Genomic DNA, 576,716 nt, shown 5'->3' on the forward strand with positions numbered 1-576,716 from the left:
TCGGTGAGTTGGATAAATTATTGGCCTAACTCTAACCCCTTCCCAGAACATTGCCAAAACATCCTTTACTTTTTCAGCTTTTACCCAGATGATGACTTATCTGGAAAAAAGATAAGTTGGATAAGTACTGTGGATAAACAAAACTTGCAATTTAGCTGGATAACTGATGAGTTATCCATCAAAACTGCTTTGAACATTACCTTTTGTGTGTTCGCCCATAGAAATAGTTGCTTACCTGTAACATCTGTTCTCCCAGGATGTTCGTCCTCACATATGGGTGACATCATCAGATGGAGCCCTATCATGGAACACTTGTCAAAGTTTCTAGAACTTTGACTGGCACACTGAGCATGCCCAGCCTGCCACTAACCCTGCATCCAGCAGGGGTCCCCCTTCAGTCTCGTTTATGGCAAAAGTACGAGCAAAAACTAAAATAAGAAAACGTAAGCGAACCCAACTCCACAAGGTGGCGGGCGGGTTTTGTGAGGACTAACATTCTGCTGTCCTAGGAGAACACCTGTTACAGGTAAACAACTCTGCTTTCTCCCAGGACAAGCAGGATGGTAGTCCTCACCTATGGGTGAACAGCGAGCTACAGGATACCCGGTAGAGTGAACCAAAAGCATCCAACGATGTGCAACAGGCACAACAGGGGTGGCTTTGGGTATGAGGGCAGCCTGAGTTTCACAGTAGGTCGCAGGAAGGAAGATGGGTTATTAAACTGTAAACAAATTACGTAGGACAGACCGGCCAAAGATGGAATCCTGCCTGCCAGCCTTGTCGAGACAAAAATGAGCTGCAAAATGTGGAGAGGGTTCCATGTGGCAGCTCTACAGATGTCAGCAAGAGGTACAGAACAGAGGTGTGCTACTGACATTGCCATGGCTCTTACAGAAAGAGCTTTCACGCGTCCCTGTAGTGGAAGGCCTGCTTGTTGGTAGCAGAAGGTAATACAGTCCGCCAGCCAGGTGGACAGGTTCTGCAGTGCGGTCTAAATAGAAGGCTAGCGTACGTTTGCAGTCCAAGGAATGCAGTGCCCGCTCACCTGGTTGTGAGTGAGGTTTTGGAAAAAAGGTAGGAAGTATTATGGACTGATTTAAATAGAAATCAGAAACTACCTTTGGCAGAAATTTAGGGTGAGTGCGGAGTACCACACGATCTTGGAGAAATTTTGTATAAGGTGGGTATGTTACCAGCACCTGTAGCTCACCGACTCTGCGAGCTGATGTTAAAGCAACTAGAAAGAACATTTTCCAAGTGAGATGTCTGAGCTCGCAGGAGTGTAGGGGCTCAAATGGAGGTCACATGAGCTGTGCTAGCACAACATTGAGGTCCCATGCCGGAACCGGAAGACGCAGTGGAGGCTTCAGTTGTAGCAAGCCTCTCATAAAGCACCCTACAAGGGGTTGCACAGAGATCGAGGCAACTCCTATACCTTTGTGGTAAGCGGCTATGGCGCTGAAACTCGGATGGAGAATGTTTGTAGGCCAGACTCAGAGGTACCAGAGGTAGTCCAGAAATCTTGTTGTGGGCAGGAAAAAGGAGCTATTTCTTTTGTCGTGCACCATAAGGAGAATCTTTTCCATTTGGAACGATAAGATTTCCTAGAAGGCGGCTTTCGTTAAGCTACGAGGACCTGGGACACATTGTCAGAAAGGTTAAGGGATTGTAGTTTCAACCTTTCAACATCCATACTGTCAGACAGGGAGTGGATGTTCGGATGATGTAACAGCCCGTTGTCCTGCATTATCAGAGTTGGATCTGTGCCCAGGCGAATTGGTTGCTGGACTGACAGGTCATGTAGGATGGGATCCTCATAGCCAGTGAGGGGCTATGAGGATCACTGTGCCCCGGTCTTGTCGCAACTTCATGAGAGTCTTGCTGATGAGTGGAAGTGGAGGGTAGGCATATAGAAGACCAGTTGTCCACAAGTGGGTGAAGGCATCCCTTGGTGGTGTCCTGCAGCTGCGGTGTAGAGAGTAGAAGTTGTCTACTTTGCGGTTCTGAATTGACACAAAGAGGTCTATGTGTGGGCAGCCCCACTGATGGAAAATTTGGTTTGCTACAGAGGGATCTAGGGGATATTTGTGGGGGATGAAAGATCTGGCTGAGATTGTCCAACACATTTGTCCACACCTGCCAGGTAGGTTGCTCTCGGTAGCATGGAATGGGAGAGAGCCCAGGCCCAGATCTGCGCCACCTCCTGGCATAGCAGGTAAGAGCCTGTGCCCCCTTGCTTGTTGAGGTGCCACATCGCTACCTATAATAGGATTATCTTGTTGGGTAGGCAATCCTGAAAAGCAAATAGGGCATACCGTATCGCCCGGAGCTCCAAAAGATTTTCTGTTGCTTCGCTTCCGCTGTTGTCCAGGTTGTTGACATGGGCTCCCCAAGCCAGATTGGAGGAATTTGTGGTTAAAGTAACTTGAGGATATGGGGGTTGAAAGGGAAGTCCTATCTGAAGATTGGACTCCTGTATCCACCATGCTAGTCAAAGTTGGGTGGTGATGTGGACAATGTGGGATAAATTCTCATGTGACTGGGACCACTGGGACTTTAAGGTCCACTGTGTTACTCTCATGGCTAGTTGAGCCATCAGGGTAACGTGAACCATGGATGCCCTGTGACCTAGCAAGGTTAATAGGTGACTAGCTGTGGTAGTTCAGCGAGTCTGTACTGCTTTGGCCAAGGTTTACAATGTGCATGCTCCAGCTTTTAATCTGTTAAAATCTCTTTTGGAGTTAGGTGGCACAAATAATCTGTTCAAATCTTAATATTGGGGCATTAAGACTGTTTTTTAAAACAATTGACCAAAAAGGACAGACAACCTTCCAGAAGTGACCTAATCTAACTGGATTGGGCGTGTCTCAGACCTTGGGGGAGGTAAACTTAGAGCAGGAGAGCCATTGTGGTCCAGTGCACAGGCTGGAGGGATTTCTCTTGGTGGAAGTGAATTTTGCATTGTGAAATCTGCATTGTGGCTAAGTATTTTTGCTTATTACTTTCAAGTTTTGTAGAAAGCTTCTCTGAATAATTCCTGTCTGTGTTTTAATTTTCTTTTAAGTCTGTGTTTCTTTATAGTAAGATATTATTCTAGTAAGTTAATTTGCTGTTTGGTTGCTCTGCTATAAAGCTAAGAAAAAAAAAAACCCCCAAAAAAAGCACTCCAGCTTTTAATCTGTTAAAATCTTTCTCTTTTGGAGTTAGCTGGCACAAATAATCTGTTCAAATCTTAATATTGGGGCATAAAGACTTTTTTAAAACAATTGACCAAAAAGGACAGACAACCTTCCAGAAGTGACCTAATCTAACTGGATTGGGTGTGTCTCAGACCTTGGGGGGAGGTAAACTTAGAGCAGGAGAGCCATTGTGGTCCAGTGCACAGGCTGGAGTATATTATTGGTCTGGTTCTTTGCTAATTCGTTTGCTTTAAGATTCAGTATACCTGCATTTCTCTTATTGTAGAGCTATCTTTATAATCTGTTTAATATTGGCACATAAGTACTGAGAGATCATTTAATAGATAAAGGAATATTAATGTTCCAGGAAGTGCCCTACTTTACCCAGCTTGTCCCAGGTTAAACTGTTGACTCCCTCCCACCCTACCCCTCTACCCACCCACCCCTGGGGCTTGTTTTCTAATAAAGACTGCCTAACTTAACATTAGCAGCGAGATAAATTAGTACATTGGTAACAGTCAAGGAAATACAAATCACAAATTACCAAGATGAGGACTATCCAATGTAACTGCTGTGGAGCCTTTATTCTGAGGGAAAGCATCTGGAAACTTAGAGCTTGCCCAATTTGTGCACAACTCTCTTCCTTGAAAAAGGAGCTGACTGAGGTTAAAGATCAATTAGCTTCAATTACAAGTATTACACCCACATTGCATTACTCACAAAATAATTCCCCAATATCACAGAAAAACCAGGAGTCAAGAAAAGGAGATTCATTAGGCTCAGGTAGGACCCACAGTCACCCATTCTTGACAGATGGGCAGCCAACAGGTATACCCCCCCCCACTCAAACAGGTCATTAAGACATTCTTTAAAATCCAGGAATACAGTGGGCTCTGGTAGAATTAGACCTGTCATGAGGAGACACACAATGTACCAAATGCAAAAAGAACAAAAAGCCTTCTCTATATTAAAAACTGAAGTTCTTGAGAAAAACATTGAAGTGTTACCAAAAAAGAGAAAAAAAACACAATGCATGCAGAATTTCAAGATCCATAACCAAAAGAAAAATCTAATTGAGATGGATAACTCTGTCAACAGTGGCACAACTGCAAAAAGAAAGAGTGAATCTCAACTAAAGTCTCACAAGGAGTCCAGGAAAAGCAATAACCTTAAAGAGAGTACCTGGAAGGCTATGACCACAAATGCTCATAGTTTGGGAAATAAAATCCCAGATCTGCAGGCCCTAATGGCTGAGGCAGAATTGGACATTGTTGCTATCACAGAAACATGGTTCACAGAATCTCATGAATGGGATACAATACCAGGCTATAACTTGTTAAGGAAGGACAGAGAGGATAGAAAAGGGGGAGGTGTGGCTCTTTATGTCAGAAACAACATCCAAGCATCTGAGCTGCAAGGAAGTTGGGGTAAGGAAGAAGCTCTATGGGTCGACCTAAAAAAAGATGACGGAGCGTCCATTTATATTGGAGTGGTTTACAGGCCTCCAAACCAAAAGGAAGAGCTGGACAGAGATCTGGTTGAAGACATCCATAAGATAGGTAAGAAGGGAGAAGTGGTGATCGTTGGTGACTTTAATATGCCAGATGTAGACTGGAAAATCCCATCTGCAGAAACTAAAAATAGTAGAGCGATAGTGGATGCCATGCAAGAATCTCTGTTCAAACAAATGGTGCTGGAACCCACGAGAGAAGGAACTATACTCGACTTAGTGCTCACTAATGCAGATGTCTCTGATGTCCAGGTGGGCGCCCACCTCAGCACCAGTGATCAAACGGTATGGTTTAATATCACTAAAAGAATATGGAAAAGAACCACAAAGACCCAAGTTTTACAGTTCAAAAACACGGACTTTGAGGAAATGGGGAAGTACCTGGAGGAAGAACTAAAAGGATGGGAGAACGAGAGAGATGTGGATCAGCAGTGGACCAATCTAAAAGGAGCAATCACCAAGGCAACTGCTCTATGTTAGAAATGTAAAGAAAAGCAAAAGAAAATTGAAACCTATCTGGTTCTCAAAGGAGGTAGCTGACAAAATTAAAGCTAAAAGAACAGCATTCAAGAAATATAAAAGATCCCAAAGGGAGGAGCACAAAGAAGAATATTTGTTTCAACTGAGAGAGACAAAGAAATTAGTCAAGTTGGCAAAAAAGTCAAGCGGAAGAGAGGAGATAAAAAGTAGGGACAAAACATTTTTCAGATACATCAGCGAAAAGAGAAAGGTCCAAAGTGGTATAGTGAAATTGAAAGGTGGTAATGATCAATGTGTGGAGAGGGACGAAGAAATGGCAGAAATATTAAACGAATACTTCAGCTCTGTGTTCACTAAAGAAGACCCTGGAGAAGGACCATCTCTACACAACAAGAAACTGGAGGGAAGTGAAATAGATGAAAATCCTTTTACAGTAGAAAATGTATGGGAAGAGCTAAAGAATCTGAAAGTGGACAAAGCCATGGGGCCTGATGGGATTCATCCAAGGATATTGAGGGAGCTCAGAGATGTTCTGGCGGGTCCGCTGTGTGACCTGTTCAATAGATCCCTAGAAATGGGAGTGGTACCAAGAGATTGGAGAAGAGCGGTGGTGGTCCCGCTTCACAAGATTGGGAACAGGGAGGAGGCTGGCAACTACAGACCAGTTAGCCTCACTTCGGTGGTGGGAAAAGTAATGGAGTCACTGCTGAAAGAGAGAATAGTGAACTATCTACAGTCCGGAGAATTGATGGACCAGAGGCAACATGGATTCACCAGGGGAAGATCCTGTCAGACAAATCTGATTGACTTTTTTGACTGGGTAACCAAGGAATTGGATCAAGGAAGAGCGCTCGATGTCATATACTTGGATTTCAGCAAAGCTTTTGATACGGTTCTGCACAGGAGACTGGTGAATAAAACGAGAAGCTTAGGAGTGAGTGCCGAGGTGGTGACCTGGATTGCAAATTGGTTGACGGACAGAAGACAATGTGTGATGGTAAATGGAACTTTCTCTGAAGAGAGAGCGGTTTTAAGTGGTGTACCGCAAGGATCGGTGTTGGGACCGGTCCTGTTCAATATATTTGTGAGCGACATTGCGGACGGGATAGAAGGTAAGGTTTGTCTTTTTGCGGATGACACTAAGATCTGCAACAGAGTGGACACGCCGGAAGGAGTGGAGAGAATGAGACGGGATCTAAGGAAACTGGAAGAGTGGTCGAAGATATGGCAGCTGAGATTCAATGCCAAGAAGGGCAAAGTCATGCATATGGGGAGAGTAGATCCGAATGAACTGTATTCGATGGGGGGGGGGAAAGGCTGATGTGCACGGAGCAGGAGAGGGACCTTGGGGTGATAGTGTCTAATGATATGAAGTCTGCGAAACAATGCGACAAGGCGGTAGCAAAAGCCAGAAGAATGCTGGGCTGCATAGAGAGAGGAATATCGAGTAAGAAAATGGAAGTGATTATTCCCTTGTACAGGTCCTTGGTGAGGCCTCACCTGGAGTACTGTGTTCAGTTCTGGAGACCGTATCTACAAAGAGACAAAGACAAGATGTAAGCGGTACAGAGAAGGGCGACCAGGAAGGTGGAGGATCTTCATCGGATGACATACGAGGAGAGATTGAAGAATCTAAATATGTACACCCTGGAGGAAAGGAGGAGCAGGGGTGATATGATTCAGACTTTCAGATACTTAAAAAACTTTAATGATCCAAAGACAACGACAAACCTTTTCAGTCGGAAAAAAATCAGCAGAACCAGAGGTCACGAGCTGAGGCTACAGGGAGGAAGACTAAGAACCAATGTCAGGAAGTATTTCTTCACGGAAAGGGTGGTGGATGCCTGGAATGCCCTTCCGGAGGAAGTGGTGAAGTCTAAAACTGTGAAGGACTTCAAAGGGGTGTGGGATAAACACTGTGGATCCATCAAGTCTAGTGGGCGTAAATAAAGAGGAGGCAGCAAAACACTGCACGGAGCGGCAGTAGCCACAGAGGCATTCACGGAGCGAGATGCCAGTGGCCAGTAGTTGGTGTTCCACCTTCAGGCAGCAAAACACTGCACGGAGCGGCAGTAGCCACAGAGGCATTCACGGAGCGGGATGCCAGTGGCCAGTGGTTGGTGTTCTGCCTTCACGGAGGGCTGCCATCTCCAAAAAAAAAACAAAAAAAAAAAAACAAGAAACAAACAAAGCAGGGGTGGGTAAGAGTATGGGGCAGGGGTGTGGCCTGCTTGTTGCGGCGGTTGCTATCCCTGATTGAGCTGGATGTTCACTGGGATGCGGATACGGCGCTGCTCTCTGCATGGTGGAGGGGTGGAAGGGAGTTGGGGCCGGAGGGTGCTGGAAGCCAATAGTGATGGGTGGGAGGGAGAAAAAGGGTGGGGAAAAAAAAAAAATAAATGGATAAACTGCGTGGCTTGCTGGGCAGACTGGATGGGCCGTTTGGTCTTCTTCTGCCGTCATTTCTATGTTTCTAAGTCCTTTGGGAGGAACACTTTGGCTTGAATGGTGTTTAGATCTGCTCCGATGAACGAGAGGGTGTGTGATGGAGTCAGATGTGACTTGGGATAGTTTATGAGAAACTCCCCAAGGATTGTAGAAGGCTGATGGTAAAATGGAGGGATTGAAGCACTACCTCCTTGGATGGACCTCTGAGTAGTTGATCGTCTAGATATGGATAGACGTGGATATTGCGTTGTCGCAGGAAAGCTGTTACTACTGCCAGGCATTTGATAAATAAATACTCGAGGTGTTGACACCACGCCGCATGACAGCACCCGGTACTGGAAATGTCTTTGACCTACTAGGAATCTGAGATATTTTCGGTGAGGAGAGTATATGGCTATGTAGGCATAAGCCTCCTGAAGATCTAGAGAGCAGAGCCAATCTCCCTTTTGCAGGAGAGGGAGCATGGTGCCCAAGATGACCATCCTAAACGTTTCCTTGCGGAGGTGTTTGTTTAGGGCGCGGAGGTCCAGAATAGGACATATGCCGCCTGACATTTTTGGAATTAGAAAATACTGAGAGTAGAACCCTTTTCCTCGCTGCAGCTGGGGAACTGGTTCCACGGCATTGGACTGGAGGAGGATGGAGAGTTCTGCCTTGAGAAGTGGAGTATGGTCAGTTAGACTCCATGCCGGATGTGGTGGAGAGGCCGGTGGTAGCGTAAGGAAGTTTAGATGGTAACCGTGGGTAACCACAGAAAGGACCCATATGATGGCAAAGTGGCACAGGTGGTCTGTGCCAGGAAATTTTGTTGGAGGTGAGGATAGACTGCTGCGCTCTAGAAGGGAGTCAAAACCCTGAGGCAGGATCAGTCTGAGGAGCTGGTTGGGCTTTTGGAGGCCTGTGCTGGCGAGGCTGACCTCTCTGAGAAGGTCTGGTTGGATGAGCCCAGGATGGAGGAGGGTAATACCTACGGGTTCATGTCTAAACGGCCTTTTGGTAGTGGACGAGAAATCAGAGGGAACAGTAGATAGTTGACGCAGTGTCTCATGATGGTCTTTGAGTTGCACAACTGTTTCTTGAATTTTTTCTCCAAATCGTTCCCTATACATGGAAGGTCTGCCAACCTGTCCTGGACTTCGTGACGTAAGTCTGAAGATTTCAGCCATGCCCAGCATCTGGCACTGATGCCTGCTGCTGACACTCTGGAGGCAGTCTCGAAGATATACATAGGCTGTTCTGACCTCGTGTTTTCCAGCATCAAGGCCTTTCTGGAGGATGGAATTCAATCCCTCTTGAAATTCCTCGGGCAGGGATTCAGAGAAATCCTGAACTTGCATCCAGAGGTTTCTGGAGTATTATGTCATGTATAGCTGGTAGGCTGCTATACGTGTCATCAACATAGAACCCTGAAACATTCTGCGGCCAAAGGCATCCAAGGATTTTTGCTCTTTTTCAGGAGGGGCAGAAGAATGAGGACAGGACCTCTTAGCCTTCTTCTGAGCGGTTTCAACCACTATGGAGTGGTGAGGGAGCTGGCTCTTCTGAAATCCTGGAGCTGATTGTACAAGGTAGGTAGCATTAGTTTTCTTGTTCACCAGTGGAACTGTACCTGGGTGTTCCCAGGTATGGTGTAACAGGTCAAGCAGAACTTTGTGGGCTGGAATTGCCATTACTTCCTTGGGGGCATCCACAAATTGCAGAACTTCCAGCATTCTATGCCTGGCATCTTCTTCAGTTTGCAGCTTAAAAGGGAAGGTCTCAGAGCAGCATCTTTCTTCTGGAGGTGAAGGTTCTGATAGGATATCTTCAGAATCCTGAGAATCAGAGGAATCGTCACCCCCAGCGATCATATAGTTGGACTCAGACCTATCCTGCGGTCCTTCTGATGGAGGCAAAATCCCTAATCCACCCGGATCAGGAAGTGGCACCGATGGAATCGGTGGAGGCGGCACTCAGGCCGGTGGAATCTGTGTTTTCAATGGTCGTCGAGGTGGAAATATACCCGATGGCCCCGGAATCGGGTCCGGCCTCGACTGATTTCGCTCTTCATCGTCCAACGATATAGGAATCGGGGTTAATGCTGGTGGAGGAATCAATCGTCTCGGAGGCATCGCTGGTCCGAAAGGCATGGGCACCGATGGAAGTGTGCCGATAAGGGTATCTAGCCTTTCGAGTAGTGGAGCCAACATCGTAGGCATCGGGTCAGGCCTCGGCATGGGAGTCAGTGCCGGTGGCGATTGAAATCCTCGAAGCGCTTGGAGGACTGCCTCTTGGACCATCCGGTCCAATCCCTCCCAGAAGGCTGGTGTGGTAACACAGCTGCTGGGGTTGGAGGCTCCATGGGCGTTGCCGGAGGGTCCACAGGAATTTGTGGAGTGTCTGCTCCCAGCACTGTTGCAGGTGGGGAACGCCTCTGTGTCCCGGGTCCAGAGGAGACTCCTTTCCCCAGGACTTCTTGGTGGGTGGTTCCAACAATGTTGATGGTTTGTCTGTGCCAGCTCCAGAAGACTACTCTCGTTGGCGATGATGGCGCTTTTCTTGGTGTTTGAACTGGTCCTTCTCTGGCGCCGAGGATGATGTGGAGGCCTTTGAACGGGACGATGCCGGTGACGGCCATTCCCAGGTGTCCCGATGCTGAGATGTCGATGGAGATGGTCTACGATGAAGACTGCTTCCGACTCTGTGCACTCTTGGCTGACAGACGGGGACGAGTGCTTAAATTTGAAAAGGTGTTCCATTTTTTCTAAGTGGGCCCAGTGGCCTTTCAGTGTCATTTGGGCACATCTGGTGCACAGTTGGATGTCGTGGGAAGGCCCCCAAGCATAAGACACAGACGTCATGAAGGTCCGTAATGGACATAGTCCTCTGACACTTTACAGTCACCATTTTTTGAAAAAATAAACGTGGCACGTGGTTAGTGGACACTGGGCACAGATGAGAGCACTGTCGGGAACTGACCACAAAGAATAAGGTAAAAACTTACTGGCGTTAGCGTATGTCAATGGTCGAAGGGGACCCTAGGATGGGGAAAAAGTTTTGAAATTTTTTAAGAAAGTTCTGTGAGGAAAAAAGATGTGAGAAATTCTCACAGAGCTCCTGAGAACCACGAGGCAAATGCTGCGAGGAAAAAAAGACTGAAGGGGGACCCCTGCTGGATGCAGGGTTAGTGGCATGCTGGGCATGCTCAGTGTGCCAAAGTTCTAGAAACTGACAAAAAAAGTGTTTCGTGATAGGGCTCCATCCTGATGTCACCCATATGTGAGGACTACCACATATGTGGGGAGGAGGAATAGCCTAGTGGTTAGAGCAGTGGACTATGAACCAGGAGACCAAGGTTCAAGTCCCACTGTCCCTCCTTGTGACCTTGGGCAAGTCACTTTACCCTACATTGCCTCAGGTAAAAAAAACTTAGATTGTAAGCCCTCTGGGGATAGAGAAATACCTACAGTACCTGAATGTAAACCAGTGTGATGTCTCAATTGAGATGAATGTCGGTATATAAAAAAAAAAAAATAATAATAATAATAATAATACCATCCTGCTTGTCCTGGGAGAAAAACTACTTAAGGTGGAGGTAAAACACAAAGCTCCACAGACTTTAAGGGCTTTAGTCCACATTAGGAAGAAGTGATCTCTTGCTGTCAATTTTGTAGAAAGCATGTCTGACTGGTTAAGGTGGCATTCCAGCACTATCTGCTTTGTAATGGGAAAAAGACCACGCTGTCCTGGTAAAAAGTAGTCTAAGTGCCTGAGTTTGCCTATCACCAAAATACATTCTTCCTCTGCAGGTGCTTGAGTAGTTCAGAAAGGGCTTTCAGCAGCTGGTTGGGAATCACACTTATGCCCCATAACACAGCAGGGTTTCCAAGGTTTGGTTCATACCATGAACATGAATCCTAACAAGTAGAAAGAAATCAGGTAACAGTTTCAATGTAGAAGAGTTCTTCAGCAAAATTTGTGCAGGAGCAAAACAAATTCAGGGAGTTGCCTATTGTAGCACCTTTCCACGTGATACCTTAGGAGTATTTAAGTTGATGCTTCAGGAAGAAAGATCTTGGTTGCAAATTCTGCCTAGTTAAGGCGCTGTCAGAGTAGGTAGAAGAAACTCACTCAGGATATTGGTCAGGAGGTGAAATCCTTCAGAGGCAAAATGGAAGAAAAGACAACTGGTCTCCAAAAGGCTCTAATGTCCCTCAGTCCTGGAGAATCTCTGACCACTTTCTAAAACCATGACTATTAGATATACCTGGTCCTTTGGAGCACAAAAAAAAAAAACACAACAAAAACCTCAACACACACTCCCCTCCTCCCCACCAAAATAAAAAACTTAACTACTCCAAGGTTGGTTATTTAATTGCCCAAATCTATAAATCTTAGAAAGTAAAATTGTATTTTTTTCATCATTTGGAGAACTGAGCCGTGCCTTTACATTTTCAAGAAAAGGGGTGGCTGTATACATTGCACAGATTCAGAACAGCCTTCCTTAATCAGAACTGCACCACTGCTTTGGCTGACAGCAGCTAAGTCATTAAAAGGTCTTACAGAAACAAGAACAACTGCTTCTAGTAGGAATTTATAAAGTTTACACACCGATTTCAACCAGAAATGGCAGTAGATGAAAGCCACAGGCAGAGCTTTCTATGATCACCTTATGTACCTCCATCAGCAGGCAGGCATTGGGAATCCTGGATTTAAAGAAAGATGTCCATTTGTCCCTCAGTGTGATTGCCAGCACTCAAGCTGGACAAGATGACCTGTCTTTGTGCAACCATCTTCCTCTGTGCTTTTTAAAGTCTTTTTGATTTCAGAGAAAGCTTAGCAAAATAGATATTTAATCTTTAGATAAACCTAAAAAGACCCAACCACTTTCTGCATTTCCAAAGTTCCACAACCTTCTATCTCTGTGCACTGCATCCCCAAATTCAGTTAAAATTGAACTTGAAGTGATAGTTTCCAGAGCTGAAGGGGTTAAATTCAAAGGGCCATTGTTGGGAGTGTCCCCCTCCTCCCTGCTGGTTCTCTGGATCCAGGGGGTCCTCACCGGCATCCACTTTCTGCCGCAACTCTGGGGGAAAAAAAAAATACATTAATCAGGGTGTGCAAGGCTGGCCTAGTAAAGGTATGTGCTTGAGCACTTGAGCATACAAGGTGTCTGTATCCCATTAAGGGAATGTGCTTCAGCCTTAGTACCTGGATCTGTGAGCACCTCTTTTGCTGCAGCAATGTCTATAAATTTCTTCTCTGCTTCTTTCTTTTCATCCTCTGACTGGAAGTTATCCGGATGCCACTGCTGTGCCAGCTTCCTGTAAGCCTTAATAATTTCCTGCTTGTTGGCATCTCTGGAAATAAACATCATAAGTGTACAATGCGTCACAAATATCGGAGAGGCAAAAACAATGTTATAAGAACCAAGCCACAATACGATCAAAGCCAAACTTTGTCATTTGGCTCTCTTCAGCAATTAAATGGGGACCTTCAGGGACCCCATCACCAACCACATTGAGGGTAGACCAAAGGTATGCTGCTACCAAAAAAAAGAAACTAAAAAATTGGCTAAATCAACACTAACTCACCAAATCACATAGGAAATTCAAAGAGAAAGTGCGTACAAAAACCTAAATAAATAAACAAATAAATGTTTCCAACAATTTTAATACATATATAAATAAATCTTCATACATTTAACATTTTCCAAAAATGTCAAAATTAAACATTTTACATTAAATAAAGAAATTACAAAAAATACATTGAACATGACAAAATAGTAAACATATGTAAAATATAAACCCACTCCCCACCCAAAAAAAAACAACTTTATACACAAAAAACAAATATATAACAAAAACAATTAAGCTCTGGAATTCATTGCCAGCGGATATGGTTACGAAAGTTAGCGTAACTAGGTTTAAAAAAGGTTTGGATTAGTTCCTGGAGAAGTCCATAAACTGTTATTAATTAATAGGGAATAGGCACTACTATTACTCACATTAGTAGCATGGGATCTATATAATGTTTGGGTACTTGCCAGGTACTTGTATCCTGGATTGGCCACTGTTAGAAACAGGATGCTGGGCTTGATGGAACTCGGTCTGACCCAGTATGGCAATTTCTTATGTTCTTACATTCTGGAGCACTATAAATCATACAAACAAAATAATTTCCTAATTATAACATGGAAAACAGCTCCAACAAATTATACTTGTCCTTCCAATAAAGTTTTTAAAAGTATTGTTGTTACAAACGGAAGGGACTATTCTGGCAAGATCAACAGATCAGGAGCAATGTATCTATCCCAAACAAAACAATCCATAATTCCAGGAAAAGGGACTACTCTAGCAGAGTTTGCACGTCGTTCTACAAACTCTCAAAATTTTCCATGGGAAACATCTCAAAATTTCCCATGGGAAACAGAAATTAAATTTTGAGATAAGCTGTTTTTGGCATTCCTTTTCTAGAATTATAGGAATGTTTTGTTTGGGATAGATACATTGCTTCTGCTGTGATGGTCTTGCCAGAATAGTTTCTTCTGTTTCCAACAGCAATACTTTTAAGGACTTTATTGGAAGGGCAAGTATAATTTGTTTGAGCCATTTTCCTGGTTACACCAGGAAGTTTTTTTGTTTATATGATTTGCAGTGCTCCAGAATACTTTTAAGCTATATGTTTGATGGTTTTTGTGTATAAAAAGTTTTTTTTTTTATTGGGTGGGGAGTGGGTTTATATTATGCATATGTTTACTATTTTGTCATATTCCATGTATTTTTTTTGTAATTTTTATTTAATTTGAAATATATAATATAGAATTTTTAAAAAATTGTTAAATGTATGAAGATTTCTTTTTGTATATGTATTAAAATTATTGGAAACGTATTAACTCTTCTTTTATACCTTTTATTCTCTCTTATTAATGCTGTTTGAAATTTTTACCTTTTTACAATGTAATTCAATGCTATAATTCATAAACCGTTGTGATCTACCTATGGAAATACGGTATATAAAAAGCATACATTAAAAAATATTTGCTTATTTACGTTTTTGTACACCCTTTCCCTTTATGATTTTCCTATGCTACCAATAAAACAGGCTGCTGCCAAGGTCAGCTGGTGTGTGTCAAAGGCAGGTCTAGATACACAGGAGACCTCCCTTTTCAGGCTGCAATTCTTTGTGCTATCTTTAAAGAGACTGGCCTTCTGGTTAGACAGATTCCATACACTCTATAAAGAAGATCTGCTTCTGTTACTATCATCTAATACTACATGTTCTCAGACTGAAATGCATATAGTGCTACATTCTCACAAAGAAAACAGTTATAATGGAAAGCCATTTTCTCCTTAATGGTGGCTGATCCCACCTCCCTACCAGGGGGCATGGTGCTCCCTGACTAATGCCACTTGGGCTTGTGGTACTGCTGGGGGACAGAAATATGCCTGCTGCATTCTCTGTCTTAAATTATGTTTTCTGTTCAAAGGTATATTTAATACTACTTTCAGGGAGTGTTTCAGCTCAGAACTGGCAAATACATGTGATAAGGCAGGGGACACCCCTGCATAGCCTGCCTGCAGATGACCTGTCTGGAGGCTTATGGCTCAGACACTGACCTCTTGACCCCTAGAATCTTGTAGTAATCTCTCTTGTGGGACTGCTTCAGAAGTTTCTGCGCTCTCTCCAGCCCTTCCTTTATCTCCTCATTTTCCCCATCCAGTTCCTTTGCTGCTTGGTAATCTTCCACAGCTGCACGTAACAAGCGAGAACAAGAGTGCCAGTGAAAAGAAAACTGCTTTAAATTTAAGCATGAACTGAATCACATGACTTGGCCAAATATAAAATAAAGTAATGACAGGCTCAATATTCCATTTCCTAACTTTGCAGACATGGCACTGAGATTTGGCATCTGACTGGTTAATCATGTCCCTGGTATCAGCCTGGTGAATATGAAGTAGTAAAATGCATTTTGGAGACCTCTGCTGCAGCTTCCTGCCAACAAGCAGTGCCATCGCCCCTTGATTCTCCATTGCTTCCACCTGCAGTCAGCTCTCTGCACATGACAGGAGTGTAAAGCGACTCATGTTAGCCAGCCACACCATGCTGCTATGCTATAAACATGCAGCCAAGCCCCCTTATACTCACAATGGTTCTCCCTCTCACTTTTCTTTCTTCAGTTCCCAAGTTTTGCTTCTCCTTGTTATATGTAACTTTGCCTCTTATCTTGTTAATTGGTTGTTAAAAAATGTTAACCCTCAGGTTCCATGTAAACCAATTTGATATGACACATGTCATGAAGGTCAGTTTATAAAAGAATTAAATAAATAAATATAAATAAATAAATAAAAAAGTACCACTATTACCCAGAGATTTCCTGAAATGTCAGTATTCAAGACTACCCAGGTCCCTTCTTCAGGTGTGACCCCCCCAATGAGAGAATGGACCTGTGTGACCCTGAAAGCTCATGTACTTTGTTTTCTTTGGATAATTTTTAAATAAAAGTTCACAAACAAAAATATTTCTGTTTTCTCCAAGATTGATATAGCTACTAAAGCTTTGTTCCTTGGAAAGTGAAAGATGTGATACAAAAATTTAAATGAGACATACAGTAAGTTCATGCATAGCTTTGATTGATCTGTTCAGCATAATATAGCTACTAAACACAACTTTGCAATATATCATACAAATGATTGAAAGAAGTTCCTATCCTAGGTAACACTGCTATGCCCAACTGGAAGCCAGGACATCATGTGACCCATGGAGCAATGTGCAGAACTTTTTTCCAGCCTTTCATCTTGGTAGGCTTGTCATCACTGTAAGTCTTAGTGTTTTGTATTTTTGCCTGTTGAGATACCTAATTTTCCCTGCTTAAAGATGAGGCTTAGGTGTGTGGGGTAGAAGCAAGATGGCAGCAGGAACTGGTCATGGTGTGTTCCTGGCTATACCTTGTTCTTTATTTGTAGATTCTGATGTTACGTCTCCTAAAAAGGAAAGTGAAGGTTTGTCTCTTTCCTTCCAAGGTGGCTTAGCCCCCTGGACCAACAATTTCCAGCTTCCTGGCTAAGATTTCTGCTGAGTGAATGGACTCTAATATCCCTGCTGCAGTTCCATGCTAGGAAGCACTGGAGTCGCCTGGGGAAGAGCCTCGAGTCCCCCGGACCTCAGGCTTCTGTGCAATATTTGTGTGACTCAGTTTCATGTCATCATTGGAGCCGACAAGTGGGAGGGGAGCAGAGGAGGAGCTGCTTTCTGAGGAACTCTATTCTTCACCTGTGGCTGTGATTCCTGGAGGGAATCCGCTTTGTGTTGAACATTTTGCTTCTTTCCCTGCTTTAGGAATATCTTAGGCTTCACAGAATACATCTCTGGGTAGTTTTCTACGTCACTAGTGAAGCTGGTGGTAGTAACCCTAGATTCTCTGTAGACCCTGATGGCTGGATTTGGCAGTTCTCTTAAAATGAATAGGCTTACTATGCAAGCTGAGCCTCTGGTTCAGAAGCATGTGGAACTTGTGGAGGAACATATAGATAAAATAAAAACTTTGGAAGCTGAAGTTAAAGAGCTCCAAGCTGTTCAAGCCAATTTAATAGAGGAGCAGTGCTCCCTGTCCAGACATGTGGAATTTTTGAAAAATCATTAGAGGTATTTAAATGTACATCTGCTAAACTTCCCCAAAGTTATTTGAGAACTACCATGTGTGACAAAAAAAAAATAAAAAAAATACAATAAAAACAAATTCCGGGCAGTTTTGGCTATACCATCCGATACTATTCTTTCTTTAAGACAAGTTTATTTTTTCCATCAGCCTCATGTGTAAGGGATCAGCAAAATCAGGTTGCTCAAATTTCTGTGAATATGTTAAATTTGACTTCTTTTCTAGAAAATTCCACCCCTGAGGTTTATGACTTAGAATTGTCCCAGCAATCATGTAAATAAACAAGCGCTAAATCATGTATATAAGTTATCATAAGGACGCTTACAAGTTATCATGAGGATGGCTCCTTGCCTCCCTTATATATTCCCTTGTATATTATACTCTATCTTCGTTCTCCTTCTTATTTCCTACTCCAAGTTAACGCATCCTTGTTATAATGTAACTTTATACTCCTTCAAATTGACTCTTGTTATTGGTTGGTTATAGTTACTGCTTGTTCGATGTAAACAGAGTTGATTTAATTTGTATCAAGAAAGTCGGTATATAAAAGCCTTTAATAAATAAATAAAATGACAGGGCTATTTTGTTGATATTACTTGTTTCAGTTCAGGATTTATGTCCTGTTATGACGTTATATTTAAGAATATGAATACTAGTTTCTTTGGTCACATTGTTAGAATTTATCCTGAAAGAGTTACTCAAGAAAGGAGAAAGGGTTTCCTAATTCTTCATCAAGAAGTTTGCGCTTTAGAAGCCTTATTTTATGATATCCCTGTAAATGCGTAATAAAATATAATGCTGATTGGCATGTCTTTTTTGCACCTGAACAATTTAGGGTTTGTTTTTTTGTTTATATCTTCATCAGTTCCCAGCTAGGGTCTATAGTAATGGCAGGATTCTCATGCTCATAGCAGTTTGTTTTGTTTCTTTTTGCTTCCTTTTAATCTCTCTACCCCTTTCAATGACTGTGGGCTAATGACATGAAGGAAATTTGTATTCTATATGCATTTACTTTGGTCTGTAAATTCTGTTTCTTTTATGGCATTTCTGATGCAGTTATTGCTTTGTAATTTTGATTCAAATTAATATAAAATTTAAAAAGGCAAAGCTTATATCCACAAAATGGCATCAAGATCACATGAAGGATATTTGGACTTGCACTAGTTTGAAGCTAAGCACATGAGTTTTGGTGAATTTGGACTAAAGTCTGGGTAAAATGTTACTTTACAATTTCTTAAAAAGAAAAAAAAATTCTTATTTGAGTCGTTTATAATCAATAACATCTTCCACGTTTGGGCTCTTGTTGGAGGTCTTTTCCTCCATTTTTAATAACACCATGTGATCTCTTGGAGTGCTGTAAAGTACCTTTTTCCAGCTCCTCATTGAGGATGTAGGCCTCAGCTCGATCTCGGAGGATGAATAAATTACTAGGGTCTTGCTGATGAGCCTCTGTGCATGTGGCGATAGCTTCTGGACTTTTTTTACTCTGGAAAGAAAGGAGATCCGTCATACATTGCCAGATGGGAAAGTTGTGCATAAATCGCAGCCACACCGACCCTGGCTAAGCAGAGGTGCAGGTGTGAAAGGTGCATGAAAATCACTGACACTTACCTTGGATAAGCAGTGGCAGATCCTCTCATTGGCTTTGGTGGTGTAGATATGAACACTAGGCTCAGTTTTCATAGCTGCTTTGTATTTCTCTATTGCATCTTCATACCTGTTTCCGAGTTACAACATGTGCATTAGTTTTTAAACTAAATCATAGGGAAAGAAGAATACTGGATATTGGAATAATTGGGAAGTTAGAATATCCCACTAGAATCGTTATGATAGAGGCAGAAATAGCCCAGATGCTTTAAATAAACAGAATTAGAGAGAAATGATTCCAACCACCCATTTCAACTGTTAGGCAGGTTGTGAAAACAATAAAAAACACATTTTGAATTGTCTTTATGTGAATGGCACAAATCTAAAAAAATAAGATTGGAAGGATGGAATGTATGGCACTGAACTAAGATGCAGACATACCATAGATCTCTAAGCCCTGGTAAAAGGATAACCAATGAGACATTGATATCAGGGTACAAATTATATTCCTAGTCAAACTGGTGGATGGGTGGCGCTATGGTTTATATTAAGGATGGCATAGAATTAAATAGGATAAAAGTCCTGAAGGAGAAAAAAATGCAACGTGGAATCTCTTTCCCATCACCCATGATCAGAAATTCCATCTGCATGGCCAGGTTAGAGAGAGACAGATAGTGGCACGATAAGAGAAATTAGAAAACTAACAAATTAGGCAACACAATAACAATGGGAAATTTCAATACCCAGTATTGACTAGGTAAATGTCTTATCTGGACATGACTGGGAGGTGAGGTTTCCAGATACCATAAATGACTGCATCATAGAAGAGCTGGTCCTGAACCGACAAGGGAGTGGGGTGGGGTGTTTCATTTGGTGGCTCGCACTCATGGTTGACGCTGCCAACAGCCGGGCCTCACTCCAGCAGCGGGACACCACCTCCAGCTGATCGTCCCTAGGTGCACGTGTGCCTGATGTTACCTCAATTAATGGGCTCACAGCAGGAAAAGGCCACGGCACCCACTGATGACATCACCAGCCTTTGCCCTATAAAAGGGCTCTCTGGACTTTCCCACCACACCTCAATTGCAGATCTCCTGCATTCTGTGATCAGTGCATGTTTCTTCTTCCTGCATGCCTGGTTCCTGTCTCATCCAGCCTTGCCTCCTCTCTCCAACCCAGCCTTGCCTAAGTTCTCCAGCCTGCCCTGCCTTGTCTAACTCAGCTCCCCGTACTGTGTCAGTGCTCTTCCTTGTTTTCCCTGCAGAATGACTCTTGGATATGACCCTTGCCTGGTCTCTGACTATTCTTGTTTGCCGCCTGTCTTTGACCCCTTGCCTAGTCCTGGACCACCACCTATGCTCTTCTCAGAGAGACTCTCGCCTAAGTCCTGTCAGCCCCTGGAACCCAAGGGCTCAACCTGTGGGGAATGGGGCTGGTACAGGTGAAGCCCTAGACCAGTCTCTTGCCAGCAGACTTCTGCCAGCTTTTGGCGAGGGCCTACAGGGTTTGCCCCATAGGCTGCATCAACCTCACTACAACAAAGGTTCACATCGCTTACAGATTGCTGAGTCATGAACTCAGCGGACCTCACCTTGCTCCAAGTCATTTTGGCCCTGGCCCAACGCATCCAGGAGCATCAGGGGGGTCCTTGATCAAGTCACCAGGCTTTGAGAGACTCACAGCCTGCATGGATGCCCCGATGTCAACACAGGCTCTTCTCCCAGTGGCTCCAACCCCATTGAGGCCTGTTTTTCCTCCCAGGCTGTTTCCTTAGCTTCCACCACCACACTATCATAGGGATCCCAAGGAGTACAGTAGCTTTTAAATTCAATGGGGCATGCATTTTGAACTTCAGTCCGCCTTGTTCCACATCAATCATACCAAGGTGACATACCTCATCGCTGCTGGATGGGCACAGCTCTGGCTTGGAAATCTCCCCTATTGGAAGAAGAAAGTATTCTGCTCCAGAGCCTCTCAGATTTCCTTCACCAGTTCCGGCTTGTTTTTGAGGAACCGGGCCGAAATTCTCAGGGTTCGGCAGGGTTTGTGAACTGTCAGAGTACCCTTGCATCAGAGCTACAATGGGGAGAGGACAAGGCCTTTCTGGTAGAATAAAAGAAACTGGCCAGCCGAGATGTCCCCATAACTTTGGACATCTTAATCTTGCTGGTTAACCGCATTGATCAATGGTTTCAAGAACAGTCTCAGGTGACTAAGGCTATCCAGCACCCTGTCGCATTGCTCCCCACTTCCAACATTCTCTAGTCCCAGTACCTACTTCAGAATCAAGAGTTCTAGAGAGCTTATGCAGCTGGGCTGCCCTAAGCTGCCCCTCAAGGAAAAACTCCGTAAAACAGTGATTTGCAACTCATGTCGCGACATACCAGTATGTCACCAAGCACAGTCAGGTGTGTCACAGCTCCCGGTGTTCCACTGCCCCAGTTGTGATTTCCTATAGTGGTGTACTAAAGGGGTGGGGAGTGGTCTGCCCCTGGTGACAACACAGGGAGGGGTGCCATTGCTGCCAGCAGGAAGGTCCCACAGCAGCACGGAGAAGTGATGTGCTGGCAGGGTTCCAACTCCCCGCCAGAAAAAGCGAGGTCCTGCATAAGAGGCCAGCAGCAGATGAAGGCGAGGCCCTGTGGTGCTGCCAGTGTTTTTCTTGAGCCAGCAGCAGAAAACAAGATCTTGTTGTGCCGCTGGCATTTCCGAGAGCTGGCGGCAGAAGATGAAGCCCTGCTGTGCAGTCGACGTTTTCCAGCGATGGCAGCAGAAGAGGTCCTGCTGTGTAACTAGCAGCCAGCAGCCAAAGAGCTCCAAAATGTACATGACAGAACGAGAGACTGGCCCTGTGAGAGTAAGTGCCTGTGTGAGCGAGTTCCTGTGTGTATGAGCGAGGATGTGTGTGTGTATATGAGAATGGAGTGTGCATGCGCCTGTATATATATAAGAAGGAGTCTGTGGGTGATTATGTGAGAGACAGTGCCTGTGGGTGTGTACGAGAGGGTGCCTGTAGGTATGCAGGGGTGGAAGTGAGAGAGAGGAGGCACGTGTGTGCGTTTGTGAGACAGGAATCATGTACAAGAGATACAGAGGAAGCGTGCGTGTGTGTGGCGCGCGACAGAGGAAATGTATGTGTGTCACACACACAAGCTCTCTCTCTTTTTTACCAAGTGTGTATATGTGTGAGACAGAAACTGGTCAGGGAGGTGACTGGTGTGTATGAGGAAGAGATACTGGTTAGGGAGGTGTGTGAGGAAGAGAGACTGGTTGTGGGGTCTAATATGAGTATGTGTGTGTAACTGGTTGTGGGCTCTAAGGAAGAGGACCGTGAGGACAGAGCTTCAGCAGCCGCTGCTGCTGCTTCTGTTGTGTACTTTTGGCCTGCAAGGGAAAGGAGTAGGAGAGTTGCTGCAGAGGGTAAGTAAAAGTGGCTTTTTAAGTTTATTTTTCTTGATTGACTGCCATTTTAATTATTGGGTATTATGCGATGTCTGCTGTTTTGAAATATTTTATTGGTATTTGGACAATTTTTAAATAATTTTTATGAGGTTTTGTTGGATGATATTCTGTTCATCGGTTGTTTGGTAGCATTTATTAGTATAGCTTTACAATTATTTCTATGTTGGCTTATTCTGTTTTCCTAATAGGAGGTGTATTAGTGTTTAGAGTCTGGTTTAATATTTGTATTATTGCCATTTCAAAAGTTGGTTTGTTATTGAGTGTGTTCAATAATGCAGGTGTAACTTTGTACAGATTAGTTTGTGTGCATTACTGCAGATCCTGGGACTATGTTAGGTGCTATATTTCTCTTTCCATTTCTCCAGTTTTGCACTGCATGCAGCGTGCCTTTTTAGATTTCCATTCTAGTTTGTCTCCATATTTATAATTTGTGGTCTTTCTGTACTTGGTGAAGGTTGGTTCTGTGTGTGACCGAGGTGAGGTATTTTACTAGCATGTAGGCATTTGTATCAGTCTTATTTGTTGTGTTTTCTCAATAGGACATGCATTAGTGGTAAATTACTGTCTTTCCATAAGAAGGGCTATTGCACATGGTAGTAGAGGGAGTTTGTTTTGCTTTTACTGAAATGTCACCAAAACCAGAATATTTTTTTTGTATGGTAAGTTGTACGGTAATGCTCTAGTTCTGCTCTGCACTCATTGTTGGGGGTGCAAGGGAGATGCAGACTTTATGTTTACATTTAGCCCCATGACAGTCACATGTTCAGTGTGTCAGGCATGTAAGAACTATTTGTCAGGTGTGTTCCAGGCAAACAAAGTTTGAGAACCACTGCCGTAGAAGACCACTAGGCTTGTGTCTATACCAGTAATTGAGTAGAATTCCTTGGAAATGGCATACTGAGGTCTCACCTGCTTGACCACCTGTCTCACCGCTGTTCATCCACCACCTATAATTGATGGTAGCTACTACCATGCCAGACCTGCCTCCTCAGAACGCTGCCTACGCCAATAATTTTCTAAACAGGCTGAAATCCTGTCCCTGCATCACCCCTAGGACTGTGCCATAGACCTTCTGCCAAAAACGTTGACCCCGTGGGGTAGGGTCTACATGTTGTCAGTCACAGAGACAGAGGCTATGAGTTAATCTATCAAAGAGAACTCAGAAAGAGGCTTTATGGGGCCCTCTTCTTCTCCAGCTGGAGGCGGCTTCTTCTTCATGGGCAAGATGGATGGTTCTCTCAGGCCCTGTATTGATTACAGGGCCTCAACACCATCATGAAGAACAAATATCCCTTACCTCTCATCTTTAAAGCTTTTCGATTGCCTACAAGGGGGAAAGATTTTCACCGAGTTAGATCTATGTAGCACTTACAATCTTATCTGCACCCACGAAGGAGACAAAGACCGTGTTCAATACCAGAGACAGGCATTACGAATATTTTGTTATGCCATTCAGCCACTGCAACTCCCCTGCAATATTGCAAAATATGAACAAAATATACTGGGATCTCCTATATTTTCACAAAGTGGTATATTTCAACAACATCCTCATCTACTCTCAATCTCCAAGTCAGCACCGGGAACATATCAAACAGGTGCTGCAGAGGTTACAAGACCACCATCGCTACACAAAATCAGAGATACGTCTTTTCGAGCAAAAACAGCTTCCCTTCCTGGGCTATATCATCTACCGAACCACATAGATTCTGCAAAGCTAAAAGCCATCCTAGAATGGCCTCAGCTAATAGACCTTTGGGTGCTACAGTGATTTCTAGGATTGGCTAACTACTATTGCCAGTTCATACCAGGATATTCAACCCTGGCAGCACCACTCACTGCTTTAACCAGGAAGGGAGCAGATACCTGGTATTGGTCCACAGAAGCCATTGATGCCTTCCAGGTTTTCAAGTGAGCTTTCTCCTAAGGACCTTGCTTATGTCACCCAAATCCTAAGTGTCCCTTCGTCCTAGAGGTAGATGCCTCTACCCTTGAGTAAGGGGCTGTCCTCAGTCAACACAGTGAAAAAAGGGACCCTCCTACCATGCTCCTTTTTCTCCAGGAAGTTCTCTTTAACAGATAGGAATTACACAATCAGGGATCGGGAATTCCTTGTGGTAAAATTAGGACTGGAAGAATGGCCCCTTTTAGGAGATGCTGCCAAACACCGGATCACGATCTATACTGACCACAAGAACCCGGATTACCTAAAACAGCTTAATCCTATGCAAGCCCGGTGGTCTCTCTTCGTCAATCGGTTTGACTTTGAGCTCCGCTACCAACCAGCAGCTAAAGAATCAGAGAGCCAATGCTCTCTTATCACTCCTTCCAGTCTCTTGCCAGCAAACCTCTACCAGCTGTTGGGGAGGGCCCTATGGAGTTCGCCCCATAGGCTGCATCAACCTCACCAAAACAACAAGGGTTCACATCATTTACAGGGAGCATCTTCTGTAGATCTAATCCTCACTATTATGCAGGATCTTGTGTAACAGGTAACAATGCCCTTCCTTCCCTCTTTTTTAATGAGTGATCTACATCAAGTCTGGGCTTCCAAAATGAGAAATTACTACTTACCTGATAATTTGCTTTTCCTTAAGGTGAATAGATGGATTCAGGACCAATGGGTTATGCACCTCTACCAGCAGACAGAGATGGAGCAAACTGACATCACAGTATATATAGCCCTGCAGTGACATCAACCTACCAGTATTCTCTACAAAATCAACTGTAGACAGACTAGCAAAAACTTGATTAAAAACAATCATTTCTGTACTCAACCAACAACAAACAATGAACTCAGGCAAGAACTTCTACATACTAGTCCACAGACTGGATAAACACATACCAGTAATCCCTTGGAACACTTAGCCACATAGGAGGACCATCACACAATCATTTGGCAGTCAAGGGCGGGAAGCTGAATCCATCTATCTAACTTAAGGAAAAGGAAATTATCAGGTAAGTTGTATTTTCTCATTTCCTAGCATGTGGATAGATGGATTCAGGATCAATGGGAAGTACCCAAGCTTCTCCCAGATAGGGAGAGAGTCTGCCCGTGGGCCAACCAACACAGCAAATGCAAAGGCTACATATCCTCCTGGGCCTGGCCATCCAGATGATAATACCTGAAAAAGGTGTTTAAGGAGGACCATGTTGCAGCTCAGCAAATGTCAACGAGAGACAACAAACTAACCTCTACCCATGACACTGCCTGAGCCTTAGTGGAATGAGCCCTAATCTGAGTAGGCAATGGCTTTTCAGCATCCACATACACAGCAGTGACCACCTTCTTAATCCAACGAGCTACTGCAGCCCGCGAAGTTGGTACACCCTAGTTTCCTCCATGATGAAGGACAGACTATCTTTCAGAAAGGTTTATAAACCTCCAGATACCTCATAACATGTCTCTTCACATCCAAGGGACTCAACAGGTGATATTCTTCCACATCTCTTTCCTTATCCAAGGAAAGCAGAGTTGCTTACCTGTAACAAGCATTCTCCTAGGACAGCAGGATGTTAGTCTTCACACATGGGTGACATCACTGGATGGAGCCAAGCATGGAACTTTGATCTCAAAGATTCTAGAGCTTTCAGAATGCCCTACTGAGTATGTGCAGCTGAAGTGATTACTCTGCCCCCTAGGCAGAGACCCTCAGTCCATGATATAGCTAATTCATGGAGAAGCCAACTCCCAGAAGAGGTGGGAGGGTTTCATGAGGACTAACATCCTGCTGTCCTAGGAGAAAACCTGTTACAGGTAAGCAACTCTGCTTTCTCCTAGGACAAGTAGGATGGTAGTCCTCACACATGGGTGAATACATAGCTCCAGGCTGTCCGAGCAGGACAAGGCAGTAAACTGCACAGTGCTGAGTACTACTTCCCTCCTTTGCCTGTGAGGCAGCTGACCCACCAGGATGCAAGTTGGAGAAGAGTTGGGTTCTACCAAGGAAGCCAATAAAAAGGCTGAGGCACAAACCTCACACGTAGCAGGGATGCCTAAGGCAGGGGAGTGATGCAAATGCAAGCAGAAGCAACTGTGCATCACAGAAACAGTACAAGCAGAGTTTCTGACAAAAACAGTGGATCTAGATCCTCCTGGATACAGGAAGGACCCAGAGATGTAAATAAGAGAGACTCTAGGATGAAAATCATACAGTTTCCATTGGTATGAAAAAACAACCGAAAAACAGACTGGGGTCCAAGAGCCCTCCAGAAAGAGACTGTCTACAACTGAAAGCCAAAGATCTGGAGAAGTGTGCCCACGTATGGCTGGTAGGCTGAATGTGCAAAACAAGCCCACACCACGCTTGGAAGAACAAGCAGTACCCCATGGCAGGGCCCAGGACAGATACTACATGCCGAAGCATCACACTTAGTTGACCACGCATGACAGTGTCAAGAGTTTCAGGGAATGAGAACAATCCCAGAAACAGACCTGAAGCCCAAAGTTCTTGGAAGGGAGATAAAACAGGCCTGAAGTTCACTCAATACCTGCCAGAATTGATTCAGCTATCCTGTCACAGGATAGCAGGGGAGCAGGCAGCTCCCTTTGGGCAACCCAAAGAATGAGAGAAACTAAGGCAGCAGCTATCCCTGCAGGTATACAGAGAGATATCATATGTGCCTTAGATTCCTCTCCACTCACCCCAAACCAATCGGAAGTCGGGAGGAGCGAAGAACACAAGGAGGCAGACTGGCGAACCACAAGGGCAAGCACAATTCACCCTGTTGGGTATCAACCCCAAGCAAATAACTCACTTCTGAAAACAACAGGGAATATCCCACTGAGACGGAGCCCTCAGTCTTCTTGAAACAGCAGAAACTGCCCCCAGAGAGTAACCCCGAAGGACCCACTAGGAGATGGAAAGCCAGGGAGTCGCATGCACAAACTCCAGCAGAACCTGAGGTTATTACCTGCCTGGAAGTCCAAAGAGCATCAGGGCAGGTCCAGGACGATCTCGGAATAGGATTACCAAGACACCTGGCTGCGGTATCATTACCCTCCCTAAGGGAGCTCATGGCCCAGCATGACCCAGGACTGCTCTGTCGGCAGACAAGGCGATCCTAAAATAAGGGGAAAGAACAGTTTACATACTACTGCTAGCAGAGAGCAATGCCTCTTTCGGGACTGGGCCCTCAATTCCCTCAGACACAGACATGACAAAACGGGAAAGGCACGATCACCTAGCTGATGGCTAAAACACTCCTCACAGAGGAGGATCCCCCAGGCAAGGATGACTGACGATAGCGATCCTTGAGGAAGACTGACACAGAGTCCAGTAAAGACCAAGGTAACTCCCGAACCAGGGGAAACCTGGAGGATCACCGGAGGCAACACTGGAAGGCTCCCTTGAGGATACACCTGCCGCGCCTCAAGCGTACAAGGGAGAGTGCTACGCTAGACTATTCTTGTGCTGGCGCCCATCAGAGTAGTGACATCCTTCGTCTGGGAACAGAAACAAAGGACACTACTCGAAGGGGTGCAAAGTGGGACATCCAGAGGAATCTCCCCTTTCAAGGGGGAGAGAAAAACTGTGCCTCTCGATCCTGACAAACTGAGCAACTCCCCGAAGGAGAGTAGATGCACAATTACATACCGCCGAGGCACTGAAGTGAGCACCACAGGCCACCAGCCTCTGATAAGGGAGGTCGCCACTGCTATCCCCAGAGGGGTCCCAGCTGAAGATGGTCCAATGACTGCCTCAGCTGCTCCCCAGCCCTGGCCTCCAAGGAGACACACCAATGCAGAGGATCAGGGCCCCAGATCAGAGAAAATCTTCTCAGAGACAGAGTGAGACTCTGTTCCACAAGAACATGGTAGAGGGTGAAAGACATAGGCCTCTGCTGAGAATGGCTCGAGCCTCCTCTCCTCTCTCACGATGTCCACTCACCTCAGGATCCGGAGTGCACTACCATTGTGGGACTGGTCTCTTCAGCCGAGGACCCAAGACTGCTGCTGCAAGAATCTACTCACTACTGCCACCTCTGGTGACAACTACAAGCTGTATAATAAAACTTATCTCTGTGTTTGTGCATTCTGAGTCTAGCCTGGTACTGCAGTTCCTCACGGGGCTTCTCCCCGTGGGAGTGGCCATCACTGTAGCACCCAAGAATCCAAACACTGCTAAACCATAACAGTCTATAAACAGAAGGCCCCAGATTGGAATGCCTCAACCAATAATACCTATTATCCTGGATCCAGACTCTCACTGCTGAGAAATCTTGCTTTTACATTGTCTCTTCCTGCAATGTACGATGCCGAAATCATCTTAAGATGCATTTCCGCCCATTCCATAAGATGGTCTATCTCCTGCGATACCTGCTGATTCTTGGTTCCTCCGTGCCGATGGAAGTCAGCCACAGTCATTGCATTGTTTAACATTATTCATATCACTCGCCCCTGAAGTCTGCTGCTGAATTGCAAGCACGCCAGCCAGACCACTCAAGCTTCCAGCCAATTGATGTTCCAGAGAGACTCCTCTGTATTCCAGCACCCTTGTACCATTAGTTCCTGACAGTGAGCTCTCCAACCCTGGAGGCTTGTTTTGTAGTGAGTACTAACCAATCCGGCAATGTCAGGGAAACTCTCTCTCAGATGTTCCACTTGCAGCCACCACTGGAGATGAGAGCAGACTTCCATTGGTAGGTAAAGCTGAATCAAATAGTCCTGAGACTGCGGATTCCAATGAGACAGCGGGGAGCATTGAAGTGGATGCATATGCGCCCTCGGCACCACTTCCAGATTTGCCGCCATCAACCAGAGTACCTGTAGATAGGACTACTCTGTCAGGAGTATAGGGCTCTCCAAGAGACGTATCTGAGCCAATTTTTGAATTCGAGCTTATGGCAGAAAGAAAACGCCTTTGCCCTGCATCGTGTTGAATTGCACACAAAGATACTCCAACAACTGAGCTGGCTGAAGACTGCTCTTGGCTAGGTTCACCACTCAAACAAGCTCCTGTAACAGGGAGATCACCTTGTGGGTCACCAGACTTGGCCTGAATCAGCCAGTTGTCTAAATACGGGTGTACTAGTATGCCATATTCTCTCAGTTCTGCCGCTACCACCACCATAATCTTGGAGAAAGTTCTGGGAGTGGTGGCTAGACCAAAAGGCAGTGCCTGAAACTGATAATCGCACCACAACACTGCAAAATACAGAAAAAGTTGGTGCTCCACTCAGATAGGAATATGGAGGTAAGCTTTGGACAGATCCAAGGAAGTCAGGAATTCCCCTGACTGCACAGCCATTATTACTGTGCGCAATGCGAAAATGAGTCACCCACAAATGATCTTTCATCCTATCCTGGATCTGAAAGGGATGAACCGAGCCCCCCTTCTTTGGTACAATGAAATAAATAGAATACGGACCCATATTTTCTTGAGATGTGGGTACTGGAATCACAGCCCTCAGACTGAGAAGCCTTGACAGTGACTCCACTGCCTGCCTCTTCTGCGAGGAGTGACAGGAAGACACCATGAACACATCCCGAGGAACAATGAGAAATTCCAGCGCATATACTTCTTGTATCACTTCCAAAACCCACTGATCCAATGTGATTTCTACCCATCTCTGATAAACTTATCTCCCGTTCCCGGGGGTAGGTCAGCAAACATTCATTGGGAGGGTCGAGAGGTTGCACTACCCGAGCCCCTGCCCCACCTGGGCTGTCTAGGATGAAAGGACAGACATGCCAAAAAGCCGAGTCCTTTGAAAGGTCATCCCTCTCTAGGTGTGAAAACATTTGGAACCTCTCAGAGGACCTTCATACCAAAGGCGCGCGCTGTAATTGCTTCTTATCCTCTGGCAACCGAGGAACTGAGAAAGCCTGTGAGGGAGTCAGTTGGACCGTTAGGTGATCGAGGGGTTAAAGGGGCACTAGAGAAGATAAGGCCATCGCGGAAAGATTAAATGATTTCTTTGCTTCGGTGTTTACTGAAGAGGATGTTGGGGAGGTACCCGTAATGGAGAAGGTTTTCATGGGTAATGATTCAGATGGACTGAATCAAATCACGGTGAACCTAGAAGATGTGGTAGGCCTGATTGACAAACTGAAGAGTAGTAAATCACCTGGACCAGATGGTATACACCCCAGAGTTCTGAAGGAACTAAAAAATGAAATTTCAGACCTATTAGTAAAAATTTGTAACTTATCATTAAAATCATCCATTGTACCTGAAGACTGGAGGATAGCAAATGTAACCCCAATATTTAAAAAGGGCTCCAGGGGCGATCCGGGAAACTACAGACAGGTTAGCCTGACTTCAGTGCCAGGAAAAATAGTGGAAAGTGTTCTAAACATCAAAATCACAGAGCATATAGAAAGACATTGTTTAATGGAACAAAGTCAGCATGGCTTTACCCAGGGCAAGTCTTGCCTCACAAATCTGCTTCACTTTTTTGAAGGAGTTAATAAACATGTGGATAAAGGTGAACCGGTAGATATAGTATACTTGGATTTTCAGAAGGCGTTTGACAAAGTTCCTCATGAGAGGCTTCTAGGAAAAGTAAAAAGTCATGGGATAGGTGGCGATGTCCTTTCGTGGATTGCAAACTGGCTAAAAGACAGGAAACAGAGTAGGATTGAATGGGCAATTTTCTCAATGGAAGGGAGTGGACAGTGGAGTGCCTCAGGGATCTGTATTGGGACCCTTACTGTTCAATATATTTATAAATGATCTGGAAAGAAATAAGACGAGTGAAATAATCAAATTTGCAGATGACACAAAATTGTTCAGAGTAGTTAAATCACAAGCAGATTGTGATAAATTGCAGGAAGACCTTGTGAGACTGGAAAATTGGGCATCCAAATGGCAGATGAAATTTAATATGGATAAGTGCAAGGTGATGCATATAGGGAAAAATAACCCATGCTATAATTACACAATGTTGGGTTCCACATTAGGTGCTACAACCCAAGAAAGAGATCTAGGTGTCATAGTGGATAACACATTGAAATAGTCGGTTCAGTGTGCTGCGGCAGTCAAAAAAGCAAACAGAATATTGGGAATTATTAGAAAAGGAATGATGAATAAAACGGAAAATGTCATAATGCCTCTGTATCGCTCCATGGTGAGACCGCACCTTGAATACTGTGTACAATTCTGGTCGCCGCATCTCAAAAAAGATATAATTGCGATGGAGAAGGTACAGAGAAGGGCTACCAAAATGATAAGGGGAATGGAACAACTCCCCTATGAGGAAATACTAAAGAGGTTAGGACTTTTCAGCTTGGAGAAGAGACGACTGAGGGGGGATATGATAGAGGTGTTTAAAATCATGAGAGGTCTAGAACAGGTAGATGTGAATCGGTTATTTACTCTTTCGGATAGTAGAAAGACTAGGGGACACTCCATGAAGTTAGCATGGGGCACATTTAAAACTAATCGGAGAAAATTCTTTTTTACTCAACGCACAATTAAACTCTGGAATTTGTTGCCAGAGAATGTGGTTCGTGCAGTTAGTATAGCTGTGTTTAAAAAAGGATTGGATAAGTTCTTGGAGGAGAAGTCCATTACCTGCTATTAAGTTCACTTAGAGAATAGCCACTGCCATTAGCAATGGTTACATGGAATAGACTTAGTTTTTGGGTACTTGCCAAGTTCTTATGACCTGGATTGGCCACTGTTGGAAACAGGATGCTGGGCTTGATGGACCCTTGGTCTGACCCAGTATGGCATTTTCTTATGTTCTTATTCAGCCCACTTACTGGCCAGCTTCTCCAACTTGCTCCCAAACAAGAACAAGCCTTTAAAAGGTAATGTCGTAAGATAAGTTTGGAGGTTGCATCGGCCGACCAATTCCTCAGCCACAACTGGCGTCTGGCTGCTGTTACTGAAGCCACCCCTTTTTGCCTGTGGTGTGGACCAAATCGCAGCCCGCATCTGCCAAAAATTTGGCTGCTGACTCCAAATTCATCAAACTCCTGAGAGAGAAGTAAACAAGAGCAAGCCAGCAGGGAACAACAAGAAGCTATTTGTAAGGTCATCGTCACTGCTTCAAATACTTAAGGATGGCCTCAATTCTCCTATCATGCACATCCATCAAGGCTGCTCCTCCTTCCACAAGGATAGTTGCCATTTACAGATGGCACAGACAAGCGCATCCACTTCTGGAAAATGCAGATGCTCTCTTGTCACTGGATCCAGGGGGTATAGGCCTTCCAAGGTCCAACCCTTCCCCTTAAAATTTGCCTCTGGGGCATCCCATTCAAAATCAATCAGTTCTTGAATGGCCTCTATAAATATATATATATGAAGACAGGCTTCGGAAAGGTCCAGGGAGGTTAGGAACTCTCCCGGTTGTTCTACCCCTATAATGGAGTGCATGCGGAAGTGTGGTACCCTCAGATAACGGTTGACATTCTTGAGGTCCAAGATGGGCCAGAATGATCCTTCCTTCTTGGGGACGATAAAATAGATGGAATAGTGGCCAGTATTTTGTTGGGGCGTGGGCACTGGGATTATTGCCTTCAGACTGAGTAGTCTTGCTAGTGTGGTTTCTACTGCCAGTCTCTTGGAGTGGGAGTGGCAGGGTGATCTCAGACTTATCTGGAGGGATGTTGCGGAATTCCAGAGAGTATCCTTCTTGAATGATGTTTAGGACCAATTTATCCAATGTTATCTCAACCCATCTTTGGTAAAAGAGGGTAAGTTGACCCCCTATATCTTCTGCCTGTGGATGGGTCTTCCTCTTCTCATTGTGGGGTTCGGCTGGAGCCTGCCCCAGACCTGCTCCCCTCTTGGTGTGTCTGTTCCGAAGGGATTGGGGCCCTCCAGAGGAATGAGGTGCTTGCAACTGTGTTCTTGTAGGGTCCAAAGCACTGCGATCCTCTGCCCTTGGTTCTTCTGGGGGTGGAACGCTGAGGTCTTATTACTGTCTTCCGGTAGTTGGGGCACTGGAGATTCGCCCCATTTGTTGGCTAACTTCTCCAATTCGCTTCTGAACACAAGAGATCCTTTAAAGGGCATTCTCATGAGGTTTGCTTTGGATGGCGAGTCCGCAGACCAATTCCATAGCCATAGTTGCTTCTGGCTGCCACTACCGAGACAATGCCCCTGGCTGAGGTGTGCACTAGATCTGAGGTTGCGTCAATGAGGAAAGACGCCACAGGTTCCATCGTTTCTCCGGACGTATTTGTGTCTCTCGAGAGGAGCTAGCAGGAACGTGCAACCGGTGCGCAGCAGGAAGCAATCTGCAGTGTCATTGCTGTTGCGAAGGCCTGCTTAAGAATGGACTCCAATTGTCTGTCCTGCGTGTACTTCAGTGCCGTTCCTCCCTCAACGGGAATTGTTGTTTGCTTTGAGACTGCACGGACCATAGCGTCCACTTTCGGGAAGCATAGGCATTCCTTGGCCGCGGGTTCCAGAGAGTATAGGGCTTCCAAGGCTCACCCCCCTTTGAAGCTGGCTTCCGGGGCATTCCATTCCAGGTCAATCAGTTCCTGGATGGCTTCCATCATAGAAAAGTAGCATGAGGCCTTACAAAGACACCAAGATGGGGTTCCTCTTTGGTTCCGCCATAGGATCAATACCCGGAATACCCATTGTCTTCAGAGTGGGAAACAAGGGCTGGTAATTCGTCCTTGTGGAAGAATCGAAGTATGGTTCAGTATGGTTCCATCCCTAGAGGGATTTCTCCTCCTTCCAGTGAGTCACTCATCATCTAAGGTGTCTGGATCCCTATTAGGGAAGTTCTTGGTTAGGCGCGGCATGTCTCGAGGGGTCCAAGGTGTGCCGGGAGGATCTTGTGCTTCTGGCAGGGGCTGAGCCTGGTGGGCAAAAGGGGCTGGTTGCGCCTGAACGAAGGTTTGCAGTCCTTTAAAAAAATTCCCACCCAGGAGAAGGTCCCTGGGTCCATGTTGATCCCAGGGGGGGGGGGGTGGGGGGTGAGAGTAGAGGCCCCAGAGGTGCCCTCCTGAGGGGGGCTGAGTCGGAGATACATAGGTCCAGGGTACAATTGTCAGGAATTCCGGACCCCTCTCCCAATAGAAGGGGGCCAGGCTTTGGTTTCCCTTGGGCTTCTTCGCACTACTGGCACAGGAAAGAATCCAATTTAGGTTGCGCGGCTCTTATGTGGCAGGCTGTGCAAAGTGAGTATCCCCTTGGCCTTCTTGGGCGGTGGTGCCATTGTTTGTGCACATGGAAGTCCTCAAACATTGATGTGCATGTAGCTATGCGCACAGGTGCACTTAGTTGTGCGCGCCGGGTGCGCTCGGTTGTGCGCGCCGCTGTGAGCACAGCTATGCGAATGGCTACGTTGGATGCACGCAAGTTAGGTGCATTGGCCGCCCGTACTGCCCCGCGCATACCACGGGTCGAGGAGGGAATATGGCGCCGCCTCTTGCAAGATGATGGCGGCGGCGGCGCCCCCCCCCCCCCCGAGGGTCTCCACGTATGTGGACCCTTGCACCGGATTGGGGCCTAGCCCAACCAGGGCTGTTCAACCTGATCAGTGTCCCTTTAAACCTTGCTGGGAGAAACATTTGGTATGGCTATTCGAGCCCTGGAGACCGGAGGCTTAAATTTAAAGGTTTCTACCTTACCTGGTCTTGGCGCTTTCCGGTCGCGTACCCGGCAGTCTCCAGCTGCGGGGGCAGAGGGAATTATCTTCACCACTGTGCTCGATTTTGCACCCGCTGCCTTTCAGCCACCCTGGGGACTAGGTCCACACTAGGAACCGGCTACCGGACCAAGGCTCACCTCTGAGGGATATTGAAAATCACCTCAGGAAATCTCGACTGGGGGAGGGATCCTTAGGTTTCACAGCAGGAGAAGCGGGGCTCGATCGTCTTAAGGTAAATTTTCTCTCTTCTTTGTTCTAATTGTTACACTATTCTAGTATGTGGTCCGCATCTGCTGGGAGACTGAGAAATACTGAAGAGCTAAGCTTCCTGCACAGGTATATGCAGAGTGATGTCAGCTTTGAAATCTGACTCCATCTCCCATCTGCTAGCAGAAGAGCACAATACTCATTGGTCCTGAGTCCATCTGGCTACACGCTAGAAAATATAAGATATAAACTTCACTAAAATGGAGAGATGAACTAAATTATTAAACCTGAACTAATTTAAACACACTGCCAACAGTTCTGCCAGACATTATTTATTTATTGAGTTTTATATACTGTCATTCGGATTCATCATCATAAAGCCATCATAATGGTTTACAAAAATATGAAGGTTACAAGGTTAAGGGGATTAACAGGCTTCAAAAAAAGGTTCAACAGTTATTAAACATAGGGGAATCATATGCTAGTTAGTTACTGTTCTGGTTTACATTTCAATTCTTGGTTATAATCTATAGTTGAGATATGTTCATTTATTCATTTAGTCTTCAGGTTGGAGTGGAGGGTGAAGATGTTGTGTTGTTCATTGGGTGAGCTGGTATGCTTTGTTGAACAACCATGTTTTTAGATTTTTTTGAATGTTTTTAGGTTTTCTTGGGTTCTAAGTTCAGATGGAAGGGAGTTCCACAGTTTTGGGCTACCTAGAGATATTGCTCTCTTTTGGGTTGAGGTGAGTTGATTGGAACGCGTAGGTGGTGTTTTTAGAAGTCCCTTATTTGCTGATCTTAGGTTTCTGTTTGGGGTATGTAGTTTTATAGAGGAGCTTAGCCAATTTTCTTGTTTTTCATATATAATTTTATGAAGGATGGATAGTACTTTGTATTCAATCCTGAATCTTATTGGTAGTTAATGTAGTGAAATAAGTGTTGGAGTGATGTGCTTGTGCTTTTTGGATCCAGTGAGGATTCTTGCAGCTGCGTTCTGTAGGATCTGGAGTGGGCGAATAGTGTTTAGAGGTAAGTTGATAAAGATACAGCAGCTAGAAACATTTATATGAACCCTTTTGAAGTGATTACTGGACTCCTATGCCAACAGACACCCCCCTAGCTCTAAACAAACTCGATTGAACATGACTTGCTTTCAACATACTTAATGATTTTATATTAGAAAGTACTTTTAAACAGATTTGTGCTTTACTGCCAATACCAAATAAAGTATTACTCCGCCTACAGCCTCAAAGGTTGGAGACAAAGCCTGGATCCACGGATCACCTGCTCAAAGTGCACCTCATTGCTAGGCTAAGAATCAGATGACTGCATTGACCCCAGATGTCCAGAATACTGAACTGTTCAAATTGTTCCTGCACTACAACAACCCATGCTCTTTTATTCAGCTTTACAACTACAAGGATTTGACTATTAGATCCACACTAGTAAAAAGACATTTGCTCCAATTATTGCGGTTATAGATGAGGCCTGTGAGTGCACCATTGACTTTTCTTGCTTGCAACCTTGAAACAAACAAACCCGCAATCTTCTTTTTAATCTGCAACAGCGAAAACCGAACACAGATGAGGTAGGCCTGAATCACACTGGACCCCTCAAGGTCCAATGACGGTTAAGCCTTAAAGACTCATCTGCTGAACTCCCCATCAGTTTACCTGAATTCTATTGGAAGAGGGTCCATTGGAGCCCCGCAACAGACAAGTGCTTGCACCCTAATAAACACCGCTTTTCCAGAGTTCCACCCTTCTTCATTCTGATTCACATCATCACAGCAATGCCTGTTCCTGGAAGACATGTCCATCTGATAACTACAAGAGCCTTATGGACTCATCTTCTGATCACAATTACTTCATCTCTTACAGCTAAGGCCTTCCTCGCTGTTTCAGCACTTCTCCAGAATGGACTGACTACTGAACTGTCTTGCATCCTCGACTCTACTGAATGGTATTTGTACAATCCAGGAGAAACATCATGACCTCATAAGTATGACTGCCTGAAATGCCCTCACAATGTTGAAATTCACTTTAGTGAAAGCTCCAACCTTCTTCCTGGCTGAAAGAAATTTCAATCTATGTATCAGGTATCAAGTGCTCCTCTGGCCTACAAGTGGTGCTGTGGGCTGCTTGGACTATATTTCATCCTCCCAGCCATACCATATCTTACAGAAAGATGAAATCATCCCATTTTTCCTCACATGAGCCATGGCATAATACATGGGAGACATAAGGTAATAGGGATTGAGGGGCACCAAACACCATTTGAGTATAATTCATTTTTCATCATTTGAGGCAGCTTCTTGCAGGTCAATAACATCTTCTGCTGTAAGAGAGGTAGTGGCTGCAATCATGAGAAAGGGGTTTGCATCAAGGGCAGCTTGCTTTGCAATGGCATCAGCATAAGCCTTTCCTCTTCACACTGTGTTTTGTGTGTTCATATCAGCAGCACATTTAATAACAGCAACAGAAGCAGGAAGCAAGACAGCATCCAAGAGTGCAGCCATGATGAATAGGGGTACCTGCAGACGTGAGGAATCCACTCTTTCCCCATAAACTCCCAAAGTCGTGGACTACTCCCTAAGCATATGTGGAATCAGTGTAGATATTAACATCCTTACCTTACCAATGTTGGAGTGCTCTGATTAATGCTTGCAATTGTAGAACTTCAGCTATGCTACCAGGAGACAAAGGGGCAGATAATATGTAAAATAACCATAGCATATCCTGCTTATCTGATCCCATTCTTAATAAACACAGAGTCGTTGAGAAATCAAGTTCGTAACCTGGGTGTCATTATGTACACAACATAAGAGGTCTTGAATGAGTAGATGTGACTCGCTTATTTACACTTTCGAAAAATAGAAAGACTAGGGGGCATTCCATGAACATAAGAATATGCCATACTGGGTCAGACCAAGGGTCCATCAAGCCCAGCATCCTGTTTCCAACAGTGGCCAATCCAGGCCATAAGAACCTGGCAAGTACCCAAAAACTAAGTCTAGTCCATGTTATCGTTGCTAATAGCAGTGGTTATTATATAAGTCAACTTAATTAATAGCAGGTAATGGACTTCTCGTCCAAGAACTTATCCAGTCCTTTTTTAAACACAGCTATACTAACTGCACTAACCACATCCTCTGGCAACAAATTCCAGAGTTTAATTGTGCGTTGAGTGAAAAAGAACTTTCTCCGATTAGTTTTAAATGTGCCACATGCTAACTTCATGGAGTGCCCCCTAGTCTATTATCCGAAAGAGTAAAAAACCGATTCACATCTACCCGTTCTAGACCTCTCCAAGCTGAAAAGTCCTAACCTCTTTAGTCTTTCCTCATAGGGGAGCTGTTCCATTCCCTTTATCATTTTGGTAGCCCTTCTCTGTACCTTCTCCATCGCAATTATATCTTTTTTGAGATGCGGAGACCAGAATTGTACACAATATTCAAGGTGCGGTCTCACCATGGAGCGATACAGAGGCATTATGACATTTTCTGTTTTATTCACCATTCCCTTTCTAATAATTCCCAACATTCTGTTTGCTTTTTTGACTGTCGCACACTGAACAGACTATTTCAATGTGTTATCCACTATGACGCCTAGATCTCTTTCTTAGGTAGTAGCACCTAATATGGAACCTAATATTGTGTAACTACAGCATGGGTTATTTTTCCCTATATGCATCACCTTGCACTTGTCCACATTAAGTTTCATCTGCCATTTATATGCCCAATTTTCCAGCCTCACAAGGTCTTCCTGCAATTTATCACAATCTGCTTGTGATTTAACTACTCTGAACAATTTTGTATCATCTGCAAATTTGATTACCTCACTCGTCGTATTTCTTTCCAGATCATTTATAAATATTTTGAAAAGTAAGGGTCCCAGTACAGATCCCTGAGGCACTCCACTGCCCACTCCCTTCCACTGAGAAAATTGTCCATTTAATCCTACTCTGTTTCCTGTCTTTTAGCCAGTTTGTAATCCACGAAAGGACATCGCCACCTATCCCATGACTTTTTACTTTTTCTAGAAGCCTCTCATGAGGAACTTTGTCAAATGCCTTCTGAAAATCCAAGTACACTACATCTACCAGTTCACCTTTATCCACATGTTTATTACCTCCTTCAAAAAAGTGAAGCAGATTTGTGAGGCAAGACTTGCCTTGGGTAAAGTCATGCTGACTTTGTTCCATTAAACCATGTCTTTCTATATGTTCTGTGATTTTGATGTTTAGAATACTTTCCACTATTTTTCCAGGCACTGAAGTCAGGCTAACCGGTCTGTAGTTTCCCGGATCTCCCCTGGAGCCCTTTTTAAATATAGGTTATATTAGCTATCCTCCAGTCTTCAGGTACAATGGATGATTTTAATGATAGGTTACAAATTTTTACTAATAGGTCTGAAATTTCATTTTTAGTTCCTTTAGAACCCTGGGGTGTATACCATCCGGTCCAGGTGATTTACTAATCTTCAGTTTATCATTGAGGCCTAGCACATCTAGGTTCACTGTGATTTGGTTCAGTCCATCTGAATCATTAGCCATGAAAACCTTCTCCGGAACGGGTATCTCCCCAACATACTCTTTAGTAAACACCGAAGCAAAGAAATCATTTCATCATTCCGCGATGGCCTTATCTTCTCTAAGTGCCCCTTTAACCCCTCGATCATCTATCGGTCCAACTGATTCCCTCACAGGATTTCTGCTTCGGATATATTTTTAAAAGTTTTTGTGAGTTTTTGCCTCTACGGCCTCTTAGCCTGTCTTATCAATGTCTTACATTTAATTTGCCAACGCTTATGCATTATCCTATTTTCTTCTGTTGGATCCTTCTTCCAATTTTTGAATGAAGATCTTTTGGCTAAAATAGCTTCTTTCACCTCCCCTTTTAACCATGCTGGTAATCGTTTTGCCTTCTTTCCACCTTTTTTAATGTGTGGAATACATCTGGACTGTTCTAGGATGGTATTTTTTTTTTAACAATGACAACACCTCTTGCACACATTTTACCTTTGTAGCTGCTCCTTTCAGTTTTTTTCTTACAATTTTTCTCATTTTATCAAAATTTCCCTTTTGAAAGTTTAGCATGAGAGCTGTGGATTTGCTTACTGTCCCCCTTCCAGTCATTAATTCAAATTTGATCATATTATGATCACTATTGCCAAGCGACCCCACCACCGTTACCTCTCTCACCAAATCCTATCCTCCACTGAGAATTAGATCTAAAATTGCTCCCTCTGTTGTCGGTTCCTGGACCAATTGCTCCATAAAAATGTAATTTATTCCATCCAGGAACGTTATATCTCTAGCATGTACCGATGATACATTTACCCAGTCAATATTGGGGTAATTGAAGTCTCCCATTACCGCACTACCAATTTGGTTAGCTTCCCTAATTTCTCAGTCTCACACTCTTGACCAGGTGGACGGTAGTATACTCCTATCACTATAGTCTTCCCCAACACACAAGGGATTTCTACCCATAAAGATTTAATTGTGCATTTAGTCTCATGCAGGATGTTTATCCTGTTGGACTCTATGCCATCCCGGACATAAAGCGCCACACCTCCTCCCGGGTGCTCCTCTCTGTCATTGCAATATAATTTGTACCCCGGTTTATAGCGCTGTCCCATTGGTTGTTCTCCTCCACCATGTCTCTGAGATGCCAATTAAGTCTATGTCATCATTCACTGCTATACATTCTAATTCTCCCATTTTACTTCTTAGACTTCTGGCATTAGCATACAAACATTTCAAAGTTTGTTTTTTGTTTGTATTTTCATTCTGCTTTTTAATTGATAGGGTTAAGTAAGAATTTTTTAGCTCAGCTGAGTTTTTAGTTACAGGTACTTGGACTTCTTTTCTTAAACAGCTTCTCACACACGTCATTAGGACTTAATACCAAAACTGAAATAGTGCTGATCACTAGTAAAATTACTGAAAAAATAGAGTCAGACATCTTAGCTTGTGCCCCATTGTAAAACATTAGACAAGAAGCAATAGACTTGGGCCTTGTTCTTGACACAAAGCTAAGTATGAAAGCGTCAATAAAAGCTATCATGAGAGATGGCTTTTATAAATTACAAATTTTTTAAAAAATGACGCCGCTTTTACATGCAAATGATTTTCGGATTGTATTGCAGGCCTTGATTCTACCAAAACTAGACTATTGTAACGCCTTATTACTAGGTGTGCCAATATCAACCATTCGACCTTTGCAGTTATTGCAAAATGCCGCAGCGCGGCTTCTGTCCAATACTAAGAAATTTGATCACGTTTCTCCTGTTTTAATGAATTTGTACTGGTTGCCAGTGCAGTTCCGAATTAAATACAAATGTCTTACTTTAATTCATAAAGCTGTATACGGTAACACTGAATGGTTGAATGCATCACTACGTATTCATGTCCCATCCCGTAATTTGAGATCACTTGGGCAAGCCTTACTGACAATACCATCCCCAAAATTAGCCCATCTTGGTTCAGTGAGGGAAAGATCACCATCCCTGGCTGGGCCTAAGATGTGGAATTCACTCCCTGTCGATATCCGCACAGAGGCAAATATTAATAGCTTTAGGAAACTGATAAAAATCTGGCTATTTGAACAGGCGTTCAACCAAGCTAACTGATATCTTCTTGGATTCCCTGCTTAGACTATGCAATTATCTACTTATTTTAGTATATGAACATTATTTTATCTTTAGGTTGTTTTTAGTTCCTTTATCCTAATTTAGGTTGTTTTAGTTTTTAATAATATTTTGTTATTGTATTATATCAGGATTCACTTAAGTTTAGTTTTATGAATAAGTAACAATTTTAGTATTTTATTTATTTATTTAGCATTTTTATATACCGACATTCTCGATACAAATATCAAATCAGGTCGGTTTCCATAAAACAAACTGTCGCGGTAAGGCGTTACAATAAACGGAGTCTGAACATAAGAATATAAATATTAAATAGACAACAGTGACTCATCAAATAACGTGAATATATATAGTAAATAACTAACATGTAATAAAATAGATAATAGCGTGAATTTATGTAGTAAATAACTAACATGTAATAGAATAAATAATAAAATAGAATAATATATATATAGACAACAGTAACTCGTCAAATTACGTGAATACATGTAGAAAATAACTAAAAATAAATGATGTGCTAAGTTGGGAAATACAGGTTGATACATTTTTTTCTAGAACTATTGGTTAAAGATAGGGTATTGTGTTTTAGTATAATATTGATGTTGATGTATCATTAGGTTTGATTGCATTTCTGTTTTGTTACGCTGAATTTTGTCATTGTAAACAGACATGAAATGAATTTGAATGTCGGTATATAAAACTGACTAAATAAATCATTAGTATCCTTTGAAGATACATCTCTCCGAACCATGCGCTGCTGAGCGACTGTCGGCTTTTCCCCTTTGTTCTAGTTTAAAAGCTCCTCTATCTCCTTTTTAAAAGTTAGTGCCAGCAGTCTGGTTCCACCCTGGTTAATACAAACAGTCCAACTTCAGTTAGTCAGCCAGAGTGACTCACTGCTCTCTTGATTAACAAATGTTGGTACCTAATCAAACCAAATCACACTACCTCAACACTTTTGCAAGATGATAGACTGAACTGAACTTTTCAACCTTTTTACTTAGGTATACACTTCTCCTAGCTTATTTCTAGCTTCTGGCTTTTTTTTTAGAATACAAACACTCTAACTTGTGCTTACTAGCTGCCTTACTGACTATTTAAAAATACAAACAGTCTAACTTCTGTTTATTTGCTGCCTTACTGACTATTAAAAGCACAAACACACAAACACACTAAATAATATTACCAAATAGTTAACTTTGCCCCAATACTTTTAAAAAAGACAATGTCCCAAGCAAAACCTTACTGATTCCTTTCAGCCACCAGCAAGGTGATCCTTTCCTCTCATTGCTCCCACTGGAGCATAAAGAAAGGAATGGTGTAACATTTCTTTATGGGGGTAACCTACATGGAGTGGCAGTTACTACCATAAGGAAACTGCTGGGCAGACTGGATAGATGGACTATCTAGTCTTTATTCTGCCATTATTAGTATGTTACTATGTTAGATATAGCATAATTCACATACAATGTATTGTTTTGTATTCAAGTGGTCAGGTTCTCTCACCTCTGCTCCTTGATGTATTCCTCTGCCGACTCCAGTTGTTTGGAGAGTTTTTTTACTTGCTTATAATGAGAGAAGCAATCCTTATCATCCTGATCCAGCTTCAGGCACTCACGGACCTGACTGAGCACAAAAAAAGTAGAGAGTCAACGGTCATCACACATACGTCTAAGTTACCAATTCCTGGTGTGGCCTGAATGAACACAATTATGACCTCCAACACAAACCTTTGTGCCCAACTAGGCAAAAAAAACCCAACCCAACCCCTATTCCACACTCTGACAATTACTTTCTCTGCATTGAAAGGCCACACAAAATCAAGTAGGGCTGCTCGGGAAGCTTCAGAAACAGATGCTCATCAAGTCTTGGTACCTCCAGAAGAAACATTAGACACAAGCCCCAGAGGACAAGTGGGTAATATGCTAGTGTTAAAAGTACATGAAGACCTGGTCCTGCTCACAACAGTAATGCCAAATCACTTTAGTGTGTCAATAATTTTATTGACTTGGAAAACAAACAAAACAGTAGGCACAGTGATAGCTGGCTCTACAAATACCATGTCAAAATGAAATACTGTTATGCCAAATCACTAGCTTTTAGGATGTCAACCTACAGAGAAATACGGAGGCCTTTTAGTTATGTCAGAAGTGGGGCTCTGGAGCTACAAATATCTCTCGGAATTACTAGTTATGGCATTGAGGGCATACTTTCTAGTTATGCTCTCAGGCCATAGATATTGGCACAACCTATACATGCTATGTGTTCAATTCTGCATTATGGAAACAGTTAAGGCCAGGGTGAACTGTTTTATTCTTTTTATTAGCATTTAAATCACATAAATACATAGAAAAGAAATCACATAATGTGTGACAAAGAAAATAAACTGTCTTTTAATAAAATAGATCAGTGGTCATCTTTCAAATTAATTAACTATTTAATCAGAGCATGAAGCTCTCTGAAACGACCAAAATATGTATACCGCTACAGTGTAAGGCTATTGGCTAAAACAGTCTAGAAAGCTTTGGCAAACAAGCAGTGGGGACTAACACCAAATAGCCCCTCAGTGAAGTCCCCCATCTATATCAAAGCTAAATGGCATGCAGAATAAATATATGATTAACTTCCATCAAATAAATATATGATTAACTTCCATCAAATGCAGCAACACTGAGCATCTTCTATTAAACTGAAACAGACAATACCAACCAATCACTACATGTTTTACCTTCTTGTTAAACTTTTTATCTCTCCTCTAACTCTAATCCCAGTTAGAATAACCCCTGTTTTATTGTAACTTTTTCCTTCTACGCACTTGTTATACTTTTGTAATGTATAACTCTTACGTTTAGCTATGTACGTTATAATGTATTGCTCACCCCTTGTTTTATGTAAACCGACATGATACGAACTGCCGTGAATGCCGGTATAGAAAAACACAAATAAATAAATAAAATAAATAACTTGACAGGGTGGTCAGAGGGAACATATGGGAGTAGTACTGTTAATCTGGCACTCCACAGAGAAAATAAAGTTTAGCTTCCTGTGAAAGAGTTCTCTGTAGACACTAAGATGAATCAGCTGTTGTGTGAACAACATCAACCAACAGTGCAGACATGGACCCAAGCTCTCAGTTAAGACTTTTCTGCACTGCCTCAGCCTCCTTCCAGAGCTTAAGCTCTGGAAGGAGCTTTCTCCGCAGGGTTTAAGCTCTGGAAGGAGCTCTCCCTTTCTCCGCGGCCCCCTCCACCAGTGCTGACCTCCGGACAAACGCCCTTCCCCCGAACACACCCGAGAGTGCACCGCCAACAGAGCCCCCGGCCACGACCCGGCCCAAACATCACCTCAGGACCGGGAATGGAACGGCAACCCTCCGGCCCACACCCGGACCGGTCGCATCGGCCCGACTCTAGACCCACCTCCAAGGTGAGCCTCCTTCAACCGTGGCCCTCTCCCAAACTCCGAATCCAGGCCTTCGCCAGCACTGACGTGACGAGACCCCGCCCATTGACGCTCCCCCAGGCGGCGACGTGGGACCTGATTGGGGCATTTGAAAAAGCTCTAAAGCGCGCCTCCGGCGCATTTAAATCCCCCAAATCGCGCGCTTCTCAGCCCTTTCTCCACGGCCCCCTCCACCGGTGCTGACCTTCGGACAAACGCCCTTCCCCCGAACACACCGGAGAGTGCACCGCCAACAGAGCCCCCGGCCACGACCCGGCCCAAACATCACCTCAGGACCGGGAATGGAACGGCAACCCTCCGGCCCACACCCGGACTGGTCGCATCGGCCCGACTCTAGACCCACCTCCAAGGTGAGCCTCCTTCGACCGCGGCCCATCTCCCAAACTCCAAATCCAGGCCTTCGCCAGCACTGATGCGACGAGACCCCGCCCATCAACGCTCCCCAGGCGGCGACGTGGGACCTGATTGGGGCATTTGAAAAAGCTCTAAAGCGCGCCTCTGGCGTGCGACAAAGGGGCCTGCCCCTTGTCGTGCCCCTTAGCGTGCACCCTACACCTCTTCCTCGAAGACGACCCTGAAAATCTCATTCCCACCACCCTCCAAAAAGCTCCCTTTGTCCATTCTACAAACTCCGCCAACCCCCTCCACCACAGCCTGACCCAGAGATCTACACAACCCGAAAACCAACCCCCCCCCCCCCCCCCCCCCCCCGAGCACTCTGCCGCTCTAACCAACTGATCTAATTCGCGACAATACCAAGAAGTGCAAACCAACCAAACCTCCACCTATCCAGCAGCCCTACTCCAGGCTAAGGACCACCTTCCAACCCCCTCACCTCACCCCTCAGCCACCCCATACCTGATACCCTACCACAACTTCTCTCCCCTCCCATTCGCCCACAGCAGTTCAAGATGTACTTCCCATCATCAAATTCACCAAAACAAAAGCATCATCACCTAATAAACATTCCACTATCAGAAACCTTAAGAAGCTTGCTCTACTTAACATTTCTTCTCATAAACGCACAAGCCCTCAGGAAGAAACTCATACTTATATCAGACATCCTCCACGACCAAAACCCAGACTTCATTGCAGTGACGGAAACATAGTTCAAAACCACTGACCATGTATTACTGAACCAATTAACCAACAATGAATATGACCTATTCTCAGTCCCAAGGAAATCCCGACAAGGAGGACTACTACTAATCATCAAAAAACACTTCAACATGAAACTAATCCCCATCTCCCTCCCCCTTCAATTCGAACTAGCTCTCTTCGACTCTGACAACCTACATATTTGCCTAGTATACTGCCCCCCCAAACTTCTTGACAAAGACATATCATTGAATTCCTCATATCAAAGATCAACAACAAAAAACCTACAATCATCCTAGGAGACTTTAATCTCCACACTGACAACACACCTCCCTCCCAAGCTTGCCAAACCCTGCTCAACGTACTAACCACTCTCCAATTCACTCAACTCGTCAACAACCCAACACACAAAGCTCGACCTGATCTTCACAAGTGACAACTTTTTCTCAAATCCAACCATTTCCTATTCTCAAGTCCCATGGTCAGACCACTTTCTCCTACAGTGCACGACTCACACCAACACAGACAACAAGACTGAAGTCAACAACATTCACTCCTTTAAATACAGACCACTCTTCATTCCAGATCTACTCCAACAAGAACTTGAAAAACAACAATCAAACATTGACCTCTCCAATATAACCAATGCCACACAATCCTGGCACCAAACAACAACTGAAACAGCCAACATCATAAACCCTGAAAGAACCAAACGAATCAATTCACAAAGACAAAACAACCACCCCTGGTTCAACCATCAACTAAAGGAGACTAAATCCACCCTTAGACGAAAATAAAAAGACTGGAGGAAAAACAAATGTCAACTAACACTCGAAAGATATCGAACCTACCTCGCCTACTATAAAAGCCTAATAAACAAAGCAAAAAAGGAATACTACAGCAAAAAAATCCTAAATTCCTCAAATAGCCCAAAATCCCTCAACATTGTAAATAACCTAAATCACAGTGAACAACAATATCAAACTCCCGCAAAAAAACCTAAGCCAAGACCTCGCAAACTTCTTCAAAAACAAAGTCAGCAAATTATCAGAAAAAATAACCAAGACCACAAACACTAACTCAAACCTGAATCGCCCAAATATCACACCCTGGGCTCACTTTGATCCGATAACAACCACTGAAACAGAGAAGCTCATCAAATCATTTAACTCAGCCAGACACGAACTTGACACAATACCAACACACGCACTAAAAGAAATCTCCCACACCATCACGCCAACCATCACTACAATTATAAACAAATCACTGGAAGAAGGAGAGCTCCCAGTCAACCTAAAAATCACCACCATAAAACCCATTTAAAAAAAAAAAAGAACCTTGACCCCTACGACCTAAGCAACTACCGACCTATCTCAAACCTTTCATTCCTCGACAAGCTAACAGAGAAGGCCGCGCTCAAACAACTGAACGATCATCTAGATGCTAACATCTTATACCCAACCCAACACTGCTTCAGAAAAAAATCACAGCACAGAAACTCTTCTCATCAACCTATCAAATACTATTCTAAGAGGGTTTGACCACGAACAACGTTACATCATCATTCTACTCGATCTATCGGCTGCATTCGACACAGTCAAACACATTACCCTAATCTCCAGACTATCTGAAATAGACCTATCAGGAAAAACTCTAAAATGGTTCACATCCTTCCTCCACAATAGATCCTACAAGGTAAACTTAAACAACCACACCTCTGAAGCCATCCCTCTTGAAACCGGAGTACCACAAGGATCCTCTCTATCGGCCATCCTCTTCAACATCTACCTATTACCTCTCTGCCAACTTCTCAAGCCTCTCCATCACCTATTTCCTGTACGCCGACAACATTCAGCTAATCATTCCAGTATCAAACTCCATAGAGAACGCACTAATAACCGCTACCGCTACCACAACCATCAACAAAATCAAACTCCTATTAAACCAACTAAAACTTTGCATCAACACCGACAAAACCGAATGTATGCTGATTGAAAAAAGCAACTCCGGCGATCATCTGAACCACCCCATTGTAATAGACAACAACCCCATCAAACTAAAAGAACACGTCAAAGACCTGGGAATCTGAGTCGACCCCCAACTCAATCTCAAAAAGCACATCACCATGAAAACTAAAGAAGGCTTCCACAAACTATCAATCCTCAAACACCTCAAACCCCTACTAACCCAATTAGACTTCAGAACCATCCTTCAATCATTGATCTTCTCAAGCATCAACTACTGCAACGCCCTCATGATAGGTCTTCCAAAATCAACCCTACACCCTCTACAAATTCTACAGAACGCCACCGCGCGAATTCTCACTGGACTCAAAAGAACAGACCATATCTCACCCGTGCTAAAAGATCTACACTGGCTCCCCATAGAAAAAAGAATCGAATACAAAACTCTATCAATAATACACAACTCAATTCACCACAACAACCACGATTGCCTTAATTCCCTTCTACAAATTCACCACACTCAACGCAACATGAGATCAGCCAATAAAGCACGACTAGAAATCCCACCAGTCACTACAGCCAAATTAACTACCACTGGAAAAAAATCCTTTTCGATAGCTGGTCCTCACCTCTGAAACACTCTTCCTTCCAGTCTCAGACTTCAAAACACCACCAAACTGTTCAAAAAAATGCTCAAAACATGGCTTTTCAAGCAAGCATATAAAGACGGGATAGGCTAAACCAACTAAAATGACAATCCCCTGCATCCCTACTCTTCCACCCGCCCTCCCTACCACAATCCCCCCCCTCTATCCATTAACCCCCATACCCAACCACTTTTTCTTCCCTCTAGAATATCCTCCAACCCAGTACCCCGCCAATCAACACACTACGTGATCATCTTAACATTATCACTTGATAATGTATCAGTAAATTTCTGTTATTATTATTCCCAAGATATTTAGCTAATTCATGTTTATGTAGCTCCCCTGAATCTTCTGTATATATTAGTTATAATTGTAATTCTGTTAAAGTTGTTCCGCTGTATTCAATGTATAGCGTTGTTAAAAATGTAAACCGGAGTGAAGGCCTCCACCAATACTTCGGTATATAAAAGCTTATAAATAAATAAAATAAATAAATAAGCTTTAGAGAAGTAGTTGACTTTCCAGAAGGAGGATGAGTATTAAAAATGTCTAATTCATCTTGCTAAAGAGAACCCTGTTTTCAGGTAAAGCAGAACTGCTTACCTGTTAGAGGTGTTAGAGGACAGCAGGATGTTCGTCCTCTCCCATGGGTGACATCATTGGATGGAGACTGGCATGGAACTTTGATCTCAAAGAATCTATAACTTTCAAATATGCCCTATTGAGCATGTGCAGCTAAAGCCATCACCCTTACCCTCTAGGCAGAGTTCCTCAGTCCATAACATGCTAATACATGGAGAAACCAACTGTCAGGTGAGGCAGGTGGGTTTTGTGAGAACTAACATTTTGCTGTCCTCTGAGAACACCTGGTACAGGTAAGCAACTCTGCTTTCTCAAAAGACAAGCAGGATGGTAGTCTTTACACATGTGCAAATCCCAAGCTATAGGCTGTCCGAGGACAACAAAGTGGGAAACCCCACAGTGCTGAAACCACCACCTCGCTCCCCTTTGCCTGTGAGGTAGCCAAACCAAAAAGGGGTCTAGGTAGGAAGAAAGTTGGGTTCTACAAAAAGAAAACCATAGGAAAGACAGACATAAAACCCCGATGCACAGCAGAGGCTCCTAAGGAAGGGGAGTGATGTGAATGCCAGCAAGAAACATACTTCGCATCACGGAAAAATTACAAGCAAGTTTTCGGATCAGTAAACCCTGACAACAGTAGGTCTGGAACCTCCTGGATACAGGAAAAAGTCTAGCGATATAAACAAGAGGACTCTAACAAAGACCGAACAGTTTTCTTTGGTTACAAAACAAACGAAAAACCAACTGGGGCTCGAGAACTCCACAGAAAGAAACTGCGGTCCACTGACAGCCGAAGGACAGAATGTCTCTGCAGAAGTGTGTCCATGTTTGGCTAATAAGCTTAATGGGCAGAAAACCCAAGCAATGCTTGGAAGAATAATCAGCAACAATGGCAGGTTTGTGAAAGACCCTACATGCCAAAGCAAAAGATATAACTGACCAGCAGAACAACATCAAGAGTTTCAGGGGATGAAAGGCAATCCCTGAATGGGATCGCTAGTCCAAACCCTCGAACAGGGAGTACAATAGGCCTGAAGGTCACCCACACTGCACCCTGTCAAAGGCAGGGCTATCCATCCTGTGTACAGGATAGTTCAGGTGAGCAGGAAGGCACTTTGGGCAACCTAGTGAAGTGAGAAAAGCTAAAGGCCAGAGCTTGGTGAAAATATAGGGAAAAAGTGGTGTATCTTTCCCTGCAAGTACACACTAAGATATACCGCTAATGCCTTAGCTTTTTCTCCCCTTCCCCTGAAATTACAACTGAAAAGTGGAAGGAGCAAAGAACAAAAGAAGGCAGACCGTTGGACTGCTGGGATACGCACAGTCGCTAGGTTGTATAACTCAAGCCCACGCAAATAACTCTCTGCCGATTCCAGTAGGGAGTTACCCACCGAGAGAGAACCCTCAGGCTACTTGGAACAGCTGAAACAGAGCGAATTCCACAGGGAAGAAATCCAGAAACAATTCACTAAGACGGGAAGCCAGGGTGCCGCAAGTGCAAACCCCTGTCAAACAGGATTTTTTCACCAGTCTGGAAACTCTTAAGAGAGTACCAAGGCAGGGAAACGGCAATCTCAAAATAGACTGCCCTGAACCTGGCTTAGATATTAATACCTCAATAATGATAGCATATACTTCCCCTAAGGAAGCACACAGTCCAGTAAATGGAACAATCGTTCAATGAACCAGGACTCTCCTGTGCGCAGACAGGGTTATCTCTAAAATGGGGGAAGTATAACTGCAACCAAAGAGCAGTACCTCTGTTGCAGGGTCCATCATCCCCTAATCCCTCAGCCATGGATATGGCGATAAGTTGAAAGGCATTCTCACCAATGAGATGGATTAGAACCTCCTCACTGAGGTAGGGTCCCCGCAGGAAAGAAAGACTGGCAATAGTGGTCCTTATCAAAAGACGCCGATTGAGCTCAGCAGGCATCAAAGCTGACTCCTGGATGGGAGACACCCCTAATCTTCACCGTGGAACTCTCTGGAAAGGCTCCCCCTCCCCCGTGAAATAGATCTGCTGTGCCTTAGGACGACCTAAGGATAGCACTACCACTCAACCGGCTCGTGGATCCCACAAGAACAGAGAGCGATTGCCAGTCAGAAGCAGTGTTATGCTTTCTCCAGGAAACAGAGAATGAGGGTTACACTTGCGTGGGACAACTAGGCATCTAGATGGGAGCCCTTCGAATCCCCCCTTCCTGAAGGAACAGGAAAGAAACGGGAATCAGGGTCTCATGATCCCAAAAAACCTATCCTCTCTCTAGTTGAGAGTTGAGACACAATCACTGATCCCAGAGGTTTAGAAGTGACCAATCTGCCAGTGGCAACCACTCTCAGATGAGGAAGATCACCACTGTAATCAATGAAGGGGCCCCAGCAAAAATGGTCAGATGACTGCCTCTGCTGTCCCCTGGTTCTGGTCTACAAGGAAATGCACTGATTCAAAGAATCGAGGCTCTGGTTCAGCAATAAACCTGTCAGACAGAACCCCAGAGGCTTCCCCACAAAGGGGATTTGTGACATGGAAGAGGTTGAAAGGCACATTCCTCTTCAGAGGAAGGAGAAGACTCCTGACTCTACCCTCCTGGTGTCTACTCCCCTTAGGATTTGACCAGGAATGGATTCCTAGGTCAGTCCTGTGGCAGCAGCATACAAGCTGTTGTGCTTGCAAAGAGGGAAACACACACATCCATACAGTAGAGGGCAACTGGAGAATAGAGCCCTCAGTTGTAAAAGCACGATGACCGGTACTCATACAGTGACCCCACTTGCCATGCTAATGGATAGAATCATATGGCGCAGCAAGGACCGAGCACCACTTGCTAGAGTTGGTAGCTGCGTGCTGCCAATTAGCAAATTACAGAGTGTATGATGCCTTCCTTGCAGTGCTCCCCAGCACTTTGAGGGGCAGAACTGATGAGGAACTGAGACCTTGACACGATGATGGCAGAACCTTGGCATGGCTGAGAACTGCACAGACAGGGAGAATGCCACCTGCCATAGCCTGAAGTGCTTGGAGTAGATGCTTTGCCATACCCAACCTCGCATGCTGCAGTCCATTATTACAATAACTCCCAGTGCAGTACACAGGAACAGTGTGACGAAAGCTCTGGGTATGGTATGGCGTTCTATGGCATGACCCCTCCAGTTCTTGATAATGCTCCAAGTGGCTGGACACAGCCCTTGAAACTACGTCAGGAATAGCTCACCACTGTTTCTCTCATGGAACGACAACAGTGAAGTCCATGGCAACTAACGGTGCCCATGGTGCTCTGTGGTCATGTCCCGTGGCATCCAACCTCGTTCACTGGTGCCCACAGTGGTGACGGCACCCGTAGGGCCCATAGCTCTTTCACGCTCACCGACTGATAACCTCAAGGGCACCAAATGATGCTGCACCCAGGGTTTAGACGGCACTTGACTGAATCTTGATCAATTTGACGGTATTTAGTACCATCCCCGGTGCCACAAGTACCCGCGGATCTCAACAGCCTGGTGGCACAGATAGATATCCAGTTGCCCGAAGGCGATGGACTGGTGGCACCAAGGATGACAGAGGCTCTGCAGCCCCAACACGCCTCAATGGTGCCCAGAGGAACCAATGACTACCAGCTCCATCGACTGTTCCCCCTTGGCTCACCTATCCATCCGAGGATGTTGCTGCTAGCTCAATGGCATCCCGTGCCAGCAGCTATGGCTGATAATAGCCTCACTAGCACTCATTAACATTGATGGTGTATGAATCCAGGTGATGCCTCCGTTGCCTCCCCAATCCCAGCAGTACAGGGGCCCCAAGATAATCGGCATCCATGGTGCCCAATAGCTGTAGGCCAGTGATGGAACAGCACAATGCTCCACAGTGCCCCATCAGGACACTGCCAAGGAGACTCAAGGGTACCAGACCACTGTGCCTGGATGCCTCGGCGTACCAGGGTGCCTTGAGTAAATGATAACCCCGGTGCTCGATCTGTTCAAGGCCAAAATCCCTGTTGATTGAGTGCTTCAGTGGCACTCGAGGATGACCAGGGTGCTCAATGATGAACTCAGTGCCTCGTTGATGGTGCTCAACATTGTCTAGAGCGGCAAAGAAAAGCATTGGTGGTCACGCACCTCGATGGCATTAAGGGAGTAAATGGTATCTGGGCAACTCTGCACCACGATAGCATCAAGACCACGCACCGACAGCATCGAAGGGGGCCACTCATGCACCTCGATGGGATAGAGGGCATCAATGGCACTGAGGCCTAGATGGCATCAAGAGCATACACAGAGGGTGACTCTGATGGCATTGAGGGGGAACATAGCGCTTGATGGCAGACCTGGTCCCCTACACTAGAGATCAGTGCCACTACTCCGCCACATTGAGGTCCCAGGCGCTCGATGACTCCGGTGCATTATGACTCCACGGCCACAGAAGGACCTTACAACATCGAGGTCGGTCACACCCCCGAATGGCATAGAGGGGATCCCAGCACCTCGACAGCGTCAAGGGTAACCATGACGCTCAATGGCAGTCTTGGTCCCTGACGTGGTCCTGACATCGATGCGTCAGATCAACGGTTCTCTGGTCATAGAAGTTGCGGCAGCAAGCTTCTTGCCCAGGCTCCTGTTCACCCTCTCTCAAAAGACTGTACTACCATCACCAGCAAGCAGGAGGGGAACCTACGACATCCAGGGCTCCTGCCTGTGGAGACTAGTTCCTTTGAATGTGGGAAGGATAAGCACTACCCCCACAGGAACAGTGTGGGCCTTGATCTCTGCACTGTCTGAACCTCCATTGATGCTGATTGATTAGTGAAACGACATAGAACTCCTGCCCGGGTAGTCCCCAGATGAGTCCCCAGGCTCAGTGGCCTACACAGATCACCCATGGATTGCATTCAGACAGTCCTGTCAGCACCTGACAAAGGTACACAAACAGAGCAAGGAGAGGACACATACTAAACTGCTGATGCAGTATTTTTTATTATTTTTTTTAATCAGGGTTAGAAACAGACTCTGCCAGATTGCACAGCAACAAAAGCCCCCATAAGGTAAAAGGAAAAAAAAAAGAACAGCTGCAGCTCTAGAAAAAAATCACTTACAAAAACTGAGAAGAGAGCAAAGCTGAATACCATGAGACACACGAACCTGAGACCACATGGCTCCACCATACTGAGGGTCTCTGCCTAGGGGACAAGGGTGATAACTACAGCTGCACATGCTCAGTAGGGTAAGTTTGAAAGTTCTAGATTCTTTGAGATCAAAGTTCTATGTTGGGCGCCATCCGATGATGTTACCAGTGTGTGATGACTATCATCCTGCTTGTCCTCAGAGAAACAAACTTACTTTTTCCATTAACAAGCAGGCATAAATTAGCCATTATTTATTTATAAAATTTATAAATTACAGATTACAAATAAAACTGAAGTAAGCAGTGTTTATAAAAATATAACAGCATGATATTTAAAATTCAAACACACACAATTTAACAATACATCAGAAGTTATAAACAGACATGCCTCTGCATTTTCTGCACCTAGGTTAAATATTCCCCATAAGCCTCATTCAATAGATATACCTTCAATTGTTTATATCCATGATTGCGTAATCTGTTCCATAATTGTGGTCTAAGCAAGGAGAAAGCCCTTTTTAATGTTTCTATGTAATGAAATTCTAATGTTAATAGAAGTTCCCTGTACATACCCAGATCAGTCCAGACACCTGGGTTCACCTCCCCCTACCAGCAAATGGAGACAGAAAAAAACCTGGCTGACACCGTATCTAAGCAACCATGCCACCTGCAGCTCGTCAGTATTTCTCTGTCTCCAGCAGATGGCAGAGGCTGTTAATCCTGCAGTTGACTAATTTTTTTTCTTTTGAGCCTTCCTCCCGGGGGTTTCTTTTATTTTTTTAAATCCTTAGGGTTTTCCCCTGTCCGGTCGAGGAAGCCGAGCCAGGGTTTGGTACCCTTGTGTGTGCTTGGTCTGAGCGCCCATGAGGTGTAAATCTGGTTGTCCAGATCCCTTCCTTCACGAGGCCGCTGAGGCGGCTGCAGGCTCTTTACAATACTTTTTTACAAGAAATTTTTGGCTATTTTTGTCTATTTTTCAGGGCAGTTTTTTTTTTTTTTAATTAGCTGTAGTTAAAAATGAGCAAACAAAAACAAACTGTTTGCACTGGTGCTCTACAGGCGAGTGACTTCCTCCCCTTAGGTAGCTTTTTGGGGGGGCTCTGGCTGTTTGTTTGGGGGACCTTTTCTGTTGTGGTGAGTACCTACAAAGAAAGGATTTTAATTTTATCTTTACCTTATGACTCGCGGCAGGGCATTCCGTTCATGCGGCTCTGAATCTTCCCGGCTTAATAGGACGGGGTTACGCGCTAACTGTGCCGAAGGTGGGGAGGGTTCTTCTGTGGCTCCTTCTTCCGCTAAACAGTGTCTGGTATCGTTGTCTTTTGGACCTGCTGCAACTTCTTTATTACCTCACCCGGCTGGTGCAGAAACAGCGGCCATTTTGGATTTTGCCGCAGCATCGCCGGGGGGTGGGTGGGGGGGTGTTCTCCATTTCTGTCTCCGTTCTGTGTTGGGGAACAGGCAGGGAGGGCTAGAAGGGGAGGAAAGCTCTGGTTTGCCTATTTTTCAACCACACCATACTGGTTTTGGTGCAAGAAAGCTTTTCTTCCTAGACTTTGTTTTGTTACTTCATGATGCCTATATGGCCAGAAAGTGGCTGGGGGGACTACACAACCAGATTCCACCAGTCCAGCCCACTGAGGGTCCTTTGGGGGGGTCTCAGGAGGTCTCCTATGCCCGGTAATAGGGTTCCCTCAGCACAGGGCTTGATTTTTCGCCCGCAGGGTGATGCAGCTGGGGTAATTGGTCCGAAGGATGCTATCATAACTCCTAGTGGTACTGGTTCGAGATCTGGCCAAGCTCCCCTGGTGGCTCCGGTTATTCCGGCTACCGAGAATGAGGGTCAAGGGGATGACCCGGTCTCTTTTATTCATTAGGCAGAGGATCCTAAGGTGATCCGCCTTTTTAAAAGGGAAGAGCTGGAGTTTTTGCTTCCCTTGGCTTACCAGGTTCTTGGGGTTAAAATGCCTCAGGAGAACCAGGATTTGGACAGCGAGGACCCAGTACTAGGTGCCATCCGAGATCCTCCAACTTCTTTCCCTTACCACAAGTCGGTTAGGAAGTTAGTAGAAGAGGAATGGGGGACTCCTGATTCTTGTTTAAAGGTTGGCAGAGCCATAGGGAAACTTTACCCTCTAAAAGAACAGGATTTAGAATTTTTTTCTCTCCCGAAAGTAGATGTGGCAGTGTTTTCAGTGACTAAGCGCACCACGATTCTGGTTATTGGTATGGCCGCTTTAAAAGACGTACAAGATCGTAAGATGGAGTTACACCTTAAAAGGATTTTTGAGATGGCGTCCCCGGGTTTGCGTGCAGCGCTTTGTTCAAGTTTCTTGCAGTGTGCTTGTCTCCGGTGGGTACAGCAGCTTCAAGGTAATTTGTCTCAATCAGGTGTGGACGCAGATACTGCTGAGCATGTGGAAGCAGCTATGGCTTATGGTGCGAATGCCCTCTATGATTTAGTGTGTACTTCCTCCAGAGTAATGGCATCAGCTATGGCCGCCCGAAGGTTGCTTTGGCTTCGCAATTGGACGGCGGATGTTTCCTCTAAGGCAAACTGGCATCCTTGCCTTTCAAAGGTAAGTTCTTGTTTGGCAAGGATCTACAGCGGCTGATCCAGACTCCTGGAGACAATAAAGTCCTCAGGTTACCCAAGGATAAACCTAAGGGTAAGAGATTTTTTCAATCAAGGTCTCTTTTTCGGCCCGACAGAAGATAAGATCGCAGCCTACCCGTGGTATGCTGGGACCGCAGAGACAATATTTTTTGCGGGGTCAAGCATGGGGACAATCCTTTCATGGAGCCAGAAAGTTCTTTAGGGGATCCTCTGGTGGCTCCTTGGCAGGAGTTAAGTCTATCAATCACACCACAATGTTCCTCAGTAAAATCTTAATGTCATTAATTCAGCTATTTGTGTAGGACTTTCATAGGCACAACTTTTCAAATAACAGCCAAGTTGTCTAACCTTCTGGTCCGCCTTTATTTATTTCGAATTTTTATATACCGACATTCTTGAAAAAATATCAAATCATATCGGGTTTTTAGTGATATTTTTAGTTTTCCTTTTCTTTACACACAGTCCCGTGAAGATCCCTCAATCGGGTCACTGCATCAAACAAATGTTTCCTAAAAACAACAACAAGAGCTAGTTTCACTTATCTTTTAAACCAGAGTCCGCTTTTTCTCACAACCAGAGAAAAAGCGGACTCTGGTTTAAAAGATAAGTGACACTAGCTCTTGTTATTGTTTTTAGGAAACATGTTTGTTTGATACGGTGACCCGATTGAGGGATCTTCACGGGACTGTGTGTAAAGAAAAGGAAAACTAAAAAATCACTAAAAAATTAAATAAAAGCGGACCAGAAGGTTAGACAACTTGGCTGTTATTTGAAAAGTTGTGCCTATGAAGGTCCTACACAAATAGCTGAATTAATGACATTAAGATTTTACAGAGGAACACTGTGGTGTGATTGATTGTTTTGTAACATTACCTCAGATTACTGTGTGGTTGGGGCTGTCTTTGAGTCTTTGATTTTTTGAGGAGTTAAGTCTACCTAATGATGCCAGGATGGTCCACTCCGTCATTCCTATTATAGGAGGTCGCTTACAGCACTTTTACAATGAGTGGGCCAAGATCACTCAGGACCAGTGGGTTCTCAATGTGATGAGAAACTGCTACGTTTTAGAATTTGCTCGTCCCGTATGGGAACTTTTTCTAACTTCCCCATGCAGCTATCCGGTCAAGCGGGCGACGGTACGACTGACTCTAGACCAGTTATGTCGGTTAAGTGCGGCAGTACCAGTTCCCAGAGCGGAGCTCCATCAGGGAAGATACTCCATTTATTTTCTGGTCCCCAAAAAGGAGGGCTCGTTTTGGCAGATACTCGATTTAAAGAAGGTCAATGCAAAACTCAAGGTGCCATGCTTCAGGATGGAAACCCTCAGGTCAGTCGTAGTGGCTGTACGCAAAGGAGAATTCCTGGCTTCCTTGGATCTCATGGAGGCTTTTCTACATATTACCATCCATCAGGAATCTCAGCATTTTCTTCGCTTCATGATTCTGGGTCAATCATTTTCAACATTTTCAGTTTCAGGCTCTTCCGTTTGGTCTCGCACGGCTCCACGGACTTTCACCAAGGTGATGGTGGTGGTGGCAGCTTTCCTTCGAAAGGAGGGTATTCTAATTCACCCATATTTGGACGATTGTTTGATCAGAGCCAAGGCAGAGTCTCTATGCCGCAAGTTGGTTCATCGAGGTCTCGAAGTCCTACAGTCCCCTAGGTTGGGTAGTGAATCACGACAAAAGTCAGCTATCACCAACACAAACTTTGGAGTATTTAGGAGCTTGGTTCAATACACTTATAGGGAGAGACTTTCTCTTTCAAGATCGAATCTTGAAACTTCGGGCCCAGATCCGCCGTTTTTTGCAGTTTCAGGTACCCAAGGTCTGGGACTACTTACAGGTATTCGGCTCAATGACCTCCACCCTGGACTTGGTTCCCTGGGCATTTTCCCATATGAGAACACTACAGATGGCACTGTTGTCCCACTGGAAGCCAGTATTGGAAGAATATCATATCCGCTTACCTCTCGAGGGTTTGCCGAGAGGCAGTCTGTCATGGTGGCTTCAGACTTCCAATCTCAGTCGGGGTGTGGACCTCGAAGTTCCCAAATGGATGATGCTTTCTACCGATGTCAGTCTCTCTGGATGGGCGAGCACTTTGTCAGTCCTATTTGGTTCAGGGATCCTGGTCCACGAGACAAGTCTGCATGGTCTATCAACCATCTAGAGACCGGGGCGGTTCACTTGGCCTTGAAGGAGTTTCTGCAGTTACCTCGAAATCGTCCGGTTCGAATTCTGTTGGACAATGCAACAACAGTAGCATATATAAATCAGCAGGGCGGAACCCTCTCAAGCCGCGACTTGCTGACCCGCACAAATCTTCCATGCCACCGAAGCTCGCCACGAGGTAACCCACCGCGGACCGGCCTCTACGGTAGGTCTTGTTCCCTCAACCCTCCTACCCGGACTGACAACTCTCGCTGGCCTCAGCCAAGACCTACCTCCACGGTAGGCCCCAACCTCAGCCCGGACCCTAGCAGGCCTCAGCCAAGTCTACCCCATGGTAGGCACAACCTCAGCCTCCCGGACCTACCTCCACAGTAGGCCCACCGCGACTTCCACCTCCTGGACAGACGAACAGCGGCCAGGACCAACCAGTCCACCCTAGACTGCATCCGGCTCATCCAGTCCGAGCTATTTCTAAAAAAAAAAAACCCCAACAGCTACCGCACCCCCCCCCCCCAAAGAAATACATACATTTCACCAAGCCTTGCAAGTCTAAGGATATCATCGAATCCCTTCCTGAAGCTCTTTAAAAATGATCGATGCAAATACCGCAGCTAACTCTTGGATCTCAATAACCGCTGAAACAGCAAAGAGCATATGCCCTACCGTAACTAAAGAAACCAAAACCCCATTGTACACGCCGGAGCTAAAAAACTCTAAACGCATTCTTAGGCAAACAGAAAAAGCATGGAGAAGAAATCAATCCACCGAACTAAAATACAAAAACTTCCTCCACACCTACAACACTGATATTAACACCACCAAATGCCTCTTCTACGCAAAAAGGATTCACAACCATCAATACAATCCCAAAACGCTATTCGCTTATGTATCCGACCTAACCAGCCCCACCCACAACCCTCCTGCAAACGAAGACCAGGACAAAATCTGCAAAGATTTAGCACAATTCTTCAGCAACAAAACCGCCAGCCTGATTGCAAACATCCCTAACACAAACGTGAAACCTCCCGAACACCACCCAACATATCCATCCTTGCCTGGACTCATTTCGATCACATTGCATCAACGGAAGTGGAGCCAATCATATGAAGAGCAAATCCCACCACACACACCCTTGACCATATGCCAACAAAGTTCCTAAAACAAGTCTCAAACATCATCGCCAAGCCAATAGCCGACATCATTAACCTCTCTCTGGAACAGGGCATTTTCCCAGAGTCTCAAATCTGCAATCAAACCTAGGCATCTCAGACCCTGCCAACTACAGACCAATCTCCAACCTGTCCTTCATTGCCAAGATCCTGGAAAAAACTGTCAACAAACAGCTCTCCGAACATCTAGAACACCACAACATTCTAAACCCGGCTCAACACGGTTTAAGAAAACTCCTCAGCACAGAGACAGAGACACTCCTTCTATCCCTCACAGACTCCATTCTCAGAGGCCTAGACAAGAACACATCATACCTCCTGATACTCCTTGATATCAACGCCGCATTCGATACCATCAACCACAACACCCTGTTGACCAGACTAAAAGAAATTGGCTTATGTGACACCACACTCAAATGGTTTGCCTCGTATCTCTCCGGCAGGTCCTACTCAGTAAAAATAGAATCTCAATCCAAACAATTCCCCCTACCACACGGAGTACCCCAAGGATCATCCCTCTCCTCCGCACTGTTCAACATCTACATGCTCCCACTCTGCAACCTTCTTTCCAAAAAAGGGCTTACATTTTTCATATACGCAGATGACGTACAGATTCTGCTCCCCCTCAAATCTTCCCTCGAAAGCACGCTAAAAACCTGGGACACCCAACTGTCTGACATAACTCAACTCCTCGCTCAGCTATCACTCTCCCTCAACCACAAAAAAACTGAAATCCTTCACATCTCCAACATCCCCAACCGCCATCTCAAACATCAAAGCCCAACAACCCTCCCGAACCATCAACTAGCCTTACAGCAAGAAACCTCGGAGTCACTCTTGATACAGAAATCAACCTCAAAAAGCACAACACCACCATCGTCAGAGACTGATTCTTCAAGCTCCAGACCCTCAAAAGACTCAAACCGCTGCTCTTCACACACGACTATAGAACCGTCCTCCAGAACATACTATTCTCAAAACTAGACTACTGTAACTTCCTTCTGCTCGGCCTCCCTGCAGCCACAATCAGACCCCTGCAGCTACTACAAAACGCAGAAGCCAGATCCCTCGCAAAGCAAAAGAAATTGGACCATATCAATTCCATCCTCAAGGACCTCCACTGGCTACCCATCGCCTTCCGGACAACACAAAGTTCTATCCCTCATTCACAAGTCACTCCACAACGACAAATTAGACTGGTTAAGCACGCCCCTACGATACCACACACTGCAATGAACCCTCCGATCCTCTAACACTGGTCTTCTCCACATCCCCACCCCAAAAGAAGCACTCTCCATAGCTGGACCTTCCCTCTGGAACAGCCTTCCAAGCACAACTAAGATCCGAACCCTCAACACAGCTCTTCAAAAAACACCTAAAAACCTGGCTTTTCCGGCTAGCCTTCCCCCAATGATCATACCCCCACCACCCTTCCCTGTTAGCCTTGCCCCTGTTATTTTGTCCGACCTCCCCGTCCCTGGTCGCATGCCGTTCAATTTCACCATGTGTCATTTTAAGGCTAACCAATCCCTTTAAGTTGCATTAGAAGAGTTTGCGTATCAACATTCATTCTTTTTATATTCCCGTATTGTATCTTGTTGCTAAACTTCAAGTTTATTTCGTTGCATTGATAAAGATACGTTTCACTGTAAGAAATAAGTACCCCCCCCGGAAGGCAGTGGCTCTAGAGGCGCAGAGGTTGGTGTGCTGGGCGGAACGACATCTAGAGAGATTAGCGGCATCCTACTTTGCAGGAACAGAGAATGTTCAGGCGGATTTCTTGAGTCGCACACACTTGGGATCCAGGCGAGTGGGAACTCTCAGACAGCCATGCAGTTAGAGATTGTTGGGGCCTACCTCATGGTGACCTCTTGGAATGCCAAGGCCTTCCGATTCTTCAGTTGCCGAAGACAGTACGGGGCCGAAGGGGGTCAACGCTCTGGTTCTACCATGGCCTCAGGGAGTTCTACTACATGTTTTTCCTCCATGGCCGCTGGTGGAGAAGGTTCTACGCTGCACAGAAAAGCATTGCGGAAAGGTGATTCTGGTGGCTCCAGAGTGGCCTCTGTGTCCATGGTTTGCGGATCTGGTCAACCTGACGGTGGACAGCCCGCTTCACTTCGGCCACCTGATGCGTCTTCGACAGAGTCCTATATTTTTCGACCAGGCTGCTCGCTTTTGTCGAGCGGCATGGATTTTGAGAGGAGGCATTTAAAAAGGAAAGGTTACCCGGACTCTGTAGTAACCACATTGTTACAGTCTAGAAGGAAGTCTACCAACCTCTCTTATGTTCGGGTATGGAAGATTTTTGAGTCCTGGTGTTCTGTCAGGGGAATTCGCCCTCTTAGAGCTTTAATTCCTGAAATATTATCTTTCTTACAGGATTGGCTTCACCAAGGGCTTATCTCTTAGTTCTTTTAAAGTACAGGTAGAAGCACTGGGCTCTCTCCATGGCAAAATTGAAGGTTCCTCTATTTCGTCTCATCTGGACGTGGTTCGTTTTCTTAGAGGTACGATGAATCTTCATCCTCCAGTTCGGAAATCTTGTCCGTCCTGGAACCTTAATCTAGTTCTTAAAGCTCTGTGTGAACCTCCCTTCGAGCCACTCCGAAGGGCTACATTAAAGGATTTGACACTTAAGGTAATTTCTCTCGTCGCCATTTGCTTGGGTAGAAGAATTTCTGAGTTACAGGTGTTATCTTGTCGAGATCCTTTCCTTCCGATTTTGGAATCCAGAGTTTCTTTATGGATGGTACCTGCCTTTTTATCAGCGTTCCACATCAATCAGTCAGTGGAACTTCCGGTTTTTCCTAACTTACCAACGTCTGATCCTAATGCGAGGGAACTCAAACGTCTAGATGTTCATAGAGCTTTATTGTGTTACCTCGAGATTACCAATAACTTTAGGAGGTACGATCACCTCTTTGTGCTGTGGAGTGGTCCTAAGAGGCTCCAAGGTTTTTAAAGCCTCTATTGCATGATGGTTGAAGGAGGCTATTTCTTCCGCTTATATTACATGGGGTCATCCAGTTCTGGAAGGCTTGCGTGCTCACTCCACACGTTCACAAGCGGCCTCGTGGGTGGAATCTCTTCTTGTTTCCCCACAGGAAATTTGCAGAGTGGCGACTTGGAAGTCGCTGCATACTTTTGCAAGGCAAAGCTTAGATGTCGGGGCTCTGGCAAACCCTTCCTTTGGCAAGAGGGTTTTGCGAGCGGGACTCTCCAGGTCCCCCCCCTGGGTAAGGGCTTTGGTACATCCCAGGTGTCTGGACTGATCCGGATACGTACAGGGAAAGGAAAATTGGTTCTTACTTGCTAATTTTCGTTCCTGTAGTACCACAGATCAATCCAGAGCATGCTCAATTAGAAGGGAGTGTCGTAAGCTCAACTGTAAGATTGTTCTCTGTTGCATTCCATGTTCTTGTTAATTGTTTAACGGTTCCATATTTTTTTCTATTATCTGCTTTGATATAGATATATACTGACGAGCTGCAGGTAGCACGGTCACTTAGATATGGTGTCAGTGAGGTTTTATTTCTCTGTCTCCATCTGCTGATAGGGGGAGATGAACCCAGGTGTCTGGACTGATCCGGGGTACTACAGGAACGAAAATAAGCAGGTAAGAACCAATTTTCCTCTCTAATAGCTCTTGGGAATTATGCATAGGGTGTCCAAAACAGAGGGCTGCAGAACAGTTCGTCCAGAGTTACTGTCTCCTTGGAACATGCTGTCCAGAGAGTAGAGGGATGTAAAGATGTACACAAACATTAAGTAGCAGCTTCGCAAATGTTTTCAATAGAAGGGGCCCTGAAATGAGCCACTTAAGTTGCCATGGTTCACATTTGATGAGCCTTGATTGTGGTTCATTTGGTAGGCCAACAACCAGCCGCCATCTCCGTCTCACCCCAACACCTTCTCACCCCCCCCCCCCCCCCCCCCAACGTGGCAGGAATACTGCTATGATTCAGCGGGTCCCAGCATCCGACATGGCTCCAAAGACACCTGCACACCACCATCTTATTCCTCGTACATCTCTACTTAAAGGGCAAATGGCAGGGAAAGCCGCACGATGCTTAGTGATGACATCAGTAGGCCCTCACTACTTAAGCGTGGACCGGACTGCCTAACGCTGCCTCAGCAATGGGTTTCCTGTCTTGTGCACAGCATGTTTTTCCTGCGTTCCTGTGTTCTCTTGTCCAACCTTGCCTTGCCCAGCCTGCCTCATTCAGTCTTATCTTGCTAGTCTCGTCCAGTGTCTCTCTCTCTCTGTCTATGCTTGTCCTCCCTTGGCCTGTTCTCCTAGTACTGACCTTAGCCTTGGACCTGACCACATCTGCCTGCCACCTGGACCTGATTCTTGCCTTGTACCTGACTACACTTGCTTGCTGTCCACCTCGACTCCTGTCCTGCTCCCAGTATCTCCAGTCTGCTGCCTGTCCTAACCCCAGTGTGTCCTTGGACTCTCTCTCTCTCCATTGCCCTAGGGACCCACTTATACCCTGCAGGCCGCCAGAACCCAAAGGCTCAAACTTCGGGCAAGGCAAATGGTATAGATAAAGCTCCAAGGCACATTTCACCTGCTGTCTCTGTCTGTGTAGATCTCATAAGATTTGCCTATGATGCCTAGTCAACTATGCCACAGCACCATGGCCTCACTCAATGCCATTCATCACAGTTTGCCATGAGCTTGGCAAACTCATCTCAAGCCTCCACCATTGCCGGGTTAGCTCATCTGAAGCAGCAGCAAGACCAACTGAACATGATAGCCAACTACCTTCACGACCTGGCTATTCACTCAGCTCCTGCAGCACCTGTTCCAGCATCTCCTGCATGGACTGCTACTCCCATGCTTCATCTGCCTCCTCCAAGGTAAGATGGGGATCCCATGAAGTGTAGAGGCTTCCTGAATCAATGCCAGATACAGTTTGAATTGTAAGCACCCCTCTTCGCTATATCCTGTTCTTGCTGTGAAGCTCTGCTCTAGCCTGTGCTTCACCTCTCTGGGAGAGAGATGATGCGCTTATAGGAAATCTGGGCAACTTCTTATAAGAATTTCACCCAATTTAATGTTTACCTTCTCCAGCAGGCTCAGCGATCCTTGCAGGTTTCGGAACATAACTTCTTTAGGTTTGGCAACAAAGCAGGGAAATATCTGGCCAATATGGCCTGCACTTTTAAGGGGAAACAATCACTGATCGCATGAAAACTCCACAGGAGCGTATTGTGACTGCGAAGGCTGAGATTTGCAAAGTTTTTAAAACCTTTTATGAATCCTTATATACAAATAATGTGTCGGAGGGAGGAGGTAAGAAGAGTCTTTCTTTGCAAATCGTCCACTGCCACAGCTATCACAAACACATTTAGACTATTTAAATAGGCCCCTACAAGCTTATGAAGTTCTCAATGCTATCAGCTCCAGTAAATAGGGGATGTCCCCTGGTCCTGATGGATTTTCATATGACTTCTATAAAATGTTAAGATCGTACATAATCAGTCCTTTAGTCAACTTTTATAAGGATGCGCTAAAACAGTAACTCTTCCCCAAAGGAGTTTAATAATGCCCATAATAGTTTTGGCTAAACCTGGGAAGGACCCACTGGTTCCTTCTCATCAGCCTCTCTCTTTATTAAATTTTAACCTAAAGATTCTAGCCAAAATACTAGCAAATAGAATCGGTTCCCTTTTGCCTTTTCTCATCTCAGACAACCAGGTCAGTTTTGTTAAAGGAAGGACAGCTAGAATGCATATACTTAAGCTGCTTACGGCCATGACAGTCTGTCAAAAGCAATACATGCCAGCTTTGGCCATTGGAGTCGATTCTGAGAAAGCTTTTGAAAGGGTGTCAAGGCCATATATTTTTTCGGTCCTACATAGATATGGATTTATGGATAATATAATTGCCTATATTTCTTTATTATATGATAATCCTCACTCTATTATAGCCTATGGCTCTAAATCTATGGCTGTCACGATACAAAGATGGGTAAGACAAGGCTACCCACTTTCACCTTTATTAGACATCTTATCTATTGATCCATTATTGAGAAAAATCAATATGACTCAGGATATAACAAGCTTCGGCTGCCAGTCCCAGTCATTTAAGATTGCAACTTTTGCAGATGTCATTTTCTTCACCAAACCTGCAGAATCTTTAGAAGTCATTTTGATCTTCAGATATGCTTTGGCCAATTTGCTGGTTTGAAAATAAATCAGGATAAGTGAAGTTGGATGTATGTGAGAACGTTCAACCAATCTGGAGAGGCATTTTTCCCTTGACTACAGCTTCAAAGGTGAACCTTCATTGGGAAGTATCAAAAGTATTTAGCGGTATCAGCTTAAATCTGGACTGTGGCGGTCTCTTAATAGTTGCAAAGAGTTCAGTCAAAAAGGATGTTTGATAAGCTGATACCGCTAAATACTTTTGATACTTCCCGATGATAAAAAATGAAATTTCAGACCTATTAGTAAAAATTTGTAACCTATCATTAAAATCATCCATTGTACCTGAAGACTGGAGGATAGCAAATGTAACCCAATATTTAAAAAGGGCTCCAGGGGCGATCAGGGAAACTACAGACCTGTTAGCCTGACTTCAGTGCCAGGAAAAATAGTGGAAAGTGTTCTAAACATCAAAATCACAGAACATATAGAAAGACATGGTTTAATGGAACAAAGTCAGGCAAAATCTGCTTCACTTTTTTGAAAGAGTTAATAAACACGTGGATAAAGGTGAGCCGGTAGATGTAGTATACTTGGATTTTCAAAAGGCATTTGAAAAAGTTCCTCATGAGAGGCTTCTAGGAAAAGTAAAAAAAGTCATGGGATAGGTGGCGATGTCCTTTCGTGGATTGCAAACTGGCTAAAAGACAGGAAACAGAGAGTAGGATTAAATGGACAATTTTCTCAGTGGAAGGGAGTGGACAGTGGAGTGCCTCAGGGATCTGTATTGGGACCCTTACTTTTCAATATATTTATAAATGATCTGAAAAGAAATACGACGAGTGAGATAATCAAATTTGCAGATGACACAAAATTGTTCAGAGTAGTTAAATCACAAGCAGATTGTGATAAATTGCAGGAAGACCTTGTGAGAGTGGAAAATTGGGCATCCAAATGGCAGATGAAATTTAATGTGGATAAGTGCAAGGTGATGCATATAGGGAAAAATAACCCATGCTATAATTACACAATGTTGGGTTCCATATTAGGTGCTACAACCCAAGAGAGATCTAGGCGTCATAGTGGATAACACATTGAAATCGTCTGTTCAGTGTGCTGCAGCAGTTAAAAAAGCAAACAGAATGGTGGGAATTATTAGAAAGGGAATGGTGAATAAAACGGAAAGTGTCATAATGCCTCTGCATCGCTCCATGGTGAGACCACACCTTGAATACCGTGTACAAATCTGGTCGCCGCATCTCAAAAAATATATAATTGCAATGGAGAAGGTACAGAGAAGGGAGACCAAAATGATAAAGTGACTGGAACAGCTCCCCTATGAGGAAAGACTAAAGAGGTTAGGACTTTTCAGCTTGGAGTAGAGGCGGCTGAGGGGGCATATGATAGAGATGTTTAAAATTATGAGAGGTCTAGAACGGGTAGATGTAAATCGGTTATTTACTCTTTTGGATAATAGAAAGACTAGGGGGTACTAGCATGGAAGACTAGAAAGACTAGCATGGGGCACATTTAAAACTAATCGGAGAAAGTTCTTTTTTACTCAACGCACAATTAAACTCTGGAATTTGTTGCTAGAGGATGTGGTTAGTGCAGTTAGTATAGCTGTGTTTAAAAAAGGATTGGATAAGTTCTTGGAGGAGAAGTCCATTACCTGCTATTAAGTTCATTTAGAGAATAGCCACTGCCATTAGCAATGGTAACATGGAATAGACTTAGTTTTTGGGTACTTGCCAGGTTCTTATGGCCTGGATTGGCCACTGTTAGAAACAGGATGCTGGGCTTGATTGACCCTTGGTGTGACCCAGTATGGCATTTTCTTATGTTCTTAAAGTATATTTACTGGCCAAAAAATGCATTTTAACCAATTGGCTAGTGAAAGAGGCCCCTACAATTGCATATTGAAAAGCAGAACTATTGGAATTCATGTGCTTGGAATATAAAAACATTAGGTTCTCAGTAAAATAAATTAGCAGATTGGGAGCTCATATAAGATTTTGCTACCCAAGCATATCCAAGTTAGGTTCAAACATACTGTGGTGTATATATGAAGGTTAGTTAACTGGGATTCCTTAGGGGTGCCAATGTAGATCACCTTGGTGACATGTCTACCATCAGGTGGATGGTGTTCCTTTTTTGGTGAAGCTGTTTAAATAGAAGATCTCTGCGTATCTGTGAGTGTTCGGGTTATTGGCCTTACATGATTTGAGCTGATTCATGAATGTTTATGCACTATTGAAAAACTCAATAATGACTATTTAAAAAGAAAGTATTTCATTCTGTGCATTCATCTTTCCCTCCCTTTGTTTTACTGCCCGTTTTCCTTTTGATTGTCTTAATAGTAAACTTGAATAAGATCGGTACTGTGGTGTGACTTGTGCATGCTACTAATGGGAAGGTGATTTGATAAAAGTATTTACTGGGTGCTGGAAAGTGAGAACATAGGATCCACCTATCCCTGGTTCTATCTAATAACCCAGAACCCCGGCCAGTGTCCTCCTCTACGGCTGGGACGACTGGGGTTTTCTTCTATTATAGCTTCCCCTCTCCCTTGGCAGCAGTGTAATCTGTTTTACTTGAGGGGAGCGGAGCAATACATAGAAAACCAAGTCCAGACAAGAGCCAAGGTAGAAGCCGTGTCTACAGAAGTGGAAAGGAGGCAAGGGACTTACTTTAAAGATTCCTCGTGCTCTCCCTGCATATAATACAGCTTGCTTAGCTTCATGAAGGCAGCCCTATTGTCACTACGGAGTTTGGTGGTAGGCTTCAGATCCAGGATGGCCTTGGAGATGTCGCCAATCTGCAGGTAGGACTCAGAACGGAGCTCCCGAGCTTCAGGGTCCCATGCAGTTAGCTGAAAAAAAAAAAAAAAATAGAAAAAGGATGGTAGTCCATCTTAGTTTCTGTATGCATCTGGGCACAGTTACAGTGTTCAGACAGAGAGAAGAGGAGAGGAGGGGAGGGAGGCTACACGTATGAACATTTCCCAGTTTATTTTATTAAGCAAAAATGTATATTCTGCATATTCTCTCAATGATCAAACACGGATTTCAAAATACATTCATAAAATATTGAAAACAGTTAATACAAATATAACAATAAAACTAGATTAAAATTATAAGTGATACATAAAAATTTGCATCTATGACTATCATTGAACCATGGCTAAAACTGTAACTACGTCCCAACCTCCCCTCCTACAAAAACCTCACAGAATAATTCTGCCTTTACTAATTTTCTGAATTCTAAATAATCACATTCTCTATGCACCCCCACTAACAAATCATTCCATAAAACTGGAACACACAGCAAAAAAGACTTTGTTCTAATTCTGTGCATTTTATACTTTTGTAAACTGGAAATTGACAGCAATTCTTGCCTTCGAGAATGCAAAGCTCACATTGGCACATACCCTTAATCTTGTCCCTTAAACCACAGAAAACTTTCACACCATTTTATAAGTGATAACACAAGCATTTTAATTTTCACACTATAGTAACATAACAATAATGACAGCAGACAAAGGCCAAATGGTCCATCCAGTCTGCCCAGCAATCTGCTCATGGTAGCAACTGCCACTCCGTGCAGGTTACCCCATGTGTTCTGTTAAGGGTAATAACTGATGCTCTGTGCAGGTTACTCTTATGCATAAAATGTTATACCATCCATTTCTTTATACCTTTAGGCCCATGCCCTTTTGAATTCAGTAACCATTCTGGCCTTCACCACATTCTGGGAAAGCTTTCCCGGCATCCACCAACCTCTCTGTGAAGAAATATTTCTTGATATTAATTCTGAGTCTTCCCCCCCTGGACTTTCATATCATGACCAACTGTTTCTTTTAAAAGTGGAAAAGGTTTGAAATTTGTGCATAATTAATAGCCACACGTTAATAGCCACACGTTAGACCTTATCTTCGTTAACTCTGCAATCAAGCCCACGTCCCTCCCCAACTGCACAAAGGTCCCGTGGTCAGATCACTGCCTCATAACAACTTCATTCTCAATAAAAGATACTAGCCCGGCTTGCATTCCTTCGCCCTCCTTCACATACAGGAAAACTTGCTCACCAGAAGATCTCAATAATCAATTATCACCACACCTCTACCACCTGGACCTCACTGACCCGAACTCAGCGCTTCGAACATGGAATACAATTACGGAAACTATAGCTAACAAGCTATGCCCCCCTATAACAAAAAAACCACACACCAATTCCTCCAAAAGACAGCCCTGGTTCTCCTCAGAATTAAGGAAACTCAAACTCCAACTAAGACAAAATGAGGCTAAATGGCGCAAAAACCCAGGAACCAATACCCTCTCAATCTACAAATCAATTCTTCATCAATACAAAGCAAGCACCCTAAGATCCAAGAGGGACTTCTACGCTTCTAAGATACACGACCTTGTCTTCGATGCCAAAGCACTCTTCAGCTATGTAGCCAACCTCACGCAATTAAACCAGACAGAGATTGCACATGACCAAGCTCAATCGAAAGCTGAAGAATTAGCACTATTCTTCAGCAACAAAATCAGCAATCTTCTATCTCAGCTCCCCACCAAAACCACTGCATCACTAACCACTCCTCAATCCGCAATCAACAATACCCGATTAGAAGAACTTGATCCAACTTCAGCCATTGAGATCCAAGGAATTCTAAGGAAAATGAAACCTTCCTCTCACCCCTCGGATCACATCCCAGCTAAACTACTTTTATCAATTCCAGACTCTATCTCCAAAATCCTGGCAGACATCATAAATTGCTCCATCACACAAGGACTCTACCCAGAAAACCTCAAACTGGCCTCACTCAAACCCCTACTCAAAAAACCAAATCTCGACCCCAACGATCCCAACAACTATAGACCGATCGCTAACCTCCCCTTCATAGCCAAGATTATGGAAAAATTGGTAAACTCACGACTCTCAAACTACATTGAAGACAACAACCTCCTATTCCCATCACAATACGGATTCCGCAAAACCTTAAGTACGGAAGCACTCATCATCTCCATGACAGATCACATCATCCTAGGCCTTGACAAAGGACAAGCCTTCCTTCTGATCCTACTGGACCTGTCGTCAGCATTTGACACCGTCAACCACTCCCTTCTCATCAACCAACTAATAGCCATAGGTATCTCAGGCACTGCCCTCTCGTGGTTCAGAACCTTCCTCAGCAATAGAGGATACAAGGTTAAGATTCATAACAAAGAATCCTCACTCTACCCCGCGTCAGTAGGAGTCCCTCAGGGCTCATCCCTATCTCCTACCTTATTTAACATATACCTATTACCCTTATGCCAACTTCTCACTGACCTCAAGCTCAAACATTTCCTCTACGCGGATGATATCCAGGTCCTGATCCCCATCAAGGAGTCACTCGCGAAAACACTGTCTCATTGGGAAACATGCCTCCAAAATATCAAACAGTTTCTCACAAGCCTCAACCTGGTACTAAATTCATCCAAAACGGAATTACTACTCATCACACCAGAGAACAGCTCCTGCACCCCCACTCATCCAGCCATACCAAAAACTACACAAGTGAGAGACCTAGGAGTTCAAATTGACAATCACCTGAACCTGAAAGCCACCATCAACAAAACCACCAAAGACTGCTTTTATAAACTCCAAGTACTGAAAAGAATAAGACCTCTGTTCCATACTCATGACTTTAGAACAATCCTACAATCAATCATCTTCGCAAAGCTGGACTATTGTAACACCATCTTGCTCGGTCTCCCCTCTCTACACACCAAACCACTGCAAATGGTTCAAAATGCCTGTGCCCGTATACTCACTAATACCAGGAGAAGAGACCATATAACCCCTATCCTAATGGGCCTCCACTGGCTACCCATCCACTTCAGAATAATATACAAGGCCATTCTCACCATATACAAACACATTCATCAACTAGCCCCAATTGACCTTCATTTCCCCCTCCGATTACACACTTCAACAAGACCGACAAGAGATGCTTACAAAGGATCACTTCAAGTCCCCCCAGCCAAAACTACCAGACACATTACGCTAAGAAATCGGGCCTTCTCCACAGCCGGTCCTACCTTATGGAACTCTATCCCCCCAGATCTTAGAATGGAACCCAGCCTCTCAACCTTCAAGAAAAGACTCAAGACCTGGCTGTTCAGGCAGGCTTTTCCTAACTCCAATATCATTTAACTCCTAACAATCATCACATCACCATCAACATCACTATTAGCTACCTCTTACAATGTAATTATATGTAATTAGCTGGTTTTCCTTTTTCCTTCTCATTCCAAGTTCAATTTTCCTTGTTACATGTAACTGCTATTTCCGCACTATTGTTCAAGTTTAAGTTTATTTTGCACTCCTGTTTCATGTGAACCAGCATGATGGGACTATTGTCTTGAATGTTGGTATATAAAAAACTTAAATAAATAAAATAAATAAATAAATCTGAAGGTCTAGTCTATATCATATCTACTCTCCTCCAGGCTATACCTATTTAGATCCTTCAGCCTCTCCTTATAGGTCTTCTGAAACAGACCTTGCACCATTTTGGTTGCCTGTCTCTATCCTTTTTGAGTATGATCTCCATAATTGAACTCAGTACTCCAGGTAAGGCCTCACCAAGGATCTGTACAAGGGCATTATCCCTTCCCTTTTTCCTATTTATTCCTCTCTCTGTGCAGCCCAGCATCTTTCTGGCTTTAGCTACCGCCTTGTCACACTGCTTCGATGCCTTCAGATCACCAGGCACAACCACCTCAAGGTCCATCTCCTGCTCCATGCATCATAGTCTTTCGCTCCTCATCACATACAGCTCTTTTGGACTTCCGCACCTCAGGTGCAACCCTCTGCACTTCTTGGCATCGAATCACAGCTGCCAAATCTTTGACCACTCCTCTAAGTTTTCTTAAAACCACCTTTCATTCTCTCTACTTCAGGCATGTCCCATTCTGTTGCAAATCTTAGTATAATCTGCAAAAAGGCAAACTTTTTCTTCTAACCCCTCTGTAATGTCACTCAAAGATATTGAACAGAACCAGTCCCAAAACCAATCCTTGAAGTACTCTACTTAGCACTCTTCTCTCAGGAAACACTGTAATGGTAAATGAAACCCATTCTATCAGTAAACAAGTTAATAATCCAATTACCACTCTTATACCCACTCCCAAGCTTCTCATTTTATTCTCAAACCTCCTATACAGGACCCTATCAAAGGCTTTGCTGAAATCCAAGTAAATCACATCAAGCACTCTTCCTTGATCAAGTACTCTAATCACCCAATCAAAAAAAAAAAAGTCAAATCAGATTTGTCTGTCAGGACTATCCCTGCTGAATTTATGCTGCCTTGGGTCCAGCAACCCAGCAGATTGCAAATAGTTCACTATCTTTTCATTCAGCAGTCTCCATTAATTTTCTCACCACAGAAGTGAGGCTAACTGGCCTGTAGTTTCCAGTCTCCTCCCTGCTACTACTACTCTTGTGAAACGGTATCACAACCACTGTTCTCCAGTCTCACTGCACCACTCGCGTTTCCAGGGATCTATTGAAGAGGTCTTTCAGTGGACCTGCCAGCTCATCTCTAAGCAACTTCAGTATCCTAGGATGTATATCTCATCCGGCCCCATGGCCTTGTCCACCTTCAAGGTTCCTAGCTCTTCCCATACACTGTGTACTGGAAATGGTATTGCATAGACTCCATTCCCATCCATGGTCTTATAAATCAACAATAGTCCTTCTCCAGTTTGGTGTTCACTAAAGACCCTAAAGTATTTGTTTATTATTTCTGCTGTTTCTTCGTCTTTCTCCACACTTGGCTCCCAGTCATCTTTCAATTTCACTATCCACTACAGGCTCCCTTCTTTCTCGGATATATCTGAAAAATGGTTTTGTCACCTCGCTTTACCTCTTTGGCAATCCTTTCTTCTGCTTGACTTTCTGATTTCCTTCATCTCCCTCCGTTTCACCAGGTATTCCTCCCTGTGTTCCTCTTTTGGGGATCTTTTATACTTCCTGGATGTTTCTTGCCTCCTTTGAGAACCAGATCTGTTTCTTTTTTTCTCTTACTTTTGTTTACTTTTCTAACATACAGATTTGCCGCCTTTGTAATAACTTCTTTTAATTAAGCCCACTGCTGTTCCACCTCGCCCATTTTCTCCCAGTCTTCTTTCAGGAACATCCCCATTTCATTTCTGAAATTCAAAATGCAGGTCTTTATGCAACTTCTACATATCTTATTTGAAATATCAAATCATACAATCTGATGATTCCTGGTGCTCAGATAGGCACCTGCTCAGACAGACATTTTCCTCAATTATGAGCACCAGGTCAAGTATCACACACTCCCCTTGTGGGTTTCATTACTATTTGTTTGAGCACTGCCCCTTGAAGGTCATCCACTATTTCTCTACTTCTTGTAGATTCCACAGAATGGATACACCAGTCTACATCTGGCAGATTAAAGTCTCCAATGAGCACCACTTCTCCTTTGTTCCCACATCAATCAGATCTTGGACCAGCATTTCTAAATGAATTGGAGCCCTGTAGACCACACCGATGTAAATGGAAGTACCACCTTCCTTTTTTTTTTTCCTCTCTCTTTTATAAAGAACAGCCATAATGCTTCTTCCCTACACACATCTCTTGCATGTCAGTTACTTGGATATTTTTTTTCACATAAAAGTGCTACTCCTCCCCCTTTCCTGTCATCTCCGTCCTTTCTTAATGAGTTATAGCCCAGGGTGACATATTCCAATCATGAGACTCTGTGAACCATGTCTGTTACATTAATGAGTCCAAATCTTCTACCATTACATCCTGCAGTTCTGTAATTTTATTGCCCAAACTCTGGAAATTTGTGCTCATAGCTTTCCAGCTTCTCCCCCCTCAGCTTGCTGCTCATTTTGGACATCTTTTCTACCCTATTCAGCTGATTTTTGTTAATTTCTTCACCCACCTCTTGGAGATGTCAGGAATGACATTCCAATTTCCTTCTGCCACCCCTGTCCTCTAGTTTAAATGTCTTATGGCATGTGATTTGAATTTTTCACTTAGGATCTTTTTTTACTGCCACAGATGTAAGCCATCTTTGACAGAGAGCCTTTTACTATTCCACACACAGCCTCAGCCCCCAATATATCCAAAACTTTCTTCCTTACACCAGGTTTTGAGCCATGCATTGAAGTTATCTATATGTTTTAACCTCTCCTTTCCCTTTCTATGAACAGATAACACGTCTGAAAAGGCAACAGTCTTCACCATGTGTCTAATCTGCTTCCCCAGAGTCTGGAAATCTTTGTGCCACTTGGATGCTGTTTCTAGCTAGGACATTGGTTCCTAGATGGATGATAATGTCAACTTCAGAGTCCTTACTTTCTTCTCTGATTGCATTTCTACTAGATGAGGATTCTTGGAACTATAGTGTTTGCCTTGAAAAGAAATCCCAAATTAGTGCCTCTGATGACAGACTCTCCCAGCAGAATCAGCTTTCTCCTATGATTTTTATTTGCCTTTTTTTCTTTCAGATACAACTTTATACCATTTTCCAATACAGAGAAGGCATTTTGTACTTTAATAACGTGAGAGAGTGTGGGTGTCCCTGTATCACAGATCTGATCCTACCGCAGCCAGTCTAATACATTTATTCTTGAGTCTCTGGATGCTCTGTATGTCACAGAACTTACCCTACCTGAGCTCACTGTAAACCACTTGTTTCTGAATCTTCTGTGGTAGTGGGGAAAACAATCCTGAATGCTGTAAAGTAGGTGAGGTTTCATTTGCAGTTGCAAAGTCCTTTTTTATTGTAGCTAATTCAGATTTAAGGTGAATAAACTCCTTTTTCATCGAAGAAAGGAGTGAACAAATGGAGCAAGCTCTAAGCTTCCAGATGGTTTGCCTCAAGATAAAGGAACTGCAGTTGTTATATTAAATAAACAGTCATTATGTTTATTTGATAGAAAACTCATTGAATCTGATGAAGAATTAGCAAATTGCCTTGTTACCAATTACTGCAATTATGTACCTCAGCAAGATAAGTAACCAATGAAGACGCTACATATAAGGCATAGTTGATGTCCTCCAAGACAAATTAAAAATAAGTTAAATTATTATAAGGTCAATTTTCAAAGCAATTTGCATGGACACAATATTTTACCCATGTTAATTGGCTGTCAAAAGGAACTGCCATCCCTCAATGTGGCTAAAAGGCTGCATGTTATGAAACATTGGAGAAATTACTTACCTGATAATTTCGTTTTCCTTAGTGTAGACAGATGGACTCAGGACCAATGGGTATAGTGTACTCCTGATAGCAGTTGGAGACGGATCAGATTTCAATCTGACGTCAGCCCCTAGTACATATACCCCTGCAGGAAGTGCAGCTCCTTAGTATTCTTCCTTGCAAAGCACTGTGGATATATGTGTGAATGACTGATTGATTAACTTAATATGATTAACTTGGATAACTTTTGTTAGAACGTTAAAACTTGATTAACTTGAACAGGTTGGTTGACTATAGCTGGAGACCGCCAGTGTGCTCAACCGGAAAGCGTCGACGCCTGGCAGGGCGGACACCCTAGGGAAAAGAAAGCATGGCTTACCTTTGCATCATTGAAGGACCATGTATAGTGGCAGCCGTGGGTGGGCTGCTGAGTCCATCTGTCTACACTAAGGAAAACGAAATTATCAGGTAAGTAATTTCTCCATTTCCTAGCGTGTAGCAGATGGACTCAGGACCAATGGGATGTATAAAAGCTACTCCCAAACTGGGTGGGAGGCTGCCCGTGGTCCATTAAGGATTGCTCTTGCAAATGCTGTGTCCTCCCGAGCCTGAACATCCAGACGGTAGAATCTGGAGAAGGTATGGATGGAGGACCACGTTGCCGCCCTGCAGATCTCGGCAGGTGACAGCATTCTAGTTTCTGCCCAGGAAACCACCTGGGCCCTGGTGGAATTGGCCTTGACCTGTAGAGGTGGTGGTTTTCCCGCTTCTACGTAGGCCGCCTTGATGACTTCCTTGATCCAGCGGGCAATGGTTGCCCGCGAGGCTGCTTCCCCTTGTCTCTTTCCGCAGTGGAGGACGGAAAAGGTGGTCCGTCTTTCGTACTGGTTCCGACGTTTCCAGATATCTTGATAGGAGTCTGCCGATGTCGAGATGGCGCAGACTACGGGCTACTTCCGGCTTCGTCAAGCCGTCCATCGCAGGTAGTGAGATGGTTTGGTTAAGGTGGAAGTGTGAGACCACTTTGGGGAGGAAGGAGAGAACCGTGCGTAGCTGAATGGTCCCCGGGGTGAGTCTGAGAAATGGCTCCCGGCAGGATAGGGCCTGTAGCTCTGATGTGCGGCGGGCCGAGCACACGGCCAGCAAGAACACCGTCTTTAAGGTTAGCAGACGGAGGGACAGGCCTCGGAGGGGTCTGAATGCGGATCCCGCTAGGAATTCCAGGATGAGGTTGAGGTTCCACAGGGGCACTGGCCACTTTTAGTGGTGGGCGAATGTGCTTGACTCCTTTCAGGAAGCGTGATACATCTGGGTGCGAGGCTAAGCTGTCGTCCTCGATCCTGGGGCCGTAGCATGACAATGCGGCCACCTGTATCTTGATGGAGTTGAGGGACAGACCCTTCTGTAGTCCGTTCTGTAGGAATTCAAGGATCACGAGAACTTTAGAAGAACGTGGTTTGACATTGTGGTCTTCGCACCAGGCCTCGAAGGCTCTCCAGATCCTTATGTATGTTAGAGATGTGGAGAATTTGCATGCCCAGAGGAGAGTATCTATTACTGCCCCCGAATATCCCCTCTTTCTCAGGCGGGCCCTTTCAATGGCCAGACCGTAAGAGAGAATTGAGCTGGGTCCTCGTGGAGGATGGGACCTTGTTGTAGCAGATCCCTGTGTGGAGGCAGGGGTAGTGGACTCCCTGCTAGTAGTCTTCTCATGTCTGTGTACCAGGGTCTTCTTGGCCAGTCCAGGGCCACCAGAAGAACTAGTCCCGTGCCGCTGAATCTTGTGAATGATTGCGTCCAGTAAGGGCCACGGCGGAAAGGCGTATAGCAGGGTCCCCGGTGGCCAGGCCTGTACCAGGGCGTCGATCCCCTGGGACTGCGGATCCTGCCTGCGACTGAAGTATCTGGGTACTTGAGCGTTGGATCTGTTTGCTAGAAGATCCATGTCTGGAGTCCCCCACCGATGCACTATCATCTTGAAGACTGTGGGTGACAGCTTCCATTCTCCTGGGTTTAGACTTTCCCTGCTAAGGAAGTCTGCCATGGTGTTGTCCTTCCCGGCGATGTGGACGGCGGAGATGTCCTGGAGACTTGTTTCCGCCCAAGCCATCAGCAGGTCTATTTCTAAGGACACCTGTTGGCTTCTGGTTCTGCCCTGCCGGTTGATGTAGGCTACTGTCGTGGCGTTGTCCAACATCACTCTGACCGCTTTGTCTCGAAGTCTGAGGGTGAACTGCAGGCAGGCTAATCTGACCACCCGTGCTTCTAGGCGGTTGATGTTTCACCCCGCCTCTTCTGCGTTCCACCTCCCTTGAGCGGTTAGCGCTTCGCAGTGTGCTCCCCACCCGTGTAGGCTGGCATCTGTGGTGAGCAGGGTCCAGGTTGGGGAGGATAGTCTTGATCCCTGGCTCATGTGGCTGGTTTGTAGCCACCACCTTAGTTTGGTCCGGACTCTGCCGTGATAGGAGTGAGCGTTGCAGGGGCCTCATGTGGGCCTGCGCCCATGGCACCACTTCCAGCGTGGATGCCATTAGTCCGAGGACTTGCGGATAATCCCATGCTGTGGGACGAGGGGCGCTCAGCAAGGTCTGGAGCCGGTCCCACAGCTTTGATCTCCTCGTGGTGGTCAGGCTGACCTTGTCTTCCTTGGTGTCAAATCGGACTCCTAGGTATTCCAGCGACTGCGAGGGCTGTAGGGAACTCTTGTTTGTGTTGACTACCCATCCCAGGCTTTCCAGTAGAGCTATGACTGTTGGTTGTTTGGTGGCTTTCCTCCGGTGATTGCTCTGATCAGCCAATCGTCCAGGTAAGGATGAACGAGGATTCCTTCCTTCCTGAGTGTTGCCGCCACCACTACTATTACCTTGGTGAACGTTCGGGGTGCGGTGGCTAGCCCGAAGGGTAGTGCCCGGAACTGGTAGTGATGATTCAGGACCTTGAAGCGTAGGTAGCGCTGGTGTTCCTGATGAATTGGGATGTGTAAGTAGGCCTCTGACAGGTCCAGGGAGGTGAGGAACTCTCCTGGCTGTACTGCACGTATGACCGATCGTAAGGTTTCCATGCGGAAGCGTGGGATCCTTAGGTGCCGGTTGACAGATTTGAGGTCCAGGATGTGCCTGAATGTACCCTCTTTCTTGGGTACGATAAAGTAAATGGAGTAATGTCCAGTATTTGTTTCCCGAGTAGGTACCGGGGTTATGGCCTCGAGGTCCAGAAGTCTGGTCAGTGTAGCTTCCACTGCCGCCCTCTTGCGGGGGTCGTGGCAGGGAGATTCCACGAACTTGTCCGGAGGTGTTCGAAGGAAGTCCTGGTAGTACCCTTCTCGGATGATGGCTAGGACCCATTTGTCCGAAGTTATCTCGACCCATCTGCGGTAGAATAGGGTTAGCCTGCCCCCTATGGCTTCTTTCCTTGGATGGGTCGGCTGGATCTCATTGTGGGGTGCGGCTGGGGCCTGGACCCGAGCTAGTTCCCCTCTTGCTGTGTTTGTTCCGAAAGGACTGGATCCTGCCTGTAGGGCGGGGCGTTTAAAAGTTATTCTTGTACGGGTTGAAGCGCTGTGAGCTTCTGCCCCTGGTGGACCTGGGAAAGGGGCGCTGGTTTCTCTTCTTCTTGTCTTCCGGCAGGCGAGGTAACGGGGAGTCGCCCCATTTGTTAGCCAGTTTCTCTAGTTCGCTGCCGAACAGGAGGGATCCTTTGAAGGACATTCTCGTGAGGCGTGTCTTGGAGGAGGCGTCAGCAGACCAATTTCGAAGCCAGAGTTGTCTCCTGGCTGCCACTGTGGATGAGACTCCTCTGGCAACTGTGCGCACTAGATCGGAAGCGGCGTCAGTGAGGAATGATAGAGCTGATTCCATGTCTTATTTATTTATTTTTAAATACCGAAGTTCTTGTAGGGACTACAAATCACTCCGGTTTACATAAAATGAAGAACTGCTCAACAGAGAGCGGAGATTTACATGGAACCGTAGAACATATGGAACAGTATAACTGGTTGACAATTTAACATAATACTAAATAAAGTGATAATAGTTTAACTGGAAGTAAATAAAGAAATATAATATTTTATATATAAGAAGTATAACTATTTAACGTAGCAATAAATATAAAAATAAGCAATGCCAAATAAATATATGAAATAAAGTGAATTTTTGAGCTCCAAGATAATTGTCCAGTTGCAGATTCTTAATAGTAGTATTTGATACAGTGTCCATAATAAGGGATACCTAGTAATTAGGAAGTCTGTCCGTCACAGTAAGATTAAGCGTCTGGGAAAGCTTGGGGTGTTGTTCCTGGCTTGGGATAAACAGGAACGTGTCACACGGTGCAGCAGGTCGCAATTTGCAGGGACATGGCTGACACCTCAAAAGCTTGTTTTAGTATGGCTTCCAGGCGCCGGACATGTGCGTCCTTGAGCGCCGCTCCTCCCTCCACCGGGATGGTAGTACGCTTAGAGATCGCGCAAACCATGGCGTCCACTCTGGGGCATGCCAGAAGCTCCTTGGTTGCTGGGTCCAGGGGGTACATGGCCGCTAAGGCTCGACCCCCTTTGAATGAGGACTCTGGCGCATTCCACTCCAGGTCAATTAGCTGTTGTGCCGCCTGTAAGAGAGGAAAATGGCGAGACGTCTGTCGAAGGCCCTCCAGCAGGGGGTTCATTCTCGGTTCCCCCTGGGTGCCTTGGCTCGGGATAGCGAGTTCCGAAAGGCATTGGGATACAAGGTCCGGAAGCTCATCCTTTGAGAAGAAGCGTCTCATGGTTCGGTGTGGCTCTGTCCCCGAAGGAAGTTCTCCCTCCTCAAGGGGTTCGACTTCTTCCTCGGAGAAATCCGTGTCCCCGTAGGTGGGGCTTCTGAGTGGTGGGAGCCTGTGCCTAGGCCTCGAGGGTCCTGGGGCATGAGGGTTTCCGGTATCGCATATGGCTGGACCGCCCGGGATTCAGTCTGCATCTTGACAAAGGCGTGAATCCCCTTGAATAACTCTACCCAGGAGATTGAAGCTGGGTCTAGGTTGAGGGGCGCCGGATCCCTGGGGGTCCCCGGCTGTGGTATGGACTCGCTGGGAACTGCTAGGTCCGGGGTGCCCCCTGAGGAGCTAGCCCTGTGCCCTGGGTGAGACTGGCCCTGACCTGGATCTCCTAGGGCCTCCTCACAGTGTGCGCATAGGGCGTCTGCTTCCTCGCTCTGTGCGGCTCTGATGTGGCATGCTGGGCAGAGGCCTTGAGCTTTTATTCTTGTTTCTGAAGGTGCCATTTCTATGGACGCGTAAGCTCTTATGCGTTCCATTGCATCTGATATGTGCGCGCAGCTGTGCGCCTAGCCGTAGATGTGCGCCTTGTACTGTGCGAGTAAGATATGCGCGTAAGGATTATGTGCGCCTAAGATTATGCGCACAAGGGATTTTGTGCGCTTAGCTTAATTTGCGCGCTCGGATTGGGCGGCGCGGCGAACAAGGCCAAGATGGCGACGGCGAGCGTGCGGGCAATATGGCGACCTCCTCGGAGGGTCTCCACGTGGGCAGACCCTAGGATGGCCAGGGCCTAGCCCTTCTAGGGCAGATCAACCCAGCGGCAGACTTCCGATCGCCGACCTGTGCTCCTCCTCGATCTTCGGAGACCGGCTTAAAGTAGAAGATTTCCACCTTACCTAGTCTTCGGCGCTTCCCGGTTTCGTCCCGGGCGGTCTCCGGCTGCGGGGGGGAGAGGGTAAGTACCTTCACCGCCACACTCGCTGCCTCTCAGCCGCGCCTGAGATCAGGGGCTAAGTCCTCGCTGCGATTCGGCTCCGGACCGAGGCTGCCTCTACGCCGCGCCCGAACTCCTCTCGCTCAGGGGCTAGGTCCCTGCTGCGATTCGGCCACCGGACCGAGGCTCTCACCTCCGAGGGACCACGGAAATCATCTCGGGAAACAACTGGGGGAGGGACCAGAGGGTATCACCGCAGGAGTGCGGGGCTCATCTTCAAGTAGGATTTTTCTTTCTTCAATTTTTTTTTTCTTTTAGATTTGGTCTAACGCTCTGAGAGCGTGCAGATAGCTCCTAACTGCTTTGGAGACGGAAAATACTGAGGAGCTGCACTTCCTGCAGGAGTATATGTACTAGGGGCTGACGTCAGATTGAAATCTGATCAGTCTCCAACTGCTAACAGGAGTACACTAAACCCATTGGTCCTGAGTCCATCTGCTACACGCTAGGAAATGGTATTTTTAGCCAGATTGAGAGGTGGCGATTTTAGGGTCGTGGGAGCAAACGTACATGCGCAAATTGCATTTTCAAGTCTTCATACACAGCTTTTCAGCAAATTTGTATCCACAGAAAAAGCCAAGTGTAAGTGACTGGACATACTTTGTGCCTGTGACAAATTTAATATAACAAAAATTTCATACTGAATCAGGCCCAGCATCCTGTCTCTGAAAGTGGCCAATCCATATAACAATACCTGGCAGGATACCAAAGAACAGATCCAATCCTTGCTCATAATCAGGGATAAGCAGTAGATTTCTGATATCCACTTGGCTAATAATCGTTCATGGAATTCTTTTTTTATTTCACACACATCACTTTCATCTGAACCCTTTTTAAACACAGCTATACTAACTGTATTCACCACATCCTCTAGCAACAAATGCCACTGTTTGAGTGTTGAGTGAAAAAAATACTCTAATTTGTTTTAAGATGTGCTCCTTATTAGCTTAATGCCCCCTAGTCCTAGAACTATTTGATAAAGAAAAGGTGAAATTACTGCTTACCTGATAATTTCCTTTCCTCTAGAGAAGTCAAGCCAGACCATTATGCATGGGTTCTGTATGCCTACCAGCAGACAGAGACAGAGATTCAGGCTCACTGATGTAGGCACAAGACTATATGAGGATTCACATCAGCCTGCCAGTATTTTCTGCAAAGCAGTTGCTTACCTGTAACAGGTGTTCTCTCAGGACAGCAGGATGTTAGTCTTCACAGATGGGTGACATCAGCAGATGGAGCTACGCAATGGAACACTTTTGTCAAAGTTTCTAGAACTTTAACTGGCACACTGAGCATGCCCAACATGCCACTAACCCTGTGGCCACACGGGGTCCCCCTTCAGTCTCGTCTGTACGAGCGAAAAATAAAACAAGAAACCATTATTGAACCCAACTCCGCGGAGTGGCAGGCGGATTTCGTGAGGACTAACATCCTGCTGTCCTGGGAGAACACCTGTTACAGGTAAGCAACTCCTCTTTCTCCCAGGACAAGAAGGATGGTAGTCCTCACATATGGGTAGTCCTAACATATGGGTGACTCATAATGAGCAGGCCAAGCAGCACATAACATGTGCAACAAGCACAACTTGGGTGCTGTTGGCAATGATGATGCAGCCTGAAATTCACAGTGGGTGGAGGTAGGAGTTGGGTTTCTATACTGGGAATAAATTCTTTAAGAGAGACTGGCCAAGGACAGAGTTTTGTTGTCCAGTCTTGTCTAGACAGTAGAGAGCTGTGAAGGTGTGGAGAGAACTGCATGTCGCAGCCCTGCAGATGTCGGCAATCGGTAGTGTGCTGCTGATGTTGCCATGGCCTTGACTGAGTGCCCTTTACTCACCCCTGAAGTGGAAAGCCTGCTTGTTGGTAGCAAAATTCAATGCAGTCTGCCAACCAGTTGGAGAGCGTTTGCTTGCCTACCGCAACTCCAAGTTTGTTTTTATCAAAAGAAACAAAGAGTTGGGTGGACTTTCTGTGGGCCGTAGTGTAGTCTAAATAAAATGCCAGCGCATGCTTACAATCCAAGGTGTGCAGAGCTTGCTCACTTGGATGAGTGTGAGGCCTTGGAAAGAAAATGGGCAAGATGGACTGATTTAAGTGGAAATCTGTTACCACCTTAGGAAGGAATTTAGGATGAGTTCGAAGAACTACCCGGTCATGGAGCAAAACGTTTTGAGCCAAACAGGTGCTCCATCTTGTCCAGTCAAGCATGGCGACCTTTGGGAGTCATTTGTGCACAGCCAGGGCATCGACTGACATCATGCGAGGGGCCTAAGCATAAAACACATACATTGTGCGGGTCCATTATGGACATGGTCCTCTGACACTGGGCACGTTCGAAAATCAGTCGCCATGCGTTGGGAACAGACCACCATGCATTGGGAACCGACCGCAACTGCGGTTAAAACACTTACCGAGTGTCGGAGGGATCGGAGTTCGATGGGGGACCCTGGTGAGGGTAAATTAGGAAAATAAACTTCAATTTTTTCCATGAGGAAAATGGTGAGAAATTTCTCACAGAGCTCCTAAACCGTGAGGCAACTTGCTGCGCGGAAAAAAAGAGACTGAAGGGGGACCGTGTGGACACAGGTTTAGTGGCATGCTGGGCATGTTCAATGTATGCTGTAGCCAAACCCCTTCTTGAGAAGGGGTTTGGCTACATCATGTTTGAGAGGGTTGAGAATTGTCACCCATATGTGACATCTGATGATATCACATATGGGTCGCCATGCGTGATCATCAGATGAAGCCCTGTCACTGAATACTTTTGTTAAAGTTTCACTCACCTCGCAACCCACTGTACGAAACCTAGGCATCCTAATTGACCCTCATTTAAGCCTAAAGAACCACATTACCTCCATCTTAAAAGGAGGTTTCTATAAGCTCATGGTCATAAAAAAGCTCAAGCCCCTACTCCACAATCATGATCTCAAAACAGTCATCCCAAGCTACCTTATCTTCTAAGTTGGACTACTGCAACTCCCTATTCCTTGGCCTCCCCGTCTCCACCATCAGACCTCTCCAGATACTTCAAAATGCAACAGCAAGGATAATCAGCAACGCACGCAAATCAGACCATATAACCCCCATCCTCAAAGACCTACACTGGCTCCCCATCTCGTCCCGCATCCTTTTCAAAACCCTTACCATCATACACAAAGCTATCCACAAACATAACTCCTCATGGCTCAGTGAACCACTACAACTCACACAATCCTCCTGCCCCACCAGAACGAACCTCAAATGCACACTACAAGTCCCCCCACTTAAAGCCCATCTCCCGGTACCACCTGTTCATACCAGGAGAGCTAAAACCTGACGAAAAGACAGTCGCTATCTATATCACTTTACATACCCGGAGAGCTAAAAATTGATTAAGAGTCAGACGTCATCTTTATCACTTTACATACTCTGATTGGGTACCCAGTATCACCTATGCATACCCTGATGTACATAGTTTTTTGTTCCCTGCTTCAGTTTACCTTGTTCATGAATGTTCTCCCTCAAGTTATATGTCAACTTGTTATAAATGTATTACGCCCTGAGGCGACAGTTCAGTTCCATGTAAACCGGTGCGATATGTATTGTATACAGGAACATCGGTATAGAAAACAAAAATAAATAAATAAATATTACAGCCACAAGAGTCCGTGCCCTCTCAATTACTGGCCCCACTCATTGGAATGCGCTTCCTCCCAATCTCCGTCTGGAACCTTGCCCATTCAAATTCAGAAAATTGCTAAAGGCCTGGCTCTTTCACCAGGCCTTCCCAGATAGCAAAATTGCTTACCTTGTAATAGGTGTTATCCCAGGACAGCAGGATGTAGTCCTCACATATGGGTGACGTCATTGAACGGAGCCCAGGCGGGAAAACTTTCTGTCAAAGTTTCTAGAAACTTTTGACTGGCCCAGTGAGGCCACTGAGCATGCCCAGCATGCTATGATATTCTCTGCCACAGGTGTCTCTCTTCAGTCTAGTATGTAGCAAAAGCTTTAGCAAAAAGAATAATAAAAATAGAAGGCCCAACTCCGCGGGATGGCGGGTGGGTTCTGTGAGGACTACATCCTGCTGTCCTGGGATAACACCTATTACAAGGTAAGCAATTTTGCTTTATCCCAGGACAAGCAGGATGCTAGTCCTCACATATGGGTGAATAGCGAGCTAGAGGCTGAGTCATTGTGTAGTGCTATGTTTTTGTTGAATGAGTCAGCCGAAGATCACAGCAGTTCGGTTGTAGTAGGAGTTGGGTTTAAGCAGGAAACAAGTTCTTTAAGACAGACTGTCCATAGGATGAATCTTGTCGTCCCTGCTTGTCCAAACAGTAATGAGCTGCAAATGTGCGAAGAGAACTCCATGTTGCTGCTTTACATATGTCAAGTATTGGCACTGAACGATAGTGTGCAACTGAAGTTGACATTGCCCTAACTGCATGTGTTTTTACTCGCCCTTGGAGAGGAAGGCCTGCTTTCTCATAGCAAAACTGTATGCAATCTGCTAACCAGTTTGATAGAGTATGTTTACCCACTGCTTTCCCTGGTTTGTTTGGGTCATAGGAAACAAAGAGTTGATTGGATTTCCTGTGAACTGCAGTGCGGTTTAAGTAGAAAGACAGAGTACGCTTGCAATCTAAGGTGTGTAAGGCCCTTTCTCCTTGGTGAGCATGAGGCCTTGGAAAGAAAGTGGGTAAAACTATAGATTGGTTTAAGTGGAATTCCGTAACTACCTTAGGGAGGAATTTAGGATGAGTACGGAGAACCACTCTGTCATGTAAGAACTTAGTGTAGGGTTCATATGTGACTAGTGCTTGTAACTCACTAACCCTTCTAGCTGATGTAATGGCTATGAGGAAGATAGTTTTCCATGTAAGAAATTTCAGGTCACTGGAATCAATGGGTTCAAAGGGAGAACGCATGAGTCTAGATAGAACCAAATTTAGATCCCATTGAGTGATATAAATTTATAAATGAGATTTATGAGAGGAATTAAACCTCTCATAAATCTTTTTTACTAGAGGTTGTGTAGAAATAGGTGCATCTGATACCTGATTATGGTAAGCTGAAATTGCACTTAAATGTACTCTTACAGATGAAGTCTGTAGACCAGATTCTGAAAGATGATACAGGTAGTCCAATAAAGACTTTGTGGGGCAAGTGAAAGGATTGATGTCTTTTTGCCTGCACCACAAAGTGTATCTCTTCCATTTGGAAGCATAGTTCTTCCTTGTGGAAGGTTTACGTGAAGCTATAAGAACTTGGGAAATGTTAGCTGGAAGATTGAGTGGTTGTAAGATCAAGCTTTCAACATCCAAGCTGTCAGGGATAGGGATTGGAGGTTGGGATGGCGCAACAGACCCTGATCCTGAGTTATGAGAGTGGGAGCTGTTCCCAGACGAATGGGATCCCTGACAGAGATCTAGCAATGTGGGAAACCATACTTGTCGAGGTCAATATGGGGCTATGAGTATCATTGTCCCCTTGTCCTGTTGTAGCTTCACTAGAGTTTTGGTTATGAGTGGTATCGGAGGATACGCATATAAGAGGCCTGAGTTCCAAGGGCGAGCAAAGGCATCCTTGGATGGCTTGTTGTTCAGGTTGTATAGGCAACAGTAGTTGTCCACTTTGTGATTCAGATGTGATGCAAAGAGGTCTACTGTTGGTTGTCCCCAACGTTGAAATATCCTGGTCACTACTGTGGGATCTAGTGACCATTCGTGTGGTTTGAATTGACGACTGAGTCTGTCCGTCACTACATTGTGAATGCCTGCTAGGTAAGTGGCCTTGAGAAATATGGAGTTGTTCAAGGCCCAACCCCATATCTGAGCTGCCTCTTGACAAAGGAGGTACGAGCCTGTCCCTCCCTGTTTGTTGATGTACTACATGGCTACTGTGTTGTCTGTTTGGATCAGCACAGTCTTGTTTGAAAGGCAGTCCTTGAAGGCATGTAGAGCATAACGTATAGCCCAAAGTTCCAGGAAATTGATTTGAAATGTTGCTTTGAGCTTTGTCCATGTTCCTTGTGTTTGGAGATTCCCTATGTGAGCTCCCCAACCCAAGGTGGATGCATCTGTAGTCAGAGTTACTTGTGGGACTGGTTGTTGAAAGGGTAGGCCCTTGCACAGATTGTCCTTGTTCACCCACCATAGTAGAGAAGAGCGTAGTTGGTGGGTTACTTGAATTGGAGAATAAAGTGGTTGGATGGCTTGGATCCATTGTGATCTTAAAGTCCATTGAGTTACCCTCATGGCCAGTCTTGCCATAGGAGTGACATGAACTGTGGATGCCATGTGGCCTAGTAATGTGAGAAACTGATGAGCTGTTGCTTGTTTCTTGGAGTGAATCGAGCTTGCCAGTAGAGACAGTGTGTTTGCTCGATCTTCTGGTAGAAATGCCTTTGATAGGTTGGTGTTTAAATCCGCTCCTATGAATTGTAGGAGATGGTTTGGAGTTAGATGTGATTTTGGATAATTGATGAGAAATCCCATGGAGTGCAGTAGAGCAATAGTTATGTTGAGAGACTGTATTGCTCCTTGTTGAGATTGGCTTCTGATGAGCCAATCGTCTAGATATGGGAAAACATGTACACCTTGCTTGTGTAGGTGTGCTGTTATTACTGCCAGACATTTGGTGAACACTCTGGGAGCAGAAGCTAGTCCGAATGGCAGTACTCTGTATTGGTAATGTTGAAGGCCCACCTTGAAGCGCAGATACTTGCGATGAGGAGGGTATATTGGTATATGGGCGTAAGCATCTTGAAGATCCAGAGAACAGAGCCAATCTCCTGTTTGAAGAAGTGGTAGCATTGTGCCTAGCGAAACCATCCTGAACCTTTCTTTCTTTAGAAATTTGTTGAGATTTCTGAGGTCTAGGATGGGACTTAGGCCTCCAGTTTTCTTTGGAATGAGGAAATATCTGGAGTAGAATCCTCTGCCCTGCTGAGAGCTGGGCAGAGGATTCTATCCACCCTGGCTGTCAGAAGGGTGGATAATTCTATTTGTAACTGAATTATTTGGGAATTTTGTTGTGGGTAGGAAGTTGGTGGGAATTCTGGAGGAATTGAGAGAAAATTTAGTTTGTAACCGTGAGCTACAATGGAAAGTGTCCATTGGTCTGTGGTTATGTTTTCCCAATTTGAGTGGAAATAGGAAATCCTTCCTCCCACTGGTATGTGTTTGGGGTTTTGGAGGGTGGGTCTGATCTCTGGATTTGTGTTCAAAAACCCGTAGCTGGACCAGTCTGTGGAGGAGGCTGAGCACGGGCTGGTCTTTGTTGTCTGGCCTGAGAGCGCTGGGTAGGCCTAGAAGGTCTAGTTCTGGTAGGCTGATTATAGTACCTTCTTGGCCTGTAATATGGACGTCTAGGTTCCCTACGGGGAAAACGTCTAGGGGCCTGGGTGGTTGGTTCTTGAGGCAGTTGTGATAGCTGTCTTAAGGTCTCCGTATGATCCTTAAGTTGTTGGACAGCATCCTGTACCTTCTCTCCAAACAAGTTATCCCCACGGCATGGCAGATCTACTAGCTTGTCTTGCACTTCAGGCCTGAGATCTGATGCCTTCAGCCAGGCCCATCTTCTTGCTGTAATGCCAGCTGCTGCTGTTCTTGAGGCTGTGTCAAAATTGTCATAAGCAGCCCTTACCTCATGTTTCCCAGCCTCTAGGCCTTTGGTGATGATGGATTGTGCAGATTCCTGAAATTGTTCTGGGAGAGAATTTGTGAAGTGCTCCATTTGCTTCCAGAGATCCCTTTGATACTGTGTCATATACAGTCGATAGGCAGAGATTCTGGAAGATAAAAGTGCACTTTGGTACACTTTTTTGCCCAAAGAGTCCAGAAAGCGATGATCCTTTCCTGGGGGAGCTGAGGAATGTGGACGTACCCTTTTAGATTTTTTCTGGGCAGATTCCACTACCACAGATTGATGTGGTAATTGTGTCTTTTGAAAACCTGGTGCCTGTTGCACTAGGTACGTGGTATCTACACATTTGTTGCAAATCCAATAGTACTTCGTGGATGGGAATAGCCAAAACTTGTTTTGGTGGGTCCACAAATTGTAGCACCTCCAGGGTGTGTTGTCTCGAATCTTCTTCTGATGAGAGTTTAAATGGTATTGTATCCGCCATCTCTTGGACAAAACTTGAAAAGGATAAGTCCTCAGGTGGTGATCTTTTCCTTTCTTCAGGAGGTGATGGTTCGGACATGAACTCCTCAGAAGAAGTATCTGATCCTGGATCATCCCAAGAATCTTCTTCCTCTGGCTGTTGATAGGGAGTTCTTGGGATTTTCTTTGTAAAAACACCCGATGGCCCGGGTAAAGGGTCATTGATAGAAATTGTGGGAGGAGTTACTTCCATGGCTTTTTGAGGAGCTGTGTCGACAACTTTGTGATATTTCTTCAAAAGGCGTTGAAAAAGTGCCAATTCCTGAGTGTCACTAGTGTCCTGCTCTGTTATTGTCGAGGGAAGGATGGGTGTCCTCGAAGTTGTCGAGGGTGGTGCCCTTGGTGTCGAGTCCGTCGACGGTGGTAACATCGAAGGTAAGGGTATCGATGAAATCGCCGGAATTTGAGCGTATATCGACGTCGATGACGTGATGATCTTTGATGTCGACGTCGAGTCCCTGTGTACCGTCGGGGTCAAGAATGGCCCCGGCATCGGTGTGCCCACCGGCATCGGCAAATTTGTCGGCATCGATGTGGAAATCATCGGCATCGACAATGAAGTCGGCATTGTAAATTGTTCTTTGAAAGCCTGAGAAATCGCTTGTCGGATGAAATCGGACAATTCCGGCCGCACAACCGTTGGAAGCAGAGCGGTTGCGGGCGGTGGCGCAGGCTGAGGTACCAGTTCCTGACACGTAGTTTGCATTGGATCTGGTGTCATCAATGGAGTCGAGGTAGGCCGAGGCGTTGAAGACTCCGACGTTTCTTGGGTTCTAGGCCGCTTCGCTGTCGAGGGCTGCTGGGAGGCAGAGTCAGACAACGGGGGGCTTCTGTGTCGATGTTTTGACTTCGATTTTTCAGACGACTTTGTTGACGTCGAAGACGAGGAAGGAGAAGAATGATCTCCCGACGGTCCCGGGCGAGGTTTTTTAAGTATTACTCGCTTAGTCGCTCCAGCCGGAGACGACCTCGACGACTGCGACGGGGAAGGTATAAGTTGCAGGCTGAACAAATGTTCCATTTTTTCAAGCCTGGTTTTCCTCGATTTCGGCGTCATTTCTGCACATTGCGGACAATTTTGTACGTCATGTTTGTCACCCAAACACATCACACATTCGGTGTGCGGGTCTGTGAGTGACATTTTCCTAGTACAAACATGACATTTTTTAAATCCTGTCGACATTTTTATCGAATGACGGCCGTCGATTCGACTGAGGTAATTTTTTTCTACTCTCTGAAAAATAAATCCAAGACTGGGTTACTTACCGGCCGGTAAGGAGAGACCCCGAGAGATTTTTTGTGAGAGAGAATATCACTTTTTAGACTAAATAGTCACGAGAAGGTTGAGAAAACTCAACGGCTCCGGTTCCGCGATGCTGGCTGCAGCGCGGAAAAAACGAAGACTGAAGAGACACACCTGTGGCAGAGAATATCATAGCATGCTGGGCATGCTCAGTGGCCTCACTGGGCCAGTCAAAGGTTTCTAGAAACTTTGACAGAAAGTTTTCCCGCCTGGGCTCCGTTCAATGATGTCACCCATATGTGAGAACTAGCATCCTGCTTGTCCTGGGATAATAATTCTGATGACTCCTGCTGTCCTGCCGCCCTGCCCCCACCCTTAGCACTGCTCCTAGCAGTTATCCCTATGTAATCCTTAAATCAAGTAACCTTTGTAAAACCCTATGGAATCTAGTAAAACAAGTAATCATGTAAAATTTGTATATCTGTAATTTATGTTCCATCTATAGTTATAAATTATGTTCCATTTATAATTTTGGCAGGTTCGCTGTTCCTGAGCTTCCTACCTCTTGTCTATCGGTTATCCAAATTGTCCACCTCCCCTTCCCCTGTTATTTGTACTTTCCACCTTTTGTCACAATGTAAACCGATATGATATGTACTTTAGTGTCGGTATAGAAAAGCTGTTAAATAAATAAAATAAATAAATGTGAGGACCACCATCCTGCTTGTCCTGGGAGAAAAGCTAACTGTGGACAACTTTGAAAAACATATGACAATATACTCAATTATATGCCTTTATTATTTTAATATTTTTTGACATTTCCAGAAGGCCAAGAAAACAGGTAACTACCCACAAACAAAAACTAGGGGAGTCTTTTTTTTTTTTAACTTATTAAAACTCAGATGAACTGTCTTCAGTCACGTTGTCTGTATTTTCACTACCACACCCTAAAGAGGGCTTTCAAGAATTTGAAGAGAGCAAAATTAGCAGCCGTGGGAGGGAGCATGGTCTGGCTTGATTTCTCTAGAGGAAAGGAAAGATTCAGGCAAGTAGTAATTTCACCTTCCTCTACGTTCAGTCAGGCCAGTCCACAACACACGGGATGTACCAAAGCTATTCCCTGTGCGGGCAAAAAGCTGGTCGAGCCCCTCACAAGACCGGTGCAGCAGAGGAAGCTTCCTCCCTAACTAGAACATATAAGTGGCAGTGACTTGCAAAATATGCAGCAATGACTAGGTCGCAGTTTTACAAATTTCAAGCAGACAGACTATCTGAAGCACCATCCATGAAATAACCTGTGTCCTCTGCTTTGGCAACTGAACTCTCAGTGCTACATTCACCACTGATCACCTGCTTGATCCAGCATGCTTCCATAACCTTGGATGCCACCTCATCTTTGTGCACACTTCCAAACACAAAAAGACAAGCAGAGTTCTGAACTCATTAGCGACCTCAAGATACATCAAAAGATGGTGCCGCACAGCTAATGTCCTCCAAAAAAAAAAAAAAAAAGACGCATTTTCTTCCACATCCCATTGCTCATCCAAGGATAGCAAGGATTCAAACAATTGGACACCACAGTTGGCAAAGAAAAAAAAAAAAAAAAGGGTACTGTGCGACACTGTACCCTATCCTGGGTAACTGTCAGAATGGTTCTCTACTCCAATATACCAAAGAACAGCAACCAGGAACAGAGTTACCAAAATGAGCAAGCACAGAGACAAACCCTTTTAATCAGGGTGAAATGAGATCCTGCCAGTTCTGGAGATCGTATCTCAAAAAGGATAGAGACAGGGTGGAAAATGTTCAGAGGCAGGTAACCAAAATAGTGTGAGGTCTGTTTCAGTAGACCTATAAGGAGAGGCTGAAGGATCTAAATATGTATATCCTGGAGGAGAGGAGGTACAGGGGATATATGATACCAGAACTTCAGACTCCTGAAAGGTATTAACAATACACAACTTCAACCGCTTCTGTTGGAAAGGAAACAGTAGTCCGGGACGAGGGGGAAGGGGACACAATTCAGAACTAATATCAGAAAATATTTCTTCACAGAGGGGGTAGTGAATGCCTGGAATGTCCTCCTAGCAGAGGTGGAGAAGAGAACAAATAATGAATTCAAAAGGGCAGAGGACAAACACTGCTGATCCCTAAAAGGCTTGACTTTGACCTCTGCTATGGACAGCGACTTCTTGCACACTGCCTGCCTCAACCTCAGCTCAAACCTGGATTCTGTCTTCTTGCTACCAGCCTTGACCACTGCACACTGGGATTCTTTGCAAGATTGACTACTCAGCCTAGAGACTGCAACAGTTTCACTCTGTGTACCGAGCGTTAACAAAGCAACCTTGACTTTGCCCAGATGAGCCAGTCATCCAGACAGGGATGCACCAAAATATCTTTCCTCCTCAGCTACCATCACTATCACCTTGTTGAATATCCGTGGCACCAATGCAAGCCCAAATAGGAGTGCTTGAAACTGAAAATGTTACCCTAGTATAGCGAACCACAGGAAGCACTGATGTTCCTGCCTGATAGGAATGTGTTTGTACACTTCCGTGACATTGAGGAAGCCCAAAAACTCTCCCTTGTACATAGCTGCGATCACAGCCATAAAGTATCCTTCCAAAAACAAGGCACTCGTAGGGCCACGTGCACCTTCTGAAGATCTAGAATAGGCAGACAGACCCCCATACTTCTTCGGAACCACGAAGCAGATGAAGTATCTTCCCCATTCTCGTTTTACAGGGGGCACAAGCACCATCCAATGGCTTTAACCAGTTGAGAGTGGTCTGACTCACTCGTCACTTTTCCCCAGAAGCGCAGGGTGAAATCATGACAGCTTCACTGATCAGGCAAGCAAATTATAATGTTTAGCCTTCTCTTATGACTGTTAGGGCCCCATCAGTCCATTATCTTGGGCCATCCCTTCGAAAGAAGAGTCAATTGTCCCCCCATGACTCCCGCCAAAAAGCGGAGGTTTGCATCACATGATCCTCAAATGGATTGAGACCCGTTAGGCCACTGCTTCTGAGTGGTGGACTTCCAACTTTCGGTAATGGGCATCTTTTAGAGTTGCTAACCCCGCCACCAGAATGGTAGCCTTCTTGGTCATCACAAAAACTGATGTATCCACCCTTAGGATGTTTCAGTAACTCCAGATAATCCTCCAGTGGACAGAGTTTTGCCATCACCCTATCAACCATCAAACCCCCCTCTGGTGCATCCCACACTCGACTATTGGAATGGGAACACTTTAGCCAGGCCTCAGAGACCTCTATGAAGGGGTCCACCCCCTCATGATGGGACTCCTCTTGTGCCAGCTTAATCCTCAGTTCCTTCAAAACGTGAGAGATTAAAGGAAGGAGTTCCTTCTTCCGGAAGATTCTAACCACCCTGGGGATATCACCTTCTGCTATCGGGGCCTCTCTAGACCCAGAGGGACCCTTGTCATAATCTCTTGCCAGATCAGTGGACACTACCCACTTTAAAACCCTTGGAATCTTCTATCATACCCAAGAGATGCATTCCCCAGGCTGGGATATGTCTCTGCTGATTCAGCCCCTCCTGGGAATCTAACTTCTTGGATTTAGCCTGTTTTTGGAGGCCTGGGAGACCTGCAGTGGTGTACCTAAAGTATTTGGCACCCAGGGCAGAAACTTCCTTTGGCATCTCCCACTCACCCCCCCCCCCCCCCCACCACAAGGTTCAATCCTCCATCCCCCCACCTCCAGTGATCTCCAGTTTCCCTCTCCCTCACTGAGGGAGAGGGAAACCCATCATACAGACTCTCTCTCATACCCTGGCTCTAATCCCCACACAAGTAGTCACCCCATCACACACACACCCACAAGGCCTAAGATCCACTGGCAGCCATCGCGTCCTCTTCCTCTCTTTGGCCAGCAGCAGGATGGGGTTTATTACCAGCTTCTGCTTTTCAGTGGCCTACAGAGTTGTGGGGTGGGGGTCATCAGGAGTAGTGCTTATCTGAACATCATCTCTTACTACCGAGGGGAGGGGGGGGCTGTTCTCACAGTAAGAGTCCTCCTTTTGCCTGCTCACCCTCCCACTGGTCGGCCCTCCCCACGCGGTCGGCGTGGACCCACCGGGGTCAGGGGAGGTGGACCCGGGACAGGCTAGAAAGCAGCAAGAAAACAATAAAAAAAAACTTCGACAAAGCCGGTAAGCCCGCCCTCAGGGCTCCCGACGTCACTCTAAGTGCCCAGAAGCCCTTTAAAGGGCAGAGACGCCTCCAGGCATTGCGCGCCGAAGGAGTGCGACAAAGGGGTTAGCCCCTTTGTGCGCCCCTTCGTGCGCACCGCTTTTAAAAACTGCTTACAGTTCTGCCTTCAGCACTCAACCAGTCTTTAACATCATCCGCCCAGCATTCAGCACTCAACCAGCCTCTAACATCAGAACACGCCTCCAGGCGCCCCTTTGGCCAGCCCCGCCGGACAGCAACAAATCCCTAAGCTCTCCTACCAAGCCATCACCATTCTAGAGCAAAAAGAGCTAGCCTTCGACCCTTTACAAGCTGGAAATCATTCTCAACCCTAGCTACCTCTTCAGAACCTCCCTCTCTTTCCCCTATAAGGACCACTCCTCGGAGACAGAAGATCCTGCCTGGAATCCTACACCCGCAAAACCCTGCAGGGCAAGACCTTCACTCCCAGTACCTCCACGAGGCGCATTCTACCATCCTCCACCGCCCTCTACTCGGTTTCCACTACAAGCTACCACATTATCTACAATGCTCAACCGCCCACGCACCTACAAATCCCTCATCCCAATCATGATTTCCCCCACCACACAGTTTTTAGGACTCACTCTATTCACTATCATCCTGTTCAACTCCCAATCTCTCACCAACAAAACTTTAATACTCAACGACCTACTGCAGGACTCAACCCCAGACTTTTGCGCCATCACAGAAACAAGGCTCAAATCCTCGGACGTCACCCTCATTAACCAACTACCAACACAGACCTACGATTTTTTCTCTATCCGAAGACAAAAAAAAAAAAAAAAGAGGAGGGGGTATCTTCCTAGCTGCCAAAAAGTCCCTGAAATTTACACACTACCCAATTCACGCAGCTATCAAACTAGAAACAGGATTGGTCAAATCAGAACATCTCCAAATCCTCTTAGTCTATGCCCCTCCAGGCCCGCTAGAGTCTGATGCCTCTCCCATTCTCGAAATTATAGCCTCATACCTAAACCTAGACTCTCCTGCTATAATCTTGGGAGACTTCAACTTACATGTTGACAAAGTCCCCCTCTCAACAAACTGCGAAGCTTTCCTCACCGCAATGTCAGCAATGGGTTTCAAACAACAAATCAATACACCAACTCACAAAGCGGGTCATACGCTGGACCTTTTCTTTACAAACTCCGGCATTTCACAAACCAAACAACCAGTATGCAAACAAGTTCCATGGTCAGATCACTCAATCTCCATTACTTTCTCTGATACAACCGGGCTCTAACCACTACTCCAGACCATCATTCCTCTACAGGAAAAATTGCGCCTCGGAAAACCTCATCAAGCTCCTAGCCCCAGATCTCTCACACATCGACGTCTCCACGCCCAACTCAGCCCTCCAATCCTGGTCCAAAATAACAGAATCAGTAGAAAATACACTATGTCCTCTGACAAAGAAGTTTACACAAAATGCGTCCAAAAGACAACCCTGGTTTAATGATGAACTGCGAAAACTCAAACATCTACTTCGTCAGAAAGAAAGAAAATGGCGTAAAGCCCCCTCACCATCCTCACTTTCTGACTACAAACACTCTCTCCACTTATACAAAAGCATCACACTGGAAACCAAAAGAGACTACTATGCCCTTAAGATTCACCACCTCATCTTAGACTCTAAAGCTCTTTTCACCTTCGTTTCCAGTCTCACAAAAGCTATCACTCTAGATATCCCAAACTAAAGCAGACGAACTGGCTCTTCACTTCAGTAAAAAAATCTCAGACCTACTCAATCAGCTGATGCCAAACACCTGCACATCAGATAGCACATATCTTCTCCCAAACAAAAACATTCAGCTCAACTCCTTTGAATTCATCACCATCTCAGAGATACAATCGGTGCTGAAGAAAATGAAACCATCATCACACCCTTTTGATCAAATCCCCTCCAAAATGCTTCTTCTAATACCTGATACTATATCAAAAACCCTAGCAGACATCATAAATTGTTCCCTGCCCCAGGGTATCTACCCAGACGACCTTAAAACAGCCTCAATCAAACCACTCCTAAAAAAACCGAACCTAAATGCCAGTGATCCTAACAATTTCCGCCCTATTTCCAACCTCCCTTTTATAGCTAAAGTTATGGAAAAATTAGTGAACACCCAACTATCGAATTACCTAGAGGATCACAACATTCTGTTCCCAAACCAATATGGCTTTCGCAAAGCGGCAAGCACCGAAACGCTTCTTCTCTCCCTCACGGACTTCCTCCTCTCCGGCATCGACAAAGGTCAAACGTTCTTATTAATCCTCCTTGACCTTTCGGCTGCCTTCGATACAGTCAACCATCATCTCCTGCTAAAACAGCTGACAAACATAGGAGTGACAGGCTCAGCACTGACCTGGTTTAAAACTTTCCTGGAGAACAGAGGATACAAGGTAAAAATTCACAATAAAGAATCCCATTACTTCCCATCCTCCCTAGGGGTTCCGCAGTGTTCCTCTCTTTCACCCACACTTTTCAATGTCTACCTGCTCTCACTCTGCCAACTGCTCACGAAACTAAACCTGAAACACTTCCTATTTGCAGACGATGTTCAGATCGTGATCCCTGTAAAATAATCCATTACGAAAACATTAGAATACTGGGATAGTTGCCTAATAGAAATCAAACACCTCCTCACCAGCCTAAACCTAATACTCAATGCCTCGAAAACAGAATACATGCTTATATCCCCGGAAAACAATAATATTTCCTCAAAGCCACCAGCCCTCCTTCAAACCTCTCATGTAAGAGATCTAGGAGCCATCTTAGACAACCGTCTCAACCTTAAATCATTCATCAACCAAACCACCAAAGATTGCTTTCATAAATTACATATCCTTAAAAGAATAAGGCCGCTCTTCCACACTCAGGACTTCAGAACAATTCTTCAAGCAATAATCTTCTCCAAGCTAGATTATTGTAAATCACTACTACTGGGTCTCCCAGCTTCGCATACCAAACCTCTACAAATGGTACAGAACACAGCAGCCAGACTCCTTACAAATTCTAGGAGAATCGACCACATCTCCACAATCCTCAAAGACCTTCACTGGTTACCGATCCACTACAGAATCACGTACAAATCCATCACCACCATATACAAGGTCATCCATCAACATACACAGCTCAACTTACAAATTCCCTTCAAAAAACACACGTCCACCAGACCCATCAGGGAATCTTACAAAGAATCGCTTCAGGTACCACACGCCAAAACTTATCGATACAAATCACTCAGTGTCAGAGCGTTCTCAACAGCAGGTCCACCTTTATGGAACTCCATCCCAGCTGATCTGAGACAGGAACCCTGCCTACTAACGTTCAGGAAAAGGCTGAAAACTTGGCTTTTTAAAAAAGCCTTTCCAAGCCTTGATTGAAATCCTCACCCAACATCACAATCACATTATAAAAAATGGATTTAAACAAGAAACCACTAACTTATACCTCATCTCCATTACTGTGTTATTAATGTCACGTGCTATACAGTTATACTATATTGGAATCGTTTCGGCTACCCTGTAAATATGACATTGGAATTGATTGTACTACACTGTAAATATTTTACTGCTCAGTTATCTCCCCCTTTTTCTTTTCCAGATCCAAGTTATTTATTTCCCTGTTTTATTGTAACTATTTCACTCTCTTAACTATGCTCTTGTTACAGTGGTTTGAGTTCTCTCTACCATACACACATTGTTAAATGTAAACCGGTTTGATGTGACTCCTGTCATGAAAGCCGGTATACCAAAATTAATAAACAAGATTGGCCCAGTGGTAGCAGGAGATAACATTTGGATAAATGCAACTCCTGCGACTTGGGATAGGGTGTAGGGAAGTGTGCTGATACTAATCGGATCAGGCAGGGGATTGGTTTATCCCTGCTGATCAGATCCCTGCACAGGGGTGGGGGGTAAAAGTTGTGGGTGGCCGTGAAAAACGTCATACATGCTCAGAGCAGTGGTTCTCAACCTTTTTTCTTTGGGACACACCTGACATACTTCTCACATGCATGACACTGAACACATGACAGTCATTAAGTCATAGGGCTTAATGTAATTGCAAACTCTTCACTGAGAATACAAACCCTTGCAAAAAAAAAAAACCAAACAAAACCACACACGTCACCTAGAACATTGCCATGCCATACCATACCAGTACTATCTCAGGACTCAAACAGCAGCAGCCTTATCTATGACACAGCAGCAATGCAAATATTATACTATGCCCTAGAACAATGATTCTCAACCGGTGTGTCGTATGCTACTCGCAGCCGGTGGGGGCTGAAGAAATGAAGACCGGCGCTGCTAGCCACCGGCGACCAGGCCAGCGGGCTGAAGACGAGCTGTTCAGCTGGGGGCCTTTGTGTGTATATTTGAGATCGGAAGGGTGCTTCTGTGTCTATGTGAGAAAGGGAAGGTGCTTCTGTGTGTGGTGTGTATTTGAGACAGGGAGGGTGCTTGTGTGTGTGTGCGCAAGAAAGAGTTGGAGCATGTATTTGGCTGGCTGTCGCTGTGAGGGAGAGGGGGCATGTGTGTGATTGAGCCTGTTTGTAAGTAAGAGAGAGCAAGAGAGTTGTGTGATTGAGAGAGACTGGTCAGAGAGGCGACATGTGTATGTGTGAGAAAGATTGATCAGTGAGATGACTGGTATGCGTGTGCTTGTGAGTGTGTATATGAGAGTGAGAGAGACAGACTGGTGTGTGTGACGTGTGAGTGTATGAGAGAGAGAGAGTGTGAGTAGTAAGAACATAAGAACATGCCATACTGGGTCAGACCAAGAGTCCATCAAGCCCAGCATCCTGTTTCCAACAGTGGCCAATCCAGAGTGAGTGTGTGTGAGTAGTGAGTGAAAGTGAGATAGAAGAGACTGGTTGTGGCCCCTAAGGAAGAGGACCATGAGGATAGCTTCAGCAGCTGTTGCTGCTTCTGATGTGGCCTGCAAGGGAAAGAAAAACAACCAATAAGGGCTAATAACATAGTCTGGGTAAAACAAATAAGCATGGGTGCAGCTTGCTTATTGCGGCGGCTACTACCCCTAACGAATCAAGCTAGATATTTCACTTGGATGCAGCTCCATCACTGCTCTCTACATTAAAGGTGGGGGTGGAAGGGAAATAGAACCAAGAGCTAAGAGAAACAGATAAGTATGAGAGAAAATATGTGTGAAGCTTGCTGGGCAGACTAGATGGGCCATTTGGTCTTCTTCTGCCGTCATTTCTATGTTTCTATGTTTCTATGAGTAGAACTGCTGAAGATGGCTTTTTAAGTTCATTTTTCTTGATTGACTGCCATTTTAATTATTGGGTAGTATGTGATGTGTCTGCTGTTTTGAAATATTTTATTGGTATTTGAAGAATTTTTATTACATTTTAAGAGTTTTTAATTGTTAGATGTTCTGTTCATCAGCTGTTTTGAAACATTTTTTCATAAGGTTTTACAATTATTTCTGTGTGGGAATCTATAACAGCTTGGCTTTTTCTGTTTTCCTAATGGGAGGTGTATTGGTGTTTAGGGCCTGGTTTAATATTTGTAGTGTTGTCTTTTTATAGGTAAGGTTGTTCCATTTGAGTAATTGCCATAATGTAGGTGTAACTTTGTGCGGATTAGTTTGTATTCATTATTGCAGATCCTGGGACTTTGTTAGGTACTATATAGGAAAATCGGTTCTTACCTCCTAATTTTTGTTCCTGTAATACCACAGATCAGTCCAGACCAATGGGTTGTGCATTCCTACCAGCAGATGGAATCAGAGAACAAAAACTTTGGGCCCTGCTACATACCAGAGTGCCACCTGCAGTCCCTCAGTACTGGCCTATACCCAAGCCCACACAAATAACCTTACTAAAGGGCGAAGGGGGCTGGAACCCAAAAACACAACAGCCAACCTCTCGTCCATAACTGAGAAACAAACAAAACCACTAGACCACCTCGGAACCTGCTCCTTCAAGAGCATCTGCAATAGGAGAACAAATTTCTTTCTTCAGGAAATCATCTGTCAAGGCAGTCTTTCGGAATCTGAAATGGGGGTGGGCCTCTTGGCTGATCTGTGGTATTACAGGAACGAAAATTAGCAGGTAAGAACCAAATTTTCCTTCCCTGAACATACCCAGATCAGTGGGATGTACCCAATCCACCCTACACTGGGCAGGAACCTGAAAGACCAGCGCGCAGAACACTCTCACCGAAGGACGCTTCATCTTGCGCCCTAACATCCAAACAATAATGCTTGGTGAAAGTGTGAAGGGAAGACCAAACCGGCGCTCTGCAGATTTCCTGTGCCGACAGAAGCTGACACTCAGCCCAGGAGGTAGCCTGGGCCCTACTGAAATGAGCTCTCAGACTCAAGGGGTCCTGACACCCTCGGGCAAGGTAGGCCGAGCAGATAGCCTCCTTAATCCAGCACAAAATAGTCGCCTTAGAAGCCTTGTCACCTTTCTTAGGTCTGCCGAATAAGACAAACAGATGATCTGACTGCCAGAAGTCATTGGTAACCTCCAAATAAAGCAAAAGAGCACGACGCACATCCAAAAGATGAAGATCCTTCTCCTGGGGGGAATCCCGGGACCAATGCGGAAATCCTGGAAGATACACTATCTGATTGACATGAAAAGCAGACACCACCTTGGGAACAAAATAAGGAAGCGTGCGCAGCAAAACTATCATCGTAAATCCTAAGAAAAGGATCCAGACATGACAAAGCCTGCAACTCTGAAATCTGTCGAGCAGAACAAATAGCTACCAGGAGAACGGTGTTCAAGGTCAAATCTTTTCAGAGCCCTACGTAAAGGCTCAAAGGGAGCGCCACAAAGCACATGAAGCACCAGATTCAAGCTCCAATCCGGACATAACGGGCAGACAGGAGGGCGTAAATGTTTGACCCCCTTGAGGAACCTGGAAATATCTGGGTGAACCGCCAGCGACAGACCGTGAAACCTACCCCTTAAGGCACCTATGGCTGCTACCTGAACCCAAAGGGAATTGAAAACCAAACCCTTAGTCAACCACTGTTGAAGGAAATCCAACACCTGGGTAACCTCCGTTGACAATGGATCCAAGGAGCATTGGAGGCACCATGCCTCAAACAACTTCCAGACCCTAACATAGGCTATAGAAGATCCCAGCATGGTACGCTTGTTTAAGCATGAGAAGCTATGGCCTCTCAAACAAGCGTACCATGCTGGGATCATCGCTCTCAGAAGGTGGCAGCTCATCTGGGTTCGGGTTATCCTGGTTCCCATCGCCCATGTCATGGGTGAGCCCCGGATCCTGATCCACTCCGGAGACAGTGGTATCTCTGAGCGGGGACGGCAGCCTATCCTCGACTCAGGGCCCCTGCCAGATCCCTGAAGGTTGATGAAGGTCTGGGGGCCCCATGGACACCCGCTTGGGTGGAGGCTCCGACAGAACATCCGGCCGTGCTGCTCTCTTCAATATCGCCTGTTTCCTAGCCAGGATCACCTGGTGCAGCAGCAGCAGCACAAACTCCAGGCAGAACTTCCCCAAGTCCTCACCCCCCTTAGCTGGGGGGTCCGGTAGCATAGTCATCCCCAAAGGAGAAAACCTGCTCTACCGGGGATAGAATGGAAGGGGCATCGGCCCTGAGGAACTAAGCCCTTGCCTGCCAGGCCGCTCCCCTGAAGACATAGAAACATAGAAATGACGGCAGAAGACGACCAAACGGCCCATCCAGTCTGCCCAGCAAGCCGCACACTTTATCCATTTTTCCCCTTTTTTTCTTTCCCACCTGTCACTATTGGCTTCCAGTACCCTCCAGCCCTAATTCCCCTCCACCAATTTAGAGAGCAGCGCCGTATCTGCATCCAAGTGAACGTCCAGCTCAATTAGGGGTAGCAACCGCTGCAACAAGCAGGCCACACCTTTACCCCATACTCTTACCCACCCCTGTTTTTATTTTTATTTATTTTTTTTTATTTTTTTTTGGAGATAGCAGCCCTCCATCCTTCCGCTCCATGAAGGTGGAACACCAACTACTGGCCACTGGCATCCCGCTCCGTGAATGCCTCTGTGGCTACTGCCGCTCCGTGAAGTGTTTGAATGCCTCTGTGGCTACTGCCGCTCCGTGCAGTGTTTGAATGCCTCCTCTTTATTCACGCCCTCTAGACTTGATGGATCCACAGAGTTTATCCCACGCCCTTTTGAAGTCGTTCACAGTTTTAGACTTCACCACTTCCTCCGGAAGGGCATTCCAGGCATCCACCGCCCTTTCTGTGAAGAAATACTTCCTGACATTGGTTCTTAGTCTTCCTCCCTGGAGCCTCAGCTCGTGACCTCTGGTTCTGCTGATTTTTTTCTGACTGAAAAGGTTTGTCGTTGTCTTTGGATCATTAAAGTTTTTCAAGTATCTGAAATTCTGAATCATATCACCCCTGCTCCTCCTTTCCTCCAGGGAGTACATATTTAGATTGTTCAATCTCTCCTCGTATGTCATCCGATGAAGACCCTCCACCTTCCTGGTCGCCCTTCTCTGTACCGCTTCCATCTTGTCCTTGTCTCTTTGTAGATATGGTCTCCAGAACTGAACACAGTACTCCAGGTGAGGCCTCACCAAGGACCTGTACAAGGGGATAATCACTTCCCTTTTCTTACTCGATATTCCTCTCTCTATGCAGCCCAGCATTCTTCTGGCTTTTGCTATCGCCTTGTCGCATTGTTTCACAGACTTCATATCGTTAGACACTATCACCCCAAGGTCTCTCTCCTGCTCCGTGCACATCAGCCCTTCTCCCCCCATTGAATACAGTTCATTTGGATTTCCACTCCCCATATGCATGACTCTGCACTTCTTGGCATTGAATCTCAGCTGCCATATCTTCGACCACTCTTCCAGCTTCCTTAAATCCCGTCTCATTCTCTCCACTCCTTCCTGCGTGTCCACTCTGTTGCAGATCTTAGTGTCATCCGCAAAAAGACAAACCTTACCTTCTATCTCGTCCGCAATGTCGCTCACAAATATATTGAACAGGACCGGTTCCAACACCGATCCTTGTGGTACACCACTTAAAACCTCCCTCTCTTCAGAGAGAGCTCCATTTACCATCACACATTGTCTTCTGTCCGTCAACCAGTTTGCAATCCAGGTCACCACCTAGGCACTCACTCCTAAGCTTCTCATTTTATTCACCAGTCTCCTGTGCGGGACCGTATCAAAAGCTTTGCTGAAATCCAAGTAGATGACAGAGCGCTCTTCCTTGATCCAATTCCTTGGTAACCCAGTCAAAAAAGTCAATCAGATTTGTCTGACAGGATCTTCCCCTGGTGAATCCATGCTGCCTCTGGTCCAGCAATTCTCCCGACTGTAGATAGTTCACTATTCTCTCTTTCAACAGTGACTCCATTACTTTTCCCACCACTGAAGTGAGGCTAACCGGTCTGTAGTTACCAGCCTCCTCTCTGTTCCCACTCTTGTGAAGCGGAACCACCACAGCTCTTCTCCAATCACTTGGCACCACTCCCGTTTCTAGGGATCTATTGAACAGGTCACACAGCGGACTCGCCAGCACATCTCTGAGCTCTCTCAGTATCCTGGGATGAACCTCATCAGGTCCCATGGCTTTGTTTACTTTCAGTTTCCCCAGCTCTTCCCATACATTTTCTACTGTAAATGGAGTTACATCTACTCCACTCCCCTCCAGTTTCTTGCTAACTAGGGATGGTCCTTCTCCAGGGTCATCCTTAGTGAACACAGAACAGAAGTATTCGTCTCTCTCCACACATTGATCCTTTCCATCTTTCAATTTCACTATACTACTTTGAACTTTTCTCTTTTCACTGATGTTTTCACTGAGGTGACAAAAATGTTTTGTCACCTCTTTACTTCCTTGGCAATCCTCTCTTCTGCTTGACTTTTTGCTCTCTTGATTAATTTCTTCGTCTCCCTCAGTTCTACCAGATATTCTTCTTTGTGCTCCTCTCTCTCTTTGGGATCTTTTGTATTTCTTGAACGCTGTTCTTTTAGCCTTTATTTTGTCAGCCACCTCCTTTGAGAACCAGATAGGTTTCATTTTTCTTTTGCTTTTCTTTACTTTTCTAACATATAGATTAGTTGACTTGGCAATTGCTCCTTTTAGATTGGTCCACTGTTGATCCACATCTCTCACATTCTCCCAGCCTTTTAGTTCCTCCTCCAGGTACTTCCCCATTTCATCAAAGTTTGTGTTTTTGAACTGCAGAACTCGGGTTTTTGTGCTTCTTTTCCGTATCTTTTTTGTGATATTAAACCATACCGTTTGATGATCACTGGTGCTGAGGTGGGCGCCCACCTGGACATCAGAGATGTTATCTCCATTAGTAAGCACTAAGTCAAGTATTGCTCCTTCTCTTGTGGGTTCCATAACCATTTGTTTGAACAGAGCTACTTGCAGGGCATCCACTATTTCTCTACTATTATTAGATTCTGCAGATGGGATTCTCCAGTCTACATCTGGCATATTAAAGTCTCCAACGATCACCACTTCTCCCTTCTTTCCTATCCTGTGGATGTCATTAACCAGATCTCTGTCCAGCTCATCTTTTTGGTTTGGAGGCCTGTAAACCACTCCAATAAAAATGGATGTCCCGTTTTTTTTTTAGGTTGGCCCATAGTGCTTCTTCATTGCCCCATCTTCCTTGCAGCTCTGATGCTTGGATATTGTTTCTGACAAAGAGCCACTCCTCCCCCCTTTCCTGTCCTTTCTGTCTTTCCTTAACAAGTTATAGCCTGGTATTGCTGTGTCCCAGTCATGAGATTCCGTAAACCATGTTTCCGTGACAGCAATGTCCAAGTTCGCCTTCACCATTAGGGCTTGCAGATCTGGGATTTTATTGCCCAAACTACGAGCATTTCTGCTCATAGCTTTCCACGTTCAGGTTACTGCTGTTCCTGGATTCCTTTTGCGACTTTACTTGAATTTTGTTATCCACTTTTCCCTTTAATCCTTTCCCTTGCACAAAGGCAGTGCCTCTGATGGCAGAGTCATCCATCACAGTGAGCGTTTTCCTTTGGTTTCTGATCTGGAATTTCTGTATGCATTGGGGTTTTTCTCTCTTTTCAGATAACATTTCAATCTTTTCCTCAAGAACTTCTTCAGTATTTAATACAGAGAAGGCATTTTGTCCTTGTTGCACTTGATACAGTGTGTGTCTCCGGATCACAGGTCTAATTCTACCCGAGCCCACAGTAATACTGTTTTTTAAGCTTCTCAGTGCCTTGGGTGAGTGGGGGGGTAGAGTTGTGGGCTGCACAGCTGTCAATAATGGGTGTCTGTGGGTAACCGGTCTTATCCTACCTGAGCCCACAGTAAATCTCTTTTTCCTTGACTTTTGGTTATTCAGTGGTAATGGGAAATTAATTTCTGAATAATGTACCGTGGCTGAGACTTTCTTTATTGAAGCTAATTCAGCTTTACCTTCAGCCAGCTCCTTTTCCAAGGTAAAGAGTGGTGAACAAATGGGGCAAGCCTTAAGTTTCCATATGATTACCCTCAATATAAAGGCTCCACAACAGTTGCATTGGATAGACCTCATTTTGGTAATTTGTCTGACGAATAGCAATTATGGAAATACTAATTTACCTTGTTGCCATTTATGAATTTAGGCGGTTATATAAGAAACACAAACCTAGGGGTGGGTGGGCAGAGGGGTAGGGTGGGAGGGAGTCAAACAGGTAAAACTGACTACAGCACTCCCAAATTTCTATTTCAGTTGTGCTTCTTTTTAACAGACAGTGCACTAGTTTTGGCAAATATAATGCCCTACTTCTAAGCACAGATAACAACCAAAAATGGACTTAACTTTAGCAGAAAAGGCTCTGGCTAATGAAGATCCCAGCTCCAAAGTGATTCAGTTCCCAAAGCACATGAGACTCTGGCTACTTTAATCCAATTACTGCCTCCCCCACAAACACTGGCTGAGGAGGAAGGGTCTGCTTTGAACTAATGGCTGGAACAAGTTGACTTGGATTTTCAGAAGGACGTTCCCTCCTGCCCCGAAGTACAGGCCTCACAGAGGGAAAAAGAATCCAGGGCCTGTGTCACCGTGCCACACGCACAGCATGTCAGCAGTTTTACTCGGGGGTCCACGGGCCGGCCCGCGCAGCCATGCGGTTGTCGCAAAAGGGGAAGATTTCTGGTTGAGGAGCCTCCATGCGGCAGCTGGAGCCAAAAATAAACAACCCCTTGCATGCGCGAAAATGCCCTCACCACGACCCGCCGGCAAGAACCATGAGTAGAAACACAAAATGGGGCCTCCCCCCCCCCCCCCCGAGCTACCCGAAGCCCCGGGATGTTGACAAAAACAGAGGGGGTCCAACTCCCTCCTCTCCAACAGGAGTGCCTGGAAAAAAAAGAAAAAAGTCTCGGTCCGTCAACAGATCAGACTCCTCTTACCTTGAGAAGATCTCGCTACTTTTTTTTCCCCCCAAAAAAATTTTACTCAGCTATCCAAGGAGTCTGAGGAGGACCAGAGGAAAGGGAGGCTCTTCAGTGGTCAAGGGAACCAGGAGCCCCTCGATATAGAACCCACAGGATCGCTGCAGGCAGGAGTGTCCAACCCCCCCGGTTGCCCAGTTTCCACTGAGGGATGGCCCACGAATGTGCCTAACACCTCAGGAAGCAGAGTCACTAACTACTAACTAGAACATAAGAACATGCCATACTGGGTCAGACCAAGGGTCTATCAAGCCCAGCATCCTGTTTCCAACAGTGGCCAATACAGGCCATAAGAACCTAGCAAGTACCCAAAAACTAAGTCTATTCCATGTTTCCGTTGCTAGTAATAGCAGTGGCTATTTTCTAAGTCAACTTAATTAATAGCAGGTAATGGACTTCTCCTCCAAGAACTTATCCAATCCTTTTTTAAACACACCTATACTAACTGCACCAACCACATCCTCTGGCAAAAAATTCCAGAGTTTAATTGTGCGTTGAGTAAAAAAGAACTTTCTCCGATTAGTTTTAAAATGTGCTATATGCTAACTTCATGGAGTGCCCCCTAGCCTATCTATTATCTGAAAGCATAAATAACCGATTCACATCTACCCGTTCTAGACCTCTCATGATTTTAAACATCTCTATCATATCCCCCTCAGCCGTCTCTTCTCCAAGCTGAAAAGTCCTAACCTCTTTAGTCTTTCCTCATAGGTCGCCCTTCTCTGTACCTTCTCCATCACATTTATATCTTTTTTGAGATGCAGCGGCTAGAATTGTACACAGTATTCAAGGTGCGGTCTCAACATGGAGCGATACAGAGGCATTATGACATTCTCCGTTTTATTCACCATTCCCTTTCTAATAATTCCCAACATTCTGTTTGCTTTTTTGACTGCCGCAGCACACTGAACCGACGATTTCAATGTGTTATCCACTCAACGCCTAGATCTCTTTCTTGGGTTGTAGCACCTAATATGGAACCTAACATTGTCTAAATATAGCATGGGTTATTTTTCCCTATATGCATCACCTTGCACTTATCCACATTAAATTTCATCTGCCATTTTGATGCCCAATTTTCCAGTCTCACAAGGTCTTCCTGCAATTTATCACAATCTGCTTGTGATTTAACTACTCTGAACAATTTTGTATCATCTGCAAATTTGATTATCTCACTCGTCTTTTTTCTTTCTAGATCATTTATAAATATATTGAAAAGTAAGGGTCCCAATACAGATCCTTGAGGCACTCCACTGCCCACTCCCTTCCACTGAGAAAATTGTCCATTTAATCCTACTCTGTTTCCTGTCTTTTAGCCAGTTTGCAATCCACGAAAGGACATCGCCACCAATCCCATGACTTTTTACTTTTCCTAGAAGCCTCTCATGAGGAACTTTGTCAAACGCCTTCTGAAAATCCAAGTATACTACATCTACTGGTTCACCTTTATCCACATGTTTATTAACTCCTTCAAAAAAAGTGAAGCAGATTTGTGAGACAAGACTTGCCTTGGGTAAAGCCATGCTGACTGTGTTCCATTAAACCGTCTTTCTATGTTCTGTGATTTTGATGTTTAGAACACTTTCCACTATTTTTCCTGGCACTGAAGTCAGGCTAACCGGTCTGAAGTTTCCCAGATCGCCCCTGGGGCCCTTTTTAAATATTGGGGTTACATTAGCTATCCTCCAGTCTTCAGGTACAATGGATGATTTTAATGATAGGTTACAAATTTTTACTAATAGGTCTGAAATTTCATTTTTTAGTTCCTTCAGAACTCTGGGGTGTATACCATCCGGTCCAGGTGATTTACTACTCTGCAGTTTGTCAGTCAGATCTACCACATCTTCTAGGTTCACCGTGATTTCATTCAGTCCATCTGAATCATTGCCCATGAAAACCTTCTCCATTATGGGTACCTCCCCGACATCCTCTTCAGTAAACACCGAAGCAAAGAAATCATTTAATCTTTCCGCAATAGCCTTATCTTCTCTAAGTGCCCCTTTAACCCTTCGATCACCTAACGTTCCAACTGACTCCCTCACAGGTTTTCTGCTTCGGATATATTTAAAAAAGTTTTTACTGTGAGTTTTTGCCTCTACGGCCAACTTCTTTTCAAATTCTCTCTTAGCCTGTCTTACCAATGTCTTACATTTAACTTGCCAATGTTTAGGATAATGCATATTTTCTTCTGTTGGATCCTTCTTCCAATTTTTGAATGAAGATCTTTTGGCTATAATAGCTTCTTTCACCTCCCCTTTTAACCATCTAGGCGTTATCCACTATAACACTTTAAAATCGTCAACTTAGTGTGCTGCAGCAGTCAAAAAAGCAAACAGAATGTTAGGAATTATTAGAAGGGAATGGAGAATAAAACGGAGAATGTCATAATGCCTCTGTATCACTCCATGTTGAGACCGCACCTTGGTCGCCGCATCTCAAAAAAGATATAATTGTGAAAGAGAAGGTACAGAGAAGGGCGACCAAAATGATAAAGGGAATGGAACAGCTTCCCTATGGAGGAAAGACTAAAGAGGTTAGGACTTTTCAGCTTGGAGAAGATGACCGCTTAAGGGGATATGATAGAGGTGTTTAAATAATGAGAGGTCCTGAACGGGTAGATGTGTATCGGTTATTTACGCTTCAGATAATAGAAAGGCTAGGGGGCACTCCATGAAGTTAGCATGGGGCACATTTTAAAACTAATCTGAGAAAGTATTTTTCACTCAATGCACAATTAAACTCTGGAATTTGTTGCCAGCGGATTGTGGTTTAGTGGAGGAGAAGTCCACTGTGAAAACTGACCATTTAATCCTACTCTGTTTCTGTCTTTTAACCAACTTGTAATCCATAAAACAGGGGGGGGGTACAGTCACCTCCTATCCCATGACTTTCTAGTTTTTCTTAGAAGCCTCTCATGCGGGACTTTGTTGAATGATGGTGGATCAGCGGGCCCCTCCTCTAGACTCCCCTGCAGCAAGGGATTCAGCTCCTGTGTTTCAGAAGGTAGGCCTTCTAGTAGCAGCAACCAGCTTTTGTCCGATTGTGGCACGGCTCTCACTTCCTGGCACCTGCCACACAGGCCCACTGAGGACAGCCTCAATGAGGTCTCACCACAAAAGTGTAGCAGCGCTTGCCACAATCCACAATTAACACCATGCCAATCCTACTGAACTCTCATATTTCCCCCCACATTTATGGCACCACCAGCACCTCATCAGCAAGCAGGGGAACAGTCCCGCATCACTATGGATCTGATCCCTGTCTCCCCCCACAGACTGTCAAGCAGCCATACAAATCTCAGCTGTCTTCCCCAAGCTGTTAAGCTAACCTTTCTCAAATTTTTTTTGTTTTTGTTTAACATGCTGAGAACATAAAAAAGGCATAGTAGGCAATACTTTCCTTAGAAGTGAGCACAGGCCACATTTATGTGTTTTTATATACCGTTGTTTGGAACTGGCCTTCACAATGGTTTACAGCAGAAACAACAATACATATAACGTGGCAGATCAGAAAGGAGCGAGACCACCCGCTGTATCAGTCACTCTTGAACTGAAGCAAGGTTCTTCATCCTCTGAACCCAGGGGATGACCCCTGATGGAGCCTAAGAACCCAGAGAGTAAAAAGCCTATTGTCTTTTTTCTTTTTATTAACTCAAGACTGCAGGTTGCATACCTCTACCTTCTACTGGAGAGAAAGAAATATCAAGGACTGTATGTGGCATGCTAAATATAAAGTAATTTTTTTGTCAGTAAAGCTTTTCTTCTCTGTCTCCATCTGCTGGTAGAGGGAGCAAAACCCATGCGTCTGGACTGATGTGGTGTATGAACAGGAACTAGAAAGTTTGAGGGATATTCAGTGGTTCAGCCACACTATTGAATATAGCCAGCTATTTTAAGATAGCTCTATCCGGCTATCTTCAGAACTACTCTTTGGCACAGCCAGAGTTGGCCAGAAAACTTAAGTTATTATCCATCTAAAATTTAGCTGGATAATGAAGGAACGTTCCAGAGTTGAATTATGTCTATAATTTAGCCAGATAAGTGCCTAAAATACTCCAAAGTAGGCAATTAGCTGGATAACTTGTGAACTCTTATTGTTTAAAGACAGCAGTCAACAGGAGAATGCAAATTCTGAAGGTAATAAAACCAACCATATCCTTTCATTTCTCCGATATACAGAATTCAAAAATTTTAAAGCTGTAATGGGATGTCTTCATGGGGATAAAAATTCTATAGATTTATTCGTCGGTAAGAGTCTGCCAGATGAGCTCGCCTTGGTCAGCTGGCGAAGCATACCTCAATGACATGGTCCAGAAATCTGATGGCACTGCCATAGTCCTGCCTTTCAAATGCTGCCTGGGCATCCTGCAAATGTACTTCAAGTTCGGTGGCTCGCTGAAGTTGACCACTGGCCTCCTCATGTCCCGGGTGTGTCTGCAACTATTCAGGAACAAGAAAAGAAATGAGTGAACAATCAGGGAAAGGACTGGAAGTGCCATGGGTAGGGAAGCAGCTTATTCACAGAATATGGAAACCAATTAAAAGATCTCCGGTCCCATTATAGAAAACTGATCCTATTAAAATCCATTTTAAATAAAAGCTTCCCTGACACTGGAATAGCCCCATGTATGGACTTTTGCACCAATCCAGTTTGCCTGAACAGATAGGTGACATCTGAGAATATCGGAAGTCTAAGCACTGTCATAGTGAGGTCACTCAGTGTAAATGGAGTGATAGTTTATGCATGTACCGTGTACTATGCCACTTTACAAGCACTCACCACTGCCTCAAAATCCTGCCGTGCATCATGGACATTGCCTTGCTTCAATAGTATGTTACCTCGTTGCAATCGCGCCTGCCAAGAGGAAGAATGAGTTACTAGTCAAAGGTGAAACTACTTCTTACCTGATAATTTCCTTTCTTTGAATAGAGTATGTACTAATGGATTCTGGATGCCAACCAGAGGATGAAAACAGATCAACATGCTTGATATCACTCTTTATATGCATCTATGCCATCATCAGCCTGCCAGTATTGCTGTAACAAGCTAACTGTGAACAACTGTAGCACAAGAACTCACAAGCATAGTCTTCAGAGCCTCTTTCTCATCTTTTTATTTTTTTTAAAACCCAGGGGCTTCCAGCAGAACAGGGAAAAAAGGACCCCAAGAAACTGAGAACAGAAGAGATGGAATACTTACCACTAGCAAAAGAATAACATTCAGCCACATAATTAACCTTGTGGCATTTAACATGAAAGGAAAATTGGTTCTTACCTGCTAATTTTCGTTCCTGTAGTACCAAATATCAGTCCAGACTGCTGGTTATATCTCCCTCCCAGCAGATGGAGTCAGAGAGAAACAAACCAAAGAGAAGGGCACCCCCTATATAACCCGGTGTGCCACCTGCCATCCTCCAGTATAATGAATAACCAAGCAAAAGGAATTGCCATAACCACTGAAAATTGAGTACTGTCTATTGACTAGATCAATGTAAACTTGAACTTTGAGAATAAGAAAAAAAAGAGAAAACCATGTCCAGAAAGGAACAAACAAGGCGAAACATCCATATAGAAGACTGAGAATAGCAAAACAACAAACCTGCAAAATAGAAATACAATTAGCCGAGCGGACTCTCGCATACCCATGGGCGGGCATCTGGACTGATCCTTGGTACTACAGGAACGAAAATTAGCAGGTAAGAATCAATTAAGTCTCTCTGTTTTGAAATTAGCTGGCATAAATAAGTTGTTCAAACAAAAAATTGGGGCATAAAGACTGTTTTTTAAAACAATTGACCAAAAAGCAAGGAGCCGTCCAGAAGTGACGTAATCTAACTGAACTGGGTGTGTCTCAGACCTTGAGCAAGAGAGCCATTGTGGTCCTGTGCACACGTTAGAGTGTGTTCTCTTGGAGGCAGTGTATATTGCATTGAGCTAAGTATTTCTGCTGTTGCTTAGAAGTTGTGTAGAAAGTTTCTGTTCTTAATTCCTGTCTGTGTTTTAATTTTAATTATAGTGTGTGCTTCAGTTCTTGATAGTAAGATATTATTCTAGTAAGTTAATTTTGCTGTCTGCTGCATAAGTTGAAAAAAGGAAAAAAAAAACCCCACCCCCCCATACCAAATCGCTCTCCAGCTTGTAAACTGTTTAAGTCTCTCTGTTTTGAAATTAGCTGGCATAAATAAGTTGTTCAAACAAAAAATTGGGGCATAAAGACTGTTTTTTAAAACAATTGACCAAAAAGCAAGGAGCCGTCCAGAAGTGCCCTGCTTAACCCAGCTTGTCCCAGGCTTAACTGTTTGACTCCCTCCCACCCTGCCCCTCTACCCACCCACCCCTGGGGCTTGTTTTCTAATAAAGACTGCCTAACGTACCATTGGCAGCGAGATAAATTAGTGCATTTGTAAAAGTCATATTACTGTACATATTACTCCTTTTGTACCTGTTTTCACCCTCCCCCCCGCCCCCTCCCCTGTCTCGACCACCCCTACCCCTCCTTCCACAAGTTTGCTAGTTTTTGCTCTGTTTCTGAGCTTATGTTAAACACTGTTCCTTGTAAAGGCTTTGCCTATATATCCATTGTTGTAAGTTATCTGTAAACCGGCACGATGTGCAAACGGTTGCCGGTATATAAAATTAAATAAATAAAATAAATAAGTCAAGAAAATACAATTCACAAATTCCCATGATGAGGACTATCCAATGTAACTGCTGTGGAGCCTTTATTCTGAGGGAAAGCATCTGGACACTTAGAGCTTGCCCAATTTGTGTACAACTCTCTTCCTTGAAAAAGGAGCTGACTGAGATTAAAGATCAATTAGCTTCAATTAAAAGTAATACACCCACATTGCATTACTCAGAACATAATTCCCCAATATCACAAAAAAACCAGGAGTCAAGAAAAGGAGATTCATTAGGCTCAGGTAGGACCCACAGTCACCCACTCTTGACAGATGGGCAGCCAAGAGGTACACCCCCCCCCCCCCCCCACTCAAACAGGTCATTAAGTTCTTTAAAATCCAGGAATACAGTGGGCTCAGGTAGAATTAGACCTGTGATGAGGAGAGACACAATGTACCAAATGCAAAAAGAACAACAAGACATCTCTATATTAAAAACTGAAGAAGTTCTTGAGAAAAACATTGAAGTGTTACCAGAAATGAGAGAAAAAACACAATGCATGCAGTATTTCAAGATCCATAACCAAAAGAAAAATCTAATTCAGATGAATAACTCTGTCAACAGTGGCACAACTACAAAAAGAGAGAGTGAAGTGAATAGCAAATCTCAACTAATATCTTATAAGGAGTCCAGGAAAAGCAATAACCTTAAAGAGAATACCTGGAAGGCTATGACCACAAATGCTCATAGTTTGGGAAATAAAATCCCAGATCTGCAGGCCCTAATGGCTGAGGCAGAATTGGACATTGTTGCTATCACAGAGACATGGTTCACAGAATCTCATGATTGGGATACAACAATACCAGGCTATAACTTGTTAAGGAAGGACAGAGAGGATAGAAAAGGGGGAGGTGTGGCTCTTTATGTTAGAAACAACATCCAAGCATCTGAGCTACAAGGAAGTTGGGGTAAGGAAGAAGCTCTATGGGTCGACCTAAAAAAAGATGACGGCGCGTTCATTTATATTGGAGTGGTTTACAGGCCTCCAAACCAAAAGGAAGAGCTGGACAGAGATCTGGTTGAAGACATCCATAAGATAGGTAAGAAGGGAGAAGTGGTGATCGTGGGTGACTTTAATATGCCAGATGTAGACTGGAAAATCCCATCTGCAGAAACTAAAAATAGTAGAGCGATAGTGGATGCCATGCAAGTATCTTTGTTCAAACAAATGGTGTTGGAACCCACCAGAGAAGGAGCTATACTCGACTTAGTACTCACTAATGCAGATAATGTCTCAGATGTCCAGGTGGGTGCCCACCTCAGCAGCAGTGATCAAACGGTATGGTTTAATATCACTAAAAGAATAGGGAAAAGAACCACAAAGACCCGAGTTTTACTGTTCAAAAACACAGACTTTGAGGAAATGGGGAAGTACCTGGAGGAAGAACTAAAAGGATGGGAGAACGAGAGAGATGTGGATCAGCAGTGGACCAATCTAAAAGGAGCAATCACCAAGGCAACTGCTCTATACGTTAGAAATGTAAAGAAAAGCAAAAGAAAATTGAAACCTATCTGGTTCTCAAAGGAGGTGGCTGACAAAATTAAAGCTAAAAGAACAGCATTCAAGACATATAAAAGATCCCAAAGGGAGGAACACAAAGAAGAATATTTGTATCAACTGAGGGAGACAAAGAAATTAATCAAGTTGGCAAAAAGTCAAGCGGAAGAGAGGATTGCCAAGGAGATAAAAAATGGTGACAAAACATTTTTCAGATACATCAGCGAAAAGAGAAAGATCCAAAGTGGTATAGTGAAATTGAAAGGTGGTAATGATCAATGTGTGGAGGGAGACGAAGAAATGGCAGAAATATTAAACGAATACTTCAGCTCTGTGTTCACTAAAGACGACCCTGGAGAAGGACCATCTCTACACAACAAAAAACTGGTGGGAAGTGGAATAGATGAAAATCCTTTTACAGTAGAAAATGTGTGGGAAGAGCTAAAGAACCTGAAAGTGGACAAAGCCATGGGGCCTGATGGGATTCATCCAAGGATATTGAGGGAGCTCAGAGATGTTCTGGCAGCTCCGCTGTGACCTGTTCAATAGATCCCTAGAAACGGGAGTGGTGCCGAGTGATTGGAGAAGAGCGGTGGTGGTCCCGCTTCACAAGAGTGGGAACAGGGAGGAGGCTGGCAACTACAGACCGGTCAGCCTCACTTCGGTGGTGGGAAAAGTAATGGAGTCACTGCTGAAAGAGAGAATAGTGAACTATCTACAGTCCGGAGAATTGATGGACCAGAGGCAACATGGATTCACCAGGGGAAGATCCTGTCAGACAAATCTGATTGACTTTTTTGACTGGGTAACCAAGGAATTGGATCGAGGAAGAGCGCTCGATATCTTATACTTGGATTTCAGCAAAGCTTTTGACACGGTTCCGCACAGGAGACTGGTGAATAAAACGAGAAGCTTGGGAGTGAGTGCCGAGGTGGTGACCTGGATTGCAAATTGGTTGACGGACAGAAGACAATGTGTGATGGTAAATGGAACCTTCTCTGAAGAGAGAGCGGTTTTAAGTGGTGTACCGCAAGGATCGGTGTTGGGACCGGTCCTGTTCAATATCTTTGTGAGCGACATTGCGGACGGGATAGAAGGCAAGGTTTGTCTTTTCGCGGATGACACTAAGATCTGCAACAGAGTGGACACGCCGGAAGGAGTGGAGAGAATGAGACGGGATCTAAGGAAACTGGAAGAGTGGTCGAAGATATGGCAGCTGAGATTCAATGCCAAGAAGTGCAGAGTCATGCATATGGGAAGTGGAAACCTGAATGAACTGTATTCGATGGGGGGGGGAAAGGCTGATGTGCACGGAGCAGGAGAGGGACCTTGGAGTGATAGTGTCTAATTTATTTGAAAACTTTTTTATTTGAAAACTTTTATATACCGGTATTAGTATGCAAACATCATACCGGTTCACATTGTAACTAAAGGCAGAAATTACAATCAACAGGGAGGGGAAAACAAGCAGGATTATATATAGAGCAGGGGGCATAGAAATTAAAGCATTAAAACTGTAACGAGCTATTTAGAGGAATATATACAAGTTTAGGCAGATTATTTACAAGAGTTGAGGCTGTAACGTGCTATTTACAGGAAAGAATGCAAATTTAAGTGGGTTACTTATAGGAAAGTATAGGAGAGTCTAATGATATGAAGTCTGCGAAACAATGCGACAAGGCGATAGCAAAAGCCAGAAGAATGCTGGGCTGCATAGAGAGGAATATCGAGTAAGAAAAGGGAAGTGATTATTCCCTTGTACAGGTCCTTGGTGAGGCCTCACCTGGAGTACTGATTTCAGTTCTGGAGACCGTATCTACAAAAAGACAAAGACAAGATGGAAGCGGTACAGAGAAGGGCGACCAGGAAGGTGGAGGATCTTCATCGGATGACGTACGAGGAGAGATTGAAGAATCTAAATATGTACACCCTGGAGGAAAGGAGGAGCAGAGGCGATATGATACAGACTTTCAGATACTTGAAAGGTTTTAATGATCCAAAGACAATGACAAACCTTTTCCGTAGGAAAAAAATCAGCAGAACCAGGGGTCACGATTTGAAGCTCCAGGGAGGAAGATTCAGAACCAATGTTAGGAAGTATTTCTTCACGGAGAGGGTGGTGGATGCCTGGAATGCCCTTCCGGAGGATGTGGTGAAGACCAGAACTGTGAAGGACTTCAAAGGGGCGTGGGATAAACACTGTGGATCCATAAAGTCAAGAGGCCGCCAATGAAAAGTGGGTGACTCGCCAGAATGATGGCTACTGCCTGGAGACAATACCCTTAATTCAATAAACGTACACATGCTTACTGTGACTCCAACATCGTTCTAGCTTCAACAGCAAGAGGAAATGTGGAATAAAGGATCTGCACTCACAAAGGGGGGAGTAGCTGGCTTGTTACGGCGGTTACTACCCCAAATCAAATAAGCCTGTTACTTCAATTTCTATGCATATACAGCATAGTTCTCTGCTTCAATGGCAGGGGAGAAGAAAAAAGGGTTCGCACTCACAAAGCGGGGAGTAGCTGGCTTGTTACGGCGGTTACTACCCCAAACCAAGTGTGCCTGATACTTCACTTTCGATGCATATCCAGCATGGCTCTCTGCTTCAACAGCATGGGAGAAGAATAAACTGATACTTCAAGCATATCCAGCATAGCTCCCTGCTTCAACGGCAGGGGAGAAGAAAAACAACCAATAAGGGCTGTATAACATAGTCTGAGTAAAACAAATAAGCATGGGTGTAGCTTGCTTATTGCGGCGGTTACTACCCCTACCTTATCAAGCTAGATATTTCACTTGGATGCAGCTCCATCACTGCTTTCTACATTAATGGTGGGGGTGGAAGGGAAATAGAACCAAGAGCTAAGAGAAACAGATAAGTATGAGAGAAAAAAGTGTGTGAAGCTTGCTGGGCAGACTGGATGGGCCGTTTGGTCTTCTTCTGCCGTCATTTCTATGTTTCTATAATTTTCCTTTCCCTGTATTTACCAGGATGTACCCAAGCTGCCCTAAGAACACTGTCCCCAAAAGTATCTGCGCGCGGATCCCTAACGTCCAAACGGTAGTGTTTTGCAAACGTGTGTAAAGACTTCCATGTAGCTGCCCTACAAATCTCGAGGAGATACACATTGACTTTCAGCCCAGGAAGCCGCTTGCGACCTGATAGAATGCGCTTTAAGCCCAATAGGTACCTGCTTCCCGTGAGATATGTAAGCGGCTGCAATAGCCTCCTTCAACCAGCGCGCAATAGCAGTCTAAGAAGCCTTAGACCCCTTCTTTGAACCACTCCATAGGACAAATAAATGGTCCGAAATACGGAAAGGATTGGTCACCTCCAAGAACTGCAAGAGACTACGAACATCCAATCTCCGCAAATCCTGGTAATGAGGCGAGGCTTGCCGGCAACTCCACCGTCTGGTGCACATGAAAAACCGAAACTACTTTAGGCAAAAAGGAGGGTAACATCCGAAGTGAAACCCCTGAATCAGAACTTCGTAAGAATGGTTCTCTGCAGGATATGGCCTGAAGTTCCGAAATTCACCTGCCCGAGCAAATAGCCATGAGAAACACTGCCTTGAGTGTCAGATCCTACAAGGGCGAGTCACAAAGACCACAAAACACCAAATTCAAATTCCACGAGGGACAAACTGCATGCAGCGGTGGTCTCAAATGTCTGATACCCCTCAAAAATCGGATTACATCCGGATGGCCCGCTACAGTACAGCCATCGATCTTACCCCTCAAGCATCCTAATGCTGAGACTTGGACACCAAACGTTTCTTGAGGCCCTCCTGCAAAAAGGCAAGGATATGAATGACTGAGACCTTCTGCGGGAAAATCCTCTTCCCGCTACACCAAGAATCAAAAAACTTCCAAACCCGAATATAGGAGAGGGAAGTAGAAGTCTTACGTGCTCACAGCAAAGTGGAAATCACTGCCTCCAGATAGCCTTTCTTTCTTAATTGCCTCTGTTCATAAGCCAAGCCGCAAGACAAAAGCGAGCTGCCTGATCGAAAAAATACTGGACCTTGGCGCAGTAGATTCGGTATGTGACCAAGGCGCAGAGGACCCTCGGTCGCGAGGTTGATCAAGTCTGTAAACCAAGGTCTTCTCGGCCACTCCGGAGCTACCAGTCTGACCGGATCTTGGTGAGAGTCTATGCGCCTTAAAACCTTTCCCACTAGGCCCAGAGGCAGGGGGAATCCAAGATGGCGCCCTGAGAGGGAGTGAATTCGAATCGCTCCGGATCCACGATTTAAATTTAAGCAAATAACGCTATTTCCTCGAGTTTGATGCCTCATAAACGGAAAGGCAAGATTCGGGTCTTCCCACCCGACCCTGATAATGCCGCCGGTCAGCGGTTAATAACCGAATTCTCCCTCTAAACGCCGCAATTGAGGGCTGCAATCCCCGTTGGAGAGCAGGCGGGAGGAGAGCCGTACTCACCAGGGGAGCTATCATTGAGCCCTCCAGACCTCAGGACGCCGGTTAGAGCCTTGCCCCCGCCCGTCGGCAGAGGAGCTGAGTCGCAGGCTGATGAAGTCATCGGGCATGCTCAGCTGGGTGGTTCAGACGCCGACCGAACGGCTGGAGAAATCCTGGAACCCAGAGGGACCGAGCAGAGCAGTGGAGGAGGCTGCGGAAGGACCCAGTACAACGGGAGAAGTGAGCGGTCTCGACAGAACCGGGGTAAGAACCCTCTCCCAGCAATTGAACAAACCGGCAGTTATTACCCTGGATAACATCTGGGAACTAATGGTGAAAATGTCTACCAAACTAGATAATCAAGCCCTGAAACTGGACGAGATTGCGGTTAAGGTTGGTGTACTCGAACAGGACACTAATCAAAAGTTTTTGGTGCAAGATAATTCTATAAAGAAAATCAATGATGATATAAAAAACCTCCAGAGTATTAATGTTACAATGGTCTCAGAAAGGATTTCATCTTTAAGAAGAATTGAATCGATAGAGAACCATATGAGACATTTAAATTTGAGACTGTTGAATTTTCCTATAATTGCAGAGGAACTACCCTTGCTAACCTTTAAAAAATTTGCAATGGAGGTTTTGAAGATTCCTCAGAGTGAGATACCAGCTACTAAAAAGCTTTTCTTTCTTCCTAAGAGAAGTAGCACGCCGATCCCTTTTCCCCCTCAAGAGTCAGAATTTCATAATCTGACTGATTACTTAGAAAACTCTAATGTTGAAATCATTGATCGGGCGGTGCTCTTTGTGACCTTTTTTGAAGAAACAGCTGTATCTTTGATAATGAAGAATTATTTTAAAAATATAAATGTTTCTTTTTGTGGAGGTCTTGTTCGGGTATATCCCGATTTAGCTAAATCTACGCAGCAGCGTAGAAAAGAATTTCTACTTATGAGACCTGAGACCATAGCAGCAGGGGGTAGTTTTAAATTACGCTACCCCTGTAAATGCATAATACAACTGGCCAGTAACACATGTTTTCTTCTTACCAGCCCAGCTGAAGGATTTTTTAATCTGATAGGAGACCACCTGAGGAGTTGTAATGAGGTCTATGTGTAAAGGTGGTAGTTACAGGGCTTGTAATTTGCAATTGTTTCTTATGTTACTCCTCGTATAGTTTCCTTTCCCCCCCGAATTTCCTATGTAATAAGAAAACGATGTTTGTCAATAAGAAATCTTCTGATTTTGTTTCTGATGTTAAGGGCAGGAATGGCCCACTATTAACTTTATAATTTCTGTATTTTCCGATACAATGATTTATTGTATATTTTTTGTAAAAGTTGACAAATAAAAAATTTAAAAAAAAACAAAAAAACCCTTTCCCACTAGAGGCCATGAAGGAAACACGTAGAATAGAATGCCGGGAGGCCAAGGGCGTCCACCCCTTCCGACCTGTGTTCCCTTCTGCGACTGAAGAATCAGGCCGCTTTTGCATTCTGATGAGCCGCCATTAGGTCCATGTGAGGCGTTCCCCAGCGCCTCACCATCAGGTGCATATCCTCTTCGGCCAATTCCCACTCTCCGAGATCTAGCCATTGGCGACTGAGAAAATCCGCCTGATGTTGTCCGCTCCGGCTATGTGCGATGCTGCTATGCGTTCCAGATGGCGTTCCACCCATGCTATGAGCTGGTCCGCCTCGGAGGCGGCTGGCTGACTCCTTGTTCCTCCTTGACGATTTATGTACGCCACGGTGGTCGCATTGTCTGAGAGGATTCATACCGCCCGCTGTCGTACCCGTGGAAGAAAGTGATGCAGCGCTAGGTGCACTGCCCTAGTCTCCAATCGATTGATGGACCACTTGGCCTGTAGAGATGTCCACTGTCCCTGTGCCACGTGCGACTGACAGACCGCCCCCCCATCCGAAGAGACTGGCATCCATCGTCACGATCAACCACTGTGGAGGCTCGAGGTCCATCCCCTGAAGCAGGTGGTTCGGCACTAGCCACCAATCCAGGCTGGGTCGAGCAGTCTCCGGTAAAGGTAAGGGCAGTTGGAACTCCTCTGACCTGGGGTCCCAGTGGGAAAGCAAGGCTCTTTGCAAGGGTCTCAGATGAACGACTGCCCAAGAAACCATCTCCAGAGTAGAAGCCATAGAACCAAGTACCTGTAAATAATCCCATGCCGTGGGAACCGGGAGGGCCAATAGCCGCCCAACCCGAGTCATAAGCTTCTCCATTCTCAACTGTGCAGATAGACTTTGCCCGCCACTGTATCGAAACGGGCACCCAAAAACTCCAAGACCCGGGACGGAACTAAGAGCATAAGAAAATGCCATACTGGGTCAGACCAAGGGTCCATCAAGCCCAGCATCCTGTTTCCAACAGTGGCCAATCCAGACCATAAGAACCTGGCAAGTACCCAAAAACTAAGTCTATTCCATGTTACCATTGCTAATGGCAGTGGCTATTCTCTAAGTGAACTTAATAGCAGGTAATGGACTTCTCCTCCAAGAACTTATCCAATCCTTTTTTAAACACAGCTTTACTAACTGCACTAACCACATCCTCTGGCAACAAATTCCAGACTTTAATTGTGCATTGAGTAAAAAAGAACTTTCTCCGATTAGTTTTAAATGTGCCCCATGCTAACTTCATGGAGTGCCCCCTAGTCTTTCTATTATCCGAAAGAGTAAATAACAGATTCACATCTACCCGTTCTAGACCTCTCATGATTTTAAACACCACTATCATATCCCCCCCTCAGTCATCTAACCTCTTTAGTCTTTCCTCATAGGGGAGTTGTTCCATTCCCCTTATTTTGGTAGCCCTTCTCTGTACCTTCTCCATCGCAATTATATCTTTTTTTGAGATGCGGCTACCAGAATTGTACACAGTATTCAAGGTGCGGTTTCACCATGGAGCGATACAGAGGCATGACGACATTTTCCGTTTTATTCACCATTCCCTTTCTAATAATTCCCAACATTCTGTTTGCTTTTTTGACTGCCGCAGCACACTGAACCGACGATTTCAATGTGTTATCCACTATGACACCTAGATCTCTTTCTTGGGTTGTAGCACCTAATATGGAACCCAACATTGTGTAATTATAGCATGGGTTATTTTTCCCTATATGCATCACCTTGCACTTATCCACATTAAATTTCATCTGCCATTTGGATGCCCAATTTTCCAGCCTCACAAGGTCTTCCTGCAATTTATCACAATCTGCTTGTGATTTAACTACTCTGAACAATTTTGCATCATCTGCAAATTTGATTACCCTACTCGTCGTATTTCTTTCCAGATCATTTATAAATATATTGAAAAGTAAGGGTCCCAATACAAATCCCTGAGGCACTCCACTGCCCATTCCCTTCCACTGAGAAAATTGTCTATTTAATCCTATTGTCTATTTAATCAGCGCCATTTTCAGGACTGGCAGCTGGCGGCCCTTTGCACTTACTATGTCACAGGACCCACCGCTAACATTGCTGGACCCCAGTGACATAGTAAGGGCAAAGGGCCGGAGCCATTTTCATTGCTGGCAGCAGACGGCACAACGCCAATACTTTGCTCCCGGACCGCTCCTGAACGCCTGCTCCACCGACAGAGATTTGTATCAGGTCTCGGGGGGTCTGGAGGGTGGGGGGTTGTAATGATTTAATTGCAAACATCTTGGGGAGGGGTCACGATGGGGGGGGGGTGTTTCATTTATTCGGCAACTGTTGGGGATGGCAGGAGGGTGGGTAACTATTTCACTGGGCTGGGGGGGGGCAGGACGGTGTGAGGTGGTTAACACACAAACAGAAAGACAAAAGTTGCACGATCTGGGAAAGGCTCCGAAATAGCCCTCCCCAGACCGCAAAACAAAATGGGGAGTAAAAAATTGGTTAGCCACTCCCCTATTTTACTACATAACATGCACAGATGCCCAGGGACAGACCACATTTAGCACCAACTGTTTTCATTTTTTTTCTTTTCACACTCTGCATCCTAGGTGCATCTTATGGTCTGGGGTGTCTTAGGTAGGAAAAAATACATTACTTTCATTTGCATTTCACTCTCTTGGGACATAGCGGTCCCATTCACCTCAGTCATTTAACAGACCGTTCAGCCATCTGCTTTACTTCAGCCAAATAATGCCTCGCTGAAGATCAAACTTTATGAAGCAGTTAATTATCCCACAGAATTTTTGAATTCACTCGACCTCCCAGGCATGCCACCTCACATACTACAATTGAAAATCGGCGTACCAATTATCATGTTACGAAATATCAACCAGTCAACGCTTTGCAACGGCACACGACTTGCTGTCAAAAATTTGATGAGCAACGTCATAGAAGCAACAATCTTGACAGGACCTTTCAAAGGTGAAGATGTCCTCATTCCTTGCATCCCTATCATTCCAACAGATCTGCCATTTCAATTTAAGAGATTGCAATTCCCAATTCGATTGGAGTTTGCAATAACCATCAACAAAGCTCAAGGACAATGTTTACAACTCTGCGGTTTAGATCTAGAAACAGATTGCTTCTCACATGGACAATTATATGTTGCGTGTTCAATAGTGGGCAAACCTGACAATCTCTATATCTGCACAAACAATGGAACAACTAAAAATATTGTATACCCACAAGCATTGTGAAATTAAACATATTACAGCCATGCACTCTCTCTTTTCCACTTAACCAGGCTCTACCACAGCAACGCGTGGCCGGGTACAGCTAGTTTATATATATATATTAAAAAGCACAGGTCTAAGTACAGATCCCTGAGGCACTCCACTGTTTACCCTTTTCCACTAAGAAAATTGACCATTTAATCCTACTCTCTGTTTCCTATTTTTTAACCAGTTTGCAATCCACGAAATGACATCACCTCCTATCCCATGACTTTTTAGTTTTCTTAGAAGCCTCTCATGGTTATCAAGGACGAACCCAAGTGCAAAGCCTTGGGGTCGTCCTTGATAACCACCATAACTTGAAGAAATTAATTAACTCAACATTGAGAGAGGGTTTCTTCAAGCTCCACACTCAAAAAACTGAAACCCCTGCTCCACATCAACGATTTCCGCACAGTCCTGCAAGCTACCATTCTTGCCAAGCTTGACTATTGTAATGCCATCCTCCTCGGCCTCCCAAAGAGCGCCTTCCGGCCCTTACAGATGCTCCAAAACTCAGCAGCACATATACTCACCAATGCCCGAGGAGATCACATCACCCCCGTCCTCAAGCACCTACACTGGCTGCCAATCAGCTCCAGGATCATTTACAAAACACTTACCCTTATCCACAAAACCACCTACAACCACGACATGCCCTGGTTCAAAGATCACCTCCGAATCCACACCCATAACAGACCCACCAGGGATCAACACCTTGCCACAATGCACACGCCATCTCCAAAGCTGTCCAAACTTAAATCCACCAGGGTACGTGACCTCTCCCTAGCCGGACCCGCCCTCTGGAAAAGAATGCCTCCAGACCTCCGCTTAGAATCCTGTCAAAAAAGATTCAAACAGAACCTCAAGACCTGGCTCTTTAAACAGGCATTCACCTAATCCCCCCTCATAATCTCTTTATTATCACCTTTCCGCTCCTTTCAAATATCATCGAATTATCCAGTATGTTCCAGCTAGTTCCCAGCAGCCAACTCCCGTCCCGTTCCAGCTAGTCCCCAGCAGCCAACTCCCGTCCACCCTGCTCTTCTTACCCAATTCTATATTCCCAGCTACCATTCATTTTCAACTATTAACTGTTCCTGTTGTGTTACTTCTTCAAACTATTCATTGTTACCTTTATTAATTTACACGTTGTAACTTGTTTTCTGTAAAGCTTGTTGCTATTTTTAGTTATCTGTAAACCGCAATGATGTTTCTAACATATCCTGGTATATAAAAACACTTAAATAAATAAAATAAAATGAGGGATTTTGTCAAACGCCTTCTGAAAATTCAAATACACTACATCTACCGGTTTACCTTTATCCACATTTTTATTGACCCCTTCAAAAAAATGAAGCAGATTTGTTAGGCAAGACTTCCCTTGCGTAAATCCATGTTGACTGTGTTCCATTAAACCATGTCTTTCTATATGCTCTACGATTTTGATCTTGAGAATAGTTTCCACTATTTTTTCCAGCACTGAAGTCAGGCTCACTGGTCTATAGTTACCTGGATCGCCCCTGGAGCCCTTTTTAAATATTGGGGCTACACTGGCCACCCTCCAGTCTTCAGGTACAATGGATGATTTTAATGATAGGTTACAAATTTTAACTAATAGATCAGAAATTTCATTTTTTAGTTCCTTCAGTACCCTAGGATGCATACCATCTGGTCCAGGAGATTTGCTACTCTTTAGTTTGTCAATCTGGCCTACTACATCTTCCAGGTTCACAGTGATTTCGTTCAGTTCGACTGACTCATCACCCCTGAAAACCATTTATTTAGATTTATATTCTGCCTTTCAGCTACTTCACAGCAGATTACATTCAGGTATTGTATTTCCATGTTCCCAGAGAGCTTACAATCTAAGATTTATACCTGAGGCAATGGAGGGCAAAATAGAAACATAGCCACCACTTCTGGAGAGTAATCTCTTTACAAACATGCCTTTTCAAGGGCCATACCATAAGACAAAATCAATCTGGATCCTTGTGTAATATCGGACCCTGACAAAACAACTCCTTGTGAGATGGACGCCAAAGAAAACAATTAACAAAAGTTGCCAGAGATCAGTGTTTTCTGTTCATACCCCAGATCAGTCCAGACAAGTGGGTTTATGCATCCCCACCAGCAGATGGAGGCAGAGAAAACTTTGGAGGCACTGCCACTTAAGAGTGCCACTTGCAGTCCCTCAGTATTTCTCTGCCTCCAGCAGATGGTAGAGGTGCTAACCAAAAGTCTGTTAGATTAAAAAAAACCCCAAAAAACCCCAACCTTAGCTAGTCTACTCCTCCCTCGTGGCGGTAGGAGGAAGATTATCCTGCTTCTTTGAGGAGTGGACCAGGATTACTTCAGATCAGTGGGTAATGGAAGTCATAAGAGACGGCTACGTGTTAGAATTTTCTCGGCCCCTATAAGATGCCTTTGTGGTGTCCCAGTGCGCCTCGCCCACCAAGCGTGTAGCAGTGCGGGACACTCATGTGCCTGCAACAATTGGAGGCCATTTTGCCGGAACTGCAAGGGGAAATTGGCCAAGGAAGGTATTCAGTGTACTTTGTGTTTTCCAAGAAGGAAGGTTCCTTCCAGCCCATCCTGGATCTGTAAAAGCTCAATGCGGCGTTGCGGGTTCCATGTTTTCAAATGGAAATATTAAGGACAATGATTGCAGCCGTGCGCAAAGGAGAGTTCCTGGAGTCTCTAGATATGACTGAGGCCTCTCTCCACATTCCTATCAATCATCAGAGGTTCTTGAGCTTTTCTGTACTGGGAAAGCATTTTCAGTTTCAAACTCTGCCCTTCAGGTTGGCTAAAGCGCTGAGAATGTTCACAAAGGTGAAGGTTGCAGTGGTGGCAACCCTCAGAAAAGAGGGGAACCTTGTCCACCTGTATCTCGAAGATTGGCTCATTTGGGCGAAGTCAGAAGTGGAGTGCCTCGCCTTCGTATGACAAGTGATTTAACACCTGGAGTCCCTGGGCTGGTTGATAAACCAGGCGAAGAATCAGCAGAACCCATCCCAGTCCTTGGATTATATGGGGGAACAGTTCGATACCCAGATAGGCAGGGTGTTTCTCAACCTAGAGAGGATCCTGAAGTTGCAGTCGCAAGCCTGGCAGCTGCAGGACCTGTGGATTCCCAAGGTCTAGGATTATTTGCAGGTCCTAGGGTCCATGGCTTCTACACAGATCTGTTCCCATGGGCCTTTCCGCACCTGCTTCCCTTGCAGAAAGCTCTCCTGTCCTGTTGGAACCCAGTATCGGAAGAATTTCAGCTGCCATTACCGCTCCAGGAGGAAGCCAGGTCCGGTCTCTTCTGGTGGCTATCGAGATCAAATTTGGAGAAGTGTTCCTCTGGAGGTTATGGACTGGGTGGTAGTCACTACAGATGCTTGTCTCAGCGGTTGGGGAGCGATGTGTCAGGGTTCAGTGGCTCAGGGCCAATGGTCCCTAGAGGATGTGTCCTGGTCAATCAACCATTTGGAAACTATAACTGTTCGGAGAGCACTGCCGTTCTTCCTCCCTCAGCTTCAGGGACGGGCGGTATGGGTGTTCTCGGGAAATGCAATGACTGTGGCATATACCAATCGACAGGGCGGTACGAAGAGTAGCCTGGTGACCCAGAAAGTTCACGAGCTCTTTGCCTGGGCAGAGATTCATCTCACGGCCCTCTCAGTCTCTCACGTTGCGGGGGTGGACAATGTGCAAGCAGATTATCTTAGCAGGCAATGGCTGGATCCAGGAGAATGGGAATTGTCGGTGGAAGCCTTTGTCCTCCTTCGGCGCAAGTGGGGAGAGCCACAGTTAGAAAAAAACTGAAAGGTGCAGCTGCAAAGGTTAAAAGTGTTCAATAGGCTTGGACATTGTTTAAAAATACAATCCTAGAGGCGCAGTCCATATGTATTCCACGCATTAAGAAAGGTGGAAGGAAGGCAAAATGATTACTGTCATGGTTAAAAGGTGAGGTGAAAGAGGCTATTTTAGCCAAAAAAACATCCTTCAACAATTGGAAGAAGGATCCATCTGAAGAAAATAGGATAAAACATAAGCATTGTCAAGTTAAGTGTAAAACATTGATAAGACAGGTGAAGAGAGAATTTGAAATGAAGTTGGCCATAGAGGCAAAAACTCATAAAAACTTTTTTAAATATATCTAAAGCAAGAAACCTGTGAGGGAGTCGGTTGGACCATTAGATGACAGAGGGGTTAAAGGGGCTCTTAGGGAAGATAAGGCCATTGCAGAAAGACTACATGAATTCTATGCCTCCTTGTTTAATAATGATGGTTTTCAGGGGTGATGAGTCAGACGAACTGAACGAAAATCACTGTGAACCTGGAAGATGTAGTAGACCAGATTGACAAACTAAAGAGTAGCAAATCACCTAGACTGGATGAGTATGCATCCTAGGGTACTGAAAAACATAAGAACATAAAAAAATGCCATACTGGGTCAGACCAAGGGTCCATCAAGCCCAGCACCCTGTTTCCAACAGTGGCCAATCCAGGCCATAAGAACCTGGCAAGTACCCAAAAACTAAGTCTATTCCATCTTATCATTGCTAATGGCAGTGGCTATTCTCTAAGTGAACTTAATAGCAGGTAATGGACTTCTCCTCCAAGAACTTATCCAATCCTTTTTTAAACACAGCTATACTAACGGCACTAACCACATCCTCAAAAATGAAATTTCTGATCTATTAGTTAAAATTTGTAACCTATCATTAAAATCATTCATTGTACCTGAAGACTGGAGGGTGGCCAATGTAACCCCAATATTTAAAAAATGCTCCAGGGGCAATCCGGGTAACTATAGACCAGTTAGCCTAACGTCAGTGCCGGGAAAAATAGTGGAAACTATTCTCAAGATCAAAATCATAGAGCATATAGAAAGACATGATTTAATGGAACACAATCAACATGGATTTACCCAAGGGAAGTCTTGCCTAACAAATCTGCTTCATTTTTTTGAAGGGGTTAATAAACATGTGGATAAAGGTGAACCAGTAGATGTAGTGTATTTGGATTTTCAGAAGGCGTTTGACAAAGTCCCTCATGAGAGGCTTCTACAAAAACTAAAAAGTCATGGGATAGGAAGCGATGTGCTTTCGTGGATTGCAAACTGGTTAAAAGACAGGAAACAGAGAGTAGGATTAAATGGTCAATTTTCTCAGTGGAAAAGGGTAAACAGTGGAGTGCCTCAGGGATCTGTACTTGGACCGGTGCTTTTCAATATTATATATGTATATTTATAAATGATCTGGAAAGGAATACGACGAGTGAGGTTATCAAATTTGCGGATGATACAAAATTATTCAGAGAAGTTAAATCACAAGCAGACTGATACATTACAGGAGGACCTTGCAAGTCTGGAAGATTGGGCATCCAAATGGCAGATGAAATTTAATGTGGAAAAGTGCAAGTTGTTGCATATAGGGAAAAATAACCTTTGCTGTAGTTACACGATGTTAGGTTCCATATTAGGAGCTACCACCCAGGAAAGAGATATAGGTGTCATAGTGGATAACACATTGAAATCGTCGGTTCAGTGTGCTGCGGCAGTCAAAAAAGCAAACAGGGAAGGGATGGGCTCCACCTTAACCAAGGCTCAACTAGGCTGCTGGTGCTAACCTTTAAAAGCTTATCTATCTCCTTTTCAAACTAGAACTAAGAGGGAAGCCGATGGTCACTCAGCAGCGCATGGTTTGGAGGGAAGTATCTTGAAAGGATACTAATGGAGAAATTAATTACCTGATAATTTCGTTTTTTAGTGTAGACAGATGGACTCAGGGGGTTATGTGCTCCTCTGCTTGCAGATGGGAGACGGAGTCAGATTTCAAAGCTGACATCACCCTAGATATACCCCTGCAGTGACCTCAGCTCATCAGTATTCTCTTTGAAAAGCCATTATGGATATATATTTGCTTAAATAACTTTATTAAAACTGATTTCAAAAAACTGGAGACTGCCAGTACACTCAACCAATTAACGCAGACACCGGACAAACTGCAGGTGTCTTGAACTAGGGGTAGGCAACAGCTTACCCCTATTTGCTTAACCTCGAGGTTCGCCTTCAGAGGTCCTCCTTCTCTGGGGCAGCCGTGGCCGAGATGCTAAGTCCATCTGTCTACACTAAGGAAAACAAAATTATCAGGTAAGTAATTTCTCCATTTCCTAGCATGTAGCCAAATGGACTCAGGTCCAGTGGGATGTGCAAAAGCTACTTCTGGACAGGGCATGAGGCTGCCCGTGGCCCACCTAGTACTGCCCTTGTGAAGGCTGCATCTTCTCGGGCCTGAACATCCAGGCGGTAGAACCTGGAGAAAGTGTGTAGGAAGGACCACGTCACTGCCTGACAGATCTTGGTGGGCGACAGCAGCTTGGTTTCTGCCCAAGATACTGCCTGGGCCCTAGTAGAATGAGCCTTAACCTGTAGGGTTAAGGGCTTTCCTGCCTCTATGTAGGCCGCCTTGATTACTTCCTTGATCCAGCGAGCAATGGTCGCCCGCAAGGCTGCTTCTCCCTGCTGTGGAGAACAAACAAGCGATCCGTTTTGCGCACCGGTTCCGATCTTTCCAGGTATCGCACCAGGAGTCTGCCAATATTTACATGGCGAAGAAGGCATGAGTCTTCAGAGTCTTTATGTTCATCCAGAGATGGTAGGGAGATGGCTTGGTTCAAATGACACTCAGAAACCACTTTCGGTAGGAAGGAGGAGACTGTACACAGCTGTATCATTCCAGGAGTGAACCTAAGGAACGGTTCCTGACAGGACAGTGCCTATAGTTTGGAGATGCGACAAGCTGAACGTATTGCCACCAGGAATACTGTCTTCAATGTTAAGAGGCGTAGTGACAGACCATGCATTGGTCTGAAGGAAGTCCCCGCTAAGAAGTCTAATACCAGATTGAGGTTCCATAGGGGCACCGGCCACTTTAGGGGTGGCTGGAGTCGCTTAACCCCTTTTAGGAAACGGGCCAAGTCCGGATGAGCTTATAGACTGATTCTGTTCACGTCAGCTCTGAAGCAGGAGAGGACTGCTACTTGGACCTTGAGGGAATTGAATGACACCCCCCTGGGGTGCCGCAAGGCTCTGCCTTGACGGCAATGTTATTTAATTTATATCTTGCCCCCATTGCAAAATTGTTGGCAATCATTACTGATGGCTTTAAAATTTACGCTGATGACATTTAGTTTTACATTAAGTTTCAAAATTCTTGGCAGGAAATAGTTGATACTCTTCATTTATGTATGGATACTATTAAACGTTGGTTAAAACAAAATAAACTTTCGTTAAATACTAATAAGACCAAAATTCTGCTGATCCATCATCCTCATTCTACTCCTCTTTATGATTCGATCTGTATCGATAATATCTCATTTTCTTTAGATAAACCTATCATGAGTTTGGGTGTGTTACTTGATGCGACACTTTCTTTCAAATTTCAGATTAGATCTCTCATTAAAATTGGTTTTTTCAAACTTCGGCTCATTACAGATCATACGGCATTTACTGTATGATCATGATCTTCTCAGTCATATAAGCGATTATTTTCCCTCACGTAGATTATTGCAATAGTCTTTATATTGGACTTCCCAAGGCGACATTACACTCAATGCAATTATTGCTTAATTCAGCCGCACAGCTTGTTTCTCATTCAAAAACGCTCTGAGCATATTTCTCCCACCTTGCGTAAACTTAACTGGTTACCAGTTACAGACCATATCATTTTCAAAATTGTTATGATTGTTTTCAAGCTTCTAGTTTCAGATTCTTCATATTGGTTAAACGCATTATTGCAAATTTATAAATCTGTGAGAATTTTAAGATCCTCCCAGTTGAATCTCCTAGAAATTCCATCAATGCGGCAAGCATATTTGTTTTGCACTAGAGTGACCTCATTTTCTATTGCTGCACCAGCTCAGTGGAATCTTATTCCTTTTGAACTCCGGTCCTTAGATGATGTAAAAAAAATTTAAACATCTATTGAAAGAGTATTTGCTCCACCGTGCCTTTAATGTATGTTAGAAAGACTCAAGTGAGAACAATTTCTAAAATGTGGCTGTGAGGTATATCAAGGGATTCAGAGCTAATGACCATTTAGTTTACCTTTATATGGTATTGGTTATTTTAGTTTCTGTGAAACTAAAGGTCTTTTGTGTGTTAAGTGTATGATTGATTATTTGTACGACATCCTTACTATGCATGTTTTTATTGTATATCGCCTAGGCCTGTCTGTGTTAGGCGATTAATACATTTTAATAAATGAAATAAAAAAAAAAAAAGAAATGTCCTGTAGAAACTCCATAATCATGGGGATCTTGGCTGTCCGTGGGAAGATCCCGCGTCCTCGCACCAGGCTTTGAATATTCTCCAGATTCGTATGTAAGCCAGAGATATTGAGAACTTGTGCGCGCAGAGCAGAGTGTCAATCTTGGCCTTCAAGTAACCGCGCTTCTTCGGGAGAGTTCTCTCAAGGGCCAGACCGTAAGAGAATAGAGTCTGGAGGGTAGAGAATGAAAGTACAGGGTAATGCAGATGAGAATGAATTTACTCAATCCTACATTTAAGTAGTAATATCTCAAAGAGATAGTAACTCAATAATATACCTGGACTTGACCAACAATACTCAAATAATGTTTTTATTTATGAAATTGTAACCGAACTTTATTGGCACCTGTTAGAATGTACGATAGACTAAGGTAAGTAAATGTAGGTTATGTGCCTATTTTATATACCATCGCAACGGTTTACACTTAGCGACAGTATAGAAAAGTTTTTAAATAAATAAATAAAAAATGACGAATTGGGCCCTGCTGGAGATGGTCCCTATGTGAAGGTCCCCACCCTCCTAGGCTCGTATCCGTGGTGAGCATGATTCAGTTCAATGGGGATAGGCTTACTCCTCTGCTTAGTTGGACTTCCTGTTGCCACCATTGAAGCTGAGAACATACCTCTGCTGGTAGTTGGCGGCAAATTGAGTAGTCCTGGGACAGTGGGTTCCAGCTTGACAGTAAGGAGCGCTGGAGTGGTCGCATGTGAGCCCTTGTCCATAGAATGACCTCCAGGGTTGATACAATGAGCCCGAGGACTTGAAGATAGTCCCATACCTTGGGGCATGCATTGGTCATCAATCGTCGTAATTGTTCCATCAGCTTCCTTCTGCTCGGGGGAGGGAGGAAGACTTTGTTCTGTTTGGTGTCGAAACAGGCCCCCAGATACTGGAGACACAGAGGGCTGCAGATTGCTCTTGACCGTGTTCACGACCCAACAGAGTTCCTGCAGTAGGTTCTTGAGTCTGTTGGTCACCTGCCGACTCTCTTCCGAAGACTTTGCCCTGATCAGCCAATCGTCCAAGTAAGGGTGTACCAAGATCACTTCCTTCTTTAGTTTTGCTCCCACGACCACCATAATTTTGGAGAATATTCAGGGGGTGGTTGCTAGGCTGAAGGGTAGCGCTCGGAACTGGTAATAGTGTCCCAGTACCACAAAGCATAGAAGACGCTGGTGATCTTTATGGACTGGGATGTGAAGGTAGGCTTCGGAAAGATCCAGGGAGATTAGGGACTCTCCCGGTTGTACTGCCATTATTATGGAGCGGAGAGTTTCCATGTGGAAGTGTAGTACCCACAGATGACTGTTGACCCAAGATGGGTCGGAATGATCCTTCTTTCATGGGAAAGATAAAATAGCTGGAGTAACGCCCCGTATTTTTCTGGGGCGTAGGTACTGGAGTTACAGCCTTCAGACTGAGCAGTCTTGTTAGAATGGTTTCCACTACCAGTCTCTTGGTGTGGGAGTGGCAGGCTGATATCATAAATTTGTCCCGAGGGATGCTGCGAAACCCCAGAGAGTAACCTTCTCGAAAGATGTTTAGTACCCATTTGTCAGACATGATTTTGACCCATCGTTGGTAGAAGAGGGAAAGCCGACCCCCTATTTCCTCTTCCTGTGGATGGTCGGCCCATTCTCATTGGGAAGCACAGTTTGAGCCTGCCCCAGGCCTGTTCCTCTCTTGGTTTGTTGGTTCCAAAAGGGCTGGGACCTTCCGGAGGGCCGCGGTACATGGAATAAAGAGTTCCTGTAGGGTCGAAAATGTTGGGAGCCTCTGCCCCTAGTTCTTCTGGGGGAGCGGCATTGGGATCTTTTACCCCTGTCTTCCGGTAGTTGAGGCACTGGGGATTCACCCCACTTGCTGGCTAACTTCTCTAATTCGCTTTTGAATAGGAGGGATCCCTTAAAGGGTATTCTTGTGAGATTCGCCTTAGAAGTTGCGTCTGCTGACTAGTTCTGCAACCATAACTGCCTTCTGGCCACCACTACCGAGGCTACTCCTCTGACTGAGGTACACATCAGATCTGAGCTTGCGTCAGTCAGGAAGGCTGCTGCAGGTTCGATCGTTTCACCAGCGTACGTTCTGGAATTCTCTGCCTCTCTAGATAGGAGCAAGCAGGAATGTGCCACCAGTACGCAGCAGGAAGCTATCTGCAGTGTCATAGCTGTTGCGTCGAATGCTTGCTTAAGGATGGATTCTATCCTGAGTATCCTTCAATGCCACCCCTCCCTCCATGGGAATGGTTGTTCGCTTCAAGATGGCGCAGACCATGGCATCCACTTTCGGGAAACGAGGGCGTTCCTTGGTCACTGGTTCCAGGCCCGGGCTCCTTTAAAGCTTGCCTCTGGGGCATCTCACTCCAGGTCAATCAGTTCCTGGATGGCTTCCATCATTGGTAAATAGCATGAGGCCTTACGAAGAGGCACCAAGATGGGGTTCTTTGGCTGCACCATAGGGTCCGAGCCTGGGATCCCCAGAGTCTTCAAGGTCTGTGACACAAGGGCCAGTAATTCATCCCTGAGGAAGAAGTGAAACATTGTTTTGTATTGTTCCAGGCCTGGAGAAATTTCCCCTTCATCCAGTGAGGCACCATCATTGTCTGAGGTGTCCGGGTCCCTGTCAGTAAAATTCATGGTGAGGCGAGGCATGTTTCGTGTCATCCGAGCAGGGCCGGGAGGGTCAAGTGCTCCTGGCTGGGGTTGGACCTGGGTTACAGCCAGGGCTGATTGCAGTCCCTGGAAAAATTCTAACCAGGAGAAGGCCCCTGGGTCCATGTTAGCCTGAGGGGGAGTTTGAACAGGAGCCCCTGAAATGCCCTCTTGTGGATATGCCATTTTGGAGTTACATAGGTCCGGGGTGCTATTGTATGTAATAGTTCCGGACCCATCCTCAGACTGTGAGGGACCAGGCTTTGGTACCCCTTGGGCTTCTTTGCAATGATGGCACAGACAGGACTCTAGTTCGGGCTATGTGGCTCTGATGTGGCAGGCTGTGCAAAGAGAATGCCTTCTGAACTTCTTGGATGCTTCTGCCATTGCCTCTGTATATAGACGCACAGATAATGCGTTTCAATATGTGCGCAGTTATGCGGGCGAGCACTGTGCGCATGTGAAGTTATGAGCGTGGTTGTGCGTGTAGTTACGCTTGCGATGTGTGCTCAGTTGTGTGCATGGTGTGCGCTGTTATGCGCGTAGCTGTGCACGCATAAGTTGGGTGCATCGGCCGTCCGGCATGCCCCTCACGTACCGCCTGTCGAGAAGGGAAGATGGCGCCAACACCCCCCACACTTAAATTTATTTATTTATTTAAAGTCTTTTCTATGCCGTCGCTACGTTATCTACCATCGCAACGGTTTTACAAGTTGGCAAATAAATTAATGTGGGGAAATGGTACTATCGTACATTCTAACAGGTGCCATCAAAGGTTCAGATACAATAATTCATTAAAGACAAATAATTGTTTAGTGAAGTAGGTCATGACCGGGTGTACCAGGAAGGTACTGTTTATGGGTAAAATTCACTATTCATAGTGTTACAAATATGTTTATAGTGATGTAGAGTTCATGGATCCCTCTACTGCATGTTACTAATTGTTGTGTATCGGTGCTCTTCTGCCTCTTCCTGAATGTTTTCTAATTTCTCGTCTCTTTATAGAATGCTTGTTTAAAAAGCCATGTTTTTAAACTTTTCTTGAATGTTTTGAGATCTGTTTGTAATCTGATCTCTGTTGGCATTGTGTTCCAAAATTAGGGGCCAGCTAATAAGGCCCTTTCTCTCACTTGGGTTAGTCTTGCTGTTTTTACTGAAGGAATGGTCAATAGTGCTTTATTTGCTGATCGAAGGTTTGTGTGTGGGACGTATACTCGTAATGCTGTGTTAAGCTAATACATGATGAAAAATCGGACTGGCTAATGTATGGTACATAAGGCTTTGTATTTTATTCTGTGTTTATTTATTTAAAAATATTTCTATACCGTCTTTACAAACAGTGTTTAATCAAAACGGTTTACAAATATCAAATAAAAGGGATAAAAACTAATAAAAAACTAAAGTAAAGGTTACTTAAAGATAACTTAGTTATAGAAGATATAAAAAATTACAAAAATTATTCATTAACATAAAATAAAATTAAAATAAAATAAGTAATTTAAACAAATCAGAAAGCAAGTGAAAAGAATCGGGATCAGGTGCCAAAACTGGGAATATGATGCATTATTTGGTGGGTGGTATATGAAATGCAATTTGAAATAAATGTGTTTTTAAAGATTTTTTGAATTGTTTGGAGTTGGGTATGGATCTGATGGAATCTGGTAATGAATTCCATAAAATGGGACCTATGACTGAAAAAGCTCTTTTTCTAGTAATATCTAAGCGGGCTTGTCGAGGTGATGGGATATCAAGAAGATTTTTGTCCATTGACCTTAGGTGTCTGGTAGGTTTATAAATGCGGAGGATAGTGCATAAAGTAACTGAGTTAGGGGTATGAATGAGAGAGTGTATAATGGATAGAATTTTAAACTGTATTCTGTATTTGACTGGTAACCAATGTAAAGATTGAAGTATTGGGGTGATATGATTTTTTTTTGAAGAATTTGTTAGGATACGTGCTGCTGCATTTTGGATTAATTGAAGTGAATGAAGTGTGTTTTCTGGGAGACCTATGTATAGAGAATTACAGTAATCCAGTCCGGAGAAGATGAGTGATTGAAGAATGGTCCGAAAGTCATGAAAGAAAAGTAGAGGACGTAGACGTTTTAAGAGTTGAAGTTTGTAGAAAGAATTCCTAGTTAATACAGATATATGCTGTTTTAAAGAAAGGTCTGTATTGATGGTTATGCCTAAGTATTTTGCGGATTTTGATATGGGGATAGTTGTTCCATTGAATATAAGTTGAGAAGGGGGACCTATAGATGAATCAGTTATTGATGAGAGGTGAACTATTTCTGTTTTATTTGGATTTAATTTCAAACGGTTGTGGGAAAGCCAGGTATCGATGGTTGTGAGATATAATGATACTAAAGATAATGTATGGGACCAGGAGATGTTATATGGCACCATGAATTGTATATCGTCAGCGTAGATTTTGAATTTTATGTTAAGTGTGTTGTATGGGTAGCCAGTGTAATTCCGCTAGGGTTTGTTATATGGTCCCTCCTTCCTTTTCCAGTTAGTATTCTGGCTGCAGTGTTTTGTAGTATTTTAAGTGGTCTTAATGATGGCACCCCCGAGGGTCTACACGAGTCTGGACCCCTGCACAGGATTGGGGCCTAGCCCAACTAAGGTTGCTCAACCCGATCGATGCTTCCTTTTTACCTTGCTGGAAGAAGGGGGATATGATAGAGGTGTTTAAAATCATGAGAGGTCTAGAACGGGTAGATATGAATCGGTTATTTACTCTTTCGGATAGTAGAAAGACTAGGGGGCACTCCATGAAGTTAGCATGGGGCACATTTAAAACTAATCGGAGAGAAGGCCAGAGGAGAAAGACCGCCATTACCTGCTCAGCTGCAAGCACCCGGGGGTAGAGACGCTGCCACGACGGATTGCAGGGTCATCATCAGCAGCTGTTTCTTTTCCTATCCAGAGGCACTTGAGTGTACCAGACCGGAAGTGACTGCATACAACTGACTTGCTAGCGGCGCGCGGTGGACGCCGGCGCGCTGCTTAAGCCGCGCGCGCTAAAGGGCCGCGCGGTTAAGCAGGGCTTAGCCGGGGTTATGCCGCTACTGGCAGTAAATATTGATATATTATTTCTGTATACTTGCAGGTACGGTTGTTCTCAATCTATTCTGGTCTCCTTAGTGAAATCTTAGTTTATTGCACATACATTCCCATAAATGTTGAGATTACTTACCTGGTAATCTTCTTTTCCTTAGTGTAGACAGATGGACTCAGAACCAATGGGATAGTATCCGCGTGCTAGCAGTTGGAGACGGATCTGACGTCAGCACGGGGTATATAGCCCCACAGGAAGCGCAGCGATTCAGTAATCTTCCTTGCAAAAGCTGTTATGGATGTGTGTACTGACGCTCAGTGAAAAGTGAAAACAGGATTCCCCTGACCGATTGACAGTGGCTGGAGACCGCCAGCATTCACAACCGGAAAACGCAGAGACTGGTAGAGCGTACGCTCTTAAGTAAACAAATGCCCTGGCTTACCTGGAACCGGTGAAACCCATGTACACAGGCAGCTGGGCGGGATGCTGAGTCCATCTGTCTACACTAAGGAAAAGAAGATTACCAGGTAAGTAATCTCAACATTTCCTGGCGTGTAGCCAGATGGACTCAGAACCAATGGAACGTACAAAAGCTTTACTCCCCACCGGGACGGGAGGCTGCCTGAGGACCATGTAGTACCGCCCTTGCAAAAGCCGAGTCCTCCCTGGCCTGGACATCCAGACGGTAGAACCTGGAAAAGGTATGGAGGGAGGACCACGTCGCTGCTTTACAGATTTCTGTCGGCGACAGCATCCTGGATTCAGCCCAAGATGCTGCTTGCGCTCTGGTAGAATGAGCCTTAACCTGTAGAGGCGGAGCCTTCCCAGCCTCCACGTAGGCTGCTCTGACAACCTCTTTAATCCAGCGGGCAATGGTGGGCCGAGAGGCCGCTTCACCTTGCTTCTTCCCGCTGTGTAGGACGAACAGGTGGTCCGTCTTTCGCAGGTCTTGTGTCACGTCCAGATACCGGGGCAGCAATCTGCCGATGTCGAGATGGCGTAATAAACGGCCTTCTTCAGATTTCTTCAAACCTACCGTGGTAGGCAAGGATATAGTTTGGTTAAGATGAAACTGTGAAACCACTTTAGGGAGAAAGGAGGGAACCGTCCGAAGATGGATAGCCTCCGAAGTGATTCGTAGAAAGGGATCACAGCAGGAGAGTGCTTGTAGCTCCGAGATGCGGCGTGCGGAACACACCGCCAGCAAGAACACCAACTTCAAGGTGAGAGACCGGAGAGACAAGCCCCGAAGGGGTCGGAAGGTGGATCCCGCGAGGAAATCCAAAACAAGATTAAGGTTCCATAAGGGCACAGGCCACTTTAGTGGCGGACGAATATGCTTGACACCCAGCAGGAAACGAGAGACATCTGGGTGCTTGGCGATGGTCTTGCCATCCCTCCTGGGACCATAGCAAGACAGTGCCGCTACCTGAACTTTGATGGAGCTGAGGGAGAGACCCTTCTGAAGCCCATCCTGCAGAAAATCCAACACAATAGGTATGGTGGTGGCATGTGGATTGGTGCCGTGAGTGTCGCACCATGCTTCAAACACTCTCCAGATCCGTATGTAGGTGAGGGATGTGGAAAACTTGCGAGCTCGGAGGAGTGTATCAATCACGGGCCCCGAGTAACCTCTTTTCTTCAGTCTAGCCCTCTCAAGGGCCAGACCGTAAGAGAGAATTGAGCTGGATCCTCGTGTAGAATGGGACCTTGACGTAGAAGGTCCCGGAGAGGAGGCAGGGGAAGAGGCTCCCCTGCCAGTAGTCTTCTCATGTCCGCGTACCAGGGTCTTCTTGGCCAGTCTGGCGCCACTAGAAGAACTAGACCCCGGTGTGTCTGAATCTTGTGGATGAGGGCGCCCAGCAGAGGCCACGGAGGAAAGGCGTATAGTAGAGTCCCCGGAGGCCATAGCATCGATGCCGTGCGAGAACGGGTCGCGCCTGCGGCTGAAGTATCTGGGTACTTGAGCATTGGACTTGTCCGCCAGTAAATCCATGGCCGGAATCCCCCAATGCTCGACAATCATCTTTAAAGCTGTGGGGGAAGCTGCCACTCTCCTGGATTCAGGCTTTCTCTGCTGAGGAAGTCTGCTGTGGTATAGTCCTTCCCGGCAATGTGGACGGCAGAGATGTCTTGCAGATTCGCCTCTGCCCAAACCATCAGTGGGGCGATCTCCAGAGATACTTGTCGGCTTCTGGTTCCGCCCTGCCGGTTGATGTAGGCCACCGTGGTGGTGTTGTTGGACATCACTCTGACAGCTCTGTGCCGTAGTCTGTGAGCGAATCGAAGGCATGCCAGGCGGACTGCCCGGGCCTCCAGGCGATTGATGTTCCACGTGGACTCCTCTCTGTCCCATCGCCCTTGCGCGGTGAGTTCTTCGCAATGTGCTCCCCAGCCGCCCAGGCTGGCATCCGTAGTGAGCAAGGTCCACGTGGGCGAGGACATCTTCGACCCCCTGCTCAGGTGGTTGGACTGCAACCACCACCGCAGCTGGGTCCGAACCCTGGCTGGTAGAGGAAGGTGCGTGGAATAGGCCCGTCGACGGGGGCTCCAGCGAGAGAGCAGGGAATGCTGTAGAGGTCTCATATGGGCCTGCGCCCAAGGTACCACTTCCAGGGTGGATGCCATGAGACCCAGAACCTGCAGATAATCCCAGGCTATGGGCCAACTGGCGCTCATCAGATACTGGATACGTTGCCGAAGTTTCAACTGTCTCTTGGTCGTAAGACTGACCGTGTCCGCCCGAGTGTCGAACTGCACTCCCAGATACTCTATTGACTGGGAAGGCAGTAGGCAGCTCTTGCTGAGGTTGATTACCCAGCCTAAGCTTTCTAGAAGGGCGATCACTCTGTCGGTTGTCCGCAGGCTCTCCTCTCGAGATTTCGCCCTGATCAGCCAGTAGTCTAGGTAGGGATGGACCAGAATCCCTTCCCGCCCGAGTGCCGCTGCCACCACTACTACCACTTTGGTGAATGTCCGTGGGGACGTGGCCAACCCGAAGGGTAGAGCCCGAAACTGGAAGTGGCGGCCCAGAACCTTGAAGCGCAGGTAGCGCTGATGATCCGGATGGATCGGAATATGAAGATATGCTTCTGACAGGTCTAATGCCGTAAGGAATTCTCCGGGCTGGACTGCGGCTTTGACGGAGCGCAGAGTTTCCATGCGAAACCTCGGTACCCGTAAGTAGCGACTGACTGACTTGAGGTCCAGCACAGGCCGAAAAGTGCCCCCTTTCTTGGGTACCATGAAATAAATGGAATAGTGTCCAGAATTCACTTCCCAGGCAGGTACTGGGAGGATGGCGTTCAAGGACAGGAGCCTCGCCAGGGTAGCTTCTAACGCTGCCTTCTTGTGCCTGGGACATGAAGATTCCACAAACCTGTCCTGAGGAAGAAGATGAAAATCCAGATAATATCCTTCCCGGATAACGGTGAGGACCCACTGGTCCGATGTAATCTCGACCCATCTGGGGTAGAAGAGGGTCAACCTGCCCCCTATGGCTTCGTCCCCCAGATGAATCGGCAAATTCTCATTGCGGGGCGCGACCGGGGCCCGAGCCCGGGCCAGCCCCCCGCTTGCGCTGCTTGGTCCGAAAGGACTGATTCCTGGCCGGAGGACGAGTCGCCTGATAGTGCCCTCTATATGGAACAAAGCGCTGGGAACTCCTGCCCCTGTAGGGCCGTGGAAAGGAGCGCTGTCCCCTCCTGGATCGATCTTCCGGAAGTCTAGGCACAGGAGAGGCACCCCAGGTAGTGGCTAGCTTATCAAGGTCACTGCCAAACAGAAATGAGCCCTGAAAGGGTAACCTGGTGAGACGAGACATCGAAGGCGCATCAGCTGACCACGGCTGGATCCAGAGCTGCCTCCTGGCGGCTACGGAGGATGAAATCCCCTTAGCTGTAGTGCGAACCAAATCCGATGCGGCATCGGTGAGGAAGGAAAGAGCGGGCTCCATGTCAGCCGCTGGAGCGTTGTTCCGGACCCGAGACAAGCAGGCACGTGTCACCACAGTGCAGCAGGCCGCAATCCGCAAAGAAAGAGCTGCCACCTCAAAAGTTTGTTTCAGAATAGTGTCCATTCGTCTGTCATGGGGCTCCCTGAGGGCCGTCCCCCCTTCCACTGGAATAGTAGTGCGCTTGACCACAGCGCTAATTAAGGCGTCCACCTGAGGACATGCCAGCAGGTCCTGGAGAGCCGGTGCCAACGGGTACATGCCTTTCAGGGCCCGGCCCCCTTTGAAGGAAGCCGCCGGCGCCGCCCATTCCAAATCAATGAGTTGCTGAGCTGCCTGCAAAAAAGGAAAATGGCGAGCTGTAGGACGAAGACCTTCCAGCAGGGGGTTCTGCGCAGAAGGTACCGAAGCACTGGGACCAGTGATATCCAACTCCGCCAGACACTGAGTCACGAGGTCCGGGAGGTCCTCCTTAGGGAAGAACCGCCTCATGGTTCTATATGGCTCAATCCCCGGGGGGAGGTCCCCCTCATCCGGGAGGTCGGACTCGTCCGGCGAAACCTCCTGGTCCGATGGATCTGGACTGTCCAGTGGCGGGAGGTCCCGCTCCCGATAAGGCTGTGAGGGTCCAGGCACAGGATCCCTAGGTGCTGCCACCGTAGCGGCGGCCGCAGCAGGCACCGCAGATGCAGCCAGCGCAGGAACCGCAGCAACAGCAGGAACCACCGGAGCAGCAGGGACAGTAGGGCCGGGACGGGAAGCTGTCTGCATCTGGACGAAGGCATGAATCCCCTTAAAGAGATCCATCCAGGAAATGGAAGCCGCCTCTAATCGCCGGGGTACAAGATCCCCCGGGATTCCCGAATTGTCAAGACTGCCCCCCAAATCCGGGGTAGCCCCAGGGGAACTATCAAGAAACTGCGGCTGAGACCGGTCCTGGCCGGAGGGTCCCCCTGCCGCCTCACATTGGGCACATCGTGAGTCTGGCTCAGTACTGCGTGTGGCTCTAAGGTGGCATGCAGAGCAGAGGCCAAGGGCTGAAATGCCTGAGACAAGCGGCTGCGCTGCTGAGGATGCGGCTGCGTGCTGATCCATACAAAATAGAACAAGCGCGCAATAATAGGCGGCAGCAATAGGCGCTTAATACAGCAGGCGCACAATAGTAATAATATGCGGCAGGAATAGGCGCTTAATACAACAGGCGCACAATAGGAATAATATGCGGCAGCAACAGGCACACAATAGTAATAATATGCGGCAGCAATAGGCGCTTAATACAACAGGCGCACAATAGTAATAACATGCGTCAGCAATAGGGCGCTGAAGAGAACAAGCGCACAACCATAAGCAATAGGCACACAGCACTAAGCAGAGAGCAATATACTCTTAAATGGCATTCAACAGGCAATCAGCAGTTAAGCAGTTAGCAATATACGCTGAATGGTATTCAATAGGCAGTCAGCACTAAGCCGGTTAGCAATATACGCTCTATGGCATGCAACAGGCTTTCAATGATATGCGGCATACACACACAGTGGCAGCCAATAAGCGAAAACAATACAATATACGCACAAGGAGGAAGAAAGCCGCGCCCATTACGGGCGCGGAATACCTGAATAGGGCCACAAAATGGCGTCCTCCCCGGCTTGCCACGCCGCCGATCCTCGAGACTTCGGAGACCTGGGCGAAGAGATGTACGCCTTACCCGATCTTCGGCGCTTCTAGGCTGGAACACAGGCGGTCTCCGGCTGCAGGGGGAAAGGGCCGGTACCTTTCACCGCCGCGATTGGAGGAACTGCACCCGCCACCTCGTCCACGCCGGGACAGAGGGCCTCGGAGCCACACCCGAGTCTCCCCCGGGAGGCTGTGTCCCTGCCGTGGTTCGGCCGGACCGAGGACTTTCCCACTGGGGGGCCACGGTAAGCGCCCCGGGAAGCTCAACTGGGGGGAGTGACGGAAACGTCCCCTGAGGAGCGCGGGGCTCGATAGTCGTTTGTAGAGAAGAAAAGTAGAATCTAGAATGAGAAAAATAGAAAAATTAAAGTAGGCTTGGAAAACACGCTGAACCAGCGTGTAGGCACTCCAAACTGCTTTGGAGACGGAAATTACTGAATCGCTACGCTTCCTGTGGGGCTATATACCCCGTGCTGACGTCAGATCAGTCTCCAACTGCTAGCACGCGGATACTATCCCATTGGTTCTGAGTCCATCTGGCTACACGCCAGGAAATACTGTGCTTCTGCCTGGAGTAATCTTACTTCTGGAATAATGCCACACACTAAAAGGAAGGCCAGACTACAGCCTCCAAGTGAGGTGGCAACTCCTGAAGTTGGGCAAAAGTCCGTATTAGAATGGCTTGACCCATTGAAATCCCCTCCGGTGTTAGCCGCTGGAGGAATTACACTGGAACGGAGTGTTTCCTCCCTGGCTACTGAAATATCTTTGAGCCCAGGGGAGCCGGAGCCTCCATCACCGCCCAGGAGAGAAGGGGTAACACCCTTAAGTAGACCGAGTGGTATCTCTGAGGAAATCTTGAACTCAAAAGGTTCTCGAGAAGAAATAGGTGAGATTAATGAGAATGTGGGTGTTAATAATGCGAAACATCAAAAAGAACTAGGTACTGTGGAAAGTTATACCTCTGACTTAATAGAAACTAGTACCCCAAGAAGTGTTGAATCTGTAAAAAGTAAATGTGACAATGTGGATATAATAATCAAGACAGATAAAATGTGGTCAAAACCTGTAAATGTGACTATGGAAAGTTTATGGTCCTATATGGAAAAATTAGATGCTTCTATATGTAAGTTAACGGATGTAGTCTTAAAAACTTCTAATTCTTTATCTCAAAATACAAAGGATTTGGGTCAACAGAGAGAAGAAATAAATAAGTTAGATAAACGGGTACTCCAACTTGAAAAAATTCAAAATCATCAAATTGGGAAGGAAGAAGAAATAAATAAGAAATTAGAAATTAGAAATTAGAAATTAGAAATTAGAAATTAGAAATTAGAAAATTAGAAAATTAGAAAATGTTATAAGATCTTTGAATTTAAGAATTAATAATTTTCCCTCTACAATTGAATTATTTAAGATCTACGTATCTCAGGTATTAAAAATTCCTGAAAATTGTATGCCAGTAATAGTTAAAGCTTTTTACCCGAGAGGCAGGAGAAAAAATTTTGAGACAAAACATATAGTGAAAAATGGGAATGGAAAAGATACAGAAAAGGAAATAGAATCAATATATTTATCCGATTTCTTGCAGAAATCGCAAGATGAAGTTGAGATAAAAACCAGAGACACTTTATTGATACAATTCGCTTTCTCTACAGAGAGACAATATATTGAGGTCCTTTTTTCGAAATAGAGATAATACCTTCTACGGTCAAAAAATCTGGATTTTTCCTGATTTAATTAAAGATACCCAGATTCGTAGAAGAAATTTTCTACAATATAGGAAAACAGTGCTAGATAAAGGGGGAACCTTTATATTAAAATTCCCATGGAAATGTTTCATTAAACTAGAAGGTAAGAACTATATATTCTGGGAGCCTCAGGGTTTAAAAGATCTACTCGAGATTAAAGACCGGCACAAAGAAAATGGAAATTAGGTCAAGATAAAAGTACGTGAAAATTCAATATGTTTACTTTGTTGGATTTCCTTAAAATTCCGTTCAAAATGAAAAGATTTCACTATTTTTTTTCCTTAGAAGTAAAAAATGACAGAGTGTAAAAGAATTTACAGTGATATTGAAATGTGATTTATTTTATAATGTTAGAAGTTGTTAACTCTGCCATGAAACGTATTTCATTGTAAACTTGTTTATTGTAATTAAGGTATGAAAGCAATAAATAAAGAATTGAAAAAAAAAAACATTACAGGAGGACCTTGCAAGACTGGAAGATTGGGCATCCAAATGGCAGATGAAATTTAATGTGGACAAGTGCAAGGTGTTGCACATAGGGAAAAATAACCCTTGCTGTAGTTACACGATGTTAGGTTCCATATTAGGAGCTACCACCCAGGAAAAAGATCTAGGCATCATAGTGGATAATACTTTAAAATCGTCAGCTCAGTGTGCTGCAGCAGTCAAAAAAGCAAATAGAATGTTAGGAATTATTAGGAAGGGAATGGTTAATAGAACGGAAAATGTCATAATGCCTCTGTATCGCTCCATGGTGAGACCGCACCTTGAATACTGTGTACAGTTCTGGTCACCGCATCTTAAAAAAGATATAGTTGCGATGGAGAAGGTACAGAGAAGGGCAACCAAAATGATAAAGGGGATGGAACAGCTCCCCTATGAGGAAAGACTGAAGAGGTTAGGGCTGTTCAGCTTGGAGAAGAGACGGCTGAGGGGGGATATGATAGAGGTCTTTAAGATCATGAGAGGTCTTGAACGAGTAGATGTGACTCGGTTATTTACACTTTCGAATAATAGAAGGACTAGGGGGCATTCCATGAAGTTAGCAAGTAACACATTTAAGACTAATCTGAGAAAGTTCTTTTTCACTCAACGCACAATAAAGCTCTGGAATTTGTTGCCAGAGGATGTGGTTAGTGCAGTTAGTGTAGCTGGGTTTAAAAAAGGTTTGGATAAGTTCTTGGAGGAGAAGTCCATTAATGGCTATTAATCAATTATACTTAGGGAATAGCTACTGCTATTAATTGCATCAGTAGCATGGGTTCTTCTTAGTGTTTGGGTAATTGCCAGGTTCTTGTGGCCTGGTTTTTGGCCTCTGTTGGAAACAGGATGCTGGGCTTGATGGACCCTTGGTCTGTCCCAGCATGGCAATTTCTTATGTTCTTTTTTACTCAACGCACAATTAAACTCTGGAATTTGTTGCCAGAGAATGTGGTTAGTGCAGTTAGTATAGCTGTGTTTAAAAAAGGATTGGATAAGTTCTTGGAGGAGAAGTCCATTACCTGCTATTAAGTTCACTTAGAGAATAGCCACTGCCATTAGCAATGGTTACATGGAATAGACTTAGTTTTTGGGTACTTGCCAGGTTCTTATGGCCTGGATTGGCCACTGTTGGAAACAGGATGCTGGGCTTGATGGACCCTTGGTCTGACCCAGTATGGCATTTTCTTAAGGACAGAATCAGTACGGCAATCCGAGCCCTGGAGACCAGAGACCTTAAGTTAAAGTTTTCTGCTTACCTGGTCTCGGCACTTACCAATCACGTGCCGGACGGTCTCCAGCTGCAGGGGGAAGAGAGCTTTTCCTTCACCGCAGCGCTCTGTTGTGCACCAGCTGCCTTTCAGCCACTCTAGGAGCTAAGTCCACGCCGGGAACCAGCTACCGGACCAAGGAACACCTCTGAGGGATATCAAAAATTACCTCAGGAATTCTCAACTGGCGGAGGGACCCTTAGGTATCACTGCAAGAGAGCAGGGCTGGATCTTCTTTAAGGTAAAAACAAATTTTTCTGTAATTCTTAACACTGTTCTACTGTGTGGGATAGTGTCCGCATCTGCAAGGAAACAGAGATACTGAAGAGCTGTGGTCACTGCAGGGGTATATCTAGGGTGACCATCAGCTTTGAAATCTGATTCCGTCTCCCATCTGCTCGCAGAAAAGCACATAACCCACTGGTCCTGAGTCCATCTGGCTACCCGCTAGGAAATGATTTAGGGTTTCAATAATAAAAAAAAGTAGTCTAAGTGACTGCAATTAGAAAAACTCACCTGGGCTAAAAGATTCCAATTTATCCCTATCAATTAAAAAGCAGAATGAAAATACAAACAAAAAATACACTTTGAAATGTTTGTAAGCTAATGCCAGAAGTCTAAGTAAGATGGGAGAATTCGAATGTACAACAGTGAATGATGACAGAGACATGGTGGAAGGAGGATAACCACTGGGACAGTGCTATACTGGGGTACAAATTATATCGCAATGAGAGAGGACCATCTGGAAGGCGGGGTGGTTCTTTAGGTCCGGGATGGCATAGAGTCCAACAGGATAAACATCCTGCATGGGACTAAATGCACAATCTAATCTTTATGGATAGTAATCCCTTGTAGGTTGGGGAAGAGTATAGTGATAGGAGTATACTACCGTCCACCTGGCCAAGATGGCGAGATGGACAGTGAAATGCTAAGAGAAATTAGGGAAGCTAACCAAATTGGTAGTGCAGTAATAATGGGAGACTTCAATTACCCCAATATTGACTGGGTAAATGTATCATCGGGACACGCTAGAGAGAGATAACGTTCCTGGATGGAATAAATGACAGTTTTATGGAGCAAGTGGTTTAGGAACAGATGAGAGAGGGAGAAATTTTAGATCTAATTCTCAGTGGGGCATAGGATTTGGTGAGAGAGGTAATGATGGTGGGGCCACTTGGCAATAGTGAGCCTAATATGATCAAATTTGAATAAATGACTGGAAAGGGGACAAGTAAGCAAATCTACAGCTCAGTGCTAAACTTTCCAAAGGGAAACTTTGATGAAATGAGAAAAATAGAAAAAAAACTGAAAGGAGCAGCTACAAAGGTAAGATGTGTTCGAGAGGCGTGGACATTATTAAAAATAAAAATACCATCCTAGAAGCACAGTCCACACATTAAGAAAGGTGGAAGGAAGGAAAAACGATTACTGGCATTTATTTATTTGCTTTTATATATCAACATTCAAGAGTACATCATGCCAGTTTACAATATAACTGAAGGAGGAAATTACAAAAAACCAGGGTGGGGGGAGAGGGTGCAGATAGGAAGAGAGAAGGGGCAAGAGAAGAGAGGGAAAAACAGGAAGAGGAGAAAAGGAATAGTACCTGATGGAAAACAGAAGAACATAATAAGTAGCATTGCAAACTGTACACTCAATAAGGGACTGTGTATAACCTTACACACTGTGGTAAAACAATACCTACTCATACTCCTCGACCTCTCCGCAGCATTTGATACAGTAAATCATCAAATACTCCTAGAACGATTGACAGAAATTGGTATAGCTGACACTATCCTACAATGGTTCTCATCTTATCTTTATAATAGAAGCTACCAAGTATCAATCAACAACATCTCTAAGAAAATTAACCTCAATACTGGAGTTCCACAAGGCTCAGCGTTATTTATTTTATTTATTTAACATTTTTATATACCGATAGCCGTTTACACATCATACCGATTTACATGGAACAAAATGAGGAGGCCACAAAAGGGCGTATTCTTTACATAAAACATAGAACAGAGATAAACAAAATAAATATAGTGATAAACAGAAATAAACACAGATAAACAAAATAAAAACATCAAATGCTAACTTAGATTCATCATTTAAACCAGGAAGATAGTAAATATATATACAGCATATATAAGTGAGAATAGCAAAATTACATTGCGAATAATTAGCAAGGGGTTCAAGGGGGGAGAGAGTTAATTTGAAAGGTGATTAAAGAGTAAAATGTAAGATTTGGAGAAGGGAAGTAAAGCTAATAGGTGAACAACTGAAACAGGTTGGGAAAGGGCGCTTGGGAAGCTGGGGTGGGCAGAGGTATGTCTATTGACAATAGCCGAGGCATTAATTTAAGTGAAGGCCTGCTGAAACCGCCAGGTTTTTAATTTTTTTTTTAAACTTGGGTGTAAAGGATTCAGTGCGGCGTTTGTGCGGCATAGAGGTCCAGAGGGTAGGGCCAGCCAGAGTTAACGCTCTTTTAGTAGTAGAGGTAAGTTTGATGAATTTCAGGGAGGGTTGGTGCAACGTTCCTTGAAGGATAGTCCGAATGGGTCTTGTTGAGACATAAGGAAGGAAGGGGGGATTGAGCCAGTGTGTGTTTTCATTTATAATAGATTTATGAATGAGGGAGAGAACCTTGTATTGTATTCTTGAATTGACTGGTAGCCAATGCAACTCTTTTAGGATGGGTGTGATCCGTCTTTTTGGAGTTTGTAAGGATGCGGGCAGAGGCATTCTGCAGGAGTTGTAGAGGTTTGATAATCGAAGAGGGGAGGCCAAGTAACAGAGTTACAGTAGTCTAATTTGGAGAAAATAATAGCCTGGAGTACCGTACGAAAATCGGAGCCATGTAGTAGGGGGTCTAAAATTTTTAATTGCGTGCAGTTTAATATAGCAGTCCTTGAGAATTGAGTTTATGAAAGGTTTTAGGGAAAGATGATTATCAATGATGGTTACGAGTGAGATGAGAAATTAGTAGGGGGGAGTAGAAGGGGGGATGTTAAGGGCGGAATGGAAAGAGGAGATGAAGATAAGCTCAGTTTTTTGGGGGTTTAAAGCGAGGTGCATGTCAGTTAGGAGTTGAATGATGGAAGATAAACACGAGTCCCAGGTTTGGAGAGCTTTCTGAAGTGAGTCTGTGAAGGGGATGAGAATTTGAACATCATCTGCATAGATGAAGTGGTCAAATCCCAAATTTGTGAGGAGGTTGGCTAGAGGGAGCATGTATATATTAAAAACAGTTATCTGCCACTCTGTTCAAACTATACCTTTTACCCATTTGCCAGTTACTAAATGATCATCAAATCACCCACTTCCTCTACGCAGATGACATACAACTTCTAATTCCCATCAAAAACTCCATTGACGAAACATACAAGAAACATCTATTCTACTTGACTCAAACAACTCCTAACAAAATTAAAACTCATAATCAACATTGAGAAAACCGAAATCATCATGATGGACAGAAAACCCAATCCAACACCACCACTCCAACTCACAGATAACAATCAAATGAACCCAATATCCTCTGTCACTCACACCAGAAGCCTTAGAGTAATCATTGACAAAAACCTATCCTACAAAAACCACATAACAACCAAAATCAAAGGAGGATATCACAAACTTCTAACCCCAAGATGTATAAAACCTTTCCTAAACTCGTACGACTTCAGAACTGTACTGCAACTACTAATTTTCTCAACCATAGACTACTGCAATTCCCTACTGATTGGCCTTCCATACATCAAACCTCTTCAGATTCTACAGAACTCAGCAGCCAGAATCCTAACTGGGGAAAAAAAAAAAAGAACGATCACATCACCCCCATACTAATTTCACTACACTGGCTTCCTATTAAATCCCGAATTGAACATAATACCATGACCATGGTATTATGTTCAATAATAACCATGAGGGGAAAGGCTGATGTGCACGGAGCAGGAGAGAGACCTAGGGGTGATAGTGTCTAATGATATGAAGTCTGTGAAACAATGCGACAAGGCGATAGCAAAAGCCAGAAGAATGCTGGGATGCATAGAGAGAGGAATATAGAGTAAGAAAAGGGAAGTGATTATCCCCTTGTACAGGTCCTTGGTGAGGCCTCACCTGGAGTACTGTGTTCAGTTCTGGAGACCGTATCTACAAAGAGACAAGGACAAGATGGAAGCGGTACAGAGAAGGGCGACCAGGAAGGTGGAGGGTCTTCATCGGATGACATACGAGAAGAGATTGAAGAATCTAAATATGTAATCCCTGGAGGAAAGGAGGAGCAGGGGTGATATGATTCAGACTTTCAGATACTTGAAAAACTTTAATGATCCAAAGACAACGACAAACCTTTTCCATCAGAAAAAAATCAGCAGAACCAGAGGTCATGAGCTGAGGCTCCAGGGAGGAAGACTAAGAACCAATGTCAGGAAGTATTTCTTCACAGAAAGGGTGGTGGATGCCTGGAATGCCCTTCCGGAGGAAGTGGTGAAGTCTAAAACTGTGAAAGACTTCAAAGGGGCGTGGGATAAACACTGTGGATCCATCAAGTCTAGAGGGCGTGAATAAAGTGGAGGCAGCAAAACACTGCACGGAGCGGCAGTAGCCACAGAGGCATTCAAACACTGCACGGAGCGGCAGTAGCCACAGAGGCATTCACGGAGCGGGATGCCAGTGGCCAGTAGTTAGTGTTCCACCTTCACGGAGCTGAAGGATGGAGGGCTGCCATCTCCAAAAAAATAAAAAATAAAAAAAACAAACAAAAAAATAAAAACAGGGGTGGGTAAGAGAATGGGGCATGGGTGTGGCCTGCTTGTTACAGCGGTGGTTACCCCTAATTGATCTGGATGTCACTTGGATGCAGATACGGCGCTGCTCTCTAAATTGGTGGTGGGGTGGAGGGGAATTAGGGCTGGAGGGTACTGGAAGCCAATAGTAAAAGGTGGGAGAGAGAAAAAGGGGAAAAAATTGGATAAAGTGCATAGCTTGCTGGGCAGACTGGATGGGCAGTTTGGTCTTCTTCTGCCGTCATTTCTATGTTTCTATGACCATCATACATAAATTAGTACACACCGATCATCAAAAATAAACTGGTCTAAAAATCACCCCACAAAATGCCCATAGGAACCTGTGATCAAACAACACATTCCGTCTACCAATTCCTCCCATCAGAGATGCTCACCTATCAACCACAAGAGATAGCAAGTGTTGCTTACCTGTAACAGGTGTTCTCACAGGACAGCAGGATGTTAGTCCTCACATGTGGGTGACATCATCAGGATGGAGCCTAATCACGGAAAACTTCTGTCAAAGATTCCAGAACTTTGACTGGCCCCTGCTGGGCATGCCCAGCTTGGCACTAACCCTGCAGCCAGCAGGGGTCCCCCTTCAGTTTTATTTGATAGCTACAGGCAGTGCCGAAAAAATAAAACAAAACGTTACGAACCCAACACCGCAGAGCGGCGGGCGGGTTTCGTGAGGACTAACATCCTGCTGTCCTGTGAGAACACCTGTTACAGGTAAGCAACACTTGCTTTCTCACAGGACAAGCAGGATGGTAGTCCTCACATATGGGTGAGTACCGAGCTGAGGATGTCCAAACATGCACCAAATGTACCCAACGACATACAACAGGCACAACAACTGGGGTGGAATTTGGTAGAGGGCATCCTGAACCCCACCGGGGTTCAGGATGCCCTCTACCAAATTCTACCAGGTTACGCAGGACAGATTGGCCAAAGATGGAATCTTGTCTTCCAGCTTTGTCCAAGCAATAGTGGGCTGCGAAAGTGTGGAAAGAACTCCAGGTGGCAGCCCTGCAAATGTCAGGAAGCGGCACCAATCGTAGGTGTGCTACTGAAGTCGCCATGGCCCTCACAGAGTGTGCTTTAACACGGTCTTGAAAAGGAATGCCTGCTTGCTGATAGCAAAAAGATATGCAGTCTGCCAACAAGGAGGAGAGAGTCTGCTTACCCACAGGTTGCCCTAATTTGTTGTGATGGAAAGAGATGAATAACTGAGTGCTCTTCCTGTGGGCAACTGTACGGTCTAGGTAGAAAGCTAGAGCCCGTTTACAGTCAAGGGTATGCAGAGCCTGTTCCCCTGGGTTGGAGTGGGGCCTGGGAAAGAAGATAGGTAGTATGATGGATTGATTAATGTGAAACTCCGAAACTACCTTAGGCAAAAACTTAGGGTGAGTGCGGAGTACCGCCCGGACCTGCAGGAGTTTAGTGTAAGGCGGATAGGTAACTAGGGCCTGTAACTCACTAACCCTGCGAGCTGAAGTGAAAGCCAAAAGGAAAATCACTTTCCATGTGAGATATTTTAGGTCACAGGAGTGAAGAGGTTCGAATGGTGGTTTCATGAGCCGCCCGAGAACCAGATTAAGGTCCCAAGAAGGGGCCAGAGGACGTAAAGGTGGCTTGATATGGAGCAAGCCTTTCAGAAAACGTGTTACGAGGGGTTGTACCGATATAGGGACATCCCCGACACCTTTATGTAAGGCGGCTACCGCACTGACATGCATTCTGATGGAAGAGGTCTTTAAACCTGATTCCGATAAATGCCAGAGATAGTCCAAAAACTTTGGGATTGGACAGGAAAAGGGATTGCGAAGAACACCATGATGTATACCTTTTCTATTTATAGGAATAAGACTTTCTTGTGGAAGGCTTCCGTGAAGCAATCAGGACACGAGAAATTGAATCTGAAAGGTTAAGTGGTTGAAGGATTAACCTTTCAACATCTATGCCGTCAGGGACAAAGCCTGAAGATTGGGATGGCGTAGACATCCGTCGTTCTGAATGATCAGATGCAGGTCCGTTCCCAAGGGAATGTGTCTGCAGATGGAGCGATCCTGGAGTATGGGAAACCATACTTGGCGTGGCCAGTGAAGTGCTATCAGGATCATGGTTCCCTTGTCCTGACGGAGCTTCACGAGAGTCTTTGAGAGAAGAGGAAGTGGAGGGAATGCATAAAGCAGACCAGCTGCCCACGAGAGGGAGAATGCATCTCTGGGCTGAGAGCGCTCGCTCCGAATGAGGGAGCAGTAATTGTCCACTTTGTGGTTCTGAGGGGACGCAAAGAGGTCTATTTGGGGATAATCCCATTGCTGGAAGAGAGAGGTCGCTACCGAGGGGTTGAGAGACCACGCGTGCGGTTGGAAGACACAACTCAGTTTGTCTGCCAAGACATTGTGCACTCCCGGCAAATAGGTGGCCCTGAGGTACATTGAGTGGGAGAGCGCTTCCGCCCAAATCTGCGCAGCTTCCTGACACAGAAGGAAGGAGCCTGTGCCTCCCTGCTTGTTGATGTACCACATGGCCGTCTAAATCAGGATGGCGTGATTTGATAGGCAATCCTGAAAAGCTCTGAGAGCATATCGCATTGCTCAAAGCTCCAGGAAATTTATCTGGTGTTTGGCTTCCTCTGGAGACCAAGATCCTTGTGTCTGTAGATCATTCACATGAGCTCTCCACCCGAGGTTGGAAGCGTCGGTGGTGAGAATGAGTTGAGGATCTGGTAGGTGAAAAGGCAATCCCTGGAGGAGATTGTTCTGATCTTTCCACCAGGCGAGAGACAGACTGAGTGCGTTGGTGATGTGAACAACGGTTGACAGAGGCTGAGTCGTTTGAATCCATTGTGACCTCAGAGTCCAATGCATGAGCCTCATGGCCAGGCGGGCCATTGGTGTGAGATGGACTGAGGACGTCATGTGTCCGAGAAGGACAAGGAATTGCCGAGCTGTTGCTGTATACTAAGACTGCAACTGATGAGCGAGGGACACGAGGGTTTGCACTCGTTGTTGAGGTAGAATGGCTTTTGCCTGCAAGGTGTCCAAGTCTGCCCCAATGAACAACAAGGTTTGAGATGGGACTAAATAGGATTTCTCTTAATTGACGAGAAATCCTAGAGAAATTAGAGTGTGTAGAGTCAAATCCAGGGACGATCAAGTGGCTTGCTGGGTTGGGGCCTCAATTAACCAGTCGTCTAGATAGGGGTAGATGTGAACACCTTCCTTCCTGAGAAAGGTTGAGACAACTACGAGACATTTGTAAAGACTCGTGGTGCCGATGCTAGGCCGAATGGAAGCACTTGGTATTGATAGTGCTTTGGGCCTACTAAAAACCTGAGGTACTTGCGATGAGCTGGAGATATCGCAATGTTGGTGTATGCGTCCTGGAGGTCCAGAGAGCAGAGCCAGTCTCTTCTTTGTAGAAGTGGTAGAAGCAAGCCAAAGGTTACCATCTTGAACTTTTCCCGCTGGAGGTACTTGAGGGCATGTAGGTCCAGAATTGGACGAACCCCCCGGATTTTTTGGGGATCAAAAAGTACCGGGAATAGAACCCTAGGCCTTGTTGCAACAGAGGGACGGGTTCTATTGCTCTTAACTGGAGAAGAAGGGAAACCTCCTACTCCAGAAGGACAGAGTGGTCTGTTACTCTCCACGCTTGTAGAGGTGGTGAGTCCGGTGGAAGAGCAAGGAAGTTTAGATGGTAACCCTGAGCAATGATTGCTAGCACCCATTGGTTGGTTGTGATTGATTGCCAAGCATACCAGTGGGAGGTCGATTGTGCCACTTTCACGGCATGTGGCAGAGGAATCAGGCTGCTGCTCTCCAAGGGAAAGTCAAAAAGCTGAAGCAGGCCCCGGCTGGGGAGCTGCTTGTGGCTTTTGTTTCCAGGGCTGGCGAGGCTGAGATTTTTGATAAGGCCTCGTAATTCAGCACCTTGCTGGTGGAGGATAGTACTTCCTTGGGCGGAAGAATGACTTCTTAGAATCCTTCTTGAAGGGCTGTCTAGAGGGGAAGTCAGAAGGTATCGATGAGAGCTGTTTAAGGGTCTCATGATGGTCCTTTAATTCAGCCACTATTTGCTGAATCTGTTCACTGAACAGATTATCTCCTATACAGAGCAGGTCAGAGAGCCTGTCTCGTACCTCTGGGCGAAGGTCAGAAGACTCGAGCCAGGCCCAGCATCTTGCCGAAATGGCAGTTGCAGATACTCTAGTGGAGGTGTCGAAGATATCGTAAGCTGTTCTTATCTCATGCTTTCCTGCCTCAAAGCCCTTGTTGACAAGGATTTGAAGCTGTTGTTGGGATTGGTCAGGCAGGGTTTCAGAGAAGTCCTGTATTTGCTTGAAAATGACCCTGTTGTATTGGGTCATGTACAGCTGGTAAGAAGCAATTCTGGAGATGAGCATGGCCCCTTGGAACACTCGTCGACCAATATTGTATAGGAACTTGTGTTCCTTAACAGGAGGAGTGAGGCTTCGTCCTTTTTGCTTTCTTTTGAGCTGATTCTACCACATCTGAGTGGTGGTCGAGCTGAGATTTTTGAAAGCCAGGGGCTGACTGTACTAGATAGGTAGTGTCAGCCTTTCTGTGTAATGGGGCAATGGATCCAGGGTTTTCCCAGTTCTTTTTGAGGAGGTCAAGAAGAACTTGATGAATGGGAATAGAAGTGATCACTTTAGGGGCATCCAGGAACTGGAGAAGCTCCATCATCTGGTGCCTATCATCTTGCTCCGTCTGAAGCTGAAAATGGACCAATTCAGACATTTCCTTCACAAAATTAATGAAAGAAAGGTCCTCTGGAGGAGAACGCTTTCTACTTTCAGTAGGAGAGGGAGGTGAAGATAAGTCATCGGTGTCTGTGGAAGTATCATCACCCCAGGTGTCATAAGGATCAGCAGGCTGACCTGTAGGATGAGAAGGGGGTTGGATACCCGAAGGGCCCGGCTGAGGCTCCAATAAAATCGAAGGAATCACCGGGGGCACCGTGGACGACCTGGAAGGCATCGGTGCCGGCATCGAAGGCGCCGAGGTGTGTATCGCCCCTGATGAATGAATCTGTGGCGAGGGATGACATGGCATCGATGGCTGAGGCAATACACCCAAAGGAGGAATGCGGAACGGTGTTTCTCCTTCCGATGAAGCTGTCAACGGGGAGCGCACCGGAGCCATCGGAGACCCGGGAATCACCGGTGGAAGGGCGGTCATGAGCGCCTCCATCCGGGATAGTAGCAGTGCCAGCACTGCTGGAATCGGGTCGGTGACCGGTTCCACTCTCGGTGCCGGTGTCTGTGCCGGAGGAACCAGGAGTCGTTGCATCGCCTTGTCGATGGCCTCCTGGACCAGCCGGTCCAGTCCTTCCCAGAGACCTGGGGCAATCAGCCCCGGCTCCGTGACGGAAGAGGGAGGCTGAGGCACAATCGGAGGGACCACCTTTACAGGCGGAATCGCGACTCCCAAACCCCAATCGGGCGAGGGTGGCCTCGATGTCCCGGTCGCAGGAATGGTCTGTGCCGTTCCTGGACGGGGCTTCTTCGATGGTGGCTTGGACGGTGGCGAAGTCGATGATTTCGATCCCTCGACAGTCCGAGACTTACAATGCCTATGTTTCTCCCTACGATCCCCTCAATCTTGAGTGGGAGAAACGGGAGTCGATGGCTGTGAAGACGTCGATGGCGGGGGGTCACCGGATGGTTGTCGATGCTGGTGCAACTTAGACGGTGCCGGTTCCGATGACGTTGATGTGATGGACGGCGTCAGTGTGTGAGCACGGAAAAGGAGTCCCATCTTCTCCATTCTGGCTTTGCGACCTTTTGGTGTCATGAGGGCACATTTGGTGCAAGTCAAGACATCATGCTCATGGCCTAAACACATTATATAGACATGGTGCGAGTACAGTCCGGGCACCGACGAAATCCCAACGCCATGGCCATAGAAAAATCAAGCCGTGGTACGGTCAACGGCCAGTAGGCCACGAGGGCCAAACTAGATGGTAATCGACGAAAAACGGTGAAAAACGTACAGGAGTACCGCGGCTTGAGAAAAGTTAGAGGAGGGACCCCTGTGGGGCAATCTGATTTTAATTAACTCCGTGAGGAAAATTCCTGTCAGAAATCTCTTCAGAGCTCCTAAACCGCAAGGCTACTGCTGCGCGGAAAAAAGAAGACTGAAGGGGGACCCCTGCTGGCTGTAGGGTTAGTGCCATGCTGGGCATGCCCAGTAGGGGCCAGTCAAAGTTCTGGAAACTTTTACAGAAGTTTTCCGTGATTGGGCTCCATCCTAATGATGTCACCCATATGTGAGGACTACCATCCTGCTTGTCCTGTGAGAAAGAGCATTCTCAATTGCCTGCCCGAAAATATGGAACTCCCTACCACCTGATTTGAGAACACAAACCAACATCAAAACATTCAAGAAAGATCTAAAAAAACCATTGCTTTTCCAATCAGTTAAATCAACGATCTAACAACAATCAGTACCACCAACTAAACCCATGCAAGAAAGAAACAGCAACCAACATCAACCAGTGCAATTCCACTATGAAATTATAAGAAACACAAAGAGACTGCCTATAAGATGAATAAATCTCAATACCTTTACTATCCTCCTTTCTTTTCCCCCCTCCCTCCCCCCCCCCCTGTTATTTTTGCAACAATCAGCATTGTTTAATTATCTGTATTCTGTTTGAATCTTGTAAACCATTATGATGGCTGCACCAAATGACGGCATATAAAACTCAACAAATAAATAAATAAATATAAATTATACACTCCAAAAAGTATTATATACAATAATATACATTATCTTTAACTAGTACATACAGGAGACACTATATACGACATTACAAATTATGCGTTCAGAAAGGCAACTATATATAGACTAGCAGGGTTGCTATAGGGAAAAGTAAGGTTTAAAGGATAGCGGAGGGGGGTAAATAAAAGGGTATAAAAGGGTTACTATAGGTAAAAAAGGTAGGGTTTAAGGACAGGGGAAGGGGGTAAAAGGAGGTGCAGAGAAATGGGAGACAAAACAGAGTATAATTAAAGGAATAAAGGAGAAGGCTATGAGTATGTTCATGACAAGGGCTCTTTCTCTGAAGGAGTAGAGGGAGCAGGGGGACTACATAGGATCCGGATCAGGGTAGGCCATTTTAAAGAGCCATGTTTTAACCCCTGTTTTGAATTTCCGAATGCATGGTTCAAGTCGGAGCTCAAGTGGCATAGTGTTCCAGAGGGAGGGGCCTGCAATGGATAGGGCTCTTTCTCTGGTAGAAGTGTGGTGAGCACATTTAAGGGAAGGGTGTAGAGGGTTCCTGAAAGTGCAGTTCTAATAGGACGATTGGAGGAGCGGAATCGAAGAGCATCCTCAAGCCAGGAGTGATTGTGGTTATGCAGGGAGTTGTGAATAATGGTGAGGGTTTTGTATCTGATGAGGGAGGAGATGGGAAGCCAATGGAGATCCTTAAGAATAGGGGTGATGTGGTCGGCTTTGCGTGTATTTGTAAGGATTCTTGCCATAGCATTCTGTAACATTTGCAGGGGTCTAATAGTAGAGTAGGGAAGGCCTAGAAGTAAGGAATTGCAGTAATCCATTTTTGATAACATTGTCGCTTGCAGGACTGTGCGGAAGTCTTGCGAATGGAGTAGGGGTTTAAGTTTTTTTGAGGATATGGAGCTTGAAAAATCCTCCCTTTATAATTGTGTTAATGTGGTTTTTGAAGTTTAGTTGGTGGTCTAGGGAAACACTGAGATCTCGCACGAAGTAGGGAAAAGCATTCGAGGGGAGGGTGAGGTCACAAGCAGATGGTGGCGTCTGGTCAGGGTGATTTGAAATGAGGAGTTCAGTTTTGGAGAAGTTTAAAGTAAGGTGGAGGTTAGAGAGTAGGGAGTTAATGGAGACGAGGCATGTTTCCCAAAACTTAAGAGATTTGGTGAGGGATTCTTGGATAGGGATTTGGATTTGGACATCTTCTGCATATAAGAAAAACTTAAGACCAAGGTCGGAGAGGAAGTGGCAGAGTGGTAACAGGTATATATTAAAGAGCGTGGAGGATAGTGAAGAGCCCTGTGGAACGCCTTGGGTAAGGGGGATGTGTGATGATTCGGAATTTGCAATTTTTACAGCGTAGCCTCTATTATTGAAGTAGGAAGAGAACCAGTGGATGGCTGTGCCTGAGATACCAATCTCAGTTAGGCGGGTGAGGAGGATTTTGTGACTGATTGTGCCGAAGGCAGATGAAATGTCAAAAAGGGCAAGGATAAAGGATTGTCCGTGGTCCATGCCCTTGAGGAGCATGTCAGTCAGTGAAAGTAACAGGCTTTCCATGTTATGAGACTTACGGAAGCCGAATTGAGAGGGGTGGAGAATATTATGGTCTTCCAGATAGTCAGAGATCTTTTCCATAATTTTAGATATGAAGGGAAGGTTAGAGATAGGACGGTAGTTTGAAGGGTTGGTGGGGTCAAGGATAGGTTTTTTTTTTTTGAGAAGAGGCTTGACAACAGCAAGTTTGAGGGGGTCTGGGACTTTGCCATGTGAGAGGGAGCAGTTGATTATGTTGAACAGGGGTTTTACAATGATGGAGGGAATGGAAAGGAGTGCTTTAGTAGGGATAGTGTCAGAGGTGTGTGTAGCAGATTTGATTTTTTTTTTTTTAATGGATTTGATTTCCTTGGCGGAGGTTGTCAAGAAACTCGAATTTGAGATTGGGACTTTTGGGGAGCGGATTGGCTGGAGAGGGGTTGGAAGAGAAGCATAGGAGGAGTTTTGATTTTTTTTTTTTGAAATAGAGGGAGAGTTCTTCGCATGGTTAAAAGGTGAGGTGAAAGAGGCTATTTTAGCCAAAAGATCTTCATTCAAAAATTGGAAGAAGGCTCCAACACTTAACTGACAAACTGAAGAGTGGTAAATCACCTGGACCAGATGGTATACACCCCAGAGTTCTAAAGGAACTCAAAAATGAAATTTCAGATCTATTAGTAAAAATTTGAAACCTATCTTTAAAATCATCCATTGTACCTGAAGACTAGAGGGTGGCTAATGTAACCCCAATATTTAGAGAGGGCTCTAGGGGTAATCTGGGAAACTACAGACCAGTTAGCCTGACTTCAGTGCCAGGAAAAATAGTGGAAGTGTTCTAAAGATCAAAATCACAGAACATATAAAGACATGGTTTAATGGAACAAAGTCAGCATGGCTTTACCCTAGGCAAGTCTTGCCTCACAAATCTGCTTCAGTTTTTTGAAGGAGTTAATAAACAGGTAGATAAAGGTGAACTCATGAGAGGATTCTAGGAAAAGTAAAAAGTCATGGGATAGATGGTGATGTCCTTTCGTGGATTACAAACTGGTTAAAAGACATGAAACAAAGAGTAGGATTAAAGCAAAATTGCTTACCTTGTAATACGTGTTATCCAAGGACAGCAGGATGTAGTCCTCACACGTGGGTGACGTCACTGACTGAGCCCTATCGCGGGAAAAACTTCTGTCAAAGTTTCTAGAAACTTTTGACTGGCAGCCTGAGGCTACTAAGCATGCCCAGCGTGCCATGACATTCTCTACCACAGGGGTCTCACTTCAGTCTCGTACGTAGCAATAAGCTTAATCAAAAATAAAACAATAAAACGTATCGGACCCAGCGCCGCAGGGTGGCGGGTGGGTTTCGTGAGGACTACATCCTGCTGTCCTGGGATAACACCTATTACAAGGTAAGCAATTTTGCTTTATCCCAGGACAAGCAGGATGCTATTCCTACATGTGGGTGATTAGCAAGCTAGAGGCTGAGTTATTTCATATTGAGGCAACAGTGACGTATTGTTGTTGGAAATGAGGCAGCCGAAGATCACAGCAGGTTGGTTGTAGAAGGAGTTGGGTTTAAACTGGAAACAAGTTCTTTAAGACAGATTGTCCATAGGCTGAATCTTGTTGTCCTTCTTTGTCCAAACAGTAATAAGCATAAGAACATAAGAAAATGCCATACTGGGTCAGACCAAGGGTCCATCAAGCCCAGCATCCCGTTTCCAACAGTGGCCAATCCAGGCCACAAGAACCTGGCAAGTACCCAAAAACCAAGTCTATTCCATTATTTATTTATTTAACATTTTTCTATACCGACATTCGCACGAGACATCACATCGGTTTCCAGACAACAGCAAAATCAGCCAACAGGGCTTTACATTGTAACTGATATTTTAACTGGGGGGGAGGAGGGGGAAGGGGCAGGGCAGTAACTTGGAGCTAATGAGTATGCTGGGAACAGGGGAGGGGAGTACAGGGTTAATTTACAAAAAGCAGGAGTAATGTACATGCTATATACAATCTATTATGTACGTTCTATATACAAGACGAGGGAGTGGGGGGAGGGTAGGTTAAGGAGGGAAGAGGAAGGATGGGGGTGGGGGGGAGGAAGGAGTCAGGGTGTAGGGTAGAGTGGATTAGGAGGGGGGGTGTGGGGGGTGGGGGAAAGGAACTGGGATGGCAGATTAAGAGTAGGCGTGCGTGAAAAGCCATGTTTTAAGTTTCTGTCTAAATTTCTTTGGACAGATTTCAAGGCGTAGACTGGTGGGCATAGAGTTCCATAGCTTGGGACCAGCTAAGGAGATGGAGCGTTGTTTGGTGGAAGCGAGGTGGGATAGTTTGGGTGTAGGAGTAGGTATTGTTGCAAGGTATGGTGATCTGGTTGGCCTTGATGTCGTACGAAGGTGTAGGGTGTCAGAGAACCATTGCATGTTTGGGTTGTGGATGGCTTTGTGTATGAGAGTTAGGGTCTTGAAGATGATTCTTGAAGATATGGGGAGCCAATGTAGTTGTTTCAGAATGGGCGTGATGTGATCGTTTCTGCGTGTGCCTGTTAGTATGCGCGCGGCTGCGTTTAGAAGAAGTTGTAAGGGGGTTGTGGTATTTTTGGGAAGGCCTAGTAGTATGGCGTTTGCGTAATCTATTTTGGATAGGATGAGAGCCTGAAGCACAGTTCTGAAGTCGCTAGGATGCAGGAGTGGTTTTAGTTTTTTGAGTGTGTGTAGTTTGAAGTAGCATTCTTTAAGGGTAGTGTTGATGAATTTTTGCAGGTTGAATTGGGAGTCAAGAATTACACCAAGGTCTCTTACGTGTTGAACGAAGTCTGGGAGGGGGTGCAGAGATCTGATATTGGTGGGAGAGGGATTGAGTTGTTGGGGGGCGATGATCATTAGTTCAGTTTTATTAGTGTTTAGTGCTAGGTTGAGTTGAGTGAGAAGGCTGTTGATGGAGGAGAGGGCACTTCCCCATTTTAGAAGGGCATTGGGTAGAGAGTCTGTGATGGGAATGAGGACTTGTACATCGTCGGCGTAAACAAAATGTGGGAGACCAAGTTTCAGAAGGAGGTGGCAGAGGGGTAGGAGGTATATGTTAAATAGGGTTGAAGATAGGGAGGAGCCTTGGGGAACTCCGCACGTGATATTGATGGGTTTGGATTCATGCTTTCCGATTTTGACTTTGAAGTGTCGGTCATTGATGAAGGATTTGAACCATAGGAGGGGGATTCCTGAGATTCCAATTTCGGTCAGCCTGTCGATTAGTATGGAGTGATTGATGGTATCGAAGGCTGCTGATATGTCTAGTAGGGCTAAGATGTATGTGTGACCCATGTCTAGTAGGGCTAAGATGTATGTGTGACCCATGTCTAGTCCTCTGATGATGTAGTCTGAGAGTGACGTCAGGAGGGTTTCTGTACTGCCATTAGCATGTAACCATTGCTAATGGCAGTGGCTATTCTCTAAGTGAACTTAATAACAGGTAATGGACTTCTCCTCCAAGAACTTATCCAATCCTTTTTTAAACACAGCTATACTAACTGCACGAACCACATTCTCTGGCAACAAATTCCAGAGTTTAATTGTGCGTTGAGTAAAAAAGAACTTTCTCCGATTAGTTTTAAATGTGCCCCATGCTAACTTCATGGAGTGTCCCCTAGTCTTTCTACTATCTGAAAGAGTAAATAACCGATTCACATCTACCCGTTCTAGACCTCTCATGATTTTAAACACCTCTATCATATCCCCCCTCAGTCGTCTCTTCTCCAAGCTGAAAAGTCCTAACCTCTTTAGTCTTTCCTCATAGGGGAGTTGTTCCATTCCCCTTATCATTTTGGTAGCCCTTCTCTGTACCTTCTCCATTGCAATTATATCTTTTGAGATGCGGCGACCAGAATTGTACACAGTATTCAAGGTGCGGTCTCACCATGGAGCGATACAGAGGCATTATGACATTTTCCGTTTTATTCATCATTCCTTTTCTAATAATTCCCAACATTCTGTTTGCTTTTTTGACTGCCGCAGCACACTGAACCGACGATTTCAATGTGTTATCCACTATGACACCTAGATCTCTTTCTTGGGTTGTAGCACCTAATATGGAACCCAACATCGTGTAATTATAGCATGGGTTATTTTTCCCTATATGCATCACCTTGCACTTATCCACATGAAATTTCATCTGCCATTTGGATGCCCAATTTTCCAGTCTCACAAGGTCTTCCTGCAATTTATCACAATCTGCTTGTGATTTAACTACTCTGAACAATTTTGTGTCATCTGCAAATCTGATTATCTCACTCGTCGTATTTCTTTCCAGATCATTTATAAATATATTGAACAGTAAGGGTCCCAATACAGATCCCTGAGGCACTCCACTGTCCACTCCCTTCCACTGAGAAAATTGCCTATTTAATCCTACTCTCTGTTTCCTGTCTTTTAGCCAGTTTGCAATCCACGAAAGGACATCGCCACCTATCCCATGACTTTTTACTTTTCCTAGAAGCCTTTCATGAGGAACTTTGTCAAACGCCTTCTGAAAATCCAAGTATACTATATCTACCAGTTCACCTTTATCCACATGTTTATTAACTCCTTCAAAAAAGTGAAGCAGATTTGTGAGGCAAGACTTGCCCTGGGTAAAGCCATGCTGACTTTGTTCCATTAAACCATGTCTTTCTATATGTTCTGTGATTTTGATGTTTAGAACACTTTCCACTATTTTTCCTGGCACTGAAGTCAGGCTAACCGGTCTGTAGTTTCCTGGATCGCCCCTGGAGCCCTTTTTAAATATTGGGGTTACATTTGCTATCCTCCAGTCTTCAGGTACAATGGATGATTTTAATGATAAGTAACAAATTTTTACTAATAGGTCTGAAATTTCATTTTTTAGTTCCTTCAGAACTCTGGGGTGTATACCATCCGGTCCAGGTGATTTACTACTCTTCAGTTTGTCAATCAGGCCTACCACATCTTCTAGGTTCACCGTGATTTGATTCAGTCCATCTGAATCATTACCCATGAAAACCTTCTCCATTACGGGTACCTCCCCAACATCCTCTTCAGTAAACACCGAAGCAAAGAAATCATTTAATCTTTCCGCGATGGCCTTATCTTCTCTAAGTGCCCCTTTAACCCCTCGATCATCTAACGGTCCAACTGACTCCCTCACAGGCTTTCTGCTTTGGATATATTTTAAAAAGTTTTTACTGTGAGCTTTTGCCTCTACAGCCAACTTCTTTTCAAATTCTCTCTTAGCCTGTCTTATCAATGTCTTACATTTAACTTGCCAATGTTTATGCTTTATCCTATTTTCTTCTGTTGGATCCTTCTTCCAATTTTTGAATGAAGATCTTTTGGCTAAAATAGCTTCTTTCACCTCCCCTTTTAACCATGCCGGTAATCGTTTTGCCTTCTTTCCACCTTTCTTAATGTGTGGAATACATCTGGACTGTGCTTCTAGAATGGTATTTTTTAACAATGACCACGCCTCTTGGACATTTTTTTTACTTTTGTAGCTGCTCCTTTCAGTTTTTTTCTAACAATTTTTCTCATTTTCTCAAAGTTTCCCTTTTGAAAGTTTAGCACGAGAGCCTTGGATTTGCACACTGTTCCTTTTCCAGTCATTAAGTCAAATTTGATCATATTATGATCACTAATGCCAAGCGGCCCCACCACCGTTACCTCTCTCACCAAGTCCTGTGCTCCACTGAGAATTAGATCTAAAATTGCTCCCTCTCTCGTCGGTTCCTGAACCAATTGCTCCATAAAGCTATCATTTATTCCATCCAGGAACGTTATCTCTCTAGCGTGACCCGATGATACATTTACCCAGTCTATATTGGGGTAATTGAAGTCTCCCATTATTACTGCACTACCAATTTGGTTAGCTTCCCTAATTTCTCTTAGCATTTCACTGTCCATCTCACCATCTTGACCAGGTGGACGGTAGTATACCCCTATCACTGTAGTCTTCCCTGATACACAAGGGATTTCTACCCATAAAGATTCAATTTTGTATTTAGTCTCATGCAGGATGTTTATCCTGTTGGACTCTATGCCATCCCGGACATAAAGCGCCACACCTCCTCCCGACTGCTCCTCTCTGTCATTGCGATATAATTTGTACCCCGGTATAACACTGTCCCATTGGTTATCCTCTTTCCACCATGTCTCTGAGATGCCAATTAAGTCTATGTCATCATTTACTGCTATACATTCTAATTCTCCCATCTTACTTCTTAGACTTCTGGCATTAGCATACAAACATTTCAAACTTTGTTTTTTGTTTGTATTTTTATTCTGCTTTTTAATTGATAGGGATAAGTTAGAATTTTTTAGCTCAGGTGAGTTTTTAGTTACAGGCACTTGGACTACTTTTCTAATTATTGGAACCTCACTGTCGGGATGCCCTAATTCTAATGCATCATTAGTATCCTTTAAAGATACATCTCTCCGAACCATGCGCTGCTGAGCGACTGTCGGCTTTCCCCTTTGTTCTGCAAAGCTGCAAAGGTGTGAAGAGAACTCCATGTTGCTGCTTTACATATGTCAAGGATTGGCACCGAACGATAGTGTGCTACTGAAGTTGACATTGCTCTTACTGAATGTGCCTTTACTCGCCCTTGGAGAGGAAGGCCTGCTTTTTCATAGCAAAACTGTATACAATCTGCTAGCCAATTGGATAGAGTATGTTTACCCACTGCTTTACCCGGTTTGTTTGGATCATAGGAAACAAAGAGCTGATTGGATTTCCTGTGGACTGCAGTGCGGTTTAAGTAGAAAGATAGCACACGCTTACAGTCCAAAGTATGTAAAGCCCGTTCTCCTTGGTGAGAATGAGGCCTTGGAAAAAATGTGGGTAAAACTATGGATTGGTTCAAGTGGAATTCCGTAACTACTTTAGGGAGGAATTTTGGATGTGTACAGAGAACCACTATGTCATGTAGGAACTTTGTATAGGGTGCGTACGTGACAAGTGCTTGTAACTCACTAACCCTTCTAGCTGATGTAATGGCTATGAGGAAGATAGTCTTCCATGTGAGAAATGTAAGATCGCAAGAATCTATGGGTTCGAAAGGAGAACGCATGAGTCTTAAGACCAAATTCAGGTCCCATTCTGTGACTGGTGGTCGAATTGGTGGTTTGAGGTGAGTTAAAGCTCTCATAAACCTGCTGACAAGAGGTTGTATGGATATAGGTGCATCTCCCATCTTGTTATGATAAGCTGAGATTGCACTTAAATGGACTCTTACAGATGAAGTCTGGAAACCAGATTCTGAAAGATGGTATAAATAGTCTAACAGAAGTTGTGGAGCAGGTGAAAGGTTCTATATTCTTTTGTCTGCACCACAATGTAAACTTTTTCCATTTGGAAGAGTAATTCTTTTGTGTGGAAGGTTTACGTGAAGCTATAAGCACTTGAGATACATTGGAGGAAAGATTGAGTGGCTGTAAAATCAAGCTTTCAACATCCATGCTGACAGGGATAGGGATTGAAGGTTGGGATGGCGCAACCGACCCTGATCCTGAGTTATGAGAGTGGGAGCTACTCCCAGGCGAATGGGATCCCTGACTGAGAGGTCTAGGAGTGTGGGAAACCATACTTGTCGAGGCCAATACGGGGCTATGAATATCATGGACCCCTTGTCCTGTTGTAGCTTCACTAGAGTTTTGGTTATGAGCGGTATTGGAGGATACGCGTATAGAAGGCCTGAGTTCCAAGGGCGAGCAAAGGCGTCCTTGGCTGACTGGTTCTTGTGCATGCGTAGAGAACAGAAATTGTCCACTTTGTGATTCAGATGTGACGCAAAGATCTATTGTTGGTTGTCCCCAACGTTGGAATATCCTGGTCGCTACTGAGGGATCCAGGGACCACTGATGTGGTTGGAACTGACAACTGAGTCGATCTGCCAATACATTGTGAATGCCTGCCAGATAAGTGACCCAGAGGAACATTGAGTGTTTCAAGGCCCAGCCCCAGATCTGTGCAGCTTCTTGACAGAGGAGATACGAGCCCGTACCTTCCTGTTTGTTGATGTACCACATGGCTACTGTGTTGTCCGTCTGGATGAGAACAGTCTTGTGTGAAAGGCAGTCCTTGAACGCATGTAGCGCATAATGTATAGCTCGAAGCTCTAGGAAATTTATTTGAAAAGTTGCTTCGAGCTTTGTCCAAGTACCCTGGGTTTGGAGATTGGGTTGGGGAGCTCACATACACAAGGTGAATGCATCTGTAGTTAAGGTTATCTGTGGGACTGGTTGTTGGAAGGGTAGGCCCTTGCACAAGTTGTCCATGTTCGCCCACCAAAGTAGAGATGATCTTAGTTGGTGGGTTACTTGAATTGGATAATGAAGTGGTTGAATGGCTTGTATCCATTGTGACCTTAGAGTCCATTGGGTAACCCTCATGGCAAGCCGTGCCATAGGAGTGACATGAACTATGGAGGCCATATGGCCTAGTCAGGTTAGGAACTGATGGGCTGTTGCCTTCTGTCCGGAGTGAATCGAGTTTGCTAATGAGGATAGTGTTTCTGCCCGATCTTAGAGTAGAAAGGCCCTTGCAAGGATGGTGTTCAGTTCTGCTCCTATGAATTGGAGCAGTTGAGATGGAGTAAGATGGGACTTTTGGTAATTGATGAGGAAACCCGTGGAGTTAAGTAGAGTAATTGTCTGATTGAGAGAAGACAGAGCTCCTTCTTGAGATTGACTTCTGATGAGCCAGTCGTCTAGATATGGGAAGACATGGACACCTTGCTTGTGCAAGTGGGCTGCCTAGAGAGACCATTCTGAATTTATCTTTTTTTAGAAATTTGTTGAGATTTCTGAGATCTAGGATTGGACGTAGGCCTCCGGTTTTCTTTGGAATGAGGAAATAACAGGAATAGAATCCTCTGCCCTGCTGAAGCTGGGGCACCAACTCTATAGCCCTGGCTTTCAGGAGAGTGGATAATTCTGTTTGTAGATGAAGTAAATGATTTTTGCTGAGATGAGAGGAACTCTGTGGAAAATCTTGAGGAATGGTTATGAAATTGAGTTGATTTCCTCGGTATATGATTGAGAGGACCCATTGGTCCGATGTTATTGACGTCCAAGTGTTGTAAAAAGTGGACAGTCTTCCTCCCACTGGCAGTGTTGGTTGAGGATTGGAGTAGAGGCCTTGTTCTCTGGATATGATCTCAAAATCCAATGGCAGGTCCGGTTTGCGGAGCTGGTTGAGGCCTAGCTGTTTTTTGTTGCCTCTCTTGTGGTCGCTGTTGGGACCTGGGAGGCCGTGGTCTGGATGAAGGAGGATAATACCTCCTTTGTCTGTAGAATGAGCGCCTAGTGTCCCTTCGTGGGGGCCTGCGGCTAGCATGTGTTGATGGATCATGCGGAAGAGAGGATAATAGTCGCAGGGTCTCAGTGTGTTCACGTAATTGTGAAACTGCGTCTTGTACCTTGGTGCTAAACAAGTTATCCCCAAGGCAAGGAAGGTCGACGAGCTTATCCTGCACCTCTGGTCTTAGATCGGAGGCTATGAGCCAGGTCCATCTTCTGGCACTGATGCCGGATGCAGCAACTCTGGAAGCCGTCTCATAGGCATCATAGTTTCCCTGTGTCTAATCCCTTGTTGATGATGGTTTGTGCTGCCTCTTGATATTGTGCAGGCAGGGATGGCACAAACTCTTCCATTTGTTTCCAGAGGTTTCTCTGGTACTGGGTCATGTAGAGGTGGTATGCTGAAATTCTGGAGGTCAGCATTGCTCCTTGAAAGATTTTTCGACCCATTTGAACCAGGAATCTATTATCTTTGCCTGGAGGGATAGATGAATGGGTCCTTGTTCTTCTGGACCGCTTCTGCGCAGATTCTACAACCACCGAGTGGTGGGGAAGTTGAGTTTTTTTGATACCCTGGTGCAGATTGCACAAGATAAGTAGAATCTACTCTTTTGTTCACTGCAGCAACAGTGCAGGGATGTTCCCAGATGCGTTGTTGTAGCTGCAAGAGCACCTCATGGATGGGAATTGTGAGATTGTGTTTGGGGGGGGGGGGGGGGGGAGATCTACAAACTGGAGTATTTCCAGAGTTTGCTGTCTGTCATCCTTTTCCGCCTGCAATTTGAGCGGGATGGAATCCGCCATTTCCTGGAAAAATTAGGAAAAGAAAAATCCTCTGGAGGTGATTGTTTTCTGGCCTGAGGTGGGGAGGGGATCAGACAAAGTCCTCTGATGAGGCCTCTGATGTAGTGTCCGACCAAGTGTCATATCTGGAAGGTTGCTGAGTAGGAGTAGTTCTAGGAAGCGGAGGCAGGCCAGAGGGTCCAGGGTCATCAGATAAAATGTCCTCTACGTCCTCCTCCACAGGATTAGCTGGCAAGGAAGCAAGTAGTTCCTGGTATCTTTTAGTCAGGATACCGTGCAATGCTACTTCTGCACTTGGAGTTTCAGAAGATGCAGGTGGGTGTTTTGGCATTAAGTGTTTTAATTTTGTCGATGACTTGTGAGAAGGAGGTAAGGTAGGTGCCATCGCGTAAATAGACTTCAGCTATGAAGTAGATGGGATGGTCAATGTATGAAGAAAAGAAAACATCAAGATTGGATCCGTAACAGAAGGTATCGATGGCATCGAAGGTTTTAGCATCGATGGAACTTGTGACATCGAGAGAGGAATCAACATCGATGGTTCCGATGACATCGTCGTCTGAGGAGGCTCCGCCATCGAGGTGGTGACTGGTATCTGTGACATCGTTGGTATCAGCGAAACCGCCGGCATCGGTGATGACGCCGGAACTTGCACCTGGAAGGCTTCCATCACCATTTGTCTTATTAGGGCGGTTAAGTCTGGTGTCGAGGGTGGCAACTGGGATGTCGATGCAGACTGTGCAGGCGAGGGAACCGAGGACACGGAGGTTAGCGGAGCATCACTTGATTTGTGCCGCTTTACAGCCGGTTCTCCCGGGGGGGGGGGGGGAGCAACGGAGACACAGAGGATCGATAATGTCGGTGCTTGTGTTTAGGCCTCGATTCCAACACTGACCTGGTCGATGATGTCGACTGTACTGGTGATGGAGCATCGCCGGATCCCTTGATTCGCCGTTTCTTAAAAAGGAGTTTCTTTGTGACCCCTGTTGGCGATGGATTTCGTCGAAGTAGACGGTGAAGGCACTAATTGGAGTTGGAAAAGTTGTGACATTTTCTCCTGCCTAAGTTTTCTGCCTTTCGGGGTCATTTCTTGGCATTGTGTGCATGAAGAAATTTCATGCTTTTCTCCTAAAAAAAAAAAAAAAAAAAAAAATCACACATTCAAGATGTGGATCTGTTATAGACATGGTCCGGTTATAGATTGGACATTTTTTGAAGCCAGAGGCCATGTCTCTATCGACAGCCGTCGATGAAAAATCCTGAGAAGAGAAGAGAAATCGAACCAATAGTTTTTGTCACCATCCGGTGACAAATGAGATTTAGTGAGACCCCCAAATGGGGAAAATAGAAAAAACAGTGACTTTTTCAGTCAAAATTAGTGAGAAAACTCACAGGGCTCCTGTCAACGCGATGCTGAGGGCAGCACGGAAAAACGAAGACTGAAGTGAGACCCCTGTGGCAGAGAATGTCATGGCACGCTGGGCATGCTCAGTAGCCTCAGGCTGCCAGTCAAAAGTTTCTAGAAACTTATACGTTTTTCCCGCGATAGGTCTCAGTCAGTGACGTCACCCACATGCGAGGACTAGCATCCTGCTTGTCCTGGGATAAATGGACAGTTTTCTCAGTGGAGTGCCTCAGATCTGAACTGGGTCCCATGCTTTTCAATATATTTATAAGTGATCTGGAAAGGAATACGATGAATGAGGTAATCTAATTTTCAGATGATACAAAATTGTTCAGAGTAGTTAAATCACAAGCAGATTGTGATAAATTACAGGAGGACCTTGCAAGACTGGAAGATTGGGCATCCAAATGGCAGATGAAATTTAATGTGAATAAGTGCAAGGTGTTGCATATAGGGAAAAATAACCTTTGTGTAGTTACACAATGTTAGGTTCCGTATTAGGAGCTACCACCCAGGAAAAAGACCTAGGCATCATAGTGGATAATACTTTGAAAGTCAGCTCAGCATGCTGCTGCAGTCAAAAAAGCAAAACAGAATGTTAGGAATTTAGGAAGGGAATGGTTAGCAAAACAGACAATGTCATAATGGCTCTGTATCGCTCCATGGTGAGGCCGCATCTTGAATACTGTGTACGATTCTGATCGCTGCATCTCCATGAATCCACTCTTGTTCCCTTCTATATAGCTTTCTCTCACGATCCCCTCCTCTTAAACCTGGCTTGATGTAGTCTATTGCAAACCAACGTAAATCCTGTAAATTGTGATTTTCTTTAATACAGTGTCCAACCAATGGAGCTGATTCTGGTGGTTTGGCCAACAAATTTTGTTACATGGACATCTAATGATGTAAATCACAAAATTTGTCTGACAGGTTGTAAAATTATTAAATTTGTAGATGTACTGCATTTGAGAACACATATTCTTTTAACTCTAATGTGCCAGCAGCTTGGTTCCATACTTTGAATATGTATCAGTTTCACATTTTTCAATAAAATATCATTTACCAAAAACAAAAAAAAAACCCATGAAAGTTGTAGAACGGATATTTATTTATTTATTTTGTATACAGACATTCGATCTGAGATATCACATCTGTTTACATTCAGGTACTGTAGGATAAATGTATATCATTGATTTACTCTTTCGGATAATAGAAGGACTAGGGGGCACTCCGTGAAGTTACCATGTGGCACATTTAAAACTAATCGGAGAAAGTTCTTCTTCACTCAACGCACAATTAAACTCTGGAATTAGTTGCCAGAGGATGTGGTTAGTGCATTTAGTATAGCTGGGTTTAAAAAAGGTTTGGATAAGTTCTTGGAGGAGCAGTCCATTACCTGGCTGATAGGAACTGATGGGCTCCAACAGCCCATCAGTTCCTATCAGCCCATCAAGTTGACTTAGAAAATAGCCACTGCTATTACTAGCATCAGTAGCATGGGAAATACTTAGTTTTTGGGTACTTGCTAGGCCTCTGTTGGAAACAGGATGCTGGGCTTGATGGACCCTTGCACTGACCTGGTATGGCATGTTCTTATGGTGGCAAGGCATCTAAGAGTACAATTTCTTGTTGGTTGAAGGAGACGATTGTTTCAGCCCATATTTGTAAAGGTCAGCTGATTCCCCAAGGGTTGCAAGCACTAGGGCTCAGGCAGCCTCCTGGGCGGAGTGCCAGTTGGTGTCACCTCAGGAGATTTGTCAGGCAGCACGTGGTCCTCTTTGCACACTTTCACTAAACATTACCGTTTGGATGTTAGGGGCCCAGAGGAGGGCACCTTTGGGGAAAGTGTGCTGCATGGAGGTCTTTCGGGTTCCTACCCAGTCTATCAGGACTTGGGTACATCCCACTTGTCTGGACTGATCTGGAGTATGAACAAGAAAGGAAAATTGGTTCTTACCTGCTAACTTTTGTTCCTGGAATACCACAGGTCAGTCCAGATGCCCATCCCTTTTTGATTATCTTTCGAAAGACCTCTCCTGATTCTGGATGCTGCGGGTGAAAAAGTAGAATTTTGTTTTCTGCAGCAGGCAGTTTTATATAGTTCTCAATTTGTTGAGATTCAAAATTTTTTATATTGACCATAGTTCAAGGGTCAGCTTGGTTAGGTATTCCAACTCATTACCCAAGTTTGTTTAGGGGAGTAGTTTTTTTCTGGTGTTTGGGTATTCTCCATCTTGGCTTGGATACAGGTCAACATTGAAGGACTGCAGTGGCACTCTCGGTTAAGTAACAGTGCCTCAAAGTTTTATTCTCTGCCTCCAACTGCTGGTGGGGATGCATAAACCCACTTGTCTGGACTGATCTGTGGTATTCCAGGAACGAAAATTAGAAAAATTGGTACTTACCTGCTATCATGGATGCAGAGGCCAGTCTGGGGATACCACAAAAACCAGCTCTGGATGAGTGCTTCAGAAGATTGCAGCTCTGCCTATCATGGGCCAAGGAGGAAATACAGATGTCCATCATCTGTTGGAGAAAAAAAACTGCAGACTGATGGTAATACAGATGCAAATAAGGAGTGACATCAGTGAACCTGTTGATCTGTCTATATCTGCTAGTTGGTGTGCATAACTCATTAGTATGGACTGGTCTGACTGGATGAAGAGGAATAGCCAATCACATTCTTACAGGGAGCTGCACAAAGATGTGAAAATTATACAAAAAAATAACCACACTATACCAGATTGAAGATGTGCCCTACCTCTTACACTGCAGACACTCTGTGTATTATTCTCACATTATAGAAAACTGAGGGAGAGGTGCCCTGTCTCTCACATTGGAAAAGATAACTTACAGCCAGGAAGTCAGGTTTCAGCTCTATGGCCTTTGAGAGATCTGGCAGCGCAGACCTAAACTTGCCCATAGCAAGGTAAACTGCAGCTCGCTTGTAGTATGTCAGATAGTTGTTGGGATCTCCTTCTGTGAGTGAGAGATCAAGAGAAGCAATGAGGGTCAAAGCTGGAGAATGCAGGAAAATTTATCTTAGATTTCAGATCACACCCATCCACTAGACCAGGGCTTCCCAAACCTGTCATGGGGGCCCCATATCCAGATGGGTTTTCAGCATGTTTCATGAATACACATGAGATAAATCTGCATACCATGGAGACACAGACAGGCTGTGGGATCCCCAGGACAGTTTTGGAAACCCTTGTACTAGAAGCTACACTGTACTTCAGAAGGTATCTTGTTACAAAAGTTCAGCTAAGGTAGACTGATGGCCCACAACAGCTGTGTGATCCCCAGACCTTCTTGATAACAGTAAGTACACTTTTCCAAGGACAGGAACAAGGATGTCATGGTAGACAAAGGAAAATTGGTTCTTACCTCCTAATTTTCGTTCCTGTAATACCACAGATCAGTCCATACCAGTGGGTTGTGCATTCCCACCAGCAGATAGACAAAAACTTTGAGCACTGCTACATAACAGAGTGCCACCTGCAGTCCCTCAGTATTGGCCTGTACCCAAGCCCAAACAACTAACCTTACTAAAGGGCAAAGGGGGTTGGAACCCAAAAACACAAAAGCCAACCCCTCACCCGTAGTGGAGAAAACAAAAAAACCACTAAACCACCTCGGAACTTGCTCCTTCAAGAGCATCTGCAATAGGAGAACAAGTTTCTCTTTCTTTAGGAAAACATCCCTCTCAAGGCAATCTTTCGGAATCTGAAATGGGGGTGGGCCTCTGGACTGATCTGTGGTATTACAAGAACCAAAATTAGCAGGTAAGAACCAAACTTTTCCTTTCCTGAACATACCCAGATCAATCCAGACCATGTACCCAAGCCACCTTACACTGGGCGGGAACCCAAAAGACCCGTGCACACAACACTCTCACCGAAGGACGATTCATCTTGCGCCCTAACATCCAAGCAAAAATGCTTGGTGAAAGTGTGAAGGGAGGACCAAACCACCGCTCTGCAGATTTCCTGTGGTGACAGAAGTGGACACTCAGTCCAGGAGGTATCCTGTTCCCTACTGCAATGAGCTCTCAGACCCAAGGGGACCAGATGCCCTCGGGCAACTTAGGCTGAACTGATAGCCTTCTTAATCCAGTGCGAAATAGTAGCCTTAGAAGCCTTGTCACCTTTCTTAGGTCTGCCGAAAAGACAAACAGATGATCTGACCGCCAGAAATCATTGGTAACCTCCAAATAGCTTAAAAGAGCACGACACACATTCAAAAGATGAAAATCCTTCTCTTGAGGGGAATCCCGGGACCGCTGCAGAAAACCTGGCAGATCCATTACCTGATTGACATGAAATGCAAACACCACCCTGGGAACAAAATAAGGAACCGTGCGCAGCGAAACTATCATCATAAATCCTAAGGAAAGGATCCCGACACGACAAAGCCTGCAACTCTGAAATCTGTCGAGCAGAACAAATGGCTACCAGGAAAACTGTCTTCAAGCTCAAATCTTTAATTGGAGCCCTGCGTAAAGGCTTAAAGGGAGCTCCACAAAGCACCAGGCTCAAGCTCCAATACGGACATAACGGGCGGACGGGAGGGCGTATGTTTGACTCCCTTGAGGAACTGGGAAATATCTGGGTGAACCGCCAGCGACTGACCGTGAAACCTGCCCCTTAAGGCACCTAAGGCTGCTACCTGGATCCGAAGGGAATTGAAAGCCAAACTCTTAGCCAACCCCTGTTGAAGGAAATCCAACACTTGCGGAACCTCCATTGACAATGTATCCAAGGAGCGCTGGAGGCGCCATGCCTCAAACAGCTTCCAGACCCTAACATAGGGAAGAAGAGTGGAAATGACCTGCTCTGAATATCCCCTCAATTGCAATTGTCGCCTCTCAAAAGCCAAGCTGCGAGAGAGAATTGATCCTCCTGATCCGAAAATATGGGCCCCTGACGGAGCAGGCGTGGGAGATTAGTGCTGTAAGGTCCCCTGCAGCTGGTTCTTCGCACCAGGTCCGCGTACCAGGGACGATGCGGCCACTCCAGAACTACCAGCACTATGCTGCATGGATGTCTCTTTATGCATCGGAGAAGCTGACCAATGAGAGGCCGGGGGGGAGGTGTAGAGGAATTCCCGTGGGCATGGACACACTAGGGCGTCTAATCCTACCGAGCTCACCTCTTGACGATGACTGAAGAAGCATTCTGTCTTCGCATTGGCCAGAGTTGCCATCAGATCCAACTGAGGCACGCCTCACCTGACACAAATGAGGTTCCAAGCTTTGGGAGCTAGCTCCCATTCCCCCGGATCGAGCTGTTGCCTGCTGAGGAAGTCCGCCTGAACATTTTCCAACCCTGCAACGCAGTGATTCCTTTGAGATGGCGCTCCGCCCAAGCGAACAAAGCCTTGCATCCAGCGCAACCACGAGACTCCGTGTCCCGCCTTGCCGGTTGATGTAAGCTACTGTCGTCGCGCTGTCTGAAAACACTCTAACCATTCTGCTCTCGACTAGGGGCAGAAATGCTCGCAGGGTCAGACAGCCCTCGTCTCAAGTCAGTTGATGGTGATCAGAGACCATAAGCGGATTTGTTTAGGCAAACTGCTTCCCAGCCTGACAGACTGGCATCTGAGGAGATAACTACCCAATTCGGCAGGTCCAAATCCACCTCCCGTTCCAGGTTGCTGCGCAAAAGCCATGACAGACTGACTCTGGAAGCAGAGGTAACAGTACTTGGAACTGTTCCGACACCGGGCTCCACCTCGACAACAGCGCACGTTGCAACGGCCGCAAATGAGCGAATGCCCACGGGACCAAATCCAAGATGGGAGGCCATGGATCCCAGGACTTGTGACGCCAAACCATCGGATCCTTCCTCTGGAGGGCCTTGACCTGATCTTGCAACTTCATCACACGGTCAGATGCTAGAGAAACCTTGCCTTGGGAGATATCGAAAACGCTCCCAAGTAAACCAGCGACTGAGTGGGCTCCAAGGGACTTTTCTGGACATTTTTGACCCAGCCAAACGACTGCAAAGTGAGCATCACCCTCTGAACCGATCTCTCGCAGTCCTCCCGTGACTTCGCTCGAATCAACCAGTCTAGATACGGGTGAACTAGGACTCCCTCCTTGCGCACAGCGGCCACTACCATCTTCAAGGTCTCCATGCGAAAACGGGGGACTCGAAGACATCGGTTCACCTTCTGCAAATCCGGAATGGGACAAAAGGTGCCCTCTTTCTTGGGAACCACAAAGTATACCAAACACCGTCCGTGGCCCTGTTCCGCTAGAGGAACTGGAACAATAGCCCTGAGGTACAGAAGCCATTGTAGAGTCCCCTGCACTGCCTCACATTTGGCCCGCAAAGCTACACGAGACTCCACAAAGGCCTCCCGCATCGGGTGCGAAAACTCGAAAGCGTAACCGTCCCAGACCACTTCCAAGACCCAGCGGTCCGAGGTAATCCTTGCCCACTTCGTGTAAAAGCTCGACAATCTGCCTCAGACAGCTTCTCCGATGGAATGGGTGCCCCTGGCTTCATTGGGAGGGTTTTCCATGTCCAGCGCCCTGGCCTGTGGACACTCTGCCTGGGCGACAACCTCCACGAACGGATCTGCTGACCCCCCGGGGCAGGCCTGGATCTCGAAGGAGCTGAAGACCTACCAGTGCAAAATCTGCAAGAGTCCCGAAAATGAGCTTGAGGGGGGAAAAAAACCTTCCCTGAAGGTTTCCTATCCTCCGGAAGACGGTTGCCCTTGGACTCCCCAAGTAAGTTTACCAATTGGTCCAGGTCCTCCCCGAAGAGAAGCTTGCCCTTAAAGGGGAGATTACAGAGCTGAGACTTGGAAGACAAATCTGCTGACCAATTCCGCAACCAGAGCCGTGAAGGCGGATACCACAGTACACGCTGAGGTCCGAACCAAACAATACAAGGTGTCTGCGACATAAGCAACACCTGCCTCCAATCACGTGACCTGCAAGGGCCCACCGTCAATACTCGTAGCCACGGACGTCTCTTGGACCCAAAGGCAGGCTCTCGAAGACTTGCTTAAGCGGAATCTCCAGCTTGAGGTCCTATATGTCCTATATAAAGCCGTCCTCTCATCCCCTAGACCATATCCCACCAAACCTGCTGAGTTCAATCCCTGACTTCATTGCCAAACCAGTTGCAGACATAGTTAACCGCTCCCTCGCCCAAGGCCAAGTTCCTAACCAACTCAAGTTGGCAATGCTCAAACCTCTCCTTAAAAAACCCAACCTTCCCACTACAGATCCTGCTAACTACAGACCCATAGCTAACCTTCCTATGTTCGCTAAAATTATGGAGAAAGTGGTTAACAGACAACTTTCTGAATTCCTCGATGACAACAATATCCTTACCACTAACCAATTTGGATTCCGGAAGAAAAAGAACACCGAATCGCTATTAGCCACACTCACGGACACCATCATTTTCAATCTTGAAAAAGGTCAACCTTGCCTCCTCGCACTTCTGGATTTATCCTCAGCGTTCGACACCGTGAACCACTCAAGCCTTCTACAACGACTAACAGACATCGGCATCTCAGGAGCAGCTTTCAACTGGTTTAAATCCTTCCTAGAGAATAGAACCTACAAAGTCAAGATAAACAACAAGGAATCTCACCCCATTCAAGCCAAAATGGGGGTACCACAAGGGTCCTCACTATCCCCCACCCTCTTCAACATTTATCTTCTCCCACTCTGCCATCTACTTACTAACCTCAAGCTCACCCATTTCCTATACGCGGATGACATACAAATTCTCATCCCCATAACGGATACTATACATAAAACCATGGCTTACTGGAATGAATGCCTCTCAACAATCAACGATCTACTAGCCAGCCTCAACCTGGTCCTAAACACCAACAAAACGGAAATCCTTATAATAGCTCCGGATCAAGCTGCCCCGCCCACCACCAGCAATCCTCCAGACACCTCAGGACACACCACCTCACCTCAAGTCAGAGATCTGGGTGTACTCCTAGACAACAGACTCAGCCTCAACAAATTCGTAAATAACACCACAAAAGAATGCTTCTTTAAACTACAAGTTTTAAAGAAACTAAAACCACTTCTACTCTACAGGGATTTCCGCACAGTACTCCAAGCCATCATTCTCCCGAAATTAGACTACTGCAATTCACTTCTGCTGGGCCTTCCTGCTTGCACCACCAAACCCCTCCAGATGGTCCTGAATGCCACTGCAAGAATTCTCACCAATGCCAAAAAAAAGGACCATATCACCCCGATCCTCCAGAATCTCCACTGGCTTCCCATTAAATACAGGATACAGTTCAAAACCAGCATGATGATCCATAAGGCCCTACATAATATCTCTCCACTCAACTTAACCTTCCAGCTTCAACTACACACTTCTAAAAGGCCAAGTAGAAGGGCATACCAGAACAGAATGGTCACCCAACCTGCAAAATCCTCCCTGAGTAAACGCGCACTATCAACAGCGGGCCCGTCTCTCTGGAACTCTCTACCACCAGAGCTCCGCCTTGAGCAGTGCCATACTACTTTTAAAGTTAAACTCAAAACTTGGCTCTTCCTTCAAGCCTTCCCTGAGAGCTAAGTTCAAGAAGAGCAATAACCCTCCTGTTATTACAACAATAATGTAAAGTTCATTTGCCTTATTTATATGTTTTTAAGTTGATCCTAGTTGTATTTTACTCTATAATTGATTAATCGTTTGACTTGTTCCATGTAAACCGCCATCCCGGCGATAGTTATCTTGTTACCTGTGAACCGGAGTGATATGTATTGTATACAGGAACTTCCGGTATATAAAAACCAAAAATAAATAAATAAATAAATATATCCTTCAGCACAGCAGCCCCGGCCACAGAAATGGTGGTCTTCTTAGTCACAGCAGACTCCGCCGCGTCCACCTTCGGCACCTTCAGAAGATCCAAAACATCTTGCAATAGGGGGGAATCTTCACCATCGCTCTACCCACTTTTAAGCCCGCATCTGGCGAGTTCCACTCCCGGATCACCAGCTTGCGGACCTTCTTTGGCAACGGTAAGGAAGTAGTCGGTCCCCGAATTCCATCCAGGAACAGGTTAACTCCTTCGCTGTCAGACTCTTTTTGCAACGCCTTGATCCCAAGGACCTCCAAGATCTGGGGATGAGAGGCCAGAGCTCCTCATGCTTAAACAAGCACACCACACTGGGATCATTGCCCTAAGAAGGTGGCAGCTCATCCAGGTCCGGGTCATCCTGGTTTCCACCCCCCATGTCATGGGTGAGCCCCGGATCCTGATCCAATCCGGAGACTTTGGTATCTCTGAGTGGGGACGGCAACCTATCCTCGACTCTGGTCCCCTGCCGAATCCCTGAAGGTTACTGAAGATCTGGGGGCCCCGTGGACACCCGCTTGGGTGGAGGCTCTGCCAGAACGTCCGGCAGTGCTGCTCTCTTCAGAATTGCCTGCTTTCTAGCCAGGAAAGCCTGTTGCAGCAGCACAAACTCCAGGGGTGCCCTCCTCCTGCGACATCCACCGCGAGTCACCCTTCCCTGCTGAGGGACCTCAGCTCGGAGGAACGGAGCCCTTGTCTGCCAGATTTCTCCCCCAAAGAAGTTCCCTCCTGCCCTGTAGTACAGGTAGAACAGAGGGAATTAGAATCTAGGACCTGTCCTGATGTGCCACACGAGCGGCAGGTGCCCATTTTGGCTTGGGGTGCCATAATCCGGACCGTGCAGCAATGCGATCGTCAGCAACAGAGAAAAAAAAATCGGGCCGGGAAACGTTCGTGCGGCTGCAGGAGCTAAAATTAAAAAATTCACTGCAGGCACGAAACTCCTCAGTCAAGGGCCACTGGCGCGAGAAAATGCGGCCTACCATGCGTGTGGAGTCCTTCCCCCCCCCCCACACCGACCTACCCGGAGCCCTGAGAAGTCAGAAAGACCCCCGGGGCTCTAGCTCCCCACTCCAACTGGCCTGCGACGAAACGGCAAGGCCCATCCCCAGACCAGACTCCGCCTACCTTGAAGAGGATTTTTTTTTAAAGGAAAAAAAACACAAAAAAAACTTTACACAGCTACTCTTGGAGTCTGAGGGAAACAGAGTAAAGGGAGCCGCTTCAGTGGTCGAGGGAACCAGGAGCTCCTGGTTGTCGAAGCCACTGGACCATTGCAGACTAGACTCAGGCAGGGGTGACCAACCCCCCGGTCACCCGGCTTCCACTGAGGGATGGCCACGAAGGTGCCTATAACACCTCAGGGAGTTGTACAACTATATACTAACTAGCCTAACCTAAGAGGAATACATTTTCCCTAAATGCTTTTTTTTTTTTTTTTAAACTAATTAACAGACTGTGCAGGATTGCACATCCACCATCTGCTGAAGTCAGAGAAATACTGAGGGACTGCAGGTGGCACTCTTGGATATGTAGCAGTGCCCAAAGTTTTTGTTCTCTGACTCCATCTGCTGGTAGGAATGCACAACCCACTGGTCTGGACTGATCTGGATATGTTCAGGAATGAGCAATTATAGAATGCGCTAACATGACCAGTTGGCATGAGAGACTTCTTATTTTGAGGAGTGTGTGCGCTAACCAACATAAGAGGCCATGCAGAAGAGAACAAAAAAATTCTTCAGTTGTTTTTCAGGCTTCTTTTTTACAAGGTAACCTTACCTGTTTTACTTGCCCCCAAGGGAACAACGGACTATGCCACTGGCTTAGAGGAGTAACAGAACACACTAAAAGGGCAGAATGGGGGTAAAATAAAAAGGGTTTAAAAACAGATTTTGAAAAACCTAGAAACGTGAAAGTCACGTTTTCTATAATAAGCAAAAATGGAGAAATTACGTACATGATAATTTCGTTTTCCTTAGTGTAGACAGATGGACTCAGGACCAATGGATATAGTGTGCTCCTGATAGCAGTTGGAGACGGATCAGATTTCAATCTGACGTCAGCCCGAATACATATAACCCTGCAGGACGTCATGCTCCTCAGTATTCTCTTCGAAAAGCAATTGTGGATATATATGTGACTGAATAACTTTATTAACTTGCATAACTTGGTTAACTTGGTTAACTTGGTTAACTTGAACTGGTTGATGGGGGTTATAGCTGGAGACCACCAGTGCACTCAACCGGTAGGTATGGGTGTCCTAATTAGAGGGAAGCTTGGCTTACCCGTGTTTGTCTTGCTCTCAGGGATCGTCACCCGAGGTTTCCATGGTGGTCAGCAGCCGTGAGCGGGATGCTGAGTCCATCTGTCTACACTAAGGAAAACAAAAATTATCAGGTACGTAATTTCTCCATTTCCTAGCATGTAGCAGATGGACTCAGGACCAATGAGATGTAACAAAAGCTACTCCCAAATCAGTTGGGAGGCTGCCCATGGCCCACTTAAGTATTGCCCTTGCGAATGCTGTGTCCTCCCCAGCCTGAACATCCAGGCGATAGAACCTAGAGAAGGTATGAATGGAGGACCATATTGCCGCCCGCCGGGTGACAGCATTTTGGTTTCCGCCCAGGACATTGCCTGGGCTCTAGTGGAATGGGCCTTGACTTGTAGAGGTGGCGGCTTGCCTGCCTCTACGTAGGCCGCCTTAATAACTTCTTTGATCCAGCGGGCTATGGTTGCCCATGAGACAGCTTCCCCTTGTTTCTTCCCGCTGTGAAGGACGAAGAGGTGGTCAGTCTTCTGTATAGCTTCCGACCTTTCCAGATATCAGAGTATGAGTCTGCCAATGTTAAGATGGCGAAGGCAGCGAGATTCTTCTGAGTCCTTATGCTTGTCTGTCAATGGCAGTGAGATGGTTTGGTTTAGATGGAAGTGAGAAACCATTTTTGGGAGGAAGGAGGGGACCGTGCGTAGCTGTATGGATCCCGGTGTGAACCTGAGGAAGGGTTCTCAACAGGACAGTGCTTGAAGCTCGGAGATGTGATGGGCCGAGCAGACTGCCACTAGGAATGCAGTCTTCAGTATTAGTCGTCAGAGGGACAGACCGCGGGTGGGTCTGAAGGAGGCTCCTGCTAGGAAGTCTAGGACTAGATTGAGATTCCATAAATGTACTGGCTACCTCAGGGGTGGTCGGATCTGTTTGACCCCTTTCAGGAAACGGGAGATGTCTGGATGCGAGGCTAGGCTGCCGCATCCCACCTTGGCTCTGTAGCAGGCCAATGTGGCCACCTGCACTTTGATAGAGTTGAGAGACAGCCCCTTCTGTAAGCAGTTCTGCAGGAATTCCAGAATTGTGGGAATTTCGACTGTCCGCGGGAGGATGTCGCGATCTTTACACCAGGCTTCGAATACTCTCCATATTTGTATACAGGTTAGTGATGTCTAACACTTGCGTGCTCTGAGCATGGTGTCAATCATCGCTCCCTAGTTTCCGTTCTTCTTCAGGCGTGTCCTCTCAATGACCAGACCATAAGAGAATAGAGTTGGGTCTTCATGGAGGATCAGGCCTTGTTGGAGCAGATCCCTGTGAGGAGGTAGAGGGAGAGGGCTCCCTGTCAGTAGTCTTCGCATGTCTGCGTACCACGGCCTTCTTGGCCAGTCTGGGGCCACTAGAACACCACATGGGACCAGTACTTCTATCTTGTGGATGATTCCGCCCAGTAGCGGCCATGGTGGGAAGGCATATAGCAGGATTTCCTGTAGCCAGGTCTAGACGAGAGCATCGATTCCTTGGGATTGTGGTTCCCGCCTGCGACTGAAGAAGTTGGGAACTTTTGTGTTTGACCGGCTTGCCAGGAGGTCCATGGTTGGTGTCCCCCACCGGTTTACTATCAACTGGAAGGCTGTGTTAGACAGCCTCTATTCCCCTGGGTCTAGACTTTCACTGCTGAGGTAGTCTGCAGTGACATTGTCTTTTCCCGCGATGTGCGCGGCTGAGATCCCTTGTAGATTTGCTTCCGCCCACGCCATTAGGAGATCTATTTCCAGGGACACCTGTTGGCTTCTGGTTCTTCCCTGGCAGTTGATTATAGGCAACTGTTGTGGCGATGTCAGACATGACTAACCGATTCGCCCCGGAGTCTGTGACTGAACCGTAGGCAGGCTAGCCTGACTGCCCGTGCTTCCAGTCGGTTGATGTTCCATCCCGACTCTTCCTTGTACTATTGCCCCTGGGCCGTCAGTTCCTGATAGTGGGCTCCCTACCCTCAGACTCACATCCGTGGTGAGCAGGATCCAGGTCGGCAAGGATAGCCTTACTCCCTTGCTCAGGTGGTCTTCTTGTAGCACCATTGTAGCTGAGTTCGAACTTCCTCCGGGAGCTGGAGGCAAACGGAGTAGTTCTGGGACATCGGATTCCATTGTGACAGTAGGGAACGCTGTAGGGGGGGGGGGGGGGGGTCGCATGTGAGCTCTTGCCCATGGGACCACTTCTGTGTGGATGTCATGAGATCGAGGACTTGGAGGTAGTCCCACACCTTGGGGCAAAGACCGTTTAACAGGTTTCACAATTGGTTCATCAGCTTTGTTCTCCTTGTAGGAGTCAGGATCGCCTTGTCTGGTGTTGAACCAGACCCCCAGATATTCCAGAGATTGGGAGGGCTGCAGGCAGCTCTGGTTCGTGTTGACCACCCACCCGAGGTTCGCTAGTAGAGTTTTGACTCTGGTGGTCGCTGATGACTTTTCCTCTGGGGATTTTGCCCTGATCAGCCAATCGTCCAGATATGGGTGTACGAGGATTCCTTCTTTACTCAGTGTCACCACATCAACCATGATTTTGGTGAACATTCGGGGTGCTGTGGCTAGCCCGAAGGGTAGTGCCCAGAACTAGTAGTGGTGGTCCAGGATCGCGAAAAGTAGAAAACGCTGATGCTTGTGGTGGACCGGAACGTGCAGGTAGGCTTCTGACAGATCCAGGGATGTGAGGAATTCTCCCGGCTGTATCGCTCTTATGACAGAGCGTAGGGTTTCCATGCAGAAGCGAGGAACCTTCAGGTGATGGTTGACTGACTTGAGGTCCAGGATGGGCCGGAATGTACCCTCTTTCTTGGGAACGATAAAATAGATGGAATAGTGCCCAGTATTTTGTTGTTGCGTGGGTACCGGCGTCATTGCCTTTAAGGCAAGCAATTTGGTCAGTGTGGTTTCCACTGCCCTCCACCTTGGAGAGGTCGTGGTAGGGAGATTTCACAAACTTGTCCGGAGGAATGTTGTGGAAGTCCAGATAATATCCCTCTCGAATGACGGTTAGGACCCACTTGTCCGAAGTTATCTCGACCCATCTTTGGTAGAATAGGGCAAGCCTGCCCCCTATGGCTTCTTCCTGTGGATGGGCTGGCTGACTTTCATTGCAGGGTGCGACTGGGGCCTGGGCAAGAGCTGGCTCCCCTTTGTTGTGCTTGTTCCGAAAGAACTGGCCCCTGCCTGCGGGGCGAGATGTTTGATATTTACTTTTGTACGGTTTGAAGCGCTGTGATCTCCTGCCCTTAGATGTTCGGGGCAAAGGGCGCTGGCTTCTCTTGTTCTTGTCCTCCGGTAGCCGCAGTAGTGGGGATTCGCCCCATTTGTCTGCTAACTTCTCCAGTTTGCTTCCAAACAGAAGGGTTCCTTTAAAGGGCATTCTCATGAATCTCGTCTTGGACGTCGTGTCGGCCGACCAGCTTCGGAGGCAGAGTTGTCTTCTGGCTGCCATGACGGACGAAACGCCTCTGGCTGCAGTGCGTACCAGGTCGGAGGTCGCATCCGTGAAGAATGATACTGCTGGTTCTAGTGCTTCTCCGGGCGTGGTGGCATTCCTGGTCTTAGAGAAGCAGGAGCATGTCACCACGGCACAGCAGGCAGCGATCTGTAGCGACATAGTTGACATGAATGACTGTTTGAGGATGGATTCCAGACGTCTGTCCTGGGCATCCTTGAGTGCCGCTCCTCCCTCAACTGGAATGGTAGTGCACTTAGTGACCGTGCAGACCATGGCGTCCACTTTGGGGAATGCCAGGAGATCTTTGGCCACGGGGTCCAGGAGGTGCATGGCTGCCAGAGTCCACCCCCTTTTGAACGTGGCCTCCGGAGAGACCCATTCCAGGTCAATCAGCTGTTGGACAGCTTGCAGCAAAGAGAAATGGCAGGAGGCCTGAGTCCCTCGATGAGGGGGGTTCGTCTTTGGTTCCCCTGTAGCACTTGTGCCTGGGATAGCGAGCTCTTTCAAGCTGTCCGCCACGAAGTCTGAAAGCACGTCTTTGGCGAAGAACCGCCTCATGGTTCGATAGAATTCCATTCCTGGAGGGATTTCTCCTTCCTCCAAGGAGTCTTGATCCTTGTCTGAGGTGTCAATGTCCCCAATGCTGGGCTTTTGGGCGGGCTAGGCACTTCTCTGGGTTTAGAGGATCCCGGGATGTTAGGGCCCTCTGGGGGAGGCTGTGGCAGAGGCACCGGTTGCATGTGGACGAAGGTATGTAGGCCTTTGAAGAATTCTACCCAGGAGAAGATGCTGGGTCTAAATTGAGAGGCGCTGCTTCCCTGAGGAGCCCCGTTTGAAGGAGTCTCCCGCTGGGGGTAGCAAGGTCCGGTGTACTGACTGTGGATCCAGATCCCAGTACTGGCTAGGGAGGACCTTGGCCTGGATCACCCAGGGCCTCCTCGCACTGTATACACAAGGCCGTGGCCTATTCATGTTGTGCAGCTCTAATGTGGCATGCTGGGCAGAGGCCCTGGGCCTTAAGCTTCTTGTCCGGTGATGCCATGGTTTGTATGCGCTGAAAGAAATTCCTGTTTGTGCGTTCAAGCATATGCCGGGAGGCTGAGATATGCACTCTGGGTGCGCCGAAGTTGTGCGTGTAGGTCAGATGTGTACGCCGCTGTGCACACGGGGTTTACTTATGCACCTGGCACAGTTGAGTGCGTGGCTGTGTGCCCGGCGTCCTTGCGCACGTCGCTGAACTTATGCATGCGCCAGTGTGCGCACAAGTGATTTTGTGCGCACAGAACGAATTGGCGGACAGGGCAGCGATAAGCTGGAAATGGCGACAGTGACCATGCAGGCAATATGGCAACCACCTCGGAGGGTCTCCACGTGGGAGGGCCATCGTATCGAACCGATACGAGGGCTGATCAACCCGGCAGCACTGACGCCGGTTGGCCATCTGTGCGGCTACTCGAGCCTCGGAGACTGGAGACTTTTAAGAAGTTTTCTACCTTACCTTGTCTCGGCGTTTCCAGTCTCATTCTGGGCGGTCTCTGGCTGCGGAGGGAGAGGGAAAAATACCTTCACTGCCGCGCTCAAATTTGCACCCGCTGCCTCTCAGCGCACCCGATGCCTGGGGGCTAAGTCCACGCTGGGAACCGGCTGCCGTACTGAGACCTACCTCTGAGGGATCGTGGAAATCACCTCAGGAATCCCGACTGGGGGAGGGACCTGTAGGTATCACTGCAGGAGAACGGGGCTCATCTGTAGAGGTAAGTTTTCTTCTTTGTTTTGGATTTCTTTGGTTAGAATACTCTAACGCTGTACAAGCGTGTATAGAGTCCCAAACTGCTATGGAGACGGGAAATACTGGGGAGCATGGCGTCCTGCAGGGGTATATGTACTAGGGCTGACGTCAGATTGAAATCTGATCCGTCTCAAACTGCTATCAGGAGCACACTATACCCATTGGTCCTGAGTCCATCTGCTACACACTAGGAAAGTCCTTTTATTGTCTCGCTCTTATTTACAAGAAGCTGGCTAGAATACAGTGAATTGCTCAGCAGTGTACAACCCAATTGGAGATACCCCATGGTTCTGATTAAGAAGTTTGAGGGAGGCTGTATTGCACTCACCCACTGCAGAGTGATAATGAGTCAGCGCTTCCGCCAGCTGCCCAGCTGCCAGCAGCTTCCTGCCCATTTCCAGATGGTTATCAATCTCGGCATGGCTGGCTGCAAGCAGTCCTGAAAAACACAAGGACAGTATTTGCTAAGTTCACTGCACCATACTGTCCTATGAGGGAGTTGAAACTGGTCTATAAATACAATGAGAAGAATATGGAAAAAAAACCCTCCCATTTCCTAAACCTCAAATATGTAAATTGGCTAACAGATATGAGGTCTAGTCCTATATCCAGACCTCTAGACCAGGGATGAGTGAACTTAGAGCCAAGGCCCCCCCCCCCCCCCGTGTGTATACACATACCGGTTTTGACATCCCACTATGACATTTGCTGATGTCTTGAATGCTGCAGTAAGCCCTGCCTGAATGAGTTTTTTCTTTATAATTATTTTATTAGATAACATTATTATGTATTGCACTATTGAAACTTTTGTCTTGATCAGACCGGTGAAGTTCTTGTAAATTCTAAGTTTGCAGACTTTGCGAGACATGTTTAAATTTTGCTGAAAAATTCTCTGGCAGCGCTGAGATAGCATCGATTAGCTTTTCTATTGAAGTAATGTAGTATATCGGGAGTACCTCACATCTATGTACAACACAGTGCTATTTCATTGTGAGACAATAGTATTTTAGTATTATCTTTTATATATGTTTGCTTCGCACATTCTCCTCCCTGAGGAAGCCAGTATTGGCGAAACATCTTAAGGCCTTTTGTCGGGGTGCACTCAGCTGTGAACAACTCCGACAGACTTTCGCTGGAACAGCCTGTGCTCGGCTGTAAACATTTCAATCTATACAGACTCTCATAGGAGCTGCTAACTAAATGAATTATTGCACATATCTTTTCATCAAGCAGCTATCTTCTTAATAATCTAAAGCAGGTTTCTATTTTTTAGAAGACTCTTATAAGGACTTTAAATTGTTCATATCTCTCTAATACAGACGCTGTAGCATTTTCTGTTTTTCATTATGCAGCATTAGCTAGTATCTTTTACATTGTGATTCTTTATATTAACATTTTGTATAAAATTAACAAATAATTTCAATCTTCCTTGATTTTGCATAGTGTCCTTATTATTGGATTCATGGGATTTATTTTTACTAGGAACACGATTTGATTCACTGCCTTAGACACACACACTTTTCACCAGATAGCCACATTGCCAACCAGTGGCTCAAAGCCTCTATTTTGTTTCTCTTTAAATTGATGAAAGGCACAGAAAGGCAGACACAGAGAAAAACAGATACCTCTTACCCAGACACCCCCCCCCACACACACATGCCACCCCCAGACAGAAGACAGACACAGAGAAAGGCATATAAGCAACACACCAGGTTCTTATGGCCTGGATTGGCCACTGTTGGAAACAGGATGCTGGGCTTGATGGACCCTTGGTCTGACCCAGTATGGCATTTTCTTATGTTCTTAGAGATACAGGCAGACAGGCCACATCACACACAGACACACATAGACCACACCCAGGCTACACACCACAATGGCAAGAGCTGGAATATAAAAAATTAAATAAAAACAAAAAACTTAAGTGCTAAAACTTTAACAGCTGAGAAAAACCCCATCCCAACTTGCTCAACTTTTTACTTTTCTTCCTATTTTTATATTTATTTATTTATTTAGCATTTTTCTATACCGACTTTCCAATAACAAAATTATTGATCAATTCGGTTTACATTTTAAACAATAACAACAATGACAAGTAAATGTCTTACAATGAACAGGTCGAATTAACTTGGATTAAGATATATGGGGGTAATAACATAATTAACATGAGCGGTGCCTAATATAGGCTAGAGGCTGGGTTTTAATGATAGACTGCCAAAGATAATAGTCTGCCAAAGATCATGTGATTTCTAGAGAAGATCTGTATAGTTCTCTAGCGTGTTACCACTGAGGGGATATTGGCAGGGATATTTCGCAGGTTGATGTTATGGGAAAGCTTTATTTTGATGTTATGGGAAAGCTATATTTTGTTTTCTTCTGTTTTAATTTACTTATTTAACTGTTTTAATACTTTTTGCCTCTTCTCCCTTCCCGATCTCCCACTTTAACCTCATTCTTTCTGGCCTCTTTGCCCATTCCCTTTCCATTCCCCTTGGCAGCAACAGCTGTGATGTCTCCCTTGGTAGGAACCTGGCAGTAGCACAAACGCCTCCTATCCTGAGGCCTGAAGGTGTCAAGTCTTCCTGGATTGTGCAATACCGCAGTGGCTGCTTCCATGCCAGTTGTGTCAAACAGTAAGCGGCTCTGCCATCCCACCCCGGGCCCAGCATAGCAGAAGCAACTTTTCTCCCTGGACCACCAAAAGAGATACATGGCTATGCCTTGGCATTCTTACAATAACTTTACTATATTCTGACAGCTCCCTCCCTCCTGAGTTTGCAGTGCCTCTATGGCAGTGAAGCTTGACAGTGTAGCCATTTTTTCTTCCTTCACTGGGCAACCAGTGTGGCCCCCTTGAGGATTCTACAAGCCCAGTTTATTCACCACTGCTCTAGACCCTTCAAAACAAGTCTGGTTTTCAAGATAAATCTAAAATATACAAATTAACCTTGCTCTTAAATATACTTTCTGAATATTCATCATGGATTATCCTCAACACCAGATCTGCCTGGGGTGTCTCAAAGTCTGTATTTGAGAAGTGCTGCACAGTGTGCATTTGCATTTTGGACCAGTAATGAGGGGCTCCTCCTCAGATTCTCTATTGTTTGAACTTTGCTGGTTCTCCTCATCCAGGACTTACTTCACTGTTTCTCCCCTACCTGTATGCTGGGCAAGTTGGCCAGCAGACCTTAAATTTCACCTGCCCAACTCAATTTTGTACCCCTTGTGCACTGCTAAATTAATTCCCCTAATTCTTTATTTCATCCATAATTCAGACTATAGACTCAGTTTGTCTACCATGTTTACAATAATGACAATAGGGCAGTGGCACCTTATAGACTAACCAATTTATTAAGGCATGAGCTTTTGAGGACAGTGTCCACTCATCAGTTGCAAGACACACTCATTTTCTCTGGCCTCTTTGCCCATTCCCCCTCTTACAACTTTTTTTCTCCTTGGTGGCTAACAGCTGTGAACTCTACCCTTAGGTAGGGACCCAGAAGCAGTAGGAATTCTTCCTGGGCTGAGGCCTAAGGATGGCAGGTCTTCCTGGGTTGTGGAACACAGTAGTGGTTGCTCCCATGTCCAGTTCTGCCGCAAAGTACATGCCGTTCCCCCCCCCCCCCCCCCCCTAGGCCCACTACAGCAGAAGCAGTCTCCTCTCTGACCTACCATGGCCAAACTGTGGCATCACTATGTTCTGGCACCTCCCTCCCTCCTGAGCTTGCAGAGCCTGAATGGCAACAAAACTGGGTTTGCATAGCCATCTTTTTTTCCCTTGCTTTGATTGGTTAGCCAGTGTGCAGCCTCCTCCAGGATTGTTTTTTAAGCCCCTCCAGTTTACTAACCTCTGACCCCTTGCCAGAGAAGAGAGCCCAACAGGGCTCCATCCAGGAGTCTCACCAGATCCATGTAGCAGTGCCTTCTCAGCTAATCTGGGGCTACTAGGATGATCAGGCATGGGTACATCTCTGCACTTCAATTTTATAGGCGGCCATGGTGGGAAGCTGCACAACGGATTGAGCCTTGGCCATTAACATATGAGTGCATCCAAGCTTCTGAACTCAGGTTTTTATAGTCACAGGGCAGAGCCAATCTGCTTTGGTGTTTGCACGCGTTGCCATTCAAACTTGTTACATGGGGAAAACCTGAAATGCTGTAGGACCAAGTGTCCATTCGCCTAGGACCTGCCTATTCCTACTGAGACAATGGGCTGCTGGAAGATGATATTCTTCAGCTCAATCAGGAGGCCAGGCTGTTTGTGTCCTCACCACCCCACCCCCCCAAGCTTGTTGATATATGCCACCACTGTCTATTGTTTGAGAGAATCCTGACAACTTTCCCTCTTATTAGCAGGAGAATATCCAAGCTAGCCTGATGGCTCGTTTCTAGCCTGTTTACAGAAGAAGATATCTTTTCTCCTGGGCAATGCCCTTGCTTCACTTGGCCCTGGTAGTGTGCACCTCACACTTTCCGGTTGGCATCCGAGTGGCCATCACATCAGTGTTGTAGGGGCATCCTTTTCTAGAGGATTTGGGGGTTGGTCCCATCAAATTAAGATATTTCTTACACCTGCAGGTACTCAATGCTGCTGCTGGTAGTCCTGGGAGGGTTGGGGAGGGGTGGGGGGACCAGTGTGAAAGCAGCACTTGAAAACTAATACTAAGCCTATTATGTACACGGAAAAGAAGCACACGGAAAAGAAGCACAAAAACCCAAGTTTTGATGTTCAAAAACACAGACTTTGATGAAATGGGGAAGTACCTGGAGGAAGAACTAAAAGGCTGGGAAAACGAGAGAGATGTGGATCAACAGTGGACCAATCTAAAAGGAGCAATTACCAAGGCAACTAATCTATATGTTAGAAAAGTAAAGAAAAGCAAAAGAAAAATGAAACCGATCTGGTTCTCAAAGGAGGTGGCTGACAAAATAAAGGCTAAAAGAACAGCGTTCAAGAAATATAAAAGATCCCAAAAGGAGGAGCACAAAGAAGAATATCTGGTAGAACTGAGGGAGACAAAGAAATTAATCAAGATGGCAAAAAGTCAAGCGGAAGAGAGGATTGCCAAAGAGGTAAAGAGTGGTAACAAAACATTTTTCAGATACATCAGTGAAGAGAGAAAAGTTCAAAGTAGTATAGTGAAATTGAAAGGTGGAAAGGATCAATGTGTGGAGAGAGACGAAGAAATGGCAGAAATATTAAATGAATACTTCAGTTCTGTGCTCACTAAAGAGGACCCTGGAGAAGGACCATCACTAGTTAACAAGAAACTGGAGGGGAATGGAGTAGATGTAACTCCATTTACAGTAGAAAATGTATGGGAAGAGCTGGTGAAACTGAAAGTGGACAAAGCCATGGGGCCTGATGAAGTTCATCCCAGAATACTGAGGGAGCTCAGAGATGTGCTGGCGGGTCCACTGTGTGACCTGTTCAATAGATCCCTAGAAACGGGAGTGGTGCCGAATGATTGGAGGAGAGCGGTGGTGGTCCCGCTTCACAAGAGTGGGAACAGAGAAGAGGCTGGTAACTACAGACCGGTTAGCCTCACTTCGGTGGTGGGAAAAGTAATGGAGTCACTGTTGAAAGAGAGAATAGTGAACTATCTACAGTCGGGAGAATTGCTGGACCAGAGGCAGCATGGATTCACCATTGGAAGATCCTGTCAGACAAATCTGATTGACTTTTTTGACTGGGTAACCAAGGAATTGGATCAAGGAAGAGCACTCGATGTCCTCTACTTGGATTTCAGCAAAGCTTTTGACACTGTCCCGCACAGGAGACTGGTGAATAAAATGAGAAGCTTAGGAGTGAGTGCCGAGGTGGTGGCCTGGATTGCAAACTGGTTGACAGACAGAAGACAATGTGTGATGGTAAATGGAACTCTCTCTGAAGAGAGAGCGGTTTTAAGCGGTGTACCGCAGGGATCGGTGTTGGGACCGGTCCTTTTCAATATCTTTGTGAGCGACATTGCAGAAGGAATAGAAGGTAAGGTATGTCTTTTTGCGGATGACACTAAGATCTGCAACAGAGTGGACACGCCGGAAGGAGTGGAGAGAATGAGATGGGATTTAAGGAAGATGGAAGAGTGGTCGAAGATATGGCAGCTGACATTTAATGCCAAGAAGTGCAGAGTCATGCATATGGGGAGTGGAAATCCGAATGAACTGTATTCAATGGGGGGAGAAAGGCTGATGTGCACGGAGCAGGAGAGAGACCTTGGGGTGATGGTGTCTAACGATCTGAAGTCGGCGAAACAATGTGACAAGGCGATAGCTAAAGCCAGAAGAATGCTGGGCTGCATAGAGAGAGGAATATCGAGTACGAAAAGGGAAGTGATTATCCCCTTGTACAGGTCCTTGGTGAGACCTCACCTGGAGTATTGTGTTCAGTTCTGGAGACCGTATCTCCGAAGAGACAGAGACAAGATGGAGGCGGTCCAGAGAAGGGCGACCAAAAAGGTGGAAGGTCTTCAAATGACTTATGAGGAGAGATTGAAGAATCTAAATATGTACACCCTGGAGGAAAGGAGGAGCAGAGGTGATATGATACAGACTTTCAGATACTTGAAAGGTTTTAATGATCCAAAGACAACGACAAACCTTTTCCGTAGGAAAAAAATCAGCAGAACCAGGGGTCACGATTTGAAGCTCCAGGGAGGAAGATTCAGAACCAATGTCAGGAAGTATTTCTTCACGGAGAGGGTGGTGGATGCCTGGAATGCCCTTCCGAAGGAAGTGGTGAAGACCAGAACTGTGAAGGACTTCAAAGGAGCGTGGGATAAACACTGTGGATCCATAAAGTCAAGAGGCCGTCAATAAAGAGTGGGTGGCTCGCCAGAATGATGGCTACTGCCTGGAGATAATACCCTTAATTCAATAAACATACACATGGTTACTGTGACTCCAACATCGCTCTAAGCTTCAACAGCAAGAGGAAATGTGGAAAAAAGGATTTGCACTCATAAAGCGGGGAGTAGCTGGCTTGTTACAGCGGTTACTACCCCAAACCAAATAAGCCTGATACTGCACTTTCAATGCATATCCAGCATAGCTCCCTGCTTCAACGGCAGGGGAGAAGAAAAACAACCAATAAGGGCTGAATAACATAGTCTGGGTAAAACAAATAAGCATGGGTGTAGCTTGCTTATTGCAGCGGTTACTACCCCTAACTAATCAAGCTTGATATTTCACTTCACTGCTCTCTACATTAATGATGGGGGTGGAAGGGAAATAGAACCAAAGAGCTAAGAGAAACAGATAAGTATGAAAAAAAAAGTGTGAAGCTTGCTGGGCAGACTGGATGGGCCGTTTGGTCTTCTTCTGCCGTCATTTCTATGTTTCTATGTTATGTTTAATCTTTTCATTGCTTGATTTATGTTGACAAAAATTGTTGCATTTACCAGGGTGTACTAAATCTATTAAAATGGACACACTTCCTGCCTTGCATCGAAGTGGGTTCCCAGAACTTCTGAGTCTCTAAAGGTTCTAAACTGTTTGAAACCCTATCTAACCACAGAAGAAGGTGGAGAAATAATTCAAAGGCTTGATGGCTCTTGAGCAACTTGGCCCTTATAAGCCAGATATCCAGATCTAGGTGTGCCATAGTGCCCTGCTACCACAACTTTGTTGAAGGTTCTGGGGACTGCCACTAGGTCGAAACCTACATGTGAAACGTGGAATGCTTACTAGGTTCTCAGATAAGAATTTGGGCGTGAGTTTCCACTAGGTCAAAAGACGCCAAGTACTCTTCCAGCCTCACCAAAGCTATTTCCAACTGCAGCCTCTCCATCTGGAAATGGGGTCCATGTAGGTATCTGCTGGCTCCTTTTTTTGGTCCAATACTGGGCCACCTACTAGGCACCTAACTCAATGTATTGAGCAAGTGCTAAGACCCCTGACTTGTGGGGGACTCCTGAAGCCAGAGCCCTGGAAGGCATCCTTACAAGGTTGCACCTATGGAAAGTCAAGACTGCTAAAGCTGATTCCATCCAGGCCAATTCTGGGCTGTCTGGGAGTTCCAGACAACTGCTGAACATAATGCCGAATGGTTTGGGCCACATAGCCTTCACAAGTGGAGATTTGCGGAACCATTGCCTTTGTCATTTAAGAGCTCTAATTTCCTGTCTTGGGGGTCCTTCAACACTGAAACCCCTTTGAGCATAAATTATTATCGAGACCAAGCATCAGCTCAGGAAATCCTGAGGCTATTCCTTTCCACCTACAGCAAGGGGGAGCTTTGCTTATCACTTTTCCCCATTTCAGGGTATCTAATTCTGTAAAAACCATACCTATAAGGGCACTATATAAGGGAATATCCTTGCTGGCTTCCTAGGATCCTGAAGGGAAGGATCACCACACTGGCGAAGAGGGCTCCTGGCTCTTCTTTCCAGGATAAGCATATTATGGTGGAGCCACTGTCATAAGATGCCCACTCCACCTCTTCCACCAGAGAGTTCTGGGGTGCCCAGATTGTGATGCTTCCCGGGGGAGGGGGGGGGGGGGCCGGCTGGGTAACCTTGTTCCTAGGGATTAAACATTTAGGGGCAGCAAGTTGGATATGATTTGCTGCCATTCAGCATAGAACTGCCTTCTGCCACCCTGTAACAAATCCTTACAGGTAGTGGGGATGAACACCTTGAGGTGCCTGGGGGGGGGCAAAGCAAAATCCTAAATCTGTCCCTGGGCCTGGGAGTTTGAGTATTCCCTTGAAGGAGGCTCTAGATTTTCCCTTGGCCCTTAGGCTGCTAACCCAAGAGGGCAAATGTTATAACTTAGGGAACCAGATACATTAGAATGCATGGGTGCCTGCATGATTAGATAAGCTTTGTGCATTGATATAAACTCTGGGGCATAGGTTCCCTGCCAAGGATTCTTTTAGCCTCCACTGGATCTCATGGTAGGGCTAGCCCCCATCATGCCTTCAAGAGGAGAAAAAAGGATTCCCTTCCCCAGATGGTCTTGGGCTATTCTGATCCTGTGATATCTACCCTCGAATGCTCTTCCCCATCTTGAGGGTTTAAGCTATGATTTTCCACTTGAGATATCCTGCAGGACTGGGTACCTGGTTTGGCTCCAAAGCCAGAGCATTCCCAACTCCCATGTATAATCCACCTTAAATGAAGGATAATTTATTTTATTTATTTAACAGCTTTTAATATACCGGTGTTCGTGCAAGCACATCACGCCGGTTTACAATAAACTTGAGAAAGGAGGAAATTACAAAAAACAGGGAGTGGGGGAATGGAGCAGGAGCGAAAAAGGGGGGGGAGAGGGGGAGAGAGGTAAAGGAGGAAAGACAGCAGCTGAGAAAGGTACAAGGAACGTATCAGTATTTACAAGAGAGGTTGCTTAACGAGGTTAGAACATGGTTGATTATTACAGCGGTTAATGAAGGATAAATAGATTATATAGTGATATATATGAAAGCTTAATTACAGCAGTTATGGTGGATTATATTGATAACTTATTAAACAATTAAACACACATATATAAAATATTAGCTAATTTACAGCAGGTAATAAAGGTATCTTGATTTAAATATAAAGGATGTAAGTTTTAACTGGAGTTACAGAGGAGCACGGTAGATAGGTGGCGATGAGGTGAGAGGTGGGCGGGGGGTATAGGGAAGGGAGGGTGTGGGGGGTGAGAGGGGGGGGTATGGGTGGGTTGAGGGGTGAGAATCATAGAAACATAGAAATGACGGCAGAAGAAGACCAAATGGCCCATCTAGTCTGCCCAGCAAGCTTCACACATATTTTCTCTCATACTTATCTGTTTCTCTTAGCTCTTGGTTCTATTTCCCTTCCACCCCCACCTTTAATGTAGAGAGCAGTGATGGAGCTGCATCCAAGTGAAATATCTAGCTTGATTCGTTAGGGGTAGTAGCCGCCGCAATAAGCAAGCTGCACCCATGCTTATTTGTTTTACCCAGACTATGTTATTAGCCCTTATTGGTTGTTTTTCTTCTCCCCTGCCGTTGAAGCAGGGAGCTATGCTGGATATGTGTGACGTATAAGTCTTCTCCCATGCCGTTGAAGCAGAGAGCCATGCTGGATGTGTATCGAAATTGAAGTATCAGGCACATTTGGTTTGGGGTAGTAACCGCCGTAACAAGCCAGCTACTCCCCGCTTTGTGAGTGCGAACCCTCTTTTCTTCTCCCCTGCCGTTGAAGCAGAGAGCTCTGCTGGATGTGTGAAGTATCAGTTTTTCTTCTCCCCTGCCGTTGAATCAGAGAACTTTGCTGTATATGCATTGAAAGTGAAGTATCAGGCTTATTTGATTTGGGGTAGTAACCGCCGTAACAAGCCAGCTACTCCCCTCTTTGTGAGTGTGAATCCGTTTTTCCCACATTTCCCCTTGCTGTTGAAGCTTAGAGCGATGTTGGAGTCACCGTAAGCCTCTGTATGTTTATTTAATAAGGGTATTGACTCCAGGCAGTAGCCATCATTCTGGCGAGTCACCCACTCTTCATTGGCAGCCTCTTGACTTTATGGATCCACAGTGTTTATCCCACGCCCTTTGAAGTCCTTCACAGTTCTGGTCTTCACCACATCCTCCGGAAGGGCATTCCAGGCATCCACCACCCTCTCCGTGAAGAAATACTTCCTGACATTGGTTCTGAATCTTCCTCCCTGGAGCTTCAAATCGTGACCCCTGGTTCTGCTGATTTTTTTCTTCGGAAAAGGTTTGTCGTTGTCTTTTGATCATTAACACCTTTCAAGTATCTGAAAGTCTGTATCATATCACCTCTGCTCCTCCTTTCCTCCAGGGTGTACATATTTAGATTCTTCAATCTCTCCTCGTACGTCATCCGATGAAGATCCTCCACCTTCCTGGTCGCCCTTCTCTGTACCGCCTCCATCTTGTCTTTGTCTTTTGAAGGTACGGTCTCCAGAACTGAACACAGTACTCCAGGTGAGGCCTCACCAAGGACCTGTACAAGGGAATAATCACTTCCCTTTTCTTACTCGATATTCCTCTCTCTATGCAGCCCAGCATTCTTCTGGCTTTAGCTATCGCCTTGTCGCATTGTTTCGCCGACTTCAGATCATTAGACACCATCACCCCAAGGTCCCTCTCCTGCTCCGTGCACATCAGCCTTTCCCCCCCCCATCGAATACAGTTCATTCGGATTTCCACTCCCCATATGCATGACTTTGCACTTCTTGGCATTGAATCTCAGCTGCCATATCTTCGACCACTCTTCCAGTTTCCTTAGATCCCGTCTCATTCTCTCCACTCCTTCCGGCGTGTCCACTCTGTTGCAGATCTTAGTGTCATCCGCAAAAAGACAAACCTTACCTTCTATCCCGTCCGCAATGTCGCTCACAAAGATATTGAACAGGACCGGTCCCAACACCGATCCTTGCGGTACACCACTTAAAACCGCTCTCTCTTCAGAGAAGGTTCCATTTACCATCACACGTTGTCTTCTGTCCGTCAACCAATTTGCAATCCAGGTCACCACCTCGGCACTCACTCCCAAGCTTCTCGTTTTATTCACCAGTCTCCTGTGCGGAACCGTATCAAAAGCTTTGCTGAAATCCAAGTATATGATATCGAGTGCTCTTCCTCTATCCAATTCCTTGGTTACCCAGTCAAAAAAGTCAATCAGATTTGTCTGACAGGATCTTCCTCTGGTGAATCCATGCTGCCTCTGGTCCATCAATTCTCCGGACTGTAGATAGTTCACTATTCTCTCTTTCAACAGTGACTCCATTACTTTTCCCACCACTGAAGTGAGGCTAACTGGTCTGTAGTTACCAGCCTCCTCTCTGTTCCCACTCTTGTGAAGAGGGACCACCACCGCTCTTCTCCAATCACTCGGCCACCACTCCCGTTTCTAGGGATCTATTGAACAGGTCGCACAGCGGTCCCGCCAGCACATCTCTGAGCTCCCTCAGTATCCTTGGATGAATCCCATCAGGCCCCATGGCTTTGTCCACTTTCAGATTCTTTAGCTCTTCCCATACATTATCTATTGTAAATGGATTTTCCTCTGTTCCGCTTCCCTCCAGTTTCTTGTTGTGTAGAGATGGTCCTTCTCCAGGGTCTTCTTTAGTGAACACAGAGCTGAAGTATTCGTTTAATATTTCTGCCATTTCTTCGTCTCCCTCCACACATTGATCATTTCCACCTTTCAATTTCACTATACCACTTTGGACTTTTCTCTTTCGCTGATGTATCTGAAAAATGTTTTGTCACCATATTTTATCTCCTTGGCAATCCTCTCTTCTGCTTGACTTTTTGCCAACTTGATTAATTTCTTAGTCTCCCTCAGTTGAATCAGATATTCTTCTTTGTGCTCCTCCCTTTGGGATCTTTTGTATTTCTTGTATGCAGTTCTTTTAGCTTTAATTTTGTCAGCCACCTCCTTTGAGAACCAGATAGGTTTCATTTTTCTTTTGCTTTTCTTTACATTTCTAACATATAGAGCAGTTGCCTTGGCGATTGCTCCTTTTAGATTGGTCCACTGTTGATCCACATCTCTCTCATTTTCCCATCCATTTAGTTCTTCCTCTAGGTACTTCCCCATTTCCTCAAAGTCTGTGTTTTTGAACTGTAAAACTCGGGTCTGTCGTTCTTTTCCCTATTCTTTTAGTGATATTAAACCATACCGTTTGATGATCACTGGTGCTGAGGTGGGCACCCACCTTGACATCAGAGACGATTTCTCCATTATTGAGCACTAAGTCGAGAATAGTTCCTTCTCTCGTGGGTTTCAATACCATTTGTTTGAACAAAGATACTTGCATGGCATCCAGTATTGCTCTACTGTTTTTAGATTCTGCAGATGGGATTTTCCAGTCTACATCTGGCATATTAAAGTCACCAATGATCACCACTTCCCCTTTCTTACCTATCTTATGGATGTCTTCAACCAGATCTCTGTCCAGCTCTTCCTTTTGGTTTGGAGGCCTGTAAACCACTCCAATATAAATGGATGCTCCATCATCTGTTTTTAGGTCGACCCATAGTGCTTCTTCCTTGCCCCAACTACCTTGCAGCTCAGATGCTTGGATATTATTTCTGACATAAAGAGCCACACCTCCCCCTTTTCTATCCACTCTGTCCTTCCTTAACAAGTTATAGCCTGGTATTGCCGTGTCCCAATCATGAGATTCTGTGAACCATGTCTCTGTGATAGCAACGATGTCCAATTCTGCCTCTGTCATTAGGGCCTGCAGATCTGGGATTTTATTTCCCAAACTATGAGCATTTGTAGTCATAGCTTTCCAGGTACTCTCTTTACGGTTATTGCTTTTCTGTACTCCTTATGAGACTTTAGTTGAGATTTGTTATTCACTTACTCGTTTCCTTTTGCAGTTGTGCCATTGATGACAGAGTTATCCATCTCAATGTTTTTTCTCTAGAATTTCTTCAGTTAATATAGGGAGGGCTTTATGTTCTTGTTGCATATGATACTGTGTGTGTCTCCTGTTACAGGTCTAATTCTACCAGAGCCCACTGTGATCCTGTTTTTTAATGATTTACTTGATGAACTGATTGAGTGGGAGGGTGTACTTGTTTGGTTTCCCATCTGTCAAGAATGGGTGACTGTGGGACACATGTGTATCCTACCTGAGTCTACTGTATTTCTTTTTCGTGACTCCTGGTTATTCTTTGGTGTTGGGAATTATTTTCTGAGTAATGCAATATGGGTGTGTAATCCTTTTAATTGAAGCTAATTGAGCTTTAACCTCAGTCAGCTCCGTTTTCAAAGAAGAGAGCTGTGCACAGATCGGGCAAGCTCCAAGTCTCAGATGTTTTCCTCAGAATAAAGGCTCTACAACAGTTGCATTGGATAGTTCTCATATTGGTTAAGTTTGGGATTGGTATGTCCTTAGCTGTTAACTTACTAATTGATCTTGTTGCTAATGCTAATTTAGACAGTCTATAATAGTAATCTAATCCCAGGTGGGTGGGTGGGAAACAAACAGTTGAACCTGGGACAAGCAGGACACTTTCTGGAACTTTATTAGTCCTTTAGCTATTAAAGGACCCCCTCAGCACGTCTGTGCCAATATTTATTTATTTATTTAACAACTTTTTAATTATACCGACGTTCGTGGGGCACATCACGCGGTTTTACAAGTAACTCAGTTAAAGGAGAGGAAATTACAATGAACAGGGGGGGCCAGGAAGAAGAGAGGGAAAGATAGTAGCATGAGTGAGAGTATAAAAAACAACCGTTAACATAAGAATAAAAGGAACTTATTTACAGAAAAAGGAATATTTACATTAGTGACAATTAGCATAGGATTGATTATATCGGACTAAATTGAACAATTTTGTAAAATTGTAGGAAGATAAAGGGGGAAGGGCGGGCAAGGAGAGGCGAAAGGGAAAGCCTTGGGAGGGGGGGAAAGCCTAAGGAGGGGGGAAAAAAGGCCTAAGGGGGGGGAAAAAAGGGAAAAAAGGGAAAGCCTTAGGAGGGGGGGGAGGGAATTATGTGGGAATGTATAGGTTTGGTTGGATTCGGGGTAGATTATGTGGAAATGTTTAGGTTTGGTTGGTTTCCGGGTAGGCCTTTCTGAAAAGCCACGTTTTTATGCCTTTTTTGAAGGTGGCCAGGCAGGGTTCAAGGCGGAGAAGAGAAGGTAGGGAGAGTATTCCAGAGTGAAGGGCCCCGCTATGGTAAAGGCCCTTTCTCTCGTGGAGGTGAGATGGGCGATTTTGAGGGAGGGGGTATGTAGGGTACCTGCGTGGGAGGATCTGGTAGGACGGTTGGTTATGCGGAAGTGGGGTGAGTCCTTGAGCCAGGGGTTAGGTTTGTAGAGGAGGTTGTGTAGTATGGTGAGGGTTTTATACTGTATACGGAAAGAAATGGGTAACCAGTGAAGGTCCTTCAGTATGGGGGTGATGTGGTCTCTTTTTCGTGTGTTCGTTAGGATTCTTGCCATGGCGTTCTGCAGGATTTGTAGGGGTTTGATGGTCGACTCTGGAAGGCCAAGGAGGAGGGAATTGCAGTAATCCACTTTGGAAAGGATAGTGGTCTGCAAGACTAGACGGAAATCTTGTGTGTGGAGTAGTGGTTTTAGCTTTTTCATGATGTGAAGCTTGTAAAAGCCTCCCTTAAGAAGGGATTTAATGTGGGCTTTGAAATCGAGGCGCTGGTCAAGTCGATGCCAAGGTCTCTGACAGTTGGAGATGAGACGTGGGGGGAGGATGTAATATTGGGGAGGGTAAGTTCAGGTTGATTAGATATTATGAGTATCTCAGTTTTAGAAGCATTGAGGGCAAGGTGGAGGTTGGAGAGGAGAGAATTGATGGATGTAAGATAGGAGTCCCATAGTTGAAGGGTTTCATTTAGAGTATTTTGGATAGGAATGAGGATTTGAACGTTTGTCGGCATATAAGAAAAAGTTCAATCCTAGGTCAGAGAGCAGTGGCAGAGGGGCAGTATATAAATATTGAACAGAGTAGAAGAGAGTGAGGACCCCTGAGGAACTCCTTGTGTGAGGGGATGTGAGAAGACTCAGCTTTGTCAATTTTTTACTATGTATTCTCTATTGGCGAGGTATGAGGAGAACCAAGATAAGGCAGTGCCTGCGATGCCTATTTCTGCTAGTAGGGAAAGTAGGATTTGGTGATTGACTGTATCGAAGGCAGCTGAGATATCAAGGATTGCGAGGAGAAAGGATGTCCCTTGGCCCATACCTATGAGTATGGTGTTGGTGATTGCTAGCAGGAGATTTTCTGTGTTACGCTCCTTGCGGAACCCCAAATTGAGATGGATGTAAAATGTGTGGTCCTCGAGGAAGTCTGAAATTTTGGGAATTGACTACCTTCTCAAGTACTTTGGCAATCAGGGGGAGGTTGGATATAGGACGATAGTTTGCTGGGTCAGAGGGGTTGAGGGATGGTTTTTGAGGAGGGGTTTGACGACCGCAATTTTGAGTGGGTCTGGGACCATGCCCGATGCTAACGAGCAGTTTATTATGTCAGCTAAGGATTTAGCAATAGAGGTGGGAATAGAGAGGAGGGTTTTTGTGGGGATAGTGTCTGCTATATGGGATGCTGGTTTTATCTTTTTTAGGATAGACACTATATCTGATGTGGATGTAAGGTCTAGTGATTTCAGCATTGGGCCATTGTGGATAGGGAGCAAAGGGGTATGGATAGGCGTAGGGAGGAAGCGCTTGATGATGTTTGCAATTTTATTGTGGAAATACTTTGCGAGCTCTTCACATTTTTCCATGGGGTTGCTTTCATGGGGTGTGGGAAGGGAGGGCTTTGTGAGATCAGCAACATAGGAAAAGAGGGCACTTGAATTAAATTGATAGTCATGGATTCTAGCTGAATAGATTATTAAAGAACAGCTATACAATAATAGAAAAGCAGGTATACTGGATCTTAAAAATAACAGTTTGCAAGCAACAATTACTGTATAATAATAACAGACCTAGAGAAAGGTATAAAACACAGAAGTTCTACTGCTCAGAGAGCCCAGATGTTAGTGCAGCACAAAGCTGCACTCACAATCTCACAACCTCTCTGCCAAACAACCTACAAACCACTCATGTAAGAGATCTAGGTGTGCTAATCGACAATAAACTAAACTTCAAAGCCCACATCAATAAAACCACCAAAGACTGTTTCTATAAACTGCAAGTTTTAAAAAGGATAAGACCACTCTTCCATGCCAAAGACTTCAGAACCATCCTCCAAGCCCTCATTTTCTCAAAATTGGACTACTGCTGCCTCCACTTTACTTGGCCTCCCCTCCTCATACACAAAACCGCTCCAAATGGTCCAAAACGCAGCAGCCCGTTCTACTGACAAACACTAAGAAAGAGACCATATCTCCCCAGTGCTACAAAGACCTCCACTGGTTACCAATTCATTTCAGAGTCATTTATAAATCCATCACCTTGATATACAAAATCATTCACCAACATACCACAATCGATCTACAAATTCCTCCCCGCTTCCACACATCCACAAGACCGACCAGGGAAGCCTACAGAGGATGCCTCATTGTTCCACCCACGAAACCACTAATCACAGCACCTTAAGAGACCGAGCCCTTTCCACCGCAGGCCCACAGTTATGGAACTCCATCCCTCCAGAACTCAGAAACGAACCATGTCTCCTAACCTTTAGGAAAAGACTCAAGACATGGCTTTTCAGGCAAGCCTTCTCGAACTCTACCTAAGATGCACCATAAACAAACTCTCTACTCAGAGACTGTACATATGAGACACCATATTTATATTGAACTTTTGTATATAATTATTCTCCCCTATCTCTTTCTATTTCTTACATTCCCAGTTCATTAGCCCTTGTTAATTGTAACTGCTTCTCTTCATCACGTTATTTATGTTTTTTGGTTGTATTATAGAAACATAGAAACATAGAAACATAGAAATGACGGCAGAAGAAGACCAAATGGCCCATCCAGTCTGCCCAGCAAGCTTCCCTCATTTCTTCTCCCATACTTATCTGTTTCTCTTAGCTCTTGGTTCTAATTCCCTTCCACCCCCGCCATTAATGTAGAGAGCGGTGGAGGAGCTGCATCCAAGTGAAATATCTAGCTTGATTAGTTAGAGGTAGTAGGAGTAGTAACCGCCGCAATAAGCAAGCTACACCCATGCTTATTTGTTTTTACCCAGATTATGTTATACAGCCCTTATTGGTTGTTTATCTTCTCCCCTGCTGTTGAAGCAGAGAGCTATGCTGGATATGCATCGAAAGTGAAGTATCAGGCACATTTGGTTTGGGGTAGTAACCGCCGTGACAAGCCAGCTACTCCCCGCTTTGTGAGTGTGAATCCTTTTTTCATCTCCCCTGCCGTTGAAGTTATGCTGGATATGCGTGAAGTATCAGTTTTTCTTTTCCCCTGCCGTTGAAGCAGAGAGCTATGCTGGAAATTCGTGATGTATCAGTCTTTCTCCGATGCCGTTGAAGTAGAGAGCCATGCTGGATATGCGTCGAGAGTGAAGTATCAGGTACATTTGGTTTGGGGTAGTAACCGCCGTAACAAGCCAGCTACTCCCCGCTTTGTGAGTGCGAACCCTTTTTTCTTCTCCCCTGCCGTTAAGCAGAGAGCTCTGCTGGATGTGTGAAGTAACAGTTTTTCTTTTCCCCTGCTGTTGAAGCAGAGAACTATGCTGGATATGCATTGAAAGTGAAGTATAAGAATGGAGTGATCAAGCTAGTTGAAAGGTATTATCCGCACCCCTGTTTTCTGTAAACCGACATGATGTGAACGAGTTCATGAATGCCGGTATAAAAAACCTTAAATAAATAAAGCAATTAATTAGAAGAATAGTGAAAGAAAACAAGCAGGGTTTTTTTTTTTGGGTTTTTTTCTTTTTTCCCTCAAGAGCACCACAGAAAAGTAAGAGTCTTTTATCCCCCAGAGAGCACCACAAAAATGTAAAAGAGTCTTATCTGCACAGGAACAGAAGAAGGAACCTTTCTGGGACTGCCTCAAGTGAATCGGGTGGTTTCAGGGTGGTGAGGCAGGGGAGAGACAGGGGGGAGCGACTAGGGGGGGGATAATGGACAAGTGTGAATTATCAGTGAACACTGCAGGACTACAAAGTGCATACTATCTAAGAACTGCGGATTACAAAACAGAGGATGTGAACAGCAGCTTGTTTGAGACATTCCCTGGATTAGCCAGGCTCTCAGCCTTGCCACATAGTTGGAAGTTAATTAAGTTTGTTAATTACTGAGGCAAACTGCCTACTTTTTTTGGGTCAGACTCTCCACTTCAGGTTAGTAATGAACACTAAGAAAAAAATTAACAAAAAAACCCAACAAATTAGGTAAATCTAGTGTCTGTCTTTTCCTCTGCTCCCACCCACCCCAGCTCATTCTTTGATTTCTAGGCAAGATACTCTCACAATAAAAGCCAATCAAGCATTTATCTAAAACATAGGATTGCCCTAGTCTTTATCAAGAGTTTAATAACCCCTACATGTCATTACCAGATTAACAGCAAATATACCACACAAAAAGATTCTATTTTAGTCAGTCCTATACCTTTAGTACCCTAAACTTAACTAAAAACTCAACAAGTTTAAGATGAAGGCAGCAGCGACATGGGGGTCTTCCAGTCTTTTGCACAGTGTGTCAGATGAATGATTTTTTTTTTTTTCCTAGCTGGTGAGAGATGCAGAGCTCCTAATTCTCACAAACAAGTCAGTTTTCTGGAGGCTAGAGTAGCAGACCTGGAGGAGCTGAGGCAAAGGGATGTAAACCCATGGACATCTTTCACTGGGATATCTGAAATGGAAGTGGAACAGATGCTAAAAAATGTAAACCCCGCCCCACACAAAATTGACACAATACCTACAATTGAACTGAAGAATTCAGCTAACATACAGGTCGATACTGTAAGACCGCGGGAGAGCGGTCGAACGCCCGCTCTCCCGGCGCGCGCACCAGCCCTTCTCCGGTGCGGGCGATTCAGTATTTAAATGAGGTGACGCGGGAAAAAAACGCGGAAAAGGAGGCGCTAGGGACACTAGCACGTCCCTAGCGCCTCCTTTTTGTCAGGAACGGCAGCTGTCAGCGGGTTGACAGCCGACGCTCAATTTTGCCGGCGTCGGTTCTCGAGCCCGCTGACAGCCACGGGCTCGGAAACCGGACGCCGGCAAAATTGAGCGTCCGGTTTTCTGCCCGACAGCCGCGGGCCGAATTCAAATTTTTTTTTTTTTTTTTTTTTACTACTTTTGGGGACCTCCGACTTAATATCGCTATGATATTAAGTCGGAGGGTGCACAGAAAAGCAGTTTTTACTGCTTTTCTGTGCACTTTCCTGGCGCCGGAAGAAATTAGCGCCGACCCAAAGGTCGGCGCTAATTTCTTAGAGTAAAATGTGCGGCTTGGCTGCACATTTTACTTACTGGATCCCGCGCGCATACCTAATAGGGCCATCAACATGCATTTGCATGTTGAGGGCGCTATTAGGTGCCGCGGGTGGGCCGCGTGTTTTCCTCCCCTTACTGAATAAGGGGTAAGGGAAAACACGCGTCCAGAGCAGGCTGACAGTGCGCTCCGACGGAGCACACTTTACTGTATCGACCTGATAGTCGCCCATACACTGACTAAAATCATAAACCTATCCCTAGAAGAAGGAACAATGCCAGATATATTTATTTAACAGTTTTTTTTATACTGAAAGGAGCAATAATAAAACCAATAATTAAGAAAAAAAAACAGTGATCCCCTTATCCTAAACAACTACAGACCAGTATCAAATCTTCCTTTAATAGCTAAACTAATCGAAAAAAAACAGTATTTTATTTTATTTATTTATTTTTAATTTTTATATACCGCAATTCCTGTATGCAATACAAATCAATCCGGTTTACAAGTAACGAAAAGGTAGCCCTGGTCTGGGAGGTTAGACCGGGGTTTTTTTACATAGAACATTGAACAATAACAATCAACCATTGAACATTATTACAAGGAACATTGAAAGTAACAATAATATTTAACCAAACAACAAATAACCTTATTCGTGTATTGAATAGTATGTGTGTGTTCACCTATTTTACAAGGAACTTTAGTAGCGTATATGGTCTGCAGTAAGCAGAAACAGCTAGCTGAACACCTGGATAACAACAACATACTGTACCCATCTCAACACGGTTTTTGAAAACAGTACAGCACTGAGACTCTTCTCCTCTCTTTAACAGATAACATCCTGAGAGGCTTTGATAGTGGTAAACACTATATTCTACTAATGCTTGACCTATCGGCAGCCTTTGACACAGTAAACCATAAAATACTACTAAATAGACTGGAAGAAATCGGATGATACACGGCCAAACATTAAAATGGTTCAGTTCATATCTAAAAAACAGGTTTTTTCCAAGTTCAGATCAACAGAGTATCAGAAAAATTAATCTCAAACAGGGGTTCCACAGGGATCAGCACTATCTGCGACCCTTTTTAAACATATACATGCTGCCATTATGCACCTACTTGCAGGACTAGGAATTATCCACTACATTTACGTCGACGACATCCAACTAATTCTACCATAGACGACACTTTAGAGGAAACATTAAACCTAGCCAACATGTACCTAAGCATTATAAACAACTACTGACACAAATGGAACTTGGTAATTAATATTGATAAAACAGAATTTCTACACTTAGAACGAAAAAACTCTGAAATCAGTCAAACCTCAATAATTCTCAAAGACAACCAGAAAATTGAACTAACTGGAAAGTACGTAACCTGGGAATAATTATAGACCCCTGAAATCAATCTGAAACACATATCACTAAAAGTAAAGGAAGGTTATGCAAAGCTCATGGTACTCAGAAAACTTAAACCACTACTAACTCAAAATGATTTCCGAACAATACTACAGGCACTAATTTTCTCCAGCAAAGACTACTGCAATGCCCTTATGCTAGGACTACCAAATACGACATTAAGACCACTGCAAATACTACAGAACACAGCAGCTAGAATACTAACCGGAAAAAGAAGGCGGGACCATATAACTGAAACCCTAGCAGAGTTACATTGGCTACCAATTGAACACAGAATTAAATACAAAACCCTATGTATCATTCACAAACTAATTTATGATGAGAAATCAGATTGGCTAAACACAGCATTACGGGTACACACGCCACACAGGAATCTCCGATCAGCAAATAAAGCACTCCTAACCATTCCATCAGTTAAAACAGCAAGACTGACCCAAGTGAGAGAGAGAGCCCTATCACTAGCAGGACCCATAATCTGGAAACACAATGCCTCCAGAGATCAGACTACAAAGTGATCTAAAGACATTCAAGAAAAGTTTAAAAACATGGTTTTTTTAAACAAGCATTTTACAAAGAGACAAAAGAATAGAGAGAAATTATTCAGGAAAAAACAGAAAGGCACAGACACACAGTAAGTAGAACTTTACAATAGATTAGTCTATGAACTCTACACCACAACAAACATAACTATAAAACTATGTGATAAAACCACCCGTGTAAGTACCTTGGTACAACCTGTCATGAACTACTTCACGAAATGTTCCTTGTCTAATGATATATTGTAACCGAACCTTTTAACAGCACCTGTTAGAATGTACTATAGTACGCTTTTACCCTCATTAAATATGTGCCTACATGTAAACCGTTGCGATGGTATTTAACTTAGCAACGGTATAGAAAAGTTTTAAAATAAATTTTAAATAAATAGAGAAGACCTTCAGGGACATAGTAGTCAAGTCCCAAGTCTGGCAGCCTAGTGCTGCCTTGGAAGGTGGTGGTTACCTGGTCAGAGTGTAGTTACAAAGGCAGGCAAACATACAGGTAAACATTCCAAATCTAAGGGTGTACTTCAAAGACAGAAATATAAAATGCATTTGTAATAGTTATAGGGGAATGAAAGTATGGGGGTAATGTACAGGACATAGCTGGTTATCAGAATGAGGGGAAATTGGTTATACCAGTCAGAGATTAGGTGCTATCGAAGAGTCAAGCCTTCAGTTCATTCTTAAATTTCTTAATGTCAGTTATTGTTCAAAGATTCTCTGGAATTGAGTTCCTTAGCATTGGGCCTGCAATTGCCATCGCTCTCTCTCTCTTTTGTGTTAGATGAGAGTTTTTTTATGGTTGGGATTTCTAGCAGGCCTTTGTTCTGAGATCTACGCGTTCGTGTGGGAATATGTGGTTTAAATGTTATTCCTATCAAGTTATTGTTTGTATTCATGTAGTTGTATATTATTATTAGAACTTTGCATATTACTCTCGATTGTACAAGGATCCAATGCAATGCTATCAGGGTTGAGGTGATGTGATCGTATTTTACTGCAGCATTTTGCAGTAGTTGTAATGGTTTAAGGTGACTAGCCAGTAGTCTTAGAAGTGATACATTATCCTCTCGCACTGAGGATAAGTCTCCCTGGGCTACTGCCTAGAAAAGAAGGGTTAGGTCAGTCGTCATAGCTGGCGATTCGATTATTAGGAATGTAGATAGCTGAGTGGTTGGTGTAGGTGAGGATCACTTGGTATGACATAGGATGATGCAAGAGGGAGGTTCTGGAAGTAAATTTAGGATTTTAAGTAGAAAGTTGAAATCCAGAACATCCAGGGTAGCAGTCTCTGAAATGCTCCTTGTTCCAAGGTTCCCAGAGGCGTGGATGAGACAATGAGCAGGGAAGAGGGATTCAGTTTTATAAGAAACGGCAACCTTTTGGAGGTGAAAAAATCTTTTCTGAATGGATGGGCTCCACTTTAACAAAATGGAAACAGGTGGCTGGTGCTAACCTTTAAAAAGGAGATATAGAAGCTTTTAAACTAGAACAAGGGAAAAAGCCAAACAGTTGCTCAGCAGCACGTGGTTCAGAGGGAGGTAGCTTTGAAAGATACTAAGGAAACAGGAAAGCTGGGGCAACAACAACATTAATCTATACTATCTCCATTTTGATTTTTAACATCCAATCCGTTAGGAAAAAAAGTACCAATTATCCATGATTTAATTATTTCACACTCTCCTGAAGCTGTATTTATCATTGAAACTTGGCTATGTTGTTATGGTAATATAACCCTTAACACTATCTGTCCTAGAAACTACATTTTTCTTTCAGAACCGCATCCCAACAGATGTGGAGGAGATTTGCTGGCGATTATCAAGACCTCACTACAACCCTGTAAGAAAATTCTGGACTCTTAATAGCCCACTTGAAATAATGCCCATTGCAAACTTTTGTATAGTACATTGCCCTCCCAGTCTACTCAACCATGAGCCCTCTATCCTACTTGAATCCTTAACCATTATAACTGGAAATTTTAGTCTGCTCTATATCAACTATCCACGCCCAGCTATAGAGGTGCATCTTTCTGAAGCTTTCTCTGGACTAGGATGGTCACAATTAATCAGCCAACTCATTCCACTCCACTCATAGAATGGGTCAAACTCTTGACCTACTCCTTTATAACCCTGTCTTTGCTTCTCTAATAGCTATAATCTTTCCTGTACCATGGACTGATCATTTTGTTAACCAAATAACTGGCTCACTTAAATCACACAAACTCAGCTTCCAAACTGATTTACAAAAGAAAAAAAAAAAAATTGACTCAGAGTTGTTTAGTAACTTTCTAACACTGATATTACAAATGATATTGATATCAAATTTGAGAAATGGAATCACAATCTCCAACTCCTTAGATATATTTGCATCAAAAAAATCTCTGCCCTGTTTCTTTTAAACAAAATGCTCCATGGTACTCACCAGCCCTACATCACACGAAAATTAAAATTGTGACAGTTGTAACGTTGATGGCGAAAAAACCCTTAAGAGAAATAAGAACTTTTCTTTCAGTTATCTACACAAATAAAAAAACAAAACAATTGATCACGCTAAAAACTCTTACTACGCACATAAAATACAAGCTGCCAATGGCAACAATGTCTTATTCAATATTGTTAACCACCTTAAAAAATGAATCTACTGATCTTATCTCCGATTCCCTTTGCAATAACATCGCTGACCAGTCTACAGATAACATTTCTAATTTATCTTCAAAATTTAGCCATCTCCCCATTCCAAACAGCAAATTACCTCCAGTCATTTATTCTTGCACAGATTTTTCTCCCATCGACTAATACCATAACTCATATTCTCACAAAAATAAAAATATCCAATAGTCCTTTCAACTCTTGCCCAGGATGACTATTAAGAGAAATCCATGAGCTATTTCACCATTCTTTACTCAATTAGTTAATATATCACTAACCTCCGGCACTTTTCCACATCCCTATAGCAAATGTCCATCTTTCCAATTCTAAAAACGAAAATAATTGATCCAATAAACTTAACTAATTACCTACCAATTGCTCTCTCACTACACCAGCAAAAATAAATCGAATCAGTAGTACGTTTCCTAGCTGTCGATTGAGAGCTCTTCAGGTTCTGCAAAATTTCGCAGCTCACCTAATAACTGGGTCTCAACGTCAGGAACATATATCCTCTATATTAAAAAGGAACTTCATTGGTTGCCGACTGAAATGTATAATTCTGACTGCTGGACCAACATATGTCAAATACATGCTGTGCTGTTTGCTGTAAGGAACACCTAATTACGGCTACATGATATGGGCCTAAGTCAGTGAGGAGTGAAGGACATAGGAATGGCTCACATACAGTATGGAGAAGGTACAGAGAAGGGCTACCAAAATGATAAGGGGAATGGAACAACTCCCCTACGAGGAAAGACTAAAGAAGTTAGGACTTTTCAGCTTGGAGAAGAGACGACTGAGGGGGGATATGATAGAGGTGTTTAAAATCATGAGAGGTCTAGAACGGGTAGATGTGGATCGGTTATTTACTCTTTCGGATAGTAGAAAGACTAGGGGGCGCTCTATGAAGTTAGCATGGGGCACATTTAAAACTAATCTGAGAAAGTTCTTTTTTACTCAATGCACAATTAAACTCTGGAATTTGTTGCCAGAGGATAGAAACATAGAAACATAGAAATGACGGCAGAAGAAGACCAAATGGCCCATCCAGTCTGCCCAGCAAGCTTCACATTTTTTTCTCATACTTATCTGTTTCTCTTAGCTCTTTGGTTCTATTTCTCTTCCACCCCCACCATGAATGTAGAGAGCAGTGATGGAGCTGCAACCAAGTGAAATATCAAGCTTGATTAGTTAGGGGTAGTAGGGGTAGTAACCGCCGCAATAAGCAAGCTACACCCATGTTTGTTTTACCCAGACTGTGTTATTCAGCCCTTATTGGTTGTTTTTCTTCTCCCCTGCCGTTGAAGCAGGGAGCTATGCTGGATATGCGTGTAGTATCAGTTTTTCTTCTCCCCTGCCGTTGAAGCAGAGAGCTATGCTGGATATGCGTGAAGTATCAGTTTTCTTCTCCCCTGCGGTTGAAGCAGGATATGCATTGAAAGTGAAGTATCAGGCTTATTTGGTTTGGGGTAGTAACCGCCGTAACAAGCCAGCTACTCCCCGCTTTGTGAGTGCGAATCCTTTTTTCTTCTCCCCTGCCGTTGAAGCAGAGAGCTATGCTGGATATGCGTGAAGTATCAGTTTTTCTTCTCCCCTGCCGTTGAAGCAGAGAGCTATGCGTGAAGTATCAGTTTTTCTTCTCCCCTGCCGTTGAAGCAGAGAGCTATGCGTGAAGTATCAGTTTTTCTTCTCCCCTACCGTTGAAGCAGAGAGCTATGCTGGATATGCATTGAAAGTGAAGTATCAGGCTTATTTGGTTTGGGGTAGTAACCGCCGTAAACAAGCCAGCTACTCCCCACTTTGTGAGTGCGAATCCTTTTTTCCACATTTCCTCTTGCTGTTGTAGCTTAGAGTGATGTTGGAGTCACAGTAACCATGTGTATGTTTATTGAATAAGGGTATTATCTCCAGGCAGTAGCCGTCATTCTGGCGAGCCACCCACTCTTTATTGACGGCCTCTTGATTTTATGGATCCACAGTGTTTATCCCCACGCCCGTTTGAAGTCCGTCACAGTTCTGGTCTTCACCACTATTCCTTCGGAAGGGCATTCCAGGCATCCACCACCCTCTCCGTGAAGAAATACTTCCTGACATTGGTTCTGAATCTTCCTCCCTGGAGCTTCAAAATCGTGACCCCTGGTTCTGCTGATTTTTTTCCTATGGAAAAGGTTTGTCGTTGTCATTGGATCATTAAAACCTTTCAGTATCTGAAAGTCTGTATCATATCACCTCTGCTCCTCCTTTCCTCCAGGGTGTACATATTTAGATGCTTCAATCTCTCCTCATAAGTCATTTGATGAAGACCTTCCCACCTTTTTGGTCACCCGTCTCTGGACCGCCTCCATCTTGTCTCTGTCTCTTCGGAGATACGGTCTCCAGAACTGAACACAATACTCCAGGTGAGGTCTCACCAAGGACCTGTACAAGGGGATAATCACTTCCCTTTTCTTACTCGATATTCCTCTCTCTATGCAGCCCAGCATTCTTCTGGCTTTAGCTATCGCCTTGTCACATTGTTTCGCCGACTTCAGATCATTAGACACCATCACCCCAAGGTCTCTCTCCTGCTCCGTGCACATCAGCCTTTCTCCCCCCATCGAATACAGTTCATTCGGATTTCCACTCCCATAATGCATGACTTTGCACTTCTTGGCATTGAATGTCAGCTGCCATGTCTTCGACCACTCTTCCATCTTCCTTAATCCCGTCTCATTCCTCCACTCCTTCCGGCGTGTCCACTCTGTTTGCAGATCTTAGTGTCATCCGCAAAAAGACATACCTTACCTTCTATCCCTTCCGCAATGTCGCTCACAAAGATATTGAAAAGGACCGGTCCCAACACCGATCCCTGCGGTACACCGCTTAAAAACTGCTCTCTCTTCAGAGATAGTTTCCATTTACCATCACACATTGTCTTCTGTCCGTCAACCAGTTTGCAATCCAGGCCACCACCCTCGGCACCTCACTCCTAAGCTTCTCATTTATTCACCAGTCCTCCTGTGCGGGACAGTGTCAAAAGCTTTGCTGAAATCCAAGTAGATGAAATCGAGTGCTCTTTCCTCGATCCAATTCCTTGTTACCCAGTCAAAAAAGTCAATCATATTTGTCTGACAGGATCTTCCAATGGTGAATCCATGCTGCCCCTCTGGTCCCAGCAATTCTCCGACTGCAGATAGTTCACTATTCTCTCTTTCAACAGTGACTCCATTACTTTTCCCACCACTGAAGTGAGGCTAACCGGTCTGTAGTTACCAGCCTCTTCTCTGTTCCCACTCTTGTGAAGCGGGACCACCACCGCTCTCCTCCAATCATTTGGCACCACTCCCGTTTCTAGTGATCTATTGAATAGGTCACACAGCGGACCTGCCAGCACATCTCTGAGCTCCCTCAGTATTCTGGGATGAACTTCATCAGGCCCATGGCTTTGTCCACTTTCAGTTCACACCAGCTCTTCCCATACATTTTCTACTGTAAATGGAGTTACATCTACTCATTCCCTCCAGTTTTCTGTTAACTAGTGTCGGTCCTTCTCCAGGGTCCTCTTTAGTGAACACAGAACTGAAGTATTCATTTAATATTTCTGTCTGCCATTTCTTCGTCTCTCTCCACGCATTGATCCTTTCCACCTTTCAATTTCACTATAACCATTTTGAACTTTCTCTTTTCACTGATATATCTGAAAAATGTTTTGTTACCACTCTTTACCTCTTTGGCAATCCTCTCTTCTTTCCGCTTGACTTTTTGCATCTTGATTAATTTCTTCTTCGTCTCCCTCAGTTCTACCAGATATTCTTCTTTGTGTTCCTCCTTTTGGGATCTTTTATATTTCTTGAATGCTGTTTCTTTATAGCCTTTATTTTGTCAGCCACCTCCTTTGAGAACCAGATAGGTTTCATTTTTCTTTTGCTTTTCTTTACTTTTCTAACATATAGATTAGTTGCCTTGGTGATTGCTCCTTTTAGATTGGTCCACTGTTGATCCACATCTCTCTCGTTTTCCCAGCCTTTTAGTTCTTCCTCCAGGTACTTCTTCCCATTTCATCAAAGTCTGTGTTTTGAACATCAAAACTTGGGTTTTTGTGCTTCTTTTCCGTGTCCTTTTTGTGATATTAAACCATAACCGTTTGATGATCACTGGTGCTGAGGTGGGCACCCACTGGACTTCTGAGACATTATCTCCATTAGTGAGCACTAAGTCGAGTATAGCTCCTTCTCTCGTGGGTTTCCATTACCATTTGTTTGAATAAAGCTACTTGCAGGGCATCTACTATTTCTCTACTATTTTTAGATTCTGCAGATGGGATTCTCCAGGTCTACATCTGGCATATTAAGTCTCCAACGATCACCACTTCTCCTGTCTTTGCTATCCTGTGGATGTCTTCAATTAGATCTCTGTCCAGCTCTTGGTTTGGAGGCCTGTAAACCACTCCAATAAAAATGGATGCCCCCATCTTTTTTAAGTTCTGCCCATAGTGCTTCTTTTGCCCCATCTTCCTTGCAGCTCAGATGCTTGGATATTGTTTCTGACAAATAGAGCCACTCCTCCCCCTTTCCTATCATCTCTCTCTGTCCTTCCATTAACAAGTTATAAGCCTGGTATTGCCGTATCCCAGTCATGAATTCCGTAAACCTGTTTCCGTGACAGCAACAATGTCCAAGTCTGCCTCCACCATTAGGGCTTGCAGCTCTGGGATTTTATTACCCAAAACTACGAGCATTTGTGCTCATAGCTTTCCAGCTTTCTTTGCTCAGGTTACTGCTGTTCCTGGACTCCTTTTGTGACCTATTTAGTTGAGGTTTGTTATCCCACTTTTCTCTTGCATTTGTGCAAGGGAAGATATTAATGCCTCTGATGACAGAATCATCCATCACTGTGAGCTTTTTCCTTTGGTTTCTGATTTGGGAATTTCGGTATGCATTGGGTTTTTTCTCTCTTTTTTTCCGATAACATTTCAATCTTTTTCTCAAGGACTTCTTCAGAATTTAATACAGAGAAGGCATTTTGTACTTGTTGCACTTGATACAGTGTGTGTCTACGGAACACAGGTCTTATTCTACCAGAGCCCACTGAAATACTTTTAAAGTTCCTTAATGGCCTGTGTGAGTGGTGGGATAGAGTGGTGGGATAGGATGTGGTTAGTGCAATTAGTATAGCTCTGTTTAAAAAAGGATTGGATAAGTTCTTGGAGGAGAAGTCCATTACCTGCTATTAAGTTCACTTAGAGAATAGCCCCTGCCATTAGCAATGGTTACATGGAATAGACTTAGTGTTTGGGTACTGGATTGGCCACTGTTGGAAACAGGATGCTGGGCTTGATGGACCCTTGGTCTGACCCAGTATGGCATTTTCTTATGTTCTTATATGTGTGGTCTGCGAGAAGATCAACTACAAAGGAAAGTGCAGACATTGATAAGAGATATCGATGTCTTCCTACAAAGCAGTGGGAAGATAGTAAAGAAGGAGAACAAGCATTTGGACACGAAAGAAAAAGAGAATGAATGTTTGGGTGAAGGTGGTCTAGGCAGAGGAAGCCAGGCCAGAGTGACGTATTTAGATATAATCAATATTTGGCAAGGTAACTAGAAAAAAAAATGTATATAAGCCTTATAAGATTGTGACATAGGCAAGGAGGGATGTTATGCATTCCTCCTTCCCAGCCATACATACTGTGATTGGCTATCATTTATTTCCTATAATAAGAGCAAGTTTGCTTACCGTAAACGGTGTTTTTGTAGATAGGAGGATGAATTAGCCATGCTAATTAGCCTCAGTCTGTGATAAAGCAAGCGTGGTCGTAGAGTTGACGTCGACTGATCAGGGAGGCGGGTGGGTCAGCATGGCTAATTCATCCTGCTATCTACGGAAACACCATGTACGGTAAGCAAACTTTCTTTTCCCCATCGATAGCAGGGCTGAATTAGCCATGCTGTCATGGGAGTCCTAAGCTCCCATCACGCTGACAGAAAAGTAGTAGTTATTGTGTTACGCAGCATGATGAATGTCAAGTGACAGTCGACCTCGTGGAGTTCGTGGACAATGACTGTAGAAGTGTTCTACCAAACTTTGCATCATCTGCCGTCTGTTGATCAAGACAGTAATGGGAAGTGAACGTGTGAAGAGAAGCCCGCGTGGCTGCTTTGCAAGTGTCTACTGGTGGAATGTGTCTCAGATGGGCCATGGAGGCTGCCACCGCTCATGTTTGATGAGCTGTGGGGCAAGACGGTAACTTGGAGTGACGTTTGTCGTGACAATTGTATACACCGAGTAATCCAGCTAGATATGGTGCGTTTAGTTACCGGAAGGCCTGGGGCATTTGGGTTGAAAGAGATGAATAGCTGCAACACCCTGTGGGGGGAGTGGGTTTTTTGTTTATAGTAGGCTAGTGCCCGTTTACAGTCCAGGGTATGTAGTAATCTCTCTCTGTCATTCTTGTGAGGTTTTGGACAAAAAGTCGGTAACTCAATCGATTGGTTTAGATGAAAAGGAGAGACTACCTTTGGCAGGAAGGAGGGGTGTGGATGTAGAAGCACCTTGTAGAGATGGAATTGAAGATATGGGCTGTAATGTACCAAGGCCTGCAACTCGCTGACCCGTCGTGCTGAGGTCACTGCGGTAAGGAAGACGACCTTCCAGGTGAGGTATTTGGGATGGGAGGATTCCATCGGTTCGAAAAGTGAGACCATCAGGTGTTCGAGAACTAGGTTTAGATTCCACGGAACTGGTGGTTTTGCGACCGGAGGGCGAAGGTGTGCGAGTCCTTTTACAAATCGAGAGACTATCGGGTGAATAGAGATGGGCTCGCCGTTGTGTAATCAGTGAAAAGCTGCTATTGCACTGAGATAGACTTTGACTGAAGCTGTAGCAAGGCCGGCTACATAGAGCGTGTGGAGATAGTCCAGCAAAGTCTCTGGTGTACAGGTGAGTGGATCAACTTCATGGATTCGCACCATGTGGTATAACGCTGCCATCTGAAGCTATAGTTTTTCCTCGTGGAAGGCTTGCGGGATGCCAAGATCACGACTTGTACTGTGATGGAAAACCCTTGTTCTGACAGAAGGCACCGTTCAATCTCCAAGCCATGAGATACAGAGAGGAGTGTAACGGATGGAGGAGGATCCCTTGGTCCTGGATGTGTGCCGTGATTCATCCCGCTAGCACCGGTTGCCGTGGTGGTAGGGCAATGTTCAAAAAGACGGATTAGTTTTGGCTGAGGCAGCGGGTTGCTGAGCTTGTGGATGCTGGCCCCGGGGTTGTTCCCGGTTTTGTTGATTCTGCAGACGGGAAGTCTGCTGATAAGCCGGGGACGGTATGAAGCATATGGCCGATAAGGTCGGCGTTGGAATATTTGTCTGCGAGGTAGCGTAGAATATCAGTATGAAGCAGAGTAAGTTTGAGGGGCAGCTAGAGATTGTACGGCCACTGACTGCTCCTTTAGTTGGGCAACGGTTTCCTGGAAACGTGTCCCGAACAAATTGTCCCCTTTACAAGGTAGGTTGGCCAGTTTTTCGTGGACGTCTTCTCTAATGGAGCTGGCCCTCAGCCACGCCATACGTCGTGCAGCAATGACAGCTGCTGACGCACGAGAGGAGATCTCAAACCCTTCATAGACCGTGTGCAACAGATAGCGTATGCCCTTCTCCAAGTCTCGTACGGGGTGAGTGACCCCTATTGGATGGGTGAGGTCAGAGCTTTCTTTCATCCGCTGCACACACTAGTAGAGGTATTGAATAATGTAGAATTGGTGGTGGTTAATGTGGGCGGCAGGCATGTGCATTTCGCCTGGAATGTGCGTTTCGCAAATTCATCCAGCAAAATAAGATCTCTGCCCGGGGCGGGGGGGTGGGGGGGGTGGTAGCTAAGTGTAACCTGGACTTCCTAGCCCTCGCCATTGCCGATTCAACTACCAGGGATGCTTGAGGCAGTTGTGGCGTCGAGTAGTAGGGCGATTTTTGCATTTTATATTTAAGGTCGGTCTTCTTGGAAACCGCTGGAAGGTTTCCAAGAAGACCCTCGAGGAGAGAGTACCTGGTTCCAGGGAAAGCTCTGAGAGAGAGATGGTAACTCAGCGGTGACTTCGTGGCAGAAGTTATATTCAGTAGCAGGTCCGGGAATGAGGGCCCTCGAGGAGCGAGTACCGGTTCCAGACTGCGACCTGAAAAGCAAGAGAGAGAGCGAGGCCCCCAAGGAGCAGGTACCCCTGGTATAGTAGCAAGGTAAGCAGAGAGTGAATCCCATCCGCAGCGATACCTGGAGGCAGCTAGGTAGGAAACCCTTTGCTAACTCGATTAGCCAGCAAAACAAGAGACCTTAAATATCTGGCGATGATGACATCATCTCAGGGGGGATGCCCCTGAGGTTTGCACCACAGTTGGTACTTGAGTCGGGGCCACGCCTTATGCCTCAGGAGAAGATGGTGGAAGGCAGCATCTAGCCAGTCCGGGGACGCCGGAGGTGGTCGGCAAAATGACGCCATGGCAGCCAAACTTCCATCAACCAAAGAGGGAGTCGTCAAAGAGGTAAGGTGGGTGGAGTGGAGACGGGCAGTGATGGTCACAACAGGAAGCCCATGGAAGAAACTATATATCCGAGAAATGACAAGGAGTCCTGCTCAAACTGGCAGTAATGGTCCCTGGCACTACGCCTCCCAGGGGGCGGGTCTACCCCTTGTCGTTTCTGGAAACAAAACAACTCTTCTACTCTGTTTTTAATTTTTTTTTAAGCTTTACCTGAGCTTAGTCCTTCCTGGCTGAGCACAGAGATAGTCTCCGGCTGCAGTGAGAGAGGGCATATACCATCACCGCCGTACTCTGCTTCCTGCACCTGCTGCCTTTCAACTGTTTTAAACAGCTAGGACCACGCTGGCTGAGAAAACCAGCTAATGGGTCAAGGCACTCATCTACATACTGCTCCCAGCATCCCCAAGGAGAGGGCGCCAGAGGTCACAGCGAGTGATCCAGGGTTTGAAATCCACAGGCCCAGCTTCCAGAGGCCCCGCACCCTTTGCAGTAGAAGAGGACTGGAAACGCATGCCTAACAGCACGCAAATGTCAAACCCTTTAAATCTTTGCGTGAAGATCAAATTAATGGTGGTTGAAGAGGATTGGTAAGTATAGCTTTGGGAAATCTTAAAGTTTGGAGAAAAGTGCAATAGTGGGAAATGTTCTTTAGAGTGTGTGTGTGTCTGAGATAAGCAAGTCAGATTTAGTTAATTCTAGTGTGTCTTTCCCACCCACCCCTACTCAATCCATAATTTTTAGGCAGGAGACATTTTCTCATTAAAAATCAATTAGGCTCTTATCTAAAATCATACTATTGCACCAGCCCTTACTGAGAGAGTTTAATCATCTTCTTGTAGGACACTAGCAGATTAAATTTATAGGTGTATTTATTAAAGTACACTAATTCCAACTCCCTTAGTATCCTAAACTTAACTAGGAACTCAACAAAATTAAGATGAAGGCAGCAGTCCTGCAGCAAAAGGGGGGCTTATCCAGTCTTTTGCACTGAGTGTCACATTGGAGAAATTACTTACCTGATAATTTCGTTTTCCTTAGTGTAAACAGATGGACTCAGGACCAATGGGGTATAGTGTACTCCTGATAGCAGTTGGAGACGGATCAGATTTCAATCTGACATCAGCCCTAGTACATACACCCCTGCAGGAAGTGCAGTTCTTGAGTATACTCCTCAAAAAGCATTGTGGATATATGTGTGACTGACTAATTTGAATAACTTCATAACTTGAATAACTTGAACTGGTTGAATTGGCTATAGCTGGAGACCGCCAGTGCCCTCAACCGGGAAACGTCGACACCCAGTAAGATGGGTGTCCTAGATGAAGGAAAGCATGGCTTACCCTTGAATCACTCACTCCCAGGGATGTCCCCCGAGAATTCCGTGAGTAACAGCAGCTGTGGGTGGGATGCTGAGTCCATCTGTCTACACTAAGGAAAACGAAATTATCAGGTAAGTAATTTCTCCATTTCTTAGCGTGTAGCAGATGGACTCAGGACCAATGGGATGTATAAAAGCTACTCCCGAACCGGGTGGGAGGCTGCCCGTGACCCACTTAGTACTGCCCTTGCAAATGCTGTGTCCTCCCGAGCCTGAACACCCAGGCAGTAAAACCTGGAGAAGGTGTGGATGGAGGACCATGTCGCCACCCTGCAGATCTCGGCGGGTGATAGCATCTTGGTTTCTGCCCAGGACACTGCCTGGGCTCTAGTAGAATGGGCCTTGACTTGTAGAGGCGGCGGCTTGCCTGCTTCTACATAGGCCGCCTTGATGACTTTGATCCAGCGGGCTATGGTTGCTCGCAAGGCCGCTTCCAGTTGCCTCTTCCCGCTGTGAAGGACGAATAAGTGGGCCGTTTTTCGTATGGGTTCTGACATTTCCAGGTATCTGGATAGGAGTCTGCTGATGTTGAGGTGGCGTAGACTTCGAGCCTCTTCCGAATTGTTATGCTCATCTGGCGATGGTAGCGAGACACCACTCTGGGGAGGAACGAGGGAACCATGCATAACTGGATGGTTCCCGAGGTGAGGCTGAGAAACTGCTCACGGCAGGACAGTGTTGTAGCTCGGATATACGACGGGCTGAACAAACTGCCAGCAGGAAGGCTGACTTCAATGTTAATAGTCAGAGAGACAGGCCGTGGAGAGGTCTGAAAGAGGCTCCTGCTAAGAAACCCAGGACCAGGCTGAGGTTCCAAAGAGGTACTGGCCACTTTAGGGGTGGTTGGATGTGCTTGACTCCTTTCAGGAAGCGGGAAACATCCGGGTAAGAGGCTATGCTGTCTCTCACTTTTGGTTCCGTAACATGACAATGCGGCCACCTGTACCTTGATGGAGTTGAGGGACAATCCCTTCTGTAGGCCGTTCTGTAGGAATTCCAAGATCGCAGGAATTTTGACTGAGTGTGATATGATGTCATGGTCCTCGCACCAGGCTTCGAATACTCCCCAAATCCTTATGTATGTTAGAGATGTGGAGAACTTGCGTGCTCGGAGTAGGGTGTCAATTACAGCCCCCGAGTATCCGCTCTCTCTCAGGAGAGTCCTCTCAATGGCCAGACTGTAAGAGAATAGAGCTGGATCCTCGTGAAGGATCGGCCCTTGTTGGAGCAGGTCTCTGTGTGGAGGTAGTGGCAGGGGGTCCCTGTCAGTAGTCTTCACATGTCTGCGTACCATGATCTTCTTGGCCAGTCCGAGGCCACAAGAAGTACTGGTCCCCTGTGTTGTTCTATCTTGTGAATGATTGCGCCCAATAGGGGCCACTGTGGAAAGGCGTATAACAGAGTCTCCTGTGGCCAGGTCTGTACCAGGGTGTAGATCCCCTGGGACTGAGGTTCCCGTCTGTGGCTGAAGAAACTGGGCACTTGGGCGTTGGACTGGTTTTCCAGGAGGTCCATGGTTGGTGTTCCCCAACGGTTCACTATCAGTTGGAAAGCTGCGGTCGACAGCTTCCATTCTCCTGGGTCTAGACTTTCTCTGCTGAGGTAATCCGCCGTGATGTTGTCTTTCCCGGCGATATGGACGGCCAAGATCTCCTGGAGATTCACTTCCACCCACGACATTAGGGGGTCTATTTCCAGAGATACCTGTTGGCTTCTGGTTCCTCCCTGACAGTTGATGTAGGCCACTGCTGCGGCGTTGTCAGACATTACTCTGACCACTTTGTCTGAGTCTGTGACCGAACCGTAGGCAGGCTAGTCTGACTGCCCAGGCTTCTAGGCGATTGATGTTCCATCCCGACTCTTCTGTGTTCCACTGCCCTTGGGCGGTTAGCTCTTCACAGCGTGCTCCCCATCCTCATAGGCTGGCATCCGTGGTGAGCAGGATCCAGGTCGGTGAGGATAGTCTTGTGGCCGTCTTGTAGCCACCATCGTAGTTGAGTCAGAACTCTGCCCGGGAGCTGTAGACGTACGGTGTAGTTCTGGGACAGTGGATTCCATTGCGATAGAAGTGAGCGCTGTAGGGGTCTCATGTGAGCTCGTGCCCATGGCACTACTTCTAGTGTGGATGCCATGAGACCGAGGACTTGTAGGTAATCCCATACTGTGGGGCGAGGTTCGCTCAGCAGGGTTTGCAATTGGTTCATCAGTTTTTATCTCCTTGTCAGTTTCAGGATGACCTTTGTCTTCTTTGGTGTCGAATTGGACGCCTAAGTATTCTAGAGACTGTGAGGGCTGCAGACAGCTCTTGTTTGTGTTGACCACCCATCCGAGCTCTCCAGTAGAGTTTTGACTGTTGGTTGCCTGGTGACTTTCCTTTGGGGATTTCGCCCTGACCAGCCAATCGTGTAGGTAAGGGTGAACGAAGATTCCTTCCCTCCTCAGTGTTGTCGCCACCACCACTATGATCTTGGTGAATGTCCGGGGTGCTGTGGCTAACCCGAAGGGTAGTGCCCGGAACTGGTAGTGACGGTCCAGGATTTTGAAGCGTAGTAAGCGCTGATGTTTTTGATGGATCGGAATGTGTAGGTAGGCTTCCGACAGATCCAGGGATATGAGAAACTCTCCCAGTTATATTGCCCTTATCACAGAGCATAGGGTTTCCATGCAGAAGCGGGGAATCAGGTGACAGTTGACCGACTTGAGGTCCAGGATGACGATAAAATAAACGGAATAATGCCCAGTATTTATTTGTTGTGGAGGCACTGGGGTTATGGCCTCTAGGGCTAGCAATCTGGTCAGTGTAGCTTCCACTGCCACCCTCTTGGAGGGGTCGTGGCAGGGGGATTCCACGAACTTGTCTGGAGGGGTTCGGAGGAAATCCAGGTAGTACCCCTCTCAAACGATGTTAGGACCCACTTGTCCAAAGTTATCTTGACCCATCTTTGGTAGAATAGGGCAAGTCTGCCCCCTATCGCTTCTTCCTTTGGACGGGTCGGCTGATTCTCATTGTGGGGTGTGGCTGTGGCCTGGTCCCGAGCTGGTTCCCCTTTTGTTGTGCTTGTTCCGAAAGGACTGGTTCCTGCCTGTAGGACAAAGTGTTGATAAGTGTTTCTGTATGGATTGAAGCGTTGTGAACCTCTGCCCCTGGAAGATCGGGGGAAGGGTAGCTGGTTTCTCTTATTCCTGTCCTCTGGTAGCCGCGGCAGTGGGGACTCGCCCCATTTGTTAGCAAGTTTCTCTAGTTCGTTGCCGAACATGAGGGATCCCTTGAAGGGCATCCTTGTGAGTCTCGTTTTGGAAGACGTGTCGGCCGACCAGCTTCGGAGCCAGAGTTGCCTCCTGGAAGATGACACTCCTCTAGCTGCGGTGCACACCAGGTCGGAAGCAGCATCCGCGAGGAATGATACTGCTGGTTCCATGGCTTCCCCAGGGGTGTTGCTCCTGGTCTGTGAAAGGCAGGCACGTGTCACCACGGCGCAGCAGGCCGCTATCTGTAGGGACATAGCAGCGACATCAAAGGACTGTTTAAGGATGGATTCCAGACGTCTGTCTTGAGCATCTTTGAGTGCTACACCTCCCTCCCACTGGGACAGGAGTGCGCTTCGAGACCGCGCAGACCATGGCATCCACTTTTGGGCATATCAGAAGGTCTTTGGCCGCCGGGTCCAGAGGATACATGGCTGCCATAGCCCGTCCCCCTTTGAATGTAGACTCTGGAGCAATCCATTCCAGGTCAATTAGCTGTTGGACAGCTTGTAACAGAGGGAAATGGCGGGAAGTCTGATGGAGTCCCTTTAACAGGGGATTAGTCTTAGGCTCTCCAAAGGCACTTGTGCCCGGGATAGCAAGCTCCTTCAGGCTGTGGGTGACCAGGTCTGGAAGCTCATCCTTGGTGAAGAAGCACCTCATGGTCTGGTGAGGCTCTGTCCCCGGAGGGAGTTCCCCCTCCTCCAGGGGCTCTGATTCCTCCTCCGAGTTGTCCATGTCCCCGTAGGTGGGGCTTCTGGGCAGTGAATTCACTTCTCTTTGCCTAGAGGGGCCCGGGGCATAAAGGTCCTCTGGTGGAGCTGTGGCCGTGTTATCGCGGGCTCCGTCCGCATGTGAACGAAGGTGTGCAGGCCTTTGAAGAATTCCACCCAGGAGATAGATGCTGTGTCCAAGCTAGGAGGCGCTGCGTCCCTGGGGGAGTCCCGTTTGAGAGGGGGTCCCGCTGGGGTTCGCTAGGACCGGGGTACTTATTGAGGAGCTAGAACATAGTCCGGGCTGGGGCTGACCCTGGGCTGGATTCCCCAGGGCCTCCTCGCACTGGATATACAGGGCATTGGCCTCTTCGTGTTGTGCGGCTCTAAATGTGGCATGCTGGGCAGAGGCCCTGAGCCTTGAGCTCCTTTTCCGGTGGCGCCTAAAATCTGTTATGGGCAGAGGCCCTGAGCCTTGAGCTCCTTTTCCGGTGGCACGTAAAATCTGTTATGCGCTCTGGTGCGTCAGATATGTGCGCGTGGATTGGATGTGCGCTCAGGACGTGCGCACTGGTGTGTGCACAAGTCGCAGTTATGCGCCCAGCACAGTAAGCGGGTACTGCGCACGTATGTTGAGCGTGTGACATTGTGTGCACGGCTCGCCCTTGTGCGCACAGATCGAGACGGAGGACAGGGCGGCAAACAGGGTCAAAATGGCGATGGCGACCACGCGGACAATATGGCGACCACCTCAGAGGGTCTCCACATGGGAGGACCCTTGGATCTAACCGGGGTCTAGCCCTGCTAGGGCGGATCAACCTGGTGGCACTGGTCCCGGCCGGCGACCTGTGCGACTCCTCGAGCTTCGGAGACCGGAGTCTTTAAAGAAGATTTCTACATTTAAATACTGCAAAACCCACCATTGTGCTAGACAATTTCAACCTTCACATAGACACAAAGCCCCTATCCAACACCTGCCAAACACTACTGGATATTATGACGGCACTAGGATTCATTCTAATTACTGACAAGCCCACTCAGAGCAAGACACTCTCTCGATATATCATTCATTAACCACAGTCACTTAGAGCACATTAAAACAGTCTACACACCCATCCCCTGGTCAGATCACTTCTTCATACAATCCTCGATTAAATACATTGAACCCCAAACACAAGAAAAAAAAGAACCCATTAGATTTAAATACCACCCACCTTATAACTTAGAAACCCTGAAAGACAAGTTAGAAGAAAAACTAACAAAATTAGACTACACCAACTGCTGCTCTGTGACCACAGCATGGATGCAAACAACCAGAAATCTAGCTAAGGAGATAAACCCAATCAAATGTATTAATATCAGGGATCCCAAACAAACAAACAAACCTGTGGTATAATGAAAAGATAAAGGAAGTCAAGAGAAATCTAAGGAAAACGAAAAAGAATGGAGAAAAAATAAAACAACCGAAAGCACCTAACCTACTATAAACAAGTAATTCTCAATAAAAAAACAGTTCTATAGCTCTAAAATAGAGAAATATGCAAAACAACCCAAGAACACTATTTACCATAGTAAGAAATTTCACTAATGACAAATCTGAATCTCCACAAAACCTTCCAGGAAATAGATGCAATGAAATAGCTACATTTTTCAATGACAAAATTAAGAACCTAAAAATAAAAATTCCAAATACAATGAAACAAGAAATGAAAATGAAAAAAAAAAAAAATATATATATATAGATGTTAAGCAATGGTCGACATTCAATGAGGTATCAGAACTGGAAATCGAATCTATACTAAAAAAACCCCAAAACTAAATCCTGCCCCACATGCATATGACACAATAACAACCGTAGACATAAAAAAAAAAAGTAGCCAACACTGATTACCCGACATTGGCAAAGATTGTTAATCTATCCTTAGAGGAAGGATCCATGCCAGACACACTAAAAGGAGCAATCGAAAAACCGATTTTAAAGAAAAACAGCAACCCACTTAACCTGAGCAACTACAGACCAGTATCAAACCTACCCTTAACTGCAAAATTAATAGAAAAAGCCTATACAAAAGCAACTAGCAGAACACCTAGATAGCAATAACATCTTGTATCATTCACAACATGGCTTTAGAAAACACTATAGCACAGAGACACTACTGTTTGCGCTGACAGATAACATCATGAGGGGGTTCGATATTGGTAAACATTACATTCTAGTGATGCTAGACCTGTCAGCGGCCTTTGATACTGTAAATCACAACATACTTTTAAATAGACTGGAAGAAATAGGATTAAGTAACAAAACTATCAAATGGTTTAGATCAGGGGTCCCCAACCACCGGTCCGCGGACCGGGACCGGGCCGTGCGAGTTTTTTGCCGGTCCGCGGCGCCGCCAAGCACCGGCAGGTGTGTCGCGCGCTCCCAGTCTCTCCCGCTGCCGTTGCCGCCGGGCTGTCAGCATGTTCAAGCCCAGTGGGAACGGCAGCGGTGCTAGAAAAAGCAGTGGCTCCCGCGGCTGGGCCTTTTTCTTCTTCCCGCGTCTGCCCCCCTCCCGTGACCTGGAACAGGAAGTGATACGCGGTGCGCGGGAAGGAGAAAGAGCCGTGCCGCGTGATAAAGTAGCAGCGGCGGCTGCAGCATCGGTCCCCGAGCAATTGAAGCAGCCGGTAATCGAGAAAGGAGTCAGCAGCTTGAGCCTCACGCAGCCGATGGGATTCTTCTTTCTTGGCCTGCGGGGGCTGCTGTAGCTCCCATTTGTGCTCCGGGGGAGGGGAGAGGAAGTGGGTGAGAGAAAGAGAGAGAAGCAGCCAGCCAGCCTGTGTGTGATTGACTGGTCAGTGTGCTGATGTGTGTATGTATGTGAGAGACAATGAAAGTGATTGCTCAGGGAGGTGACTGATTTTTGTGTGTGTGTGTGTGTGTGTGGTGTGGTGTGTGTGGTGGTGTGGTGTGGGTGTGTGTGTGTGTGTGGTGTGTGTGTGTGTGGTGTTGTGTGGTGTGTGTGTGTGTGTGTGTGTGTGTGTGGTGTGTGGGTGTGTGTGTGAGTGAGGTGAGAGAGAGAGAGAGAGAGAGAGAGAGAGAGAGAGAGAGAGAGAGAGAGAGAGAGAGAGAGAAAAAAAGCATGGAAGTGAGAAGTCTGGGTATGTGGGAAAGCATGGGCATAAGAAGCCTGGTGTTGTGGGGTGAAAAAAAGCATGGGAGTGAGAAACCTGGGTGAGTGTGCATGCATGAGAGAGAGAGACTGCTTGGTAAGGTGACGGTGTGTGTGAATGTGAGCGAATGTGATTCAGGGAATGAGAAGCCTGTGCACGTGGAGAGTGAGCATGGAAATGAGAGAGACTGGTGTGTGTGTAACAGAGAGAAAGTGATTATGGGAATAAGAAGCCTGTATATCTGAAAGAGAACATGGGAGTGAGAGACTGTGTGTGTGTGTGTGAGAGAGATTATGAGAGTGAGAAGCCCATATATGTAAGTAGAACACGGGAGTGGGAAGCCTGTGTGTGTGTGTATGGCATGAGAGAAAATGTTCAGGAATGTGACTGGTGTGTGTGTGCCAAAGACTATTTGGGAGATGATTGCTGTGTGAGAGACAGAAACTGGTCATGGGGGCATGACTGGTATGGTGTGTGTGTGAGAGACATGGGCACTAAGGAAGAGGACCATAAGTATAGAGCTTAGCTTCTACTGCTGCTTCTGGTGTGTGCCACGGCCTGCAGGGAAGGGGAGTAGGAGAGCTGCTGGAGGGGGTAAGTAAAGGTAGCTTTTTAAGTTTATTTTTCTTGATTGACTGCCATTTTAATTGTGTGATGTCTGCTTTTTTGAAATATTTTATTGGTGTTTGGAGAATGTTTAATAGTTTATGAGTTTTTAATTGTTGGATGTTATTCTGTTCATAGTTATTGTGAAACATTTATTCTGCTTATTAGTATAGTTATACAGTTATTTCTTTGTGGAGATCTATAGCTGCTTGGCTAGTTCTGTTTTCCTAATAAGAGGTGTATTGGTTTTTAGGACCTGATTTAATATTTGTAGTGTTGCCTTTTCATAGATAGGGTTGCTCCTATTTGAGTGTATTCCATAATACAGGTGTAAGTGTGTGCGGATTAGTTTATGTGCATTACTACAGATCCTGGGAATATGTTAGGTCGGTTCTGTGTCTGTTACCGAGATGAGAGATTTTGCTAGCATGTAAGCGTTTGTATCGGTCTTATTTGTTGTGTTTTCTCAAGAGGACATGCATTGGTGGTAAACTGCTGTCTTTTCATAAGTAGGGCTATTGAGCCTGGAAGTAGAAGGAGTTTGAGTTGCTGTTACTGAGATGTCACCAGAACATCTTTTTTGTAGGGCGAGTTGTATGGGGAATGTCATAATTCTGCTTTACATCCATTATTGTGGGTCAGGGGGGTTCCCGTGGATACAAACTGTACTTTTACATCTAGCCCCGTGACGATCATGGGTCAGCGTACCATGCATGTGAGAACCTATGGTGAGTTGAGTCACATTCACATTATAAATGTCATAATTAAATGATAGGTGTGCACTAAAATCCAACCCCCTCCATAACCCCGCCCCCATATGACCAAAGCCCCGCCGGGCCATGGAAAAATGGTCTTGCTTGAAGCCGGTCCCTAGTTCAAAAAAGGTTGGGGACCACTGGTTTAGATTATATCTAAGTAACATATTTCCAAGTACAAATCAAAGATGCAATGTCAGAAAAAATAAACCTTCAAACAGGAGTACCACAGGGATCCGCCCTATCTGCTACACTTTTCAACATATACCTGTTACCATTATGCCACCTGCTAGCTGGTCTGGCATCACACACTATATATACGCTGATGATATTCAATTAAATATTACCCATTGACGACACAATTGAGAAAACATTAACACATAGCTAGCATGTATCTAGATATCAAACAGCTACTAAACCATATGGAGTTAGTAATTAATATAGAGAAGACAGAATTCCTACATTTAGAACAAAAAAATATGGAGATCAAACAGAGCCCAATCACACTCAATAACAACCAACAAATAATATTAGCAGAGAAAGTCCGGAACCTAGGAGTAATAACTGACAGAACTAAGCTTAAACATATCTTTAAAAGTAACGGAGGGATACGCCAAACTCATGGTTCTCAAAAGACTTAAACCACTTCTAACAACCGCCAAATTTCGATCAGTACTACAAGCATTGATATTTGCAAGCACTGATTATTGTAACTCCCTTCTACTGGGTCTACCATACACCTCAGTACGACCACTACAAATTTTGCAAAACACAGCTGCAAGAATTTTGACCAGCAAAAATAAGAGAGACCACATCACCAAAACACTGGCTCAATTACACTAGCTTCCCATTGAACAAAGAATACAGTACAAAATACTATGCACCATACATAAATTAATACATAATGAAAAAGCAGACTGGCTGAACACAGCCCTTCACGTCACATTCCTAACAGAAACCTAAGATCAGCCAACAAAGCACTCCTAACTATTCCATCAGTTAAAACAGCAAGACTAACACAAGTAAGAGAAAGGGCGCTATCATTGGCAGGACCCATACTATGGAACTCCATGCCCTTGGATTAAGATTACAAAGAGACAGCAAAACCTTTAGAAAAAATTTAAAAACCTGGCTGTTTAAACAAGCTTTTCAAAAACAGAAGGGAGAATAGAACCCAGGGAAGTGCAAGGTACGAACTATTGAACACCCACACACACTGCAGTAATCACTAAGTGTGTAGTTTTTAATTGATAGTTCATCACTAAAGGATAAGTTACAATTATAAAGCTAGTGTTGTACTCAAAACTGATAGAGAGAGACCTGGACATGATTTATCATATTTAACAATTAATACTGATTACAAACTATGTTACCGAACCTTATGGCACCTGTGTAAGCTGACATATTTTAGTATCACTACTTATGTGCCTTACTGTAAACCGTTGTGACAGTACCCATCTTAATGACGGTATAGAAAAGATTTAAAAATAAATAAATAAAATATCTTGTCTCAGCGCTTCCCAGTTTCGTTCCAGGCAGTCTCCGGCTGCGGGGGGGGGGAGAAGAGGGCAAATACCTTAACCGCTGCGCTCGAGGTTGCATCTGCTGCTTCTCAGCCGCACCCGAAATCAGGGGCTAGGTCCCCGCCGAGGGTCAGCCGCCGGACCGAGGCTTACCTCCGAGGGATCGCAGAAATCACCTTGGGAATTCTCAACTGGGGGAGGGACCCAAAAGTGTCACCGCAGGAGAGCGGGGCTCGTCTGTAGAGGTAAGATTTCTTCTTATTTACGGTTTTCTCCAGTAAATTTGTTCTAATGCTGTGAGAGCGTGCAGGTAGTCCCTAACTGCTATGGAGACGGAAAATACTGAAGAGCTGCACTTCCTGCAGGGGTGCTGATGTACTAGGACTGATGTCAGATTGAAATCTGACCCGTCTCCAACTGCTATCAGGAGTAGACTATACCCCATTGGACCTGAGTCCATCTGCTACATGCTAGAAAAGTATGATTTTTTTTATCCCCACAGGTGAAAGATTGATGGATGCACCTGGTGCAAAGAGCTTCTGGTTCTCCAGGAACGAGTCCAATCTCTGGAGGCCAGAATGGCAGACTTGGAGGAGCTGAGGCAGACAGAGGTACATTGATGAGACCCCCCAGGGATATAGTAGCCAAGTTTCAAATCCAGTCTGGCAGCCCCAGTGCTGCCTTGGATCAGAAAGGTCTCCCAGTTGGAGAACATCAGCCTGGTGCAGGAGAAAGTGATCCTGTAGCAAGGACCTGCTCTCCAAGTGATGTGTTGTCCTCTCGCACTGAGGACAACTCAGTGCCCAGGAGGGAAGGGTTAAGTTGGCTATCATAGTTGGTGATTTGATTATTAGAAATGTAAATAGCTGGGTGGCTGGTGGACATAAGGACCACCTGGTAACTTGCCTGCCTGGTGCCAAGACAGTGGACCTCACACGTCACCTAGATTATAGACAGTGCTGGGGAGGAGCTGGCTGTCTTGGTACATGTGGGCACCAATGATGTACGAAAATGTGGGAGAGAGGTTCTGGAAAGCAAATTTAGGATTTTAGGTAGAAAGCTGAAATCCAAAACCTCCAGGGTGGCATTCCCTGAAATGCTTCCAATTCCATGTTCAGGCCCACAGAGGAAGGCAGAGGTCTGGAGTCTCAATGCCTGGATGAAACACGATAGTGCAGGGAAGACTGATTCAATTTTATAAGGAACTGAGGAAACTTTTGGGGAAGGGAGAGACTTTTCCCGAAAGGATGGGCTCCATCTTAACCAGAGTGGAACCAGGCTGCTGGCACTAACTTTTGAAAAGGATATAGAGCAGCTTTTAAACTAGAACAAGGGGGAAAGCAGACAGTCACTCAGCAGTGCATGGTTCGGAGAAATGTATCCTTGAAGGATACTAATGAAACAGGAGAGTTAGGGCATACCAACGGAGAGGTTCCAATAAAAGCAAAACGTAGTCCATGTGCCTATATGTAAAAAAAAAAAAAAAAAAATCATCTGAGCTAAAGATTTCCAAATTATCCCTATCAATACAAACAAAAACATGCTGAAATTTTTGTATGCCAATGCCAGAAGCCTAAGAAGTAAAATGGGAGAGTTAGAGTGTATAGCAGTAAATGATGAGATTGACATAATTGGCATCTCAGAGACCTAATGAAGGAGGATAACCAATAGGACAGTGCTGTATCAAGGTACAAATTACATCACAATGATAGTGAGGATCAACTTGGTGGGGGTGTGGCACTTTATGACCGGGAGAGTTTAGAGTCCAACAGGATAAAGATCATACAAGAAACTAAATGCTCAGTGGAATCTATATGGGTAGAAATCCCATGTGTGTTGGGTAAGAGTATAGTGATAGGAGTATACTACTGTCCACCTAGACAAAATGGTCAGACAGTAGATGTAATGCTAAGAGAAAATCAGGGAAGCTAACGGATTTGGCAGTGCAATAATAATGGGAGATTTCAATTACCCCAATACTGACTGGGTAAATGTAACATGCTAGAGAAAGTTCCTGGATGGAATAAACGACTGCTTCATGGAGCAAATAGTTCAAGAACCAATGAGAGAGGGAGCTATTTTAGTTTTAATTCTTAGTGGCAACAGTGATCATAATTATCAAATCTGAACTAATAACTAGAAGGGGGACAATTAGTAAATCTACAACTCTAACACTAAATTTTCAAAAGGGAAACTGAGAAAATGAGGAAAATAGTTAAGAAAAAAAGTGAAAGGGGCAGCTGCAAAGGTTGAAAGTGTTCAACAGGCATGGACACTGTATTTTTAAACAATCCTAAACGCGCAGTTCAGATGCATGCCACACATTAAGAAAAGGTGGAAGGCAGGCAAAACGATTACCAAGACAGTTAAAAGGTGAGCTGAAAAGGCTATTTTAGCCAAAAAAAATCCTTCAAAAATTGGAAGAATCCATATGAAGAAAATAGGAAAAAGCATAAGCATTGTCAAGTTAAGTGTAAAACATTGATAAAGACAGACAAAGAAAGAATTTGAAATGAGATTGGCACAAGAAACAAAACCTCATAATAAAAACTTTTTAAAATATATCAGAAGCAAGAAACCTGTGAGGGAGTCGGTTGGACCATTAGATGACCAAGGGGTTAAAGGTGCTCTTAGGGAAGATAAGGTCATTGCAGAAAGACTAAATGAATTCTTTGCTTCCATGTTTACTAATGAGGATATTGGGGAGATACCAGTTCTGGAGATGGTTTTCAAGGGTGAGGTAATCCAGATTAACAAACCAAAGAGAAGCAAATCACCTGGACCGGATGGTATACATCCCAGTGTTCTGAAGGAACTTAAATATGAAATTTCAGATCTATTAGTTAAAATTTGTAACTTATCATTAAAATCATCCACTGTACCTGAAGACTGGAAGGTTGCCAATGTAATCCCAATATTTAAAAATGGGCTCCAGGGGAATCCGGGAAACTATAGACCAGTGACCCCAACTTCAGTGCCAGGAAAAATAGTGGAAACTATTCTAAAAGATAAAAATCACATAGCATACAGAAAGACATGGTTTAATGGAACACAGTCAACATGGATTTAAGAACATAAGAAATTGCCATGCTGGGTCAGACCAAGGGTCCATCAAGCCCAGCATCCTGTTTCCAACAGAGGCCAAAACCAGGCCACAAGAACCTGGCAATTACCCAAACACCAAGAAGGGAAGTCTTGCCTCACAAATCTGCTTCATTTTTTTAAAGGGGTTCATAAACGTGGATAAAGGTGAACCAGTAGATTTAGTGTAATAGGATTTTCAGAAGGCGTTTGACAATGTCTCTCAAGAGAAGCTTCTAAGAAAAATAAAAAAAGTCATGGGATAGGAGGCAATGTCTTTTCGTGGATTACAAACTGCTCAAAAGCCAGGAAACAGATAGGATAGGATTAAAATAGTCAATTTTCTCAGTGGAAAAGGGTGAACAGTGGAGTGCCTCAGGGATATGTACTTGGACCTGTGCTTACCAATATATTTATAAATGATCTGGAACAAAATGAGTGAGGTTATCAAATTTGCAGATGATACAAAATTATTCAGAGTAATTAAATCACAAGTGGTTTGTGATAAATTGCAGGAGGACCTTGGGCATCTAAATGACAGATGAAATTTAATGTGGACAAGTGCAAGGTGTTGCATATAGAGAACTCAGACAGAAGTTACACAATGTTAGTTTCTAATATGGAACCTATAACCCAGGAAAAAGATCTACACATCATAGTGGATATTACATTGAAATCGTTGGCTCAGTGTGCTGCAGCAGTCAAAAAAGCAAACAATTTTAGGAATTATTAGGAAGGGAATGGTGTATAAAACAGAAAATATCATTGAACTCTGAATTGCTCCATGGTGAGACTGCACCTTGAGTGTTGGGTACAGTTCAGGTCACCGCATTTCTAAAAAGATAGAGTTGCATTGGAGAAGGTACAGAGAAAGGCGACCAAAATGATAAAGGGGATGGAACGGCTCCCCCATGGCTAAAGAGGTTAGGGCTGTTCAGCTTGGAGAAGAGACGGCTGAGGGGGGATATGATAGAAGTTTTTTAAATCATGAGAGGTCTTGAACAAGTAGATGTGAATCTGTTATTTACACTGATAATAGAAGGCCTAGTGGGCACTCCATGAAATTAGCAAATAGCACATTTAAGACTAATCGAAGAAAATTCTTCTTCACTCAATACACTAACCCAAAAAAAGATTTTTGCGAAAAAACAGGATAATCCCGATCGTTTTTCGGACTCCCCAAAACATACTGAATTGGACAATTTCGTTGAAATTTTCCAATTTGGCAAATACAAATGCACATCTCTACTGGAGACTGCAAATAATCGGGCCGATTCAGTAAAGTCCACGGGAGAGCGGGCAAACGCCCACTCTCCCGGCGCGCGCACAGGCCATTCTCCTGAAAGCACGATTCAGTATGCTAATTAGGCCTGGCGGTAAAACCAGGTAAAAGGAGCTGCGGCTGTCAGCAGGTTTGAGAGCCGATGCTCAATTTTGCCGGCATCTGTTCTCGAGCCCGCTGACAGCCACGGGCTCAGAAACCGGACGCCAGCAAAATTGAGCATCCGGTTTTCGACCTGACAGCCACGGGCCGACTTCAAATTTTATTTTATTTTTACTTTTGGAAAGTTTCGGGACCTCCAACTTAATATCGCCATGATATTAAGTCAGAAGGTGCACAGAAAAGCAGTTTTTACTGCTTTTCTGTGCACTTCCCCGGTGCCCGAAGAAATTAGCACCTTTGGGTAGGCTTGGCTGCACATTTTGTTTTCTGAATCGCGCGGGAATACCTAATAGTGCCCGCAACATGCATTTGCATGTTGCGGGCACTATTAGGTTCGGGGGATTGGGCGTGCGTTTTGACCTCTTACTGAAGAGGGGGTAAGGGAAAACGCACATCCAATGGTGGGTTAAACAGTGCGCTCCGGAGCGCACTTTACTGTATCGGCCCAAAATGGCAGGCTGCTGTCACTGCTATATATATATATATATACTGAGATGTCAGTTTTGCTCCATCTCCAGGTAGTGGTGCACAACTCACTGGTTCTGCATCCATTTGACTAGTTGCTACAAAACAATACTTTACTCCAGCTCCAGGGTAGGCATTAAATTTGATGGGTTAAAAAGTATTATGGGTGCATGGTGATTTTTTGCATCGAGGGTAGTAGTTAATAGCCTTAGCTATATGGCATTTACACGTGATAAGGGCTATTAGCCTCATCTTTGTTTGGACTCATGTTTTGGACGCGCTGATCCCTTATTTATTGCATTAGGGATTAAACTAAACACATCCAAAATGCACATTCAACTGATCATTATCCTGGGCACACTTTATTGCGTTTGCCTCTCAGTGGGGCATACACATTCACACCTTACTGGTCAGGTCACCCACAGACTCCATTAGCCATACACGCATATATAAGCACAAGACGTTTGAAAATCTCAGCAGCATTTAAATGAGTTCGCCAGTGAAACCAAACAGGCCTCCGGTGGCTGGACACTAGAAGAATTAGAAAATATGTTCTATCAGATCTCCAAAGCCCTGTAACATTCTGTTTAACTGGTACCCTCCAATCTTCTCCAGGAGTACAAGAACTGCATAGAATACAGAAACATGCGTTTCTAATCTGTATAAAATGCTTATAATCGCGTTAGAAAGACAGAGAATGAGTGCCTCACCATCCAGATGCAGGTCGAGGATAACACAGAGCAGAGAAAGCCATGGTAGGAGACCGCCGGCCCCACGCCTCAGCCTAGCCATCTCGTCGGACTCTGGCACAAGCTGCAGCCCCGACTGCTCCCACCGCCACATGCTGCCAGCACCCCACGGAACCCCGGAATGACCCACCAATACCAAGTCTCCCTACAATTGGGGGCGGATCCCGTGTTTCTTAAGCGGCGGTACGACACTCACTTCCGGTGTGGACTCAGCGGTCCTCGCAGCCTCGATCTCGTTACGTCAGGACTAACAGGAAATCATGCACATTCCTTTTTAGCCCCACCCCCACAGGTATCATTTTCTTTTAGCCTAGGCTAGAATAAGAAATGAACATTTCTACAACGCTTAGGCTGTCTCCGAAAACAAACTAGTGCGCATGCGAATTCCAGCACCGTTATTTATTTGGTTGCGTGTTTAATATTTTTTTATATACCGCCTCCCTGGACAAAGCCAGTCAAGGTGTTGCACAATATTACCGATTAAGACAGAAAACATTTAATAAATGCTCAGATAAAAAACTAAAACATCCTAAACATAGCTATCTCATTAGCCCAGAGCCGGGACTGGGGAGGGGAGGAGGCTGCCACGGGTATCAAGCCCAAGGGGGCGTCATCAAGAAGACTGCTTTTACCTATAGGAAGAAACTCACAAAGCTGTGTCCTGATGTCTCTATTGGTCAATGCCAAAAATCTCAGGCAGCGGAGATCAGCCCTCTCCTACTCCAGCCCCGCCCCTCCCCTTCCCTTCCGGGCAACATGAAGGGACTGGATGAGAGTGGTTGTGAGCCTGGAGTAGACACAGCACAGCGTAAAGAACCCTCCCTAATCTAGACCCTTCTCTCTTGTCCCCCACCCTCTCATTTGCAGGGAACAGAAAAGGCATGACGTGGAGGAACTGGAGAGAATAGCAGAACAAAGAACAATTCAATTTTATCTGCATATTTCTATTTCTAATTTGTGATCCCTTATTTCTGATTTGGTGAGGGTGTGTCTGTGTTCTATTCGTGTGACTGAGTTGGCGTATTCTATAAGAACATAAAATATGCCATACTGGGTCAGACCAAGGATCCATCAAGCCCAGTATCCTGTTTCAGTAGTGGCCCATCCAAGCCACAAATACCTGGCAAATACCCAAACATTAAATAAATCTCAAGCCGTTATTGCTTATTAATAAATAGCAGTTTATGGATTTTTTTCTCTAGGAACTTATCCAAACCTTTTTTAAACCCAGTTACACTAACTGCTGTAACCACATCCTCTGGCAATGAATTTCAGAGCTTAACTATTATTATTATTAGTTTATTTATATACCATCAATCTGAAATACAACATTGGCGGTTTACAATAAAATCAAATTTACAAAATACATAAATCTATTTATACATAAAAGCTAAATAAGTTCACAAAATCATTAAAAAAAAAACTAGATCAATGTTCCAATGACATTCGATCTGCATTGAAAAACCACTGCTGTCTTTTATTTGTGACCACAAATGCAATGCCAGATAACCAGGTTTTTAATCCTTTTTTGAAAAGCTTGGTGTTTGGTTCCATTCTCAGGTCTACTGACATGGTGTTCCAAAGCTTAGCTCCAGGCACCATAACAGACCTGTCCCTAACTTCACTCAAATGTGCGCCCTGAATGGAAGGAATCTGCAAAAGCCCTTTATTGACCGATCTTAAAGTCCTATTAGATGTAAATAAATGTAGAGATGCGTTCAGCAATTCATTATAAGCAAGTTTGCTTACCGTAAACGGTGTTTTCCGTAGATAGCAGGGAATTTAGCCATGCATTGTGGGTGACATCATCCGTGATGTCATGAGGCGGAGCTTACTCTCAGCTCAAAGAGCTTTGAAGTTCGCATGACCTTGGCTTCCCGCGCTTCTTGAGCTTCTCCTCAGTTGGTTTTCCAAGCTAAGTGCTAGTGTAGGTGTTGAGATGAAGGATGGCTGTCCAGGGAGACGGGAGGGAATGCATAGCTAAATTCCCTGCTATCTACGGAAAACACCGTTTATGGGAAGCAAACTTGCTTTTTTATGTCAATAAGCAGGGCATTTAGCCATGCATTGTGGGAGTCCCAAGCTCATAGGTTACAGAGATGATATTGAAGACTTTTTTTTTTTTTTTTTTTGCAACCTATGGAAAGTGGACAGCCATCAAAGGCTTTGAAACAGTTTGAAGAATTGCGGATCCCAATGAGGAATCCAATGCAGATTGTTGATCAAGGCAATAGTGCGAAGTAAAGGTGTGAATGGAAGATCAGGTTGCTGCCCTGCAAATGTCTTGGATAGGCACTCCCTGGATATGCGCTATGGAAACGGCAGTTGTCCTGATTTGGTGAGCTTTAAGCGGAGTGGTAAGAGGTATTGACTTCTTAGAGTAGCAGTATTGTATGCAAGCTGTAAGCCAATTAGAAAGTGTCCTTTTAGAAACTGGTTGTCCCGGGTTGTTCAGGTTGAAAGAAATAAACAATTGAGAGGAATGCTGGATTAGATCAGTTCTGTTTTTGTAATAGGCTAAAGCTCTCATACAGTCCAAGGTATGAAGAAGCTTTTGTCGGTCGTCAGAATGTGGATTTGGGCAAAAAACTGGTAAGGAGATTGTTTCATTTAAATGAAAGGCGGATACCACCTTTGGTAGAAAAGAAGGGTGTATTCATAGTAAGATCTTATCGTGGTGAAACTGTAGATATGGGAAGTTGACTACTTGTGCTTGTAGCTCACTTATTCTTCTCACTGAAGTGATGGCTACCAAGAAAAGAACTTTCCAGGTTAGGAACTTCAACAAAGAGGAGGACATGGGTTCAAATGGAGGATTCATTAATGCTTCGAGGACTAGATTAATATCCCATGGAACTACTGGCTTTTTAATGATATGGTTATTGGTGGTTGGGTGGATCCTTGGACACTGTGGCAGCTGACCACGCCCACGGGGGGCAGTCCCGTGAGGGACCACGGTGTCAGGCTAGACCAGTGATGGCCAACCTTTTGAGCTCAGTGTGTCAAAATTCATAAAAAAACCGAGCATAACTCGGGTGGTGTGTCACTTCTAGAAAAATCCATAATTGTGATATTTGTAGCTCTAATTAATAACAGTTATAATTTTAATATGTACTGTATTTATTAATAAAGCAAAAACAAATAATTCTTTACCTTACCTGCTTAGTGACTTTTTTGTTGCTGAATTTCATCGGCTAAATCTTCAATTAAAACACTCTCTCCCCCTCCACCCAAACTCTTACTCCCCTGGATTTTCTCATACACACTCATGCTCTCACACTCACTGGCTCCCTCACATACACACACACCCAGGCAGGCTCCCAGTCATTTTCACACCACTCCCGCTCCATCCTCCAGGCAGGCACCAATTCATTCTCACACACACAGACCCCAGGCAGGCACCCATGCATTCACACACATACACCCCCAGGCAGAGTCCCATTCATACACATGCACACACTGAAGGCAGACCCCCCTCTCTTTTGCCAGCAACCTCAGAACCTCTCTCATTCCTCTGCTGCCACTGTCACTGCTGCCACATGACTACTGGGGATGTTGCTATTCTTGCACATTCCCAAAGATTACATGTGCCAATCACTAAAAAGAATTTTTTTATTACCTTTGCTGTCTGATCTTTGTTTTCTAATTGGTTGGTCACAGGCTTTTTTTTTCCACCTTCCCTTTCTTTTTTTTTTTTTTTGGCCAATTCCTTTTATATTGTCTTTTTTTCTGTTTCTTTTCTCTTCATCTTCTTCCCTCAAACACACAGTCAGGTTCTCATTCTCACATGCATTTCTCTCTCTCACACACAGGCTCTCACTGTCACATGCTGTCTCTCATACAATCATTCATACACACAGGCTCTCACTGGCACATGCTCTCTCTCATACAATCATTCATACACACAGGCTCTCACTGGCACATGCTGACTCTCATACAATCATTCATACACACAGGCTCTCACTGGCACATGCTCTCTCTCTCATACAATCATTCATACACACAGGCTCTCACTGGCACACGCTCTCTCTCATACAATCATTCATACACACAGGCTCTCACTGGCACACGCTCTCTCTCATACAATCATTCATACACACAGGCTCTCACTGGCACACGCTCTCTCTCATACAATCATTCATACACACAGGCTCTCACTGGCACACGCTCTCTCTCATACAATCATTCATACACACAGGCTCTCACTGGCACACACTCTTTCTCATACAATCATTCATACACACAGGCTCTCAATGCACATGCTCTCTCTCATACAATCATTCATACACACAGGCTCTCACTGGCACACGCTCTCTCTCATACAATCATTCATACACACAGGCTCTCACTGGCACTCGCTCTCTCTCATACAATCATTCATACACACAGGCTCTCACTGGCACACGCTCTCTCTCATACAATCATTCATACACACAGGCTCTCACTGGCACACACTCTCTCTCTCATACAATCATTCATACACACAGGCTCTCACTGGCACATGCTCTCTCTCATACAATCATTCATACACACAGGCTCTCACTGGCACATGCTCTCTCTCATACAATCATTCATACACACAGGCTCTCAATGCACATGCTCTCTCTCATACAATCATTCATACACACAGGCTCTCACTGGCACATGCTCTCTCTCATACAATCATTCATACACACAGTCTCTCACTGGCACATGCTGTCTGACTCACACACACAGGCTCTCTCTCACTCCCACATGCTGTCTTACTCAAGCACATGCAGTCTCTGCAAACATTCAGGTCCTCACACACAATCTCTCAACTCATCTCATACACGCGCGCACACACACACACCCACCCACCCTCTACAGACCCTCAGCCTCTCTCTCACCTCTCGGCCTCCTCTTCGCGGGTCGTCGCAGGATGGGCTCTGCAGCGGCCCTGCTACCGGGCTTCTTCCTCTTCTCGGGCCGCTGCGACTTGGGATTCGCAGCGGCCCGTAAGCGCAAGCGATGCTCCTCTTCTGCACGCGCTGATGCTTCTCTCCTTCCTGCCCACGCGGCTCCAGCAACGTTTACTTCCGGGGCCGCACAGGAAGGAGGAGGAGCATCAGCGCGTTTAAACGCGATCTTTTTCTTTGGGCTTTGGTGACGTGGGCCTGTCGCTGCGCCGCATGCGCCCGGGGGCATTGGGGGGATACTAAAAAAAACTAATTTTAAAGGGTTGGTGCAGCCGATAAAAAAAAAAAAAAGGCTCGGCGCAGCCAATTAAAAAAAAAAAAATTCGATAGTCCCGAAACACTACGCGTGTCAGCAAAAACGGCTCGGCGTGTCACCTCTGACACGCGTGTCATAGGTTAGCCATCACTGGGCTAGACTATGGACACACAAACACAGATTGAATCTTTATTTAAACAGTTTTGGAAACCACCACAGGTGGCAGTAGTGAGTAGTAGATGTTGAGCCCGGCTGGGTGAGTATATTACAGGACGCTGGAACAGCAGATCCTCTGCTTGGCTGTGCTGTAGTGGAAAGAGACTGAGAGTTATGAGTACACAATGAGAAACATACAGAGTCCCAGGTAGAATAGGAGAAGCTCTGAGACAGGGAGAGCAGGCCCTCGAGGAGTGAGTACCTGATCCCTTAGAGCAGTGGTCCCCAACCTTTTTTGCAACAGGGACCGGCTTCAAGCAAGACCATTTTTCCATGGCTCGGCAGGGCGGGGTGGGGGTGGGGCAGGGGTGGGGCATGTGTCAATCAGTAAAAAGTAATTTTTTTTTTACATTTGCTGTCTGATCTTAATTTTCTAATCGGTTGGTCACAGGCTTTTTTTTTCCACCTTCCCTTTCTTATTTTTTTGCCAATTCCTTTTATATTGTCTTTTTTTCTATTTCTTTTCTCTCCATCTGTCTTCTTCCCTCAAACACACAGTTCTCATTCTCACATGCTTTCTCTCTCTCTCTTTCACACACACACACACAGGCTCTCACTCTCACATGCACTCTCTCATATAATCATTCATACACACAGTCTCTCACTGGCACATGCTGTCTGACTCTCACACATAGAGGCTTTCACATGCTTCCTCTGCAAACATTCAGATCTTCACTCCCACACACAGTCTCTCAACTCACTCTCACACACAATCTCTCAACTCATCTCATACACGCTCACATACACACTCAGCCTCTCTCTCACCTCTGGGTCTCTTCTTTACGGGTCGCCACAGGATAGGCTCTGCAGCGGCCCTGGTCTTCTCGGGCCGTGCTGTTCCTCTTCTGCACGCGGCTGATGCTTCTCCTCCTTCCTGCCCGCGCGACTCTGGCAACATTTTTCCTCCGGGCCGTGCAGGCAGGAAGGAGGAGGAGCACCTGCACGTTTAGACGTGACCTTTTTCTTCGGGCCGTGGTGACGTGAGCTCCACCACTTCTTTGCTGATCTTCTTGCTGTGTGTATCTGGCACACAGCACAGCAGTAGTTCACTGCTCAGCCACCAGTGGGATGAGGTCCACCAGCGGCCATCAGCGGCTCGGCGCCCTCTAATGCTTGGTGCCTAGGCGATCAGTGTTTAGTGCTGGTCTGCAGCGACGCCGCGGACCGGCAAAAAAACCCCCAACAGCCCAGTCCTGGTCCGCGGACTGATGGTTGGGGACCCCTGCCTTAGAGCAGGGAGACTCAGTGGTATTGTACTCACACAGCGGTTCCACTAGATGAGAGGTCTGGCACTGGAACAGAGGACAGGCCCTCGAGGAGCGAGTACCTGGTTCCAGGGAAGCAGTACTGTGGAATAGATGGTAGTTGTACCCACAGATGGATACTGTTAGTGAAGTCTTCCAAGTAGAAAGGATTGTAGATGCAGGCAGCGACTCAGGGAACATGGGCCCTCGAGGAGCGAGTACTGGTTTCCTGATAGCACCTGAAAGAAGCAGAAGAGGCACCCGAGGAGCGGGTACCCTGTTAGCAGTAGCTTCGGTACGGAAAGCGAATCCCATCTGTAGAATCCGAGTTGTTGCTAACTCGATTAGCTAGCAAAAGAGGTAGGCTTAAATATCCGGGCAGCGTGACATTATCTCAGGGGGACACCCCTGAGGTTCGCGCCATTGAGGAAATAAAGATGAGGGCGGCATGCTCGCGTGCGCACGCCTTATGGTACCTTGGAGGAGCATGGTGGGAAACGGCACCAAAGCCGGTCCGGGAACGCCGGAGAGGTCAGCAGAAAGACGCTGCGGCAGCCAGTAGTCCGAGGTGAGCAGGAGGAGTCACAAGAAGAGTAAGGTAGGCAGGACAAAGCCGTTGCAGACCGACGGTCGCAACATTTAATGGGCAGATGCAGGCAAAGCAAGCCCTTCATAAATTTGGAAATTAAAGGATGATAAGAGATGGAGCAGCCGTTATCCGTGGCATGATAAGCTGCTATAGCACTACGCTGAACTCTGATGGACGTTATTGCTAGTCCTGAAAGGGACAAGCTGTGCAGATAGGTTAATAATGTCTTTGGAGGACAAGAAAAGGGGTTGATTCTTCTGAGGCTGCACCAATTAGAATATCTTTTCCATTTGAAAGCATAATTCCTTCTTGTGGATGGTTTCTTCGATGCAATAAGAACTTCTGCAATGCTTGGGGAGAGATCCAGTGAGCTTAATATTTGCCGTTCAACCTCCACGCTGTCAAGGGAAGGGAGGACTGCATGGGGTGAATCAGACTCCCTCCGTCCTGTGAAAGGAGAAAAGGGTCTTTGGGCAGTGGCATTGGAGAATTGATTGAAAGATGAAGAAGATATGCATACCATGGTTGTCTCGGCCATGCAGGAACTATGAGGATTAAATCCACTCTGTCCGCAATACATTTTTGGATTGTGTGTGAGATAGCCACAGAGGCATTCACGGAGCGGGATGCCAGTGGCCAGTGGTAGGTGTCCACCTTCACGGAGCGGAAGGATGGAGGGCTGTCATCTCCCAATTAAATAAAAAAAAACAAAAAAACAAAACAGGGATGGGATCCATCAGGTCTAGAGGACGCATATAAAGAGCAGGTAGTAAAATACTGCACGGAGTGGCAGTAGCCACAGAGGCATTCACGGAGCGGGATGCCAGTGGCCAGTGGTAGGTGTCCACCTTCATGGAGCAGAAGGATGTAGGGCTGTCATCTCCCAATTAAATAAAAAAAAACAGAAAACAAAACAGGGATGGGATCCATCAGGTCTAGAGGACACATATAAAGAGCAGGTAGTAAAATACTGCACGGAGCGGCAGTAGCCACAGAGGCATTCACGGAGCGGGATGCCAGTGGCCAGTGGTAGGTGTCCATATAAAGAGCAGGTAGTAAAATACTGCACAGAGCGGCAGTAGCCACAGAGGCATTCACGGAGCGGGATGCCAGTGGCCAGTGATAGGTGTCCACCTTCACGGAGCGGAAGGATGGAGGGCTGTCATCTCCCAATTAAATAAAAAAAAACAAAACAGGGATGGGATCCATCAGGTCTAGAGGACGCATATAAAGAGCAGGTAGTAAAATACTGCACGGAGTGGCAGTAGCCACAGAGGCATTCACGGAGCGGGATGCCAGTGGCCAGTGGTAGGTGTCCACCTTCATGGAGCGGAAGGATGTAGGGCTGTCATCTCCCAATTAAATAAAAAAAAAACAAAAAACAAAACAGGGATGGGATCCATCAGGTCTAGAGGACACATATAAAGAGCAGGTAGTAAAATACTGCACGGAGCGGCAGTAGCCACAGAGGCATTCACGGAGCGGGATGCCAGTGGCCAGTGGTAGGTGTCCATATAAAGAGCAGGTAGTAAAATACTGCACAGAGCGGCAGTAGCCACAGAGGCATTCACGGAGCGGGATGCCAGTGGCCAGTGATAGGTGTCCACCTTCACGGAGCGGAAGGATGGAGGGCTGTCATCTCCCAATTAAATAAATAATAATAAAAAAAAAAACAGGAATGGGATCCATCAGTTCTAGAGGACGCATATAAAGAGTAGGTAGTAAAACACTGCATGGAGCGGCAGTAGCCACAGAGGCATTAACGGAGCGGGATGCCAGTGGTAGGTGTCCACCTTCACAGAGTAGAAGGATGAAGGGCATCCATCTCCCAATTAAAAAAAAGAAAAAGAAAAAAAGAAAAAAACAGGGATGGGTTCATGGGCTATAGGTATTACCAATTATTAGGCTTTTCAATATTTGATGATAGTTAATGTGACTTTCAAGGCATGCTTCACTTTCGGTGCATGTCCGGCATGACTCCCTGCTTCAATGACAGGGGAAAAGAAAAACTGATACTTCACACATTTCCAGCATTGCCCTCTGCTTCATGGCAGAGAGCTATGCTGCCGCTTACCCAACTAATCAAACTTCATATTTCACTTGGAAGCAACTCCATCACTGCTCTCTACATTAATAGTGGGGGTGAAAAGGGAATTAGAACATTAGGTTACTAAGAGCCAAGAGAAACAGTTAAGTATGAGAAAAAATAAGTGTAAGGCTTGCTGGGCAGACTGGATGGACCGGTTGGTCTTCTTCTGCCGTCATTTCTATGTTTCTATATATTAGAGGTATGGGAGGGAAGGCGTATAGAAGGCCGGTCCCCCACGGAATCAAGAAAGCATCCTGCGAAGTCCTGTGTTTGTTGGGAAGAAGAGAGCAAATCTTCTCTACTTTCCAGTTTTCTTCTGATGCAAACAGGTCTATCTCTGGAGTACCCCAGTGTGCGAAGATCTTGTCTGCTTCCGTCTGTTTTAGTGACCATTCGTGTGGGTGGAAAACTCTGCTGAGTTTGTCCGCTCTTGTATTTGCAAGACCCGACAGGTATGATGCTTGAAGGAAGATCTTGTGTCGCGCCCTCTCCCATATCAGAAACTGCTTCCTTGCAAAGTATCAAGAACCGGATCCTCCTTGTTTGTTTATATAGAACATCGCGATGGAGAAGGTACAGAGAAGGGCCACCAAAATGATAAGGGGAATGAAACAGCTCCCCTATGAGGAAAGACTAAAGAGGTTAGGACTTTTCAGCTTGGAGAAGAGACGGCTGAGGGGGGATATGATAGAGGTGTTTAAAATCATGAGCGGTCTAGAACGGGTAGATGTGAATCGGTTATTTAGTCTTTCAGATAATAGAAAGACTAGGGGGCACTCCATGAAGTTAGCATGTGGCACATTTAAAACTAATCAGAGAAAATTATTTTTCACCCAACGCACAAACGCTGGGACATTTGTTGCCAGAGGATGTGGTTAAGTGCAGTTAGTATAGCTGTGTTTAAAAAGGATTGGATAATTCTTGGAGGAGAAGTGCATTACCTGCTATTAATTAAGTTGACTTAGAAAATAGCCACTGCTATTACTAGCAACAGTAACAGGGAATAGACTTAAATTTTGGGTACTTGCCAGGTTCTTATGGCCTGGATTGGCCAACTGTTGGAAACAGGATGCTGGGCTTGATGGACCCTTGGTCTGACCCAGTATGGTCAGACCAAGGGTCCATCAAGGGTCCATCAAGGGTCCATCAAGGGTTCTTATGTTCTTACCTGACAGGACTGCATCTAGCTTCACATAAATGTGACGACCCGTTTGCCAAGGCAAGGAACTGGAGACTGAGCCCTGCCTTTTATGCAGGGCTCAGGTGACGTCATCGCTCCGCACCGTGGAGGAGTTTCCCGCCTTTGGCCCTTTAAAGGGCCAGGTGATCCGCGCACGTGCGCCTAGGGGCAGCCCCGATGCTACAGAGGACACAGTGCCCTGCCGTGAGGAGCAGTGCGAGGGTGAAGGCCCCGAAGGGTTTGGAGACGCCCTGTGAATCATTACTGTGTGAATCATTACTGACTTCTCCTGTATCAATGACTGGAATGCTATCAGGGAGTTTTTTTATTGCCCTGAGTTCCAAAATATTTATTTGGAGACCTTGTTCGATTTTGGACCATATCTCTTGAGTTTCTAAGTGTAGGAGATGGGCTCCCCATCCCCTTGTTGATGCATCTGTTATGATAATAAACTGATGAGGGGGATGCTGGAGTGGGACTTTCCTCAGTTAAGATGGAAGGGCGAAGCCACCATAGGACATCTTTTCGCATGGAATTTGTAACCTGTACTTTGTGAGATATTTGTTGAGTCACTTGGCGCCATTAGGATTTTAGACCCCATTGGAGACGTCGTTCAAGGAGACGAGTGTTTTGAACCACATGAATCACTGCGGCTATATGTCCCAGAAGTACCAATATGTAATGAACAGGAACTACCTTCCGACGTAGGAGAGATTGAGAAAGGAACCGTAAGGTTTGGATTCTGTCTGGAGGTAGAAAGGCTATGGAGATTGGGGTTTGAATTATTGCCCCAATGAATTTAATGTTTTGGGAGGGATGGAGCTGGGATTTTTCATAGTTTATTAACCAACCCAAGCTTTCCAGACAGAGGAGTGTGTGCTCCACCTGGTTTTGTAGGAGTTGTGCATTGGAAGATACAATTAGCCAATCGTCTAAGTAAGGAAATATGTTTATCCATTTTTTGCATAAGTGTGTCACAACAACAGCAAGACATTTTGTGAAGACTCTTGGGGCAGAGGAGAGACCAAAGGGAAGTACCTTGTATTGGTAGCGATGATTTGCAACTTGAAAACAGAGGTAACGCCAGAAACTCTTGTGAATCAGAATGTGAGTGTAAGCGTCTTTTAGATCTAGGGAGCACATCCAGTTGTTTGCCTGAAGGAACGGGAGGACTGTTTTGAGAGAGGACATTTTGAATTTTTCTTTTGCGAGATGTTTGTTGAGTGCTCGAAGATCCAGGATGAGGCGTAGGCCTCCTGATTTTTTGGGGATGAGGAAGTATTGGGAATGGAAACAATTTTTCCTTTGAGCGAAAGGCACCGGCCGGATTGCCTTTTGCTGAAGGAGCAGTGTTATTTCCTTCATTAGAGAGGGAATTTGAACTTGAGGAGTTCTGGGACGAATGAGATGGGGGAGTGTTGGAAAAGAGCTGAATTGTAGCCTGTGGCTGTTGCGCGTCCCGGCCGTGCTGGTGCCACGACCGGGCCTGCTCACCTCAGGCTCCCCTCCGCGAGGCCTGGTCCATCCTCCCTCACAGCCGCAGCCAGCCCCCGGCGTCCGCGGCATACCACGGCATCTCCAAACCCTTCGGGGCCTTCGCCCTCGCACTGTTCCTCACGGCAGGGCACTGTGTCCTCTGTGGCGTTGGGGCTGTCCCTAGGCGCGCGTGCGCGGATCACCTGGCCCTTTAAAAGGGCCAAAGGCGGGAAACTCCTCCGCGGTGTGCAGCGATGACATCACCTGAGCCCTGCATAAAAGGCAGGGCTCAGTCTCCAGTTCCTTGCCTTGGTAAATGGGTCGTCACATTTATGTGAAGCTAGTTGCAGTCCTGTGTTCCTGCTTCCTTGATCCTGTGCTTGTTCAGTGTTCCTTGCGTTCCTGTCCTTGTTCCAGTGCTCCTGCGTTCCTGTACTTGTTCCATATTCCTGCGTCTGGTGTTCCCGAGGTCCTTCCTGTATGCCAGCATCTATTCCTGATTCCTGTTCCGCTACCCAGGTTCTACCTTCTCGGACTGATTCACGGTACTGACCTCTGCTCGCCACTGACCACTTATGGACCACTGCCTGGAACTGACCTCTGCTCACTCCTGACTATGTTTGGACCGCTGCCTGGAACTGACCTCTGCTTACCACTGACCATGCTCGGACTGATACCTGGAACTGACCTCTGCTTGCCATTGACCACGCTTGGACTGCTACCTGGAACTGACCCTTGCTTTAGCTGACCACCCTCGGAAGAATATACTGGCTTTGACCCTTGCGCTTCACTCGGACACTCTCTTCGCTTCTCCTGTGACCACCAGGTCTGCCTGCTCTGATGCTACCTGCGGCCTTCTATAAGCTAGACCACTAGGCGCTGCCTATCCTGCCTGGAGGACCTTCAGTTCCTGTTCCCTTCCAGTGGTCTCTGGTACACTCTGTTCCGGTCTAGCTCATCTGTTCTCCCCTACGCCGCGCACCCTTGCTCTTGGTGGGCACACCTTCTCCGCTACCCTCTCCGGGAGACCCTCCGAGGGCCCACTTGGAATCCCATTGCTGTCATGTCCAGACCATTCTCCAGCGACTTAGAGACCATCATCTCTACGCCAAACTTGAAAAATGCCTTTTTGAGCAATCTAGCCTCCCATTCTTGGGCTACATCATCTCCAGCCAAGGATTCTCTATGGACCCGGACAAGCTCCAAGGTATCCGTGACTGGCCCCAACCAGTTGGCCTACGAGCTCTACAAAGGTTCTTGGGATTCACGAACTATTACCGTCACTTTATCGCAGACTATTCCACGCTAGCTGCTCCACTCACCGCCATGTCTAGGAAGGGATGTGACCTCCGGGAGTGGAGTCCCAAAGCCCAGTCTGCGTTCCAGGCCCTTAAGGAGGCCTTCCGTACCGGCCAATGTCTCTGCCATCCAGATCCAAATCATCCCTTTATTGTAGAGGTTGATGCATTGGCGCCGGGAGCAGTTTCTCAGCCAATACTCCACGAAGGGAGTCCTTGTCCCTTGCTCGTTTTACTCCCACAAATTCTCCTCCTGCAGAACACAATTATACCATCGGGGACCGAGAACTTCTGGCTGTGAAGCTTGCCCTCCAGGAGTGGCGCCCCTGGCTAGAGGGAGCACAGCATAAAATTCACCATTTACACAGACCACAAAAACTTAGAACATTTGAAATAGGCTCAGCTTCTGAACGCATGACAGGCCCGCTGGGCTCTCTTTTTCACGCGGTTCAATTTTGAACTGCTCTACCACCCGGCTGAGAAGGAATCTCCGCGCCGATGTCCTGTCACCTCGGTAGAGATGGAAGATACTCCTGAGACTCCAATCCATATTATCGATCCTGCCTGTATCTCCATCGCAGTCACTACCACTGTGCCAGCTAGTGAGACGGTGGTGCCTCGACGCCTCTGAGAGCATGTATTACGTTGGGCCCACGACTCCTGGCTCGCTAGTCATCCCGGTCGGGCCCGAACCCTCAAGATGCTTCGCAGACACTACTGGTGGGCCAGTATGGTAAAAGATGCCCGAATCTACATAGACCCTTGCCCTGTCTGTGCTCAATATAAACCTCCCACCGGACATCCGTGTAGGCTTCTTCAGCCCCTTCCTGCACCCACAGAACCCTGGACTAGTCTTTCCACAGACTTCATTCTGGACCTTCCCCCTTCCAAGGGGCACACCGTAATCTGGATCAAATAGATTGCTTCTCCAAAATGGCCCATTTTGTGCCTTTACCTGGCCTACCGTCAGCTCTTGAACTTGCATGACTATTCCTGAATCACGTCTTCTGTCTCCACGGATTGCCGCAGGAGATCATCTCGGACTGTGGCCCTCAGTTCGCTGCAAAATATTGGAGATTCCTCTGCAGTAAATTCAACATCAGCCTCAACTTGACCTCTGCCTACCATCCGCAGGGCAATGGCCAGGCCGAGAGAACCAATCGCTCCCTGAAGGCCTTCCTCTGGTCCTATGTTAATGACCATCAGGATAACTGGATCAACTTCCTCCCGTGTGCAGAATTGTCACATAATACCCACGAAGCATCCGCCACGGGGACCTCACCATTTGCAGTGGTTTTCGGTCGACTGCCTCTTCCAGTCCACGGCCTAGATCATCCGCCGGCTATGGAACCAGGTCAAAGAATACCTCTGTCAAGCGACTGACTGGGCCAAATGGGTGACGGACGCCCACCTTCGGGGCACCCCGGTATTTCTTCCTGGATAGAAGATCTGGCTCAGCACGCAGCATATGTGCCTTCGGCTGCTATCTCAGCGACTGGCTCCTAAATACGTAGCGTCTTTTCCTGTCCTACGCCAGGTGGGAGTAGTAACCTACCAGCTGAAGCTGGCTGCGAGCCTCGGGATCCACAATACATTCCATGTATCTCTGCTCATGCCATTAGTTTTATCTTGGCCCTCGCGGAGACCACTGCAACCCACTCAGCTTGCTGCAGAACCAGAAGCTACACTCCAAGTCTGGGAGGTTCTAGACGTTCGTTGCCATAGAGGGTGCTGGGAGTACCTCCTTGCGTGGGAGGGCTTCGGTCTGGAGGAAAATTTGTGAGAGCCCTCCCACCACATCCTTGACAAGAACCTCCTTCGTACCTTCCATCAGCAGCACCCAGAGCAGCCTAGATCCGTAATGGGGAGGCCTAGAAGGGGGGATACTGTTGTGCGTCCCGGCTGCGCTAGTGCCATGACTGGGCCTGCTCACCTTGGGATCCTCTCCGTGAGGCCTGGTCCTTTCTCTCTCGCAGCTGCAGCTAGCCCCCGGCGTCCCATGGTGTCTCCAGACCTTACACTGCACCTCACGGCGGGGCGCTGCGTCCTCTGCGGCATCAGGGCCGCCCCTAGGCACGCACGCGCAGATCACCCGGCCCTTTAAAGAGCCAAAGGCGGGAAACTCCTCCACGGTGTGCAGCGATGATGTCACCTGAGCCCTGCATAAAAGGCAGGGCTCAGTCTCCAGTTCCTTGCCTTGGCAAACGGGTCGTCACATTTATGTGAAGCTAGTTGCCGTCCTGTGTTCCTGCTTCCTTGATCCTGTGCTTGTTCCAGTGTTCCTGTGTTCCTGTCCTTGTTCCAGCATTCCTGTGTTCCTGTGTTTGTTCTAGTGCTCCTGCGTTACTGTGTTCATGTGCTTGTTCCAGTGTTCCTGCGTCTGTGTTCCCGTGGTTCTTCCTGTGTGCCAGCATCTGTTCCTGATTCCTGTTCCGCTACCCATGTTCTACCTTCTCAGACTGATTCACAGTACTGACCTTGGCTTGCCTCTGACCACGATTCGACTGATACCCGGTATTGACCTCTGCTCGCCACTGACCATGTTTGGACCGCTGCCTGGAACTGACCACTGCTTATCACTGACCATGCTCGGACTGATACTTGGAACTGACCTCTGCTTGCCATTGACCATGATCGGACTGATACCTGGAACTGACCCTTGCTTTGGCTGACCACCCTGGGACGGATACCCTGGCTTTGATCCTTGTGCTTCACTCGGACACTCTCTTCGCTTCTCCTGTGATCAACAGGTCTGCCTGCTCTGACGCTACCCATGGCCTTCTACAAGCTAGACCACTAGGTGCAGCCTATCCTGCCCAGAGGACCTTCAGTTCCTGTACTCTTCCAGTGGTCTGCGGTACACTCTGTTCCGGTCTAGCTCATCTATTCTCCCCTAGCCGTGCACCCTTGCTCTTGGTGGGCACACCTCTCTGCTACCTCTCTGGGAAACCCTCCGAGGCCCACCTAAGCCCAGGAGGCCCGGGTACCCAGGGCTCAACCCACGGAACCCCTGGACTGTTATTGGTGAAGCTCCAGCTTGCCTCTGTCTCCTCATGTGCTCTGCCTCTTGGCAGCAGGCGCCTTCTGGGACCTCCTTGAGGGCTGTACCAATCCTGCGCCAGGCCAAGGGTCCACTTCCAGCGCAACAGTAGCCTTGTGAGATTATACTCAACACCCATTGGTCCATGGTAATTTTGGACCATTGGGGATGAAACAAGGATAGTCTCCCCCCTAAGTGTTCTGTCATTGTGGCGAGTGCATCTAAAAAGAATGCTTAGGTGATTATTGAGAAGATTGTGGTTTTTGTTGCCTCTGGGATCTCTGACGTTGTCTTTGACCTTGCGTTTGAGACTGAGGTGTTTGTTGTTGGAATGGTTTTAGAACATAAGAACATAAGAAAATGCCATACTGGGTCAGACCAAGGGTCCATCAAGCCCAGCATCCTGTTTCCAACAGTGGCCAATCCAGGCCATAAGAACCTGGCAAGTACCCAAAAACTAAGTCTATTCCATGTAACCATTGTTAATGGCAGTGGCTATTCTCTAAGTGAACTTAATAGCAGGTAATGGACTTCTCCTCCAAGAACTATCCAATCCTTTAAACACAGCTATACTAACTGCACAAACCAAATTCTCTGGCAACAAATTCCAGAGTTTAATTGTGCGTTGAGTAAAAAAGAACTTTCTCCGATTAGTTTTAAATGTGCCCCATGCTAACTTCATGGAGTGTCCCCTAGTCCTTCTACTATCCGAAAGAGTAAATAACCGATTCACATCTACCCGTTCTGTAGATGGTCTTCTATAATAGTATCCCCTTTTATATTGGTTGAAGTAGTGCCTGGACGTGGAAGGCGTGTCCAAAGGAGATACTAAGGACTGCACTGCAATGTTTTGCTCTTTTATTAGGGAAACTGTTTCCCTGAGCTTTTCCCCAAAGAGATTGTGCGGTCTACATGGTAAATTTGTCAATCTTTCATGAACATCGTCTCGTATGCTGCTGGCACAGAGCCACGCCAGACGCCTAGTGGAGATTGAAGTCGCTGATGATCTAGCAGATGTGTCAAACACTTCATACTCTGTTCTTAATAAGTGGCATAAGCCTTCTTGTAGGTCTTGAAATGGTTGAGGCAGTGGAGCATCCCCATGCGAAGTAGTTAGCAAGGGTTGAAGCTGCTAAGTACAGTTGAATAAGTACTGAATGATATAAAACTGGTGCTGGTTAATGTGAGAACTCAGCATTGAGTTTTGATAAATTTTCTTAGCAAAATCATCCAAAAGCTTATTGTCCTTCCCCGGAGGCGTGTTAGAATATAGTCTATTCTTCTTGGCACTTTTCATCGCTGATTCTACCACTACCGAATTGTGAGGAATCTGGACATTAGAGTAGTAGGAAGTTTTTTGCATCCTATATTTTAGGTCTAGCTTTCTAGAGATGGGAGTCAGAAGATGCGGAGCATCCCAAGCTTTGTCCATGAGGGCCTCCAAAACTTGGTGAGGAGGTAGAGCAGTTGGTTCAGATTGCTGAGGTGGAGCAGATGGAAGTGACTCAGGTTTATTTGAAGGATTCCCATCACCTCCGATCTCGGGTCTGGTATTTTTCGAGTTTCTATATTACGAGTTAATCCTAGTTTTTCAAAGAATTTGTTATGGGAGTCTCTGTTTAGTGGACCCTTGGGCCGACCTGCTGGAGACTGGGAAAGATGGTCACTGTCTCTAATGAATAGCAGGCTGGGAGGCAGATGTTCAGGCAGGACGTAGATGCTCTTCACCCTGGAAGCTGGTACTCCCCCGGGGGGAGCCCGTAGGAGCCCAACCGCTGGGACTTAGGCGGGTTGTGGATCAGGACAGGTAACTGGAACCAGACTAGGACAGTAGCAATACTGTAACTGGGCTCAGGTTCTGGAACCAGGGAGGAACTGTAGCAGGATTCGGGTACTGGAACCAGGCAAGAACTGTAGCAGGATCCGGGTACTGGAACCAGGCAGGAACTGTAGTAGGCAGGCTGGAACCAAGCAGGTACTGTAGCAGGCAGGAACCAAGCAGGTACTGTAGCAGGCAGGCAGGAACCAGGCAGGTACTGTAGCAGGAACGGAGCGATGAAGCAAAGCGAGTCACTCTGGGGCACAGCGCAACAGGAAACCGCGAGGCTAACCCATTGCAAGGCAAAGACTGGATGGCCGCGGCCGGTTTATCAAGGCCGTGGCGTCTGACGTCAGGAGTTGGGCGGAGTCACCACTGGCGGGAAACAGCCTAGAAAAGCGCCCAAGTGGCGCGCGCGCGCCTAGGAGCCGGGCATCCATGAGAGACCTCGCAGCGGTGCAGCCCTAGCAGGGACGCCGCCAAACAGGCCGCAAACCAGGCCTCTGGAAGCAGGAGCAGGTCCAGGAGCCCGGAGGTAAGGGCTTGGCTGCGGTGCTCGTGGCCAGAACCGCAACAGTACCTCCCCTCTTATGCCCCCTCTTAGGCGGTCCGGGTTTACTTGGGTGGTCCAGATGAACTGCCGTAATAGGTCCTTGTCGAGGATGTTATGGGCCGGTTCCCAAGAATTATCCTCGAGTCCACAACCCTCCCGGGCCAGCAAGTATTCCCATCGGCGTTGATGAAACCAGACATCCAAAACTTCACTCACTTGATACGTGACCTCATCCGGTACTGAAGGATCCGATGGTTCAGGAGCCCGGGAGTGGTACCTGGATAATACGAGAGGCTTCAGCAATGACACATAAAACACGTTATGTATGCGCATGGAGGAGGGTAGGCGCAGACGGTATGAGACTGCTCCCACTCGTTCGGCGACTCGAAAAGGCCCACAGAATTTCGAAGCTAGTCTTCTAGACGGGATACGTAGCTGTAGATTTCTGGTGCTAAGCCAGATACGGTCTCCTGGGGGAAGATGGGTGCAGGCTGACGATGCCTATCTGCCCACTTCTTAGCGGACAGGGCGGCTTTACGGATCTTTTCCTGGGTAGAGATCCACAAGGAATGAAGCTGGCGAGCTGAGAGTTGCACTGCCGGGAGTGTACTAGGTTCAGGTGAAGGTAAGGGCGGATGAAGTTGCTTCCCATAAACAACCAGGAACGGCGAACTACCAGTAGCAGCATGCGTGTGATTATTATACGAGAACTCCGCCCACGGGAGTAGTTTATCCCAATTATCTTGTCGTTCGTTCACGAAGGTACGAAAAAAAGTCTTCAAGGTTCGATTGGTTCGTTCCGTTTGCCCATTACTTTGAGGATGGAACGCTGACGAAAGGCTAAGTTGCCCATTGAAGCGTTTGCATAGGGCTTTCCAGTAACAAGCTGTAAACTGTGGTCCTCAATCGGAGACTATATCCTGCGGGAGACCGTGAAGTCTAAAGATATGCTGGGTGAACAGGCTGGGAAGGTCAGGTGCAGAAGGTAGCTTAGGCAAAGGGACAAAGTGCGCCATCTTGGAAAATCGGTCCATGGTTACCCAAATGACCGAATTACCTCCTGAGGCAGGAAGGTCCACCACGAAATCAGTGGAGATGTGTGTCCAAGGCTCCCCCGGGATGGGCAATGGTTGCAACAGGCCCCTGGGCTTCCCAATGAGTGGCTTTTGAACAGCACAGGTAAAGTCACAGTAGAAATTGGAAAAGCCGAGTAAGCGCTGCAACGTTTTAAGACCCCTTGGCCGGGGCCAATTCTTAATAGCCACCACTTTCTCAGGATCCATTCGATCGCCAGCTGCAGAGACTATGTAGCCTAGGAACGGCAGGGACGTCTTCTCAAAGCTACATTTTTCCAGCTTTGCGTACAGACCATGCTCCCTAAGTATCTGGAGCACTTGACAGACATGCTGATGGTGTGACGACAGATCCTGGGAGTAGATTAACACATCGTCGAGATAAACAATTACGCAGGTGTTCAGAAGGTCCCGCAACACCTCATTTATCAGGTGCTGGAACACCGCCGGGGCATTACAGAAGTCGAAAGGCATCACGAGGTACTCGTAATGCCCATCTCTGGTATTAAACGCGGTTTTCCACTCATCTCCGGGACGGATTCTGACTAAATTGTTCGCTCCTCGCAAGTCTAACTTTGTGAAAATCTTCGCTCCTTGAAGCCGATCAAGGAGGATTAACGGGAGCGGGTAGCGGTCTTGCTTGGTAATAGAATTTAGGCCTCGATAGTCAATGCACGGCCTCAGTGAGCCGTCTTTCTTGCTGACAAAAAAGAAATCCGCCCCTGCAGGCGACTTGGACGGGCGGATAAAGCCCTTGGCCAGATTCTCCGCAATGTACTCGGACATGGCCCGGGTCTCAGGTATGGATAAGGGATAAACCCTTCCTCGGGGGGGCATAGTACCAGGCAGCAAGTCTATGGCACAGTCGTACGGACAATGCTGCGGAAGGATCTCCGCCTTGGTCTTGGAGAATACATCCATAAAGTCCTCATAAGGTGCAGGAGGACCCACGGCAGAGTGCATCAAGGGAAGTGCAGGAGTCTTAGGCACTTTCATACAATTAGCTAGGCAAAAAGGACTCCATTTGACAATCTGTAGTGTATCCCACTGAATCGCGGGCGAGTGTTTCTGTAACCATGGCAACCCTAGCACCACAGGGTGGACAGCTTTCTCCAACACTAGGAAGGCTATCTCCTCCGAATGGATTGCCCCGGTGCGGACCGTAATGGGTGCTGTGGACATCTGGACAGGTCCTGGAAGAAGCGTCCCCTGGATAGAGGTAATTCGTAACGGGACCTCCCATCTATGTGTAGGGATTCACAACTGGAAGACTAAGTCCTGCAGGATGAAATTACCTCCAGCTCCGGAATCCAGGAACGCCATTGTCTCAAAGGAGCCTCCAGGATATTCCAAGGTAACAGGGACAGTACATTGAGGAGCTGTAGCTCAGCCTAGGAGGAGCTCCTCCCGACCTCCTAGGCTTTGGCGTTTTCCGCATGCTCCTGGCAGCGTGCCAAGAAGTGGCCCTTCTGGCCACAATACAAGCACAACTTCAACGAACGGCGACGTTGTCTTTCTTCAGCAGAGAGCGGGGCCCATCCCAGCTGCATAGGTTTGCAGGTGGGAGCGTCTAGACAAGAAATCTTGGGCGAGGGGACAGGTCTCGGCCCACGAGCCGGACTATGGCAAGAGGAGCGTTGCTCCTTGGCCCGTTATTGTAGGCGGCGGTCAATGCGGGCAGCCATCTCAGTCAAGGCGTTGAGGTCCTCCGGCAGATCTCGAGCAGCAATTTCATCTTTTATGCATCCGGAGAGGCCTTCCAGGAAGATGGCTTTAAGACTACCATTTTGCCAACCTACTTCTTGGGATAAAGTCCGAAAGTCCATTGCATAATCTACCTGACGAAGTTGCAGCAGGTCAGACGTAGCTGTGGCTACTCGGGCAGGCTCATCAAAGGCCTGGCAAAAGTTCATGATGAACTGTTGTAAGTCCGTTAGTGAAGAATCATTGTTTTCCCAAAGGGGAGAAGCCCAGATTAAGGCTTTCCCATCAAGCAGGGACAGGATATATGCCACTTTCACCGCATCTGAGGGGAACTGCCAAGGCAACAAGGAGAACTGTACAAAACATTGGTTCAAGAAGCCACGGCAGGTCCTTGAATCACCAGCGTAACGAGAGGGTGCCGGTAGCTGAGTCACAGAGGAGCTATGACCCTCGAGGGCCCTGCCAGCGGAAGGCAAGGACTCCAGGCGCGAGGATAACCATTCCAACGTGGCTGCCAAGGCATCTATGCAGCTCTGGTGCTGTAGCATCTGTCGGGCCATCCCGGGTAGATCTGAGGGAGCGGGTGCATCCACTGAGTCCATGGCCTTGCAATCTGTTATGGGAGTCTCTGTTTAGTGGACCCTTGGGCCGACCTGCTGGAGACTGGGAAAGGTGGTCACTGTCTCTAATGAATAGCAGGCCGGGTGGCAGATGTTCAGGCAGGACGTAGAGGCTCTTCACCCTGGAAGCTGGTACTCCTCCGGGAGAGCCCGTAGGAGCCCAACTGCTGGGACTTAGGTGGCTTCACCCTTGGAAGCCGAAGCCCCCCCCCCCCCCGGAAGGAGCCCGTAGGGGCCCGGCCGCTGGGACTTAGGCGGGTTGTGGATCAGGACAGGTAACTGGAACCAGATTAGGACAGTAGCAATACTGTCCTAATCTGCCTAATCAGGCAGGAACCAGGCAGGTACTGTAGCAGGAACGGAGCGACGAAGCAAAGCGAGTCACTCCGGGGCACAGCGCAACAGGAAACCGGGAGGCTAACCCGTTGCAAGGCAAAGACTGGATGGCCGCGGCCTTGATAAGCCGGCCGCGGTGTCTGATGTCAGGAGTTGGGCGGAGTCACCACTGGCGGGAAACGGCCTAGAAAAGCGCCCAAGTGACGCACGCGTGCCTAGGAGCCAGGCATCCATGAGAGACCTCGCAGCAGCGCAGCCCCAGCGGGGACACTGCCAAACAGGCCACAAACCAGACCTCTGGAAGCGGGAGCAGGTCCGGGAGCCCGGAGGTAAGGGCCTGGCCGCGGTGCTCGCGGCCAGAACCGCAACAGAATTTAGCATATGTAAGATCCTCCGGTGGTGAAGTAGGCTGAGGCTGATCCTGTAGAACAGGGGTGGGCAATTCCGGTCCTCGAGGGCTGCAAACCAGTCGGGTTTTCAGGATATCCTTAATGAATATGCATGAGAGAGACCTGCATACACACTGCCTCAGTTGTGTGCAAATCTATTTCATGCATATTCATTAGGGGTATCCTGAAAACCCGACTGGTTTGCAGCCCTCGAGGACCGGACTTGCCCACCCCTGCTATATAAGGTCCGATGGAATGCCAGTCAAACTGCCTGGAGATGACAGCAGAGAGAGATTCGTAGAGATGGTATTGGTAGAAGATGCAGGAGAATTTGAATGCCATGGAGACGTTAGTCCCTGAGGTGAAGAAGGAGAAACATGTGGTGATGCAGGATCTTGTGGAGCTGGTAATGTGGGGTTGGGATCTGATGGCAATCCTTGGAAAAAATTTTGTAACAGAGAAGTGATTTGAGACATTGTCTCCTGGGCCGTTGGGCGCTGAGGTTCAGTAGGTACCGTGGCAGATTTTTTGGAATGCTTGATAGGGGTCTTAGGAAGTGCCGGTTGTGGAAATCTTGGTCTCTTCTTAGAGTGGTGAGGAAGAGAGACAATTTCTGGTGATGAGTCCCAGCTTCCCATTGCTTCGTCAATTATAATATCAGAGAATACTGAAGAGGGGGAGTGGTGACTCCTGTGTGGAGATGTAGAATGCTGAGTAGTAGATCTGGAAGAAGATGGTGCACCAGATGGAGGTGTAATGTGTTTTGTCTTGGAAGACGACTTACTGGTGCATCCTGTGGTCTAGTTTTTTAAACTGCCTTCTCTGGTTGAGACTGAGAAGGTTTTTTGTGTTTATGAGTCAGGTGTGCCATTATTTTCTTTGATGCATCGTAATGTGTCATAGAGATCAATGCTTTCAAAGGTGTCGACGCATGCGTCGATTCCATCGTGCGAGGTGGAGCGGATGGAAGCAACACAGGTTTTGACGATGCATGTGTCGTATGCATCGGGCTCGGCGCGGTGCTCGATGCACGAGGCATGGACGCCAATGCAGTTTTCGGCGCACAGCTCTCCAAAGCCGAATGCGCATGTCATGGAGCCTCGGTCCTGGGCTTTTGCATGCTGAGGTTGCCGTCCTCCCTTCGAGTCCACAATGTTTTCCACGTATCCTTGCTTAAGCCCGTAGTCCTCTCCCGCTATCACCGCAAACCCCCGGATCCTTCTTCTACTACCATCGACGATGATCCCACTTACCAGGTAAGCAAGGTCCTGGACGTTCGCTTCTACAACCGCAGGTGGGAATATCTACTCGCACGGGAAGTGTTACAGCCCCAGTCGCTTGCGCAGCGACCGGGTCCTTACCTTCCCCGCGGGTCTCCCCTCAGCGCCACGAGCCGCGCGATTCCGGGCTGGCCTGGCCGCATGGCAGCGGCGTCCTCCTCGTGGGGTCGGCGGCAAGGCCCGACGGTAGCTCCGCCCCCTGCAGGGGAACGCGCACGCGCGAGGGCAGTCCTTTTAAGGACCCAGCACCCGGAAGTGCCGATCCGCCCTCTTCCTGACGTCAGCCCCGGCGGGGGATTTAAACCCGCAGCTTTCTTCCTTGCCTTGCCTTGCAACGTGGTCACTCCTCGGAGAGAGTTAGTTGCTGTTCCTGAGTTCCTGATTCTGTGTATCGGTTCCTGCACTCGTCCTGCTTTTGCCTGATTGCTGCCTGTCCTGATCCTGGTTTGTCTCACGGTTTTGCCTGATTGCTGCCTGTCCTGATCCTGGTTTGTCTCACGGTTTTGCCTGATTGCTGCCTGTCCTGATCCTGGTTTGTCTCACGGTTTTGCCTGATTGCTGCCTGTCCTGATCCTGGTTTGTCACACGGTTCTGCTTCCTGCTGCCTGCCCAGACTCCGGTTCGTCTTCTCGCTCCAGACATCTGCTGCCAGCCCTGACCCCAGTCCGCTCCAGGTTTTTGTCCACTCCTGCGGTCCTCCTAAGTCCCAGCGGTCCGGGTCCCTATGGGCTCCTCCTGGGGGGACCTCGGGCTTCCAGGGCGAAGCCACCTAAGTCCTAGCGACCCGGGCCTTAACAGCTCCTCTGGTGGGGTCACGGGTTTCCAGGTGAAGATCCATCCCTCGCTGTGCGTGTCTGCCTTCCGACCGACTCTTCTTGCCGGTCGGCCCAAGGATCCACATCCAGATGCTAACAGGAAGGTTGCGGTGATGAGGAAAACACTTGGGAGCCTAGCCGCAACATCCTGGACAAGTCCTTGTTACAGCAGTTCCACCGTGACCACCCGGAAAAACCCGGTCCTCTCAAGAGGGGCCGTAAAGGGGGGGGGTACTGTTGCGGTCTCCACCGCTTCCCTCCGCTTAGGGCACAAACCTGCTTACCTCCACCTTAGGAATCTCCGCGCTCCGCCCGCTCTGGACCCCGGGGGATTCTCTCACTCCACTTGGCGGCCGCCATTACGTGCCTGCTTCCCGTCCGTCTTGAGCGCTCAACTCCCGGAAGCCTGGCCCCGCCCGTGCTGCTGACGTCACGCCCAAGCCCCGATATAACCGGCGCTCAGACTCTCTCTCATCGCCTTGCAACGAGGTTCACAACTCCATAGTAGTTCTTAGTTGCGTTCCTGGTGATCTCCACGGTTCCTGCTTTTGACTCCGCTTCTGCCTGCTGCCTGCCTCTGACTCCGGTTTCCCTCTGACTCCGCTTCTGCCTGCCTCTGACTCCGGTTTGCCTCTGACTCCGCTTCTGCCTGCTGCCTGCCTCTGACTCCAGTTTGCCTCTGACTCCGCTTCAGTCTGCAGCCAGCCTCTGACCCCGGCCTGCTTCCGCTTCAGCTTACAGCCTGCTTCAGCCTCCGGTTTGCTACAGACTCCGCTGCCGCCCGCTGCCCTGCCTTCAGCCGGCCCTCGGTCCTGTACAGCCGGTCCCCTGCTTCCCGGGTACCTTGGACTTCCATTCTCCCCTGTTTGCTCTGGTCCCGGTCTAGCCTATCTCATTCCCTGGACTTTCTGCCTGTACTTCCAAGTCCCGAGGTCCCAGCGCCCTACGGGCTCCTCCCGGGGGGTTCCTGGTTCCCAGGTGAACACCTCCTGCCTGTGGCTCTGCCCCCCGGCCTACCCTGTCACCCTAGGTAGGCCGGCCCAAGGGTCCACCATCTCTAGTATCCAACTGCAACATTCGGTACTTTAGGTCAGTCTTTCTCGATGAGGTTGTAGTGGAAAAAGGATTTTCCCACATTTTGCGGAGAATGGCATCCAGAACAGTATGAGATGGTAGGGCTGTTGGCTCTGGAAGCATTTCAAAAATTTTAAGTATTCCTAGAACCTCGGATCTGGTATCTGGAATCTTTCCTGTCTCTACATTTAGTAGAGTTCTCGATGAATTTTGCCTAGGACAGGTCTTCTGGTGGGGAATAAGGTTCAGCATGGATTCACCAGGAGAAGATCCTATCAGACAAATCTGATTGACTATTTTGACTGGGTAACCAAGGAATTGGATCAAGGAAGAGAACTCGATGTCATCTACTTGGATTTCAGCAAGCTTTTGATGCGGTCCCGCACAGGAGACTGGTGAATAAAATGAGAAGCTTAGGAGTGAGTGCTGAGGTGGTGGCCTGGATTGCAAACTGGTTGACGGACAGAAGACAATGTGTGATGGTAAATGGAACTCTCTCTGAAGAGAGAGCGGTTTTAAGCGGTGTACCACAAGGATCGGTGTTGGGACCGGTCCTGTTCAATATCTTTGCGAGCGTTATTGCGGACGGGATAGAAGGAAAGGTTTTGTCTTTTTGCGGATGACACTAAGATCTGCAACAGAGTGGACACGCCGGAAGGAGTGGAGAGAATGAGACAGGATTTAAGGAAGCTGGAAGAGTGGTCGAAGATATGGCAGCTGAGATTCAATGCCAAGAAGTGCAGAGTCATGCATATGGGGAGTGGAAATCCGAATGAACTGTATTCGATGGGGGGAGAAAGGCTGATGTGCACAGAGCAGGAGAAAGACATTGGAGTGATAGTGTCTAATGATCTGAAGTCGGTGAAACAATGTGACAAGGCGATAGCTAAAGCCAGAAGAATTCTGGGCTGCATAGAGGGAGGAATATCGAGTAAGAAAAGGGAAGTGATTATCCCCTTGTACAGGTCCTTGGTGAGGCCTCACCTGGAGTACTCTGTTCAGTTCTGGAGACCGTATCTCCAAAGGGCAGAGACAGGATGGAGGCTGTCCAGAGAAGGGCGACCAAAAAGGTGGAAGGTCTTCATCGAATGACTTATGAGGAGAGACTGAAGAATTTAAATATGTACACCCTGGAGGAAAGGAGGAGTTGGGGTGATATGATACAGACTTTCAGATACTTGAAAGGTTTTAATGATCCAAAGACAACAACAAACCTTTTCCGTTGCAAAAAAATTAGCAGAACCAGGGGTCATGATTTAAAACTCCAGGGAGGAAGACTCAGAACCAATGTCAGGAAGTATTTCTTCACGTAGAGGGTGGTGGATGCATGGAATGCCCTTCCGGAGGAAGTGGTGAAGACCAGAACTGTGAAGGACTTCAAAGGGGCGTGGGATAAACATTGTGGATCCATAAAGTCTAGAGGACGTGAATGAAGAGTGGGTGGCTCACGGGAATGACAGCTACTACCTGGAGATAATACCCTTATTCAATAAACATACACACGGTTAATGTGACTCCATCATTGCTCTAAGCTTCAACGGCAAGACAAAATGTGGAAAAAAGGATTTGTATTCACAAAAAAGCGGGGAGTAGCTTGGTTGTTACGGCGGTTACTACCCCAAACCAAATAAGCCTGATACTTCACTTTCAATGCATATCCATCATAGCTCTCTGCTTCAACGGCAGGGGAGAAAGTCTAATACTTCACGCATATCCAGCATAGTGTTGCTGTTGCGGGGTGAGGTGGACCCTTGGACCGGCCCGATGGAGCCGGAAGCTCCGTAGAGGACAGGCTGGGAGGCAGAACCAAGCTGAAGTGCTGGAGGCGTCTTCACCCTGGAGATCCTAGATCCCCCCAAAAGGAGCCCGTAGGGATCTGGACTGCTGGGACTTAAGAGGCAGCAGCAAGACGAGTCGAGGAGACGGTCCGAAGGTCAGGGCAGGCGGCAGGCACGGAACATCAACAGCAAGCCGGGGTCGAGAACCAGGAGATCAGCAGTGAGAGGAACAACCGGAGCTGGATCCGGGACAGGAACACGGAAGAGGAGACAGGACCCACCGGAAGAACTGGCAGGCTCTGCAGGGCTGGAGAGCAGGATCTGCAGGAGTCAAGGCAGCAGGAACCAAGACAGCAGGATCAGCAGGAGTCAAGGCAGCAGGATCAGCAGGAACCAAGGCAGCAGGATCAGGACGGCAACTAGACACTCCAAGGAGGGACCTTGTTGCAAGGCGAAGTTCTGGAGTCAGACACCGGCCTTAAGTACTCTGCTGGCGTCTGACGTCATCCGGGGGGGCTGTCCAGTACTTCCGGGTGCTGGAACTTTAAAAGCTCCGTCTTTGCACGTGCACGCAGGGGGCGGAGTCAGCGTCGACCTCGGCAGCGTCTCCCTCATGGAGACGCCGCAGCCATGCGGCCTAGCAGGCCAGGAACCCGACGGTTTTGCCCGCGGTCTGGAGTGAAGGTAAGCGGCCACGGCCCCGATCGTGAGAGAGGCGACCGGGGCCGCAACATACCCCCTCCCTTACGCCCCCTCTTTAAAGGACTGGGCTTCCTGGGATGATCCAGATGGAACTGTTGCAGGAGGAACTTATCTAAAATGCTGCGAGCAGGTTCCCAGGTGTTGTCTTCCTCTCCACAGCCCTCCCAGGCTAACAGGTACTCCCATCGGCGATTGAAAAAGCATACGTCAAGGACCTCCCGTACTTGGTATGTAGGGTCCTCAGCCGTAGGAGTCGTTGTATCTTCTGGTGGTGTGCGATAAAAGCGAGAGAGAATCACTGATTTAAGAAGGGAGACATGGAAAACATTGTGAATTCGCAACGTGGATGGCAGTCGTAATCGATAGGAGACCATCTCAATCCTCTCTGCCACACGAAATGGACCAGAAAACTTAGGTGCCAACCTTTTAGAAGGCAGCCTCAGGTGGATGTTCTTCGTGCTGAGCCAGACACGGTCTCCCAGATGGAACACTGGAGCTGGTCGACGATGCCGGACTGCATTCATTTTAGCAGTCTTGGCGGCAGAAGCTAGTTTGTTTTGGATGGACTTCCAAGGTCCTTGAAGTTGTTGTGCTGACAACTGTGCTGCTGGTGACGAAACTGGTATGGATAGAGGCAGGGGTGGCTTCAGTTGTTTTCCATAGACTGTTTGGAACAGGGATCTTCCAGTTGCAGAATGAATTTGATTATTATAGGAGAACTCAGCCCAGGGAAGTAGCTCTGCCTAATTGTCTTGTTTCTCATTCACAAAAGCTCGGAGGAATGTTTTCAACGAGCGATTCATTCACTCAGTTTGGCCATTACTTTGAGGGTGGAATGCCGTGAAGAAGTTGAGCTGGACCCCAAAGCTCTTGCATAAGACTTTCCAATACCAGGCCGTAAATTGTGGTCCCCGGTCTGACACTATGTCTTGTGGAAGTCCGTGAATACGGAAGATATGTTGTGCAAACAATAGAGTTAGCTCCGGGGCAGATGGTAGTTTGGGTAAAGGCACAAATTGGGCCATTTTAGAGAAGCGGTCCACCGTTACCCAAATCACTGTCTTCCCTAGTGAAGTTGGTAAATCCACCACAAAGTGCATGGCTATGTGTGTCTATGGCTCCGTGGGGACTGGCAGTGGCTGTAGAAGACCCTAGGGGAGCCTGACCTTCGGTTTCTGTCTGGCGCATGTGGGGCAGGACTTTACATAGGTTAGAACGTCTCGTCGTACGTTGGGCCACCAATAGTAACGGTTCAATAATACTAATGTCCGGTCTCGTCCAGCATGCCCGCCGGTTAGAGAGTCATGGGCCCAACTTAACACTTCCTTTAGTAGACGTTTAGGAATTACCGTCCTTTCTTGGGATTCGACAGTGACAGCGGCCAACCGAATCTTGGCTGGGTCCAGGATGTATTGAGGGCTTTCCTCCTCCTCCAAGACCGAGGTTCTGGATTAGGCATCGGCCCGGACATTCTTCGAAGTTGGGCGGTAATGAAGAGTGAAGTCAAAACGGTTAAAAAAAAGTGACCACCTGGCTTGCCTTGGATTCAGCCGCTGTGCTTGAGACAAGAATTCAAGGTTCTTGTGGTATGTATAAACCGTTATTGGGTGAACAGCCCCCTCTAGCCACTGCCTCCACTCCTCGAAAGCCAACTTGATTGCCAGGAGTTCTTTGTCACCTATGCTGTAATTGCATTCGGCGGGTGAAAACTTCTTTGAGTAATAGGAACACGGGAGCAATTGCCCTGACTTAGAATGTTGGCTGAGTATAGCTCCTACCGCAAGGCTAGAGGCATCGACCTCTACCACAAAAGGGCGCTGAGGATCAGGGTGGTGCAAGTGTCTGTTAGAAAGGCTTGTTTCAGATCTTCAAAGGCCCGGATGGCAGTCTCTGGCCATACTTTAGCGTCAGCGCCTTTACGAGTCAGAGCGGTGAGGGGTGCCACTCTACGCGAATAATGGGGAATAAAATGTCTGTAAAAGTTAGCAAATCCCAGAAATCGCTGTAAGGCTTTTATTCCCGTGGGGCGAGGCCATTGGGTGACTGCAGATACTTTCCCAGGGTCCATTTGGAATCCGGTAGACGACACTATGTAGCCTAGGAATGGTAACGATTCGCACTCGAACAAACACTTCTCGAGTTTTGCATATAAGTGATTGTCTTTCAGAACTTGTAGCACTTGTCTGACATGCTGTCGATGGAATTCCAGATCCTTAGAGTAGATCAATACGTCATCCAGATATACTATGACGTACGAATTCAGCATCTCCCTTAGTACTTCGTTCATGAGATTTTGGAAGACTGCGGGGCCTTACACAGTCCAAAGGGCATTACCAGATATTCATAGTGCCCATCCCTGGTGTTTAAGGCAGTCTTCCATTCGTCTCCCGGGCGGATGCGTACTAAATTGTAAGCTCCTCGTAGGTCAAGTTTCGTAAAGAGTTTGGCTCCCTGTAGTCTATCTAGGAGCTCAGGGATCAACGGGAGCGGATAACGGTCTCGTTTAGTGATGGCATTTAATCCTCAATAGTCTATGCAGGGTCTAAGCGAGCCATCCTTTTTTCCCACGAAGAAAAACCCTGCTCCAGCAGGCGAGCAAGAGGGGCGAATGAAGCCTTTAGCTAGATTCTCTGTGATGTATTCCGACATCGCCAGGGTCTTGGGCAGAGACAGTGGTTACACTCTGCCGCGAGGAGGAGTAGTTCCGGGCAGTAAGTCTATCGCACAGTCAAAGGGTCGGTGCCGTGGGAGAATCTCTGCTTTCTTCTTAGAAAATACCTCCGCAAAGTCTCTGTAAGGTGCTGGAGGGAGTACCGAAGTACTTAACAAGGACACCTGAGCTGGCCGTGGGATCTTGATGCAATGAGAAAAACAGAAGGGGCTCCACTGCGCGATTTGTAAAGTGTCCCAATTAATTACTGGAGAATGTTGCTGTAGCCAGGGTAGGCCCAGCACCACAGGGTGCACTGCTTTTTCCAACACCAGAAAGGATATTTCCTCGGAATGCAGTACTCCGGTTTGGAGCATCAGTGGTATTGTGGATTCGAATATGGTACCTGGAAGCATGGTGCCTTGAATGGAGGTGACACGTAACAGAGGATTCCGTGTTACAGTTGGCAGGCGTAATTGATGCATTAAATCTACTATGATGAAATTCCCCTCTGCCCCCGAGTCAATGAAGGCCAGAGTATGAAAATGCCCTCCAGGGTATTTAATAGTCACAGGAACTGTACATTGAGGAGCAGAACCAGCGCAGCCTAGGAGTAGCTCCCCGGTACCACCTAGGCTCGAGCATTTTCCGGCCGTTCTTTGCACTGTGCTAGGAAATGCCCTTTGTCACCACAGTAAAGGCATAACCCTAGCGTGCGACGTCTCCTTCTCTCCTCCGCTGTCAATAGAGTGTGACCTATTTGCATAGGTTCTTCTGTGGCGGGCCCGGCGTGGGGTGTTCTTTGGACAGCAGCTGGAGTTATGGGTCTGGAGAACACCGGGGCTAGAGGTACGGGACGGCGTGGCAGGCGTCCCTCTTTAGCCCGTTGCTGAAGTCATCGGTCAATGCGGCCGGCCATGCCTATAAGATCATTCAGATCATCAGGAATGTCTCTGGCGGCCAGTTCATCTTTGATACGACTTGCCAGGCCTTCCATAAAGATTCCTCATAAACAGTCATCACGCCAACCCACCTCCATGGCGAGAGTCCGGAATTCGATGGCGTAGTCCGCCAGAGGGCGGGATCCCTGTTTTAACTGTAATAGTTCTGATGTTGCCGTAGACAAGCGGGCAGGTTCGAAGACTTGCCGGAAGTTAAGGACGAACTGCTGGAGGTTGTGTAGTAAGGGATCCTGATGTTCCCACATTGGGGAGGCCCAATCAAGCGCTCTCCCATCGAGTAGTGAGAAGATGTAAGCTACCTTCACAGAGTCGGAAGAGAATTGGGCAGGAAGCAAGGAGAACCGGACGTAGCACTGGTTTAAAAAACCTCGGCAAGCCTTGGCATCACCCGCATATCGTGTTGGAGCTGGGAGCTGGGTGGGCGTCACCAAGTTCATGGTAGGGGCCGAAGGTGGTGCTGGTGGTGGTGATTCTGGAGCCGCCGCCTCCAGCCGATTGGCCAAACGTTCCACGGTGGCGGCCAGGACATCGTGGCAGTGTTGCTGCTGCTGCAGTTGTTGTGCCATCCCGGGAATGGCTTGCAAGCCGGGCGCATCCGCCGGGTCCATGGCCTTGCAAACTGTTGCTGTTGCGGGGTGAAGTGGACCCTTGGACCGGCCTGATGGAGCCGGAAGCTCCGTAGAGGACAGGCCAGGAGGCGTAACCAAGCTGAAGTGCTGGAGGTGTCTTCACCCTGGAGATCCTAGATCCCCCCAGGAGGAGCCCGTAGGGATCTGGACTGCTGGGACTTAGGAGGCAGCAGCAAGACGAGTCGAGGAGACGGTCCGAAGGTCAGGGCAGGCGGCAGGCACGGAACATCAACAGCAAGCCGGGGTCGAGAACCAGGAGATCAGCAGCGAGAGGAACAACCGGAGCTGGATCCGGGACAGGAACACAGAAGAGGAGACAGGACCCGCCGGAAGAAGTGGCAGGCTCCGCAGGGCTGGAGAGCAGGATCTGCAGGAGTCAAGGCAGCAGGATCAGCAGGAACCAAGACAGCAGGATCAGCAGGAGTCAAGGCAGCAGGATCAGCAGGAGCCAAGACAGCAGGATCAGCAGGAGTCAAGGCAGCAGGATCAGCAGGAACCAAGACAGCAGGATCAGGATGGCAACTAGACACTCCAAGGAGGGACCTCGTTGCAAGACGAAGTTCTGGAGTCAGACACCGGCCTTAAGTACTCTGCCGGCGTCTGACGTCATCCGGGGGGCTGTCCAGCACTTCTGGGTGCTGGAGCTTTAAAAGCTCCGTCTTCACACGTGTGGCAATGCAGGAGGCGGAGTCAGTGTCGGCCTCGGTGGCGTCTCCCTCGTGGAGACGCCGCAGCCATGCGGCCTAGCAGGCCAGGAACCTGATGGTTTTGCCCACTGTCCGGAGTGAAGGTAAGCGACCGGGGCCGCAACACATAGCTCTCTGCTTCAACGGCAGGGGAGAAAGTCTGATACTTCACGCATATCCAGCATCACTCTCTGCTTCAATGGCAGGGGAGAAAGTCTGATACTTCACTTTCAATGCATATCCAGCATAACTATCTGCTTCTACGGCAGGGAGAATGAAGAAAAGTGGATCTATATACAGACAACAACCAACAAGGTCTGAATTACATACTCTGGGTAAACAAATAAGCATGGGTGTAAGCTTGCTTATTGCGGCAGTTACTACCCCTAACTAATTAAGCTAGATATTTCACTTAGATGCAGTTCCAACACTGCTCTCTACATTAATGGTGGGGGTGGAAGGTAAATAGAACCAAAAGATAACTAAGAGCCAAGAGTAACAGATAAGTATGAGAAAAAAAAAAGTGCGAAACGTGCTGGGCAGACTGGATGGGCCATTTGGTCTTCTTCTGCCGTCATTTCTATGTTTCTATGTTTTTGGAGGGTCAGAAGGTCGGGTGGATGAACCAGGTGACGATGATGCTGTTATTGTTTGTAAGGTTTTGGGTGGACCCTTGGACACTGTGGCACTGACCACGCCCACTGGGGGTGCGGGGAAGTCCTGTGTGGGGCCACAGGTCAGGCTCAGCTTTGGGACACACAACACAGAGTTATATCTTTTATTAGACAGAGTTGAGAAGCCACCAGAGGTGGCAGTAGTGAGTAGAGATGAAGCCCGGCTTGGCTTAGGGTTTCTCAGGATACTGGAACAGCGATTCCCTTTATGGCTGTGTGGTACTGGAGAAAACTGAGATAGTGAGAACAGTGGAGCATAAACAGAGTACTGGTATAGAGCCTCGATGGTAAAGTTACTCACACAGTGGTTTCTCCCGAAAGGTAACACAGAAGCTGGAATAAAGGCAGGCCCTCGAGGAGCGAGTACCTGGTTCCAGGGAACAGCTCTGAGGAAATAAAGTTGGTAACTCACAGATAATGTAGGCAGCGATTTCTTCCAAGTAGAAGCGATAGTTTCAGGCAGCGAGTCAGGGAACATGGGCCCTCGAGAAGCGAGTACCGGTTCCTGATAGAGACCTGAAAGAAATGAGAGAGACCCCCGAGGAGCGGGTACCCCGTTAGGATAAAGTCCAAAAGTTGGAGAGGCAGAGTAGCTAGGTACGGAGAGCGAATCCCATCCGTAAGGAGATCCCTTGCTAACTGCTTTTGTATCCAGGATGTGTGACGTCATCACAGGGGATGCACCTGAGGTTCGCGCCAAAGAGAGAATAAGAAGCAGGGCCACGTGGCGCATGCACCCTATAGGTACCTGGACAACATGGCGGGATGCATGGATCAAGCCGGACCGGGGACACCGGAGAGGACGGCAGGCAGATGCCGCGGCAGCCAGACGTCCATCAACTGTGGGAGGAGTAGCAAAAAAGGTAAGGTGGGTGGAGTGGAGACGTCGGGCAGCGACAGTCGTAACAGTACCCCCCTTCAAAGGGCGGTCTCCTCTGCGGGTACCAGGTTTTGGCTTCAAAGGATGCGTGAGATGAAATTGATGGAGCATCTCTTTATCAAGGATGATAGCCTGAGGCTCCCAAGAGTTTTCTTCAGGGCCGAAACCTTCCCAAGAAAGAAGGTATTCAAATATTTTGCCTCGTCTTTGGACATCAAGAATAGCTTCGACCTTATATTCTAGGTCATCTTCTGCATTGATGGCAGGTGGGTTCCTGAGTCTTGGAAACAAATTCACTGAGTATGAGAGGTTTCAAGAGTGAAATGTGAAAAGCGTTGTGGATGTTTAGTCCGGGTGGTAGCTTCAGACTGTAAGTGATGTTGCCAAGAAGTCGGAGGATTGGAAATGGTCCAACGTGTTGCGATCCCGGGACAGCCCCAGGATCGCCGCTCACCCCGCCGCGGTTCCGCCTCGGGCCCCCCCTCTCCTGGGCTGCGGGGACCTTGGTCGCTGTGTCCCCGTCGCGTGCCCACCTCATCCGGGCCTGCAGGGTCCTCGGCCGCCACGCTCCTGCATCGCCAACGTTGCCGGCGTTCTTCCGCGGCTGGCTCCGCCCCCTTCACGTGCGCGCGCGTCTCTGCTGCCTATTTAAAGGGGCCAGCGCGGGAAAGCCCGGATCCTCCCTGGTGTGACGTCAGACGCTGCAGGGCTACTTAAGCCCTGCAGTCCCACTTCTCCCTGCCTTGCAACGAGGTTCTACTAGGGGTTCCTTGCCTCCTGTTACTGCATCCTGCTTCCTACTCCGACTGACTGACCTTGGCTCCGACCCGGCTCGTATCTTGACCACCCTTCCGTCTGCTCCCTTGGCTTTGGCATCTCCTCTGACCTCGGCTCCGACCCGGCTTGTACCCTGACTACGCTTTCTTCTGCTCCTTGGTTCTCCTCTCTGCGGACCCTACGGGCTCCTCCTGGGGGGGCTTCGGATTCCAGGGCGAAACCTCCAAAAGTCCCAGCGGTCGGACCCCTACGAGCTCCTCACGGGGGGGGTACCGGCTTCCAGGGCGAAGATCATCAACTCCTGGGTCCTGCCTCTACCTCTCTTCATCTCGCCGCTGAGCCCTTGGTCGCATAGGGCTCCATCCGGGCCCACAGCCCAAGTCATACCTAGCCCATCTGGCCGCCTCCCGGTCAAGACGTCTGCTGTGTTCCTTCACAGCGCTCCACCTCCGCCTTGACCGGCCCAAGGGTCCACAAAGCTGACAGATTGCAAGGCCATGGACACGGCGGACCTTGCCGGTCTGAAGGCTATTCCGGGTATAGCCCAGAAGCTTCAGCAACAACAGATTTGTCTCGACACCCTGATGTCGACAGTACAGCGTCTCGCAGATCGCTTGGAGGGGGCTTCTGCCGCCAGCACTGCGGCATCCGCTTCCCAGGGCAATCCCGGATCCTCTGCTCCAGTACAGATGCCAGCTCCATCCCGGTATTCAGGAGATCCAAAAGCATGTCGGGGTTTCCTCAACCAGTGTTACATTCGCTTTGATTTACTGCCAGCACAGTTCCCTTCCGACCGAGTCAAGACTACGTACATCATCTCCCTCTTGGATGGGAGACCTCTGGCCTGGGCTTCGGCCCTCTGGGAACGCCAGGATTCCCGACTGAACAACTTAGTGCAGTTCATCAAGTCCTTCTGGAGAGTCTTCGATGAACCATCTCGTGCCTCCACCGCTGCCTCGGAACTACTTCAGCTAAGACAGGGGAACCGGGCTCTGGAGGAGTATGCCATGGAGTTCCAAACCCTTGCCACTGAATTAGCTTTGGGAGCCGACAGCCTGCACGGAATATTCCTGGAGGGGCTTTCTCCACGTCTCCAGGACGAACTGGCCGCCCGAGACCTTCCTGACGACCTCCAAGAGCTTATTGAGCTGGCCGGCCGGGTAGATCGACGTATCCAACGTCGATTCCGGGAGTGAAGGCCCATCCAAGGGCAGACCACTCGTAGGACCACTCCACCTCGTGTCCGGCCATCTCCACCCGCATCCACAACCGCTCCGGCAGAGGAACCCATGCAATTGGGCCGGGGTCCTCTCTCTTCGGAGGAGCGGAGGCGTCGCCACTCTCAAGGACTGTGTCTCTACTGCGGGGGTAAGGGGCACTTCTTGGCCCGCTGCACCGAGCAGCCGGGAAACGCCCGAACCTAGAGTCTAGTGGGGAGTTGATTCTAGGCAATACCTCTCCCAACTCCCCATGTACCGTGCCGGTAAGGCTGTGTCTCCCGGAGGGTGGCTTTGACGCCTTGGCCCTCATCGATTCCGGGTCCGGGGGGAATTTTATCCTTCAAGACCTGGTACAACAGCTTCAACTCGGGGTCCTGCGCCAGGAACCGCCCGTGCGAGTTTCTTCCATCCAGGGGACCCCACTGCCGGGGACCATCTCCACTCGTACATGTCCTCTCAAACTTCAAGTCGGCGTCCTCCATCAGGAGGAGATCTCGTTCCTCATCCTTGAGAAATCCATCCAGTCATCCTGGGCCTGCCCTGGCTGAGGGAACACTCGCCGGTGATTGATTGGGGTTCGCTTCAGATTACCTCCTGGGGTCCAGCATGCTTCCACCATTGTCTTCCCGCTCGTCCTCTGCCAACGCTTCCTCTCCTTACCACATCAGTAACTATACCAGCCCAGTACCACGCCTTCAGGGACGTCTTCTCTAAGGAGAGGGCCGAATTACTCCCGGAGCATCGGCCCTTCGATTGTGCAATTAATTTGCTGCCAGGAACCACACCGCCCCGAGGTAGGGTGTACCCCCTGTCTCTGCCGGAGACCAAGGCTATGTCCGCGTATATTAAGGAGAACTTGGACCGGGGGTTTATCAGGCCATCTAACTCTCCGGCGGGGGCCGGTTTCTTCTTCGTAGGGAAAAAGGAAGGGTCCCTTCGCCCCTGTATTGATTACTGGGGTCTGAACCAGATCACTCGACGGGATCGCTATCCATTGCCCCTGATCCCAGAGCTCCTAGATCGTCTTCAAGGGGCTCGAGTATTCACCAAGCTAGACCTTAGAGGGGTGTACAATCTCGTATGGATCCGCCCGGGCGACGAGTGGAAGACCGCTTTCAATACCAGGGACGGTCATTACGAGTACCTCGTCATGCCATTTGGTCTCTGTAACGCCCCGGCAGTGTTCCAGAATCTGATGAACGAGGTACTACGCGATCTCCTATACACCTCCATCATCGTATACCTTGACGACGTGTTAATCTACTCTCGGGACCTTGAGACGCATCATCAACATGTTCGTCAAGTTCTGCTGAAGTTAAGGGAGAATCACTTGTATGCCAAACTGGAAAAATGCCAGTTCGAGCAAGAGTCCCTGCCCTTCTTGGGGTACATCATCTCTTCCACCGGATTCCGCATGGATCCGGAGAAGGTGTCCGCCATCAAGAATTGGCCGCAACCCTTAGGAGTGAAAGCACTCCAGCGCTTTTTAGGCTTCGCCAATTTTTACCGCCAGTTTATCCCGCACTATTCCAGCCTGGTGGCGCCTCTTACAGCTCTCACTCGTAAGGGTGCCGATGCACGAAAGTGGACCCCAACCGCCGTACAGGCCTTCCAGGATCTTAAGGAGGCTTTCCTTCAGGACACCTGCCTCCGACATCTGGATCCCCTACGCCCATTCATAGTGGAGGTGGATGCCTCCAATGTGGCAGTGGGGGCTGTCCTGGCCCAAACCTCCAAGAACGGCAGATCTCGGCCATGTTCGTACTTCTCCCGTAAGTTTTCACCTGCCGAGAAGAATTACGGTATCGGTGACAAAGAACTACTTGCCATCAAGCTAGCCTTTGAGGAGTGGCGCCAGTGGCTGGAGGGAGCCCAACACCCGATCATCGTTTACACCGACCACAAAAATTTGGAATATTTATCTCATGCTCAGAGGCTCAACCCCCGACAGGCGCGCTGGTCTCTCTTTTTTAGTCGGTTCAATTTCTCCCTTCGTTACCGACCGGCGGCCAAGAATGTTAGGGCAGATGCCCTCTCCCACGCCACAGAGATCGAGGATGCTTCCAAACCTCCTCAATACATTCTGGATCCGGCTAAGGTCCAACTGGCAACCACGGAACTTGGTCCAGTGGGGAGGACGGTGGTTCCCGCTCGCTCAAGAAGGAGAGTCTTAGCGTGGGCACACGATTCACTGACGGCCGGCCACCCGGGGGTTGCCCGGACTCTTGAACTTCTAACAGAATTCTACTGGTGGCCACGGGTGAAGGAGGATGTTCGTCTATACGTACAATCATGTCCCACGTGTGCACAGCAGAAACCCTTACCCGGTCGCCCCTGGGGTCTCCTCCAGCCACTCCCCATGCTCACGGAACCATGGACCCACATATCTACGGATTTTGTGGTAGAAGTGCCTCCGTCTGAGGGTAAGACTGTGGTTTGGGTCACAGTTGACCGGTTCTCGAAAATGGCTCATTTTGTGCCTCTTGCCAAGTTGCCCACCGCGCCTGAGCTAGCTGAACTGTTCGTCCATCATATTTTTCGCCTACATGGAATACCGTTGCATATTACCTCGGACCGGGGTCCCCAATTCACAGCAAGATACTGGAGGGCGCTCTGCAAAAGATTCGGGGTACAATTGGATCTCACCACGGCGTTTCACCCGCAGGGCAACGGGCAGGTTGAACGAACAAACCGGACTCTGAAGGCCTTCCTCCGAGCCTTCGTAGGAGAGCTCCAGGACAACTGGGTCGCCCTTCTACCATGGGCCGAGTTTTCGTATAATCGCCACAAACACTCCGCTACGCTACAGGCCCCCTTCCAAGTGGTCTATGGAAAGGTCCCCAAGCCTCCTTTACCATTGCCAGTGATGACCTCTTCGCCGGTGGCGCAACTAACGGCTAGCCAGATCCATCACCTCTGGCAAACCACCCAGGAGAAACTTCGCAGGACTGCGGCGCGGTTCAAGAAGTATGCGGACCGATCACGGCGGCCCGCTCCGGTCTTTCTACCTGGCACTAAGGTATGGCTAAGCACCAAACACATCCAGTTGCGAACTCCTTCCATGAGGCTGGCGCCTCGTTACATTGGACCCTTCCCGGTGGCCGAACGCATAGGGGCGGTGTCCTACAGGTTGCGTTTGCCCTCTACTCTCAAGATCCACGATGTCTTCCATGTGTCCCTACTCAAACCGCTGGTTCTCTCTCGATTTCGACCTCGCCCGCCGGAAGCTGACCTCATCTCCACCGACCAGGATGACACGTACACGGTAAAGGAGGTGTTGGATGTCCATTGCCACCGCCATCGGTGGGAGTATCTACTGTCCTGGGAGGGGTATGGCCCAGAAGAGAACTCTTGGGAGCCCTCCTCGCATATTCTGGACAAGGACCTCCTTCGTCAATTTTATGTGGCGCACCCGGACAAGCTGCGACCCCCCGGGAGGGGGCGTAGGAGGGGGGGGGGTACTGTTGCGATCCCGGGACGGCCCCGGGATCGGCGCTCACCCCGCCGCAGTTCTGCCTCGGGCCCCCCCTCTCCTGGGCTGCGGGGACCTTGGTCGCTGTGTCCCCGTCGCGTGCCCACCTCGTCCGGGCCTGCAGGGTCCTTGGCCGCCACGCTCCTGCATCGCCAACGTTGCCGGCGTTCTTCCGTGGCTGGCTCCGCCCCCTAGACGCGCGCGCGCGTCTCTGCTGCCTGTTTAAAGGGGCTAGCGCGGGAAAGCCTGGATCCTCCCTGGTGTGACGTCAGACGCTGCAGGGCTACTTAAGCCCTACAGTCCCACTTCTCCCTGCCTTGCAACGAGGTTCTACTAAGGGTTCCTTGCCTCCTGTTACTGCATCCTGCTTCCTGCTCCGACTGACTGACCTTGGCTCCGACCCGGCTCGTATCTTGACCACCCTTCCGTCTGCTCCCTTGGCTTTGGCATCTCCTCTGACCTCGGCTCCGACCTGGCTTGTACCCTGACTACGCTTTCTTCTGCTCCTTGGTTCTCCTCTCTGCGGACCCGAAGATTCTCCTAAGTCCCAGCGGCCGGGCCCCTACGGGCTCCTCCTGGGGTGCTTCGGCTTCCAGGGCGAAACCTCCAAAAGTCCCAGCGGTCGGACCCCTACGAGCTCCTCTCGGGGGGGTACCGGCTTCCAGGGTGAAGATCATCAACTCCTGGGTCCTGCCTCTACCTCTCTTCATCTCGCCGCTGAGCCCTTGGTTGCATAGGGCTCCATCCGGGCCCACAGCCCAAGTCATACCTAGCCCATCTGGCCGCCTCCCGGTCAAGACGTCTGCTGTGTTCCTTCACAGCGCTCCACCTCCGCCTTGACCGGCCCAAGGGTCCACAAAGCTGACACAACGTAGCGAGGAGCAAATCGAGTGGAGGGTAACTTTAGTCTGAGATGTTTGGTGGATAACCAGACTTTGTCACCAGGTTTGAAGACAGGCACTTCAGAATAGTGAGCATCATAAAACTTCTTAGCACGGTCACTCGCTTTAATTAGCATGTCTTTTGTCTGAATCCACAGATTATGGATTTCATCAGCAGTAGATTGGGTTGCTGGGGACGTCACTGAGAGCTTCAGTAGACTTGGCGGTGAAGGTGAATGTCTATATACCACTTCAAAAGGTGTTGATCCAGTTGATGTTGCTGGATGAGAATTGATGGCGAATTCAGCCCAAAGTAACAGTTCAGCCCAGTTATTGTGACGGCAACTCACATAGGCTCGAATGAACTGTTTTAAGGTTCTGTTCAGTTTGGCCATTTGATTGCAGATGATAGGCTGAAGTGTAGTCTAGAGAGATGTCGAATAGCTTGCACAAGGCCCTCCAGAATCTTGCCGTGAATTGGGATCCTCGGTCTGAGACTATGTGTTTTGGTAGGCCGTGAAGGCGAAAAATGTGCGATATGAAGAGCTTCATAAGCTCCAAGGCTGAAGGTAAACCAGGCAGCGTCACGAAATGGACCGGTTTGCTGAAACGATCGACTGTTACCCAGATGGCATTCATTCCTTCAGAAAGGGGTAAATCGACTACAAAGTCAGTAGCAATGAGTGACCAGGGCTGTTCTGGAACTGGCAGGGGTTGCAGCTATCTTTTTTTATAGATGGCCAGACAGCTTGGAATCGTGCGCCCAAAAGAGCACTTACTTCCTGAGGTGTTTAGGCATGATGGTTTTACTAGCGGGCACAGAATGTGTAGTCACCAAGATGACTTTCTTCGGGTCAATTATGTGCTGAGGTTCTTCAGGCACTTCCTCCGAGAGAAAGGAGCCTAACAAGGCATCGGCTTTGGTATTCCTGTCTCTGGGGCAATATTTAAGCACAAAGTCAAAGCTATTGAAGAATAAGGACCATCTAGCTTGTTTGTGGTTAAGATGTTGCGCACGGCGAAGATACTCTAGATTTTTATGGTCTGTGAATACGGTAATTTGATGTTGAGCGCCGTCGAGCCAAGGCCACCACTCCTCGAATGCTAGCTTAATAGCCAAAAGCTCTTTATCTCCGATCCCATAGTTCTTCTCTGCCGGGGAGAAATGTCGTGAGAAGAAAGAGCAGGGACGTAAGGATTTGGAGTCTCCAGTTTGGCTCAATACAGCCCCCACACCGACAACCGAAGCGTCAACTTCTACGATGAATGGCTTGTTGAGGTCAGGATGGCGCAAGCATGGTTCCGTGGAAAAGGCAGTCTTTAATTTCTCAAAAGCGGAAATGGCCTCCGCAGACGATTTTGAAGCGTTGGCATCCTTGAGGGTCATTGCGGTCAAGGGCACTGTTAAAGAAGAGTAGTTCTTTATAAAGCTTCTATAATAGTTGGTAAACCCTAAAAATCGTCTCAGGGCCTCCAGGCTGGTAGGTTGGGACCAGTTTTTAATACTCTCTAGTTTTTGAAGGTCCATCTGGAAGCCATCCGATATAGCCAAGAAAAGGCACAGGGTCTTTATGAAATTCGCACTTGGATAGTTTGGCGTAGAGCCGGTGTTCACGGAGCCGGCATAGTACTTGCTTGACATCCTCTAGATCAGCACTTCTCAACTGGTGTGTCGCACACACCAGTGTGTCGCCAAACACCGGCAGGTGTGTCGCATCTCTAGGTGTCCCACTGCCCCGTTGTACTTTCCTTCTCCCTTTTTCCAGCCTCTGCGGGCCAATTGAAAACCTCCTTTCTTCCAACCCCCACTGCCCAATTGGAAGCCTCCTTCATTCTGCCTTCCCCCGCGCAGGCCAATCAGAAGCCTCCTCCCTTCTACCTGCCAGTGGGAGTAGGAAGAAGGGAGGAAGCCATTGATTGGCCGGTGAGGCAGGCACGGCATAGCCCAGGAGTGGGGTGGGAGGAATGGCAATGTAGAACCCCGACGGTGCAAGGCCGCTACGGGAGCCCATCCCCGTAACGGTGAAGAGGAAAACTTGACCCCGATGGTGCAAGGCCGCTATGGGAGCCCATCCCCGTAGCAGTGAAGAGGAAAACCCGACCCCGACGGTGAAAGGGGTGCAAGGCCACTACGGGAGCCCATCCCCGTAGCGGTGAATGAGAAAACCCGACCCCGATGGTGCAATGCCGCTCGGGAGCCCATCCCCGTAGCGGTGAAGAGGAAAACCAGACCCCTAGCGGCGAAGAGGAAACCCGACCCCCGACTGAGGCGCCCATTCCTGTGGCGCCGATAAAAGAAGGCCCGCCGGATTAAAGCCGCGGCGGAACTGGAGCCCATCCCTGCAGTGAAGGAAGAAGTTGTTTTTGGTGAGAACTGGCGTGTCTGTGTGTGAATGGATGCATGGGTGAGACCTTGTGTCTGAGGGTGTGAATGGGTGCCTGGGTGAGAGCTTGTGTCTGAGGGTGTGAATGGGTGCCTGAGTGAGAGCTTTTGTCTGTGGGTGTGAATGGATGCATGGGTGAGAGCCTGTGTCTAAGGGTGTGAATGGGTGCCTGGGTGAGAGCTTTAGTCTGTGGGTGTGATGGATGCATGGGTGAGAGCTTGTGTCTGTGGGTGTGAAAGGGTGAGAGCTTGTGTCTGTGGGTGTGAATGGGTGAGAGCTTGTGGGTGTGGGTGTGAATGGAAGCCTGGATGAGAGCTGATGTGAATGGGTGCTTGGGTGAGAGCTTGTGGGTGTGAATGGAAGCCTGGGTGAGAGCTTGTGTCGGTAGGTGTGAATGGAAGCCTGGGTGAGAGTTGGTGTGAATGGGTGCCTGGGTGAGAGCTTGTATCCGAGGTTGTGAATAGTTGCATGGGTGAGAGCTTGTGTCTGTGGGTGTGAAAGGGTGAGAGCTTGTGTCTGTGGGTGTGAATGGGTGAGAGCTTGTGGGTGTGGGTGTGAATGGAAGCCTGGATGAGAGCTGATGTGAATGGGTACTTGGGTGAGAGCTTGTGGGTGTGAATGGAAGCCTGGGTGAGAGCTTGTTTCGGTAGGTGTGAATGGAAGCCTGGGTGAGAGTTGGTGTGAATGGGTGCCTGGGTGAGAGCTTGTGTCCGAGGTTGTGAATAGTTGCATGGGTGAGAGCTTGTGTCTGTGGGTGTGAATGAATGAGAGCTTGTGTGGGTGTGAATGGAAGCCTGGATGAGAGCTGATGTGAATGGTTGCTTGGGTGAGAGCTTGTGTGTGTGGGTGTGAATGGAAGCCTGGGTGAGAGCTTGTGTTGGTAGGTGTGAATGGAAGCCTGGGTGAGAGCTTGTGGGTGTGAATGGGTGCTTGGGTGAGAGCTAGTGTGTGTGTGTGTGTGAATGGGTGAGAGCTTGTGTGTGTGGGTGTGAATGGGTGCTTGGGTGAGAGCTTGTGTGTGGAGGTGTGAGAGCTTTTGTGTGTGATTGAGAGGGTGAGACCGGTCAGGAAGGTGATGTGTTTCTGTGTGAGAGAGCGAGACTGGTCAGGAAGATGACTGGTGTGTGAAAGAGACCGAGACTGGTTGTGGGGTCTAATTGGGGGTGTATGTGTTGTGAGTGACTGGTTGTGCGCGCTAAGGAAGAAGAATGAGGACAGAGCTTCAGCAGCCCTTGCTGCTTCTGGAGTGCTATTGGCCTGGAAGGGAAAGGAGTAGGAGAGGGTAAGTAAAGGTGGCTTTTTTAATGTATTTTTCTTGATTGACTGCCATTTTAATTATTGGGTATTATGCGATGTCTGCTGTTTTGAAATATTTTATCGGGGGCCTCGCTCTCTCCTTTGTTTTTCAGGTTACAATCTGGAACCGGTACTCGCTCCTCGAGGGCCCACATTCCCAGACTTACTCCGTATTCTCTTCTGCCTGGAAGTCATCAATGCCAACTACATCAGTGAGTTACCATCGCTCTCTCAGAGCTTTCCCTGGAACCAGGTACTCGCTCCTCGAGGGCCTATTCATTCCAACTCCTGGGCTTCTATGAGACCATTGTGTGAGGAAAAAGAGTGGACGCCTTTGAAGGGGGTACTGTTGCATCCGTCGGTCCTCGACGGCTTCGTCCCGTTTGCCTCACCTTATTCACGGCTCCTCCCGCTTACCTGGGCAAGATGGCTACCGCCGCTTCTACAAGCTGACCTCTCTGGCATCCCCGGAATGGCTATGGTGCAGCCTCCTGCCATTGCTCCTCCCAGGTACCTAATAGGGTGCGCGCGTGCATGCAACCCACGCCTTTGAACCACTCTTGGCGTGAACCCCAAGGGCGTTCCCTCATGCTGACATCACGCCATCCGGGTATATTACCTTCACTGATTTTCTAGCTCCCCGAGTTAGCAAGGACTCGAATCCGTTCTTGTCTATGCTACTCTGCCGCAGGAAGCCTCTCTCTCTCTGCCCTTCGGGGCTGATGCTAACCTGGGTATCCGCTCCTCTGGGGCCCTTTGCTTTATTTCAGGTTCCTTTCAGGGAACAGGTACTCGCTCCTCGAGGGCCTGCTCTCCCTGCCTCGGTGCCTGTACCTGCTACAACATTCCTGGTGGAATCGCATATCTACAGCCAACACCTAGTGAGTACTCTAACTCTCAGTCTATCTCATCCACAGTATCTCCTCGCTGGGGGACCTGCTGCAGAACCTCCTAATGTCATCAAGGAAAGAAGGGCTCCCTCTGCCGAGGTCCCCGAGACTGCAACTACTAGACTGCCTCACTACTACCACCTCTGGTGGTCCTCTTCAAGCTGTCTAATAAAAGAACTCTTGTGTTTGTGTAGTACGAGTCTAGCCCAGTGCTGTGGCTCCTCACGGGGCTCCACCCCATGGGCATGGTCTCCTCCACAGCACCCAAGAATCCACCCAAACACCCATAACCACATCATAATCATCTCCACAGCACCCAAAAATCCACTCAAACACCCCTAACCATAACAGAGGCGTAGTTCAGGCAAAAGTTCGATGGGACAATCAAACCTCCAAAGAGGTGGAAGGATATTTGCCTTCTGTTTAGAGAAGACATCTTCGAAGTCTGCGTATGTAGCTGGAATGCCAAAGAAGGAGGTAGCCAGAGGAATTGTAGAAGGCGGTACCACCTTTTTCAAGCAAGTCTGGTGGCAAGTTGGACTCCACTCGATCAGTTGGAGAGACCCCCAGTCAAACTGGGGGGAATAATGCTGGAGGCAAGGTAGTCCCAGGACTACGGGGTGAATCAATTTTTCTAAAACAAGAAGTTCCATTTCTTCCACGTGGAGGGCACCAGTGAGAAGACAAACTGGCTCTGTAGTCAAGGAGATCTGGCCAGGTAATGGCTCACCATAAATCGAGGCAATACACAGGGAGGTTTCCAGAGGACATAAGAACATAAGAAAATGCCATACTGGGTCAGACCAAGGGTCCATCAAGCCCAGCATCCTGTTTCCAACAGTGGCCAATCCAGGCCATAAGAACCTGGCAAGTACCCAAAAACTAAGTCTATTCCATGTAACCATTGCTAATGGCAGTGGCTATTCTCTAAGGGGCGGATTTTCAGACTCCGCGAATAGGCCTACTTTTGTTTGCGCTCCAGGCGCAAACAAAAGTACGCTGGATTTTAGTAGATACGTGCGGAGCCGCGCGTATCTGCTAAAAACCTGGATCGGCGTGCGCAAGGCTATCGATTTTGTATAGCCGGCGCGCGCCGAGCCGCGCAGCCTACCCCCGTTCCCTCCGAGGCCGCTCCGAAATCGGAGCGGCCTCGGAGGGAACTTCCTTTTGCCCTCCCCTCACCTTCCCCTCCCTTCCCCTACCTAACCCACCCCCCCGGCCCTGTCTAAGCCCCCCCCCCCCTTACCTTTGTTGGGGGATTTACGCCTCCCGGAGGGAGGCGTAAATCCCCGCGCGTCAGCGGGCCTCCTGCGCGCCGGGACGCGACCTGGGGGCGGGTCCGGAGGGCGCGGCCACGCCCCCGGGCCGTAGCCACGCCCCCGGGCCCGCCCCCGGAACGCCCCCGACACCCCCCGAAAACCCCCCCCGGTTCGGGCCCGCCCCCCGACATGCCCCCTCCGAAAACCCCGGGGCTCTGCGCGCGCCGTAGGCCTATGTAAAATAGGCTTACCGGCGCGCAGAGCCCTGCTCGCCTAAATCCGCCCGGTTTTGGGCGGATTTAGGCGAGCAGGGCTCTGAAAATCCGCCCCTAAGTGAACTTAATAGCAGGTAATGGACTTCTCCTCCAAGAACTTATCCAATCCTTTTTTAAACACAGCTATACTAACTGCACTACCCACATCCTCTGGCAACAAATTCCAGAGTTTAATTGTGCGTTGAGTAAAAAAGAACTTTCTCCGATTAGTTTTAAATGTGCCCCATGCTAACTTCATGGAGTGCTCCCTAGTCTTTCTACTATCCGAAAGAGTAAATAACCGATTCACATCTACCCGTTCTAGACCCTCTCATGATTTTAAACACCCTCTATCATATCCCCCCTCAGTCGTCTCTTCTCCAAGCTGAAAGTCCTAACCTCTTAGTCTTTCCTCATAGGGGAGCTGTTCCATTCCCCTTATCATTTTGGTAGCCCTTCTCTGTACCTTCTCCATCACAATTATATCTTTTTTGAGATGCGGCGACCAGAATTGTACACAGTATTCAAGGTGCGGTCTCACCATGGAGCGATACAGAGGCATTATGACATTTTCCGTTTTATTCACCATTCCCTTTCTAATAATTCCCAACATTCTGTTTGCTTTTTTGACTGCCGCAGCACACTGTACCGACGATTTCAATGTGTTATCCACTATGACACCTAGATCTCTTTCTTGGGTGGTAGCACCTAATATGGAACCTAACATTATGTAACTATAACATGGGTTATTTGTCCCTATATGCATCACCTTGCACTTATCCACATTAAATTTCATCTGCCATTTGGATGCCCAATTTTCCAGTCTCACAAGGTCTTCCTGCAATTTATCACAATCTGCTTGTGATTTAACTACTCTGAACAATTTTGTGTCATCTGCAAATTTGATTATCTCACTTGTCGTATTTCTTTCCAGATCATTTATAAATATATTGAAAAGTAAGGGTCCCAATACAGATCCCTGAGGCACTCCACTGTCCACTCCCTTCCACTGAGAAAATTGCCCATTTAATCCTACTCTCTGTTTCCTGTCTTTTAGCCAGTTTGCAATCCACGAAAGGACATCGCCACCTATCCCATGACTTTTTACTTTTCCTAGAAGCCTCTCATGAGGAACTTTGTCATATGAATCTGATCATTTTCTTTGATTGGGTGACCAGAAAATTGGAGAGACTTGGGAAAGCACTAGTGTAGTGTACTTGGATTTTAGCAAGACCTTTGACACAGTTCCACACATGAAGACATAAATAAATTGTGCGCCCATGGTATGGATCTTAGAGTGACTGACTGGGTTAGAAATTGGCTGAGTGGGAAGCAACAAAGGGTAGTGGTAAATGGAGATTTCTCTGAGGGGAAGTAATTACTAGTAATGTGCTTCAGCTCCTTCAGCGTCTCTGTGGCAGCATGGCCGCTCTCCAAGGTCCTGCCCCCTTCCTAAGGGGCAGGCCCGCGTCTTCTTCCCCTTCTTAAATGGGCAGCGTAGGTGGGGTCCTTCTGGCCCCACCGGAAGGCAGCTTCCCCTGGTTTCCTGCATCAGCCCTATATAAGGGCTTCTCCTGCACTCCTGGGTTGTCTTGCATTGGAGTTTCCTGTCTCTGGAAGTTTCGTCTTCCAGCGCTCCATCAGGTCTTCGTTCTTCATTGGAGCTCCATGTCTCGTCTTGCTTCCTGACTCTTTGTTGCTTCCTGTGGTTTCCTGATGCTCCATGTCTTCATGTCCTGAGGTTCCTAGTCCAGGCTTCCTGATGTTCCAGGCTTCCTGATGTTTCACTTCCTGATGTTCTGAGGTTCCGCTCCTCCTTCGCTCAGTTTGAGTCCTCCTGATCCTCCAGCTCCTTGGTTTCTCCAGATGACACCTGCCTCGTCAGTGGAGTTTCGTCTCGGCTGCATTCCCTCCTGACCTTCCAGCTTCTCTGGTTCTCCAGATGACACCTTGCCTCGTCATTGGACTCTCGTCTCAGCTGGATTCCCTTCCTGCACTTGTCCCGCTCTCTGCGTGGTCCATGACCAGCCTCTCCAGGTTGTGTAGGGCACGCAGTGGGACAGGGTCGTCTGCGACCAGCCCATTGGGTCCATCCATGTAGGAGGGCTGTGTAGGGCGCCCCTGAGAGACAGTGCCAATGTCTGTACCTTCCAAGCTTCTCGTCTTGTCCAGATTCTTCCAAGTTCCTCGTCTCGTCTAGAGTCTTCCAAGTTCCTGGTCCACATCCAGAATCTTCTCGTCTTCTGTGTCACAAGGTCTTCATCTGTCGTCATCCTCAGTCCGGCCTGCTGGGTCTTGCCGATACGTAGCGGCAGGTCCCAAAGGGCTGGGAATGGTCGGAGGACTGTTCACTAACCAACATAGTGTTGTTGGCTTCCAGAAGCATGCAGGTCCGGCAGAGGGTTAGACTTTGTCTTCATCCATGCTGGGACACGCCTCGCCAACCCTCGGTGCTGTCTTGGATTCGTCTGGGATCATGCCGAGGCCCAAGGGCACACAATCCACTCAAGTTGCGATCGCTCTCCTAGAGTTCCCTCACACAACAGAATGTAAGGCCTTCCAAGGCCTCCCTTAACATAACATTGTCGGGAAAGGTTTGCCTTTTTTGCTGATACCAAAATCTGTAACAGGGTGGAAAGCCAGGAAGGAGTGGAAAATATGAGGAGGGATTTAGCGAAGCTCGAGTACTGGTCTAAGTTCTGGCAGCTAAGATTTAATGCTAAAAAATGCAGAGCAATACATTGAGGATGCAAAACCCAAGGGAAAGGTACAGTATTGGAGGTTATATTCTTCTAAGCACAATGGAAAAGCGGGATCTGGGGCTAAATGTATCTGATGATCTCAAGGTGGTCAAACAGTTGGTTAAAGTGACAGTAAAAGCCAGAAAGATGCTTGGCTGCATAGGGAGAGGAATGGTCAGAAAAAAAAGGGAGGTTATATTGTCCCTATATAGGTCCCTGGTGGGACCTCACTTAGAATACTGTGAACAATTCTGGAGAGTGCATCTTCATCTTTGTTTTTACCTATGATTATAGGTCATTTAATTATGGTATTTTATGTATGTATACAATTATTTTATGTATGTTTTTTGTACATGCCTCGGCCTACAGTGTGAGGCAATCAATAAATTTCAATTTCTAACAAAAGGATATAATAGGCTGAAATGTAATAGGCTTTATTTATTTATAAATTTATTTATTTATAAATGCAATAGGCTGAAATGTAAATATTGTGCTGTTCAATTTCTCCCCTTCCATCCCAAGTTTATTTTCCTTGTTTTTTGTAACTTTCCCTCTCCCTTTTCTGATTCACTGTATTTAAAGTTCAAGGTTCTTATTGAAAATATTGTTTTTTACGTTACGTTATGCTTTACACTCCTTGTTATTTGTAAACCCGGGTTGATGTGATGCCTATCATGAAACTCGGGCATAACAAAAACAATAAATAATAATAATAATAATAATAGAGGATGGAGTCGGTCCAGAGAGTGGACTACTTTGCTTTTATGGGATCCTCTCTGTTGGGATGCCCTTACACTCCTGATTCCATTCAAAGATACCTTCCTCCTAACCATGCACTGTTGAGCTGCTCTATCTTGTCTTTGAAGGTTAGGACCAGCAGCCTGGTTCCTCACTGGTTAAGGTGGAGTCCGTCCTTTTGGAAAAGACTCCCCCATCACCACAAGGTTGCCCAGTTCCTTACAATTCCCTATACCATTGTCTTATCCATGCTTTGAGACTCTGGAGCTCTGACCTCCTCTGGACATCTGTTCATGGAACAGGAAATATTTCGGTGGTGGACCCTTAGTCCAGAGTGAGAGAAGATAACCACCGAGGAACAACCCCGATGGACTCGTCTCCGGAAGGTGGTATAGGAGAGCGGCACTACCTGGAATAGGTTTCATGGATCAAGCAGTACGGCCCTCCGAGGAGCGGATAGCCTATGAATGCTGGCAAGCCCCCGAGGAGCAGGTACTCAAGGCGTTCACCCACTGGGACTGGTACCAAGATGAGAAGAAGTCCAGGCAGAAGATCCGGGGCAGGCAGCGAAGATGCAGAGTCAAAGTCCAGGCAGAAGATCCGGGGCAGGCAGAGAAGATGCAGAGACGAAGTCCAAGCCAAGGTCAGGACGGGCAGCAGACAAGCAAACGAGGGACAAACCGAGGTGAAACCAGGAGACAAGACAAGAACTACCAGATGAGGCAGGAACAGCCAGGAAGCAACAAAGGAACACTGTTGCAAGGCAATTTCCTGGTTCCACAGTAGGGTTTAAATACCTCTGGATGGTGACGTCATCTTCCGGGGCCGGGCTGGTTTTCGCGCCGCGGCCCCTTTAAGAGGCGGGGCCTCCGCACGCGTCAAAGGAGGCCCCGATGCTGGCTGGAGAGACGCCGGGGGAGCCGCGCAGCGGACCTTGTGCGGCCTGCCGCGTCGGAGGGGCTGCCGTGCCGACAGGCCATCGGAGGTAGGAGGACCTGGCCGAGGGCTGCCGCGGCCAGGCACCGCAACAGGAAACATGTCAGAGAATGCTACGCTGGAGGCTCTGAATTTCAACTTTCCACCTAAAAGCTTAAATTTGGCTTCCAGAACCTCCCTCCCATACTGTTCTATGTTGTTGGTGCCCACATGTACCATGACAGCCTGCTCATCCTCAAATCCTATTTAGTTGACACGCGAGGTCTAACACCTTCGCAAGAGGCAGGCAAGTTACCAAGTGATCCTCACATCCATTAACCACCCAGCTAAATACATTCTTAATAAATGAATCACTAACTATGATGGCCGACTTAACCCTTCGTTATTGGGCAGTAGCCCTGGGAAACATTTATTCTTTTTATTGGTATGGTTTTACTATTATGTTTGATATTTCTTAATTTTGTTGTTTGATGTATTATGAGTAATGGTGATGTTTGTTTTTCCATTGTTGCACTGCATATAGAGTTTGGCTTGTTGCAGTTTCCAGTTCAGGTTTTGTCTTCATATTTCCATTTATACTTTTTTATGGTCACTTTATTCTGAATTTGGTGAGGTTCTGCATGTGTGACAGAGTTTTTTTTTTTTTGCAAGAGGAAAAATATATCAATTTCAATCATATTTTTTACATAACTTGAATATTTTAACTGAAAATTAAAAATATTCAAGAATTTTGTTAAAGGAATCTGGTGGATCAGGGTGTCAGACTGGCTTGTGGCACTAGAGGGCCAAAGTTATCTTCTCTCGATTCAGATCTTGGCCCACCACTTCAGAAAGGATGCGTATCCCTGCTATATATCGAGCCGATACAGAAAGAAGTGCGGGAGAGCCGGCGAGCGCCCGTTCTCCCGACGCGCGCACAGGCCAGTGTCCTGGACGCGCGATTCAGTATCGGCCCGATGCAAATGATGGCCCACGGTAAAAAGAGGTGCTAGGGACACTAGGCGTCCCTAGCGCCTTCTTTTTGACAGAAGCGGCGGCTGTCAGCGGGTTTGACAGCCGACGCTAAATTTTACTGGCGTTGGTTCTCAAACCCACTGACAGCCACGGGTTCGGAAAATGGACGCCGGCAAAATTGAGATTCCGTTTTCCAACCCTTGAGCAGATTTTTAATTTTTTTAATTTTTGGGGGCCTCCGACTTAATAGCGCTATGATATTAAGTCGAAGAGTGTACAGAAAAGCAGTTTTTTTCAGCTTTTCTGTACACTTTCCCGGTGCTGGCCGAAATGAATTTCTGAAAGTATCTGTATCGCGTGGTAATAACTAATAGGCCCATCAACATGCAGTTGCATGTTGCGGGAGCTATTAGTTTCAGGGGGGCTGTCCAAGCATTTTCGACGCACTATTACCCCTTGTATAAGAGGTAAAAATAGCGCGTTGAAAACGCACAGCCAAACGTGGGCTAACAGCGCACTTTACTGTATTGGCCAGTATGTTACTCAAACGTCTAGCATTTTCTTCCTTAACACCGTTGGATTGCATCATCCACAAATATGATTGACTTGAAAATATGAATGTCCAACTCTCCGACTACAAATCCCAGACTACAAGAATAATGGTATTAAGAAGCCAAGTCATAAGAAGCAGAGTGAGAGGTAATCTTAAAATGTACTAGGTCTGAAAATACTGTTTTTTTTTCTTTTGTTAACAGGATAGTTTTGAAGCTCCTCTACTTTGAAAAACTCATCATCATCTCACCAGACTATGTTAAAAAAATAAATTTCACTCAGGTTTCCCCATCACAAGTTTTACACATCCCATATTCTCTCTACGACTTGTCCCAACTCGCCGGTGGTGAGAAAGAAATATTGGACAGCTACACGTAAAAGTACTTTCCATCTCTAGCGACTTCACAGGTTACACTTCTCAGCTCCCCTCGGCTTCTCACCGCCTTAGTTGTACGCAAGCGCACTGCAAAGCCGATGTCGCTTTCTTTTACGAGAGACTTGGGAGATGGAGATCTGAAGTGATTGACGCACGCGCATTGCAGAATTGGCGTCACTTCTTTTTGGCATCCTACAGAAGACAAGGAAGCTGCAGTGGGGAGAATGGGAATACATTTCACTTGTGTTTTGGGAGGGGCTAACAGGTAGTTGCTGGTGACGTCTGTGTACGTGCGTGTAGCGTGGGGTCGTCTGCGAGAGGCCGCTGCAGTGTTGAGTACGGGGAGGTTGTGCTCTTGTAGTTATCGCTGCTCTTCTAGTCAAGCTCTTTTCTAGTGTTGTGGAGGGCTGGGAAGCTACAGATAGTCATAACAATTATCGCGGCTGCGGAAAACAGGACTGGCGGAGAGCAGGAGAGGGAGGTGAGAAATAAAAAACACCAAGCACTAGGTAGAGCAGAGATAGAGAACCAGTATTGAGGGGTGGAGGGTAGGCAGTGGAGGAAGGTGGGGGAGTTGGTAGTTGGGGAGGGGGATAGGGACAGGGGTAGACAGCAAGTAGTGTGTGGGAGGGAATAGGGACGGAGATAGAGAACAGGGGGTGGGGTTAGGAAGGGGGTAGAGAGCTGGCAGTAGGGGCAATAAAGAGTAGGAGGTAGAGATCTTGGAGTGGGTGTGGGTAAGAAGCAGGAGAAAACTGCGCCTGGCATAAGCCAGTGCTTGTGGAAGGATGTCTGAACCCACTCCAGCCAGGAGCCTGGATGATATCGACCTCTCAGCTCTGAGGGTAAGCAACCTCATGGATCAGCTGCCTCCTCGACTCCTTTGCTGTTTTCCTTTGCGTTGGGTTGGTATTTCTCTTGGCATGTGACAGCAGTCTGTACCTCTGATTACACTGGCACTGCTCTGCCATACCTATTCAATAGCTTTTTATTTTTTTATCCTCCATAAGGACGACCAGGCCACAGCGCTGACATCATGTGACATAAAGGAATTTTCAGCCTCTCTGTGCCCTCCTTGCCTATGGTTTCCCCTTGTCAGCAGCGTGGTAGAGTATTGTTATCCCTGCATCAATTCCTTTTCTCAATTGGAGGAGTCCCGAGTTGCTTCTTGCTGCTTTTCCTTGGAATAAGAGTAACGTAAATCGCTTTTCCCTGCCCCTCTTAAGATTCTTTATCCACTTTAAATCTGGTTTAGGGTAATAAAATGTATTTTTTCCCTTCATTTCGTCTAGATCGTGAGACTCACTAGAGTGTCTAGGAATGCAGAAGAAAGTAGTTTTTGTAGTATGTTTTATGTAGCTGGATAGACTAGGCTCTACTGTATTTTGGAGTCAATAAGAGAAACCTTTTACTCAGGTTTACACGATTCTTTCCAAAAACATTGCTGATCTAATATCTATAAAGGAAATAAAGGTAAACCAAAAATATATAAAGGGATACCTTTTTACAGGACTGACTTAAAATATATTATTAAGTGCTTATTACAACCATACTACTTTATATTTCCTGGTATAATGCCTTCTTTTGCTTATTTGAATTCTGAACTGAAGAAGAGAGTATTAGCCCTTGTATATTTTTTGCACCTGTTCATTTAAATTTATTGTAATATATTTTAAGACCAGCTTTGGAAAAAGCTGGAATATCATATGTCTTTGTTAACCTTTATTCCTGTGATTTCAAATAGATTACTATAGCAGCCAATATAATTTGTTATGAAGTATTCTCTTGAACCTGCCCCTTTCCTCCTTAGGGCAAAAGTGTTCAATACCTTTAAAACCATGCTTTCCTTTCTCTTACTCCAATTTATTGTAGATGTAAATAATGTTCTGCTGTATGGTATGATATTCAATTTTGCGATTATGTCATAGCAACTGAGAAAGTGGCTTAGGTCAGAATTATGTGATTTTTAGAACTCTGAAATATCTCTGCTTATACTGAGTTGAGTGATGTGAAAATATTAGATACTTCTTGTGTGTGTGGGTGGAGCAGATCACATCATAATTTTAGTTTAATATAAAACTGACAATTTAGACTGATGATATGCCCTCCAGTCAGCAGAGTGATCTTTTTGAAACATTGCCACTGAATTTCACTTAGAAAGCAAAATTTGCATGTTTCAAAGAAACAAATATTTGTGCAGTCATGTGTCTGTAGCTAAACCGGTGCCTGTGGTAGTCTGAAGACCACAAGAGGTGGGACATTCTGCATTGTAAAAACAGACTTCATGCTGAAGGTTCTCTTAAAATTAAGTAAATTAGCCTAGCCCTGGGTAGGTAGATTCAATTGCACTCTCCAAGCATATGGAGGAGAAAACTTCCTTTACAGCAAATTCTGTTCCTTCATTTTAAAGTGTTTTATGTGCTTGTTTGTTTGTCTTCTGGGTAATGAAAGCTTCCTCAGCAGGTCCTTGACTACTGTGTTTCGAAGAGTTGGGAACCCCAGTCATAACAAGCAACTTCAAAGAGGTGGGAAGCAGAAGATGCTGATTCAGATTAGGTTGAGCAGGGCAGAGGAAGGAGGAAGCTGATGCAGGTTAGAATCTGTGGAGAGACTGTCAAGGAAGCCAGGAATGTTTTCTTTTCTTTTCTTTTTTTTTTTGTAATGAAGGATTACATTATCTCTAGTTGTTTTCTTCATCTATCTTTTTTTCTAAGATGCTTTGGGAGGTGTATTTGAAAATATGTCTCTGAATATTAATGGCGATGGACTACGGGCAGTTGAGATATAACTAGAATTTCTTTAAAGGTGTTATGAACAATAGTTACTCTGTATATCTTTGCCTCAACTTTTTTGTTTATTTCTGTTAATACAGTTCATTTCTTTAAATATTAATATTTTTCTGTGAAGAAATAGTTATATCCCTTTTATTTTCTGGTCTTACCTCAAATTAAAACACAACTTTGTTGTAAACAAACTTCCTTCTGAAAGACTTTCAAGGAAATCCATATTTTGACAGTGAAAATAAGCAGTGTTGCATTATTTCTGACTACTTCTCTTGGTAGGTTTGTAAAAGTTATATTTAAGTAATGGTGCTAGCAAATATTTTTTTCTGTAATTTTGTTAGCTGAAATTAAGACTTTGGATTTTCATTCTGATGTTTTTATTCTTGAGATGTTACATTGTTTGGAAGCTCCTCCTTACCTCTTTTCACCCTTATATCGAGGGTTCCCAAAACTATGGCCAGGAAAAGCCTAGCAGACTTAGACTAGTCTGCCAAGCTTTTCCTTCAGGCAGCTGGATTTCCTGCAGAGGAAGACTTTTCTTTAAACCTACGGCTGGCAGAGAGAAGAGGTGCCAGACCTGTGCCAATTGATCAACATTGGCAAGGGAGGTGAGGCCCCACTAGGACCCATGCCATTGATAGACACTGCTGGTGGGGAGGCCAGGCCCTCTAATATGAAGGGCAGTAGATGAGTGATTTAAAGGGAAAGGAATGAATGAGGGGAAACTGGGAAGGAAAGAATGGGAGTAGATTGAGAGGAGGGTTGAGGGAGAAGTGATGAGAGGGGAGGGAAAGGAAAGGAGTATGGTGAAAGTGGGGTGTGTGAAGGGAAGGAAAGAAGGGAAAGTCGTGAAAGGGAAAATGAAGGGAGGGAGGGTGCATCAGACATACACCCAAAAACCCTTTCTTTTTAGGGAGCAGGAGAAGCCAGGGAGCAGGGTTCTTGGGAAATGTAGAAATATTTTTACTGCAGCAAAAGTAAATGTGTGGCAAATAGTAACACTGGTCAATACATGTAAACAAAACCAATCTTTAATTATAAATACACAGGGTCCCTGTTTCCAGAATATATGTGATGGTTCTGTTTTTGAATATGTACCACTTAATGTGTATAAATACACATTACTTTTGCTGGATGTCCTCTAAATGTGTGTGCCGACTACTCCGCCCTCTTTGTGTACTTTTCGCTCAGAAATATTTTTCTGACATGTTATCTGCCATATCCTTGGGAACCATGTTTTTCCCTTTTCCGGTATTTCAAATCACCTAAAAGGCCAGATATGACCCTCCATATCCTGTTTAGCAGACTCCGAGGGGGACTCTCCTGCTGGCTCCCTTGATTTGAAACTTCCTCCTTGGCCCTTCCCTTGAAAAGTTTGGGAATGCCTGAGCAAGGTAAATCAGATCACAGCTATGCTAATTGTTACTAGAACTTCATATGGATGTTAGACACAGTCTGTCTTGAGACTTATGTCTTTGTGTATCTAATTTGAGAAGGTCACAGAATATATATTCATAATAACTAATTTGCAATGGAGTCCTTTAAAAAAAATCATTTTTCTCATCCTGCTAGATGAGTCTTGACATTAGGGACTTCTCATCTCTGCGACTGGTGGAGACAGAGGACATACTTCCCTGATTTCTTATGTGATGTGTCTTGAGGCAGCTGCCAATGTCTCCAGCAGTGTGGACTAGAGTTGTCTTCAAGACTGAGCCTTGTCTGATAGTCAGTCCTCTGGATACCTGGGATTCCACATGAGATCTTCCATGGTCAGCCTGCTCCCCAAGCCTTGCATATCCTGTTGTCTTTTGGTTGAGCCCCTCAGACTGTGCTCTCAGCTCATTATAGGGTTCTGGTGCAGCTACCCTAGCAGGAGGTGCTCCCTTCCTGATGGGAGCTGGGAAATGATGGTAAGGGTGGCATTATCGAAAGGTGCTTCCTTGGATGCCTTCCCATTCTCCATTTGTAAGGGGAGTGGACCTTTGTACTGTGGCATGGTTGGTGCAGCCTAGTAGGAGCACCCACTAAGCCCAAGCCAACAACTGGTGAATTCGTCCTATGCTGGGACAGAGATGGAGCTTTGCCTATATCAATCCCTTTCCCCTCAGGATGAGCCCTGAGGTTAGGGCAGGCAGCGGTCAGGTAACCACCAAGTACATGCTGAGGGTTGGGGCAGGCAGCGAGCAAAGTATAGTCCAGGTCCAAAGCAATGATCAGTGGCAAGCAGCAGGCAAGAGAGCAGGCCAGGTCTGAAGCAAGAGTTAAAACCAAGTAGCCAAGGCAAGGTGAAATGGATTGGAGCAAGCAGGATAAGGCAGGGCAGACTGGACAAGAAGAGGCAAGGTACAGGAACACAGCTGGGAAGGAATCATGGCAACACATACTGCAGGATATGCAGGAGGACCTATTGCTGAGGCACCGGGTGAGAGGAGGAACTCAGCTTAAATACCCAGTGCTATGATGTCATCAGGAGGTGCCACAAGTCTGTTTCCTGCTGTGGGGCCTTGAAAAGTGCTGGAAGTGTGTGTGTGTGCCTAAGGGGGGAGAGACTGTGATTGGCTGGGTGTGAGTTGGCGACTTTGTGCCGCAAACAGGTCTGACATCGTGTTGGCTTCTTGGGGCGGGCTGGCGGCAGTTCAGGTGCGTGCGACTGGTCATGGGACTGTCTCGCATCGGCCAAACATTACACCATTTTCCCCCTTCAAAGGATCTCTGAGCTTGGTCCCCTCCAAGACTGAGATAAGCATGGCAGGAAGGATGGCCTGCCCCCGGATGGAGGGAGGAAGTAAGGGACTGCACAGAGTAGCTCTAGCAGCAGTCTACTTTACTGCCAATGGCTGGGACTTTGTTGCCTGCTGTGGTCCTACAGACGAGGTAGGCTGTGACCACGTCGGAAGCAAGGGGGCCGTGGTCCCGCTGATGGCTGTGCTTCAAGAATGTGTGCATGGGGAGAGTATGTGCTGTTGAGGGCCGCATCCTGCAGCGGTATGCTTTCTGGGGGTAGGTTCCTCCTGCTTCGGGTAGGCTGTAGCAGCTCCAGGGAAAGCTAAGGCACTAAGGGACAACTAAGGCGAGGTGGGGACCCTGAATATGAATAGAAGAAGAAAGTGCTTGATCTGTGGGACCAAGAGAGTGTCTACTGTGGCCAGCTTAATTTGCTCACTAAGTGACACTGACTTAGGAGTGCAGGAGTTAGGCTCCCATCCCATATTCTTTTCCATGGGTTTAATCTCCTTCTCAAGACACTGGAAATCTTTCTATACTCCTTGGATGCTATTTCTAGCAAGGTTGTTGGTCACCAGATGGATGATAACATTGATATTGGAATCTTTTACCATCTTCTATAATTACCTGACTATCTGCTTTGCATTTCTACGAGCTGAAGATCCTGGAAAGCATTTAATTATTGTTGCCTTTAAAATGAGACCTCCAAAAGAGCTTTCTTTTATGAGGTTTGATATTAAAAAGTGGCTTCTTCCTTTATAGACATCCACTTATTGTCTGTTGGAGAAGCAGCTTCAGTTTACAATGCAGAAAAGGATTTATGTAGACAAAGGATGTCTTCACTACAGGCCTTATTCTACCAGAGCTTACTGTAATCCATTTACTACTGGATATTTGATTCCTCTGCGGGAGTAGGGGCACATATCTTGAATGTTTCTCAGTAGAGGAGGCTGGGTGTCTCTGGATTGCAGGTCTTGTTCTGCTAGAGCCCACTTTTTCCCAACCCAGAAGCCTCTGTGGAAGTTGATGTTGATATTGTGGATGCTGTGAGGAGGATTTTTGAAGCCTAGATAATTAATAACATAGTCTGGGTAAACAAATAAGTATGGGTGTAGCTTGCTTATTGCGGCGGTTACTACCCCTAACTAATCAAGCTTGATATTTCACTTGGATGCAGCTCCATCACTGCTCTCTACATTAATGGTGGGGGTGAAAGGAAAATAGAACCAAAGGTTACTAAGAGCCAAGAGAAACAGATAGGTATGAGAAAAAAGAAGTGTGAAGCTTGCTGGGCAGACTGGATGGGCCGATTGGTCTTCTTCTGCCGTCATTTCTATGTTTCTAATTCCTCTTCCAGATGAGTCATTTATATTTTTAGTGCAGACAGCTGGAGGCAGATTGGACAACCCTTAAGACTCCAAATGCTATGCCTTGGGACAAAAGCACCACAGTTGTTACACTGAATAAAAGACATTCAGTAAGGAGACTTGAGTAGTGCTATCTTAATTAATGTGAAAGTTGTTGGATTGTTACTTAGGTCACTATTATTCACTTAAATCATTCTTAGGTTAAGAATTAAACACCTGTGGAGAGGAGAAGGAAGAGAGGGGGTATATAAATAATTAGTTAGAAGCTTTTACTATATCTTTTAAAATAGAAATGTAATATAAAGACTATCCAAAAATAGCTTTTTACAGTTATATAAAAGAAAATTTTCAGTTGGCAAGGCCTATTCCAAACAATATAGCACAGAGGAGCTATTAATAAAAATCAGCTGGAGCGTTTTGGTCTATAAGCAAGCTCACTGTGACACTATATAGATATGGAGATAAAACTTGGCAACATTTTTTCCCGCATCAGTGACTATGAATTGGTAATTCAGGAGCCGATTTCAAGCTTTGATTCAAGGGGATGGGTAATAGAAGTCTGTTTTTTGTCACTTGCAATGTTAGCATTATGATGTGTTCTTTGAAGGTATAGCACTTGTTGAAAGAAATTTGTATCCCTCCTGTTCTTCTGGCTGGTAGTTTGGCCTACCTCATTCAGCCCATTTCTCCTTCACAGTAGGGTCTGGGGAGGAATGTATCTATTAACCATATGGTCCATGGTGATCCGAAAAATGTGGTCTACCAGTTTTGATTAGCAACTGGCTTCATGGCCACAAAGCAATGTAATAGCAAATATAGACAATACTCACAGGCAGTGTACCAGTGTAGACAATTTGACCATTGGTTTTAATTAGTGAATGACTAAATGTCTTGGATTTGTCAGGGATTCCTGTCCCTGCAGCCCTCCAGCCTGTTACCTACCTAACTGGGCATTCCTTGTAGAACAACAGGTGTTACAAGCAGCAGTCTGCTTTAAGAAAGCTTCCTCCAGCACTTTCTGGAGCAGTGCCTAATATCTTCCATGATATTTTTTTTGTTTTTTTAAATACTCAGCATAATTGTGCTTTTTGTTTTTGGTTGCACCAAAACTGTTGTGCAAGTGATTGTGAGTACCCGGGAACAGGTATTTCTGGTCTTGTTTTGCTTTGTTTTGTATTTTTTTTGGAGGAATGATATTGACCTAATAAGACTTGGGTTTCAAACCTAATAGTGTCCAGACTCCAGATCTGTCTTTTGTAGATTTTGTTTCCTTCTCTCAGAACTGTGAAATGATTTAATTGGTGCGGAATATCTGTTTGACTAGGAGTGGGTATGCATGGTAACCTGGATCTGTTGGGTTGCTCTGGGTGACTTTCTCCAACCCTGCTTTTTAGGGAACAATCTGTTATTTATTAAAGGAGACTCTAAGTGTTGAGGGCTGCCTCAATCTTTTGATATCTGTACTGCTCAGCTTTGCAATTGCAGCATCAAAATAAGGTAAGTGAGAAAGATAAAGCTTCATATTGCCTCATTCAGAGATCATGTGTCATAGAGGCTTCAGAATGGCAAAATACACTTGTGTATGAAACCTTTATACAATAAAAAGTGAAGAGAGTATTTTTTTTTTTTTTTGTGTAAATATCTTTATTGGTACAGTCAGAAAATAAACAACAAGAAACAACACAGTGGACAGCTGTTGAGACATATCACCTCACTGAACGTCCATACAAGTAGGTCAACCATATGCCCAACGTTTTCTGTCCACCTTGGTACCTGTTACATGGGAAGACCAACTGTCAACCATTTTTTTTTTTGCAAACTAATACATAAGAACCCACCTTATCCCCCCCCCCACCTTACTTTCCCCTCTAACCCATACAGCACTGGTATCTGATAGAAACAAAGAGCATAATAAATGAAATTGGTAAGAAAACAGGTCCAACGTTTCAGATACATATCAGACTGATATATGTAGTTCCGTACATAATGGACATGGGGTGTGGTGCTAGACCAAATCACGGTATTACTCCAGAATCCTCTGCTGGCAAAGTTGCAATATAGTCCTGCCATATAATGTGGACTTTCGTATACTTGGCTTTGGAAACAGATTTCGCCGTCAAGAGCTCCATATGCATCAGTTTATGAAATTTGGCCTTCCATACCCTATTATAAGCCGGTGTCGGTTGAGTCCATTGTGTCAAAATCACGTCACGAGCAATAAGAATAATCTTCCGGAAAAGACACTGTTGGCGACCCGTAAGGAATGAGTCAAGCTTCCTTGATAACCCCAACAACCAAATAAGGGGGTCTAATGAAAGATCAATTCCCCACATGGAATGAACCAACTGCTGCAAAGATATCCAAAAGACCTGCACATTAGGACAACTCCAAAAACAGTGGTAAAAGTCTGGGTGCATGGCGGTACACCGAATACAATGCCTGTCCTCAGTGAATCCCATATAGTATGCTTGACACTGAGAGTAAAAGGCTTGATACAAAAACTTATAGGTCTGATCTCGTAGGAGGACATTGGCCACTAGTTGAGGTAAGTAACGAAAACAGTCCAGCAAGTCTTTAGTACGGATGTCCTGTGGCAAAAATCTGTTCCACTTTGCTACTACATTGTCTAAGGTCGGCAGCGGAGGCAACCTCATCAGGGCAGAGTAATATTGCGAAGCGGACAATCGTTTCCCATCCTCACCCAGTAAAAAGTCCTGCACCTTATGTCCATGGAAGAACGCCGGGTTCTTTTTGTGCTCTTCTAGCATGAAATGCCGGAGTTGTAAATAGCCATAAAAATCAGATTGTGGAATAGCATATTTATCCATTAGATCTTGGAAACTGCAGATTTGAAACTGCCCAGCCTCGTGGTGTAGTAATTGCAGCATACTGTTCAATCCTTTAGATGACCACGACTGAAATAATAGTTGCGTCATACCTGGTTGAAATAATTTATATCCTCGGATAGGTAAGCAGGTTGACGTCCCCTGAGGCACCTTTAGCTTCTTACAGAGTGATTTCCACATCTTGCGCAGGGGTTGTACCACAACACTGCTACTTAGTAATTTGGGAAGGAGGGAATCCGGTAGATGTAAAGTAGCTCCTGGAGCATGAGGCGACAACCAAGCCGTGTAATGAGCCAGCGGAGAGTAAAGAGTAGTGTGACAAACCCAGTCACGTAGATGGCGAGCTAAACATGCCTGGTTGTAGCGCTCCAGGTCCGGGCAATTCAGCCCCCCCTGACCTTTAGGTAACATTAACATATGTAGAGGTATACGAGCTTTTTTGCCATTCCAGATATATTGTTGAAGCCCCCTGTTAATGTCTTTAATGTCCTGTTTCCTAAGCCAGACCGGTAGCATATGAAAAAGGTACAACCATTTCGAAATTTCCATCATTTTTACTAACAGGATTTTTCCAGAAGGGGACAATGGTAAATTACGCCATGCCAGAAGATTCTTAAGCATTTTCTGCTTCAAAGGAAGAACATTTAGCCCATATAACTGGCCTGGAGAAGCCGGGATAGAAATGCCTAAATACTTTAGAGAAGCGCTTACCCACTTCAAGGGAAAGGCTCCATACCAGGTGGATTGTAAGGTCCCCAATATGTCCAAAGCTTCGGATTTTTCCACATTAACTTTTAACCCAGAAAATTCCCCAAACATAGCTTGTAAATGTAAAACATGAGGTAAGGAGGCAGCGGGATTGCACAGAAAAACTAACATGTCATCAGCAAAAGCCGCTACTTTAAAATTCTCATGCTTATAGTGAAGACCCTGAATAATGGGAGATTCTGCTAGTTTCCTTAGTAGGGGATCCAAGGTTAAAATATACAGTATAGGGGACAAAGGACACCCCTGCCGCACTCCGCGGGCAATACAAAACGCTTCTGAGATGGTGTCATTTGCTACGATATGAGACTTTGGTTGCTTATATAAAAGTGAAATCGCTTGTATGAGCTTGTGAGGGAACCCAAAGCGATGAAGGACGGAAAACATGTATTCCCAGGAGACCCTATCAAAAGCCTTTTCTGAGTCGAACCCTACCGCCATTGATTTAATATGATAATAGTGGGACGTTTCTATGGCAGAAAGCAATCTGATGACATGTCCTCCCGCATTCCGGCCCCCTACAAAACCCGCCTGGTGTTGTGAAATTATAGAGGGCAAAACTGAGTTCATCCTTTGTGCCAAGATCCGAGCATACAATTTCAAGTCACAGTTTAGGAGAGATATGGGGCGATATGATGACGCTAAGGTAGCATCTTTCCCCGGTTTGGGTAGTACAGTAATAAACGCCGTATTGAATTGCGGGGGAAAACTGTTTATTTCGCATGCATGGTTGTAAAAAGCCGCTAGGGGGTCCCCAAGCGAGGAACTAAGAATTTTGTAATATTCTAAGGTAAACCCATCAGGCCCAGGAGATTTATGGTTCTTCCCTGCCTTAATAACTCCACGGACCTCGCCTGCAGTGATGGGTCTACTAAGGAAATCCCACTTATCCACTGGGACCTGAGGAAGCCTGAGGTCTTGAAAAAATGCCTCTTCCTCAGCCGAGCCCCCTTTCCTGTCTTCCGTATATAAGTTTTCATAAAACTTACGCAATACAGTACCAATGTCCTTACAAGTAGTGACATAATGGCCAAGATGGTTTTTAAGACCTCCTATAAAAGTCTTCCTCTGCTTTATAGCCACCATCCGAGCTAGCAATTTACTAGATGTATTTCCATATTAAAAAAAAAATTGTTCAGAGGCCTTGAGCGATTTTTGGGCCCGGAGATGGAGATGAGAATTGAGGGCAAGAAGGCACGCTTTATAGGCATCCTTATGAACCTGGGAGGGGGATTGTGCTAATAGGCGTTGTGCAGCTTGGAGTTGAGAGTCCAATTGCAATATAAGGGCATTCAGCTTTTTCCGCTGCGCGATAGAATATGCAATCACTTCTCCCCTGATAATTACCTTACTTGTTTCCCAGAACAATGCGGGGTTGCTCACATGCTGCGCATTAGTCTGTGCAAACTCATCCCACTTCTTTTGCAGATAGGTGTGGAAATCTTTGTCTGCAGTTAAAGACCCAGGGAAACGCCACGTCTTTTGTCCCCCCTTAATGTTGGATAGCCAGATATCCACCCATACCGGGGCATGATCCGCAATCACGATAGACTCAATATTTGCTGTATCCACCTTATCAAATACCGGTTTGGAAAGCAGTATGTAGTCTATTCTTGACTGTGTAGCATGGGCCCTGGAGACATGCGTGTACGCTTTATCCTCTGGATGGAGCAGGCGCCACACATCCAAGAGTCCTAATCGGGTAGAGAATTGGCGAACCCCTGAAGCCGTGGTTTGTTTAAAACTTTTTGGGACATTGGATTTATCCAAATCAGCTTGATATACGCTGTTAAAGTCACCAGTGAGAATAATATCTCCCTGCGCTTCAGTTAATAGAAGATTGACCACCCTGGTAACAAACACTGTGTCTGGCATATTCGGGGCGTAAAGAGTACCAATGGTCACCGCTTTACCCGCTAATGTGCCTATAACAATGATGAATCGACCTTCAGGGTCTTTTATTTCCTAGATAAGGGTAAAGGGTATAGTCTTATTCACTAATAGTGCCACACCCCCTTTCTTCCCTTGTGCTTCAGAGAAATAGCAAGCAGTGGCCCATTCTCTGCAAAGTTTCTTACTTTCCGCCACTGTTAAGTGTGTCTCCTGAAGGCAGGCGATCCCCACCTTTAACCGCTTTAAATGCTGGAAAACCTTCTTTCTCTTAATAGGGGTGCCTAAGCCGTCCACGTTCCAGGAGATTATTCTGCATTTACTACCCATCACTGCCACCTGGACCCATGAACCAAGGCATCGTGCAAAGAAGCGGAAGGGCAAGCTCCCAGCCTGACTCACCCTCCCAAACCGTTAGTAGGACTTGCCAAGAAAAGAAAGCCCACACACCAGCAATCCCCAGAGACAAAAGAATGAGAGAAATCAAAAGCATACATCTATCGTGTGATACCAGTACCCTCCCAGACACATAGGTCAGGGTATTGGAGTCAAACATGAGTGCTCTGCTTCCCAGGACTCTCCCCTCTCCTCCATATGTTGATAACACCTCTGTGTAAGGCTGCTGTTCAGGAACTGGTGTTCAAAGAATTAAGAAACTGCGTTGCCTCCTCGACGGTTTCACAGGTATGCCATTTGCCGTCGTGGTTAATACGAAGCTTGGCTGGGAATTGCATCGTGAAACGCAGATTTTTATCTATGATCTTGCTGCACACTGGGGCAAACGCCCTACGCATGGCTGCCACTCTCGCTGAATAATCCGGTGCTAAACGGACGTTTGCACCCTGGAACTGTAGCGAACCGCATTTCCTCGCAGCTTGCATTATTAGTTGCTTATGGTGAAAATTGAAGATTTTCATAATTACCACTCTTGGTCGTGACTGATCTGAGCCCCTGGCTCCCATTCGATGTGCCCGCTCAATGTCCAGCACCCCTTCCAACTTCGGGAGGCCTAAAGCCTCTGGCAGCCATTTGAGAAGGGAGGGACGGAGTAACTGTTCGTCCAGCGTTTCAGGGATACCCAGGCACCGTATATTAGACCTGCGGGCCCGGTTCTCGAGATCATCAGTCTTTGCAATCTGTTCGTGAAGTAATTTATCCAGGGTACTCACTTTCCCCTGCAGGCCCACAACGTCATCCTCCAACGTGGACGTTCGTTCCTCCATTTGATTTAGCCGCGGAGCAAAGTCAGTAATCACTTCTCTTAGGGCCCCAATTTGCTCCGATATGCCTGTAAGTTTGCAGTCTAACGCTGCTAAAACCGCATCTTTGATTTCAGTGACCGTGAGGGGTGGCGACGCATTAGCCAGCAAGTCTCCCTCATTCCCCTTAGCAGCCGTCGCGGGCGCCATCTTGGGATCCGGCCCCTTGCTTTTTTCTTTCTCGCGTTTCGCCAATTTGGGAGGCATGGGTGAGGGCGACTTGGACATAAAGGAGGCAATCGACATAAGCTGAGCGTTCCGGATCAAAGAGGCGCTTTTTTAGCGAATTTTACCGGCGTGTGGAGGAGAAGAGGAGCCTGGTTGGCCGGAGCGGGTTCAGAGACGTCCGATCCCGTTCACCACATCACGTGACTCCCCAGAGAGTATGTTTTAATATTTTAATATAGGATTCTTTTAGGGTATGATAATACCTTTTATTGGATCAACATAAGTACTTCCAAAGATGAGGATGTTTGTAAGCTTTCCCGGCACATTGGTCTCTTCTGATGTTTTAGAAGTTCTTGTATGTTGTTTTTTAATAAATGTATATGTCTGTAATATAAATGTTGCTACAGCATGCAAATAAATCCAGCTTTTCTGTGATCAGTATGGCTACTACAACTCTGCTTTATAACCAGTTCTAAAGCAAATACAAAAAGGTCTCCCATTAGATTTATTTTCCTTGAGGGGTTTCTATAACTCACAAGTAGTGAGTTGTATATTAATTGTGGAATTATCCCCACACATGTGAGTAAAGGTTGCAACCAGTGATTATACACTCTATTGCTTATGTGATTGATATTTTTTTTAAAGAGATTTTTACATTGACTTCTAGTATAGCTATTTACCGTATATCTATTTTTGCTTTCTTGTCTGAATGCCTTGGTGAAATCATCGAGCACTGTGATATCAGTCGTGCAGTTGGCTAGAGTTGGTCTGTTGTATTATTATGATCCAATCCCAGATCGTTCTTTCAAGAGGTGTTGCATGTTGCGATGGAGAAGGTACAGAGAAGGGCTACCAAAATAAGGGAAATGGAACAGCTCCCCTATGAGGAAAGACTAAAGAGGTTAGGACTTTTCAGCTTGGAGAAGAGACGGCTGAGGGGGGATATGATAGAGATGTTTAAAATCATGAGAGGTCTAGAACGGGTAGATGTGAATCGGTTATTTACTCTTTCGGATAGTAGAAAGACTAGGGGGCACTCCATGAAGTTAGCATGGGGCACATTTAAAACTAATCGGAGAAAGTTCTTTTTTACTCAACGCACAATTAAACTCTGGAATTTGTTGCCAGAGGATGTGGTTAGTGCAGTTAGTATAGCTGTGTTTAAAAAAGGATTGGATGAGTCCATTACCTGCTATTAAGTTCACTTAGAGAATAGCCACTGCCATTAGCAATGGTATCATGGAATATACTTAGTTTTTGGGTACTTGCCAGGTTCTTATGGCCTGGATTGGCCACTGTTGGAAACAGGATGTTGGGCTTCATGGACCCTTGGTCTGACCCAGTATGGCATTTTCTTATGTCTTCTCCCAGCCCTTCATTCCTTCTAAAAAAACAAACAAACAACTTTTTTCTTTTTAGTAATGAAGAAATTCCCTGCTAAAATATCTTAAACAATCATCTGCTCAAAGAAGTAAAAACAGGGCATGATTTGTATTGAGCAGTTTGGACTTATTTAACTTAGTGTGAATCAGTGCCAGAAGGGCCTGGAAATAGATAAGTCCATTCTGCAAGCCATGGCTATGACTGCCAGCACGTCTCCTTCAAATCCCATCTCTCTTACAAATGCTATTCACTGGTTTTCTCTTATTTTTAATGGTTTAATGAGGCATGCCATTTAAAATATATTTAAACCAAATTAATTGCTTATAGGGCTACAAAAATACAGATATGAGATTGCCTAAACTTGCAAAATTGCAGCTTGGTATTTGTCATTTTGAGCTCGATAAGAGCTGTCATTGGTTCTTCAGGGCTCAGTGAAAGGCTTTTCTGCTGCTATGATCCTGGATCTAGTCAAAGATGCTACTGGTTGACTAATGCTGGGCTGCCTACTCTGTCAGAGTCTCAGCTAGACATTCTTAACCACCCTATCCAACCCCAAGAAATTCAGCTTGTAGTTAAGAAGGCCAAAAGCTTAAAGGCTCCAGGCCCGGATGGATATCCTGAGTTTTACAAAGTTCTCCTCCCTCATATTGTATTACCATTTGTAGATATGCTTAACGATTTTATTGCTCATCCAACCTCATCTTTCTATTGTAACCAGGCCTATATTACCGTCATACCCAAGGAACATAAAGACCCAACTCAACCTGAGTCCTTTAGGCCTATCTGTCTTTTAAATTTTGATATTAAGTTGTTGGCGAAGATTATGGCTAACCATTTGTCTCAATTTCTTCTGACCCTCATCCATGAAGACCAGGTGGGTTTTGTAAAAGACAGGAGCTCTTCTACCAATATGCAGAAAATTTTGTCCTCTCTTGAGACCAGCCGTTGGTAGGATATTCCATTTGTCCTCATTAGTTTTGACGCCGAAAAGGCTTTTGATAGGGTGGGTTGGCCATTTATGTTTGCTGTCTTAGATATGTTGGGCATCTCTGGGTCTTTTAGGTCGGCCGTTCAGGCCTTATATTCACAACCGGTGGCCTCAATCTTTGTTAATGGTTCTCTTATGCCGTCTTTTTCTATTACCAGAGGCACTCGCCAAGGTTGTCCCGTCTCCCCCCCCTTCTTTTTGTTCTTACGCTGGAGCCTCTGCTTAATCATATCCGTAGTAACCGCCTAATCCAAGGCATCTCCCCCAGGCCTGGTGAACCAGCCCCCTACAAATTAGTGGCTTTTGCAGATGATCTACTAGTGCATCTTACTTCTTAGCAGTCTTCCTGGGAGGTGTCAATGAATGAAATATCTCTCTATTGCTCCCTGGTGGGTTTTAAGTTGAACTTGGGGAAATCTGTCATAATGCTTACAAAGCCGAGTGCCCACTCCTGGCTACCTGTTGACTTTCCCATCCCACTTGCCACTCACCATCTCAAATATCTGGGTGTCCTTATCCCTAGGCTACCAGTTTTAATGCAACCTTTAAATTTTAGGGCCATCTTGCAAAGAACGAATGTTTTGATACAAAGGTGGCATTATCTGCCGCTGACTCTGATGGGTAGGCTTGCATTGTATAAAATGATTGTTCTCCCTCAATGGTTGTATGCCATGCAGTTGCTCCTTGTTTACTGGTCAAAGGGTGAGCCACGGGAGTTGGACGCCCAGGTGCGTAAATTACTCTGGAAAGAGGAAGTCTCGTATCACACTCAAGCTCCTCCGTTTCCCCCGGAAACACGGGGGTTGGGGGTTACCTGACTTTAGGTCTTACAATGTGGTCTGTCAACTTCGTCACGCGGCAGATTGGCTTATGAATACTTCTTATTATACTCCATTAGCGATTGAACATTTGCAGACTAAGCCTTTACGCCTTGCATACATTTTACATAAAACACCTAGAGTGCTCCCTGTTCATCTTAGACATAGTGTGTTGATAAAACCCACGTATGTAGCTTGGCGTTGGGCCTGCAGGCGCTTACAGTTTTCCCTTAATACCACTCATTTTTTACCGTTAGTGGGGAATACCGACTTTCCCCTGGTCTGTGTGACCGGATTTTTGGAATATGGGACACGCGAGGCATCAAAGCTTTGGTGCATTTGGTAGATGATTTTAATCATGTCCATTGCGACATTACAAGAAAAGTTTGACCTTCCCTCCCAACATTTTTACGCGTACTTACAAATCAGTCACTATATTCACTCACTACAGCTACCGGATCCCCATGATCATGCTTGGGAACTCCTTTCAGATTTTTTGGACATGGATGACCCGACTCGACATAGACTTTCTTTTTGGTATTGTCTTATAGGTAAGTTTCAATCTCTTCCTAGCTGGCACGCTCAGGTAGAGGGATGGAATAGAGAATTGGGTACTTTAACTAACTCCATATTATAGGCAATGTTTTCTACGGGTCCAGTCTTTGTCCTTACCGATCCCTCTTCAAGAGGAACAGTTCAAAGTTTTACACTGGTTTTATATGGCAGTGGCGCAGGCGAGCAAAATAGGCCATGTGGGCACAGGCTGCTGCCCTAAGTGTAACGCCCCCTATAGCACGCTTGGTCACCAATTCTGGTCCTGCCCTCGTATTGACTTGATTTGGCGTGCGGTCCACCATTACCTACTGACTCATTGTGGGACCTCTTTTGCATTCCATCTTAATGTTTTTTTGTGGGATGATAGTAGAGGTATACGTTTTCGGACTCAACATGCCAAGTGGTGGTTTCGATTTGTTATGAAAGTGGACCCTTGAAGGGCGAGGCCTCTTGGACTGTAGAGACTTTCTAGAAGACTTCACCCTGGAAGCTCGTGACCCCCCCAGGTGGAGCCCGTAGGGCTCCGGCCACTGGGACTTAGGTGACTCCTCTGAAGACTGTAGAAGGTCTGGATGCAGGCGCCTCCTGCAGGTCGTGGGTTCCAGATGGCTGGCGCCTCCAGCAGGTCGCGACAGTCTGAGAACGGAGTCGAGGAAGAGTCCAAAGCCGGGCCGAGAATCAATATACCAGCGGGGTCCGAGTCCAGTCCAGGGTCAAAGCAGGAGAAGGGTCCAGAGCCGTACCGGGATCAGGCCAGGAGAAGGGTCCAACACCGTACCAGGATCAAGCCAGGAGAAGACACGTCCACCAGTCCAGAGGTCAGAAGCCAAGAATCAATCCACGGAGCAGGGGAAGAAGAGCGGGACGAAGAACCAAGAGCCAGGAACACACGCAGGCAGGAACCTTAATATCAAGGCAAGGTCTGAGAGGCAGACCTTGCCTTTAAACCCCTGGAAGAGGAAGCAGCATCAGAAGGAAGCCACGACATTTCCTGTCGTGGCCCCTTTAAATCTATTCTTCAGCCGCGCACGCGGCTCTAAGAAGCCAGGAAGGAGGAGGAGTCATCGCACCCCGCTGGGCTCCGCGGCTGCCCTGGACAGCGGCCAAGGCAGCGAGAAGAACATCGGAGGAGGCTCCCTGCTCCTGCAGGAGCCTCCGGGTTCCCCCGATGTCTCGGGTGAGTTGCTGATCCCGACCTCGGTCCGCCGCGGCCGGTGGCCATGACGGTCGGCCCTAGTCGTGGTTTGCCGCGGCCAGCGGCCATAACACGATTGGTGATAGTACTTGCTAAAAAATGTATCTTTCAGAAGTGGATTTTCCCAGAGCCCCCCACCTTAACCCAATTGAGGAACTTGATCCATCAGACCTGTCTACTAGCTAAATGTATAACTAATAGAGAATGGTTTCTTCCGCGGCATATCTTTTATAACCGCTGGGAGATTTACCTTTCTACTTTGTCACCCCTGGCACAGAGCCTTATTCTCAACGACTTGCCTACTATATAATTTATTTTTCTGTGTCATTCCATTGAGCCTTTTACAATTGGATACCTCAATTTGATTACTCTGGGTGCCTCTTGTACCAAGGTGTTTGCATCTCTATTTATTTATGTCATTATTTATTTGTTTTTAGATGTCCTAGGGGAAGGGTGGGAGAGGTTTGTATACAATCAACTCGTTTCTACTGTCTAGCATTTTATTTGTTCCTTCCAGCCTGAAGAACCATGGCTGGCAGAATGTGCTGTTTTCAGTGAGCTGTTCCTGAAGCCTCCTTTTGTTTTGTTTAAGATGAGTTTGTTGTATACTTTCATAAAATTGTGACTGTTTACATTGCCTGTACAGCTACATTTGTTTTCAGCAGTCAATAAAAAATGATCAGGTGTTGGGATCCAAGATGGCTGCTCGTATGGAGACCTAAGCGGGAGCGCTCTGCCTTTGCTGCTTTTTTTTTTCAGAAAAATGCCTGCTAAGAGGAAGGGTAAAGTTCGGACCTACCCAACCGAAACGAATCCCTCCACGACGATTTAGACAGAGATCACTCGCTTTGTGAGTCCAACACCTCAACAGAGAACCGAGGAAACCGATGTGCAGAAGAGCGTGGAACAGCTGACCTTGCTGACGGGGGAGGTTTCTCTAAGCCCGGAGCAGAGGGAGCCACCTACGCAGAGTGTAGTTGAGGAGACGAGGAGTGGAAGCGCGGCAGCGATTCAAGCCGGCCCAACTCCAGAGCTCACCTCACTGATTCCTGACGGGATAGCTGCGGGTCCATTTACATCTAGCCCGGTGGAAAAGCTGCGGTCTGAGGGGCTAACCGAAACCAGTATAACCCTGGGAGAAGGTATGTCTCCAGAAAACAGCATAAAGAAAGATCTAATTGCTATCCCTGTGAGACCTGCACAGGTGACTTTAGACTCCCTCTGGGAGTTTATGGCTGGCATGGCCTCGGCAATAAACTCCATGAATGAAAAAATGGAAACATCTAATCTACAGAGCGTTCATAAGTCCGTGGCTATGCAAACACAATTAGATGGTTTAAAAGAGAAAATGAATGGTTTGGAAGAGGAAAATAAATAACTCAAACAGTATAAGACTGCTGCGATTAAAGATAGTCAAGCTATTTCCAGACGTATGGAGTTTATAGAGAATAAATCTAGACATCTGAATCTACATTTCATTAATTTCCCCAAAGTTGTGGGGGAAATCCCATACACAACTTTAAAGAGATTCCTACATGCAAATCTGGAAATAACTGAAGCAAACCTACCATCTATTAACTCCTGCTTTTTTCTTCCTACATAGACGCGTACAGGAAACCCTACTAGTGTTCCCTTTGCAGGGAACTTAACTGGGTTCCTTGAGGATTCTACACTAGATGTTATAAGCAGGGGAACACTCTTGGTGTCATTTATAACAGTTAAAGACATCTGTCTAGTTATGAAAGCATACTTTAGGAAATATCCACTTAACTTTCATGAGGCTACTGTAAAAATTTTTCCTGACTTAGCTCCAGCTACTCAGGCCAGGCGTCGGGGTTTTTTAACCCTTAGACAAGAGGCTATAGGGCTGGGCTATATTGTTAAAATTCAGTTTCCTTGTAAATGTTTTCTCATGAAAGAAAATGAACGTTATGTCTTTTTTTTATTCCTGAGCAGTTAAGGGAGTTTATCGAGGCCAGGAAAATTAACATCTTAACCTAATTGATAAAAATGGATGTGTTGTTACGAGCAGTTTGTTAATCATGACAAATTTCTATTATTTTGTTCCTTAAAAGACTTCCGGATCTATAAGTATAAAAAATCATTAAAAACATATCTATTTCAAACGGCATTTAACATCCCATCACAATCAAATCAACAACACCCCACTACCTAGTATCCTTCCCGGCCTCCATAAGTCTATTTCATCTCTCTTCTCATTTCAAAACCCCCCCCCCACCCCTTTACCCTTCTTGACTACAATATGAACCTTGGCCCAGCTCCATTATTAGTTAGTTTTTTGTTAATATTTTTTTACCTTTTAAGGCAGACCTGGGCAAGGGGCGGCCCGCGGGCTGAATCCGGCCCGCCTACGGTCTGTGACCGGCCCGCCCACTGCTGAGAGCAGACGGAGAATGAGGCACGCTGCCTTCCCTTGCAGAGGGAAGGCAGCAGTTCATTCTCCGCTCCCTCGCTCCCCGATTGGCCGGCCAATCGGGGAGCGAGGGAGCGGAGAATGAACTGTTTTTTTTACAGCGTCCGGTGGGGGGGAGGGAGTGACTCGAGCGAAGGCACGCTGTCCGATTGGCCGGTGCTGGGCAAGCCTTGCCCAGCACCGGCCAGTCGGGCAGCGTGCCTTCGCTCGAGTTTCTTTCCTACATATGTCACAGTTCCGCCTTTCGTGGTCTTTTTCAGGGGTCCCCAACCACCGGTCCGCGGACCGGGACCGGGCCGTGGGAGGTTTTTGCCGGTCCGCGGCGCGCGCTCCTGGTCTCTCCCGCTGCCGTTGCCGCTGGGCTGTCAGCACGTTCAAGCCCAGTGGGAACGGCAGCGGTGTTAGAAGAAGCTGTGGTACCCGCGGCTGGCCTTTTCTTCTTCCCGCGCCTGCACCCCCCCTCCCGTGACCCGGGACAGGAAGCGATACACGGAGCGGTGCGCGGGAAGGAGAAAGAGCCGTGCCACGTCGGCTGCAGCGTCGGTCCCCGAGCAATTGAAGCAGCCGGTAATCGAGAAAGGAGTCAGCAGCATGAGCCTCCCACGGCCGATGGGATTCTTCTTTCTTGACCTGCGGGGGCTGCTGCAGCTCCCATTTGTGCTCGGGGGGGGGGGGGGGGGGAAGAGGAAGTGAGTAAGAGAGAGAGAGAAGCAGCCAGCCAGCCTGTGTGTGATTGACTGGTCAGAGAGCTGATGTGTGTGTGTATGTGAGAGACAATGAAAGTGATTGCTCAGGGAGATGACTGATGTGTATGTGAGAGTGTGAGACATTAGTCAGGGAGGTGACTGATGTGTGTGTGTGTGAGAGAAAAAGCATGGAAGTGAGAAGTCTGGGTATGTGGGAAAGCATGAGCGTAAGAAGCCTGGTGTTGTGGGAGTGAGAAACCTGGGTGAGTGTGCATGCATGAGAGAGAGAGACTGCTTGGTAAGGTGACGGTGTGTGTGAGAGAAAAAAGACTGGTGTGTGTGAATGTGAGAGAATGTGATTCAGGAATGAGAAGCCTGTGCACGTGGAGAGTGAGCATGGAAATGAGAGAGACTGGTGTGTGTGTAACAGAGAGAAAGTGATTATGGGAATGAGAAGCCTGTGCATGTGAAGAGAGTGAGCATGAGAATGTGAGAAACCTGGGTGTGTGTGAGACAGCATGGGAGGGAGAAGCCTGTATATCTGAAAGAGAACTTGGGAGTGGGAAGCCTGTGTGTGTGTGTGTGTGTGTATGCATGAGTGAGATCAGGTGACTGGTGTGTGTGTGAGAGAGAGAGAGAAATAAAGTGATTATGGGAATGAGAAGCCTGTGCATGTGAAGAGTGAGCATGGGAGTGAGAAACCTGGGTGTGTGTGAGACACATCATGGGAGGGAGAAGCCTGTATATCTGAAAGAGAACATGGGAGTGAGAGACTGGTGAGTGTGTGTGTGTGTGTGTGTGTGTGTGAGAGAGAGAGAGAGAAAGAAAGTGATTATGGGAATGAGAAGCCTGTGCATGTGGAGAGAACAAGCATGGGAGTGAGAGACTGGTGAGTGAGTGTGTGTGAGAGAGAGAGAGACAGAGAAAGTGATTATGAGAGTGAGAAGCCCATATATGTAAGTAGAACACGGGAGTGGGAAGCCTGTGTGTGTGTGTGTATGGCATGAGAGAAACTGTTCAGGAAGGTGACTGGTGTGTGTGTGTGCCAAAGACTGTTTGGGAGATGATTGGTGTGTGAGAGACAGAAACTGGTCATGGGGGCATGACTGGTATGGTGTGTGTGTGAGAGACATGGGCACTAAGGAAGAGGACCATAAGTATAGAGCTTAGCTTCTACTGCTGCTTCTGGTGTGTGCCACGGCCTGCAGGGAAGGGGAGTAGGAGAGCAGCTGGAGGGGGTAAGTAAAGGTGGCTTTAAGTTTATTTTTCTTGACTGCCATTTTAATTGTATGATGTCTGCTTTTTTGAAATATTTTATTGGTGTTTGGATAATGTTTAATAGTTTTAATAGTTTTTAATTGTTGGATGTTATTCTGTTCATAGCTGTTTTGAAACATTTATTCTGCTTATTAGTATAGTTTTACAATTATTTCTGTGTGGGGATCTATAGTGCTTGCTAGTTCTGTTTTCCTAATAAGAGGTGTATTGGTTTTTAGGACCTGATTTAATATTTGTAGTGTTGCCTTTTAGGGTTGCTCCTGTTTGAGTGTATTCCATAATACAGGTGTAACTGTGTGCGGATTAGTTTATGTGCATTACTACAGATCCTGGGAGTATGTTAGGTCGGTTCTGTGTCTGTTACCGAGATGAGATATTTTGCTAGCATGTAAGCGTTTGTATCGGTCTTATTTGTTGTGTTTTCTCAAGAGGACATGCATTGGTGGTAAACTGCTGTCTTTTCATAAGTAGGGCTATTGAGAACTGAGTTAATTATATTAGTCCGGCCCTCTAAAACCATCCCAATTTCTCATGCGGCCCCATGGGAAAATTAATTGCCCACCCCTGTTTTAAGGTATATACTAGATTTTGTATTTTAATATTATTTTAAGTTTATTTTATCTACTTTTTCTTTTTCTTTTTATTTTGTAAACCGTTTTGACAAGATACCCTGTTTTGAAAAATGGTATATAAATACTTTTAAATAAAATAAATAAGTAGTATTCTGCTAGGAGCGGGACTTAAATATTGAATAATGTAAAAGAATTATAAGAATATTTTGTACACCAGGGCTTATAATTTTTAAAAAAAAGTTAGCCTAAAACGGTTTCACTTTGTTTAATAATGAGGGTGGCAAAATAAGTATGCTTATGTTTATTATTGGAACCGCAATATTTCTTTATAAGCAAAATTGTTTTGTTTATGTATTAAAATGAATAAATAAAGAATTAAAAAAAAAAAGATTACAAAAAAAAAATGCTACTGGTGCAGGGACAAGGTTAGTGGATTGGATGGCTGCCTAGAGAGCCATAGTTTTGGGGGTGCTGCTGCAGTGGCATCTCCTTGCATGAACCCGAATGAGGAAGTGGTGTCGTGGGCTTGGGGGAGAAGAAGGACCAGGAACCGGCTGCAGAATTGGCCATGCAGCCAATAGGTGTGGAGTCATTACCTAGTGGTTAGAACAGCAGTCTGTGAACCAGGTAAGCCAGGGTTGAAATCCTGCTGAAGTTCATGAGTAAGTCACTTAACTTTCCACCCTCCATTGCTTCATATGCAAACTTAAGGGCTTATTTACTAAAGATTTTCTCTCATTTTAGAGGAAGAGAAGAACGTGTGCATAACTGAACATTTGTGAGCAAGGGAGAGAGCATATGTGCGAGTATAAGAGAAAAGAGTTTGTGTACAACAATCCCCCTCTCTTCCCCCTGCTAATCCATTGCAATCTCAGGGCATCTGGAAATTAAAAAAAAAAAAAATTCCCATGTACGAAGGAAGACTGGACGATTTTTTTAAATGGTTTTTAATTTTAATTATAGGGTGTCATTTGATAACTACTGTTTTGAAATATTTTATTGTTTTTTTTAAATGATTGGATGTTATTCATTTTGACGTCTTTTACTTTAGATTTTTTTTCTTGGTTTTAGTGTTTGGTATGTAAGAAATGGTAATGTTTCTGTTTTTCCATTTTTGCACTCCATGCTGAGTCTGGCTTGTGGCTTTCAGTTAATTTTTTGTCTGCACATTTCTGTTTCATGGTTTCTTTATTCTATATTTGGTGTGAGTGCATGTGTGAGATACTTTGCTAATGTGTTTCTGTGCATGGGTGTATAGCAGCTTAACTTCCCACTAGTGAAGTCCTTCCGGCTGCTAGAACCTGCAAGTTGAAATCAAGGGGGGGAGGGGGAAAGCCAAACAGAAAATCCTTTCTTTTGTCATACCACCTGCTAGGGCCTTGTTCGCGTTCACATGCTTCAGGCTGTGTCAATTTAGCAGCAGCCCAAGGGCTCACATCCCCTGGCGTATAACAGCTTTACGTGTTCTGCACCCTCTCTCCGTCACACCGTTCCCATATACAATTAAAAATTAATATATTTTGCATGCAAATGACTAAGTACAGTCACTTACATGTATATTATATTTACATGCAATGTCATGGTGCCAACCAGAAAAGCCTGAAAAAAAAAAGTAAAAAGACACTTGGAAATTACGCTGTTAGGCCTGTTTTAACATTTTAGTGTGCGCTTGCCCCTCACAAAGCCATAAGTAAACAAAATTACAATTACAATACAATATAGCAAATTTCCCATACCAAAATAGTATGAACTGCCAGCACGTGAACAGCAACAGCCTTACCTGTGAAAAGGCAGGTCCTAACAGTATACCTCCAATTAGGAAAACAGAACAAGTTAAGCATGGACCAGCTTGATAGGTTTTTTGATGCCTGCATGGCAGGCAAGCTTCGAGTCGTGTCCCCATATAAGGACTTGTTTTTGGAGATGTTTGGGAACCACTGTCCTACCCAGGGTTGCTGAAAGTGTGGTGGCAGTGATGATCTTGGTAGGATCAATTATCAGTTGGAGGTCTGGGGGAGTGTCTGTGATGTCAAATGACCTGGAGAGAGTGTCTGTTCTAGTATTCTTTTTGGTGGATCATTATATTAGGTAAAAATGAAAATGATTCAAGAAGAGACCATCTAGCCTGATGGAGGTTGTCTTCTGACTTCCTGAAGGTACAGTAAATTCTTGTGGTCTGTTGCTATGGTGAAGGGATATGTAGCCCCTTCTAAAAAGTGTTGCTGTTCCTCAAGTACCAGTTTAATGGCTAAAAGGGGAAATTTTCTTTGAGAAAAAAAAATGGCAAGTATTTGCATCCGGTGCTGGTTGAGAGGTATTTCCGTGCTGTAGTATTGGCACTGTTAAGGAAAGCTGCTTTGAATTGGAGGAAGGCCTGAACTGCTTCAGGAGATCTGTTCCAAGTATCGACTCCCTTTTGGTGAGAGCAGTGAGCAGTGCCATGAGGGAGTATCTTGAATGAACTGCCAGTAGTAAGTGGAGAATCTGAGGAAACATTGCAGAGCTTTTAGGCCCATGGGTCATGTCCAGTCCTGAATTGCAGAGAATTTAGAGGGTGCCGTCTTGAGACTTGCACAGAGATAATGCATCCATGAAAAGGGAGTTCAAACTGTTTGAATGAGCACTTCTTGAATTTTTATGGAGGCCATGTCTCAGGAGCTGTAGCACAGTTTTTACTTGTTAAGAGTGTTTAAGAAGGAACATGAAATAAATTAAGATATCGTCAAGGTATACCAGGTCACAGGAATTGAGAAGATTTCTGAAAACATTATTGATAAAATTTTGAAATATTCCTGGGCATTGCATGACAAGGTATTCGTAGTGACCATCGTGAATGTTGAATGTCATTTTCCTCTCATCTCCCTCCCAGCTCCAGATCAAATTATATAGTCCTCTGAAGTCCAGCTTGATAAAGATGGTAGTGCCTTGGAGATGATCAAAAAGTTCAGAGATGAGAGGCAGGGTGCATCTATTTATTTTTTAACATGATGGCGTTCAGGCCTCTAGTTGATGGACTATAGTGATCCATTCTTTTTCCCATAAAAAAAGAGCCCTGTGCCAGCTGGGGAGGATGATCGCCTGGTGAATCCCTGATCTAGGTTCTCCTTGATTATAGGCCGACATGGCCTGAATCTTGGGTATGGAGCCATGATAGACCCTTCCTTGTGGTGGCATCTCACCAGGAAACAGGTCAATTAGGCATTTGTATGGGCAGTGTGGCGATAGAATCTCAACCTGTATAGATCAGCATATGCAGTATTAGGCCCGTGGGAGCCTAGGTATGGTAGGAAGCTCAGAGAGGGCAATGGCCATCTGTGTAAGTACAGGTTGCAGGCAGTGATGGAAGCAATGGCCCCGCCCAAGTTTTTATGTCCCCAGAGTGCTAATCAATAAAGGGTATGCTGCTGTAACCATGGCAGCCCCAAGATGAGGGGATTCATGAGGCATGCAAAACTGTTGTCGTGCTTCAGGGGATGTGAGCCCGTGGGCTGCTGCTAGATTGATGCAGCCTGGGGCATGTAAAGGTGAACCAGGCCCTTGCAGGTGGCAGCTGCCATGCCACAAGGGAATGTTTTTTGCTTGGCTGGCTCATCCCCTTGGGTTGAGCTCTCACATTCTAGCAGCCGACAGGACTTCACTAGTGGGGTGCAAGGACAGGACCAAGGAGGGATTAAGTTAAAGCTGATGGAGTCCAGGTTGGTATCCAGGGAGGGGTCGAGGCAAACAGAAATCAAGCAGAGTCAAAAGGGAGCCCAGGTCAACAACAGAACAGTTCAAGGAAAGGCTGACAGAAAGGCAAGGCAAAGCAGGTCACAAGAACAAGGCAGGATGGAGAGGAAGGGCATGCCAGGACTAAGTTTGGACAAAGTAGGAACAAGGGAAGGCTGGACAAAGCAGGAACAGTAGCAATGTAGCACTGATGACTTGGGGTGGAAAGGGGGGCAAAATTTTGTTTCTTTTATGGGGGGATTTTTCCCACAATTTTTGTTTCGTGCAATGTTTAGTTTTAGTTTAAAAAAACACAAAACAAACATTGAACACCCCCCTCCCCCCCAGCCAGTTAACCTTTCCTTTTGCCTCTGCCATGTCTCTTGGTTCATTACCTGAATTTTGCTTCAGTTCCATCTAAATGTAAGAGTCAAGTTTTGTTCTTCCCTCCAGACCCTAGTCTCCATTGAGGCAATTAACAATTAAAAAATGTTCCTCCCAGAGCTGCTATTGTGTGGGCAATTATCCTCATTGCCGAGGCAGGAGCAAGAGATCCTTCTTCAGTTGGGGAAGAGGCATCGCTGAGCCTGCTGGACTGTTGACCCCCGGACAGTGTGTTTGTGGCAGTGTATGATGTTTCTGAGGCATGGATGATGATCTCATCGGGAGCGACTTGGTGGAGGGAGCTATAGGTGCTCAAAACTTTGCCATGACTGGAGAGAGCTGTGAAGGGGAAGCCTAGGCTTTGAGTTCATTGGAGCAAGCAGTCTCACGTTTCAATCTTCCTGGAGTCGAATCGTCTTGACATTGAGACTGTAGTTGTTATTCCTGTGGTTCTTGAGTCAGTTCGGGGCAAGAGGTTTTCCCTACCTCCTAAGCCAGCTGTTGTGACTCTGGAAGTGCTGTGAAACTTAATTGCCAGTCTTTCCACAGCTTCTTTTGAATGTTACACCAAGGTGGACTCTCTGTCTCAGGAACTGGGGTCCCTTGCTCAAGTCCAACAGAAAATGATGTTTGAACACTCAGAGAACATGTGTATTAAGAGGGGCAGTTTCTAAAATGGAGTCGGTGAATGCTACCATAATTCAAGAGCTTGGGGTTCTAACTTGTAGAATGGACTTCTTTGAAAATCGCTTGAGATCCCATAATCTGTAATTTATTAATTTTCCCAGGGGAATGGGTAAATTACTCCAAATGACTCTTAGGAAGTTCTTTTGGACATTGTATATCTCTCTGTAGAGTCTATCCCTGTTACTAATAAAGTGTATTTCCTTATGTTTCCTTTTAAGAAAAATCATAGCCAAGATGACATACCACAGGCCTCTTTGGATTTGTCTAATTTAATCCAGTTTCTTGAGTTGACTTCCATTGAAATAACTGAGAGGGCAACATTATTAATGTCCTTTTTAGTGAGCATGATGTTTTCTTCATTATGAAAAGTTGTTTTAAAAATGTCATTGGATTTCCTGGGTCATCCAGTCAGGATATATCCCGACCTGGCCAAGGTAACTCAAGAAGGTATAGGAATTTTCTGGATTTGCATTCAGAGGTTCAGGGTTTGGGGGGGCTTCTTTTTTACTTTGATATCCCTGCAAGTGCGTTATAAAATTTGGGAGAGAGTGTTATATTGTAATGCTGCAGATCAGCTTAAATTTTTTATCGATGGGAAGAAGATGGCTGTATTCCCAGTCTTTCCCTGAAACAAGTCGCGACTCTCCTATGTAAAATAGGGTTGGATTCATGCTTAGTCAATTCCACTGGTATTTTTTCTTTTATTTTTGTATCTCCTGTGTTCTCGCCTCCTCCTCTTCTTGCAGTTGGAAGCTATAAATTTGTGAGTATTACTTGTTGAATCATGTTGTATGATGTATTTCCTTATTAGGTATTTTTTCTAATTTAACTCTGTTTCTGTGCAAAGTGTTCTTTGTAATTCTTTGAAAATTATAATTAAAATTTATAACCCCCCAAAAAATGGGAATAAAAGAGCCCCCTGTGCCCCTCACTATCCCTCCTACCCAGAAAAATGCCGGGGCTGGGATCTTCTTCGGCTCCCACTTACCTGGTCTGAGGGTGATCCACAAACAAGACCTAGGCTCTGGCCCAAGCTGGGGCCTTGCGTGAGGTCTAGGCCAAGGTTGCAGTGACCTACTGTGGCCTAAGCATGTGCCAGGGCATTGGCCTGCACCCAGGTCTGGGCTGAGACCCAGGTGTCTGGATCCACCCTCTGGACCAGGTTGTGGCAATGTGCCTAAGTCCAGGCCCTGTCCTAGACAGAGGCCCAAGTGTTGGGACTGGGCCCGAACACAGTGCCGGATTTGATAAGTATGTAGAGATTGTCTTCTGGAAATTTCCTGTGTCTGGGACTTTGTTCTGATCTTGGCCTAGATTCTAGCATTAGGCCAGGGCATAGGCCGAGATCCCAGCGTCATGCTCTGGTGTAGGCTGTGGCCCCTATGTTGGGTCATGGCCTGTGCTGAGGCAAGGCCCATGCTTTGGGCCTAGGCTTAAGCTCCACCGGCGACTTTTTTCTTTTTTAAACAGGTTTTCAAAACGAAATGTTCCCTTGGATGCTACACGAAGTGGAATGCTATGCCAGAAATGCTTGGAGGAAAAGGGCATTAGTATTAGGCAAAATACAGCTCTCTTGCAGTGGCCCTGCCACCAGAGGCCAGAGCCCAGGGCAAGGTCATGGTGAGATTGAAAAGAAGTAGGGGAAGAATATGAATAGAGGTTGAAGAGAGTGGGGGATGAGGCCTCCCAGGAACTGGTGCCAGCCAGGCTGGTAATACACAGATGAGCACGGATGGTATACACCCCAGAGTTCTGAAGGAACTAAAAAATCTGAGGGCTCTACATTGCAAAGACCGCGAATGGTAATAGCTCGCTTATTGAACTACTCGCACAAGATGTTAAGTTTGCAATTTTATCGGAAAAACCAGGGAATTCAATTTGAGAATAATAAAGTATTGATATTTCAAGATTTTTCCACCAGGGTTTCTCTCATGCGCAAGGAATTTTCGTCGGTGTGCTCCGCGCTGGTGTCTAAAGGTATTATTAGGTTCACGCTAATGTACCCGGCCAACTTGTGCATCACCTATCAAGGATCTACTCATGTATTTCAGCAAGTATCTGGAGCGAAAGAATTCCTGGCTAAATTGTCTCAAGGAGAGATGCGGCCTACTTGAAGAAAACATTCAGTGGCGCTGTTAGCTTTCTTTTTTTTTTTTTTAATTGCTCTCGCAGACACAACGGCAGTATTTACCAGAAGAGAGAGTGAAGTATAGTCCTTGCCATATATTCTGCGGCGCAGATTTTGCTAGACATAGCTGGGTAAAAGTCTTTAACACTAAGAGGTTGATGGTGATCTGAACTGTCTTCCTTTTTGTAATTTGTGTTTTCTTGGTTTGTTTGTTTTTTTTTCTTCTCTCTATCTGGTCATTTGGGTTATATCTCCCATTTTTATTATATATTACTCAAAATACTTTGTGCTTTAACGGAGTTATGTTAATAAGTTATACTGCCTCAATTTACAAAGAGGTGGGTGGGGGATGAGCGCATCTTCCACCACAGTGATCCATGTCCCCTTTGATGGGATGGTATGACAACATTTTTTTTGGGGGGGGAAAAACCTAATTCGCTGTTCACTTGCTGAACTTGATTCTCCAATTGTGATGCTGTGGAATGTAAGGTGATTTAGGTTGGGGAAGGGCAAGGGAGAGGGGTTGGGTTGGGGCGAATTTCTATTTTTCTGTTTGGTATATGTGGCTCAAACTAATGGTGGTTTAGGGTGTGGTAGGATTGTGACTTCACATGTTTTCCTTCTCACAACGTTGAGGATCCAGGAGGCTAATGCAGATCTTACCCATACTACGGTGGGTTCGGTTCACAATCTGTTCGTACCCTCCTCATGTCTGCTTTTACAACTGTAAGCGGGAAAAAGTACTAGCTAGATTACGAAGGCTCTAGGCTCAAATTATTTTTTTGCAAGAAACCCATCTCGTAGTTCAAGAAGCGCTGAAATTTAAAAAAAAAAAAGCAAGGGATTTCCCAAATATTTCAGGCGGCGGGAACCTCTAACAGTAGGGGTGTTGCTATATTACTACATAAAGCAGTAGCTTTCCAGGCCCAAAGGACTGTAGTGGACCCGGAAGGCTGCCATGTGATTGTTTTGAGTTCTTTGATGGGGTCCATGATTATCTTAGCCTCAGTGTATGCACCTAATTCTTATGATCACTCTTTTTTTTTTTTTTTTTTTTTACACAGCTAGTTACCCAACTCACACACTTGGGAGAATATCTGATTATCTTGGAGGGTGATTTAAATTTTGCAGCAGGCCCAATGCTAGATAGACAACCTCCCCGACCTAAACAATGCAGCAGTAAGCGTAAAGGCCCGAACTTTCTGTGCCACCTTTTGAAGCTCCTGGATCTGTGGCGGACTCTCCATCCGGGAGAAATGGAGTTTACTCACATAGCAAAAGCCCATCCAACGAGAACTAGAATTGATTATCTGTTGATATCCAAATCTATTTTTTCTAAGTTCCGCAATGCCTCCATACAAAATTTAGTGATTTCTGACCATTGTCCGGTCACAGGGGAATTTTAATTATGGAAGTGCTCATACTCCTGCTCAGTGGCGATTACCTGGTTATTTATTGAATGATCCGGAATTTCCTGCTTATCTACGTAAAAAATGGCAAGAATATATTACTTTTAATGCCCCCCACCAACATCAACCAATTCTAATTTGGGAAACAGCGAAAGTTGTTCTAAGAAGAGATATAATTACCTATGTGCACTATAAACATAAAAACAAGATGCAGAAATTGTGAACCTTGGAAAACGAATGGCTGTGTGAAGCACAAGATGAATTTCAATGGGGATGAGGTGATAAAAATTCAGTATAAACAGCACAAACGGCTTTAAATGCCCTATTATATGATAGGGCTGCCCGTTCGTTAAGGTACCATCAATTTAATTTGTTTCACCATGGGAATAGAGCTGGGAAACATCTTGCCAATTTATTGAAGGCTCAGGAGTTCTCTAAATATGTCTTGAATATCCGATCACACTCAGGGCAGATCAAAACGGCCTCTCAAGATATTGCTCAGGTTTTTTTTTTTTTTTTAAATATTACCATCGGCTTTACTCTGATGAACCAGTTGGGGAATCAGCGATAGAGCAGTTTTTGGGAGACACTCCCTCGCCTACTCTTTCCCAGACCCAGAAAATGGCACTTAACCAGGCCATTCGGGTGGAGGAGGTTCAAGAGGCGATCTCTACGCTGGCCGATAATAACGCCCCAGGGCTGGATGGGCTAACTGCATTATTTTACAAATCGCTTAGTTCGGAAGTAGCCCCAATTATGTCATCCCTTTTTGAACATATCTCGGGAGATGGGCAAATGCTTCCCACAATGAGGTCCGCCATGATAGTTGTTTTGCCTAAACCGGGACGAGACCCCTTACAAACTTCTTCGTACCGATCAATTTCGCTCTTGAACAGACATTAAATTATATGCCAAAATACTGGCTAATAGACTGAAAACCATTATGCCCCAGCTAGTGAAGGCAGGTCAGGTTGGGTTTGTACATGGACGAAGGTCTACGGTGAATATTCATAAGGTCTTATCAGCTATGGAGGCTTGCTATGTGGATAAACTCCCACAACCTTTATTAGTAATTTGCGATGCGGAAAAAGCCTTCGACAGGGTGGCCTAGCCATTTCTCAAGGTGGTGCTACACAAGATGGGCTATGAGGGGAAGATTTATGATTATATACCATTATTATATTCAAATCCAACTGCTTGAATTATGGTTAATGGCGTTTTGTCCGCTGAGTTTCAATTGGTGCGGGGCACCAGGCAAGGATGCCCCCTATGTCCCTTATTATTCATATTAACTGTGGAACCCCTGGTACATAAGCTTTGGTTGGACCTCCAAACAGGGAATGGTCCCTACAAACATGGAATATTTATAGGGACCCAGCAATATAAAACCTTATTATTTGTGGACGATATCCTTCTTCTCACTGAGGCATGGCGGTCGCTTCCAGCAGCTATCCAAATTTTTCGCCAATATCAACTGGTGTCCGGCTTTAAGCATAACTTAGATAAAACAAAAGCACTAACATGTAAAAAGGAGATAGAGCAACTTTTAAACTAGAACAAAGGGGAAAGCAGACAGTCGCTCAGCAGCGCATGGTTCAGAGAGAAGTATCTTCAAAGGATACTAATGATGCATTAGAATTAGAGCATCCCGACAGTGAGGTTCCAATAATTAGAAAAATAGTCCAAGTGCCTGTAACTAAAAATTCTAACTTATCCCTATCAATTAAAAAGCAGAATGAAAATACAAACAAAAAACAAACTTTGAAATGTTTGTATGCTAATGCAAGAAGTCTAAGAAGTAAGATGGGAGAGTTAGAATGTATAGCAGTGAATGATGACATAGACTTAATTGGCATCTCAGAGACATGGTGGAAAGAGGATAACCAATTGGACAGTGCTGTTCTGGGGTACAAATTTATATCGCAATGACAGAGAGGAGCACCCAGTAGGAGGTGTGGCGCTTTATGTCCGGAATGGCATAGAGTCCAACAGGATAAACATCCTGCATGAGACTAAATACAAAATTGAATCTTTATGGGTAGAAATCCCTTGTGTGTCGGGGAAGACTACAGTGATAGGGGTATACTACCGTCCACCTGGTCAAGATGGTGAGACGGACAGTGAAATGCTAAGAGAAATTAGGGAAGCTAACCAAATTGGTAGTGCAGTAATAATGGGAGACTTCAATTACCCCAATATTGACTGGGTAAATGTATCATCGGGACACGCTAGAGAGATAACGTTCCTGGATGGAATAAATGATAGCTTTATGGAGCAATTGGTTCAGGATCCGACGAGAGAGGGAGCAATTTTAGATCTAATTCTCAGTGGAGCACAGGACCTGGTGAGAGAGGTAATGGTGGTGGGGCCGCTTGGCAATAGTGATCATAATATGATCAAATTTGATTTAATGACTGGAAGAGGAACAGTGTGCAAATCCAAGGCTCTCGTGCTAAACTTTCAAAAGGGAAACTTTGATAAAATGAGAAAAATTGTTAGAAAAAAACTGAAAGGAGCAGCTACAGAAGTAAAAAAAAAATGTCCAAGAGGCGTGGTCATTGTTAAAAAATGCCATTCTAGAAGCACAGTCCAGATGTATTCCACACATTAAGAAAGGTGGAAAGAAGGCAAAACGATTACCAGCATGGTTAAAAGGGGAGGTGAAAGAAGCTATTTTAGCCAAAAGATCTTCATTCAAAAATTGGAAGAAGGATCCAACAGACGAAAATAGGATAAAGCATAAACGTTGGCAAGTTAAATGAAAGACATTGATAAGACAGGCTAAGAGAGAATTTGAAAAGAAGTTGTCTGTAGAGGCAAAAACTCACAGTAAAAACCTTTTAAAATATATCCAAAGCAGAAAGCCTGTGAGGGAGTCAGTTGGACCGTTAGATGATCAAGGGGTTAAAGGGGCACTTAGAGAAGATAAAGCCATCGCGGAAAGATTAATTGATTTCGTTGCTTCGGTGTTTACTGAAGAGGATGTTGGGGAGGTACCCGTAATGGAGAAGGTTTTCATGGGTAGTGGTTCAGATGGACTGAACCAAATCACGGTGAACCTAGAAGATGTGGTAGACCTGATTGATAAACTGAAGAGTAGTAAATCACCTGGACTGGATGGTATACACCCCAGAGTTCTGAAGGAACTAAAAAATGAAATTTCAGACCTATTAGTACAAATTTGTAACCTATCATTAAAATCATCCATTGTACCTGAAGACTGGAGGATAGCTAATTTAACCCCAATATTTAAAAAGGGCTCCAGGGCGATCCGGGAAAATACAGACCGCTTAGCCTGACTTCAGTGCCTGGAAAAATAGTGGAAAGTGTTCTAAACATCAAAATCATAGAACATATAGAAAGACATGGTTTAATGGAACAAAGTCAGCATGGCTTTACCCAGGGCAAGTCCTGCCTCTCAAATCTGCTTCACTTTTTTGAAGGAGTTAATAAATATGTGGATAAAGGTGAACCGGTAGATGTAGTATACTTGGATTTTCAGAAGGCGTTTGACAAAGTTCCTCATGAGAGGCTTCTAGGAAAAGTAAAAAGTCATGGGATAGGTGGCGATGTCCTTTCGTGGATTGCAAACTGGCTAATAGACAGGAAACAGAGAATAGGATTAAATGGACAATTTTCTCAGTGGAAGGGAGTAGGCAGTGGAGTGCCTCAGGGATCTGTATTGGGACCCTTACTGTTCAATATATTTATAAATGATCTGGAAAGAAATACGACGAGTGAGATAATCAAATTTGCAGATGACACAAAATTGTTCAGAGTAGTTAAATCACAAGCAGATTGTGATAAATTGCAGAAAGACCTTGTGAGACTGGAAAATTAGGCATCGAAATGGCAGATGAAATTTAATGTGGATAAGTGCAAGGTGATGCATATAGGGAAAAATAACCCATGCTATAATTACACAATGTTGGGTTCCATATTAGGTGCTACAACCCAAGAAAGAGATCTAGGTGTCATAGTGGATAACACATTGAAATCGTCGCTTCAGTGTGCTGCGGCAGTCAAAAAAGCAAACAGAATGTTGGGAATTATTAGAAAGGGAATGGTGAATAAAACGGAAAATGTCATAATGCCTCTGATTCGCTCCATGGTGAGACCGCCCCTTGAATACTGTGTACAATTCTGGTCGCCGCTTCTCAAAAAAGATATAATTGCGATGGAGAAGGTACAGAGAAGGGCCACCAAAATAAGGGGAATGGAACAACTCCCCTATGAGGAAAGACTAAAGAGGTTAGGACTTTTCAGCTTGGAGAAGAGACGGCTGAGAGGGGATATGATAGAGATGTTTAAAATCATGAGAGGTCTAGAACGGGTAGATGTGAATCGGTTATTTACTCTTTCAGATAGAAAGATTAGGGGGCACTCCATGAAGTTAGCACGGGGCACATTTAAAACTAATCAGAGAAAGTTCTTTTTTACTCAACGCACAATTAAACTCTGGAATTTGTTGCCAGACGATGTGGTTACTGCTGTTAGTATAGCTGTGTTTAAAAAAGGATTGGATGAGTTCTTGGAGGAGAAGTCCATTACCTGCTATTAAGTTCACTTGGAGAATAGCCACTGCCATTAGCAAAGGTAACATGGAATAGACTTAGTTTTTGGGTACTTGCCAGATTCTTATGGCCTGGATTGGCCACTGTTGGAAACAGGATGCTGGGCTTGATGGACCCTTGTTCTGACCTAGTATGGTATTTTATTATGTTCTTAAGCCCTGGATCTCTTGGGTACCCTGCAAGATGATTGGCCAGATTTTCCTGTTAAGTGGGTGAAGGAATCCATTAAATAACTTGGGATCTGGATTCATCGACAACCTGCCCAATAGTACAGGCTGAATATACCCCCTCTTTTGGAGAAGATCAGGCAGAAATTAGACAGCTGGAAAACTCTTCCATTGTCATTGCAGGGTCGAATAGCGGTGGTGAAAATGGTCATTGCCCCCAAGATTATATATTTCTTTTTAATGGTCACCTATCTCTGGAGAGCGACAGACTGTTTAGGTCTGCAAAAAATTCTTAGAGAATTTTTATGGCAGGGCAAGCGGGCTCGTTTATCCTTTACTACTTTATGCGCCCCTAAGACCCAGGGGGGATATGAGTTCCCTGATTTTCACACCTATACATGGGCAGCCAATTTACGCTTCTTGGGAGACTGTGCAATGGTACCTCTATCTATACTGATGGGTATTTGATTGTAAACATTTGTGCCCCCATGGATCCCAGTCTTCTGCATCTCCTTCTACGAGATTTGTCGCCCCGCCATATGAATTATTTATTTGTTTATTTGTTTATTTGACATTTTTGTATACCGACATTCGTTAAGAAAACATCACATCGGTTTCCATGAAACACAAACTGGCCAACGGGGCTTTACAATGAAACTGATAAGAGAACTGGGTAGGGGGAAGAGGGGGACAACGAGGGGAAAAACTGTACAAATAGATAAGGACCATGAGAAAGATCTTGGCTCTTACTAGGAAGATCTTACATTTGCCTGTCAACTTGTCGATTCATTTCCCACTGAGAGGAGCCTCAGCTGCTTCTTTAGAGGTCTTACCTAGACTTTATGGTTCTCATGTTTCTCCAAATTGGAATTTGAAAGATATAATTGACTAAAACACATTTAAGGTTAATACTTTTGCACAATGTCAAATTCGTCTGGGGTTACAACCCACACAATTTCTCTTATATGGTTATCTATGGGATACCTGTAATAGTTTACTTAAAATCAATGGTGAGATTGATAACTCTGAGCTTTATCAGTCTAGAGGCACGTAAAGGCACTCTATCGTATCTATATAAATTGTATATGAATGTGATCCCGCACTCTGTATTCTTGATTTAGAAAGTAAATGGTCTAGTGATTGTAAAGAAGAGCTTACTGCTCACATGCTTAAAAATTGTTATATTTCAATTTCAAAGATAACCAATAATGTTAATTATAGGGAACTCCAACACCGGAATTTTCATCGTACTATTATTTCTCCTGCAAGAGTTCATCAAACGCACATTATCACATCTGTTTGCTTAAAATGTGGTGTGGTTGGTGCCACTTTTATTCCTTGCATTTGGGAATGTACATTCTTACAGGAATATTGGGAAGATATCCGTAAACAACTGTCAGGAATATTTGCTATGGAAATATTTATTTGCGGGTTTTTCTATACCGACATTCGTTTAGTAACATCATATTGGTTTCCATTAGAATATAAGATAGCAACGGCGCTTTACATTTGAAACTATGAAAAAAGTTCTTAATATACAAACTGGATAAAACAGGATAATTAATAAACTATGAAACAAGGTAATTAGTATACAAACTAGTTAAACAGAGTAATTAATAAATTGGATAATTCGTGTAATCATAACAGGTAAAAAATATTGGATAAAATAGAGATAAAAGAACAAGTGCGGGATGAAAGTGCAAAATGCTGTAGAATGGAGTGCAGTAGGCAGTTCTAGAAGGCGACTATATAGATTGGCAACTATTGTTTTATGCGGGTGAAGGTGAAATTCAGGCGAAGGCTTGAAATTCAGGAGAAGTAGACCAGCATGAAATATGCTGGTCTACTCCTTTTGTTTATTAAACAATGATGTGGGAGACACGAGTTTGAACCATGATACGGTGAAGTTTTTTTCTAAAGCTTGTTTAATAGTGAAAAAATGTATCATGACCTGTTGGCTTGCGCGAGTTCCCCCAACTTGTGTGATGTGGGACGCTATGCTAATGGAAATCTACCAACTGGAATACGGATCCCTTTATAAACGTTTTTCGCTGAAAAAGAAGAGACTAAGGCCATATGGAATGACTATTACAAAACTCTCCCTGCCTATGTGAAGACCTTGTTCCCCTGGACGTTGTTTAAAGCATCACTCCGGTGGCAGGAAGCTACGCTGTTTGGGGACTGTTAACCTGATTGTTTTCTTCATCACCATTACAGTGCTGAACATTATATAAATCTCTATATATACCACGTTATTGCGGATTTATAGATGTGGGGTGGGTAGGGTTACTATAATCTTTAAAAATCAAGGAACTGTTTGACCTACACTGTTGCTGTTTTGTTGTATCTTGCCGGTTTCTTAATAAAAAATGTTTAAAAAAAAAAAGTCAGGAAACAGAGAGTAGGTTTAAATGGACGATTTTCTTAGTGTAAGGGAGTGGGCAGTGGAGTGCCTCCGGGATCTGTTGGGACCCGTACTTGTCAATATATTTAGAAATGATCTGGAAAGAAATACAACGAGTGAGGTAATCAAATTTGCAGATACAAAATTGTTCAGAGTAGTTAAATCACAAGCAGATTGTGATAAATTGTAAGAAGACCTTGTGAGACTGGAAAATTGGGCATCGAAATGGCAGATAAAATTTAATGTGGATAAGTGCAAGGTGATGCATATAGGGAAAAATACCCCATGCTATTGTTAAACAATGTTAGGTTCCATATTAGGAGCTAAGAGATCTAGGCGTCATAGTGGATAACACATTGAAATCATCGGTTCAGTGTGCTGCGGCAGTCAAAAAGCAAACAGAATGTTGGGAATTGTTAGAAAGGGAATGGTGAATAAAATGGAAAATGTCATAATGCCTCTGTATCGCTCCATGGTGAGACTGCACCTTGAATCCTGTGTACAATTCCGGTCGCCACATCTCAAAGTTATAGTTGCGATGAAGAAGGTACAGAGAAGGGTGACCAAAATGATAAAGGGAATGGAATAGCTCCCCTATGAGGAAAGACTAAAGAGGTTAGGACTTTTCAGCTTCAGAAGAGACAGCTGAGGCGGGATATGATAGAGGTGTTTAAAATCATGAGAGGTCTAGAATGGGAAAATGTGAATCTGTTATTTACACTTTTGGATAATAGACTAGGGGGCACTTCATGAAGTTAGCATGTGACACATTTAAAACTAATCGGAGAAAGTTTTTTCACTCAACGCACAATTAAACTTTGGAACTTGTTGCCAGAGGATGTGGTTAGTGCAGTTAGTGTAGCTGTGTTTAAAAAAGGATTGGATAAGTTCTTGGAGGAGAAGTCATTACCTGCTATTTATTAAGTTGACTTAGAAAATAGAATGCTATTACTAGCAACAGTAACAAGGAACAGACTTAGTTTTTGGGTACTTGCCAGGTTCTTATGGCCTGGATTGGCCACTGTTGGAAACAGGACGCTGGGCTTGATGGACCCTTGGGACGACCCATTATGGCATGTTCTTATGTAAATCTTATCATTTTGTTAGAAGTAGAATATTCAGGGGATTAATAATGATTCACAAAATAATTATTTAGGATTTTGAAGAACCATGCTGATGCAACAGATAAAGTCATAAGAGTATGAAAAGCTATGTAATCTTCCTCACAATACTTGAGTATTAAGGAGTTATTTGAGTAATTGGTTCTTCAATCAAATGTTGATTTGGGCAATCAGTGCGTCAATCAAATATGTGGTGACATCCATTTTAGAAATCCATGTAGAAAATATAATCATGAACTGTATTTAACAGAGGGCAAGGTGATCCCCCTGAAGAAGCCAGATTGGCAAAACAGCAGGGCCCCGTTATCAAGGTAAATTTGTAACCATATAAATTGTACTCATGTATATTTGAAACTTAAGTTTATGTGCCTGATTGAAGATTAACATTGAGTGATTTGTACACATGACTGTGCTGTGTATGATCATTTTCCATTTTTGTAATTTTAAATGTAAAGTACTTTGAGATATGTATAGCGTGATATTTTGTATTCTGATAAATTCATTTTTGTAATAAAATTGTAATTTTTGCAGATTTGTATTAAAAAATTATTCCTTTATGATAATTATAATGCCAAATTAGTTGGACAGATGCTGTCTTGGGCTGTCCATCTAGGCCCGGGAGGCGGAGCTTCTCAAAGCTATTACATAGGATTTAGCTCTGTGCAGCTGTGCGTGAGTTCCCACGCAGGAAAAGCAGATTCTCCTCAGTCTGTTTTTTCTGCACGTGGGAACGCACATGGAGCTTCAGATCTCCTCAGGAAACTAGAGAAAATAATTTCTTCAGGACAAAATTTAGAAAGTAAGAAAAATGAGAGGGAAGAGTGCCCAGTTATAGTTAGTGAGGTTTGGGTGGACCCTTGGACACTGTGGCAGCTGACCATGCCCACGGGGGGAAGTCCCATGAGGGGCCACAGGTCAGGCTCAGCCCTTGGACACACAAACACAGATTGATCTTTATTTAGACAATTTTATGAAGCCACCAGAGGTGGCAGTGGTGAGTAGAAGATGTAGCCCGGTTGGGCTAGTATTTCCCGGGGCGCTGGAACAGCGGTGGAACAGCAGTTCCTCCGGTAGCAGTGCTGTAGTGTGACAACGACAAACCTTTTCCATAGGAAAAAAATCAGCAGAACCAGGGGTCACGATTTGAAGCTCCAGGGAGGAAGATTCAGAACCAATGTCAGGAAGTATTTCTTCACGGAGAGGGTGGTGGATGCCTGGAATGCCCTTCCGAAGGAAGTGGTGAAGACCAGAACTGTGAAGGACTTCAAAGGGGCGTGGGATAAACACTGTGGATCCATAAAATCAAGAGGCCGTCAATAAAGAGTGGGTGGCTCGCCAGAATGACGGCTACTGCCTGGAGATAATACCCTTATTCAATAAACATACACATGGTTACTGTGACTCCAACATCACTCTAAGCTACAACAGCAAGAGGAAATGTGGAAAAAAGGATTCGCACTCACAAAGTGGGGAGTAGCTGGCTTGTTACGGCGGTTACTACCCCAAACCAAATAAGCCTGATACTTCACTTTCAATACATATCCAGCATAGCTCTCTGCTTCAACGGCAGGGGAGAAGAAAAACTGATACTTCACGCATAGCTCTCTGCTTCAACGGCAGGGGAGAAGAAAACTGATACTTCACGCATATCCAGCATAGCTCTCTGCTTCAACGGCAGGGGAGAAGAAAAAAGGATTCGCACTCACAAAGCGGGGAGTAGCTGGCTTGTTACGGCGGTTACTACCCCAAACCAAATAAGCCTGATACTTCACTTTCAATGCATATCCTGCTTCAACCGCAGGGGAGAAGAAAAACTAATACTTCACGCATATCCAGCATAGCTCTATACTTCAACGGCAGGGGAGAAGAAAAACTGATACTACACACATATCCAGCATAGCTCCCTGCTTCAACGGCAGGGGAGAAGAAAAACAACCAATAAGGGCTGAATAACACAGTCTGGGTAAAACAAATAAACATGGGTGTAGCTTGCTTATTGCGGCGGTTACTACCCCTACTACCCCTAACTAATCAAGCTTGATATTTCACTTGGTTGCAGCTCCATCACTGCTCTCTAAATTAATGGTGGGGGTGGAAGGGAAATAGAACCAAAGAGCTAAGAGAAACAGATAAGTATGAGAAAAAAATGTGAAGCTTGCTGGGCAGACTGGATGGGCCGTTTGGTCTTCTTCTGCCGTCATTTCTATGTTTCTATGTTTCTATGTAGTGGAGAGAACTGAGATAGTGAGTACAATAGAACATTCACAGAGTCCCAAATATGGAGAAGCCCCGAGGTAGGGAGAGCTGGCCCTTGAGGAGCGAGTACCAGATCCTTGGAGACAGAGAGACTTGTTGGCAAAGTACTCACACAGTGGTTCCACGTAAGAGATGGCACTGGCGCTGGAACGGAGGCAGGCCCTCGAGGAGCGAGTACCTGGTTCCAGGGAGACAGCTCTGAGGAGTGGATGGTAGTAGTACTCACTGATGGTATCTGTAACGAATTCTTCCAAGTAGAAGAGGAGATAGATGCAGGCAGCAGGTCAGGGAACATGGGCCCTCGAGGAGCGAGTACCGGTTACCTGATAGCGACCTGAAAGAAGCAAAGAGGCCCCCGAGGAGCGGGTACCCCGTTAGCAGAAAGAGTCCAATGGAGTTGGAAGGCAGAGTAGCTGGGTACAGAGAGCGAATCCCATCCGTAAGATTCCCCTTGCTAACTCAAAGGCTAGCAATAAACTGTAGGCTTAAATATCCTGGCAGTGTGACGTCATCACGGGGGGACGCCCATGAGGAACGCGCCACTGAGGAAATAAGAATGAGGGCTGTGCGGCGCTCGCACTAAGGTACCTGAAGAACATGGCGGGAGGCAGCGCCCAAGTCGGTCCGGGGATGCCGGAGAGGACGGCAGGCAGACGCAGTGGCAGCCAGATGTCCATCAACAGTAGGAGGAGCTGCAAGAAAGGAAGGTAGGCGGAGTGAAGCCGTTGGAAAGCGACGGTTGCAACATGCCCAGACCATCGGTTTTCAAACCTTGTGCCTGCGGCAAAATAATGTCTATAACAGATGGCCATTTTGCCTGTTATGTGGGTCTGGGCCCAGACCACAAACAGGCAACCTGCAAACACTGTGGCAGAATGTCGCCCAGGGCCCAACGCCAAAGAGCAGAAAAAATAGAAAACATGAAACGAGCTCGGAGCTCTTATGCGCCCCCCCCCGGAAGTACATTCTTCGCCAGGACCAGAGAAGCGCCGATTCCAAAAAGAGCAGCCTCACGAGGCCCTTCCTCCTTAGGCGCGGGTGACGGAGCAAAACACCGTGAGCGCTCACATAAACGGGGCCATTCTCCGCTGGGGGCATCTGCGCCATGATCGCAGCCGCCGTGTGCGCCCAGCTTGGCGCAGCACTTGAAGCGTGCGAAATCATCGAAGCCAATGCATCTGTCGATGCAGGCACATTGCTTGGTGCTGGCGCAACCTTTGCAGACGCAATCATCGACGCCAGCGCATACATCAAAAAGGTTACAGAGCTCAACGTGACCGCATCAATCGACGCAGCCCTCATCGCCGAAACTGCTGAAGTCGACGTGTCCCACAAAGAAGGTGCATAAGCAGACGCTTAGCGCAACAGACCTACCAAGGACGTCACAAGAGAGAACACAGGGGAGACACTCACCACCCAACTGTCCATCTGAACAGGTCCCAACAAAACATTCTCATAAGAAGAAACATGGGGTACACCCAGACACCTCGGGTGCCTCCACACCAGCAGACCACGCAGCACATCCACATCTACACCAGATTTCACCTCTAATGTTAAGCTCTGGCCGTGATAGATCTCCGCCATCATAGATGGCTTCGGAAGACGACTGGGTGCAAGTTTCCTCTCATTTATCTCATTCCTCATTGTCATCCTTGCAAATATTCTCCGATTTATCCTCCGTGTCACATACACGGCACAAGGACTCACTTTTACAGGAACCTATTTATAAGAGAAGGAGGCTAGAAGACAGGATACTACCACAACCTGACTGACTGGAACCACTAGATTCCGATATCCTACTTGCAGCCATACCTTGATCAGTTCCACCCAGAGTAATACCTTCTCAGATGCTGGAACTGGCACAACAAGCGATAGGACAGATTTCCACTGTGCTCACTGGTCTCTTTAGTTCAATACAATCTGCATGTCAGCTTCCTCAGCCTCCACCACAAAGTCCATTGAAGTCTCCATCTTGTTCGAGAGAACAGTCTCCTCAACATCCCAGAAGTACTTCTCCACTCTTTCCGGTGCCAGACCAAGCGACATATCCAACTCCTCGCATGGTATCTCAACAGCCAATTTCTATACCATCTTCTCCTACCTCCTCAACAGGATACCCATCAGATCCTGCTGAGGAACCACAAGAACCATACTCACCACCGGAGGATCTTATCTACCCAAAATTCATTGACAAGGTGGGTTCAGCTTTACACCTAGAGGTTCAAAAGGTACCAGACCCTCGGTCAGAGACGCTAGGCATATTAAAGATTTTTGACCTTCCTACTGAGCCTACTAGCCTTCCATCACACAAGGTTCTTGACACAGTGCTAGAAAAATCTTGGGAAATGCCTTTTAACATCATGTCAGTGTCTAGGAAGATAGACCTTAAATACAAGATGAAACAGTCACAATTTTATGCATCCCCACAATTACCTCACCAATCTATAGTGGTTGAGTCAGTAATGCAACGTGCGAAAAAGACGAGAATGCACTCAAATGCCCCGCCAGGGAGAGACCATAAGTACTTGGATGATTTTGCCAAAAAAATCTTTCCAGTCATCAATGCTGGGAGCTCATATTGGTCAACACGTTTTACATTATCCAATACTTATATGTCTGTTTACAGCAAGTTAAGACCCTAATTCCAACTTCCGATTCAACATCACTTCTCCCTCAAACAATACAGGATATGGAAGAAGGTTTACGCCACCTTCTAAGGATGGTGTACGAATCGTTCGAAACATCTTCCCGGAATTCCGCATCTGCAATAGCAGCGCGAAGAATTGCATGGCTCCGATCCAGTGCCATCCGGGAGGATGTGCATGACAAATTAGCGAATCTTCCCTATCATGGTGATAATTTGTTCGGAAGTCATTTTCGGGTGGGTAGGTTAAGCCGTATTTTCCATCCACACGAATGGTCATTGCACCAGCAGGTCGCAAACAAGATTTTCCGCCGCTGAGGCATACCAAACATAGACCTATTCGCCACAGACCACAACAAGAAAGTACGCCAGTTTTATTCACTGACACAGTCCTCACAGGATAGCTCAGGATGCCTTCCTAATTCCTTGGACGGAAAAGCTAATGTATGCCTTCCCACCGATTCCTCTTCTCACTCGAACTATTCAGAAGTGCGTACAAGACAAGGCGAACCTCATCTTAATAGCACCAGTATGGCCCAGGCAACCTTGGTACACTTACCTACTCAGACTGTCGATAGACAATCCAGTTCAACTAGAGGACTGCAACGATCTCCTATCGCAAGAACAATGTTCTCTTCTACACCCTATGCACAAATCATTATATCTGATGGCATGGAGATTGAACGGACATTACTAAGAGAAATGGGCTTATCCTACAGTGTAGAGAAAATCATACTGTTGGCCAGAAAATCTTCCACACGACGTAATTACCATTTCAAATGGAAGAGATACGCTACTTGATGTCCAAATCACCATTTCAACCCACGACACTGCCCCCAAGAAAGCCTGTTAGAATACCTACACACACTTTACGCAGCAGGACTCGCAACAGCTTCAGTGCGGATTCACTTACATAAGGAACATAAGAAAATGCCATACTGGGTCAGACCAAGGGTCCATCAAGCCCAGCATCCTGTTTCCAACAGTGACCAATCCAGGCCATAAGAACCTGGCAAGTACCCAAAAACTAAGTCTATTCCCTGTAACCATTGCTAATGGCAGTGGCTATTCTCTAAGTGAACTTAATAGCGGGTAATGGACTTCTCCTCTAAGAACTTATCCAATCCTTTTTTAAACACAGCTATACTAACTGCACGAACCACATTCTCTGGCAACAAATTCCAGAGTTTAATTGTGCGTTGAGTAAAAAAGAACTTTCTCCGATTAGTTTTAAATGTGCCCCATGCTAACTTCATGGAGTGCCCCCTAGTCTTTCTACTATCCGAAAGAGTAAATAACCGATTCACATCTACCCGTTCTAGACCTCTCATGATTTTAAACACCTCTATCATATTCCCCCTCAGTCGTCTCTTCTCCAAGCTGAAAAGTCCTAACCTCTTTAGTCTTTCCTCATAGGGGAGTTGTTCCATTCCCCTTATCATTTTGGTAGCCCTTCTCTGTACCTTCTCCATCGCAATTATATCTTTTTTGAGATGCGGCGACCAGAATTGTACACAGTATTCAAGGTGTGGTCTCACCATGGAGTGATAGAGGCATTATGACATTTTCCGTTTTATTCATCATTCCTTTTCTAATAATTCCCAACATTCTGTTTGCTTTTTTGACTGCCGCAGCACACTGCACAGACGATTTCAATGTGTTATCCACTATGACACCTAGATCTCTTTCTTGGGTTGTAGCACCTAATATGGAACCCAACATTGTGTAATTATAGCATGGGTTATTTTTCCCTATATGCATCACCTTGCACTTATCCACATTAAATTTCATGTGCCATTTGGATGCCCAATTTTCCAGTCTCACAAGGTCTTCCTGCAATTTATCACAATCTGCTTGTGATTTAACTACTCTGAACAATTTTGTGTCATCTGCAAATTTGATTATCTCACTCATCGTATTTCTTTCCAGATCATTTATAAATATATTGAACAGTAAGGGTCCCAATACAGATCCCTGAGGCACTCCACTGTCCACTCCCTTCCACTGAGAAAATTGACCATTTAATCCTACTCTCTGTTTCCTGTCTTTTAGCCAGTTTGCAATCCACGAAAGGACATCGCCACCTATCCCATGACTTTTTACTTTTCCTAGAAGCCTCTCATGAGGAACTTTGTCAAACGCCTTCTGAAAATCCAAGTATACTATATCTACCGGTTGACCTTTATCCACATGTTTATTAACTCCTTCAAAAAAGTGAAGCAGATTTGTGAGACAAGACTTGCCCTGGGTAAAGCCATGCTGACTTTGTTCCATTAAACCATGTCTTTCTATATGTTTGTTTAGAACACTTTCCACTATTTTTCCTGGCACTGAAGTCAGGCTAACCGGTCTGTAGTTTCCCGGATCGCCCCTGGAGCCCTTTTTAAATATTGGGGTTACATTTGCTATCCTCCAGTCTTCAGGTACAATGGATGATTTTAATGATAAGTTACAAATTTTTACTAATAGGTCTGAAATTTCATTTTTTAGTTCCTTCAGTACTCTGGGGTGTATACCATCCGGTCCAGGTGATTTACTACTCTTCAGTTTGTCAGTCAGGCCTACCACATCTTCTAGGTTCACCGTGATTTGATTCAGTCCATCTGAATCATTACCCATGAAAACCTTCTCCATTACGGGTACCTCCCCAACATCCTCTTCAGTAAACACCGAAGCAAAGAAATCATTTAATCTTTCCGCGATGGCCTTATCTTCTCTAAGTGCCCCTTTAACCCCTCGATCATCTAACGGTCCAACTGACTCCCTCACAGGCTTTCTGCTTCGGATATATTTTAAAAAGTTTTTACTGTGAGTTTTTGCCTCTACAGCCAACTTCTTTTCAAATTCTCTCTTAGCCTGTCTTATCAATGTCTTACATTTAACTTGCCAATGTTTATGCTTTATCCTATTTTCTTCTGTTGGATCCTTCTTCCAATTTTTGAATGAAGATCTTTTGGCTAAAATAGCTTCTTTCACCTCCCCTTTTAACCATGCCGGTAATCGTTTTGCCTTCTTTCCACCTTTCTTAATGTGTGGAATACATCTGGACTGTGCTTCTGGAATGGTATTTTTTAACAATGACCACGCCTCTTGGACATTTTTTACTTTTGTAGCTGCTCCTTTCAGTTTTTTTCTAACAATTTTTCTCATTTTATCAAAGTTTCCCTTTTGAAAGTTTAGCACGAGAGCCTTGGATTTGCACACTGTTCCTTTTCCAGTCATTAAATCAAATTTGATCATATTATGATCACTATTGCCAAGCGGCCCCACCACCGTTACCTCTCTCACCAAGTCCTGTGCTCCACTGAGAATTAGATCTAAAATTGCTCCCTCTCTCGTCGGTTCCTGAACCAATTGCTCCATAAAGCTATCATTTATTCCATCCAGGAACATTATCTCTCTAGTGTGACCCGATGATACATTTACCCAGTCTATATTGGGGTAATTGAAGTCTCCCATTATTAGTGCACTACCAATTTGGTTAGTGCAATCGCAGCCTTGCGTGTGCGCCATAATGGTCAAACCATTTCCACTCACCTAATGGTTCTCGTTTCATGACGAGCCAATCTCCAAACCGTCAATTCCATGGGACTTAAACATCGTGTTGGAACAACTCATGTTGTCTCCATTCGAACCTATGGACACTTCCCACATTAAATACCTTTCGTGGAAGGTAGACTTCCTAGTAGCAGTGACTTCAGCACGAAGAGTCAGCGAAATTTAAGCATTAGTACATTACAGTCCATATCTAGAATTCTACCACCATAAGGTAGTACTTTGCATACACCCCTCCTTCCTACTGAAAGTAGTTTCTGCCTTCCACCTTAACCAATCCATTGAGCTTCCAATGTTTTTTTCCAAAACCACATTGAAATGACAGAGAAAAACTACTACACACTTTGGACTGTAAAAGGGCGTTAGCCTACTGCAAGAGCAGGACTCGAGTAGAGGCTAGACTATCTCAACTTTTCCTTACATTTAACCCTAATTTTCCAGGCTTACCTGTAGCCAAGAGAACCATATCCAGCTGGATTGTTCAGTGCATAAAATTTTGTTATGAGAAGAAAGGACTCCAACTCTCTTCAACACCAAATGCCCATCAGGTAAGGCAGTATCCACTTCAATTGCCCATCTAAGACAGGTTCCGCCTATCGACATATGTAAGGCGGCAACCTGGTCATCTCTACATACCTTCACATCACATTATTGCCTAGACCAACAAACAGCAGAAGATGCCAAAATGGGCAGAGCAATACTCAACAACCTTGCGAAATGAACAGTAGTTGTAAGCTGTCCACGCTCCAAGGTCATGCTCATCCGAAAAGAATAGACAAACAAGTAAAATGCGTGACCATTAGCTTGGGACTCCCAAGACAGCATGGCTGATTCAGCCCTTCTATCGACGGGAAAAAGCAAGTTTGCTTTACCATAAACGGTATTTCCATAGTAGCAGGATGAATCAGCCATGCTGACTCGCCCGCCTCCCTGTACAGCCACTCAAAAGGACACATCTAGTTCACCTACTGCTATATTGTAGACTGAGGATCATCTGCTTTTCCTGCGTGGGAACTCGCGCGCAGCCACACAGAGCTAAACTCCGTGTAATAGCTTTGAGAAGCTCCGCTTCCCGGGCCTAGACGGTCAGCCCAAGACAGCAAGGCTGATTCAACCTGCTATCTACGGAAACACCGTTTACGGTAAGCAAATTTGCTTTTATTTGCAACTGCATGTTATTCTCTGATGACATAAATCAACAATAGGACAAAAAGGAGAAATCCAATTACACGCACTGGCGGGCAGGTTTTGTAAGGACTCCTATCCTGCTTTCTTTGGAGAACACCTGTTATAGGTAAGCAACTCTGCTTTCTCTGAGGACAAGCAGGATGGTAGTCCTCACACATGGGTGAAACCCTAGCTATAGGCTGCTCTCTAAAACAAAAAGATGATCAACAGACACCAACCAGGTGCCAACGGGCACAACAACAGTGCTGTTTGTAACAGAGGGGGAGAAAGCCTGAACCCAAACAATGGGCCTTAGGCAGGGAGAGTTGGATTCTATACCTCAAAGAGATTCCGAAGGACACACTGGCCAAACCTACTGTCAAGTCAGCTATCACTATCCAGATAAAAGTGAGATGTGAGTGTGTGGAGAGAACTCCACATTGCAGCCTTGCAAATCTCCTCCATAGGAAATGCTCACAAGTGGGCCACCAACATTGCTATGACTCTGATAGAATGAGCCATGACCTTCAAGATGCAGTCCTGCCTGGGCATAATAGGAGATGCAATTTGCTAGCCAATTGGATAGTGTATGTTTGGCAATTGCAACTCCCAACCTATTGCTATCAAAATAAACAAACAGGTGGACTGTCTAAGGGCTTCTGTCTCTTCCAGATAGAAGGCTAAGGCTCACTTGCAGCCCAAACTGTGCAGGGCTCGTTCACCTTTATTTATTTATTTATTTAACATTTCTTATATACCGATATCCGTTCGCACATCGTATCGGTTCACAGTGAACATAAAACTTTGGGCATTGCCCTTACATATAACAAATAAACATGGTGAACTCAGTAACATATAGATAATCTTCGGGAGGAGCCCTTAGATATAACAAGCATCAATGGGTAGATGCTGATTATATAATTATAACTAGAACTATATACATGAAAGTGCACAGTACAGAATCAGCAGACATAAGGCGTTCATACCAGGATATCAATCTAACAATTCACATGGGGGTTTATGTAATAGGGGTGAAATGGAGTAGGCTTGCAGAAAGAGCCAGGTTTTAAAGTTTCTTTTGAAAATGGGGGTATAAGGTTCTCTATTCGAATATCATGGGGCAGTGAGTTCCATAAGGTGGGTGCGGCAAGAGAGAAGGCTCTGTTAATAGTAGAGGAGAGTTTAAAAGATTTGATAGAATGGGCATGGAGTGTTCCTTGGAGTGCTGGGCGGGTGGGTCTATTGGATGAACGGGGTGAGATGGGGGGGTTAATCCAGTTCAGGTTAGAATTTACTAGACTCTTATGTATGATCGAGAGTGTTTTGTAAAGAATTCGTGACTGTATAGGGAGCCAGTGTAGTTGAATAAGTGTGGGGGTGATGTGGTCTCTTTTTTTTTGTGTTTGACAATATCCGAGTGGAGGCATTTTGTAGGAGTTGAAGGGGCTTGGTGTGTGATGCAGGAATGCCGAGTAAGAGTGCATTACAGTAGTCGAGCTTCGATAAAATAATAGCCTGGAGGACTGTACGGAAATCGTTGAAGTGTAGTAGGGGTCTGAGTTTCTTTATTGTTTGGAGTTTAAAATAGCAATCCTTTATTATGGATTTGATGAATGGTTTGAATGAGAGGTGATTATCAATAATAGCTCCTAAGTTGCGAGTGTGTGAAGGGAAGTTGGTAGCTGAGTAAGCAAGAGGGATGTCAGGGAGTGGTTGTCTATTCGATATGATTAAAAGCTCAGTCTTGTTAGAGTTGAGAGCAAGGTGCATGTCCTTTAGGAGTTGGTTGATTGAGGAAAGACAGGATTCCCAGCTATGTAAAGCAGTTTGGATGGAGTCAGAGAATGGGAAAATGAGCTGAACGTCGTCAGCATAGATAAAATGTTTGATATGCAGGTTAGTGAGAAGCGTGGTCAGGGGAAGCATGAATATATTAAAAAGCGTAGATGAAAGTGAGGAACCTTGGGGTACACCTTGGGGAAGACTGATGGGCTCAGATTAATTATTGTCCATTGAGACAGTGAAAGAGCGATTCTGGAGATAAGATTGAATCCAATCAATGGCCTTGCCTGTGATCCCAATATTTCTGAGAATGTTGAGTAGGACATCGTGATTGACTGTGTCAAACGCAGCTGAGATGTCAAGTAATGCGATGAGATAGGAGGATCCTGAGTCGATTCCTTTGATAAGGGTATCGTGTAGGGAGAGGAGCAGAGCTTCAGTGCTTAAATGTTTCCTGAAACCATATTGGGTGGAAGGGAGGATGTTGTTCTGTTCAAGGTGATCGGATAGACGTGAGTTCACTAGCTTTTCAAGAATTTTAGCTAGGAGGGGTAGATTGGACACCGGTCTGTAATTAGAAAGAGTGTTGTGGTCAAGGTTGGATTTTTTAAGTAGAGGTTTCACAATTGCTTGTTTCAGAAAGTCTGGGACAGTGCCATGCTCTAGTGAACAGTTGAGAATATTTGAGAGGGGTTTGGCGATCACATTGTGTATGGATAGTAGGAGTTTAGAGGGGATGGTTCCTGGGAAAGAAAGTTGGCAGGACGATAGACTGGTTAAGATGGGAAGTCCATCATCACCTTAGGCAGGAACTAAGGGTGCGTGCTCAAGACCACCCTCTCATAATAAATTTAGTATAAGGTGAATTATAAGGCCTGGAGCTCGCTGACCCTGCGCGCTGAAGTGACCACCACCAAAACTAATACCTTCTAGGTCAGGTACTTCAGATCGCAGGTGTGCAATGGCTCAAAAGGAGCTTTTATCAGCTGATCTAGTATCATGCTGTGGTCCCAAGACACAGCGGGAGGCCCTAGGGGTTGCTCATCACTGAAACATACCCTAGCATAAACATAACAACTATAGGCTGTACAGAGATGGGCATTCCATCTATACCATAGTGGTATGTGCCACGTGCACTCAGATGACCCTAACGGAGTTGGTCTTCAAGCCAGTTTCCGATAGGTATAGAAGGTAATAAAGCAGTTTTTGTGTGGGACAGGTGAACTGATCTAGGGCCTTCTGCTCACACCACATGGAAAACGTCCTCCACTTCAGCCTGTAGGACCTTCTAAAGGAAGGCTTTCTAGAAGCCACTAGGACCCAAAACATCTTCTGAGAGATCGAGAAATTGCAGGATTAACCTCTCAACATCTAGGCTGTAAGCAACAGGGCCTGTAGGTTGCTATGCTGCAACTTTCCTTGATCCTACATGATGAGATCTGGGAAGTCCCCACACTAATTGGTTTCCGGATGAATAACTCCCATAAAAGTGGAAACCAGTCCTATCTCAGCCAATGAAGGGCTATGAGGATCACAGTCCCTCTGTTCTCACGAAGCTTCAAGAGAGACTTCGTCAGCAAAGGAATTGGAGGATACGCATACAGAAGACCATTGCCCAAATGACAGGCAAGGGCGTCCAAAGTTGGTTTGCTGCCATCCCGTACAGGGAGTAGAACCGAGTTACCTTCCTGTTCCAGGGGAACGCAAACAGATCTATATCTGGGCTCCCCTAGAGGCAGAAGATCCGATTCACTACCTCCTGGTTCAGGAGCTATTCGTGGGGTCTGAAGGCACAGCTCAGTCTGTCTGCTGCCATGTTCTCTGTACCTGCCAGATATATTGCCCTGAGCATTATCCCGTGGGACAGGGCCCATGACCAAATCTGGATCGCTTCTTAACATAGGAGGTATGATCCCGTGCCTCCCTGCTTGTTGACATACCACATCACTACGTGGTTGTCTGTTTGGATCAGGACAACTTTGTGGTACAGTCGATCACAGAAAGACCATAGTGCATGCCTGATCACCCGGAGCTCCAGGAAGTTGATCTGGCATCAGGCTTCCAGAGAGGATCAGAGGTCCTGGGTGGATGCATCTGTGGTTAGGACAATTTATGTAGGAGGACTCCGGAAAGGGATCCCCAGTTTCAGATTAGAAAGTACCAGCCACTAGGGCATAGAGTCCCGGAGAGACGAGGTGACTCAGATGCAAGTCTGGAGGTTCTGTGTGGCCTGGCGCCACTGCGACCTTGGGGTCCACTGGGCTCTGCGCATGTATAAACATGCCAAGGGAGTGACATGGATGGTTGCAGCCATGTGGCCTAATAACCTCAAATGTGCCATGCTAACACCGGCTGGCTCCCCTGGATCTCTGCCGCAATGGATGCTAGGGTGGCAGCTCGTGAACAAGGCAAGGAAGGGTCTTGCCTGAGCCTTGTCTTGCAGAGCTCTTATAAAGTCCAACTGAGGTGATAGATTGAAATGGGACTTTGGGTAGTTTGATGAACCCTAGTGATGCCAACACCTAGATGGTCAAGCTCATAGACCGAATGGCCCCTGCCTGAGATGTACTCCTGACCAGCCAATCATCCAGATAGGGGAGGACATGCACTCCCATCCTGCGGAGGTGCGCCACCACCATGGCTAGGCAATTTGTGAAGACACATGGGGCTGACAATAGCCCAAATGGCAACACTTTGTACAGGAAATACTGTTTCCCCACCATGAATCTTAGGTACTTCCTGTGACCTGGGAAGATCTCGAGCAGAGCCAGTCCCCGCTTTGTAGGAAGAGGATCAAGGTGCCCAGGGAAACCATCTTAAACCTTTTTTTTGAGAAACTTGTTCAAGGCCCTTAGATCTAGGATGGGACAGAGTCATAAAAACATGCCATACTGGGTCAGACCAAGGGTCCATCAAGTCCTGCATCCTGTTTCCAACAGTGGCCAATCCAGGCCATAGGAACCTGGCAAATATCCCATGCTACTGTTGCTAGTAATAGCAGTGGCTATTTTTTAAGTCAGTTTCATTAATAGTAGGTAACGGATTTCTCCTCCAAGAACTTATCCAATCCTTTTTTAAACCCAGCTACACTAACTGCCCTAACCACATCCCCTGGCAACAAATTCCCGAGTTTAATTGTGTGTTGAGTGAAAAAGAACTTTCTCCAATTAGCAAGTGGCACATTTAAAACTAACTTCATTGAGTGCCCCCTAGTCCTTTTATTATCCGAAAGAGTAAATAACAGATTCACATTTACCCGTTCTAGACCTCTCATTTTAAACACCTCTATCATATCCCCCCTCAGCCACCTCTTCTCCAAGCTGAACAGTCCTAACCTCTTTAGTCTTTCCTCATAAGGGAGCTGTTCCATTCCCTTCATTTGGGTCGCCCTTCTCTGTACCTTGTCCATCGCAACTATATCTTTTGTTCAGATGTGGCGACCAGAATTGTACACAGTATTCAATCTAACGTTTGTTTATTTGCTGCCTTACTGGCTATTAAAAGCACAAACACACCAAATAATATTCCCCAGTAGTTAACTACGTCCCAATACTTTTAGGAAAGAAAATTTCCCAAGCAATATTTATTGATTCTTTTCAGCCACCAACAAGGTGATCCTCTCCTCTCAGTGCTCCTGCATGAGTCTTGTGCTTCATCTTTGATGCAACTCCAACATTACTCTCTGCATCAATGGCAGGGGGTGGCAGGAAATTCAAATCAAACAGTTACCAACAAGCCTTGAACTTGGTGGTTGGTGAAACAGATAAGTGTGGGAGCTTGCTGGGCAGACTGGATGGGCCGTTTGGTTTTTTTTCTGCCGTCATTTCCTTGAAAAAGAAGCTGGCTGAAGTTAAAGCTGAATTAGCTTCAATAAAGAAAGTCCCACCCACTTTACATTATTCAGGAATTAATTCCCAGCGGGTTTGAGAACCGACACGGCAAAATTGAGCATTTGCTGTCAAACTTGCTGACAGCCGCCGCTCCTGTCAAAAAAGAGGCGCTATTGACGCGCTAGTGTCCCAAGCACCTCTTTTTACTGCGGGCCCTCATTAGCATATTCTTCCCCCCTGAATCTCACGCACAGGAGAGCAGGTGCTCGCCCGCTCTTCCGCAACTTTTACTGCCATCCAAGGTCAGGTAATTTGTTTAGAACAACCCCCTAATTAATGGGTTAGTCTATAAAGTTAGACATTTAAGGTAGGAGTGGGTGGGAGTTGGGCTGAAGGGGAGGGAGTTTCTTCTCTTCTATTTTTCTTTTTAAATCCAAGTAGCAAAAATGCCTAAGAAACAAAGCAATACAAAAAAATCCTTTTTTCAAAAAATACAAAAAGCTATTAATTAAAAATATCCTGCTTCAAAGTAAGGTCTCTGCAGCTGAATGCAGCTAGAAAATGTACCTGTTGTTGATCACCTCCTCTAGGGATCATAGAATAAACAGTAAATAAGATTAAAAGTTAATACCCACAACTGTGAATGCAAACCTGAAATTAGCACAATTTGCTGTATAGAAATCATCAACTCAAAGTTTGTCTTGTGACCTTCTAGATTTTTCTTGGCTTCTGACCCTCAGTTTGTCTTGTGACCTTCTAGATTTTCCTTGGCTTCTGACCCTCAGTTTTCAGTTAGCAATAACTGAAGTCCGTGCACTGAACTATGTTGCTGGCCTTTCAAATTAACTGGGACCCATAAATATCAACAGATGGCTTATTTTTGCTAGCGAGAAGAAACATTTTTTTTTTTTTTTTTAAGAGATGGACTTGCTTTTCAGTCATAATGGAATGTGGCTCTGGTTATGATTTTTATTAACATCACTACTGATTGATTTAATTTAGTCAAAACTTGAGATAAATTAATTTCTTACCTGTGTTTTTGTAATGTTGGTGATCTTTTTGAGTATACAGTTTCCTTTCTTTCTTGACTAGCTTCATGCTGGGGCTGAACCAAGGATGCAGAGAGATGTAGCATTTGGTTTATAGAAGTAAAGTAAAAAAATATCTTGACCTATGCAATTAGAATTTGAAAGGCAAACCCCACTCTGTTAGTCATTGCATATATTTGACTCTGGCTTATCTGAGAAGAGAGAACCCAACCTTTATATTAGTTTCTGTGCTCAGTTTGAGCGCACCTGCATTGCAAGGGTCCAGAATAAAGAGCCCAGCAGCCAGTAACAACTTGCTTGAACTAAAGAAAAATATGTATGATTTATAGCTGCAGGGTATATAGTTCAGCATGCATGGATATAATTATGTATGCTGCAGGTCTGAAGGAAAATATGATAGGATGGTGAACACTTGGCAAAAGAGACTGTATAATTCCCACACCGATTGGATGCTCCTGGATAAAAGAATGGGAAAAATTTCCCTCGAGCTGTGAGTAACTAGTGGGGTGTGTAGTTTTTTTTTGTTTTGTTTTCACACAGACAATGAACAGTACATCAACCATGAATCACAAATGTGATTAAAGTCGTGAAGTAACTGCTAACCTACCTTCCTCCCCCCCCCCCCTCCCCCAAGCTTTACATTCTGTGTTGATGTTAGGTGCTAATCAAGTTGGCATCGAAATTAGAAATAGAAAGGGGCATATAAATAGACATTGGTAAAAAAAATCTGAGGTTTGCACAAACAGATTTATAAACTCTAAAGCTTATTCCCATTCGAGCACAGTAATGGACCAAGCATCAGCGGTGTGTTAGTGTTATTGCTGTGTTTCAAAATAAACAAACAATGGAAGGATGAGGAATACAATTTTTAGTCTCTTTTGGTAGTGAATCTACTAAGGGTTTCCAAAGAGTACGTATCATAGAAACATAGAAGTGACGGCAGAAGAAGACCAAACGGCCCAGTGCCATGTGTCGCGCAGCAAAGGGGCGCGACAAAGGGGTTCTCCCCTTTGTCGCGCCCCTTCGTGCAACTCTTTGTGCTTCATTATATAACCTCTTCAAATGCTGCAAAAAGCTGCAGCCAGGATCCTCACAAACTCCCGCCGCATGGACCACATCACCCCTATTCTAAAAATACTTCACTGGCTACCCATTCGCTACAGAATTCTCTTCAAGACACTTACTATTATCCACAAAACCTTATTTCAAGAATCCTCGCTCCAACTTACCATACCCCTCAAACCACACTCCTCTGCAAGACCCACCAGATCTGCATATAGAGATTCCCTCCAGGTTCCCCCCCAAAAAATCAGTTTTTCACAACTCAATTGAAAAACGAGCACTATCAATTGCTGGTCCGCATCACTGGAACTCCCTCCCGCCAGATCTCCGCCAGGAACATTGCCATATCACGTTCAGAAAAAAGTTAAAAACTTGGCTGTTCGCCCAAGCATACCCCTGAAAAGCCTCAGGGTCACCCACACAGTCTCATACCCCACGGATGCGTCCATTTCCACAACTCAAAGGAACTGTTTTTCGACTAATTGCACTATCTAATAACTTAATTCATATACACTATGTAAATTTGTACATAATTCTTATCCTGTAAGCACCCTCTCCTGTATTTTTGCCCTTCTCTCCAGTTAGAATTTGTTTAACCTATCTTTTCTCTAACAGCCTAGTTCCACGTTCCCTGTTATAATGTAACTTTTGCTTTCTCTGTTAACTGGTTCCCCCTAGTTTATTGTAAACCGGTACGATAAGACCTGGTCTTGAGCATCGGTATATTAAAAGAATTTAAATAAATTAAATAAATAAATAAATAAATTTTTCTTTTTCTTCCTAGTTCTTACCCTATTCCTTGTTAATAATTTTATTATAAATGTTCACTGTATTTTGACTATGGAAATATTTTTTCCTGCTTTTCTGTTGTATGTAAACTGGTATGATTTGCATTTTAACGTAAGAATGTCGGTATATAAAAATTAGAAATAAATAAATAAAAATAAATAAATAAATATTTGTATTGCTGTCAATGTTTTGTGAGAGAGATTTATCACAACCTATTCTTGTGGGTGAATTGAAGATAGATGTACCATTACTGATTTTGATACTGAATAAAGTCTGAGTTGTGCCCGGCGATCCAAAGTTGTCGAATATGTTTCTCCTCTGTCTCTGGGGGCTAAGAAATACCTAAGAACATAAGAAAATGCCATACTGGGTCAGACCAAGGGTCCATCAAGCCCAGCATCCTGTTTCCAACAGTGGCCAATCCAGGCCACAAGAACCTGGCAATTATCCAAACACTAAGAAGATCCCATGCTACTGATGCAATTAATAGCAGTGGCTATTTCCTAAGTAAACTTGATTAATAGCCGTTATTGGACTTCTCCTCCAAGAACTTATCAAATCTTTTTTGAATCCAGCTACACTAACTGCACTAACCACATCCTCTGGCAACAAATTCCAGAGCTTTATTGTGCGTTGAGTGAAAAATAATTTTCTCCGATTAGTCTTAAATGTACTACTTGCTAACTTCATGGAATGCCCCCTAGTCCTTCTATTATTCGAAAGTGTAAATAACCAATTCATATGTACTCGTTCAAGACCTCTCATGATCTTAAAGACCTCTATTATATCCCCCCTCAGCCGTCTCTTCTCCAAGCTGAACAGCCCTAACCTCTTCAGCCTTTCCTCATAGGAGAGCTGTTCCATCCCCTTTATCATTTTGGTTGCCCTTCTCTGTACCTTCTCCATCGCAACTATATCTTTTTTGAGATGCGGCGACCAGAATTGTACACAGTATTCAAGGCGTGGTCTCACCATGGAGTGATATCGAGGCATTATGACATTTTCCGTTTTATTAACCATTACCTTCCTAATAATTCCTAACATTCTGTTTGCTTTTTTGACTGCTGCAGCACACTGAGCTGACGATTTTAAAGTATTATCCACTATGATGCCTAGATCTTTTTCCTGGGTGGTAGCTCAAACACATACGCTTACTCATTCACTCACTCTCCTCCCCTCCCCCAAACTAGCGGCAGCAGCAGCCTCCACCCAACCCTAAAGGCAGAGGCAACCTCCTTCATTTTCAGCCCTCGCGGAGAAAGGAGTCCCATTGGCCGTGAGGGTTGACTTTGTTCCTCATTTTACTCTGAACTGTGCTGCTCATCCTTCAGGCTGCGCCTCTCTTCTTTTCTTTGGTCTGATGCTGCTCGCACTAGCATGGTCTCTTTTTCTCGTGCACGCACCTGCTGCTCACCACTTCCTCTTCCGGGGCACGGGAAAAAGAGAGCATGCCGGTGCCGCTGACTCCAGCTCTCCTGTTGCGTTCCACCCGGGCTATCAGCATTTTAAGCCCGGGTGGAGGACCTATTTCGCTTGGGTAGGGGAGCAGCTGGGTCATTGGTGGACCGGGAAGTGTGGCGACACACCTGCGTGTTCTTGGCAACACACTGGTGTGTCACGCACACTGGTTGAGAACCGCTGATCTAGTGTATCAGGCTGTGGCTGTGTCCAATAAAACAGGGATATATCCATGACCAGCATAAAGACCTCTTCTGATAGTGTGTAATGTTGAAAGTAGCTGCGTCTCCGTGCTTAACGATTTCAGAAAACCAAAATGGCACTGGTCCAGGACCTGATTGTCCTCAATGAAATTGTTTAAATGGTGCAAAACTTTAAAATAAATGATAAGAGATGATATCGGCTGAAAATTTGCTCTGTTTGTCTTATTGAAGTCTGTCTTTTTTTTTTTTTTTTAAGCAAAGACCTAATTAAGGCCCGTTTCAGGGTCCTGGGAATGGTACCACTGGCAAATGAGTTTGACATTATCCTTCAAAAATGGCACAATGGACTCCTTCAGGGGTTTCAAAAAGAAGAGTTTAAAGATGACATAAGTTTTATGACCTCACTTTTAAAAACTTCCTCAAACTGAAAACATTTTTCAACAGTACAGTCAAGTAATGAATATCATGGAGTTTCTGAGGAGAATAAATTTGTGATTTTTGTAACTTTAGATGAAGAAAAGTTCATAAATTCATAAGAACATGCCATACTGGGTCAGACCAAGGGTCCATCAAGCCCAGCATCCTGTTTCCAACAGTGGCTAATCCAGGCCATAAGAACCTGGCAAGTACCCAAAAACTAAGTCTATTCCATGTTACCGTTGCTAGTAATAGCGGTGGTTATTATCTAAGCCAACTTAATTAATAGCAGGTAATGGACTTCTTCTCCAAGAACTTATCCAATCCTTTTTTAAACACAGCTACACTAACTACACTAACCACATCTTCTGGCAACAAATTCCAGAGTTTAATTGTGCGTTGAGTGAAAAAGAACTTTCTCCGATTAGTTTTAAATGTGCCACATGGTAACTTCATGGAGTGCCCCCTTGTCTTTCTATTATCTGAAAGAGTAAAAAACCGATTCACATCTACCCGTTCTAGACCTCTCATGATTTTAAACACTTCTATCATATCGCCCCTCAGCCGTCTCTTCTCCAAGCTGAAAAGTCCCAACCTCCCCAGTCTTTCGTCATAGGACAGGACAGGGATCCCATATCACTGTTATCTGTATGCAGATCTGGAGGACTGACCAAGCTCTTAACCACCCTTAATAATGCTTTTGAATTTCCATCCGCACTATGGATTAGTGACCCAAAAAATTTTTTTTGCATTGTCCACTGACAATTTATTCATGGATAGTAGATTTATAAGCTCTCAGGGGTTGCTAGCAAACCAGCTGTCACTTCTACTTTTTTTTTTCTTTTTAACAGGGATAGAAAGGTCTTATTGAACAATCTGATTCAATGCGCTGTTTAATGCTAGATCCCAGGACTGAATGTCTGAGTCCACATTAGGAGGAGTTAATGTAGACAGTTTGGGAATAATTGTGTACTTAAAGATTTTCTAATTCAGCCTTTTAATATTGGAGCGATAGGGGTGGTAGAGGAAGGGATTATTAACAAAGAACAATGCAGGGTGATGTGAGAATGGTCAAACTATGGTATGGTTTCAATGACATTCAAAAATGAATTAAAAGCCACAATAGCAGTGCCTAAAAAAACAAGTTCTAGAGTGTGCCACAACCTATGGGGCGGATTTTCAGAGCCCTGCTCGCCTAAATCCGCCCGGATTTAGGCGAGCAGGGCCCTGCGCGCCGGTGCGCCTATGTTCAATAGGCCTACCGGCGCGCGCAGACCCCGGGACTCGCGTAAGTCCCGGGGTTTTCCGAGGGGGGCGTGTCGGGGGCGTGTCGAGGGGGCATGCCCGATCCGCACGGCGTTTTCGGGGTGGGACGTAGCGTTTCGGGGGCGTGGTTACGGCCCGGGGCGGTCCGGGGTCGTGGCCGCGCCCTCCGGACCCGCCCCCAGGTCGCGTCCCGGCGCGCTAGCGGCTTGCTGGCGCGCGGGGATTTACGTCTCCCTCCAGGAGGCGTAAATCCCACGACAAAGGTAAGTGGGGGTGGTTTAGACAGGGCCGGGCGGGTGGGTTAGGGAGGGGAAGGTGAGGGGAGGGCAAAAGAAAGTTCCCTCCGAGGCCGCTCCGATTTCGGAGCGGCCTCGGAGGGAACGGAGGTAGGCTGCGCGGCTCGGCGCGCGACGGCTATACGGAATCGATAGCCTTGCGCGCGCCGATCCCGGATTTTAGCGGATACGCGCGGCTACGTGTGTATCTACTAAAATCCCGCGTACTTTTGTTGGCGCCTGGAGCGCCAACAAAAGTACACGAACGCGCCGTTTTTGTAAATCTACCCCTATGAGTAGGACCATGAATCATTTCTTTCCATCCCAAACCTTGAAAACTGATCAAGTGCTGTCAAGGGAGGTAGAACATCAATATGTAAATTAAAATCTCCCAAAATAATTGTCCTAGCCAAATTAGCTCTAGAATACAATAGTTGTTCAAGGAGACAGATTGGCTTGCAACAAGCCTGGCAAGCAGTAAACCAAACAAACACAGAAAATAATGAATAACATCTCATAAGCAGAGCCTTTCCCTATATTTTCAGTTGACACTTTCCATTTAGATTTAAAAGCCACCCACAAACCCCCTCCATGTTCTTTAGCACTAGATTATTGCAATGCGCTCCTGTTAGGAGTATCCTTGTCATCTATTCGTCCTCTGCAACTTCTCCAGAATGCGGCTGCTCGCTTGCTATCCAACATAAAGAAATATGATCATATTTCTCCAGTGTTGATGAAGCTGCATTGGCTGCCGGTTCAGTCTCGCATTCACTTTAAGTGCCTTACTTTAATTCACAAAGCTATATATGGAAACAATTCTGAATGGCTTAATGCATCCCTGCGTATTCACGTCCCAGTACGAAATTTGAGATCACTTGGGCAAGCTCTACTTTCAATCCCGTCACCCAAACTAGCCCATTTAGGCTCCGTTAGAGAGAGAGCATTGTCCCTGGCTGGTCCTGGGTTGTGGAACTCCCTTCCGGTTGATATTCGATTGGAGGAGAATATCAATAGCTTTAAAAAGCAGATTAAGACCTGGCTTTTTCAACGAGCTTTTAATGAGGTCAATTGATTCCTTCTTTCTTTTACTTTGCTAATGGATGACAATAGGAGATAAGGGTTCACTGGGATAATAAGCCGTAAAACAGGACAAGAACTGCCATGGTTTAGGCCTGGTTAATGTTAGAGGGGTAGCTAGAAGGGCTTAAATGGGAAAATGTAGGTTTTAAGACTTTTATTTTGTGTTTATGTTTTAAGTTTTTAATCTAATGGATTTTATTTATTTTTAGCTTATTACTATATTGGAATCAACTATGTAATTTTTAGTGAGTTTTTAGTAAGTTACCTGTTTTACGAGTTCTTGGTTTTTATGAATTTTGCTACTGCAAGTTCTAATCATTGTTAACCGCCTTGATATTATTTTGAAAGTTGGTATATAAAGCTGAATAAATAAATAAATAAATACCGTATTTTTCGCTCCATAAGACGCACTTTTTTTCCCCCAAAGGTGGGGGGAAAATGTATGTGCGTCTTATGGAGCGAATATAAAAAAAAAAACCAAACAAAAATCTAACAAACACCCCCCCCCCCCCCGACTCCCCCAAGACCTGCCGACTTAATTTCCTACAACCCCCCACCCTCCTGACCCCCCCCCCCAAGACCTGACAAATTAATTTCCTGCAACCCCCCCACCCTCCTGACCCCCCCCAAGACCTGCCAAACGTCCCTGGTGGTCCAGCGGGGGTCCGGGAATGATCTCCTGGGCATGGGCCGTCGGCTGCCAGTAAACAAAATGGCGCCGACGGCCCTATGCCCTCACTATGTCACTGAGACCGATCGCTGCTATTGGTCGGTCTCAGTGACATAGTGAGGGCATAGGGCCGTCGGCTGCCAGTAAACAAAATGGCGCCGACGGCCCTATGCCCTCACTATGTCACTGAGACCGACCAATAGCAGCGGTCGGTCTCAGTGACATAGTGAGGGCATAGGGCCGTCGGCGCCATTTTGTTTACTGGCAGCCGACGGCTCACGCCCAGGAGATCGTTCCCGGACCGCTCCTGGACCCCCGCTGGACCACCAGGGACGTTTGGCAGGTCTTGGGGGGGTCAGGAGGGTGGGGGTTGCAGGAAATTAATTCGGCAGGTCTTGGGGGGGTCAGGGGGGTGGAGGTTGTTAATTTAAAGGGTTGGGATGGGGGGGGGAGTTTTGGGGGTTCCCACAGAAAGAAAAGTTTTCTGATCTGGGGAGTGGACCGAAATGGCCCTCCCCAGACCCGAAAACAAAATGGGGAGAAAAAAAAAAACTATGCACTCCCCTAATTTGCTCCATAAGACGCCCAGACGCAGAGCCGGTTTAGCACAATTTTTTTTTTTTTAAATTTTCCCCCTCTGAATCCTAGGTGCGTCTTATGGTCAGGTGCGTCTTATGGAGCGAAAAATACGGTAAATAAATAGTGAAAAACTAGGACAGGTTTCGTTGGCAGCAGTTATATCTGCAGTAATCAACCAAGATTATGTGATGCAAAGAAATTCAGGCCGTTCTGACAGAATTGAATCATATAAAACAAGTATTTTCCATTTAACAGATTGAACATTTTCAAGCATATTTTTCAGAGAAAATTCAGCTAACAACCCAGCTGACCTGCACTAGACAAGGTGGATGCCATGGTAAACGAAGTTTAGGTTGACAGCAGAGATCACCATACTTTTCTCGATCAAATGTCGAAGGAACAGCGATAGGTGATGTGCAAGGGAACGACCGAGCCATTAAATGTTCATATGGCTCTGACACCCTCAGTGCACCCAAAGGAGCGCCTTGTGTTTTTTTTTATGCATGTGACATTGTGCACATTTCTGGTGCCTTAAGCATTCCCTGCTGGTTCTTCACCCCCACCCCCTTGTGTTGATGATGTCAGTAGAGGTCGCAGAGCATCAACTGCTAGCTATTATTGGGGCTGGCAGGTGTAGAGGCAGAGGTTCTCCTGCTCTGGGGATTGAAGAAGACATTGCCCTGTCAGACTATAACAGCAGGATTGTCAGGTAACGTGTTCCCTGGACCTCAAAGATGCCTATGCACGCATTCCAATACACCCTTCTTATTGCTGATACCTGTTTCAAAATGGGCACTCACCACTACCAATACAAAGTTCTTCTGTTTAGACCTTCGGCTGCCCTCGAGTGTTCATGAAATGCCTTGCAGTGGTAGTGGCCCACCTATGCCATCGAGGGATTAGAATATTCTCTTACTTAGATGACTGGCTCCTCGTAGCCCCATCAAGAGATGCCCTCCAGTCACATCTTTAGACAATAATGACTCTCTGCAAGCCCTTGGATTCATGATCAACTTCTAAAAATCAATTCTGGCGCTCATTCTGTGAATTCAATTTATTGGGGCCATTATAGATACCATGCAAGTACAGTATGAGCAAACCAACCTTCAGACAGAGCAACAGCACTCTGCAAAGTTGAAGATCCGATATTGAGAACGTCTTCAATTGGCCGCCACCACATTCTAGTTTTTTTTTGGGATATCCAGCAGTGGTCATTCACATAGTCTTGTTAACACACTTGCATATGTGTCAACTTCAATGGGAATTGATTCAATGGAATCAACTTGTTTAACCATGTCATATCAACATAATCCTCACTTCGGTGATCAGGGAGGGAATATGTTGGTGCTTCCACTGTGAGCTGAATACAAAATGCAAAGAGTTTGGTCTGTTTGGGAACAATGTCTTCAAATCAACTTACTAGAACTCAGAACAATGCCCTATGAGCATTAAAGCACATCCTTTGTTGAAAGGACATAATGATCCAGACAGACAATCAGGTATCAACAAACAAGGAGGAACCAGATCATGGTTCCTAATCCCTGAAGCCCTCACGTATGGGAGTAGGCATTACAGAACAAAGGCACGTTTCAGGAATATATTTACCAGTGGTAGCAATCACTATGGCAGACTGGCTCAGCAGAATATTCCGCCCATATGAATGGTCCTTGACTCAAGCGATAACCAGTTGTCTCTTCAGGCTGTGAGGTCATCTTTGGATTAAACTCTTCGCCACTGAACAAAACCAAAAACAATTCTGCTTCATTTGACCCAGTGCTCTACTCAAAACTCCAGATGCCTTCTTGATTCCCTGGAACACAGGCCTCATGTATGCTTTTCCTCTGATACTGCTTATAGTGAGGACTGTACAGAAACTCATGCGAGAACAAGCCTTGATGCTTTTAATCACACTAATCTGACCCAGGCAATCATGGTATAACTATCTGGTTCAATTCTTCATTTGACCTTCTATTTGTCCAGGAGGTGACCCTTCTCTCCTATTCCAGGAAGAAAGCTCACTTTGGCACCCAGCTCTCCCAATATTCAATCTGATGGCTTGGATGTTGAGTGCTTAGTTTTGGCAGAATGATCTCTTCCTGATCCAGTTCAGAATATACGCCTTTCGGCCAGAAAGCCATCAACGAGGCAGTTATTCCTTTAAATGGAAACATTACTCATACTGGTGTGTTTGACACAACTAGGACCCATTCAGCTGTGAATCTAGACATCGCCCGTCTTTTCTACACCATCTTTCCCAATCTGAACTTGCAATAGCATCGATTCATGTATATCTTAGTGCTATTGCAGCTTATAATTCTGTAGAAAATGGAACACTGATTTCCATGCATCCATTAGTCTCAATATTCATGAAATGCTTACCACAACTGTACCTTTCAGTTTGTAAACCGCTGGTGCCTTGGGACCTCAACTTAGTTCTCTCGTATCTAATGCAAGCTCCTTTTGAGCTCTTAGGGGCCGATGCTATAAAAAACGCGCGAAGAAATAGCGTTCATTAGGTACACACGCGGTTTTAACACGCGCATATTTTTTCGCCGGCACCACGGATGCAATATTTAAATTTATATGAAATTAAAAGCATGCGAAAATCACGCGCGTTGTTCAAATTGCAGCGTCTATAGCGCCATTTTTTAAATTGCATCAGATGTTCAATATTGCATTGCTGGTGCGTTCTAGTCTGCGTTTATCTGTCAAAAAAGGTTTGTCAAATGTAGTGCAATTGTTGAAGTACAAAAATCGATATTTAAAAGAAATAATGCATATTTGATATCTGCGTTGCTCCTGCTTTGTGCCTGTGACATCAGCAAGCACGTCATAAACCTATTAGGAGCAGGGTATGTCAATAGCTGCAACCAGGTAAACTTCCCCTTTGTGTTGAGTTCGATTGGACCTGTACTGGCTACAGACTGGTCCCTTGAATTCACATGACTTGAGCTTCATCAAGACTTAAGCTTCATCTCTTCATTTTCTTCCTTTTGCAAAGGTAAGAGCTGGTTGCTTTCTACTTATAAACAATTTTTATATTATATATGTATATATTTTTATTGAATAAATTGTAAATGTACTTTCTTAAATACAGCGTTTGAGGATAGAGCGTGTTACAGATAATTGTCCAAAAATAGGTCGTGGCAAAATCAATGGGTCCGCTGCTACTGGTAATGTGTGTACAGGGGGCAAACTTTTTTATAAGATAAGCGTTGCTGAAAATTTTTATCGGCATTTTTGTCGGCGTCCTATTCCTGTATGGCCGGCTCACATCATCACACGGCCGTAAAATTGTATTTTAGATTGATGTCTCATGCTTGAATGTTCAGAATACCTGGAGGCAGCCACCTTCAGCACCGACATTCTTATCCACTTTTCGAACGTCTGTTAGCTTCTTAAATGATGCTCGATCCTTGTATGCTGGTGACTTGGCATTAAAACCCTTGATTTTTTATTTATTATTTTAGTTATTATTTTGGGGTAGCAATCCTGGAGGCCTTTCTCCAAGTCTTGTCCGTGCTCTGAGGGGCTGTGTTTCTGTTTTGTCCTTCCCGTACTTTTTCTATAGAAATTCCTTGCTTTCTGGCCCCTAGAAATCCATTTTGTGACGCCAGTTAAGAACATCTATTAGCTTAAGGATGCTCGATCCGTGTACACTGGTGATTTTTTTTGGTGGTGGGGCTGTGTCTCTTTATTTTTCTGTCTGTCCAATCTCTCTGGGATGGCTGTGTCTTTATTTTTCTATATGTCCATGCTCTCTGGAAGGCCTTTCTCCTATGTACCTGTCCGATGTGTTTTCTCATGTATCATAGCTGTTCTTTAAATTGCCACCAACTGGAGTGCTATACTTTTCCTTCCTGTCTCTGTTTCAGCAGCGAGTAACTGACATGGAGAAGAATAGTTGAAATGCCGGTGGTCATGTTGGTCATCAGAATGCCAATGGAAGAAAATGAAGCTTGCATCTGGATGAAGAGCAGGGGGGCCCTAGTGGTGTCCAACCATCTCCACAGAAGTAGAGATGGTTGGACACCACTCTATATGGATCTCTATATGCACCACCGGTCAAAACCACCACCGGTGGTCAAAACCACCACTGGTATATGCACTCTATAAGGATCTCTATATGCACCACCGGTCAAAACCACATTAAGAAAACATGCAATCTCTACAGCTGGGCCCTACCCTTTGGAACTCTCTGCCACCGGAGCTTCGCCAAGAACCTTGTCATCAAACATTTAAGAAACACCTCAAAACATGGCTCTTCAGACAAGCCTTCCCGGAGTCTCAAGAACACTCTGACACTGGTCAAAGGACATAACAGGACATTATGGGGATCCATGATCGTCCTCAGCCGCCTTAGCATGTTCCCCTCCCTCCCCTCCTCTCCCCTCCGTCCATCTGCCTTCTCCTCTTACCCCTCTCTCTACTCTGTTACCCATTCCCGGTCCCCCCTTTCACACCCTGTGTCATCCTCAGCCAAGATAACCACTACTATCTTACTTACGAGTTAACAGTCAACCATTCTACTTAGTAGCTAATGCTATGTTTTTATACCCTGGTTTAAGTTTCAATGTACTTACATCCTTTAGGGCCCCGTTTACGCCCGATTTGGATGGTTCTCAGGTTCTTAGTGATACCCTTTTAGACGCATTATTTTTATGTAACGCCTATTACCACTGTTTTGCTGTTCTACTTATTTTTATTTGTCAGACGCCTTGTTTAATGTAACGCCATAGCCGCGATTATTTTGTTATAATGGAAACCGATATGATTTGATATTTTTTCAAGAATGTTGGTATATAAAAATTCTAAATAAATAAATAAGTGTGTGCGTGGTGTGCACTTCTCGGATGCGGAGAAGGAGCAGCTCTGCCGGAGTTTGTGCGACAACTACCAGACCCTTTTCAAATCCAAGTGCTCACAGTCCACCTGGAAGCAAATCTGGGAGTGGATCGCTCGAGAGGTCAGTCTCCAGGGGGTCAAGATCAGGGATGTGAAGCAGGTCCAGCACCGTTGGCGTGATACCTGCATGACGGTGAAGGAGAAAGCTGCCAAAATTGTGGTGGGCCTGTTTGCAGTCTGCAATTGATCCCCCTGGAGGAGCTGGTCCTTTCCACACTGCATCCAGAGGCGCTTGACTGAGTGACTGCACCTGACGGCTGTGACTCAGGTCGACCAGAAGGTACAATTTTCAAACTGACTATCTTGTTTGCATTCTTTGTTTAATTTTTGAATGTTTTGTCTATTCCTGCAGCTGCTGTTTCAGACGTGACAAGAAACAATATGGATGAGGGTGTGGAAGGTGATTCAGACTCTCCTTCCACGCCTGAATTCATATTCCCCGACATCACCGATGAGAACCCTCCCACTGAGACCCAAGTGGTTGAGGATCCGCAGCCCGAACAATTTTGGACGCTGACCCTGCAGGAGGACACCCCTCCAGAGGACGTCCCTGAAACACAGCCAGCAGAGACTGCAGGGGCTCCGGTAGAGCAGAAAGTGGAGGAGGTTGGCATGCCCATCATCTGCCTAGATGAGCTTGCCAGCAACATGGTGACATCCTAATAGAACATCAGCAAGGTCACAACTCTGCTGTTGCAGAGGGGTGGCCCGGAGTCCAAACGGTTCTCCAGCAGATGCAGTGGGAGAACCTAAAGTTGCAAAACAACATCATGGCACTGGTGGGAAGACTGGTTCTGGCTGTGGAGGCATTAAGCCACGTCTTCACATCAGCATCATCACAGTGACAGTTTTCTTTGTCTTCTCAATAAATTTCCTGTTTTTCCAAGGCTGCAATATCTCTCATTTTTACAGTGTTTTCAAGATGTCTATTTTTTACCACCTTATGCTTTATTAGAATATGATTAAAGGTGGGAAGCCTGCCAATAAAAACACAAGAGATAATGGCACAACTCACCTCTTCCCCCAACCCCTAGACATCGCCACTGATATCCCGTTGCCTGGTATCTTCATGTACTCTCTCCCCATTGCGTGAAATTACCCTTGTCATCATTCTCTCCTCTAACCTCTTTCCACTCTATCCTATTTTTCCCCTTGCACATTATAGGGGACAGCACTGGAGGCCGGTGCTGGTCATAATACTGGAGAGCCAACAGGACAAGCATCAAATGTTGAAATAATAATAATTATTATTAAAAAAAAAAACCATTTACAATATTTATATATGTACAGGAGGGGGTAGGGATAGAGGACAGGGATTGGGCATGTTTCCCAGGGGGACGAAGAGGAGTGTCACTGGTGGGTTGGCGGGGGCCCACTTGGCCGGGGCAGAGACAGGACCATCAGCGATCCAGCTCCTGCCAAGGTTGACAGAAGCTCAATCATCTGCTGCTGGCCATGTACCAGCTCTGCCAAATTGGCCCTCACATACACCAGGAGCCCTTGCAGTGTGTCCATCCTGCAGTCCAGCCGACCAAGCAGTGACACGATAGCATCCATGCGTGCCTCGATTGAAGAAGGCCTTCCTTCGTTATCAGGCACATCTTCGGATGCTGCCTTTTGCTCCTGCTGGTCCTGGGCCGCCGATGGAGCATCAATGGAGGGCTCCTCGTTGTCAGTGATGGTTACCTTCTCGTCCCTCCGGGACACAGGGCAGGAAAATGGGCAGGTGGGGCGGGGAATGGGGCTGCGGTGGTGTTGGGGGTGGGGGCCAGAAATTGGGTGGGGTTGGGGGTGGGCCTTCTGGCTCCTCCTCCTCCTCTTCCATCATGGTCAGCTCCTCCTCTTCCTCCTCCTCTGCTATAAAGGCCACCTTTTCCTCCTTCTCGGCCGAAGCACTGGAACTGGAGGTGTCTGAAATCTGTAATAGCAAAAAATGTTGGGGAAAAAGAAGGATGGAAGGAAAGATGTATGGATAATACACAACAGATATAAATAAACCTTATTATCTCCACTCAAAACAATTGTAATGGTGAGAAGCCAAGTAAATGGACAAGCTCGTGCATGAACCTCTATATTAACGATTCAGGCAGTGTAATAATCGTCTGAAACTCCTAATATACTCACCATCTGGCTGCCCACACCTGGTGTGGAGGGCCAGGAGCCACTCCTTTTTCTCCTGCCGCAGATGCTTGGCCCTCTTTTTCAATGCCTCTACCTGGTGACAGAAATAAAAAATGCAAACATTACTATATACACTACAGTATTTAATGCTGGGCCTGCACCTCCCACCCATCCTACAATTCAAGCTATCAGTGGGAGGCCTCGCTTATATGCAGGGAGGGGAGAAATAAAAAATGCAAACATTAATTTAATGCTAGGCCACCCATCATATAATTCAAGCTACAATTCAAGGCCTAAGCCATACTCACCTCCCTAGGGTATGACGCTTGGGCGTTGAGTCTCGCCCTGAGCACCAGCCATGCATCTTCTGCTCTCTCCTGTTTGTGCGGGCACCTAGGGTGAAAAAAGAGGTGCCTCTCATCCTCCACAATAAGCATTGGCAGCAGCTGCACATCTCCTTCAGAGAAATTGGGGAGGCGCCCTCTCCCCCTTGGCATTACTGCAGCTGCTGGCTTGAACATGCACAAAATGGACATTTTAGGTGTGGCCGTGGAGGATAAACATCATAAGACATGTGGCCCCTCAAGGATTTCGGAATATGCTGTCCCTTAAAGGCACCAAACAGGTTACCGGAACAACCTGACATCGGCAGCCTTTAAGAAATACCCCTGGCATTATGCGTCCATTCCTGAGGCCCCTGGTGGATGTTTGCTATCCCTTAAAAGGCGCCAAATGGGTTTCCAAACATGACATCGGCGGCCCAATGTCTGGTCCCTTTAAGGATCCCCCTGGACTAGTCTTCATGCGTCCCTTAAAAGGGTTGATTTTCATCAACTGTTATGTGAGGTTGTTTTTTTTACAAGTTTGTATCATAAAATCTTAATAAAGAAATTCATAAAAAAAAAAAAAAGGGTCAATTTGGGGGACGGCCTTTCCTGCGGCCCTCATGGACGTCTATAACCACAGCTTCCTTTGGCTGCTCAAAGACCGCCTTGGGCCTTGAACGTCCAAGTTCAGAACATCACTAAGGATTAAAGCAGGACTTCCCAAACTTTTAGCCAATATGATCCCATTTTAGCACGCGAAAATTCGCATGACCCCCAGAGGACAACCAAACCTAATTAGCGTGGATGTAGTTTGCCTCCAACAATCCCTCCACTCACAATTCTTGCACTCCAACTGATCCCCTCTCTCAACTTCCATCCCCCTCCAGTGGGCCTCTCAACTTCTGCCCCTTCACCTCTCAGCCTCTGCCCCCCACAGGCCCCTGTTATGGACACCAGGGCAGGAAACTCAGAGGCGTCTCCCCATGATGACATCACTAACCCTGGCCTCTTAAGCTCCATCTTGACTTGGCCTGGCCTAATCGACTTGGCAAAGAGTTCCTTCCTTGCTGAATCCTTCGGATTTGTCTGCTGACATCTGTTCCTGGTTCCGGTTCTTCCTGGTGTGAAATACTCTTGGGTATCTGCTTCTCGGGGGCCTTGCTCCTGTCTCCGGCTATCTGCTCCTCGGAGGGCCCTGCGCCTTGGACTCTGCCTTCAGCTTCCCCGCTCCTTGGGACAGCCCTGGAACCACTCCGCCTTGTGAAGACTCTACGTGAGTGTTCCCCGTTCTGCAAGCCACTGCCTTCCTACTCTGCCGCGTGGGATATACGAAGGTGTACTCTGTTCTGTGGGTCATTTCCTTCCTACCCTGCTTGTGGAGACTATCGGAGGTGTACCCGTCCTACAGGGAACCACCGGAGGTGTACCCCATCCTGCAGGCCATTGCCTCACAACTCAGCTTCATGGAGATCTATGGAGGTCTACCCCGCTTCGCGCCCCCTCCCTGCTCCTCAGGGCAGCGCATTGTGTACTGTGACTGTGACTCGCTTCCCCGCTCCTTGGGGCATTGCTCTCTCTCTCTCTCTCTCTCCCCTCATCACTGCCAGAGACCCCCTGGGCTTCCCTGCTCCTCGGGTAAGCCTATGTCCTTCCTTTGTGTGGACGTTCTCCATGGCTCCGCTCCTGGGGACACTTTCTCGGCACTCCTCACTCAGCCTGCATCCTTGTGCCTCTGGGCCTGCCTGGCTCCTCACCACTAGGGGGATGTACTCTGGCCATTGTACCTACATTCCTCTCTCTACATTCTCTGGGCTCTGTCACTTGCAGCTGCTGACCTCGCCTCCTGACAGTGAAGCCCAGCGAGTCTCCTCCCCGTGGGTGGTACCATCTCTCACTGCAGGCCAAGGGTCCACTAATCCACAAGTTCTAACATCCAGTTGATCATCTGTCATCCCCTTCCTCTCTCTTTTCTCATATCCCTCCCCAGTTGATACTCTCACCCCTAGCTCCTCTCTTGCATCCCCTTTTCTCACCTTCCACAGCCAATCCCTTCCACTGAGCCAACCCTCAAACCCTTCCTGTATCTGATCCCTCCCTGCAAGCAGCCCCCATCCAAACATCCCCTTGATTAGGATCAGCAGCAACACTCTCCTTTGGGTCTCAGGCGATACGTGGATGACCGCTAGTGGGAAGATAGGGTAGGCTGATGACAGGGCAACATTTTTCTCTTAGGTAAACTTGATGATGGGAGAGGATAGAGACAAGTGACAACCTGCACAGACCTGGGCACACTCTGCCCACTCTTCCCCAATGGCTAGTCCAATGCCTGATGTTGATCCACAACTGGCAGCAGCATTAATAATGAAAGTCAGCACAGCATCTTTGAGCCAGTGAAATTTAACAGGCCCTGCAGTGGTCCCAGTCCTTCCTCATACATGGCTTCCTGTTAATGTAGAAACCCAAGCGAGGGCGGGACCATTGCAGGACCTGAGAGTGCATGTTAGCTCAAAGATCCCATGCTGATTTCCACTATTTCAGATGCTGGTGTTGTCTGGAGAGGGCTGCCCCTTCAGGAATTTGTGACCCCCATTTGGGGTCACAACCCACATTTTGGGAAGCTCTGGATTAAAGGAATTACATGAAACCACAGAAACACTCAGCTGCAGAAATGTTATTTATTAACCATAAGGAAGTCAGAAAAGCAAGATAACATAATAAAATAATTGAAGATCCTTTAGAGTTTCTCAGATTCCATTTACAACCCCAATATAAAACAATTTGGGAAATATCTTAGGAGAGGGGTTATGTGTAAGGCTTCATGTAAAATACTCCTTGATGACCCTTCGGCAAACCTCTGAGCCTCACGCTGTGTTGTCCACTTCTGCAGCTGGTTGTTCAGGTGGATCTGGGGGCAAGTTTTCTGGGACTTCCACTTCCAGGCCAAAGCGTAAGGCGAGGTTATGTAGCATGCAGCAGGCCATAATAATGCATGCAACCTTTTCAGCCGTTGGCTGGAGGGTACCACCAGACCGATCCAAGCATCTGAATCACCTTTTCAGCATGCCAAATGTCCGTTCGATGACAGATCGAGTGCTTGACAGATCGATGGGCCTCGTTGTATTGTCTTTCCGATGCGGTGTATGGGGCCTAGAGCGGAGTCAGCAACCACGGCTTACAGCCGTACCCAGCATCACCTATAACAGAGGTAAAAAATATTGCATCTTTGACACTGACCAAACAAACACCAGGAAACACATATCTGCACAATACAGTGGACCCTCCAGTTACAACCGGCTTGACATACGAACAACTTGGGTTACAACCCAAATTTTAGTTTTGAGTAACAACCAAAGTCCTGAGTTACAACCTGAATGCTGGCCAAGGCCATGTGTATTCGCTTGTGTGTACAGTTGCTTCTAATTGGGTGTTTTTTCCTGTCAATCGCATTTTTTTGGGCTTGGTGGTTGGGACTTCTGCTCTGCTGTTGCAGTGATTGAATGCTGCCGATGAGGACTGTCTATCTGAGGTGCACCCAGAGCTGCAAATGCTCACATGAGCATGTAGGCAGAACCGGCACAGCATTGTAGCAAGCAATAGCATTACTAGTGACCAAGGAAGCTTCTGTGCAGCAGCAGAAAGGGAGTGTAGCACCCAGCTGGCTACTGCAAGCTATCAGGAGGGGAGGAATGAGTATGCTTGGAGGGGGACATGAGTGTTTGGGGGCCAGAGATGTTCTCTGAGGGGGTGGGGAGGGGGGAATCCTCCCCCTCCTCCCTCCCTGTAAGCCAAGGATGTCAGCTAGAATGGTGAGTACAGTATGAAATTGTTTCTGGTAGGCTAGGCACATTTTAAACTTTTTGGTGAGTACACTATGAAAATTATAGGTGTTTCTGGTAATCATGCACATTATTCTACCTTTTTATTATGAAAATTATTTTATTTATTTATTTATTTATTGGATTTTATATGTTAGGTAAGGGGTGCTTTGGGAGGTTTTGAACGCATTATGGGTATTTCCATTATTTCTTATGGAAAAAATAGTCTTGACTTACAAACAACTTGAGTTACAGCCAGCCCTCTGGAACGAATTGTGAGTTCGTAAGTCAAGGGTCCACTGTAGTAATAAAACACTTTAGGATAAGGCAATTTACTTCTACTTGTGCATTACCCTGTGCCACCTGGTTCTCTATCAAGACTACTGTTACTTACTACTGTTACTTACCAAGTAACCAGCCATCACCGTGTTTCCCTTTCGGAAAATTGGTTCCAAGTGAGGAACGAGCAAGGATGTAGGAGTCATGGCAGCTCCCTGGAAACCTGGAAACTACATTCAGGATCCGTTGATGGGCATCACACACCACCTGCACATTCATTGAATGAAATGACTTCCGATTGCGGAATGCACTCTCCTGTTCTGAGCTGGGGGTAAGTGAAATATGGGTGAAGTCTATTGCTCCCAATACATTGGGCATCTCAGCTATGTCGAAGAATGCACACCAGATCTCCTGCAATTGCACTGGGTCCACTGGGAAACAAATATACTGTTGACTGCATTTCATCATAGCCCTTAAGACTTATCCAAAGTGCCGCGAGACTGAGGACTGATTCATCCCGCAAACCAGTCCGAATGTATTCTGGAAACTTCCTGTGGCAAAAAAATGCAAGGCACCCAGAAGTTTCACCAACCCCGGGACAGCATGGTTGAGCGATGTGACGGGATCTATATCATTGTGCAGGTCCTGCCTACAGGGTCTCAATTGCTCTAGAGCTGAGACGGTATCTTTGCACCACTTCAGGCTCCGGTAATCCTAGGATAGTTGTGCGTGGCCGGATTACATGCTGCCTCAAGGGTCTACGGATGGCTCCGGGATGCACCTGGAAACAGAATAACACGTAAGGAACATAAGACATATTGCTGCTGTGACCCTAAGATGTTTTCTAACAGTAACACCAACCACATCCCCAGCTTACAAAACAACAGTTGCAAACAGACCTAGAACTAAAGAACTGTAAAAGCCGCAAAATTAAGGAATGTTTAAAGGTAAACCGTCACTATGTAAAGCCGCAAAATTAATGAACGTTATACGATAAATCGCCTATGTGATGAACAATAGATTTCAATGAAAATTTAAAATGAGTCATTCCTTACCTCTGCCTGCTCCGCGGGATCTGTATTATCTTCTTCCACTCTTCTGTTGGCGGGGTTAATGGCTATTGCCCGTGTAGTTCTAATTCTTGCTTGCAGACACAAGAAAAAGGTCAACACGACGGAAGAAATAAACAGTATCCATTACAGAAACAAAGAAGAATCCATAAACTGGAAGCTAACAGCACAGTAACGCCAATGTAAAGCAGGCGCAAAGTTCTGAACGCTAAAAAATGCGCTAAAGACGCACAAAATTTCAGCACGCGATATTGCTTCGGGTACAAATACCTAATTGGCGCATTTAACTAACATTTGCATGCCATTGGCGTTAACCCATTCGCGCAGATTTTCTTTGTGCGTTTAGGACGCATAAAATCACTTATTGCATTCGCGTTCCCTTTGCGCTCAAAAAATGTGCGTTCAGTTGCGCGTTCGCGGCTGCACGAAGACGAGCGCCCCTTATTGCATCGGCTCCTTAGAGACTGCATCTCGGAAATAATTAACCTGGAAAGTTCTTTTTCTCGTAGCAGTTACTTCTACTTGAAGAGTCTGAATTGCAAGCTGTGATTCATTACCCATCTTAGATGTAATTCTTCCATGATAAAGTGGTACATAAGAACATAAGATATGCCATACTGGGTCAGTGCAAGGGTCCATCAAGCCCAGTATCCTGTTTCCAACAGTGGCTAAGCCAGGTCACAAATACCTGACAAGTACCCAAATATTAGATAAATCACAAGCTACTATTGCTTATTAATTACCATAATAGTTTATGGATTATTCCTCTAGGAACTTATCCAAACCTTTTCTTAAACCCAGTTATACTAAATGCTGTAACCACATCCTCTGGCAATGAAATCCAGAGCTTAGCTATGCACTGAGTGAAAAATAATTTTCTTTGATTTGGTTTAAATGAGCTACTTGCTAATTTCATGGACTGCCCTCTGGTCCTTCTATTATCTGACTGCTATCATATTCCCCCTCAGTCGTCTCTTCTCCAAACTGAAAAGCCCTAATGTTTTTAGCCATTCCATACCCCTTATCATTTTGGTCACCCTTCTCTGTACTTTCGCCAGTGCAGCTAATTCGTTTTTGACCAGAATTGCACATAGTATTCAAGGTGCGGTCTCATCATGGAGCGGTATAGAGGCATTATGACTTCATCTGTTTAATTTGCCATTCCTTTCCTAATCATTCCTAACATTCTGTTTGCTTTGTGATCGCCACAGCACAATGAGCTGACGATTTCAAAGTATTATCCACTATGATGCCTAGATCTTTCCTGGGTGGTAACTCCTAAGATAGAACCTAACATTGTTTAACTATAGCAAGGGTTATTTTTCCCTATATGCATCACTTTGCACTTTTCCACGTTAAATTTCACCTGCCATTTGGAAGCCCAATCTTGCAGTCTTGCAAGGTCCTCCTGCAATTCATCACAATCCACTTAAGATTTAACTACTCTGCATAATTTTGTGTCATCCGCAAGTTTGATCACCTCACTCATCGTATCCCTTTCCAGATCATTTATAAATATATTAAAAAGCACCAGTCCAAGTTCAGTTCCTTGAGGCACGCCACTATTTAACTTTTTCCACTGTGAAAAATGACCATTTAATCCTACTCTGTTTCCTGTCTTTTAACCAGCTTGCAATCCAGAAAAGGACATCACCTGCTATCCCATCACTTTTTAGTTTTCTTAGAAGCCTGTCATGCAGGACTTTGTTGAATGCCTTCTGAAAATCCAAATACACCACATCTACCGGTTCACCTTTGTCCACATGTTCATTCACCTTTTCAAAAAAAAATGTAAGAGATTTGAGAGGCAAGACTTTCCTTGGGTAAATGCATGTTGGCTGTGTCCCATCAAACCATATCTATATAACTTTTTGTGATTTTATTCTTTATAACAGTTTCCACGATTTTTCCTGACACTGAAGTCAGGCTCACTGGTCTGTAATTTACCGGATCACCACTGGATCCCTTTCTAAATAAGGGGGTTACATTGGCCATCTTCCAGTTTCATCTATATCGGATGATTTTAATGATGGGTTACAAATTAATTGAAATAGGTCTGAAATTTAATTTCTTTTTTTAGTTCTTTCAGAACCCTTGTGTGTATAATCTGAAATTATTTGTTTTTGTATAAAAAAAACTTTCTGTATTTTATTATTTTGTAATTTTTATCTTTAGTTTTTTATCTTTTGGTGTTAAATTTAGTTATTTAGTAAAAAATGGGCATTTTAATTTAATTTTACAGGATAAGGATTAATGCCTAGTCCTTCCTTTATTGTACACAGATGTGAAGTGCAAACAAATGTTCGATATATAAAAATTTTAAATAAAATATAATATCCGGACCAGGTGATTTATTGTTGTTCAGTTTGGCAGTCAGGCCTACCACAACTTCCAGGTTCACCATAAGTTTTTTCAGTTGATCTGAATCATCACCCATGAAAATCTTCTTCAGAACAGGTATCTCTCCGACATCTTCTTCAATGAACACCAAAGGAAAGAAATCATTATCTTTCCACGATGGCCTTATCTTCTCTAAGGTGCCCCTTTAACCTCTTGATCATCCAAAGGTCCTAACAGTGCCCTTGCAGGCTTTCTGCTTCAGATATTTAAAAATATTTTTGCCTCTATGGCCAACTTCTTTTCAAATTTTTTTCTTAGCCTGCCTTATCAGTGTCTTACATTTAACTTGCCAATGGTTATGCTTTATTTATTTGTTTATTTATTTATTATTTTTATCCTACTTTCTTGTGATGGATCCTTCTTCCAGTTTTTGAATGAAGATCTTTTGGCTAAAATAGCCTTTTTCACTTCATCTTTTAACCATGTTGGTATTCGTTTTGCCTTCCTTCCATCTTTCTTAATGGGTGGAATACATCTGAACTGTGCTTTTAGGATGGTATTATTTTCTAAATTTGGCTTCCAGAACATCCTTCCCACATTTACCATGACAGCTGGCTCCTCCCCAACACAGTCTAAAATCTTATCTAGGTGATGTGTGAGGTCCACCACCTTTGCACCAGGTAGGCATGTTACCAGGTGATTCTCATGCTCACCAGCCAACCAGCTGTTTTACATTCCTAATAATTGAATCACCAGCTATGACGGCCGACCTAACCCTTCCCTTCTGGGCAGTAGCTCTTGGAGAGACATCCTCGGTGTGAGAGGACAGTGCACCACCTGGAGAGCAGGTCTTTGCTACAGTATCCTTTCCTGCTGCACCAGGTTGATGCTCTCTGATCATGATACCTTCCTTCTCCAAGGCAGCACCAGGGCTGCCAGACTGGAGTTGGGACTGCTATATATCTCTCTGCCTCAGCTCCTCCAGAGATCGGACTCATTCTCTGAGATACAGGAGCTCTTTGCATCAGATGCACACATACAAAATCTCACTGGTGGGTAAAAAAATCATACTGTGACACTTGATGCAAAAGACTGGGAGGCCTTCCTCTTGCTGCTGGACTGCTGCCTTCATCTTAAATTTGTTCAGTTTCTTGTTAAGTTTTAGGTTGCTATGGGAGTAGGACTCCGTACAATTAGGGTCCTTTAAATGTGTTAGTGTATTCACTATATATCTGGTTGTGACTTGCAAGGGAATATTCAAACTCTTGATAAAGTGTGGGGAGTTTGAATTTACGTTAAATGGCTGGTTTGATTTTTTTTTTTTTTTTTAATTGTGAAAGTGACACCTGCCTATCATTAAAGGATGAGCTAGGGCTGGGTGGGAGGGTTGGGAAATACAAACACACAAACTTTTGTTTATTGCCTGTCTTTCTGCCTACCTATTTAAAAAAAAAAAAAAAACACACAAACACACTAAAAAAAAAAATACCCCAATAGTTTACTTTTAAGTTTTAAAAATTTCTCCAAGCAGTACTTACTGATTCTTTCCAGCCTCCAGCAAGGTGTTCCTTTCCTCTCAGTGCTCCCATTCGAAATAAATCCCAAATATTTAACAAATTTGATTCTGCATTTTGCCTAAACCAATCATTATTTCTCCCCGCTTTCTATCCAAAGCCTCAATCACATGATGGTGAAAGGATGTTGCATACACTGGACTGCAAATGAACTCTGGCTTATTAGAAACTTTGTATGCAATCCCACAGAAAATTGTCACAACTGTTTATTTCATGTGATCCCAACAGTCTAGGTGCAGCTGTAGCAAGAGAACATTTTCTAATTGGATTACTAGTTGCATTAAAACTGCTATGCAATAGCTAGATTTGATCTCACTAATCCAGTGAGAGTTTACCAATTACAAGCAACAGCTTCCTCCATTACACACCTAAGGAAGGTACTAATTGAAAAGCAGCTGCTGATCATCGGTGCATGCATTCACTTCCTACTACTGCCTAGATTCCTTGGCTTCCATGGACAGTCTTCATACATAAATAGTCTATTCTCCACAGTGGAATCTGGGTTGCTTATCAATAAATGCTACACTGTAACCCTCAGCTTGGGACTCCTCACAGATCATGGCTAATTCAAATGGAGAAAAGGAAGTTTGCTTATTGTAAATGTTTTTTTCTGTAGATAGGATGAATTAGCCATGAGATGCCCTCCCTCTCATCTGGAAAGCAGAATATCCTCCTATTAGCTTTGAAACAGATTGAGGAGACTCTGAGGCAGTGTTTGCATAGGAATTCCCACACATGCTCAGTAGAGCTCTACTATCTTGGAGAGACAATTCTGTTCCGTGCTGCCTGATGATGTCACCCACAGATCATAGCAAATTCTTCCTGCTATCTATGGGAAAACACTTTATGGTAAGCATAGAAACATAGAAATGACGGCAGAAGAAGAACAAACGGCCCATCAAGTCTGCCCAACAAGCTACGCACTTTATCCATTTTTTTCCCTTTTTCTCTCTCCCACCTGTTACTATTGGCTTCCAGTACCCTCCAGCCCTAATTCCCCTCCACCCAATTTAGAGAGCAGCTCTGTATCTGCATCCAAGTGACATCCAGCTCAATTAGGGGTAGCAACCGCTGTAACAAGCAGGCCACCCCCTTGCCCCATACTCTTACCCATCCCTGTTTTTATTTTTTTGTTTTGTTTTGTTTTATTTATTTATTTATTTATTTATTTATTTATTTTTTGGAAATAGCAGCCCTCCATCCTTCCGCTCCGTGAAGGTGGAACACCAACTACTGGCCACTGGCATCCCGCTCCGTGAATGCCTCTGTGGCTACTGCCGCTCCGTGCAGTGTTTGAATGTCGCTGTGGCTACTGCCGCTCCGTGAAGTGTTTGAATGCCTCCACTTTATTCACGCCCTCTAGACTTGATGGATCCACAGTGTTTATCCCACGCCCCTTTGAAGTCGTTCACAGTTTTAGACTTTACCACTTCCTCCGGAAGGGCATTCCAGGCATCCACCAGTCTTTGTTGCGATTCCGGGTCGGCCCCGGAATCGCCGCTTACCCCGTGGCAGCCCCGGTCCCGGGCTGCCTTCCCCGTGCCTCCTGGGACCACTTCCGCCGCAGGCCCGACGCGTTCCCACCTTGCCCGGGCCTGCAGGCTCTTCTGCTGCCGTGTCCTCGCTTCGGCGGAGCAGCCGGCGTTCCTCCACGGCTGGCTCCGCCCCCTAGACGCGCACGCCCAAGCTCCTGATTTAAAGGGGCCAGCGCGGGAAACGTTAGTTCCTCCTCCCGGCTGACGTCAGACGCTGCAGGGCTACTTAAGCCCTGCAGTTACTGGACTCATTGCCTTGCAACGAGGTTCCCAGGTATTCCTGACTCCAGTTGCTGCGTTCCTGTGTCGTCTTGATCTCCTCTTGGTTCCTGACTCCGGACCTGCTTACAGTGATCCTCTGGCTTCTGACCCCGGACTGGCTTACGGAGATTTTCTGGCTTCTGACCTCGGACTGGCGTACGGTGATCCCTTGGTTCCTGACTCTGGACTGGCAAGCGACGATTCTCTGGTACACGACTCTGGACTGGTGAGCGACGACCCTCCGGCACTCGACCTTGGACTCCGTCTGACTCGGCCCCCGCGGGCCCTCCTAAGTCCCAGCGGCCGGGTCCCTACGGGCTCCTCCTGGGGGGACTCCGGCTTCTAGGGTGAATCGCCTAAGTCCCAGCGGCCGGACTCCTACGAGCTCCTCTCGGGGGAGGATCAGCTTCCAGGGCGAAGATCTTCTCACCACTGCGCCAGTTCCACCGTCTCCTTCTTCCTCGCCAAAGCCCTTGGTCGCATAGGGCTTCCTTGGTTCTTCCTTCGGCCATCCACGAGTCCGTCCTTGCCGCCTCCCGGTCGGGACCACTGCTGCAACCTCACTCAGCAGTTCATCCTTTGGTTCCGATCGGCCCAAGGGTCCACGAATCTAACAGATTGCAAGGCCATGGACCCGGTGGACCTTGCCGGCCTGAAGGCTATTCCAGGCATTGCCCAGAGACTACAGCAGCAACAAACTTGTCTGGAAACCCTGATGTCAACAGTGCAGCGGCTAGCGGACCGGGTAGAAGGGGCTCCGAACACCAGCGCTGCGGTTTCCGCTCCCCGGCCCAGCACCGGATCCTCCACCCCTGTACGGTTGCCGGCTCCATCCCGGTATGCAGGGGATCCCAAGGCGTGTCGGGGTTTCCTCAATCAATGCTACATCCGCTTTGATTTACTGCCAGCACAATTTCCCTCTGATCGGGTCAAGACGACCTACATAATCTCCCTCCTGGATGGGAGACCGTTGTCCTGGGCATCTGCCCTCTGGGAACGCCAGGATTCCCGACTGAATAACTTGGTACAGTTTGTCAAATCCTTCCGCAGAGTCTTTGAACCATCCCGGGCCTCCACGGCCGCTTCAGAGCTGCTTCAGCTAAGGCAGGGTAACCGGCCTCTGGAGGAGTATGCCATGGAGTTCCAGACCCTTGCCACAGAGTTGGCATGGGGGACTGACAGCCTGCACGGCATCTTTATGGAGGGGCTTTCTCCACGTCTCCAGGATGAGCTCGCAGGTCGTGACCTGCCCGACGACCTTCAAGAGCTTATTGAGCTAGCCGGCCGTGTGGACCGACGTATACAACGCCGATTCCGAGAGCGACGGCCCACGCAGGGACAAACTACCCGCAGGACCACTCCGCCTCGAGTCCGGCCTTCGCCGCCTGCAACCACGACCCCCTCGGCAGAAGAACCCATGCAGTTGGGTCGTGGCCCTCTGTCCTCTGAGGAGCGGAGGCGCCGTCGTACTCAAGGACTGTGCTTTTACTGTGGGGGCAAGGGGCATTTCCTGGCCCGCTGTACCGAGCGTCCGGGAAACGCTCGAACTTAGGGCCCAGCGGGGAGTTGACTCTAGGTAACATTTCACCCAACTCCCCATGTACCGTTTCGGTACGACTTGGTCTCCCGGAGGGAGGGTTTGACACTCTAGCTTTACTTGACTCTGGGTCCGGGGGGAATTTCATCCTCCAGGAGCTGGTACAGCAGCTCCAGCTCGGGGTTCTTCCCCAGGAACCGCCCGTGCGTGTCTCTTCCATTCAGGGAACCCCACTTCCTGGTACCATCTCCAGTCGCACAAGCCCTCTGGGGCTTCAGGTCGGTGTTCTACATCAGGAGGAGATCTCGTTTCTTATTCTTGAGAAGTCTATCCATCCAATCATCCTGGGTCTACCCTGGCTTCGGGAACACTCGCCAGTGATAGATTGGGGGTCGCTTCAGATTACTTCCTGGGGTCCCGCGTGCCGTCATCGTTGTCTTCCCACGCGTCCGCTGCAAACGATACCCCCACAGTATCACGCCTTCCGGGATGTCTTCTCCAAAGAAAAGGCTGATTTACTCCCGGAACACCGACCCTTCGATTGCGCGATCAACCTGCTGCCTGGAACCACACCACCCCGTGGGAGGGTCTACCCCCTGTCCCTGCCAGAAACCCAGGCTATGTCAGCATATATTAAGGAGAACTTGGATCGGGGCTTTATCAGACCATCTAACTCCCCTGCCGGGGCCGGTTTTTTCTTCGTGGGGAAGACAGACGGCTCTATTCGCCCCTGTATCGATTATCGGGGTTTGAACCAAATCACTCGTCGAGATCGCTACCCGTTGCCCCTGATCCCGGAGCTCCTGGATCGTCTTCAAGGGGCCCGGGTGTTCACCAAACTGGACCTCAGAGGTGCTTATAATCTCGTTTGCATACGTCCAGGAGACGAGTGGAAGACCGCTTTCAACACCAGGGACGGCCATTATGAGTACCTTGTCATGCCATTTGGTCTTTGTAACGCCCCGGCGGTATTCCAAAATCTTATGAATGAGGTTCTCCGCGACTTCTTATACACCTCTGTCATCGTATATCTGGACGACGTATTGATATATTCCCAGGACCTCGAGGCGCATCGTCAACACGTGCGCCAAGTTCTGCTGAAACTAAGGGAGAACCGGTTGTACGCCAAACTAGAGAAGTGCCAGTTCGAACAAGAGTCTCTGCCTTTCCTGGGATATATTGTCTCCTCTACTGGCTTCCGCATGGATCCTGACAAAGTAATCGCCATCAAGAGCTGGCCGCAACCGTTGGGAGTGAAGGCGCTCCAGCGTTTCTTAGGATTCGCTAATTTCTACCGCCAGTTTATCCCGCATTACTCCAGCCTGGTGGCTCCCTTGACTGCCCTCACACGGAAGGGCGCGGATGCGCGAAACTGGTCTCCCACCGCCGTACAGGCCTTCCAGGATCTCAAGGAGGCTTTTCTACGAGACACCTGTCTCCGGCACCCGGACCCTCAACATCAGTTTATAGTAGAGGTGGATGCCTCAGACGTCGCGGTAGGGGCGGTGCTGCTCCAAACCTCCCAGACTGGCAAGACCTGGCCATGCTCGTACTTCTCCCGCAAGTTTTCGCCCGCGGAAAAGAATTATGGGATTGGGGACAAAGAACTATTGGCCATCAAATTAGCTTTCGAGGAGTGGCGCCAGTGGCTGGAGGGAGCCCAACATCCAATCGTAGTGTACACAGACCACAAAAATCTGGAGTATTTGTCTCACGCGCAGAGGCTCAATCCCCGGCAGGCACGCTGGTCCCTCTTTTTTAGTCGGTTCAACTTTTCTCTTCATTACCGACCCGCAGCCAAGAATGTTAGGGCAGATGCTCTCTCCCGCACCACAGAGGTCGACGATGTCTTAGAAACTCCTCAAAACATTCTGGATCCGGCTAAAGTTCAACTGGCTGCCACGGAACTGGGACCCGAAGGGAAGACGGTGGTTCCAGCTCGCTCGCGGAGGAGGGTTCTGGCGTGGGCACACGATTCTCTGACGGCGGGTCACCCTGGGATTACTCGAATCCTTGAGTTATTGACCGAGTTCTATTGGTGGCCACGGGTGAAGGAAGATGTCCGGCACTATGTTCAATCCTGTCCCACGTGCGCACAACAAAAACCGCCGCCAGGCCGCCCCTGGGGCCTGCTCCAGCCGCTCCCTATCCCCACAGAACTGTGGTCCCACCTATCCACAGATTTTGTGGTGGATTTGCCTCCCTCAGAGGGTAAAACCGTAATCTGGGTCACCGTTGACCGGTTTTCGAAAATGGCTCATTTCGTGCCTCTCACCAAGCTACCCACGGCTCCTGAACTGGCTGATCTATTTGTTCAGCATATTTTCCGACTACATGGACTGCCTTCACATATTGCTTCCGATCGAGGTCCCCAATTTACAGCCAAATACTGGAGAGCATTATGCAGGAAGTTCGGGATACAATTGGATTTTACCACGGCTTTTCACCCTCAGAGCAACGGACAAGTGGAACGGACTAACCGCACCCTGAAAACCTTCCTCCGAGCCTTTGTAGATGAGCTCCAAGACAACTGGGTCACTCTCATTCCCTGGGCGGAATTTTCTTATAATCGCCACAAGCACTCCGCTACGTTACAATCCCCGTTTCAGCTGGTTTACGGGAAGGTTCCAAAACCCCCGCTGCCATTGCCAGTACAGGTCTCCTCTCCTGCGGCGCAGTTAACGGCCACCCAGCTCCACCACCTTTGGCTCGCTACTCAGGAGAAGCTTCGTAGAACCGCAGCCCGCTTCAAGAAGTACGCGGATCGATCTTGACGGCCCGCTCCGGTCTTCTTACCCGGGACGAGGGTATGGCTAAGCACAAGGCACATTCAATTGCGAACTCCATCCATGAGGTTGGCACCTCGGTATATCGGGCCCTTCCCGGTGGCCGAACGCATTGGGGCAGTGTCCTACAGGTTACGTTTGCCTTCTATGCTCAAGATCCATGATGTTTTCCACGTATCCCTACTCAAGCCGTTGGTCCTCTCCAGATTTCGAGCTCCACCGCCAGAGCCCACGGTTACCTCTTCTGATCAGGGTGACACATATACAGTGAGAGAGGTGCTGGACGTCCGCTGCCGCCGCCATCAGTGGGAATACCTTCTGTCATGGGAGGGGTATGGCCCAGAAGAGAAATCCTGGGAACCCTCTTCCCATATCCTAGACAAAGACCTTCTTCGCCAATTTCATTCCAGGCACCCGGACAAGCCGCGGCCCCCCAGGAGGGGGGGTACTGTTGCGATTCCGGGTCGGCCCCAGAATCGCCGCTTACCCCGTGGCAGCCCCGGTTCCGGGCCGCCTTCCCCATGCCTCCAGGGACCACTTCCGCCGCAGGCCCGACGCGTTCCCACCTTGCCCGGGCCTGCAGGCTCTTCTGCTGCCGCGTCCTCGCTTCGGCGGAGCAGCCGGCGTTCCTCCACGGCTGGCTCTGCCCCCTAGACGCGCGCGCGCATGCGCGCGCACGCCCAAGCTCCGGATTTAAAGGGGCCAGCGCGGGAAACGCTAGTTCCTCCTCCCGGCTGACGTCAGACGCTGCAGGGCTACTTAAGCCCTGCAGTTACTGGACTCATTGCCTTGCAACGAGGTTCCCAGGTATTCCTGACTCCAGTTGCTGCGTTCCTGTGTCGTCTTGATCTCCTCTTGGTTCCTGACTCCGGACTGGCTTACAGTGATCCTCTGGCTTCTGACCCCGGACTGGCTTACGGAGATTTTCTGGCTTCTGACCTCGGACTGGCGTACGGTGATCCCTTGGTTCCTGACTCTGGACTGGCAAGCGACGATTCTCTGGTACACGACTCTGGACTGGTGAGCGACGACCCTCTGGCACTCGACCTTGGACTCCGTCTGACTCGGCCCGCGCGGGCCCTCCTAAGTCCCAGCGGCCGGGTCCCTACGGGCTCCTCCTGGGGGGACTCCGGCTTCTAGGGTGAATCGCCTAAGTCCCAGCGGCCGGACTCGTACGAGCTCCTCTCGGGGGAGGATCGGCTTCCAGGGCGAAGATCTTCTCACCACTGCGCCAGTTCCACTCTCTCCTCCTTCCTCGCCAAAGCCCTTGGTCACATAGGGCTTCCTTGGTTCTTCCTTCGGCCATCCACGAGTCCGTCCTTGCCGCCTCCCGGTCGGGACCACTGCTGCAACCTCACTCAGCAGTTCATTCTTTGGTTCCGATCGGCCCAAGGGTCCACGAATCTAACAGCCTTTCCGTGAAGAAATACTTCCTGACATTGGTTCTTAGTCTTCCTCCCTGGAGCCTCAGCTCGTGACCTCTGGTTCTGCTGATTTTTTTCTGACAGAAAAGGTTTGTCGTTGTCTTTGGATCATTAAAGTTTTTCAAGTATCTGAAAGTCTGAATCATATCACCCCTGCTCCTCCTTTCCTCCAGGGAGTACATATTTAGATTCTTCAATCTCTCCTCGTATGTCATCCTATGAAGACCCTCCACCTTCCTTGTCGCCCTTCTCTGTACCGCTTCCATCTTGTCCTTGTCTCTTTGTAGATACGGTCTCCAGAACTGAACACAGTACTCCAGGTGTGGCCTCACCAAGGATCTGTACAAGGGGATAATCACTTCCCTTTTCTTACTCGATATTCCTCTCTCTATGCATCCCAGCATTCTTCTGGCTTTTGCTATCGCCTTGTCGCATTGTTTCGCAGACTTCATATCATTAAAGCAAATTTGCTTTTATCCCCTTTCTTCATTTCCATTTTCTGGCTACTAGGGATCCCCTGTTTTTCCTATGCCTGTTGAACTCCCTTACCTCTTCCAGGAGAGTATTCTATTTATCCATAAAACTTTCTGTAAAGACATTGTTTCTGAATCTACCCCCTTGGGATTTCAAATCATGACACTTAGTTCTACAACTTCCTTTTCATCAGGAAAGGTGTGAATTTTTTTTTTTTTAATTTTTAACATCATTAATTCCTTTCAAGTATTTGAAAGTCTGTATCATATTGTTCTGGACGTGGATCCTTGGGTTGGCTGATCAATATAAATTGAATAGCCGAGAGGCGGTTCAAGACAGGAAACAGTTTAAATAATATAACTTGTATTTAATAGAACTTAGGAACAAATCTGAAGATAGAACAAACAAGGAAAGTTCAAATGATGAGACAAATCAGAAATCCATACAGCAGGGTGTCAGATGAGAGCAGGAAACGATAAATTTCTGAATAAGCAATTTACACAAGTCCACAAATCATTTAGTATGAAGAATCTTGTAAGACTATTGCTTAAACATTAATTAATGAATTAAGTGAACTGAGACATTAATATAAATAAAACAATAAAGATAACAGTTTGGCAAGCATAAAAGTCAGTACAATCCTCTTACAGTTGATGTCTGTTGCCAAGGCAACATAGACACCTCATTGGGTCTCCTATAAAGTCCTCCGAACATGATATGTAGCTTGAGCTGTTCAGGGAAAGGCTCGAGGGAATCCTTCTGTCATTTACCAGAGTCTCTCTCCAATAAAAGCCGCGTATAAATGCACAAACCCAATACATTCTAATTAACCGGCCTATGTGTGCGCGCGATGACATCGCACACCCAGCATCAAGTTCTGCGACCCAACCGGCGCGTGACAGTTCCCCAGCAACGCCAAAACATAAGAACTTAAGAAAATGCCACACTGGGTCAGACCAAGGGTCCATCAAGCCCAGCATCCTGCCTCCAACAGTGGCCAATCCAGGCCACAAGAACCTCGCAAGCACCCAAAAACCAAGTCCACTCCATGCCACCATCGCTAATGGCAGTGGCTATTCTCTAGGTGAACAACCCAGCCGAGAACAACCTGAACAACCTGGCCGACCAAACTGCGCCAGCCCGAGAGGGAGAGGTAAAACCGAGAGGGAGAGGTAAAACACATATCTCCCATGTCTCTTCTGTTCTTCAGAGTAGCTATTCAAAATACTGGGGTGACTGGCAGAGCATCAGATAATTAACGGAATTAACAGTCATAGAAATGAAATAAAGTGAACTATTAGAGAAGGCTCAAGTACTCGGCTGGAAAGCAGATGCTGCTTGAACACCTGAAATTTAGTTTACTAGGGATATTTATTTATTTATTTAAAATCTTTTCTATACTGTCGTTAAGCTAGTTGCCATCACAACGGTTCACAATAAGGCACATAATTTCAAACTTAAATGTGTTGAGTTATATTAAACAGGTGCCATCAAATACTGTAACATAGTTTCATATTAAATATTATTTAGTGGTTGTGATAAGTCATGTCTACTTTAAGTATATCAGCTATAAGATAAATTAACACTTAAGTCTGGTCTTCTGTTGTTGCAATCTAATAGAGGTAAAGTAAAATAAAATATACACACACACACCAAATAGATATCCTGAAATGAATGAGATCCCATTTGTTTATTTCGTGAGTCTCTGAAAAGAGTGGAGGGGATCCCATGAATGAAACAAATCCTAAAGAGGGTCCTAAACAAATCCTAAAGAGGGTTGCAGGCGCCCCGTGCCAAAGGAGCATGACTAAGGGGCCTGCCCCTTTGTGCGAGCCTGAGCCTGTGGTAATTTACCACCCTCGCCCTTCCCTGCTGCTACCTCTCAGCGGACCCCCCCCACCTGGAAGCTCCCCGCCTGTGTCTGTCCACCTCACTCCACTGTCCTCCCCTCAAGCTACCTCTTACATCCTCGACCCAGACTACGGTCGCGACAAAAACAGCTCTGCAAGAGAAGTACAGTTACTGTACAACTCCCTAGGCTCTGCTCCTTGCTAGCTATAGTGACTATTCTCCCCCCCGAACACTACTCCCCATATCCCTGCTCCCCTCTTGAATAGCCTCCCCTGCTCTCTCTCCCTCCACAGCCACTTAAGCTGCCCACTTCCGCTGCCCTCAACGTTAGAGGTGCAAAACCACCCCACTCTCCACACACAGGCTCCACATCATGAATGGCAAGATGCAAACTTACCTGATCCCCATCTTAAAACACCTTCTTCTTAACCCCAAACATTCTCCCACACATTCCCAGACCCACTCAACAAGAACTCTCATCCCTATCATGACTTCCCCCCCTTACTCAACTACTGGGTCTCACACTATTCACTCTAACACTCTTCAATGCACAGTCCCTCACAAAGAAAACCCACATCCTCAATGATTACCTTCTAGACTCAAAGCCAGACATCTGCGTTATCATGGAAACCTGGCTCAAACACACAGACATAGCCCTGTTAAACCAACTACCAATACATCTATACGATTTCTTTTCACTACCTAGACAAAAAAAGAGGAGGCGGCCTTCTAGCTGCCAAAAAAGAGCTTAAACTAACGCCCCAGTCTGTTAAAACTGCATCTAAATTAGAAATAGACCTCTTCAAATCCAATCAGCTGCAAATCATGCTTATCTATGCTCCCCCCGGGCTACTAGATACAGATGTCTCCCCCCTTATAGAAGCCGTTGCCAAATACATAAACACAGACTCCCCAGCAACGATCATGGGGGATTTCAACCTCCATGTTGACTCAACGCCATCCTCTAACTGCGAAGCCTTTCTCACCTCCCTCAGGACCATGGGTTTTAAACAAATCATTAACAAGCCCACTCATAAGGCTGGCCATACCCTAGATCTCATCTTCATAAACTCTGGCTTCACTAACACTATTCCTCCTGATTGCATCCCAGTCCCTTGGTCAGACCACTCGTTGATATCCACCACCCTCACGGTGGAAAAAGTCTGACCCCCCCCCCCCCCAACCACTATTCACTTCAAGAAACCCTGCTCCCTAGATGACCTTAGCGTCCATTTCTCCAAAGAACTTCATAAGCTAGATGTTGCCAACCCCAAAGCAGCCCTATCCTCCTGATACAATATCACCGAATCGATAGCCAACAAAATATGCCCCCAGTCGGCAAAAGAAATTAACCCAGCCCTTAAGAAAAAACAACCTTGGTTCACCCCTTAACTACAGAAACTAAAACAAGAACTTAGACACAAGGAATGCAAATGGCGTAAGGCTTCTTGCCCCAATACACTGACCGCCTACAAATCCTCCCTCCACAGCTACAGGAGCGCCATTCTACGAACAAATAGAGACTTCTATGCCCGCAAAATCCACGACCTCCAATTTGATGCCAAGGCTTTATTTTCATACGTTTCAGAACTCACGAAACTATCAGCCCCGGCCATCCCTGACAACCAAACCCAAACTAAGGCCAATGAACTTGCAACCTTCTTCCAGAAAAAAATCTCTAACCTCTTAACACTTCTCTCCCCCAACACTACTTTATCTCCCCTTCCATTCGCCACCTCATCTTACGCTGGAGGTAACCTCGACTCATTCGAACTTACGTCTTCCCTGGAGATCGAGTCCATCCTGAAGAAACTGAAAACTTCCACTCACCCTTCCGACCACATCCAGACAAAAGCTACTTATATCTATTCCAAACACTATCTCCAAACCTCTGGCTGAAATTATAAACTGTTCCTTATCGCAAGGAATCGTCCCAGACGCACTAAAACTCGTGACCCTTAAACCTCTACTGAAGAAACCGAACCTAGACCCCAGTGACCCTACCAACTTCCGTCCCATATCCAATTTGCCTTTTATTGCCAAACTCATGGAGAGACTGGTCAATACTCAACTCTCGGACTATCTTGACAATCACAAAATTCTCTATCCAACCCAATACGATTTCCGCAAATCTCTCTCATAGATTACCTTATTATGGGCTTAGACAAAGGACACTCTTTCCTACTGATACTTCTTGACATCTCTGCCGCGTTCGATACAGTGAATCACTCTATCCTACTACATCGTCTGTCAGACACTGGTATTTCAGGAATTGTCTTCAGATGGTTCGAGTCATTCCTCAGTAATAGGCACTATAAAGTCAAAATAAACAACAAAGAATCCTCCAGCATCAAATCTTTCCTAGGAGTACCTCAAGGCTCATCACTTTCTCCCACCCTCTTTAATATCTACCTTCTGCCTCTCTGCCAGCTACTATCCAACCTAAAATTAAAGCATTTCCTTTACGCAGATGACGTGCAGATTCTGATCCCTATAACAGAATCCCTTCCCAAAACACTCAAGTTCTGGGAAAGCTGCCTCCACTCTATCAGCCTCCTTCTCACCAGCCTAAATCTGGTCCTCAACACAGCCAAGATTGAACTCCTCCTCATCTCCCCCGATCACAATGATCTTTCACTGCAGACCCCTCCTACCACTATGGTCACCCAAGTAAGAGACCTTGGAGTGATACTAGACAACCGTCTGGACCTAAAGAAATTCATCAACAACACAACCAAGGACTGTTTCTACAAATTACAAATTCTAAAAAGACTTAAACCACTCCTCCACTTCCATGACTTCAGGACGGTCCTCCAGGCCACCCTATTTTCCAAGATAGACTACTGCAACGCCTCCTATTGGGCCTCCCTGCCTCCACCACCAAACCCCTTCAGATGCTCCAGAACGCAGCCGCCAGAATTCTGACAAACAGCAACCGAAGAGATCACATCACACCCATCCTCAGGAATCTACACTGGCTCCCCATAAGCTTCAGAATCCTACATAAGTCTCACCATTATTCACAAGACCATACACAATCAGCACTTACTCAACCTTCATATCCCGCTAAGACTGCACACTTCCATAAGACCTATAAGAGAGGCTTATAAAGGAACCCTGCATGCCCCCACCACCAAATCCACCCTTCATACATCCACCAGAGAACGGGCTTTCTCAACAGCGGGCTAGCCATCTGGAATTCCATGCTGCCGGACCTCAGACAGGAACCCTGCCTGTTGACCTTTAGGAAAAAACTCAAGACCTGGCTGTTCCAACAAGCCTTCCCATAACCCTTTCCCCTTCTCTCCCTATCCCCATCTCCTCCCCCCTCCTATTCTCCTTGATCCTAGAAAGTCACCCCTCACTCCCCCTGCCAATCCCCTCCCCAGCATTGACTCTACTCCACATTGTTTGCCAGACTCTTGGTTGTTTATTAGTTCTAAATAGAGTGCCCTATATCTGACCCAAGGCACAACCAGTACATCCTTGTTAAGTTTATATTGTTATACTTCTGTCTCTCACACTTTCAGTTCCTAGTTTACATTTCCTTGTTTTATTGTAACTTTGTCTTCTTCCTCAATATCAGTGTTACAACTCCCCTGTTCCATGTGAACCAATAGTTCCCCATTCGTTTCTATGGGTCATTGAAGTCAGTGGGCCATAGAAATCAATGCAGAAGGGGAACAGGTGTAAGTAGCCTTTTCTTGTGAGTCTTGTGTGACCTCAGTGCCTTATCACAGCCTGGATCAGGACATGTTGTCAAGAGACCACAGAGGCAGCATATCACAGTGAAGCATTTTTCTAATTAAGGCCTGGATTTATCAAATAGCACTAAATATCGCATGTGATAGGAAAAGGGGTGTGTTTTATGGTAATAGCACAAATTGTGATAAACTGCCGAATACCTATGCGAAGCGATATCTTAGCACAAATTCCGCTCAACCTCATGAATCAAAATTCGATCATATCTCCAATCAACCATGCCCGCAACCTCTGAGTAATAATTGACAGAGAACTTTCATTCAAAAACCATATATCAACAAAAATCAAAGACGGTTATCATAAACCACTTACACTCAGTCATCTAAAACCTTTTCTCTCCAACAATGACTTCAGATCAGTCCTCCAATTACTAATTTTCTCCAACATAGACTGCTGCAACTCTCTAAACACCATTCACCCACAACAGATCCTGCAGAATGCAGCTGCAAGAATCCTCACAGGAGCAAAAAAGCATGACCATATCACCCCAACACTTATTTCATTTCATTGGCTACCAATAAGATACAGGATTGAATACAAAGTCCTATCCATCCATAAAATTATTTATGAAGAACAAGAAAATTGGCTAAGCCCCTACATACAATTACATATACCAAGCAGAAACCTTAGATCAGCAAATAAGGGACTCCTAAAAACACCACCAATGCACTCAAACCAACTCACCTCAACCCAAAAAAGAACAATCTCCCTTGGTAGCCCAAAACTTTGGAACTCCCTACCGACTAAGCTCAGAACTCAAGAAAACCTAAAAACCTTCAAAAAGGAGTTAAAAACGTGGTTGTTCAACAAAGCATACCATCTCACCCAATGAACACAACATCATCGCCCTCCAATCCAACCTCATGAATAAATAAATGAAATTCATCACATCTAGGTTTTCATAAATAAGAAATGAAACAAAAAACTGAACTAAATCCTTACTCATATTATCCCCTATGCTTAATAACAGTTTGTACTTTGCATCCCTTGTTTAACCCCCCCTTATCCCTGTAACCTTATTTTGTAAACCGTTATGATGGCATTATTTTGACGTTTCCGAATGACGGTATATAAAACTCATTAAATAAATAAATTGCAATAACTTTTTCACACTTTGCGATAAGTGCCAGAATTGATGTATTTCCTACATACAACCACTGGGGGGGACCATGTTTAAGCTCGGGAGAGAGAGAGACAGAGACTAGCCATAATGCCCTCACGCTAGATAGGTGAGGAGGCCCCCTAGTAACTTTACCTGGGTAACATCAAGCTATGTTGAGAGAACATTGCACAAATGTCAAAGCCCTTTCAATTCCAATCACTCCTTCAGAGATCCCCTGTATTTTTCCCATGCTTTCCTGAATTCAGATACATTTTTTGTCTCCACCACCTCCACTAGGATGCTGTTCCATGCATCCACTACTCTCTCTGGAAAGAAATCTTGACTAAGATTACTTCCGAGTCTGCCCCTTTTCAACCTCATCCCACGACCCCTTGTTCTAGAACCTCCTTTCTGTTGAAAGAGGTTAGCCTCCTGTGTATGGCTTTGAAACCTTTGAGATATTTAAATGATTCTTATCATATTTCTCTGTGGCTGAGGACCCTGGTGGCAGGTCCTCAGCGGTGACTTTGGGCTCGGGGCTAATTATCAAGGACTGCTTCCACAAAGTCCTTTATAGCAGATCCCTTCCTGAAGTTTCTCCCGGGAGACAGGAGTAGAGGATAACTATAAGGCAAGGAGGCTATGAGTCAGCACCACTTGTAAGGGAAGGCCCTCTTACAACTAGGCCCCTGAGACCACACTTCCCCCATTCTCCAGTAGAGTAAGGGTCACCTCCCTGGCAGCCCTTTAACATAACATATTACATTCAGGCAGAAACTTCTTATGTATTGAAGTTTATTAATTAAACCAAACTCCACAGAAAGGAAAAACACTCAACTTAACAAGCATTACCAACCAAGCTTCTCCCTCTGAGTTTCTAGCATACTTTCCCCTGCACAATATGTGGGCAAAGTAGGTTTTTCCCCCAGTACATTCTACTTCCCCCAAGTATAACATAGTACTGAAACCTCCCCCACTGCAGGAACGTCTCCTTAGGCCAGCTGCCAGGTCCTAATTACCTCTTTTCCTTCAGCTGCCTTAATTAAGTAAAACAACTCTCTTCCTGTGCCACAAGCTCCCCTTGCTGTGCAGTTCTAAAAACCATCTGTAGAGCTGACTTAGCTTTTAGTGGAAAAGGTCTGCCTGGGCACCATCCCCCAGCCTCAGGCTTTGGATCTTACTTGCCTTCCCTCCAGCTCTCCTCTCTCCTTTGGAGGGCTACTCTCTTTATGTTAGAGTGCCCCTCCCTAGGAAGAAACCGCCCCTGTGTTTCCCTGCCCCCAACCCTTCCTGGGGCTGACTGCCAGGGCATCTGGGAAATGTAGTTTCCTTCCTGCAAAGTAACCATGCCATTGAGAAAAACACCTCAAAGTTTTGCAGCACAGAGACTCCGCTCTGGCTCAACTCATCACACACCCCTCCCCCTTAAAAAGTCTCTGTGCGTGATATACAGTGTTTCCCCCTTGAACACAAAAGCCACTCTTGAGAGGAGATTATACTATCCCTTCTTCAAAACCTCTTAAAAGTGTTACAGTGCAGAGACTCATCTCTGGTTCCGATTACCACATTCTCCTATTTCACCTTTCCCCTAGGTTCAGGCCCGGCATGACCAGGTGTGCATACCATTCATTTGAACGGGGCGGCACACTTGAGGGGGGAGGCAGGATGGCAGCAGCAAGAGAGGCCGTGTGGCCACCGGAAGAGTTTAACCTGCTGGCAGCCAAAGATGGAGAGGCCTATCTTCTGTTTATATACCTGCGCGCGTACCCGCAGACATCTTCCACTCCCCATCCCCAAGCAGGAAGATTGGTAGGCCATGGTGGAGCTCATCCCACTACAGCCCAAAGACAGCAGGTGGCCCGTGGGGCTGTGGTGGAGCTCATCCCACCATGGCCCGATTACAACAGGAGACTGTGTGTGTGTCTGTGAAAGCCTATGTGTTTGTGTCCCTGTCAGAGCCTATGTCACATATCCAGCATAGCTCTCTGCTTCAACGGCAGGGGAGAAAGTCTGTTACTTCACTTTCAACGCATATTCAGCATAGCTCTCTGCTTCAACGGCAGGGGAGAAAGTCTGTTACTTCACTTTTAACGCATATCCAGCATAACTCTCTGCTTCAACGGCAGGGGAGAAAGTCTGTAACTTCACTTTCAACGCATAGCTCTCTGCTTCAACGGCAGGGGAGAAAGTCTGTTACTTCACCTTCAACACATAGCCAGCACAGCTCTCTGCTTCAACGGCAAGGGAGAAAGTCTGTTACTTCACTTTCAACGCATAGCTCTCTGCTTCAACGGCAGGGGAGAAAGTCTGTTACTTCACTTTCAACGCATAACTCTCTGCTTCAACGGCAGGGGAGAAAGTCTGTAACTTCACTTTCAACGCATAGCTCTCTGCTTCAACGGCAGGGGAGAAAGTCTGTTACTTCACCTTCAACACATAGCCAGCACAGCTCTCTGCTTCAACGGCAAGGGAGAAAGTCTGTTACTTCACTTTCAACGCATAGCTCTCTGCTTCAACGGCAGGGGAGAAAGTCTGTTACTTTCAACGCATATCCAGCATAGCTCTCTGCTTGAACGGCAGGGGAGAAAGTCTGATATTTTCAACGCATATCCAGCATAGCTCTCTGCTTCAACGGCAGGGGAGAAAGTCTGTTACTTCACCTTCAACGCATAGCCAGCATAGCTCTCTGCTTCAACGGCAGGGGAGAAAGTCTGTTACTTCACCTTCAAAGCATATCCAGCATAGCTCTCTGCTTCAACGGCAGGGGCAATGTAGAAAAGAGTATCTATATATATAGACAACAACCAACAAGGACTAAATTACATAGTCGAGTAAACAAAAGCATGGGTGTAGCTTGCTTATTGAGGCGGTTACTACCCCTAACTAAGCTACATATTCAATTAGATGCAGTTCCAACACTGCTCTCTACATTAATGGTGGGGTGGAAGGGAAATAAAACTAAAAGGTACTAAGAGCCAAGCGTAACAAGTAAGAGGAAAAAAAAAGTGCATAGCTTGCTGGGCAGACTGGATGGGCCGTTTGGTCTTCTTCGGCCGTCATTTCTATATAGGCTCTAACAGGCACACACTCTCTCACTCTCACTCTATCGGTGAGGGAGAGGGAGTGTGAGAGAGAATGAATGTTATTGTGCATGTGTGTGAGAGAGAAGATACAATTTGTGCGACCCTTCCTTCCCCAATCCATGACAATCTCAGGGTGACTGGAAATCGGATTCCAGTTATAGAGAGCAGGAGACTTCTTAATCCTTATTAGTTTTAATATTGGGTGTAATTTGTTGATTCTGCTCTTTTGAAATATTTAATTTTTTAGGGCGGGGCAATAGAACAGTTTTTTAATTATTGGATTTTTTTATTCTTCAGATGTTTTGAAATATTTTATTGGTGGTTGGGAATTTTTCAAAATTCTATTCATGAACTAGTTTGAAATATTCATTTTATGAATAAGATTTAACTATTATGAATTATTATTTTATTTGTTTGTGAAGAATGGTAATGTTTCTGTTTTTTTTATTATTGATCTGCATGTAAAGGCTGACTTCTTGTGGGTTCCAGTTCAGTTCTTCTCAGCACGTTTATAAATACTTTCTGATCACTTTATTTTGTATTTGGTCAGTGTCTCTATGTTCTGCATATGTGACCGAGGTGAGGTATTTTGCTGGCATGTATTTCTGTGTAAGAATCTATAGCAGCCTGGTTTCCTAATAAAAGTTTTATTGGTGTTCTAGGGCCTGGTGTAATATGTGCAGTGTTGCCTTTTCATAGATAAGATTTTAAGGGTTGTTTTGGTATGGGAGATTTACTATATTGTAATGGTAATTCCATTTATTCATGGCTTTCTGAGGGCCAAGCCCATAATCGGCACACATTACAGAAACTCTAATTCCATAAGAGTTCAAAGCATCTATTTTTGCAGAGATTTCTGGTTGGCATCACAAGAGTGCATATAAATACATGCATGTAAATGTTCTTTTTCATGAAAGATTTATTATAAATGCATAATTTGTGTGTCTGTAAAAGGGAGTGTGTGTGTAGGGGTGGCATGTGTGCAAGGCCGTAAGGTTTGCCTAAGGTACCGAATACCCTTCCCTGTTCATTGGGTGGGTGTGTGTGTGTGTGGGGGGGGGGAAACTTGTCAGGTTTTTAAAAATATAGATTGCAGGTCGGAGCTGGGCTTTATTTGATAGAATTGTAAGAACTTTGAACTCTATTCTTTTCTCTACCGGTAGCCAATGTAAATTGTTGAGTACGGGGGTTATGTGGTCAGATTTTCTTTTACCAGTCAGGACTCTGGCAGCGGCATTCTGAAGTAACTGCAATGGTTTTAAGGTTGTTTTAGGTAGACCAATCAGGAGAGAGTTGCAGTAGTCCAGACTGGAAAAGATGAGGGCTTGTAAGACGGTTCTGAAATCATTTATTTATTTATTTTTTTTATTTTATACCGAAGTTCTAGTAGGGACTACAAATCACTCCGGTTTACATAAAACGAAGAACTGCTCAACAGATAGCGGAGCTTTACATGGAACCGTATAACATATGGAATAGTATAACTGGTTGACAATTTAACATAGTGCTAAATAAAGTGATAATATTTTAACTGGTAATAAATAAAGAAATATAATATTTTATATAAGAAGTATAACTATTTAACGTAGCAATAAATATAAATATAAGCAATGCCTAATATATATAAGAAATAAAGTGAATTTTTGTGCTCAAAGATAATTGTCCAGTTGCAGATTCTTAAAAGTAGTACTTTATACAGCAGCGGTTTTAGGTGTTTGAGTATTTGGAGTTTATGGAAGCCCTCTTTTGTTCTTGTTGTAATGTGTTTTTTGTAGTTTAGTTCTTTGTCTAACCATATGCTAAGGTCTTTTACGTTGTCTCTAAGTTGAATGCGAATGTTATCAATTTTTACTTAGGGAATATCCACTGCTATTAATTGCATCAGTAGCATGGGATGATCTTGGTGTTTGGGTAATTGCCAGGTTCTTGTGGCCTGGTTTGGCCTCTGTTGGAAACAGGATGCTGGGCTTGATGGACCCTTGGTCTGACACAGCATGGCAATTTCTTATGTTCTTATGAAAAGAAGCTTTGGTCCATAAAAAGGTCTTTGAAAAGCCAACTTTCAGCAGTCTCTTTAAAGTGCTTTTTTCTCCCTCTCAATATCTTAATAGAGTTCATCTCTTGCTACCCAAGAAAAGGCCTCTTCCCAGAGAAGCTAGAACAGTCGTCCTACATGATGAGCGGCACATAGCATTTATCCTCAAGAAGTCAGTAACAGTCGATAGCCATCAACTTCCTCTCATTCAGAATTTAGGCTGCATTTTTTTGACAAATCGTTTAATACGTTTAAACTCTTCTATGGACCTGACTTCCCATTTTCCTAAGGCCTTATGCCTTTTTCTTCATCAGTCTATCATCTTCCAGTAGTCTCTTAGGACAAAAGTTTCTTTTCAAACTGTAATATAGTAACATAACATGGTACATAGTAATGATGGTAGAAAAAGACCAAATGGTCAATATAGTCTGCCCAGCAAGCTTCTAATGAAAATAACTGCCGCTTCGTGCAGGTTACCCCCAAGCCTTATATTAAGGGTAGTAATATTAAAAATCAAACCAAGCAACTGTCAAATCCACAATAAAATTACTGCTAGCAACATTCTTAGTGTGAGCAGCCTTTCTGATAATTCAAACAATGCTGCTTAAACATGCCTTCCTTTTGGACTTGGCTGTAGAAGTAGTCCTATATGTGACTTTTGAGACAGCATTTAATAGTCTTAACCTTTCTAATTAAATGGCAGCATATCTGCAGAGCACAGCCACAAAAATTAGTCTATGCATAATTGCTCCCCCCCACCCCACTAAAATTGAGTAAGATAATTGACTCCCTACATCTACAGTGTAAGTGCTAAACGTTGAGCCTGAGATTCAATATTCCCAATATTCTCCTTTCTCACTAGAATGAAAATTGTGGTGTTCAGGCAGTATCTATTTTCAGAATTTCAGAGCCTGGCGCTTGTATCTTCTCCGATAGTTCATTTTATTACATCTCTGTGACTGGTAATTCCATTAATAAATAATTTGACGTTTTGCCAGTGCCCTGAGCCTTGCTGTTAATATTGCTTGTGTGGGTTTCTGGTGGAGTGGAGAGGCAGTTCAGCAAAGCAGCAATTTAGAGTTGATGAAGAGGAGAGTGTAATTATTTTTGACAGCTGGTAACAAATTGTCTCAATAATCGATGTGCAGCTCACCACCAGTTGCAAATGCTATTTAGGTCTTTCACTGGTAATGCATAGACACTGCTGACATTCTTGCAAGCCACAGCTGCACTTGCACATTGAGTATTTGTGTGTGTTTGTATATGCATCCAGTGGAGACATAGTATAGTGTCTGCCTGGGTGTAGATAAAGACAAAATTAAAATAATGACTCTAGCACATTCATCTTATTGTAGCACCTCCTTTTTTTTTTAAGGGTGTACATCTGATATCTAGTTAAAGCCAACATCTGGATTGAAGAAGAGTAAAATGAAATGTGTGCAGTTCAAGGGGATAGGGGATGTTATAACCCTCAACTGTATTGTGTAAGCCTAACTTGTTGCTTATTCTCCTTCCTCCTCCCCTCCATCCATTTCTATAACACAAACTACTGAAATGTCAAATCTTTCTGTCATGGAGCAAAAAACCTTGCTTTTAACTAGCTTTCCTTCCCCTTCTGTGGTCTGCCTTTCAGCCTTGAGCCCCGTTGGGAATCAGATGTAGAAAGAAGCGGGAGTATAACAGTAACAAATGCTGAAGCCTTTGATGGCTGGCATTGCTCGTGATTTTCATTATTTGTTTATGACATGCTTTTCCACTAAGGGCCGGATTTTATAAAGGTTACGCACGTCTGGGCTATTTTCAAAAGGCCCGGCGGTGAGCGTAAAGCCCCAGGAGGCATGTAAGTCCCGGGGCGGAGGCAGGGCCAGAGGCCTTCAAAACAGCAGCCATTGCTGCTGTGTCGAGGGATCATGTGTCGGCAGCCTGCCGGCGTGCGCAACTTGTGCCTGCCCGGAGGCATGCGTAAAAGGTAGGATAAAACTTTTGGTGGGGGTTAGCGTAGGGCTAGAGGGGGAAAGTTTAGGGGAAGGGGTGGGACGGTAACGGAGGAAGGCAGTGCTGCTTGGCACGTGCAAGGTGCACAGTTGTGCACCCCCTTGCACACACTGACCCTGGATTTTATAACATGAGCGCGCGCACATGTAGGCCATTAATGCATGTTATAAAATCTACCCCTAAAAGTACAAAGTGAGTTACATTTAATGAAATACATTACAATAGCGTGGACAGTATGGGAAATGCAATTTATAATATAGATTCTGTGATGTTGTACAGTGTTATGATGTGGTAGGGGGAGAGGGGCTACAGTAGGATCGAGTTGATTACTTAATGGTTCTGTTTGGTTGAAGTGACCTGTGTAGGCAAAAAGGGATTTTCTGCACATCTTGAGAAGTATTGCTCATGGGGTAGAGGGTTGTAGATATTGTGCTTACCATTGTTTATATTAATGGTTGGAGCCAAAATCAGGCAGTTTTTTAAATAGCTTTCTGAAGGATAGGAGGTCAGGGGTCAGACTGATATTGGGAGGCAGGGAGTTCCAAAGGGTTGGGGTGGAGTTTGCAAAGATTCTTTTCCCGTCGATAGCAGGCTGAATTAGCTATGCGGTTTGGGAGCATGCACGTGACCAATGTAAGCGGATATTCTCTCAGTGAGTCACAGAGCTTTGAACGCTGTGCGGTCGTCTTCCTGAGCGAGCCCAAGTCCTCCTCTTAGTCTTTTTTTCCACGAGCCGTTCGCATGCGGGGATTTCTCTCTCACTTTTTTTGTCATTTTTCAAAATTTTCAAATGTTTTCGCTACCGTGATGGCTCAGAAGCCATCTGGCTTCAAATATTGCCAGTGTGGTAAAGTTATGTCCATCACAGATGGACATAACTATTGCTACATCTGCCTCGGACTGGACCACGACCAGGCCTCTTGCCGAGACTGTGGTCGGATGTCCCCCTGAGCGCAGCGACAACGCGCCAAGAAGATGGCGCACCTACGAACATCGTGCACCTGTGCCCCGATGCCGTTGACTCGCTCCTCGCCGGGACCGGCGAAGAAGGAGTTCGCCACCAAGAGGGCATCCTCACTGGGACCGCAAGAACCACTCTGCGCTGCTCTGGTCACTGGGCCCAGGTTGTCACAAACTCCAGCACCCACACAGAAGACCCAAGGACCGGGTAACTTTCCTCCTCAGGGAGAAAGGCCATCAGATGCATCAGGCGGGAATCAGGGACCTGTTCCTGGCCGTTCACGACCTTCGGCGCTGAAAATTTGGAAGCATACGACGCATTCAACGCGGCCGACACACATGGCATGTCTGCATACTACGATGCATATGGCGCATACAGCGTTCTCCAGCCATAAAAAACGCTCATCACGTCCTAAACACTCAGAGCAGGTGAAAGGTCACACTCCTAAAGCCCCATTGACACTTTCCGAACGCTCAGGACGTTCAACGCACGGCAAACAACCACGAGGAAGTCCTGAGGTTGATGTGGATCTGCTGTCGGACCCTAACTCCACATCATTTAGGGGTCCTTTGGGAAGTGGAGATTCTCTATTCTCCGACTTGTCATCCGTATCCAGGAAAAAGAGATTGTCTCCTCAAATGCAGGAACCGTTCCATAAGAGACATAGACCGTCTCCCATAATTCCACCAGGTCCTCAATTAAAGCACACAGGAGCACAGGTCATTCTTCTGGCAGCACTGCCTTCAAGACTCCCATCTGATAGTGGACAGATTCCTCCACAGCTGGGCAATCTGGCATCTAAGGCCATGGTGCAAATCTCACAGGCCCTTAGTTCTTTTTTTGCAGACTTGGAGTCCATGGAAGGGGGAGGCCAAGCAACCACCGGCTTCCCCACCAACTTCGCCGCCAATTACAACCCCTCCTAGACCTGTTGACACAGCAAATCTTCCTTCTCCAGCTTCAGTTCATCTACATAGCTCGGACTCAAAGGTATCATCTGTATCATCTCCAAGTTCCTCTACAGGTATGCTCTCTGGATCCACTAGAGGGATTTCCGAAACCATACTCGCCACCAGAGGATCATATGTTCTTATCTCTCTTATGCAAAATTTATAGAGAAGTTGGGTCATCCACTCAAGGTAGAAACAGAGAAAATACCAGATCCATGATCCGAAGTCCTGGGCATATTAAACATTTTTGAAATGCCACCGGAACAGACGGCTCTACAGCCACATCCAGTTTTGGACAGAGTACTCCAAAAGATGTGGGAAACCCCTTTTTCAACCCTGGCTGTGTCACGAAAGATGGATTTAAAATTTCGCATGAGGAATTCTTCGATTTACGAGTCTGCCCAACTACCACATAATTCCATTGTGGTAGAATCTGCAATGGTGAAAGCAAAAAGGTCAAAACTTCACGCCAATGCACCTCCAGGTAAAGGCCACAGATACTTGTATGACTTTGGATGTAGAACTTACCACGCGTCTATACTATCTTCCGAAATTCACCACTATCAGTTCTACATAACGCAATACTTGTACGAGTGTCTGCAGAACTTATGACCGGCTTGTCTGTCGGGCCAAGACACCTTGCCACAACCCTTCCTTGATATGAAAGACAGCTTACGCCATTTACTGAGATCTATTTATGAAACCTCTGCTAGGTTGTCTTAAGAGGCAATCGCTGCCCGGCGCCTTGCCTGGTTGAGGGCAAGTACAATTCAAGATGATGTCCGTGAAAAGCTAGCAGGCATACCGTGCAAAAGAGATAATTTATTCAGAGACAAGTTTGGCGAAACAGTCTCGCATCTCAAAGAGCAAAGCAGTGCAGTACTGTCTCTCACTTCCCCCTCGGAACATCATGCAACATCTCGGAAGTACTATCCTTCTTTCAAACGCAGGTCTTATCCAAGACGCCAATTCCGACCTTTTCCTACTTACCGGTCGCAACATTACACTCAACCGAGACATCCCGGCCAACCCAATCAGTCTCGTCCACATCAGCAGAGATGACCCAGGCAGAGCCCGGCAGCTCCACAGAAGCAGCCACCTAATTTTTGAAACTCACCGAGCCACCCGTACCACTTCTCATAGGAGGATGTCTCCAACATGTTTACAACACTTGGGAGTCAATCACCTCGGATCGTTGAGTTCTTGAGATCATCCGAGAGGGTTATTGCTTGAACTTCGTAACTTCTCCATCCCTTCCTCATGTAGCCCCTCTTCGAATGGCATCGACCCAGTTACCATTCCTCCAAGCGGAAATCTCAGGTCTATTAATGCAGAGGTCACTTCAACGGATTCTGCAACAACAGGGTCAGGGATTCTATTCCCAATACTTTCTCATCCCAAAGAAGTCAGGTGGGCTTCGCCCCATCCTAGACTTACGGAAATTTCAACAGACATATTCAGAAAGAAAAGTTCAAGATGACCTCTCTCAAGAACATCCTCCCTCTCCTACAACCCAACAACTGGATGTGTTCCATCGATCTGAAGGAGACTTACTCGCATATACCCATGCACCCATCCTCCTGATGCTACCTCTGTTTTCGGATCCAGACCAAACACTACCAATACAAGGTCCTGCCGTTTGGCCTTTCCTCAGCCCCGAGAGTGTCTATGAAATGCCTAGCGGTGGCGGTGGTTCATCTCAGACAACTGTAAATCCAGATCTTCCCTTATCTGGACGATTAGCTTTTAGTAGCTTCAGACCCAAATACTCTAAGAGCACACACAGTACGCATGATCAATTGCCTACAAAACCTGGCTTTCCTAATAAATTACGAGAAATCGCACTCAGTCACTGCAGTTCATTGGGGACATCATCAATATGGTAGCAGAAAGAGCCTACCTACCACAAGACAGACTCTTGACTCTCTCCTGCCTAGCACAACGCTTGCGCAGCCAATCTCATTTCTCTGCATGTCGAGTATGTCAGCTGTTGGGTCATATGGTGGAAGCTATTCATGTCATGCCTCACACAAAGAATACACGTATCCATTACAATGGGGCCTCAAACAACAATGGTCTCAATTAATATAACCGCTAGCAACCAAAGTACTGATTACCAAACCAATGGTCGAAGACATTCAGTGGTGGCTGTCTCCCACCAACCTATCCACGGGAGCTCCCTTTCGGGTTAAGAACATAAGAAATTGCCATGCTGGGTCAGACCAAGGGTCCATCAAGCCTCCAACAGAGGCCAAACTAAGCCAGAACCTGGCAATTACACAAACACCAAGAAGATCCCATGCTACTGATGCAATTAATAGCAGTGGCTATTCCCTAAGTAACCTTGATTAATAGCAGTTTATGGACTTCTCCTCCAAGAATGTATCCAAACCTTTTTTGAACCCAGCTACACTAACTGCACTAACCACATCCTCTGGCAACAAATTCCAGAGCTTAATTGTGCATTGAGTGAAATAATTTTCTCCGATTAGTCTTAAATGTGCTACTTGCTAACTTCATGGAATGCCCCCTAGTCCTTCTATTATCCGAAAGTGTAGATAACAGATTCACATCTACTCGTTCAAGACCTCTCATGATCTCCATCATATCCCCCCTCAGCCGTCTCTTCTCCAAGCTGAACATCCCTAACCTCTTCAGCCTTTCCTTATAGGGGAGCTGTTCCATTCCCTTTATCATTTTGGTCACCCTTCTTTGTACCTTCTCCATTGCAACTATATCTTTTTTGAGATGCGGTGACCAGAATCGTACACTGTATTCAAGGTGCGGTCTCACCATGGAGCGATACAGCAGCATTATGACATTTTCCATTATTCACCATTCCCTTTCTAATAATTCCCAACATTCTGTTTGCTTTTTTGATTCTGCAGCACACAAATATCTAAGTAAACAATTATGACTGCTCTTTTTTGTCGACTCACGGGGAAGAAAGTCTGAAACAGACATTAAAGTTTGTGTGTTATGGTTTTTGCAAAATTTTGCACTGATTTTGATGCAAAATATTCTCTGCCAAAAAGTCATTAAACTGTGTTTTCTCTAACAATTTCTTTAGAGTTAAAAGTTTCAAGATTAGGTGATATCTAGAGGGAGAGTTGTTGGGTAAATCTCCCTTTTTAAATACAGGGTGGGCAAGCGCCTGCTTCAAAGCTCTAGGCACAAAGCCCTCAGATAGTGACTGGTTGATTAACTGGTTGACAGGCACTAAACAAACATCTGTAAGAGAATAACTAATAGAAAATGAACATGGCTGAAGACGGCAACATGAGTTTCAGAAAGCACTCTTATAGAATTCAACTCCTTTAATTACATCATTAAACTTTGCCCAACCTTCCTCATTGCCTATGGGGAGGTGAACAAATCTTCAGGAAAACTAGGGAGAATCAAAATTAGAAGAATCACAGGTAATTGATTTATCTGGGCTGTAAGAAAATCCACTTTTGTATGATAAAAACCTGCAAAGTCTTATGAGCTAAAATTTCTAGTTGTGAGGTTTTTATAAATATGAATAGTTCTTGAGATTGGTTCGAAGAATCTAAAAGGGTCTTAAAATAAGTTCTTGTCAATATACTTGATTTTCCTTAATGGGGTTCTTATGCCATTTTCTCTCTGCCTGCTGTAACTTTTTTGTGTTTGGTTTTTTTTTTTTTTTTTAACATCAACTCCTTGTTAAACCAAGGGACTTTTGTGCCAGAATTTTTACATTTGTTTTCCTTTCAGGGTGTAATATTCTGAATAATATTAGAGCAAACGAATAATAAAAGTTGAAAGATTCAGCGGAACCTTTTGGGATATTATCTTTAATGGCAAGTCATTCCTGTTTGAATAAATTTGGGTCAATAACTTCAGACTTTTCCTACCTAGGAGGGACCTAAGATTAGATGTAGCTTTTTGTGGGAGCTGAACTGAAAAAGAAATAAAATGGTCAGACCAGAGAACTGGCAGAATACTATAACACCGGACTGTAATAAATGGTCAGACACAATTGATTGAGCTAAAACTTGACCCCCCTCTATGAGTGGAGAGAGAGAGAGTAATAGGGTAAATTGTAATCCTGATTTAAAAATATCCTGAATCTCATGAAAAATTCCAATAGGTTTGCTTTCCAGGTTAATCTTTAAATCACCCAAATCATCACATCACACTATAGAAAGAGTGAAGTAAAACAATAAATTAAAGTTGGATCTTTACCAGTAAACCCAGGGGGATAGTAAACCAAAGCTAGGATTCAGCTCCTTGTTTTCAAAAGCAAATTCTCACAGCCATTACACAAATGAATGGACACTAGTTTAAAAATTAAGATGGGATTTATAAAACCCTTCCATCCCTTCTATTTAACCTACCATGTTGAAAAAAAAAATTCTTTTGGGCATAATAAATTCAGCAATGAAATATCAGTCTGGGTCAACCAGGTCTCTGTGAAACAAAGAATATCCAAGCCCCCCGTCTGCTGCTGATTTTCCTGCGAAAGGAAGCAATATTAATATAAGCAAGAGCAAGTTTGCTCCTTGACTCAGGCTGTTTAGAACTAGTTAAAGGGCTATGTGGTGGGTAAATAAGACAATTAGAATCAGTGTAAATTTGGCTAGTCAAATTAGGGGTATAAAAAGAATATAAATCATAATTATCTCTTCCACTAATTATTGGAATAGGATTCCTGTGCATCAACAAAATAGAGAAATGACAAAAAAAAATATAGATGCGAGCCAAGTTGCAAGCAATGGGGGAGGTTGTTAATATAAAATCTTTGCAGATGATCTTTTATTCACTTAGGATGAACTTGAGGTTTTATTGGAGGAACTTGAGTGGTATGGAAGGGTCTCTGGCTTTAAGATTAATATGGAAAAGTCAAAGTTTCTGAATATTTCCATACTGAATATTTTGAACCAGATCCTAAAAGCTCAATTTCCTTTTCAGTAGGTCAAAGGTAAATTAAACAATTTGAGTGTTTATATTGATTTGTATTGTAAAGGGATTTCGGTTTAATTATCTTCCCATGATTTCATGTTTTCAGTGAGATTTAGATAAATGGGAGAGTTTTATAGTTTCCTTTGTACTCACATACAGCCCTCCCTCTAGGCTGATTTATTAACCATGTATTAAGCCAAGGGTTAATCTTTTCTTTTTTCTTATTTAATGTTGTTCCATATTTTAATCCTGGCGAAGATGGAAGGCCCCCGTGTGCCTCGAACGGAGTGTGCTCCGCTCATGGCAAAGATAAAGGCCCCGGTGAGATAGAATGTGTGTGTGAGAGGGGGAGGGGGTGTGGCGGAGGGGAGGGTGAGAGAGAGAGCAGGAGGGTGTGAGAGAGCATAGGAGGTAAGAGAGCGGGGGGATGCTTGAGTGTGGTTTTCAGAAAGAGGGAGCCTATAAGAGGAGATTGTGAAGGAGTGTGTATGTGTGTGAGAGATTGGGAGCTCGTGTGTATGAAAAAGGGATTGTGTGTATGTGAGGGTGCTAGCCTGTGTGAAGGGATTGTGTATGTGTGAGACAGAGCCTGTGTGAAGGGGTTCATGAGAGAGAAAGGGAGCTAGTGGAAACTAAAGATCAAAATTGTAGAGCATATACAAAGACATTGTTTAATGGAGCATAGTCAACATGGATTTACCCAAGGGAAGTCTTGCCTAACAAATCTGCTTCATTTTTTTGAAGAGGTTAATAAACATGTGGATAAAGGTGAACCGGTAGATGTAGTGTATTTGGATTTTCAGAAGGCGTTTGACAAGGTCCCTCATGAGAGGCTTCTAAGAAAACTAAAAAGTCATGGGATAGGAGGCAATGTCCTTTCGTGGATTACAAACTGGTTAAAAGACAGGAAACAGAGAGTGGGATTAAATAGTCAATTTTCTCAGTGGAAAAGGGTAAACAGTGGAGTGCCTCAGGGATCTGTTCTTGGACCAGTGCTTTTCAATATATATATAAATGATCTGGAAAGGAATACAACGAGTGAGGTTATCAAATTTGCGGATGATACAAAATTATTCAGAGTAGTTAAATCACAAGCGGACTGTGATACATTACAGGAGGACCTTGCAAGACTGGAAGATTGGACATCCAAATGGCAGATGAAATTTAATGTGGACAAGTGCAAGGTGTTGCATATAGGGAAAAATAACCCTTGCTGTAGTTACACGATGTTTGGTTCCATATTAGGAGCCACCACCCAGGAAAAAGATCTAGGCATCATAGTCATCTAGTTATTGTCATCTAGTTATTGTCATCTAGTATTACCAGTTAAACTATAATATTTATTTATCACTATGTTAAATTGTCATCTAGTTATATTGTTCCATATGTTCTACAGTTCTATGTAAAGCTCCGCTCTCTGTTGGGCAGTTCATTGTTTTATGTAAACCGGAGTGATTTGTAGTCCCTACAAGAACTTCGGTATATAAAAATTAAAAATAAATAAATAATAAATAAATAGTGGATAATACTTTAAAATCGTCGGCTCAGTGTGCTTCAGCAGTCAAAAAAGCAAATAGAATGTTAAGAATTATTAGGAAGGGAATGGTTAATAGAATGGAAAATGTCATAATGCCTCTGTATCGCTCCATGGTGAGACCGCACCTTGAATACTGTGTTCAATTCTGGTCGCCACATCTCAAAAAAGATATAGTTGCGATGGAGAAGGTACAGAGAAGGGCAACCAAAATGATAAAGGGGATGGAACAGCTCTCCTATGAGGAAAGGCTGAAGAGGTTAGGGCTGTTCAGCTTGGAGAAGAGACGGCTGAGGGGGGATATAATAGAGGTCTTTAAGATCATGAGAGGTCTTGAACGAGTACATATGAACAGCTCCCCTATGAAGGGGTTAATAAACATGTCGATAAAGGTGAACCGGTAGATGTAGTATATTTGGATTTTCAGAAGGCGTTTTTTTAACCTTTGCTGTCTGATCTTAGTTTTCTAATCAGTTGGTCACAGGCTTTTTTGTTCCACCTTCCCTTTCTTATTTTTTTGCCACTTCCTTTATATTGTCTTTTTTCTGTTTCTTTTCTCTCCATCTATCTTCTTCCCTCAAACACACAGTCAGGTTCTCATTCTCACATGCTTTCTGTCTCTCTCTCTCGCACACACACACACAGGATCTCTCTCACTCCCACATGCTGACTTGCTCAAGCACAGGCTCTCACTGTCACATGCTCTCTCTCATACAATCATGTATTTATTTATTTATTTATTTTAAGTTCTTTTAATATACCGATGCTCAAGACAAGGTCTTATCGTACCGGTTTACAATAAACAAGAGGGGGAAACCAGTTAACACAGGAAGCGAAAGTTACATTAAAACAGGGAAGTCGAACATGGCTGTTTGAAGAAAAAGGGATAGATTAACAATTTCTATTCTAAATGTATAAAAGAGCCGATCAGCAAGGAGCGGTTGCTTCTCTTTTAAACTTAAAATACATATTTACAGAATGGAGATTCAATTGCAAAGTTAATATACATGAGCGGTTCTAGAATAGCAGATACTTAATGCAGCTGGAAGAGGACATCAACCGAGGGGTGGAGGTCCTTGCGGGTACCATGGGTTTCTTCAGCGAAAAGCTTGGGCGAAGAGCCAAGTTTTCAGTTTTTTTCTGAATGTGAGATGACAATGTTCCTGGTGTAGGTCTGGTGGGAGAGAGTTCCAGTGATGTGGTCCCGCGGTGGAAAGCACTCGTTTTTCGATGGATTTATGTTTAGTGGAACTGCTGGGAGGAACTTGTAGGGAGCCTCTGAATGCAGATCTGGTTGGCCTTGATGAGGAGTATAATTTGAGGGGTATGGTGAGTTGCAGAGAGGATTGATGATATATGGATTTGTGAATGATGGTCAGAGTTTTGAAGAGTATTCTGAAGTGTATGGGTAGCCAATGAAGTATTTTTAGTATCGGTGTGATGTGGTCCATCCTGCATGTGTTAGTAAGGATCCTGGCTGCTGTGTTTTGCAGCATCTGAAGAGGTTTAGTGGAGGAGGCCGGGAGACCAAGCAGGAGAGCGTTGCAGTAATCAATTTTTGAGAATAGTATGGCTTGAAGGACAGATCTGTAGTCATGGAAGTGGAGGAGAGGTCTTAATTGTTGTAGGACCTGAAGTTTATAAAATCCCTCTCTTGTGGTGGTGTTAATGAATTTTTTAAGGTTCATTCTGGAGTCTAGGGTGGCTCCAAGGTCTCTCACTTGACTTTCTGATGGTATGTTTGTGGTGCTGGCTGGTGGGTTGTTATTGTTGGGGGAAATGACCAGAAGCTCGGTTTTGGATTTATTGAGAACCAGGCTGAGGCTCGTGAGAAGGATATTGATAGCGTGGAGGCAGCTGTTCCAATAGATTAAAGTGTCGGAGAAGGGATCCTTGATGGGGATAATGATCTGCACGTCGTCCGCATAAATAAAGTAGGTGAGATTGAGGTTTTTGAGTTGTTGGCATAAAGGGAGAAGATAGATGTTGAATAGGGTCGGGGAAAGTGAGGAACCCTGGGGTACTCCTTGCTTGGACGCTATGGGGGAAGATTCTTTGTTGATTATTTTTACTTTGAAATACCTGTCACTTAGAAAAGATTTTAGCCAGCGGAGTGCAGATCCTGAAATGCCTATTTCCCTCAAGCGGTTGATGAGGATTGTATGGTTAACTGTGTCAAACGCAGCGGAAATGTCTAGAAGAGCTAGCAGGTATGACTGACCTTTGTCGAGGCCCATCAGGATGTTGTCCGTTAATGAGAGAAGAAGCGACTCTGTGTTCCTGTGTTTCCTGAATCCGAATTGTGATGGGTGTAGAATGTCGTGTGAGTCCAGGAAGTCTGTGGGACGAGAGTTGACCAGTTTTTCCATTATCTTGGCTATAAAAGGTAAGTTGGCGATTGGGCGGAAGTTTATAGGGTTGGATGGGTCCAAATTTGGGTTTTTTTAGTAGTGGTTTCAGGGACGCTGTTTTTAAAGGTTCGGGACAATTCCGTGAGAGAGCGAGCAGTTTATGATGTCGGCCAGTGGTTTGGCGATGGTGTTAGGGATTGTGAGAAGGAGTTTGGTCGGGATTTGGTCTATTGGGTGCGATGAGGGTTTCATTTTCTTGATGATAGATTCAGTTTCTAAAGGTGATGTGGGATCAAAAGATTCTAGGGACTGTGTGTGAATCCTTGGGGAGTACTTTTGGTGAGGTGGAAGCTGGTAGTTTAAAGTAGAAATGGAGGTTGTTGGTGGGATAAGTAGATTTTTGATTTTGTTATCAAAGAAAATTGCTAGTTCAGTAGATTTATTTTGGGCCTCTTCTTCTGGGATGGTGGGAGGAATAGAGGTGGTGAGTGCTGCCACATATGAGAATAATATTTTGGGGTCGTATAGGAATCCGTGTATTTTTTTGGCGTAGAAGTCCCTTTTTGTTCAAAGAATGGTGGCTCTATAATATGTCATAGCGTTTCTGTAGGAAGCTTGTGTGGTAGGCGAGGGATCCTTCCTCCAGCGTTGTTCTTTGTGTTGAAGGTCTTGCTTGAGGTTTCTTAATTCTGTGGAAAACCAGGGTTTTTTTGTTGGTGTGGGCGGGGTTGATCACTTTGGATGTTAAGGGACAAATTTTGTCCGCTGCTGCATGGGTGATAGTTAGCCAAGAGTTCAAAGCATTGTCCGGATTTGTGAGGTCCTTAGTAAGGATGTTGTTGAGGACTTGCTTGGAACTTGGTTTTCTGAATTGGATCGAGGATATAGGGATGTTGGTGGTCGTTTTTTTTTTTTTTTTTATGGATAATTCAGCTTCTATCATTGAGTAATCTGACCACGGGATGGGTGTACAGGAAGGAGTCGTATCCATATATTCGTATATGTATTCATACATACACGAATATATATATATATATATATATATATATATATTTATCCCAGGACAAGCAGGATGCTAGTCCTCACATATGGGTGACGTCATGAACGGAGCCCTAGTGCGGGAAAACTTTCTGTCAAAGTTTCTAGAAACTTTTGACTGTCCCCGAGAGGCCACTGAGCATGCCCAGCATGCTATGATATTCTCTGCCACAGGTGTCACTCTTCAGTCTTCTTTTTTCCGCGCTGCCACTAGCATCGCGGGTCAGGAGCTGTTACGGTTTTTCAAGTGACTAAATAGTCATATAATTATTCTATTGCTATTCTCTCTCACATAATCTCTCCGAGGTTTGTTACCACCGGCTGGTGAGTACCTCTCTCGAATTCTATTAAGAAAGAATTTTCTCTCATGAACTCCCATTTTACTCGACGACTGTCGGCTTAAAATGGCGACCGGTTTAAAAAAATGTACCGTTTGTAATAAAACGATGTCGATTACCGATCCACATTTAGAATGTGTAGTGTGTCTGGGCAAAAACCACGATATCACTAACTGTGGTAAATGTGGTGAAATGTCTGCTAAAACTCTAAGATCTTGTCAAGAAAAAATGGAACATCTATTCCATTTGCAATTGATACCTTCGCCGTCTAAATCATCGAAGTAGTCTCCGGCCGGAACGACTAAACGCCTCTTAGTCAAGAAATCTCGACTGCAAGGATCCGGTGATCAACCGTCCCTGCTGTCGTCCGTCGCATCGACTAAGTCGGCTGAACATACGAAAACCAAACAGACATCGACATTGACACCCGGAACCATCGACCTCGAGATCCCCAGAGGAACTGATGACAAAGCAGCCACGTATTCAGGATACATCGGTCGCATCACCGCCTGGGCCTTCTCTCCATCGATGCCGCACGTTCCTTCTCAGGACATAACATCGCAGCCACCGCCACCGCTTACACCTACGTTATCAACAGCAGCTGTACAGCCGGAATTATCTGATTTAATCAGACAAGCGGTGCTTCAGGCGTTCAAGGAACAAGTTTTTCCGGCAATACCGCTGATGCCGATGCAACCAGCATCGATGCCGGTAGAGATACCGATGCCGGTGGGATCACCGATGCCGATGTCATCAATGGCATCGACTTCTCGAGTACCGAGAATTATAACGGCATCGACGTCGATTTATGCTCAAATACCATCCACTTCCTCGATGCCAATCTCGATGACTGGACCATCGACGTCGACACCGTCTAGAACGACTCGTCCGATTCCCTCGATGCCGACGGCTGAACCCTCGATGACATCGAGACCTCCTGATCAGGGACCGGAAAATTTAGAATTTTATCGACAACTTTTGGAAAGATACCAAAAAGTTATCGATACTCTACCACTGAAAACGCCTCAAGATACTTTTCAAGCTTTTCCCGTCGATGATTCTCAGCCAGGCCCTTCAGGCCTTCACCATCCTCCTAAGCCACCTGCAAGATCTCCTTATAGAGAGGACCCAGAGGATTCATGGGATGATCAACCATCTGATTCTTCGGAGGATTTTCTTTCAGATCCATCTCCTCCTGATCCCAGGAAAAGATCTCCCCCTGAAGATCTTTCCTTTTCTTCGTTTATTCAGGATATGGCAGACTCCATTCCATTTAAACTTTCAGCTGAACAAGACACAAGACAACAGACACTAGAGGTATTACAGTTCGTGGACCCACCTAAGCAGGTCTTAGCTGTTCCAATACATGAGGTCCTCTTAGATGTTCAGAGTAGAATATGGGAACATCCATCTTCAGTGTCTGCAGTCAACAGAAAACAGCAACTTCCACACCAATCCGTTGTGGTAGAATCTGCACAGAAAAAATCAGAGAGTCCGTCCACACTCCTCCAATCCACCAGGCAAAGACCATCGTTTTCTTGATGCCTTAGGCAGAAAGATGTTTCAGAGTGCAATGCTCAATTCTAGAATTTCTGCGTATCAATTATATATCACGCAGTATCAAAGAAATATGTGGAAGCAAATGGAAGAGCTTATCACCTCTCTCCCTTCCCAATTGCAAGAGCAAGCACAGTCTATCATCAATAAAGGATTGGAGGCTGGGAAACATGAGGTGAGGGCAGTGTATGATAACTTCGAGACATCTTCCAGGGCAGCAGCTACGGCAATTACTGCAAGAAGATGGGGATGGCTAAAGGCCTCAGACCTTAGGTCTGAAGTGCAAGACAAACTGGTTGATCTACCATGCCAAGGGGACAATTTGTTTGGGGACAAGGTCCAGGAAGCAGTCCAGCAGCTAATGGACCATTCAGAAACCCTTCGACAGTTGTCTCAAACATCACAGGATACTGTCCCTCAGCCTCCTCGTCGGTTCCCTCGAAGGGATACTAGGCGGGTCAAGAAGATATTACCCCCAGGCTTCTAGGGGAAGATCTACAAGACCACTACAACGCTCTCAGGCCAGACAGCCTAGAACAACTAGGCCACAGCCTCCTCCACAAACAGGACCGGCAACAGGCTTTTGAAACTCAATCAGAGAACAGGCCAAGTCACCAAATCCTCAATCGCACCTGCCAGTAGGAGGAAGAGTGAAAATTTTTCAGGAACATTGGCAAGCAATCACATCAGATCAGTGGGTACTCTCTGTAATATCTCGAGGGTACAAACTGAACTTCTTATCACTTCCTCCACAAAAACCTCCAAGATGCTTCACACAAACAGAATCTCAACTTCTCACTCTGCAAACAGAATTATCCACCCTTCTGAAAGCAAGAGCTATACAACTCGTACCTCGCTCTCAGAGGGGCAGAGGATTCTATTCCCGATACTTCCTCATTCCAAAGAAGACCGGAGGCCTTCGTCCCATTCTAGACCTCAGAAATCTCAACAAATTTCTACGAAAAGAAAAATTCAGAATGATTTCTCTGGGTACCATACTTCCACTTCTTAAAAAGGTGACTGGCTTTGTTCTCTGGACCTTCAAGATGCTTATGCTCACATACCAATCTTTCCACCTCACCGCAAATACCTGCGCTTCATGGTAGGCCATCAACATTACCAATACAAGGTTCTACCTTTTGGACTAACCTCTGCTCCAAGAGTATTCACAAAATGCCTAGCTGTCGTAGCTGCACATTTGCACAAACAACATGTCCATGTTTTTCCATATCTAGACGACTGGCTCATAAGAAGTCAATCTCAACAAGGAGCTCTAACTTCCCTCAATCACACAGTTACTCTGCTTCACTCCATGGGATTTCTCATCAATTATCAAAAGTCCCATCTCACTGCATCTCCACTACTTCAATTCATAGGAGCAGAGTTAAACACCACACTCTCAAGGGCTTTTCTCCCCGAGAATCGAGCAGACACACTTTCCCTTTTGGCAAGTTCCATACACTCCAAGAAACGAGCAACAGCTCTCCAATTTCTGACTTTACTAGGCCGTATGGCCTCCACAGTACACGTCACTCCAATGGTGCGACTTGCTATGCGAATAACCCAATGGACTCTACGATCCCAATGGATCCAAGCCATTCAACCATTGCATTCTCCAATTCAAGTTACCCACCAGCTTCGTTCCTCTCTACTATGGTGGATAAACAAGGACAATTTGCGCAAGGGCCTACCCTTCCAACAACCAGTACCACAAATAACTTTAACTACAGATGCATCCACCTTGGGTTGGGGAGCGCACATAGACAACCTCCAAACCCAAGGGACTTGGACAAGACTTGAAGCAACATTTCAAATCAATTTCCTGGAACTTCGAGCTATACGGTATGCGCTTTATGCATTCAAGGACTGCCTTTTACACAAGACTGTTCTAATCCAAACGGACAACACAGTAGCCATGTGGTACATCAACAAACAGGGAGGTACAGGCTCGTATCTCCTTTGTCAAGAAGCTGCACAGATTTGGGGCTGGGCCCTGAACCACTCAATGTTTCTCAGGGCCACATATCTAGCAGGCATTCACAACGTAGTAGCGGACAAACTCAGTCGTCCATTCCAGCCACACGAGTGGTCACTGAATCCTGTAATAGCATCCAGGATTTTCCAACGTTGGGGTCAACCAACAGTAGACCTCTTTGCATCACATCTGAATCACAAAGTGCAAAACATCTGCTTCCTACACCAACAGAAGAACCAACCTGCCAGGGACGCCTTTGCTCGCCCTTGGAACTCAGGCCTACTATACGCGTATCCTCTGATACCACTCATAACCAAAACTCTCGTGAAGCTACAACAGGACAAGGGGTCCATGATACTCATAGCCCCCTATTGGCCTCGACAAGTCTGGTTTCCCACACTGCTAGACCTCTCAGTCAGGGATCCCATTCGTCTGGGAGTAGCTCCCAATCTCATAACTCAGGATCAGGGTTGGTTGCGCCATCCCAACCTCCAATCCCTAGCCCTAACAGCATGGATGTTGAAAGCTTGATCATACAACTGCTCAATCTTTCATCCAATATATCTCAAGTACTTATAGCTTCACGTAAACCTTCAACACGAAAGAACTATTCTTCTAAATGGAATAGATTCACCCTGTGGTGCAGGCAAAAGAGTATTGATCCTTTCACCTGCCCCACTACTTCTCTTCTCGATTATCTATCCTATCTTTCAGACTCTGGTCTCCAGACTTCATCAGTAAGAGTTCACCTAAGTGCAATCTCTGCTTACCATAACAGAATAGGAGATGCACCAATATCTACACAACCTCTTATCACTAGGTTCATGAGAGGTTTAACTCAACTTAAACCACCAATTCGGCCTCCAGTCACCACATGGGTCCTGAACTTGGTCTTAACAAGACTCATGCGTTCCCCTTTCGAACCCATAGATTCTTGTGATCTTAAATTCCTCACGTGGAAGACTATCTTCCTCATAGCCATTACATCAGCTAGGAGAGTAAGTGAGTTACAAGCACTGGTCACATATGAACCTTACACTAGGTTTCTACACGACAGTGGTTCTCCGAACACATCCAAAATTCTTTCCCAAGGTAGTTACGGAATTCCACTTGAATCAATCCATAATTTTACCCACGTTCTTTACAAAACCTCATTCTCATCAAGGCAAATGAGCCTTACACACCTTAGACTGCAAGCGTGCATTGTCTTTGTACATAAACCGCACAGCAGTCTACCGGAAATCTAAGCAACGTTTTGTTTCTTGTGATCCAAACAAACCAGGTAAAGCTGTGGGTAAACAGACTTTATCAAACTGGCTAGCAGATTGCATACAGTTTTGTTATGAACAAGCAGGCCTTCCTCTCCAAGGGCGAGTAACGGCACATGCAGTCAGAGCAATGTCAACCTCAGTAGCACACCTATCGTTCAGTGCCAATTCTGGAGATTTGTAAAGCAGCAACATGGAGTTCTCTTCACACATTTGCTGCTCATTACTGCTTAGATAAAGAAGGATGACAAGATTCAGTCTATGGACAATGTGTCTTGAAGAACTTGTTTCCAGTATAAACCCAACTCCTTCTACATCCAACCTGCTGTGATTTTCGGCTGACTCAGTTCACCAACAATACTTACCTGTTGCTTCATTACAAACTGAATCAGCCTTTAGCTTGCTAATCACCCATATGTGAGGACTAGCATCCTGCTTGTCCTGGGATAAAGCAAAATTGCTTACCTTGTAATAGGTGTTATCCCAGGACAGCAGGATGTAGTCCTCACAGAACCCACCCACCACCCCGCGGAGTTGGGTCTCATACCTTTTATTATTTTATATTTGCTAACGCTTTTGCTACATACGAGACTGAAGAGAGACACCTGTGGCAGAGAATATCATAGCATGCTGGGCATGCTCAGTGGCCTCTCGGGGCCAGTCAAAAGTTTCTAGAAACTTTGACAGAAAGTTTTCCCGCACTAGGGCTCCGTTCATGACGTCACCCATATGTGAGGACTACATCCTGCTGTCCTGGGATAACACCTATTACAAGGTAAGCAATTTTGCTGTATTCATACATATAGTTTCTCACTGGCACATGCTGTCTGATTCTCACACACACAAGCTCTCTCTCACTCCCACATGCTGTCTTGCTCAAGCACAGGCTCACACTGTCACATGCTGTCTCTCTCACACACACAGAGGCTCTCACATGCTGTCTCTGCAAACATTCAGGTCCTCACTCCCACATAGCCTCTCAACTCATCTCATGCACACACACAGACGCACACACACTCACTCTACAGGCCCTCAGCCTCTCTCTCACCTCTGGGCCTCCTCTTCACGGGTCGCCGCAGGATGGGCTCTGCAGCGGCCCTCATCTTCTTGGGCCGCCTCCTCTTCTCAGGCCGCTGCGATGAGATTCGTGGCGGCCCGTAAGCGCTGCTTCTCTGCACGCGGCTGATGCTCCTCCTCCTTCCTGCCCACGCGGATCTGGCAACGTTTTCTTCCGGGGCCATGCAGGCAGGAAGGAGGAGGAGCACCTGCATTGGACGCAACCTTTTTCTTTGGGCTGCCGATCTTCCTGCTGTGTGTGTCCGGCACACAGCACAGCACAGCGGTAGCTCTCAGTCGCCAGTGGGATGAGGTCCACCGGCAGCCGCATTGGCTCCCCCTGACCTCCCCTCTGTATACCACATGCTCCGTCCCCTCTCGTGCACCGGGCTTGCGCGACACACTGGCACACTGCAGGCGACACACACTTGGAAAGCTCTGGTATAGAGAAACAGCTCATAATAAATCAAACAATCTGTTCCTCGCTTTGGCATTTAAGGACATAAGAAACACAGATCACCTGTCCAGGAACTCCTTTGCAGGGGTTGACCTCTGAGCAGGTAAATGTTCAAAGACTGCCAGATGATGCAATTTCAGTCTCCAAGATGTCTCAGTCAGGGTATCTTCCTTGATCCACAATTCCAGAATCAATTTTTTCGCTAACCAGAATGCTTTTTGTAGAAATTCTCTTTGTCTATCCATAACCCTGGAGGGCACTTGATCCATCACCTCAAATAAGCAGAAATGTGGATTTTCTGGAAGAGGTATGTTAAAGAATCCGCTAAGAAAACCTAAGAACTAGTGAATCTTATTACATCCCCAGAATTGGTGAAAGAGGGTTCCAACATCTAACTTACATTTAATACAATGATCACTATTTATGGGTTTAACCTTGCAAGCCCAGATGCGTGAAACATAACCGTCTAATAAATTTAAATTGTTTCCCTTAGTAAAACATTTTTGGAAACCTTAATGTCCGCAAAACACCGGCCTAGGACCCTGGTTGTGAGAGGAGCAGCCAGCTCCTGGTTCCATCGCTTTATCAGGCCTATTAACTGACCATTGACCTTGATCCCCCGTAAAGCCCTTTGCAAGGAGGCACATGACATTTTTTGTCCCTTTGGAATGGAAAAGAATTTTATGAAAATAGTTGGGTGAACTAAACCTTGGAAGTAGATCATGTTCTTTTTTTTTTGTGTGTTTGAATTTCTTTATTAAGCCAAGACAGTGAGTACACACAAAAAAAATACAGTGGACTCCAAAACAATGTACAACGCAATCTGATACAGTTAACAATCACTGCAAAGATCACATTAAAATAGACAAAAGGGCCGTTAGCACAACACTGTTCTTGTTTTAATTAGAGTGAGAGAGAGAAGAAATAAAAAGAAAAGAAAAGCAAGAATAGAAGAAAAAAAAGAGAATGAAGAGTAGAAGGAAAGGAGGAAAGAAAAAAGGAAGGGAGAGAAGAAAGAGAGGGGCAGAAAGGATGAAGGACAAAGCAAGGAAATGAAGCAATAGAGAGGTAATTTGGTATGGATTCTCAGGGAGCAAAAAATGGGAAGACATCAGAATAACAAGCCTAGAGCCTTTTTCAAAGTTTATACGAAACTAGCAAGGAATGAAAGAAAAAAATGAAAAACCATTCATTTTATTGATGTAATGTAATCATTGAGAGGCTTCCACACCCTACACCAGGAAGCCAATCTGTTATACTTAACAGCTGCAGATTGCTCATACTTGCTGTATAGACAAACCGTATTCCACCATAAATGTTCCGATAGCCGATCACTATGTTTCCAATTGGAAAGTATATTGTGAATCGCCACTATGAGGAAAAAATCAAGTAATTTGCAAGAAGTAGCAGATAAATCTAGGGAGGGATCCGCTCCCTTCAGAATAATAATCAAATAAGTGATAGGCTGTGACAGACCTAGAACACGGGAGATGGTTTGCCAAATTTGTTGCTAAAATAAATTGGCCAGTGGGCCAATGTGATAAGGTGCCGTTATCTGCCAAGCATGACCAACATTGGTGAGAAACAAGTAAACCAGCTCGATGCAGTTTCCAAGGTGTCCAAACAGCCCGATGGGTGACAAAGGCTGTTTGAGTTAAACTGGAAGATAATGAAATACGGTTTGCCACCTTCCATACATATGACCATTTACTGTTAGGGATATCGCAGGAAAAATCTGCGGACCAAACATCATACAGGCTTTTGAGAGAGCTAGACGACTTACTAAACGCTTGGAACACTTTATAGAATCGAGACGCTAAGTGGCCCCTCCTACCATAATCAGAATATATTTTTAGTACTGGGGGTAGGAGTGCGCTAGGCAGAGCGTGAGAGGGGATATTGTGGAAGGCATTGAGTTGTAACCAGGCATAAAATTGTGTGTAAGGTAATTGAAGCCGTTGGTTTAATATGTCAAAGGGAAGCAGAGTCGCATCATGTATAATAGAGCTGAGGAACCATATATGTTTTGCTTGCCATGTGGCCCATCTGATGGGGCGATTCGCTACCTTCACATGTGGATTGCCCCATATTGGTGCGTATCTTGAATTAATCCAAGGGCTGGAATCTGGGTATGGTATCTTATCCAAAGCTTGAAAAGCTTGATGGGTAGCCGTATGATGGGGTTCAGATTGTACTTAACCTCGTGAGGGACCGCAAAAAACAATTCCACAGGATATGGTTGCATTAAGAAGAGCTCTAAGGAGAGCCAGCTTGGCTTATCAAATGGAGAGGGGTGGTTAGCAAAAAAGTGGTAACCTTGCTGAAGCATGTATGCCTGATGATACGAGCGAATATCAGGGAAGTTAAACCCCCATCCCTTGTAACCTTTTTGAGCTAAGACAGTGCAACTCTGGGTGCCTTATTTTTCCATAAAAAACGTGTCAAAAGATGGTCTACTTGTACATAAAAATCTGGTGAAAAAAATATAGGAAGCATGGCTAGCAAGTAAGTGATTTTAGGAACTAACACCATCTTTATAGTGTCCAATCGACCCCACCATGAGAGATGTAGAGGTGACAAACGTAATGCCGCTTCTTTTATTTGTAATAAAATACGTGTTTCACATTTGCTAATCGTGGTGCCTATGTCAGTAGAAAAATATACTCCTAGGTACTTAAGCTCCTTAGCTTCTGAATGGGAAGGGAAGAGTAATCTGTAGTTGAACCCAGTATATTGAGAGGTAATAACTCTGTCTTATGCCAATTTACCTTGTATCCGGACACCTTTGAGTACTCAGAAATCAAATGAAAAAGAGAGGGGATAGAGGATTCCGGGTTAAGAAGAAACAGTAATACGTCATCAGCGTAAGCAGATAATTTATACACCTCATCCCCAATATGCAGACCTTCTATCTTGGATGACTGTCTGATAGCCATTAGTAGTGGTTCCAAAGCCAGGTTAAACAGAAGGAGGTAGAGCGGACAGCCCTGCCTTGTTCCCCTGTGGAGTTGAAAGCGAGGAGATTTTCTATTGTTGATATACAAATAAGCGGAGGGGGAGTGATACAGAAATCTAATCCATGAAATAAAGACCGGACCGAATCCAAACCATTGTAGGGTGGAAAAAAGAAAGGGCCATTCCACCCAGTCGAAAGCCTTCTCGGCATCTAAGGATATGGCCTCATCTGGCTTCGACAGGGCAGACGCTTGGGATTGTATATGCAAAAAAAGTCTGGTATTATTGGCTATTAGGCGGTTTTTAAGAAAACCAGTTTGATCGGGGTGGATAAGAAAATTAAGAATATGAGAAACCCGGGTAGCTATAATTTTGGTTAAAATCAAGTAGTGGGTATTTAACAATGAGATAGGCCTGTAACTGGCTACCACATGTTCATATCTCCCTGGTTTTGGAAGCACCACTATGCAGGCATCTGAGAAGTTGGTGGATGCATTAGTATGATGTGACGAAAAATAATTAAGAAGATAGGGTACAATGTCTTTCTTAAATGCTTGATAGAAGTCTGTGGTAAACCCATCTGGGCCAGGTGCCTTGCCACAGGAGAGGGATCCAATAGCCGATTCAACTTCAGCCACAGTTATTGGTGCATCCAGCATGGACACTTGAGCAGGGGACAAAGATGGATGCGGGATAGTGGAGAGAAAGCGGTCAATGTCCGCTGGAGAGGCTGTTGCTTCGGATTGGTAAAGCTGACCATAAAAGTCACTGAAAGCTTGTAGGATATCTTCCTCCTTGGTAAGGGTCTGCTTCGTAGGTGATGTAATATTTGCAATACACTTCTTTTCTTCCCTTTTTTTAGATAGCTAGCAAGTAATTTGCCACATTTATTGTTGTCAGCATAATAGTTAGCTTTAGAGCGAAACATGCCCAATTTCACCTGCGAGCTTAATTGCAGATTATATTGATATCGTGCTTTCAAAAGTGCTGTAAGTGAGGATGGAGAGGGAGAAGCTATATGAGCTTGTTCCAAAACAGCAACGTCTTCCTGTAGTTTCTTGTGATTGGCAGCGTTAACTCGTTTAGTATGTATAGAATGACTAATAATCTCTCCACGAATCGTGGCCTTGAAGGCTTCCCATATAGTCGACTGGGAAGTTACAGAGGAATCCTTAAGTTGAAAAAACTCCGTTATTTTCTTTTTAAGAGAGACCTGAAAGGATGTATCCGCTAGTAATGTGGAATTGAAACGCCATTGGCGATCTATCACCGGATGCATAGTTAATTCAAGTTGTAGTTGTATAGCTGCATGATTTGAAACTATTATCGGGTAGATGGATGCATATTGAATCTGAGGAAGAAGAGACTTGGAAACCAAAAAGTAGTCGATCTGTGAATTTGAGGAGTGAGGGAAAGAGAAAAAAAGTATAGTCCTTAGTTGTTGGGTGGAGTAATCTCCAAGGGTCCGTTAATCCACAAGATTCCATCAGATGATTTAGCAGTGTACTTGATTTAGAAATCGTGGGGCGAATAGTTGTCTTCTTGTCCAGAAAGGGGTCCAAAGGCTGATTAAAATCTCCTACAATAAGACAAAAGGATGGACTAAGTGATAGTTCTGCTACCCTTGTTAAATGTAACTACACCTTCGGTCACCACAGTTCCAGTTTGATGTATCTTCTGCACTCCTGTTTTATGTAAACCAGCAAGATATGTTTTTCATGATTGCCGGTATATAAAAACCTTAAATAAATAAATAAATAATAGGGTAGCAAACACTGATTGAAAGAAGATAGGATCATCTGTATTTGGTGCGTAGAGGTTTAGCAGAGTGTAGGTAGACTGAGCAATCATCACTTGAATCAAAAGCCACCGGCCTTCGGGGTCGAAAGATTGGTGAAGAATTTGAGCATCTAAATTTTTATGTAGTAAGATAGCAACCCCATGTTTCTTCTGATATGCTGGGGCAAAAAAGACTTGACCCACCCATTGTTGCTTTAATTTAGCAGATTCAATCATATTGAGATGGGTTTCTTGTAAATAGGCGATTTCAGTGTTCAAGGATTGTAGATACGTCAGGATCTTCTTTCTTTTAATAGGATGTGAAAACCCCCCAACATTCAGGGAGGTTAATTGTAGGAACTTATCTTTGGATGCCATAGTGACGTACTTGAAAACTCGAATGAATGGTTAAGGACAACATCCAGATAAAAATGATGATAATGTGCTTCCATTGCATAATACAGAAAGGCAAGGTATTGTACAAGCCCAAGTGGTAAAGTAGCCAAAAGAAAAAGAAGAGAGACCCATTCCCCAGTAAAATGGGTCATGCTGGAACAACAAAGAATGCCATCCAAGGCAATGAGAGTTCAAAATGAGCCTCCTGTCAGGACTAAGGTGCCATCACCAATAGTCACTCCAGACACGAGGAAAAACTATGGAGAAAACCATAGTGAGATGCAAACCCACTTATCATGGCGGGGGAAAAAAAAAATAAGAAAAGAGCAGGAATCTGCATCTTTCGGGGATTCAAGTAAACATGCCTCACAACGAGAGCAGAGATAATACTCGATCACCCAAATCAGGTAGTCATACCATCTGATTCTTCTAAAGATTCTGCCAGCTGCCCTGAGCTGTGTTCGATTTTTATACGTAACTTTCATCTGGGCCAGATACATCAGGCCATACTGTGCGCCTATCGTTCGCAGTTTAGGGCGAAGAGCTAAAAAAGCTTTGCGTTTCTCCGCAGTGGCCTTGGCAAAATCAGGAACAAAAATGATAGTGTTACCTTGATATTGTATAGGGGCCCGATTTTTCGCCGCCGCAAGAATCTCCGAGACCTGAGGGTATCGTAGTATCTTGAAAATTAGAGGTCTGGGATACTTGGAGTTCCGCTGGGGCCTAGAGGGTAAGCGATGGGCCCGTTCGATTTCAAAAGGGAAGGCAAATTTTACCTGTAGGCAGCTGGGAATCATCTGCGTTAAGAAGGATATTGCATCTGAGCCCTCGGCCCCTTCCGGGATGCCTAAGATGCGCAAATTATTCCTTCGGTTCCGGTTAGATAAATCCTCGATTTCTTTGTGTAGCTGCGCCACGTCCTCGTTAAGTTTAGGAAAGGCCGCAGTAGTGAGCAGAAGAGATGACATCTGGGATTCAACATCTTCCAACCGACGCTGAAAACCAGCCATTTGCTGTGCTATTGTCTGGATTTCAGAACGAATCGCCGTTGTGGCCTCTATATTATGTTGTATCAAATCTTTTAGTTGTTTTAATTCCACCAGGACAAGGTCAGCAGACGCCATGTTCTTTGTTGCAGTGGATTTCTCCGGCGTGGATGGATCTTGCTTCGCCTGTTTTGATCCAGCGGCCGCAGCAAAAGCCGCTTCTATTTTATTTGATTTTGAGGTAGACATCTTTTTTAATATAATCTGCGATTCCAATGCGGATTCCAAATCAGAGATGAGTGAGTATGATCAAAGCATTGATCGCGGTCTGGAGGAGCAAAAGGTTTAGGCAGCCATCTTAGATGCTGCGCAAGAGCGCCCCCCCGATCATGTTCAATAAAATGACGTAAGTACACATAGAACTATTTATTTATTTATTTATTTATTTATTTATTTATTTAGAATTTTTCTATACTGACATTCTTGAACAAAATGTCATATCGGTTTCCATTTAATAGAACAGTCGCGGCTATGGCGTTACATAGAACATTTGAGCAATGAACATAGAACAGGTCAACAATAACAAACAACAGTAGAAATAATTCGTCAGTGAATAACATAATGTAAAGAGCAACAACAACTGGGGCGGCTGTGGGGCGTAACATACAATAATGCGTTTAATGGAGTATCATTTTGAGACTGCATCATAGATAGGGCTTGGCGGGGCTTTAAGGCATGGGGTAGCAATGAGAATCTGGCTGAAGGCAGGCATGGGGTAGCAATGAGAATCTGGCTGAGGGAAGGGGGAGAAGGGGGGAGGGGAAGGAAGTGAGGCATTGGATCATGATCGGAGGAATATGTTAAGGAAGTAATGGATGATCAACTATCTCCTTAGGGTCCTGATATCTCTTAAGTCCGGAGGTTCCCTGGTGACCTGTTATGTCTTTTGACCAGTGTCCGAGTAATGTTGAGATTCTGGGAAGGCTTGTCTGAAGAGCCATGTTTTGAGGTGTTTCTTAAAAATTTGGAGAGAGGGTTCTTGGCGAAGCTCTGGTGGTAGCGAGTTCCAAAGGCTGGGCCCGGCTTGGAAATAGCGCGTTTTCTTAAGGTGGTTTTGATCGGAGGTGCGTATAGGGATCCTTTTTAGGCATTTCTGATTGGTCTGGCAGATGTTTGAGTGCGGAGTTGAGAGCTTAGTTTGAGGTGGGCGATGCCGTGGATGTCCTTGTGAATCATAAGTGTTTTGAAGGTGATCCTGTATTTTATGGGAAGCCAGTGAAGACCGTGGAGTATAGGTATGATATGCACTCTTTTGTTTGAATTGGTAAGCAACCTAGCCGCAGCATTCTGGACCATCTGTAAAGGTTTGGTGGTTATTGCAGGGAGGCCTAGGAGAAGAGAATTGCAGTAGTCTAACTTTGTAAGGATGATAGACTGGACTACTAGCCGGAAGTCACTGAAATGTAGAAGAGATTTCAGGTTTTTGAGGACTTGCAGTTTGAAGAAACATTCCTTGGTTGTGTTGTGGACGAACGATTTCAAGTTGAATAGGTTGTCGAGCCGAACCCCAAGGTCTCTGACGGAGGAGGTGTGGTTGATGAATGTATTTGCGAATAGGGTTGCACTTTGTGAATTGAGGAGATTTTGTTTTTCATCTGGAGAGATGATGAGTATTTCGGTCTTGTTTGAGTTAAGGATGAGGTTCAGGCTGGTAAGCAGGTTAGTGATGAATTGTAAACAGCAATTCCAGTGTGCTCAGGTTTTTTGCAGGGATTCGGTGATTGGAAGAAGAATTTGAACGTCATCAGCGAAAATGTAGTATGTTAGTTTGAGGTTGGAGAGTAGGTGGCAGAGTGGTAGTAGATAAATGTTGAAGAGCGTAGGGGAAAGGGATGAACCTTGTGGGACTCCCCGGTTTGATTTGATTGGGAGAGATTCTTTATTATTAATTCTGACCTTTTAGAACCTATCCTCAAGGAACGATTTGAACCAGTCATGTGCCTCTCCTTGTATGCCGATATCTGCTAAGCGTTCCAGTAGAATGGAGTGATTGACCGTATCGAAGGCGGCGGATAAGTCGAGAAGTGCGAGAAGGTAGGGTTGTTTTTATTCCAGGTTGAGAAGGATGGTGTCAGATAGAGATGAAAGTAGGGCTTCGGTATTTTGAGATTTTCTGAATCCGAACTGGAAGGGAGAGAGTATGTTATTCTCCTCGAGATAATCGGACAGTTGTTTGTTTACGAATCTTTCCATCACTCTTGAGATCAGGGGAAGATTGGCTATTGGACGGTAGTTGGCAGGGTCAGTTGGTGGAAGGTTAGGTTTTTTTAGTAAGGGTTTTAGCATGGCTAGTTTTAATTGATCTGGAACCTTGCCTTGTGTTAGAGAGCAGTTGATGATGTCTGCTAGTGATTGAGCGATTGTGTTAGGAATGGAGAGTAGAAGATTGGAGGGTATGGCGTCCAACAGGTGAGAAGAAGGTTTTAGCTTTTTGAGGATGGATGCAATCTCTATTGCGGATGGGGTCTCAAAGGATGTAAGGTTAAAGCTCCTAGTGGGTGGAGCGGTGCTGTAAGGAAGTGTTGTTGGTTGAGTTACAGAGACAGGCTTGAGGAGATTAGATATCTTCTTATCGAAGTATATAGCGAGTTCATTGGCTTTACTGGAAGCTTGTTCATCAGGGATGATAGGTGGCGAGGGTTTTGTAAGAGATGATATGATTGAGAATAAAGCTTTAGGGTCGAATGAGAAGTTGTGGATTTTTTTGGCAAAGAAGTCTTTTTTGGCTTTGAGGATGGCAATCCTGTATGCATTTATGTAATAGTATAAACACCACAAGTGCAACAAGGTTTCTTGATGGTCTTAGTTATAAATTTATTAAATTTTTAGTGTATAGCAACTCCACTGTATTATAAGCAGGTCCTTATAGGGTCCCCTGACACGGACCCCATGTTTTGCCATACAGGCTGCGTCGGGAGGGACAATATTTTTAATGACACCAATCGGTGTTCAAAGATGTAACATTTCACAGGGAGCACCATATTCCAATGTTAGGGCTTCAAATGTCCGTACCTTTTCTGTGTCGCTGAGTAAAAATTGTTATAAATATTCTAACCCCTTGCCCACCCAAGCGTTAATAATCAAATTTCTTAGTCCTGGAGGGAATCTAGGATGTCCCCGTATAGAGATGAATGGTGACACCACCCAGGAGACCCCGAGTCTATCACATAGCTCTCGCCAAGCTGCCCTGTAAGGTGCAGTCAAAAAACTACATTGGAAACCACTAAAAGCCAGACTCATATGCAGTGCAATAAATCAAAACTAGAAATTTCTCCTAGGACAAGCAGGATGGTAGTTCTCACATGTGGGTGACGACATCCGATGGAGCCCGGCACGAAAAACTTTTGTCAAAGTTTTTTGAAGCTTTGATCAGCAGACTGAACATACCCATCCTGCTATTATCTGCCAGTCCACTTCATTCTCTTCTTTTCTTTGGTGCAGTTGCCTTGCAGTTGTGGAGCTTTCCATTTTTCTTGTTTTTTCTCAATTTCGAGTTCCTGTGAATCTCCTCATCTGGTACCCCTTTGCAGTCTGTGCCCCCTTTGTGTGGTAGGTTTTTCCTATTGCTTTTTTCCCAACTTTGCAGTCTATTTCCGACCCTTGCCCCGAGGTGACCGCCGGTCATTGACCGCATGCCGGGTATTTTTCATGGCGTCGACCAGTTTTTGTCGATGCCCCCATTGCCCGCGGACCATGTCTATCTCGGATCTGCGTGAACATAAGAACATGCTATACTGGGTCAGACCAAAGATATATTAGGCCCAACATCCTGTTTCCAACAGTGGCCAATCCAGGCCATAAGAACCTGGCAAGTACCCAAAAACTGTCTATTCCATGTTACTGTTGCTAGTAATAGCAGTGGCTATTTTCTAAGTCAACTTAATAGCAGGTAATGGACTTCTCCAAGAACTTATCCAATCCTTTTTTAAAGTCTCTCATGAGGAACTTTGTCAAACGCCTTCTGAAAATCCAAGTATACTACATCTACCGGTTCAGCTTTATCCACATGTTTATTAACTCCTTCAAAAAAAATGAAGCAGATTTGTGAGGCAAGACTTCCCTTGGATAAAGCCATGCTGGCTTTGCTCCATTAAACCATGTCTTTTTATATGTTCTGTGGTTTTAATGTTTATAACACTTTCCACTATTTTTCCTGGCACTGAAGTAAGGCTAACCGGTCTGTAGTTTCCCGGATCGCCCCTGGAGCCCTTTTTAAATATGGGGGTTACAATTGCTATCCTCCAGTCTTCAGGTTCAATGGATGATTTTAATGATAGGCTACAAATTTTTACGAATAGATCTGAAATTTCATTTTTTAGTTCCTTCAGAACTCTGGGGTATATACCATCCTGTCCAGTTGATTTACTACTCTTCAGTTTGTCAATCAGGTTTACCACATCTTCTAGGTTCACCGTGATTTGATTCAGTCCATCTGAATCATTACCCATGAAAACCTTCTCCAGTACGGGTACCTCCCCAACATCCTCTTCAGTAAACACCGAAGCGAAGAAATCATTTAATCTTTCCGCGATGGCCTTATCTTCTCTAAGTGCACTTTTAACCCCTCGATCATCTAACATAAGAAATTGCCATGCTGGGTCAGACTAAGGGTCCATCAAGCCCAGCATCCTGTTTCCAACAGAGGCCAAAACTAGGCCACAAGAACCTGGCAATTACCCAAACACTAAGAAGAACCCATGATACTGATGCAATTAATAGCAATGGCTATTCCCTAAGTATAATTGATTAATAGCCATTAATGGACTTCTCCAAGAACTTATCCAAACCTTTTTTGAACCCAGCTACACTAACTGCACTAACCACATCCTCTGGCAACAAATTCCAGAGCTTTATTGTGCGTTGAGTGAAAAAGAATTTTCTCCGATTAGTCTTAAATGTGCTACTTGCTAACTTCATGGAATGCTCCCTAGTCCTTCTATTATTCGAAAGTGTAAATAACCGAGTCACATCTACTCATTCAAGACCTCTCATGATCTTAAAGACCTCTATCATATCCCCCCTCAGCCGTCTCTTCTCCAAGCTGAAAGCCCTAACCTCTTCAGCCTATCCTCATAGGGGGCTGTTTCATCCCCTTTATCATTTTGGTTGCCCTTCTCTGTACCTTCTCCATCGTAACTATTTTTTTGAGATGCGGCGACCAGAATTGTACACAGTATTCAAGGTGCGGTCTCACCATGGAGCGATACAGAGGCATTATGACATTTTCCGTTCTATTAACCATTCCGTTCCTAATAATTCCTAACATTGTTTGCTTTTTTGACTGCTGCAGCACACTGAGCCGACTATTTTAAAGTATTATCCACTATGATGCCTAGATCTTTTTCCTGGGTGGTAGCTACTTATATGGAACCTAACATCATGTAACTTCAGCAAAGGTTATTTTTCCCTATATGCAACAACTTGCACTTGTCCACATTAAATTATGTCAGTCTCATCATTTGCTGCTATACACTCTAACTCTCCCATCTTACTTCTTAGACTTCTGGCATTGGCATACAGACATTATCAAAGTGTGGTTTTTGTTTGTTTTAACAATCTGCTTTTCAGTTTGGGATAATTCGGAAATCATTAGCTTAGGTGATTTTTTACATATAGGCATATGAACTATGTTTGCTTTTAATGGAACCTCTCTGTTGGGATGCCCTAACTCTCCTGTTTCATTAGTATCCTTCAAGGATACATTTCTCCGAACCATGCACTGCTGAGTGACTGTCTGCTTTCCCCCTTGTTCAAGTTTAAAAGCTGCTCAATCTCCTTTTTGAAAGTTGGTGCCAGCAGCTTGGTTCCACTCTGGTTAAGGTGGAGCCCATCCTTTCGGAAAAGTCACACCTTTCCCCAAAGGTTTCCCCAGTTCCTTACAAAGGTGAATCCCTCTTCCCTGTACCATCATCTCATCCACGCATTGAAACTCTGGAGCTCTGCCTGCCTCTGGGGACCTGCAAGTGGAACAGGAAGCATTTCAGAGAATGCCACCCTGGAGGTTCTGGATTTCAGCTTCCTACCTAAAATCCTAAATTTGGCTTCCAGAACCTCTCTCCCACATTTGCCTATGTCGTTGGTGCCCACATGTACCACGACAGCCGGCTCCTCCCCAGCACTGTCTATAATCCTATCTAAGTGATGCGTGAGGTCTGCCACCTTCGCACCAGGCAGGCAAATTACCAGGCGGTCCTCACGTCCACCAGCCACCCTGCTATCTACATTTCTAATAATCGAATCACCAACTATGATGGCCGGCCTAAGCCTTCCCTCCTGAGCAGTAGCCCTGGGAGATTTGTCCTGAGTGTGAGAGGACAATACATTACCTGGAGAGCAGGTCTTTGCTACAGGATCACTTACTGCTACACCAGGGTGATGTTCTCCAACTGGGAGACGTTTCTGATCCAAGGCAGCACTGGGGCTGCCAGAATGGATTTGGGACTTGGCTACTATGTCCCTGAAGGTCTCGTCAATGTACCTCTCTGTCTCCCTCAGCTCCTCCAAGTCTGCTACTCTAGCCTCCAGAGATCGGACTTGTTCCCTCAGAGCCAGGAGCTCTTTGCACCGAGTGCACACATACAATCTCTCACCGGTGGGTAAAAAATCATACATGTGACACTCAATGCAAAAGATTGGAAAGCCCCCCTCTTGCTGCTGGACTGCTGCCTTCATCTTAGTGTTATTGAGTTCCTAGTTAAGTTTAGGATACTAAGAGAGTAAATTTACAGGTGAATTTAGTAATTAATCAGCTAGTGTCCTACAATGGGATGATTAAACTTTCAATAAGGGTTGGTACAATATTATATTTTAGATAAGTCCCTGATTGATTTTTAATGAGAAAATGTCTTGTGCCTAAAAATCAGGGGTTGAGTGGGTGGGAAAACAGACACTAGAATTAATTATCTTTGGCTTGCTTATTACTTCAGACACACACAAACTCTAAAGAATATATCCCTTAATTTCACCTTTCACCAAACTTTTATAAGCCCCAAAATTTCTGAAAACTATACTTACCAATCCTCTTAAACCACGGTTAAATGAATCTTCACTCAGTCAAAGGAAGGATTTGAGATTCGTGCGCATAATGGCGCGCGCTTCTGGTCCTCCTCTACTGCAAACCGTGCAGGGCCTCTGGAAGCTGGGGCGTGGAAGTCAATCCCTGGATCGTTTGCGGTGACCTCTGGACTCCTCTCCCAGGGGATGCTGGGAGCAGTATGCAGATGAGCCTTCCGGTCCTCCTCTACTGCAAACCGTGCAGGGCCTCTGGAAGCTGGGGCGTGGAAGTCAATCCCTGGATCGTTTGCGGTGACCTCTGGACTCCTCTCCTGGGGGATGCTGGGAGCAGTATGCAGATGAGCCTTCCGGTCCACCTCTACTGCAAATCGTGCGTGGCCTCTGGAAGCTGGGGCGTGGAAGTCAATCTCTGGATCGCTTGCGGTGTCCTGTGGACTCCTCTCCCGGGGGATGCAGGGAGCAGTATGCAGATGAGCCTTCCGGTCCTCCTCTACTGCAAACCGTGCAGGGCCTCTGGAAGCTGGGGCGTGGAAGCTATTGCCAAGCGGCCCCACCACCGTTACCTCTCACCAAGTCCTGTGCTCCACTGAGAATTAGATCTAAAATTGCTCCCTCTCTAGCGTGGCCCAATGATACATTTACCCAGTCAATATTGGGGTAATTGAAGTCTCCCATTATTACCGCACTACCAATTAGGTTAGGTTCCCTAATTTCTCTTAGCATTTCACTGTCCGTCTTACCATCTTGACCATGTGGACGGTAGTATACTCCTATCACTATAGTCTTCCCCGACATACAAGGGATTTCTACCCATAAAGATTCAATTTTGCATTTAGTCTCATGCAGGATGTTTATCCTGTTGGACTCTATGCCATCCCAGACATAAAGCACCACACCGCCTCCCAGGTTCTCCTCTCTGTCATTGCGATATAATTTGTACCCCGGTATAGCACTGTCCCATTAGTTGTCCTCCTTCCACCATAGAAACATAGAAATGATGGCAGAAGACCAAACGGCCCATCCAGTCTGCCCAGCAAGCTTCACACATTTTTTTTTCTCATACTTATCTGTTTCTCTTAGCTCTTTGGTTCTATTTCCCTTCCACCCCCACCATTAATGTAGAGAGCAGTGATGGAGCTGCATCCAAGTGAAATATCAAGCTTGATTAGTTAGGGGTAGTAACCGCCGCAATAAGCAAGCTACACCCATGCTTATTTGTTTTACCCAGACTGTTATTCAGCCCTTATTGGTTGTTTTTCTTCTCTCCTGCCGTTGAAGCAGAGAGCTATGTTGGATATGCGTGAAGTATCAGTTTTTCTTCTCCCCTGCCGTTGAAGCAGAGAGCTATGCTGGATATGCGTGAAGTATCAGTTTTTCTTTTCCCCTGCCGTTGAAGCAGAGAGCTATGCTGGTTATGCGTGAAGTATCAGTTTTTCTTCTCCCCTGCCATTGAAGCAGAGAGCTATGCTGGATATGCATTGAAAGTGAAGTTTCAGGGTTATTTGGTTTGGGGTAGTAACCGCTGTAACATGCCAGCTACTCCCCGCTTTGTGAGTGCAAATCCTTTTTTCCACATTTCCTTTTGCTATTGAAGCTTAGAGCGAAGTTGTAGTCACAGTAACCATGTGTATGTTTATTGAATAAGGGTATTATCTCCAGGCAGTAGCCGTCATTCTGGCAAGCCACCCACTCTTCATTAACGGTCTCTTGACTTTATGGATCCACAGTGTTTATCCCACGCCCCTTTGAAGTCCTTCACAGTTCTGGTCTTCACCACTTCCTCCAGAAGGGCATTCCAGGCATCTACCACCCTCTCCGTGAAGAAATACTTCCTGACATTGGTTCTGAGTCTTCCTCCCTGGAGCTTCAAATCGTGACCACTGGTTCTGCTGATTTTTTTTCCTACGGAAAAGGTTTGTTGTTGACCATGGAACATTAAAACCTTTCAAGTATCTGAAAGTCTGTATCATATCACCTCTGCTCCTCCTTTCCTCCAGGGTGTGCATGTTTAGATTCTTCAATCTCTCCTCATAAGTCATTTGATGAAGACCTTCCACCTTTTTGGTCGCCCTTCTCTGGACCGCCTCCATCTTGTCTCTGTCTCTTTGGAGATACGGTCTCCAGATCTGAACACAAAACTCCAGGTGAGGTCTCACCAAGGACCTGTACAAGGGGATAATCACTTCCCTTTTCTTACTCTATATTCCTTTCTCTATGCAGCCCAGTATTCTTCTGGCTTTAGCTATCGCCTTGTCACATTGTTTCGCCGACTTCAGATCATTAGACACCATCACCCCAAGGTCTCTCTCCTGCTCCGTGCATATCAGTCTTTATCCCCCCATCGAATACAGTTCATTCGGATTTCCACTCCCCATATGCATGACTCTGCACTTCTTGGCATTCAATCTCAGCTGCCATATCTTCGACCACTCTTCCAGCTTCCTTAAATCCCGTCTCATTCTCTCCACTCCTTCCGGCATGTCCACTCTGTTGCAGATCTTAGTGTCATCCGCAAAAAGACATACCTTACCTTCTATCCCTTCCGCAATGTCGCTCACAAAGATATTGAAAAGGACCGGTCCCAACACCGATCCCTGAGGTACACCGCTTAAAACCGCTCTCTCTTCAGAGAGAGTTCCATTTACCATCTCACATTGTCTTCTGTCCGTCAACCAGTTTGCAATCCAGGCCACCACCTCTGCACTCACTCCTAAGCTTCCATGTCTCTGAGATGCCAATTAAGTCTATGTCATTATTCTTCTATACATTCTAATTCTCCCATCTTACTTCTTAGACTTCTAGCATTAGCATACAAACATTTCAAAGTTTGTTTTTTGTTTGTATTTCCATTCTGCTTTTTAATTGATAGGGATAAGTTAGAATTTTTTAGCTCAGGTGAGTTTTTAGTTACTGGCACTTGGACTACTTTTCTTATTATTGTAACCTCACTGTCAGCATGCCCTAATTCTAATGTATCATTAGTATCCTTTGAAGATGCCTCTCTCTGAACCATGCGCTGCTGAGCGACTGTCTGCTTTCCCCTTTGTTCTAGTTTAAAAGCTGCTCTATCTCTTTTTTTAAAGGTTAGCGCCAGCAGTCTGGTTCCTCCCTGGTTAAGGTGGAGTCCATCCCATCGGAAGAGACTCCCCCTTTCCCAAAAGGTTCCCCAGTTCCTAACAAAACTGAATCCATCTTCCTTGCACCATCGTCTCATTCTCTGCCTGGGGTCTATGGCAAGGAGAATGCCTTGCACCATCGTCGCATTGTGACGACATCCCTGGGTGCTGTCTGTGTGAGGAGGGAAGGGCCTTACGACCCTTGGGGTGATGACTCCAGGACACATCCTCAGATTATTTGGCTGACCCCCTCTCAGAGCTCTCTCCCTGGAAGAATGGCGCCGGTCACCCCCCGATGACTTGTCCTTTGCGGGGTTTGTCAGGGTCATGGCTGAAGCCATTCCCTTTCAGCTGCTAATGGAGGAGGATGTGTGACATAAGATGCTGGAAGTGCTCCATTTTGTCGACGCTCCTAAAGAGATTGTGGTAGTTCCTATCCATGATATTTTTAAAGATCTTCTCCTCTGCATGTGGAAGCACTCATTTCTATTTCCCCTGTCAATAGAAGGTTGACGCCACCTACTTGGTGCAGCAGACCGTAGGGTTTGAAAAGCATCTTCTCCCCCCCAGTCATTGGTCGTGGAGGCCGCCTTGAAAATGGCCCAGTGCTCCAGCATCCATGCCTCCTCCCCCTCCCGGTCGTGAGCACAGGGAACTTGATGCCCTGGGAAGGAAAGTCTTTCAAGGTGACAATGCTGGTGGCCCGCATCGCCGCCTGCCAGCTTTATATTACCCAATATAACTGCAGTCTCTGAAAACGGGTCCAGGACTTGGTTGAGGGCTTTGCCTCAACATCAGCATGTGCCCTCTTGGCCATTACCCTGCTGGGTCTCAAAGTGGGAAAGCATGAAGTGCGTTCCATCTATGAAGTTTTTGAGACTGCGGCCTGTGTAGCTGTGGTGGACATCAGCGCCAGGAGAATGGCATGGCTCTGGGTCTCTGACCTTCGGCCAGAGGTCCAGGATAGGCTAGCCGACTTCACCTGCTCAGGTGAAAACGTCTTGGAGATAAGGTCTGGGATGTGTTAGTGCAATTGAAGGACAATCATGATACTCTTTAATAGTTGTCCTCTAGTGCATCTGAAGGCCCATCTGTGGCCAGGAAATCCTCCAGGCCGGGTTCCTGGAAATCCTCCAGGCCGGGTTCCTCTTGGGCTCATACGCCACGCACTGGTTCCAGGGGCTGTCCTCTCCAACAGCGAGTGCCCAGACCCCAACCGGCCCTCCAGCAAGCCCCGGCCACAGGCTTTTGACTGGCTGCAAGGGAGCAAAGGTCAGTTGTCCGTACCCCTGATCCCCTGGTCGGAGGCAGGCTCTTTAACTTTGCCCATCGCTGGGAAAAGATCATGTCGGACTAGTGGGTCCTCACTTTCATCCGTCAGGGATACAGTCTAAACTTCAGTCGGCTCCTGGAGATCTCTCCCATATACATTATTTGCCCACCAGGTCATAATTTAGACAGAACTCGTCGCCCTCCTCATGGTGGATCTGTGTAACCGGTCCCTCGCCATCAACAAGGCTGGATACGGCCTTCGGGGCTTCGACAGTGGACAAATATATCTTCTAATATGACTAGACACAGTGACCCATGCAATACTTATAGGTTACAAGAAATTGGAATAGATGGAACAACCTTAATGGTTTAAATCATTTTTAGAGAACCATTCATATATTATAGAAATTAATAACACAAAATCTGATAAAATTTCTCTTGAAACAGGTGTTCCACAAGGAATCAGCACTGTCAGCTACTTTATTTAATTTATATATGTTACCCCTATGCCATCTCCTATCAGGACTTGGCTTAACATATTTTGTATATGTAGACGACATTCAGATTTTAATTCCAGTAAATGAAACTTTGGAAGGAACATATAAATTGGCAACCAAGTATTTAAACATTATTAAGCAATTACTTATCCATATGAGACTAAGCTTAAACATGAATAAGACAGAGATAATCCTACTAGAAAGAAAAATGAGGCAGGATCCACCACCTAAGAACATGCCATACTGGGTTAGACCAAGGGTCCGTCAAGCCCAGCATCCTGTTTCCAACAGTGGCCAATCCAGGCCATAAGAACCTGGCAAGTACCCAAAAACGAAGTCCTTCAATTACACTAACACATCCCAGACCTGATATCTCTTATGATAATAATTTAATGATAAAACTAACTGACCAGGTTAGAGACCTGGGGATAATAATTGATACAGAACTCAACCTCAGAAAGCATATCACAGTGAAAATTAGAGAAGGTTATGGCAAACTAATGATATTGAGACGGCTCAAACCACTTTTAACAGAAGAAGATTTTAGAACAGTTTTACAACTTTTAGTTTTCTCAAGCATCGACTATTGTAACTCCATGCTTTTAGGTTTACCTGATTCAACTATATGTCCTTTACAATATACAAAACACTGCGGCTAGGATTTTAACAGGGACAAAAAAGAGCGATCACATTACATCCATACTACAAAATCTTCACTGGTTACTCGTTAGATATCGCATACAGTATAAAGTATTATGTATCGTATATAAAATAATCTATGGAGAACAAACAGGGTGGTTAAACATGGTGATCAGATTACACAAACCTCAGAGAAATTTGAGATCAGCCAACACAGGAATGCTTACAATACCCTCAGTTAAATCAGCACATCTCTGCCAAGTAAGAGAAAGAAGTATCTCCCTCATGGGCCAAATATTTGGAATGATATGCCTGTCTAGTTAAGGTCCCAAATTGAACTAAAATCATTTAAAAAGAACCTGAAAACATGGCTTTTTGTAATCACATTTGGAAGGAATGAGTAACTGCTTCTATCTTAAATTATTCCTTTGATATCCCATTTTCTATTTTATTCTATTTTATACATTACACATAACAAGAGGCACTTAATTTTTAACAGCTGCGAGAGAAACAGACATTTGTAATCAATAGTACTGTAAAAACATGAGGCACTTAATTTTAACCTTTTATCATCTGAGAGAGAGAAAAACATTTTTAACATAACAATTTTATTTATTTATTTTGAGTTTTTCTATACCAGCATGATTTATTTTTATCTTTTCTACCTATTGTATTTTATTTTTTGTTTTATTCTGTTATTTTTATGAATAATTGCTCTTTTTATTTATATTTTATTTATTTATTTATAACTTTTTCTATACCGAAGTTCAATAACAGAGTTAATTATCACTCCGGTTTACATTGCAACCATAAAAAACAGTGACAAAAGGTTGTCCTACATAGAACAGGGGGAGAGAAAAACCTTGGATACAGCTTAAGCATGGGGAGTAACGTGTCAAAACTGGTAAGAACTGATAAGAGTTGGCTTTTTGGGGTAACAAGGTATTCCGAGGGAGGGGGTAGGAATGAGGGATTGTAAGGGGGGTTGGAAGGTGGGGGGGGGGGGGGGGGGGGTGGGGGGGGTTACCATAGATTTAATGAAACTAATAGTAATATATTAAATAGCTTAGGCAGCGGAAGAAAAGTGCTTAGGCATCTGAGCTTAGGAAGAGAAGGTCCGTGGAGGATGAGGCAAGGACAAGTGTTATGGGAAGGCTTGTCTGAATAGTAGCGTCTTAAGTCTCTTCTTGAATGTAATTGGGCATTGTTCCAGGTGGGAGCAGGTTCCACTGTTTGGGGCCTGTGGTGGAAAAGGCTCTTTTACTAAAGGAGGTTTTGAATGTAGGTGTTCTAAGAGTCCCTCTTTGCGCTAATCTCAGAGGACGGGTTGAAGTATGAAGTTTCAGGGGGGTCGATAGTTCCAGCGGAGAGATGTTAAGAATGGCTTTGTGGGTGATTACTAAAAGCTTGTAGAGGATTCTGAATTTGACTGGGAGCCAATGGAGCTTCTTAAGGATCGGTGTTATGTGGTCCCTTTTGTTAGACTTTGTGAGTATCCTTGCAGTTGCATTCTGAAGCAACTGGAGAGGTTTAATGGAGTTGTCTGGAAGGCCTTGAAGAAGAGCATTGCAGTAATCGATTTTTGAAAAAATAATCGCTTGTAAGACAGACCTGAAATCTTGAAAATGAAGGAGGGGTCTTAGTCTTTTTAATACTTGAAGTTTGAAGTAGCACTCCTTTATTGTGTTGTTAATGAAGCCTGTGAAGCTCAATTGAGTGTCCATGACTACCCCTAGGTTTCTGACTTTGGGAGAGATGGTTGGGAGCATTGTAGGGGGTAGGTTGTTTAGAGAAAAGTTACCATCCTGTGTGATTAAGAGGAATTCGGTCTTGTTTGTGTTGAGAATCAGGTTAAGATTTGAAAGGAGGTTATTAATGGAGCATAGGTAGGTGTTCCAACGACGTAAAGTACTGTCCAGAGAATCTATTATCGGTAGGAGGATTTGGACGTCGTCTGCATACACGTAATGTGTTAATTTGAGCTCGGAGAGGAATTTACAAAGCGGGAGTAGATAGATGTTAAATAATGTTGGTGATAACGACGAGCCTTGAGGGACTCCGAGGGTGGAACTGAATGGAAAAGATTCTTTGCTGTTGATCTTGACTTTGCTGTTGATCTTGACTTTTTATTATTATTATTTATGTTTTACACATGGGAACCGTTATGATGGCCAGTCTGAGCGACTGTATATAAAAGCTTAAATAAGTCTGAAGAGGAATGGCGGCTTGAGCCCATTCTCGACCTCTGGGCGTTGAGCAAGTTTCTCCTAAGAGACAGGTTCAAGATGTTTTTCTCTGGGGCACGCTGATCCCACTCCTCAGAGGAGGAGACTGGCTTTGCTCCCTTGATCTCAGAGGCTTTCGGACACATTGCAATTGTCTCCAGCCACAGAAGTACCTCCGCTTCATGATGGGCTAAGCAAATTACCAATACAAAGTGCTGCCCTTCGGGCTGGCATTGGCCCCCCATGCATTTTTACCAAATGCCTAGTGGTGGTAGCCGCCTACCTTGGGCGTCGCTCAGTGCACATGTTCCTCTACCTAGACGACTGGTTGGTCAAGAGCGCCTCCTGCTCCGGAGCTTTGCATGCTCTGACCTTGACTGTCTGGATGCTACAGATGGTGGGATTTGTCATAAACTTCCCCAAGTCTCATCTCTGCCCATCTCCTCAGCTGGAGTTCATAGGCGCCAGGCTGGACATGGTGCAGGTGAAAGCTTTTTTTCCCCGAAACTGGGCGATTGCCCTTGCCTCGCTGGCTACCCTTGTCTGGAATAGCCGGAGGGTGCCAGCTCGCCTTCTGCTCCGCCTGCTGGGCCACATGGCGGCCTCCGACCATGTGACCCCTCTGACTCGCCTCTGCATGAGGAGAGCCCGGTGACCATATTGTCCCAGTGGCAGCAGGCTTCCCAGGATCTTGAGGCACCTGTCATAGTCACGGACCCTCTATCCTGGTGAAAAGATCTTTCCAAACTGGAAAAAGGACAATCCTCTCTGCCTCAGGTGATTCTCACCACCGATGCTTCCCCTCAAGACTGGGGGAGCCCATGTGAACGGTATCCACATGCAAGATCTTTGGATTGCCTTCAAAGCCTTCTCTCAGATAAGCTTCCTGGAGCTTCGAGCAATTCAGTATGCTCTGTGAGCATTCAGAGACTTGTTGTTGTCCAAGGACGTCCTAATTCGGATGGACAGCCAAGCTGCTGTGGTGTATCAAGAAGAAGGGCGGCACGGGTTCATTCCTCCTCTGCCACAAGGTGGAACAAGTGTGGACCTGGGCCCTTTCACAAGGAATGTCTCTGCGAGCGACTTACCTGCCGGGCCATCTCAACATGCTGGCAAACCATTTGAGCTGCTCCTTCCAGCCTCACGAATGGTCCCTCAACCCTGAGGTGGCGGCCGAGTTGTTTTGCCAGTGGGGTATGCCAGATGTGGATTTCTTAGTCTCCCCACACAACAACAAGGTGGGCAGTTATTGCTCCCTAGTCTCGGGTGTCAGCCATCCGGCCTGTGATGCATTCTCCCTCCACTGGGGGTCGGGCCTGCTGTACGCATAACCCTTGCTACCGCTCCTTTTGAAGACCCTGCTGAAGCTTCAGCAGGACAGAGGGACCATGATACTCGTGGCGCCTTTTTGGACCCGAGAGGTCTGGTTCCTGCTTCTGCAGGACCTGTCTGGGCAGGCACCCATCTGGCTGGGGCGGCGCCCGATCTCTTCTTGCAGAATCAGGGCACATTGTGCCATCCAAACCTTCACAGCTTGGATGTTGAGCTTGTGGTCCTCCAGCCTTTGGAGCACTTGAACTGTGTCTCCCAGGTCCTGGTGGCATCTCAAAAGCCCTCCACCAGGAAGTCTGCAAAGGTTAGAAGTGTTCAACAGGCTTGGACATTGTTTAAAAATACAATCCTAGAGGTGCAGTCCATATGTATTCCATGCATTAAGAAAGGTGGAAGGAAGGCAAAACGATTACCGTCATGGTTAAAAGGTGAGGTGAAAGAGGCTATTTTAGCCAAAAAAATCCTTCAAAAATTGGAAGAAGGATCCATCTGAAGAAAATAGGATACAACATAAGCATTGTCAAGTTAAGTGTAAAACATTGTTAAGACAGGCGAAGAGAGAATTTGAAATGAAGTTGGCCATAGAGGCAAAAACTCATAAAAACTTTTAAAAATATATCCAAAGCAAGAAACCCATGAGGGAGCTGGTTGGACCATTAGATGACCGTGGGGTTAAAGGAGCTCTTAGGGAAGATAAGGCCATTGCAGAAAGACTAAATGAGTTCTTTGCTTCCATGTTTACTAATGAGGATGTTGGGGAGATACCAGTTCTGGAGCTGGTTTTCAGGGGTGATGAGTCAGACGAACGAAATCACTGTGAACCTGGAAGATGTAGCAGGCCAGATTGACAAACTTAAGAGTAGCAAATCACCTGGACCGGATGGTATGCATCTTAGAATACTGAAGGAACTAAAAAATGAAATTTCTGATCTATTAGTTAAAATTTGTAACCTATCATTAAAATCATCCATTGTACCTGAAAACTGGAGGGTGGCCAATGTAATCCCAATATTTAAAAAAGGCTCCAGGGGCGATCCAGGTAACCATAGACCAGTGAGCCTGACTTCAGTGCCGGGAAAAATAGTGGAAACTATTCTCAAGATCAAAATCGTAGAGCATATAGAAAGACATGATTTAATGGAACATAGTCAACATGGATTTACCCAAGGGAAGTCTTGCCTAACAAATCTGCTTCATTTTTTTGAAGGGGTTAATAAACATGTGGATAAAGGTGAACCGGTAGATGTAGTGTATTTGGATTTTCAGAAGGTTTGACAAAGTCCTTTCATGAGAGGCTTCTACGAAAACTAAAAAGTCATGGGATAGGAGAAGATGTCCTTTCGTGGATTACAAACTGGTTAAAAGATAGGAAACAGAGAGTAGGATTAAATGGTCAATTTTCTCAGTGGAAAAGGGTAAACAGGGGAGTGCCTCGGGGATCTGTACTTGGACCGGTGCTTTTCAATATATATAAATATAAATGATTTGGAAAGGAATACGACGAGTGAGGTTATCAAATTTGTGGATGATACAAAATTATTCAGAGTAGTTAAATCACAAGCAGACTGTGGTACAATTCAGGAGGACCTTGCAAGACTGGAAGATTGGGCATCCAAATGGCAGATTAAATTTAATGTGGACAAGTGCAAGGTGTTGCATATAGGGAAAAATAACCCTTGCTGTAGTTACACGATGTTAGGTTCCATATTAGGAGCTACCACTCAGGAAAAAGATCTAGGCATCATAGTGGATAATACTTTAAAATCGTCGGCTCAGTGTGCTGCAGCAGTCAAAAAAGCAAATAGAATGTTAGGAATTATTAGGAAGGGAATGGTTAATAGAACGGAATATGTCAAAGTGCTTCTGTATTGCTCCATGGTGAGACCGCACCTTGAATACTGTGTACAATTCTGGTCGCCGCATCTCAAAAAAGATATAGTTGCCATGGAGAAGGTACAGAGAATGGCAACCAAAATGATAAAGGGGATGGAACAGCTCCCCTATGAAGAAAGGCTGAAGAGGTTGGGGCTGTTCAGCTTGGAGAAGAGACGGCTGAGGGGGGATGTGATAGAGGTCTTTAAGATCATGAGAAGTCTTGAACAAGTAGATGTGACTCTGTTATTTTCACTTTCGAATAATAGAAGGACTAGGGGGCATTCCATGAAGTTAGCAAGTAGCACATTTAAGACTAATCGGAGAAAATTCTTTTTCACTCAACTCAAAATAAAGCTCTGGAATTTGTTGCCAGAGGATGTGGTTAGGGCAGTTAGTATAGCTGGGTTCAAAAAGGTTTGGATAAGTTCTTGGAGGAGAAGTCCATTAACGGCTATTAATCAAGTTTACTTAGGGAATAGCCAATGCTATTAATTGCATCAGTAGCATGGGATCTTCTTAGTGTTTGGGTAATTGCCAGGTTCTTGTGGCCTGGTTTGGCCTCTGTTGGAAACAGGATGCTGGGCTTGATGGACCCTTGGTCTGACCCAGCATCCAATTTATGTTCTTATGTCCTACAGCTTGAAGTGGAAAAGGTTTTCCATCTGGTGCGAGGGTCATGATTTGGACCCTTTCTCATGCCCTCTCCCCCGGCTGTCGGTCTACCTGTGGCATCTGTCCGAGTCTGGGCTGCAGACTAGCTCAATCAGAGTGCACCTCAGCGCCGTCAGTGCGTACCATCGAGGTGTTGCTGGCACGCCCATTTCAGTCCAAGCTTTAGTAGGCCGCTTCATGCGGGGCCTTCTCCAACTGAAGCCCCCTCTTCGGCCTCCAGTTGCGTCTTGGGACCTCAGTGGCGCGGCTCATGTGGCCTCCTTTTGAATCGCTGCAATCCTGTGATCCTAAGTTCTTCACCTGGAAAGTTATATTCCTGGTGGCAATTACTTCAGCTTGTAGGGTCAATGAGCTTCAGGTTCTGTTTACGTACGCAGCATACACAAAGCTTTTCACGATCATGTGGTCTTGCATACGCATTCGAATTTTCTGCCCAAGGTTGTGACTAATTTTCATATCAACCAGCCCATCGTTTTGCCCATTTTCTTTCTGAGGCCTCATTCCCACCCGGGAGAACAAGCTCTCTTCGTACCTTGGACTTTTTAAGAATAGTGTAACATACACTTCTTTAGATACTCTCCTCCGCAGTTTGATCTTATCAGGTCAAAATTCTGCCTCTACCTGGGTTAATTACTGGGGAAGTGAATCTCCATTGTTTTACTTTCCACCTGAAGAGAGATTGATCATTTCTTTTCCTAGAGGAGTTTTAGGGTTGGTATGGGGCCCCCCCTAGGCCAGAGAGGTACTTTCCTCTCCAACATCTGTACATGTCTCCAGCCAAACTCAAGGGTATTAATTTCAGGTGGGGCTTAATTTCAGTTAAGGGTTCCTGGTATACTCATGGTTTCCTCTGATCAATGTTCCCATGCAAAATTTAAACAGTGAAGTCCCTGTCATGCCTTTTCCCAGTCAAGCGAGAATTCTGTCCATAGTAGTTTCTAAACACTGGGACTTCTCAGATTTTGTTCTCCGGCGCTGCCTCCATGGTTGGGATATCTTTGACTCTAAATGCTCACATCCTCCCTTGGAGAAGCTTCCAGGGGAGATGTCTCCATCAGTCTGGGCTGGCCTAATTGCCCTTAAGCTGGCCCCACAGAGTTTTAAATTGTGGATAATCGTGCGCCAGAAAAGCGGGATATAGAAACTTAGGAAGTATTTCCACTTCTATATTGCTTTGCCCTGCTAGAGTAGTTAGTAAAGCCTGACTGGTTTGGTTACTGTTGCTGGTCACCCTGTTTGCAGGCAAGGATCACCACCACCTTCTAATCGATAAATACTCTCAGAGCTAGCTCCTTCTGGATAAGAGTCTTTCCCATCCTGAATCACAACCTCAGAGATCCTAAGAGTACTGAAAAAAATGAAACCCTCGTCTCACCCTTTAGACCACATCCCCTCCAAACTACTTCTTCTTATTCCAGACACCATCTCCAAAGCCCTGGCAGACATCATCAACTGCTCCTTATCCCAAGGAATCTATCCAGACAACCTTAAAATGGCTTCCATCAAACCGCTCCTGAAAAAACCAAATCTAGATCCAGATGACCCTACCAACTTTCGCCCAATCTCCAACCTCCCTTTCATTGCCAAGGTCATGGAAAAACTAGTTAACACTCAATTATCAGACTACCTTGAGGATCACAAAATTCTCTTCCCCTCACAATATAGCTTCAGGAAATCTTTAAGCACCGAATCACTTCTTATTTCCTTGACAGATTACCTCATCTTGGGCCTAGACAAAAGCCAGGCCTATCTATTGATCCTCTTGGACCTCTCAGCCGCCTTTGACACTGTTAACCATACTATGCTCCTGAATCAACTACTGAATATCGACATAACAGGCACCGCACTGGCCTGGTTCAACACATTCTTGAAAAACAGAGGCTTCAAGGTCAAAATACACAACAAAGAATCTAAACGCTACCCTTCATCGCTAGGAGTCCTTCAAGGCTCATCCCTCTCACCTACTCTCTTTAACATCTACCTTCTCCCTCTCTGCCAGTTATTAACCAACTTGAACCTAAAATACTATCTGTACGCCGACGATGTCCAGATTGTGATACCCATCAAAGAATCAATCAAAAAAAACCCTAGACCTATGGGACACATGCCTTTGAGAAATCAACTCCCTCCTCTCCAGTCTGAATTTAATCCTAAATTCCTCAAAAACGGAACTCCTTCTCATATCCACTGAGAACGGCTACCCCCCCACAAATCGTTCAGCAAACTTACAAACAGCCCAAGTGAGAGATCTGGGAGCTATCATCGACAATCGACTAAACCTAAAAGCTTTTATAAACCAAACCACCAAGGACTGCTTTCATAAACTGCATGTCCTAAAAAGAATAAAACCACTGTTCCACAACCATGACTACAGGACAATCTTACAAGCAATAATCTTCTCCAAGTTAGACTATTGCAACTCCCTATTATTAGGTATCCCATCATCACATACTAAACCTCTTCAGATGGTTCAAAACACGGCAGCCAGAATTCTGACAAATACACGGAGAAGAGATCACATCTCCCCAGTCCTCAAAGACTTACACTGGCTGCCGATTCATTATAGAATACTATATAAGTCCATCACCACAGTATACAAAGCTATCCAACAAATCGCTCCGCTCAACCTACAAATCCCTTTCAAAAAACATACATCCTCCAGACCCATAAGAGAGCACTATAAAGATTCTCTTCAGGTACCTCATTCCAAAACCTCCCTTCATATAACTCTGAGACAGGGCATTCTCCACAGCAGGACCTCCTCTTTGGAACTCCATCCCAACGGAGCTAAGGCAGGAACCTTGCCTCCCAACATTCAGGAAAAGACTCAAAACGTGGCTATTCAAAAAAGCCTTCCCAGACTCGGATTAAACTCACAACTCACCTATAACCAACTTCCAAGCACTACCCGTATGCAGAAAACCACTACTTCTGATCACTACCCTTATGTAAAAAACTGCAATTAGTTCAAATGAACAAGTCATTGTAAATCACATAATTCTTTGTAATGTACCCCGTCATACTTCGGTTAATATACTATGTTAAAGTTCCTATCATTTTTTCTTCTTGCTCCCAGTTGTACTTATCCCTGTTTTATTGTAACTGTAACTATTTCTTTGTTTAGCACCTGTTATTTATTTCGTTCACGGTACCTTTTATCACTCCACTGTTTATTGTAAATCGGCATGATGTGATACTCTCACGAATGCCGGTATAGAAAAAACTAAAATAAATAAATAAAATAAAATATACCAGGGCTTGGGTAGGGATTTCATCCAGCTCTACTGGATCACAAAGTCCTTAAGACATTAAAGCTGAACAGCTTTTCTAGATTGTGCTCCCACTCTTCATCTTCAATCCATGGACATTCTTTGACAATATGCGCTTTCTGTCTACAATGGGAGCACACCTGTGGGTTTAGACCTGGTGGTCGTCTCTTCTTTAGAGGCTCAACAGTGTGAACTTTAATACTGGCTGTGTCACCAGGTTGATGTCCATAGATTTGCTCGCCTAGTAGAGACAGTCTTTGGCCAAATGACCTCTCTTTTTCACAATTAAAACAAGTTGGCGGGCCTGGGGTCTGTGACAGGAGCATGGAACCAGAGTTGTCCTGCTTTGAGGATTGTTGCTGGGGTCTTGCGCTCTCACTTCCATGCCAGAGTCCCTGTGCAGGTTGCCTTTCTAGCTTTTTTTTTTTTTTTTTTTAGCTAAGGCATCAACTGAACCTGATGTAATGTGTCTGCCACTTCCAGTGTGGTTTCCTAGGTAAGCCCCAGGTGCCGACACATCCACTTCCATATATGTCTTTTCTAACCATCCAGGAACTGCTCCAGGAGGATCTGGTTGGTTCTTCTAGCCTTCTTTTCATTTCTGGCTGTAGCCATTTTCATCTGACATCCTTTAGCCAATGAAAAAGGCTCCATGGACTTTCTCTGGGCTACAGAGTGCCATTCTGGAACTGTTGCTGGTATGTCTCCATAGTGTAACCCGTCTTTTCCAGGATGATGGTTTTGACTTCCAAAAAGCTGGCTCTGCCTTCTGGGTTGGCACTATAAAAAGCCGCTTGGCTTTTGCCTGTAAGTTGATTCACTGGGTAGGTGGCTTCTGGCCAGCTAGCCATGCGGGTGGTTCTCTCAAAATTCCTTAAGAAAACATCTGAGTATTCTCTTCTCTTCGTTTTAAACAGACTGGAGGCACTTGGGTTGCCCATGTTGGTTGTGGTGACTTACTTTGCTTTGGGTATCTATGATAGTACTTCCTGTTGCTGGTTAAAGTGTTTATGTAGGGCTTGAACCATTCTCTGGAGTTGCTGCTGCCCTTCTGCAAGGGTCTGCATGTTAGTTAAAAAGCCTTTGCATCAGGCTTTTTTTTGTTGCTGCAGTTCCTTATTTTTAAGTAATAGTAGAAAACAAACATAGAAACATAGAAATGATGGCAGAAGAAGACCAAATGGCCCATCCAGTCTGCCCAGCAAGCTTCCCTCATTTTTTCTCTCATACTTATCTGTTTCTCTTAGCTCTTGGTTCTAATTCCCTTCCACCCCCGCCATTAATGTAGAGAGCGGTGATGGAGCTGCATCCAAGTGAAATATCTAGCTTGATTAGTTAGAGGTAGTAGGGGTAGTAACCGCCGCAATAAGCAAGCTACACCCATGCTTATTTGTTTTTACCCAGATTATGTTATACAGCCCTTATTGGTTGTTTATCTTCTCCCCTGCCGTTGAAGCAGGGAGCTATGCTGGATATGCGTGAGGTATCAGTTTTTTTCTTCTCCCCTGCCGTTGAAGCAGAGAGCTATGCTGGATATGCATCGAAAGTGAAGTATCAGGCACATTTGGTTTGGGGTAGTAACTGCCGTAACAAGCCAGCTACTCCCCGCTTTGTGAGTGTGAATACTTTTTTCTTCTCCCCTGCCGTTGAAGTTATGCTGGATATGCGTGAAGTATCAGTTTTTCTTTTCCCCTGCCGTTGAAGCAGAGAGCTATGCTGGATATGCATCGAAAGTGAAGTATCAGGCACATTTGGTTTGGGGTAGTAACCGCCGTAACAAGCCAGCTACTCCCCGCTTTGTGAGTGTGAATCCTTTTTTCTTCTCCCCTGCCGTTTAAGCAGAGAGCTCTGCTGGATGTGTGAAGTAACAGTTTTTCTTCTCCCCTGCTGTTGAAGCAGAGAACTATGCTGGATATGCATTGAAAGTGAAGTATAAGAATGTAGTGATCAAGCTAGTTGAAAGGCATCAGGAATAGAGGAAAGACCCTAGTTTTTCTGGTTCTGACTAACTTTGTCCTTGTCTGTCCAGGTGGTGCTACACCCTTGGCCTGCTGTACTTAATAAGTTGCTGCAGCCAGGCCTCAGGTAAAAAAGAATTTGTTCTCTTCTGCTGCTTGTTGGTCCTTGCCTGTGCAGTCTCTTAGAACAAGAATATTCCACCACTGCCACCATATGTAACAGAGCGTGAGTGGTCTTTGATTTGCTGGAGGACAGATTATACTAGATTCTGGCTTTTCTATTTATTTATATATTTAAATCCCTTATATCTTATATCCTTATACCTTCAATTCAAAGTCCGGTGAGATTTACAATAAACATTCACAATTTATAATAGACTATTAAATCAACATAAAATAGTTAACAAAATAGATAAAAGCATCTCTATTTATTCTACAGACTTATTATTTACAGGTAAAATACCAGCAGTGCTGACAACAAGGGTTGAAATAACATAGAAAGTTCAGAGATCTGTAGTTGTACTCCCAGTAGATAGGGACCAGTGCTGGCAAAGAAGGGCAGAACACATCCTGAGTTTTCTGTTCTTTTTCCACTGTGCAGAAACTGCTTTTGTGTGTTGGTGATATAGGGTGTATGCAACATCAATGCAGAGAGCTGTGATGTTGGGATTGCGAGGGTGCGACAGTTCAGCTGCTGCAATCCTGCATGGGCAAAACTTGCTTGTCTGGGTCTCTGAGGCTATAAAGGAGGTAAGGTACCCAGATAGGTGGCAGAGCAGTATGAGTAACCCCTTTCAATAGTCTGGCATCAGTTTCCAATCACTGGGAAAAAAATATTCTCAGATAACAGTGCCAGGCTTCTCTTACTACTCAGAATTTGTCAGTGGTATGATTTCCACTGCCATAGTAGCTCTTACATGTTTCTGCTATTTTAATTGTGTTGTCGCATAGCAACAGAACCAGCAGCAGGATCTGTGGGCACTTTGCATACTGTTTTTTTGTATTTTCCAGGAATCCAGCAATTCTTCCATGATTTCGTCTCAGGTGTGAAAGAAACCCTAACTCCCACCAGCACCATTGTGTGCCCTCACCTCTGTATTTTGTTAGAGCTACTTTTGTGAGCTGTCTGCATTTTGCTGGAGTTTCCTCTGACATTTTGAGATTCTGATATGTCCGAGACTAGATGGAAACTCTTAGAACTGTGGGAGCCCTGAGAACCTTTTGGTTGTGCTTCTCTTTTGATTTTGTGTACCCAGCCTCTATCTCACTTGTGTGTTGAAGCTCTGTTGAGGTCGTTAGATCACCATCCTTTTACTGTGCTTATGTTATACCAAGGTTTTGGTTACTGCTGGGGCTGAGTATAGTTCTTGCATTCTTTCCTGAAATGTAAGAAGTAAATGTTTTGGTACTGATTCTCATAGCCACTCAGTAGCTTTCCAAAATGTCCGTTGCTCATTGAAAGATACAATTTTGACATTCACTGGGTTGCCAGCTGGGCTGCTTCTAGCAAACTGGTGTGGGTGTGAGGGAGTTTTTCCTTTACTCTTTCTAGTTTTATTTGGGAACCTACCTTAAACTCCCTAATCTACTCTACTCTTTTCAGAATGGTATCACATACCCTGTCCTCACTCTGCACTGATGCTGAAAGGCAGAGTTGTTATGCAAGTCTCGTACATGGTCATAGTGTAGCAGAAGTAGCAAAGAGGTTTTGGATAACTCATGCCAGAAGTCTAAGAAGTAAGATGGGAGAATTAGAATGTATAGCAGTGGATGATGACATAGACTTAATTGACAGCTCAGAGACATGGTGGAAGGAGTATAACCAATGGGACGGTGCTATACTGGGGGTACAAATTATATCGCAACGACAGAGAGGAGCATCTGGGAGGTGGGGTGGCGCTTTGTCCGGGATGGCATAGAGTTCACCAGGATAAAGGTCCTACATGAGACTAAAGTCACAATTGAATCTTTATGGGTAGAAATCCCTTGTTGGGGAAAATTATAGTGATAGGAGTATACAATCGTCCATCTGGCTAAGAAGGTGAGATGGACAGTGAAATGCTAAGAGAAATTAAGGAAGCTAACCAAATTGGTAGTGCAGTAATTATGGGAGACTTCAATTACCCCAACTTTGACTGGGTAAATATAACATCGGAACATGCTAGAGAGATACAATTTCTGGTTGGAATAAATGACAGTTTCATAGGAGCAAATCGTTCAGGAACCAACGAGAGAGGGAACAATTTTAGATCTAATTCTCAGTGAAGTACAGGATTTGGTGGGACCGCTTGGCAATAGTGATCATAATAGAATGATCAAATTTGAATTAATGACTGGAAGGGAGACAGTAAGCAAATCCACGGCTCTAGTGCTAAACTTTCAAAAGGGAAACTTTGATAAAATGAGAAAAATAGTTAGAAAAAAACTAAAGGAGCAGCTACAAGGTAAAACGTGTGCAAGAGGTATAGACATTGTTTAAACCCCCCCCCCCCCCCAAAAAAAACAAAAACATCCTAGAAGCACAGTCCAGATGTCTTCCACACATAAGAAAGATAGAAGGAAGGCAAAATGATTACTGCATGGTTAAAAGGTGAGGTGAAAGAGGCTATTTTAGCCAAAAGATCTTCATTAAAAAATTGGAAGAAGGATCCAGCAGAAGAAAATAGGATAAAGCATTAAGAGTTGGCAAGTTAAATGTAAGACATTGATAAGACTGGCTAAGAGAGAATTTGAAAAGAAATTGGCTGTAGAGGCAAAAACTCACAGTAAAAACTTTTTAAAATATATCCGAAGCAGAAAGCCTGCGAGGGAGTCAGTTGGACCATTAGATAATCGAGGGGTTAAAGGGGCTATCACAGAAAGATTAAATGATTTCTTTGCTTCGGTGTTTACTGAAGAGGATGTTGGGGAGATACCCGTTCCGGAGAAGGTTTTCATGGGTAATGATTCAGATGGTCTGAACCAATCACAGTAAACCTAGAAGATGTGGAGGGCATGAATGACAAACTGAAGAGTATTAAATCACCTGTACCGGATGGTATACACCCCAGGGTTCTGAAGGAACTAAAAAATGAAATTTCAGATCTATTAGATAGTAAAAATGTATCCAGGGGCGATCCGGGAAACTACAGACCAGTTATCCTGACTTCAGTGCCAGGAAAAATAGTGGAAAGTGTTCTAAAAATCAAAATCACAGAACGTATAGAAAGGCATGGTTTAATGGAACAAAGTCAGCATGGCTTTACCTAAGGCTATATATATATATATATATATATATAATTTTTTTTTTATTATTTTTTTAGATAAGCAAGTATATAATTGAAAGACAATAGTAAAGTTCACCATTTATTGTTTTGATTTTCATTGCCAAGAAGATAGTTCTGATTACCTCGGGGTAACACTTCCAAATAAGTCTGTTTTGCACATAACTCGACAAGAATGAACCTCATTTGTAAGCAAGGGTATGGTAGGAAGGATCTTATTCTTGCAAATTTACTGCCAGTGCCGCCCTTAATACTTGCATTGTGCCAAAGAGACCCACCTCCTGCAGTTCATAAGCGCCCACTAAGCTTAGGGTAGTCCCTATTCTAAATAGAGCAGTGTAAGTTAGTGAACGGGAAGATGACATTCAAATGTAGCCCCACCTGTTGAGGGTATTGAAATGGCTGTCTCCCTGAAAGGGTTTTTAAGCAGCTCTCTCTTGAGTCTGTGGGCAGTTCCTTTTGGTTTGCTTCAGATTAGAAGGTTGTAGGAATTGGTTTTTTTCCATTGGATATTTTCAGGCCCAATCAGAGGAACCGAGCTCGTATAATCTGGAGGTCCTGATAAGAGTTGGGAGGGTATTTGTCTCAGTCCACTCTGGCTGGTTGGGATATCCTTCTGCGTTGTTTTTTTTTATTTTCAATATTCTATTTTGAAGGAAGCCTGGACACTGCTTGGGGAGGAAACGAGGAACCTTCTTCCTGGGAGTCTCAGGCTAGGGAAGACGCTCAAGATTGTTTTCGTACAGGCCTATCTCTTTATTAAATTCAGATTTGAAAATCCTTGCTAAGGTGTTGGGTCTTGAAATGGTGCTTCTGAGTTTGATACACGATGATCAAATTGACTTTGTTAAAGGCATCATAGTGGATAACACATTGAAACCGTCGGTTCAGTGTGCTGCGGCAGTCAAAAAAGCAAACAGAATGTTGGGAATTATTAGAAAGGGAATGGTGAATAAAACGGAAAATGTCATAATGCCTCTCCATGGTGAGACCGCACCTTGAATACTGTGTATAATTCTGGTCGTTGCATCTCAAAAAAGATATAATTGCGATGATAAGGGGAATGGAACAGCTCCCCTATGAGGAAAGACTAAAGAGGTTAGGACTTTTCAGCTTGGAGAAGAGACGGTTGAGGGGGGGGGGGAGATATGATAGAGATGTTTAAAATTATGAGAGGTCTAGAACAGGTAGATGTGAATCGGTTATTTACTCTTTTGGATAATAGAAGGACAAGGGGGCACTCCATGAAGTTAGCATGGGGCACATTTAAAACTAATCGGAGAAAGTTCTTTTTTACTCAACGCACAATTAAACTCTGGAATTTGTTGCCAGAGGATGTGGTTAGTGCAGTTAGTATAGCTGTGTTTAAAAAAGGATTGGAGAAGTCCATTACCTGCTATTACGTTCACTTAGAGAATAGCCATGCTATTAGCAACGGTAACATGGAATAGACTTAGATTTTGGGTATTTGGCAGGTTCTTAAGGCCTGGATTGGCCACTGTTGGAAACAGGATGCTGGGCTTGATGGACCCTTGGTCTGACCCAGTATGGCATTTTCTTCTGTTCTTCTGTTCTTAGGCTATCCATGAACACTAGGCAACTGTTTAAAGATGAGCAAATCTGGGGATTGATTCAGTTTTTGTAATTTTCATAGAAACATAGAAATGACAGCAGAAGAAGACCAAACGGCCCATCCACTCTGCCCAGCAAGCTTTCACAATTTCTTTTCCCTCATACTTATGATACTCTTGGTCCCCATCAGCAACCCCATGGTTCCAGTTTCCCTACAAAAAAGAACATAAGAAAATGCCATACTGGTTCAGACCAAGGGTCCATCAAGCCCAGCATCCTGTTTCCAATATTGGCCAATCCAGGCGATAAGAACCTGGGAAGTACCCAAAAACTAAGTCTATTCCATGTTACCGTTGCTAATGGCAGTGGCTATTCTCTAAGTGAACTTAATAGCAGGTAATGGATTTCTCCTCCAAGAACTTATCCAATCCTTTTTTAAACACAGCTATACTAACTGCACTAACCACATCCTCTGGCAACAAATTCCAGAGTTTAATTGTGCGCTGAGTAAAAAAGAACTTTCTCCGATTAGTTTTAAATGTGCCCCATGCTAACTTCATGGAGTGCCCCCTAGTCTTTCTATTATCCAAAAGAGTAAATAACCGATTCACATCTACCTGTTCTAGACTCTCATGATTTTAAACATCTCTATCATATCCCCCCTCAGTCATCTCTTCTCCAAGCTGAAAAATCCTAACCTCTTTAGTCTTTCCTCATAGGGGAGCTGTTCCATTCCCCTTATCATTTTGGTAGCCCTTCTCTGTACCTTCTCCATCGCAATTATATCTTTTTTGAGATGCTGCGACCAGAATTGTACACAGTATTCAAGGTGCGATCTCACCATGGAGCGATACAAAGGCATGATGATATTTTCTGTTTTTTTCACCATTTCCTTTCTAATAATTCCCAACATTCTGTTTGCTTTTTTGACTGCCGCAGCACACTGAACCTACAATTTCAATGTGTTATCCACTATGACCCCTAGATCTTTCTTGGGTGGTATCACCTAATATGGAACCCAACATTGTGTAATTATAGCATGGGTTATTTTTTCTTATATGCATCACCTTGCACTTATCCACATTAAATTTCATCTGCCATTTGGATGCCCAATTTTCCAGTCTCACAAGGTCTTCCTGCAATTTATCACAATCTGCTTGTGATTTAACTACTCTGAACAATTTAGTGTCATCTGCAAATTTGATTATCTCACTTGTTGTATTTCTTTCCAGATCATTTATAAATATATTGAAAAGTAAGGGTCCCAATACAGATCCCTGACGCACTCCATTGTCCACTCCCTTCCACTGAGAAAATTTTCCATTTAATCCTTTCTGTTTCCTGTGTTTTAGCCAGTTTGCAATCCACGAAAGGACATCGCCACCTATTCCATGACTTTTTACTTTTCCTAGAAGCCTCTCATGAGGAACTTTGTCAAACGCCTTCTGAAAATCCAAGTACACTACATCTTCCGGTTCACCTTTATCCACATGTTTATTAACTCCTTCAAAAAAGTGAAGCAGATTTGTGAGGCAAGACTTGCCTTAGGTAAAGCCATGCTTTGTTCCATTAATCCATGTTTTTCTATATGTTCTGTGATTTTGATGTTTAGAACACTTTCCACTATTTTTCCTGGCATGGAAGTCAGGCTAGCCAGTCTGTAGTTTCCCAGATCGCCCCTGGAGCCCTTTTTAAATATTGGGGTTTCATTTGCTATCCTCCAGTCTTCAGGTACAATGGATGATTATAATGATAGGTTACAAATTTTTAGTAATAGGTCTGAAATTTCATTTTTTATTTCCTTCAGAACTCTGGGGTGTATACCATCCGGTCCAGGTGATTTGCTACTCTTCAATTTGTGAATCATGTCTACCACATCTTCTAGGTACACCATGATTTGATTCAGTCCATCTGAATCATTACCCATGAAAACCTTCTCCATTACGGGTACCTCCCCAACATCCTCTTCAGTAAACACCGAAGCAAAGAAATCATTTAAACTTTCTGCGATGGCCTTATCTTCTCTAAGTGCCCCTTTAACCCCTTGATCATCTAACGGTCCAACTGATTCCCTCACAGGCTTTCTGCTTCGGATATATTTAAAAACATTTTTACTGTGAGTTTTTGCCTCTACAGCCAACTTCTTTTCAAATTCTCTCTTAGCCTGTCTTATCAACGTCTTACATTTAACTTGCCAACATTTATGCTTAATCTTATTTTCTTCTGTTGGATCCTTCTTCCAATTTTTGAATGAAGATCTTTTGGCTAAAATAGCTTCTTTCATCCCCGCCATCGAGCAGAGAGCAGCGCTGGAGCTGCATCCAAGCGAGCATCCAGCTCAATTGGTCAGGGGTAGCAACTGCTGCAGTAAGCAAGTTACTCCCACGCTTATTTGTTTACCCAGCCTGTGCCATTCAGTCCTCCTTGTTGTCTGAATATAATTCCTCTTTACTTTATTCCCCCTGCCGTTGAAGCAGTGTGTTGCGCTGGATTTGTATTCCCAGTGAAGTATCAGGTTTAATTGATTCAGGGTATTAACCGCCGTAACAAGCAAGCTACTCCCATAATTATTTGTTTGCCCAGACTATGTAATTCATTCCTTGTTGGTTGTTGCCTGAATATAAATCCTCTTTTCTTCTTCCCCCCCTGCCGTTGAACCAGAGAGCTATGCTGGATATGCACTGAAATTGAAGTATCAGTCTTTCACCCCTGCCGTTGAAGCAGAGAGCTATGCTGGATATGCATTGAAGTGAAGTATCAGATTTATTTGGTTTGGGGTAGTAACCGCTGCAACAAGCAAGCTACTCCCTGTTTTTTTTTTTTGTGAATGCAAATCCTTTTTTTCCACGTTTCCTCTTGCCGTTGAAGCATAGGGCAATGCTGGATTTGCATTGACAGTGAGTATGTTTATTGAATAAGGGTATTAATCTCCAGGTAGTAGCCATAAGTCCCGCAAACCACTCCCATGCCTCTTGTCTTCATTCACATCCTTTAGACTTTTTGGATCCACAGTATTTATCCCATGCCCCTTTGAAGTCCTTCACAGTTTTGGTCTTCACCACTTCCTCTGGAAGGGTGTTCCAGGCATCTACCACCCTCTCCGTGAACAAATACTTCCTGACATTGGTTCTGAGTCTTCCTCCCTGGAGTTTCAAATCGTGACCCCTGGTTCTGCTGATTTTTTTCTAATGGAAGAGGTTTGTCATTGTCTTTAGATCATTAAAAACTTTCAAGTATCTGAAAGTCTGTATCATATCACCTCTGCTCCTCCTTTCCTCCAGGTTGTACATATTTAGATTCTTCAATCTCTCTTTTTAAGTCATTCGATGAAATATAGAAATGATGGCAGAAGAAGACCAAATGGCCCATCTAGTCTGCCCAGCAAGCTTTTGCACTTTTTATTTTTTTCTCATACTTATGTTACTCTTGGCCCTTAGTAACCTATTTGGTTCTATTTGCCTTCCACCCCCGCCATTAATGTAGAGAGCAGTGTTGGAACTGCATCTAAGTGAAATAGCTTAATTAGTTAGGGGTATTAACCACCGCAAAAGGCAAGCTACACCCATGCTTATCTGTTTACCCAGACTATGTAATTCAGTCCTTGTTGGTTGTTGCCTGAATATAGATCCACCTTTCTACATTCCCCCCTGCCGTTGAAGCAGAGAGCTATACAAGATATGCATTGAAAGTGGGAGCACTGAGAGGAGAGGATCACCTTGCTGGTGGCTGAAAGGAATCAGTAAGTTTTTGCTTGGGACATTGTCTTTTTCAAAAGTATTGGGGCAAAGTTAACTATTTGGGAATATTATTTAGTGTGTTTGTGCTTTTAATAGTCAGTAAGTCAGCGAATAAACAAGTTAGACTGTTTATATTTTTAAATGGTCAGTCAGTAAGGCAGCTAGTAAGCAGCAGGTAGAGTGTTTGTATATTAAAAAAAAAAAAAAAAAAGTAGCCAGAAGCTAGAAGTAAGCTAGGAGCAGTGTATACCTAAGTAAAAAGGTTGAAAAGTTCAGTTCAATTACTCCCCTTGGAAAGGTGTTGAGGTAGTGTGATTTGGTTTGATTAGGTACCTACATTTGATAATCAAAAGAGCAGGGAGTCACTCTGGCTGACTAACTGAAGTTAGACTGTTTGGATTTCCCAACCCTCCCACCCCTTGCCCACCCACCCCTAGCTCATCCTTTAATTTATAGGCAGGTGCCACTTTCACAAAAAAAACCCAAAATAAAAACCCCAACAAAAACTTTATTGAGATTTTGATCAGTCCCTTGTAGACCACTACCAGACATATAGGGGTAGATTTTCAAAAAACGCGAATAGGCGTACTTTTGCTGGCGCATCAGGCGCAAGCAAAAGTAAGCTGGATTTTAGTAGATACGCGCGGAGCCGCTAAAATCCTGGATCGGCGCGCGCAAGGCTATGAATTCTGTATAGCCGGCGCGCGCCGAGCCGCGCAGCCTACCCCCGTTCCCTCTGAGGCCGCTCCGAAATCGGAGCGGCCTCGGAGGGAACTTCCTTTTGCCCTCCCCTCACCTTCCCCTCCCTTCCCACCCACCCGGCCCTGTCTAAGCCCCCCCCTTACCTTTGTCGGGGGATTTACGCCTCCCGGAGGGAGGCGTAAATCCCCGCGCGCCAGCGGGCCGCTAGCGCGCTGGGACGCAACCTGGGGGCAGGTCCGGAGGGCGCGGCCACGCCCCCGGGCCGCCCCGGGCCGTAACCACGCCCCCGGGCCCGCCCCCGAAACGCTCCCGGCACGCCCCGACGACCGGGCCCGCCACCGACACGCCCCCCTCGGAGAATCCCGGGACTTACACGAGTCCCGGGGTCTGTGCGCGCCGGTGAGCCTATGTAAAATAGGCTCACCGACGAGCAGGGCTCTTAAAATCCGCCCCACAGTGAATTCGCAAATACATTTAAAGGACGTTAATTAGACACATTCCTACTCCCATAGCAACCTAAAACGTAACTAGGAACTGAACAAAATTGAGATGAAGGCAGCAGTGCAGCAGCAAGAGGGGGGCTTCCCAGTCTTTGCATCGAGTGTCACATCAATGATTTTTTACCAGCCGGTGAGAAGTTGTACATGTGCATGCGATGCAAAGAGCTCCTGGCTCTCAGAGAACGAGTCCGATCTCTGCAGGGTAGAGTGGCAGACCTGGAGGAGCTGAGGAAGACAGAGAGGTATATAGATGAGACCTTCAGGGATATAGTAGCCAAGTCCCAACTTCAGACTGGCAGCCCTGGTGCTGCCTTGGAGGAAGAAGGTCTCATGATTGGAGAGCATCAACCGGGTGCAGCAGGAAAGGATCCTGTAGCAAGGACCTGCTCTCCAGGTGATGTAGTATTGTCCTTTCGCACCGAGGATATCTCCCCAAGGGAGGTAGGGTAGGGTTAGGTCAGCCGTCATAGTTGGTGATTCGATTATTAGGAATGGAGACAGCTGGGTAGCTGGTGGGCGTGAGGATCGCCTGGTAACATGCCTACCTGGTGCGAAGGTGGCGGACCTCACGTGTCACCTAGATAGGATTTTAGACAGTGCTGGGGAGGAGCCGGCTGTCGTGGTACATGTGGGCACCAACGACATTCCAATGGAAACAGTGAGAGGAGAGAATCACCTTGCTGGTGGCTGAAAGGAATCTGTAAGTTTTTGCTTGGGACATTGACTTTTTTAAAAGTATTGGGGCAAAGTTAACTATTTGGGAATATTATTTAGTGTGTTTGTGCCTTTAATAGTCAGAAAGGCAGGGAATAAACAAGTTAGAGTGTTTGCATTTTTAAATAGTCAGTCAATAAGGTAGCAGTAGGTAGGCAGTGAATAAACAAGTTAGACTGTATTTTTAGTCAGTCAATAAGGTAGCAGTAGGTAGTGTGTTTATTTTTAAAAGTCTGCAGAACTGAGTGTTCTCCAGACTTTTAAAAAGCAGAGTGTGTATTTAATACTAACTGAGTGCTTGTATTGGAGAAAAAAAAAAACACAAAAAAAACAAACCCAAAAAGTAGCCAGAAGCTAGAAATAAGCTAGGAGCAGTATATACCAAAGTAAAAAAGTTGAATAGTTCAGCTCAGTTACTCACCTTGGAAAGGTATTGAGGTAGTGTGATTGGGTTTGAATAGGGACCAACATTTGTTAATCAAGGGAGCAGTGAGTCACTCAGGCTGACTAACTGAAGCTAGACTGTTTGTATTTCCCAACCCTCCCACCCCTCGCCCACCCACCCCTAGCTCATCCCTTAATTTATAGGCAGGTGCCACTTTCACGAAAAAAAACAAAAAACCATCAACAAAAACTTTGAGAATTCGATCAGACCCCGGTAGGCCACTACCAGACACATAGTGAATTCACTAATACATTTAAAGGAATTTAGACACATTCCTACTCCCATAGCAACCTAAAACTTAACTAGGAACTGATCAAAATTGAGATGAAGGCAGCAGTACAGCAGCAAGAGGGGGGCTTCCCAGTCTTTTGCATCGAGTGTCACATGTATGATTTTTTACCCACCGGTGAGAAGTTGTACATGTGCATGCGATGCAAAGAGCTCCTGGCTCTCAGAGAACGAGTCCGATCTCTGGAGGCTAGAGTGGCACACCTGGAGGAGCTGAGGCAGACAGAGAGGTATATAGATGAGACCTTCAGGGACATAGTAGTCAAGTCCCAACTTCAGACTGGCAGCCCTGGTGCTGCCTTGGAGGAAGAAGGTCTCATGATGGGAGAGCACCAACCAGGTGTAGCAGGAAAGGATCCTGTAGCAAGGACCTGCTCTCTAGGTGATGCATTGTCCTTTCGCACTGAGGATATCTCCCCAAGGCCTACTGCCCAGGAGGGAAGGGTTAGGTCGGCCGTCATAGTTGGTGATTCGATTATTAGGAATGTAGATAGCTGGGTGGCTGGTGGACGTGAGGATCGCCTGGTAACATGCCTACCTGGTGCGAAGGTGGCGGACCTCACGCGTCACCTAGATAGGATTTTAGACAGTGCTGGGGAGGAGCCGGCTGTCGTGGTACATGTGGGCACCAACGACATAGGAAAATGTGGGAGGGAGGTTCTGGAAGCCAAATTTAGGCTCTTAGGTAGAAAGATTAAATCCAGAACCTCCAGGGTAGCATTCTCTGAAATGCTCCCTGTTCCACGCGCAGGTCACCAGAGGCAGGCAGAGCTCCGGAGTCTCAATGCATGGATGAGACGATGGTGCAAGGAAGAGGGATTCAGTTTTGTTAAGAACTGGGGAACCTTTTGGGGAAGGGGGAGTCTCTTCCGAAGGGATGGGCTCCACCTTAACCAGGGTGGAACCAGACTGCTGGCGCTAACCTTTAAAAAGGAGATAGAGCAGCTTTTAAACTAGAAGAAAGGGGAAAGCCGACAGTCGCTCAGCAGCGCATGGTTCGGAGAGAGGTATCTTTAAAGGATACTAATGATGCATTAGAATTAGGGCATCCCGACAGTGAGGTTCCAATAATTAGAAAAGTAGTCCAAGTGCCTGTAACTAAAAACTCACCTGAGCTAAAAAATTCTAACTTATCCCTATCGATTAAAAAGCAGAATGAAAATACAAACAAAAAACAAACTTTGAAATGTTTGTATGCTAATGCCAGAAGTCTAAGAAGTAAGATGGGAGAATTAGAATGTATAGCAGTAAATGATGACATAGACTTAATTGGCATCTCAGAGACATGGTGGAAAGAGGATAACCAATGGGACAGTGCTATATCGGGGTACAAATTATATCGCAATGACAGAGAGGAGCACTTGGGAAGAGGTGTGGCGCTTTATGTCCGGGATGGCATAGAGTCCAACAGGATAAACATCCTGCATGAGACTAAATACAAAATTAAATCTTTATGGGTAGAAATCCCTTGTGTCAGGGAAGACTACAGTGATAGGGGTATACTACCATCCACCTGGTCAAGATGGTGAGACGGACAGTGAAATGCTAAGAGAAATTAGGGAAGCTAACCAAATTGGTAATGCAGTAATAATGGGAGACTTCAATTACCCCAATATAGACTGGGTAAATGTATCATCGGGTCACGCTAGAGAGATAACGTTCCTGGATGGAATAAATGATAGCTTTATGGAGCAATTGGTTCAGGAACCGACGAGAGAGGGAGCAATTTTAGATCTAATTCTCAGTGGAGCACAGGACTTGGTGAGAGAGGTAACGGTGGTGGGGCCGCTTGGCAATAGTGATCATAATATGATCAAATTTGATTTAATGACTGGAAAAGGAACAGTGTGCAAATCCAAGGCTCTCGTGCTAAACTTTCAAAAGGGAAACTTTGATAAAATGAGAAAAATTGTTAGAAAAAAAACTGAAAGGAGCAGCTACAAAAGTAAAAAATGTCCAAGAGGCGTGGTCATTGTTAAAAAATACCATTCTAGAAGCACAGTCCAGATGTATTCCACACATTAAGAAAGGTGGAAAGAAGGCAAAACGATTACCGGCATGGTTAAAAGGGGAGGTGAAAGAAGCTATTTTAGCCAAAAGATCTTCATTCAAAAATTGGAAGAAGGATCCAACAGAAGAAAATAGGATAAAGCATAAACATTGGCAAGTTAAATGTAAGACATTGATAAGACAGGCTAAGAGAGAATTTGAAAAGAAATTGGCTGTAGAGGCAAAAACTCACTGTAAAAACTTTTTAAAATATATCTGAAGCAGAAAGCCTGTGAGGGAGTCAGTTGGAACGTTGGATGATCGAGGTGTTAAAGGGGCACTTAGAGAAGATAAGGCCATCGCGGAAAGATTAAATGATTTCTTTGCTTCGGTGTTTACTTAAGAGGATGTTGGGGAGGTACCCGTACCGGAGAAGGTTTTCATGTGTAATAATTCAGATGGACTGAATCAAATCACGGTGAACCTAGAAAATGTGGTAGACATGATTGACAAACTGAAGAGTAGTAAATCACCTGGACCGGATGGTATACATCCCAGAGTTCTGAAGGATCTAAAAAATGAAATTTCAGACCTATTAGTAAAAATTTGTAACCTATCATTAAAATCATCCATTGTACCTGAAGACTGGAGGATAGCCATTGTAAGCCCAATATTTAAAAAGGGCTCTAGGGGCGATCCGGGAAACTACAGACCGGCTAGCCTGACTTCAGTGCCAGGAAAAATAGTGGAAAGTGTTCTAAACATCAAAATCACAGAACATATAGAAAAACATGGTTTAATGGATCAGAGTCAGCATCGCTTTACCCAAGGCAAGTCTTGCGTCACAAACCTGCTTCACTTTTTTGAAGGAGTTAATAAACATGTGGATAAAGGTGAACCAGTAGATGTAGTATACTTGGGTTTTCAGAAGACGTTTGACAAAATTGCTCATGAGAAGCTTCTAGGAAAAGTAAAACGTCATGGGAGAGGTGGAGATGTTCTTTCCTGGATTGAAAACTGGCTAAAAGGCAGGAAACAGAGAGTAGGATTAAATGGACAATTTTCTCAGTGGAAGGGAGTGGGCAGTAGAGTGCCTCAGGGATCTGTATTGGGACCCTTACTTTTCAATCTACCTTATAAATGGCCTGTGACCGACGGCCCGCAAATGCGCAGTAGAGCGCAGCTCTACTGCGCATGTGCGGGCAAGGACGTCGATCAGAAAAAAAAAATGGCGGTGGGGCCGCAGGAGCGGGAGGAGAAGCAGCGGCGCCGCGCGCGCGCGGTGCCGCTGCTTCTCCTCCCCAGATCTGCCGGCAGATCTCGGGGGGGGGGGAGGGTGTCACTCCCGCGCCCCCCGAGATCTGCCGGCAGGAGCGGGAGGAGAAGCAGCGGCGCCGCGCGCGCGCGGTGCCGCTACTTCTCCTCCCCAGATCTGCCGGCAGATCTCGCGGGGGTCACTGCCGCGCGCGCGGGAGTGACACCCCCCCCTGAGATCTGCCGGCAGGAGCGGGAGGAGTCAATGGAGCCGGGTGAGGGTTGCGGGAAGTCGCGCTTACGGCGCCGGGAGGAAATGGAGGTGGGTGAAGGGAGGGACTGAGTGGGAGGGAGGGAGAGGGGGACTGAGTGAGTGGGAGGGAGAGGGGGGACTGAGTGGGAGGGAGTGAGGGAGAGGGGGGGACTGAGTGAGAGGAGAGGGAGGGTGGAGAGGAGTGGGTGGGGGAGGGGGGTGGTGAAGAGTGAGGGGAGAGAGAATGAGGGGGAGGTGAGAGACAGAGGGATGTAGCCCGTTTTAACGGGCTTTACGGCTTGTATATTTATAAATGATCTAGAAAGAAAAAGATGAGTGAGATAATCAAATTTGCAGATGATACAAAAATTTTCAGAGTAGTTAAATCACAAGCAGATTGTGATAAATTGCAGGAAGACCTTGAGAGACTGGAAAATTGGGCATCCAAATGGCTGATGAAATTTAATGTGGATAAGTGCAAGGTGATGCATATAGGGAAAAATAACCCATGCTATAGTTACACAATGATAGGTTCCATATTAGGTGCTACAACCCAAGAAAGAGATCTAGGTGTCATAGTGGATAACACATTGAAATCGTCGGTTCAGTGTGCTGCGGCAGTCAAAAAAGCAAACAGAAGAAAGACTAAAGAGGTTAGGACTTTTCAGCTTGGAGAAGAGACGGCTGAGGGGGGGGATATGATATCGGTTTTTAAAATCATGAGAGGTCTAGAACGGGTAGATGTGAATCTGTTATTTACTCTTTTGGAGAATAGAAAGGCTAGGGGACACCCATGAAGTTAGCATGTGGCACTAATTGGAGAAAGTGCTTTTTTACTCAACGCACAATTAAACTATGGAATTTGTTGCCAGAGAATGTGGTTAGTGCAGTCAGTATAGCTGTTTTTAAAAAAGGATTGGATAAGTTCTTGGAGGAGGAGTCCATTACCTGCTATTAATTAAGTTGACTTAGAGAATAGCCACTGCTATAACTAGCAATGGAAAGGTGGAGAGTCATGTTCTTATCAGTCTTTCTCCCCTGCCGTTGAAGCAGAGAGCTATGCTTTACATGCATTGAAAATGAAGCATCAGGCTTATTTGTTTTGGGGTAGTAACTGTCATAACAAGCAAGCTACTCCCTACTTTTTTTGTATTATCTCCAGGTAGTAGCTGTCGTTCCCGTGAACCACCCACTCTTCATTCACATCCTCTAGACTTTATTAAGACCCTCCACCTTTTTGGTTGCCCTTCTCTGGACTGCTTCCATCCTGTCTCTGTCCCTTCGGAGATACGGTCTCCCGAACTAAGCACAGTACTCTAGGTGAGGCCTCACCAAGGACCTGTACAAGGGGATAATCACTTCCCTTTTCTTGCTCGATATTCCTCTCTATGCAGGCCAGCATCCTTCTGGCTTTAGCTATCGCCTTGTCTCATTGTTCGCCGACTTCAGATAGTTAGACACTATCACCCCAAGGTCTCTCTCCTGCTCAGTACACATCAGCTCTTCACCCCCCATCGAATACAGTTCTTCCAGATTTCCACATCCCATATGCATGACTCTGCACTTATTGGCATTGAATCTCAGCTGCCATATCTTCGACCACTCTTCCAGCTTCCTTAAATCCCATCTCATTCTCTCCATTCCTCTGGCGTGTCCATTCTGTTGCAGATCTTAGTGTCATTCGCAAAAAGACAAATCTTACCTTCTATCCCGTCCGCAATGTTGCTCACAAAGATATTGAACAGGACCGGTCCCAACACAGATCCTTGCGGCACTCCACTTAACATCACTCTCTCTTCAGAGTAAGTTCTATTTACCTTCACACATTGTCTTCTGTCTGTGAACCAGTTTGGAATCCACCACCTTGGCACTCACTTCTAAGCTTCTCATTTTATTCACCAGCCTCCTTTACGGGACCGTATCAAAAGCTTTGCTAAAATCCAAGAAGATGACATCGAGTGCTCTTCCTTGATCCAATTTCTCCTGAAATGGTCCACTTACTGTTTTTTAATTAAGGGAGGGAATGACGTACTGTTCTTACATAGAAATGAAACATAGAAATGACAGCAGAAGAAGACCAAATGGCCCATCCAGTCTTCCCAGGAAGCTTTCACACTTTTTTTGTTTTCTCTCACATACTTATGTTTCTCTTGGCTCTTGGTAACCTTTTTTATTCTATTTCCCTTCCACCCCCGCCATTAATGCAGAGAGCAGTGTTGGAACTGCATCTAAGTGAAATAGCTTAATTAGTTAGTGGTATTAACCACTGCAATAAGCAAGCTACACCCATGCTTATCTGTTTATCCAGACTATGTAATTCAGTCCTTGTTGATTGTTGCCTGAATATAGATCCACCTTTCTTCATTCCCCCCTGCCGTTGAAGCAGAGAACCGTACTGGCTATGCATTGAAAGTGAAGTATCAGTGTTGCTCCCCTGCCGTTGAAGCAGAGGGGTATGCTGGATATGCGTGAAGTTTCAAACTTCCTCCCCTGCCGTTGAAGCAGAGATCTATGCTGGATATGCATTGAAAGTGAAGTATCATGTATTGAAAATGAAGTATTAGCTTATTTGGTTTTGGGTAGCAACTGCCGTAACATGCAAGCTACTCACCGCTTTTTTTGTGAATGCAAATCCTTTTTTCCACATTTCCTCATTTCCTCATTGCCGCTGAAGCTTAGAGCAATGTTGGAGTCGCATTAACCATGTGTATGTTTATTGAATAAGGGTATTATCACCAGGTAGTAGCCATCGTTCCCATGAGCCACCTACTCTTCATTCACATCCTCTAGACTTTATTGATCCACAGAGTTTATCCCACGCCCCTTTGAAGTCCTTTACAGTTTTGTTCTTCATCACTTCCTCCGGAAGGTCATTCTAGGCATCCACCACCCTCTCCGTGAAGAAATACTTCCTGACATTGGTTCTGAGTCTTCCTCCCTGGAGTTTTAAATCGTGACCCCTGGTTCTGCTGATTTTTTCCCAATGGAAAATGTTTGTCGTTATCGTTGGATCATTAAAACCTTTTAAGTATCTGAAAGTCTGTATCATATCACCTCTGCTCCTCCTTTCCTCTTGGGTGTACATATCTAGATTCTTCAATCTCTCCTCATAAGTCATTCGATTAAGACCCTCCACCTTTTTGGTAGCCCTTCTCTAGACTGCCTCCATCCTGTCTATGTCTCTTCGGAGAAACGGTCTCCAGAACTGAGTGCAGTACTCCAGGTGTGGCCTCACCAAGGACCTGTACAAGGGGATCATCACTTCCCTTTTCTTACTCGATATTCCTCTCTCTATGCAGCCCAGCATTCTTCTGGCTTTAGCTATCGCCTTGTCACATTGTTTCGCCGACTTCAGATCGTTAGACACTAACACCCCAAGGTGTCTCTCCTGCTCCGTACACATCAGCCCTTCACCCGCCATCGAATACAGTTCTTCCGGATTTCCACATCCCATATGCATGACTCTGCACTTCTTGGCATTGAATCTCAGCTGCCATATCTTCGACCACTCTTCCATCTTCTTTAAATCCTGTCTCATTCTCTCCACTCCTTCCGGTGTGTCCATTCTGTTGCAGATCTTAGTGTCATCCGCAAAGAGACAGACCTTGCTTTCTATCCCGTCCGCTATGTCACTCACATAGATATTGAACAGGACCGGTCCCAACACCGATCCTTGCGGCACTCCGCTTAACATCTCTCTCTCTTCAGAGTAAGTTTATCATCACACATTGTCTTCTGTCTGTCAACCAGTTTGCAATCCAGTTCACCACCTCGGCACTCACTCCTAAGCTTCTCATTTTATTCACTAGCCTCCTGTGCGGTACCATATCAAAAGCCTTGCTGAAATCCAAGTAGATGACGTCGAGTGCTCTTCTTTGATCCAACTCCCTATTCACCCAATCGAAAAAGTCAATCAGATTTGTCTGCCAGGATCTTCCCCTGGTGAATCCATGCTGCCTCTGGTCCAGCAATTCTCCCGACTGTAGATAGTTCACTATTCTCTCTTTCAGCAGCGTCTCCATTACTTTTCCCACCACTGAGGTGAGGCTAACCGGCCTATAGTTAACAGCCTCCTCTCTTCTCCCACTCTTGTGAAGCGGGACCACCACCGCTCTTCTCCAATCACTTGGCAGCACTCCTGTTTCTTGGGATCTATTAAACAGATCACACAGCAGTCCCGCCAGCACGTCTCTGAGCTCCCTCAGTATCTTGGGATGAATCTCATCGGGCCCCATGGCTTTGTCCGCTTTGTTTCCCCAGCTCTTCCCACACAATATCCACTGTAAATGGAGTTACATCTACTCCAATCCCCTCCAGTTTCTTGCTAGCTAGTGACGGTCCTTCTCCTTGGTCCTCTTTAGTGAGCACCGAACTGAAGTATTTGTTTAACATTTCTGCCATTTCTTCGTCTGTCTCTACACATTGATCCTTTTCACCTTTCAATTTCACTATACCACTTTGAACTTGTCTCCTTTCTCTGATGTATCTGAAAAATGTTTTGTCACCTCTCTTTCTCTCTTTTGCAATCCTGTTCTTTTAGCTTTTATTTTGTCAGCTACCTCCTTTGAGAACCAAATAGGTTTGATTTTCCTTTTGCTTTTCTTTACTTTTCTGACATATAGATTAGTTGCCTTGATGATTGCTCCTTTTAGATTGGTCCACTGTTGATCCACATCTTTCTCGTTCTCCCAACCTTTTAGTTCTTCCTCCAGGTACTTCCCCATTTCATCAAAGTGCGTGTGTTTGAACTGTAAAACTCTGGTCTTAATGCTTCTTCTACGAATCCTGTGTGTGATATGAAACCATACCATTTGGTGATCACTGGTGCTGAGGTGGGCGCCCACCTGGACATCAGAGACATTATCTCGATTTGTGAGCACTAAATCGAATATAGCTCCCTCTCTCGTGGGTTCCATTACCATTTGTTTGAACAAAGCCCCTTGCAGGGCATCCACTCTTTCTCTACTATTGTTAGATTCTGCAGTCTACATCCGGCAGATTAAAGTCCCCAACGATCACCACTTCTCCCCTCTTTCCCATCTTTGGATGTCTTCAACTAGATCTCTGTCAAGCTCTTCCTTTTGATTTGGAGGCCTGTAAACCACTCCAATATAAATGGATGCCCCATCATCTTTTTTTAGGTCGGCCCATAGTGCTTCTTAATTGCCCCATCTTCCTTGCAGCTCAGATGCTTGGATATTTCTGACATAAAGAGCCACATCTCCCCCTTTCCTATCCACTCTGTCCTTCCTTAACAAGTTATAGCCTGGTATTTGCCGTATCCCGATCATCAGATTCTGTGAACCATGTCTCTGTGATAGCATCAACGTCCAAGTCCGCCTCCACCATTAGGGCTTGCAGATCTGGGATTTTATTGCCCAAACTATGAGCATTTGTGGTCATAGCTTTCCAGCTTTTCTCGTTAAGGTTACTGCTTTTCCTGGACTCATTTTGAGACTTTAGTTGAGTTTTGTTATTCTCTTCACTCTTTCCCTTTGCAGTTTTGCCACTGATGACAGTCATCCATCACAATGAGCTTTTTCCTTTGGTTACTGTGGTTACTGATCTGGAATTTCTGTATGCATTGGGTTTCTTCTCTCTTTTCAGGTAACACTTCAATCTTTTTCTCAAGAACTTCTTCAGTGTTTAATATAGAGAATTATTTTCGTACTTGTTGCACTTGATACTTTGTGTGTCTCCGTATCACAGGTCTAATTCTACCAGAGCCCACTGTAATCCTGGTTTTTATTGCGTTCCTTAATGTCCTATGTGAGTTTGTGTGTGTGTGTGTGTGTGTGTGGGGGCAGGTATACTTGTGGGCTGCCCAGCTGTCAAGGATGGGTGTCTGTGGGTCACATGTCTTATCCTACCTGAGCCCACTGTATCTCTTTTTTCTTGACTCCTGTTTTTTCTGTGGTAATGGGGAATTAATTCCTGAGTAATGCAATGTGGGTGAAATTCTCTTTATTGAAGCTAATTCAGCTTTAACTTCAGCCAGCTGAAGTTACATTGATGCTGTCACATTTTATATGCTTGTCTTGTCATTCAATTGTTGTTCCTAAATTGCCTTTGTCTATCCTTTAAACTTGTATTATTGTATGCCATGAAAAAACTTGAAATAGTTTAAAAAAGAAAATGAACCTGTGTGCACAGTTTTAATACACAGGTCAAAATTTTTTTTAAATTCCTAATATAGTAAGCTAATGCTATGCTAATGCATCATTGCAGGGTGAATGCACATTTTAACTCAGGAGGGGAGGAGCTGAATGGGAGAGAGTGTATAGGACTCTTTCTCTTTTATGCTCCTAAATCAGGAGCACATTTCTTGTGCTTCTAACTTGGGAGCGTATCTTTTCTTGTGCTACTAATTTAGATGCATATCCTTGTCGTATGCCTAATTTAGGAGCATATTGTTGTTGTGCTAATTTAGGCGCATATCTTTCATTTTGCTCCTGGCCGGCTAACTGGCCATAGTAGACTTAAAAATAAAATAAACATACTGTTTGAGCCTCTGCCACTTCTTCTCAAGAGTACGGGGGACCAAGGCAGTGCATCCTGCATTAGAAACATTCCACCTTTGATCAGGAGTAAAGTTTCTAGTGTTAAGGAAATGTGTGCTCAGCCAGCACACCTCTCTGCATTTGTAGGGAATGCTTAATGCTCTCATTTGCATAGAATTTCCATGTCAGGGTGCTGAGCTAAGGGCACATTTTGAAACGTACATTTTGTGCAGGTAAAACTCCTTCCTGCATCCGGAGTAATATTTACCTGTACAAAATATACGTTTGTATGGGGTAATACCATGTGGAATATAAATAAGGATGTGTACTTCATTGGATCAGCCTGACAGAGGTAAACAGGCTTAACTCATGTTTTTCCCGTTGATAGCAGGGCTGAATTAGCCATGCTGTTATGGGAACTGTCCATCAGGGCCTAGGAGGCGGAGCTTCTTAGAATACAGAGCTTTGCTCTGTGCAGCTGTGCGTGCCTTCCCGCACAGAAAAACAGTTTCTCCTCAGTCTGTTTTTCCGCGCGTGGGTGCACATGCGGGGCTTAGATTCTCCTCAGCCAAGTCTAAAAAACAGATAAAAATGTTAAAGAAGCCAGGACCGAGGCCCTCAGGGTTCAAACCCTGCACTTGCGGCAAGATCTTGTCCGTTACAGATGAACATGATCGCTGCTACAGGTGCCTCTTTCCAGATCATCAGGACGCCTCCTGCAAGCACTGTGGCAGGATGTCACCGCGGGCCCACCGACAGAGGGCCCAGAAGATCCAGGCCCTCCGGTTGGAGCAATTGGGCACGTATGCCCCGCCATCAGAGGGTCACTCGAAACTAGGGCCGTAACAGCAGAGGACCCAGATGGTAAGACGAGCGGCGTCCGTAGGACCCTCCAACTCCAGGACTGAAGGTTCAGTGGGAGGACATCGCAACCGGAGTCAAAGCTGGGAACAGCACGATTCAAAGCGGCAGCGTCTGCAAAAGGAGGCCATGACGCGAGGCGGAGGTGATTCGCACTGGCCGGTGTCGAGAGGCTCTGCAAGTGCGTCATCGACATCGACATCGCCAATGAGGCACAAGCCGAAGGCGCCGAGTCCCAAACCCTTGACGCCGGGATCGGTGCAGTCCTCGGCACATGCGTCGAAGACTGACGCATCAGCTGGGAAGAGTGCTGCCAACGACTCAGGGAGCGTCCATCTCGACGCACGTAGCGCCGATACCGATGCAAGGTGCGTCGAAGAAAACCCATGAGGCTGGTAAACCGGTGCCGGGAACGACACAAGAACCGTATACGTCGATGCACAGCTTGAAGCATAGACAACCAAAAGCAGCCATAGCAGGGCAACCGACACAGGGATGGTCAAAATCGACACTTGCTGTGCTCTGGTCAAAATACCTGACACCTGCCGAGACATCATCAAGCGGGGATCAACTTCGCACACCACTGACGTCCAGTCGGAACATAAGAGACGGAAAGGGAAAAGTAAAGCGAAGGCGACAGAAAGCCATTCACAGTTGCCCCCTTTCCTTGAGGGGAGATCCGCCGACGCCTCGCCGCATCGGAACATACATCTCCCTAGCCCTCGGGTCTCTGAACAATCCATATCCTTAAGGAGGTCGGGATATGGTAGGTCGACAACACATTTGGAGGAGGAGAATGTACGGATTACATCATCTTCTTCATCCTTCCTAGGTCGGACATCTCCCCCTCATTCACCTGGTTCTAACCAGCGGGCCGAAACAGTAAAGTTTGCGGGAGAGCGGGCGATTCCCGGCGCACGCACAGGGGACACTCTCCTGTGCGAGCGATACAGTAAATTAATTTATTTAAATTAGGATCCGTGGTAAAAAGAAGCGCTAGGGTCCACTAACGTGTCCCTAGCGCTTCTTTTTGGACAGGAGCGGTGGCTGTCAGCGCGTTTGACAGCCGACGCTCAATTTTGCTGGTGTCTGTTCTCGAGCCCGCTGACAGCCACGGGCTCGGAAACCGTACACCGGCAAAATTGAGCGTCCGGTTTTTAACCCACGAGCTGCGGGCACATTTTAAAATTTTATTTTTTTATTTTTAACTTTTTTTTAACTTTTGGGGTCTCCGACTTAATATTGCCATGATATTAAGTCGGAGGGTGCACAGAAAAGCAGTTTTTACTGCTTTTCTATGCACTTCCCTGGTGCCGGCAGAAATTAACGCCTACCTATTTTTATTTATTATTTTTATATACCGATGTTCCTGTATAGAATACATATCGCACCGGTTTACAGAGAACTGAACTGTCGCCCCAGGAGGTGGATACATGGAACAAGGTTGATACGAACTTAGGTTAAAGTAAAATGTGTGGCTTGGCTGCACATTTTACTTACTGTATCGCGCGGGAATGAATAATAGGGCATTCAACGTGCATTTGCATGTTGCGGGCGCTATTAGTCTCGGGGGGGGGGGGGGGTTGGACGCACGTTTTCAACGCGCTATTACCCCTTACTGAATAAGGGGTAAAGCTAGCGTGTCAAAAACAAGTCTCCAAATGCCTGTATCGGCCTGCAGGAGACTAACTGAACAGATCCACAAGAACCAGTTCAGAAGAGAAGGAGATCAGTGTTAGTTTTGGAATACACTGTGCCACTTCCCAGTGAAACGCCACGGAAGCCGAGGATGCCTCCATGGACAGAAGAGGCATTTTCACAACTCTCAACTGCGCTAGCAGGATTGTTTGACACACTGCAATCCACGTTTCAACTCCCTCCGTCTCCTACGGGCAGCACACCACCTTCGCCTCAACCGCGTTCGGTATCAGAACGACCGAGGGAACCCTCCCCATGGGAACCAAGAGATCTCTCCCCACCAGGTCCCTCTCAACCTGCGACTCTGCCCCCGAAGAAGGTCAGATCCCCGACAGTGGTAGATGTCCCTCGTCATCTACAGGATACCCCTCCGATCCGCCGGAGGACACACCGGATCCCTACTCTTATCCAAAATTCTTGGGGACTATTCTTAACCTAGAGGTTCAAACGCTTCCAGATCCTCTGGCAGAAACACTTGGTATCCTTAAGATATTTGATATCCCAGCGGAACCCACCTCCCTTTCGCCCCACAAGGTGTTGGATTCTGTCCTAGAGAAGATGTGGCAGTCTCCCTACACTACCACACCAGTATCCAGGAAAATGAATCTTAAATTTAGAATGCAAAAATCTCAGTTCTACTCCATGCCACAACTTCCACACTCTTCACTAGTTGTGGAATTAGCGATGCAGAGAGCCAAGCGCTCTAAGTTACATGGATCTGCACTTCCAGGGAAAGAGCAGTGACTCCTAGATGACTTTGGGGAAAAGAGCATATCAGTCCTCTATGCTTTCTTCCCGGATTAGTCAACACCAATTTTTTCGGGTTCAATATTTATATGAAAGTCTACAAACCTTAAAAACCGCGCTGCCCGATCCGGACTCCGCATCGTCTTCAATAACTCAACCGATTCAGGATCTGAGGAAGGCATCAGACACATCCTTCGCACGGTGTATGAAGGGTTTGAATTGTCGGCTCACACGTCGGCCTCGGCTATTACCGCACTCAGAATGGCCTGGTTCCGATCCAGTGCCATTCGGGAAGAGCTACACGAGCGGTTGGCGAACATTCCATGTAAGGGGGACAATCTCTTAGGCGAAAAATTCCAAGAGACGGTAGCTAATTTGAAAGACCAGGCGGTTGCGGTTCAATCGCTGACCCAAAACCCCTCCTTCGGCACACCATGTAGATACTACACACCCACTCGCAGGCAACCATATACCCGTCGGCCTTCCGACACTACCAACAATTTTGACACGCTCCTTATAATCCACTGCAGCGGGCGACACATGAGCCTCTTCACCCTAGGAGAGGCAGTCCAAGACCACAGCGACCGACACTGCAGCCTCAAGTGACTGCTGAATCAACTCCCTCTTTTTAGTGCAGCTGCCATCATCACTGCAACCATACCCACCAGGCAGGATTTCCTTATGCCTACCATACTGGGAAGGCATCACAACAGATCTATGGGTTCTAGAAGTAGTAAGACAGGGATATCAACTTCGTTTCAACGCCAAACCCACTCTACCTCACCTATTGCCCCCACCGACCTCTGGGGCAACAGAGTCAATTGCAACAGGAAATCCCATCCCTTCTCCAACAGCGAGCGATCCGTCAGACTCCATCTCATGCCCGCAACAAGGGATTTTACTCACCGTATTTCCTAATTCCCAAGAAAACTGGAGGACTGAGACAGATCTTAGATCTCAGAGAGTTGAACAAACATTTGGTCAAAGAGAAGTTCAAAATGGTGTCCCTAAAGACTACCTTACTGCTTCTCCAGCCCAAGGACTGGATGTGCTCCATAGATTTGAAAGATGCCTATACCCACATTCCTATACACCACTCTTCCAATTTCAGAAACATTATCAATATCAGGTACTATCCTTTGGCCTTTCGACAGCCCTCAGGGTCTTCACCAAATGTATGGCAGTGGTGGTGGCACATCTCACCATCCTGGGTCATATAGCTGCAGCCATTTATACCATTCCTAATGCAAGACTACACATGCGTCGTCTACAGTGGGGACTCAAACGACAATGGAAACAACACTCACAACAGTTAACGACGAGAGTGAAGTTTACTCAGGCAATGCTACAGGATATACAGTGGTGGCTCAAGAGAAAAAAATCTACAAACAGGGGCGCTGTTCTCCACTTCCCCTCACAATGCAGTTCCGACTACAGATAAGAACATAAGAATATGCCATACTGGGTCAGACCAAGGGTCCATCAAGCCCAGCATCCTGTTTCCAACAATGGGCCAATCCAGGCCATAAGAACCTGGCAAGTACCCAAAAACTAAGTCTATTCCATGTTACCGTTGCTAATAATAGCGGTGGTTATTATATAAGTCAACTTAATTAATAGCAGGTAATGGACTTCTCGTCCAAGAACTTAACTAGTCCTGTTTTAAACACAGCTGTACTAACTGCACTAACCACATCCTCTGGCAACAAGTTCCAGAGTTTAATTGTGCGTTGAGTGAAAAAGAACTTTCTCCGATTAGTTTTAAATGTGCCACATGCTAACTTCATGGAGTGCCTAGTCTTTCTATTATCCGAAAGAGTAAAACACTGATTCACATCTACCCGTTCTAGACCTCTCATGATTTTAAACACCTCTATCATATCCCCCCTCAGCCGTCTCTTCTCCAAGCTGAAAACTCCTAACCTCTTTAGCCTTTCCTCATAGGGGAGCTGTTCCATTGCCCTTATCATTTTGGTAGCCCTTCTCTGTACCTTCTCCATCGCAATTATATCTTTTTTGAGATGTGGCGACCAGAATTGTACACAATATTCAAGGTGCGGTCTCACCATGGAGCGATACAGAGGCATTATGACATTTTCCGTTTTATTCACCATTCCCTTTCTAATAATTCCCAACATTCTGTTTGCTTTTTTGACTGCTGCAGCACACTGAACCGACTATTTCAATGTGTTATCCACTATGACGCCTAAATCTCTTTCTTGGGTAGTAGCACGTAATATGGAACCTAACATTGTGTAACTATAGCATGGGTTATTTTTCCCTATATGCATCACCTTGCACTTGTCCACATTAAATTTAATCTGCCATTTAGTTGCTCAATTTTCCGGCCTCACAAGGTCTTCCTGCAATTTATCACAATCTGCTTGTGATTTAACTACTCTGAACAATTTTGTATCAACTGCAAATTTCTAGCGTGTAGCTAGATGGACTCAGAACAAGTGGGTATAGTGTGCTCGTGCTAGCAGTTGGAGACGGATCTGACTTCAGCACGGGTACATATACCCCCACAGGAAGTGAGGCAATTCAGTAATTTCTGTCTCCAAAGCAGTTTGGAGAGCCTGCACGCTAGCTGTGTACTAAATTCTAGACTTAAAACTCAAGAAGGAGAGGAAGGGATAGATAATGTAGAACAAATGTCTCCTAACTTAACTTCTTTCCTAGAATCATCAATAGATCATATTCCACAGAGAGCCACACTACTAGTAACATTCTGTAGGGAGAAAGATAAGGCTAATATTATGCAAAAATACTTTAAAAATAAGGAAATTCTGTTTTGTGGATATAAAGTACAAGTATTTCCAGATGTGTCACGTACCATGCAATTCAGGAGGAAGCAATTTCTTCTATTAAAGCCTAGAGTTGTCTCCTTGGGGGCAATATTTTTTCTTAAGTTCCCCTGTAAATGCGTGGTAGTACATCAAAGAAATAAATTTATCTTTCAAGAACCAGGTCATTTGGAAAATTTCCTGGTAGATAAAGAAAGAAGCTGAGATAGTTAGCTGCAAATATATATATATCCCGCTAATTGTAATTTGTTTAGAATTACTATTTTTCTTTAAAGTTTTTCATGTGTCTACCTCCCATTTGGTGGACTATAAAATTGTGGTATACTTAAAGACTGTTGAAATGTTACCTGAAATAATTATGATACTCACTATTTGTTCTTTGATTTTTTGCATTTTATATGATTTGTGAAAAACTCTAATAAACTATAAATAAAAAAAAAAAAGGTCCAGGTGGCTGCGCTGTCTTGCTACGGTCCCCGGAGGGATGGCAAGACTATTGCCACGCAATCAGATGTTTCCCGCTTCCTGAAAGGAGTCAAGCACATTCGTCCGCCACTGAAGTGGCCAGTGCCCCTGTGGAACCTCAACATAGTTTTGGATTTCCTCGCGGGATCCACCTTCAGACCCCTTCAGGGCCTGTCTCTCCGTTCTCTCACTTTGAAGATGGTGTTCCTGCTGGCAGTGTGTTGAGCACGCCGCATTTCGGAACTACAAGCGCTGTCCTGCCGTGATCCCTTTCTCAGAATCTCACCAGAGGCTTTCCATCTTCGCACGGTTCCCTCCTTCTTGCCTAAAGTAGTCTCACAATTTCACCTAAACCAAACCATCTCCTTGCCAACCATGGCGGGTTTGAAGAAATCAGAAGAAGGGCGTTTGCTAGGCCATCTCGACATCGGCAGATTGCTGCCCAGATATCTGGAAATGACAGAAACAGTACGAAAAACGGACCATCTGTTCGTCCTTCACAGCGGGAAGAAACAAGGAGAAGCGGCCTCTCGGCCCACCATCGCCCACTGGATTGAAGAAGTTTTCAGAGCGGCTTACGTAGAGGCCGGGAAGTCACCACCTCTACAAGTCAAGGCTCATTCTACCAGAGCCCAAGCAGTATCTTGGGCAGAATCTAGGATGCTGTCACCCGCAGAAATATGTAAAGCGGCGACATGGTCCTCCCTCCATACCTTCTCCAAATTTTATCGTCTGGATGTCCAGGCCAGGGAAGACACAGCATTTGCGAGGGCAGTCCTACGCGGTCCTCAAGCAGCCTTCCTCCCACTTCGGGAGTAGCTTTTGTACATCCCACTTGTTCTGAGTCCATCTGGCTACACGCTAGGAAATGTTGAGATTACTTACCTGATAATCTCGTTTTCCTTAGTGTAGACAAATGGACTCAGCATCCCGCCCGGCTGCCGGTATACATGGGTTTCACCGATTCAAGGTAAGCCATGTCATTTTCTTACATAAGAGCGTCCCCTTTGCCAGGTGTCGACGCCTTCCGGTTGGGAACGCTGGCGGTCTCCAGCTACTATCAATCGGTCGGAGGAATCCTGTTTCACTATTTCATTGATCGTCAGTATATATATATCCATAACAGCTTTTGCAAGGAAGATTACTGAATTGCCTCACTTCCTGTTGGGGTATATGTACCCGTGCTGACGTCAGATCCGTCTCCAACTGCTAGCACGAGCACACTATACCCACTTGTTCTGAGTCCATCTGTCTACACTAAGGAAAATGAGTTTATCAGGTAAGTAATCTCAACATTTGATTACCTCACTCGTATTTCTTTCCAGATCATTTATAAATATATTGAAAAGTAAGGGTCCCAGTACAGATCCCTGAGGCACTCCACTGCCCTCTCCCTTCCACTAAGAAAATTGTCCATTTAAGCCTACTCTGTTTCCTGTCTTTTAGCCAGTTTGTAATCCATGAAAGGACATCGCCACCTATCCCATGACTTTTTACATTTCCTAGAAGCCTCTCATGAGGAACTTTGTCAAATGCCTTCTGAAAATCCAAGTACACTACATCTACCGTTTCACCTTTATCCACATGTTTATTAACCCCTTCAAAAAAGTGAAGCAGATTTGTGAGGCAAGACTTGCCTTGGGTAAAGCCATGCTGACTTTGTTCCATTAAACCATGTCTTAAGAACATAAGAAATTGCCATGCTGGGTCAGACCAAGGGTCCAGCAAGCCCAGCATCCTGTTTCCAACAGAGGCCAAAACCAGGCCACAAGAACCTGGCAATTACCCAATCACTAAGAAGATCCCATGCTACTGATGCAATTAATAGCAGTGGCTATTCCCTAAGTAAAATTGATTAATAGCCATTAATGGACTTCTCCTCCAAGAACTTATCCAAACCTTTTTTGAACCCAGCTACACTAACTGCACTAACCACATCCTCTGGCAACAAATTCCAGAGCTTTATTGTGCGTTGAATGAAAAAGAATTTTCTCCGATTAGTCTTAAATGTGCTATTTGCTAACTTCATGGAATGCCCCCTAGTCCTTCTAATATTCGAAAGTGAAAATAACTGAGTCACATCTACTCGTTCAACACCTCTCATGATTTTAAAGACCTCTATCATATCCCTCCTCAGCTGTCTCTTCTCCAAGCTGAACAGCCCTAACCTCTTCAGCCTTTACTCATATGGAAGCTGTTCCATCCCCTTTATCATTTTGGTTGCCCTTCTCTGTACCTTCTCCATCGCAACTACATCTTTTTTGAGATGCGACGACCAGAATTATACACAGTATTCAAGGTGTGGTCTCACTATGGAGCGATACAGAGGCATTATGACATTTTCCGTTCTATTAACCATTCCCTTCTTAATAATTCCTAACATTCTATTTGCATTTTTGACTGCTGCAGCACACTGAGCCGACGATTTTAAAGTATTATCCACTATGATGCCTAGATCTTTTTCCTGGGTGGTAGCTCCTAATATGGAACCTAACATCGTGTAACTACAGCAATGGTTATTTTTCCCTATATGCAATACCTTGCACTTGTCCACATTAAATTTCATCTGCCATTTGGATGCCCAATCTTCAAGTCTTGCAAGGTCTTCCTATAATGTATCACAGTCTGCTTGTGATTTAACTACTCTGAATAATTTTTTATCATCCGCAAATTTGATAACCTCACTCATCGTATTCCTTTCCAGATCATTTATATATATATTGAAAAGCACCGGTGCAAGTACAGATCCCTGAGGCACTCCACTGTTTACCCTTTTCCACTGTGAAAATTGACCATTTAATAGTACTCTCTGTTTACTGTCTTTTAACCAGCTTGTAATCCATGAAAGGATATCGCCTCCTATCCCATGACTTTTTGGTTTTCATAGAAGCCTCTCATGAGGGACTTTGTCAAACGCATTCTGAAAATCCAAATACACTACATCTACCGGTTCACCTTTATCCACATGTTTATTAACCCCTTCAAAAAATGAAGCAGATTTGTTAGGCAAGACTTCCCTTTGGTAAATCTATGTTGACTATGTTCCATTAAATCATGTCTTTCTATATGCTCTACGATTTTGATCTTGAGAATAGTTTCCACTATTTTTCCCGGCACTGAAGTCAGGCTCACTGGTCTATAGTTACCCGGATCGTCCCTGGAGTCTTTTTTAAATATTGGGGTTACATTGGCCACCCTCCAGTCTTCAGGTACAATGGATGATTTTAATGATAGGTTTCAAATTTTAACTAATAGATCAGAAATTTCATTTTTTAGTTCTTTCAGAACCCTAGGATGCATACCATCCGGTCCAGGTGATTTGCTACTCTTCAGTTTGTCAATCTGGACTACTACATCTTCCAGGTTCACAGTGATTTCGTTCAGGTCATCTGACTCATCACCCCTGAAAACCATCTCTGGAACTGGTATCTTCCCAACATCCTCATTATTAAACAAGGAGGCATAGAATTCATGTAGTCTTTCTGCAATGGCCTTATCTTTCCTAAGAGTCCCTCTGTCATCTAATGGTCCAACCTCACAGGTTTCTTGCTTTGGATATATTTTAAAAAGTTTTAATTATGAGTTTTTACCTCTATGGCCAACTTCATTTCAAATTCTCTCTTCGCCTGTCTTATCGATGTTTTACACTTAGCTTGACAATGCTTATGTTTTATCCTATTTTCTTCAGATGAATCCTTCTTCCAATTTTTGAAGGATGATTTTTGCCTAAAGTAGCCTTTTTCACCTCACTTTTTAACCATGACGGTAAACGTTTTGCCTTCCTTCCACCTTTCTTAATGCGCAGAATACATATGGACTGCGCCTCTAGGATTGTATTTTTAAACAATGTCCATGCCTGTTGAACATTTTTAACCTTTGCAGCTGCACCTTTCATTTTTTTTCTAACTATTTTCCTCATTTTATCAAAGTTTCCCTTTTTAAAATTTAGTGTTAGAGCAGCAGATTTACTTATTGTCTCCCTTCCAGTTATTAGTTTAAATTTGATCATGTTATGATCACTGTTGCCAAGTGACCCCACTACCGTTACTTCTCTGTGTTTAAAAAAGGATTGGATAAGTTCTTGGAGGAGAAGTCCATTACCTGCTATTAAGTTCACTTAGAGAATAGCCACTGCCATTAGCAATGGTTACATGGAATAGACTTAGTTTTTGGGTACTTGCCAGGTTCTTATGGCCTGGATTAGCCACTGTTGGAAACAGGATGCTGGGCTTGATGGACCCTTGGTCTGACCCAGTATGGCATTTTCTTATGTTCTCACCAAATCTTGCATTCCACTAAGTATTAAATCTAAAATAGCTCCCTCTCTTGTTGGTTCTTGAACCAATTGCTCCATGAAGCAATCATTTATTACATCCAGGAACTTTCTCTAGCAAGTCGTTATGTTACATTTACCCAGTCAATATTGGGGTAATTGAAATCTCCAATTATTATTGCACTGCCAAATTGGTTTGCTTCCCTGATTTCTCTTAGCATTTCATCATCTGTCTGACCATTTTGTCCAGGTGGACGGTAGTATACTCCTATCACTATACTCTTACCCAACACATATGGGATTTCTACCCATGTAGATTCTACTGAGCATTTAGTCTCTTATATGATCTTTATTCTGTTGGACTCTATACCGTCCCGGACATAAAGTGCCACACCCCCTCCAAGTTGATCCTCCCTATCATTGCGATATAATTTATAGCCTGATATAGCACTGTCCCATTGGTTTATCCTCCTTCCACCAAGTCTCTGTGATGCCAATTATGTCAATCTCATCATTTCCTAGCGTGTAGCAGATGGACTCAAAACAAATGGGTATTGTGTGCTCGTGCTAGCAGTTGGAGACGGATCTGACGTCAGCACGGGTACATATACCCCCACAGGAAGTGAAGCAATTCAGTAATTTCCGTCTCCAAAGCAGTTTGGATCTACCCCACGCTCGCTGAGCGTGTTTCCAAATTCTAACAACTAATTTCTTAGAAGAAATCTACTGAAGACGAGCCCCGCACTTCTGTGGTGATACCAGGTGGTCACTCACCCAGTTGAGTTTCCCGAGCTGACTTCCGTGGGGCCTCGGTCCGGTGGCTGGTTCGCGGTAGGGACCCAGCCCCCGAGTGAGAAGGGCTCGGGCGCGGCTTGGCCCCCGAGCGAGACGAGTTCAGGTGCGGCGTAGAAGGCAGCGGGTGCACTTCCTTGAGCGCGGCGGTGAAGGTATCCCCTCTCCCCCCGCAGCCGGAGACCGCCCGGGTTGCAACCGGGAAGCGCCGAAGACAAGGTAAGGCGTACATCTTTACTTGGTCTCCGAGGAAGTGCGGACTGCTTGGGCCTGCCTACGAGGCAGCCCGCCTGGGAGGTCGCCATTTTGCCTATCTACAGTTAAACGCACGTTACTTGCTAAGCGCACGCGTTAGGCGCATGTTATTAGCGCACGCGATAGGCGCATGTTGTTAGCGCACGCTACTTGGATACGCGCGCACATTCATAAGATGCCCATTATAGGCGCACATTTATAAGACGCCCGCTTTAGGCGCACATTTATAAGACGCCCGTTTATAGGTGCGCAGTCATAATGCGCCCGTTTATAGGCGCGCATTCATAAGACGCCCGTTTATAGGTGCACATTTCTAAGACGCCCGCTATAGGCGCAGGCTGTTAAGTGCCCGTGTTAGGCGCACATCGTGGGACGACACCGCGTTTAAGGCAAATGGAGCATACGAAAGCCTCTGCGTCCGCAGAGCCGGCACCTCCAGAATCAGGCATGAACGCTCTAAGCCTCTGCTCAGCATGCAACCTCAGAGCCACACAGAGCGAGGAAGCAGACTCCCTATGCGCCCAATGTGAGGAGGCCATGGGAGTTCCAGGACAAGACCGGTCCCAGCCCAGCGGTTCCTCAGGGAACACCCTGGACTTAGCAGGCCGCGGCGAGCAGCCAGGGAACCCAAGAGACCTGGTACCCCTGCGATCAGATCCGGCTTCACTTTCCTGGGTGGAATTATTTAAGGGGATTCACGCCTTTGTCCAGATGCAGTCAGCTCCTCGAATGGGTCTTTCTGTCCCGGTGATCTGGCCCCTGGACCCTCGAAACCTAGGCGCAGCCGCTCACCACCCGACAGCCTCAATCATGGGGATTCGAATTACTCCCAGGTAAGTGAGGAGCCCCCCGAGGAGCTTCCCTCGGAGATAGAACCATATCGGACCATGCGACGCTTCTTTCAGAAAGAAGATCTGCCAGGCCTGGTCTCACAACGCCTATCGGAGCTGGCCATTCCGGGCCAGGACCCCCAAGGGGCCCCTATACAGAACCCTCTGCTAGAGGGCCTGCGCCAAACGGCTCACCACTTTCCCCTCCTACAAGCACAGCAGCTAATCGAGCTGGAATGGAAGGCACCGGAGGCCGCATTCAAAGGGGGTCGGGCCTTGTCTGGCATGTACCCTCTAGATCCGACATCCAAGGAATTGCTGGCGTGCCCCAGGGTAGACGCCATAGTTAACGCAATTGTGAAGCGCACCACCATTCCGGTGGAGGGGGGAGTGGCCCTCAAGGATACGCATGACCGACGCATGGACATCATTCTGAAACAAGCCTTTGAGGTAGCAGCCATGTCCCTTCGAATTGCGACTTGCTGCACCGTGGTGACACGCTCCTGTTTATCACAGGCAAGAATCAACACCCCGGGAGAAGACATGGAATCGGCTCTCGCATTTCTCACCGACGCAGCCTCTGACCTCGTCCGTATGGCAGCCAAGGGAGTGTCCTCCTCAGTGGCAGCCAGAAGACAGCTTTGGCTACGCAATTGGGCGGCCGACTCGTCCTCCAAGACTTGACTCACAAGAATGCCCTTTAAGGGTTCCCTACTGTTCGGCAGCGACCTTGAGAATTGGGCTACTAAATGGGGTGCCTCTCCGTTACCTCGTCTACCAGAAGACAGGTCAAGGAGGAGTCAGCGTCCTGTTTCCAGACCATCCAGAGGTAGAAACTCGCAGCGCTTGAACCCCTACAGGTCTTGCTATCAAGCACCTCGTCCTCAGGCCAGGAACCAGCCCTTTCGGACTAAGCACACCAAGAAGAGACCCGGCCCGGGTTCTGGCCCCGGCCGTAACCCACAATGACAATCAGCCGACCCATCCGAGGGTAGCAGCCATAGGGGGCAGGCTAACCCTCTTCTACCGCAGGTGGGTCGAGATCACTTCGGACCAGTGGGTCCTCGCCATCATCCGGGAAGGATATTACCTGGATTTTCTTCAGCTTCCACCAAACAAGTTTGTGGAATCTCCTTGCTCACCGATCAAGAAAGCGGCACTAGAAGTGACCTTATAGAGGCTCCTGGCCCTAAAAGCCATAATCCCAGTACCTGCAGAGGAGATAAATTCTGGGCATTATTCCATTTATTTTATAGTACCCAAGAAGGAGGGCACCTTCAGGCCCGTCCTGGACCTCAAGTCAGTCAATCGACACCTACGGGTCCCCAGCTTTCGCATGGAAACTCTGCGATCTGTCAAGAACTCAGTACAGCCAGGGGAATTTCTCACATCCCTAGATCTGTCGGAAGCTTATCTGCATATCCCAATTCATCGGGATCACCAGCGCTATTTACGCTTCAAAGTCCTGAATCAGCACTTCCAGTTCCGGGCGTTACCCTTCGGGTTAGCCACTGCGCCGCAAATCTTTACCAAGGTCATAGTAGTAGTGGCGGCGGCACTCAGGAAGGAAGGAATCCTCGTCCATCCCTACCTGGACGATTTGGCTGATCAGAACAAAGTTGCCTGAGGAGAGCCATCGGGCAACCAACAGAGTTATAGCTCTTCTGGAAAGCCTAGGATGAGTAGTCAACATAAACAAGAGCTCCTTACAGCCGTCCCAGTCGCTGGAATACCTTGGAGTCCAATTCGACACCCAAGAAGACAAGGTCAGCCTGACCTCCAAGAGAAAGTCTAAACTCCGGAGTCATCTGTAGGTTCTGCTGAGCGCCAGCCGGTCCACAGCTCGGGATTATCTACAAGTCCTCGGCCTCATGGCATCCACTCTGGAAGTGGTGCCTTGGGCGCGGGCTCATATTGAGACGATTGCAACGTGCCCTGCTATCTCGATGGAGTCCACGATCGCAGGACTACACCATACGCCTACCTCTGCCGGCCAGAGTGCGGAATCAACTTCGCTGGTGGTTACAGCATGGCCACATAAGCCGGGGGTCAAGGATGTCCTCCCCAACCTGGATTCTGCTCACCACAGATGCCAGCCTGAGCGGATGGGGAGCACACTGCGAGGAACTCACCGCCCAAGGGCGGTGGACCAGAGAAGAGTCAAGGTGGAACATCAACCGACTAGAGGCACGGGCAGTCAGGCTAGCGTGCCTGCGATTTGCCCACAGACTTCGCAACAGAGCGGTCAGAGTGATGTCAGACAACGCCACCACGGTGGCATACATCAACCGACAGGGCGGAACCAGAAGCCAACAAGTGTCATTGGAAATAACTCCCCTGATGATTTGGGCAGAAGCCAATTTTCAGGACATCTCCGCCGTACACATCGCCGGGAAGGACAACACTGCGGTAGACTTCCTCAGCAGAAAAAGCCTAAACCCGGGAGAGTGGCAGCTGTCATCCACAGCCTTTCAGATCATTGTGGATCACTGGGGGACGCCAGCCATGGACCTATTAGCGGACAGGTCCAACGCTCAAGTTCCCAGATATTTCAGCCGCAGGCAGGATCTTCGAGCTCAGGGGATAGATGGCCTGGTACAGCCGTGGCCTCAGGGGATCCTGCTATACGCATTTCCTCCATGGCCCCTGCTGGGCGCCATTGTACACAGGATTCAGCGACACAGAGGTCTAGTTCTTCTAGTGGCCCCGGACTGGCCAAGAAGACCCTGGTACGCAGACATGAGAAGACTACTGGCAGGGAATCCTCTACCTCTGCCTCCATACCGGGACCTGTTACGGCAAGGCCCCATTCTCCACGAGGATCCAGCTCAATTCTCTCTTACGGTCTGGCCATTGAGAGGGCTAGACTGAAGAAAAGAGGATACTCGGAGCCGGTGATAGATACACTCCTCCGAGCACGCAAGTTCTCCACATCACTAATATATATCAGGATCTGGAGAGTTTTTGAAGCCTGGTGCGACTCTCACAGCACCAATTCGCATACCGCAAAGATTCCTATCATTTTGGACTTCCTACAAGATGGACTTCAGAAGGGTCTGTCCCTCAGCTCCATCAAGGTTCAGGTAGCAGCACTGTCTTGCTACGGTCCCAGGAGTGATGGCACTACCATTGCCAAACACCCAGACGTTTCACGTTTCCTGAAAGGAGTCAAACAGATTCGCCCGCCACTGAAGTGGCCAGTGCCCTTGTGGAACCTCAACCTAGTATTGGAATTTCTAGCGGGATCAGCCTTCAGGCCCCTTCGAGGCCTGTCTCTCCGTTTGTTAACCTTGAAGATAGTGTTGTTGCTGGCTGTATGTTCAGCACGCCGCATCTCAGAGCTACAAGTACTATCCTGCCGTGATCCATTTCTCAGAATCACTCCAGAAGCTATCCATCTTCGCACAGTTCCATCCTTTTTACCCAAAGTGGTTTCCCACTTTTACCTCAACCAAACCATTTCCTTGCCTACCACAGAAGGTTTGAAGAAGTCAGAAGAAGGTCGAATGCTACGCCATTTCGACATCGGCAGACTGCTGTCCAGATACCTGGAAATGTCTGAAACAGTACGAAAGACGGACCACCTGTTCGTCCTTCACAGCGGGCAGAAGCAAGGGGAAGCAGCCTCACGGCCAACCATCGCCCGCTGGATTAAAGAGGTTAGGACTTTTCAGCTTGGAGAAGAGACGACTGAGGGGGGATATGATAGAGGTGTTTAAAATCATGAGAGCTCTAGAACGGGTAGATGTAAATCGGTTTTTTACTCTTTCAAATAATAGAAAGACTAGGGGGCACTCCATGAAGTTAGCATGTGGTACATTTAAAACTAATCGGAGAAAGTTCTTTTTCACTCAACGCACAATTAAACTCTGGAATTTGTTGCCAGAGGATGTGGATAGTGCAGTTAGTATAGCTGTGTTTAAAAAAGGATTGGATAAGTTCTTGGAGAAGAAGTCCATCACCTGCTATTAATTAAGTTGGCTTAGAAAATAGCCACTGCTATTACTAGCAACGGTAGCAAGGAATAGACTTAGTTTTTGGGTACTTGCCAGGTTCTTATGGCCTGGATTGGCCACTGTTTGAAACAGGATGCTGGGCTTGATGGACCCTTGGTCTGACCCAGTATGGCATATTCTTATGTTCTTATGTTATCAAGGCAGCCTTCGTAGAGGCAGGAAAACCACCACCTCTACAGGTCAAGGCTCATTCTACCAGAGCGCAGTCGGCCTCTTGGGCAGAAGCTAAGCTGCTGTCGCCTGCAGAGATATGTAAAGCGGCGACATGGTCCTCCCTCCATACCTTCTCCAGATTCTACCGTCTGGATGTCCAGGCCAGGGAGGACACAGCATTTGCGAGGGCAATCCTACATGGTCCTCGGGCAGCCTCCCGCCCAGTCCGGGAGTAGCTTTTGTACATCCCATTTGTTTTGAGTCCATCTGCTACACGCTAGGAAATGTAGAGATTACTTACCTGATAATCTCCTTTTCCTTAGTGTATGCAGATGGACTCAGCATCCCGCCCGGCTGCCGGTATACATGGGGATTCGCCGTCTCACGGTAAGACATGTTTTTACTTATGTAGGGCTTCCACCCTGCCGGGTGTCGACACCTACCAGTTGAGAACACTGGCGGTCTCCAGCTACCATCAATTGGTCAGGGTAATCCTGTTCATTTAATCAATCGGTCAGTACGCATATATCCATAAAGCTTTGCAAGGAAGATTACTGAATTGCTTCACTTCCTGTGGGGGTATATGTACACGTGCTGATGTCAGATCCGTCTCCAACTGCTAGCACGAGCACACAATACCCATTTGTTTTGAGTCCATCTGCATACACTAAGGAAAAGGAGGTTATCAGGTAAGTAATCTCTACATTTGCTGCTATACACTCTAACTCTCCCATCTTACTTCTTAGACTTTTGGCATTGGCATACAGACATTTCAAAGTGTGGTTTTTGCTTGTTTTAACAATCTGCTTTTCAGTTGTTTTGGATAATTCGGAACTCATTAGCTTTGGTGATTTTTTTACATATAGGCATATGAACTATGTTTGCATTTAATGGAACCTCTCTGTTGGGATGGCCTAACTCTCCTGTTTTATTAGTATCCTTCAAGGATACATTTCTCCGAACCATGCACTGCTAAGTGACTATCGGCTTTCCCCCTTGTTCTAGTTTAAAAGCTCCTTTTTGAAAGTTAGTGCCAGCAGCTTGATTCCACTCTGGTTAAGGTGGAGCCCATCCTTTAGGAAAAGTCTCCCCTTTCCCCAAATGTTTCCCCAGTTCCTTACAAAGCTGAATCCCTCTTCCCTGCACCATCGTCTCATCCACGCATTGAAACTCTGGAGCTCTCTCTGCCTCTGGGGACCTGCACGTGGAACAGGAAGCATTTCAGAGAATGCCACCCTGGAGGTTCTGGATTTCAGCTTCCTACCTAAAATCCTAAATTTGGCATCCAGAACCTCTCTCCCACGTTTTCCTATGTCGTTGGTGCCCACATGTACCACAACAACCGGCTCCTCCGCAGCACTGTCTATAATCCTATCTATATGTTCTGTGATTTTGATGTTTAGAACACTTTCCACTATTTTTCCTGGCACTGAAGTCAGGCTAACCAGTCTGTAATTTCCTGGATCTCCTCTGGAGCCCTTTTTAAATATTGGGGTTACATTTGCTATCCTCCAGTCTTCAGGTACAATGGATGATTTTAATGATAGGTTAGAAATTTGTACTAATAGGTCTGAAATTTCATTTTTTAGATCCTTCAGAACTCTGGGGTGTATACCATCCGGTCCAGGTGATTTACTACTCTTCAGTTTGTCAATCAGGTCTACCACATCTTCTAGGTTCACCGTGATTTGGTTCAGTCCATCAGAATCATTACCCATGAAAACCTTCTCCAGAACGGGTACCTCCCCAACATCCTCTTCAGTAAACATGGAAGAAAAGAAATCATTTAATCTTTCCGCAATGGCCTATCTTCTCTAAGTGCCCCTTTAACCCCTCGATCATCTAACGGTCCAACTGACTCCCTCACAGTCTTTCTGCTTTGGATATATTTTAAAAAATTTTTACTGTGAGTTTTTGCCTCTACGGCCAACTTGTTTTCAAATTCTCTCTTAGCTTGTCTTATCAATGTCTTACATTTAACTTGCCAACGTTTATGCAATTTCCTATTTTCTTCTGTTGGATCCTTCTTCCAATTTTTGAATGAAGATCTTTTGGCTAAAATAGCTTCTTTCACCTCCCCTTTTAACCATGCAGGTAATCGTTTTGCCTGCTTTCCACCTTTCTTAATGTGTGGAATACATCTGGATTGTGCTTCTAGGATGGTATTTTTTAACAATGACCACTCCTCTTGCACAGTTTACTTTTGTAGCTGCTCCTTTCAGTTTTTTCTATTTTTCTCATTTTATCAAGGTTTCCCTTTTGAAAGTTTAGCACGAGAGCCGTGGATTTGCTTACTGTCCCCCCCTTCCAGTCATTAATTCAGATTTGATCATATTATGATCATTATTGCCAAGCGGCCCCACCACCGTTACCTCTCTCACCAAATCCTGTGCTCCACTGAGAATTAGGTCTAAAATTGCTCCCTCTCTCGTCGGTTCCTGAACCAATTGCTCCATAAAGCTATCAGTTATTCCATCCAGGAACTTTATCTCTGTAGCTTGTCCCGATGATATACCCTGGTTTGTTTCAACAGTTTCATGATCCTAGTTCTGTATTCCTCTGTTTTATGTAATTGCACTATTTGAGGCACTGTTATTGTTATTATGTAAACAGTTTTGATTTGTAATCCTGTTACAAGAAATTCGGTATATAAAACTGTTAAATAAATAAATAAAAAAGCAAACAGAATGTTAGAAATTATTAGGAAGGGAATGGTTAATAAAATGGAAAATGTCATATTGCCTCTGTATCACTCCATGGTGAGGCCACACCTTGAATACTGTGTACAATTCTGGTCGCCGCATCTCAAAAAAGATATAGTTGCAATGGAGAAGGTACAGAGAAGGGCAACGAAAATGATAAAGGGGATGGAACAGCTCCACTGTGATGAAAGGCTGAAGAGGTTAGGGCTGTTCAGCTTGGAGAAGAGACTGCTGAGGGGGGATATTATAGAGGTGTTTAAAATCATGAGAAGTCTTGAACAAGTAGATGTGACTCGGTTATTTACACTTTCGGATAATAGAAGGACTAGGGGGCACTCCATGAAGTTAGCAAGTATCACATTTAAGACTAATCGGAGAAAATTCTTTTTCACTCAACACACAATTGAGTTCTGGAATTTGTTGCTAGAGGATGTGGTTAGTGCAGTTAGTGTAGCTGGGTTCAAAAAAGATTTGGATAAGTTCTTGGAGGAGAAGTCCATTAACGGCTATTAATCAAGTTTACTTAGGGAATAGCCACTGCTATTAATTGCATCAGTAGCAAGGGATCTTCTTAGTGTTTGGATAATTGCCAGGTTCTTGTGGCCTGGTTTGGCCTCTGCTGGAAACAGGATGCTGGGCTTGAAGGACCCTTGGTCTGACCCAGCATGGCAATGTCTTATATTCTTATGCTAATCAGTACTCCTATATGAGCTGGCTAGGTTGATCTCATAGAAGGACAGTACAGTGGACCTTGGATACATTTAGTGTCATGAACGAGGAGGAGGAAGTGTAAAGGTGGCTTTTGCAGGCTGGGTGAGGGCTAGCAAGAAATGAAAAACTTTACATGATGATGCTGTAATGTCTTTGGTTAGTCAGTCCAGGGGAGGGAACACTCGCTAATGAGCACATAAACAGTAGTGGAAGCGTATGTGTGTGTGTGTGTGTTTGTCAGATCATCTCAGAAAGCGTGTGTGTCTGTGTCTTGAGAGAATGCATCAGTGTCCGAACATATTTAAGAAAGTATGTGGGACTGAGAGAATGCAAATGTTGTGTGTCAGTTTGAGTAAGCAAGAGAAATGCTTGCATGTGATCTACCCCTCTTTTCCCATGAGTCTTAGGCTCACCAGTTATATTGATGCCACTGCACAGCAACATGCTTTTAGCTACTTTTTACTCATTCTGGAGATTTTCACAGTGGATCTGTTGACTTTTTACATACAGGTGTTCCTTGTGATCATGTGTTTAGCTTTGCTCTCCTTACAGCTAATGCTGTAACAGCTCTGGAGATGCATGCAGCTCTTTTTTTCAGACAGCAGTGGTGTTTTTTGTTTTCCCTCACTTCCCTTTGTGGTAGTTTAGATTTAATTTTTTTTCTCTCTCTTTATAACACCTCTCTGTAGGCCGCATAATGAGTGTCATGCACTATGCAGCTGACTGAGTTTTTTTTCCTTAATAAATTTATTTTTTATTTATTTTTAATTTTTATATACCAGTGTTCCTGCATGACATACAAATCACATCGGTTTACATTGAAACATTGAAATAAAGCAAAAGAAATTTGCTCGTAGGCAATACATGGTACAAGGAATACAAGAAACTGGGATAAGGGAGACTATGCTAGTTAAGTTATGGAATGGTCCCGAAAAACCAGTAAACAAATAGGCAAATAAAGAAATAAACAGATAACTATATCAAGTAGTCAGTACAGTCAGTACAATGAAAATGGGGAGTAGGGCCAATTACAGCTTGTGAGAGTAAACAACAGAGACCTACAGCGGAGACAATTAGTGGGGTACATTGTGCCCAGAACAATCTTAAATGGATCGGACAGTGAGGATATACGGAGAAACGAGCAAGCAAGATGTGAAACAATAGCTTAATAATAATAAATAATACTAGCTTAAATAATGCTGAATTTCCTAGCGTTTAGACAGATGGACTCAGGACCAGTGGGTTTATGCTCCCTGCCAGCAGATGGAGACGGAGCAAGCCGACGTCATAGTATATATAATACTTCAGTGACCGCAGCCTGCCAATATTCGGCATCTCCAACTGATGGTATACGTGCATCTTCCTATGGGGATTGCTTTGAGCTTTTTGAAAGGAGAAATTTGAAATTCTAAATTCAGGAAAAGAAAGCCTCGCTCTCCTGCGGTGATACCTAAATGTCCTTTCCCTAGTTGAGAATTCCTGAGGTGATTTCTGTGGTCCTTCAGAGGTGTACCTTGGTCCAGTAGCTGAGTTTCCCGGTGTGGACTTAGCTGCTAGTTCAGCTGAAAGGCAGCGGGTGCAGTAGGCCGAACGCGGTGGGGATGGCAGATGCCGTCTCCCCCTGCAGCCGGAGACTGTCTCTGTGTTCAACCAGTAAGTGCTGAGCTCAGGTAAGGATTAAAAAAAAAAAAAAGAGAAAGTTTTACCTGAATCAGAGTCAGTTAGAGATGTTTCAGGATTCCTCCTGTCTCCTTTCTTGGCGTGCCTTGCTGACGTTGATTCCTGCTCCTGTTGGGGTTTGGGAAATGGGCATCCTGGCGGGTAGAGCGGCTCCCAATGGGCTAGGTCCCTCAATTTAGGTTTTTTTTTGTACGCTGCGTGGTAGGCTGAGGTGGCCGTTTTCGCACGCTCTTGTGCGTATTCTGCTGCCCTCTATAGCAGTCTGTCGGTTCCCGCTGTTCTTGCCCTCCCTCTCCTCTATTCTCGCCTGCTCCCCTTACCCCTACCGTGTTCATTGTAATTTCTGCCTGCTTCAGTTATGTGTAAACCAGCGTGATGTGTCCTACGAATGTCGGTACAGTAAAAGCTTTTAAATAAATAAATGCTGTGCACTCTGTTTTTGAGCGTGCTTTTTACATGTGCAAACTTTTTTATGTGGTTAATTTCGCACACAGGTTGTGCCTGCGCCTTGCACTTGCTTCTAGGCGCATATTTTTTGGGTGCATTTCATTTTTTAGCGTGAGCCATTCCCACACGTTTACCACAGCGATGGTGCTGGTAATTAAGAAGCCTAAGCGTCTTCCTATTTGTGTTACCTCTCATATTAGAACTTCTCAGCCTGACTTGACTTCTAACCTGTGTCAACGCTGCTCAGATGCTCAGGAAGAGTTGCCTCGGATTTTGCTAAGCCTGGCTCTTCCCATTCTGATGATGGGTTGGTCGTGGCCTTGACTGGGGGGATGCCAGATCCTGGTTCTCTCTTGACTGGCTCCTACACTGGCAAGGACAGTTCTGTGGGACCAGCTCCAGTTCCTTCTGGGCTTGGTCTGGACCCAGCTGCTTTTTCTTGGATGGACTTTTTTCAAGGCTTACAAGCCTTTCTTCAGGCACAGTCCTCTGCTCCCCCCATTTCTGTCTGGTCAGATCCCTCTGATGGTGGCTCCTCCCTCTTCCAGTCCTTAGCTTAAGTGCCGGGGCTCGCCTTGGTGGCTCCCTGTGGGTGTTCCTGACAGGAATCTGGATGGCACTGTTAATGAGGTTGATCCTGATTTGCTGGAAGATGCTGAAATTCCTCCAAGCCTAGAAACATATTGAAACATGTTGCGGTTCTTTCATAGAGATGAACTGCTGGCCCTGATTTCCCAGACCTTGAAAAAGTTGGGTGTTTCTGGTTTGGATGCTCTGTCAGAGCAGAGGAAGAAATCCCATTCTGGTTTCCTTACTTTAATGCCTCTTGTTTTTGTTCCTGGTGATGGATGCTATCCAGGAATTGATTGATATGGAATGGGATGCCACAGAGGCAAATTTTAAAGAGGGTCAGACATTGAAAGGCCTGTACCCCTGGATCTGGTTGTGAGAGAGCATTTGCATTTTTCCAAAATGGATGCTCTGGTATGTGCCATGTCTAAGCGAATGGCTATCCCTGTAGAGGGATGTACGGCCTTGAAGGAAATACATGATGGAAGGATTGAGGCTAATTTTATGCAAGCCTTTGGTGATGAATTTACAGATTGCCTTCTGTTGCATCCTAATGAGGAGATCTTGTCTGCTTCTCTTTCTGGAGATTGATGAGTCTGGAGGAAATTCCAGAGTGGTTCTTGAGCCTACTGCTGCCTTTTTAGCAGACACAGGCTGTGATTTGGTTCGCACCTTGGCCAGAGGAGTGACTTCGGGATAGTGGCCAGGCGTCAACTCTGGTTTGCGAAATTGGTCAGCTGACAGCTTCCAAAGCCAGTCTTTCCAAGATGCCTTTTAAAGGCTCGCTCTTGTTTGGGAGTAAGTTGGAGAAACTGGCCAGTAAATGGGGTGAGTCTCCGGTGCCTCAGTTGCCAGAGGATAAGAAACATTTACAGCACCCCTTTGGTATGAGGGTTCATTTCTGGAGTTCTAGGCATTTTCGTCCCTACAGAGGAATGACCTTTCAGTAGACTGGGCCTTTCGCTAGGTCTCAATCCTTTTGTCCCCAGTAGCCCAAGAGAGGAGTGGGCTCAGGTTGTGGACCTTCATGAGCTTCCCAATGAAGGTTTGATGACCTACCTTCCGGAACAGGAAAATAGGGGGACATCTCTCTTCTCTTGGAGGTGGGTCGAGATCACATCAGACCAGTGGGTCCTGAAGGTGATACATGAAGAGTTGCAGTATTCCTCAGGATGTGTTCATGGTATTTCCTTGCCACAGAAGAAGCAGGCAGTGGAGTTCACGCTTCAAAGGCTCTTCAGACTGGCTGTGATTCCGGTGCCCACATCTCAAGAAAGTATGGGGTGATATTCCATTTATTTTGTTGTGCCAAAGAAGGAGGGTTTCTTTCATCCCATCTTGGATCTCAAGAGGGTCAACAGTCATTTGAAGGTGACTCATTTTCAAATTGAAACCTTATGCTCTATAATAATGGCAGTGCAGTCTGGGGAATTTCAGATCTCCTTGGATATGTCAGAGGCATACCTTCATATTCCCATCTAATTGGAACACCAACACTTTCTGCGCTTTGCGGTGTTGGGGTGCCCTTATCAGTTTCGGGCGATGCCTTTTTGGCTAGCCACCGATCCTAGAACATTTTCCAAGATTATGGTAGTGGTAGCAGCAGCCTTGTGAAAAGAAGGAATCCTGGTGCATCTGTATTTGGACGACTGGCTGATTCGAGCCAAGTCTCAGGAAGAGAGCCGGCTGGTGACACACAAGGTAATCTCTTTATTTCAGGAGGCTGTTGGGTAATAAACCTGACCAAGACCAATCTTTAACCATCCCAGTTATGAAGTATCTGGGGTCCGGTTCAACACGTGATAGGACAGAGTTTTCCTACAGGAAGTTCTGATCCAGAGATTGATATCTCAAGTGTGCCTGACTTTCTGGTCTTACCTACAGGTACTCTGCTTGATGACAGCTACCTTGGAAGTGGTGTCGTGGGCAAGGGCGCATATGTGTTCTTTTCAGCATTCTCTGCTATTTTGAACCTGCAGTCTCAGGATTATGCGGTTCAGCTCCACTTGCCAATGGAAATCTGCTCCCACCTCCAGAGGTGGTTGCAGGAAGATCATCTGAGAAAGGGAGTTCCCTTGTCCTCTCTGGCCTGGTTGGTGCTCATGACAGATGTGAGTCTCCACAGTTGGGGGGCTCACTGTCTGGAGTTAATGGCCCAGGGGTGCTGGAATGCCGAAGAGTCCCTCTGTAACCTTAATTACCTGGAGGCCCAGGCAGTATGGCTGGCATGCTTGCAGTTCAGCCACAGGCTGTGGAATCAAGCGGTTTGCATGATGTCAGACAACGCGACGCCGGTGACCTAGATCATTTGCCAGGGAGGAACCAAGAGCCAGCAAGTGTTGCAGGAAATAGACCAGCTGATGCAATGGGCAGAAGGTCATCTGCAGATGATCTGTCTCTCACATTGCAGGAAAAGACAATGTAAGAGCAGACTTCCTCAGCAGGGAGAGTCTGGAACCAGGAGAGTGAGGGTTGTCATCTGAGGCGTTTCAGATAATTGTGGATCGCTGGGGCCTTCGTTCCTAAACCTGCTGGATACTTCTCGAAATGCAAAACTTCTACAGTTGCAGCAGAGCTCAGTTGTCTTTGGGAATAAATGCTCTCATATAGGTCTGGCCGGAAGATTGATTGCTTTATGCCTTTCCTCTGTGGCCCTTGCTGTGCAGGATAATTCGCAAGAACAAAGGCCTGTTATGTGTCACGGGGGGCTAGTACTCCTGGTGGTGCTGGACTGGCCCAGGCATCCGTGGTATGCGGATTTGTGATGACTCCTGGTGGAGTCTCCCCTTCGTCTCCTGCCGCACATGGATCTGCTTCAGCAGGGACCGGTTCTTCACGAGGATCTGACTCATTTCTGTCTTACAGTTAGGCTCTTGAGAGGGCTCGCCTGTTAAAGCGTGATTATACTTCTGCAGTGATTGCCACTTTAATTTGCACTCGCACGTTTTCTACTTCCTTGGCTTATTTGCAGGTTTGCAGAGTTTTTGAGGCCTGGTGTGAGGATGGGGTGTTCTTCCTAGTTAAGTTAAGATCCCTTTCATTCTGGATTTTTTGCAGGATGGGTTGCATAAAAGGCTTGGTCGTTAATTCCTTGAAGGTGCAGGTTCCTGCTCTTGCTTGTTTCAGAGACCTGGTGAATGGTGTTTCCTTGTCGTCTCATCTTGATGTGGCCCTTTCTTTGAAGGGAGGGAAGCACTTTAGGCCTCTCTTGAGGTTACCGGTTTCATTGTGGAGTCTTAATTTGGTGCTGGACTTTTTGGTGGGCCCTACGTTGCAAACATTTCGTAACCTTCCTTACGGTTGTTAACTTTGAAGACTGTGTTCCTAGTGGCTATGTTTGTGCATGTTGGATTTCTGAGCTGCAGGCCTTGTCTTGCCAGGAGCCATTCCTTCAGGTGACTACAGGTGCGTTATAGCTGTGTACTGTTCCATCCTTTTTGAATCAGACCATCTCTTTGCCATCTCTGGGAATGATCAGGGATGTGAAGGAGTTTCACCTTTTGAGCTCCTTGGATGTTCAGTGTTTTGTTGTGCGGTATCTGGAGTTCTTTTCAAAAGACGGATTGCCTGTTAGTTCTCCATGGCAGGCGTATGCAGGGCACTCTGGCTTCGCGGGCTACCATAGCTCGTTGGATTAAGGAGGTAGTCATGGCCACGTATATGGATGCTGGAAAGCCATTGCCTACTCAGGTTAGGGTCCATTCCACTAGGGCTCAGGCAGTGTCATGGGCGGAGGTTAGTCTGTTGTGTCCCGTCGATATTTGCTGAGCTGCAGTATAGGCCTTCTTACATACTTTTTCCAGGTTTTATCATCTGGATGTGCAGGCCCGGGAGGATGCAGCCTTTGCTTGTGTGGTGTTGAGTGGACCACAGACAGCCTCCCACCCAGCTGGGGAGTCACTTTGGTGTATTGCATTGGTCCTGAGTCCATCTGTCTACTTGCTAAGAAATGGAGAACTGATATTTTCGTTTTCCTTAATGTAGACAGATGGACACAGCTTCACACCCTCAGCTGCCGCATGAGTGTGTCAAAAGTCGTCCTGTGGGGTTCTGGGTCCCAAGGGATTACTGGTAAGTGTTAATCCGATCCCTAGCTTGGGGTACCTAGAATCTTATGTAAGTTCAGTGTTCATGTTTGGTTGAGTACAGTTCTGGGTTGGTCAGCCCCTGTCACATGGTAGGAGCAATGGATGGCCGGTGCTCCTACTATGTGACAGGGGTCGACCAATGTCACCAGTAGCCCCTGTGACATAGTAAGGGCAAAGGCTATTGGTGCCATTTTGAATACTGGCAGCCGACAGCCTGAGTGCAGGAGATCACTCCCGCACCCCCGCTGGACCACCAGGGACTTTTGGTAGGGCGGAGGGTGGGGGACTGTAGTTAATTAACTTTAAAGGGTTGGGATTTTTTTTTTTTTTAATATTTGCTCCATAAGACGCACAGACATTTCCCCCCCACTTTTGGGGGAAAAAAGTGCATCTTATGGAGCGAAAAATACGGTAATAGGTAAGTAAGTTCTCTATTTCATAACTAATTTCCATCATTAGGTGGCCAAGTGGTCACCACCTGTTGAATCCTGTCAAAGTCCTCTTGCTGACATTTATGACAAGGATTTGTGTTTAAGTTGCCATAGGCCAGCTCTTATGTATATTTAATGGTAGAGCTGTATGTTTTTAACACTGTTCTATTATGCTGTGAACCTTTGTAGAGAGTCAGAAGAATTGTTTTCAGAAAGATTTTATGCCATGTTTTTGGGTCAATTCAAGTTGTTTTTCTCCGAGCTGTCCTCACAGAGAGATAATTTGATCCTCATTAAGAACTGATGAACCATTTGATGACATACGAGTCTCTGCCTTGAACAGCAGTTCCTTATCTTCTCACAAGACAAGCAGGATGGTAGTCCTCACATATGGGTGACATCACAGGATGGAGCCCAATCACGGAACACTTTTGTTAAAGTTTCCAGAACTTTGACTGGCCCCTACTGGGCATGGCCAGCATGGCACTAACCCTGCAGCCAGCAGGGGTCCCCCTTCAGTCTTCTTTTTTCCGCGCAGCAGTAGCCTTGCGGTAAAGGAGCTCTGCAGAGATTCCTGACAGGAATTTTCCTCACAGAATTACTAAAAGTCAATTTGCCCCACAGGGATCCCTCCTTTAACTTTTTTCAGTCCGCGGTACTCCGGTAAGTTTTTACCCATTTTCCGACTATTACCGTTGAGTTTGGCCCTCGCGGCCTACTGGCCGTCGACCGTACCACGGCTCGATTTTTTTCCATGGCCATGGCGTCGGGGTTCCGTCGGTGCCCGGACTGTAATCGCACCATGTCCATCACAGACCCCCATAAAGTCTGGGTTATGTGTCTAGGACGCGAGCACGATGTCTTGACCTGCACCAAATTTGCCCTTATGACACCAAAAAGTCGCAAGGCCAGAATGGAGAAGATGGAACTTCTCTTCCGTACTCAAACCTGACTCCGTCCATTGCATAGACATCGTCAGAACTGGCACCGTCAACTTCATACCAGCATCGACCACAGGCCGGTGACCGTCTGGCATCGATGACATCTCGGCCTTCGTCACCCTCTACTCTTCCTCAGGACCCAGGGGATTGTAGAGACAAACATCGACACAGTGAGTCTCGGGCCATCGAGGGAACAAAATCATCGACCTCGCCATCGTCCGAGCCGCCGTCGAAGAAACCCCGTCCAGAAAAGGCACCGACCTTTTTGGCGACCGGGTCACCGAGGCAACCTTCACCCGACAGGGGATCGGGAGCAGCGACGCCGCCTTTAACGGTGGTCCCTCTGGCTATGCCTCTGCCTCCTTCTTCTGTTCTGGAGCTGGGGCTGCTTGCTCCAGGTCTCCGAGAAGAACTGGACCGGATGGTTCAGGAGGCCATCGACAAGGCAATGCAATGACTCCAGGTTCCTCCGACACCGGTACCGATTGCGGAATTGTCCACTGATCCGGTTCCGGCAGCATTGGCACCGCTGCTCTCCAGGATGGAAGCACTCATTGCCGCTTTTCCACCAATGGACCCCGGGTCGCCAATGGCTCCGATGGCCTCCCCGCTTACATTGTCATCGGGAGGAGAAACACCGTTTCGCATCCCTCCATCGGGAGTTCTGCCTCAGCCATCGATGCCGATACGTCCCTCACCACTGATCCAACCATCGGTGCCGATACGTCCGTCGGCGCCACCGAGCCATCCATCGATGCTCTCGATGCCGGTGCTTTCGATGCCTTCATCGGTGCCTCCGATAATTCCTCTGATTCCTTCCGAGCCTAGGCCAGGACCTTCAAGTATCCCACCACCCCGTCCCCCTCTACTTCCTAGAGGGACAGGAGCTGATCCTTATGATACCTGGACTGATGATGCCTCGCCAGACACAGATGATTTACCTTCACCACCTTCACCCACTGAAAGTAGGAAGCGTTCGCCTCCAGAGGACCTCTCCTTTATAAATTTTGTGAAGGAAATGTCTGAATTGGTTCCCTTCCAGTTGCAGACTGAACAGGATGACAGACATCAGATGATGGAGTTGCTCCAATTCTCGGATGCTCCTAAAGAAATAACCTCCATTCCTATCCACCAGGTTCTTCTAGATCTCCTCAAGAAGAACTGGGGACATGCTGGATCCATTACTCCAGTGCATAGAAAGGCTGACACTACCTATTTGGTGCAGTCAGCTCCAGACTTTCAGAAAACTCAATTGGATCACCAATCTGTAGTTGTCGAATCTGCACAAAAGAGAGCAAAGAGATCAAAGCCTCACACTTCTTTCCCCCCTGGCAAGGAACAGAAGTTTCTAGATGCCATTGGACGCAGAGTATTCCAAGGCTCAATGCTCATCTCCCAGATTGCCCCTTATCAGCTTTATATTACCCAATATAATAGGGTCATTTTTAAGCAGATGCAAGACTTGACAGATACCCTGCCTCAACAATTCCAAGATCAGCTTCAAATCCTAGTAAACAAGGGTTTTGAGGCAGGCAAGCATGAGATCAGATCATCCTATGATATCTTCGATACTGCTACCAGAGTGTCTGCAGCAGCTATTTCGGCAAGGAGATGCGCCTGGCTCAAGTCTTCTGACCTTCGCCCTGAGATACAAGACAGGTTATCTGACCTACCCTGAGTGGGTGATAACCTATTTGGAGAGCAGATTCAACAGACAGAGGCAGAACTTAAGGACCATTATGAGACTCTCAGACAGCTCTTTTTGATTCCTCCTGACTACTCTTCAAAACAGCCCTTCCGAAAGAACTCTAAGAAGTCCTTCTTCCGGCTGAAGAAGTCCTACCCGCCACCAACCAGATCCCGAGCCACAAGACCTTTTCAAAAAGCTCAGTCTCATCAGACATGGAAACAAAAGCCACAAGCAGCTCCTCAGCCAGGGTCTGCTTCAGGTTTTTGACTTCCACCTAGAGAGCAGCAGCCAGATTTCACTGCCTCACATACCAGAGGGAGGTCAATTGTGCCACTTCCACAACATATGGCACTCAATCACCTCAGATCAATGGGTACTGGCGATAATTGTTCAGGGTTACCATCTGAACTTACTCTCCACCTCTACCGATGTGGAGAACATCCGATCATTCCATCCTTTTGGATCAAGAGGTCTCCCTCCTCATTTAGTCCAAGGCAATAGAACCCGTACCCTACTCTCAGCACGGCCTAGGGTTCTATTCCCGGTACTTTCTAATTCCCAAAAAATTGGGAGGCTATCATCCTATCCTGGACCTACGAGCCCTCAACAAGTACCTTCAGCAAGAGAAGTTCAAGATGGTAACCTTTGGCTCGCTTCTTCCTCTTCTACAAAGAGGAGACTGGCTTTGCTCTCTGGACCTCCAGGACGCATACACTCATATTGCGATAACCCCATCTCATCGCAAATACCTGAGGTTTTTAGTAGGCCCCAAGCACCATCAATACCAAGTGCTTCCATTCGGCCTAGCATCTGCGCCACGAGTCTTCACAAAATGCCTTGTAGTAGTTGCAGCCTTCCTCAGGACCCAAGGCGTACACATCTACCCCTATCTAGACTGGTTAATCAGGGCTCCCACTCAGCAAGCTGCTCTGTCGTCCCTCAATCTAACCTTACACACTCTAATTTCATTAGGATTTCTCATCAACTACGACAAATCCTACTTAGTCCCATCTCAAACCTTGTCGTTCATTGGGGCAGACTTGGCCACCTTGTAGGCAAAGGCTTTTCTGCCTCGACAGTGAGCTCTCACTCTCGTGTCTTTTGCTCATCAGCTGCAGTCTCAGCACTCCGCGACTGCATGCCACTTTCTCATCCTCCTGGGACACATGGCGTCCTCAGTTCAGCTCACACCAATGGCCCGTTTGACCATAAGAGTCATGCAGTGGACTCTAAGGTCTCAATGGACTCAAAGCATTCAGCCCCTGTCGACCATTATCCACGTAACAGACTCACTCCTTCAGTCTCTTGCCTGGTGGAAAAACCAGAACAATCTCCTCCAAGGCTTGCGCTTTCAGGCTCCAGACCCTCAAATAACTCTCACCACCGATGCTTCCAACCTTGGTTGGGGAGCCCATGTGGCCAATCTGCAGACACAAGGATCTTGGTCTCCAGAGGAAGCCAAATGCGAAATACATTTCCTGGAGCTTCGAGCAATAAGATAGGCTCTCAGGGCATTTCAGGATCGCCTCTCAAATCAAGTTATCTTGATCCAGACGGACACCCAGGTGGCCATGTGGTACATCAACAAACAAGGGGGCATGGGCTCCTTCCTTCTGTGTCAGGAAGCTGCGCAGATGTGGGCGGAAGCTCTCTTCCATTCGATGTACCTCAGAGCTACCTGGTTGCCGGGAGTGGACAATGTGTTGGCAGACAAGCTGAGTCGCATCTTTCAACCGCCGAGTGGTCTCTCAACCCCTCGGTGGCGAACTCCATCTTCCAACAATGGGGATATCCTCTGATAGATCTCTTTGTGTCCCTTCAAAACGGCAAAGTAGAGAACTTCTGTTCTCTCATTCGCAGCAAACACTCTCAGCCCAGAGACGCATTCTACCTCTCGTGGACAACCGGTCTGCTTTATGCATTCCCTCCACTTACTCTTCTCTCAAAGACTCTCATGAAGTTACGTCAGGACAAGGGAACTATGATCCTGATAGCACCTCTCTGGCCACACCAAGTGTGGTTTCCAATACTACAGGATCTCTCCATTCGCAAGCACATTCCCTTAGGAACGGACCCGCTCCTGATCACTCAAAACGACGGGTGCCTCCGCCATCCCAATCTTCACGCCTTGTCCCTAATGACATGGATGTTGAAAGGTTAATTCTTCAGCCACTTAACCTTTCTGAACCAGTTTCCCGTGTCTTGATTGCTTCATGGAAGCCTTCCACGAGAAAAGCTTACTCTTATAAATGGAACAGGTTCATGTCATGGTGCTCTTCTCAGTCCCTTGACCCCTTTACCTGTCCAATCACGAACTATTTAGACTGTCTGGCATTTATCAGAGTCAGGCCTAAAAACGTCTTCCATTAGGATGCATGTCCAAACCTTTTTTTAAACCCAGTTACCTTAACTACGTTTTCTGGCAGTGAATTCCAGAACCCAACTGTGCACTGAGTGAAAAACATTTTTCTCTGATCTGTTTTAAATGTACTACTTGCTAACTTAATTGAGTGCCCATAGTCCTTGTATTATCTTAGAGTAAATCCACATGTATTCGTTCTAGTCCTCATGATTTTATAGACCTCTATCATATTGCCACTCAGTCGTCTCTTCTTTGAGCTGAACAGCTATAATATCTTTAACCTTCCCTCATAGGGGAGCTATTCCATTCCATTTATGATTTGGTTGCACTTTCTCTGTACCTTTTCCAGTGCAACTATATCTTATTTTGAGATGTGGCAACCAGATTTGCACACAGTATTCGAGGTGCGGTCATACCATGGAACGATACAGAGGTATTATGACATTTTCACTTTGCACTTGTCCCCATTAAATTTCATCTGCCATTTGGATGCCCAGTCTGTCAATGTCCTCTTGCAATTTCTCACAGTGCATTAGTGATTTAATAAGTCGGAATAACTTTGTGTCTACAAATTTGATCACCTTACTCACTGTTCCCTTTTCCAGATCATTTTTATAAACCCCCCCCCAAAAAAAAACTAGGGCTTCCCTAGGACCCTCTGCTTCCTCCCCATCTAGAAACCTTAGGGACCTGGGCCATTTTGACTGGGCTGAGCCAAGCCCAGCTTTGGTCCTCTTTTGAATCCTCCCTCCCCCAGCTTGGGCCTACCTACTTTGCTGAGCTGATCCCAGCAAGGGCCTTCTCCTCCCTCCCCCTCCCAAATCATTCCCTTCTGGCCACCACAAAAGAATTTTCTGTGGTTAGTCACCTCCCTAGACACCATGTATCTCTTCTGTGGTAGCCCTGGAGAAAGAAAGGGGTAGTAGCAAGGGGGCATTGCTCCTACCCCTTTCTTTTTCCAGGATCCTCACAGAAGATGCAGGTTGGCATTTGTGATGTCTCCAGCCTTGACAGATTTTTCAGAGATGATAGGAGATACTGAGGGACCTGTGATATCATTTTATTTTAAACAAAATTAAAATACCCAGAAATATTTGGGTATTTTAATACAAGGATTCGTTCATTAAGCAAATGTTCTTTAATTTTCATGTTTCATTATCTGCTTTGGGGTGAAATATGTCTAAGGAAGGCAGTATTCCAGTATAACCTAACGTAACCTGGGGTGGGAATTTTTTGGCTTTGATAGCTATTTGGAATGTTGGGTAGGTTTAGTTTGTGGGAGGTTTTCTTATGGCAGATTATTAAATGTAGTAGCTATGTAGAAAATGTTTGTGTCCTGGGTTCTCCCTAGTGAAGAATGGGGACTTTTGAGCCCTGGTTCTAGATTTGTATACTTTTGTGATTATTGATTTACCTATTTTTTTAGACTGTATTATGCATTGTTTTTTAATTGCTGTATAATTACATATTATGATGTTTGATTATTGTATTTAGTGCTTGATTTAAACCTGACAAAGTTGATAGAAAACCTGAGTAAGTTTATAGAAAAGTATAACAGGGTGGAGGAGTAGCTTAGTGATTAGTAGCCTAATGCAGGAGTAGGCATCCCTAGTCCTTGAATGTCACAAGTAGATCTGGTTTCTAGGACATCCACAATGACTGTACATGAGATATGTTGCCATGCACTGCTTCAACTATATGCAAATATATTTCATGCACGATTGTCATGGATATCATGAAAATCATATCTGTTTGTGGCCCTCGAAGACTGGAGTTGTCTATACCTGGCTTAAAGTCATGGACTGAGAACCAGGTAAACCAGGTTTCAAATCCTGCTTCTCTCATTGATGCTCCTTGTGACCTTGGATAAGTCACTTCACCTACCCATTGCCTCAGGTGCAAATTTAGGGGCTGATTTACAGACTTTTTCTTCATGCTGTGCTATGGGAAAAATGGTTAGTAAATGAGGGCCTTATATTATAAGCCCTGTAGGGACAGGGAAATACCTACTGTACCTGAATATAATATGATCTACCAGCAAAAAGGCATGAGCTAAATACAAATAAATATGAAATAATAAAATGTTAATTAAAAGATTTCACCTGCAACTTGGTTTGTTAATCTTTGTCAAAGTTGATGTTTCCAACTTTTGTCCTTTAGACTTTCACGCAGGTCAAGTTTTCAGGCTAGACATGCTAAATATTAATTACATTTGTTTCCCTATATTTTGTCTATGAATGATTTTTGTTTGCTTGATAACTTTGAAGGTAAAAATCTAAATTCCTAATAATCTGGGCTTTGGTCACAGGATGGAAGTTCTCTCTACATGGATGCTGGGGGTTCATGGAGCCTGAGAGAATGTTGCCTGTCCCCAGTTTTTGATCTAGGAAGCTGAAGGGACCCTTTCTAGAGAAGTGTTTTTGGGTACTTGCCAGGTTCTTTTGGCCTGGATTGGCCACTGTTGGAAACAGGATGCTGGGCTTGATGGACCCTTGGTCTGACCCATTCTGGCATTTTCTTATGTTCTTATGTCTGTCACTTCCTGACGGCTTCACTCCGCCTACCTTTCCTTTCTTGCGGCTCCTCCTGCTGTTGATGGACGCCTGGCTGCCTCGGCATCTGCCTGCTGTCCTCTCAGGCATCCCTGGACCGGCTTGGGCGCTGCATCCCGCCATGTTCTTCAGGTACCTTAGGGCGCGCGCACCGCGTGACCCTCATTCTTATTTCCTCATCGGCGCGTTCCTTAGGAGCATCCCCCCATAATGACGTCAAGCTGCTTGGGTATTTAAGCCTACAGTTTATTGTGAGCTGTTGAGTTAGCAAGGGGAATCTTACGGATGGGATTCGTTCTCTGTACCCAGCTACTCTGCCTTCCAATTCCATTGGACACTTTCTGCTAACGGGGTACCCGCATCTCAGGGGCCTCTCTTCTTCGTTCAGGTCGCTATCAGGTAACCGGTACTCTCTCCTTGAGGGCCCATGTTCCCTGACCCGCTGCCTGCATCTATCTTCTCTTCTACTTGGAAGAATTCGCTACAGATACCATCAGTGAGTACTACTAACATCTTCTCCTCAGAGCTGTTCCCCTGGAACCAGGTACTCGCTCCTCGAGGGCCTGCCTCCGTTCCAGCACCAGTGCGATCTCTTACTTGGAACCGCTGTGTGAGTACTTTGCCAACAAGTCTCTCTGCCTCTAGGGATCTGGTACTCACTCCTCGAGGGCCAGCTCTCCCTATCTCGGGGCTTCTCCATAATTGGGACTCTGTGAATGTTCTATTGTATTCACTATCTTGGTTCTCTCCAGTACAGCACTGCTACTGGAGGAACCGCTGTTCCAGCACCCTGGGGAATACTAGCCCAGCCGGGCTACATCTTCTACTCACCAGTGCCACCTCTGGAGGTTTCATAAACTGTCTAATAAAGATCAATCTGTGTTTGTGTGTCCAGGAGCTGAGCCTGACCCGTGGCCCCTCACGGGGACTTCCCCCCGTGGGCATGGTCAGCTGCCTCAGTGTCCAAGGCTCCACCCAAACCTCACTAACTATAATGGATTGCTAACTTCATGGATCCGGCACAGCTCAATGCCTTGCAGGCCATTCCTGGCCTGGCCCTGCGCATTGCTGAACAACAAGACTTATTGGAGAAACTCACTTCTGCGTTCCATCAGCTACATAAGAACATAAAAAAATTGCCATGCTGGGTCAGACCAAGGGTCCATCAAGCCCAGCATCCTGTTTCCAACAGAGGCCAAACCAGGCCACAAGAACCTGACAATTATCCAAACACTAAGAAGATCCCATGCTACTGATGCAATTAATAGCAGTGGCTATTCCTTAAGTAAACTTGATTAATAGTCATTAATAGACTTCTCCTCCAAGAACTTATCCAAACCTTTTTTGAACCCAGCTACACTAACTGCACTAACCATATCCTCTGGCAACAAATTCCAGAGCTTTATTGTGCGTTGAGTGAAAAAGAATTTTCTCCGATTAGTCTTAAATGTGCTTCTTGCTAACTTCATGGAATGCCCCCCTAGTCCTTCTATTATTCGAAAGTGTAAATAACAGAGTTGCATCTACTCGTTCAAGACCTCTCATGATCTTAAAGACCTCTCTCATATCCCCTCTCAGCTGTCTCTTCTTCAAGCTGAACAGCCCTAACCTCTTCAGCCTTTTCTCATAGGGGAGCTGTTCCATCCCCTTTATCATTTTGGTTGCCCTTCTCTGTACCTTCTCCATCGCAACTATATCTTTTTTGAGATGCGGCGACACGCACAGAAGAATCAAAGCGCTGCTTCCAGTAATGAAGGTCAGTTACCTGAAGTAACTATAAAGACTATGGTACCTCTGGCTGCTCTAGTTCGTTTCTCTGGAGAGATTCAAAGAACTAGAGGTTTCCTAAACCAGTGCTGCATGCATTTTGCATTACAGCCTTTTCACTTCCCCACAGCCTACGCCAAGACTACTTATATTCTATCTTATCTTGATGGAAGGGCCTTGTCTTGGGCCTCAACGCTGTGGGAACGTAAGGATCCAATTCTGCAGGATATTGATGGGTTCTTGGATTTGTTCAAATCTATTTTTTATGATCCTGCAAGGCAGCCGACCACTGGCTGATTTTGCAGTAGAGTTCAAGACTCTTGCTACGGAATTATGCTGGGATTCCAAATGTCTGAAAACCCTCTTCTTCAGAGGTCTGGATACTAGGGATGTGAATCATTTTTTGACTATTTAAAAAAATCTTGTGGGGGTCTCCTGACCCCCACAAGACTTGCCAAAAGTCCAGCTGGGGTCCGGGAGCGACCTCCTGCACTCGGGCCGTATTGCCAGTATTCAAAATGGCGCCGGCGCTACCTTTGCCCTGTCACATGGTAAGGGCAAAGGGCCATCGGCGCCATTTTTATTAACGCAGCCGATGGCCTGAGAGTGGGAGATCGCTCCCCGCACTCCCGCTGGACCACCAGGTAATTTTAAAACCTTTTTTGGGGGTTCATGAGGGTTGGGGAGGGTTTTTTGATTATCGGATCGGGCGCAGCCGATAATCAGAACTCAAATCGGGCTGGGCGATAAAAATTTTAAGATTTGGATCGGAACCAGAACCGATCAGATTCCGGTTCCGATTCACATCTCTTCTGGATACTTGCTTGAAAGACGAGCTGGCCGCGCGTGAGACACCTGACTCACTGGATGAACTTCTGGCTTTGGCTACTAGAATTGACCACTGGCTTCGTGATAAGGTGAAAGAGCTCAAGGACTGGTTCATGCTAATCCTGCACTTCGGATGGTTCCAGCAATACCTGTCGCCAGTGGAGAGGAACCGATGCAACTTGGTCGCAGTCACCTGACTTTAAAAGAGAGAAGACTTTGGAAGAGGAATGGCCTGTGTATGTACTATGGACAAGCTGGTCACGATGTCCCAACATGCCCAATCTGTCCGGGAAACGGACAGGCCTAACTCCTGCGGGAGGACTGTTCTTAGGCCTTACTACTCCCTCTCCTCCGCTCTCTCTCCCAGTCTCCCTGATCTGCAGACCGACCGAAATTCAAACTCTTTCCCTGGTGGATTCAGGGGCAGGAGGCAACTTTATATTTCGACGCCTAGTGGAACATTTGAGGATTCTCCTGGTCACTTTGAAGGTTCCACTGCTCTTATCTATCCATGGAGAGCCTTTGCTGGGTGATGTGACCTGTCGCATGGAACCGGTAACCCTCCGTACCAGAGCCCTCCATACTGAGTCGATTTCCTTCTTTGTGATAGAGAAGGCCATGTATCCTATCGTACTGGGTTACCCTGGTTGCAGTCGCATCAGCCTCAATTCGACTGGGCCACCTTGGAACTCTCCCGCTGGGGCCCAGGTTGTCATGGCAGTTGCCTTAAGGAGGTTTCTCCTGTCCTCTGCATGCCTACAACTCCAGTGTTGTCAGGACTGCCACCTCAATACGCATCATTCGGTGATGTGTTCTCCGAAGAAGCTGCTGACATCCTTCCTCCACACAGATCTTACGACTGTGCCATAAGGCTGAAACTGAACACTGAACCTCCTAAAGGATGTGTCTATCCACTCTCTGTAATAGAGAATAAGGCTATGTCCGAGTACATCGAGGAGAATTTGCAGACAGGTTTCATCAGACCATCAAAGTCTCCAGTCTGAGTAGGCTGCTTCTTTGTGTGGAAGAAGGACGGTACCTTACGTCCTTGTATCGACTATCGAGGTCTGAATGAGATCATGATCAAAGATCGATATCCCCTGCTTTTAATCTCAGAGCTGTTCGACTGGCTTCAATCTCGAAACTTGATCTGAAGGGAGCCTGTAACTTAGTTCGCATTCGCAGTGGCAATGAATGGAAAACAGCCTTCAACACTCGAGATGGTCATTTCAAGTACTTAGTAATGCTTTTCGGCCTGTGCAACGCACCCGCTGTATTCCAGAACATGATGAACGACATCTTGTGGGACTTGTTGTACAAGAGTGTCGTAGTGTACCTAGATGACATCCTGATATTTTCTCAGGACCTGCCTACTCATTTAGAGGACGTCAAACAAGAACTCCGAAGAATTCGAGAACATTGGCTCTATGCCAGGCTATCCAAGTGCAAATTCCATAAGGACTCTGTGCCTTTTCTTGGCTATATTGTGTCTAAAGATGGATCTCAAAAAATTAGAAAGTATTAAAAATTGGTCCCAACCTACCAGCCTGAAGGCCCTGAGACGATTTTTGGGGTTCACTAATTACTATAGAAGCTTTATAAAGAACTATTCTTCTTTAACTGTGCCCGTAACTGCAATGACCCGGAAAGGGGCCAATGCTTCTAAATGGTCTGCGGAGGCCATTTCCGCGTTCGAAGATTTAAAGACTGCCTTTTCCACTGAACCATGCCTGTGTCATCCAGACCCTGACAAGCCATTCATCATGGAGGTCGATGCTTCTGATGTCGGCATGGGGTTCTGTATTGAGCCAGACCGGAGACTCCAAATCCTTATGTCCCTGCTCCTTCTTCTCACGACGTTTCTCTCCGGCAGAGAAAAACTATGGGATCGGAGATAAAGAGCTCCTGGCTATTAAGTTGGCATTCGAGGAATGGCGGCCTTGGCTTGAAGGTGCTCAACATCAAATTACCGTGTTTACGGACCATAAGATCTAGGATATCTTCGCCATGCGCAACGTCTTAACCACAGACAAGCCAAATGGTCCTTATTTTTTTTTTTTTTTAACAGTTTTGACTTCGTGCTCAAATATCGCCCCCGGAGACAAGAATACCAGAGCTGATGCCCTGTCACACTCCTTTCTCTCGGAGGATGTTCCAGAAGAACCTCAGCATATTATCGACCCGAAGAAAGTCATCTTGGCGGCTACTCATACTGTGCCCGCTGGTAAAACCATCGTGCCTAAACACCTCAGGAAGAAAGTTCTCTATTGGGCGCACAGATTCCAAGCTGGCTGGCCATCCTGGTCAATGCCGTACCCTGCTGAAACTACAGAAGTATTATTGGTGGCCAACTATCAAAGAAGATAGATTCTCCTACATAGCATCTTGTACCAAATGTGCCAAGAACAAACCTACTTCTGGGCAACCGTGGGGATTGTTGCAACCACTTCCAGCTCTGGAACAGCCCTGGATGCATATCGCTACTGACTTTGTAGTCGATCTTCCCCTCTCTGGAGGTATGAATACCATTTGGGTCACAGTCGACCGCTTCAGCAAGATGGCCCATTTCGTGGCGCTGCCTGGCTTATCTTCAGCCTTGGAGCTTGTGAAGCTCTTCATAACCCACATCTTTCGCCTTCACGGCCTACCGAAGCACATAGTCTCAGATCGAGGATCACAGTTCACGGCAGAATTCTGGAAGGCTCTGTGCAAGCTTCTCGACATCTCTCTAGATTATACACCTGCCTATCATCCTCAATCAAATGGCCAAACAGAACGGATGAATAGGATCCTGAAACAGTTCATTCGGGCTTATGTGAACTGCCGTCAGAATAACTGGACCGAACTGTTACCATGGGCTGAATTCGCCATTAATTCTTATCCAGCATAATCCACTGGATCAACACCTTTTGAAGTGGTATATGGACGTTCATCATCACCACCACTTCCACTGAAGCTCTGAGTGACGTCCCCAGCAGCTCAATCCACTGCTGACGATATCCATCTATTATGGACTCAGACGAAAGAAATGCTACTCAAAACGAGTGATTGAGCCAAAAGGTTTTATGACGCTTTCCATTCCAAAGTGCCTGTCTTTCAACCTGGTGACAAAGTCTGGCTATCCACTAAGCACCTTAGACTGAAGTTACTCTCCACTCGATTAGCTCCTCGCTATGTTGAACCATTTCCAATCCTCCTCCGTCTTGGCAACATCACTTACAGTCTGAGGCTACCACCTGGATTGAACATCCACAATGTTTCACTTTTGAAACCACTCATTCTCAGTGAGTTCTCCTCCAAGTCTCAGGAACCATCTCCCATCAATGCAGAAGATGATCTAGAATATAAGATCGAAGCCGTCCTTGATGTTCGAAGACGAGGCAAGACTTGGGAATACCTTCTTTCATGGGAAGGTTTTGGCCCCGAAGAAAATTCTTGGGAGCCTCTGGCTAATATCCTTGACAAAGAGATGCTCCATCAGTTTAATCTCTCGTATCCTTGGAAACCAAAACCTGGTACCCGCAGAGGAGACCGCCCTTTGAAGGGGGGTACTGTTGCGACAGTCACTTCCCGACGGCTTCACTCCGCCTACCTTTCCTTTCTTGCGGCTCCTCCTGCTGTTGACGGACGCCTGGCTACCGCGGCGTCTGCCTGCCATCCTCTCCGTCGTCCCCAGGCCCGCTTGGGTGCTGCCTCCCGCCATGTTCTACAGGTACTTTAGGGCATGCGGGCTGCACGGCCCTCATTCTTATTTCCTCATTGGCACGTTCCTCAGGGACGTCCCCCTGTGATGATGTCACACTGCCCGGATATTTAAGCCTACAGTTTATTGCTAGCCGTTGAGTTAGCAAGGGGAATCTTACGGATGGGATTCGCTCTCCGTACCCAGCTACTCTGCCTTCCAATTCCATTGGACTCTTAACGCTCGCAGCCGCCACCTTAACCCACGTGGTGGTCGTTCCTCCCTTCTTCCTCCCTATGTTTCATTGGCCACCATTATGCATCCCTCATCCAATAAAAAACCACACCAAACTGTCAGTTGGATATAATCAGGCCGCAGCTTTATTTAACAGGTTATTAAAACCTAACCATCTGATACCCGGGCCTGTATGATGTCACTTCCGCTACCCGCCTTATGGGCCAAGCAAGGCAGCCTTACTCCATGTGCCCCCCGCCTTGTCCACCAGCAAGGGGGCCCAGACCTTTGGCGCATCCCGCGCCCCACCTTTTTGCGCCACCCCCAGGCGCTGATCGGCTACCACGCCGTCCTGTGATGTCACCAGCACCACTTGCAATATGTCCAACCGGCTCGGGTAACCGCCAAAACACGAGGTAGGGTGGACCCTTGCCTCGTGTCCCCCAAACTAACCAAATAGCTGCGGCCTGTGGCTTTTTCTTTGCCCATCTGAATCTGATTGCCCTCCCTGGGAGCATTATTAAGGAAAGTCGTAAAACATATCAGTCAGGTATACCCTCTCCTGTCTGAACCATCCTTTTACCTTTTTTGCTGTTTGGAAGTCCCTGAGCATACATCATTAGCTGCCCCCCAATGCATTATTGTGGCATGTAGAGCAGCCCTTAAGTTTCTCGATCACCGTGGAAAGGCAATGACAGGTCCCCTTGGATGCTCGACATCCTCCTTATGGGCGCCCCTCATATTTTTATTTTATTTATTTATTTAAGGTTTTTATATACCGGCAATCATGAGAACATATCTTGCTGGTTTACATGAAACGGGAGTGCATTAAATACATCAAACTAGAACTGAGGTGACCGAAGGTACAGTTACAATTAACAAGGGTAGCAAAACTTGGTGAAGAGGAAGAAATAGGAAAGAATAAACTGGTTAAACGATATACAAGTCAAATTACAAGTTATGTGCAAATGGCATGATTAATGGCTGAATGTTTTAGAGGAGTCCTTGGATTGTGTCCTTGGATTGTGTCATTAAATTGTGTCATTAAATTGTGTCTGGAAAGCTTGCTTGAATAACCAAGTCTTAAGTCTTTTCACTAAAAGTTAGGAGGCAGGGTTCTAGTCCTGAGATCTGTGGGCAAGGAATTCCACAGAAGGGGGCCAGCTGTGGAGGTGGCGCGATCTCTTAGGGTAATGTGTCTAGTCGTTTTCGCAGGGGGAACTTGGAGTGTGCCTCTATAAACATCTCTTGTAGGTCTTTTCGAGTTGTATACTTGGAGAGGGAATTGAAGATCGAGGGAAGTGCATTGATGTATAGTTTTGAAAATGATACAATATGGCTTGTACATGATACGGAAGTATACGAGTAGCCAATGTAGCTCTTTCAGGATGGGTGATATGTGGTCTCTTTTTCTTGTGCCATATATAGGAGTGACCAGTGACCCATAGTCCAGCCGGCAGCTCTGCAAAAGAGAATAATTAGTAATTTAGGTTAGATGCTTCTTGTTCCATTACCCATGGATTCTGTGATGTTTATCGTGTCCTGAAATTTTTTTTTTTTTTTTTATAGTAGCAACTACCCTTCTACTTATTTCGCTACCCCCATTACCTGCTAAGACGTTGTCTACTAACGTATGGAGTTATCGGCCCTGTAACACTGGACCCATGTCTGATGCCGAAAAGCGGTGAACCCCACCACGCTAACGAGATACCTGGTGGACTCTAGGAAATTCTGCTGCTCTGCAGCTACTTATCTCCTTGCCAACTTTCCGGATTAAATTCAATGCTCCATCTACTTACTCATCCCAACTCGATCCTTACCAGAGCGTGAAATTAAACAGTCCTCAATATTCTTTGTATTATGTACACCCTGATGTTGTTGACCATCGCTGCCCGATGTCACCACTCTGCCCCCTCTTTGGGCGACTCCCTCTTTGCTCGTTGGAAGATTGGCTGCTGCGGCGTAATTCTGCCAACCTCCTCCAGCATCCCCAGAGCAGCTAGACGCTGCACTCCGCCATGTTTCCCGGAAGCCTAGCGGCGTGCGTGTGGCGCGGCCCTGACTCAAATACCAGCAGTGGCGCTAACCTCAGGGGCGTCCCCTTGAGATGACGTCATCCACACCGGATATTTAAGATCTCGGAATTCGCTAACTAATCGAGTTAGCAAGGACTTGGAAAGGGTTTCGCTACCTCCAGGTATCGCTGCGGATGGGATTCGCTCTCCGCATAACTGGCTACTCTGTCTCCTCGGACTTTACCAGGGGTACCCGCTCCTCAGGAGCCTCGCTCTCTCTTTTGCTTTTCAGGTCACAGTTGGAACCGGTACTCGCTCCTCGAGGGCCCACGTTCGCGGACTTGCTACTGAATACCACTTCTGCCATGAAGTCATCGCTGCCTACAACACCAGTGAGTTACCATCTCTCTCTTAGAGCTTTATCTGGAACCAGGTACTCGCTCCTCGAGGGCCTAATTCTTTCCAGCTCCTGGGCTGCTTCTAAGAAACTATTGTGTGAATGTTACCATCAAGGTTCTGTTCCTGAATTCTGCATACCCTGCCTACTCACTATATTCAGTTTCTCTACAGCTCAGCCATCCAGGATCGCTGTTCCAGTATCTGAGGGACTATAGCCCAGCCGGGCACTTCCAGCTCACTACTACCATCTCAGGTGGTTCGATATACTGTTTAATAAAAGAACTAGTGTGTGTCTATCTCCAAACTCTGAGCTTGACCGGTGGTCCCTCTTGGGATCTTCCCTCAGGGGCGTGGTCATCTGCCACCGACCCAAGGATCCACCCACTACTATCCCAAACAATAACAGATTGCTAACTCCATGGATCCACACAACTCAATGCCTTGCAGGCCATACCGGGCCTGGCCCTGCACATTGTGGAGATCCCTTGGAAGCGTGCCCCAGTCCAGGAACCAGCCCTCCGGCGTATCCTTAGCCACTGAAGCAGCTGAGAGACAGTGGGCACGCGCAGCAGTGAAGGTACTGCTCTCCCCCTGCCGCTGTAGAATATCCAGGAACTCGCTTGTAAAACAACCTCTTCTTACGCCCGTGGATCTGTAACATCACCTCTCACAGGCAAGCATCGATCCGAGGTATTCCCGATCCAGTAGGGAAGAGAACCCGCAGCCTCAATGTTAATAACCCAACTGCCAACCCTTGAGTCCGGCGAGGCTTAGGACGTAAGCGCCGAGATCATGTAAGGCAGGATTTTCGTTCTTCGCCTCTGGCCCTGGCATGGACTCATGATTCCTCCCAAAATGTCTGCCAGTCTTAAGTGATTTCTGCTACTTGGGCATCGTTTCAAACATGGATTCATTGCCTCTGATTTGCTGGGTGATGGCGCTTTCACGCACTGCCGCCTCTTAGAGTGTTTTATCCTTACTCCCTGTCACCGATACCTTCTGGCAGCGCGACAGTGGGTGATGGGTGGCTGCGGTATCCCGAGGGCAAATTCCCTCCATCCCAATCTACTCTCCTTCCCTCTTGTCTGGAACTATCACTTCACCGAGTAGCCATTCCCACCTTCATGCTTCTAGAACGTTCGATGCACGACTCACACAAGTGCACTGGGATGGGTTGCAATGTCTAGAATTTGTCATGCCCCACAAATCTACAGCACCACTCCATTCTTGGCAGAATGTAAAAACACACGTGATAGCTTTTGCTATCACGTGCGATACTTATCACATTTTTATAAATCCAGGCCTAAGTTTGTACCTGAGGCAATGGAGGTTAAAGTGGATTGAGTAAGGTCACAGGAGCAAGAGCAAGACTCAAACCCTGGTCTTAACCCCTACGCTACTCCACCACTCCGATAGACTGCCTTGCCCAGGCTGTCCCCCACATCACAACTGCAGAAGAAAGACGGCTTACCATGCCCACCGGCCTATGATACTCCTGCTGGTCTGTGTATCTGCGAGTGGGCTGTGGTGCCATGTGTAACATTCGCTGCGCTCGCATAGGTGCACCGCTGCATCTGCGACTTCATGTCATCTCATGCCGACTTCAACATGTTGCGACCAACCCCTGCCTTTGCATCAATTGCGCCGCTTGATCATAGCCATGTCACTGATTTCTCCCCCTGCCTCGACCCACACAAACCTTACCAACTGCAACCATGTCCTGGAATGCTCGCCTCCTGACTGAAAGTCGCCTGCCCTGGTGGTGGCATGTTCTCCGTGCGTGGCCCCTTCTCACTTTTCCGCCTTGAAGTTATTATAACCCACGCCAAATGCCACTCGCCTCCCGGTAGCTGTGATGGTGCAGAAAGGTCAAGTACATTTATTCATTCATTTATTAATTTTTTTTTTTTTTTTTTTTGCCAGAAGGAGAAATAATTTGCTTTTGGTAATCACTGTATGGGAATAGAACACTGTCTTCCCTGCTTTAGGGCCCATTACTCTGACCCCTGCGCTTCGACACCAGCAGCAACCCACATCCCCTCGAATAGACTGGAGCAGCAATCCCGCACCCCATAGACTAAAGCCGCAATCCCGCATCCTAGCCGCTACCCCCGCCCACAGGTAACCGGCATGGAAACTGTACTCAATGAGCCCCTCCCTGCGTGGTGACTCATTTTCTTTTTTGCTTGTTCTTTCCTTCTGGATCTTCGTGTCTCGATGTTGTGAGAGGGATTGTAAAGATCACCTGCTAGTGATGAAAACATAAAGCAAGGTTAGAGTGAACAATTATTTTGGAACATTATCAATGACAACACATAGCAGGTCCTGAAAGGGAAGGAAAAGAAAAGAAAATGGTAAAATTATTTATTAAAAATTTTTTTTTTTTTTTTTTTTAATAATTATGTAAGGGAAAAAGTGAACAAAGGAGCCGCCTAAGAGCGTGACCCAGACATCCCTGCTCGAAGTACCGGGCTGCAAATGCACCTCCATCTAGCTGTTAAGTAATTCACATTAGCAGAGAAAGTAGAAAATAGTTCGTAGCATAGGATTCTGTGACTCCGCATTGAAGCAAATAAATAAGCAGTAAAAATGGTCGTCCCCCTCCTTGAAAAATTGATGAATCCTCTCTTTTTGCAGTTGGAAGTGGCCATATGCATGAAAGGAAAAAAAAAAGATTTTTTATTTTTTATTTTTTTTACCACAGTAGGAATCAAACTCCAGTCTTCTGATTCATAGTCCAGTACACTAACCATTAAGCCACTCCAACACATACTACATAACCAGACAGAGATACCAGATTAATCACATGAAACATTTTACTCGTGCCAAGGTATTCAAGCAGTCAGCACAACCCGGCAAGACAAGTCCCGCATGCCATACAGCCGACACAGCACCGCATGGCGGACCCACTGCGGGGAAACATGGCATGGACGACGCCATAGCAAGGAAACTGAAAAAGGGCTAGACCGGAGCAATCGCTGCTCGAGATGGAGCACACATCCCCCCTTCCCCTTTTTTCTCCCTCGATAACAGCCACAATTCACAGCGAGGCAGGAAATGCAAGTAGACTGGAGCGATTGCTTGCTCCCCCTCCCCTCCCGAAAACATCAACAAGCCCATGTGCACGGTGGGAGGTGCAAGGCCGCAACACGCGGCTGTCTTTGCAACACGCAGCTGACTGTGCAAGCATGGCGGTGGCTTTGCTGCTTAAAATGCTTTTCACTTTTTTTTTTTTTTAAGCCTAAGTGCACCCATTCAAATAGGGACCCATACCAATATCTCTCTGCTGTTGAACACGTTTTTTTGCCTTTTTTTTTTTTTTAAACCAAAATGAACCCATTCAACTAGGAGCCTGTTCAAATAGCTCCCGTGCCTCACGCTGGCGAAGGAACACCGGAGGGCGTAAGTAAAACAAGGAAGCGTCTCCGAAACGTCTCCCGGGGGGGGGGGGGGTTAGAGACCCGGGGGAGGATAGGAAGGCGAGGGGCTGTACGGGGGGGGGGGGGGACAAGGGAAAATTGTTCCTTAATTTATTTTATTTAATTTATTTGTTATTATTATTATTATTTTTTAAGATAAATGGGCAACAAGTACCTGTGGTTCCCGGATAGAGGCTCGAGGGATGCAAGCCGCACCCCTGTGACTCCTTAATTTGGTCTCCTGTTCTCACTCGTGCAGCTGTATTGCTCTCATTGCCGGTGCGTTGCGCGAGGGAAAAGGGGCTCCTGGCCTCCGTCACGGCCCTTTAAAGGCCTGCTGACGTCCTTGGCCTGCGCCACCGGCGCTCCCGATACACGACCCCGGCAGGGAATGTCCTTAGGCACGTCCTGCTCTCTGCTGGGGATGGAGGGGGCTGATAGCACGTCGCTGTGCCCTCGCTCCCCCCCCCACCGCTGGGAGGCCGACCCCACGCGTCTTTGCCGGCGCTCCGTCAAGGGTGGGCTCTGGCCATGTGGCGCAGGCCCACCTATTTCTGCTAACGTGGTACCCGCCCCTCGGGGGCCTCTTTGCTTCATTCAGGTCGCTATCAGGTAACCGGTACTCGCTCCTCGAGGGCCCATGTTCCCTGATCCGCTGCCTACAATTTATCTTCTCTTCTACTTGGAAGAATTTGCTACAGACACCACCAGTTAGTACTACTAACATCCATTCCCCAGAGCTGTTCCCCCTGGAACCAGGTACTCGCTCCTCGAGGGCCTTGCCTCCGTTCCAACGCCAGTGCCATCTCTTACTTGGAACCACTGTGTGAGTACTTTGCTAACAAGTCTCTCTGCCTCTAGGGATCTGGTACTCGCTCCTCGAGAGCCAGCTCTCCCTATCTCGGGGCTTCTCCATAATTGGGACTCTGTGAATGTTCTATTGTACTCACTATCTCCGTTCTCTCCACTACAGCACTGCTACTGGAGGAACCGCTTTTCCAGTGCCCTGGGGAAATACTAGCCCAGCCGGGCTACATCTTCTACTCACCACTGCCACCTCTGGTGGCTTCATAAACTGTCTAATAAAGATCAATCTGTGTTTGTGTGTCCAAGAGCTGAGCCTGACCTGTGGCCCCTCAAGGACTTCCCCCCCGTGGGCGTGGTCAGCTGCCACGGTGTCCAAGGGTCCACCCAAACCTCACTAACTATAACAAGAAGCACGTTGAGTAATTTTTCCCCTTGGTAAGCAGACTGAATTAGCCATGATCTGTGGATGATGTTGTCTCTCCTAGCTAGTAGAACTTTGAGCTTTACTGAACCATGTGCAGGAGTTGCCTCAGACTTTTTTTTGTCTGAGCACAGCACAGATCCATACTCAGTCTCTTCAGATATATTTTTCAGAATCTTTTGAAATGTTTTGTTTTCATTATTTTCTCAGTTTTCTTTACCTTTAGTTGCTTTGCTGCACTACAACACCCAAAACACTTTATAGTGCTACACAACAAACCAAAACATTTTTGCAACCTCAAAATTGGCTGAGGACTGATAAGCTGAAGTCCCTCATGGAATGTTATCCCTGCTTTGCTGTGGATTTAGGGGTGCAACACAGAGGAACTGTGTAAGTTTGTCAGAAGTGACAGTAGATTCTCCTCCCACAGTGCAGCAGCTTGCGGGGAAATGAATTGAGCAGGAGCTAAATAATTCTCCCATGAACTTAAATTGAAATCATTGAGTTGAGTGTTACAATCGCCCTGCACTGAGCTGGAGCCTACATCAAAGGAATATTGGTCAGCATTGGTGCAGCAATGGATGTGCTTGATGCATGGTGCCCTGATGGATGGGATGCCCTCAATGCATGGTTCCCCGATGCATGCATTAAGAGGCAAGGTGCTCGATGCCAGCTGCTGAAGCACTTACTTACAGGTAAGCCTTCCAACTTGATGCAGGACGATGAACTTTAATTACCACAGCCCTCGTTCCTTTTAGATTAATAGCATAGGGCTTCTGATTAGAGATCCCATCTTCTGTATGCTTTATACTGTCACTTGCCTCAAATAAACAAAACAACCCCCCCCCCCAAAAAAAAAAAAAAACAACAACAAAACCCCCCAAAACAAACAAACAAAAAAACCAAAACAAAGAGAAACCTCATATCGAGATGCAGGAACCTATCATTGTCCTTGGAGAAGATGTTCTGCCAGAAAAGCCAGGTTGGAGGACTGTCAGCTGTTCAACCAGACTGCAGGACTAGTGAGAAATTTCTTTGCAGTGTCATTTGAAGAAACAGAATAATCCAGCTGTTCCTCCTTATCAGTGATGCATCGATCTATCAGACCGAATCCTTAATATCACTTTTGAGGGGAACTCATCCTCAAAACCCTTGCTATGTGGTTTCTGATCTTTTCACTCATTGGCAGCAGAGTCCAGCTCTTTAAAGTTGATTGACCAGGGCTTTTTCCACTCTGGTAACTGGAAGAGCCTCTGCCTCGCTGTCATCATCATTGGGATCCTGGGTTAGTTAACCCTCACTTTCAGGAGAAGCTTTCTACAAATACACCTTCTAACTCATTTCTGGATACTCCTGACATCACACTGGAAAATCTATCATATTCAAAGTTTGTTGAACAAGTAGGGGACAAAGTTTAGCGTCTAAATTTTCAAAAGAATTTACACGTTTGGCACTGGGTTATGTCTGTGTAAGTTCACTTTACCTATGTTCAGTGATTTAAGAACTGCCACAAGATATGCTATTGAATTGTCCATACGTTTTACCTGCTTAGAAATCTTTGGGCCTCTCCAGATAGTGGGCACCCCATCAGACCAGTTGCTCTGTCTACAACATTCTAAACCAGTAGTTCTCAACCTTTTTCCCATCGTGACACATCAGACAGACCACACTCACATGTGTGATACACTGCTCATTACAATGCACGGCAGAAATAGAAAATAAAGGTCCAGTATTATTTTTATTGTAAGAATGACACAAGGAAAAGATACATATTCTCTCTGACCAGAAATTGCATAAATAGTAAACATCTCACACCAAAACAGCACCAATTTCTAGTACTCAAACAGTAAACGCCTTACCTAGGAAAACGTAACTCTGAAAATATTACACCAGGCCTTAAGACATCAATACACCTCCTATTAGGAAAACGGAACAAGCCAGGCTGCTAAAGAGCCCTACACAGCAACTACACGCCAGCAGAAAACCTCACCTGAATGACATCTGCTGACCCTCACTAACAAAGAATAAAGAGACCAAGCATAACTATAAGCATGCAGACAAAAACTGAATTGGAAACAGCAACAAGTCAGAGTCTCTATATGCAGTGAAGCAAAGGAAAAAAAGAAACACCACCAGTCCTTATAAAACAAATCAAGAAATTATAAAATCAATAGCAGCAAAACCATACTAACAAAAAGAACAGATTATTTCAAAACAGCTGATGAATGGAATATCCAATAATTATAGACTCATATCAAAAATTTCTAGATACCAATAAAATATTTCAAAATAGCAGACACAAAGGCCCAATAATGAAAAGTAATAAGGATACAAAAAATGTTTTGCTCTGCATACCTGGGAGCGTTTGATATCCAGGTGCCCTGAGATTGTTTTGAATTAGCAGGAGGAGGGATGGTTTGCTTGCAACTTTCTCCTCTCACTCTCTCACACTGGCTCTCAATCACTTACATATACACATGCTTTTTCTCTCTCACTTATATAGGCTCTTAATTACACATTTACACACATGCTGTCTGTCTTTTCATGTTTACACACAGGCTTTCAATCACACACATACATGCTGTCTTTTTCTCTCACACACTCTTTCACATGCTTACAACATGCTCTCTCTCTTTCTCATTTACACACAGGCTCTCAATCACATACTCACATGCTCCCTCACTTAAACCAGCTCTCAGTCACACACAGACACACATGCTGACTCTCTTACTTATACACACAGGCTCTTAATCATACATACACATGATCACTCTCACACACAAAGGATCTCAATCACACACACATACTCTTTCACACAAACTTACACATACAGGTTCTCAATCATACACTTACATTCATGCTCTCTCATACACAGGCTCTCACACACATGCTCTTTCACATATACAGGTTTTCAATTATTCACATACATGCTGTCTCACTCACATACACAGCACCTCAAACACACATGCTTGCTCATTCCCTCACTCTCCCCCCCCTCCCCCCAGCTAGCGGCAGTAGCAGCCTCCTCCACTTCCAACCCTAAAGGCAGCAGTAACCTCCTTCAATTTCAATCCTCGTGGAGAAAGGAGTCCCATCGGCCGCGAGGGTTGACTTCGTTCCTCTTTTTATTCCGAGCCACTCAGTGCATTCTTCAGTCCGCGCCTCTCTTCTTTTCTTCGGGCTGATGATGCCCGCACTAGCATGGTCTCTTCTTTCTGCGCACGCACTCGCTGCTCACCACTTCCTCTTCCGGGCCGCGGGGGGGGGGAGGCAGGAAGAAGAGAGCATGCCGGTGTCGCTGACTCCAGCTCTCCTGCCGCATTCTGCCTGGGCTATCAGCATTTTAAGCCTGGGTGGAGGACCTATTTTCCTTGGGTAGGGGGAGCAGCTGGGTCAGCGGGGGACTGGGAATTGTGGCGACACACCTGAGTGTGTCATGACACACCGGTTGAGAACCATTGTTCTAAACCATTTGCAGCTGAGAATGTAGATGTACCTATCTCTGGCATTCCAGCAGCTACAAAGCTGAATCTCAAATACATTCCAAAATCGTCATAGTTTATATTTGTTCAGTTAATCATTGTTAGATCCACCCTGAATAAGGCTGCTTGACTTTTTTGGCAAGGAAATCTTGCAAAGCTCCATGCTTACTACCAATATCTGTATGCATCAGTTGCAGATGGTGCAATATCCTCATGACTGCATTCAAAATCTGAAGGCTTTTCTGCAGCTTGTGGAAAGAGGGTCTTATTGCTCACAACCAATTTTGAAGATGAAAGAGCGCACTTATCACTTTCTCTGTTCTATCTGTGAATTTTTCAACTTTTTTCATGCATGAACTTTGCTTGGAGCTTAGATGTCGCTTAGGACAAATACCATCCAAAATGATGTCCTCGAGAGATTGCCAGATGTACATGGTCTCTTTGACAAATTAAGAAATAGAATGTAGCAGTCCAACTCTATTGAGGGTCCACAAGTACCTTCTGCATGTATCCAAAGTTCATATTTAAGAATTAGTTCTGGTCTTTTTTTTAGCAGTACTACCTACTGCCTCTCCCAGCCCAACATTAGCAACCATTTTATTTATTTATTTTATTTATTTGAGTTTTTCTATACCGGCATTCACGGAGATTCGTATCATGTCGGTTTACATAAAACGAGGGGTGATCAATACATTATAAACATGCATAAATATAACATGAGAGTATACATTTACAAATTATAACAAGTGCGCAGAAAAATCAGTTACAATAAAACAAGGATGGTTCTAACTGGGAGAAGAAGAAGAGGATGATAGAAGTTTAACAAGAAGTAGAACGTGCAGTGTTTGGTATGTCTGTATCAGTTTATTGGGTGATAATCCAATAAACCATCTCCATCCACATAAACCATCTCCAGCCACATCCTGGCAGCATGAGCACCCTCAGCCTAAGACTACATAACAGGCTCAGCATATACCTAGGCCCAGTTTTTCAGCCTTCCAAACTCTGTTTCAGAGTGGGACAGAATCCAAAACTTCTTGGAAGTGTGGCAACATAAGCATCCTGTTTCCAACAGAGGCCGAACCTGGCAAGAACCCAAATACCAAGAAAATCCATGCTACTGATGCATAATAGCAGTGGCTATTATCTAAGTAAACTTGATTAATAGCAGTTAATGGAGTTCTCCTCCAAGAACTTATCCAAACCTTTTTTGAACCCAGCTACAATAACTGCACTAACCACATCCTCTGGCAACAAGTTCCAGAGCTTTATTGTGCGTTGAGTGAAAAAGAATTTTCTCCAATTAGTCTTAAATATGCTACATGCTAACTTTTTGACGGCTTCAGCACACTGAGCCAATGATTTCAGTATATTATCCACTCTGAAGCCTAGATCTTTTTTCCTGGTTGGTAACGCCTAATATGGAGCCTAACCTCATGTAACTAAAGCATGGCTTATTTTTCCCTATGTGCATCACCTTTCACTTATCCACATTAATTTTCATCTGCCATTTGGATGCCCAATATTCCTGTCTTGCCAAGTCTTTCTGTAATTTATCACAATCTATATGTGATTAAATTACACTGAATAATTTGTAAATCTGATCACCTCACTTTTCATATCCATTTCCAGATCATTTATAAATATTTTGAAAAGCAGTGGAACAAATACAGATCCCTGAGGCACTCCACGTACACAAACTACTGACCTCTCACTATGTTATAGCTGGAGCAATTCTTGTTGTGTCAGGACATATGGCAGCAGCCATTGCATGTGGTCCCCTGACCCACCTTTCTATCACTTACTTTCACTAGGTCTCTGTTCTCAGTGGGGTCAGATGACTCAATCATTTTCTACCATAATCCAGGTTTCTAAGGTGAGAATTACTGTCATAGTAAAACCCCGGTGTGATTTTGGACAGGGTACCACTTCATCAAATCTCACTAGCAATGGACACCTCCTTGAAAGGGGGAGGGGATACTCATACGGGATTATTTAATCCCAGCGCACATGCTCTCGTGATCGTCATTATCAGATCAATATGTTCAAAATAAAGAGGACCAGATGCGCTCTATCAAAATTCAGAATCTTGTTTGCGGGAAGGACATCTTAATTCAAAGTACCTATCAGGTTGCTATATTTTTATGTCAGCAAACAGAGAGGCACAGAACCATGGCCTCTCTGCAAGGAAGAAATAAAGATTGGAGAGTGTGCTACCAGACATCAGTCTGTCTTCCAAACCGTTTATCTTTCAGGAGCTTCCAGTACACTCACGGATCACCTCAGCAGAGTATTCCAACTGCATGAGTGGTCTTTGCGATACTTGATGTACTACTCATTTTAGGGGTTGGCTGTTGATTGACCTGTTTGCATTGGACAGAACAGAAAACTAGATCAGTTTTTCCTCATTCTACCTAGTGATCTCAGACTGGTTCAGAATTCTTTCCTTCTTGATTGGAGGACAAACCTGATAGACACTTTTTCACTGCTTTTACTGATTGCCAAGGCAGTGTAAAAACAGCTGCAAGACCATGCTTGCTGGCTTCTTATAGCTCCAGCTTGACCTGGACAGAGTTTGCAAATCTTGTATTACTTTCCAGAAGTGCCCCCATTTATCTGGGGACAGAGCCTATGTTGTTAACTCAGGACAAAGGAATACTCTGTCATCCATACCTTATGCCAGAGGATTGGATGTTGAATGTTCAGTGCTTGGTCACCTCTTTGTCTAGAGTGATCAAGAATATTTTGGTATTTGCTAGCATGTCATCCACTAGAGTGTACTATACATTGAAATGGATTAGATATTCTAAAAGGTACTGACAAAAAAAGAAAACTTGGACCCAAGCACTTGCTAATGTACTTACTCATCCTTTCAGACTCAGGTCTTGCCACATCACTGGTGAAAGTACATTTCAGTGACTTAGACTACCACGCTCATGCACACACTAAACCCAACTCTACTCATCCACTGTTATATAGCTTTATGAAAAGCTTGTGTGACATTTAGCCCCTGGCAAATAAACCTCCCTGTCCATGGTACTTGAATGTTATCCTTTCTCTACTCATGAGGCTGCCTTTCAGGCCTCTGCAGAGAGATTCTCTTTATTTCTTGACGTGAAAAGTAGCATTCCTCCATGCAGTTACTTCAGCTACAAGAATCATAAGCTGAAAGCTCATATCCATATTTGCTATTTTCTATACATAGTTTTTCCATGATCAGGTAGTCCATCCAACTCACCCAAATTTTCTACCAAATATTGTCTTGGTTTTCCATATCAATAAATCCATTGAATTGTCTGCCTTATTTCTGAGACTGCATGTCCATGATGGAGAAAGTCATTTATCCCTTAGAAGACAAGCCATTTTGTGTAATCTATTCTCATAGTAGTTTACTTTCCACAGTGGTGTCCGGATTGCTTATTCAGTAAACCTCCACTGCAGCCCTCAGCTTGGGAGTCCTTATAGATCATGGCTAATTCAGCCTGCTTATCAATGGAAAAAGCAAGTTTGCTTACAGGATGAATTAGCCATGAGAAGCCCGCCTGCCTCCCTGGAGAGTTGACTGACTATAATTATAATAGAGACCGAGGAGGCTCTCAAGGCAACCTCTTTGTGGGAACTCCTGCACATGCTCAGTAGAGATGTACTCACTGGGAGAGATGAGTCCGGTGCTGCTGGATGACATCATCCACAGATCATGGTTAATTCGTCCTGCTATCTATGGAAAACACAGTTTACAGTAAACAAACTTGCTTTGTTCCATCTGATCCTGAATCTGTGTATGTTTTTCTCTTGCAGGACCCTGCTGGTATATTTGAACTTGTGGAAGTGGTTGGCAATGGGACATATGGACAAGTGTATAAGGTGAGCTGGGAGCATTCAGCTCCATTTTACTTCTAGGACTATGGACTTGATCAAAGTGAAGTTATGTCATCTGTACACTTATGCATTGATGAGAGTGCTGCGACAGGCGTGTTTGCTTACCTGTGCTACCATGTTAGGTGACATCTTTGCCATGACTTGAAGTAACAGTCTTTCAAAGGTCAGGCCTGTGTTTGCAGCCTCATTAAAGGAATGCTGACACATGCACCAATATCATGAGCAGAACTATGGCTCCTTCCCTGTGGGCCTGCCATTACGGTGACAGTGACATACCAGGGCACCTCACATCCTTTGGAATCGATATGCATGTGTCACAGTCCTAGCTACTCATGTCACCATTAAGCAATGACCTATGTCCACAACTCCCCCAAGTCTTGTCAGATAGGCAGAATATGATCTCTACTGGAATAGATGGGGTGCTGCAGGGCAGGACTGAGGTGTATTGGCAGAGCTGTGGGTAATTGTGAGGGGTCTCAGTACTTGATTAGCAAGGAGTGTGCTGCAGGATGGAATAGAAGTACGTTGACAGATCTGCGTGTGTATGGATCTCAGTACTGGTGTAGCATGGGAATGAATTTATATATGAATCGTGTACAGTTGTGTATCTGAAGTCTGCAGGACAGCTTGTTCCAACTAGTGAATGTTCTCCTGAAGACAAACAAACCGCAATGAAAATCATATACTAGTCTGGAAGAGCTGCAGAGCTGCCAAAGCAGCAATAATCACACACTTGGGAAAAATCATTTCATGCAGGGAAGAGACAACAGGCAGGTATATAGCAGGAAGTCTGAGGTTAGAGCAATAAATTTGGAGAGCTGCTGCAGCAACATTTCTAAATGCAAAGTAGGGGATTAGAACTGAGACACAGGGAGATAATGACTCATCCAAAGTCGTGTACAATGACATAAGCAGTGGCAGAGCTGAGGATGAGAATTCTGGTGCGTGCTTGTGAATCAGCAGAATGACAGCAGAGTTAGATGTCAAACAGCAGATTTATTTATTTATTTATTTATTGTTTTTGTTATACCGAGTTTCATGATTGGCATCACATCAACCCGGTTTACAAATAACAAGGAGTGTAAAGCATAACGTAACGTAAAAAACAATATTTTCAATAAGAACCTTGAACTTTAAATACAGTGAATCAGAAAAAGGGAGAGGGAAAGTTACAAAAAACAAGGAAAATAAACTTGGGATGGAAGGGGAGAAATTGAACAGCACAATATTGTGTATGCATTTAACTGGGATCCACTAGAAAGCTCCCTGGGATGCTTTTTTCCAATGTGGAACAGACAGATTCAAATCACAGTCATCTGCTTATAACAAAGCCACTAGCCTTGGTGCTTATCTTTAAACAAGTATGAGATTCCTGTATTGTATACCACAGCTGTTGGAGTGATGTGGGTCACAGGTCTGGACACTAGTTACTTCCATCTACCACTGCAGTTGCCACAAGCCATAGGATCCTGGGATTGGTGCAGGTGCTACCAGACAGCCATGGTATCCTGACACTGGTTCATCTTTGTGGCATAACTTAGCCATGGAGTCCTGGGACACATCACTTTAAGTGTTTTTGATTGGGTGACTAGAGAATTGGATCGAGGAAGAAAGAGCGTTTGATGTGATCTACTTGGGATTTCAGCAAAGCTTTTGATAATGTTCCACCTAGGAGGCTTGAGAATAAAATAAGCTTGGGAGTGAGTGCCAAGATGGTCGAAGATTCAATGCCAAGAAGTGCAGAGTCATTCATCTGGGGTGTGATAATCCAAAAGAATTGTATAAATGGAGGGTGAAAGACCAAGAGAGGGATCTTGGGGTAATAGTGTCAGGTGATCTGAAGATGACGAAACAATGTGACAAGGTGATAGCTAAAGCCAGATGAATATTGGGCTGCATAGAGAGAGAAATAAACAGTAAGAAAAAGGAGGTGATATTGCCTTTGTATAGGTCCTTGGGGAGGCCTTCCCTGGAGTGCTGTGTTCAGTTCTGGAGACTGTATCTCAAGATACAGTCTCCATCCTGGAGGCAGTCCAGAGAAGGATGACCAAAATGGTGTAGGGTCTGTATCGGAAGTCCTTTGAGGAAAAGCTGAAGGATCTGAATATGTATACTATGGAAGAAAGGAGGTGCTGGGGAGAATTGATACAGACTTTCAGATAGATGAAAGGTTTTAATGATGCACGCACTTCAAACCTTTTCCATTGGAAAGAAAACATTAGAACTAGGGGGTCATGAAATGAAACTCCAGGGAGACAACTTAGAACCAATGTCAGGAAATATTTCTTCATGGAAAGGGTGGTGGATGCCTGGAGTGCCCTTCTGGAGGAAGTGGTGAAGACTAAAATAGTCAAAGAATTCAAAGGGGCATGGGATAAACACTGTGGATCTCTAAAAGCTAAAGGACAGAAATGAGAAAAGTGTGCAGCTGTGCTGGTGCAGCTGTTACTACCCTTAGCATGGAGATTACTATCCTTAACCAGTAAACCTTGATTCTTTTAATGCAACTGCAACATTGATCCCGGCTTAGATGGCTAGAGAATGGAAATGAAGGATAGCGTGTAGGGGGGTAATTTAGTAGTGTAGTAGTTAATTCTCTTAACAGATGCTATCCTTTCAGACGGTAGGGGGGAAAATTGCCTGAAGTCCATAAAAAGCCTCCTCTCTAGCCTGAACCTGGTTCTAAACGCATCCAAGACGGAAATCCTTATTATCTCCCCTGAACACTCGACCAACACCGACATTACAGCTCTGGACCCACAGATCTCTCAAACTAGAGATTTAGGAATTATACTAGACAATCATCTGAATCTAAAAAAATCAATTAATAATATCACCAAGGACTGTTTCTATAAGCTTCAAGTTTTAAAAAGAATCAAACCCCTTTTCCACTTTCAGGACTTTAGAACCATCCTTCAATCCACGTTATTTTCGAAAACAGACTACTGCAATGCCTTACTCCTGGGGCTCCCCATTTCAGCCACAAAACCTATACAAATGCTCTAGAACGCAGCAGCTAGAATCCTAACCAATACCAACCGCCGTGCTCACATTACCCCCATCCTTCGAAACCTGCATTGGCTGCCAATAAAATATAGAATTCTATATAAAGCTCTCACTATAATCCACAAATCTATTCACCAACAGCTCACACTAGACCTTCAGAACCCTCTCAAACACCGCTCGTCCGAAAGACCCATCAGAGAAGCTTATAAAGGGACCCTTCAAGTCCCACCTTCAAAATACACCAGTCTAAAAACCACCAAAGAACGTTCCTTCTCCACAGCAGGCCCTGTCCTCTGGAACAGACCTCCGACTGACCTAAGACTGGAACCTTGCCTTCATACCTTTTGAAGACAACTGAAGACGTGGCTTTTCCTCCAAGCCTTCCCCTAGTCAAAATGACACTTCGGACTCAGCCTAAGGAATGAGATAATTACCAATCTCATAACCAGTTATATATTATTTATTTGTTACTAATTTCCGCTCTACCTTTCTTCCTGGCTACTCTAGCCCCCAAGTTCAATGCCCTTGTTTTATGTAACTTTGCTTGATTCAGCCTTCTTGTTTTTGGTTACACTTGTTTATCCCCTAAGTTCCATGCCCTTGTTTTATGTAACTTTGCTTGATTCAGCCTTCTTGTTTTTGGTTACACTTGTTTATCCCCTAAGTTCCATGTAAACCGGCCTGATGTGAATTCTATTCGTGAAGTCCGGTATAGAAATATATATTAAATAAATAAATAAATAAAATTCAGAAGAACTAGACTTTTACAGTCTGAGATATTGATGCATAGACACAAGGGAAAAAGTACAGTACTGCTTCTACGGTCAAGTCCTAAAGGATTTGAAGAAAGTGTGCATGGGGGTAACTTGTTGGTGCGGCAGTTACTGCCCTTAGCAGAAAGCATGGAAATTATTAACATAAGAAAATGCCATACTGGGTCAGACCAAGGGTCCATCAAGCCCAGCATCCTGCTTCCAACAGTGGCCAATCCAGGCCATAAGAACCTGGCAAGTACCCAAAAACCAAGTCTATTCCATGTTACCATTGCCAATGGCAGTGGCCACTCTCCAAGTGAACTTAACAGCAGGCAATGGACTTCTCCTCCAAGAACCTATCCAATCCCTTCCTAAACACAGCTATACCAAACCAGTAAACCTTGATGCTTTAAATGCAACTGAAACATCACTCCCTGCTTCAGTGGCCAGTTGAAAAGGGGAATTGGATTCAGACAGCAGCCATGAGGGTCCTGACTTCTACGGTCTGGGGTATTCATACGTACATGTATGGGAAAAAAACACAGGACTGCTTCTTCAGCCAAGTCCATAAGCAAAGCATGCCAAGCAACACTGTATGAATTTTAAATAAAACTCATCAACCAAAAATGTTACTAACTGAAATATCTGCACATAGCGACAGTTACTACTCTTAAGGGAAATATGGGAGTTAGCTGCACAGAGTGGCAGTTGCTATCTTAAGCTTGATGGGCAGACTGGATGGACCATTTGTTCCTTTTCTGCCGTCACTACTATGCTAAAGTTAAGTCCATTTTTGGTTGTTATCTGTGCTTAGAAGTAGGGCATTATATTTGCCAAAACTAGTGCACTGTCTGTTAAAAAGAAGCACAACTGAAATAGAAATTTGGGAGTGCTGTAGTCAGTTTTACCTGTTGCAGCCATTAGTTCAAAGCAGACCCTTCCTCCTCAGCCGGTGTTTGTGGAGGAGGCAGTAATTGGATTAAAGTAGCCAGAGTCTCATGTGCTTTGGGAACTGAATCACTTTGGAGCTGGGATCTTCATGAGCCAGAGCCTTTTCTGCTAAAGTTAAGTCCATTTTTGGTTGTTATCTGTGCTTAGAAGTAGGGCATTATATTTGCCAAAACTAGTGCACTGTCTGTTAAAAAGAAGCACAACTGAAATAGAAATTTGGGAGTGCTGTAGTCAGTTTTACCTGTTGCAGCCATTAGTTCAAGGCAGACCCTTCCTCCTCAGCCGGTGTTTGTGGAGGAGGCAGTAATTGGATTAAAGTAGCCAGAGTCTCATGTGCTTTGGGAACTGAATCACTTTGGAGCTGGGATCTTCATGAGCCAGAGCCTTTTCTGCTAAAGTTAAGTAGGGCATTATATTTGCCAAAACTAGTGCACTGTCTGTTAAAAAGAAGCACAACTGAAATAGAAATTTGGGAGTGCTGTAGTCAGTTTTACCTGTTGCAGCCATTAGTTCAAAGCAGACCCTTCCTCCTCAGCCGGTGTTTGTGAAGGAGGAGGCAGTAATTGGATTAAAGTAGCCAGAGTCTCATGTGCTTTGGGAACTGAATCACTTTGGAGCTGGTATCTTCATGAGCCAGAGCCTTTTCTGCTAAAGTTAAGTCCATTTTTGGTTGTTATCTGTGCTTAGAAGTAGGGCATTATATTTGCCAAAACTAGTGCACTGTCTGTTAAAAAGAAGCACAACTGAAATAGAAATTTGGGAGTGCTGTAGTCAGTTTTACCTGTTGCAGCCATTAGTTCAAAGCAGACCCTTCCTCCTCAGCCGGTGTTTGTGGAGGAGGAGGCAGTAATTGGATTAAAGTAGCCAGAGTCTCATGTGCTTTGGGAACTGAATCACTTTGGAGCTGGTATCTTCATGAGCCAGAGCCTTTTCTGCTAAAGTTAAGTCCATTTTTGGTTGTTATCTGTGCTTAGAAGTAGGGCATTATATTTGCCAAAACTAGTGCACTGTCTGTTAAAAAGAAGCACAACTGAAATAGAAATTTGGGAGTGCTGTAGTCAGTTTTACCTGTTGCAGCCATTAGTTCAAGGCAGACCCTTCCTCCTCAGCCGGTGTTTGTGGAGGAGGCAGTAATTGGATTAAAGTAGCCAGAGTCTCATGTGCTTTGGGAACTGAATCACTTTGGAGCTGGGATCTTCATGAGCCAGAGCCTTTTCTGCTAAAGTTAAGTAGGGCATTATATTTGCCAAAACTAGTGCACTGTCTGTTAAAAAGAAGCACAACTGAAATAGAAATTTGGGAGTGCTGTAGTCAGTTTTACCTGTTGCAGCCATTAGTTCAAAGCAGACCCTTCCTCCTCAGCCGGTGTTTGTGGAGGAGGAGGCAGTAATTGGATTAAAGTAGCCAGAGTCTCATGTGCTTTGGGAACTGAATCACTTTGGAGCTGGGATCTTCATGAGCCAGAGCCTTTTCTGCTAAAGTTAAGTCCATTTTTGGTTGTTATCTGTGCTTAGAAGTAGGGCATTATATTTGCCAAAACTAGTGCACTGTCTGTTAAAAAGAAGCACAACTGAAATAGAAATTTGGGAGTGCTGTAGTCAGTTTTACCTGTTGCAGCCATTAGTTCAAAGCAGACCCTTCCTCCTCAGCCGGTGTTTGTGGAGGAGGAGGCAGTAATTGGATTAAAGTAGCCAGAGTCTCATGTGCTTTGGGAACTGAATCACTTTGGAGCTGGTATCTTCATGAGCCAGAGCCTTTTCTGCTAAAGTTAAGTCCATTTTTGGTTGTTATCTGTGCTTAGAAGTAGGGCATTATATTTGCCAAAACTAGTGCACTGTCTGTTAAAAAGAAGCACAACTGAAATAGAAATTTGGGAGTGCTGTAGTCAGTTTTACCTGTTTGACTCCCTCCCACCCTACCCCTCTACCCACCCACCCCTAGGTTTGTGTTTCTTATATAACCGCCTAAATTCATAAATGGCAACAAGGTAAAATAGTATTTCCATAATTGCTATTCATCAGACAAATTACCAAAATGAGGTCTATCCAATGCAATTGTTGTGGATCCTTTATATTGAGGGTAATCATATGGAAACTTAAGGCTTGCCCCATTTGTTCACCACTCTTTACCTTGGAAAAGGAGCTGGCTGAAGGTAAAGCTGAATTAGCTTCAATAAAGAAAGTCTCAGCCACGGTACATTATTCAGAAATTAATTTCCCATTACCACTGAATAACCAAAAGTCAAGGAAAAAGAGATTTACTGTGGGCTCAGATAGGATAAGACCGGTGACCCACAGACACCCATTATTGACAGCTGTGCAGCCCACAACTCTATCCCTCCACTCACACAAGGCATTGAGAAACTTAAAAAACAGTATTACAGTGGGCTCGGGTAGAATTAGACCTGTGATCCGGAGGCATACACTATATCAAGTGCAGCAAGTACAAAATGCCTTCTCTGTATTAAATACTGAAGAAGTTCTTGAGGAAAAGATTGAAATGTTATCTGAAAAGAGAGAAAAACCCCAATGCATACAGAAATTCCAGATCAGAAACCAAAGGAAAAGGCTCACTGTGATGGATGACTCTGCCATCAGAGGCACTAATCCTTTCCCTTGCACAAAGGCAAAGGGAAAAGTGGATAGCAAAACCCAACTAAAGGAGTCCAGAAACAGCAATAACCTGAATGAAGAAAGCTATGAGCACAAATGCTCGAAGTTTGGGCAATAAAATCCCAGAGCTGAAAGCCCTAATGGTGGAAGCGGACTTGGACGTTGTTGCTGTCACAGAAACGTGGTTTACGGAATCTCATGACTGGGATACGGCAATATTGGGCTATAACTTGTTAAGGAAGGACAGAGAACACAGGAAAGGGGGAGGAGTGGCTCTTTATGTCAGAAACAATATCCAAGCATCTGAGCTGCAAGGAAGATGGAGCAATGAAGAAGCACTATGGGCCAACCTAAAAAAAGATGGGACATCCATTTTTATTGGAGTGGTTTACAGGCCTCCAAACCAAAAAGATGAGCTGGACAGAGATCTGGTTAATGACATCCACAGGATAGGAAAGAAGGGAGAAGTGGTGATCGTTGGAGACTTTAATATGCCAGATGTAGACTGGAGAATCCCATCTGCAGAATCTAATAATAGAGAAATAGTAGATGCCCTGCAAGTAGCTTTGTTCAAACAAATGATTATGGAACCCACAAGAGAAGGAGCAATACTTGACTTAGTGCTCACTAATGGAGATAATGTCTCTGATGTCCAGGTGGGCGCCCACCTCAGCACCAGTGATCATCAAACGGTATGGTTTAATATCACAAAAAAGATACGGAAAAGAAGCACAAAAACCCGAGTTCTGCAGTTCAAAAACACAAAATTTGATGAAATGGGGAAGTACCTGGAGGAAGAACTAAAAGGCTGGGAGAATGTGAGAGATGTGGATCAACAGTGGACCAATCTAAAAGGAGCAATTGCCAAGTCAACTAATCTATATGTTAGAAAAGTAAAGAAAAGCAAAAGAAAAATGAAACCTATCTGGTTCTCGAAGGAGGTGGCTGACAAAATAAAGGCTAAAAGAACAGCGTTCAAGAAATACAAAAGATCCCAAAGAGAGGAGCACAAAGAAGAATATCTGGTAGAACTGAGGGTGACGAAGAAATTAATCAAGAGAGCAAAAAGTCAAGCAGAAGAGAGGATTGCCAAGGAAGTAAAGAGAGGTGACAAAACATTTTTCAGATACATCAGTGAAAAGAGAAAAGTTCAAAGTGGTATAGTGAAATTGAAAGATGGAAAGGATCAATGTGTGGAAAGAGACGAAGAAATGGCAGAAATATTAAACGAATACTTCTGTTCTGTGTTCACTAAGGAGGACCCTGGAGAAGGACCGTCCCTAGTTAACAAGATACTGGAGGGGAGTGGAGTAGATGTAACTCCATTTACAGTAGAAAATGTATGGGAAGAGCTGGGGAAACTGAAAGTAGACAAAGCCATGGGACCTGATGAGGTTCATCCCAGGATACTGAGGGAGCTCAGAGATGTGCTGGCTGTGTGACCTGTTCAATAGATCCTTAGAAACGGGAGTGGTGCCGAGTGATTGGAGAAGAGCTGTGGTGGTTCCGCTTCACAAGAGTGGGAACAGAGAGGAGGCTGGTAACTACAGACCGGTTAGCCTCACTTCAGTGGTGGGAAAAGTAATGGAGTCACTATTGAAAGAGAGAATAGTGAACTATCTACAGTCGGGAGAATTGCTGGACCAGAGGCAGCATGGATTCACCAGGGGAAGAGCCTGTCAGACAAATCTGATTGACTTTTTTGACTGGGTAACCAAGGAATTTGATCAAGGAAGAGCACTCTGTCATCTACTTGGATTTCAGCAAAGCTTTTGATACGGTCCCGCACAGGAGACTGGTAAATAAAATGAGAAGCTTAGGAGTGAGTGCCGAGGTGGTGACATGGATTGCAAACTGGTTGACTGACAGAAGACAATGTGTGATGGTAAATGGAGCTCTCTCTGAAGAGAGGGAGGTTTTAAGTGGTGTACCACAAGGATCGGTGTTGGGACCGGTCTTGTTTAATATCTTTGTGAGCGACATTGCGGACGGGATAGAAGGTAAGGTTTGTCTTTTTGCGGATGACACTAAGATCTGCAACAGAGTGGACACGCCGGAAGGAGTGGAGAAAATGAGACGGGATTTAAGGAAGCTGGAAGAGTGGTCGAAGATATGGCAGCTGAGATTCAATGGCAAGAAGTGAGAGTCGTGCATATGGGGAGTGGAAATCCAAATGAACTGTATTCGATGGGGGGAGAAGGGCTGATGTGGACGGAGCAGGAGAGAGACCTTGGGGTGATAGTGTCTAACGAAATGAAATCTGCGAAACAATGCGACAAGGCGATAGCAAAAGCCAGAAGAATGCTGGGCTGCATAGAGAGAGGAATATAGAGTAGGAAAAGGGAAGTGATTATCCCCTTGTACAGGTCCTTGGTGAGCCCTCACCTGGAGTACTGTGTTCAGTTCTGGAGACCGTATCTACAAAGAGACAAGGACAAGATGGAAGCGGTACAGAGAAGGGCGACCAGGAAGGTGGAGGGTCTTCATCGGATGACATCCGAGGAGAGATTGAACAATCTAAATATGTACTCCCTGGAGGAAAGGAGGAGCAGGGGTGATATGATTCAGACTTTCAGATACTTGAAAAACTTTAACGATCCAAAGACAACGACAAACCTTTTCCGTCAGAAAAAAATCAGCAGAACCAGAGGTCACGAGCTGAGGCTCCAGGGAGGAAGACTAAGAACCAATGTCAGGAAGTATTTCTTCACGGAAAGGGTGGTGGATGCCTAGAATGCCCTTCCGGAGGAAGTGGTGAAGTCTAAAACTGTGAACGACTTCAAAAGGGCGTGGGATAAGCACTGTGGATCCATTAAGTCTAGAGGGCGTGAATAAAGAGGAGGCAGCAAAACACTGCACGGAGCGGCAGTAGCCACAGAGGCATTCACGGAGCGGGATGCCAGTGGCCTGTAGTTAGTAGTTGGTGTTCCTCCTTCACGGAGCAGAAGGATGGAGGGCTGCTATCTCCAAAAAAACAAAACAAAACGAAAAACAAAATAACAAACAAAAAAATAAAAACAGGGGTGGGTAAGAGTATGGGGTAAGGGTGTGGCCTGCTTGTTACAGCGGTTGCCACCCCTAATTGAGCTGGATGTTCACTTTGATGCAGATACGGCGCTGCTCTCTAAATTGGTGGTGGGGTGGAGGGGAATTAGGGCTGGAGGGTACTGGAAGCCAATAGTAACAGGTGGGAGAGAAAAAAAGGGGAAAAAAAATTTATAAAGTGCGTACCTTGCTGGGCAGACTGGATGGGCCGTTTGGTCTTCTTCTGCCGTCCTTTCTATGTTTCTATGTTATTGTGTAAGAGGAAGAAGTGGAATCTCTTCATTCTACTGGGCATTTCTGTCTCAGATAATCAGAAATCTCCTTGGTTGCCCTCATTATCGTTGGGGTCATAGCTTACTGTTCCCCTGTGGTTGAAGGAGGAAGATTCCATGGGGTTTCTACAGATTTCCTGCCTGACTTACTTCTGCAAACCTTTTCTCCAATTATCTCTGTTGCTACAATTTTTTGGAAAAGCTGGCATTCATTGTTAGGAAGGAAAAGGACCCGAGCTTCTTTGATTCCTTTAATTTCCAGTAGACTCTGTGGCTATCCCAGTTTACAAACTCCTTTAAGGATCTGCAGATGAGGATGTGACAGACACTGACATTGTGCCTTCTAGTGTAGTGTAAGCTGGGAAAGTACTGATATGCAGACATAAGAGTTCAGTTGGTCCAGCAAATGCATCACTGTGGTGGTGGAGTCATTGTTGAAATGTGTTAAGTACACTTGTGATCACTTCAACACGCCTCCTGGAAAAGATCTAAAAGCATTGGATGCGTTTAAGAAAAATTCTTCCACAGAGCCATGCTGAGTGACTCGCCATCTCTATATAATGCTTGCATGAATATTTACAAAATCTAAAGCCTTTGATAAAATCGTCAGACCCAGTGCAAGTGGATTTCTGTCAAGCAGCGGAAGATTGTGAAGTAATTTGAGAAAACATCTCATCTGTTCTGTTTACAAAGTTTTTGATATTGACACTTGGACTTGGATCACTTCCGTAGGAACCCAAAGGCTCATGTGGTTGTGAGTGAGTGGCCTCCAAAACGGGTGTGTATGATTGTCTTGCAAATGTACCCTGTACAGGATGCATTTTATTCAACAACAAGGATCAGGAGATGGTTGTTCTGAATAAGAAGTATCAATCCACCTTACAGTTATTTTCAGCTGGGACAGGGATCAACCAGCTCCTTCTCGATTCCAGCATTTTTCCTATAAATGTCCATTCATCCACTCTTTTTAGTATCATAGAGCTCCTCCCTCTCTTCAACAGCAGCAGCTGCCTGCTTGAGCTTGACAGAGGGAAAGGCATCAGCCAAAGACTCAGCAACAGACACATCCTAAGCCTGGGACGAGTTTTGGTGACTGAGACTTTCCTTCCTATCTCTTCTGGTGGGGGGGGGGAGGTTTGATTTCTTCCTCCTGTAATGGCTGTCTGTAACCAAGGATTAATGGGTGCTGAAAATTGTGAAGTATAGCTACTGCTTATGCTTCTCTTGCTTCCTTTGCCCAACAAATGTCAGTATTCAGTTCCAGCCTTTCTCCATCTGCCCAACTGGAGGTGTGTACATAATTTCTGTACTCAGGGCCAGGCACACAAGAACACTTAGACTCAGTATATGGTATAAAGTCAATTTTATTTGGCTTTTAAAAAGTGTTCCTGGGAGATGCTGTATGGGGAGTGCCCTTTCTCTTTCAAAATAACCAGCATCTCCCTGAATATAGGACGTGCCCTTACTTTTATAGTCAAACATACAGCACCGCCGAAGTTTCCAGAATGGCATGACTGCCCAAAGACTCATTTACAGAGACACATTATGCTGTTGTCATGACAATCTATCATGTATAGAAAATGCTTGTGAGGATCACTCCCCCACCCTGAGAATTCTTCACCAGCTAAACCTGTCCATCCTCCCACCATAAAAGTTCCTTTATCAACATGGCTTTGATGCTCTTTGTTTCTTCTGATCTTCTCTTGATCCGCTGTGTTGTGTAAACAGATAGCAAGTCTGTGTTCTGAATAGAAAATAGGCCTGAATTCCGTTTGCTGGCGCCAGGACTTTAATTAAAACTGTAACCTTAAAAAGTCTTCTTTTCACCTGGCTCCTGTCGTTGAGATAGGCATCTGTAAGACAAAAGCTTGTATCTTGGCTTCATGCGAACCAAGCTTCCCTGTATTGTGGTGCAAATATTGTCATTGATGCCCACCTGGCCTTTAATTATAGGCTTTGCAGAGCCACAAGTTTCCCAACTCTTCTACATTCTTTGAATCTGAGATGGTCAGAAATTCACTATAGTTCAGCAGTGTCAGTGTGAATCAGCCCTCTGAGGATTCTGGGAATGGCTGAATGAGCCACAGTTCTGAACCAGAGTTATGAATTATATCAGGTGGCATCACTCCTTTAGCGGAAGGCAGTTAAGCTTGTTCCTCCTCAGGAGTGTGGCTATGTTTCTGGTATTTTCTAATTACCAAGAAATCAGGGATTAAGGTCTGTATTTTATTTTGGAGACTGAGCAAGTTATTTAGGAGAAGTTCAAGATGAACTCCTTCAGGTGATTCTTCCTTCCATTCAGCTGAGGGATTAAATGTGTGCTCTGGATCTAAAAGATGCTTATGTACACATGTCCATTGGAAGTTCCTCAGGTTTGTGATGAAGAATGCACACTGCCAATTCAAGATGCTCCCATTTGGCTTCTTGATGGACCCAATGGTGTTCATACAGTGCTTTGCAGGATCCATCTCCATTAGGAGTTCTGAGACTATCAAGACGACCAAATGGCTCTTCCAGTCCCTGGGTTTCCTGATCAACATTGCCAAGACAAACCTTGCTCCATCTCAAAGATTTCAGTTCATAGGACCCTGGATTGACTCGCTTCAGGAAAAAGCTGTTCTTCCTGTTGAAAAAGCTGCATTGCTGAGAGCTGAATAAGGTCTTTCCTTTAACAAAACTGAGCATCAGGAAGGTAAATCCTGGTCCTTCTTGGATACATGGCTGCTGCAGTGCATATGGTTTCTCTGACTCATCTGCACACGTGGACCACCAAAACCAGTGGGATCGGCTCTATTAACCATTGTCCCACCACATTTCCATGACTCCCGGGATGACAACTGCTAAACCAAATGGAGCTAGTAATTAATATTGAGAAAACAGAATTTATACATTTAGAACGAAAAAGCACGGAGATCATTCAAAACCCAATTGTACTCAATAACAACCAAAAAATAGAGTTAGCAGATAAAGTACGGAACCTAGGCGTAATAATTGACACAGAACTAAGCTTAAAACAACACATATCTCTAAAAGTAAAGGAAGGATACCCTAAACTAATGGTGCTGAGAAGACTTAAACCGCTTCTGACAACCGCCAACTTCCGATCAGTACTCCAAGCGCTGATCTTTGCAAGTACCGATTACTGTAACGCCCTTCTGCTAGGCCTACCATACACGTCACTAAGACCACTACAGATATTACAAAACACAGCTGCTAGAATCTTAACCGGCAAAAGAGACCACATCACAGAAACCCTGGCAGAATTACACTGGCTACCCATTGAACAAAGAATTCAGTACAAAACACTATGCACCATACATAAATTAATACACAATGAAAAAGCAGACTGGCTGAACACAGCCCTTCGTGTACACGTCCCAAATAGGAATCTGAGATCAGCCAACAAAGCACTCCTCACTATTCCATCAGTCAAAACAGCTAGACTCACACAAGTAAGAGAAAGAGCTCTATCCTTGGCAGGACCCATACTTTGGAACACCATGCCCACAGAGTTGAGACTACAAAGCAACAACAAAACCTTTAGAAAAAATCTAAAAACCTGGCTTTTAAACTAGCTTACCAAAAGAGAAAGGAGAATAGTACTCAAGGGAAAGCAGGTACAAACAATTGAACAACAAACACATAACCAAAATCAATATTTGTATAATTTTTAATCAGATTAAGTTTCATTCTTTTAAAGCTCAGCAAAAAGGGTAAAGTACAATGTTAAAGGTAATCTAGTAACCTAAACTGTTACAATATGAATTGGAAATGAATCATTACACTTACCAATTAATGTTATCAACAAACTATGTTACCGACCCTCAAATGGCACCTATGTAACTTAAGATATGTTAGCTTCATTTTTATGTGCCTTAATGTAAACCGTTGTGACGGTTCCCACCAAACGACGGTATAGAAAAATGTTAAAATAAATAAATAAATAAATGAGAGTATCCTATCAATGGTGGATGAATCAATAAGTTTAGAACTGAATGTTCCACTACATCAAATGACTCGTCTGCTAATGTCTCCACTAAAAGGTGTAGGACTGCGTACCAGTGCAATGTTGACCCAAGGTTTGTTGTCACCAGTGGAGTCATCTACAAATCAACTACCTGATGCTGTGAACCATCTGCTATACTCTAAGGTAGGGGGTGTCCAACTCCAGCCCTTGAGAGCTACAGACAAGCCTGGTTTGCAGGATGTTCATAATGAACATGCGTGAGAGAGATTTGCATACACTACCTCCATTGTATACAAATCTATCTCATGCATATTCATTGTGAATATCCTAAAAACTTGGCATGTTTGAGGCTCGTGAGGACCGGAGTTGGTCACCCCTGCTGTAAGGGTTTTTTGTCACCTTTTTAGGAAGGAGAATTTTGATCCAGAAGTACATTCAAATGGCCACGTTGTACATAAACCAGGAGGATTGAGAAAGCAACAAGGAAGGCTATCTAACCAAGCCGTGGAGGCAACAAGTTGAGAATTAGAAGCCAAAATGTCCAAATTTAGAATTCTTTATTGTAGAGTAAAATCTCTTTAAAATAGCTATTTTAGCACCTCTTCAGTCAAAGTACATCTAATTGCCATTGAATGTACTACCAGCAGGTAGAAGGGGCTCTGATCTCTCTTCACCCTATGGTATCATGAAGTTCATGAAAGGCTATTACAAACCTCAGGTTAGTAAACCTCCATGCTTTGTGTCCTGAAGGTAGTCCTACCTTTCAAACCTCATGAGCCAATGGGTGAAGTTTTTCGCCTGGATAATGTTGTTGCATGTAGCCATTACTTCAGCATGAAGAGTAAGTGAACGACGGGTTTCATTTTCACCATAGCTTCAGTTTTTTCATAATAGAATGATTCTGAAAACTCATTCCTAATTCTTTCTGAAAGCGATATCTGCATTTCAGAATAATCAAACCATTGTTCTATCTACTTTATTTCCAAGACCACAGAAGGAGAACACATTCTTCGCTTCTTGGACTTTGAGAGCCCTAGCATATTAATTAAAGAGGATTCAAACTCACCATCAAGCTTCTCAACTTTTCGTGTCCTTTGATCCCATTAGAGGAATGGAGTGGAGAAGCAGCCTAGTGATTAGTGCAGTGGGCTTAGAACCAGGGAAGCCAGAGGCTGAGGAACTTTACCTAAACCGCTTTGGGATACGAGGGGAAGGAGGAGCCCCTTCTGCCCAGTCGGGGCTTTGAATTTCTTGATTTACCCGCCTCTTGGAGCCAGTGAGGGTAAGGAGGAGTCCTTCCCACCCAGTTGGGGCTGTCCACTTCCTGCTTCCCGACACCATCAGTGGGGACCGGTTAAGGTTTAAAAACCGGCTCCCCTACGGCGCATAGCCGAAGCCCGCGCGCGCCAAAGGGGCGCGCGGCTTAGTTGGGATAAAAGCCACACTAAGTTATTGGACTGTGCTGCAAGAGAGTGGGACTTTAAAAGTGAGTAATTAAGCTATTTTACTATTTATATAAGTGGCCTCTATTCAGAAGGATCGCAGAGGATAAATTGAGAGTTGAGTGAATACCGTGGTCCGTGAATATTTAGTAATAAGTTAAGGTAATGCCTCACACTAAACAGAAGGCAAAAATAAGGGAGATGGTTGTATCCTCTCCCATATTGGAGCCTTTCCAACAACGGATTCCGGCTTTTTTCACCCCGACTACTAGCCAGATACCAGAGGAAGTGGCCGCAGAAAGATCTGATATTGAGCGGATATCAGACTCATTGGCCGAAACATCTTTAAGCCCTGGTGCACCAAAGATTCGTGTCCCCCCCCCCCCCCCACCACACATTGCCTTCCTACAGATTTCCTAAAGATTGATTTAATACAGAAGAAGGGGGAAGGAACCCAAGCAGCAATGGGAATGTTGGAAGTCAAAGGAGCTGAAGGTGGTGAGCATATCTTGGAAAAACCATCAGAGATTACCCTGGACTTACTTTGGACAGCAATAAAATGTCTAGAGGGGGCTATTATAAACCTCTCTAAATTGACTGTGGACTCTAACCAACGTGTTAATTCTGTTGACACTTCTTTGGGAAAGAATAAAGGTGATATGATACAAATGGAGACTAGGTTAAGTAAAGTAGAGAATTGGCAGCAAAAGTTTGCTACAGCTGAGATTATCTACGATAAGAAATTAGAAGGGATAGAAAACACCTTAAGATATCTTAATCTTAGAATTATTAATGTCCCTAAGCATGATTTTATTTCTGCTTATGACATGTTTAAAGATTATCTTACACAAATATTGAAAATGCCACAGCAAATGCTACCAGTTCTATCCAAGATATATTATGTTACATCCAAAAGTAAAACAGAGGTTGGGAACAAATCTAACGAAGGTCAATTAAATTTTACTGAAGTTATTGAATCTAGTACAGAAACAGCAATAACAACTAGAGCAACTTTACATATTTCCTTTACTTTTGCCTCAGACAGAGAGACAGTTTTTAGAGTATGCATGAGAAATACGGTAGATTGTTTCACGGTGAGAAAAATTAGATTTATCCAGATTTTTCCAGGGTTACCCAGGAAAGGAGAAGGAAATTTATTAATATGAGAACTGAGATAGAAGATATAGGAGGGAAAATGATTCTAAAATTTCCTTGTAAGTGTGAGATTGCCCACCAAAATAAAAAAAAATTTTTTTTTAAGTATTGCGTGATTCCTTTATTTCCACACCCAATAATTCCTTGATTCCCACACCCAATAATTTGCTGTGAAGTTGTTTTGATGCAATTAGTATATGCTAGTAGAATTCTCTATATTCAGTTGTTACAGGAAGCAGGTGTGTATCCTGCTACTCTATTTCCATTAGAATCGCTCATTTAATTTTTAGTTATCCTTCTGAAATATTTGTTGATTATCAGATTAAATAATGTAAAATTCAAAGATTCATTAATGCTGAAAACTGAGTATCTGAATTGTGTAACAAGTGATTACATTTGTTTCTGAAAATTGTATAAATAAAAAAAAAACAAAACAAAAACAAAAAAAAAACCAGGGAAGCCAGAGTTCAGATCCCACTGGCTGCTCTTTGTAACTTTGGGCAAGTCATTTTACCCTCCATTGACTCAGATGCCAACTTAGATTGTGAACCCTCTGGTGGCAGGAAATACCTAACAGTACTTGAATGTAAAATGAGGGAGGAGGAATAGCCTAGTGGTTAGAGCAATGGACTACAAACCAGGAGACCCAGGTTCAAGTCCTGCTGTCACTCCTTGTGACCTTGGCAAGTCACTTTACCCTCCATTGTCCTCAGGTCAAAAATTTAGATTGTAAGCCCTCTGGGGATAGAGAAATACCCTACAGTACCTGAATGTGAACTGATGTGATATCTCGATCGAATGTCTGTAAATAAATAAATAAATGTAATCTACTTTGAAGTGTCTGAAAACGAACGCAATCCAGTTGTATAATGGAATTTATAGTGCGCTGTAATGCACTGACTGGTTTACAGATTACAGTCATCAGTGGAGAGCCAGGGTGACTTCTGTGACTCATCTCAGGATCACTTCTGTTGAAGAACATATGCAAAGATGCTACTTGGTCATCTGATCTCAATAAAAAAAATAAAAGTTATTGAAGTTGATTAGGCATTGCCTGAATATATGAGAAATAATCTTTCTTGGTTTTATCTATCATGCTCCTACAATTGTCCAAACTCAAAATAGGCTGAGGATATAGTTTTCTGCCAGCAGCACTAAGCTCTTCTAAGTAGGCATTTTGCTATTTTTAAAGCATTAGAGAACCACGGGGAACTCTTTTTCCTATATCTTGTCATGAGGAGGTGCTCTTTGGCAGTGTTGCAGGGCTACAGCACTGGAGGCATTCCAGAGACACACCCAGATATTAATTGTTGCGAAGAGTGCTTGAGCTGGGCTAAGAGGGGGGAGAAATCATGTTGATCTGGGGATGAAGGGCAGAGTTGAGAATACTGGGTTCAGACTGTAGAGGGGGGAAAGTGATGGTGCCAGGATTGGGGGAACGGGGAAAATATTGTTAGTTGAATGTTAAATGAGTGATAGTAATTTTATGATTAGTTACAATTTGAAAATACTGAGTCAAGTTCTATATTTTATTCCTGATGCTAATCCTTCCCAATCTTATTCCCTGCTGCAAACTACTACTAACACCAAAATTCAACTTTCCTATTCCCTACATTCTTTCTCACCTACCATTCTGTCTTCTGCACTTCCCACTGCTCATGAACTTGTTTTCTTCCTCCCATCTAGCCATCTCCACTCTCCCTAACAGCATCTCATCCTTGTTGCCGTTGTCAGACCTATACTTCTCTTCTATGTATTCTCCTGCTCCTCCAGCTCTCGGTCCCTGACCCTCCAAGACAACTTATCAAACCATTACCCCGTCAATCTTATCACAATTCCTCATCTCTCTCCCTCTTCCCTTCATTTCTCGTGTTCCATGTAGAATGTCTCCTCTATTTCCAAGAAGCCTGCCTATATTCATGATCTATCTCTCTCTCTCATACTCTTCTTCATCTTGCCTTGCCTGAAACCTGGCTTTCCCCTATGGACTCTGCTTCGGTTGCTGTTCTATGTCTTGGGGGTCATCTTTTCTCCCATGTACCTCATGCAGTAGGCTACAGTGGTCATGTTGGATTGCTGCTCTCCCCCTCCTTTAGGTTTCAAGTTCTTTGACCTTGGTCCCATTCTATTTCTTCCTTTGAGGCGCAATCCATTTGTCCCTTCACACCATTATCTCTGAGTCATTTATCAACTCCCTGAAAAAATCTCACTAACTTTGATTCCTGGCTTTCCTTCTTCCTTGACCCATCTTCCCCTTCCCTTATTTTTGGCAATTTTAATTTCCATGTTGATGACCCTTCTGACTCTTAAGCCTCAACTCCTTTCTTTAATCTTCTCATTTGAACTCCCAACTCTGCTCTACTGCCCCTACTCACAAGCATGGCTACTCTTTTGTCCTACTGCATTGCCTTCACTGCATGTAAATATATCTCATGTATATTCATTATGAATATCCTGAAAACAGTCCTTTTTGTGGCTTTTATGGACTGGAGTTGGCTGTCCTTTTCTCCAACTGCTGTCTTTTAGACTTATTCACCTCAATTCTTCCTATTTCAGACCATCATCTCATAACTTTCACATTTAATTACCTTTTCCCACAGCCTCGTCCAGTCACCATCAACACCTTCAAGGAATCTCCAAGCTGTTGACCCTTGTATCCTCTCCACTATTTTCATCTCACCTTTCCTCCATTGCATTGTCTGAGTCAGTTGATAAAGCAGTTCTTATGATACTATACTCTCCTCTGCTTTATTTATTTATTTATTTATTTATTTATTTATTTATTTATTTTAGGTTTTTTATATACCGGAAGTTCCTGTATACAATACATATCACTCCGGTTCACAATTAACAGAGAAAACTATCGCCGGGAAGGCGGTTTACATGGAACATACATGGAACATGGAACATATCGAATAAACTATAGTAAAGTACATATTTTAGACATACTTGCCCCTTCCCTTCCCTTCCCTTTCCTGTCAGGTGCCCCAAATCCCAGCTTTGGCTCACCCCTAGACCTCATTTCCTATGTTCTTTGAGGACAAGTAGGATGGTAGTCCTTACACATGAGTGACATCATCCGATGGAGCCCGGCATGGAAAACTTTGACCGAGCCTCACTGAGCATGCCCAAATCTGCATTATGCCATGTGGCCATGCTGGATTCCTTAAGTCTTTTGCTGCTGAACAAGGTGGTTGTGGTCATTCTGAGACTTGCTCTTTTTTCTTTTTTAGCCTCTTATTGGAAGAAATCTTTTTGCCTAGTTTTGGGGTTCTGCGGTTTCTTTTGTAGGTATTTCGCTGTTTATCTGTTTCCTTTTGCAGTTGGTTCCTTCTGGGTGGCACTGCTATTTGTGTCCATCAACCGTCAACAGGTTCACTACCATTGATTTTGATTTAGTGTCCCTTTTATTTTGAGTCAGCATGTCTTCAGGGTTTCAGCAATGCCCCCAGATTCCATGAGGACTAAGACTGCCACAGATCCCCACAGATGCTTGGGGACATCACATGATATCCAAGTTTTTAGCAAATGCATGCAAATGACCCCACAAAGGACTCTGGTTCCATCTGGAGATCATTGAATAAGAACATAAGAAATTGCCATGCTGGTTCAGACCAAGGGTCCATCAAGACCAGCATCCTGTTTCCAACAGAAGCCAAACCAGACCACAAGAACCTGTCAATTGTGTCTCTTTGGTTCTGGAAGACCACTCTGAGATTGCATTTGAGACCTTGAAGGACCACAGAGAGCCACACTGATGAACATTGGGTATCAGCATTGGCGGGACCATCTGTTCCCTTGGTGTCAGATTGGTAGGGTTTCTGGAGAAAGGCCATCACCCAGCACTTTCTGGTTGAAGAAGGGATTGTGTTTCTCCTCTTTGACCTTGGCCCTGGGGAAGAACCTTGCTGAGCATTGAGGGAAGCTGATGAAGTATCAACAATGTTCTCTATCCAGTTTCGACCGAGAAACCCCAGAAGCAACCCTGCAGTAAGGAGAGCTCAGCCCCAAGTCATCCAGGGGTTTGTCACAGTCTCCACTGGTCCTAGTATCAGCCACCAATCCTCCTCTTGGTTCTGAAGAGGACATAGTCGCTCCTCATACTTCCCAGTCAGTGTTAGCATTAGTGATTTTTGAGGAGGAGTTGGAGAAATGAGTGCAGCTTGTCCTGGAGAAGGCACTACAGGACCTTGGTTTAAGAGCACTGTTGGCACCGCCTTTCCTTAACTGCTGCAGATGCTCTTTGGTGCCCACTTCAGTGTGGATGCTTGGAGGGGTATCTGAGTTGGTGCTGACCGTCCTGATGGTTATCCCCGATTCCTTAGAGGAGGAAGCTGCCTTGAGGGAGTATCCAGAGATCCTACCCCTGCTAGTTGCAGTGATGAGGAATTTGTATTCCAGGTGCATGTGGAAGCTCTGATGGTGGATTGGATAATGAGGCATTGGAAGGTCACCCTTCCAATCCCTCTCCTCCCTCTTTCCGAAGGAAGTCCCCACTGGAGGACCTTTCCTTTACAAGATTTCTTAGGTTGATGACAGAGGCCATTCCATTTACTTTGCAGATGGAGGACACCAGGCACAAAATGCTGGGCATCCTCCAATATGTGGAACCTTCTAAGAACATTGTAGCAGTCCCAATACACAAGATCCTTCAAGAATTGCTATTGAGGGGGTGGGGTTACCCCTTCTCAGTGGCTCCCATCAACTGGAAGGTGGACTCAGTATACCTTGTCCAGAAGGCTCCCGGATTGAAAAGCATCAGCTGGTGCTCCAAACTGTGGAGGTCGATTCCGATCTCAAGAAGGCTAAGTGCACTAGGACCCACTCCTTGGGGCACTGGGGAAGGATCCTAGGGCAATGGATATTCTTGGGAGTAAGTTTTTCCAGGGAGCTATGCTCATTGCCTACATAACTGCTTTTCAACTCTTCATGGGCCAGTACCTACACGATAGCAATGCAGCTCCCTCAGAAGCAACAAGACATTCTCCAGTCACTGGCGTATGGAAAACATGGGATCTAGGTGACCTACAATGTTTTTGAAGGGGCATTGAGAGTCTCTGCCATAACATTCAGAGCACGCAGACTTGCCTGGCTGCGATCCTCTGTTCTCCATCGAGAGGTTAGAGGAGTGACTCACTGACATGCTATGCACTGGAGAGAATCTCTTTGGAGATTGGTTTAAGAATGCGGTGGCACAGATTTATGATCATTGTGCAATGTTCTATCAGCTATCCACTACCACTCTAGACCCAGCCTCTTCATTCAGGAGGGTACGCAAGTTGTGGACAGAAGAAATATTTCTTCCTTCCTAGGAGACACTATCCTACACCCTCTTGGCCTTGTATGCAGCAGGCCCCAAACATCTGTCCCAAACAGCAGAAGGTGCCTAAGCCCCAGATGGCATCTCAGCCAACTCTGGGGATGGGGTTTAACTGGACTGAAGAGAGCATAGCCAAGATCCCAGTACTTGTGCTTAACGACCATCCAATCAGGGGCAGGCTGTGGTTCTTTGCTGTCTAATCTCACATTAGTGGGTCCTCAGCATAGTTCACAGAGGGTACAAATTAAATTTATTGGGTGTTCCACCAAATCACCCTCCAAGCTCATCTTACTAACCATTAGCCAAGCTATCCACCACAAGGAACAGAGCCATATCCATTGCTGGTCCGAAATTATGGAACTCACTACCAGAGTACTTGAGCTCACAAAGCAACATTAAGTCATTTAAAAAAGAGCTCAAAACATGGATATTCCGTCAAACATTCAAAGATGGTATTGGTTAATACCACACAACATCCCATGCATAACCTTTATCGGATATGCAATGGCACTACTAAGACTATCACAAACCAAAAAGAGAGGGAAAAGGATAAACTATTCAATTATATAAATCTAACAAAACACATAAATTATATAAAGACCACTTTTTATATGAAAGCAAATGACAATATCATAAATGATCACTTAAAATTTCAGTCTGCAGCCTCTCGCCGCACAATGGGCCGCAAGCCGTAATCAGCCTATGAAGCGGTATGTTATGTTTAATCATTTATTGTCATATTGCTAGATTTTTCTTTTATCTCAAAAAAGCTTTTTGTAACCAATTGTTAACCAATTATTTAAACCACCAAAAAAAATTGAACATTTCCCTTGAATCTCGAATGAAAAATTTTGAACTGCAAGCCATGAGCCTTTTTGGCTACATCTTACTAAGCGGCTAAGTATTCGTTTTTCCAACATTTTTCTTTTTCTTTTTTTTTTTTCTTTATATTTTATTAATCATTACAAACAATATTGACAGCAATATCCGCTTGTCTAAACAAAAGGTACAGTAGTTTACAATACAGGAAAACAATATGGTATATTTGGCAATACCCTGTTATAAAGAAATAGAGTCTGGTTGGTTACTTTCTGAGCAATATCACAGAAATAACTAAAAAAGTAATAATGGTGTCTATACTAACATACTTTAGACTAGGATGTAGTGACAGGTAATCTTGCATCAAGAAAACTTCTCAACTCACTTGGTTCTATAAACACAAACCTTTCCTGTTGGTATTTCACCACACATTTACATGGGTAGTATATAGTACACAGGGCTCCTAATGCCTTTACTTCCTGAACCATCTGTAGGAAATTTTTTCTACGGACTTGAGTTGTCCTAGTAATGTCAGGGAAGGTCCAGATTTTTTGACCAAGGAATAACAATTCTCTATTTTTCAAACACAACTTAAGTATCTTATCTCTGTCTGTAGACTTCAGAAACTTAACACACAAGGTGCCTCTAAATTCAACTTGTTCAGACATAGACTGTTCCAGAAAAGTTGTTAAATTACTTGATGATATCTGTTGTATTTTTTGTGGGCTATTCTCATTTCTTTTTCTCCCTATTGCTATAAAATATATTTTCTCAAGCTTTGGTATCTCTCCTTCTATTAATTTCAAATTTTCTTTCATAAAGTTCTTAAACTGTTCAAAAGGAGATATTAATTTTACATTAGGGAAGTTTAATAATCTTATATTATTATATTTTATTTGATTTTCGATCATTTCTAATTTTCTATTATTTAACATCTCACCTTGGATTAGACCTGTCTGGATTTTTTCAACTTGAATACACCTATTCTCTAGTTTAATCAATTTCTCTTCATGATTAACAACTGATGGTTCAATTTTTGAGATCTGATTTTGCGTACCTATAATAGTTGCATTTAAATTTAGAATAATGGTCTTCAAATCTGTTAGGGTAGTCCAAATAGTTTCTAAAGTAACTGGTTGTGTCTGAGACACACTGGAGTTGTCCAAAATGTTCACCAGTCCTTGAGGACAGACTTTGCTTCTCACTTCGGAGGCCTCTGCCCCCCCTCCACTCCCCTCAGGTGTTGATGTCGAGGGTACACCATTTTGTTTAGTGTTCCCTAGACTAAAATGTCTACTCACTTCTTCCTCCAAAATTCCTTCAATAGGACTGGCTTCCTTTAACCCAGTGGGTTGGTTATCCTCGACCAAATTTGGTGGTAGTGGAAGACTGGGGGGTAGAGGAGTCTTAGGTTCCCCAGGGCTTAACGAGATGTTAAAGTCCAGTGGTGCTTGTGTTTGCTCTCCACCTGCACCAATGCCTGGAAGCATACCCGGAGTCTCTGCACCAAGGCGCGTGAAAAAATTCCCAATAGTTGGTTGAATAGGAACACTAGTTATTGGGGTTGAAGGTTCCCCTCTAACCTTTCCTTTTCTTTTGGTGTGCGGCATAGTATATAAAGGAAATATGTAACAACTATTGGACTCTTCACGCAAAATATCACTCACCAATCCAGATCCAATGGCAGCTACTGGAAAAGAGTCCTTTCCGCCTGTCCGCCGAATCCAGACGAAGCCGGACAAAGCCGCGCGCGCCCCTTAGGCGGTGCGCCGGCGGCGGTGGTGCGCCGATTAGACGCTGATTTTATGTGCGTCTGTTCCTCCCCTCAGCGTCGCAAGAGGCCAGGAGCGGGGCGAATCAAGTGGAGTCTCTGGTTCCTGTCCAGGCAAGTCTCTAGTCCCGAGCAGCTGCGGCTGTTCACCGCAGTGACGCCGATTTTATGTGCGTCTGTTCCTCCCCTCAGCGTCGCAAGAGGCCAGGAGCGGGGCGAATCAGGTGGAGTCTCTGGTTCCTGTCCAGGCAAGTCTCTAGTCCAGAGCAGCTGCCTCCAACATTTTTCAATGTGGAAATTTTAATGGTTTTGAGGTAGTTTAAATGTGGGTATGATAGCACTTTTTCAAGAGTCTGTTTTGAAAAAAAAATTTTTTGGTGGTTTAAATAATTGGTTAACAATTGGTTACAAAAAGCTTTTTTGAGATAAAAGAAAAATCTAGCAATATGACAATAAATGATTAAACATAACATACCACTTTATAGGCTGATTACGGCTTGCGGCCCATTGTGCGGCAAGAGGCTGCAGACTGAAATTTTAAGCGATCATTTATGATATTGTCATTTGCTTTCATATAAAAAGTGGTCTTTATATAATTTGTGTTTTGTTAGATTTATATAATTGGATAGTTTATCCTTTTCCCTCTCTTTTTGGTTTGTGATATTGATCAGAGAGGTGTGTTGCTTTTTTCTTCTTGACTACTAAGACTAGACACAGAACATTTTAGCTAAAAATTAAATGGTTTGATCACAGATATACCCTTTTATAAACATTTGAGGTTGCTTGTAATAAGTTAGTTTGATGTTTTCCTCAGTTCTCTCAGTTCACTGTTAAATGTAATAGGTTGTTGTACTTGTAAACCGGGGTGAAGGCTGCTAGCTATACCTCGGTATAAAAAAAAATGCTTAAAAATAATAATAATCTGGGGCTCAATAGTATATTAGGAGGTACTATATTTGGAGCTCTCCTCACCTTTTAATGGCCAGAGCAGTCAAGCCCATTCCACCAGGACAGAGAGATCAGAGATTTTTACTCCAAGTAGTTTTCTGATTCCAAGAAAACCGGGGGACTGTCCCATCCTAGACCCAAAGCTTGAACAAGTTTCTCAAGAAGGAAAAGTTCAAGATGATTTCCCTGGGCATCTTGATTTTTGTTTCTGTAAAATGGGAACCTGGCTATGCTCTCTTGATCTAAAGGATGCCTGTACTCATATTGAGATATTTCCCAGTCAATGGATTTGTGGTGGGATACCTGTACCTTCAGTATCATGTTCTGCAGTTTGGGCTGGTGTCAGTCCCACCTGTCTTAACAAAATGCTTAGCCGTGGTGGCAGTGCACGTGTTTCTCTAGCTGGATGATTGGCTGGGCAAGAGCACATCTAGGACAGGTGCGTGTGACCCACCTAGGTGTTGAAGTCACTAGTATTCTTCATCAATTATCCCAAGTCTCATCTCTGTCACCTCTGTTGGAGTTCTGCTAGTATGACTCAGGCCAGAGACTTCCTTCCACTGCAGTAGGCTGTCACTCCATGATGGCCATTGTGGCAGAGATCCAAGAGAGTCAGCAGACATCAGCTTGTCACATGTTGAGGTTGGCTAAGTTGTTGGGCCATACGGCCGCAACTGTTCATGTCTTCTCCCATGCATGACTGTCGATGTGAAGAATCCAATGGACTCTGAGGTCACAGTGGCTTCTATCCATTTGGGACCTTCGAGGTTGCATCATGAGTCACACCGTAACTCCAGGATTCTCTGTCCTGGTGCTGAGACAATTCCAATTTGATTGGGAGAGGTGTTCTTCCAAATTCTTCCAGTACAAATTGTCCTTATCACGGATTCATACAATCTGGTTTGGGGAGCTCATATAGATGGGCTTCACACTCAAGGCTCTTGAGTCCTTCCGGGTTTGGTCAATACCATATAAACTTCCTGGAGTTCTGGGAGATCCGGTATGGGCTTTCAGAAATCGGCTGTCCAACAAAGTTGTACTAGTCTGGATGGAAAAACAAAATGGTAATGTTTTACAATCAACAAACAGAGGTATGGGATCCTACCTCCTGTGTTATGGGGCGGTCCAGTTGTGGACCTGGGCCCTCTCTCAAGGGATGGTGCTCAGGACCATGTATCTGGCCAGTCTGGAGAATGGGCTAGAAGACAGTCCGAGATGGTCCTTCAGACCCACGAATGGTCCTGGACCAATGAATAGTGAATTTGGTCTTCTGCCCTCTGGGGGATCTCGGACCCGATGAATGGTCCCTGGACCAGTGAATAGTGAATTTGGTCTTCTGCCTCTGGGGGACCTCGGAGGTGGACTTGATCACAGCTCCCTGGAACAGAAAGGTCCTCTCCTGTTCCTTGTACAGGACACGTGGCAAGTTAGCTTCTGTTGCTTTTGCCCTCCATTGGAGCCAGGGATTTCTGTACATGTCCCATCTAGTTCCCACTGCTCGCAAAGACTTTGTTGAAGCTTGGAGAAGACAAGGGCTATGATTGTTCTAGACTCCTGTTGCAGATAAACCACATACTTTGTCATTATATTTAGTCACTTATTAACACACATCAAACACATCATATATGCCATATAAAACCACACCCGAAATATAGAAACATAGAAACATAGAAATGATGGCAGAAGAAGACCAATCGGTCCATCCAGTCTGCCCAGCAAACTTCACACTTCTTTTTCTTCTCATACTTATCTGTTTCTCTTGACTCTAGTAACCTTAGGTTCTATTCTTCCTTTCACCCCCACTATTAATGAAGAGAGCAGTGATAGAGCTGCTTCCAAGGGAAATTAAGTTTGATTAGTTGGGTAAGGCGGCAGCATAGCTCTCTGCCGTTGAAGCAGAGAGCAATGTCTGGATGGGTGACGTGAAGTATTAGTTTTCTTCTCCCCTGCCGTTGAAGCAGGGAGCCTATGCTGGATATGCATTGAAAGTGAAGTAATGCCTTGAAAGTCACATTAACTATCAAATATTGAAAAGCCTAATAATTGATAATTGAATAAACCTAATAATTGGTAATACCTATAGCCCATGAACCCATCCCTGGTTTTTTTTTTTTTCTTTTTTAATTGGGAGATGGCAGCCCTCCATCCTTCCGCTTCCGTGAAGGTGGAACACCAACCACTGGCATCCCGCGTCCGTGAATGCCTCTGTGGCTACTGCCATTCGTGCAGTGTTTGCTGCCTGCTCTTAATACGCGTCCTCTAGACCTGATGGATCCACAGTGTTTATCCCACGCCCCTTTGAAGTGCTTCACAGTTTTTTGACTTCACCACTTCCTCCGGAAGGGCATTCCAGGCATCCACACTCTCTCCGTGAAGAAATACTTCCTGACATTGGTTCTTAGTCTTCCTCCTTGGAGCCTCAGCTCGTGACCTCTGGTTCTGCTGATTTTTTTCTGACAGAAAACGTTTGTCGTTGTCTTTGGATCGTTAAAGTTTTTCAAGTATCTGAAAGTCTGAATCATATCACCCCTGCTCCTCCTTTCCTCCAGGGTGTACATATTTAGGTTCTTCAATCTCTCCTCGTACGACGTCCGATGAAGACCCTCCACCTTTCTGGTCGCCCTTCTCTGTACCGCTTCAATCTTGTCTCTGTCTCTTTGTAGATGCTGTCTCCAAAACTGAACACAGTACTCCAGGTGAGGCCTCACCAAGGACCTGTACAAGGGGATAATACCTTCCCTTTTCTTACTAGATATTCCTCTCTCTATGCAGCCCAGCATTCTTCTGGCTTTTGCTATCGCCTTGTCGCATTGTTTCGCAGACTTCATATCATTAGACACTATAACCCAAAGGTCTCTCTCCTGCTCCATGCACATCAGCCTTTCTCCCCCCATCGAATACAATTCGAATTTCCACTCCCCAAATGCATGACTTTGCACTTCTTGGCATTGAATCTCAGCTGCCATATCTTCGACCACTCTTCCAGCTTCCTTAAATCCCGTCTCATTCTCTCCACTCCTTCTGGCGTGTCCACTCTGTTGCAGATCTTAGTGTCGTCCGCAAAAAGACAAATCTTACCTTCTATCCCGTCCGCAATGTCGCTCACAAAGATATTGAACAGGACTGGTCCCAACACTGATCCTTGCTGTACACCACTTAAAACCGCTCTCTCTTCAGAGAGAGTTCCATTTACCATAACACATTGTCTTCTGTCCGTCAACCAGTTTGCAATCCAGGTCACCAATTTGGCACTCACTCCTAAGCTTCTCGTTTTATTCACCAGCCTCCTATGCGGAACCGTATCAAAAGCTTTGCTGAAATCTAAGTAGATGACATTGAGTGCTCTTCCTCGATCCAATTCCTTGGTTACCCAGTCAAAAAAGTCAATCAGATTTGTCTGACAGGATCTTCCCCTGGTGAATCCATGCTGCCTCAGGTCCAGTAATTCTCCGGACTGTAGATAGTTCACTATTCTCACTTTCAACAGTGACTCCATTACTTTTCCCAACACCGAAGTGAGGCTAACCGGTCTGTAGTTACCAGCCTCCTCTCTGTTCCCACTCTTGTGAAGCGGGACCACCACCGCTCTTCTCCAATCACTCGGCACCACTCCCATTTCTAGGGATCTATTGAACAGGTCACACATCGGACCCGCCAGCACATCTCTGAGCTCCCTCAGTATCCTTGGATGAATCCCATCAGGTCCCATGGCTTTGTCCACTTTCAGATTCTTTAGCTCTTCCCATACATTTTCTACTGTGAAAGGGTTTTCGTCTATTCCACTACCTTCCAGTTTCTTGGTGTGTAGAGATGGTCCTTCTCCAGGGTCTTCTTTAGTGAACACAGAACTGAAGTATTCGTTTAATATATCTGCCATTTCTTCGTCTTTCTCCACGCATTGATCATTTTCACCTTTCAATTTCACTATACCGCTTTGAACTTTTCTCCTTTCACTGATGTATCTGAAAAATGTTTTGTTACCATTCTTTATCTCCTTGGCAATCCTCTCTTCCGCTTGACTTTTTTTCGACTTGATTAATTTCTTTGTCTCCCTCAGTTGAATCAAATATTGTTCTTTGTGCTCCTCCCTTTGGGATCTTTTATATTTCTTGAATGCTGATCTTTTAGCCTTAATTTTGCCAGCCACCTCCTTTGAGAACCAGATAGGTTTCATTTTTCTTTTGCTTTTCTTTACACTTCTAACATATAGAGTAGTTGCCTTGGTAATTGCTCCTTTTAGATTGGTCCACTGCTGATCCACATCTCTCTCGTTCTCCCAGCCTTTTAGTTCTTCTTCTAAGTATTTCCCCATTTCTTCAAAGTCCGTGTTTTTGAACTGTAAAACTCGGGTCTTTGTGCTTCTTTTCCATATTCTTTTAGTGATATTAAACCATACCGTTTGATCACTGGTGCTGAGGTGGGTGCCCACCTGAACATCAGAGACATTATCTCCATTAGTGAGCACTAAGTCGAGTATAGTTCCTTCTCTCGTGGGTTCAATTACCATGTGTTTGAATAAAGTCACTTGCATGGCATCCACCATCGCTCTACTATTTTTAGATTCTGCAGATGGGATTTTCCAGTCTACATCTGGCATATTAAAGTCACCAACGATCACCACTTCTCCCTTCTTTCCTAACTTAAGGTTGTCTTCAACCAGGTCTCTGTCCAGCTCTTCCTTTTGGTTTGGAGGCCTGTAAACCACTCCAATATAAATGGACGCTTCGTCATCTTTTTTTAGGTCGACCCATAGTGCTTCTTCATTGCCCCAACTTCCTTGCAGCTCAGATGCTTGGATATTCACGGAGGCATTCACAGAGCGGGATGCCAGTGGTTGGTGTTCCACCTTCACGGAGCGGAAGGATGGAGGGCTGCCATCTCCAAAAAAAAAAAAAAAACAACCCCAAAAAAACCAAACAAAAAAAAAAAAAGCAACGGTGGGTAAGAGTATGGGGCAGGGGTGTGGCCTGCTTGTTACAGCGGTTGCTACCCCTAATTGAGCTGGATGTTCACTTGGATGCAGATACGGTGTTGCTCTCTACATTGGTGGGTGGGGTGGAGGGGAATTAGGGCCGGAGGGTACTGGAAGCCAATAGTAACAGGTGGGGGAGAGAAAAAGGAAAAAAAAAATGGATAAGTGCGTAGCTTGCTGGGCAGACTGGATGGGCCATTTGGTCTTCTTCTGCCGTCATTTCTATGTTTCTATTATTGATTCTGACATAAAGAGCCACACCACCCCCTTTTCTATCTACTCTGTCCTTCCTTAACAAGTTGTAGCCTGGTATTGCTGTATCCCAATCATGAGATTCTGTGAACCATGTTTCTGTGATAGCAATAATGTCCAAATTTGCCTCTGTCATTAGGGCCTGCAGATCTGGGATTTTATTTCCCAAACTATGAGCATTTGTGGTCATAGCTTTCCAGGTTCTCTCTTTAAGGTTATTGCTTTTCCTGGACTCCTTATGAGACTTTAGTTGAGATTTGTTATTCACTTCACTCTTTCCTTTTGCAGTTTTGCCACTAATGATAGAGTCATCCATCTCAATTAGCTTTATCCTTTGATTTTGGATCTTGGAATTCTGCATGCAATGGTTTTTTTTTCTCTTTTCTGGTAACACTTCAATGTTTTTCTCTAGAACTTCTTCAGTTATTAATATAGGGAAGGCTTTTGTTCTTGTTGCACTTGATACTGTGTATGTCTCCTTGTCACAGGTCTAATTCTAACCAGAGCCCACTGTAATCCTGGTTTTTTAATGATTCCTTAATTACCTGTTTGGGGGGGGGCGGGTATACTTGTTGGTTGCCCATCTGTCAAGAATGGGTGACTGTGGACACACGTTAACCTACCTGAGCCTACTGTATTTCTTTTTATTGACTCCTGGTTATTCTGTGGTATTGGGGAATTATTTTCTGAGTAATGGAATGTGGGTGTAATACTTTTAATAGAAGCTAATTGAGCTTTAACCTCAGTCGGCTCCTTTTTCAAAGAAGAGAGTTGTGCACAGATTGGGCAAGCTCTAAGTTTCCAGATGCTTTCCCTCAGAATAAAGGCTCCACAGCAGTTACATTGGATAGTCCTCATTTTGGTAAATTTTTGATTGGTATTTCCTTTGCTGTTAACAATCTACTAATTTATCTTGTTGCTAATGTAAAGTTAGGCAGTCTATATTAGAAAACAAACCCCGTGGGTGGGAGGGAATCAAACAGTTTAACCTGGTACAAGCTGGGTAGAGCAGGACACTTTCTGGAACTTTAGTAGTCCTTTAGCTATTAAATGATCCTTCAGCACTTATGTGCCAATATTAAACAGATTATTATAGAATAGCTATACAATAAGAAAAATGCAGGTATACTGAATCTTTAAACAAACAATTAGCAAGGAACCTAAACAACTAATATACAATACCAGACCTAGAGAAAGGTTATAAACCGAGCAGTTCTACTTCACAGAGAGCCCAGAGCACTTTAGAAGGAATAGAGAAGAAAACACAGGAGGTTTGTTTTTGGGGTTCCCCCCCCCCCCCCCCGAGAGATCACCACAGAGATTGAGTCAGAGCTGTAGAAAGAAGGCATAAAGAGAGAATGTTTCTTATTACACAGAGTTCAAGAGACTATGAATCAGAGCAAGAATAGAGGAATAATAAAACAGTTCTATTATGCACAGATCTCTACTATATAAATAATTTCAATTTATCACAGCCTTATCTGCACAGGAAACAGAAGAATCCTCTCCTGGCTGGCACTAAGCAGTCTGTAATGTTAACAGCCGGTTCACTAGTTAGCTTCCCTCACTCCTCTGAATTTGCCACAACCCAATCTGGTTAAACTGAACCACCTTTAGGAACCTTCTAGTCCTTAGCTATTAAATGATCCCTCAGCACTTATGTGCCAATATTAAACAGATTATTATAGAATAGCTATACAATAAGAAAAATGCAGGTATACTGAATCTTTAAACAAACAATTAGCAAGGAACCAAAACAACTAATATACAATACCAGACCTAGAGAAAGGTATAAACAGAGCAGTTCTACTTCACAGAGAGCCCAAAAACCCCTATAATACATACAACACCCCAACTAGCACCCTAGTTTCAATGGTGCCAGGCCGTTGTCATTAGACCAATACAATTAGACCAACATCAAAATATATTTTACATAAATTCCAAACACACATAGGGGCAGATTTTATAAATCTGCGGACACGTGTACTTTTGTTTGCGCACCAGGCGCGAACAAGAGTACGTGGGATTTCAATAGATACGCGCGTAGCCATTAAAATCCGAGGTCGGCGCACGCAAGGCTGTTCAAAATCGGCAGCCTGCACCTGCCAAGCCGCGCAGCCTGCTTCCGTTCCCTCCGAGGCCGCTCTGAAATCGGAGCGGCCTCGGAGGGAACTTTCCTTCCCCCCCCCCCCCCCCCCCGGCACCTTCCCTTTCCTTCCCCTACCTAACCCACCCCCCGGCCCTATCTCAACCCCCCCCTAACTTTGCGCGCGCCGGGTCGGCTGCCGCGCTCCATGTTCTGGTCCGGGGGCTGGTCTGGAGGCCGCGGCCACGCCCCCGGGCCGAAACCATGCCCACGCTGCCGCCCCCGAAACGCTGCATCACTCACAACACGCCCCCGACACGCCCCTCCATGCAAGCCCTGGGACGTACGCGCGCCGCCGATCCTATGCAAAATAGGCTCGGCGCGCGCAGGGGTCGTTTGGGGTAGGTTTTCGGGGGGTACGCGCATACCCCTTTGAAAATCTACCCCATAGTATTTTCAGTACATATAACTGAAAAACAAAGAAAAAAGAAAAAATTAAATTTTTTTTAACAAGAAATTTCTCATTTTTTGCATATATATTATATATATATATAAAACTCAGCTCAAAATATTTATATATTTAACTAGATTATAATCACTTCTAACATACCTGTGACTATTAAGTCACCTGAATACCTTACACTTAAAACTTGCCACTACCTACACTAAAGACTTTTTACCATACCGTCAAACCAATATTAATTAACTCCCAATCGATATTCAAGTATAAATACTAATTACCTTAAATTGGCTGAAGTCTCGTATCTATTTTTACAACCGTCCTAAAATGGTTACTGGTACCAATTGGATCTCGTATTGTCCAACCTTGAAAAATTCAAAACAACATTTTTGTAATATTGTTAGACTCTTTAGACTCAAAATCCCCCTAAAGTCTTCATGATATGCTCAATGTATAAAATAATTACTTACTCAAATCCAAGGGCACTGTAAAAGTCCTATAGGCTTTCAATCTCGCCCATGCCTAAAAAATAATATAACAATATTATCTGACCACTAAACAAAATTCCAAAAGGAAAAATATATTTATTTATTTATTTAAAACATTTTATATACCGGCATTCGTTGTGGACATCATGTCGGTTTACAGTCAACGAGTTAAGTTTTGAAAATTACATTTTAACAGGGAAGTTCAAACTGGGAGAGGGGGTAACGATAGGCAGCTAAGAAAAGACAGGGTAAACAAAACAAGGATCCTCGCGCTGAGGAGATATATATAAAAATGGCCGCTCCCGAGACTGAAAAAACCAAGCTTACCTTATTTTAACAGGAGAATGAATATAAAGAACTGCAACAATCTCTAAATACAGCAATGACCTGATGTTGCTGGTAACTCAACCAATATCGTTATCAAATATACCATATCAAAGACTGATGCAAACACGTCACACTATTGTTTATCCTAACCATTTAACAACCACGGATGCTCAACAAAAAACCATATAGAGAGCCCCAAAACCTTATGATGATTGAGGAACACTGGAGCATATCCAGATGCAACAGATAAAGCCTGAGGATCCAATGAAGCAGATTCCCCCACAACAAGAGAATCTTGTGAGGCACTTAGTCTGAGACAAGTTCTCCTGCAAACCTGATACAAGCACAGAGTCCAGTCTAGGAGGTAAGAAGATATCAGGGCTAAGGGAGGTGGAATTCCCAGACAAAGAAGCAGCAGGACCAGCCATGCCAAGCTGAGATAGCCCATACCCAGATGGAGTACTGGTACTCAAAGGCTGCAAATACCCATCAATGGTGGGCTGGGACACCAAAAGGGGGAGGAGCAGTGAGGTTGGGGGGGAAAACACAAACAGTCCCCTTCCTCTTCTTTCCCATAAGGTCAAACAGATGAATGCAGTAGAAGAAATTCTAGAGAGGGAGAGAGAAACTTACTTGAGGGAGTCTTCAGAGTGGGAAAGCACAAGAGATGTCCAAAAAATTCCACAACTGGAGAAAGATGCGCGCCGCTGCAGGTCTGATTTTAAAGACCCCTCCCAGCGTCGAGCAGTGATGACACCAGGATGCCTCGTGCTCACCAAGATTCAGAGCCCCGATGGAGGAAGGTAGAAGAGAACTCTGGGGAAACACAGGGTAGCTCTCCCTTGCTGATTGAGACGTCCTCACCTCTCTCCCCTTTCTGGAGACCCCACTTTTTGGGGATTTTGAGGTCCTAATAAGAGTCTAACAATAGTATAAAACATTGTTTTTTTGTTTTTGTTTTTTAATTTTTTGAGGTTGGGCAATATGAGATCCAATTGGAACCAGTTAACCATTTTAGGACGGTTGGGAAATATAGATATTGGGCTTTGGCCAGTTTAAGGTAATTATTATTTATAGTTGAAATATCGATTGGGAGTGTAATTAATGTTGGTTTGATGGTATGGTAAAAAGTCTTTAGTGTAGGTAGTGGTATGTTTTAAGTGTTAGGTATTCCGGTGAATTTTTATAGTCACAGCTATGTTAGAAGTGATTGTAATCTAGTTAAATATATAAATATTTTGAGCTAAGTTAAAAAAAACCCCAAAACAAAACAAAAAAATATATATATGCAAAAAATTGAGAAATTTCTTGTTAAAATGTTTAATGTTTTCTTTTTTCTTTGTTTTTCAGTAATATGTATTGAAAATACTATGTGTATTTGGAATTTATGTAAAATATATTTTGGTGTTGGTCTATTTGTATTGTAAGTACCCCCTGATGAAGATGGTCTGGCACCGTTGAAACTAGGGTCCTAGTTGAGGTGTATGTATTGAAGAGGATGTAATGGCCACATACGACGTTGTTCAGTTTTTTTTGCCAGGTAGGAAGCAAGCAAGTGCCCACATTTGTTATTACCGGCATAATATTGAGCTTTAGAAGAAAAAATACCCAAATTGACTCTAGCACTAAGGAGTAAATTGTATTGATACCTATCTTTGATCAATTTCGCCAGAGATGTTGAATTGGGGCGATGAAGGTACGCCGATTCCAGCTTCGCGACCTGATCCTGCAAAGTCAGTAATTCCTCTCTGCGAAGCTTGTTCCATCTGGCAGTATAACTTAATATCTCTCCACGGATGGTGACTTTGAAGGCCTCCCATAGGGAAGCTGGCGAGATATCTTCAGTAGCGTTGAATCGGAAATATTCAGCAATTTTTTGGACCATCAGTGGCTTAAAGTCAGGTTCTTCGAGGAGAGTTGGATTGAAACGCCATTAAGAACATATGAAAATGCCATACTGAGTCAGACCAAGGGTCCATCAAGCCCAGCATCCTGTTTCCAACAGTGGCCAATCCAGGCCATAAGAACCTGGCAAGTACCCAAAAACTAAGTCTATTCCATGTAACCATTGCTAATGGCAGTGGCTATTCTCTAAGTGAACTTAATAGCAGGTAATGGACTTCTCCTCCAAGAACTTATCCAATCCTTTTTTAAACACAGCTATACTTACTGCACGAACCACATTCTCTGGCAACAAATTCCAGAGTTTAATTGTGCGTTGAGTAAAAAAGAACTTTCTCCGATTAGTTTTAAATGTGCCCCATGCTAACTTCATGGAGTGTCCCCTAGTCTTTCTACTATCCGAAAGAGTAAATAACCGATTCACATCTACCCGTTCTAGACCTCTCATGATTTTAAACACCTCTATCATATCCCCCCTCAGTCGTCTCTTCTCCAAGCTGAAAAGTCCTAACCTCTTTAGTCTTTCCTCATAGGGGAGTTGTTCCATTCCCCTTATCATTTTGGTAGCCCTTCTCTGTACCTTCTCCATCGCAATTATATCTTTTTTGAGATGCGGCAACCAGAGTTGTACACAGTATTCAAGGTGCGGTCTCACCATGGAGCGATACAGAGGCATTATGACATTTTCCGTTTTATTCATCATTCCTTTTCTAATAATTCCCAACATTCTGTTTGCTTTTTGACTGCCGCAGCACACTGAACCGACGATTTCAATGTGTTATCCACTATGACACCTAGATCTCTTTCTTGGGTTGTAGCACCTAATATGGAACCCAACATCGTGTAATTATAGCATGGGTTATTTTTCCCTATATGCATCACCTTGCACTTATCCACATTAAATTTCATCTGCCATTTGGATGCCCAATTTTCCAGTCTCACAAGGTCTTCCTGCAATTTATCACAATCTGCTTGTGATTTAACTACTCTGAACAATTTTGTGTCATCTGCAAATTTGATTATCTCACTCGTCGTATTTCTTTCCAGATCATTTATAAATATATTGAACAGTAAGGGTCCCAATACAGATCCCTGAGGCACTCCACTGTCCACTCCCTTCCACTGAGAAAATTGCCCATTTAATCCTACTCTCTGTTTCCTGTCTTTTAGCCAGTTTTGCAATCCACGAAAGGACATCGCCACCTATCCCATGACTTTTTACTTTTCCTAGAAGCCTCTCATGAGGAACTTTGTCAAACGCCTTCTGAAAATCCAAGTATACTATATCTAAACCGGTTCACCTTTATCCACATGTTTATTAACTCCTTCAAAAAAGTGAAGCAGATTTGTGAGGCAAGACTTGCCCTGGGTAAAGCCATGCTGACTTTGTTCCATTAAACCATGTCTTTCTATATGTTCTGTGATTTTGATGTTTAGAACACTTTCCACTATTTTTCCTGGCATTGAAGTCAGGCTAACCGGTCTGTAGTTTCCCGAATCGCCCCTGGAGCCCTTTTTAAATATTGGGGTTACATTTGCTATCCTCCAGTCTTCAGGTACAATGGATGATTTAATGATAAGTTACAAATTTTTACTAATAGGTCTGAAATTTCATTTTTTAGTTCCTTCAGAACTCTGGGGTGTATACCATCCGGTCCAGGTGATTTACTACTCTTCAGTTTGTCAATCAGGCCTAGCACATCTTCTAGGTTCACCGTGATTTGATTCAGTCCATCTGAATCATTACCCATGAAAACCTTCTCCATTACGGGTACCTCCCCAACATCCTCTTCAGTATTGGTGAGTTACCAGAGGGTGTAGCAAAGAGCAGGACATTGTAACAGCAGCATGGTCAGAAACCAAAATAGGGCAGATCTGAGCAGATAAAATCCGGGGAATCAATGAATTAGCCGTCAGAAAAAAATCTATACATGAGAAAGAAGAGTGCGGAGAAGAGTAAAAAGTGTAATCTCTTTCTGTTGGGTTGAGTAAGCGCCATGGGTCTGCAAAGCCGTAATCTACATTGGGATGACGCAAGGTTTTAGTAGAGTGTGACATGGTAACGCGGGCTGTAGATTTTTTATCCAAAATAGGATCCAAAACTTGATTAAAATCTCCACCAATTATACATTGAATCGTATTGGAGTGTAAGAGATGTTTAAAAGTGTCTTGAAAAAAAGGAGTGTCCAAGTTTGGTGCATAAATGTTGAGTAAAAGAAACATTTCTTGCTGAATGGAAAACTGAACCAAATTCCATCTACCATCAGGATCAGCTAGTTGATGAGAAACTGTGACCGGAAGCTTTTTATGAAATAGTATAGCCGTTCCCCGCTTTTTCCTCAAGGCTGGACTGAAATATACCTGGCCTACCCAGCTCCGCTTAAGTTTAAGAGATTTAGCGGCTGTGAGATGGGTCTCTTGTAATAATGCAATGTCGGTATTAAGGGTCTGAAGGTACGTAAGAATTTTCTTCCGTTTAATCGGATGTGAGAAGCCATTAACATTTAATGAAGTTAAGTGAAGGGTAGAAATATTGGACGCCATGGAATATCAATTCCCAAAACAAAGTATAGTTGCGCTATTTCCTCATCTCCTGTATGGACTGCGAGATATATAGAGAATAGAAAAAGAACCATGGATTCCAAACCAAAAAAAATGCAAAGGCTAAATTCCAAAATGTCAAATGGAGCGGCCAGAAACAAAAAAAAAAAGGCAACAACAAAAATAAAACATATAAAGAGCCATTATATAAATGTTGTGGACAGCACTAGGCCGTCTATCAGCCAAAATAAAGAGCCTCAGGGCGAACCAGACGACCTCCTGGTCCCCCGCTCCATTGCACAACTTCTGATGTATGATTGGACCAAGTTTGTAAAAGAAAGGAAAAATCAAAAGAACTTCCAATATATGGAGTTATTCCTCCCAGCATCAGCGCAGCTAAATAAAAAAACCAAAACAAAAAAGTAGCACAAATCCCGTCCGGGATATACAAACATACCTGTGAACACAGCGAAGGTATGTTATCCAGATCAAAATCGAAATCGGATCCCCAGTAAGATTAAAATTCAGGTAACCAAAGTGGAATCCGATTCAGGAGATGAAAGAAAGTCCTCAAGAGCTTGCGGCGTATAAAACATCTTAGTGTGGTTGTTGTATGTTACCCGCATTTGAGCCGGGTATAACAGCCCATATTTAGCACCCAGGGCCTGCAATCGAGGTCGCAGTGCCAGCATCAGTTTTCGTTTTACTGCAGTCGTTTTCGCAAGATCCGGGACAAAAAGAATGGTATTTCCTTGAAAGGAGAGGGGAGTCTTGCTTCGTGCAGCAGCGAAAATCTGGGGAACTTGTTGTTATCTTAAAAGTTTAAGGATTAATGGCCTGGGATATCTATATTGTTGAGAGGGCCGCAAAGGTATCCTGTGAGCTCTTTCCAGCTCTAAGGGCTGTTCAAATGAAATTTGCAAAATAGACGGAATAAATTTTTCCAGAAAGTGAATGCAATCCGTCCCTTTGGCGCCTTCCGGAACCCCCAATATGCGAATATTATTCCGACGATTTCGGTTAGAAAGGTCCTCAAACTCCGCTTTGAGTTGCTCCATGTCTTTAGTGAGCTTGGAGAGTGGCGCAGTAGTTAATAGCAGGGACGAAATCTGCGATTCAGCGTCGTCTAACTTTGTTTGAAAAGAATCCATGCGAGTAGTAAGTATCTGAAGATCAGCTCGGATTGCAGTAGTATGATCCACATTTAATTGTATAAGATCCTTTAGTTGTTTGAGCTCGGTCAAAACCAGATCTGCGGAGGCCATATTTTTTGCAGCAGGCAGTTTATCTGGAGAAGGGGGATCCGGCTTAGATCGCTTCGTGCCTGTCGAGGCAGCAAAGGCAGCCTCGATTTTCCCAGATTTCGTTGTCGCCATGATTAGGAAACTGTTAATGCCAAGGGATGTCGATAGTGAAATCAATGGTCCGTTTTAATCGTAGAAAAAGGAGTGGGGGCTCATGGAGCCTTAGACTCAGGCGGCCATCTTGTGTGTCGCACAAGAGCGCCCCCTAGCCTCATTAATTTTTAACCTTTTTTCTTAATAAATGAAATTCCCCAAGTCTCTTTTGTCCTGTGTGCTTGTCTTGATAAGATTGTAAATTCTACTGAGCAGGGACTGTCTTATGTCTTTGTATAGGCTGCATATGTTGAGTAGTGCTTTAGAAGTGTTTAGTAGTAGTAATAGTAATATTGTTACATAAACATGCACAACATTGTAGAGCAGAGGTGGCCAACTACAAGTCACAAACAGGCCAGGTTTTCAAGATGTCGATAATGAATATGCATGAGAGAGAGTTGCATGCATTGCCTCCATTGTATGCAAATATATCTCGTGCTTTCCTAGCATGTAGCCAGATGGACTCAGGACCAATTTGTATAGTGTATTCCACTATGGGAGACGGAGTCAGATTTCAAAGCTGACGTCAGCCTACATATACCCATGCAGGAAGCTTAGCTCTTCAGTATTTCTCCGTCTCCTAAGCAGATAGGGACACTACACACACTAGAATAGTGTTAGAAACTTTAAACCAAAGAAGAAAGAAAACTTACCTCTAGAAGACGAGCCCCGCTCTCCTGTGGTGATACCTAATGGTCCCTCCCCTGGTCAAGAATTCCTGTGGTGATTTCCGAGATCCCTCAGAGGTAAGCCTTGGTCCAGTAGCCGGCTCCCGGCATGGACTTAGCCCCCAGGGCAGCTGAGAGGCAGCGGGTGTAGAATTGAGCGTGACTGTGAAGGTAATTCCCTCTCTCCCCGCAGCCGGAGACCGCCCGGCATGAGACCGGGAAATGCTGAGACCAGGTAAGGTAGAAACCTCTCTTAAGTCTCCGGTCTCCGAGGCTCGAATAGCTGCACAGGTTGTCCCTTCCGGCGTCTGTTAAATCGGGTTGAGTAGCCCCATATGGGTTAGACCCCAATCTGGTGTGAGGCTCGGGGAGGGGGGTTGCCATCTTGTCCACGTCATCGGCGCCATTCCCCCCCCCCTTGACCGCCGTATTGCCCGCTCATCTGAGCCATGCGCACAACGGTGCCGTGTGCACAGCGGCGTGCACAATGGTGCCAGGCGCATAGCGGCCCGTACAAACGGCCCAAGTGCACAGATAGACCTGTGCTCACAGCGGCGCACGCATCTTAGCCAGGCACACAAATTAGTAGTCTGCGCGTTCATCTTGGGCATCCCGCACGCACATCATCGACGCAACCAGAGCGCACAACTAAGCATCTTGGCACGCATACCAACGCGCACAGATGAGTTTTGAGTCACTCCATGCGCACAAATCATGGCACCGCCGGCCAAGAAAGCCAAGGGACAAGCCCAGCCTGCCACCTGAGAACTGCGCAACCTGAAGTGGCCTCCGCCCTATGCCAGCAGTGTGAAGAGGCTCATGGGGAACTTAAGCAAGGCCCCCCAAGCCATTAGAGGGATCAGGATCCACTAATGAGAGTACCCCGGACCTCTGTATCTCTGACTCAGCACCTACACAGGAGGGCACCTCGGGGGCCTCCACCATAACCGCACCTGGATTCAAATGGACCCAGGGACCTTTTCCTGGCTGGAATTCTTCAAAGGGCTGCAAACCTTTGTCCAGGTGCAATCGGTATCGCTTGCGACACAGTCCCAGTCTCTACCAGAAGCACAAGACCTTCCAAGCACCTCTTGGATCTCTCGAAGTGCCCCATCTAAGCAAGAGTCTCCCCTCAGGGGATACAGACACCTCGGGGAAGAGACTGACTCCCTGGAGGAAAGGGAAATCCTCCCCAGGGATGGAACCATACCGAACCATGCTGCGATTCTTCTCCAAAGATGAGTTACCAGCTCTCATGTCCCTGACCCTGAAGACGGTGGCCATTCCAGGCATGAGTACCACAGCGGAGCCAAAGACGAACCCCATCTTGGTGTCCCTCCGTCATGCTTCATGCTATTTCCCAGTGTTGCAAGCCGTACAACAACTGATTGACCTGGAATGGAATGCCCCGGAGGCCAGCTTCAAAGGAGGGACGGGTCTTAGAAGCCCTATACCCACTGGAACCCACGGCCAAGGAAAACTACTACGGTTCCCAAAAGTGGACGCCATAGCCTGCGTAATCTCAAAGCGCAAGGCCATCCCAGTTGAAGGAGGAGCGGCTCTCAAGGATGCCCAGAACAGATGTCAGAAATCCATCTTTAAACAGTCCTTTGTAGCAGCAATGACCTTTCAGATCGCTTCCTGCTGTGCCGTAGTGACACGTGCCTGCTTGCTTCTCTCCAGGGACGAAACCACGTCCGCTGAAACATTGGAACGGGCAATATCCTCAGCCAGGGGCGTCCCCTCCATAGTGGCAGCCAGAAGACAACTATGGCTCCAAAATTGGTCAGCTGACGCGACCATCCAAAGCGAACCTCATGAGAATGCCTTTTAAAAGGATCCCTCTTGTTCGGAAGCGAATTGGAGAAGTTAGCCAACAAGTGGGGCGAATCTCAGTACCTCGTCTACCGGAGGACAGGAACAAAAGAAACCAGTGCTCCTCCCCCCCGAAGAACCCAAGGGCAGAGGAGCCCAGCGGTTTAGACCTTTCAAAAACACATACTACCAAGCACCTCGCCCCGCAGGCAGGGCCCAGTCCTTTCGGAACAGACACAACAAGAGGGGGAGCAGGCTCAGGTACAGGCTCTGACCGCACCCCACAATGAGATTCAACAGATCCATCCACAGGAAGAAGTCATAGGGGGCAGACTTACCCAATTCTACCAAAGATGGATAAGTATAACGTCAGACAAGTGGGTCCTAACCATTATTCGAGAGGGATACTATCTGGACTTCCACAGCATTCCTCCAGACAAAATTGTGAGATCACTGTGCCACTCCCTTTCCAAGAGGACGGCAGTGGAAACCACACTGACAAAACTCAGCCTAAAGGCGATAACCCCGGTACCCACGCACTAACAAAATACTGGTCACTATTCCATCTATTTTATCATTCATAGAAACATAGAAATGACGGCAGAAGAAGACCAAATGGCCCATCCAGTCTGCCCAGCAAGCTTCACACACTTTTTTCTCTCATACTTATCTGTTTCTCTTAGCTCTTGGTTCTATTTCCCTTCCACCCCCACCATTAATGTAGAAAGCAGTGATGGAGCTGCATCCAAGTGAATATCTAGCTGATAAGTTAGGGGTAGTAGGGGTAGTAACCGCCGCAATAAGCAAGCTACACCCATGCTTATTTGTTTTATTCAGACTATGTTATACAGCCCTTATTGGTTGTTTTTCTTCTCCCCTGCCGTTGAAGCAGGGAGCTATGCTGGATATGCATCGAAAGTGAAGTATCAGGCACATTTGGTTTGGGGTAGTAACCGCCGTAACAAGCCAGCTACTCCCCGCTTTGTGAGTGTGAACCCTTTTTTCTTCTCCCCTGCCGTTGAAGCAGAGAGCTCTGCTGTATTTGCATAGAAATTGAAGTAACAGGCTTATTTGGTTTGGGGTAGTAACCGCCGTAACAAGCCAGCTACTCCCCCTTTGTGAGTGCAAATCCTTTATTCCACATTTCCTCTTGCTGTTGAAGCTAGAATGATGTTGGAGTCACAGTAAGCATGTGGTCGTTTATTGAATAAGGGTATTGTCTCCAGGCAGTAGCCATCATTCTGGCGAGTCACCCACTCTTCATTGGCGGCCTCTTGACATTCTGGCAAGTCACCCACTCTTCATTGGCGGCCTCTTGACTTTATGGATCCACAGTGTTTATCCCACGCCCCTTTGAAGTCCTTCACAGTTCTGGTCTTCACCACATCCTCCGGAAGGGCATTCCAGGCATCCACCACCCTCTCCGTGAAGAAATACTTCCTAACATTGGTTCTGAATCTTTCTCCCTGGAGCTTCAAATCGTGACCCCTGGTTCTGCTGATTTTTTTCCTACGGAAAAGGTTTGTCGTTGTCTTTGGATCATTAAAACCTTTCAAGTATCTGAAGGTCTGTATCATATCACCTCTGCTCCTCCTTTCCTCCAGGGTGTACATATTTAGATTCTTCAATCTCTCCTCGTACGTCATCCGATGAAGATCCTCCACCTTCCTGGTCGCCCTTCTCTGTACCGCTTCCATCTTGTCCTTGTCTTTTTGTAGATACGGTCTCCAGAACTGAACACAGTATTCCAGGTGAGGCCTCACCAAGGACCTGTACAAGGGAATAATCACTTCCCTTTTCTTACTCGATATTCCTCTCTCTATGCAGCCCAGCATTCTTCTGGCTTTTGCTATCGCCTTGTCGCATTGTTTCGCAGACTTCATATCATTAGACACTATCACCCCAAGGTCCCTCTCCTGCTCCGTGCACATCAGCCTTTCCCCCCCCATCGAATACAGTTCATTTGGGTTTCCACTCCCCATATGCATGACTTTGCACTTCTTGGCATTGAATCTCAGCTGCCATATCTTCGACCACTCTTCCAGTTTCCTTAGATCCCGTCTCATTCTCTCCACTCCTTCCGGCGTGTCCACGCTGTTGCAGATCTTAGTGTCATCCGCGAAAAGACAAACCTTGCCTTCTATCCCGTCCGCAATGTCGCTCACAAAGATATTGAACAGGACCGGTCCCAACACCGATCCTTGCGGTACACACCACTTAAAAAACCGCTCTCTCTTCAGAGAAGGATCCATTTACCATTACACATTGTCTTCTGTCCGTCAACCAATTTGCAATCCAGGTCACCACCTCGGCACTCACTCCCAAGCTTCTCGTTTTATTCACCAGTCTCCTGTGCGGAACCGTGTCAAAAGCTTTGCTGAAATCCAAGTATATGATATCGAGCGCTCTTCCTCGATCCAATTCCTTGGTTACCCAGTCAAAAAAGTCAATCAGATTTGTCTGACAGGATCTTCCCCTGGTGAATCCATGTTGCCTCTGGTCCATCAATTCTCCGGACTGTAGATAGTTCACTATTCTCTCTTCAGCAGTGACTCCATTACTTTTCCCACCACCGAAGTGAGGCTGACTGGTCTGTAGTTGCCAGCCTCCTCCCTGTTCCCACTCTTGTGAAGCGGGACCACCACCGCTCTTCTCCAATCACTCGGCACCACTCCTGTTTCTAGGGATCTATTGAACAGGTCACACAGCCGAGCCGCCAGAACATCTCTGAGCTCCCTCAATATCCTTGGATGAATCCCATCAGGCCCCATGGCTTTGTCCACTTTCAGGTTCTTTAGCTCTTCCCACACATTTTCTACTGTAAAAGGATTTTCATCTATTCCACTTCCCACCAGTTTTTTGTTGTGTAGAGATGGTCCTTCTCCAAGGTCTTCTTTAGTGAACACAGAGCTGAAGTATTCGTTTAATATTTCTGCCATTTCTTCGTCTCTCTCCACACATTGATCATTACCACCTTTCAATTTCACTATACCACTTTGGATCTTTCTCTTTTCGCTGATGTATCTGAAAAATGTTTTGTCACCATTTTTTATCTCCTTGGCAATCCTCTCTTCTGCTTGACTTTTTGCCAACTTGATTAATTTCTTCGTCTCCCTCAGTTGATACAAATATTCTTCTTTGTGTTCCTCCCTTTGGGATCTTTTATATGTCTTGAATGCTGTTCTTTTAGCTTTAATTTTGTCAGCCACCTCCTTTGAGAACCAGATAGGTTTCAATTTTCTTTTGCTTTTCTTTACATTTCTAACGTATAGAGCAGTTGCCTTGGCGATTGCTCCTTTTAGATTGGTCCACTGCTGATCCACATCTCTCTCGTTCTCCCATCCTTTAAGTTCTTCCTCCAGGTACTTCCCCATTTCCTCAAAGTCTGTGTTTTTGAACTGTAAAACTCGGGTCTTTGTGGTTCTTTTCCCTATTCTTTTAGTGATATTAAACCATACCGTTTGATGATCACTGCTGCTGAGGTGGGCACCCACCTGGACATCTGAGACATTATCTGCATTAGTGAGCACTAAGTCGAGTATAGCTCCTTCTCTGGTGGGTTCCAACACCATTTGTTTGAAACAAAGATACTTGCATGGCATCCACTATCGCTCTGCTATTTTTAGTTTCTGCAGATGGGATTTTCCAGTCTACATCTGGCATATTAAAGTCACCCACGATCACCACTTCTCCTTCTTACCTATCTTATGGATGTCTTCAACCAGGTCTCTGTCCAGTTCTTCCTTTGGTTTGGAGGCCTGTAAACCACTCCAATATAAATGGACGCTCCGTCATCTTTTTTAGGTCGAGCCATAGAGCTTCTTCCTTACCCCAACTTCCTTGTAGCTCAGATGCTTGGATGTTGTTTCTGACATAAAGAGCCACACCTCCCCCTTTTCTATCCTCTCTGTCCTTCCTTAACAAGTTATAGCCTGGTATTGTTGTATCCCAATCATGAGATTCTGTGAACCATGTCTCTGTGATAGCAACAATGTCCAATTCTGCCTCAGCCATTAGGGCCTGCAGATCTGGGATTTTATTTCCCAAACTATGAGCATTTGTGGACATAGCCTTCCAGGTACTCTCTTTAAGGTTATTGCTTTTCCTGGACTCCTTCCCAAGAAGGAAGGAACGTTCCGGCCCATCCTGGACCTCAAGACTGTCAATCGTTACCTGAGGGTACCACACTTCCGCATGGAAACTCTACGCTCAGTCATAAGGGCAGTACAGCCGGGAGAATTCCTGACTATCCGAAGCCTATCTCCACATCCCAGTCCATTACGACCATCAGCGCTTCCTACGCTTTGCGATACTGGACCATCATTACCAGTTCCGAGCGCTACCCTTCGGACTAGCTACCGCTTCTCGGACCTTCACCAAAATCATGGTGGTAGTGGCTGCAACACTGAGGAAAGAGAGGATCCTCGTACATCTTTATCTGATGATTGGCTGATCAGGGCAAAATCTCCAGAGGAAAGTCACCAGGCAATCACCAGAGTCAAGAATCTGCTGCAGAATCTCGGGTGGGTCGTCAACACAGCCAAGAGCTGACTGCAGCCCTCCCAATTGCTAGAGTACCTGGGAGTCTGGTTCAGCTGTGAAAACTGTTGAACTATGCTTGCCCTATGGTATGGGACTACCTCCAAGTCCTTGGTCTCATGACATTAACCCTGGAAGTTGTTCCATGGGCAAGGGCCCACTACAATGTTCCCTGATAGAACCTGATGTCCCAGAACTACTCCATTTACCTCCAGCTACCAGCAGAGGTTCGGACCCAGCTCCAATGGTGGCTACAGGAAGACCATCTGAGCAAGGGAGTACAACTATCCCCACCGAACTGGATCTTGCTCACCACGGATGTGAGTCTGCAAAGGTGGGGAGTCCACTGTCCAGAACTGACGGTCCAGGGACAAGGAAGAGGGTGGATGGAACATAAACTGACTGAAAGCCCGAGCAGTCAGACTAGCCTGTCTACGATTCGGCCACAGACTCCGGGGCAAGTCTGTCAGAGTCATGTCAGACAACGCCACAACAGTTGCCTACATCAACTGCCAGGGGAGGAACCAGAAGCCAACAGGTGTCTCTGGAGATAGACCCCCTCATGGCGTGGGCGGATACAAACCTGCAAGGAATCTCAGCCTCCCACATCGCGGGAAAAGACAACGTCTCTCCGGACTACCTCAGCAGAGAGAGCCTAGACCCAGGGGAATGGACTCTGTTGACCACAGCCTTCCAGTTGATAGTAAACCGCTAGGGAACCCCAGCCATGGATCTACTGGCAATCTGGTCCAATGCCCAAGTTCTCAAGTTCTTCAGTCGCAGACGAGAACCACAATCTTGGGGAATCAACGTCTTCATCCAGTCTTGGCCACAGGAAGACCTGCTGTATGCTTTTCCCCCATGGCCACTACTGGGCAGGATCATCCACAAGATAGAACACCACAGGGGACTAGTACTTCTAGTGGCCCTGGACTGTCCAAGAAGGCCATGGTATGCAGACATGCGAAGACTTCTTGTGGGGAACCCTCTGTGCCTACCTCCACACAGGGACCTCCTCCGGCAAGGACCAATCCTCCATGAAGACCCGACTCTATTCTCTCTTACGGTCTGGCACTTGAGAGGACTCGCCTGAAGAAAAGCGGATACTCTAAGGCAGTGATTGACACCTTGCTTCGAGCACGCAAGTTCTCCACATCACTAGCTTACATACGAATATGGAGAGTATTTGAAGCCTGGTGTGAGGATCTCGAGATCCTCCCACGGCAGTCAAAATTCCCATGATCCTAGAATTTCTGCAGGACAGCTTAAAGAAGGGATTGTCTCTCAACTGCCTCAAGGTTCAGGTGGCCGTGCTGGCCTGCTTTAGAGCCAAAGTGGACAGCATCAGCCTATCAACCCATCCAGATGTTTCCCATTTCCTGAGAGGGGTCAAACAAATCCGACCACCCCTAAAGTGTCTGGTGCCCATATGGAATCTCAATCTAGTACTAGACGTCCTCATGGGAACTTCCTTCAGACCAATACGTGTTCTGTCACTACGGCTTCTGACCTTGAAGACTGCATTCCTAGTGGCAATATGTTCAGCCCATCGCATCTCCAAGTTTTCAAGCGCTATCCTGTCGGGAATCGTTCCTCAGGTTCACAACGGGAGCCATACAGCTACGCACTGTCCCCTCCTTCCTACTGAAAGTGGTTTCTCAATTTCATCTAAATCAAGCCATCTCTCTGCCATCTCCAGATGAATATAAGGACACAGAAGACTCAAGCCTCCTTCTTAACGTCGGCAGACTCCTAGTCCATTACCTGGAAAGATCCTAGTATGATACCTGGAAAGATCAGAATCTGTACGCAAGACAGACCACCTATTCGTCCTTCACAGCGGGAAGAAACAGGGGGAAGCGGCCTCGCGGGCAACCATAGCCCGCTGGATCAAAGAAGTAATCAAGGCGGTCTACGTAGAGGCAGGGAAGCCTCCACCTCTGCGAGTCAAGGCCCATTCAGCAAGGGCCCAGGCAGTGTCCTGGGCGGAAACCAAGATGCTGTCGACTACCGAGAACTGTTGAGCAGCGACGTGGTCCTCCATACACACCTTCTCCAGGTTCTACCGCCTAGATGTCCAGGCCCGGGAAGACACAACCTTTGCAAGGGCAGTACTAAGTGGACCACGGGCAGCCTCCTGCCCTTTTCGGGAGTAGCTTTTGTACATCCCATTGGTCCTGAGTCCATCTGCTACATGCTAGGAAATGGAGAAATTACTTACCTGAAAATTTCGTTTTCCTTAGTGTAGACAGATAGACTCAGCAACCCGCCCCTGGCTGCCCTGGAATCCGGGAAACTCGGGTAACAAACACCGAGAACAAGACAAGCACGGGTAAGCCAGGTATTACCCCTAGTTCAAGACACCCTAGTTGCCGGGGTGTTGACGTTATTCGGTTGAGTGCACTGGCGGTCTTCAGTTGGAAATCAGTTTAACTAGTCCTAGTTAATCAAGTTATTAAAGCACACATATATCCACAATTGCTTTTTGAGGAGAATACTGAAGATCTAAGCTTCCTGCACGGGTATATGTAGGCTGACATTAGCTTTGAAATCTGACTCTATCTCCCATCTGCTATCAGGAGTACACTATACCCATTGGTCCCGAGTCCATCTGTCTACACTAAGGAAAACGAAATTATCAGGTAAGTAATTTCTCCAATTTTCATTGTGGATGCCCTGAAAACCAGACCTTTTTGTGACTCTTGAGTATCAAAATTGGACACTTTGTAGAAGATAATATGGGTTCAATTTTCAAAAACTTGCTGAGTGGGTAAGATAAGTGGTTAATTTTACCCAGTTATTTTGATCTGAACATTCAGCCAAAACTAACCAGCTAGTTTTTTTTTCCGTTGAATATCCAGCTAAATCTTGCTACTCGAAGTTTGAAACATTTGTGCTACTGGAGTTGTGTGGATGAATTTAGCTGGTTAGCACTGAGGATACATGCTAATTGGCTAAATTAGCATGTATCCTCAGTGGCATGTTAAATTAGCATGTATCCTCAGTGGCGGAGGTCCTGCTCCCACCGGACCTCCGCCAAGAACCATGCCTTCCGACATTCAAAAAGAAGCTAAAGACTTGGCTATTCACTCAAGCTTTCCCTGAGAGCTAAAATGTGGTGAAGCGACAGACGATATACCTACCTCTGTACATATGTTCCTGATTTATGGTTCCCAGTTACATTTAATTGAGTTTATGAAAGTTCTCTTTAATAGTTTTCCTGTATACTTGTGTTAATGTATTCTGCCTTGAGGCGACTGTTTTAATGTATTTCCGCCCTGGAGGGGACTGTTCAGTTCCTTGTAAACCGGTGCGATATGTATTCTTTACAGGAACATCGGTATATAAAAATCAAAAATAAATAAATAAATAATAAATGACCCGGGAATGCCTCTGGTCCAGTGCCATGTTTGCTTAGCTAAATTTGTGTGCCTTGTGGTTTAAAATGCACTCATTTAGTTATGGTTTGGGAGAGGGGAGAGATTTTTAGATGATTAGATTTTCCTTGGTGAATCATAATTTTATCTGGATAAATCTTTGAAAAGTCAACTATGATTGGATTACACTGTCCCCACAATCAGAGAGTAAGCAGAGGGGAGTTAGATAAGCTATTGACGGTGCTACACTAAGAAGTCATGGATAAAAGAAATCAAACAAGGATCTTCAGATTCCCTGCACCCACTGCTACACTTGGGATATCTGTACCCTTTCCCCTAGTCTTATAGGTAATTTTTTTCCCTATTGCAAGCAATTCAATGATGAGTATCAGGGCTTCCAGAATGAATGGCAAGGTGAGCAATATGAAATGTTTGATGTCCTAATGGACTTTCTAAATTATGTTTTTTATTAATCCCGTTAAATGTAAACTGATGTGATATGCAAATGAATGTCGGTATATAAAAGTTTTAAATAAATAAAATAAAACAGTTACAAAACATCAGTATGGCTGCTGCTTGAACATCTGACTTCCAAGGAGTCCTGCTAGACTGTAGCATAAACACAGCATTTCTGCTATCACTTCCAGTTAATCTGTATTTGGAGCTTACCCAGATGGACCCAGCTGCTAGTTAATTCTGTAATTGCAACCTGCCAGAATAATCAGCTGCATGGTTGTCAGCTGTCTATCTGGCAGGTTGCAATTACAGAATTAACTAGCAGCTTGGGTCCATCTGGTAAGCTCCAAATACAGTATTAACTGGAAGTGATAGCAGAAATGCTGGTGTTTATGCTACAGTCTAGCAGACTCCTTGGAAGTCAGATGTTCAAGCAGCAGCCATACTGATGTTTTTGTAACTGTTTTATTTTATTTATTTAAAACTTTTATATACCGACATTCATTTGCATATCACATCAGTTTACATTTAACGGGATTAATAAAAAACATAATTTAGAAAGTGAAAAAATAAAGTTACATGTGACAGGGGTGGTGAAGGAACAAGATGGGAACGTAGAGGAAGTATAAAGGGTCCAGAGGACTTGAAAGGGCAGTTTAGATTAAAATAAAATAACTATTTACAAGATTCTGTATTGAAACTACAATTCAAGAAATTAACTAAATGGTTAAATAGATTAGAGTCCGAAGTTTCTTTGGGGGGGGGAGAGAGGGGAGGATGCTTTTTAGGGAGAGGGTGTTATTTCTGTTTCTCACAGGACAAGCAGGATGGTAGTCCTCACATATGGGTGACATCACAGGATGGAGCCCTGTACAGAAAACTTTTCTGTCAAAGTTTCTACAAAGCTTTGACTGACACTGGCACACTGAGTGCACTGAGCATGCTCAGCCTGCAATTATCCCTGTGAGTCACAGGTGTCTTCCTCAGTCTTCTTTTTTCCCCCTCTGCAGTAAGCATAGCGGTTAGGAGCTCTGTGAGAAATTCTAGCACTTTTTTGCAACAGAAATACTTAAACTTTTACTTCACAAACACTTTTCCCTGCACGGGTCTCCCTTCGTGTATGTTTTTCGACGCTCAGTGAGTACTATGCCCTGTTTTTTCGGTCGGTTCCTGTCACCTCCCTGGCCTGCCAACCGACTGCGGCCTTCCCTCTCCCTGTGTTTTCAGTTAGCCACACATAGCCTGTGAGTGTCCCTGTGTGACATTCTGCCTGGTTATTAGCGCTAGTGGGACAGGGACTTCCCACAGTTTCTGTTGCGTCAGGGCCCCTGTCGATTCAGGTCCTTCAATTGCTCGGTACCCTTTGCGCAAGTCGATGCCCCCATCGCTACCGTCGCTACCCCCTTCAGATCGTCCGGGATCCTTAGATGTCATTGGACACCCCTCCCCCTGCAGTACTCTGATGCCACATCGTCCCTGCAACCGTTTATATCTGTGCCATCCATCTTTTTCATCCATGGCACTGATTTTTTCCTTGGTGTTATCGGTGCCAAACATGCCCCGGATGGATGCCATCAACATACACCTTGTCTTGTGGCTGCCATCCATGCTCAGCGTCGATGCACCGTCGCCCGGGGCTCTTCCATCGATGCCAGGATCATTTCCATCGATGCCATCCTTTATTTTATGGATGCCATCGATGCCCAGGACATTTCCATCGATGCCCAGGTCCTTCCCATCGATGGCCATCGATGCCCGGGACGGTGGCATCCATACCTTGGACGCCATTGGTGCCCGAGTCAATCCAGTCGATACTGTCGACGTCCGTGGCCATGACACCGATGCCGTCTGCGCCCGCCGCCATACATCGATGCCTTTGACGCCCACGTTGTTTCCATCGGTGTCTTCGACGTTCCTATCGATGCGGTCATCAACTCCGTCAATGCCGGTATCATTTTTCCGATACCAACTATGTTTTTTCGATTATTCGATGCCACATCGTTCCCATAGATACCTTCGCCGATGCCATCAGTGTTCCGTCACTGTCATCATTGCTCTGGCTGAGTCATCGACATTTTTTCATATCTATTTTTGATGATACCCTCGAGGCCACTTCAGCCGCCATCGACACCGTCAATACCGACATAGCACTGCCACGTAATGCCCTCGCCTAAATACAGTGCTCCATGCTTTGGGTTCTTATTAAAGCCCCGTATTAGCCTATGACACTACATAGTGCCAGGAGCAGTGCAGGCATGCTGACAGTCCATCATCAGTCGCCATCCAAGACAGCGAGGGCATCCATCTCGGCGCTGGGAGCAAGACCGGGTCGAGCACCGTGGCATGCATCGTCACCGACACTGTGACCGTCTGCCCCCGATGCTATCCAGCGCATCGGTGCTATCCTTCTCGATGCTGGACAATGCTCGGGCCGAGCAACATCACCACTGTCATCGACACTGTTCCGCACAGTATTGGCAGTCCTTGGTGCCCCAGAAAACCCGGAACGAGTTCCGAAGAATTCTGCACTGGCGTCATGAGAATTGATCCGCTGTGATGAGGCCGGGTTCACGAGCTTGTTAATCGGTTCCCCTGTTCCGAGCGTGCCCACCGAGATCGGTGGGGATTGTGGCCCTCCACAAAAACTACCACCGTGGTAGCGCCAGCCACGCTCAGCCTGTCTCCTCTATACCTGCGCCACCATACCAGGCATTAGAGTTGAGATGGGCGTCTACTCCCTTGATGACTCCAGGAATCCACTGAGCCAGCAATCTTCACCGGCTCGTCCTTTGGTGATCCACGTCGGATGGTAAGTACCCGCTTCTGCAGCATTCCCATTGAGATGTGTTCTCTAATTCGGGCCACATGGTTCGAAAAGTTCTAGGTCATGTACTTTCCAAGAACCGTATTAGTGTCACATATCGCTATGCCAGCTATGTCAGCCACAGTACCAAGAGAACCTCTCTATCATTTCTTTGGGTTTGCATCAGGGCATCCTCCCTTTTTCAGCAATGAGGCTCTGTACTGATTAATGCTCTGGCTTCTGGTTCCTGCTTCAGAACCAAAGTTCCAGGTGGTTTCGCTGATCTGCTAAACATG

At 45.5% G+C, this 576,716-nt stretch overlaps 2 protein-coding genes across 4 annotated transcripts in view; one reads left to right on the forward strand and one right to left on the reverse strand.

Annotated features, from left to right (window-relative positions):
* Positions 1–11,949: 11,949 nt before the first annotated feature.
* LOC115077830 (dnaJ homolog subfamily C member 3-like) lies at positions 11,950–240,487 on the reverse strand. 3 transcript variants are annotated; one of them, XM_029580122.1, is made up of 12 exons: positions 240,468–240,487; positions 190,538–190,648; positions 176,661–176,785; positions 113,535–113,609; positions 113,051–113,194; positions 69,408–69,589; positions 43,233–43,352; positions 18,866–18,971; positions 18,620–18,740; positions 15,216–15,348; positions 12,808–12,956; positions 11,950–12,682 (listed from the first exon to the last, which is right to left on the reverse strand). In XM_029580122.1, the coding sequence occupies exons 2-12, from the start codon at positions 190,602–190,604 to the stop codon at positions 12,540–12,542; spliced, it is 1,365 nt and encodes a 454-aa protein (XP_029435982.1). In that variant the 5' UTR covers positions 190,605–190,648; positions 240,468–240,487; the 3' UTR covers positions 11,950–12,539. The 3 variants fall into 3 exon arrangements, with proteins under 3 accessions (XP_029435982.1, XP_029435980.1, XP_029435981.1); XM_029580120.1 differs by lacking the exon at positions 240,468–240,487 and adding an exon at positions 240,233–240,461; XM_029580121.1 differs by lacking the exons at positions 113,535–113,609; positions 240,468–240,487 and adding an exon at positions 240,233–240,461.
* A 54,127-nt stretch (positions 240,488–294,614) lies between these two features.
* Positions 294,615–576,716, forward strand: part of LOC115078196 (misshapen-like kinase 1) — a 1,532,819-nt gene continuing 1,250,717 nt past the window's right edge. The window contains 2 exon segments of the mRNA XM_029580940.1: positions 294,615–294,795; positions 522,194–522,259. Of these exon segments, the coding sequence (XP_029436800.1) occupies positions 294,739–294,795; positions 522,194–522,259 (123 nt within the window). The 5' untranslated portion in view covers positions 294,615–294,738.

The sequence above is a fragment of the Rhinatrema bivittatum genome, chromosome 16 (assembly GCF_901001135.1).
Source record: "Rhinatrema bivittatum chromosome 16, aRhiBiv1.1, whole genome shotgun sequence".
Classification (NCBI taxonomy): Eukaryota; Metazoa; Chordata; class Amphibia; order Gymnophiona; family Rhinatrematidae; genus Rhinatrema; species Rhinatrema bivittatum.

Bases quoted from the DNA above. Each gene is read 5' to 3' on its own strand.
- LOC115077830 (XM_029580120.1), bottom strand. From the start codon at position 240,365: ATGTGGCGGTGGGAGCAGTCGGGGCTGCAGCTTGTGCCAGAGTCCGAC. The intron at 18,972-43,232 runs GTGAGAGAACCT...ACTCGGAAACAG, and splicing joins GAATACATCAAGGAGCAGAG to GTATGAAGATGCAATAGAGA. The intron at 18,741-18,865 runs GTAAGTGTCAGT...CTTTCTTTCCAG, and splicing joins TCTGCCACTGCTTATCCAAG to AGTAAAAAAAGTCCAGAAGC.